The 533021-nt window shown below is 57.5% G+C and overlaps 48 protein-coding genes and 2 long non-coding RNA genes across 101 annotated transcripts; 24 read left to right on the top strand and 26 right to left on the bottom strand.

The window, feature by feature from the left end:
- Nucleotides 1–1679: 1679 nt before the first annotated feature.
- Nucleotides 1680–10840, top strand: MEOX1 (mesenchyme homeobox 1). The gene is made up of 3 exons (XM_080564822.1): nucleotides 1680–2664; nucleotides 6856–7028; nucleotides 7863–10840. Exons 1-3 carry the CDS (start codon nucleotides 2229–2231, stop codon nucleotides 7983–7985), a joined length of 732 nt encoding a protein of 243 aa, XP_080420948.1. The 5' UTR covers nucleotides 1680–2228; the 3' UTR covers nucleotides 7986–10840.
- Nucleotides 10841–22208: 11368 nt separating this feature from the next.
- On the bottom strand, nucleotides 22209–31646 carry LOC308181782. The gene is made up of 2 exons (XR_013941584.1): nucleotides 30114–31646; nucleotides 22209–26660 (listed from the first exon to the last, which is right to left on the bottom strand). It is a non-coding gene; the product is annotated as an uncharacterized lncRNA (long non-coding RNA).
- Nucleotides 31647–31832: 186 nt separating this feature from the next.
- Nucleotides 31833–49795, top strand: ETV4 (ETS variant transcription factor 4). 12 transcript variants are annotated; one of them, XM_080565354.1, is made up of 13 exons: nucleotides 31833–32231; nucleotides 32457–32551; nucleotides 32658–32751; nucleotides 32892–32974; nucleotides 37674–37796; nucleotides 38114–38167; nucleotides 41036–41162; nucleotides 41453–41611; nucleotides 41975–42219; nucleotides 46015–46083; nucleotides 46457–46629; nucleotides 47693–47794; nucleotides 47907–49795. In XM_080565354.1, exons 1-13 carry the CDS (start codon nucleotides 31966–31968, stop codon nucleotides 48126–48128), a joined length of 1812 nt encoding a protein of 603 aa, XP_080421480.1. In that variant the 5' UTR covers nucleotides 31833–31965; the 3' UTR covers nucleotides 48129–49795. The 12 variants fall into 12 exon arrangements, with proteins under 12 accessions (XP_080421480.1, XP_080421479.1, XP_080421475.1 ...); XM_080565353.1 differs by having other exon boundaries at nucleotides 32655–32751; nucleotides 46460–46629; XM_080565349.1 differs by having other exon boundaries at nucleotides 32655–32751.
- Nucleotides 49796–56089: 6294 nt separating this feature from the next.
- On the bottom strand, nucleotides 56090–71029 carry DHX8 (DEAH-box helicase 8). The gene is made up of 23 exons (XM_080565332.1): nucleotides 70765–71029; nucleotides 69466–69551; nucleotides 68973–69045; nucleotides 68447–68532; nucleotides 68175–68284; nucleotides 67766–68077; nucleotides 67330–67474; nucleotides 66571–66774; nucleotides 65983–66070; nucleotides 65562–65659; nucleotides 64862–65009; nucleotides 64260–64441; nucleotides 63649–63843; nucleotides 63227–63412; nucleotides 62470–62680; nucleotides 62014–62195; nucleotides 61362–61502; nucleotides 60949–61104; nucleotides 60076–60213; nucleotides 59579–59707; nucleotides 58456–58652; nucleotides 58125–58304; nucleotides 56090–57588 (listed from the first exon to the last, which is right to left on the bottom strand). The coding sequence occupies exons 1-23, from the start codon at nucleotides 70874–70876 to the stop codon at nucleotides 57369–57371; spliced, it is 3579 nt and encodes a 1192-aa protein (XP_080421458.1). The 5' UTR covers nucleotides 70877–71029; the 3' UTR covers nucleotides 56090–57368.
- A 607-nt stretch (nucleotides 71030–71636) lies between these two features.
- On the bottom strand, nucleotides 71637–79377 carry TMEM106A (transmembrane protein 106A). 3 transcript variants are annotated; one of them, XM_080565335.1, is made up of 9 exons: nucleotides 79171–79377; nucleotides 77151–77386; nucleotides 76685–76748; nucleotides 76131–76290; nucleotides 75495–75635; nucleotides 74954–74997; nucleotides 74273–74326; nucleotides 73414–73583; nucleotides 71637–73257 (listed from the first exon to the last, which is right to left on the bottom strand). In XM_080565335.1, the coding sequence occupies exons 2-8, from the start codon at nucleotides 77368–77370 to the stop codon at nucleotides 73463–73465; spliced, it is 804 nt and encodes a 267-aa protein (XP_080421461.1). In that variant the 5' UTR covers nucleotides 77371–77386; nucleotides 79171–79377; the 3' UTR covers nucleotides 71637–73257; nucleotides 73414–73462. The 3 variants fall into 3 exon arrangements, with proteins under 3 accessions (XP_080421461.1, XP_080421462.1, XP_080421463.1); XM_080565336.1 differs by lacking the exon at nucleotides 79171–79377 and adding an exon at nucleotides 78973–79162; XM_080565337.1 differs by lacking the exon at nucleotides 79171–79377 and adding an exon at nucleotides 78761–78950.
- Nucleotides 79378–79530: 153 nt separating this feature from the next.
- On the bottom strand, nucleotides 79531–99216 carry NBR1 (NBR1 autophagy cargo receptor). Of its 2 annotated transcripts, none has more exons than XM_080565333.1 (21): nucleotides 98863–99216; nucleotides 96265–96327; nucleotides 94889–94907; nucleotides 94481–94503; nucleotides 93423–93638; nucleotides 92847–92921; nucleotides 91381–91598; nucleotides 90172–90336; nucleotides 89496–89702; nucleotides 88104–88263; nucleotides 87324–87611; nucleotides 86724–86876; nucleotides 86165–86240; nucleotides 85607–85717; nucleotides 84940–85101; nucleotides 84686–84820; nucleotides 83765–84125; nucleotides 83375–83469; nucleotides 82740–82818; nucleotides 82223–82328; nucleotides 79531–81818 (listed from the first exon to the last, which is right to left on the bottom strand). In XM_080565333.1, the coding sequence occupies exons 1-21, from the start codon at nucleotides 98962–98964 to the stop codon at nucleotides 81645–81647; spliced, it is 2988 nt and encodes a 995-aa protein (XP_080421459.1). In that variant the 5' UTR covers nucleotides 98965–99216; the 3' UTR covers nucleotides 79531–81644. The 2 variants fall into 2 exon arrangements, with proteins under 2 accessions (XP_080421459.1, XP_080421460.1); XM_080565334.1 differs by having other exon boundaries at nucleotides 92847–92915.
- A 35-nt stretch (nucleotides 99217–99251) lies between these two features.
- BRCA1 (BRCA1 DNA repair associated) lies at nucleotides 99252–123333 on the top strand. 4 transcript variants are annotated; one of them, XM_080565329.1, is made up of 23 exons: nucleotides 99252–99571; nucleotides 100072–100170; nucleotides 101162–101215; nucleotides 101498–101578; nucleotides 102080–102168; nucleotides 102981–103126; nucleotides 103855–103960; nucleotides 104550–104595; nucleotides 105087–105229; nucleotides 105616–108972; nucleotides 109671–109756; nucleotides 111339–111474; nucleotides 113241–113373; nucleotides 113537–113694; nucleotides 114195–114517; nucleotides 116010–116097; nucleotides 116972–117049; nucleotides 117550–117590; nucleotides 118510–118593; nucleotides 119013–119067; nucleotides 120519–120592; nucleotides 121102–121162; nucleotides 122092–123333. In XM_080565329.1, the coding sequence occupies exons 1-23, from the start codon at nucleotides 99519–99521 to the stop codon at nucleotides 122193–122195; spliced, it is 5595 nt and encodes a 1864-aa protein (XP_080421455.1). In that variant the 5' UTR covers nucleotides 99252–99518; the 3' UTR covers nucleotides 122196–123333. The 4 variants fall into 4 exon arrangements, with proteins under 4 accessions (XP_080421455.1, XP_080421454.1, XP_080421457.1 ...); XM_080565328.1 differs by having other exon boundaries at nucleotides 99256–99571; nucleotides 103852–103960; XM_080565331.1 differs by lacking the exon at nucleotides 99252–99571 and adding an exon at nucleotides 99593–99631 and having other exon boundaries at nucleotides 103852–103960.
- Nucleotides 123334–144614: 21281 nt separating this feature from the next.
- Nucleotides 144615–161286, bottom strand: RND2 (Rho family GTPase 2). The gene is made up of 5 exons (XM_080565569.1): nucleotides 161116–161286; nucleotides 160932–161019; nucleotides 148855–148964; nucleotides 146333–146467; nucleotides 144615–146055 (listed from the first exon to the last, which is right to left on the bottom strand). Exons 1-5 carry the CDS (start codon nucleotides 161215–161217, stop codon nucleotides 145807–145809), a joined length of 684 nt encoding a protein of 227 aa, XP_080421695.1. The 5' UTR covers nucleotides 161218–161286; the 3' UTR covers nucleotides 144615–145806.
- Nucleotides 161287–168556: 7270 nt separating this feature from the next.
- VAT1 (vesicle amine transport 1) lies at nucleotides 168557–177315 on the top strand. Its single transcript, XM_080565327.1, has 6 exons — nucleotides 168557–169024; nucleotides 170396–170603; nucleotides 170860–171030; nucleotides 171114–171203; nucleotides 172194–172435; nucleotides 172925–177315. The coding sequence occupies exons 1-6, from the start codon at nucleotides 168653–168655 to the stop codon at nucleotides 173024–173026; spliced, it is 1185 nt and encodes a 394-aa protein (XP_080421453.1). The 5' UTR covers nucleotides 168557–168652; the 3' UTR covers nucleotides 173027–177315.
- LOC308181753 (uncharacterized protein) lies at nucleotides 176074–184015 on the bottom strand. Of its 2 annotated transcripts, none has more exons than XM_080565325.1 (5): nucleotides 183434–184015; nucleotides 183176–183279; nucleotides 179377–182301; nucleotides 178862–179070; nucleotides 176074–178402 (listed from the first exon to the last, which is right to left on the bottom strand). In XM_080565325.1, the coding sequence occupies exons 1-5, from the start codon at nucleotides 183609–183611 to the stop codon at nucleotides 178333–178335; spliced, it is 3486 nt and encodes a 1161-aa protein (XP_080421451.1). In that variant the 5' UTR covers nucleotides 183612–184015; the 3' UTR covers nucleotides 176074–178332. The 2 variants fall into 2 exon arrangements, with proteins under 2 accessions (XP_080421451.1, XP_080421452.1); XM_080565326.1 differs by lacking the exon at nucleotides 183434–184015 and adding an exon at nucleotides 182598–182792 and having other exon boundaries at nucleotides 183176–183273.
- A 437-nt stretch (nucleotides 184016–184452) lies between these two features.
- On the bottom strand, nucleotides 184453–187772 carry IFI35 (interferon induced protein 35). Of its 2 annotated transcripts, none has more exons than XM_080565316.1 (9): nucleotides 187621–187772; nucleotides 187395–187490; nucleotides 186805–186960; nucleotides 186370–186480; nucleotides 185936–186080; nucleotides 185583–185716; nucleotides 185239–185428; nucleotides 184909–185015; nucleotides 184453–184701 (listed from the first exon to the last, which is right to left on the bottom strand). In XM_080565316.1, exons 1-9 carry the CDS (start codon nucleotides 187633–187635, stop codon nucleotides 184519–184521), a joined length of 1137 nt encoding a protein of 378 aa, XP_080421442.1. In that variant the 5' UTR covers nucleotides 187636–187772; the 3' UTR covers nucleotides 184453–184518. The 2 variants fall into 2 exon arrangements, with proteins under 2 accessions (XP_080421442.1, XP_080421441.1); XM_080565315.1 differs by having other exon boundaries at nucleotides 187579–187689.
- Nucleotides 187773–188267: 495 nt separating this feature from the next.
- On the bottom strand, nucleotides 188268–191206 carry RPL27 (ribosomal protein L27). Its single transcript, XM_080565322.1, has 5 exons — nucleotides 190549–191206; nucleotides 190366–190448; nucleotides 189979–190148; nucleotides 189261–189371; nucleotides 188268–188358 (listed from the first exon to the last, which is right to left on the bottom strand). The coding sequence occupies exons 1-5, from the start codon at nucleotides 190649–190651 to the stop codon at nucleotides 188310–188312; spliced, it is 516 nt and encodes a 171-aa protein (XP_080421448.1). The 5' UTR covers nucleotides 190652–191206; the 3' UTR covers nucleotides 188268–188309.
- On the bottom strand, nucleotides 190764–196051 carry RUNDC1 (RUN domain containing 1). The gene is made up of 5 exons (XM_080565312.1): nucleotides 195637–196051; nucleotides 194440–194598; nucleotides 193969–194167; nucleotides 193594–193701; nucleotides 190764–192563 (listed from the first exon to the last, which is right to left on the bottom strand). Exons 1-5 carry the CDS (start codon nucleotides 195955–195957, stop codon nucleotides 191698–191700), a joined length of 1653 nt encoding a protein of 550 aa, XP_080421438.1. The 5' UTR covers nucleotides 195958–196051; the 3' UTR covers nucleotides 190764–191697.
- PTGES3L (prostaglandin E synthase 3 like) lies at nucleotides 196049–198732 on the top strand. Of its 2 annotated transcripts, none has more exons than XM_080565324.1 (7): nucleotides 196049–196198; nucleotides 197052–197165; nucleotides 197290–197356; nucleotides 197665–197763; nucleotides 198122–198211; nucleotides 198305–198358; nucleotides 198527–198732. In XM_080565324.1, exons 1-7 carry the CDS (start codon nucleotides 196191–196193, stop codon nucleotides 198536–198538), a joined length of 444 nt encoding a protein of 147 aa, XP_080421450.1. In that variant the 5' UTR covers nucleotides 196049–196190; the 3' UTR covers nucleotides 198539–198732. The 2 variants fall into 2 exon arrangements, with proteins under 2 accessions (XP_080421450.1, XP_080421449.1); XM_080565323.1 differs by having other exon boundaries at nucleotides 196073–196198; nucleotides 197049–197165.
- A 94-nt stretch (nucleotides 198733–198826) lies between these two features.
- Nucleotides 198827–209257, top strand: LOC308181742 (alanyl-tRNA editing protein Aarsd1-like). Its single transcript, XM_080565314.1, has 12 exons — nucleotides 198827–198984; nucleotides 199062–199184; nucleotides 199669–199828; nucleotides 200292–200349; nucleotides 200722–200878; nucleotides 200972–201088; nucleotides 201279–201409; nucleotides 201587–201653; nucleotides 201812–201903; nucleotides 202503–202557; nucleotides 203044–203138; nucleotides 203299–209257. The coding sequence occupies exons 1-12, from the start codon at nucleotides 198946–198948 to the stop codon at nucleotides 203432–203434; spliced, it is 1230 nt and encodes a 409-aa protein (XP_080421440.1). The 5' UTR covers nucleotides 198827–198945; the 3' UTR covers nucleotides 203435–209257.
- Nucleotides 205627–208918, bottom strand: G6PC1 (glucose-6-phosphatase catalytic subunit 1; the record flags this gene model as incomplete). The annotated part of the gene is made up of 5 exons (XM_080565317.1): nucleotides 205627–206617; nucleotides 206885–207000; nucleotides 207152–207260; nucleotides 207807–207916; nucleotides 208689–208918. 5 exons carry the CDS (start codon nucleotides 208916–208918, stop codon nucleotides 206106–206108), a joined length of 1077 nt encoding a protein of 358 aa, XP_080421443.1. The 3' UTR covers nucleotides 205627–206105.
- Nucleotides 209258–212111: 2854 nt separating the features above from the next.
- AOC2 (amine oxidase copper containing 2) lies at nucleotides 212112–226922 on the bottom strand. The gene is made up of 8 exons (XM_080564766.1): nucleotides 222935–226922; nucleotides 217508–217793; nucleotides 217187–217316; nucleotides 216680–216953; nucleotides 214236–215810; nucleotides 213747–214032; nucleotides 212971–213229; nucleotides 212112–212829 (listed from the first exon to the last, which is right to left on the bottom strand). The coding sequence occupies exons 1-8, from the start codon at nucleotides 224499–224501 to the stop codon at nucleotides 212530–212532; spliced, it is 4677 nt and encodes a 1558-aa protein (XP_080420892.1). The 5' UTR covers nucleotides 224502–226922; the 3' UTR covers nucleotides 212112–212529.
- Nucleotides 226923–228614: 1692 nt separating this feature from the next.
- On the bottom strand, nucleotides 228615–238066 carry PSME3 (proteasome activator subunit 3). Its single transcript, XM_080565319.1, has 12 exons — nucleotides 236815–238066; nucleotides 235559–235780; nucleotides 234282–234314; nucleotides 233915–233977; nucleotides 233335–233439; nucleotides 232977–233025; nucleotides 232218–232330; nucleotides 231629–231697; nucleotides 231328–231395; nucleotides 231125–231179; nucleotides 230807–230893; nucleotides 228615–230343 (listed from the first exon to the last, which is right to left on the bottom strand). Exons 2-12 carry the CDS (start codon nucleotides 235598–235600, stop codon nucleotides 230263–230265), a joined length of 765 nt encoding a protein of 254 aa, XP_080421445.1. The 5' UTR covers nucleotides 235601–235780; nucleotides 236815–238066; the 3' UTR covers nucleotides 228615–230262.
- On the top strand, nucleotides 235815–240657 carry BECN1 (beclin 1). 2 transcript variants are annotated; one of them, XR_013941562.1, is made up of 11 exons: nucleotides 235815–236189; nucleotides 236285–236352; nucleotides 236447–236505; nucleotides 236838–236928; nucleotides 237194–237330; nucleotides 237808–238002; nucleotides 238227–238373; nucleotides 238818–238967; nucleotides 239051–239111; nucleotides 239261–239706; nucleotides 240049–240657. XR_013941562.1 is itself a non-coding variant. In XM_080565313.1 (11 exons), the coding sequence occupies exons 1-11, from the start codon at nucleotides 236057–236059 to the stop codon at nucleotides 240215–240217; spliced, it is 1353 nt and encodes a 450-aa protein (XP_080421439.1). In that variant the 5' UTR covers nucleotides 235815–236056; the 3' UTR covers nucleotides 240218–240657. The 2 variants fall into 2 exon arrangements, 1 of the variants encoding a protein (XP_080421439.1); XM_080565313.1 differs by having other exon boundaries at nucleotides 239564–239706.
- A 243-nt stretch (nucleotides 240658–240900) lies between these two features.
- Nucleotides 240901–244848, bottom strand: CNTD1 (cyclin N-terminal domain containing 1). The gene is made up of 7 exons (XM_080565318.1): nucleotides 244299–244848; nucleotides 244124–244199; nucleotides 243739–243907; nucleotides 243069–243231; nucleotides 242670–242814; nucleotides 242177–242273; nucleotides 240901–241568 (listed from the first exon to the last, which is right to left on the bottom strand). The coding sequence occupies exons 1-7, from the start codon at nucleotides 244477–244479 to the stop codon at nucleotides 241449–241451; spliced, it is 951 nt and encodes a 316-aa protein (XP_080421444.1). The 5' UTR covers nucleotides 244480–244848; the 3' UTR covers nucleotides 240901–241448.
- A 133-nt stretch (nucleotides 244849–244981) lies between these two features.
- COA3 (cytochrome c oxidase assembly factor 3) lies at nucleotides 244982–245652 on the top strand. Its single transcript, XM_080565320.1, has 2 exons — nucleotides 244982–245219; nucleotides 245313–245652. The coding sequence occupies exons 1-2, from the start codon at nucleotides 245018–245020 to the stop codon at nucleotides 245423–245425; spliced, it is 315 nt and encodes a 104-aa protein (XP_080421446.1). The 5' UTR covers nucleotides 244982–245017; the 3' UTR covers nucleotides 245426–245652.
- A 188-nt stretch (nucleotides 245653–245840) lies between these two features.
- On the bottom strand, nucleotides 245841–257525 carry WNK4 (WNK lysine deficient protein kinase 4). Of its 4 annotated transcripts, none has more exons than XM_080565311.1 (20): nucleotides 256943–257525; nucleotides 252357–252529; nucleotides 251852–252072; nucleotides 251584–251741; nucleotides 251059–251147; nucleotides 250691–250910; nucleotides 250276–250600; nucleotides 250004–250134; nucleotides 249860–249927; nucleotides 249638–249779; nucleotides 249446–249562; nucleotides 249201–249356; nucleotides 248860–248920; nucleotides 248557–248709; nucleotides 247834–248405; nucleotides 247605–247701; nucleotides 247080–247500; nucleotides 246745–246947; nucleotides 246527–246624; nucleotides 245841–246447 (listed from the first exon to the last, which is right to left on the bottom strand). In XM_080565311.1, exons 1-20 carry the CDS (start codon nucleotides 257390–257392, stop codon nucleotides 246445–246447), a joined length of 3858 nt encoding a protein of 1285 aa, XP_080421437.1. In that variant the 5' UTR covers nucleotides 257393–257525; the 3' UTR covers nucleotides 245841–246444. The 4 variants fall into 4 exon arrangements, with proteins under 4 accessions (XP_080421437.1, XP_080421434.1, XP_080421435.1 ...); XM_080565308.1 differs by having other exon boundaries at nucleotides 245841–246444; XM_080565309.1 differs by having other exon boundaries at nucleotides 245841–246444; nucleotides 248860–248917.
- A 5538-nt stretch (nucleotides 257526–263063) lies between these two features.
- On the bottom strand, nucleotides 263064–266244 carry VPS25 (vacuolar protein sorting 25 homolog). Its single transcript, XM_080565321.1, has 6 exons — nucleotides 266117–266244; nucleotides 265818–265963; nucleotides 265089–265142; nucleotides 264659–264747; nucleotides 264268–264343; nucleotides 263064–263737 (listed from the first exon to the last, which is right to left on the bottom strand). The coding sequence occupies exons 1-6, from the start codon at nucleotides 266161–266163 to the stop codon at nucleotides 263625–263627; spliced, it is 525 nt and encodes a 174-aa protein (XP_080421447.1). The 5' UTR covers nucleotides 266164–266244; the 3' UTR covers nucleotides 263064–263624.
- A 554-nt stretch (nucleotides 266245–266798) lies between these two features.
- Nucleotides 266799–269212, bottom strand: RAMP2 (receptor activity modifying protein 2). 2 transcript variants are annotated; one of them, XM_080565398.1, is made up of 5 exons: nucleotides 269073–269212; nucleotides 268699–268849; nucleotides 267632–267730; nucleotides 267378–267480; nucleotides 266799–267271 (listed from the first exon to the last, which is right to left on the bottom strand). In XM_080565398.1, the coding sequence occupies exons 2-5, from the start codon at nucleotides 268757–268759 to the stop codon at nucleotides 267019–267021; spliced, it is 516 nt and encodes a 171-aa protein (XP_080421524.1). In that variant the 5' UTR covers nucleotides 268760–268849; nucleotides 269073–269212; the 3' UTR covers nucleotides 266799–267018. The 2 variants fall into 2 exon arrangements, with proteins under 2 accessions (XP_080421524.1, XP_080421523.1); XM_080565397.1 differs by having other exon boundaries at nucleotides 268996–269131.
- Nucleotides 269213–270725: 1513 nt separating this feature from the next.
- LOC308181794 (receptor activity-modifying protein 2-like) lies at nucleotides 270726–272110 on the bottom strand (the record flags this gene model as incomplete). 2 transcript variants are annotated; one of them, XM_080565396.1, is made up of 5 exons in its annotated part: nucleotides 271931–272110; nucleotides 271528–271566; nucleotides 271377–271403; nucleotides 271153–271294; nucleotides 270726–271029 (listed from the first exon to the last, which is right to left on the bottom strand). In XM_080565396.1, exons 1-5 carry the CDS (start codon nucleotides 271989–271991, stop codon nucleotides 270726–270728), a joined length of 573 nt encoding a protein of 190 aa, XP_080421522.1. In that variant the 5' UTR covers nucleotides 271992–272110. The 2 variants fall into 2 exon arrangements, with proteins under 2 accessions (XP_080421522.1, XP_080421521.1); XM_080565395.1 differs by having other exon boundaries at nucleotides 270726–271294.
- A 1520-nt stretch (nucleotides 272111–273630) lies between these two features.
- On the top strand, nucleotides 273631–289730 carry EZH1 (enhancer of zeste 1 polycomb repressive complex 2 subunit). Its single transcript, XM_080565306.1, has 20 exons — nucleotides 273631–273720; nucleotides 275478–275598; nucleotides 276214–276342; nucleotides 276589–276708; nucleotides 277780–277900; nucleotides 278536–278709; nucleotides 279604–279706; nucleotides 279976–280139; nucleotides 280981–281072; nucleotides 281656–281830; nucleotides 282584–282780; nucleotides 283230–283321; nucleotides 283910–283950; nucleotides 284436–284561; nucleotides 285582–285760; nucleotides 286364–286459; nucleotides 286823–286904; nucleotides 287054–287134; nucleotides 287441–287525; nucleotides 287642–289730. The coding sequence occupies exons 1-20, from the start codon at nucleotides 273671–273673 to the stop codon at nucleotides 287700–287702; spliced, it is 2289 nt and encodes a 762-aa protein (XP_080421432.1). The 5' UTR covers nucleotides 273631–273670; the 3' UTR covers nucleotides 287703–289730.
- A 274-nt stretch (nucleotides 289731–290004) lies between these two features.
- On the bottom strand, nucleotides 290005–299971 carry CNTNAP1 (contactin associated protein 1). The gene is made up of 24 exons (XM_080565305.1): nucleotides 299788–299971; nucleotides 297878–297979; nucleotides 297455–297648; nucleotides 297207–297354; nucleotides 296710–296913; nucleotides 296441–296625; nucleotides 296214–296357; nucleotides 295512–295773; nucleotides 295276–295425; nucleotides 295027–295198; nucleotides 294854–294960; nucleotides 294623–294742; nucleotides 294310–294513; nucleotides 294068–294224; nucleotides 293841–293968; nucleotides 293055–293222; nucleotides 292762–292980; nucleotides 292433–292672; nucleotides 292094–292330; nucleotides 291889–292016; nucleotides 291710–291803; nucleotides 291385–291618; nucleotides 291188–291235; nucleotides 290005–291094 (listed from the first exon to the last, which is right to left on the bottom strand). The coding sequence occupies exons 1-24, from the start codon at nucleotides 299864–299866 to the stop codon at nucleotides 290904–290906; spliced, it is 3915 nt and encodes a 1304-aa protein (XP_080421431.1). The 5' UTR covers nucleotides 299867–299971; the 3' UTR covers nucleotides 290005–290903.
- A 1863-nt stretch (nucleotides 299972–301834) lies between these two features.
- On the top strand, nucleotides 301835–304361 carry CCR10 (C-C motif chemokine receptor 10). Its single transcript, XM_080565307.1, has 2 exons — nucleotides 301835–302230; nucleotides 303258–304361. The coding sequence occupies exons 1-2, from the start codon at nucleotides 302222–302224 to the stop codon at nucleotides 304338–304340; spliced, it is 1092 nt and encodes a 363-aa protein (XP_080421433.1). The 5' UTR covers nucleotides 301835–302221; the 3' UTR covers nucleotides 304341–304361.
- A 2589-nt stretch (nucleotides 304362–306950) lies between these two features.
- On the top strand, nucleotides 306951–315194 carry PLEKHH3 (pleckstrin homology, MyTH4 and FERM domain containing H3). 2 transcript variants are annotated; one of them, XM_080565299.1, is made up of 13 exons: nucleotides 306951–307214; nucleotides 310227–310282; nucleotides 310902–310990; nucleotides 311171–311365; nucleotides 311482–311639; nucleotides 311731–311854; nucleotides 312063–312360; nucleotides 312455–312662; nucleotides 312858–312985; nucleotides 313128–313248; nucleotides 313424–313873; nucleotides 313949–314140; nucleotides 314289–315194. In XM_080565299.1, exons 1-13 carry the CDS (start codon nucleotides 307068–307070, stop codon nucleotides 314469–314471), a joined length of 2349 nt encoding a protein of 782 aa, XP_080421425.1. In that variant the 5' UTR covers nucleotides 306951–307067; the 3' UTR covers nucleotides 314472–315194. The 2 variants fall into 2 exon arrangements, with proteins under 2 accessions (XP_080421425.1, XP_080421424.1); XM_080565298.1 differs by having other exon boundaries at nucleotides 306952–307214; nucleotides 312858–312994.
- Nucleotides 315195–316151: 957 nt separating this feature from the next.
- Nucleotides 316152–324361, bottom strand: TUBG1 (tubulin gamma 1). Its single transcript, XM_080565300.1, has 11 exons — nucleotides 324206–324361; nucleotides 323680–323792; nucleotides 322578–322745; nucleotides 322303–322371; nucleotides 321026–321105; nucleotides 320289–320415; nucleotides 319547–319633; nucleotides 319148–319297; nucleotides 317719–317871; nucleotides 317280–317441; nucleotides 316152–316826 (listed from the first exon to the last, which is right to left on the bottom strand). Exons 1-11 carry the CDS (start codon nucleotides 324252–324254, stop codon nucleotides 316629–316631), a joined length of 1356 nt encoding a protein of 451 aa, XP_080421426.1. The 5' UTR covers nucleotides 324255–324361; the 3' UTR covers nucleotides 316152–316628.
- A 93-nt stretch (nucleotides 324362–324454) lies between these two features.
- RETREG3 (reticulophagy regulator family member 3) lies at nucleotides 324455–333353 on the top strand. Its single transcript, XM_080565301.1, has 9 exons — nucleotides 324455–324723; nucleotides 325706–325812; nucleotides 327408–327438; nucleotides 328537–328663; nucleotides 329328–329412; nucleotides 329849–329986; nucleotides 330495–330574; nucleotides 330787–330919; nucleotides 331534–333353. The coding sequence occupies exons 1-9, from the start codon at nucleotides 324545–324547 to the stop codon at nucleotides 331965–331967; spliced, it is 1314 nt and encodes a 437-aa protein (XP_080421427.1). The 5' UTR covers nucleotides 324455–324544; the 3' UTR covers nucleotides 331968–333353.
- Nucleotides 333354–334743: 1390 nt separating this feature from the next.
- On the top strand, nucleotides 334744–337238 carry PSMC3IP (PSMC3 interacting protein). Of its 2 annotated transcripts, XM_080565303.1 has the most exons (9): nucleotides 334745–334856; nucleotides 334931–335034; nucleotides 335107–335196; nucleotides 335291–335402; nucleotides 335514–335659; nucleotides 336105–336158; nucleotides 336542–336601; nucleotides 336697–336757; nucleotides 336990–337126. In XM_080565303.1, the coding sequence occupies exons 1-8, from the start codon at nucleotides 334823–334825 to the stop codon at nucleotides 336754–336756; spliced, it is 660 nt and encodes a 219-aa protein (XP_080421429.1). In that variant the 5' UTR covers nucleotides 334745–334822; the 3' UTR covers nucleotide 336757; nucleotides 336990–337126. The 2 variants fall into 2 exon arrangements, with proteins under 2 accessions (XP_080421430.1, XP_080421429.1); XM_080565304.1 differs by having other exon boundaries at nucleotides 334744–334856; nucleotides 336697–337238.
- A 244-nt stretch (nucleotides 337239–337482) lies between these two features.
- Nucleotides 337483–343083, bottom strand: MLX (MAX dimerization protein MLX). Its single transcript, XM_080565302.1, has 8 exons — nucleotides 342968–343083; nucleotides 342300–342336; nucleotides 342086–342175; nucleotides 341184–341290; nucleotides 340809–340908; nucleotides 340454–340553; nucleotides 339908–340109; nucleotides 337483–339194 (listed from the first exon to the last, which is right to left on the bottom strand). The coding sequence occupies exons 1-8, from the start codon at nucleotides 343010–343012 to the stop codon at nucleotides 339138–339140; spliced, it is 738 nt and encodes a 245-aa protein (XP_080421428.1). The 5' UTR covers nucleotides 343013–343083; the 3' UTR covers nucleotides 337483–339137.
- Nucleotides 343084–344265: 1182 nt separating this feature from the next.
- On the bottom strand, nucleotides 344266–345985 carry LOC308181663 (coenzyme Q-binding protein COQ10 homolog A, mitochondrial-like). The gene is given in 6 exon segments (XM_080565117.1): nucleotides 344266–344635; nucleotides 344738–344839; nucleotides 345187–345376; nucleotides 345477–345578; nucleotides 345722–345798; nucleotides 345800–345985. Coding segments are annotated over 6 exon segments (672 nt in total). The 5' UTR covers nucleotides 345839–345985; the 3' UTR covers nucleotides 344266–344473.
- A 318-nt stretch (nucleotides 345986–346303) lies between these two features.
- Nucleotides 346304–351256, bottom strand: COASY (Coenzyme A synthase). Its single transcript, XM_080565116.1, has 9 exons — nucleotides 350633–351256; nucleotides 350028–350242; nucleotides 349809–349940; nucleotides 349149–349338; nucleotides 348792–348856; nucleotides 348036–348120; nucleotides 347449–347546; nucleotides 347198–347344; nucleotides 346304–346739 (listed from the first exon to the last, which is right to left on the bottom strand). Exons 1-9 carry the CDS (start codon nucleotides 351219–351221, stop codon nucleotides 346668–346670), a joined length of 1593 nt encoding a protein of 530 aa, XP_080421242.1. The 5' UTR covers nucleotides 351222–351256; the 3' UTR covers nucleotides 346304–346667.
- Nucleotides 351257–352050: 794 nt separating this feature from the next.
- HSD17B1 (hydroxysteroid 17-beta dehydrogenase 1) lies at nucleotides 352051–353984 on the bottom strand. 2 transcript variants are annotated; one of them, XM_080565296.1, is made up of 6 exons: nucleotides 353857–353984; nucleotides 353582–353743; nucleotides 353156–353335; nucleotides 352997–353090; nucleotides 352715–352898; nucleotides 352051–352299 (listed from the first exon to the last, which is right to left on the bottom strand). In XM_080565296.1, exons 1-6 carry the CDS (start codon nucleotides 353972–353974, stop codon nucleotides 352129–352131), a joined length of 909 nt encoding a protein of 302 aa, XP_080421422.1. In that variant the 5' UTR covers nucleotides 353975–353984; the 3' UTR covers nucleotides 352051–352128. The 2 variants fall into 2 exon arrangements, with proteins under 2 accessions (XP_080421422.1, XP_080421423.1); XM_080565297.1 differs by lacking the exon at nucleotides 353156–353335.
- A 380-nt stretch (nucleotides 353985–354364) lies between these two features.
- On the bottom strand, nucleotides 354365–359059 carry NAGLU (N-acetyl-alpha-glucosaminidase). The gene is made up of 6 exons (XM_080565285.1): nucleotides 358338–359059; nucleotides 357350–357497; nucleotides 357117–357263; nucleotides 356883–356968; nucleotides 356453–356709; nucleotides 354365–356327 (listed from the first exon to the last, which is right to left on the bottom strand). Exons 1-6 carry the CDS (start codon nucleotides 359042–359044, stop codon nucleotides 355111–355113), a joined length of 2562 nt encoding a protein of 853 aa, XP_080421411.1. The 5' UTR covers nucleotides 359045–359059; the 3' UTR covers nucleotides 354365–355110.
- A 68-nt stretch (nucleotides 359060–359127) lies between these two features.
- On the top strand, nucleotides 359128–363203 carry LOC308181729 (serine/threonine-protein kinase 17A-like). 2 transcript variants are annotated; one of them, XM_080565295.1, is made up of 7 exons: nucleotides 359128–359656; nucleotides 361128–361340; nucleotides 361569–361713; nucleotides 361794–361920; nucleotides 362001–362049; nucleotides 362260–362439; nucleotides 362522–363203. In XM_080565295.1, the coding sequence occupies exons 1-7, from the start codon at nucleotides 359562–359564 to the stop codon at nucleotides 362772–362774; spliced, it is 1062 nt and encodes a 353-aa protein (XP_080421421.1). In that variant the 5' UTR covers nucleotides 359128–359561; the 3' UTR covers nucleotides 362775–363203. The 2 variants fall into 2 exon arrangements, with proteins under 2 accessions (XP_080421421.1, XP_080421420.1); XM_080565294.1 differs by lacking the exon at nucleotides 359128–359656 and adding an exon at nucleotides 359918–360718.
- A 1077-nt stretch (nucleotides 363204–364280) lies between these two features.
- Nucleotides 364281–394818, bottom strand: ATP6V0A1 (ATPase H+ transporting V0 subunit a1). 7 transcript variants are annotated; one of them, XM_080565290.1, is made up of 22 exons: nucleotides 394692–394818; nucleotides 394405–394483; nucleotides 393980–394077; nucleotides 393350–393478; nucleotides 388486–388589; nucleotides 387543–387669; nucleotides 386126–386208; nucleotides 385361–385454; nucleotides 383812–384024; nucleotides 383024–383174; nucleotides 382676–382815; nucleotides 381739–381896; nucleotides 381190–381280; nucleotides 380259–380377; nucleotides 379734–379950; nucleotides 379007–379114; nucleotides 378205–378279; nucleotides 375645–375752; nucleotides 374970–374987; nucleotides 372993–373110; nucleotides 372370–372541; nucleotides 364281–366193 (listed from the first exon to the last, which is right to left on the bottom strand). In XM_080565290.1, exons 1-22 carry the CDS (start codon nucleotides 394806–394808, stop codon nucleotides 366100–366102), a joined length of 2613 nt encoding a protein of 870 aa, XP_080421416.1. In that variant the 5' UTR covers nucleotides 394809–394818; the 3' UTR covers nucleotides 364281–366099. The 7 variants fall into 7 exon arrangements, with proteins under 7 accessions (XP_080421416.1, XP_080421418.1, XP_080421417.1 ...); XM_080565292.1 differs by having other exon boundaries at nucleotides 388486–388568; XM_080565291.1 differs by lacking the exon at nucleotides 374970–374987.
- A 3923-nt stretch (nucleotides 394819–398741) lies between these two features.
- Nucleotides 398742–416636, top strand: CAVIN1 (caveolae associated protein 1). The gene is made up of 2 exons (XM_080565284.1): nucleotides 398742–399435; nucleotides 414498–416636. The coding sequence occupies exons 1-2, from the start codon at nucleotides 399016–399018 to the stop codon at nucleotides 415161–415163; spliced, it is 1086 nt and encodes a 361-aa protein (XP_080421410.1). The 5' UTR covers nucleotides 398742–399015; the 3' UTR covers nucleotides 415164–416636.
- LOC308181725 lies at nucleotides 399442–414496 on the top strand. Its single transcript, XR_013941561.1, has 2 exons — nucleotides 399442–407195; nucleotides 407438–414496. It is a non-coding gene; the product is annotated as an uncharacterized lncRNA (long non-coding RNA).
- A 1138-nt stretch (nucleotides 416637–417774) lies between the features above and the next one.
- On the top strand, nucleotides 417775–433485 carry STAT3 (signal transducer and activator of transcription 3). Of its 2 annotated transcripts, none has more exons than XM_080565279.1 (24): nucleotides 417775–417927; nucleotides 423640–423786; nucleotides 424317–424461; nucleotides 424613–424711; nucleotides 425009–425104; nucleotides 425196–425277; nucleotides 425708–425802; nucleotides 425995–426146; nucleotides 426621–426779; nucleotides 426903–426995; nucleotides 427632–427691; nucleotides 427943–427972; nucleotides 428105–428198; nucleotides 428285–428332; nucleotides 428613–428696; nucleotides 428941–429039; nucleotides 429213–429348; nucleotides 429574–429626; nucleotides 429718–429812; nucleotides 430099–430238; nucleotides 430574–430786; nucleotides 431065–431107; nucleotides 431407–431519; nucleotides 431632–433485. In XM_080565279.1, exons 2-24 carry the CDS (start codon nucleotides 423659–423661, stop codon nucleotides 431685–431687), a joined length of 2313 nt encoding a protein of 770 aa, XP_080421405.1. In that variant the 5' UTR covers nucleotides 417775–417927; nucleotides 423640–423658; the 3' UTR covers nucleotides 431688–433485. The 2 variants fall into 2 exon arrangements, with proteins under 2 accessions (XP_080421405.1, XP_080421404.1); XM_080565278.1 differs by having other exon boundaries at nucleotides 430574–430789.
- A 10209-nt stretch (nucleotides 433486–443694) lies between these two features.
- Nucleotides 443695–460560, top strand: LOC308181721 (signal transducer and activator of transcription 5B). Of its 4 annotated transcripts, none has more exons than XM_080565277.1 (19): nucleotides 443695–443831; nucleotides 454044–454181; nucleotides 454342–454498; nucleotides 454586–454675; nucleotides 455212–455386; nucleotides 455467–455597; nucleotides 455674–455825; nucleotides 455907–456062; nucleotides 456174–456353; nucleotides 456460–456547; nucleotides 456791–456913; nucleotides 457043–457135; nucleotides 457297–457503; nucleotides 457945–458039; nucleotides 458112–458242; nucleotides 458572–458727; nucleotides 458968–459019; nucleotides 459350–459457; nucleotides 459549–460560. In XM_080565277.1, exons 2-19 carry the CDS (start codon nucleotides 454054–454056, stop codon nucleotides 459673–459675), a joined length of 2349 nt encoding a protein of 782 aa, XP_080421403.1. In that variant the 5' UTR covers nucleotides 443695–443831; nucleotides 454044–454053; the 3' UTR covers nucleotides 459676–460560. The 4 variants fall into 4 exon arrangements, with proteins under 4 accessions (XP_080421403.1, XP_080421400.1, XP_080421402.1 ...); XM_080565274.1 differs by having other exon boundaries at nucleotides 458572–458742; XM_080565276.1 differs by lacking the exon at nucleotides 443695–443831 and adding an exon at nucleotides 449955–450064 and having other exon boundaries at nucleotides 458572–458742.
- Nucleotides 460561–461118: 558 nt separating this feature from the next.
- HCRT (hypocretin neuropeptide precursor) lies at nucleotides 461119–480892 on the top strand. 2 transcript variants are annotated; one of them, XM_080565273.1, is made up of 12 exons: nucleotides 461119–461552; nucleotides 461680–461810; nucleotides 461908–462484; nucleotides 462721–462910; nucleotides 462996–463067; nucleotides 463176–463309; nucleotides 463419–463507; nucleotides 471973–474462; nucleotides 474577–474780; nucleotides 475275–475350; nucleotides 477255–477364; nucleotides 479703–480864. In XM_080565273.1, exons 1-12 carry the CDS (start codon nucleotides 461252–461254, stop codon nucleotides 480129–480131), a joined length of 4803 nt encoding a protein of 1600 aa, XP_080421399.1. In that variant the 5' UTR covers nucleotides 461119–461251; the 3' UTR covers nucleotides 480132–480864. The 2 variants fall into 2 exon arrangements, with proteins under 2 accessions (XP_080421399.1, XP_080421398.1); XM_080565272.1 differs by lacking the exons at nucleotides 461119–461552; nucleotides 461680–461810; nucleotides 461908–462484; ... (6 more) ...; nucleotides 475275–475350; nucleotides 477255–477364 and adding an exon at nucleotides 477828–479147 and having other exon boundaries at nucleotides 479703–480892.
- Nucleotides 480893–481013: 121 nt separating this feature from the next.
- On the top strand, nucleotides 481014–490523 carry KCNH4 (potassium voltage-gated channel subfamily H member 4). Of its 9 annotated transcripts, XM_080565271.1 has the most exons (13): nucleotides 481014–481196; nucleotides 483622–483855; nucleotides 483959–484090; nucleotides 484379–484506; nucleotides 485225–485468; nucleotides 485616–485773; nucleotides 486619–486826; nucleotides 486980–487174; nucleotides 487351–487550; nucleotides 487940–488189; nucleotides 488286–488500; nucleotides 489469–489773; nucleotides 489867–490523. In XM_080565271.1, exons 1-13 carry the CDS (start codon nucleotides 481121–481123, stop codon nucleotides 490174–490176), a joined length of 2655 nt encoding a protein of 884 aa, XP_080421397.1. In that variant the 5' UTR covers nucleotides 481014–481120; the 3' UTR covers nucleotides 490177–490523. The 9 variants fall into 9 exon arrangements, with proteins under 9 accessions (XP_080421397.1, XP_080421396.1, XP_080421390.1 ...); XM_080565270.1 differs by having other exon boundaries at nucleotides 486619–487174; nucleotides 487940–488500; XM_080565268.1 differs by having other exon boundaries at nucleotides 481062–483855; nucleotides 483959–484506.
- A 1664-nt stretch (nucleotides 490524–492187) lies between these two features.
- On the top strand, nucleotides 492188–506109 carry RAB5C (RAB5C, member RAS oncogene family). 3 transcript variants are annotated; one of them, XM_080565259.1, is made up of 6 exons: nucleotides 492188–492309; nucleotides 501772–502015; nucleotides 503104–503255; nucleotides 503563–503685; nucleotides 504451–504544; nucleotides 504948–506109. In XM_080565259.1, the coding sequence occupies exons 2-6, from the start codon at nucleotides 501850–501852 to the stop codon at nucleotides 505061–505063; spliced, it is 651 nt and encodes a 216-aa protein (XP_080421385.1). In that variant the 5' UTR covers nucleotides 492188–492309; nucleotides 501772–501849; the 3' UTR covers nucleotides 505064–506109. The 3 variants fall into 3 exon arrangements, with proteins under 3 accessions (XP_080421385.1, XP_080421386.1, XP_080421387.1); XM_080565260.1 differs by lacking the exon at nucleotides 492188–492309 and adding an exon at nucleotides 494958–495084; XM_080565261.1 differs by lacking the exon at nucleotides 492188–492309 and adding an exon at nucleotides 501080–501401.
- Nucleotides 506110–508207: 2098 nt separating this feature from the next.
- Nucleotides 508208–509061, bottom strand: HSPB9 (heat shock protein family B (small) member 9). The gene has a single exon (XM_080565262.1). It carries the CDS (start codon nucleotides 508942–508944, stop codon nucleotides 508360–508362), a length of 585 nt encoding a protein of 194 aa, XP_080421388.1. The 5' UTR covers nucleotides 508945–509061; the 3' UTR covers nucleotides 508208–508359.
- Nucleotides 509062–509657: 596 nt separating this feature from the next.
- LOC308181715 (heat shock protein 30C-like) lies at nucleotides 509658–510817 on the top strand. The gene is given in 3 exon segments (XM_080565258.1): nucleotides 509658–509918; nucleotides 509920–509975; nucleotides 509978–510817. Coding segments are annotated over 3 exon segments (756 nt in total). The 5' UTR covers nucleotides 509658–509898; the 3' UTR covers nucleotides 510658–510817.
- Nucleotides 510818–511523: 706 nt separating this feature from the next.
- On the top strand, nucleotides 511524–519397 carry KAT2A (lysine acetyltransferase 2A). The gene is made up of 18 exons (XM_080565257.1): nucleotides 511524–512110; nucleotides 513225–513348; nucleotides 513448–513593; nucleotides 513809–513898; nucleotides 514391–514572; nucleotides 514898–515089; nucleotides 515173–515279; nucleotides 515434–515541; nucleotides 515655–515791; nucleotides 515933–516141; nucleotides 516221–516347; nucleotides 516546–516656; nucleotides 516750–516893; nucleotides 517192–517306; nucleotides 517468–517504; nucleotides 517636–517699; nucleotides 517892–517976; nucleotides 518248–519397. The coding sequence occupies exons 1-18, from the start codon at nucleotides 511865–511867 to the stop codon at nucleotides 518439–518441; spliced, it is 2418 nt and encodes an 805-aa protein (XP_080421383.1). The 5' UTR covers nucleotides 511524–511864; the 3' UTR covers nucleotides 518442–519397.
- A 369-nt stretch (nucleotides 519398–519766) lies between these two features.
- Nucleotides 519767–524464, top strand: DHX58 (DExH-box helicase 58). Its single transcript, XM_080565256.1, has 12 exons — nucleotides 519767–520153; nucleotides 520274–520475; nucleotides 520565–520755; nucleotides 520884–521000; nucleotides 521272–521398; nucleotides 521485–521667; nucleotides 521763–522019; nucleotides 522184–522333; nucleotides 522594–522755; nucleotides 523056–523246; nucleotides 523465–523561; nucleotides 523845–524464. The coding sequence occupies exons 1-12, from the start codon at nucleotides 519986–519988 to the stop codon at nucleotides 524025–524027; spliced, it is 2028 nt and encodes a 675-aa protein (XP_080421382.1). The 5' UTR covers nucleotides 519767–519985; the 3' UTR covers nucleotides 524028–524464.
- The last annotated feature ends 8557 nt before the right edge of the window (nucleotides 524465–533021 follow it).

The raw sequence follows: 533021 nt of genomic DNA, 5'->3' as shown, positions 1-533021 counted from the left end.
ACATCTGGGGAGGGTTTGCCATCTCCTTTTCCCACATCTGAAGTCAGATGAACAACAGAGAGAGCTCCACTGGGAAAACGGGGTCCAGGCAGTTTCAGTCGGAGTGCAAAGTGATGTGCAGGAACAGAGCCGTGCCCTACGGACAGACCCCTGCTCGGACCCCACGTGGCTTCCTGAACGGGAACCTAAACCTTGTCCTGCCTGAACCGAATATTACATCAACAGACAATCTCTTTCCCTCCTATTCCCCCAAAGACATATGTGGACAGAAATGGGATATAGGTGATTGTATGATTAGCTGGACCGTAATTAGGATTGGAAAACAGCAGACCTAGGCTGGAGTTCATACAAACTCCTAATAACCCCTGTGACTCCAGCGAGCGGGCATTTTACATATGACACCACACACAGAGGATGTCAATGAAATACTTTGAATTGGCAAAAAAAGTCTGGACTCTGACTTGGATTCTGCCAGCGCCCGGAACAGTTGCAGCATTCATAAATTCCTCCCAGCCTGGCCTTTTGGACAGAGCAGTCTGGGGCTTTCCTCCTGCCGGTCAGTGGGAAACTTGTGAATGTTTCTTCTCCACTACGACACAGCAACTGATTTAATTATTTAAGGAGGGATCTTCTGAGAGGGTGAATCAGATATGCAGTATTTTGCAAGAAAGTCAAGATCCATGTGAAAATAAAACAGTGTTTGAGGTTCCTGTTCAGAAAGATCTGAACTAAAGCCCACTTATTTTTTTGGAAAAGCCCAAGCTCTAAGACCCAACAGGTATCAGGATGAGTACACCTTTTTTCCCCCCTCATTCCTTGAAATTTTACTATTCTGGATTATACAGAAGCCAAATAAAAGTAGCACTTAAAGCCCTGGGAAAAAGCCTGGGGCTCCACGTCCATCTGGTAAATCTCTCTGTGTCTGTGAGAGAACACAAACCTCAGCCCAAATGGTGGGAGGAGAAGGGAAAGACGTGCACACCGTGTAGCAAGGCGTAGCGGAGTAAGTGCTGGAAATGGTTGCAAAAAGGTTACGGAAACATGGAACATGTGCATGCAGAAATTATCATCAAAAACACGGAGAAAAGCCTTGCGAGAAGTTGCAGTAACCCTCGTGTGGCTCTTCAGCAGGGTTTGGGGCATTCCCAGCTGCCACACCTCTGTGAAAACGGGATTGAGAGCAGCTTCCCTGCTAATGCCCTTCCAACTGCGATGGCTCTAGGATCTAAGAATCTGCTTTCTGTTAGGAAAAACTATAAAACTTTCAACAAAAGATGAAAAACATGTCTCGCATTGGCATAAAAGCAGGAGATTTCCTTGGAGGAAGGAGTGGCATACTGAAAATTCCCTGGAAAGTAGAATGCAGAAAGAATAACTGCCAGTGACAGCAAGCTCTGACTATCAGCAAATACAAGGGTTATAAAGCTAACAACAAAAGAAATCCCTCCAAAATGTGCACGTGTACAAGCCAGACTCAATACTTTCTTAAAACTAATGATTGGGCCTTAAATCATTTACAATCAATGAAGTACTTTCTTACTTTTATTTCCCACTTTAGTTCTTGAAATTTGGCATCTGTTGAATCCTGTATTAGGGTTTTTTCCAAATGCAAGACCTGGGGAATTTTGTTAACAGTGCAATAAAAATAACTTCATAGCGTTACAGGGAAACATTAAAGCCTCTTTGTATGTGTGTGTGTGTGTGCGTGTGCTGCTCTTTCCTTTTTTTTTTTTTCTTCAAAAAAAAAATACAGACATTGTTTCTTTAAAAGTCTCCATCTGCAAATCCCATTAGATGTGCATATAAGGTTTCGGATGATTAATAGGTGCCTGCTTTGCTTTGGTTGGAGGGAGCGGGTGTGTGTACGTTAACCCCTCCCTCCCCTCTCTCACATTTCACTTCACAAACTTGTCACTCTCTCCCCAGCACGGTATTTAAAAAGTGTTTCACTCATGTCCAGCACTTCACAAGGAAGCAAGCTTCAGGCCTTGGGAAATAATTCAGGGCAATCACTGCCTAGATCTGGTTACTCTTTTCCAGTCGGGACAATGAAGACTTTTAGAAGAGTTCCCAAAATAACAAGTCTGCAACAGCCCCAAAGCCACAAACAAACTGTTGTTTAGAGAGGAAATCTGTCCCGTAACGTTGGAAAATTTCCCCTCTTCCGATCGCGAAGCCTGAGCTGCAACCGGCCCCGAGCACCGGAGCGTGGACGGCGCTGGAGGCGAATGGATCCCACCATCAGCAGCTGCATGCGCGGTCCCCAGGCTCCAGCCCCGCTCTGGGGGTGCCTGCGGAGCACCCGTGCGGACGTCCCCACAGCCGCGGGGCTGAGCCACTACCCGCCGGCACCCTTCTCCTTCCATCAAAAGTCAGATTTTGCTGCCTACTCTGATTTCTCAGCGTCCTGCCTGGTGACGGCTCCGCAGAGCTTCCCGCCCGAGGAGCAGCACCCTTCTTTCCACCACCCCGACTGGCACCAAGCGGCAAGCGAAGCCCGAAGACGGCTGAATCCAGGACTGGCTTTGGCTTCTGGGGAGTCAGAAGGCGGCAGCCCAAACCTCGTGAGTGCGGCGATGGGCATGAATGAAGAGTATGAGGCGCCGGTAAGCGCTGCGATCGAGACAGAGAAAAAGACATCCAAAAGAAAAAAGGAAAACTCAGGTAGGTGGCGTGAAAGCAGGGATGTGGGATGGTACGGGCTGTAGCATGAGAGCACCTACAAGATTAGAACTAAAGCTGATGAAGAAAGCATTTTGCAATTCTTGCCTAGGGAACCCACACAGTAACATCATCGAAATGAAGTTCCTTGTTCCTTGATGACCTCCGGTGTTTGTTTCACTCCTGCAGGTCTTGTTAACTGACCGAGGTGTTTTATGCACCAGCACATGGCAAATTTGCTGTAACTAAGCAGGAATCACAAGGTGCGTGGACACTGAGCTCAGAGTCCTAGGTCGTGGAGTTACTTCTTGGATACCTGCCATGTGCCCAAGTGTGCGAGAACGGGAGTCGAAGGGCAAAGATCCCTCTTCTTCAGCTGCCTGGGCTCCCTGGAAATACAGTACCAGGGTTTTGACATCTCAGTTCATAGTATGAGACGCATCAAAGTCTCCCTTTAGATACAAATTCTGTTTGGCCTCACTGAATATTGAATGATTTTACTGCAAAAGAGGAGATACCAAAAGTTTGCCCATCCGTGCAACGTCTAACCATGTGGAAAACAATGTAGATGGTTTTCATTGCGTCATCCTAGCTAGCAAAACACTTTCTTTCTACAGTACCATATTCAATAACCTCTGAATTGCTGCTATTTCAAATCCAGACATGCGAAATATGCATAAAGTTGTTTTCTCCTAAGGAAGTTGTTCAAAAATGTGACGTTTATACACATTCATTTGCTATAGTATTCATTTACAAACCAGCATGCTTTTCCCCACAGCATTATTATGAAGCAGGGAATATTTTCCAGCATCCCTATTTTACGGTTAGAGAACTGAGACACAGAGAGACATTCATTTGATGTAAAAATAATAAAAAAGCTTGTCAATCCTTAAAACACTCTTTGAAGCAGGGATAGATTCAGGACCGTTAGAGAACAGCTTTGTTGTGGCAATAGCAACAGTGGCATCTACTACAAGCATGCATATATGAACGCACACACCCCCTTCCCTTCCTCTACAAGCTTTAATTATTTAGATGCTATATTCGGTCCCGACTTCCCAGGCTCAGCAAATGGCCTGAAGACAGCAAATAGCCTAGGGTGAGCTTTCACAGCTGCCCCTGCAGCCCTGCCACAAGCCACAGCTATTAGCATTCACAAATCTTTTTCTTGCAGAGGGCTCCAAGTATTCAATACTGTACAACCTAGCAAATAATTTATAGAAATGTCTTTGTAATTACAGCATTAAAGAGGCTAGAAGGCTTTATAATGACTCTGGGTTTAATACATCTATCTTACACTACAAAGTAAAAAACATAAGTCAATCAGTAAGGAAACTCCAAAGCTCTAAATTGATCTTTAAAACCAAAAGATAAGAATTAAAACCTTAGGAAGAGTCACTTCAGAAGTGAACTAGTTTTCAGGTGAAAGTTGGGTCTAAAAAAACACTCTGTTTTTTTTCATGCTAAATGTTTTTTAGAATGACTAGTTGCAGATAGTTTGGATATCCCAACCTTCTCACCACATAAGCTGAAGAATAAGGCAGCAAGAAACAGGTCTTAGTATAATTATATATATATTATATATAATAACATAGAATATGGTAGTAATTCAGACGCCTTTATTATTATGGGAATGAAATAATACAGAACGTTAATCAGAAAGTGGTGCATAATGACTAACTCCCTTAACCACAAATAGATGTATGTTGTTGACTTTCAGCCCTTGACTGAAGAATTCTGGGGGAGGAAAAAAAAGGTGAGAATGTGTAGATCAGAGCTGAATTCCGGCCTGCCATTCTTTCTCCCTCATGCCACTGACTAAAGAGGGTTTTCTAGGCTTGCAATTCCCGTTTACAGTCATGGAGGTGTAAAAAGCAGTACGTAAGAGCAAACAGCAGCAGGTAGCAGCTGAAAACTTGAGGAAGACAGAAAAGGAGAGCACAGGCAGGTCCCCAGGCAATGTAAAGGGATCTGGGGGCAGAACTTCATCTGTCCCAGCCCCCTGTGTGCACCCTCTGCCGAGCATCCTTCCAGGAGGTGCTCACTGAAGTAACTGCTGGTTACTTTATCATCAGCTGCCAAACGAATCAGCTATTCATGAAGTCACTTCACTTGGCCAACGTTCCTGAGAGCTTTCAGAATTTTATGTTCCATGACAGCAAAATCCATCTTACCGCTTGATTTAACCACTTCCAATAAATATACCCTCAAAGTCTTTAGTATGGGGGAAAAGTAACGTTGTGCAGATGCTTCAGATTTTTATTACACTTTCTTCTACTAAGGAAAAAATTGCACGCGCTGGCAAGAGTTTGCAGGACAACAAACACCACGTGCCTTGCTCAGGGCTGTGGATCACCACAAGCACTACCAAGCAGGCAGCATCCTGTGTTACAGGCGTTAGTCAGTCCCATGCTTCCATGTTTAAGCTACTGCGAGTGATACAAACACCATCTCTGGTGCCCAAATTCTGCACATGCACAGTGCAGAGTCCTTGTGCCTTCCTCAAAAGCACTTTTTACCAGCCAGCCATAGGACTCTCTACCTTATGTCTCTTTGCAATGCCATGTGGGGCAGAGCCTGCTCTGGTCCCAGAGACACTTAGCTATTTAAAATGATTCATATAATTAATTAGAGATGAAGAGCAGTGACACCCTTAGAGAGGATGCCCTTTGCAGAGGGGCAAGTGGTGAACTCCCATGTGTATCCAGCATGGGATCCGTGCTTCAACTCCTGCATCACCACTGCCCTCCCCAAAGCCCCATTTGTTTTGGGGAATGCAGTGAGGCTGGTGTTTGGTGAGAGATTGGAACCAAGAGGATCGGGAGCCAGGACGATGCTGATGTCCCTGCCCATGGCAGGGGGGTTGGAATTAGATGGTCTTTAAGGTGCCTTCCAACCCAAACCATTTTATGATTCTATGCAAACAGGACTAATTGCCTTGAAATGGAGGGCAGTACAGCTGCAGCACGTGGTGCGCTGCTCCTGTGCACATCGTCACTAACGTGAGCTATATTCAATTTCTCTGTTCCTCGTGGGCAGAGCTAAGATCAGATAAATCACAAAGCCTTCAGCCACACAGGAGATTTTTTCAGCAAGGAAAAGGACACCTAGAAGATGCTCATTTCACGCTCATTGCTACTGCTTTGTATACCATTTCTGTGTAGAAACTGTATGCGCCAGGATGTATGGTAATGCTAGGACATGTGAAACTTCATTGTACACTAATTACACACAAGAATTAAGTAATTAGCACCCAACGTAACAGAAACGTTACTAACTCGTTCAGTTTGGGGAGTGTAGCCAATTGCAGGAGCAAAAGAGGAGGGAGAAGAGGCCAGGAACTTGTAACACCAACTGCCTGAAAGACTGGCACAGCTTTGGCTTTGCTCACACAGCAAGAGTATTTTTCCTTGTGCTGCATGGAGATTCTTCACAAGCATTTCTTTAAAAAACAGGAGAACATCATAATAATAATAACTAAAAAAGACTGCCGCCATTTCAGGCGAAGTCAGTTTGCGTTCACTTTTTGGCATAATTGGTGCAGCATCCCTTTGGCTATGGCTTGAAATTTAGCTTCAGAAGTACAGCTCCTAACCACAGGGATGGTTCTGAAGCCAGTCACACAGGTGCCAGCTCTCCTTCTGGCGGTTGTTCAGCACGGACTTGAAGCAGATGAGTGCCTGAAGCACCTCGCATGGACGCCGGCTCTCTGGCGTTGCTCTTTTTCCCACATTCTCCCCTCCCCGTGTTCCCAGGCCTTGTGCTAGCCCAGGGTGCTTCCTCAGCAGCTTCACCCTACCCCTTGCACCACAGGAGGTCACCGTGCACTCACTGCACAGCGCCCATCCTGCACGAAGTGCTACCTCTGCTGCCAGTTGCTTGGCAGTCTGCAAAGCCAAAACTCGGGGAGTGATAACACGGGCGTATGGAGCAAAAGAGGTGGGGAAGGAAATTATTGATGGCGCTGCGTAGATGCGATGAGAGCTCCCATCCCGTGGCTGCTCACTACAGGCCTTGCTGACCCAGCCTGTGCTTTGAGCGATGCTCTCCGTCCCACCTTCACCCCTTAAACCAACGGCTGACAACACCGTGCTGAGCTCAGGGGGCACAACGCACGCTTTTACACCCGATCTCTGCAATGCACGTGCTCGCACGGGTCAAGGTAACTGCAAATTCTGTGTGCTTGCCCCTTAGAAAACCAGAACTCGAGCAACAAGGCAGAAAGCAGCAGCAAGTCGCGGAAGGAAAGGACGGCTTTCACAAAGGAGCAGCTACGGGAGCTGGAGGCTGAATTCGCCCACCACAACTACTTGACAAGGCTCAGGAGATACGAGATAGCTGTGAACCTGGACCTCACCGAAAGACAAGTACTTCCCCAACCCCTTCCTCCCCACCTTTTCTTCCTCCCCCACACCTTCTCCCTAAAGCTATGAAGCAGACTGGTTACTCGAGTGGGTATAATGCAATGGCACAGAGGTATTTTAATACAAAACTTCCATGGTCTTTTGAAACACGTGTTAAAAAATTCTCTAAGTACTTAATACATGTAATTCTGTGTCTCTAAACTAAAAAAAAAAAAATGATGACATTTGGGAATAACTGACACCTACTGAGCTGTTGTTTACCACCACCCCTTGGTACATGCTATATCGAGGCCTACAGATGGAATACGGATATCACCTTAGACTCTAATTACCAGGACATAATTGGGATGGCACATTTGATATGTGTCCTTCCTGGGTCAGGTGGTATTTCAAGGTGATGAGGGAAGACAAGAATGCAAAGTTTAGCGGAGGCAGATATTTCTCTCCTCTCACTGGGATCTCAGTCAGGGTTTCCTTATCAAGCTTGGTGTAGAGGAATTGCTCAATTAAGTGAAGATGATTGCAATTCCTGAAGGATTAGACTGGCTGGGGTGGATGTTAAAAGGCGCACTGTACGCATTGGATTGGCATGTATAGCTGACAAAGATGCCAGGCAAAGCACTTGTGCTACCTCTGTTGGTCTCAGTAACATCCTCCTGGAACAGCTTAGAGAGAACTGTTCCTGCCTTCGTTAGAGGGAGAGCACTTAAACTTGTGAGGTTCCTTCCAATTTTTCTTCCAGCATTTCACGAAACACGTCTGTTGATATATACGCATAGGTCTGCTTAGACAGCTCAGCCCGAGGTCATAATTCATCATCTCCTTTTCATCACCCAGGTCAAAGTATGGTTTCAAAACAGAAGAATGAAGTGGAAACGCGTTAAGGGGGGGCAGCCTGTGTCCCCCCATGAACACGACACGGAGGACATGGACTCCGCTGCCTCCCCCAGCTCTGACTAGCACCTGCAGCAGCGAGAGGAGCACGGGGAGAGGAACTGGACAGAGAGCAGGCACGACACTGCCACGGGTCAGCTACGGCACCGTGCCACGGCCCCGCCTGCAAAACCCGTGGTGCTGAGCCTTCGAAAGGAGTACGATGCTGTAGCTGGCAGAGGCAATCAAAGGGCACGGGGGGAAAAAGCCGAGGGAGAGCAGGACTTTGATTTTCATCTGAATGAATCTAGCTCTCCGGACATGCCTCGCTGCCACGGGTCTACCTTCAGAATAAAAGCTAAGAACCACTGTATATAAAGCAGGAGTAATGTTGCTTAGGCTCTCGAACACTTAGAAAATACAGGCTATCAGGCAGAAAGAAAGGGTCCAGCTGGTGACAGTGCAACTGTGTTGTCATCCAGCCTCTCCCTGGCCACTTCTACTCATTCTGCACTTGGACTTGGCAAGGCACATTCTGTTCTCCCTGTACCTTCCTCTAAGAGAAATGAGTGCTTTGATGAACTGAAACCAGAACTAAAACCGGTTCTGGTTTGGGACCAGAACTATATACACAATTCTGCTGACCAGCCTGAGGAGAGCTGGCTTCCCATTCACAGCCCGAGAGGACAGGTGCCTTGCTGACGGTAGCGATTTGCAGAGGGACGTTTCTTCCAAGCTTACTGTAAATCCTGAAATCAAATTCCTAGATATCCCAGATATTCCCAGATTTAAGTCTGAAATGTTTTTTCAAAGCAGCCATTACCAGCTATCACAGCAGGTTCTCTGAATGCGATAGCTTTCATTATTTTATTTTCCACATTCACGTCTGTTTAAATGAAGGAAAACTGCTCCTTAGTGCTGCATTTCTTTTGCATTTGGGAAATCTCTCTGGATACCCAGTTTTCCTTGTGAATCCAGGATTGTCAGGAGGAGCAGAAAATGTTCTGCAGAGTGATTTAGCCAAGTTTACTATCTACAAATTCTTGTTTCATTTTCCATTGGAGACAAAGCTTTCCTCAGAATAAACATGCATACGTCTATATTTAAACTACATACAAATACATCTGTTAATCCAGGTATTGTGTGGATTTACACTTAACTACTTAGACTTCTAAATCAATATTTGTTTATGAAATTTACAGTTATGTGACCAACTTAGCCCTTTTTGCAAACTTTCTATGAATAGCTTATTTTTGTGATTTTTCTTTGTTAATGTTCGCAACCGATCAGATATGTCATACAAATGAAAAGTAGCTGTGCTCTTCTAAACATGCCAACTTCTTGTGTCTTTTCTGTACTTCCATTCCGGTTTTAATCCGCGTTTGATCACCTCCACCTTTGAAGGGGTTTGACCGACCCCAGAACACTTTACTAGAGATCTTGAAAGCCACTAAAACTGACACAGCCAGCTGCCCCTATTTCTTGTGTAAATAGAAGGTAAAAGCAGCTTTCCAGGACAGGATCACAAATTGCCATGGCACCACCCAATATCTGAACACCACTTCCACTTGAAATTCCCCCCCTTCCAGCCAAAACATGTAATACCTCAAATTATGAAGTTTTAGAAAAGCATAGCATCTGCTGCCATTTCTTTTGTCTTCTCGTTTAATGTGTTCCAATGCAATTTTGCCATATTTTAAACAGACTTTTACACTGGCATACCATATAATGGCTATTGAGAATACCACAATTTGTGCTTAAATATTTGAAAGATTATCACAGCTTGCAGCTGTGGCACACTGTTGTACTATCTTCCTTCACCTTGCTCTGAACTGCTGTTGGGCTTTAGCATGATCTGCAGATATGCTGGGTATAAAGCTGCATATCTGCATGGTATACTTGTAAAGTAAACCATGGTTGTCCCGCTTGACAAAGACCTCAAAGTAGATTAATAAGAATGTTTCTGTTGTAACAGAAGCTGGATTCTTTTCAAAGAACTGAGAATCACTGTATCTAGTAGGAAAACTGGAGTTGGACTTGATGATGCTTGCTTTTAATGCAAACTAATGGTAAATAATAAGGTAAAATAATTAAGAGCGTACTTTTTCTCTCTGGGGGCTATATCTATGATATAATCTTCAGATCTTCACAGAAAGGGAATATTACCCATTTTCCACCCAAATGGACTGTCCATATGTGATGTTTCCATAGGACACCTTGCAGACAGGCCAGACCCCAAGTACTCCAGCAGCAATAAGCTCAGGTGTGATTTGACAAGTGGTGTTATTCGGGTTACAAACTGGTGTTAAAAATAGGTTACCAACGTCACTATTCACGTTACAGAAAATAAGTAAAAATAAAATAAAAATTTGCCGTTGCACAATTGAGAAGCTGCTACGGTTTATCATATAACAGTAGAAAAATGTCTCTGGCTCCTCTTAAACCCTGGTGCTTCTGCTTAAGCTCCTGACTGGGTTCACTGGTTTAGCTCGAGCTCTTTGCAGCACCGAGGAAGCTGCTTTTGGGGGTAACTCCAGTGCTACCCTCGACATCTGCTCCCCTCTGCAGGCACAGAGAACACCAGAGGGCAAGAGTTTGGCTACTCATTTCCTTGTGAGCTCTTAAAGCAGCTCCACACCACACATCGTCCCGCTGCCGCCTCCCCGCTGGGGTCTGGAAGCTTGCAAGCTGCAGAAGCAGCTTCTCTGGGGATGAAAACTTCTGGGCTCTTGGCTACCAACATAAACAAAAATCAGAAAGAAGGGTAATAAATCTTCCCTGTCATTGAAGCTGCTAACAGTAGCTCATCGCATCCTAATTCACTTAAAAGCAAGTCAATGGGACCTCACTCGGCACCCAGAATTACAGCTCGGACGCAGTTCTCGTGCTGGCTGTGGGGCTGTAAGGCACAAGCCACCTGCGAGAGCATTTTACTTTAGGCAGCTTCCACATCAAACCATCTGCTTGTCCCGAGCCCTCGGTGCTTTGGGAAGGAGCGCTTCGCTCCCGACATCAAAGCCCCTGACCCCTGAACCCTCGGTGCCAAGAGGCTCTCAGGGAAAGTCTGCCTGGGAGCAAAACCTCTGACCTGCAATTATTTCTCCCAGAAATCCACACGGGCTTTATTCTCCTCGCGGAAGGGAAGGCAGCTACCTGGGGATGTCTGACGATGCTTCCCGTGCCTGACTCGCAATAAATCTCTCACCCGCCTAGCTCGGGGAAGGGCTGGCGGGTTTTCCACAGAGCTGCAAGACTTTCCTCCCATGCAAGGCCAGTGCAAGCTGTCTGCAGGGACCGGGGAGATCTGTATAAAACCGAAAACGTGTGCTGCAGCCCTTTATGTCTGCGCTGCCCCTCCTAGCTACAGGAAGAGAAGCACCCTCCTTGCAGTCATAGACTTTGTGGACCATTCAGCTACCTAGCCGGACGCCAACATAGCAGATGCTCTAATTTGGTTTGTGTGTCCTCTGTCACTAGCCCTCGGTTTCTCTGTGGCTTTCCACAACACTGGGCTGGCAGTTTCCAAGTCATGGACCTGCTCGGGCAACTCCAGCTGCTGCCCAGAGGTAGGTGGGACTAACTCAGGGGCTGCCCCTCTGCAAATGTGAATTCCTGAATGAATGTAGACACTCACCAAAGGAACGACAAAATATAAAGGCTACCAGTTCTAAAAGTCCTGTTTATTTTTATTTACTGAGGCTAATTTTATGGTTTTTTTTAATGCTAATTTTTAATGTTTATGTCAAAATGTTTTCAGATATATTACAGTTGATTCAAAGAGATGATGCTATACACCATCCAGTCAGAAGCTTCAGTGGTTTTACAAGAGACTCTAGTATTAATAAAATAGATATGAAGCTAGCAGTAATTAACTGTCAACATAGCTGAACCTCGTGTGCACAGCTATGAGATTACCGTGCTATCAAAGAACTCTGCTGAAGCTTTTGTGCTGGCCTCATCTGTTAACCCTGCAAGAGTTCTTTCAGAGCTGAACAATAAAGGCCATCTTTAGCCACCTGAGACAAGTTTCTATTCCGAAAACCTGTTTCAAAAGAAAAGATTATAAATCATTCCCTAGCAGTCATTACCACTTTGCGGTAAACGAGCGGAGCTGAAGGAAGCACCCGATTCTTATCTTGGAAGCATTTGTATTCCTTTCCGCAGGGAGCAGAGCTTTGGAGATCTGTGGCAGTTTTATGTCAGCAGGCCCGTGGCCAGCCTTGGGAAGAGGTTCTTCCTTTGAAGCATTTCACCTCGCAGTGCTTTGGCATTTGCTGCAGACAGCATGAACTCTCCCCAGTGATTTTCTGCCGTCACAAGGCTCAAACACCTTGCACACGCCACTAGAAGCAGCAAAGCACCAGCCAGGGACGGTGTTTGATTATTTTTATTCACCTTGTTTGTTTTTTCTTTCCACCCCATATGTTTCTATTTGTCACTTACTGATCACAAACATCTCATCACCAGACTCTCCAAACACCTACCCAAATTGCCTTAGAGTTGATAGGATCCTAGGTGAGACCCTTGGAGGGCTCTCCCTGGGTCCAAGCAGCGGAACATCGTCCTTCCCATGCGCTTCAGCTCAGAAACGGGCTTCCTACGAGCCTCCTGAAATTGCTGCTGTGACCAGCGATCGCTGGAGTCCAGGAGTTAGCACCCTGGTGGGGAATTTCCTACCGCTTTGTCACGTCTTGCAAGGAGAGGGGGATACGTTGCAGCTAGATGGGAACTGGGTTGCACTAAATGAGCGACTTGTCCTCAATCGCAAGCTCCACCTAGCGAAAGGCTCTTACAGCACACGGTGGCATCAGCCTTCATAAATTATTGCTCTGCCTGGAGCAGCCAGGCCTTTCCCATATACCGTACCTCCTGCCGCTGCAAACCTCCGCCTGCCCGAGAAGGAGCCTTTCTCTGTCAGGATTACAAGCTGGTGAAAGGCCGGAGGAGCGGAGACTTGCTCACAACTGCACTTTTCACCGAGGCTGGTAATAAAAGGTGTCCAATAAAAACACGACACTTCCTTTTCCATAAGGTATTACTTAAGTGGATATGACTGTATTTCATCATGGAGACAGCAGAGTGAAAAATTGGAAGCAACAGCTCCATTTCCCTTCAAACACTTTTTTAAAGCTATGACATATCCTTGCTAATATTTTCTTAAACCACCTGCTTGGACTTTTCCCTGACAGCATAAAAGGCAAAAATTGTGGAGAGAAGAGGAGCGCAGCACAACGGCGAAGCTGTTTGAATCGCCCATTTGTAACTCAGAAACGCTGTGATGCCTTCTGCGACTCCTCCAGGAGGCTTATTGCAAGGGTTTGTATAGATCTATGTTTATATAGGTAGATGTATAGATATACGTATCTGATAGGGCCATGTGAAAGCATTGCCCCGCAACTCTTAGGGTTGGCATTTCCTTCTTATTAATTATGATAATAACCCTGCAGTTTCTTACAGAATTAGGAGCTGTCCCCTTCCACCTTTCTAAGGACAAGTACGATCAGGTCTTGAACTCAGTTTCTCCTGTGCATTTTATATTTTTGACTTCTACTACAAATATTTAAGCCCATTACTTCCTGGGCCTAGGGGAGTCGCACCAAGGCATTAATCTCTGCTGAGATGCTGCTGTGCTGTAGAAGCACTCTGTCAGTGCAATGTGAAAAAAAAAAAAAAACTAGCTTGCCATTTTTCTCTTTTCACTGGATACACCTTATCATATGACTAGCAAAGCCTAATGTTTTGCTAAGGAGTGCAAAGGTTAACGCACACCAGATGGCAGAGAACCGTGTTTCTGGGGAGGCTGGAGAAACGCTCAGCTGAAAATGCATCAGGCTGCAAAGCCGAGGCAGAAGCATCAGAGGATTCTCAGCATTTGACACAGAAAAATCTAGTCTGAATTCAAATCCCTGAAAGTCCAACTGCCTCTTAAACACCTCTAGAGCTGCCCTGTCTCATGGAGCACCACATTTTGCGTAACACATTGAGACCAATGGGCAGCTTGAGTATTTGCATGCGTCAGACCCGTGGCTTGCAAAGCCCTCTCCTAGGTCACAGGCAGCGTGCGTGGCGCTGAGCTCACATGCTGGTTTAGCTTCATGACAAGAGCAGTGGAAATGGCGTGCTACCAGCATGAAAGCAGAGGTCTTGGGGACGGCCCGAGCTCCACTTGATCACCTTTATATCGTGCTGCTATCGTCACCCCAAACACTCTGCCTTTCCTAACCCAGAACTCATTCTCCCAAGGATTCAGTATCGCTTCACACCCCAGCCACTGGGAAGTGACTCATTTCGGTGCCTTCAGCAACAAAGCGGCGCCTGGGGGCACAGAGATGTCACAGCTGCTCCCAGCCAGCACGCAGGGTGCTGAGGCACGCGTGTGCCCAGCAGCTGGTGCAGGTTTCTCCTCCAGCAACCCTGCAAGCTCCCAGCCCGTCCCAGGCTAACGAGGGCAGCCCTTGAAACCCCAAGGACAGGCACGACATGACTAACAAACCAAAGCCTGGAAAACAGAACCATTTTAGGAATCACTTTATAGCCAGAGACATCGACTGGGTCATATTCTACACAAGCAAAGCTTCCAAATCCTACTTCCAGTAGAGTTTCCTATGCAGGGAGCCAAGCACACAGAGCGGATCAGGGCAGCTTATAGAGCAGACGCATGATTTTTCTGTTACTGTGCTTTATTCCCCCCCACCTCTAGCTGCACTCCTATTGAGTTTCATCAGCCACTATCTCGTATTTTGGGTAATTCCTTTCCCCTGGGGATAGCACACTGCCCCTTCAAGAAATATTATATGTCTGCATTAGTGACTGGACTCCGAGTACTGGATCCATGTAGCACTTCTAAGCAGATAGACAGGAAATCCATTTTCTTTCAGTGATTACAGTAGAAGGGCTTCTGTCTGACTGGAACTTGCCTGGTGTGGCTGTAAAACAATCTGAGCACCAGGCTATCACCTTTCAGACTATATTTGTGAATTACGACGGGGCAGTTTCCACTGCAGCGCTGGGTAGGGGCAGGTGTCTGCAGAGCCCTCCGACTTCCTTTCCCCATCCTTCCCTGCACAATGCCACATTGTTTTAATTTGTGCATGAAGGAAGGGTTTTCATCCAGGGCCAGACTTTTACACCACTGTTCCATCCTTCTACAGTGTAACATTTTTTATTCTTTCTTCTTGGTATTTTATTTTTTAAATAACTTTTACCCAAGGGTAAGCAGCTGGATGTCTGGAAGCCCCTTTGGGAACAGATTGCAGAGATAATGGGAGTGAGTAACAGAGAGGACGGTGACTTCATACCACAGACGCTTGAGTCATGTTTCTTTTTCTTTCCTTTTTGGAGAAGAAAACATTTTTCAAGCCTCCCTCTACCACACTGTGGGTCCCCGACTTTGGAGCAAGAAACAGATGAATTGACACTGAGGCTTCCTTACAGCTTATAATTTTTAATTCACTGGAAGATTTCAATGCCCTGCACTGGTACCATGATCACCTGCCACCCATGGGCCCACATGGGGAGTATTTCCTACACATGGGAGTTTGTCACCAGCTGAGCGTTAGCCCAACAATACTATAATGAAGTTAAAGATGGAAGAGACATTAGAAAAGGATCATTTCCTCCTCTTAGACCAATAAACATCCTTACAGTTTTATACTTCTGCCTACTTTTCATTCTATACTACTGGTATTTTGACTCTTTCCTGTATTTCTGCATTTCAGCCCTTTCCTTTCTATATTTCTTAGATGAGAGAAGATCAAGAAAAGTGATGCAGCTGATGTGGACCTGTGCACAGACAAAGTTCAGACAAAGAAAATCCATCAAGGTCTGATTTCACGCTCCAGCCACATTTTTTAGCTGCAGGGAAGGAGGAGGACAGACTTCTGGTCCTGGTGTTGGGCACAAGGGACTCAGGACATTCTGGTGCTCACAAATATGGCCAGAAAGCTATTTTCCAGTGAAAAGAAGCATCACTATCTATGATATTTATTTATAATTTGTTCTATTTGAAGTTAATTGAAAAGGAGATTTGAGGAAAAATGTGGCCCAAGAAACTGAGCTCCATTAAAGTGCTTTGAGATTTCTTGCTCAGGTCAAGTCCTGCTCACACCCGAGGTCAGCATGACTCTTCTTTCCTTCACTGCGACTATTTTGGGCTAACCTCAGTCTACGCTTGGATATCACTAGCTGATTTTTACTCAAGGGATCTAATTTCATGTACTCTGATCAGTCCGCAGTCTCCAGCTTTGCACACTGCAAAGAGGAAAGAACGCAGCATTCTCACCAAATACATGCCATTTTCAGACAAAGCTGGAAGGCCTTCAAATGAGGCGAGAGCAGGTGAAATTGAAGAGGACCACGTTCCTAACAGGACAGACGCAGCAGCCACATTCCCTGATTATTCCACTTCCAATGCAGTGATGGTTGCTACCCTCATTCATGAGGGGTAAAATCCAGAAGAGAAGCCAGCCACCGGGAGGAGAGGAACCTACATCTGCTTTTGCTCTCAGGCAGGCAGGTTTACACGCACCCCTTGGGGCTGCTTTGAGCTACTTTGCCACCACGAGCACTTGAAACACAGCACAGCCCCTCTTAGGCACTTGCTGGACGTGCTCAGGCATTGGCAATGACCAAGAGGGCTACGTACAGCACGTGCAAGATGCACACAGCAGGTAACAAGCCAAAAGGAACAGCCTGAGCAGACCTGGCAGGGCGCTCTCACATGCTGGTAGAGAGAAAGGAAAGATGGAAAGGATCCTGGCACTGCATGGCAAAGAGGGAAGAGAAAAAAAAATTAAAACAAAAAAAATGAGGTCTCCCTTTTAAAGCCTTACACTCCAGTACATCACAGCTGCTTTTCTATATTTCTGCAGCAGCCCTAGCTCAGATGCTCCTTTCGGTCAGACTTCTCATGACAGAGCATCAATGTATTCTTTACTTCAGTGTGCTGCACAGCAGATTTTAAATGTGGTGGAATTGGTCTTATGGACAAGGAGCAGAGAAGGACAAGGGTGCCTTTCCTCCGCAGTGTGACGGAAAGCCCTCACTGGCCCTGCCGGGGAGAGCAGAGCCATGGCAGCTATGGGCAGCTCTAGGAAGCATCTGGCGGGGCATTAAGAGGGAAAAAAGTCCTATCACACCACAGAGGAGACTTGGACGGGAGGGGGGAGAATCTGCATGAAGGATTTTTGCAAGGAGAAAGTAAAGAGAAAAGGAATTCCATGTCAGAGCATGCTCTTGATCATGGGACAGTTAATTTAAATGTTTGCCAATGCGTACATATACGTACCCTATACTCTGTGCATTCTACCAAGAAAATGACAACCTGTAAAATAAGGCTTCTCATTCAAAAGGACTTGTATCGGGCTGCTCCAATAGCCCTAATTTGGCAGGACTGAGTTAGAGCAAAGTCAAAGACCTTTAAAGCTTCACCTGAAAAATATATATATATATATTAAAAAAGAGAATGAAAGAATGAGATGAGAAATTGCCTGTCTCAGAAGGAAACATTTTAAACACATCTCTGCCTTGTTTATTTGCAGAAGAGAAGACAGACACAACCGGGGTATGTTTTACATTACACGACATAAGGGTTTGTGGCATTCCTGTCTGCACTGAAGACATGTTTATACTGTTGGGTTCCATTACGAATCTGTTTAATATCCTGTGAATGCTTGGAGTCCTTTGCACACTCCAGGCAGGAAGTCTTTAATGCACATACTGAGAAGACATTTCCAACCGTTCAAACACTAGACAAATAAGTATGGAAAAAAAAGTCATTCTACTGCAAGAACCAAATTCTTCCTGCTCTTGTGCTTTTGCAAAATTTCTTAGAAAAAGCCTCCCAATTCTAGCAGGGCATTTATAAAGTCAGAGAAAGCCATAATGGAGACAAACTCAGTGGAAAGTATTCTCAGTTATTTATCCTTTGGGTTCAGTAGCACCAAGAGACTTCAGCTGAGATCAGAGCCTCGTAGTGCTCAGCTCAGAGCAGGTCTTGCCTTAAGGCACTTTGTCATTTAAAATACCAAACTTCCAGAGGAAAGCAAAAGTAGTCCCCTGGTGCTCTCCTTTTCCAGATGGAAAGCAGGGATTTGGGCAACGCTGGCAGAGCACTTGTAGGGGAACCGAGACTTCTGGAGCCCCAGTTGGGTAGATCAATGGCAGCACCCTTCTTATCCTGACGGCATTATAAGGAACAACTCCACTCGTCTGGAAGATCGGTCTGGCCCACAGCATCTCACTGTCACGGGTACATAACCATTCCTATTGCAATTCTTTGTATTGTGTGTGTTTCTCTACTGAACAAAGCAACAAGCTGAGAGGCAGCTGGAGAGGAGATGGCACCTGAAGCTTTCTAGAGCTGAGGATGAGCACAACAAATATTCTGAGGCCAGTCAAACAGCTGTCCTTTGGAGATCAGCCTCTGGATGCTGAGAAAAACAGCTGCACTTGCTTTACTGTCTTTTATGCATCTGAAGAATATAATACACCATTTGGAAAACAACACAAGGGTAATAATGTTGGATTTGGAATCTGCATACAGCTTCAAATATGAAACTTGGCTTGGATTTTCACTTTCCTTCACAGTTTTTAGGACTAGCTCGACTAGCATTATTTTTAGGAGAAAAATGAGCTTTTATTACTGTCTTCTCTCTGCTGAAATCTCATTCTGCCTCTGCCAAAATCAAGATGAGACGATGCCAAGAAATAGGATGAGCTCATCGCATTTAACAGTATGAGGTTTCACAGCTAAAAACCGATGTTACTCCGTTCAGAAGTAGACAGTGGTAGAAAGGGTTAAACGGTAGGTAGTTTTTAATGGGGATAAAAAAAGAAAAAAGTATTATTCTTCAGATGTGAAGCTGGCTAGCACTGAGAGTGCATCTCATGCAACACTAAGTCCACCCCATGCCAGCCTGGCACAGCACTCATCAACAGCCAAAAATGCCTGTCCTATAGCTGTGTATATGGCAGCAATGCTCAGATGTGCTGAATGTTGGCAGCTCTGACTTGCTTTCACGGCATTTATTGTGCATCATTTAGTATCAGGCCAGCACTGATAGCCAGTTAGCCCTGTAGTCACAGTGAACACAACTATATGGGCAGGTGAGGAGGCAATGCGTGGTGAAAAATACACCTGTGTACTTTATACACAGATGAAGCCTTACAGTTTAGCCCGGGAAGTTCAGCCCATGCTCTCTTCTCATGAGATACCCCAGCCGTGCTCACTTGCGTCCTCTGTTACACATTAACCACTCACTCTAAGATGCTGATTTGTTTTAACTTCTGTGCAGGTAAAAGCAAGTGCCCAGTGTCATTTTGCCAAATTGCCAACTTTCCACTCCCAGTGCAGCCCATGAGGAAGAGGTGGCATACAGCAGTCCTGCTGCATGCACCAGGGATTACATCCAAAAACACAATTATCTTCTCACCCTCAGCTTATTTTTTTTATTTATTTTTATACTTTTAGGACTTGCTTATGAAAGAATAATTAACTTGAAGAGGAAGGTATTTTTGCCCCAATTCCAGTTTGTAACGAACCATTCTCCATCTTTTTTTCCATGCTTTGCAGTGCCTACGCCATAACTAATAATATATTATTTTGCAGCTGTGGTTCAATTCTGCATCTCTTTTCATCTTATCACACAGGCATTTTTAAGGAAAAGGATCTAGGCTTTCTAGGAAATTTCTCTTGCTGGTAGTCCTTAGGAAATGGATCCAATTGCCCTTCCACAGGGACAGAATTTCTGATCATTCACCATTATTGCATTGTTACTGCACTTTTAGGACAATAACAAGTGAACAAGATAAATGTATTGATAAAACAACAGTGAAATCACTGAGTTATAAGCATGTCCTTTGGATTTTCCTGTTGGAACCCAGGGCACAAATCTCAGCCTCTGGATTCAGCTCCCTTCCCACACCCATTGATTTCTAGGTAGTGCTGAGCACCGTGCCGTGGGCGCTGGTGCTGTACTGCTTCTGACGAATCCCTCAAGGCTGGGAGATCAACCAGCACCTCTCCAGCAGTGCATTTTCTAAGAAACCCAGAAGCACAATCTCTAACACAAGCCCCATGCAATCTTTGCAACGTGCTGCATAAAAATGAAGGGGTCTTCAACAGGGAAAGCCCCTTCAGATGCCTCTGATGCGCACCTGAGCTCAAGACACATTTGAATGGTTGGCTGGAGCACAAGGGCTCAGACGGGTTCAACAAGGACATTTCTTGCAAGCCTGGTAGCCCTCAGCATCAAATATTGCCTCATTCACTACGTTGCCAAAATTTAAATAAAACTTAAATATTTTTCATGTATCCTTATAAAAAAAAACTTTAACTCTGCTGCTGAGCATCCCATGGCTCCTATTTAGGAAGCAATGGGAGGATGTGGCCCATTCCTTCTCCTCTACTCTTCCTGCAGCGTAACGGGATCAGAGTCCCCCGTGACTTCCCCAGTGGTGTCTGCTCCGATGTCTCACTGACACAGAATGACCTCATTTGTTATGGCTGGTAAGAACCGAGAGAAATGAAACCCAGGGCCTGTAATTAATTGGGGTCAGGTTGAGATGATTTATGATCCAAGGAATGTGCTCACTCTTGACACTATCATACAAACAACAGTATCAACCAGGCCTTGGAATCAAATTCAAGTTGGGATTTCCAGAAAATGAGAGAGAGCATGGCAAGTCCTGAAGGAGGAGGCAGAATGGGGGCAGATGAGGCCGTGTTTGATCTGCGGGGCCAGGCACCTTCCCTTCCTAGCCTGTCAATCAGCAAACTCAAGTCCTGGCAACATCTCTGAATCGCGATAAATCAGGAGTGGGCCCACGCCAGGAAAATTTCATCTGTCTGGAATCTGACAGGAAAAAAGAGGCTTGGAAGTTTCAGAGGAAGGTGGGATTTGGGCTGGTTACAGTGCCTCTGTTTGTGTTCCCTCAGCTGGCTCACGTTAGCAAGGCAGGCTCGCAGAGACGTTGTGTCAAACGGTTTTTCCATCACTCGAGAACCTTGAGCTTGATCCCGAGCCGGCTGCGCACCGCGACCCATGACCCCGCGCAGCAGGAGCCTCCGGCAGGTTCCCCCGCACCTTCTGCTCCACGTCCTAAACCAACAGCTTTGTTTTCTCTGCAGGCTGGAGAAAAGGATTACAAAAGAGGCGCTCTATTTGCGAGCCCGAGGCACTTTAACACTTCGGAAGTTAAATATAACATGAAAATAAATGGATTCAATTTGATTCTGATTTCCTTTCAAGAAGGGTATCACTGGTGTTTTCCTTCCTAGTTATACATCCTCGTCTCTCTTCTTGCTACCTTTATGTCCCATTCTTAACTGCACACAATGCAGCCAGCCATGAGCCCAGCGCCACCAGTGACTGACCACAAACCGGAGCCTGGCAGAGACCCTTTTGCCCTCTGACACCAAGAGGTGCTTCAACAGACTTGGAAAACCCAGCAGGGAGCCCGAGCCTTACAGCCACTCCTACAAACGCCTTATTCCAGGCAATTGTCCCTGGAGCAGCTACCGTGACAAAGCACAGCCATTTGTACGTGCCAGAGGGACAAGGTCGGGGTTGGGAACAGTCGGGGATGCCGTTCGCATGGCTCCATCTGCTGCTCAGGATTCCCCCAGACTTCAGTGCAAGTCATAACCTTTTGTGCTCCTCGTATTGGCCTGGAAACGTGTGGGATATTGACTCTGCAGCCACTGGGAATCAATATTCCATGTTCTGCCTTTTAGAAAAACCTGGAGGGGAAGCAGTCGTCTCCTGCTAGCATGCTGCTGCTCAGACCCAAGCACAGTACACATCTTGAAGACTTAGTTTTGTTCCTTCTTCATTGCTTTGCTTTAGTTGTTGTTTTTTTTTTTTTAAATCTGTTTTTGTTGTTGGCACTCAGATGAAAGCCTATGCAACAACCCATAGGGAGCAAAAGCACTAACAAAGATTGAAAGCTTCGGACAAAACTTCCCTCCTCTTTCAAGAACACATCTTATTCCTGATGGCTGGGAGGTGTCGTACTGCAGGTCTTGTACTTATCTTGGGCTTATTTGGCTTTTTGTTAAAGAACTCAAAACCTTACAGAATATGGAACTGAGCATTGATGTTCCTCCAGCTACCATATTGACTGAGATACAGAAGAGCATCTTTTATAGGTTTAATAACTTCATGTTAAATAATATCAGCCTAAGCTCAAAAGATTTGATGGTACCATTCAAAAAGGCAAATTCGCTGTTATTCTAGATACAAAATGCAGAGGAGCACCTTGAACTGGCCAAGAACAGCACCAAGAGAAAAGATAGGGGTCACAGGAGAATACAGGCTGCGTGGAAGACTGGTCTGCTTGAAGATAAGCAACACAGTTGAACTTACTATTTTCAAAATCATATTATTCAATAAAGACATGAAATGGAAGCAGATTCACTCCAGCAAGCCTGCCTTTTTCTGTGCTACCATCTCCCTAGCTACAAAATAGAAAATTCATCAGCACAGAAGTCCTTTCACAAAAAGCTCTTCTCCAAAGATACTAATTCTTTTTTAAGGAGCAAAATCAGCTCTGTTCTGCCAGCATTTACCAAAATAGGCAGAGGAGTGGAAGGAGAAAAAAAAAAACTGCTGCAAGCTCAGAAGCAGTGGTTATAAGAAGTCTCCATAGGACCTCGTGCTTCTGATTGAACCCAGTCATGAACCCAGCCTCAGCTGCTGGCTAAGTGTGAAAAGCATTAACCCTTTCTCCGCCTGTGTCCTAATGGGGACTTGGCACACTATCCCACAGGGGCATGAACCCCAACCACATAAAACTTGTTGGGAAAATGAATCATCACTTTGGAGGGATGCAAAATTCTGTATAAGGGCCGAGAATAACCATACAAAACCCAGCCTGCACTAGCTGAGCTGCAGTGTGCATCGAACTTCATAAAGAGGCGCTTGCTAAAAGCCCAGAAGAGCATGCAATCGAGCCATCTCATTCCCCAGTTGAGGCCCAGAGCATTCCAGTTCCTACACAGGGAGAGCTGGGAATGCCACTTTGTCCTTCTAAACCTCTCTGACTCACTCTTATCTGCAGGACTGTTGGTGGATGCAGCGTGGCAATAAATACATTTGGCAGTGTTCTTGGCTACCTGTAGTTTGACTTCCAACCAAGCAGACCACAATAACATGGGGTATTTATTCAGCTGTGCCTATCTGCGGATCCTGGGGAGAAAGATATGTTCTGGCCCCATTAATCACTTCACTCTTTGCTGGAGTAAACAGAAGGAGCCACAGGGGGTTGTCTTTGCTCAGGAGGAGCTGCAGTGCATGGGGTTTGCTGGAAGGGACTCCCTCGCTAGAAGAGCATGAAGGTCCCTTGCTGGAAGATGAGCTGGAATAACTAGTGTCTAACCTTCTTACAGATGAGAAATGGAGCTAAAAATAGGAATGAGCAATGGCCCAAGCAACTCCTTTCTGTCCTTCCCAACACATCAAGCAGCATCTTGCTTAGCACACCACGTGCTGTACCCAGGGTGTGGGACTGGCAATGCTTCTTAGCACGCAGTCATTAGAGAAAGCGTGGTTCAGCTCCCACTGCTCCTGCAGGATTTGTACCAGAGGAGGAAGGACATACCCGGGCTGCAAGAGCTTCTGGATCCAGGGGCTTGTGGATATTTGCATTCCCTGCTCTAAAATATATACCTTTGTCTATGAGGCACAAAGCAGTGCCCTTTTTCACCAAGGCCTCTGACACAGATGAGGACATTGCGGACACTTGGGTTTTCACAGCCCAAGCATGCTGCAGCATCGCTTTTCAGACACAGATGCTGCAAGACAGGAGAGCCACGAGCCTCTGAGCCTCACCTCTGCTGTGCTGAACATCTGAGACCTGCCAGCATGGGCATGGTCAAGGCAGCTTCATGAGCAGGTGAGCTGACAGCATTTCCTGAGCACCACCAGCCCCAGCCCCATTTTAGGTGGAAGCCTCTCGAAGACAAAAAATATACACTTTTATCCTTTGTTTAAGCCTGCAAAAAGATTGAACACCACCGCCGGGCAGATTGAGGCTGAATTAAAACAGCTTTAGAAAAATGAATAAAAGGTATTTCATAATGCAAATTATAATTGTATACATTGAGATTTTTCAGTGCCAGCCAGGCTAGTATGTGGTTCATGCTTCCTTACACCATACCCCATCAGGGCTTCATTCAGAAAACATGTAGTGCTGTAAAGGGATGACTCACTTCTTCCCCTCACTAAGCACCAAGGTCTCTCTGGCAAGCAAGAAGCTTGGCCAAGCACCAGGACTAAACAGTTTATAAAGAAAACAAGGTAAAATCTGATAAAGTAGGAGCCTCTTTCAAACTTTCAGGATCTGGAGTTTTAATATCGCTCTTACTGCAGGCAGAAAAAAGTCTCGACTCCTGCAGCTCTGACATTCCAGTCCCAAGGCAGCTTCTTTAGAAAATACATTTCCTCACATTGTAATTCTACGGATTTTCTTACTGCTTTTTAAAAGGGTATGCAGAGGTTAAACATGTTTTTCACCCAGTCTCCTGGTGTTTACAAGTCTTTTTTTTCCTCCTTTCTGCTTACATGTAATAAAAAAGTCAGAGGCACCAAGTGAAGAGAAGAACAAAAGGGATGAGTGTCCGGGGGGCAGATGTGCTATAGCACTTCCAATACTTTTTTAAATTGAAATTGTGAAAACGGATCTGACTGATACTTCTGCTTCCACATGAATCTTCTCTCTTCCCTACCACGTGATTCATGTGCAAGAATCAAGTCTGTAAGAACCGATCACACTACAGCTCTGGATAGCTAATTTTCCCTTATGCCCAACTTATTTTGCAACAGTGACTTTGTTTTCAGCTTTACGTAGTAAATGGGGACAGCGCATGATCTAGCGCTTTTGGCAAAGTACTTTGCAAGTTCATTGAGCCCAATTAAACTTAGCTGGAAGTTTAATGCACAGCAAAACCTGAAAGATTAGATTTTCAGGAGGTCTACGCTAATGACTTCTTTCAAGATACTTTCTCTCCTTTTTATTTTTTGTGTGATTTAATTATGTTCCCATGTCTGTTGGATCTCTGTTTAGTTTCTGACATAACAGAGCAATTTCCTGAGAAGGGGCAGTAGCAAGGCAGAGATTCTGCTTTTTGTCTTCTGGCCGTAATGATCAATCACTACTGTCTAAAGCTAGACAAAGGAGAGCTCCTTTGGGGACCAAAAGAAGACCCCAATGAGAAATCAAATTAATGTTATTGTCACTTTCTGGGGGGTGGTTTATTTTGAATTTTGGTGCCAAAAGACCCTTTACTTCATAATGCTCTTCTGGGTCTGCCAAAATCACCTTCCATACCGCCCCAGGTGCGGGATGCTGTGCTGATTGCTGGGCTCCTGCCAGCTCCCCAGCTTGAAGCAGCTGGCTGATAATTCCAGGTACGCTGCGGAGGGACTCTTTGGCACGGGGAGAAACAAGTCCAAAGCCGGGCAAGATGAGCCCGTCACTGGACCAGGGCTCCCCATTATCACCACCCACACTGTTGGGTTGTCAACTCCCCAGCTGAAGCCTGAAAACCCGACTGAGTGCCCTGGTGTTTCCGCTGCATCCCTTCTCCAGCTGACAGGCATCGCTTTGCAGAAGCGGGCGCTGGGCTGTCTGTATTGCCCTCTGCTGGGCTGCAGCAGGACGGATGGCTCTCCTCTGGCACGGCAGGGTTTGGAGGGTTAAAAGTCTGCTGCAAGTTTTGTGGCTTCTTTCCAAAAGGTTTCAGTTAACACCAAAGGTCTCCTGATAGCTCCCTCGCTTTAATAGATTTTTCCCATTGACTTCTCACTTTATAGACTATCATTTCCTTTTCTGCAGGGGAGCTATTTTCTGGGTCACTGATCCAACCAACTTAAAAGGGATTTCATTGATTAGGTTTTATTGGTGGTTACTTCAACCATAATGGGGTAAGTTGCTCGTACCTGCTAACAGCTGCGTGTCTTGCTTTGGTACCCCAGCTCCGTACAGCGACGAGTGAAGTCTGGGCTCCTCTCCTGCCTTCATTGAGTGCTCAGTAATTACTAGCACCTTCTTTACCAGCTCAGTTGCTTTTGTCCTCTTTCCCTTCAATACAAGGAGACACCCACATGGCCAAGTGCTGCTGCCAGCCTCCTCCTCGCCGCACGTGTCCCCCTGTTCCAGCAGCTCCGCACATCCCGCGGCCACACCAGCGTCCCCCAGCTCCAGAGCTGCAGCCCAGCCAGCTCCACCCTCAGCAGATGAGCTGCTTCACCCCTTTCAAGACGAAACTGAGTGGGGTATTCTCAGGCAGAAAGCTGGGTTTAGAAGCCATAACTGAAGAGGAGAGCAAAGAAAAAGGAAAGAGCAGAGCTTGCAGACATGACTGCGCTGGGACTGACCCCTGGTACTCATGCTTCATTCTGCTGCTCCGTCCCATGTGAAAGAAGGGTTGGGAATCTTAGGGTTGTACCTGTTAGAAGCACAGATTGGTAATTAAGGCAGGCATTTGCAGAAATGCCTGACGATGAATGTATAACTTCTTTTTTGACTGAACAACACAGTGACCGTGCTCTAAACTCCTCCAGGCTTTTCCTCAGCACCATTCTTGCAGCTCAGGCTGGGCTGACTCTCTTCCAGCCTCAAATTCATAATGCTTTCAAGAGTGACAGCCGATGTAAATCTTCTACTTGCATGTACCTTTCAGTGCTTTTGGTTTGAGTGATAACATGTAAACATTTAGGGAGAAGTTGCAATGATTTCTGCAGTTAAAACAAGGGTACCAAGCTGCATTATAACAAAACAATTTCTATAATCAGTATTATAACCTTCACTGTAACAGCATTTCCCAAATCTTTCCCTTTTCTGGTCACAATCAGCACTCTGCAAGCATCTATGTAATGATGCATCCCCAGTATCCATGAAGCATACAAATAGCACAGAATTATCTTCAAAGATTTAAAGAGTAAGATCCTTCAGAGTGGCAATAGAGGTAATTTGCTACTTGCAGGTTCTAGCTAAGTTCCCTTTCTTCCAATACAGCTGCTTTCCAGGCCAGAAACTGTGTTTCTCTTTGGGCTAAACAAAGTGCAACGGGCTCATGGAAGAGGACACATATCTCCAGAAATTTTGTGAGAGAAGCTGAACAGCCTGGGAGGGTTTGCCAATTCATGAGCACCTTCTGGAAGGCAGGATGCTGCTGACGGAGCTAATAGTGCTGCTCAGCTCCACTGCCAGTGCTGGTAGAGCAACCTCTAGGCTTCTCCCATTTGGGGGATTCAATTCTACAGCAATGCAGGAAGCCTGAATGTTTCAAAGAGGAGTGGCTAAATGGGATCTTACAACATCTGGCCTTGGAAGCTGAAGAGGAGGACAGGGAAGTTCTCTGCTTCATCTCTCCCCCCAGGATATAAGGAGGAGGAATCAAGGGTAGCAGGCTGCTGCTCACCCCCATTTCCCTAGAAGACATTCCCCTTTCTCTGCACTTAATCTCCATACATCCTGAGCACAAATTCCTCTATTTGCTGTCACAACCGCCCTGGTACATTACAGCAAGATGACAATCAATTAACTGCTCACTCTATCACAATAAAGAAGCCACCCAACCTTATATAACTCTTTTTAATTGTTTTCTTACATTATAAGATTTTGCTAAACTTATTCTGCCATAAGTTATATCATTTAATTTCTCAAAGTGCTAATAATTTAATTGCTTCCTTCCTGCAGACAAAGTGCCTTAGCTGTCTTCTCTCATTCAGAACATTATAAAAAGTAGCTGGCATGAATACTTAAAAGGGGCATTCTGATCACAAAACCCTATAGAAAACTGCTGTCACCAAAGTCTGTTGTGTTCCAAACAGCACCCAAAGAGCAAAAACCTGCCCAGATGCTTTCTTGCACACTGGGACTACAATGACTACAGAAAGTCACCCATAAAGGCATGGTAAGACTCATAAGCAAACCTCTATGGGCTAGTGGAAGTCTCCTGCTGCGTTGCTCCTATATAATATCTTGAAATTAAAATGTGAAATTCAAAATAACTCGTTCCCATAGAGCTTCTTGCAGGTTGCAGAAAGACTGAACAAAAGTCATCCTTGTAATTTAAATATTCATGCTTGAGAAAGAACTTGCTAGCAAGAAAACACACTGTGCATTTTAAACCCTGATCAATAACCTGTGTCTGCCAATTTTGTTCATCCTGTTTCTAGGAATATGGACCAATTGTGCCAGATCAGCTTCTGGGCTTCCTTGGGCACAGCCTTTCTTTCACTTCGTCTCAAGATGAGTTATGATGGGGTCACTGCCAAACATCCGTCTTTGAAATCAGATGACATTGTTCCTTTTATTCATTCGAGCTAGTTTTGATGCTACAGCTTGCAAAATAAAAGGATGAGGAGCAGACTGTGACTTAGCTGACAATGCTCCTGATCTGTGGACATAATGTCAGGCAACTATCAGATAACATTCTTAAAACAAAGTTATGCTGATGGAGGGAGACTCACTCTAACAAAGAGCCTTACCACTTTTTTTTTTCATCTTAGTTTGCCAAAAATAGCAGTTCAAGGATATAAACAGCCATTCCCATTACTAAAATAGATCAAGAACAGCAATAGCACCCCAAAATGCCCATTGATGAATGCATTAGGAAGTGTATTGCAGAGCAGCCTGCACGTTACAGATTCAAAGCTCTCCAGCTCCATTTCGGTACAGATGTGGTCAGATGGCTAGCTGCTGAGCCCCACACTTCTAATGGTCCCTTCCTGACTATGTGGATTTGGTAAACCCCTATTAGGATTCTTGCCTGAGTCACTCTGTCAGCCTGGGAGGAAGATTGCAAGTACTCCAAGGCAAATATCTTTGCCCACATATTCTGCAGCTCCATAGGCAAAAGCTTCCATAGCCTGAAGAGTGTTACCAAGAAGCTGCTGCAGGGAGAGTAGAATGCAAGGGAGCTGTGACAGGCTGCAAGGGCTCAACCCCCAAGCCTTTCTTGTCAAGGCACAGACCACGACCATACATGCTACAGGAGAAAAGTAGGCTAGCCAGCAAAGCAGACAAGGTATTTCCCCCTGGTAAAAGAAACAACACACAGAACCCCACATTACAATGCCTTTTGGACTCTCCATTAAAGCACAAGCAGAGTGAATCCCTCTAGGAATGCTCTGTAACTGATGCTCCCTCCAGTTAGCTGCCCCTCACTGCTTCTCTGCAGTGTAAGAAGCCAGCTTGGTGTTCCTGCCACCCACCTGACAGCAAGAGGCAGAAGCAGGGGCTGAGCATAGCTCAGGGAACATGCTCCTTCTCTCCAGGCTCTTTCCTGAGCACTGTCATTCATGAGGCTAAGTTAGAATTGCACACAAATATTTAGCAAGTGTTTCCTGTGTCAGGATTTCTGTATTTTCTCAGGTATTACAAAAGCTCACTAGAGAAAGGTGGCTAACATCAACAGGCAATGAGTGGACTCAGCACCTTATTCACAGTCCTCCTGCCCAGGGAACAATAGGCTATTGGAGAGTGGCTGGGCTGATTTCACTCCTGATGGGAAGAAACCTGAGCTCTTCATCCAGCTGTTTCTTTATTTATTTTTTTATAAAGGTACAAGTCTGTTCATGCTCTTTTCTACAGCACAGAGTTTTGTTTTGTTTTTTTTTTTTCTCTCATTTTGCAATTTACCATGTTCTAAGATGTATTACTTGTTTCTGTTGGTGTCAGGATCTATGATTGGGAACTTTATGTTGCACTAACCATAGCTGGTGTGGACCACAGGGAATGTATCTGAAACTCAGGAATGGGTTTTCTCAAGCCTATACAATAGATGGAAATAGTTAAATCATGGGGATTGACACAGAAGGATTAAACCCAGCACCTAGTTAGCACTTAAAGAAAGAAAAAGCTGTAAGTCCAGGGACGAAACATCCCAGGCAGCATGAATTACGTTGCTAGAGTAAATCTATTGCTAGTACTTAGCAAGAAAGAGACAGCTTCCCTCTGGTTTGTATATCACTTCTGAACTCTTCACACACTCCACCACACAAAGAGAAAACTTCAGAAGGTAATTAATGATCCTGAGTGCTAGTTTTTGAACCTATAAACAGTAATTCCAGAGCCCTATTCCCCCTTTTGATCAGTTAACATCTGAAAGCAAACATATAACGTATATATGCAACAAACACATAAGAACGAGAGAGAAATCATCAAGCAAGGAAACTACACAATCTGGTACCTATAACTTCCACTCACCTCTTGCTTATTCTGAGTGCTTCCCAGTGTGAAGTCAGCAGTCTTTTTAGGAAGCCACACCTTTCTCTCCTGTTGCTTATAAACCCTGCATCCTCTATGCTACTAATCAATAACATTTTTATTATTTTAATAACGTGAAAACAAAAGGATGGATCTACTGAGGAGAGTACAGAGCAGAGAAACCAGTAGGTGGACAGGTGAGCAGATTTAAAGCATGACTTGACCCCAAAGCCATTGTTGTCATCATGGCTAAATGAGAGACTGGCCTTGCTCATGATGAGGAGCTTCAGGTTCATGTTGACCTCACTTAACTCACCATCAGGACCAGCTGTACCAGGATAACGACAGCCCCATTCTAGTACTACACCTCTTGTATTGTTGATCAATGTTTTTTTTGATTGTTTGTTGGATGGTTGGTTGGTTGGGGTTTGTTGTTGTGGTGTTGTGTTTTTGTTTTTTGTTTGTTTGTTTTTTCCTTTTAAGGTGGGGTACTATGTGCATCTATGAGCTCTCAGTTAACAAGGGCTGAACTGAGACAGAAATTTTATGTATTCTAAGGTGAAAGGCTGAGTCTGCTTGATACGGCATTGTTAGATCCTTAGATTATCTGACATTAACGGAGTCAAGTTCCAGTGTGTCTATACAGCCTCTTGTTCTAAGTGTGTCTCTGCACTTGACAGCAATAAAGAACGCTGGAAAGGTTGTTTTCATGTTACAGAGACAGGGGGGTGAAAAGAACCATGCTGGGACATAAAGCCTCTCCTACAGCAGCATTTCTGTCGCTGCCTGTTGAATGGGAAATTAGAACATCATAAAGTAAACAAATATTACAGTAGAAAATTCCATCCGCTTCAAAGCACAGCCATATGTTGAAATCAGACCTGAAATAACAAAGGTTCCATTATCTGTTAACCAGGAAATGCAGCAGAAATAGGCAAGAGTCAAACTGTTCTTTTGCAATGATCTGTATAGGAAAAAGTACAAAGCATGAGTATCTGATGACTTTGCAGAACACTTAAAGTGTAAATTGCCTAACAACAATCTAACTGGGAGAAATATTCTCTTGTGGCTCTCCAATTAAATTAAATTAAAATTAACAGCCTGAATAGGTTGTTACAAAATATATAAACAGAAACAAAGTCAATAAAACTCAAAAGTCAAAAGATTAACTCGTATGCTTTAGTGGCCTTCTCAGGTCAGAGTAAGTTAAATTTCCAGTGCTGTATTTAACCACATATTTGCAATGTGTGGGGATGTGGGAGCAGTTAACACATTTTCATTCTGCTCCAATGAACAGGGTAAAACAACATTTTGGTCAGGTTCCCTGACAGAGTGGGTTCCTGGTAACAGCAGAACTGCATCTTGGTAGCAGAAAGATTAAGATATGTGTTGACTAGATGCTTAAATGTACTGTTTTCTGTAACAGATACTCCTTTCATCACAGGCACATCAGTATAGGTTAACCGTAGAGAAAACTTGTCAAAAATGCAGTTTTCATTAAGCGTTAGGGATAACTTGGGCCTCTTGCCCCTTTAACATTTGCAAGAGTCAAACTGTTTTCGTTAGCTAAGGCTTTAGTTATTTTAACTCCAGATAGATGAGTGAGATTTTTCCAAATCTTGTCGAAACTTGAAGAAATTCCTGAACAGAACAGCGTCTGAAGAGAAACAACCTCAAGACTGTTTTAAAATGACTGCTGCGTGGGTGAGAATTGGCAGGCCTGGTCGTGTGCCCCGCTGGGTGGGAGTCAGAGCGCAGGCTGAGCACGCTGCCAGGCGCAGCTCGAGCTCCTCCGCAGCCTTTCATGAATGAACTTCGGGAGTTTTTTTATGAATGGGCGCTCCGTCCTTGAATGAACACCCGAGCGCCGCGCGCTGATTGGTCCAGGCGGCTAAAGCCACGCCCACTCCCCCCTGGCCGAGGCCCAGCGCGAGCTGGGATTGGCGGGCGTGCCCGGCGCAGGGCTTCATTCAGGGAGTCAATGAAACAAAGGAGCGGGGAGCCGGGCCGGGCGGGCGGCGATGCGCCAATGGGAGCCCGGCCCCGGGCTCACGGCGGCCTGAGCGGGCGGGCGGGGCTGCCCCGGGCTCCGCATGGGCCGGGAGCCGTCGCCACCGGGTGAGGCTCGGCCCGGGGGCTCGTCCCGGCCAGGCGGGGGGCTCGTCCCGCGGGTTCGTCCCGGCCAGGCGGCCTCGCTCCCGCCCGTTGATTCAAGTTTGGGGAGCGGTGAGGAGTCCCCCACCGGCTATACGGTTCCCCCCACCCAGTGGGCTGGCCTCGGCAGGTGCGGGAGGCTCAGCTCGTTGTTAGTTTCCCCCCCCTTGTGCCTCTACCCCCTCTCAGGTGCCCGCCGAGAGCCGGCAGCTCCGCGGAGGTAGCGCACGGGCGGCAGGATGAAGGGGTACCTGGACCAGCAGGTGCCGTTCACCTTCCCGCAGGTGAGTGGCGGCTCCGCAGGGCGGGGGGGTGGGAAGGGTTTGGGGGATCTGGGCCGGGAGAGCCCCCGCTCAGAGCCCCCGCGCTGATCCTCTCCTCCCGCAGCAGCCGCCCGGCCACGCGGGGCCCGGGTGCGGGGCTCCGGAGGGCGCTGGGAAGAGCCCCGTGGAGCCGGGCTTGCCGGCGGTGCAGGATTCGGAAGGTAAGGGGGGAGGTGGAGGGGAGGCTGGGGGTGGTGAAGGCTTCTGGGCAGGGAGCAGGTCCTCCCCCTGCGCCTCCGCCCCCACCTCCCCGTCCCGCCCGGCATCTCCGCCGCTGGAGCATCCTGCTGTCCCTCCCCAGCGCTCCACTGAGGAACCCTCTCGCTTTTCGTGCAGACCTCTTCCAGGACTTGAGCCAGTTCCAGGAGACTTGGCTGACAGAAGGTAGGCTCCTTCCCCTCGCTCTGTTTTGGTTTGTTCGGCTCTCGCTCGTTCGTCTTTCGGTGTTTGTTCTGCTCCTGCGCTTCGTTTGCCTAGCTCCAAACGCTGAGTGTTTTTTTTCAGACTTGCCAACCTCTGGGCTGTGTAAATGAAGAAGCATGAATCACACTATTGTGCTGGGTATTTGCTTATGAATGGAACTTGGCTGTTAGCCCGTTTTCCTGGTTACAATTTTCGTTTCAGTCTCTACTTGTAACTGGTTTGATTTTATGCTAATGTGTTGCTTATCTTTGTTAGTTGCCAAAACATTGATATTTTCTTAAACAAACAATAATCTGTTATTTTAATTCGGGGAACAAGGTGCTTTTCTTAGGATTTTTTTTTTTTAAAGATAAGTCTCTGAAAGGACCTTCCTGGAGTTTGTCTTTCTACATGCTGCTCAGTTTGAAGTCTAAATTGTTTTGCCTTTTGACTTCAAGGAAGAGGAAACTTCAAGGTCCAGAGAGTGCCGTTAATTCAAAGTGAAAGTGGTTCTAAACGGCATAATGAATTTGTTCTAATTCCAGTCCTACAAATGATCCCTTTTTCAGAAGAATTCAAAATGTATCCTCAAGTACAGACTTTTGATAAACATAAGAGCACTTAATGCATTTAGGTACTTGACAAATATTTAACAATAATAAAAAAATATGCATGGTATTTTGAGCAGGGTTCTTTCCTTGAATTCTTCAACAAGCGAAGGACAAACCTGTCAAACAGTTCTCTGTATTTTTTTCTAAAAACCCTCAAAAAGGTAGTAACCTAAGTAAGGTTAGTAAGAAAAAAAAAAGTGTTTTATGTTTTTTTTCAAATTAAAATGAAATGTCATTGATCAGGCAGCATTCAAGGGTGTGAGGACTGTAAGGATGCAAAAGGAATTATCTGGAGGCTCATCTGAGATTGAAACAATTTGCTAATTTGGAGCAGAAAAAGAGGTATTAATTGCTGGTCATCTATGAGATCTGCTGAGCGTGTGTGCTTGCTTGAGACTGGTTTCTCTTAAATCTTCAAAAACCTTGAGCTGCCGATGAGATTTGTTTGCCTCAGAGTTGGATCCTGGTAGACTTTCAATTTTAGGCTTTCTAATATTTTTGAATAGCTCCTTAATCCAAAGAACTTGTACACAATCACTACGATACGTCTGTCAGTAGCAGAGTGTTTGTAGAATGAATTCACCAGCACCCTGGGTGAAGGGAAGGTCATCGCAGGGTTTTGTAGCACCGAACGGAGAAAGGGAACCTGCTGTCATGTGATTGATAAATCGTAATGCAAACCTTAGAAGAAAAGTAGCAGCACGAAACTGTATTTCCTAATGAATACCTTCCGCTTCTGGTAAGAAATCTTTAGTGACTACTAGAGTGGAAGGAACTCTGGATTCTCCAAACAGCTTTGCCCTTTGCTTCCTGTCAGTGAATGGACTTTGTTTCCCTGAGTTCCTACCTTCTCACTTGATCTTTAGAAGTATTAATGCTCTGTAGCATCTTTTGTGCAAAGAATTTCAGGAACTTTGCCACTTCCTATGATTTTTTTTCTTTGCAATACATCCGGCAATTATGCATTGCAGTCTTGATTTTCTGATGGGGACAGCTGAGTCACAGAGCATCCCAACAGCTTGTCAAAACCACACGGCTCCGAATGGGCTCCAGGTTTCCCATTACCTGCTTTTGTGCCATAAACATGAAGAGCAATACCCTTCCCACAGCAGTCAGTGCTTCATAAAACTTAATGAGATTTTTTGATGGAAATGCAGAGAGATTTCTTGAAATTACTAATGAATCTTCAGAGCTGAGAAGACAAGATTTTAATAGGGACAAAATTAAATGAGGGTAGAGTCCAGAAGTAATAATCGTTAAACTATGGTAGATACAAAAGACTTCAGAGATGGTTTCATAGCAGGAGCTAGTTTGGAAAGGTCACAATAGAATCTGGAGGATAAAAACTTGTTGAAGGCTATTGTTTTTTTTTTCTGTTTTGGCAAGTAGAATTTCCATTCCCGTATCTTTTTGTCTTTATTAGATTAAAATTCCAGGGTGACAGCAAGAGAAACACTTGACTTTCTAGTAACTGGCAGTTGCAGTGCAAGAAATGCCCAGTGATAATATCTGTTGCATGCTTTCAGAAAATAGGAAGTGGGTTTCTTATACAGCTCATCACATCTGGTCACAGTCAAAGTGAGATTTTTGAGGAAATTCAGTGTGTGTTTTAATCATCTGGTTTATGACTTTAGACATAGGCATAGGGACCTATTTTCTCCCATGATGATTCCCACTCACAGGATTCTAACAAAAAAAAAAAAAGCCTTTTGAAGCAGGGTATTTAGCTATTTTGGCTATTTTATTTTATTCTATCTTAGGGTTATTTTTAAATTAAGGGGAAAAATAGGAAGGAAGCAAATATTAGATACAAATTTACAACAAGCATTCAGCCATATGCAAAGCGTTAATAAAACTTCAACCATGTATATACTTGAGTATATATGTATGAATATATTTTTAATGTGTGTGTGTGATTTCATTCATAGGGGTATCTTTGTTAGCTTTTTAAGAGTATTTTTAACAGTAGCAATTAACACCTGATTTCACTTTTGCATAAAATACTATCTGCATATAGATGGCTCTTAAAAGAAACAGATGCTTGAAAAACCCTAGGCCTTGTTACTAAAATTCTGAAGTCCTCATCTACACTGTTTTAACCAGAATCTGTTAGAATGTGACATGGAGCTGACAGCTGCACAGAAGTGATTCTTGGAGTGAGGTTGTCAGCAATGAAATGGGCAGTAAGCTGAGGAATCCAAACTCAGCTCCTGTGATGTGATCCCTGTTATTTCTCCTATTTTGATATCACTTTTTCAAGATAGTTCATAAAAGGGATTATGTAGGTTTGCTTCTGTTCCCCTCCTTTTACCACTTATGGTTCCCATTAGTTGTCATATAGGTTATTTTAAGGAGCAATGAGAAGAGCTTGGCTCCTTCCATTCTAATCCGCAGCCTGTCGTTAGTGCAGTATTATTCCCTGAGGTTTATTTTTGGCTTGTCTTGTCTAGCTCAGCTTCACGTGACTGAGATTACTGGGCTTCCATTCCTCATCTCCCTTTACTTTGACTACCTCACCTTTGCTTTAGAGCTAAGTGCAGTATTTTTGTTCGCTTTGCAATATCCCAAACTGGCTCTGTTGTGAACTAACAGCGACGCTATTCTCAGCAATAGTTTCTGAGAGATTTTGTGAAATAAGCATCTGCTGCAAGTTCTCCCTTCCCTGCAATTAAAGGGACATAAAAGTAATTGTTGGAAGTAATAAAATATTATTGTAACGCGACACGTGCCGTGGTTAAGGGTTCTCTCCATGGCAATTTCTCCTAGAGCCTACCTAGGTGCTCAGTTCTTTGTCGGGTCTGAATTCGCCACGTCAGCCGCTGTCTCTGGGTAGAGGAGGGCTCCTCTGGGGGTGGACTGAAGCCATGGGAGCGAAGGAAAGAGAGGAGCAAACCATTCTGTAGGAGGGCGTAAGCGAGCTCGGTCGTATTTACGGTCGAAAAATCTGAAGGAATTGTTTCCTCTGCAAATGTGCAAGGGCAGAGCTGATTAATGCTTCACTTGGCAAACGAGGGAAGCAGAAACCGGAGAACATGCGTAGCTGGCTTCTGTGAAATCAGAAGAGCTAGTAACCAAAACAAACAGAGCAGTACTAGCTGCGTGTACCAAAATGACTTAATTCCTATTATAACATTTGATTTTGTGTTAGAATAATCTGTCAAGGGCACCTGTGCATCTTGCAATAAAACTTTTCCCTCTTCTGGGCAGTTTCAGTATGTTTTAATTCCCTATTCTGAAATGGCTTCGAGGCAACCCGGGCGTGGGCTAAGGCCGCATCGAGGTAGGTGATCCATGAACGGGCTGATCAAAGCTGGAGATGAGAAAAGGCAGGCAGCTGCCTGCGGGCAGGTGAGCAATTCCATGTTCCAATGGAATATGGAATTCCAATATTTTAATTTAAAATAAGTATTTGAATTTAAAATAAGTATTTAGTCCAAAGAGTGATGAAGTACACAGGGGAAGGCTTTCCTCGTGTCTCCGATGTCGATGCTATGGGAATCTCTCACCAGCTTTTTTTTTACAGCTTTAGCAAAGTCTAGCCATGGAAATCAGAATTACTGAATGTGAACCCCTGGGTCATCCAGTGGCAACAAACTACAGACGGCGTGCTTGTGTCTGTTCATGCCACAAGCCTCTCCAGTTTGGCTACAGGAGGAGGCTTTAGGCCTGAAGCTTCTCAACATCATTGAGATGCTAATATTGTTAACGATTTGTCACCTTCAGCAACATCTTGTAGGGGGTGTGCTGCTGCCAGGTAAATGGGGCCTCTGCAGGCTTCCAGGTGTCTTTTAGACAGTCTTGGAAATACCAGCAAGGTTTAAGAAACCGCACTATTCTTGGAGTGGTGCTAACAGTGCTGTCCACAGGGCAGAGGCTTAGAAATAAGCTTTACAGCATTGATCACTGGGGAAAGAGCAGTGCTTTGTAGTCAGGCTTGCTCTTACATTTCCCACTTACAAAATCATACATACATGCACAGCGTTATTTATCATTTCTCTCTCCTGCTACCGGGTTATATTAATTTTTTTTTCTTCTGAAATATTCTCTTTCTGCCGATCTACATACTGTAGCCTATTCTGCTAGTGCCAAGCTATCCACTGCTTCTGGAGCTACTGAAAGGATTGTTTCTGTTGAAGGCATAGATGTTCCCCATTCTCAGTGCTCTGGCGTAACCCTGCCAAATCTATCAGCTGGTAATTATTTTCCCCCTGCTAAATGCTTAAAAATCTCTGCCTATTATGTTTCTAAGGAAAAAATGTGAGCTAATAAACTTGGTGTCCTTTTTCTCTCCAAGGTAAGAGAGCAAGAAAGTGGCAGGCTGATGCAGCACAACTGCAGGCAGAGGAATGGGATTCATTAATCCCAGAGGGAAAGTAGCCTTAGTCACTAAAGTGCATCCCCGCGGAAAGCTCAGATCTTTCCTGCATAGACTTATTTCTACCTTACTGTTAATTACACCGCGCAAAGTGCCAAATCTAATTCTCCTCTCCCTCTCTCCCTCCCCCGGCAGCTCAGGTTCCAGACAGCGATGAGCAATTTGTGCCTGACTTCCATTCAGAGAACCGTAAGTAGCGCAGGGGCGACGGACGGACGGACGGTGCATCTCGGCTGGTGCACCTCGGGGGAGAAGGGCAGGAGACACTTCACCCAAACGAATACGTAAATGCAACACGCAGGCATTGAGGCTGCAGTGCTCATCCCTGCATTGTTGTGACAAAGACAAGACACAAAAAAAAAGCTAACTCTCCCTGTCTAGACAATGTAAAGGTATGTGGGTGGTGGGAGCTACCAGTCCCTTACACAGAGTGCTTCCAGCAGATGTCTTGGTTGGTGTGTGTGTGAATAATTAGCTATCCCTGAAGAGCTTAGAAAGTGCATTTGTATGATATTCAAAGGCAGAATTTGAGCAATTGCCCCCCAGAACAAAAGGAAGGGGGCTGTACGTGGAATTCCAGGTGCTCTATGTGGAATTCCAGGTGCTGCGTGTCCCCGGGTGCTGCTCTGGGGCTCACCTGCGTGGCCTCTGGCTGAGCTCGTGCTGCCAGCACGGCCTCTCCCTGCCCCGAGGAGCCATCTGTTGAAAACACGGCACATGTTTGCACAGGGGCGTGTGAAGCACACCGCAAACATTTGCTCTGAGAGCTGGGCACAGTGTTCACCTTGCAGAGGAGCCGAGCGTTGCGCAGGTCCGGGCGTGGGTCTAGGAACCTTCCCCACTGGTGCTGTACAACAATTCCTGCTCTTCTCACGCTGGGCCTGCTTCAGCCGGTCCTCACAGCGTGCTGCCAGCTCAGATGGAGCCTGGTGCTGAGCTGACCAAGCCTACACACTTGAAATTAATCCAGACCGTTCGGAATAGCTGCGGGAACCCGGAGCCTCAATTTCAGCGGCATGTCAGGGCTGCGAGAAGATGCCTCCCCATCCTCTGGGCACACACGCCTGGCAGCTCAGGGAGCAGAGGTGCTCCTTTAAAGCTGCTGCAGTCGATTTTGCTCTCCCATGCCAATGCCCCTCTCTGCCTGGGGCACTTTTCCCTGTGAAAACCAAAATGAAGCGCTTTGACGCGGTGTTCTCGCCTACCTCCTTCCCCGCCTTGGCTCTGGCGTGCTCTCTGAGTCATGCAGCTTGTTTCTTCCTCTCTTTGACCTAGAACTGAGGAGAGGGCTGCTCCCATGTTTCACTCCGAATGAATGAGCCAGTTGTAATGCGATAGCCTGTTCCAGCTATTAGGGGCCGGAAAGAATTGGCTGCTCCTAGCACATTTAGCTTCTCGAGGCTTCAATGGAGCTCAGTGTACTGGACAGAGCTTTTTTTTTTTGCTTTTTTTTTCTTTCCGAAGCCTCAGCCAAAACATCAGCATTTTTAGATGGGTTCTGTCCATCCCTTTTACTCTGCACGCTGAAAAGAGCTGCTCAGGGCTGGCTGTGGGAGCCCCTTGTCCCTGAGGAGGAGCAGAGCCAGAAGCAATACGAGGCTCTGGTCTCTTATGGATGGATTTATTCCTACTGATTGTGCCGGGCTGTTTGGAGCCGTTTGGGTCCTGGTGTGATGCAGAGGGTGAAGACAGGCTTTCCTGGGGTAGGCTGAATCCCAAGGCAGGCAAAAGGAGTCAGACTTGTGGTTTGTTTTTTTTTCCTTTCTTGCTGAGAAAAACTATTTTTGGGAGGTGTGTTGGCAAACTGAAGTGGCCAGAACCTCCTGTGCTGAGAGAGGCAGCAGCATTTTTGCTAGCAGCCTGCTACGGCGCTTCTGAAGGCGCAGAGAGGATTTGCAGGGAGCAAGAGCTGTCCTGAGGGTGGCTGCTGCTCATATGGCTTGGGTTAGTGCTGAAAGAAACCCAGCAAAAGTATGAGCTATACGAGGTATTTGCAGCTCAGGATGTGACCTTCCACCCTTGGAACTGTAATCACAGCTCTGAGCATCCCACTCCTCGTAAGCAGCGTTGTGTCAGCCCGAGAGGTGGGAGTAAACTGGCAAACGGGGACCGCAGCGAGCCTTAGGAAGAGCTTACGGTTTTGATTTGGAGGACAGACCTCTCCCTTGTTTGAAAAACAAGCCTAGACCTGTGTACCTTTCTGGGTTTACTCTTCTTTCCTTCCCAAGTGTCAGCAGCCTCCTAACAGCAGTAGCAGAGCCCAGAGGCAAAGGCAGAAGATGCTTACCGTGCCCTGCAGCCAGGATGAGGTTTTCTGATGAACTAGTGAAGGAAGTTTTGCTCCCTGCTGGATTTAATTAAGCACAAGAAGTAACAATACCCACATCCTGGTGCTGTAAACTGCAGCCCACGTTTGTTATTCATGAAACTCTAACCAGCCCAGAAATATTCCTCCTTGTACGCACCAGGAGGGAGGCTGCGGAGAGGACCTGCAAGCTGCTCTTCCAGCTTGGAGGTGGCTTATAGTGAAAGTGGGGACTTGGAAGTCAGGTTTCTGCTTTGTACTCTGCTTTAACACCGATGTAGCTCTTCTGGAATAGCTAATATAAAATAACATATAATAATATATCTCTATAAATTGGTTAGTGCTTCTGGAAATGCTACTTCTGCGAGGTGTCTGTGTGCAAGGTAGTCTGGTGACAGCCTGTAATAGGATGCAATGTATATAATGGTATTTTCCCACGGAAGGCTTTCAGCTCATTAGCTTTGTCTGCGAAAACCTTCGTTTATTGTCCTACAAGACAAACTATGCTATCAGGAAATCTGCAGCGCAACATCATAGAAGTATGTTAGAATTTAATGTGGTGTTAACATGGTAATGCTGCCCACAAGACTTGATTACCAGGTGTGTTAACAAAGGAGCACTTTGCATAACACAAACCAAAGCTTTGCTTTTGTGTGCTCAAAAATAGGATTTTTGAGGCAGGGGACTTGTTCACGGGACTCTCTCTGTAACCAAGAAAAGCTTCAACTGGATTTTTCACATCTCCCCCACAGTAGCTTTTCACAGTCCTCCTGCTAAGATTAAAAAGGAGCCGCAGAGTCCCTCCTCGGACCCCACGCTGTCCTGCAACCACAAGCAGCCATTCCAGTACCGCAATGGCGAGCAGTGCCTTTATGCCAGGTAACGCCGCTTCCCCAGGCGCCTACGGGGAACTGTTTCTCTAAAACAAAGAGCTACCACGTTATCTGATGGGGTGGTGTCACCACCATCTGGCCTGGCTGCTGGGTGAGGGGGGGGTGTGCTGCGGTACAGATCACCCCGGGGTTGGTATCTCCAGTGCGTGGGGTAGCTCGGAGCCATGGGGAGGGGATCTGGGCCAACACCTTCTCGTTTCCCTATTGCTGTCCTGTTGCTGAGAGCAATATTGACTGCAGAACTGTAACGCTGCGATATCCGTTTGACTGTCCCAGTGCCTATGATCAGCCCAGACAAGTCGGAATCAAGTCCCCCGACCCAGGAACCCCGATACAGTCACCGCTCCAGCAGTTCCCTAGACAGGACCGGAGCTTCCTGACCCCTGCGGGGCCACCCCACCCCACATCCAGCTGTGGATACCTCATCGAAAACAGGTGAGTTCCTGCTAGGAGGAGCAGCTGCTGGCCAGGCTTTGGTGGTTCAGCACAGGAGGGGCTGCAGCATCTGGATCCAACTGCTCAGCTTCCAACAACCTCAGGATCCCAGGAAAAAAAAAAAAATAAATAACTAAAGCACCTGGGACCCACAGCTGCTGCTGCTGCCTGGGGTTTGAAGAGGAAGCCTACAGCACTGAGCCCACCCTGGCAAATGCCTACTGCTGGGTCCCTTCCTTGCCCCATGCAGCTCCTCCAGCCCTCGTAACAAGCAAAACAAGGCAGCTTGCCCCCCCTGAGCAGCCCCCCTGCAGCTCGGAGAGCCAGGCAAGCAGCCATCCCACGGCCTCTCCCCTCTTCCAGCTCTGCCTACCAGCCGCCCGTGGAGATGTGCCGCTCCTTCCCCTCCTCGCAGGGCATGGCCCGAGAAGCCCCCGTTGGCTACCAGCGCCAGCTGTCCGAGCCCTGCCTCCAGTACCCTCCGCAGGGCTTCAAGCAGGAGTACCACGACCCGCGGTACGAGCAGGCAAGCCAGGCGGGCAGCAGCTGCCAGTACCCAGCGGCCGTGGTGATCAAGCAGGAGCAGGTGGACTACGTGTACGACTCAGGTATAAACCGGGTTTTGTCTTCGGGGGGGTGTGTGGTCTGGGAAACTGGCTGTGGAGTAGGAAACACAATTAATTTGGACTGCTTAGTGTGCCCAAGAGAAGCTCGGGACGTTCACTGCCCATACAATGTTCTGGGAAGACATTTCTGATAGAGTGGAAACGAGATACAGGAGCTCGAAGGTGGTGTTAAACCTACTCAGAGTAGATTTAAGGCATGTTTTTATTTTATTTTTTTTTCCTCAAGGGAATAAGCAGCCTTTAGGGGAGACTTTGCAAATTCTTAGTTAACCCAGAACAACTCGGGTTATTCTCAAGGGTATTTTAATAGCTCTGGAAATCAAACTTTTTTCCTTGTCTTGTGGTGAAGGTGAAGGTCTTCAGACAAAAGCTGCTTTTGACAGTGTGATGTTAAGCAGCTTTTAAGTTAAAAAATGATCTCCTGGCCCACTGCTTTCCAGTGAAGCTCAGGAACTGCCAGACAGTGCTCATCATGATGTCCCAGTCTGTCTGGTGAAGTCTGAACCGTTTTTGTCCTGCCCATAGCCCTGCCAGGCTGGATATCAGAGCAGCACTGGCATGTAAGATCACGTTCATCAAAAGCTAAATCTGTAAAGCTTGATAAAGGTGCACGGTGTTTGTAGATAACGAACATGGAAAATGATCATGCAACGCCATGCCTCGTCTCAGCCAGGCTGGATCACTGCGTTAATTAATAATGGCAATTCCATTTCCATTAATGGAACCAGCCCCGGCTTCTTGGCTGGAGCCCTGACTCCTGCAATCTCTAAAAACACTTTGGCACCTGGCCAGCCCAATGCATTTGGGAGGTTTGGACAGAAATCTTGCGTTCTTAGATATATTTTTATCTGGTCAGATAATGCTGATCGTTCTGGTTGGATTCCAAAGATGAGCCCTTAAAGGAAAGGAGCTTGCTCATGGGGGTTGGCTGAACTCACTGAAGGACTGGCAGAGAAAGTGGGATCAGGGCTTCTGCCTCACGTTCACTTTCTGCCCTAGGAGTATCCTAAGGTTCTCTGACATCTCCCTAGCAATGTATAGCTGCTGCCGCAGAACAGGCAATGATGCACATGAAAATGTACAGCAAAGGAAACAGTTTGCCCCATTAACAAGAAATCCTGTGAGCCTCTGCTCCAGGTTTGTGCTGCCCAGTTCCACGATTTGGATTATGCCTGGTGCACATTACAGACGTGCAAACAAACGCACAGGGATGGACATAAGCAGAGAAACTTTCTCCTAGCTCAAGGCAGTTAGAGGACGGTTCATGCCATGTAACTTAGGAGCTTGAAACTCCCTCATGTCTTTGTATTTAATGTTATGGGGTGGTCTCACTATTCACGTAAATGTCAAAAGCTTATGAAGGACTTGGTTTCAGTAAAAACACCCCCCCAGGGGAATAGGCTTCACAGGATACTATGCAGTGTGTAAAGAGGTCTTTTTTCTCGCTTTAAATTTACCTTTGTCTGTCCCCCGTTCACGTGTCATAAGAGGCCTCACAAACAGAGGAACACAGAGATGAATCTAAACACTATTTCTACTCACTTCATATGGATGTCATTCAGAAACCGTAGCAGTGACTAGGTAAAAGTCCCTAAACCAGACGAATTAATATGCTGGAGAGCTCTGTGCAGTGAGCTCCACCACCAGCCACTGAAAGTTTCCCACTCACGACACTAGAAATGGAGGAGAGGGTGTTCTGGTTTCACAGGGAGTTTTGGCCTTCAGGGGGTTGTGTGGGCCGCTAGGTAGCAGAAAGGGAGAAAAGTGAGGTCAGCTTTAACGGATTTACACCAAAAACCTTCTGTAAATGACAGCAGAAAGGAAGGAATCAAATATCTTGGAGCCCGTACAGAAACCCCATCTCGGATCCCCGCAGCAGGAGGTGACCTTCGAACCCCGGCAGAGGAGAGGGGCGCTGGGTGCAGGGGTTGTGCTGCGCGACCCCGAGCTGCGGCTCACGGCGCTGCCTGGCCCCGTGCCTCTTCCCTGAATCCCTGAATGGAGGCAGAGGAATTTCATTCACAAAATGGAGGCGTCGGGAGATGCAGCGCTCCCAGCCCGGCTGCCCGGGGATCAGCTTTCACCGCTGACAGCGGCTGCTGCTGGAAACCCGAGTGCTGCTCCCCGCAGCAGCTCCCCGAGAGAGCTGGTGCCCCGTGCGAGATAAACCTGCTCTGTTCTGACAAACAGATCCTAAAGGCTAAAACCAAAAGAGGCTGAAGAGACTCGGGTGGCTAACAACAGCCTGGCCCTTTCCAAATGCGTGTGAGCATGGAGCTGGGTCTGAGCTGTCTGAGCTACGTGTGCTGAGCTGCCTCGGGCCGAGCCAACCTCCACCTGCTGCTTCCCATAGAAACAGGGCACACAGAGCGAATAGCAGAGACTTCGGAGGATCACAATAGAAATAAAGTTTATAGTTCCAAAAATAGCTCTCTAGACACCAGAGCAATCAGGTAATTCTCTTATATTCCACGAGGGATAAATCTTATTTTTTTTTTTTCTGCAGACCTGTCCAAAGACTTGCTGCCCTGACATCACTTGCCCGATACGCTGTTCTAGAGGGAGTGTTGCTTCTGGTGTCCTGGTGTTTTAATGGACACTTTGAATTTGGTCACTTTAGCAGAAATAAATACATAAAGAAAAAGCTCCCCCGAGAGTAGGGAATACATCTCTGCTGATACTACACTTTCACTGGGTCCTTCTGTCCAGACAGGGGAAGAAAATGTGCAAACCCCGAAGAATGCTTTTTTGAGAGTAGTTTATGATTGTAATAACGCACAGTCTGTCAGCTCAGAGTACCCTTCCGCCCTTAGCATCAGCAAAATGTCTGCTGAAGACAATGGCTTTACACAGGAGCACGAAGGATACGAGGTAAATCTTTCCAAAGCTCCCTGTTACAGCTTCCATTTCGGCTGCGGACAGAAAATAGGTTTGTTTCAGAAAATGTGGGATTTGGAAACAAGATATAGCGGATATAAATTACCATGCCCAGGCAATGATACATGCTGCACAGAGGTCTTAAAAAGACCTGCTCGTTTGCAAACTTAGCTGAGAAAATGTAAAGGCAAAAATAATCTCTCTGGGAGAACTCCCTATCCTGATGGGAAGAAGCCAGGGAGATGTAAGATAGGAAATTTCTGAGATGTTGCCTGTAGAAAACATTCAGATGCTGCTGCTCTCTATTAACGCCTTTATAATGCCCCCTGGAAAAATGTAATGCCCTTCACAGGTGAGAACCTGTGAGAACAGTAGCAGGGCACAGAGCTCAAGCTTAGTTTGAGGTGACTGAGCGAGAGGAATCATGCGAACCCAGCCTGTTGTCCCAGACTGTCCCAGAATTTGCGTTAAGGGTGGCAGGCAGGTGACTGGCTGTTCTGCAAGAAACCGTGTGGTACCATCCCAAGGATTTACCCGGCTAATTGTGATCAAAAGCATGGAGAAGCTGAAGTTTGTCGTGGCATGGCTGTGGTGTAAAAGGGACCGGTCTGTCACTGCCCTTTAGGAGGGCCCTGAGCGGGTGTTGGTTTGACGGCTGCACTTAGGTACCCACCTCCGGAGAACAGGCTTGTTCTGCCTCCTGTGCTTTGCAGTGAAATCAGTTTAATTGTTCTGTAGCTGTTCCTCGATGCCTTTCCGTGTATATAAATATTGAGAGTTACCCAAACTATCTGAATATGTGAGGAACTCAGCGATTGTCATCCCTTCCCTGCGCCGCATTGCGCTCTGCTGCTCCCCTGTCCCTGTCCCTGACAGCCTGCGTGGCTTTTTCTCTTTCAGGCTGCAGCTATGACAAGCAGATGAGATCCTTCTCTGACGATGTCTGCGTGGTTCCAGAAAAATTTGAAGGTCAGAGAAAACTAACTTCTAGTTTTGCTGTGAGACAGGGTTATTCAGCATCTTTGCTAGCCGCTTGACTGCTGTCCGCGTGGTTCATTGCGCTGTGTTTTTGCAGGTGTGTTAGCTGTGGCTCGTACTGCCTTTTTGGCATTTTGTGCTTTTTTAGCAGCAAAGGCCTTCTGGCATCCGTAGATTAATTGTGAGGTGCATCAGAGCTCCTTCTAGAAGAGCTACTGGTGAATTTGCTGCTCTGGTTTATGTGAACTGAAATATTCTGGGTGCGTTTTTGTGAAATCGCTTTCTTTGCAACTGTCTTTTTTTTTCTTTCTTTTTTTTTTTTTCCCACTGTTACCCTTAGAAACAGCTTGTTTCTCCTTCTCAGCAGGAGACATTAAGCAGGAGGTTGGAGGGTACCGGGAAGGACCTCCCTACCAGCGACGGGGATCTCTCCAGCTCTGGCAATTTCTTGTGGCTTTGTTGGACGATCCGACCAATTCCCACTTCATCGCCTGGACTGGAAGAGGCATGGAGTTCAAGCTGATTGAGCCAGAGGAGGTGAAACCATCTAGCTTCTCCGCAGGCTCAGGGGAGCAGCTGCTGGTTCTGAGCATGCAAATGCCCAGGTGGTTTTCCTCTGCCCTGCAAAGGCTCCTGCCTCCCAGGGGCACTGGCTAAACCCTGCAGCAAGCCCAGGTTTTTAGAAGAGGTCCAAGCACCTGGGTGACACCCGTGTCAGCTTGAACAAAGGCTGGCTGTAGGTTTAGGGTCTCGGCAATGCAGCGAGCCAAATCACCCTGTCTCCACTTCCCAACGCACGACACGCTTCAGTCCCCAGCTCGCAGTGATCCGTGCTGTCTCCTCATGCTCCGTGCCTGAGGCTGGCATTGAGGTTTGGGGTTTTGAGCCCTACTGATCACGGAAGCTTTCATGAAAATCTGAAAGAAAGCACGGCCTAGTCTAAAGGTATTTCAGTATCAAAAATAATATTAACTAAGGCGCCATTTCTAATGTCACCATGTTTCCAAAAAAAAAAAACAAACCACAAGCCAACCAACCAAAAAACCAATTCCACCTGGCGATGTTCAGGAGACTTTTGGAATGTGTTCATATCTGATTAGAGCTGCTTGTAGCCCTGTTCTTGCTGCATACCACCTTTTTGGGCACTTGCCAGCACAGGTGAGTTGTTTCGGTGGGCTGACCTGCTTACAAGAGATTCCTCGGCCTCGTGGACAAAGCTGAGCTCCACGTAGTAGGAGTAAGAGGTGCGTTGCTCTTCCAGTGGAGGAGGGCTCCCGGTGAACTTGTCTGATTCTTGCAGATCACGTGTAGCACAGGATGAAGCAGTCCTTTAACATGTCAGAGTACTGGAGGATGAGAAGTGGGGGCAGCAAAACCGAGCTCTGCTATGGCAGGAAAAACGTCTCTGCTTCAGTCTGAGTTCTGCTCTCCCTCTTGAAGAGCTGCTAAACAAATATCGAGCCTATTACTTAAATGTTATAAGGGTTGATATGTGCTTTGGTGTGGTCCTAGTCCTCAAAACAGAAACAGCTGGGTAACGGCCTTCTGCCCTTGGGCTGGGCTCACAGACATCCACGTGCTTTGTGGCTTTATCCTGCAGGTAGCCAGGCTGTGGGGGATCCAAAAGAACCGGCCAGCCATGAACTACGACAAGCTGAGCCGCTCCCTTCGCTACTATTACGAGAAGGGCATCATGCAGAAGGTCAGTTTGCAAAGCAGCCTCTTGTGAGGCTCTGATGGTTTTGCTAGGTGGTTTTGCAAGCCCGCTCTGGTGCCACCCGTGTGCCTGCAGGATTCTCCTCTCTTCCCCGCAGGTGGCTGGGGAGCGCTACGTGTACAAGTTCGTGTGTGAGCCCGAAGCCCTGTTCTCTCTGGCCTTCCCCGATAACCAGCGGCCGACTCTGAAGGCCGAGTTTGACCGGCAGATCAGCGAGGAGGACACGGTGCCTCTGTCTCACCTGGACGAGAACGCCCCTTACCTGCCGGACCTTGGGAGCCTCCCCCCGCAGCTTTATGGCAAAGGCTACACCTATTAGTGCTGCTGGGAGCCGGCTGCCACCCCTGCTTGTGTATATAAGGAGATGTCTGGTTAGTATTCAATCCGTATAGGCATTTTCCCAGGCCAGCCTGAGGCTGCACTGAACGGCGAATACCTGCCGCGGTCAGGAAGAGGGTTGGGGTAGATGTGTGGATAACCAGCTGGCAGCTGACAGGGATCCTGGGTGCTTGCAGTGCCACCCTCGTGTTTGGCAGGATGGGACCGGGTCTCAGCGATGCAACCGTCTTCCGAGCAGGGCAGCCGCAGCTTCAGCAGCACCTCGGGTGGTTGCTGCCTCCGGCCAAACTCGCCTGCTGAGCCCCTCTCTTTGGCGAGATGTTCTCCTGCTCAGCTTTTTCTCAGCTATGAGGATGCTACAGTGCTGCTGCTGGCTCTGCTCCTCTGGTCCTGAGCCTCTGGATGCCCCGTCCTCAGCAAGGGATGGTTCGGACCTGCACGGACTCACCTCTGCAAGGCCAGCCTTGCCTTCACCCCAGAGGGCTGTGCCACGGATCAGACGCCTTCCCTGTGGACTGCTCTGTGGGAATGGGGAACGCTCGTCCTGTTTGTGCATGCTCCTGCCTCGTCACCTCCCTGCCCATAATATTCCCTGCCAGGGCTGTCTGGTATGTTGGTGCTCTGTCTGAGCAAGGCAGCTGGAGACGGGGGCCAGGACGAGAGAGGGCCTGGAGCACGCAGCCCTGCTGCAGCGCAGGGGAACTGCAGAGCTGCCTCATGGCGTGTTTCTGGGGTGCAGGTCAAAGCCAACGTCACCGCCAGGTGGGGGGATTGCAGCAGGCAGCCAGCCCTGGGCCACCAGTCCCTCTGAGTGGCGTGGTTATTCCAGCCCGAACGATTTCTACAGCAGTCCTCGGGAGCTGTGAAGAGCTGGCAGGCTCCCGGGCTTGGCTGGAAAAGCAGCTGAGGCGAGAAAAGAACCTGGTGGGGCAAGTTAAGAAAGAGCTATACAAAGGGACCTAAACCAGAGTTCTTAAAATTTCTATTTAGACTTAACCACTGCAAGTGTTTGCCTGTTTGAAGGAAATTCTGCTGCGCTGGGAGGGCAGATACCTCTGCAGCCAAACGCAGCGCGTGCAGTTGAACCACTCTTTGCCTGGTTTTCCACAATAGTGAAAATTTACAACGGGCACCACATCCCCAGTGAGATGTGCCATGCTTTTTAATTAGGTGCTCCGGCCGTGCGCCCAGCTAGACAAGGAGGGGTACAGTGAACCCATACAAAAAAAAAAAAAAAAGCCTTTTTCCCTCAGCTTTGGATTGACGTCCTCTTTGCTGAATACGGAGCCTTGCCAATGCCTGGAGAGAGAGGAAACTGTGTGTTGAGTGAAAGCCCGATTTCCCCCACTGCCTCACCCCTGCATGGCTAATACCAGCCCTGCCAGCCTTGCTCCTGGGCCCGAGGCCAGGGAAAGCAGCTCTCCCTGCCCCAGGCGAGGCCGGGGACGTGGGGCAGCCTCCTCTGCTGCTGCCTCCTTGTGCCCAGAGCCCCGGGCAGCTCCTGGCCCTCCTGCCTTGCCCTGCTCCCACCAGGTGCCTCTGGTGTCCCAGAAGCGAGGGGGAAAGGAACCCTGCCATTGGTATAATCTGCCTTTACTATTTATGAGTGTAAAAATACTATAATTAATAAATTGGTCTATGTCTTTGGCCAGCGGCCCTTCATTCAGCCCCTGGCTGGTCCTCTCTTCCCCTCCGCGCTGGGTTTGCCCAGCTTGCAGCCCTGGGCAGCTAAGCGAGAGTGTAGGGAACGGGGCTGGCTTCTGGATTTTGGTGGTGTTCCAGAAACAAACGCTTCCCTCCCTGGATATCCTCCCAGGATTAACTCCATCCTAGCTGAAACTGGGACACAGGCAGTCACACTCGCAACCCAGCCTCAATGCTCCCCCTGGCACCCAACCTCTGGCTGCAGCGAGCGCTGCCCACGCTCCCGCCCTGACCACGCACCAGCCACTGAGATGAGCTCCGTGGTTTTAATTAAAGCAATTTCTCCTTGCACCTCGTCTCTGTCTTGAGCACACGGTTATACAGGCGTGGAGGGGCCCTGTCCTGCTGCATCTGCCTCCTTCCTCAAGGCAGGCAGATGTTTCCGAGGGAAGCGTTCATGGTAATGAAAAGCTAAACTGTAGGTGTGGGATGGACCCTGCCGTGTTACTCTTATTTTCCAACAAATGCAGCTGGTAGCTTGCTTTGGTTTGATAGCTCCTTCTGCAGGATTCCCAAAGCGTTTTGTGTTTGTTGGCTGCTATTCTTCGGGCTACCCTCTCACCCAGCCACCCTTCCTTCCAGAGAGGGAATTCAGGGGACTGATCCCCCTCTGCCTGAAATTGGAGCCCCACGTTTCGCTCGGATTTGTCGAGTCAGTGCTCAGATCGATACCGCGCGGAGCAGTTCTGGGAATCGGCGAGATCAGGTTCTCAGAACTGAAGGGCGGTGACCTCCGAAGGGCAGAGATTTATAACAGCAGCTCGGAGAGCAGGGAGCCTCTGAACGCACCCTGCTCCCCGTTCAGCACGACAGAAGAGGCTGCTGCTGCGGGAAAGGTCCTGGGGGTGACAGCCGAGTGTCACCAGGTCTTGTGCTGCTCCTGGAAGTGCCGGCCCCGTCCCACCACATGGGATTTTTTAGCATCGCCCCCCCCAGTTATTCATATTCACGTGCCAAAGTTGCTAAAACTTCTGCAGGCGGCAGCGCTGCCCTTCCCTGCGCCGCATGCGTTTGGCACATCGGTGGGGAGAGGCGCACATGGCGGTGCCAGCACAGCATGGACGTCCGTGTCCCTTCCCCACAGAAACTCACAGCACAGCTTTGCCCCACATCAGACAGGTGGGAGAGGTGAGAAAGACAGCACTTGTCACAGAAAACCCTCTAACGATGGGGTTCTGCTCCTAACAACACTGACACTTGGATGCAAATATACCGAATATTCTCACACTTTTTGCTATAGTTCACTGATCATATTCAAGATTTCTCTGAGTGGCTTATTTCTCTCTGATGCTTTGGGACCAGCTGGAAATAAATCCTCAGCAGGCCTTTCTTTCTAATGTCATTTTTTTCTAGCTTTATTTTCCCCCCCCTCCTCCCAACGTGCTTGCTGTTGTAACCGCGGCCTTGCTGTTACTCCGCCGATAGCCGCAGCCCAGAGCCCAGCAGGACGAACCATAAATCCCTTACCCAGGACGCGATGCAAAGTTCCTTTCTGGCCATAGTAAATAATTAACATGTAACATTACAGCATGTCCCAGATGTACGCTCAGCGTGTGCTGTCTAGGGCAAAGGAATTAGCCCTAACAGGTTGCAAGCAGAGCTGAATCATCTTGAGAACCGCATCGACAGGATTTTCTGAGGCAATTTGTTGAGGCTGACCCAGGAAATATTTCTATTGACAGCCTTCATGCCCTGAAATAAGTACGAGTGGTGATAATTAAGGGCAAGGGCAGCAGCAATTCTCCCCTTACGGGCTGAGCACTGACCAGGAAGGCAATAGGGTCAGCTGAAAGTGTTTTATGCAGAAAAAGCTGAAGGCAGAGCCAGCTGCAGCAGATATTCTTTTGCTGCTTTGGTGCTGGTCCTGTCCCCCAGCACGGAGCATCGAGCACCGCGCTGGACAGACGCATTTCACACCATTACACCAGCCACGGAAAAGCACAGATAACTCCAGGGGCAATAACACCAGGACATTTGACTCCTTGTAATGTTTTATGGACGTATAACACTCCTGAAAAAGACATTGGCATTAGTTTTGCCAATATGCTCGAGAGATTCGCTCTGATAAATGAATCGGCCCTAATGACACCCATGCACATCTCCCCATCCTCCCCTGCGTTGGAATCACGGTAACGGTGTAATCTGCCACGACGCTGGAGCCCATTTCGCACAATTAATATTGATCCCTCAGCGCCTTGATGGCTGAGAGACCGAGGAGACGAAGCGCCCGCCAGCATGCTAAACATGGGGGTGGAGGAGAGCGGAGGAACCAGCCTCGACAGGAGGCTGCCCCTCGGTCCTCCCCCCCAAAATTTGCTGCCCCAGAGCACCGCGTGCCCCTCACTTGGGGAAAAAATCCCCTTCATCCCCTGCTCCCTGCAGCCAGGGACAGCCACATGCAACCTGCTCCTCTCCCAAAAAAATCCTTAGCAGAGCCCAGCCTCCAGAGCTGCACTCTCCCAAGAGAGTGGCTGAACCAAGGGATATCCACGCACCTCGGGGGGATTGCCGCTTGCTCTGCTCGGGGGATTAATAACTGTTCTCTTGGCCCTCCTGGAAATAGGGGCAGGTAGCAGGTGAGAAAGCAAAGCAGCAGGAAGGGAGGGATCACGGGGGAGCTCGTTAGCTGCAGTAGCTAATGGCACCCGACGTGCCTCGGAGGTTGGCCGCTGTGCTGCTGCCTGGTGCCACCTGTTTCCATTTCCCTCCGTTAGCTTCGCGCCTGCTTCGGAGGCAGTGCCACTGCTGCCCGTTTTGCTTTGATCCTGTAGGACAGACGGACAGACAGACCGATTCCCCTCAGCCAGGGTTACCCAGGCACGTCCCACTGGCTGACGTGGCACCTACTGAACTGATTTCTATCTACTTGAAGATTTTGACATAGTTAAAAAAAAAAATTAAATCCCAGTACAAACGAATTAAAAATCTCGAGTTATTAAAGGGAAAAATGGTTACAAAACAGCCCGGCAGATACAGCGTTTTCAGCCCATTTGCAGGAACATGTAACAGGAACAGAGGAATTATGAAATCCTCCCACTTCTGTTAAGAGAAAAACAGCAAGAAATCAGCACAGCAAACCTCACGAGCATCTCAGCGGAGACGAGGAGTGCCTGCGCCGACCGCTGGTGCCTGCAGAGCTGCTGGGAGGTCTCCCAGGTTCTGCTCCTTGCGAGGGTCCCTCGGGGGCTGTTCTGGGGAAGGGCAGACCCCTGCCTGTGCCAGGCTCGGGGGCTGCACCAGCGGGAGGCTGCTTCACCCCCCCCAGCCTGCCTTCCCCCTCTCGTTTGCAAGCCAGCGTGGGGCCGAGCAGGTAACCTGCAGTCCTGTGGGTGGTGGCGGCCGGGTGGTTTCCCCTCAAACCCTAAATCCTGGCTGCAGAAGCGGCCAAGGATAACCCTCAGCGAGCCCCAGAGCTTGCAGGTGAGCCCAGCCCAGAGGGGAAGGGAGAGAAACCCTGTGTCCAAAGTGCTTCAGGTGAAAACCAAACCCCCCGCCCCGGGTGGCTGTGAGCGCACCTCAGCTTTTCAGGGAGGTAGAGGGGTAGAGCAGAGCAGGAGCTTCCAGCACATACGCGTTTAAGTCTTAAATGGACGTGGTAGAGAACCGAGCAAAGGCAAGAGAGGCACAAGAATTTCTCAGGCTTCTCTCGACACCCGATAGATTTTGTTTCCTAAACTTGAAGAAAGTCTAACGCTGGATTTCCACCAGGTTTTTCAGACACTGCAACAGCCCCAGGTGGTGGGAACTAACGGTCCCACTCCGAAACAGCCGGGATCTGCCACCGATCACGAGCCAATTCACTCTCACCTCCTCGACCTTTTCCTGGTAAAAGGGGACTATTACTGAGCGCAGACAGGAGATTTTTCTCCATTCCACTGAACTCTCCTTTCCATGCAGCGTGCAGAGCGGATCCGTGTTTGACGGACCCACTGGCCTGCCAGCTACGAGAACTCCCCCATCCTTTTCAATCCAAACAAAGCAGCACCACCCCGCTTCAGCACCTCACGGGCACCGACGGACCGGCCCGAGGATTTATGGAGGCTGCAGAACACGCGCATACAAAACACACATCGGCTAAAAACAGATCCTCGCTTACTATATTCCCCGCTGGATTGAAGGAACAATGCATTCATAAATGAAAAATTCCACAGAACTGCTAACGGGCGAGTACCGCAGCCTTCTGCGATTGTCACAGAAGTGTCATGAAAAGCGAATTACCCCAAAACAAACCCCCCATTGTCCAAGCAGCACGTTGCTGTCACACCGGCTCTGGTAACAAGCCCGTTAATGACGTTAAGGTAGTTACTCCAACAGATGGAGCACGTGGGGGGCGGCTGTAAAAATCATATTTATATTTCATGCATTAAGGGCAAAAGGTTGGTTTTGGATGTGTATGAGCGCGTGTGCGTGTACACATGGATGTTTAAGTCATTCTGTTGCTCTGAATCCTTTGTGACGAGCAGCTAACACGCGGAAATTGGCCGACAGCTCATGCCGCTGGAGTTTAAAACCAAGTATTGTTTGCTCTGTCTCTTCGGAGAGATTCACAGCCCCACGAGCAGAATGGGGCCCCCGTCTAGGCAAGGAACACCACACCAAACCCCGGAGGACCAGAAGGGGACAGGAACCAGCCGCGCTCCATCCGTGCTCTTTGCATGAAGTGTTACACCAGCCCGTGTTGTTCGGGGTGGCGAGGTTCACGGGTGGCTTAGAATTCCTCAGAGGACCCACTCAGCAGCTCACACATCTCCTTGGTCTTCCAGGAAAAACTAAGCTTTAAAACTTATATGTTATCTATGTGTATCATTTGAAGTAAACTAAAAGCACCCACAGTTTGAGGCAGCTCATCAGCACAAGGTGAGAGCCTCCACCTACCTCCCCCTGAAGGCTGGTGCCAGTCTGCCTACCTCTTGTAGGAAGGGCACTCGTTATGATCCTTAATTTCTTGCTTAGCTACTCTCTCCCTTTCCCCCCTCTGTTTACTTGTAGCTAATTTCCTGCTAGCTTGTTCTCTGCCAGCAGGTATAAGATAAACCCTAGCGCTTGGGCAGCCAAAGCTTTCGCCCAGAATTGCAGCTCGAGCCTCTTTTCAGCACCTTAACCAAATATTACCAGGAGCTGGAGGACCTCGCAGGGGCTGTAGCTGCTGCTGTTGCTGGCAGAAATGAAACTGGAGACAGGGCAAGCACATCCCCTCCCGCCACGTTTAGAGAAGTTTCCACCCCCCCCCAGCACAAGCTGCAGCACAAGAGCTGCTAATGGCAAGGAGGCTACTTAGTGCTGACAAAGGGACACGTGCAGAAATTGCATGCACATACATACTTCTATCACCCAGGAAATTTTTAGCACTTATGCTGACATAACACCTCCAAAAAAACATTCCGAGCTAGACTTATGGCCTCTGCCGGCAGAATTTTTGGCTTTAGATAGGAAACTTTTGTTATCAGTTCTCGTGTGCTAACTCAGGACAGTGAAAACGAGCCAGAAAATCTACAGCTCACACTATTTAAGATAATCCAGTTCATTTAGGCAGGGGCAGACTGGCAAGCGCTTATACAAGCATCTCATCCAGCATTGCTCAAGAAACACTTTCTCCCAGCAAGGGGCTAAAACACCCATTCAGCTGATGCAAGTACTGCCAGAAGAAAGCATTATGCCTGTGGTTTTATGCTGGGATGACACAGTGTATTCTGAGGTTTTCAGAATCTTTTTCCCATTATACAAGATAAACCAGCCAAAAAGAATCACACCAACAGTAATTAGCATGTTAAGCTTAAAAGCTTCAGAACGTAATAGGTGGATAAAACGTGTTTTAAAAAAGCTGCTCAGTTTTGGATGTAGGGTGTTCCCCAAGGAAGCAGCTGAGATCCACGCGCAAAAGTTTCCGCAAATGAATTTAAAGATGTTATTGACAAACTAATTGTCAAAAAACAAAGGAACTGTTGATGCATTTTGCCATACCACGAGGTGAGAAAGAGGCTACACAAGAAAAGCAAATACAAAATGAATTTGGAACAGAAATACCTCAAAATATGCTGTCCAACTGGGACTCTCACTATTTGCATTTTCTCTTTTACATGCTTCATTTGGTTTTTGAAAATTAAGTGCAAAGTTTCATAGAAACAGTAACAGAAGCAGCTACAGAGCTCTTAGAAGGAAAACATGCTTGGAAGAATGTTCAATAGGACAACTATGTGTGCACAGTGGCATAATTAAAGAGTCTCCAACCCTACGAAGTTTCTAATTCTATTTAACTTTATAAATATGTAACACCAAGGAAAAGCTCAGGGTATTTATACAACATAATAAAACGCTATATACAGCATCCCTGCCCACCTTTGTACATAGATACAGAGTTCCAATATATCTACTTTTCAGTGAGACACATTCTTCAAAGTAGAGTAGAAGACGACCTGTCAAGTTCATTCTACTCATTTCAACAATAACTTTAACAATGTCCCAGACTTGGGAAAAAAAAATGAAAATTAAAAAAAAAAAGATTTGGGTATCTCCAGCTACGGCGTCAAATAATTTTCATCTGTTTGCAACAGAAAAAAATAATTTACGCATAGCTTCAGCATGAGATAAAACACACTGGATCGTCAAATCTGTTTTTCAAGAGGGAACTGTTACACCATGTTTTACAGACATTTCAGCTGTAAGAGAACATTCTATAAAAAAAAAAACAAAAACAACAGTTGTGATGTCACCAAGCATTGTAAGTGGAAATAAAACACATGACACATTGTAGAGAAAGTCTAAACATCTGTTACCACTTATGTTCATAGACAGAGCCGTGCTGCAGAGTGGATGTGGTTAATTACCATTCGATATACTAGCCTTCAGCACACAGGAGATGGTGATGAAGGATAAGGCTTGCAGTCTGACCTGTGCCATTGTCCAAGTATAACAGACATTCTAGCCGGGTTTCAAGGGATCTTTCCTGTATTATTCCAAAGCCACAGATACTAAATATCTCACTGCAGATGGCTTACATAAGAGACAAATAGTTACAGTGACCAGAAAAATGCATAAAATAGGAAAAAATGAGGATAAGCACCTCACAGAAAACAGCCACTGTCCAAGAGCATAAATTGAAATAAATCCCTTTTAGCAGGGTAAAGAAACAAATTTTTATTTGGTCATTCAGAGCAGTTAGGTCGGTGAACCACTATTTCTTAATCACTGTCTTTTTGTTGTTGTTCTGCTCAGTGCCCAGATTTCTGAGTCTTAAGATTTTCTCTCTAAAAAAGGAGAACGACTAAAAAAGTGTTTCAAGAACCATTCCTGAAATGATGCAATACACTGAGGAGTCCCAGGACATTTGTCATGCAGCTGGAGAATCTGAGGGGCAACTGACATAAGCAAGCATCGCCCCCTTGTGCTTCTGCTCTGAAAATACTTCTCATTTTGTAGGTAAGCCTCAACTGCAAGAGTCCCAAAAGAAACATTCAACACTGCGAAATGACAGTCCCACAAATATAAAACCAGTAACAGTCTGGGGGGGGAACTAGGCTCATCGCCGTCTGAATGCACGCGATATCCTCCAAGCGTTGGGCTCCTCATAGCGATTGTAGAGGGGTTCAAGCCGCTGCTGCTTTTTCTGTTTGCTCAGTTTGGTTGGATCAGAAACCTTGAAGAACGCTGGTGCAAATTCCACCAGCCAGCGTGGATCAATAGTTGTCACTTCACGCATGTACTCCTTGGTGGTCAGCACTAGCTCATGATACACCACCCTGTGAAAAGAGAGCAACTTGGGATATTAGTATTTCCAAACAAGAAGAGGCATGGCAAGGGCTGCAGTATCTAAGCTCACCCTTTTCTCTCTGATTCTTCCCTTATTCAGCATAAGACTCCTTATGAGCTCTGATGCAGGCTATAAAAGAACTATCCAGAAGAGTCATCATCTTTTTCCTCTCCTACCTCACACCTACTCTTCAGCATAAAGCTGCTCTCTTCTGTTTAAAACAATTCATTCTCTCTCTCAACATTCAACGTTTCAACACTGAAACTCAATTCCACAAGACAGGAACACAATCATAAGGCTTCAGTCCCAGCCTTGGTTTTAAAAGTGAGTCTCACATCTGCACAGGCACAGATTTTAGCAGTAGAAAGAGCCAAAAGCAGACTTGAAACTTTTCTCACTCTGCTCATTGCTGAGAAGTCAGCAGCCTATACTTCAGTCTGCATTCTACAAATAGCGCACACCATCGGCTTTTCAGTTATAAAGTCTGAACTGAAACAGAAAATTACGTAACAAGCCCTCCCTTACCATTCCGGCTGTCTGTTGAAGAGAGCACTGGATGGGTGGATATAGACCACCTGTTGATCAATGAGTGTCCGATAACCCTCCTGGGGATCCTTCTTTGCAGCATTTCGGAAGAAGCCGCTGCAGATGGCCTTCTGGACTCGAACCGTTGCCTTGCCACAGGACACCACATCCAGCTTGTGTCTGCCAGAGAAGAGTTCGGGAGAAAAAAAAAAATTTGAGTTCTCCATATTCAGGTAGAGCTACTAACATCAGACTAACAAATTTTGTTTAGCTACTGTGGTGTAAGAATACTAAGCAAACAGTCAGTACTCATCCTTTCGGATGTGCTCACCTGTCCATAATGCCCAACATCTGCTTGCGGATGTCCTGTGCCCTGCGTAAGGACCGGGCTTGGATAAAATTTTCATAGCACCAGGGATTTGAAAACTTATTGTTCTTCCAGGAATTGTAGACAGCCAGCAGAGTGAGGTGGTCTCCTTCTGTCTGATGGAACTTGGCTTTCTTTTGATCAGCAAGTGCTTGTTTATCCTAACACATAAAGTATGCATCCATCAGACACCAACATCTTAGAGGCAATCCTTGTGCAACATGAAGGACTCCTCATCACCCATACCATGCTATTTTAAGGCAACCAAGAAACAGATGATATAAAATGGGGAAGACACAAAATTGAGTGGTGAATTACTAAGGATTACTGGGGAGTATCTAAGTGTCACTGGGACAGCTCTCAATAAGCCAAACCTATGCTCGTATGACAGGAAAGCCTAGAACTGCCCTTGCTGAAGACAGACTTGCTGTAGGCTCCCCTGACGACTCTCACAGGTGACAAGGACCTGATCAGGAAAGATGAATTTTTTTTTTCCCCCCTCTCCTCATTTTATTCAATTTCTGCCCCTCATCTTGAAAGAGGGCTTCAAAGGAAACTAATCACTTATACTGTAGGCAATGCAAGCGTGAATCAAACTAGGCAGTTTTATTGCTTTTGAAGCAACCTCAATGACTAACCATCAAAGGTACTGAAGCAGTAGCTTTGACCCCTCCGTCCCTCCTCGCTTGTCCAATCTGCTCATAAAATGTTAATCAGACACTGCAATTACATAGTCTGTTAATTTCAATTTTGCTCTAAGTTGCAGCAGGCCATCATAATGAAGAAATAATGGTTTCAAGAAGAGTCTGCCGTGAAAGAATACTACCACAGCACAATCTGCTGCTTGTTGACTTGAAAGAAAGAAAGAAGAAAGAGAATGCCAGACTTCCAACTTTCACCTTCCCATTTGCAAAGAAACTACCAACATCCACAGCTACAAGGTGTTTATCTAAAAGGTACATCAGATATGTAATGTATGAACCAACAGTCTAACAGGTTTATTTGGGTAAATATGCTCACTCCTTAAGACCTGAGGCAGGCAACAGAAAACACACAAACTGTAACAATTCTTGGCTGCACTCCTTACCTTTGGCCTGTAGAACACATTCTGTACAGACAGCATGGAGACTATTGTCAGCATTTCCTCGCTGCATCCCAGATGTACGGACATGATCAACATCTTGCACAACATGGGCTCCAAGGGGAATTCTGCCATCTGCAAGAAAGCTGTTTCAGGGTACCTTGCAAAGCCTCAGAAAAATTCCGAGTTCCCTCTGCAAGAGAGGAAAGCCCTTTCTTCCGTGCTTTCTTATCAAAACCGTGTGCTTCACTCAGAATAACTTTAATCAACATGAAACAAATTACATACACTCACAAGGATATCCCAATACTTACAAGGGATTATTTTAGACATTTTACAAATAAGTTTGCTTTTATTAGATAAGTAATATCTGCTCTTTAAAAAGCAGAAGATAAATAACTACCTAAACATCCTAAACTACCTAAAGAAGATACATAACTACCTAAACATCCTCTAAACACTTGCAACCCCATCAGCACTATGAAGCATTCTATTTAGCCTACCCTGCGCCCAAGTCGAGTGAGAAGTCCTTCGTCATCCAGAGCTCCCAGAGTATACAGCTGCTCCATGGCAGTTATGAGAGTTTCCATTGGGGGAGCATCCATAAAGTCAAAAGAGAGCAAATCGTTGATGCCCATGGCCTGAACAGAGGAAAGTGAGAACAACCAAGTTACAACACCGAGGAGAAAGAAGACACTGAACTCAACACTTCAGATAACCTGCACTGGCCTGTGACTTTCACCTATCATTCAGTTTTCTAGTTTGTTTCTTCGGTACTGGTACTTCGGTATCTCTTCCAAGCAAAATAATTCCATCTAGGCAACATGTAAGTTCAATGATGGTTTTGAGGACTTCCTGCCTTGTAAATAAGTGTGACATGACAGCCTCAAAGGACATTAAGTATGTCTCCAGCCTTCCCCTTTCCCAGAAGAGGGGAAAGACAGCAACTTCCCCAACTTCTGTGTATTGAGTTAAGGTCCAGTTTGTGGGCACTCAGAAGCATGATATATGCTTGGAAGATGTGTATCTTTGGGGATCAAAACCCACTCTTAAAACAATGTATTTGATCTGTTCATGTTTAACATAAACATACCTTACACAAGAAATGCATACTGCTGATAGGTTTCCTGTATTTCAAGTCCCTTGCAACTAACTGTTCTGCGCAGCTAAGACTTGTAATTTAGGTGGATATCCAACACTAAAATCCTCAACAGAAAAATGCAGGAGCAAGCTCAGTGCCTAAGAACTGCATGTGATGCAGTCTCCCTTTCAAAATACCTCTGTTCACTAGAAGGATCTGAGGTTAATAAAGACAGACTGATTTATTGAAAGGCTTACGATCAGGCTGGCTTGCCAAAAGTCAGAGAAATGCCCACCTTCAGGGAGAGTACTGTACTGGCCAAGTTTGTTCTCTGGATTTCAGGCACATTGGTGGTTAGCATTTCATCTCGATAGGCACGCTCTGTATATAGCCTGTAGCATTTTCCTGGCCCTGTTCTCCCAGCTCTTCCTGCTCGCTGCTTTGCTTGAGCCTAAAGATAAAGAAAAGCATCTCAGTGAACACGTGTAAACAAGTACAGTTGAAAACAAGCCAAATCAAATGATTAATTATTCACGATTTTATTTGTATTAATAGAAAAATAGATTTCCAATCCAACCAAGGAAAGTACGTGTTCCTTCATATGGCCTCAAGGAATCTCAATTGCCTTACTTTGTTTCCATTTGCTTGGACATCATCAAGATACGTGCTAGGAGCAGGAAAAAAAAGCGTCAAATACAGAATGCTTACCTGTGAAATTGGTGTAACAACCAGCTGGTCGATTCCAGTCTTGGAGTTGTAAACTTTCTGCTTCACAAAGCCAGGATCGACCACATAATATATTCCATCAATAGTAAGCGACGTCTCAGCAATGTTGGTGGCAATGACAACCTGCAAGCAACAGTGATTCAGTAACCAGTGCTGTGTTTGGCTGGCAAGCCAACCAGGCTGCTCAACTTGAATAATCCATCCTACGTGATATAATCAGTTTGCTGTAGATGCAACTCCAATCATTTAACATTAAAAGGAGAAATGTACTCAGGAACTGAGGAACAGCAAAAAGTTATCTACAGTCAAGAATGGACAGGTGTTAAACATCTACCTTTGTTTTAGATTTGGACAGTATGAGAAGAGAGCATAACAAAATTTGCAATTAAAAGCAGATGGAAGACCATTGTAAGTTTGTACACAGACTGCAATGATTTCAGGGAAAATTTCTGCCTATCATTCAAACACAGTCCATATTTACAGAGGACACTTCCTCAGACTGTATCTCTAGGTATTCATTAGCTGTCTTTTTCTTCGGAACTACCCCACTTTGTCTGAAGTGGTAACTAACAGAATGAGAAGTACTAAGAAAAAAAAATCAGCACAAGATGAAGCCACACTTAGCTGAAGTTACCTTTCTGCTTCCTGGTGGGGCTGGGTCAAAGATCCTGGTTTGCATTTCACTGGGTAAGGCTGAATATACTGGCAGGATAATTAACTCTGGAACATCAGGTCCAAGAGATTTCATCCTCTCATAGAGGATCTCACAGGCAGTGTCAATCTCTTCCTGACCAGTTAGAAACACCAAAATGTCACCTACACAGAAGTAAAACACACACAGAATCAATTCTGCTCAGTACAGCTCCTGCATAACCAGCCCTCACCTTTTCCATTTAAAACAGAGATCCCCACTTTCACTAGCACCTGGACAACAACTTCTAGCCAGCAGCAACAGTGCCAAAAGTCCTATTTTACTCCTGCTTCTGACACACGATCAGTGACTCAAAAAGACCTCACTCTTAGGTATTAGAGTCCCTGAATTACCAATCACCCTAGATTCACCATCCCTGATTCACTATTCTCCACTCACCTGGTGGCTCTGTTAAGTGGATCTGCATTACTGTAATCAGGCTAGCATCCAAATAATCCGTCTCTGGCTCTTTTGTGTACAGGATTTCTACTGGGTATGTTCTGCCAGGAATTGTGAAGATTGGAGCTTCGTAGAAATACTGAGAGAATTTCACAGCATCCAGTGTTGCTGACGTCACTATCAACTTCATATCCTGCCGTTTCTGCACCGTCTATAGGAGGAAATAAAGTTCTCTGGTCATTTACTGTCTTTGGGACTATTAATATATAGCATTTGACTTCAGTCGAAGCAATACTTCACATTACAAAAAGAATTATGACCAGCTATATCAGGCATTTTGACAGATTCCAAAACCTCTACAAGTAAAACAGGCAGCTCATTCCAGCATCCATAATTTCAAACAATCAACCACTAAGGTCACATTTCAAACCTTTCTCGGCAGCACCTATCAAAGAAAGCCTTTGTCAGAGAAGGAAGAGCAAAGCAAGAACACTCCTCTGCTCATCCATCATTATGAGCATTCTGGAGTGCCAAAGCTCATTGTTTCTGTGAATTTTGCTTGATTTATCTTCACGCAGAGGCTCATTTTATGAAAATCTGTACTACAGATCCTTAGGAATATTTGCTTTGCTCCTGAAGAGACTCTTGGAAAACATGAATGAGCTTGACTCGTGTGACCTTGCCTCTCCTGAGGGGCTCCTACCCATACACAGCATACCGAGGACACCACAGAAATAAAAATCAAATGCTACATTACCTTCTTCAGGAGTCCAAAGAGCACATCTGTATGAATTGTCCTCTCATGGGCTTCATCCAGCATGATAATGGCATACTGGGTCAGATCAGGATCTATCAAGCACTCCCTCAGTAACATACCATCCGTCATGTATTTGATGACAGTTTCAGGGCTAGTGCAGTCTTCAAATCGAATGGTGTAGCCAACCTAGAAAAAAAGAGTTGAATAGAAAACAACGTTCTCTTTTCACATCACAACTGAATCTACAGAATTAAGTTATTAGCACCATTAATTCCCAGTTTGATTATTCTGACAGATCATTTTTACAGCCTACATGGGAACAGACGTGTGGACATGAACAAATAAACTAGCTCCAGCACTGATTTTTCCTACTTTTCTCCATGCTTATTCTGGCACATTCTTCAACATGGACAACAACTCACCTCTTGTCCCAAACAGCAACCGAACTCCTCTGACACCCTCTTTGCAACAGACATTGCAGCCACTCTGCGAGGCTGAGTACATCCGATCTTTCCTCTTGATGTATATCCCGCCTCAGCCAGGTATTGGGTAATCTGGGTTGTCTTCCCAGACCCCGTCTCTCCAATAACAATCAGAATCTGGTTGTCATGCACAGCCTAAAAAAGGTCATAACAGATACACTTATTAAAATTAAGTGTAAAAAAACTGAGAACAAACAAGAATCAACAAAGTACAGTTCAGACTAGACTGAGTACCTACTGCTCTTCCTCCAGCTGACCCATACCAAAATGATACAAACATTCTTACTGACCAAGCCAGCAAACTGCTCAATCACTTAGCTGACTCACTCCTTTGCCCACGTGATCCCAGTTTCAATTTTGATTTACATTAACAAATACCTGGAGCTTTACTAAAATATACAAACACACATGTAGTCCTTTAAAATAATTATTCTAAGCTACAGTTCCACACTTAAAATTATCAAGTGGCTATTCATCTGTTAACAGGCTGAAACAGTATTTATATTAAATTACTGCTTGTTCAAACAAGAATGACATTTCAAGAGTCTTACTTGTATCAGCTGCTCCTTCAGTCTGAAGATTGGGAGACTCTCTCTCTGCTCAATGATAGAAAGCTGTGTCTTCTTACCATAAGAGGCTTTGTTGCCACCAAATGCATGTTTCTTCCACTCTGGGATATCATTGGGCATCATCCCAATACCTCGCATGTTTGCAGCTATTTGTCTTCCATCCACTAGAAAAGAAACAATTTCATCATCACATTAGGTTCGTGCAGCACAGATCCCAGCGATCCTGATCCTAACACTCCATTATCCTTGCCTTTTACACTTTCCTTGTGCATTTAAGTTTATGTATTTTCTAAGTTCCTACACGTACGTTACCTCTATTACACTAATTTCCATGTAAAAAAAAAAAAACTGCTTTGCCATCCATCTTGCTTTTTGGTAATGTATCTTGATGGATACCAGGATATACCTGCATGTTCCCTTGACACTTCTATTTCGCATCAGCAACGACAAATTTCTTCTTTGTCTCACTTTTAAAGTGAGGCATAAAAACACGTTACCATGAGCTAGGCATTATGGTATTTCTCCTGAGTTGCTCAGTTACCACAAAAAATGCACAGTTCATATTTAGATGTGTTCAGGCATACCATCAGGGAGAGGATCCACCCAGTGTGTGTTGAGACCCATGGGAATAGAATCCATCTCTGCTTCTCTTTGTGCTTGTTTAAGTTCTCGTCTTTCTTTAGCTAAAGCACTCTGCATCATTGCAGCCTGGGACAAGGAACCATCCGGATTCTGAAAAAACAAGAAAAAAAAGTTAAGATCTCAAGTACTCCCAATGTTTCAAATTAAATTATTTTTCTGTCACCACTGTCCTTTTGAAGTCTCTGCTGAAAAAGCTTTGAGAGACTTGCTAATATTTTATGTATTTGAATTCTAGAATATTTCCACTGGCCCAATCTCATGAACCTCAATTAGTCATGGCTAATACAGAGCTTCCTTACCCAGTCCAGTCAGAAGGATAATGGACACTACCAACAAAAACCAATTATTTCTTTACCACCTCGTACTTCCAAAAGGTAAGAATAAGCAGAACAGAAAAGGTGTGTTCTAACACACGTTAAATGGTTGCCGCTGCAGGCATATGTACATTTTGGTTCTATTGCTCTATTTCACTGTCACCAGCTAAATAAGAACACGACTCCTTTTAAAGAATAGATCTTGAGTTCAGTGATAACATTTTTCAGGGCTCTACGAAAACATCTAAGTGGAAAATTAGTTATTAAATTCCCAAACATTTATTTGATTACATCAAGTATACTGTCTTTAGTCTTGGAAATCTCTTACCTTTACTATTTTGATGGGACTCATATCCATACTTTGTTTAGTATGACCTCGAAGGAATGGTGGCTCTTCTTCAACTAACTCAATCTCAAGATCCTCATCTAAAATCCAGAAGCGACAACTTTAATAGAAAGTTAAGCACCTTCTTTCAGCTACACAGTAACAACAGTACCTCTTCAAATAGTGCTTCCTGTGTATTCTCAATTATCACATAATTAGCCAGTGTTAAAAATGAAAACACCATATAAAAATAACACACAGATATTTGATGCATATCCAAAGGTCACTAACAATATGGCTGGAGCAATCCCAGTTCCAAGTGTTTAAGAAATTGTGACTTGTTTCACATCCACTCTCTTTCTGAAACAAAACATGTCCAGAAACAGAAAGCATATACAACCGTAAGACTACTCGGAAATACTACCTTCTTCATCATCAACTTTAGGAAGAATCCCAGTCTCCTCATCAAAGTCAGGAAACTCTTCCTTAGAAAGCACATTAGCTGCAATCATCTGAGAACAGAATGAATAAAACATGAATTTACACCAAAGAATGAACACAGCTTACGCCCATGATGCCTCAGTTCTAATGATATTACCAGACTTGTATATCAGGAACAAAGGAATGTTCAGATTTCAAGAGAAAGGAATGGTCCTGCATTCCGGCACACATCTCCCCAAGTCATCCAGTCTCTGAACAAATAGTCTTTTTGTTACTCTAAATACCATCAGCATGAGATAGCTGGCTTACAGGACTGCACTGATAACCAAGTATCACTAGACAGGGATGCCCCAACTCGCAGTGATCTCTGGAGACAACTTGGTCCAGCCTCCTGGTCAAAGCAGAGCTAACTTCAGAGTCAGAACTAAGCTAAAAGTCCCAGTTCACAAGAAGGCAGCAATTTAGATAAGGACTAAGTGAAAGAAACAAGCAAGGAGCTGTATTCTAGTCCACAAAACTCCCTAACAATTTTACTGAGTGGCACCCTATTTCCCCTCAATACAAAACAGACCTGTTTTATTTCCCATTTCTCTGGGTCTGAAATTCGAGTAAGGCGTTTCCGTTCCAGGGTATCATCCTCCACCTCCGGGGCATTCACCAGGGACAGGTGGCTGGGTCTGTCTGGGTTTCTCATGGAAGTTTCTTCATTGGTTTCTCCAACCAGGTTCCTTCTCCGGTTTGGATTCAAGTCTTCCCCAGTATCTTGATCAACATCCTACATCAGATCGATTAATTAATCAGCTCTACCTACATTTCACTTTTCATTGTCTATTAACACCAACAATTCCTCTAACACAAACGAAAACACAGAGTGTGTTTCTCAGAGAGAATACTACCAATGACAGCCAATACATAAAAAAAAATGCTATTTTGCATGGTTTTATTTTTATAGTATTATGAGGTGAGTACATCCCAAAGCCTGGGACACTCTGCCTTGGCAATTGCAGTGATTTCGTTCAAAATGAAATGCTTCTGTCCTACGGAAAAAGGAAGCCAAGCATAGCAACTGCCTGAGGTTTGACCTGTCACTTCGCTAAGTGACAAGTCACAAAATCCTGTTAGTACTACTACACCGGAAACATGCAAAAAAGAACCTAAGGAAAATGAGTAAAAAGTAATAGATCACTTAGAACTGTAACTCATACTTTTAACTCTGACTTGAACGGTTACGTATTAGTTTTCAGTAATGTAAGATAATCAGTGTATAATCTTAAAAAAAAAATAGAATAGAGATTACGTGATGCCAAGTACCACAGAACACATTCTATACCTTCATGCTCAGGCTGGTTTTGGATCCAGTAAAGGATAACACTTTGACTTTTACTCTTTGTCCTTTGCTCACAACATCGGCAACATTGGCAACCCGTCCTTCTCTTCGAAGCTCTGAGATGTGGACCAAGCCCTCCCAACGCTTCCTGTCGATGAAACAGAGGAACGTATGACATTGAACATTATTACTCATGCAGTCCTTTAGATCATTCAAAGTCTAGATTAAAGTATTTTGTTGTCAACTAATTGTGTACATTCATAAACTGTTTTTTTTCCTAAGGAGAACATTATCTGCTGTCAGACTTATTTTGCTGAAACAGATCTTCATTCTGGCCTCAAAACTCAGCACGCTTTATTATCGCATCATCTTTTTAAGACGCTAGCAGAAAACAGAACACCGATGTAGTACCAGATTTGCTGTGAACATCACAACATACCTTAGACCTTCCAGCTGCACAAAGCATCCAAACTGCATTATACTCGTGACTTTCCCATTATAAATGTCTCCGATGGAAGGCTCCTCAGGCGGTGGACGGTCTACGTGCTTGTCCCTCCATCTCTCATTGCCCTTCTCGAGATACTTCTCTCGATCCCTACGGTCCCTGCTAGGACTCCGACTCCTGCTCCGTGAGCGGTATCTGGATTTTCCCCTGTTCCTATCCCGAGTCCTAGAACGAGACCTAGAGCGAGATCTGTGCCTTCGTCTCCTGTCCCTGCTACGGCTTCGGCTCCTCCTCTTCTTCTTTGTCCTAACAAACCAACATCACATATTTGCACGTAAGAACAGAGCAAGCAGGCAATATTAATTGCCAATATCCATCCCTCAAAGATATTCTAGAACCATACCGGTGGTCACTGTTCCTTTGTTTGCCTTGCCTGTCTGCGCTAGGCATTAGAGCTTCAAGTTCTTTAAGCGCATCAGCTGCCACTTTCACATCATCCTCATCCAGCATATTCTGCAAGAACAGAGAATCATTCTGTACAAAGGCTTATAAAAAGTCTGTCGCAGAGAATTAATCTACAGAACGGACAATCTCACACATTTCTATTCAGAAAGAATGCAAGTTAAAAAAAAAAAAAAGATGAGACATGAGAGAAAAATGGAATTATGGTCTTACCCTGATGTTGGGATTGTCTGGCCTGCAAAGAGCCGGAAACAACTCCTTCAGCCTTTCCTTTTCTGATTTGGGTTTGACAACGGCCTCTGATTTTGAGGTTAATAAAACAAACAAGCAAAAAAAAATTAGAAGGTCCAAAATGATCTATCGCCAGCTTTTCTGTAATCAAATGTAAAGTTTAACTTTCATCTGAATACAAAGTTAGATACAGATTTTACAGAGATTCTCTTCGAAGATGATGGTATTTTCCTACAATGCATGAATCTGTGAAATCCTAAACAGTCTGAGCAGTGCGCTCAGTATGCTTTTTTGTATCTGAACAGCTTTGCTAATCCACCACTACTAACAGAGTCTTCCACATGCAACAGAAGCATATGAAGATCTTGACTTATAACATTAGAATATGTACTACATCGAGCTCACGCAATATGGCTAAAAAATACGAAAGACTAGGAATTATGTTGGTTTTTGTAGCTGTTTTTTCTTTTTTACATCTAACTGATGAAAGGGACAAGAGTACACACACCTTTACTTGTAGATGGTTTTGATGGAGGCCGCATTGTCTGTATGAGACGGAGCAAATTACTAATAAGGGAATCCTGCAAAATTTAACACGATAGTTTAAGAAGTGCCTGCGTTACTTTTGGTCATTCTTACAAAGCACAAAATAGTGGTAAATAGGGCAAAAAAGGCTCAACTCTTAAGATGTTCTCTTTAAAAAACGTTGCTAGACTTTACTTACACCCAAAAATGATATAACATGAATCTGAAAGTGATCAAGATAAATCAATTTAAGTGATTGTTCTACTTATTCTTTAAGTTACTTATTTAAGCCAAGTACAGTAGCTTCTGAGAAACTCATTAACCCCGCATCTAAGTACCACAAAATGCTTTAAGCTAACATTTAACTCTGTGAAAACTTGTTTCTTCCATATTTTATATGCTAAACAAGACAGTAAACAGTTCAAGTCCTCAACAGGAGGCTTCACAAAGACTATGAGTTTCCAGATCTCACTTACTGTGAACTCAGCGCCATTCTTCAGAAGAACAGCTTTGAACGCGTCAAACGTAGTGTTTTTCTCAGCAAGGCTTATGACAAACTCGGCTGCGGAGAAGAAGCAGAAAGTAAATCAGAGCACAGGATCGGAAGGCGGCGTTAGAGTACAAACAGCAGGGCAAAAATTGTTCTGTGGCATCTGGAATATTGTGTCCGGTTCTGGGCCCCTCAGTTCAAGAGGGACAGGGAACTGCTTGAGAGAGCGCAGCACAGAGCCACGAGGATGATTAAGGGAGTGGAGCATCTCCTGTACAAGGAAAAGCCAAGGGAGCTGGGGCTCTTTAGCCGGGAGAAGAGGAGACTGAGGGGTGACCTCATTAATGTTTATAAATACGTAAAGGATGAGCGTCAGGAGGACGGAGCCAGGCTCTTCTTGGTGACACTATTCTGGTTTCAGCTAGGATACAGTTAATACCTAGTAGCTGGTAGGGTGCTACGTTTTGGATTAGGACGAGAAGAGCGTTGGTAACATGCTGATGTTTTAATTGTTGCAGAGCAGTGCTTGCACTAAGCCAAGGGCTTTCCAGCTTCGTGCTCCATCCTGCCAGCAGGCAGGCTGGGGGTGCAGCGGGAGCTGGGAGGGGACAGACCCAGGACAGCTGACCCAAACTGGCCAAAGGGGTATTCCATACCATCTGACGTCGTGCTAAACAATATACAGAGGTGGCTAGCCGGGGTGGGGGGCCGGCTGCTCAGGGATAGGCTGGGCATCGGTCAGTGGGTAGTGAGCAACTGCATTGTGCATCGCTTGTTTTGTACACATTATTATTAGTAGTACTATTATCATTATTATTATTTTTTTCCTGTCTTAATAAACTGTCTCTATCTCAACCCACAGGCTTCATTTTCCCGTTTCTCTCCCCCATCCCACAGAGGCAGGGAGGAGGGTGAGCCACCGGCTGTGCGGTGCTGAGCTACCGGCCGGGTTAAACCCCAACACACCCAATGATAAGACAAGGGGCAGCGGGCGCAGGCTGGAACAGAGGAGGTTCCCCTTAAATATAAGACAAAGCTTTTTGACAGTGAGGGTGGCAGAGCCCTGGAAGAGGCCGCTCGGGGGGTTGTGGGGTCTCCTTCGCTGGAGACATCCAAAACCCTGTAGGACCTGACCCAGGCGCTCCTGCTCTGGCAGGGGGCCTGGACCAGGCGCTCTCTCAGGCCCCTTCCAGCCCCTGACGCTGGGGTTCCCGGACATTTGTTTACATGGCGGCGCCAGGCCCAGCCGCAGCGTCCTTCCCGCAGCCTCCTCGGCCCCGCTTACCCAAGTCCTTGTCGTTGATGCCCAGGTGGTTGTCCAGCTCCGTGCACACCTTGGAGACCAGCGACAGGTACTCGAGCTTGGCGAGCTCCTCCAGCGCCACCAGGTCCGCCATCACTACCCCCTCACCGCCGCCGCCACCACTTCCGCATCCGGGCCGCGCCGGAAGCCGGGAGGCGGTGCCGCATTGGGCGTGCCCACACCGACCATAGAGAGAGAGGCGGGCGTGCTAGAACGCCCCGCACCCACACTGACCATAGAGAGAGGGTGGTCCTCCACGCTGCACTCCCGCGGCTGACCACACCCCCACGGCCAACCTAAGCCCCGCCCACCCTCCGTTGAGCCGCGCGCGTGGGAAGTGGGGGGGAACCAATCAGCGCAGCCGAACGAGCGAGCGGGGCTCGTGACGCGTCTGTTGCTAGGCGCTCCCCGCCGCCGCCATGGCGGCCTTCCACTGGGAGGCGCGGCGCAGGCAGGCGGCGCTGGAGCGGCGGCGAGCGGCCGCGCTGCGGGTGCGGACAGGGCCGGGGGGCTGGGGGGGAGGCGGAGAGCGGCCCCGGGACCGCGCTCACCGCCCCCTCCCCGCCTCCAGGCCACGGCGAGCCTCGAGGGGGACCCCAAGCACGGCCCCGGGACCGGCGTGACCCAGAGCCCGCCGCCCGGTGAGGGGAACGGGGGCCGGGGAAGCGGGGGAGGGGAGCGGGGGGGCTCCGGCTCACGGCTGCTCCGGTCCTGCCGCAGAGCCTCGGCCCTCCCGCTGCTGCTGCCCGTGTCACCAAGCCGCCAGCACCAGCGCCAGGCTGCCCAACCGCTTCACGGTAAGACCCCGGGGCACACAGCAGAGTCCCGCGGAACGGACGTTAAGGCGCGGAGCGGCGGAGCCAAGCTGGGGGTTTTATTGTTATAACTCCTTCTGGGCTAAGCTTTGGGTTTTGTTGTGGTATCTTCTTGTTTGGCTACAGCAGGGCTCTCGGCTTAGAGCGGTAAGGAGGCGGGTGGTGAGTCCTTTGTGGAAGCTCAGCGTGGGTAACACGAAGCTAGCCCAGAGCTCCTTCACACCCAGAGGAAACCAAAGCGGTTTTTCACACAGTGCTGCGATACAGAAGGGCTAATAACGCTGTCGTTTCACTTTTAGGCTCTGCAGTACTTGCAGCAATGGTAAGACACAACGAGCCTGCAGGCCAGAAGTTAACACCCAGGATCTCCATCAGAAGTGGACAAGCTTCGTGAATCCAGCACTGCAAGTGTAGAACATGAAGGGGCAGTTTCATCAACTTCAGCAGTAAAAGCTAATGCCTAAGTAAAACATCACATCTCACAGGGATCCTGATTCACGCTGGTTCTATCGTGTCCTGTCCTTCTCTCCTTAGAGCCCTGTCCCGCAGCCAAAGTCCTGTTTCTTGCCCGCAGAAGTGCTGTTGCCAGCAGTGCCAGACTCCAGGATTACTGGCTGATTACTCCAGGATTACTTAGCTGCTCGAGGGAGGAAGTTGACTGTTTACCTGTTCAGGGTGATGAGACAGTGAGGAGCAACACTGCAACAGCTCTGTAAGAGTTAGGTGTTTGGGAAGCATGTTTTGAAGAAAGGAGTAGAGGTTTTCTTCTGACTGTGCTTGACACCCTGCTCTGCCCTCCAGTGGGCAGAGAAAGTGCTCAGCAGTGGAGATAAAATTTTAGTCCTGCAACTCCCAGGCTATTATTTGATCAGGCAGCACCTAAACTAGAACCCAAGGCATACATTTAACTCATCCATGACGTAGGGAATACTAGTGTCAGCACATAGAAGGCTGCCAGGGCTGTTCTTGTAAAAGGCTGTTGGGTTGTCTTGCAGCTTTACACAAACTAAAACACAAAAAAAGGTCTGTTTCCTGACATTTGAGCAAACTGTGCTTTTCTCATTCATGCTCGCTCATGTTCAGAGCATCAAATGGCAAAGCATATAGGAAAACAATTCAACAAACAGCAGGTACCAGCTAACACGTACCACTGGCTGGAAAACAGCAAGTCTTTCACATTTTCTCCTCACTGAAACAGATCCCATTACAGAACACCTAGTGGATGATCTTATTTTAAAATATGTATTTATATATAAAAAGACAAATCAAGACATTGCATTCTTGCCTCCTACACCAGAGAGCTCCAACAGCAGGTATCAGAGTCACTCTCACATGGTGTTTTGGCATGATATGCAGTAGGTTGTGATTTTTTTAAGAGCAAAAAAAAAAAAAGAGACATCAGTCCTGTTTCTTGCTCTCATGGAACAGGTTGTGCAAGTGTCAGACACTAGTGATATAGATGTGATCCAGCCAGGTCTCACCCCAGTCCCTTTGCAAGTTACAAACTAATAAATTCAGGACTTAAGTACAAAATTGTGCAAGGAAGAAACAAGTTGAGTTAGACTAATAGGACACCACCTCTGATGGAGCAGTGAAACATTGCAGAGTGTGACACCCCATGCTCTGGCCACTCAGCTGAAGGGTCAGCCACGATAAGGACCTGAAAGAAAAAAAGCTGCAATCTAGGGGCAGTACAGTCCCAGTGAGTTACCATCTTCACAAGGGAGATGGTAGCCTTGCCCAGCAAACACCAACCCTCCTGGCTTAAGGCATGGATTGAGAAGAAGCCCCGCAAGTTCGTCTCCCTACAACTTGCCTTTGTGATGGAACACCCAGCACCCAAAAGCTCTGCCAGCCTGGCCCCATCATGGTGGGCGGCGGTACAGCGGGTGAGGTAACGTCGCGTTCCCCCGGCAGTCCACGTACTGGTAGTCTTCAAAAGCCACCTGCTCCGAGTGACACAGGTACGTGCAGGTCAGGGTACCCCTGCAAGGCAAAAGCAGAGCAGAGCTGCACTTGTGCTTGTCCCAGATAAGACTTCTCGTAATGCAAAGGTCCTGCGGTGAGCTTCCACTGCTGTCCTCTTTTGTCCCAACGACACAGCCCCAGAACACAGCAGTGGAGATATCCTCAGCTCGATTTCACACGGCAGAGTGGGAAAGCATCTTTCAGACTGCATTCGTTTAAAGAGCTGCCTCAGGCAACAGAATACACAGAAGAGCCTGCTTTCTCCCGTCTTCTCTCAGCACCTGCTGCTAGAACATTTGGAGTCGGACACCCGGACAGAATCCAGGCTGATCCCCAACAGCACCAGGAAGGTGGGCATAATCAAACTAGTCATCACTTCCAGCTCTGGGCCAGAGAGCTACTTCACAGCTACTATCAGTATTATGGACAGAAGTCTGCCAGGCCTGCTTGCCGTGTAACAGCAGCTCAAGCTGTCACTGTTGCTTACATTAGGCCTGAATCCCAGGGACTTCTCACAGCAGCAATGGCTTTGGAGAATTATCTCCCCCCACACCCCAGCACACCTATCTAGGTAACAGCATATTTGCACTGAAGGTAGTTCTGGTCTTAAAGAGCACTGATGGACACCCTTCAAAAGAAGGTCAACCTAAGAAAAAAATGCAGTTCACATGCATGTTAGTTACAGCTCTGAACCAGGCAACACTTACTGTATATGCAGCAGAACATTGTGAACTCTGACTTTTGTCCAGGTGCAAATGTTACTGCAAGAGAAAAGAGAATTAATTTCACAGGAGCTGCCTGCACCATGCATCTCCTGTCCTCAGTTATTCCACTGTTTCTCTGCTTCTCTAAAAACATCTCTGCACATTATTCTAACAGCTACGCAGGCAAAATTCTTCAAGCACAGCTCTTTCTACACCAGTAAAAGATGTTTTTGCCAGTATAACACAACTGCGGATTTAGTAAGCATAGGCCTTCTAAATATGCAATGCACAGCCTGCCTGCACAGAAGCTTTGGTTACCATGAACTCTGCATAATTTGCTGGTTACTTGCAGAGAACTGTAGTTTGCATAAGGTACATTTAGCTTCTCACAAATGAGAGATTAGAAGTTTACAATCCAGACACTGAACCGATATCATCGCTTCCTCATCAGAACATATGGAAAACAACACTGTTGAGCCAACACTAAGCAGAGAATAGAAAACAAGTTTAAAATGAACGTGCCAAACTTTTATCCGGATCGACTCCATGCAGTAAACTGAAAAGAATGTACTCGCTTTACTTCACTGTGCAGACAGGACCAGCACAGGAAATCTAGTCATGAAAAGCCTACAAGCATTAGGGTTACTTAGTAATCAAAGGAAGAAGTCTTTACGAATTACTCACTAAGTGTTGTCATCCGATATAATACTGGCCACCATATAATAGATCTGAAGAGAGCAAGAAGCAAGAACTAGAGTTACATTTGCATACAACTGAAAAAAAAACCTAAAAATAGCCAGAATTGGACTGTCATTAGGTGTCTTAAACTGCATTTCAAGGCCTAGTTCAATGCAATTATTCTTAACAGTATGTAAAAGAAATGAATCAGAAATTCAGACCAAAAAGACCTTAAAAAGGCTGTCTAGGCCATACGCATGACCTTCACGGTAACGATGGATCAGCTGCGCTCAAAGTGTTCCCTCCAGTGTCTTGTCTAACAAGACAGATATGCTTTGCCAGAAGTTGGTATGGCTTCAAACCCAGCAACAGGTAAATTCTTAGATCGCACCTTCTGGAAGTGGGATGTAGGAAGCTACATGTCGGAGGGACTTTGAGCATTCGGGAGGTATATGACAAAGGAGTGGGTTACATATGCAAAAAGGACCTCCCTGTCTAGGGCATCCAGATTAGTTTAGAAGGAAATGCAAGAAACACCAGAGCTTACCTGGCCGCTCTGCAAAGGGCTGATGTTCAGCAGGGTTTTCACAGTGGTCTTCCCTACTACCAGGGACTGGTGCAAAACCTCTATGTCTAGTTGCACAGCAGTGACCAGGTAGAAGTTGTTATTACTTACGTTCAGCACATTCTGAGGAGAGAAGGAAGACAAAAAACACCCTGTAGCAGGGCCGTAGGCTGTTGTTGCAAAGTAGCTTCAAATGTATTCCTGTTATGGTCTTACAGCTGCAGCACAGGACCACACGGTCCCTTCTCAAGACACCAGAAATACACTCAGCCTGGCCACAAAGGTGTATATGCTGCAGTGTCTCCCATGATAGCCGAAAGGGTACAGCCAAAAAGCTCAAGGATGCAAAAGAAAAAGGATTCCCAGAATTAATCACAGTGCTGCTTCTATGCAGCCCCCTTTGGCCACTTTTTGTGACCTGCTCGCATGCAGCCACACCTCTGATGCTGAAACATACTCCTGATATTGCTTCCAAGCAGCCTGAGATTAAACTGAAATGGCAGGAATGACAAGACTGACATCGGCCAGCCATCGGTTAGCCAGCCGACGTGGAGTGGCACAGGAGATAAGCAGGGAGCCCTTCAAATCTGTTTGATTGAGAGCTGAGTGAGCACTTACTGTCATGTTGAGGTATATACTGGTGGTATTGACATCAAAACCAATGGAGGAGGCATTCAGCCCTGCAGGCAGCACAGTAATGGAGCGAGGAAACAGGAAGAAGATACTGAGAGATGTCATCAGCAGGCAGATTGTCACAGCAAGACATACGTAGAGTTTCCTGCAAAATACCACCAAGGCCACAGTCACTCATGGTTTGTCACCCTTGTCACAAGCACCTGCAGCCCTGCTCCAGCTGAAAGCCAGGCGACAAGAGGAATACCAGAAAACAGAACTATTTGCCAGCTCCCAAACCACAGCAGAAGCAGGAGAGAGTCCCACACAGTGGCATGCTGAATTAGAGCAGAAATTACTGGAGATCCCCAACAACTGGGCACACAGAAGTCTCCTCCCACACAGAAGTCTGTCCAACACCTATTACCGAAGATGTTGTGAACACTAAACTTACTCCAAGTCAGAGCACAAACAGCAAAACCCCCAGAAGACTGATGCTTCCCTCTGCACACAGAACAAACATTCAAAACATGAGAAAAGATTCATTTAGTAGGACTTACGTTCGTCTGGGCTTCAGCCTCTGGTCACCATACGGAATCAGTGCCACCAGCTGCTTTTCTTGCTCTGAAAGAGGCAGCAGCAGATCAGAGACCACACAAGTGAGTAAAGCAAACTGCATTGCAGCTTAATGTCTGTCCATGCTTACAGGTCCAATTTAGAAGGCAAGCGTGATGTAATTAAGAGTTAAGTTTGGGCATTCCCAGCTTGGAATCTGAAACAACTCCTCGGGGGCTCCTTAACAGGCTTCAAATAATTATCTAAAAGCAGCACCATCTGCTTTCCCACCCCATTCTCCCCCAGTAGGGGCACCCATGGAAGTCACTGGTGAACCAGAGATACCATGCTCCTACTGGACTGGATACAATAAAGACAAAATGGTTCAGCCGAGGTGTTTTGGCAAAGAGACACATACCTACCTCAGAAGTCTCTAAAAACACAGAGGCAGCATACAGAAGAATTACATACCCCTGGGGATCCTTCCTGTTCCCTGACACGTTGGGCAATTGACGCAGCTTCGACGTAAGATGCCTGCACCAGGCATGCAGGGTGTAGCAGAATCTCCTCCGTTGATGCTTGCATAATTGGCGATTTCATCTTCAGCATCCAGTTGCCCAGGTAAGATCAGCTTCCCTTCACTCTGCTTTTGGTCAGATGTTTTCCAGAGCTGTGAAAGTTTTCCACCCATGGCTGAAGGAAGAATTCTGCGTCCAACACAAAAAATGCATTAAGAATATTGTCTGGGTAAATCGATCTACAAGAGCAACTCTGTTAGCGTTTATAGTAGGAGATCATGAGTATCACGCCATTTACAACATTTGGTAAGCTTCCTAAAGCACAGCTCTGAAGTTGCTTTAAAAGATGAGTTACTCTATCTTTTAAATATTCAATCTTTTAAGACACTCTAGTTGCAGGAAAAAGTCTGAGGAAGCCACTTATAAACGTGCCAGATTCTTCATCTCATGGTATTTGGTAAAAAGAGTGGAATGCTGGCTCAAAGCACCTGAACATTTTAAGATAACAACATAGCTCAGAAGTAGAACTCTCAAGTTCTTGCCTAGTCTTTACTCACCTGTGTCCAACAGGGAACTCACCTGAACACCAAGGCCTTGGCAGTCCTAATCTAGCCTGAGTAAAATCAAATAGTACTCAAACAATGTAAAAACATAAACTATCTTTAGATTCTGTAGCTTTATGTTATCTCTAAAAGTTAAAGTGGCAGCTGAACTCATTTCCCCAGGCTTCTGATAATTAAATTCTGTTTCAGCTCCTAGTAATCCTCTCAACAGCATTAACGATACCAAGCAGAGAAAAAGATGCATCTTCATCACAAAAGGCATCACTTGAACCCAGTTTTCTACTGGTGACGGTCTTTGCTGTAGGCAGTCTGGTTTCAGTGACTCAGAGGTAGGATGCTTAGCTTTGATAACAGCAGCCTCTACATTTGCCCAGATGACAGAGAGGCTTTGAGTGAATAACCCCTCAGGGCTCTATTGTAAAACATACCAGGGAGGAAATATCACCACCTGCTACTGGAGAACCACCACCAGAGTCAAAGTGCATAGAATCACAAGGGGTTTATCGCTCAGCTCAGAAACCAGAGCATATCTGAGAGCTGATTCTATTTAAGAACTGATTCCAGGGGCAGCTGTTCCTTTCATAGCTGACAAAGGAAGAATCAGCATCTCATTTAACCAGGAGCAGGAGAAGGACATGGCTGCAGCCCGGCAGAGCCACAGAGAAACCTTCCGCAGCCTTGTACCCCCTCAGTTTGAGGAGGTTCTGCAAGACAGGCAACTCTGTGTGCTGCAAGGGGGTGGGGAACACTAAGTAAAAGAGAAGGATGAGGACGCCTGAAGGATTTGGGCTTCCCTAACACGGAAAGAAAAAGGGCCCTGCTACCACTGTAACGCAGTCCCTATCTCAGCAGTCTCTTGAACGACCCAGGAAGCAAAGCTGCAGCTTCTCTAAACTCTCAGTTAATGTTTACCAGCCTTTCAAAAACAAGCAGTGAGGAGGAGTAACAGATTCTTCACAGAGCTGGGACAAACAACCATGGAAGCTGGGAAGAGACTCACTTGTGTGTATCAGAGAGACCAAGTGCAAGCTGCAGCAGGTGGAGAAGTTCGCCTCTATCAGGTACTGCCCCCCCACGCAGTCCTTCGGGTCTGCTCCAACCCACACACCCTGCCCCACACACCAGTACCCCCGGGGACAGTCCTGAGATCTGTCAGGGGAAGTGGAAGGTAACCAACTGAGGCAAGCTTTGAGAAGGACCAGGCCCCCTCACCTTGAACCACCACAGGGGCACGACGAGCTCCTGCAGGCCCGACTGCCCCTGCCGTGGCCAGCCCCAGCCCCGCTGTTCCGAGTGGGCTTCTCTGAGCCCGGCCCCACGCTCCCCCAGCAGCCCCAAGCCCCCAGCCCTGCCAGGGGCCACCACCGGGGGCTGGAGCTGCCTGGGGTCCCCTCCAGCCACCCCGCTTACCAGTCGCCCACCACGGGTGGCTGCTGAGCCCAGAGAAGCGGAACTGAAAGCACAGCGGGGCAGGCTGCGTTCCTCCCCGGAAGGGAAGCGGGGGCGGCCGCCCAGCTGAGGCCCTGGTGCTGCCACGGGGGAGTGAGCAGCTGGGACAGAGGGGAACGGCCCTGTATGGCCACAGCCGAGACCGAGAGCTCCATCCGGAGCTGCTGCTTGCGAAAAGCCCGATGAGAGCCAGCCAGATAAAGAGCTTTATTGTAAGGAGAGAGGAAAGAGGGCGTCTTCCACCCTCCTTCCCTTTCCTCCCTCACCCCCCCCAACAGTTGACTTTAAAATGCTTATCCTAAATAAGACACAGAGGTCACATTTTGCACTATAGAATATATTATAAATTATACCATGCATCCATTAACAAAATATACAAAGCCAACGGAAATACATCTTAAGCCTGAGCATACATTATCTAAACCCTAGTAAAAAGTAACCTAAGGAAAACAGCATTTCACACTTCACATTTCAATCTGCGATGAAGTGTTTTTTCCTCATACATTTTAGTGTTTTGTTAATTTACAGAATACATTAAAATCCTAAGTATAAAGGTACACACAGAAATAACAAACGTCCTGCTGGGCATTCCAGATCAAAGCAGACAACCACACCAGGCTTAGGAATTTCACCAGCTACTGCACTTCATCCATGTCCTTCCCTCCTCCTCATTCTATAGTAAGCATAAGCCAAAGGTACTCAAAACAGTATGTGTAAGTTACGGTTGGAAAATCCAGTAGTTTCAAGTTACAGAAAGATCTTTATCTGGTCCACAGCAGACAGTTGCACTGGGGTACAGACAGATGAGAAACACACTGCAAAATAGTCCTACTGTATTTCAAAATAAACATTTAGGAGTATATCTTCCACAATCTATAAAAATAGGTTTAAAACAGGAACAGTATGATACATTTTTTTCTTCATTTATTTTAATGGTATCTTATCTCTGAGGGTATTATGTCTTTTGAAAAAAAAAAGCTTTACTACTGATCACCTGGTCAGTCACAATACTGATAACTGCTTCAGCTACATTGTGTCAAAACAGAAACACCTTATTTTGAAGCAGCAATAATATAAATATTTTACTATCAATGGTCTCTTCCTGCAGCAAGAAAGTTTGCTCAAAAAGAACGTAGCCAACACTGCTGTCACTTTCAGAGGACCGAACTCTGAACAGTTACTTAAGGATACACCACTGCACAGCAGTGTATGTTGCTGGTTTCTTGTGATTCTTCAGAATCAAATCTCCTCTCGGCATGTTTAGAAGGGAATTCTTAAATTTCAAATTAAATATGGGTATGTAAAGCAAAATCTTGTGAGAAAGCGAGTCCTACAGATGTGTCTATGGAAACACAGCTAGAACCATCACAGGAGACCATACACTTCACACTGCTTAAGTTACTACATTTCTCAAAGTATAAAAAGTCACACAATCCCTACCTCGAGCATTCTTCCCATTCTCAAACATTACCAGAATTTGTACTTCAATTCAGATCTGACTTTTTACACATTCTTCAATTCTTCTGTGTGGTATTAACAGGTTAAGAGGTTTGGACTATACTGAAAAGAAGATAGGGGTCAAGTTTAATGTTTTTATGAGGAACCTCTAAACGTTCTTAGAAAGGCCCTTCCCACATTTACAAATCCATCTTTAACCACATATTTTTACACAGGCTATATTTTCTGTTAGAGATATGCTTTGCATTGTTACTAGAGATGGTTCAATGGTAAGATCACTCTCTTGCTTTATTCTGCTATAAGAAACAATGACTTTCCTGGTAAACGTCAGTTTAAATTACAGTGGTTGTGATTTCAGACTATTTGAAAATTCTTTGATGGTTCAAGACTCATTTCAATATATAAGCAATTTTTTTTTTCCTAAGAATGACTTGTAAGATTTAAATCTGTTACATTACTATCATGCATTGGACAAAAAAGGTCAATTACTAAGTTATGTAAGAAGAAACAGCTTTCTATTTGTGGGCATCTCTTGTAAATCAGGCAAGACTACGTTTTACAGAAGCATTTTACATTGTTTCCTATTCCAAAGTTTGTTAAAAGTCAACAAAACAAGAGCCCCAGCTGCCTAAAATATTTTACATACAGTAAAAGGGGAAGTTCTAATCTGGGTGCAAGTTTAAGTCATTGTCTAGAATTCCCAGATAAAAAGGATTCAGTATAAAATGATAGACTTCAAGACCACTCATTTCACCAGGATGTCCAAAGTACAGTTGGAATTCTGGTCTCCAACTCATAAAATGCTGTGACAAGCAGTTTGACATTTCCATGAAAGAAAAAAAGTCAAAAGCTCAAAGAAAAGCTAAAGTTTTATCTACACCTCCAAACAGAACACAGCTGAGGAACAGCCTGCTACTGCTGCAGTGTTTAATGAGAGTTTGCTCAATTAAGGTGATTCATTGCTCCACCAGGAAGGTTCAGCACCTACTGCTGTACCAGTCACTGTTACTGATCTGAAGTAATTCAGTTACCACTTGAACCATATTATTGTTGTGTTTCTTCAGCAGTCGCAGGTTTAACTGCCTGTCACAGAATCCCATCTCGCACAGACTGGATAGAAGAGTGGCAGTGTGCTCTTCTGTAGCTGCAGGCTGCCAAAAACAAAAGATATGAAGAGACCGTTTATTATCTTACTTTTGCCATTTCAATCAGCAGTCCTGCATTAAACCAAAATATAATTAAGGCACTGAGGCCCTTTGCCTGCAATTAAGCTGTTGGTATTCACTTCCATTGTTGGCTTACAAAGGTGAATTACTGCTTTTGCATGATGCTTTAAGAGATGCTTCATCCCCACAGCATGGGTTTCCCTATCAGCTAGTGAAGCAGCATACTTCAAAGGGATGCCATAAAGCTTAATGTTTTACTATTCCTGCAGTGCACTGAAAAGTGTCCTATGCAGAATGTTGACACATTCATAAAAAATACAAAATTCAAAACCTTAAAACTAGTAGTGTAGGTATAAAATTCACACAGTATACAGGAAAAAGACACTTACCTGTTCTGTAATGGGTGGTCCAGCAAATAATGCTTTGTAGGCCGAGGCAGCAACTGATAAAGCTCCTTTAACTAGTTCTCCTGCAATACTGCTTCCTTGTGGGTGTCTGCAGAGAAGATATTACTTTAGGTGTCAGCAAAGCCACGTGTGTTTCATTTTGAAATGCAAGTGTCTCTCCCCATTAGTTGGCTGAGACTCAATTCTTGTCAGAGAACAACCCATTATCCAAAGGAATCCCCACCATCCAGGAATCAAGCCACCTGGGAAAATCACTGCTTCTTTCTTGACACTTTCTGATAAACTTTTTATGTTAAAGTTATGTTAGCCTATTTTCCATAACATGACTGATTGAAAGGAATTAAGTACTGTCACCCAAAAGAATGCGTCTGTATGTGAAGTTGTGACACATCCATCCAGGCTACAGCAACCGGTTTCCATTGATTCCTAGTCACTTAATCTTAAAAGAAAAGCCACAGAATAAATGGCATTTGTGAAGTCACAGCTTCTGTTTCATTACCTTGGGTATTCTGAGAACTTCTGGTTTCTTGTTAGAAATCCAGAAGATCCTGGTCCATGACTGTCTTCACCACTAGGTTCTGGAAGAAGAAAATACACCGTATCAATGTGGACAGTAAATGAAAAGCTGAAGAGCTGCAACATGTACGTAAATGGAAAGGAGTGGGATTCAGTCCAAGTTAATACTTTCAAGTTTAGTGATCCAGATGCAAACTAGGTATGCAAGATTCTCATCACATTCCTGACTATCAAAAGAATACCAGGAATCATTTGGCTGATTAGTCAGTGGTTATCTACTTGACCATGAGATGAACTGCTGAGCTCGAAATAACTGTAACAATAGCTTATACACAAGGCTCTAATTCCAGAGCAAAGTAATCTTCCATATTTACGCAAACACTTCTGCGTGCCCTCCTACCATTTCTAATAAATGCTCTTCTCACCTGGATTCAGAAAGCTGTATTGCTTTCTACAAATCTTCTGTATAGTAAAATTTTAAACACCCAGAGAGAACTAAACCTTATTACTTGGCTAGGTTTCTGCTCTCCTCTAGAATAACAAGACACCAAATCCAACCGCAGACGTAAGGAATAGGAGATAGCTACGTATGCACCCTTCAGTCAGTACTGTCAATACCTTCTCTTATTTGATTGTGAGGACTGGAACAGACATTCTCTGGAGCTGGTATGTTTGGTTCTTGGAAGATACAATTCTGAAGAGATGCAAGATTCCTGAGAACATAAGGCAAAAAGTTACTTTTACCACTTTCATTCTACACATACACATGCAGGCAAGTCAAGATCTACAGGCAAAAGGAAAACCTTCACAGGTTCCCTTCTTCCCTTCCCTACTCATTGATTAGCTAAGCACATAAGGTTTTATAGAGTTATAGGATATAGGGCATTCACTACATCACATACAACACTGATTTTGTTGCAACCAGTTCTATCTGAACATCAAACTCGAGTGCAACACCCTGCTAAGCCTGCAGCAATTAACATAATGGCTTTGTTCTGAGAAGCATACCTTTCTGCCTGGGCTAAGGTGTCCGTGGTCTCTGTGGTCAATGGTACTACAGGCAGCGTTTGTGATGTTGTCGAAGTATCACCGATGCTGTGTATCTCTGGCTGACTTCCCCCATCTGGCCCTGCTCCTGTTTCAGGTTCTCCGGTCTTTTCCAGGCTGGGCTGAGAAAGAGCAGAACTATACATGGACTCCCCTAAAGGACGACTGGTATCAAAGCATTCAGGGAGAATAATAATATAATCCTCTGATGAAGCAGAAGAGCCTTGACTTTGTACATCATCTTTATCATCACCTTCATCTTCATCACCAGAATCGCCAGTGTTGCTATAAGGGTTTACTTTCTCGGAAAACAGAAGTTCCCCTAACAGAAAAAGAAAGAATAAAGCATATTAAATTTGCCCAATTTGCCTGGATAACAGCAAAAGCAGTGCTGTCCCAGATATAAAATGCAACTACTCAGAAATAACCGTAAACCTTTGCTGTCAACGTTAACTGTCTGGTTTTCTTGATCTCTTGGTATAGGTTGGGGTATAGTGTGAAAGAGCAACAGATTTTACCGGTAAGCTTATGCATAATTCAACAGGAAAAACAGCTACACTGAGAACAGTTCCTAAATTATATGCGTTGGATACAGTTCAAAGCACAGCCTTTAAGCTACATGCACAAAATATGGAAGCACCAGCCATGCTTAGTCTTTGAGCACATATCTGAATACTTGACTGGAACCATTATGTCTCAATATCACTTCTTTTAAAAAAAAACAACTCTTAAAATAGCTGCTTGTTCAGTGTATAGACACCAATTTTCTGATACATCAAGAGAATCATTGTTGCAGTATTCAATTTCTTAGAATACCATAGATCTTTTCACAGCTTTTTTGTAGCCCGCTACAGTTTTACTTTAAATTCAGACTTTACTTACCACTGCCATTTTCAGTGATCGCCTCTGACTGACAGATCTTTGATTCCTTTTTAGAAGTGGCATTAGTTTTTATCCTAGGAGATTCTTCACTTAGCACATTACAAGTGAAGGTGTCTTGCAGCATTTGCAAAGAATCTAATACAACAATCAAGAAAAACAATTAAAAAGGTATCACCACCTGCAGTGCAAAGCAATTTGTGGTCAATGTCTGAGTGCAAAGTAAAGCCACAGAAGCCAGCACGGGCAGTACTCACTCTTCATCACTTTCTTTTTTTGTGGGGGCTTATGGTCAGGTGCGGCATCCAGGGTAAGAGAGCGAATTACAGTTTCGCAGACAAACTGAGTCCCGCTCATGTCTTCTTCCCCTTCCTCCTGATTCAGTGGATGTTCACCTTTCATTTTCACCATGCAAGCATCTGTAGGAAAGCAGACCTCAGTTATTCCTTTGAAAGGGAGACAGATTATTTTAACATGACCGCAAGGAAACGCAAGTATGAGAAGAATTTGTAAGCTATCCAAGGCCAATGCTGATTTTGTGTTTTGATTCCTCCTTAAAAAAATGAATTCCAAAATCTTCCACTTATGTTGAATGTGAAGATGACTGAGAAGAATGGGGACAATACCTAGAACGTTTCAGTATAATCTAGTCTATACAGGGCAAATTCTTAATTCTCCCAACAATTCTACTATGCAGAAAAAAATCAAAAGTTCTCCATTTCTGAATTTCAGATATATTACACTCCAACATCCACAATCATAGTGCCATACTACAGGTTTATAAGCCAAAGTACTATTTGTTTTTCCACAGAAAGGGAACAACAGGAGTTAGAATTCTTCAAGTAAATAAAACATCACTTCTGCCTAGTCAGACTTGACGATACCTCCTCCCAGCACCCCAAGCTCCCAGTGATTACTGCTTACCAGACACTGGTTTAAATCCACTTCCCTCGTTCTCCTCCTCTATCTGACCTAAGCCAGGTTTCTCCACCAAGGGGCTATCATGTGGCAAAGGGGACATGCATGGAGTCATGTCTGAAAAACAAAAGTAGCAAAGATAATTAGCATTAAAATAAGAACCTTCCTTCCTCCAAGAGGCAGCCTTTTAAGAAGTTATCTTTTTCTTAAAGGATGTTCTTCCAAGACTGAAGACCAGGTATCTTACAAGATACTTTGGTGAAAAAGAATTAGCTTTGCATTACACTGGCACTAGTTGAGCAAAGAAAGTGACAGCCTTCTGCAATGCCTGGAATCTTATGGCCTTGAGCGTGTGAAGATGGAAAGAAGTTAAGACTGAAAATTACAAAGGACTATCAGGTATCTCCTCTAGGGCTGCAGAAAGAATTAAAATGGAAAGACATGGGAGCTGGGAAGACTCTCTAGCCGGAAGAGCAAAAACTTTTTGCACAGAAAACCTTTCCATTGGGTAAATAGTAGCTTAGAAAGCTAGAGATAGCACACCAGAGTATCAAAAATCCTTACCAACAGGAGTGTTGTGTGGCACTCGCTCCAGTTCCTGCACAATATTGATATCCAATAGTTCAAAGGACAGTAAATCCTACAGAAAGAAACCCCACACAGTTTTCATCAACGAACCCTGAACTGGAATCCTACATGGTACTCCCCAGCCTTAGGTCCCAATATCTTACAAAGAGGTCTACTCCATTTTGTTAGTTACTTGGCATGATCTCAGGCAGGGGACGTTTTCCCACAAAGGCCATCCCCACATTATAGAATGCACTACACAAATTAAGGCAGCAAGAGGGAAGCCTAAGTACTCCCTTGTTAGAGGTCAGAGAAAGACCCAATCCTGTGACTACAGAGAATCTTAGTCTGTCCTGCACATAACCTTCCAGCGACAGTCCCCCATCCTAATTCAGGGAAATAGCTCTGCTATATAAAATGCAGTATATTCTTCCTGAAAATACAGTGGCTGTTTTAGAGCTCAGAAGCTATTTTTTTTCTTATGGATGTCTATGTACCTAGATATGAAATCCAAGGTGGTTTGTCTGATGTCTACCTGACTTGTTAACATTTTTACCTGTGCAGTGAGGAGATCCACAGATGGGATATAAAATTCTCTCTCGCTTGGCAGATTTTTCATCTTCAAAGGAAGATTTGGCAGAGGTATCTCAGCCTGTTCCACAATTTCACCCATCACTTGAGCATCGCCTTCTGTCTTCAAGGAAGCATCCTGAAAAAGCCAAAAAAAGTCCCAAAAACATCTTAGGCAGGCAGCAAATGAAAGTTCCATAAAATGCAAAGCCTAAGTACTGTGTGTAAGAACACCAAAAGCAACTTGAAAAATATTTAATTCAACTCATTTTAGAGCCAAAAGGACAAGACTTAACACAAAGAAATCCTGTAACATTTAATTTTGATCAAAGAACTATACAAGTAGCTGAAACGGGCTTTTAACATATCCCATGTCTGTCAAAAAGAACTACCATTTCAGAGCTTATAAATGCAAGAGAAGTTGTTTCTCTTCCCTACTAAGAATAAAATCAGAAGAGAAAACAATTAAAGGAATCCCCAAGAGATCAATACAGTTAGGAACACTATGTCACTGCAGAGTACAATATGCATTGCTCAATCTACTAAGCAATTCACAGCTGCCCTCAAAACTGTATGAATTACTTGCCTGTTTGTTACTGGAAGATTTCTCTGTTTGATTGGAATCGGAGTCCTTCCAATTGCTTTCTAACGAATCAGTAGCTGGGGAGGGATCCACAACAATACTGCACCAGATCCTAGGCCCAAACTGTTCCCCTCTGTGTGACAGTCTCCAGTGAGAGGTGTACGTTCCTTCTATATTAGGAGCCACAAACTCAACTGAAACAGTTCCTACTTGTCCCGATGGAAGGGACGGCACCAACACATCCTTTTTTTCAGAAGATGCCAAGGTCAAATTTCCCCACATAAGTTTCAGCTGAAATATACAATAGAAAAAGCAAAAGCTAACTTCACTTGTTTCTTTGTGATCTGTATGGAGATCATTTCAAGTTCCTCTGCTGAAAGGCCTTGCACAGAGGCAAGGCAGAGAAAAGCGGCTGCTAGTCAAGGTTTTCAGTCTATCACCAGAAAAACATTTACGTTTAAACAGGAACTCAGCACTCGAAGAAAAGCTTTTACATGTCAGAAGTGCAATATACCTGCTGCAACGAGGTTGAACTATTATTACATTAGAACAGCACTAGAAGACAGTATCACTGATCTTTATGTTGATTGCTTTCCTCCTATCCTCTGTAGTTTCAAGGAGTACCTAGATAGATTAACGCCCTGGAATTCCCAGTTAATAAATTAACTGGCCAAAATAAACCCTAAACAGGTTCTGAGAGAGAATTCAAATTCCTAATGCATATAAGTATTTAGTCTTCTAGAACTATTTTAATGTGTAAAAGTAACAGCAAAGGAAAGATACCTTTGTGTCTGAGCCCCATTCCACATTGCCAGTATTTTTCATTCGCCAGTGTTTGATAAACTTTGTTCCCGGCTGCAAGCGAGTCCCATCTGGCAAATTCTCATCCACAAATACTGCACTTAGTGTTGGGACAATCGCTTGGACGGGTTGACTAGGACTCCTGGGATCCACGGGAAAAAAACAAAAAACAACAAAAAAAACAGAACTGAGGAAGTCACTCAGCTGCTATTTCACTGACTAAAATGGAAGAGGCTACTTAAAGTTTTTTTCTGTAAGTTTTTCAAAACTCTTAACATTTTAGTACTGGGCTCATCTTAAAGTCTAAACAACACAGTTTGCTTTCCTTAGCTTAATGAAAAAAGAAATGTAACAAAACAAGATTTGCTAGTTTGGAAAAAAGTATCTATTATAATTATAGCACCCACGTTTAAAGAGAAAGGTTCACTGTTCTTCAGCTGATTTGATTTAGTATTACAGCACTTTGGGCAACGCTATTCTGTTAAAGAAGATAGTCACCATCTTTCTGATGTTGAATTAAGGACTCTGTTACAGTCTAGTGCTGGTGTCTTTTATTTGGCCTTACAAGCAACATTACCTTTTCAGCAAGATATCAGTTTTTGCCTAAAAGGGCCTCAAAAACAAGACCAAGAGCTCTACTACTAGTTAAGTGCACTGAGAGGGGATTGGTGATGCAGCTCATATTAATGTCAACTGTAAAAGACAAAGAAAGAAATTCAGACCTAAATTAGCAGTGGTTTTGTTCCTGTAATATTTCTGTTCAGCCAGAAGGAAGCAGTAATAGCTATTTTAAGCTCCCCACAAATGGAAGTAACTAATCGACTCTCAAATGCCCTAAATGGAAGGGACGAATTAAAGAAACTACCTGCACATTCATAACACTGAAATGACTCAAAAATGCAAACTCATTTGCCTTGCCTGAACTTCAAGCTGTTGTCTAATGAGCCTCATCCTAAGTTTACATAAAAAAAGGGCACTGAATACAAGCACACAGAATTTACTGAACTATAACGAGGCAATGAAGACAACAGGAAGATAGACTTTTAAAAACTGGCTGCAACATTAATTCATACTGCATGTGCATGCATGTATATATAATGGTAGGTATTTTTCTGCCTCATAAATCTGTTCAAGTTTCTGGTAACAACAATAATCGGTTGCTTTTTTTTCTTTTTCTTCTGATACTCTCTTCAAAAAGAAAACACTCCACTTTGCAAATTCAGTTTAGACAAAATCCTCACAGGTCCAATCACAAACAATACTTTAAATGAGCAACTGATTTCATAATCTTCCTCCTGTTACTTTAAAATTTGGTCTCATCACAGAAAGCCAGACACTGCAACTAAGAAATGCTCAGCTAACAACATCCCTTACAGTAAGGTACTGGGTTGGAGAGACTCAGACTTCAGAGTAGGTGAGCCACTAGTTTCCAACACATGGACAGAGTTCCACAGATGAATTTTCCTGTGCAATTTTAGCTGCTTTTTGAGCTCTCGGACCTCTGCCTTTCGCTGTTTCTTCTCTGCTCGTAATCTCTGCTTTTCTGCCTTCAGAAATCTTTTGTCCATCTGTTTCTGGAGCCTGCAGAGAGAGAAAACTACCTTATTACACTGATTAGAACACAGCTTTAGCCAACACAGTCCTAGTCTCAAAGGAATGTCTCACATTTCTAGACTGAATACCAGATGACTTTAAAAGAACAACTTCACAGCTGCTGGTGAAGACATTTAGAACTGCTTCAGTGAGAGGGTAAAGACAGATTAGAACATGCTCAAAGAAAAAGCAAGCTCTCCATGTCTACTACCCACCCATGAAACAAAATCCTATCTTTTCTACTTTGTTATCAAAGGTCCAGGAAAATATTTGTCTGAGGCCATTTGTAAGTAAAGAGCTATTTTTAGCTACTTGCACTACAGTTCCAGAGTATTATTTCAATTTCCTGTTAACTCTAAATCTAAATCCATAAAAGCTGAACACCAACCCCAAGACAGGTTTTTCCACTTTGCTACCAAGATAGCCTTATCAGGTGTTGACAGGTGCCACCATTTACCTAACTTGCTCCAGAGTAGCAGGCAGGCGAGGTGAAAACTGTGCAAGGTTGTAGTTCTCAGCAATACACAGTATAGGTCTTCGTAGCTTTAACAAGACATGATTAGGATCGTGTGCATATGTTCCTGCTTCACACTGTTCACAAATATTGTAGGCTGGACAAAGGCTGCAAAGCAGTAAAAGTAGGTTACTGAGAGGCAAAGAACACAATAGAAAAAGACACTGAAGGGTAATTAATCCTTACATTTCTCCTGAGAAACAAACTCAGTATCCAGCTATCATTTTAAGCAGTAACCAAGTGAAACTGCTTAAACGCTTACACATCAATATCAGGAACATCTAGATCAATATCTCTTCTTTAAAGAGCTGTAAGACAGTTCCCACTTCCTTCTTGAATAAGAATTGAAAAACCTGACACTTCCTTTAGCATGAGCTATGGACAATTGTTGCTATAAAGTACAAAACTTTATACTGAACTCGAATGCCAGAAACAGCATTCTACTTGTGAAAATACAAAGGATAAGACAGCTGAAGTTTTCAGGATGCAAAAGAGATTGCTCTTGCAGGAACAGGACTGGTAAAAACAGATTGCCAGCTCATGCCAACGAGAAAAACATCTACAGGAAAATCCCTACTGGCACTCCATTCACTGCTGCTGCCCAGTCCTAAAATACTTACCTATAAAAGCAACTGCCTCATTCAAATTAAAACTTCACTTAAGACACTCATCAAAACGTGTAATATATTATTAACAAACCGACAGAGAGCTCATTTTAAAAAAACAAAAAGGATGACTTCATTTAAACTCATTGATTGTGTCAGAATGAAAAACAACTTTTTTTTAAAATAGACAGTGGCTGTAAGTTTTGCATTTTTGTTTAACTAACTTAGCCAAACATTTTCTTTTACAGTTACTACATGCCATATGCAAAGGAAGTTTAAAAGTGCTTGTGAATAACAAAAGTTCTTTTACATTTTTTCAATGATCGTGGTTTTTTCAAAACAGTATTAATCTTGCTCTTATGCAGATAAGGACTGTTTGCAAGAACAGAGAACATAAGCTGTTTATGAGAGACAAAGGTCCTGAAGCGTACACCACGCTGAAGATTAGCAAAATGGCAATCCGTGATGCTAAGATGTCTTTTCAAACTCTCATTCACACACGTAACACATTAAGTTTCCCACACGCCCATTACTCATCATATCCTACCTGCACTGGTAGCGAACTCCAACGATTCGGGCCTGACAGTTGCAGCAGGAGATTAGCCAGTCACACTGGTTACCATTCCCTGGTTGGGTCTCTGAAGCCGGAGGTGCTGCTGTAATAGAGCTCTCAGGAAAGTCTGGAGCCTGATTGTGATGAACAAGCTTCTCATATAGCTTCTGTTCCAGTTGCTCAACAGTTTCCTTCACCACTTGCTCCCTGAACTGAAGAAGAAAGTCATGAACTGGAGCATCCTAAGCAGCTTCAAAAAGTTGGATTACACTGCCCCAAATCTCCCAACCCACAAGTCATAAAGCAGTTCAGAATTCACTCACCTCTGCAACAACACATTCGAGTTGAATTTGAAGAAGTATCACACTCCTCAAAGAGGATTTACTTTTGAAAATACCAGCCCATTGGTTTTAAACAAGGCAAACTAAAAATCATATACTCATGCTTACAATATAAGTTGTGGGGTTATTCCATAGCCTTGCATAAAGGGAAGGAAATGAATCTAAGACAATTAGTGTGACTCCTAACACACCCTTCTGGAGTCTGTCCATCTTTAACTCCTGATTTTCTCCACCAGATGAGCTTTAAATAAAACCATTTAGTATTTCAATACACGAAAGATCTTTAGATTATATAAGTAGGTGACAAAGGGTAAACTTGAAAAAAAACTTAAACATCAATGCATACACTGTTACATCACCATATCTTTAAGTTCCATGAAGTCACTGGCTGATTAATTCTTATTCCTAGCTAGCTGCTTCTCATTGTTTTGAGCAGGTAATAAGCAATAATCAATCTCATGGCTACGTCTTACTAATCTATAGGTTATACTCATTGGTCTCTTGAAAGGGTTTTCTTAAGCTGAACTATCAAGAAAAGTAAGGCCAAACACTCTGCTTCGAATCTCAGGAAACCCTAAGCGTTACCCCACTGAAACTGGTTGAACAAGACTCTCCACCAGTAACACCGTATTTCATGCTCTGCGTCACGATGATCACCCTGAAGTTCCTATGACTGTGGAGTGCAACAAGGATTCTATCATAAAAGTTCTAAAGCACTAAATCGACTAGTGTCTAAATTTTTTTTCCTCCCCCAAAGACTGTAGTAATTTTGACAGTTAAAACTATACTCAAACCAATTAAATGCATAAACCAGACAACCTAGTTTTGACAAGTGGCATGTATCAAGCTTTTTTTTTTTTTTAAAAAAAAAAAAAGGTAACATCAAAACTGTAAAAATATAGTAGCATCTAGATCATCATTGCAGGACAAGTAATTTCACTATGATAGAGTGATTAGATGCCTAAAGGCCATTTAAAGCTCTGGTCACAAGTACCAAACATATATATATAACTATATACCTGTGATCAGATATATTGCTAGGCATAACAGGTATCTTCTTCCCATAACCTCTTATGTAGTCCTTTATAAATACCAAAATTCAGAAGAAAAGACACTTACTGTTTCCAAGTAGCTAGTAAACCATTCTGGAGGATTTTCATTTGTTCTCCCTGTTTCATTGTGATTTAACTTTTGCTGGTGAAAAAGGAAAGAGTCAAACAGAATAAGCAAGTGAAGCTGTAAAACAAACCTCAATACAGCAGATTAACAACTTTCAAACGGTACTCCCCTTAACTGTTTTACCAAAAAAAAAGATTTCAAGTTCTTTGGAAAACAGCAGAAAAGTTGCACAAGAAAGCCACTGAAGTTTTCTGAAAGATTTCTGCGTTATTAGCATTTGAATGTAATTACACATCAAAGCTAGAGAAATCAAGTCAACCAGAAGTTACTAGATGTCAAATCAGAGCTTCAGGTCAACATTAAAGAGCCTTTATTCCTAAACGCAACATCAAAACCTCCTCTTGAAGACATTCAAACAATTTCATGACCTGTAATGGGAGCATACAGGTAGCTATAAAGACCAACTTCTAATTGAATCAGTTTTTAAGTACGAGTAAAGATGATAATCAGTCTATAAGGTGAATTACACTTATGAATTTTGATTTAATGAATATATAGTCCAACTCTGCATCCTACCTGAACTGCCAGCTCCTTTTCATTTTTCAACTCTTCCTCCAACCCCTGAGCTACCACAGAGTAGTGTGAAACAGGTATTTTCTCATCTTTAAGAGCTGCCAACTTTTCTGTCACGGTTCTTTCACGCGGTTGTGAAGAACAAGATGGAGCATCTTTCAGAAAAGAGCCTTCTTCATACACATTCATCTGGAGTTGATTTCCTTGTTTAACTGCAATCTAAATAAAGATTACATGACATACCCTATTCACTCCACTTCAAACCAACACTAAATATCCTATAAAAATACAGCATTATACTGCACTGGAAAGGTCGTGAGAAAAAAAAACACACAAAAACCAAGAAGAACTGAGTCACATGCCAAGCTACAGTCAGCTGACTTTTTTTTATTCTGCCTTTCCTAAAAGTTACCAATATGCTTACTGGGAAGTTCACTATAAGCAAAAAAATTATCATGCAAATATTCTACAGGAGTTTTTCAATCTACAATGAAGCTGTTCATATAAAGCCAGTAAACAATAAAGATTCTGCCCAGGAACTTACAGTAAATTTTCATTTATGATTATTTTCAAGTGATTTCCAGATTAGAAATTCAAGCCATAAGCAAAAAAAGTTCTGAAAGCATTAGTACTGTACAATTTAAAGGAATGCAATCCTTATTTTGTCTAGAAAAATATGCAATCGTTTAAGAAGTAATTAAGCACTGACATCACTGAAAGTTTTATTACCAGAGAGTACAATGTTGGAGCCTGCATGGCAAGATTTTTAAAAGGATCCAATAAAGGGCCAGTACCTCCAAACACGGCATTTGAGAAAGCCAGTAATTTGACTGTCTGCTCTGGGCCCTGAATCACAACTGCGTGTTCAACTAATTATACAAAGCAAAGTTAGCCTGCTTGGACAATAGTAGAGCAAAATATTCAAGCTAATGCCCAAAGCAAGAAAACTGAGCTATTCTGATTTCTACAAGGCAGATATTGGTGGTTTTCCCCCCCCCCTCAGCTACATCAATTCTCATCGGAGAACGCTGAATATATTGAAAAAGTCAGAGACCAATTACCTTCAGAGCTTCTTCATATTCCTCTGAAGAAAAAAGAAAAGAAATGTGAATTTTCCCTATCTCCAATAATACATGTAAACTTAGCACACTGTAGTTAAGAACCTAAGAATGTCTTCCATACCTTCTGTAAATTATCTTAAAATAGTGCTTCTAAAGAAACAGTTGTACATACGGCAACAAGGAAACATGCTTGCAGCCTGGAGACTTCCCATTCCATTTATTTACTCATTTTGAAAAATTAACTTTCTGTAGATAAAGAGTATTTCCCTTTTGGAAGAATTTGATGCCAAATCATACACAGATCCCCAAATCAACATGTAAGCTCTCTCATCTGCTTCTCCATAAATATAAGCAACAGCTGGGGTCTATTTATAAACCTGATGTCATTTTAATAAAGTAATAGCTCACCTTTGCTATTCACAGACACCTGCAAAGAGAAAAAAAAGTGATTAACAGCCAATTAAATATTTTTTGTGATTCCCTTAAAACTGACACGCTTTCAAAATAAATGTACTTTTATTCAGAGTTTCTAAAGTATCATTCCTTCTGGTATTTGTTATTGCTGCCATGCTTAATTATTAACTAATGACGTGGTGGTTTAAAGTAGACCGTGTTCTTCACTAGGTTTGCATAGTAAGTGAGGCCTCTCGCCCTGCTGGCATCCAGAACAAGCATGGTCTCATCCAGTGGAAGGAAGCCAGCGCTGATATCACTGGGCTTTCTAGACAAGTAAACAGAGGTTGGACCGTTTGCTGTTCGTGGCCAGATGCAACGCTTGCCTTGTTTCTTTCTAATCGAAAGGACAGTTAACACCATCTACTTCAGGTGCTCATTTATCAAATTTGCACATAAAAGTTATTAACACAAGAAGTTATTTAATCACTACAGCATCACATGATTTGATCAGTATTTATCAGCACATGAAAGATCTTAAACAGATATTTATACTTAAATATCAAAAAATACATACATGCATACATACACACACATTTTTATATATATATACAGAGAGAGGCTGGAAAGTAAGAGCAGAATCTTTCCCTGAAACGTTTCTGGAAGCATCCTGACATTTCCCATTGGGTTAAGAAAATAAAAACAAAAATCCCCATCTCCGCAATTTAGCAGAGCTGCAAATCAATCACTGGAGCATGGCAGTTATGTTCACATTCCGATCTAAATCTCTACATAAACAGAATATGAGGGTGAGGTTGTGCCAAGCAGGAAGTTACTCAACAAGGACAACTAGAAGTAACCAATTTGCTTTCCGAGTCAGTAATCTGCTTGGAGATTATAGCATTTGCATGAAACGAGCAGAGGATTTCAGTACACCAGATCTCCGAAGTAAACATATGCTAATGACAGGGGACCTACATTTTTCAGAGGAGGCAATGCAGATTGAAGAGACGGGGCTTTAGCACAGCTGCAAACACAAGCAGTTATAACTTATTCTGATAAAATAAATAAAATTGTAAAATTAGAAATCCCTCAACACTCATCCCTTCCTCTGAGCACAGAGAACCACTGGCTGTTTCTGTTCTGTTATACTGGTAGGAAAAAAGAAAGGCAATAGCTTCAAAAAAATGTTTAAATTAAGAATGCTATATTATATTAAGGTTGAAACCAAAAGACTAATAGCTATTTTCTTCTCTAAAGGACAAAAACATCACCTCTGACCTGCAGAACAAACAGTCCTGAAGGACCAACTACAAGAGGCAGGAAGGTTCAAACCGTTACATTTTGGAACCAGGGGGGAAGGAGAAATGGAGATAAAAAGGTATTATTACCTCATCCTTATCCTCATCAATGTATTTGATCTGAATGTTGTCCAGGTCAAATGAAACTTTAACCTGTATGTAAAAGAAAAAAGATGAGGAAAAAAATGGCAACACAATGAGACAGAGCTGTAGCAGTTTTCAGTTAATCATGATTTCTAATAGGAAAAACAACAACAAAAAGAGGTTTAACCCTTCCACCCCTCCCTTCCAGTTCCTCGGCTGAAATAAACACACTTTTACCAAATCCGTTCTCCTGGAGTTGAACTACGCTCCCCAGCGCCTTGCTTCCGACCTTCACCAACTTTTTATAATGAAGAGATGAATTTAACTTATTTTGTGTTTCACCTGCTCTAGTTAATGTTTACCCTAAAATCAAGATCACTGAACAGCCTTTCCATGGAAAGAGGACTTGTTGTCAGTTAACAAACTCGGACATGGTAAACACTCCCATTTACAGAGGCTAAAGCCAACGATCTTTGAACACCAACTTTCACATTAAAAAGCACCTGGAAGATAGTTCAGGGAGGTGGGCAGCCTCCTCCCTCCCCTGCCCCCCGTAAGCCCATCTGTGTTTTGAGAAACTAGGATTAATTCAAGCGCTAAGAAAAGCAAAGTACTGCGTTCTGCTACTCCCTGGCAGATGCACTGCACATCTGAAGACATAAATCCATTATACCTATCCCAATAAGAAGAACAAAGCTGAACAGCTACTTTGTATTACCAGGGCAGAATCACCAATAGCACAGGAGCCGTAAACAAAAGCAGCAAACCCTACACTGAATAAGTCTTCGAGGCTCAAGCACACTTCAGTATTCTTTACCTACGCAAACTGCATTTTTCCTCCCAAAGATTGCTGTACCTGAGGCACGTGCTGTCAGCCTGGATCTAACAGAAGAGGACTGGCAGCCTTGGAAGACAGCAGATGGCTGGGATTTACCTGGCCTCACAAGATGCTACTTTAATTACCGAATGCGCCTGTCAGGGCCTTCCAGTGATACAGCCCCAATTAATTTGGGGAGTGCAGCACAAGAACCAACTTGGTTGAGAAGAAACTCCAATTATAAGTCTCTCTCTCTCTACATCACCCCCAGATTGTTCCCCCAAACTCCAGCTAGAACCAGAGATGCGGCTATCCTTTACAAACACTAGACACTTTGACAGTAAAAAACCCAGGAACAGTTTAGCCGGCACTGCCTCGAAGCAGCAATCCGCACAGCATAGTGCAGACAGCCAGCAGTACGTCCTGGGTTAAGGAAGCAACGTTAAGAGAGATCCACACGTGGAACAAGCCCACCTTCGCTCCGAGCGCTTAAGAGCGACACCGCGCCCACACTGCAACCTGCTTCCAGCCTTGATACAAGCAGGACTCTGACCCGTTCAGGCGTTCCTGCAGGGGCTATGTGCTACCAGCTGTTCTAAGGCTGACCTAGCACCTCTTCTACGAGACTCAAACAGAAGGAGGACAGCAGCTGACCTTCTACAAGACTCAAATACAAGGAGGAAAGCAAATGATGCAGCTCACGCTTTTAATTTGAGGCAGTGACCATGCAAGAACCTTCCACAAGGTAGGCTATATTACCCATTTTTTTGGCTATCTCTTAAGATACAACTTTTAGAACAACACAGAACAACCAGAAGAGCTACTAGAAAATTAAATCAAATATGATTAAAAGTTAAATCAACTTGATTAAATTCATCACTGCTGCTTCATCCTAACTCTGGGAATTCTAACTGCACAACATAAACCACATCCAACAAAAGAGTCTTCACTAAATAGCACTGGAAAAGCTAAACACCATCTCCTCGGTATGTCAAGTATCTGATACGCACATCTTCACAAACACCTGCCTAGGTATGCAAGGCCTGCTGGCAAGAACAGTTATAGCCACACGGGTACAAAAGGCACCAGGAAACTAAAAGCATGCATTAGCGACTAGGCATCCCAGAGGATTAAAAAAAAAAGAAAAAAAAAAAGAGAGAAGAGAGAGAGAAAGAGAGAAATCCTCTGTAAGTAACAGAGAAGGACTAAAGTTGCGCCAGGGAAGGTTTAGATAGGATATTAGGAAGAACTTCTTTACTGAAAGGGTTGTTAGGCATTGGAACAGGCTGCCCAGGGAAGTGGTTCAGTCACCATCCCTGGAGATCTTTAAAAGACGTTTAGATGTAGAGCTTAGTGATATGGTTTAGTGGAGGACTTGGTAGTGTTAGATCAGAGGCTGGACTGGGTGATCTTGGAGGTCTCTTCCAACCTAGATGATTCTGTTATCCAACCACATCTACTCAAATGGGCAAAAGAATGGGAAAGCAAAAAAAAAATGGGTAAGCAAAACCGAGCATCGCCAACTGGAATAGAGCAGAGCGCACAGCTCAGGCCGCCTGCCCCCACCCAAAACCAAACCAAACCAAACCAAACACCAACCCCACAACCAACCCATCAGAAACGTTCTCCAGAACAGGCTTTTCACCCCACTCCAAACATAAAACGATCCCAAAAGGCTCCAACACCCCCCGAGGCGGCAGAACCGCAAAGCACTCCGCACAGCAACACCCCCCCACCCCCTTTAACCCCCAGGCGCCGGACGAGAAGGAGCCGGGCCCCAGACTCACCATGGCCTCCACGTCGGCCCACGTCGTGTGCGCCGAGTCGGAGACGAGGAAGCTCTGGGTCTCCCCGCGGCAGCTGACGCGGAGGTTCACCTGCGGCTCCATGGCCCGCTCCTGGCGGCGAGAGGCCCCGGGAGACCCTGGGAGACCCCTCAAGAGGGCCCGGGGAGGCCCCTCAGACAGCCGCTGGCCCAGCCGAGAAAGGCCCAGGAGCCAGGGCCCCTCGGCTCCGCCACCTCAACCCCCGCCACCCCTCTCAGCTCGCCCCCGGCCCGGCCGAGCCGAGCCCTGCCGCCCCTCAGCGCCCTGCCGGCCCTAACATGGCGGACAGACCCCAGCCAGCCCCCCCCGCCCTCCGCTCGATGCTATTGGTCGCCCGCCCTGTCGCTCAGCCGTCCCGCCACGCTGGTTGGTCGGGAGGCGGGGCCGCGCGCGGTGGAAGCACAACAATAACACAGCCCGGGGAAGCCGGAAGCGGGAGGACGGGCGGCGAGCCAACGGCCGCGCACTTCCGGTGCTCCCACAATGCAGCGTGCCGCACGGGCGCAACGCCCGTTGAGGAGCCGGAGGTCACGAGGGAACATCACAGCCAATCAGACACCTCGTTCCCCGCCGTGGCAACAGAGGGAAGGCCCTTCGCCAAAAAAGCAGCGAATAAGATGGCGTTTCTCGGACCGCGTGACGCAGTCGGCGAGTGCGATTGGCTGTTCGGGTGTGTTGTTTTTCTGGCTGGCGGAAAGGGCGCGAAATGCGACAGGGCGGCGGTGGGCGGGTGAGGAGCAGGGGGGAGCGGTGCGGCCTCCGGGCGGCTTCCTCCTCCCGGCCTCCCCCCGGCCTCCCCCCGGCCTCCCCCCGAGCCGCAGCCCTGGGAACGGCCGCGGGGCTCCCCCCTGCGCCCTTCAGGCCGTGCGGCGGGGCCCGGAGCCGTCCCGTGGCGCTTTCGGGTCCTCCTTGGGTGCGGGAGGCTCGGGAAGCCTCGCCCCGGAGCCAGGGGCTGAGGTTCGGGCCCGGGGCTGAATCTTCAGGGCTGAATTTTTGGGGTAGCCCCGCGTAGAGCCGGGGGTTGGGCTCGGTGATCCCTGCGGGTCCCTCCCCGCTCGGGGTATTCCGCGATTCCGTGGCCCTCGTGGCGTGTGGGGGGAAAACGTTATCACAGAGCGGGACGGTCCAGGAACGCAACCGATTATTCGTGTTTTTTTTCACTGTTTGCAGGTATTTCGGGCCGCGAAGCATGGACCTGGCCGTGGTTGCCGTTGGAGAGGTGCAGAACGTGCTCTTGGCTATGCAGAAGAACTTGGAGTGCCCCATTTGGTACGGCCGGGGAAGCGCACGACGTTGGGGTTTGGTCTTTATTTCTTCCTCTTCTGGTGAAGCGTTTTGTGAGTGGTGTGGTCATAAGAAAATATAAGGAGTAATGTTTTAAAATGAGTTAACTTTGATGTTATCTAAGAGCAAATGCAAGACAGGAAGTGCATTTTGCTTGTACGTTCTGGCAAGCATTGTTTTCATGTTGCCACCTCCGTGAGTCGGTGCTCTACCCAATTGAAGTTAAAAAAAAAAAACACATAACTTATCTGATTAGAGCATTGTTTGTAAAGCCGTGTGGATCTTTGTCACTGAAAGGTAAGTGTGGTTTGTACTTCTGCAATGTAAGCAAATGCAAAAATAGCATAACTTCTGTCTAATGCCTAGATATTTACAATGTCTGATCAGTTGTTAAAGGACTTGCTGCTGGTGAACTGTGTTGCAGATTTTTTTTTCTATTGTGGCAAATGTTTTTAAATCCTTAAATCTTCCTTATGTGTATTTAACATGTTACATTACTGCCTTTGGTGAACCAAAATAATTTTCGTGTTGCTGATGTCATTTACTGCAAAAGCACAGAGTAGAAAATATAGAACGTCTACAGAGCTACACAGGAGGGGGAGAAAAAAAGACTTGAATCCTAATTCTTCTGAAAAGGCAGCATGCTTCTTGCTGAGGTGTGACTGCTGGATGGGTGGCTTGGTTATTCACGGACTTAATGTCACAAGAGCAAGAATGGAAACTTTCCTATATTTACTGTTTTTAAAACATAAAGGTATATATTTTTTTGTTTTCTATTACATGGGCTCCTGTACCTTTCCTTTACAAAGGCCTTTGCCCTTTGCATTGGAGGTCAGAATTGAAAGAGAAGCTGTTAGTGTTCCAACACCAAGTTTAAATTCAGGAAAGTGACTGTATTTTTGAAGCTCGTTTTGTTGCTGCTGTTTTCAAACAAGAACACAGAAGTTATGTTTTCCTTTTCTATTTTTTTCTGCAGCTTGGATGTAGTGAAAGAGCCAGTTTCAACAAAATGTGATCACATATTCTGCAGGTAGGTTTGCAAACTTATAATTGCAATGCTTAGTCACTCTGTTCTTATTCACAGAAGTATTATACTACTTTACTACTAAAGATGCATACTGTGTTTTGATAACTTAATGTGGGGCTATTTTAAGGGGAAAACATACAGTCTGAATAACCAATAACTGCAGTTGCACAAATTTACCACATTGGATTGATGAATTCATAGTAATGTGAATAAGAATCCAGGTATTCAGCTTGATAATGAAGGATTTCTACTAAGTGCTGCATTGTGATTATTCTTTTTTTCTAGGTTTTGTATGTACAAACTCCTCAGTAGAAAGAAAAAAGGTGTGGTACAGTGTCCTCTGTGTAAGACTGAAGTTACTAAGAGGTAATGCATCTTTGCAAGTGGGCTTGGGGATGAGAGGTTTGAACTCTGAGGAGAAGATGAATCATTGTTTCATAAATGTCTTGGCAGAAAAGTGAAAGAAAAATGATTGGGGGAACTGTCAGTTTCCAAAGGAGTAATGCTTTACCTTAATACAGAGTGACCTGTGATCACAGGTCACAGACGCTGTTCTTGGCAAATGTTTGTGCTATCAATTATAGACTGTATTATTGTTCAGTCATTACAGCTAGTTTCTATGTGCGAAACCTACATGAGGAAAAGTATTACGACATTTTCCCTTTGTGATGATGTTTTAATTATGATAGTAGGCTGTTTTGGGATACTCCTGTGTTGATACTCCTTGGTCGCAGTTTTCTATTGTCTCATGTTCCGCTTTGCAGCTTTACTTCTCCTTTTTTTATTCAGTCTATATTCTAAGAGAACTGTTAATAGCTTATCCATATGTTTGCCTTAAAAACATCTCATGTGGTGGTGTTATTTCAGAGGTCTTACAGAAAATTCCAGATTTAAGCAGCTGATCGAAGGACTGCTGGAAGCTATCCACGCATTTGAGCTTGACACTGGAGTAAAATGTAAGTGTTATGAATTTGACGTTTTTGTCATAGTTATTTACTGGGTGTTTCATTTACTGTGTGGTACTCAATATGGGAAGAATTTTTGAAAGTGTTTTCTTGGATATAGAAGCACAAGTTCCCTTGAAAGTTCCCCTAAGTTTCGTACAATAATATCTTAAACTTCTTAAGGGTTTTTGCTGTATGTTCCATGATTCCAAGCTGTGCTCTAACTTTCAGCTCCCAAAGTATGGCTGAATGAGTATCAAATAATCTTGAACTTACAACTTTGTGGCGAAGGCTTGTTCTTGATTTGTCATTACACCCAATTTTGCAGCTTTAACTTCTCTGAAAATCTTGGGGCATGAATTAATAAGTACCCTAACAGTATATGTTAACTTGTTCCATTCAGCTCTACCCTTTTGGACTCCAAATTGATCCTTTCTAGCACTCAGTGCCTTGTAAAAGGTATTGGCAAGTCAGAGAAGTTTGTTTCTATTTTGAATAACGTGTGTTGGTTGTTCTGTTGAGATTTATCTATTTTTTTCTTAGTAAGGAGTACATTGTGCTATTAAAAAACAGACTTTCTTCTCAAGTTCTCAACTTGTTCAGTCATTCTAAAATCGCTACTGCTGGACCCCTTTCTTGCTAGATTATCCATAAAAGTAAAATTTTGGAGGAAAATTAGTTACCAAGATCAAGATTTAACTTAACATTTCAGTACTTATTTCAGGTAATAGGGTCAGTACTAGGCTATTTTATGAGTAGATACCTGCTGTCATGCTCAATGTAAGAAAATATTTTTGTAATTTATTTCTGTTGACACTTTCTAGTTTTAAACAGCCATCACCTTCCGAAATCATCCACAGAAGCCACTACTGCAAAGCTTCCATGTAATGAAAGTTCTGTCATCCATAGTAAGGGCTTCAGAAACAGGAAAAGAAGTGCTAAAGAAAATGAACAAGAAAACTGCACCTTGGTAATGTGTTTTTTTTTTTGGCGCAATGTATTTTTTGGATTGGTTAGCGTTTTATTTGGAATATGTGTATACGCATGTACGTAGGTGAATGGAATATGAGATTTCATTTTGCTTTCAGATTCCTGTCTGAATATTATTTCAGACAAGAATATCTGAATATTTGTCTTGTTAAAAAGTTGCTTGCATAAATTTACTTGAACTTAAAAAAGAAGAGAAGTCATGAAAAGATAATACTGCCTTAATATATTCTGTTACTGATACTAGGGTTGAAAGCTTTTCCCTTACAGCTTGTTTAGTGAGGCTGTCAAATAACTATTTGTAGAGACTTTTTTATGGGTAAGACCATGAATTAACCTGACTTAGGGTGACTGCTACGTGTATGAGTCTGTTCACAGTGCGTTATTAGTCGTTCTTAGCTACTTGTACTGAATAGAATATTAAGTATGATAAAACTCTTATTGATTTAAGCTGTTATATGTATGGCAATTATTTTTTAGTGCATTCTATTCCTGATACCAGAATGGATAATAAATTACAAATAATGGTAATAAATTACATATATTAGCATTTTGCATAGGGGCTGTCAATTTAAATACTTTCCCTTAGTTCATTCATATCACCCCCCGTGTAGTTTCAGTAATTACTTTGTGGTTGCTTTGTTTCGTTTGTTCGTTGTTAAATAACCTACTGTTATTAATAACTATTCCTTTCTATTCTCCCATCAGCAGGGAGCTAATGTGGATGCACAGCGTACAGACACCAGTGTGAAAAGGTGTTCCCTAAGAAACCGAAAACAGAAGTGTGACTTTGAAAAAGGAGTATTTATAGAGCTTGGTAAGAGCTGTTGTAGATCTATATTGGCTAAGTTCAAATATGATGCTTGCAAAGTAATGACAGGTGAAAAAGTTCAGTGTCTTTAAAAGCACTGGTTTATTCTCAATGCCTGAAGTGAGAACAGAGTGAAATATAAAACAGGCTGACAAATCTAAAAAGTTATTTGTAACTAAACGATAACTGCTATTTTGTAAGGATTACTATTGCTTCTACCAATATTGAGCAAAGGATCTGAGACAGAAATTCAAACATAATGCTCTGACTTCCAGTTCTAAATGCAGGCAACTGTTTCCTGTATAAATTTGGAAATTAGAAATTATCTCTTACTAACTCTCTTACCAGTCACTGTTTTTAAAAACCTCATCCCCTGGAACAGGAAGCAGACCTTTATGCTGGAGCTATGTAGATACTTGTACACTGAAATTGTGATAATTATGTCAATTGAACTTGATCTGATCTGATGAAAGTTGAAAGCATCTGCCTCTGGAAAGAGCTAAGTGCACATGCCTCTGTGATAATAAACACTGAGGCTGACAAGTCGCCTTTCTCTGAATCCTTTCACGCAGAATAACAGCTGATTTGTTTTTAGGCACTGATTCATCTGAAGAGCTTTGCAAACAGGCAGGCAGTACTGGGTAAGTAAAGGTTATTAAGGAATTCGTATTTTCTGAAGATAACAGTTCAGTATTCCCATTACTCTGGTTTAGTTACTTAGCATAGGACCGATAGGAGTCCTCAAGCTCTCAAGTGGTTTTCAGCTTTGAGGCATCAGGGTGAAATGGCTAGCTGATTCCCGTTAGTTTGTCATATGGTATGCTGTCAAGCTGTTTCCTAAATATTTTGTCTTTTACATAGACATTAATGCTTGTGAAGAAAAGCTTGTAGTATGCCTTAGAAAATAAAATCAAGTTCAGGACTGGGGGGGAGGCTGTTGAAGTATTTGAAATGCTGAAGGGATCTAGTTGTGGGAAGTGTCAGTCATGCATAGTTGTCTTTACTCAGCAGGCTAATTTCTGTAAAAGGTATTTCTAACAGCAATAAGGGGAAAATTAAATTAAGTCTCCTATTATGTCAGATCGTGGTTAGCTCTGTAATGAAAGTAGATTTTTTTTTTCCTTTGCAACAGGGTAGGAAACAAAGAAGTGGTTCAGATTTCATCTCAAGAAAAGATAGAAGAACCTAAGAGCCCTGAGAAGGGGAATGAATATTCTTGCGATACACGACCTACGGAGCCGAGAGCTAAAGAAATAATTCTACCAAATGTCATAGGTGCGTTCATTAATTTAAAGACAAAAATGGTTGAGAGGAAAGCTTGGAAGAAAGACCACGAGTTAACATTCCGATTTCACGCTACTAAATATATATTCTTGTAGTCTTGTGTTCTGTACTTTTGTTGATGCCTACAGCTAGTGACAGTATAATAGACTGCCTGTAGACTAGGCACTTAATGTGCACATTCTGTGCACAGAAACGGAAGAGAAAATTAACTTGATGAAAGTGCAAAGCTCCTTTGGTCTATATAAGCCATTATATTGTCCCTCGTAACACGAGTTGAGAGCACTGTCTGGTAAACCAAATAGAAGCCATTAAGATTGTCATTGTTCCTGTGCGTTTAAAATAGGACTTAATAATTCATAATGCTTATAAATCTTCAGGTGAAAGTGATTTCTCAAAGGAAGCCTTGAGCAAGAAAAGCACGCAAAACGTCACTGAACATGCCAATCCTGACCAAGTGAACGAGATGGAATGCCAGAGTTCTCCTTTAAACATTCTTGCCACAGACCTGCTCACAGAGAGGTGTGACAGAATAGATAATGCCAGTCCCTTAAAGAACGGGGACACATCTTTTTCTAAGAATGCAGAAGAAATGGATGCGGAGCAAACTCAGTGCAGTAATAAAAGCCAAGAGTTTGACTTAGAAGACAGCTCAGAGAACAGACCGGATAAAAGCAAGGAAATAGATGCTGTTGTGCAAAGTGTGGAAGATGTGGAAATGTGTGAATCTGAGAATGATTCTAAAAAAGAATCTCCCCTGGAGAAGCTCCTTCAGCCAGAGACACCACACTGTCCTACGCTGCATCAGGTCTCTAGGAAGAGATTGAAACGAAGCATTCAGAAAGTCAATGAATGGTTTTCAAAAAGCAATGAGATTCTATCTTCCAATTCATCCCATGATGATCCTGCTGAGGCAAGTGATGTTTCAAGTGAAGGAGATGCTTTATCAGATAAAGATTCATGTATTTCAGAGAAGACTAGCCCTGTGGTAGGTTTCATGGAAACTACAGTGTCTGAAGGAAACAGGAGATGGTCCAAAGAAAAAACAGACAGCATCAAAGACAAAATATTTGGTAAAACATATGAGAGAGAGAGGAAGTCAAATCCCCCTATTATCATGAAAGAGATCTTACCTACTACAAAAAAGGAAGATGTGCCTGCTGTTCAGGAGTGCTTGAATAATTCCAGAAAAGACAGCCTAAAACGAAAAAGGAAGGCTGTCCGTCACCTACAGCCTGAGGACTTCATCAAGAAAAAAGATGTAGAGGAGGCAGGTGGATGCCCTCAAAATGTTAACTCGTGCCTTGGAGATGCTGAAAAGAAAAAATGTGATGAAAGTTCTGCTGTTAAGGAGAATCCCCCGCCTGAGAAAAGAAAGAGTAGTATGCTAGCAGAATTTGAGGGAGGATCCATGTCGAAAAATGCTACTGAAAAGGTGACGTGCGAGCACTCCAATGGAGAGCTAGAACTGAATAACTCTGATCAGAAGAGCACTAAAAATACAAGTTCTGCAGCAAAAAGATGCAGACGTTCAACTAGAACTATGCGCGCCTTACAGTTAGTGGTGGATAAAAACTCTGGTTCCCCTGATCCAGCTGAGACACTGATTGAGAGCTACCCAAGCAGTGAAGAACCGAGGAATGTTGATTCTGAGCAACGGCAAGTCAGGCGCAGCAGGAGGCTCCAGTTACTTTCTGAAGAAATGACAAAGGAGACGGCAAAAAGGGTAGTAATGAAGGAAGCAAGCAAATGTGACAGTGACCGGGAAGGGTCTGTCTTTGGAGTTGAAAAGACTGCGTTAGTTTGCGATTCTGAATGCAAAGACCTGTGTGAGCAGCAGGGTATATTGAGTTGCAAGCCACTCACCAATCTGGAGAGTGCTGATTTGGAAGCAAATGCAGTACAGATTAGTCCAGAAAATTCATCCGAGACTGCAGAAACTGGAAAAAGTCTATTCAATCCTGCACCTTCACACCAGCATTCAAATCTGAATTCCTCTTCACCCAAAGCAGGCTCGCAAGAAGGTGAGATGCTAGGTAACCATTTCCGCCTACAGTCTCCTTCAAAGACTGTTGTGCAAACTGCTTCCCACCTGCCTGAAGGGAAGAGGGCTGAACCGTGTACTACTTTACCCCAGGACAAAGAGCGCTGTACGCAAAATGTTCCAGAGGGCCTCAGAACTGAAAAGTCACCGATGGCTAAAAATGTTTCAGAACCGACCAAGGAATCTGAAGACAGTGAGCTAGACACGCAGTATCTGCGAAATATATTTAGGAATTCAAAGCGTCTATCATTTAGCCTTTATCCTACTCCCAGGAAAGCATGTGAAGTAGATGGTGTTGCATCTGAGAAGCTAAAAATTTCATGTGCTGCTCAGGTAGAAAAAAGGCATGGTAAATATTTAAATACAGAAAACTTGCACGAGGAGAAAACTGCCGGGAACTTGAGTGATGTTTGTGAGAGAGAGAAGATGAAGAGCTATGAATCTGCTTGTGCTAGTCCGGTGTCGTGCACTGTCAGCAATGCTGAATGTGCATGCTCTGGGGACTGTCAAGATGTTTCACAGGTTGCTAATCGAGGGAATTTGATGACACCGGTAAGAATGGGTGCTGCTAGGAGTGAAGGCAAAAACAGACCGCAAAAGGGAGAACGGCGAAGTGAAAAGACAGCGTCAACTGATGTAGGGGCAGAAAGCGCGTTGAGACGGAATCCAATGAAAAGCAGTAGAAGTCAAAGTGATCAGAGTAATACAGAAGAGAACATTTTCCAGAGGACAGATCTTAACACAGTCAGTGAAACGTGCTTCAGTTCAGAAAGCGATCAAGCAGAAAAAGCTGAATTTGTTGACAGCGAAGGACCAGTGCTATGTTTTCAGCCCGGATCAATGGCTTGTCCTACGGCTTGTCAGCAAAGGTCTGCAGAATTCAACTGCAAAGACACTGAAAAAAGAAGTAGCAAAAGAAGACAGGTAAAGGGTGATAAAGAGCAATCAACCCAAACTGCCAGCATAGGGGTGCCGGAGTGTTTAGTTGCAGAGACTCTAGAAGAACCTTTCAAAGGCAGCGGTGATTGTACAGATACGTCTGAAACCCCCGATGGCTTAATGTGCTCCGATGATGGTAGTGAAGAGAACGTCAGCTTTTGTGAAGCTCATAGGAAAGACAGTTCTGCCGTGTTTGTAAAAAGTGACTTGGTGAAAGAACAAAACAGCGGAGGTGGTAGTTCCAAGCCACGATCTACAAGGATTCGGAGGTCTCGGAGAAGGGCACAGAAACTGCAGTCTTCATCTGAAGAATCTAGTGAGGATGACGACTTGCCATGTTTTCAGGCATTAATGTTTGGCAAGTCAGTAAGCACACCTTTGCAGACCAATAAGCAGACGACATCTGCGGTGGGGTCTTCAGGAAATCCCAGCGCGTTGCCTCGGGGTGGAAGTCGTGAGGACAACAACGTGCAGAAAACACCTGACGCTGCCCTAAGCAATGGCTGTGCTTCACCAAGCCAGGAGTCAGAATGCTCTGTGAACTTGTTTTCTTCCCAGTCCAATGTGTCTGAAGAGTCAGCTGATGGAGCACAGGAGCTGAAGAAACCTTTATTACAAGTTCACGCGTCCAAACAACCGAGCAATGTGAGCGAGAGCAAAGAAAGCCTTCAAAGTTGCACTGGAGGTCTGAAGAGAAGAAAAACGAACTCCAAAGATGAATGCCAAGAAGACCCAAACCAGGGGACAAACCTAGGTACAAACCAAGATTTTTATTTCCTCAGCTGTGTTTGTAATGTCATTGCTTCTAAGTTCTTGAAGGTTGCACGGGAACTTTGCCCTGTGTTTATGTGGTGCTGGCTCTTGGAAAGGAATGTATCAGCTCAAAGCAATCAAACAAACAAAAAAACTTAGTGGTTTATTTCCTGGAAATTAAGAAATTAAGCTTCTTAGTGTTCTTTGTTCAGAGCAAAAATGGATTGACTTGACTGGGCACCAGCGGCCAGCCTGAGTCTGTCTGATGGGAATTAATTTTTGAGTGGAATACTAGATTTGTTATAATGTTATATTTGGATCTATCAGTAAAGCTTCATAGAGCCTTCCTAAGCTGTTTCTGCAGATGAAATGTTTGTTGAAATTGGCCATAGAATTCTGTAGTACTTATTTTGACCTTTTTATGGCTTTCCTAAATATTTAGGACTCTTTCATCACTGTTAAAACGCTTCCCTTGTGTTCTGTTTACTGTGCTGTACATGTGGCATGATGTTCTTTGAAAGGTTCACTTGAAGTAGCCCTGGGCTTCTAACTTTAAGTCTTTCCAAACCTTGTCATTTTATCATTATAGTTAAAATTTGGCTAAAAGAGACTATGTGATAAAAATTGTGAACAGCTGGGTTTGTTATTGTTGTTTTTTTTTTCTATAACTAACTAGGATTATCTTCCATCTCCTTCAAGGTGAAGCATCTGGATATGACAGTGAAACAAGTCATGTAGGGGATTCGTGTGGACCATTCTCTCAGGGTGAAATCCTTTCTACACAGGTGAGCGAGTTTACACGCTGAATTTGAAATGTAGTTTATGCACATTTCCAGGATCACTGCCTAGCATGCCTTCTAGGATATAAGCAAGTCTGTGAAGTCTGTGCAATGGGAAACTGCTTTCAGCATAACAGGTTATGTTCAAGGGCCTAATTAATCAAAAACTGTCGAATGGCTTCTACGCCATTATGTGTCTGACTTTGTCTTCCGTGGTAATGGTACATTTTAATGGCTGTAGCTTGTTACGTGGTGTTGATTATGGTGCTTAGCTGTGGAAGTTGCTAGTTAATAAATCTCCATTCTTGACCAATGCTGGAAGCCTCAGCTTCCTATATTTAAAGGCTTCATTGCTGTGGAATTTATAATGATTGGTGATAATAAGGGCTACGAAAAATCCAGTCCTTATATTTAGAGGAATGAAGCCTTACCTTTAAAGGGTAAAGATTAAAAAAAAAATCAGTGTTAGAATATTATAAATGCAAATAAGAGTAAGAGCAGTGTTCAGTGAAAGATCGGTCTAGCACAGCATCTTTTCTCCGATATTAATTTTTTGATTACTGTTTAATTGAATTTATGAATTTACGTATTAGGTTATTGGTGTGAGGTTTTTGGTTTTGTCTCTGATAACTTCAAGGGAAGTCTCACGCCAAATCTCCCTCTTGAGCATTAAGATTACTGTGGGTTTTAATATGTTTCAAAGAAGGGTGAGCTGCAGCTTTGTGCTTTATGGGTGGTTGTTCCATATACTGCATCAGTACAAAACATGGGCAACTTGTAGGATATTATTAACAAAGCCACATCGGGGGCAGAAAGGATTTGTCTGGCTTGAATGGAATAATGGAAGTATGGTAGCTTTTGTTTGGGGATTTTTGGTGGGTTTTGTTTGGTGGGTGTACGTTTTTATTTGATGCTTTTGTTTTGTTTGCTGTGTGGTGGGAGGGGGGTTGTTTTGTTTGTTTTCATTGATTCAGTAACAAGGAATCTCCACATGGTGTCAGTGCTAGAGCTACAAATGGTAGTGTTCACGACTGTGGAAAGCCCTTTATCCTGTATGGTGAAGCTTTTAGGTTTTTAAAAGAATCCTTTGAAGCTCTTGTTATGAGGAGGTACATGATGTGTTTAGTAGTGGGTACTGTAGTATTAAGAGACAAAGTAGGAAAGAGTAGGATGAAATATTTTATTCCTTTTGTAAGCAGTCTGAGGCTTTCATAAAGAAGAAAGGTGCAGAGGCTCAATAACTCATGTTCATTAATAATTTTTAAATTAAGTGGCTAATATAAGCTAATGCAACTGGAGCAAAATAACTTTTAAAGACATTCCTGCAAAAGGTGTTTTTTCCCTGCCTAATTAAACTATGGTGAGCCTTTAAACCTGAAATAATTTGAATAGTGAAAAGACTATGGCTTTTTCTTTCCTTTGACATAGCACGTGTTTGTTATTACAGTAGAATCATCCTAGTTGCCTCTTCAACACATAATAAAAAGTAAATCATAATTGCTTTGCTAATTTTCAAGTCTTTGTTAAATTGATAGTATTGTTTGAAACTGAGTTTGCTAATGTTGGTACAATCATGCATCGCTTGCAGCAGAAGAATGCTATGCAGAACAACCTGAAAAAGCTACAACAAGAAATGGCTGCGCTTGAAGCAGTGCTACAGCAACATGGAAGTCAGGACTCCGAGCTCTTACCCTCGTTTGCAGTGGAACAAATGAGGCAAAGAGGTAAATAGCAAACAAAACCTTTCCTAGCTATCTTGTGAACAGTTGTGTGGCTATTATTAGCTCTTTTTCTCCTCTACCACAAATTACAGTGTTAAATTCTGCTCGTGTATCAATTTAAAATTTGTTTAAATTCAGCTGTTCGGTGAGACAAACCTGTTTTATTTATAACTTAGGTACTATGCAGTCTAAAAACACTCCCGTTCCAGATCTGTGTTGGATGACACAGTGGTATAAGTAGGCCTTGTGGCTTGGCAGTACTAATCCCTGTTCCTGTTTTGTCACTTCTCCTGTTTTCTTTCACTGGGATGGGTAAGGGGCTGGGAGGGTGGCTGAATACCCAAAGGACTTGGCCTCTATTGCTGTGGTAGAAACTTCCCTCTAACATATCAAAGAACAAGACAGAACGGAGTTTAGGTAGGTATTGGCAGTTAAAAGTAATAGAATGTGGGTCAGGTTGCTGTTTGGGGCCAGGGTTGGGGGGGGAATACCTGTAGTGGTGTGTAGATCGTAAATCCCCTCAACAGTACATGAACACAAATGTCCTTGCCAGTAAATAAATGCTGAAGAATTCTTTAATAATCACATGCTGCTGTCTGTGTGAGAGGGCTTTATATCAAGTTTTTCTTTGTTAGGGAGAGGGAGATATTGAGATTAGTATTTTGGCAAGCTGTCTGCAACAGAACATAGAGCAGTCTTTGACCAAAGCCTAGAGTAAGTCCAGATGTTCGTTGTTGAACTTCTCACAGTGCTAGAAAGGCACCCAGTGCTGATTTAAAGACTTCCAAAGATGTAATTCTTGTTGAACTTTTAGATAAATGGCACCAGTGTTTTATTATACCACTTGCTGCTAAATATATATGTATATATTTCTAGTTCTATGGCCTTACTTCAGTAAGTTACCTTTTGTTTTCTGAAGGCAACTAGGATAATTTAGCATTCTGGAATTCAAAGCCATTTAGTGTCTTATTATGCCTTTACTGTGTATGGTTTTTACAGTACAGCAATCTTACCTTTTCGGATCTCTTCAGCCGTTAAAATATTAACGGTATATTTAACACTAAAAGACTGGTTAGTCTCTAATCTGTGCTTAGTTAAGGAGACTTCTTAAATTGTATGGCATCGAGTTTAATGCAGTTTGAGAATACTCTGTCACTTCATAAAACAGGTTTTGAGATGTGACATTTCTAAAGGCAGTAAGTCAAACTATTACAGATACCTATAAATAGAACGTTTGAGGATTAAGTCAGCAAATTAACGATTAGTTTCCTTCAGGCTGGAAAATTAATTGAATTAATTCGGTGCATGTTTACGTTCTTATTCTAGAATATGGATTTCTGTCTCGTAAAAGCTTAAACTGATTAGCGTTATTGATGGCTTGTTAAAAAAAACTGCAGGCATCTTCCAGCTGCCAAATAAATGCCTTTCTACTGCTTGTGAACACAGATGCAGTAACGCGTTGAGGGGATTTGTAAATAAACTGCACTAAGTAGTGTAACTTTCTTTGACCTATTTAATATTTCTACTTTTTTTCCACCTAATACGTCAGCTGACATCTCGGCTTTGTGGATGGCAGTATCTGAAATCAAATGTAGTTATTAGCTGTGCTTCTCAGGGCGTAGCATTTTGTGTAGATCTCTGTTTGGGGACACTCGCCACTCTGAAACGTATCTAGATGGAGCTTTTGGAGAATGCTTGACTTCTCATCTGAAGAAACAATTAAGAACAGTTGCTTTTACTTTGCTTAAGAGTTGCTCTCTTTTTAAAAGGAGCAGAGTCAACCTCGGAAGGAAATTTTGCAAATCACAAATGCAGCACTTCAACGGGATTTTCAGCTGATGATGTCCATGTTACACCAAGTGATTCTTCTAACAGTGAAGTAAAAGAGTTAGGAATTGAAAGGTAAACTTTTTTTTTTGCTTTTATTTATAGCCTTGTATTATAAAAAGATGAAAAGAATCTTGAAGTAAATTCCTCTCAGCTTTTGAGCGATTGCAGTAGCATAGTTGTTGCTGCATGCTTGTGATACTGGGAGTGAAAAAAGATGACAATTCTTCCTCTCAAGGTCTCCTGAACAGCCGTATGCCTCTCTGAAATCCGTTCGGTCAAAGAGACTGGATTTGGAGGAAGACCTTCAGCGTGATAGCGTCATGGAGAACAAAGCTCCTCAAGAGACAAAGCCTGTGCAGGAAGCAGTGCAAGAATATAGTCAGAGTGAAGAAGGTAACGTTGAAGAGGGATACAACATGGTTTTATTTCTACTTTCTCCAGATGTTGTTCATGTTTTTTCACACGTGCTCAAAAGTTGCTATTTGCTGGCAAGTAAATTGATAATTTTAACTCTTGTATTCCTGATCGATTTTTAAAAGATGTTACTTCTTCTTTGGCTGGTCTTGTTTGGCAGTCCAACTGTCTAAATGTATGGCTGCCCATCAGGATGGAGTTGAGCAACATTTTTAAAGTGATGGGAGTCATTATCTGTCTCACATGCAGGTCAGTGCTTCTTGCAGGACATGTTGCTAAGAATTTAACAGGTATTCTGGTGTCTCAGGTATCTGTCAGGAAAAAGTAATGATAGGCAGAGGTGAAATTGTAAGCAAACAAGCACAAGAAATGATAGCAGCACGTAAACTTAAAAGGTGATGCAATAGCTTTCCACCATGACTAAAAAGAAGCATGAAATTATTTCAAGAATTAATAAGAATTAACTTATTTTGCTTTAGAAAATGCAGATGAGAAGTCTGGGACTAAATTAAACAAGGCATCTGTCTTAAATGATCTCTGTGGAAATGTGACCAGGAGTCCAAATGCCTCTTCTTCCTTTGTAAAGCCTCCTCACCTTCAAACTGCAGAAGCAACAAATAGTTCTGCTCTAGCTCAGAATGATGATAAAAGCCGTTCCCAAGGATGTAAACTGAAGAGAAGTGTGTGTTTTCCTACATCTGTCCTGCACAATGCAGCTGGGAAAGAAAATGCTACAAGTCCAGTTGTGACTAACAGGAAGAAAATGTCAATTGTGGCATCAGGTCTGAATCAAACTGAACATGTAAGTATCTTTCAGAATGTTTAGAGATCTGTTTTTAAATCGTGCCACTTGACCACTATAGTCCTCAACACAGAGATCTAACTACATCGGAAACTAATCTTGGAGGTAATCTTAGGATAATCTACAGATCATACTATAGCAGCTCAAGGCAGACTTCACTCCTAAAAATATGAAGAATGTGGCCTGTGAACAGCACTATAAAGCTTACCGAAGTCTGAACTTTTAAAATGACTTCCTACTGTCTAGGGGGAAGATCACATTATTCCAGAGTGAGAGGACTTTATTTTTAGAAAGCCTTGGCAAACAAATGCTGCAGCGCCTGCTCTTCTAAAATTTTCTAAAGCGAGATATGTGCAGAGATCATAAAAAATGCATATGGCAGCTTCTGAACTCCCATGTTGTTCCAGTGCCTTCATGTTTATTGTTCAGTTCATACCAGTGGTGCAGAGCACTGCTGCTTAAATTTATGGCAAACGATTTGGTCAGCTTTTGGAATTACCTCTCTTATTGGTAAAAGAGGCACATGTTTTTTTTCCAACGTTTATCTGATTTAAGAATGTGATCACAAGGGATTGGAAATCTGCCTTCTTAGAATTCGCTTACAGTATTTGGTAGTCTGATAGTCGCTGTTGTGGAGAACATTGGGGAGAAATGCCTTCCTACATCTTTCACATTTCTCACTAGTCTTTTAGTGAGAGCTAAAATCACTATTAATAACTACTAAAAATTCAGCTACACTGATTTTTTTTTTTTTTTTGTTCGATGCTTTAGTGGTTGGCTGTTTGGAAATATTCTAACTTTAAAAAAAGCTGCTTTTGCTAGGTTTCAGTTGCACTAATGGCATGTGTGACAGCTTTAACTAAGGAGGAAGTAATTTGAATGCTTTTTTTGTTTGTTAGAATGTGTTTAAACTTGTTAAGTTTTGTTATGAAAGCTGCTGACAAGTTTATCATACATAATAAACTCCGAAACTCGCATTGGGTTGTTCTCAGCTGTTACTTCATTATCCAAATTCTGCTCCATAGTGAGGATTTCTATAATTAATCAATTCTGAATTGCTAATAATCCTGGCAGAGGTATTGTATATCATTAGTCTTTGTTGCTTAGCATTTTTTGAATCTTGTGGCCTTCTGAATAAAGCAGCATAAGAAAGGAATTCTTTAATTATAGTCGAGTAAAACATTAGTGCTAGTTACTGATCCTTAATAGAGCCTTCTTTTGTGACCGTCAGTAACTCGCTCGAAACTGTTTCTACAATGCATTTCCAGGAGGAAATATTTTTTTTGGTTCATAAACTACTGACTGGGAGCTCTTTAGCCTGTTGGATGGTGCCAAAATTAGTGACTTTTATTGTGTCTTTAATGGAAGCGTACACTCTGAGTGCCAACACGAATAAAACCACTAATTTAAAGTAACTACTGTATGTTTTGCTCCTATAAACTTGTTTTCATAATGTTTTGCTCGCTGTTAACTTTTTTTAACTGCTTTTCAGATGGTGGTCCAGAAGTTTGCCAGAAAATCTCAAAGCACTTTCTCTAATCACATTACTGATGGAACAACACACGTCATAATGAAAACAGGTTTGTTGGGAGCCATGTGAACAAACCCCGTATTTACACAACAAGTAAAATAGTTGACTCTAGACTAACAACTAACCAACAAGCAGATGGTTCAGCAATAAATTTAAATAATTTAGAGGAAAAGGTATTCATAATTTTTGGTATTTAAGTTTGGGAATACAAATCTCTCTAATTTGATTTCACAGAATCAGCGTGGGAGGGCTTTGTTTCCTTGTATGTTTTAATTAAAAAAAAATGTTAAAAAGCAAAATATTTTCAGACAAATCTGGTTGTGTGGGCATGCTATATACTGTCATAGAAGCACTTCTGGATGGCTCATGTTTGGATAGAATCCACGGCATGAGCCTTCGTTGCTTTTGAAAACCTACATAGAAAAGGAGCCAGAAAATCCTGCTAGTCCAAATCTATGGACTCGCTTTTTTTTTTCTTTGAGCAGTGTATCACTAGGAGGATGGCCATGTGGTTTTGGAGACAGAGATTGTTCTGCCTTCATTCAAAGAGGATGAACTGTCATCTGAAAGTTGTGCCTGTCCTTGTAGAGCAGAAGAGAAGCTTAGATGGCTAGGCACCTAAAAGTTTATGCTAACATTACTATAGTGATACGTATTCATGCCTTTCCTTGCCTGTTATCTTTAATAACGAAATTAAAAAAAAAAAGTGTCCAGAAGTTCTGCATGTGATTAATTTCTGCTCATTTCCTTCAGTTGAGCGGATTTGAGAGGGAAATTTTAGGACACGGGAATTTCTGAAGCTTTCTGATCTTGATATATCGCTGCCTCACTTAGCAAAATCTTTTAGTTTTCAGTACAAATTATCTGAGCTGTTTTTCATTAATAACAAAACTAAAAGTTCTCTATTATTGTTTGTCCTGCAGATAAGGAGCTGGTGTGTGAACGGACGTTGAAGTACTTTCTGGGTATTGCAGGAAGAAAATGGGTAGTTAGTTATCAGTGTAAGTGAACTTTTTTTTTTTTTGAGAAAAGTAGTCTCTGCACTTCTACAACAAATGTACTCTACTCTTGTTCCAGATAAAAATACATACGTACATACATACATATATATATATGTATCTTTTCCCATCTTGAATATGTTAGCATCTGGTGTTTTGCAGTTTCTTCTAAATAGTTTTAAAAAAATAAAGTAACATCAAGCTGCTTTATCTTCTGAACGCTTTTTCTGCTTTCAAAGAACTGCATTGGATTGCTCCCTTCCCTGTCACGTGCCTTTCCCCTCTTACTTCAAGTCTTTGAGCTGCATGGTATCAGTTAGTGCAAAATTAGTATTTTAAAAAAACTGACAAAATTCATTAAGTACTTTCAAGCAACACAGAGTATTTAATTTCCCTTAGTACAAATACCATCATTTTAATACAGTCGTGAAATCAAACTATTGGCAGTGGAAGAACAACTTTGCTGTATAAAATGACTTGTCCTGTCCTATCTTTTTATTTAGGGGTAATTCAGTCTTTTAAAGAAGGAATGATACTGGAGGAGGTAGGTTTTTTTTATGTTTAGACTAAAATATCAAATATGTAAACAATGCAGTTACATTGAACCTACTAGTAGTAGCATATATTGTCTAAGCATGAAATAAGTGCAAATCCAGCTATGAAAAATGGGACCCTAGTTTTACCAAAAGCCACGATTAGACTATAGGGATTGAGTGTTACTGAATTCATAATGGATCCCTACTATTTTTGGAACAGCTTATAGACGTATTTTTTATAAGTGTTCCTGTTGATGTTGATGGATTACAGCATAGAGGAAGAGATCTATAGTCTGCATAAGGTTATAGTGTTGGAACACAGCGATACTGGTGCCTTGTTTTTGTTGTTGTTAAACTTTGCAGTAGACAACTACTGAAAGCGTATTGTTCCAGTACCTTTCCTAGAAGAAATACTTTTTGATATGACCTTAATTTCAGTGGATTTTTTTGTATTTCTGGATAGTATTAGGATTTTTTTTCTCAACTACAGATTTCTGGGGAGTGTTGCATTAGTGAGAGTAGCGGAGAACGAAGTGTTTATTTTATGCAGCACTATATTTGTTGTAAATCTATCTGCAAAATGAATGCCTTGAAATAAAACAAAAAAGATGTTGAATATACTGATAGCTAACTTCTATCAAATGAGACTTTACAGATAAATTAATTTTATTGTTGGAGTACTCCTATACTGTTTGCTACACTTCAATATTGTTTGACTATAATGTGTTTCTTTAAAAATTGTAGGATACTGCAGGGATTTCATTTCTGCTCTCTTATCATTCTTTCTTGGAAAAACCTGTAGAATTAAATGTGGGCAGAAAATTAAGTTTCCAGTTCTGAAATCTGTTATCTTCCTGTCCTGATCTGGAACTCTGACCAGGAAAGTGTTCTCAGTCTCTAACTTCAGGCTTCTTGTTTATTTTCCAGGAGAACTTTGAAGTTAGAGGAGATGTAATCAATGGGAGAAACCACCAAGGTCCTAAGAGAGCGAGACAGTCTCTGACTGAAAAGGTACAAGCATATCGGGGAGGAAAATCCTGTCCTGCCATGACTGTTTCAGATATGTAGTGAGAGCAGCTGGCTATTTGTTACTACTTCTGTTTTCTCTGCTGCTCTGTACATACAGAATTGTGAAAATTGAGCATATTTTCAGTGCTGCTGACAGAGCTCACCTTTCATGTATAAAAATGCTTAAGTGACTCTCAGTGCTTAGAGTGGATGTTATCTCTTTATAACATCGGTACAGAGCAGTACAAGGTTGGTTGTTTTTTTTTATTTGTAACCTGCAAACCAAAAGAGCTTCAGTTATGCTTTGTGAAACAGCATTCGCTTAATAACCAGTCCTAGAATTGCAGTGAGACCAGTGTGCTAAATGTTATCCTATAAAGATACCGTATGTGTACTCTGTTAACATGTTCCTCGCTTTTCAGATCTTTAAAGACTTTGAGATCTGCTGCTATGGTCCTTTCACTGATATGACTACAGGTATGTCATTTTGGTGGACCTGAACAAACTCCCAGCATTAAAAATATGTATGCGCGCACACACACGTGTATATCTGAAGAGGGGTTGTATGCATTCACCAGAATTTTACGTTTGAGCTCTTTTTGGTTGCTTTTGTACCTCTTTTACTTTGAAACTTTCAAAATATTTACGTGAGGTATTGTGTAGGTGGAGGATTTAATCCAATTTTATCTCCAGGTAGAACAGAAAGTGTTCTCTCCTATTTGGATGTCCTCAGGAAAATGCTCTGGCAGTTTTAGTGTATTTCAAAACAGATGTTTTATCTAACTTATCTCTGCTTCTCTAGAAATGAAGGAAAAGCATTAGTATCATGCTGTCAGGTAATTGTTTTAAATGCTACTGAAAGCTTACATTTGGAGTGCTTTTTTCCCTAATAAACAGTTTCTAAGGTATTTGTTTTTCTAGTGGTTGACAGATCATCAGTGTAATCTTCTCCCTCTATTAGCAGATGTTAAAAGTGAAACACACAACAAAACTAGCAGTTCATATAGGAAAGAATAGCTGGGGAGGATAGCTTCTTTTTGTTTAAAACTGAATGAAGTGTAGCAGATGTCTTAAATTTAAACTAGAATTTTTCTACTTAAAATATTTATACCTTTCGTATTTTTGTGGTTTGGTCCTTTTTTTACAGCAGGTACTTTCAATTTGTCCAATATAACTTTGGGTGAATTATCCTTACACCTCTTGACATTTACGATAATTACTACAGAGGATGCAGTGCTTTCACCTGCTGCAGTGATGATCAATTATGGCTCTTATACTTGCGAGACTTATTTACTTTCTTCACTATGAGTTCAACAAATTGCTGGAAATTAAATACTTTAGCTACTTCTGTTAATGAGAGATAATCACAGTTCTAACTTCTGATTTCAATTTGAATTTCGTGCCTTACATCCTTATGGTAAAAGGAAATAAATTGTTGGTGGTTTTCTCTTTAACTTTTGGGCACGTGTTGTTTTGGATTTTTGTTGTTGTTCTGATTAGTGTGAGGGAAGCACTTGGCAAAAGCGTCTGGGACTTGGAATTCCATCCTTTGGCTGCTGTACTTGATGATCCCTTTCATGATATTGTTACCCTTGCTGAAGAAGTTAAAAGGAGATGATGTCTTCAGCAGGCTAGAAAGTGAAAGAACTTACTCTGTACTAAAGCCAACATCCTTTCTGCAGTGACAGTTTGCTTTGGAACAAAATACAGGGACTAGTGTCAGTTTCAAAGTGATATAAAGCACAGTAGCAATAGCCTTACAGAATCACAGAATCATTTAGGTTGGAAGAGACCTCCAAGATCACCTAGTCCAAGCTCTGACCTAACACTAACAAGTCCTGCACTAAACCATATCACTGAGCTCTACATCTAAACATCTGTTTTATCTATCTGATTATCTGATTTACCTTTTTATCTGACTTCTTCAGGGCATCTTGAATGGATGGTGGAGCTTTGTGGTGCCTCTGTAGTGAAGCAACTTCATCTGTTCACCCACAAAACGGTAAGTGTTAATGAGTGTTGCACTTAGCTATAGGCCATTCACTGCATCATATAATATGCGTGTTGAAAGATTCCCTGGCCTTCCTGGACTCCTCAAAGACTGGTGCATACAGGAATGTTAGAGAGAACTGTCTGCACAGCAATGGTATGAAACTGCATGGCTGCCATGCTCTGGACTAGGAGTCAAGCTTACACTGAGCTGAAAACTGATCCGAGAAAACTGATCCAAGTACTCTATGCCAGCCAGCTAGATAATCTTTACTGAAATCAGCACTGAGCCCCACCTTACAGTGCAAAAAGCCTTTAGTGCCTTAACTTAATCACAGCATTCCTGGAAAGAAATAACAGAAAAAAATTAGCAACCAATGTGTTTCTTCTTCCACCACCACTTAACATCCTGTGTGAAATCCTCTTTGAAGAAGAGTGAGCCCAGTTATCACCCTCTGCAGATAGGTGTGAGAGTCGTTTAATGACAGATAACATTTTTATTTTCTTATCTTGGAATCCTAGAATTCCACTGCTGTTGTGGTTGTGCAGCCAGATGCTTGGATGGAAGGCACGAGCTATAAAGGTAAAACTGCTTAGTGTCATGGATTGCCTTATGGTACACGTTGAGTGTCTCTATGAGTGGTTTTAATAGTTAAATATCAGAGATTTGTAGAGGTAGAGGAATGGGAATAAAATACTACTACTTTTGAAGGGGGAGGTACGTCTTGAAGTCTGAAAGGACAGACTATATTATTTCAAGAATCAGAAATGGAATTTCAGAAGGTGGTCTGTCAGACGGTATAACTTGTAAACGTGATACTGGTGGTGTTTGTTTGCTGTTGGCTCAGTTGTCCTGCATATCATCAGCTTTACAGAAACCTTCTGTACTGCAGGAAGTTTGCTAAAGGGGAAGAAGCATCTCTGACTAGTAAAAATCTAGCAGAAAGCCTCAGATGGGGCAAGATTCTCTTGGTCTGGAAAGAATATTCAGCTACCATGCATTAATTTATATCAATCTCTATATTTATAAATATTTTTTTGTGGTGTCAAAAGCCTCCAGAGAAGCCAAGAGACCTGGAAAGTACAAGTGTTCCAGACTTAACTTGCTTTTAAATGAGATATTGGGATGAATTGAAGCGAGTTAGGCTATGGTGGAGTTCAACAAAACAGTGGACCAGGAAGATGATGTTGCAAATACAACATGTCACTGAGTTATTAAGTTAAAAGATAACAGGGACTGCGCTCTGATGTTAGTGTTTATTCTGCGGTGTTCCAAACTTCCTGCTGGACCATTTGTCAAGCAGCTGTTCCTTATGGAGCAGCAGTATTACCTGCATTTTTAAAAGGAATAGTAGTGTCACACCGCTGTTTCTAGAAACTTGCTTTTTATCAAAGCCTTTAAGATGTCAAAGGTAAAACAAGTAGTTTAACCAGAAAGATATCAGGAAGCTCGCTGTTAACCTGCTTTGTCTCACTGATAATGGTTTTATCAAGTTTGTCTTTGTCTTGCAGCAATCCAGCAAAAGAACAATGTTGCCGTGGTGACTCGAGAGTGGGTGCTAGACAGCGTTGCTTGCTACGAGTGCCAGGAGCTTGATGCTTACCTCGTGTCCTAAAGGTGTCTGCACTTCTCTTCCCGTTGCTTTAATTCTCATCAGTGCTGATACTTTAGTAATTGTTTTAAGGGCTATGGCTTTGTAAGTAACTTACGCAGAGAATTTGTGCAAATAGTGGTTTGTTTTTTTTAGGGTAAAATAACTATATTTTTATTAACGGTCAAATACTGTATAAAGATGGAGTTGCCTGCGGTTCTGTAAAGATTAAAATTTCTAATTTTAAAATAGTCCCTTAAAACTCATGTAAAACAAATTGAAGTTAAAACCTAACTAGAATTTAGAACATGGCTTCCTTAGAGAAAGGGTGATGCATTATTTACCATCCCAGTCAGTGCCTGCCTGTATGTGTAAGGTCTTTTTCAAGGAATACTTGTTCACAACAGTAATACTGGGCTCAGGGCTTGAATTAAAATGTACTTGCACTCCTGAGTAACTTCCATATTTGTATTTTGCATAAATACATACCCCAAATAAGGATGTATGTATATCAATACAAAGAAATACTATTTTGTGATTACTAATGTATCAACATGGCTACTCTTAGGCTGTGGACTACATCTGTTTTGAAAACTCTTCGAACATCAGTCCTGTTGTTAGGACACCTGTATGTAACACATCCAACTATCTGACTATACAAGTGTCCTACACAACTTGTACGTGGTTTTCCTGGTTAGTACAAGCACGTTCCCTGAAAAGCCAGCACTTGATTTCCAACGTAAACCAATCCCTAAAACAGCAAGCCTATGTTTTTGTTTTTATTTCTGAGAAGTGTATGTGACACCTATGAAGAAATAATAAATAGATGCACTTTAGTATCCCAGTGACCTACAATAAGCCCTGTAAGAATCTGCTTCAAATAGTCCCTGCCTGCAGAATGAGACTGCAAAGAAAACACGTTGCTTTTTATGGAAGAAAATATATTGCTTCTTTCTGTTGCCAAGCAATGCAACTTCATAAATAATTTTGTACTTTCAGAGCAGAGTGAACCTGTTTTCATAAAGTTGTTTAAAAAAAAAAGTAATAAATTGTAGCAATGTTCAGAGAATTGTTTGGATGATGCTAGATTGTCTTGGAAACGTATAAAATATATTTATAAATACTGTGATGCTTAAAGTAAACTAACTGATTCTGGCAAGTATTTCATGTAATTGTTCCGTTCTTATGTGAATCAGTCATTTAGCCTCTGCATCGAGGCACACATGAAAATATGCCTGAAGTCTAGCCTCCTGCAGTGGGGGAGTGTGTGGAGATGTACTGGAGGAGGTCATAAATGTAAATGAGAATTTCAGAGCTGGAGACACAATTGTAATTTCCATCAACGTGAGAAGCAAATGCGTTATCAAGTGTAGTGCAGTTGCCAAGTGGAGGCAAATATAGTCCGACTAGGCGCTGCTATTGGTAGGGTAAGTGCTGGAAGCGTTTGCTCAGCTGCCATACATTACTGTTTCCTTCTATATGTCACAGTATTTCGTAACTGCCAAGGCTGTTCAACACCGCCTCACCTTCAGACTGACACTCCTCTTATCTCTAGAGCCCACATTGGCTTTTTTTAATCTACCTCAAAAGATTATAGCTCTGGGGGACTAAATGCTGCCTCTTAGATGAGAGGAAAAGGCCAAGCAGGACCGGCTTGCTCCTGCTGTTATAAAATGGTCCCTCAGGTCTCGACACGAGGCTTGTCCTTTCTAGCAGGTGAGGTACTAGCCCCAGATAGATAATTCCCAGTGGGAATGATGCCTGTGATGGTGGCCTTCCTCCTTGCAGGTGACTAGATCTCCAGAAATAACGCTTACTTTATTAGAAACGGCATCTGTGAACTTTTGTAGTAATCTGCATCTCAATTTAAGATTCGAATCAAAGAAACAGTCTGAAGTGGACAGCCTGGTGAGGGAAGCATCCAGAGGTGAGGAAGCACCTGCATCCAGAGACAACAGCTGGGGGCAGCTGATGTGTGGCCCCTGTCACGGCATCCACCTTGACTTCTCTGGTCTCACATCCAGCTTCAGAGCTAAAGCCCTGGCACTCAGTTCCCCAGCTACCACCTGGGCTGGAAATGTCCTTCTGTACATCAGGACCAAGCTGCATTTCCTCCCTGTTTGCTCACGGGGAAGAGCAGCCTGCTTTATCGCTCTTCTCCGGGTAGGAAACCTCGGGCAAGTGCATTTTACAGACAGGGCTTGGCTCTGCTGTGCCCGATACAGACAGGACCTGAGGCTGGTTAGTAACAGAGTCAAATATGTGTCATTAAAGGACCGGATACCTCCTGAAAGGGGCTGCACGAGCCTTGAATGCTATTCACTAGAGGGAGGGAAGACTGAAATCAGCGGCTGGTGCAGTCTGCACATTTGCCTGAGGCTTTGCCTTCCCCTAAGTGCTGCGTCTGTAATTGAGATTGCTCACCTCTCGTAACTTAACAGGAGCTTGCTGCTGCTGCGTTAGGGTCTGCTTCCAAGGAGCAGCTCTGCTCTCGTTCAGTGCTGCTGTTCCTCCTGCAGAAGAGCTATCTTTGGGCACTGAGCTTTGGGCTGCTCCAGCTGGTCAGTACTTTGTGGCATCACGTTCAGGCTGTGCCTTCTATGGATCAGTAGGAGCCCAGGAAAGCATCAGCGGGAAGCTTTACTGCAGGCAGTTTTCAAAGCTACGCGGGGGGGGGGGGGGGGGTGCAAAAACTGACTTATTCCCCTTTTCCCTTGGCTGTTAAATTCTAATTCCTAATGCAAAGGAGAAGCTTCTGCTACTTCAGGAGAGCAAAGTGCTACTGAGAGCTTGCCCTGGGACAGGAACGGGCTGGCTTTACCACACAACCACTGCGCTAGCACTCTTGTGGCCCATCCCTTTTCTCCCTTCAGGTGTTGCTGGGAATCCTTAGCACCCGATCCTGAGCAAGGCTTTCTGCCTCCTGCTCTGCCATGCCACGCAGAGTTTTTCTTGTTACCTTCAGCCAGCCTTCAGCTGTAGGGATCACAGCTGTAGCACCAGGTGGGCTCATCAAAAATATTTACCCTGGATCTTGTCCACTGAAGCACCTGGGATGGGGCAGAGCCCAAAGCCTCAGGCCCTGCAGGGTGTTTTGGGGCTCTGTTCCTGCCTCTTCCCCGGAACAAATGAGTCCAAGCGTTGTTGCTGTGTTGCCTCATCTTACTAGAGAAACTGTTAGCAAGCCATGGGGGGGCAGAAGCCGTCCAGGGCTTATTTTCTTATATATGGGAACGGCTTCATGGTTAAAATTCATGTATGTTAATTAGGTGTAGCTTTGTCTTGCATCCTTATCAGCCATGCTTATGTGGCGAGCAGCAGAGAGTAAGGAGCCTATTACTAATTCAGACCGTCCTTTATATTTTGCTGCTAGGCAGCACGAAGTTATGCACTGCCAGAGCCCACTCAGGTTACATTAATGTTGCTGGGATAAATGTGTAATTGCTATTTGCTTCGTAGCTTTTGTCGAGGCTGCAGACTGAAGCAACGGGGAGAGGTTTGTGGACTGTAGGGGGTAATTAAGCATCAAAGTGAAAATATTGCTCAATAGTTGGGAGCTCTTTGCATTTGGCAATATTGAATTTTGATGGAGGATTCTTCTGCTTCGCAAAGGGAGTTTCTGGCCGTTAAGAGAACAAAGCAGCAGACTTCCCCCTGCAATATGGTGCAGCGCATTTAGATCTAAAATGTTTGTGCAGTGCCTCTGATGCCTTTCTCCTCGCCGTACCAGGCGTTTTGCACGTAAGGCGGTGAGACCAAGCCATATTGTCACTTTTTTTTTTTTTTTTCCTCCTCCTTGCTCAGAACTCTTTCACGTGTCAGAAGCCACTGCAGCTGCTGCTGCCCCGGGAAGCACCTGCGTGGCTGCTGCAGGCTGAGATGCTGGGGGGGGGTCCCCGTGCCACCAACGCCAGCTGGGTTTGTTTAGCCTGGAGAAGGCTAAAGCAGCAGGGGGTGGGGAATATAACCAAGAATCCCCTTCAATCCAGCTGCCAAATCGTGGCAGTTTGTACTCCAACTTCGATGTGCGGGATGAGGGCAGGTTACTGCTTTTTCTACCTCTGCGCAGCCTGGTTTGTAGACTTGGCACACAGGTTGGGTGGCTGTTTGCTGGGGACCACTCTTTGCACTCCCGGTAGGTTACAGGTGACAGCTTCTGCTCAAAAAGGAGGTGAAGGAGCCAAAAAGGAGGTGAAGGAGCGACTTGCTCTCCCTGCTACAATAGAGATTTTTTAAATACTTCTACCAGCAGAGCCTCGCAGTCCCTGTGCATTGGAAATGAGCTGCTTTAAGGCTTGGTCTAAAAGAATATTGAAGTGGCAAATCCATTTACTGTATGGAGGAAGCAAAAGAAGGAGAAGCCCTCTGTTGGGATTTCCACAGCAGGCTCGGCTCTGGCTGGGCTTTATGGAGATCTCGCCCTTTCTTCCCTGCTTGGAGTTTTAAAGAAGGGGGAGCTCTTTGGCCTGCGCTCCCTGCCTCGCAGCTGCACTTTGTCGTGATTTCTTGGAAAGGGGTTTTGATGCAAGAGCGTGTCTTTAATTTATTGGAATTGACTTACCTCTTCCCTAGGGCTGCAGCGCTGTCTGGCCAGGATCCTTCTCTGCACAGCCCCATAGAGGAGCTAAAATTCAGGAGATTTCAGCAATTCAGAGAGTGCCTGAGCATTTCCTACGCTGGGGCTGGCGTGAGCTGACTCAAGGGCCGTGGGCTCTGGCAGGCACGCTGTGCTGGCACGGCCCAGCCTGCAAGGCTTGCTCATACAGCAGCTGCTTTCCAGATACATTTGATCCTTCTCTCCTGTTCCTTGGTTCCTTGAGGCTAGATCTTACTGTACTTGCTTTCTGAGGTTTTTTCTGGCCGTAGGTACATCAGGAGGAACGCTGCTGCGCAGGGGCTGGAGGCATCCCAGCCCCAGACGGTGCCTCTTTGCCAGACCAGCTGCTGCTGCCCTGCGAATGGAGACGGGCAGGGATGTGACTGTGCCTTGAGATGCTTGGTTTTTTTTTCTGCACCACCTCTGTTCTGCACCAGACAGGCTTTTCTGTGGGTGCCTCGTATTCAGAATTTTGTAAAGTTGCCCAGATTTCAGTACCTGACCTACTAATACTGCTGATGAGCAGCAATGACTGCACGCCGAGCTTTTTGCTGAACTAGTTTACTCTTAAAAACCCTCCCTCTGCATTAGGCCCCATACACAAAGGATTATTTCCTTGCAGATCTGAAGCCATTCATAAGAGAGCAGCTTATTCACGGATGCAATTAGAACACTTGTCTGACTCATTACTAGGGTTGATGGTAAATCAAAGAAATATTCAGTGTGTTCCTATAATTATTCTTGGTGATTTGTTGGATTGTTTTCCTCTTGGATCTGGTCTCGGTTTTCTTTTGCTGATATTCTGCATAAAAAAATCTTGCATAATCGCAAGGATCCAGCTTGGTGGAGAATGCCCACGGATTCGTTCACCTGGCTCACAGGACAGGTGATGGGAGCCGAGGCCAAGCAGCGAAGGTCAGGGCTTTGTGTGCGCTCTCCTCGTGTTGTACTGGGTATTTGCTGCCTTTTCTTTGGAATCCAGCTCTGGTCCTGAGACTGCAAACGGGCTCCTCACGCTCTCCAGGGTTTGTGCAGCAATTCTTCCGTGCGAGTTGCCCAACACGCCTTGCTTAGCTTAAGATGTGTGGCAAGTATTTGGCTTGAAGTGGGATCTGTTGAAGAAGATGAGTCATTTGTTCGGGGCCTAGGTAGTAGCTTGTCTGGAACAGGCAGGAAGAGCAGGCACCTTCCAAGAAAAGACGTGAGAAGGGCTTTTCTCAGGATATTTCAGGTGAGGCCACAGTAGAAAACAGGCTCTGCTCTGCTGGGGTGGTGGAGGCAGCAGGAAACTGCTCTGCAGTGCGGAGGTGAGCTCATAAGACACCGTGCAGACGTTTTATTTATTTTCTATATACCTACACATCAGGCCTTTGCTCTGCAGAGTCATTCGCTTGTGAAGCACAGCAGTAAGATTTCCAAAGGTCAGGAAATGTTGATTTCTGCGGCGGCAGCCTGACTGTAACCTGGAAAAGCTGCCGGAGCAAAGGCAAGCTGTTTTCTCACTCGTGCAGATTGTTTCGTGTGTCTGATCCTGGGGCTGCTGCAAGGGAGCAGCCAAAATGCTCAGGGCAGCCTGACGGACACCGAGCCCCTCTCCCAGATCGATGGTCTGAGTTTAGGAGTGACTTCGGGAACGCAGAGAGGTGGCTGGTGCTGGCAGTCCTTCCAGGCACGTGTGTGAACACCTCTCTTCACCCGGTGCTGGGTAGCAGTAAGTTTGCTTTGCCTTTTGCTCAAGGCACGGTGACAGTCCTTCGGCCTCAGCTGATCCGACGCCGAGATCTGAGACGAGCAGCTTCAGTCTTGAACCAGAGCATTACCAACAGGTCGCGGAGCAGAAGAGGGTGGAACAGCTGCTTTTTAGTCGTACACACTTTTCAGGGCCCGAACTCACCCTTGTCTCTGTAGGTTCCTCTCTATTTGAAAGGAATTTCTATTCAGGATGTGCCTACCAGCAGCTTACAAGCCTCAGCTTAGACTTGAAAAGCATCGATTCCTGTTTGCTTCTTTCTTTGATGTAAAGAGCACTTCTGCAAAGCAGTTCCTTGTTCTGCCGTGGAGCAGGACATAGCTCACTGGGCTCCGAGCCTTTAATGTCGAGAATGCAGGCACGATAGCAGTTGGCAAGCAACAGGTACTTATCTCCCCCAGCACACGAGGGAGGGCAGATTCTGCAGGCTGTGACTTACTCATGTGTTATGTGTTTGCTGCTGCTGCAAGATCTAATTCCAAAAAAAGCTTTCAGGAGATGACTTACTGTAAAGTTCTTTTTTTTCTTAGCAGAATACAAGGTCTTCTCCCCTAAAGCAAGATGCAGAGCAATCACACCTTTAAGGTGGTCAAATAGCAGCAGCCAGGCTCTCCCTCCTACACAGTTTGCTGCTATGCCTGCTGAACAACTCTAGCACTTAGCTCCTAGATGTGTAGGAAATCTGGGTGCAGTTCAAGATAGGTGTTTGGCTTGACATAAACTTTTAATGTTAAGGTGACATGCAGCCTGCACAGGAACAATTCCAGTACTGAAGTCAAAAAGTTGATGGATTTTTTAATTATTTTCTTCTGCTACGCTGCAGTGCCTCTTTGTGAGGCTGGGAAGCTGGATGTGTCACGTTATGCAAGGTTTTGCTGAGCAGAAAACCCTCAAGGAATTGCATGGTGAGCCGGAGGGAGAACAGCTATCAGCGTGTGGCTGCATCCTGCTAACAAATCCTGCTGGAACGAGGCTTGTACCCAGCTCAAAACGCCAGTGCAGCCCCAGCTGCTGGCAGTGCACCATGCTGTACTGCGCACACGTACACTTACTGCTTGGAGTTAGCTCCTTCGCATGGGACGGGATTGCCAAGATCATGAGCTGTATTATGGTCTGGCTTAGCTCTTCCAGCCTGGCCAGCCTGTGGGAGCCCGTTGGGTGGAGGGGTGCAGAACAGCAAGAAACCCTGAAGGAAGGCTGATCCTTCCCGCGAAGCTGGCAGAGCTGCTGCCGTGATGCTTTCAGGCATTGAGCAGGCAGGATTGGACAAAGGGCAGACTGATCCGATGTGAATGCAGGGAATCAGGGCAGCTATTTATACTTCTCCTGTGGGGATGCTGGGTCAACCATTTCCCACGAGCTCTTAATTCCTTTGTTCTTTTTCTCTTGTTCATAAGAACCTCTCCAGAAAGTTTTTAGGAGGTGTGTGGAGGCTTCCTCCTCTGCTTGTGGTGTCGCACACTTCTCGCGTGGAGGACTTCTGAAAATCATCAGTAGTGAAAGAAAAGCCTCAGACCCGGTCAGGATCAGACAAACATGAGTCAAAATCTTATTCTTTAGGGGAAAACGAGTCAATGCCCAAAGCCTCACCATCAGCCCAGTACCGACGGACTGTCACTGTGGCTAGAACTGAGTGTGCATGGGGGAAATCTTCAGAGTTTTCCACAACCTGTTTCTCACCTGGTGCTTGTGGTTGTTTGTCGTGGCAGGGAGCTAAAGCCTTTCCTCAGAGGGCTGTGACACACAGGGAACTCCAGAGGCTGGAGGTGTTCTCGTCCCTCTGTTCCGTGCAGCATCCTGGATGCTGGTCTGGAGGAATGAAGTCCTTATGTCCCATGCACCAAATCCTAGAGCCTATTACCGTGCTATTTTTCCTTGCCAGGCTTTTATTTTAGTTTAACAGATGAAATAAACCTCTTTTTCCCCATCCCAGGAAGAAAACTCAGTCCTGATACCTTATAAAGGATCCAGACTTCAAACTGCTCAGCACAGAGCTCTGTACCTAGTCCTTGAGAGCTGCTGAGCACAGACATATTAAGGCTTCTTTTCTTTTCCGTGTGGACCCTGAATTACACGGAGGTCTGTGTGGTGTGTCCTGCGGTTAATACTGCTCTTGGGAGCTGACGGGGTGGGGGAAGGAAAGCTGAACCGTCTCTCCCCTTAGCCAGGCAACCAGACGTGCATCTGTGCAAGTGTGTGCTGGCAATACTAATCAAAGGGCTGCTGGCACAGCCCTGCCCAGCAAACCCTCTGGTGTATTGTAGCAGCCCATTACTTTGCTGATGGCCACGCAGCTTCCGAAAAGCCGCCGACCCCTTCTTGATCTTGATTTGACTCTGGCAACTGGACAGGGGCTGTGGTTTCTCTCCTGTCCCGGTCCCACAGCAAGTCCAATGCTTTCTGCTGCTGTAAACCAAAGCTGAGCAGCAGAGAAGCTGAGAACTTGCAGGGAAAGCATATGTGGGTGAGCAAATCTCATATAGGCGGTAAACTTCTTAAATATTTCAGTTCCACGCAGCAGGAGCCCCCCTTCAGCCTCAGCCGCCATCTCAAAGCACTAGAACAGCCTGGTCTGTGTCCTGTCCCACTACCTAGATATTAAATACCTCGAAGAGGAGGAAATCTCACCTGTCTCTCACGTTATCTTTCCTATCTGACCACCTCTGTGCCTCTCCTCCCTTCCTTTCCGCAGAGATAAATCAAGGGCCAAGAACGTCTTCGTGCAGCACAGGCAGCGTCACGGGGCTTGGTTTGTGGAGCCTCCCCGGGCCAGGCCCTGGCGTGCTGTTACCTGCCAGAATAAGCAAGTTTAATTACCTGCATTAATATTCAGACCATGAAGTCATCAGTATTTGTATTTATGCATTTATAGAAATGAAACAAGCTTCCCAGAGCACTGCTGCTGACAGCGCATTCCCCCAAGGCCCTTCCTGGGAGAACCATTTGCCATTTTGCATACATACATTTCAATTAATTACAATAGGCTGATTGATTAAATGAAATAGGATGATTAATTAAGTGACAGTTGTAGAAATCAGCTGGGGTCAGAGTAAACACATGGAAAAGACAAGTGGCTCGCTTGCAATTCGATTTTCACCTCAGAACAAGGGGTGTTAGATATAGGGGTTTTGAGCACTTCCTTGGATCTTTTTTTTTTTGTTAAAACGAGTAAAAACCTCATAAATCTGTGAGCGGCAGACGCTGTTCAGTGAAAAGCAAAGCAGCAGCAGCGCCAGGAGCCCCGGTATCTTCTCCGTGCACTCCTCTTGGCCTCAGCTGCACACCCTGGCCTACGCAGTTCTTTCTCAGCTGATCCCTCAGCCACAGCCGTGAGAGGTTAATGGGTCTGCTCCGAGCTGGGAACAACGCTGGGTTCTTACATCAGCTCTTCCCATCCGTGCACACGCCCAAATTGCAGCCCCACGCTGCGACACCCAGGCTGCGGCGGTGCTCAGCCTGGCCCTGCGCGCATCCGTTGGCAGCTGGCAGGCTGCCTTTCTCCCCGCTGCACCTCCTCTCCAAACCCTCCTCTTCCTCCCAGCACAGAATAGGTGAAACCGGTCCTGTGCTTACCATCTGACCCAGTAAGAGATGGAGAGCATTGCTGGGGAAGAGGCAGCATCGCCTAAAGAGTATGCGCAGCCTAGCAGGGGAGTCTGAGGGGCTGACCTTTCTGTGAGATGTTTGTAAAAATCTCAAAAAAGCAACGCTCCACGCACTTGCAAACCTATCCTGGGCTTGAGTCAAGTTCCTCCTGGAAAAGATCCTGTTCTCCAGCACGCCCAGAAGTGGGATTGCTCCAGGTTGCTTTCCTGCCCTCAGCCTTTTGGCCAGAACGCCAGGGTTGCTGCAAGGAGCTAGCAAATACCAAACGGTGCCTGGGCCACGTGAGATGTGAGTGAAGCTGGTAAACCCCACCCGGGGAAGGCACAAAACCTCACAGGAGCTGAGCCTTCGGGTAAGGCTCCAAGTGCTGCCAGGATGCAAGAAACACAGAGGTGTTCCTACCTCTTACCTCTGTGAGGCTGTGCGCTACATTCAGAGGGCTTTGCACGAGGAAAAGATGACTTTGGGAGGGTGTTTGTAGAAGATCTCAGGGGACCAGATCACTGCATCGAAACTCAAAGGCAGAATTTGGCTATCCCTGTACCAGATGTCATCAACCAGCCCCATTGCAACGGCTGGTACTGACAATATGCGGTGGCGCTTGGTGCCCAGAGTCGACCTGAGTGTGGCAATGGGGTCGAGTCTGCACAGCCAAGGCCAGACCAGAGAGAACAGACACCGGAGAACAAAGAGAACAGACGCCCAGGAGGCTGCTCCGGAGGTGGAAGGAGTGGAGGGGTCCAGGTGAAGTGCCTGGAACCCGTGGATCTGACGTTTTCCATCTCCCAGAGGAGCTGGACCTCATTAGGTAAAAGGAGGCATTCCCAAGCCAACCAGAAATCTGTGAGTATAGAAATATTCACGTTTCTTTCTCCACATCCCACTGGGAGCTTCCAGTGAATGTTACAAAACTCAACACACGACTGTGCTCCTCTCCCTCTGCTCACCCAGCCACGGTGGCACCGAGGTTTCCACAAATTGATCTGACCCATTTACCAGCTGCGTTCTCGTCTCTGGCTCCCTCCGTTGCTCAGGGGTAATAAACTCTTCTGCGGTTCAAGCTCCAAAGCGAAAACACCTCTCCAGCGTGGGAAAAACCGGCAACCACACAAAAACACCTTAGCAGGGAAGGATCCAAGCTCGCTCGACGCAATCTGCCCTTCCCATCCTAACAGTGATCACGGCAGCAAGGCTAAAGCAAGAGCCCCGCGTTCCTGTGGAAGGCAGCTGGCTTTTTTTTTCTCCATTCTCGGCATTTTCTGCCAGTGGACAGCACTGGCTGTCAGGGATGCAGGCAGCGAAAGCTGCCCCAGCATCCGAAGGGCACACAAAGTGAACTCGAAGAGCAGGAGCCCCAGCGATGCTTGTTGTTTTTCTTTTTTCCTGGAGAGCCACCACCACAATGGAATCGAAACATTTTCCTTCCGAAAGAGAATTTGGCATTTCTAACAGAAATGTTAAATTGCTGCTGGCTAATTAGAGACCTTAACCCCAGAATTAAGTCCTGGGGTGGAGAGGTAAGAGCCCAGCTTGAGAAGCTGCATAATGAGCACGCATTAACAGCCAGGCACACAACTGGAGGAAGCAGAGGGCGGCATGAGAGTGTCTGATAATCTCACGGATAAATATATGGGTAGACACATTAATATGTAGGCAAACACTGCTCTGCTCAGTATACTCAGTAATTATCTCTGGGATCACCTAATCTATGTCAGAATTCTCTTTGATTTAGCTCAGTTCCAAGCTCCTGTATAAAAACAAGCAGCATGTTATTCCTGCTAGATACTGGATCTGCTCTCACTTGTAAGGCACGGAAAACAGCATTTCCTGACCTTTTTGGTGGTTTGTAAGGATAAATTCCTGGTTTAGCAATAGTGACAGGGGCCACAGGAGACCTGTGAATAAATTCTGCGATCTGGATGCGTTCAGCACGCTCCCCTTGCTCCAGCAGCTCCTGCGATGCTCCAGCGCTGTTTTTTGTGCCACCCCTTCAGTTAATGCTGACCAGTGGTGCAGAGGAGTACCTGCTGGCTTAATGGTGTCAGATACACTCATTAATTATCCCCCAACCGACTGTAAGGCTGCTTACAAAGACCTAGGATTTTAATTTCCTTAAAGCCTGCTTGGCGATGCTGGGAAGTGAAGAGGGTTCCTCGTGTAAACATTTAATGCGTTAAACCACTTCTGACAGCAATTACACAGCATCTCATACTTATATTCCTTCTTCAGGCAAAGACCAAGGTCAAATCAGTAATTAAAGCGTATCAAGGAGCCCGTACGAGTGGGATCCAGAGGGAGGCCTGCCCGCAGTTTTATTCTCTTGCATTTCCAGCAAGGCACGCTATCGACGTGTGCTATGCCTGGAAATTGCTAAGCAGGCTGCTCTGTTACAAGCCAAAGAGAGGAAAGCAAACAAATCACAGGAAAATAATCCTGAGTCCTTGATCTGTGACTTTTGCTGTTTGACCACTGCTGCATGTACCTCGCTGTGCTAATGAGCAGTCATAAATATTCCCCCTCGGAGTCAATAACATGTTTTCAGAAGCCTGCAGAGCAGTGCAGGAGGGGTGCCCTGAGCTCCCGCTTGCTCTGCGTTACATCAGCTTCTGGTACCTTCTCTGTGTGGTATCTCCAAAGCAGTGTTGCTTCTTCTTCAGCAACGAGCACTAATGCAACGGAGGAAAAGGCAGATGAGATGTCTTCAAGCAGGGTCAGCATTGCATTTTCCATCGTGGTTCTCCTGTAGAAGGCTCAGATAGGCTACAAATGGGGTTTTATGTCAGAGCAGTGGAAACAGGAATTAGCATATGCAAGAATGAAGGCTTCAGATTTTCCCTTTCTCCTTCTTATGATCTCTTTTTTAAATAGAAACAGTGGCAGCTGATACCTGACTGTATTAAACTGGGGCCAGGATAGTGACTTATTAGGATTTCAAATCAAAATATCTGGAGGAAATGATGTAGCAGGCTTTTCCCTGGCCCTTTGGACTCCCCAAACAAGATATAGTAGGAAGCGAAAAATATTCTTCAGCATGGGATGCGGGATGCTGCGCTGTTGGTTTTCCTGAGATGAATTTTGCTAAAGTGCCATTATGAAATTGTGTCGTGAGGATTTTTTCAGACGTTCAAAGTAATTTGTAGATGGATATTGCTGCAATTATTAAGACTTACTGTGATTTTAGTGGCATTCTGGTCATGGACTTGTGTGCTGCTAGGAAGCTCTTTAATCCCTAATAGCTTGTAGCAGTGCCTGCAATGAAAGACAGAGCGGGGTCGCTGGGTTTTCCAGGGCTTGCAGGCTCGGAGATCAGAGCCTTTCCTAGCGAGCAGCAGGGCTGTGCCCCCCTCTGCACCCTTCCACACTGTCCTGCTCCACCTGATATCGCTGCCAGGACTTTAACTGCCCATGAGCTTTCAATAACAGAACTGCGTGGAGTTTATCCACAGGGAAGTCTGGGGACGGGCACAACGGGATGCTCGGTTCGGGCTGGATCACAGCAGGGACTCGCTGGGTGTTATTGGAAAGAGGTCAGCGAACTCGGTGAGCACGAATGAGCTATTTATTAAGCTATGGTCTGAGGAGCTGTGGGATTTACCTGATGGCTGCTGCTGAAGTCAGCAGGGACCAGGCTTTGCCACATGATGCTGTCTTTGCATCGTGGTGCATCAAGCACGGAGACAGCCATCCAGCACCCCTGTGTCACCTGCGGCTTGGGAGGACCAGTTCAGCATCCTTCCCATCCCCATCCCCATCCCGGGCTCGCAGACACTGATGGAGAATCCCCATCAATCCCCACGGATGGTCCACTGGCCGGGGGGGATGTTTCAAAGGATGCTGTAGGTGGGCAAAGCACCAAGATGCCCGAGAGCTGGCTCCCAGGTGGGTTTTGCTCAGCAGATGAGCCCGTCTCAGGATGCTACACTGATGGCACCAGCAGCAAATTAACTCCTGCTTCTGCAGCAGTGCCGTGTTGGCACTGTGGATGCACAGAGGTTTCGGTGCTGGAGGGTTTGTGGGCGAGGATGCAGGTGGGTCTCCAGGGCAGAGAGTACGTGGCCGAGAGAAGGCAGCTCCCAGCCCCTTGCGAAGCAGCACACGCTGAGGAATGCTGAATTAATGCTGAATTAATGCTGAACTGCTTTGCAAGGCAGGGGGCCAGTGGCTGTTGGAAGAACGCGCTGGTTTTTCAGCTGTCTTAGCTTAAGGCGACCTGGAGACTTTGCAGCTTTAAAAACCGAAAATGTTGAATTCAAAAGTGCGCTATTGTTCCAAAGCAGGCAGAATGCCTAACAGAGGTAGAGCAGCAATCATAAATGTTAAACACACCAAGCGGGAGGGATGAAGGCGCTGTTATTTTTATCTGGAGACCACACGGTTCCAAGGAAATAACGGCAGTGTCCTTTTATAACAGATGTACAGGAATTGATGGAAATTCCACTTTTGCTGGGGCGTCGATAGCCCTTTGCCATGCCACGATTGAAAAAATGGTACCACAGGTAACAAGATGATTTGTCCAGGTTTTGTGATAATTGAACTAACAAAAAAGCAAACTGACAGGAATACATGTACCCATCGTTATACGATCATCCGTTTGATTTCCTTTTCCCTTGGGTCCCCCGATTGTTAATTTTACAGGTTATAGATCTTTAATAAAGTAGTACACCAGGAAGATGCTGTTAATGATTATTGAAGGGTTTATATATTTCTTTTCAATAATTTAAGTTCATCACGGGCAGTGTTATTACACTGAGTACCAGATTAATTAGTGAAGATGGGGTTGCAGTGACAGGAAATTGTCACCGTAACGTGTCATCCTGCCTTGGAGGTGCCCATTAATTAACACTTAAAACACAATTTGGAATCCTAATCGAGTTTTATCCGAGCTCCTGCCATCCTCACGTGTCCTGACTGCTGCCCCTCGTCGCTGAGGCTGCCGAGGGGCTGCCGCGGGGGGAGCACCGGGGGCGCAGGTGGGGAGCGAACCCGAGCTGGTGGGCGTTGAACTTCACATTCCGGGCAGGAGCCAGAAAAATGTGGCTGCACAAGAAATTATCAAGCAACTGGGGCCCTGCACGCGAAGCCCGGTGCTGCCGGGGAATGCGATCAGTCATTAACTGCGCTTAACCTCCACGTCAAGGAGCCTGTTACATTTATTATTCCTTTCAACAAGTGTGCAGCAGTGCTAAGCATAGGTGACCCCACTGGGAAAGGGAGAGGCCCCTTCCTTTAGCCAGCAGCAGTTGTTGAATCAGCGTCTTTACGACAGCGCCTTTCCCAAAGCCTATGGAAACGGTAAAAACTCACGGGAGACAAATATTTCCAGTAAGTCACAGTCCTGAATGATTTTTAAAGCTGGGTTTTACATATCCTCGTCAGGCGATGGCAGATACGTCTATATTAATTCGGTGACATTCAGCTTTTAAAGCAGCTGCGTGTAAGAGGTGGCAGGCTGCAGCTCAGGCCTTTGCCGCAGGGGTGGCGGTGGTGGAAGCCACCCCTGGACGCGTGGGATCGGTCCGAGACCTGGCTGACATTAATGGCCAAATTCAGGCAGATTCCTGAAAATGAGTACAGCGTTTTGGCCTGTGCCGTGGAGCCTGGAGCACGAGAGGCAGAGTTAACGGCAGTGATGCCTGGCCTGGGGATGTTCTGTCTCAGCTCCCACCGCCGCATGCGGCCACCGTGAGGCTGGGACCACTTCCCTGTTTTATAGCACCACTAAAACACGACTCAAAACTGGAACCAAAAGATTAATTGGGATATTTCTCTCCTGGACTTCAAGGGAATGGCATTTCATACAGTATTTTCCTTCCCAATGCTTTAGTAGTTCAGCAAGCGGTGACGCCCTGCCATTTATTACCATTTTCCTATAGTATCTTCCCTGGTGACTCATGCACTGCCTTTATAATCTAATAATTGTTTTCAGCTTCTACATTGTGTCAAATTTAATTATATCTCTAGTGTTTAATCCAGTGGTTTAGCTCCTTCTCTTTGGAATCTCTATTTTCATGATAACTTAGAAGCAGATTTAGATGTGCAGTGCGTATAATAGCTCTTTAGTACTGCAGAAAATATGTATTATTTTTTATTTAAGGCTTCCTAATAAGCAGTTGGGCTATGAACATCAGCCTGAATTACAGGTTTCTCCTTGACACATCAGCTATTAAGAAGTTTGGTAGTTTTATGTGCCAGGAATATATCCTTTCATTGTCCTTATGACCTTTAATTTCTAGTCCAAACTAGACGCATCTAGGCACCTCTTCGGTGATTGTTCATAATACCTTGCTATTTTTTTCTGTAAGATAAAAATAATTGTGTAGTAGTCTGTATTCCCTTGGGGATTTCGGTAGGGGAAAGGCATTTTGAGAGCGAGCTTGCGAGCAGCAAAGGTACTCTTGGAAAAGGGCCTGTGTGTGTGATGCCTCTGCTGATGCAGAAGCCTTACAGGCACAAGCACAATTTCCATTGATTCCCAATGAAGAGGGAGGCTGCTGGATTTGGGAATTCCTCCGAAAGGACTCCGTTTTATACAGAAAAATTAAAATTCAACCCAGGTTTGTCTGGAATTCCGATGGCAATGATCGAGATATTTGTGAACTGATAGGCACCCTACCGCAGTTTGAGTTTCTAAGAAAATCAGTATCGCCTAGTTTTGCAATTAAAATCTCTTGCGGTTGCTCTGACCTCTTCAGTAGCCCCTTTGGTGGTTTTTTTGTTTTTGTTTTTGTTTTTTTTGCGTTCTTCCAGTTCTTTTGGGGCCCATGTGGGAAGAGGTGGTTGGTAAAGGGAACATGAATAATCTTGTGTTGATGGAGAGGGCTGGAGTTAAATAAAATACAAGGCTAAAGCCTAAAGGGAGCTGCAAGCTTCTTAGTGGTTTGTGGAGTTCTAGGAGCTTCTCTCTTTCAAATAAGAAAGAAAACTTCCCTTCCTGTTTTCAGTTTGCTTGGGAAGTAGAAATTCCCTGGGAACACACAGATATGCTTTTCTTGTGACCTTTCCAGCTTCTGCACCAAACAAGAAGCCTGTGCAGGTGATGGGCAGCTTTATCAACGCTTTGGGGATCTCTTCATGGTCAGCAGGGTCTAAACGAGCAGAATTTAGGCTCAGAAAGAAAGACAGATGCTTGTGGCCCGGATGCAGCAGCCACTTTTGCTGATCACCCTGCTGCTAGCGTGCAGCAGCAGCTCCTGTGCCGTATCGGGGATGCAAATCCACGAAACCCTGCCCAAATGCAGAGAGAAGAGACCCCCAGCTCCGTGCCGGGGGCAGGCACAGCTCTGGGAAGCGGCTCTGCAGCCTGTCCCTCTTCCCTGGGTGACACCAGGGCTGCAGCAAGAATGCCCATTTCTCCGGGCTAATTAGCTACGGCAGCCTGGGCTCAGCGGCTGCAGACAAAGCGCTGTTGTGAACGAGCCCAGCGCACACAAATGCGCTTTTCTCAGCGTGTGAGATAACTCAGCAGCCTCTAAAAGCCAGAGCCGAGTGCCCCTCCCTGGCTGGAACCCCTCTATCGGCACCAAGGGATACTGGGGGGGGGCAGAGCAGCTCCGTGCTGGCGGCTTTCCCACTAGGCTTGGCATCGCTTGGTTCACCATTTATTTACCTGGCGTTTATTCACCATTTATTTACGTGGTTTTGCACCATGAGACGGGAGAAGCAACCCCCCCCCCCCCCCTTCCTGGAGATGTGCAGCCGCTTTTTCATTTCTCAGCTCGTGCTGAAACTCCCCTCCTTTGCCTCTCCTTTGCATGGGGGTGTTAGCATCTGTGCCTCAGCCCTGCTCCGACAGCCCTAAGAGCAAGGCAACGGATCCGTCCCTGCTCTGATGCAGAAGGGGACTCATTAGAGGAGAACATTCAGCCACCGAGCAGGAGCAGACCCTCAGGGTTCAGTTAAAGCCGCCTAAAACGGCTCCAGCTATATGTACATCCATAACAGAGGACTGCTCGTGGGGAGAGCACCTGTTGCCACGTGTGCAGAAGCAGACAGTCATTTATTTACCAGCTTGGGGCCGTGCAAATCCCAGTGATCGATACTAGAGCTCAGTAACACAAGGTGACGGTGCATAATGAGGAGCCAGGGATCCAATTACCTCTCAGGTGTTCCTAATAACTGGATATTAATCGTCGTGGGACATTTGTTGGTGAAGATATCCCCTCTTTTCCTATAAGCAGGGTCTCGCCCTAGCGGACCTCACTGGCCTTACCGTGACGTGCCCATTCCCTGTGGTAAGATCCCGATGAGACGAGTAAAGAGAGAGTTAAGTCCGCCGGGTACACCCGCCTCCTTCCCCAGATGCTGCAGCTCCTGCTCACCCTTCCCCATCCTACCGCACCGCTTTTCCAGGCAGGACACCTGCACTGGCAGCGCTGCTCATTCATTTTCCTGCAGGCGCTAATTAGAGGCCTCGTGTCCCCCATCGCTCGCTGGCTCCGGCTGTCAGGCGGCGGTTCCACTCCTCCCAGCTGCTCGGCTCCGTTTTTTGGGGCTGGCCCATCTGCAGCCCCCCAGGAACGTGCCCGGCTGCTGCCAGCTCTGGGGGCAGCACCTCCGGCTCCTCTGCCCCCCCAAAGCTGCACCCCACGGGCCACATCGCTCAGGTCTGAGATGATTTCTCCTGCTGCTCCGTGTGCTCAGCACCTATTGAATTAGCCCGTGCTTTTTTAGAAGAAGCGCAGCGCTCGGCGCTCCGGTCCTTAGGCGGTGAGTGCCGCTCGCATCCTGTGCACGGGCATATTGTTGCCTTTTGTTTATTCCCAAATCGCCTGCCATTAACTCCAGCAGCTTTCTTGGAGCTGTTCCCATGCTAAAAAGGAAAAAAAATAAAAAAAATAAATAAAAAACAAAAACACTTTCCTCATCTATTTTTCCATCTACTGCCATATATATAAAAGAGAAATCTCCCTGACTGTTCACGGGCCGGCTGCTGGTTGGATTTGGTGGAGTAGGGACCCAACCGTGGCTTTATCTGGTCTCTTCTGGGTCTGCAGATCTCCTTTCCTCCTTTCACTTTATTTTTTCTTTCTTATTCTTTTTTCCCCTCTTCTCTGCTCCTTTTGAATTTGCTTCCTGTTTTATCTTGTTTATTCCTCTTTAGAGATGGAGAGAGAGGGAGAGGGGCTCCTTTGAAACCTCTGCTTAAATGAGCCACTGTGGGAGGCCAACCAGCCTTTATAGCCCTGTGAGCCGGTGGAGAAGCGACTGCCAGAATATTAAGCTGCGTGCTGAATGGGGACCGCACGGCGCAGCCCTCGTGGTCCTCTTAGGAGGGGACCAGGAGGGGACGGGGGCACTCAGCTGCCCAGAATCGATCCCGCTCTGAAGTCAGAAGCCCACCCTTTCAAAGATGACTTCAAACACTTGATGTCTGGGTCGTGCGAGAGCACGGCAGATGCGTGTTTTGGGTTCAGCTCAGCCGTGGCAGCAGCTACGTTTTGGTTTTCATTAGATTGCAGCAGGCTGTGCTTTTCCACGTCTAGCTCAGCTCTGGCAAGATCTGCAGCCGAGCTCTGGTCCTGTTCACTCTGGCAGAATGCACATTTCTTGGCTGCTACCCGTTTTTTTCATTTCAGTCTTTTTTTGGCTGTTCTAGAAGCAGCTGGGCACAGAACGCTTTCATTCCAATATCATTATTTTCATACCGCTGGCTTCCAGCTAGTTAGAGCTACGCCGAGGAGAGCAAGGAGACAGCAACGGCATCTCCCTTCGGTATAGAATATAAACCCAAAAAAACAGAACCAGAAACTTTCAGCAAAAGGTCCTGCCCCCTTCGTGTAGCCCCAAACCAGGCGCTGCAGCTTCAGCTGGGCGCTGAGCATGCCTGAGAGCCGTCACCTGGATGAGCCTCGTGGAAAGCAGAGGGAAAACCCCGAGGTTTGTGTCCTCCTTCCCTCGCTTTGGAGGATGTTGTGGGGTTGGGCGCCGTTGGGTCCCCAAAATCCTTCGTGTGACTTTCTGTATCTATACTGGTGACAATAAGGTTTTATGAGCACTTCCAACCACTGGCACTCTGGTCGAAGGCACAGATTTTCACTGTGCGCTCGGTGAAAGGAGGCAAGGGAGAGAAGTCAAGTTTTGGATCCTTCGTTGAAGGCACTGCTTGACTGCTGGCTCAGCTCCAGGCTTAGGGACAGGAGGCACAGGGCGGCTGCCCAGCGCTGGGTGCTCTGCCCCTGCCAGCCGAGACCCCCTGAGTTTGGGAGCCCATCCTGGGGTGCGACCTCAGCCTCCAACCAACAGCCCGTCCACGTGCTAAAGCATCGCGGGAGTCGTGCAGCAGATCACCTGGGAATAAATCTCCCTCTCCGATCCCCGTACGGACAGCCAGAGGTTTAACTTGCCCACCCAACCCTCGCAGCGCTCTAGAAACAAGGTGCCTGCAGTCAGCAGCAGCAGGGTGGGAGTTAAGCGGCTCAGGCTCCCAGAAAAAAGCCCCCAAAACGCTCCCTTGCCTGATGCTCTGCTGCCGCTGGCATTTCTCCTCCCACTTTTCGGCCCTGCCCGCCCGTGGTGACCCCACCACGCTCGGTGCATCTCCAGCTCGCCTGGGGAGCCCATCCTGAACGCCGCTCTGCTTTTGGTCCTGTGCCCTGACCCCAGCCCCAGCATGGGACACGGCTACTGGAGCCAGCTGCTGGGATCTCTCACCACCCGGATCGGTCCCGTGGTGCCCTCAGCTCCCTCCCAGTGGGGCCACGGGCAGCCCTGGGGACACACGGCAGCTGGCCGGGTGTGGGACGGGGCCACTCGTGCCCCAAAGCAGCCTCAGTATCTGTGCTGCCTGCTCTCTTCCCGTAGCCTCCAGCAGGAACGAAGGAAGCCCTTGTCCCACACCACGATGCTCCAAGCAGACCATGGCAAATGCCCCAAGCATTTCGAGATCCCTTGGGTATCGTGCAGAGTAGTGAATGCACTGGCACAGCTCCATCCTCCTGGAAACCACCTCCTTTAGGGGTCAGCAACCCCAAATACCTTTGGCTGCCCTGGGTTCTGCATCTGAGCCACCTGCAGCAGCAGCGACGCTCACGTGCCTGCAAGAAAGGAGCCTGCTGATGGGAAGTGAGGATGTAGGGGCTTACCCCCGTGGGTTTTAACGTCTGTGCTTCACCCCGTCCAAGGATCCCACTCAGCTACTTGATGATAAATGGTCTTGGAGGCTGCTTCACTCGCCTTAGTCTCTGGAGGGGCTTTGGCTGCCATTAATTCTGACGGGTTCTTGCAGAGCTGCTGCTGGGACGTGTCTTTACACTGCCACGATCCATCCCCGAGGGCCTTTTGAGCAGCAAGAGCCTGGGAAGTTCAACGCAGAAAGAAAATTGCCTTCAGCAGCAGGTGAAGCAGAGCTGTGGCTGCAGCAGAACAAACAGGCAGGGCCACCAGGGCTGAGCTGGGTTCCCACACCAGTGGGACCACCAGCAACATGGCAGAGCGCTGTGGTCAGATGGGGAGCCACCAGGCAACAGCAGGACAGGCAGGGCAAGTGGCTGGTGTGAGCATCCTGCCATCCTGATGTCCTGATGTCCTTCTGTCCTGCCATCCTGCCCTCCTTCCATCCTCAGTTTCCCAGCTCGGGTGCAACGACCGCTGCCCACTGCCGGAGATTTGCTTATAGGGTGAGCTAGCAAGTTAATACAGAGCCACCGGGAGCTTAAACCCATCCGCGGAGCAGAAACCGCATTTGTAGAGACTGCCAGATTAAATTCAAAAGCGGTCTGAGCCCAAAAGGTGCTAGATGATAGGAAAGGGGAGACGTGCTTGCAAAACACAGCTGTGCTTACATGGAGAGAGGGAAGAGAGCAATTATAACACATGAGAACGATGAGGACAAACGTGTGCAGGTAAAGGACTTGGTGGCGACTCTTGTGAGCCATCGATTGCTACTGATGGAGCAGGGGCATGGTTTTGGTCACTGATGGTGGTTACAAAGGCTCTGGGGACACTGCAGAGCAAGAGAAAGGGATGGTGGTGCTGGGGGCTGCTCCTGGCGTAGCGCCTTGCTCCCTTCCTTCCCTTTTCCTGCACCCCGCACCCAGCACAAGAGCATTCAGTCACCGCTTGAGCTTTTCTCGTGCTGGTAACTCAGCCTCTCCGGTTTCCCAAACAGCCTCCGTGGTGCAGCTGAAGGCCGAGCCCTGGGTGGGAGAAGAGACACAAACTATTAAGCCAAAAGCCGCCTTCACTTGCAGCTCGTGACACAGCGAGGATGGGGGCACCTCCCGTCAGCTCAGACTGGTGCATCAGGCACAGACAAGCTGCAGATGCTGCCTGGTACCGGAGGATTCAGGACGGAGCGAGAGGTTGTTCGAGGCAGTTGTTTTCGCTCCCAAATGACTACATGCAGCTAAGGCCTCTGCATTTCCCGCTCAAGTGTGCACGAGTGTATTTCAAGAGCTGGAGAGAGCCATGGGGATACAAACAGAAGTTCGGCAGGAAGGCATTTGGAGAGGATAGCTATTTGACTGTTAAAAACGAACAGAGTCAAGCACTGTGCATTTTCCAACGATGTTTATTTGTTTTCTGTAGCCCACTGACACAGCTGGAACTGGCAATGGAGCAGATTTTCTTTTTTATTTTTTTTTTTTCCATAAAGTGTCTATGTGACATTAGGTCAAGGCTAACACTGTAGTCAAAGGCATTTAGAGAGGGCAGCAGCAGAAGCAATGAGAGGTGTTGGCAGCAGCAGGCTGTACGGGAGGGGCAGGGGGCACCTGCCCTCCCACTGCCACGGCGGGGCCGGGGTGCAGGGACGCGTACAGTCCTTTTGGGTACCTGTAGCAGACAAACACAGCACCATGCAACACAATCTGCAGCTGGAAACGGGCGGGGGAACAGGACATGGGCTGTTATTGCAGTCTGCTTTTGGGGAAGCCACGTGCCTGGCGGCGCGCCTGCCCGCGGCAGGGAGCAGCCCGATGAGGAACCAGGCTGGCAGCAGCCGGGCCACCAGCTCCCGAGCGGCATTTGCTTGCTGAAGGGAACCACGATTCGCAGGATGCATCTACGGGGACAGACCCTGCAGCCAGATCCACGCCGCTGCAGTTTGACGGGAGTTCAAGTATCCAAAGCACCATGAGAAGAGATGCCTACCTACATGCTCCGCAGGAGGGGGCCTGCCGTGGTGCCTCACCAGGTTAAGGAGCCTCCCCCAGCCCTGCACCTTCCTTGGGGGCTCCCCGTCCAGCCCAGCTGCAGGCAGCACCAGCTCAAACACCACTTCTTCTAAAGGCAGATGGGAAGAGGACCGTCTCCTGATCCCCCTGCTGCTCACGGGTCCCCCCTCCCAGCCTCCAGCCCATGTCCCACCGAGCTCCCCACCCCGCGCCGTCCGTGTATCATCACCCGGAGGCTGGGCCGTGGGGACGGGAGGGCAGCACACACGCAGCATCGCTCCCTTTTGCTCTGTTCCACCCAACCGCGGACCTCGCAGCACCCGAACGCTCCTCTGCCAAGTGGTTCCTTTACCCCAAGCAATCAGCACAGTGGCAGCCGACCCAGGGGTCTCCGCAGTGGGGGGTGCCTCCCGCACCCCGGTTTGCAGCTGGGACCTTTGCTCGGCCCTACAGAGACCGAGAAAGGCTTCGGAAAGGCAGGCTGGCTCCCGCAGCCAGCGCCGTGCCCTGGTCTTGGCCGCTTACTGTACAAAATGGACAACACACACACGTTATTTACAGCCCTGTTTTTCACATGATGGAGCAGCTCTTGGCTCGGTCTTTCCTGATCTCCGTGTCATTCAGTAAGTCCGTCCTGCCGGGCATCTGTGACGCCCGCTTCAGTCCCCGCTTGGAGTTGGAGCGCTTCAAGTTCTTGTGCACCCTGTTGACGGAGGCGAGCGTGGTCACGTGGAAGACGTCCCGCACGCTGTTCTCCGACACCTTGGAGGAGCACTCGGCATACGCCACCGCCCCGATCTGCCGCGCCAGCGCGCTGCCCTGCAGCCCGGAGAGGCGGGGAGGAACAGAAGGGGGGGTTAAGGACCTCAGCACCCTGTGAGGAGCATCCTCCGTTCCCTCCCGGAGCCCCCTCTCCAGGACCGTCACCTGCTTGGCACAGCCAAGGCGCAGCTCCGGAGCCCGTGTCCCCACAGCAATCCCCAAAACCCACAGCGGGTCCTTTGCTGCTGAGCCTCCTTGTCCTAGGAGGTCCCCAGGGAACGTCCCCACCACCACCCACAGAGCCCTGCAGGGACGGGTGGCCGCCGAAACCCACCTGCTCGTGCGTGACGGGGATGAGGCGCTGCTTGGAAAGCTCCCGCAGCGTGTTCAGGTCCGTCCGCATGTCCAGCTTGCAGCCCACCAGCACGATCTTGGCGTTGGGGCAGAACTCCTGGGTCTCCCCTTGCCACTGCAGCGGAGACAAGAGAGAGAAGGCGCTCGGCTGTACGAGAGGCTCCGCTTAGTGCTGACAGCCCGCAGAGGAGCCGAGGTTGGAATGACAAAGGCAGGGGCTCAGCTCGATGCTCCCAAAGCCCTTTGGATGCCCTGCACAGCTCCTGGGGTCCCACCGGTTGGGGTTCACCAGGGCTGCCCCCTGTAGCCACCCCAATGCTTGCTGGAGCTGTGCACGGCTTTTCCGTACTGGGGTCACAGCTGTTCAGAGGCTAATTAGCTCATCAGGGCACCTTAATGACTGCCCCAGGCAAGGATGGGAACATCAGGGTGCCTCTCAGCTATCTTTGTGCTCACTTGCTGCAAACCCGCTGCATCCAAGCTGCAGTCCCCTGCGCTGAGCCACTGGAGACCCCTCCTGGGTAGGAATATGGAAAAATAACGACTGCACGGCCTGGTGCACAGGTCTGGGACTCCGCGGGTCACCTTGGGGGACCTCCTGAGTCCCAGTCAGCGGGGAGCTGCCTGCACAGCACGCTCGTTATTTGTTCTTGGGAGCCACATGTTAAGGACGTTAAGACACTCAGAGCACAGCTCCAGCCAGGGGAATAAACGACTGAAGCGAGGGAAGGAGAAGGCCAGGGCAAACATCCACTTCCTTCACGTTGATGGTACCTTTTAGAGCTCCAGCAGCAGGCAGATGTCAAATAGAGACCGTCACCAGCTGAAGATGTCACTTGGAAGTAGCAATGCCTGCCACGCTGCCTGACCGCTGGGCAAATACCCCAAGCAATTAGAAGGGGAAGAAAACCCAACCCACAGGCAAGCACCCAGAACCCGCTGGGGAAAGGAAGGGCCAAGAAGGCCAGGTTTCGCTCAAGCAGTATCAGACCAAAGCAACTGTAAAATGATAAAAATTGATGTTTTCCACCAGGAGACAGGCTCCAGTCTTTCCCACAGCCCCCTTCCCTGCTGGGGACACTGTCTGCCAGGAATCCCACGTGTCCCCACTGCCCCAGCAGCATGCCCCAAAAGAGCCGCATGAAAAGGATGCTGCGGTTCATTCGGAGCAGGAATTCAAACACCCTAATTCACCCGAAGGATGAAAATCCCTGCAGAAATGGGGCTGTAGGGTCTGTTCTCAGCCGGCTGTCTGTAACGGGGTCCCTAGGCTATGGACAGAGCCGTGACCCTCTTCTCACACGACTGACGCCGTGCCGAGGTTTGCTGCACCACCCGGCCGTGCCAGAGCAGAGGTGCCCCCCCGTGAAAACCCGCTTTGTGTGAAACGAGATGCTGTTTGCTCCCGGGTGGCTCCTTCCCTTCGACCGTACAAGCTGTACAGGCAAGCCAGGCAGCAGAAGGGCAGCAATAATAAAAATTTCCCCTGCTGAACCAGCACGTTTGCCCACGGCTTGAATAGGGAGTGTTATTCTCCTTATTCGCCTGATAACAGCAGCTAAAACCCGTTTCAACTTCATGGTGCTTTAGGAATTCACCTCGCCTCCGTAGCCTGTGAGCCTGCACCAAAGGAAACAAGGCATCTGCTCAGAGACACTTAAGAAATCCCCTGTGATTCAGGGCTTAATTTAAGTCACCATATCAAAAATGCATTGCTAACAGTGCTGGGAGCAGCTGCGAGGCTGCGCGGGGAAGACCTTGCAGCGAGCAGAGCAGGCTCGCACGAGGAGCGTGCAGAGCCGTCGATAAAGCCCCAGCCCCGCTAATTACTGGTGGGCTTGCATCTCATTAGGGGACGGGCGATTTGCCTGTGCTCTCATCCTGCTGGCTCCCAAGTCGAGCAGCGAAAGCTTCCAGCCCCGTGGAAGGCTCCTGCCCCCGAGCTGGGTGCCTTGGGCGAGCCACCCCAAGGGTCCTTTCCCCTTGTCCCCAGGTCCCCAGAGCCACCTCCCAGCCCCGCCAGCAGCTGAGTAGGAGGCCAAGGCTCCAGCACAACCTGAAGTTCGGTGCCACAGCTCGTCGTTCCCGTTGGCGAGCTGCAGGGAACCGATTGCTGCCTTTTTTTTGGGCGGGCAGAGGCCGAACTGAGGGGACAGCCAGCAAAACGAGCTCCCTGCTGGCACCAGGGGCCACTTCCCACTCCCAGCACGCGGACTGGTGGCGAGGGATGCGCGCCGCTCCCCAGGGGCTTCACGAGGAACAGAACCGATGCCCTACATCTCTCCCTGCCCCCATATTGGCATGTGTGCACGCACGCAGACCCCACATGCGCTCTGCCATGGGCTGCATCGCTCACGGGGCTCCTTGCAGAGGGAAATCCCTCGCTTTCTGCTACAGCCCACGGGCAGCAGCCGCAGGAGAACTCCAGCCAAGGGAGCTTTTTGCCCTGGCGGCAAAAGCCCGGGGCTCCATCCCAGCAGCCCGGACCCAGCGGGCACTCACCTTCTTGAGCACGCTGTCCAGGGTCTCGGGGCGGCTGATGTCAAAGCAGATGAGCACCGCGTCCGAGTCCGGGTACGCCAAGGGCCGGACGTTGTCGTAGTAGGCTGAGCCTGCGGAGAGAAGAGCGGTGAGCAGCGAGTGCCATCCACGGGCTGCTCGGTGCGAGGAAAATCGCAGTAATTTTCTTCAGACAGGACCTTCTGGGAAGCCGTTTGATTCGCGATTGCAATCCTGCAAACGTCCTGCAAGCAGGAGCGCCCAGTAAAAGTTTATCCTAACCTTATATCCCCTAGTACCCGACATCTGATTTCTCCCGTTTCCTCACTGAGTACCACAGGCTCACAGCCTACTCGATGCCCTTCTATACCATACACCTACAGCTTTATTGGACCAACCGTTAATTTCTCCTTTTCCTTTTTTTTTTTCCTTCTCTTGTGCCTAGAGGGCCCGTGATTTTTGTTTTTACTGATTTCGCACTTCTCATCCTGTCTTTCTTAGCTATCCTCCTTATTTTGGGACAGCGGGACCTTCCCCTTACCTGCTTAACATACTCCCCACTGCTATGCCGCTGTCACGCCTGCACAATCACTTTTGAATATGCAAGGTCAGTGGGGTTCTCCACCGCAAAAACACCTTCTATTGCAAAACCACAACTTTGTTTCTCACACCGGCGGGGCAGGAGAGGAGCCCCAGTGCTCCCCGCAGGTCCCTTAGGACCGGGGCCGCCGGCACGTGTGAGCATCTGGCAAGCAAGAGAGAGGAAAGGGAGCTTGGAAGGGCTGCGGTGCCACAGAGCAGCACATGCCTCCCTCTGCCGCTTGCACACCGATCCCGTCGCTTGTCATGCAGTTGCTGTTCTAGGAACGGCAGGAAGGTGTAGCTGAGAGAAGGCAGGCCACGAGGAAGGCTGCTGCTATTTTTTTATCCTCTCTCGATGTCTTTATACAGGGGAGCTTGCTCACAGAGACTGCGAGAGTTTAAGACAGGTAAAAAAAAAAAAACAAACTGCCTTTTGCTCTGGATTTATGCTGGAAAATATCAGGCAGATTCTTTTTTTTTTTTTTTTTTTTTTTTGTGCACAAAAGATGTGCCAGGATTTGGTGAACAAGCTGTAAATTGAAGGGGATGATTCTGTATTCTGCAGGATTTCTCAGTGAGCAGGCAGAGAGCCCGGGCTGAATCCTGCGCAGCGCTGCCATGCACACACACACGCACACGCACGCACCTTCAATGTGAATTTCAGGCATTAAAGCCTTTGTCCCGTAATGTTTTTATCTGAAGCACATTCTGTGCGTGATTGTAAATGCCTCACTAAACAGTAATGGAGCAATCAGCTCATCGCTGCTTAAAAACACTCTCTCGGTTTTATATTTGGCTTTACAATGGCTCAAACTTCCTGCAGGGATGAGAAACAGCTGCTTATTTATGAAAAGGGGAAGCAGAGACACCGGGCTCCTTGTTGGATCGGCCTCCTCGGAAGCAGGCTGGGGGCACCGGAGGCGTTTCCTGCCCCGGCCCCACGGGAAGGATCCGGCCCCGCGCTTCCCAGCCCGGCGCAGGGTGCAGCACCCAGCCCGCGTCCCACGGCCCCGTGCTGGAGGTCAGCACCTGAAGAACCACGAGCGATGGTGGCTGATGTCGCCGGGACGATGGGAATCTGCTGGGGGTGGCATCAGAGGAGGACGGGTGGATTCCCTGCTGGTCCCTGTGCCGAGCTCATAGCAGGATGCTGGGGAGAGCCACCAGCAGCACCTCCGCGGTGCACGGCCCCGGCACCATCCTGCCATGCCCATGCAGAGCAGGCACCCAGCACTCAGCGTGTGTTGGGATTCACAGCAAAGCCAGCTGCGGGGACATCCAGCTGCGGGGACATCCAGCTGCACCCAGCCGTGCTGCTGCAGCAGGGGCGCCTGCACCCCTGGCGCCCATCAGCGGGAGAAGCCACAGCTTGGCTCCTTGTCCCTGCAAAGTCACTGGGAAGAGAAGCAGCGGGATCCAGCACAGCAGAAACAGGCTGTGACCTCTGCAGAGCCCGGCCCTCTTCCTCGAGGGAAAGTCACGCTCCGTGCACGGGGACGAGCCAGCGCCTGCGGTGCCTTGGCCAGAGCAGGGATGGAGGATGCAGGCTAGGGCAGGGGGGGCCCTGGAGACCTCTGACCTTGCTTCAGGCTCAGGATGCTTCAGCTCGTGACGGGCAGAGCTGGCACCCGTGAGCCGCCCCATCCCGTGGGTGAGGTGACCCCACGCCCAGCGAAGCAGCGGCTGCTTTCCGAGGCAGGACCGAGCTCCCCTTCAGACCGAGCCTGCAGTCTCCTTAACAGTGCACATTTGCCGGGTGGGATGCGAGATCCAGCACGCATCTGCATGCTCAGATCTGCTGGACCCTTTATCGGAGCCATGCCCTTTCCCCATGCACACCGGGGTATCTGCCCCAGGCTCTGCCCCTGCCCCAGGCGGGAGGGGAGCGTTCCCACACGCATCCTCTCCCTGCAGCTCCTCCGCTTTACATAAACACTGCAGATAAATCCACCCCCCTCCCAGCCCAGGAATGCTCCTTTTGTAGAGGTGGTTTTGGCTCCTTTCAGCGCAGACATTGCTACGGCAAACTGTATCGTAGCAACCTGCTGCTTCCTTCGGCACGTCACCGGCTCGCAGAGCCTGCAGCGCCTGGAGCACGGCCCCTCTCTGGTCCCCACTTGTCCCACGAGCCCCAGACCAGTGCCAGGACACGCAGGGCCATCACCCAGCAGCTGCTGGAACAAAAACCAAACCCCCCTGGTTGGTGCTGGCAGGAGGAGGGGAGGGAAGAGCTGCCCCGGTTCGAGAGCATCGTTTTCTTAATGAGCTCAAAATCGCCTCCCTGTGCTTTAACTTTCTGCTCCCAGCTCTGGGGTGCAGGAACGGCCCCGGCACCATCGCTGGTAGCTCAACCCAGCTCTGAGAGCTGAAAAACACCAGTGCTCATGGCCCTTCCCCACCCCAGGAGACCAATGCTCAGCGTGGTAAGTGTGTCCAGCACTGCTGGGAAGCTGCTGAGCTCCAGAATCCCACCGCCCTCAGCTTTCTTTGGAGATGTCTCTGCTGAATCAGGGAATTCTCGTTGGTCGATTATTTTTCTAGCTCTTGCATCTATTACTTTGTCATCAAGCACAACAATTAAAAACACAACCCAAACACAAAAGCCTCAGTTCCCACAACTCCAGGTGTCTGGCTTCATCGATTCCGAGCACTCAATGCCTTTCGGCTCTTCCAGCAAGACACCCTAGAGCCCCGCAGTCTGGCACCTCCGAACACACAGGCACCCAAGGCTCGTGTGCCTGCAGATCCAGCCTTCCTGCGCTGCATGACTCATTCTCCCACTTGGCACCCAGGTTTGCAAGAAACAGGACCTATGTGCATCTGTTCGTGATTAAAGACAGAAAACTGGAGCGAGCCAGACACCAAAAAGAGCTTAAAAATAAAATCCACACGGTTGTTGTCTGAAATTCAGAGGCGGGTACAGCCACGAATAGCTCCTCTTTCTTATCAGCTGGCAGCCCCTCCGAGTGCCTGGCACTGGGACCCGGGGACGCTGCTCTCGGGCAGAGGACTGAAATTTGCTGTTTCATCTATACCAACCCGGCGTTAATCTTCATTTGTTCCTTATTAGCTGTTCCGAGAGATAATGAGCCTCCCCACACGGGCACCCCCCCAGCCCACAATAGCACGCTGCAAACCAGGAGAGCAAACCCGCAAGGAGCCCCCCGCCAGCTCGGGCTGAGCACGCCAGGGCGCTGCCGAGGCCAAATTTTTCAGCATCTCACTTGCCTCAGAGGGCTCGCTCCCCGTGCCGCCCGCAGTGCCAAGAATGTCCCTTGCAGAAGGAAGCAGAAATCCTGCCCGGCTTTCTGGAGTCCCTGAAACAAACCCTGGTTCAGCCAAAGCTTTATCCACAGGAACCCAGCAGCTTCTGCAGGGCTTTCTGGCTGGGAATTCGCATCTCCACGTGGCTTGTGTTGCAGGGAAATTTATCTGGGTGACTGCTTGCTGCAGGCAGGGGCTGTGCACGCAGGGGCATGGCTCTGAGCCCCCTTCCCACCTCCTCAGGCTGGGCAGGGTGGGACCGGGGCAGCTCCCGACCCATCCCCACAGGCACTCCCCATGGGAGTTCCCCCAGGCACGTTAATATTACATGAGGTGAATTTGATGGCTTCCACGAATAGTTGCTCCTCTGCCAGGGCAGATGACGATGAAGGTGTTAATAATAATAATAATATATTTTATTTATACCACACCTTTAAGACTGAAGAGGTACGTCTGCGCCATTCCCACAGGAGGAACAACCCCACTGCAGCGGGTGCAGGAAGCTGTGATGGGGACTGCAGCGGGTGGGCAGCGGTGCCCCTCACCCCTGCCCCTTGCCCAGCCCCTCCAGGGAGGCTGAGCTGGGGGGGGGGGACATCCCTGGGCTCCCCACCCCGTGTGCAGGCAGCGCATCTGCATGAGAAAGGCGCATGTCCCACGGAACAGCCCTGCTATTGTCTCCTCCCGGGGGCAAAGCATAAAAATGCTGGATTGAAAACCTGACAGTGAATGGGAGAGACAGAAGTGGCAGCTGTCCCAGACACCCTGGGCAAGGAAAGAGCCCAGTCCCCATGGTGAGCCTGCAAAAATCCCAGCTGCTTCTCCGAGACACCCGGGATGCTTCAGAGCTGCCATTTCCTCTGCAGATGCAACGAGAGGGCACGGAGTCACCCAAAAATATTTCCCCACTGCTGGAAAAGGGGAAATAAGCCCAGGGAAACAATGGCAGAGTTTGCAGTAGAGGGGAAAAGAGGAATTCAGCCTCAGGGAACTCTTGAAAGCAGCAGTTAAACAGCCCCAAGGGTCATGCCCCATCCCTTTATCCTCCTGGGGACAGACTATGAAAGGAATTGTTATTCCATGGTCACTCAGCTCAGCCTGGCCCTACAAAAGCCCAGCCAGCACCGCTGGGAACCAGGCGGGTCACGGGCTCGGCGCGGGAGCTCCCCGGAGGAGGACGGGACACCCATTTGGGATGACGCAGCTTCAGGAGGTGACCGAGTCAGAACACAGATCCTATGCAGGGCAGCCAGATCCCAAAACCCCCTCCTCAGCCACCACAGACCCCCCCCAGGCCCCTCCAACAAGGGGTTTCTTGAGGACCACCACTCGCTTCCAAGGACCCATGAGCACGGCGAGCTCTGCAGGCTCAACTCTCGCCTTGAACATCTCGGCGCCTTCGCAAGGGCAGCGTTCAAAGAGCAGTGGCTCCACGTGCCAGCTGCACAACTGGCCAGAACGTGCAAACGTCCTTCTCGTTCCCCACATCGTTAGTGCTGATGGGCTTTATAAACGGGCGGCCAGGAAATTAGCTGCTGCAGCACTAGGTGCACACCGAGGAGACAATATCCAAACCGTGGCGAGTTCAGAGGCCAGCTTCACCCTCCCAGGGTGAAACCAGACCCTGTCTCCTGCGAGCAAGCCAGCAACTGGTCCTGTTTGGGGCCTGGTCCTGTTTGGGGCCTGGTCCTGTTTGGGGCCTGGCCCTGTTTGGGGCCCGGCCCTGTTTGGGGCCTGGCAAGCTGCAGCGCCGCTCCTGAGCACCCCACAGGTCCCTGCGAGCAGGGCTCACAGCCTGAGGGTTCCTGCCCCTGCCTGACCACAGGAAGGGGAGAGGAGTGCCGACCCCCCTGATACAAACCCCAGGTTTCTGACACTAACGCAGTGCTTGTTAGAGCCCGACCCAGCCCAGCGACAAGGGGAAGAGGCAGGAATTAAAGCCATGGTGACAAACTCCGAGACACAACGGCGGCGCTGACAGCACGGTGGTCTGAAGCCAGGACCCAACAACCCGGGGGTCACAGATCCAAAGGCAGAAGTAATTAGTGACATTAGAGACTGAAGGGAGCGCGAGGCCGAGTGAAACAGAGTCAAACACCCGCAACCGTGCCAGCCTCCCCTGCGCAGCGAAGCTGTGACGTGCCAGGCTGATGAAGTGTCCTGGCCAGCACCAAGGTCTCTTGTGTTGCAGCAGCAGCACAGCAAGGCAAAGCCAGCGGTGGTTTCTCTCCTGGAGGGGCCATTTCCATCACATCCAAAGAGCTTTCAGCAGTGCAGCCCCTTCAGAAGCCCCTCCAAGGGCGGGCTGTGCCACAACGAGGGATTCTGCCCTCCTCACGGGCAAGGGTTCAGAAAGGATTTGCCCTTTGCCAGAGGAACGAAGCCCTGCCTGCCAGAGGGGAGGTGGCCAAAAGGGGAAATGGGGCATCCTACCCAAGCTGGAGGGGGACAAAAAGCAGCAGAGGGAGCCCCACAGTGCAGGTCTCTGAGGGACACGGATCAGACAGCATGGCCATCACCCCAGGACTCTGATGGAAGCTTTCCTGATGGCTGCACCGCGATGTTTCTTTGCTCGTGCAATGCGACCGCAAACCCCTTAAGTCCAGGAGAGGAGGAAACCGTTCCATGACATGGAGCAAGCAATCGTCTGGAAAGTGCATGACTGCAACAGCAGCTAACCAGCTTGGACAATTAACCTCTGCACCTCGTTCTTGTGATGCGCACACACACACACAAAAAAACAACAACAGTAGATTGCTAAGCAGCCCAGCTGGCGTTTCTTCAGGATGGATGTGGTCAGGATGAAGGGAACGGTGTTTGGAAGGGCTGAGGTGACATTTCTGGGCCCCTCTGCAGACCCTCACACCGGTGATCTGGAAGCAGCGGTGGAGGCTCGCTGTTGAAGTCCCCGGTGGCCTCTCCAGGGCAGCACCACCAAGTCCTGGGACGGGAGAACAGCCCCAGTGCCCAGCCCTGGCTCCACACGAGGCTGCTGGGGATCATGCTGGGAATCAGCAGCCAACACGAGAGGCAAACGGGAACCAGAAGTTCCTTCTTGGCCCTTTCGCCACGTCACAAGGGCGGCTGGCATTGCCACAGGCTGCCTGTAACCCCTTCTACAGGATAAAACAAGGACTAGGAGTGGCAACTGATTCCCACAGCCCAGCCACCACATGCTTTGGGGAACGCAGCCGAGGGTTGAGCGAGCACAATTATCTTTATGCAATGCTGCACATTTCCAGTTTGCTGTGCACAAGCAGCAGATCCCTCCCCGGCTGCTCGTCTACCAGATAAGGTTTCTCCCCACAGGGAAGGCTGGGCCTGTACACTTGTGACGTTTAATCGGGTGTTGATCTTATCTTCGGGATCTGGGGCAGGAGGAAAGCTGCGCCCAGGTCCCCACCGCAGGCACAGGGCCGGGGGCACAGCACCGACCGGCTCCTCCGGTGCTCTCCCTGCCACGAAGTGTCCCCAGCAGCCTCCCCGAGGCACAGTGAGGGGCACCCGGGTGCCAGGTGGGTGACAGCTATTGGAAAGGCAAGACACCATGTGCCAAGGACAGGGCAAGAGTCCCTCCTCTGGGGATCTTCTGCAAATTGGTTTATGTGACCACCTGGCTAAGGAGCTGCTGCTTGATGGGTGTTAAAACAGCCCCAGGATCCCCCCAGGACCCCAAAAGGGTCTGGGGGACAAGGGATGGATGCTGCCTCGCTGCAGGGAGACACGGGAGCAGCAGCCTTAATCTCTGTGCCACGCAGCACCCACACCATGCCCAGCCCGGCCCAACGGTCCCCCAGGGACTCTCGTGTCTTGTCCTGTCCTGTCCTGTCCTGTCCCATCATGTCACGTCTCCTCAGCTCCAGCCTCCACCCACTCCGGCGTAAGCATTTCTGCTGCCGTTTCTGCTGCAACTCTTTCAACTTCTGTCCGACTGGTTCCTGACCTGCCTGAGAATGTGACCCAGCTGCACATATTTTTAGGCTTAACTATGTCTTTGTGCTGAGGCAGAAGACAAGTATGCCGGTTTGAGGCTCCCAGCCTCAACGGGGAGCATGGGAGGAGCTATTTCGGTAGGGAAAGGGCAGCTCCACATTTTTCTCTGCCTCAGAGTGCCCGTGGCATTGAACTCTTCCCAAGGCCGAGCTTGCTCTTGCACTTGGGAAGAGGCAGCCATGGCAATCCCGGAGCCGCGCGCTGGGAATCCGGTCCCAGCATCCATGGAGATGCCATTGCTGAAGTCAGCCCCTTTCAGCTCTCTAATCTCATCAACATTCCTGGGTAGTTCCCCTAACGAAGGGGCTGTTATCGGAGCCTGGCGGTTCCCACACAGCCCTACCAAGGCAGACTGTTTGCTGAGTGCAGGCAAAGAGGGAGGCGGGGAGGGATTAGCGACTCCCAGTGTTATTCTTGTCTTGAAAGCACATCTGCTCAAGAGACAAGTCCCAGCGAAAGACTGGCAGCCGTGCGAGTCCCCTGCTGTGAGCTGCAGCACGGAGTGGGCAGAGAGGCACTGCTGAACCGGGGCAGGTTGAGGTGAATGGCAGTGCTCAGAGGGGAGAAAAGCCCTCTCCAGCAGCTTTGGAAGACGGCAATGAGCACACGCACGGCGCCAGCCCCGTAAGCCACTGGCACAGACACCTCTGCTCTGCGCCAGGTCCCGCACCAGCAAAGGGTGCACCATGCAAAAAAAAATAAATAATGGCGCATCAGCAAAAGTTGCATCATGCAGAAAAATGAATAACGGTGCATTAGCAAAAAGTGCACCAAGGAAAAAATTAAATAAAGGTGCACCAGCGAAAGGTGCTGCTCACACGGGGAATTAGCTGGTGCATCGCTGAGAAGCCAGCCTGCCCATCCCGCACCTCGCGGTGACCGCATGCACTCCCCGCTGCCAAAGCACAGCAATGCAGCCCGCCCGCTCTGTGCAAAGCATTATCCGTGGTCACAAACCCAGCCGTGCCCCCACCAGCTGCCTGCACAGGCTGGAAGCTCTTCCTTGCAAGGTGCCAGGCAGCGGCACCCAGCGTCCAGCAGGCACCCGGCCCCCTGGGAGCAGCGCTCCCCAGCCGGCAGGCATCTGGTCGGACTGGTGCTTCCCCACACCTCCACGAGAGCCGTGCAGAGGAGTTGTTTCTCTGCCAAGCGCTTTTGGGTCAACAGAAAAGAATTTGCCAGAACAGGGATATGCGGGGCAGCGAAGCACCGCGTCCTCTGCATGGCCGATGAGAGGAGCCCGTCAGAGCCCAAACCCCATCTCCTCCGCACCCCGCTCTCACACACCGAGATGTCAAATTGCTTTTTAACTGAGGCTTTAGGTAATGGCAGGGAGAGCGGGCTTTCAGGGGGAAGGGAGGGATGGGACATCCCCACCACACTGGAAAATGGCACTTGGAGCAATTGCACTCTCCCCCTGGGCCTGGAGGTGGGACTGACTTCCAGAGGGAGAAATCTGAAGTGCAAACAGCACCTGCAGGGGAAGGCTGAGGGGTCAGGCTCATGCTCAGCTCACTTTTCTCCCTGACAGGCACCTGGATGCAAGGCACTTCAGCGGGCACGGAGAGCCTGCACTTGCCCTCTCTGAGCAGGGCATCCTTATCAAGGAGTCCTAGTGCTGGGAAGTCTCCAGAGTCACCCTCCAGCCTTGGAAAAGCTAATCAATGGGCAAATGGTTACAAGACACTTAGAGGAAATCCAGGGTCCCAATACTATGTGGGAGCCATTTGGTTCCCCATCACTCCTACCCTCCCCATGGCAATGTTTCTCTAACTAGGTTTCCAGCCCCCCTGCCATCTGCTAACGTCACAGGAGGGGCAAATTCAGGCTGAAAGGCTGCATTTCCCAACACCAGCCAGTACTACACATCCCGGGAGGAGACAACATCCCAGTTTGTGTGGAGTACTAAGAGGACCCGGGAGCAGCACGGCAGTTTTCCAGGGCACCTGCCCTTGCCCCCATGCCCGTGCCTGGGCAATGCTCAGCTCACCCCGTGCAGCTTCCAGAGCCGCTAACCGCTGCCACGGAGGCTGCAGAGGCAAGGAATCAACACTCAGCTCCCCTGTCCAGATCTGCCTGCTGATTCCTGGAGACCTGCAGTTCCAATTGCTTATCTAAGAGGTGGCAAGTGTTTGAGATGTAAAGGGTGATCCTGACAGAAGGAGGGGAGCGGATTCCCAGCGCCTCCCTTCCCGCTCCTGCTGGGGTGGAATTTAGCACAAACAATAAGCCCCTGGCCGCGAAGCTGCTAAAAAGAGACAGCAGGTAGCACGGAGACAAGGGAAAGCGCACCCCAGCGCCTGTCATCCCGCACGAGGAGGGCAGTTAAGCCACGCAGAATCCCTTCGGCTCAGCTGGTTCAATTTGCTATTGCACAAAAACTTCTTTTACCAAAAAGCTTCTGTTTACAAGCGTCTCCAAAGGGTGGAAATTCAGCAGCAGACTGCAGTCTGCAGCTAAAAATGTCAGTCTGATTACTGGAGAAAATTGTTGTGCACTGCTTTGCAGGACTGATTATTGAAGAACCAGTTCCTGTGTATTTCAAATTAAAGCTGCAAAAGAAGGGAATTGATCTAGAAAACTATCTACTGAGCTCTATCCACAGCGAAGCTGTTAAAAAGGGCTTACATTTTCCATGAGGGGAAGAGAGAAAGAATCATAGTCCGTGTCCTCCTGGCTATAGAGATCAACACCAAACTCATATCTTTTGTTGAAAAGGGTAAAAATGAATGCACAACACCATCAGATGCTGATACACAGCTTTAAAGCCATTTTATCATGTCCTTTCCTTTTAAGATTTGTAAGATCGAAGCCAAATATTCCGGAGAATTCCTAAAAAACACACAATGCCTCAAGCGTGCTTCCGTACTCTCCAAAGGTGAAGTTTCTCACGTGGAAGGCAGGCGCTCGGAGCAGAGCGGCCCAGCGTCGAACAAAGATACCCCACCCAGTCCCTTCCCAGCAGCGCCAGAAGCCCCCGGTTTGGAACCCCCCTGGGATGTCCCAGCCCCGGGGTTGTGCACAGATGCACCCCGGTCACTCCCGCTGTGCTGGGAGTCGGATGCTCGGGGTCGGAGCAGGACAGCATCGCGGGTATCGCACCTGAGGGGCTTGACGCAGACACGCCAGCCCAGCAGGATCCATCCAGCAGGCAGCGACCGCACAGCCACCGTCCTGAGCTCCACGCGCAGCACCCTGCCAAGCTCCGGGAGCCGGGGCTCATCCTCTGCTCCAGCACCCCGAGCCGCCCCGAGAGGCAGCATCGCCACGGCTCGCAGCACAGGAGGCAAAGCAAAAGATCCCTTTTTGTCTCGGGGCATAAAAGCAGCAAAAGTGAGGTCTCCCGGGTCAGGAAGCCTCCAGAGCTGACTCAATAAACACATTTTACATGATAGAGCTAGTCCAAGCCTCAGCAAAGCCACTGCTCTAGGTAGACCTCTGCTGATCCTACAGCTGTAATTTGACGGATGCAAAATTATAGCGAGGAATTTGAGCGTACACGAGCAAAGGAAGTCGGAGGTCAGGCTTTAATTTACTGTTGCTCTTGTGCACCGAGAAGACTTCATTTGTTATAAAGACTCCACAAATTATGGGCAAAGAGCATCAGCAAGCCTGCGACGTATGCACGCTGGCAGAGCCCGGCACTGAGCCGCGCCGTGTGTACACAGCACTCCGAGGAGGTTGCCAGAGGTAAATTAAAAGGCCAATATTTTTATTAGCTCCGCACCAAGCAGTTCACGCCTCCCCAGAAAGGCAGCGTGAAGTTTGGGAAGGGTCTCGGAGGGCTGGGACAGCCGTGCCCAGGGCTCCCCGCGGCATCGCAGCTGCGGATGCAGACGAAGAGGCAAAGCCAAAACAAGGGGAGAAAAACAAAAGCGGCCCAGAAGCTCCGTTGGGGAGCGAGTGATGAAAGGCCGGCGTGTTCCCGCAGCACATTCCTCTCCGAGGCGAGGTCTCCCCTCTCGGCTGCACCTCGCTTGGCTTCCCCATTCCTTCCCACCCCAAAAACTGGTTTCGCTGCTGCTCACCGGTGGCCCTACACAACCGCTGCCGGGGATGCACGGATGCGAACCCAACCCCGAAACATCCCCGGGGAGGGGGGGGGGGGGGGGGCTGCACCAGCACGGAGCAGGGGGACAGAGGACCCCCAAAAAACCCTTCACAAGGACCCGGCGGCATCACCCCATAACCGGAGACCCCCCCAACTCCCCCACCTCCCCCGGGGGTGGGGGGCAGCCCACCTGAGGTGTCCCACATGTTGAGCTCGGTGCGCTGCTTGTCGATCTCGAAGCTGGCCGTGTAGTTCTCGAAAACGGTGGGCACGTAGCTCTAGGGGGGGGGAGAAGGGAGGGTGAGCCGAGCCGAGCCGAGCCGTGCCGAGCCCCGGCGCCCCCCCCCAAGCCCCCCCCAAGCCCCCCGGCGCACCTCGGGGTAGCAATCCTTGGCGAAGACGTGCAGCAGCGCCGTCTTGCCGCACTGCGTGTCCCCCACCACCACGATCTTGCAACGCGCCAGGTGGCCCTCCATCGTGCGGGGTGGCCCCCCCCCGCGGCCGCTCCGCCGCTTTACCGGCACCGGCCCCGCCGTGGCCGCGCCCCCCGGGTCCGACGGCACCAACCGGAGCCGGAGCTGGGCAGGGCCCGAGCTGGCACCGCCGCCCCCCCCCGGCCGCCTCCCGTCGGTGCCGGCCCCCCCCCCCCCAACTCCCTCCATGCTCCGCCGGGTCCTGGCCGGGATGCGGCTACCCCGGGATGCAGCGTGGGAACCGGTCCCGGTGTCGTCCCCCCCCCCCCCTCGGAGCGGTGCCTCCCTCCGGGGCTGCCGGTGGGACCCCCCCCCCCCCGGGACCCCGGGACCCCGGGACCCCCCCCCGAGGTTCCTCTGAGCCCCCTCCCTGCCGCTGCGCAGCTCCCCCCCCCCGCCTCCCCCAGCCAAAAACCAAAAAATTAAAATAAAAAATAAATAAAAATAAAAAAAAATAAAAATAAAAAATAAATAAAAATAAAAAATAAATAAAAATAAAAAATAAATAAAAATAAAAAATAAATAAAAATAAAAAATAAATAAAAATAAAAAATAAATAAAAATAAAAATAATAAATTAAAATAAAAATTTAAAAAGGGGGCTCCCCATAAGGGGTGGTGGGCTCAGAGTGGGGGGGGGGGACATATCCTGCACCAAGCTGGTGCTGGACGCCACGAGCCTTGCCCATCACGCTGCCGAGCAGCGAGGGGTGGGCATCACTTCAGTCCGGGGGGGGGGGGGGGGTTCCAAGCACCGCCGACAGCCCCTTGCACCGATAATGCTTGTTTTTTGGGGGGAATTTCAGCAAAAATGGGAGCCCCCCGGCACGTCATCCAGCTCTGCATGAGTCTTAAGGCTGCCAGGACGGGAGGCTGGGGGTCCGTCCAGCCTGCCTGCAAAGCAGGCGGTCAGTCCCCGTTCCTCCCCGGGTATGGCCAGTCCATCTATAAAGTGCAGGCAGTGTTTTGAATTAGCGGAACGATCGAAAAAAAAAAAAGGTTCCTTCCCTGCGAATATTTCGCTGGCCGTACTGCAGGAAGATTTACCACAATGGCAAAGTTGCATTTGTCAGAGACGAGCCGTCTGTCACAAAACGCAGTAAAAATAGAGACAATGAAGACAAAGCAAGTCTGGAGAAGTGGAAATTAAAATGTTTTGGCAGCCAAACCGGATTTATTAAAGGACTGAGGGGGCAGTTTGTTTTTGCGGAAATCGCAGTCATTTTTCATGTACAAATAGCGATGCTGTGCGCGAAGTGGGGATGAGCACAGGAGGGGGATGTGGCATGGGGCCTCGTGCCATGCAGGTACCCTGTGCTTCCGAGCACTGCTCTGCTCTCTGCTGGGCTGCCAGGCCCAGGGAAACGTCAGCATGGGTCGCTGTGTGCTTTGGAGAGCTGCTGCCTGCGCCCCTTCGCAGGTCTGCGCCTTGGGGCGCACCCCCAGGACAGGGGCCAAGAGCAGAGCGGGGCTGGAGATGGGGTCTTAGCGGGGTCGGTGGGTCCCCCCCCCCCCCCCCGTATCATCCCATCCCAGAGCGAGCTGGGTGAGTCCGTCCTGGACCCGGGCTCGCTCGGTTCAGCTCCCCACGGTGCTGCCTCCTGCAGGATTGCTCGCCCTCCCTTCCTCATCCTGCAGCACCTCGGTGCCTCCGAGCCCTCGGCGCTGTGATGGATGACTGTCACATGCGTGCTTCCTTCCACCCTCCCCAGGGAGAGGAGACCGTGCGGGTCTGTGTCACGGTTTCTAAGCCCTGTAGAGGTGTTTGGGGTTTTTTTTTTGGGTTGGTTGGGTTTTTTTTTGGTCTTTGTGTGTGTGCGTGCGTGGTGCTCAGCTTTTACCTGGAGGAATGGAAATAAAAAGTTCACCGTGCTTGTGACCGCAGGTGGAGTGCTCGTGGCCTTCCGTGTAGTCCCCAGGCCGATGCCCTTTCATCTGAAAGCTTTTCACCGCATTTCTCAGTAGGAATTCATTTTTTTCATCACAGATTACTGTGGCCCTGCTTCGGAGGAACCAGAAAACTTCTCCTGCCCTGAATATTCGGACTTTTGCAAACCCCCAGCCACATTTGCCTTCCCCTGGGGAGGGCAAACAGCTGAGAGCGCCTTTTGCTCGGAGCCCCTTGGGGCAGGGTCCCTGCTGTCCCATTTGGTGCCATGCACCTTTTGGCAGGAAACTCTTGCAAAATATCTGTTAGGGCAACCTCCAGTGCCGGTGTCAGCTTTCAGAGCGGGCTACGGAGAGAGAGACGTGCTGTGACTGTCACCACGGCTGGGGAGGCGACAGATGGCTCCGACACATTTGCTCCTGAAAATGCTCCTCCAGTGGCCGCATCCTGCCTTGCTGCTCCGCGCTCTCGGAGGGGGGTGAATGGCTGTTCCGAATTAAATCGATCGCATTGTGTCCGTGTTGTTTCCTGGACGAGGAAACCTGTGACCTCCTCAGGACCAGGACTGGAAAAGGGCGCTGGGAGAAGCCATCCTTCCCCCGCAGCCTGTGACAGCTCGTCCCTGTGCCTGCACAGAGCCTCAGAACCTGGCGTTACGCAGCTCTCCAAACTCTGCCCCTGATTTGAGCCGTGGGGAAGCAGGTGAATGGAACGAGCGAGGAATCCCCCGTACGCTGCCACACGGCCGTGACCCCTGGAGGACGCACGCACGTACCTGAGAGGTGCATGAGTGTCACCGCTGAGGGCACAGGCAGAGCTCGTGCCCGTCACATTATTCATCAACACTTTCTCTGTATTTTTATGGGGTTTCATAAATAACCACTGCTGTGCCATTCTTATGCCGCGCCGCCTTATTTCCACGGTGGAATTTTCCCTGGTGAGGCTCTAAACCGGGACAGAAACAAGGGACACGCTTGAGCTTTAATTTCTCATGAGCTCTATTCTTAAGTGTCTTTTTGGTCCTGTGAAATACATGAAAGAACGAGGAACTTGCCAGGCAAAACTGCAGCTTACCGCTAACTGTTAGCGCTCGGCAGCTAAATCAGCCGGTCCTGAGTGGTGTGTTACCGGATGGCTTCCCCTAGACGATGAAGAGGTGGGGAAGCAAAGAGTTTGAACACACACAGCAAAAGATACAAATCAACAGCAATTAGAGAGGTTAAGAGAAAGAAAAAAAAAAAAAAAAGTGCCAGCCAAATCCCCTTTCATGTGTCCAGCCTGTTTACGTTCTGTGCTAGAATAATGCTGATCTGACTCGCGGCTGGCATTAATGAAGTTTGCACCTCTGGGTGAGCAATTTAATTTATCTCAGCAAGCCAAAGCTCATTATAACAGTCCATAAATGCTATCAGATGAAAGCAGCATCCTTCAGCTATCTCAGGGATTAAAGCGAGGAGCCATCCAACTGACAAGGCTGCCGCTGGAGAGACTGCAGTCGGAGCATGTGTGGTGCAGTCGGAGGAGACACAATACCTCAATTACCGCTGCGATTTTTTTTTTTTTCTGGATCGAGGAAGTGACCTGGAGCCCCCCACACGCCCCCCTGGAGGTGAGCAGCCCCGTTCGCAGCGAGGTGAGGCGTGCTGGCCAAGGAATCGCCCGCTGATGGGTGCGCAGCGTGCCGGAGGCTCGAAGCCTGTCATTTTTAGGACTGTATTCGGCAGTGAGGTATCGGAAGGTTGGGCTTGCAGGAGGATCCTCACGCCACTGGCTGTCTCCAGGGGCTGTAGGAGAAGGGGACAAGAATGGGGATTGCTCTGCGCACCCCCGGGGAGAGGAACCTGCTGCTTCCCCGGCCTCTGCTGGTGCATGGCAAGGTGCTGGAGCAGCCCCAGCGAAGGGAGCGGTGGCGCGGCGCTGGGAGGATTCCCTCAGCCTGCTGTCACTGCCGAGCGAAGTGACACCCGCCCAGCGTCGCTCAGCGCTCCGCAATTGCCTCCATTGTCTCCGTGATCAAAACAGCAGCGCGGGAGCGGCGCCGGTGAGTGGCAGCTTCGTCTGGGGGCTCGTGGCGGATCTGCTCCACCTGCCGCGCTGCCTGTCGCATCTCCGCGTCACCGCCCGCCACATCTCCGTGTCACTCCGCGTCACCGCCTGCCGTGGTGCTCCCGCCACCGATGATGAAGCCAGGGGATCTCCTCCGTGGCTGCTGCTTTGTGCGTCCCAACCCACGGCGGGCACCGGTGAGCAGAAGGCAGAGCAGAGGCAGGAGGAGCCTCTGGAGGGCCCTACGCACCCCGAGAAATGCGCGCGGGGTCAACACGTGCCGTAGCTCCGGTGTGCCAAAGCGTTGGGCCTTCAGGCGTCCCTCCGGACCCCCAGTGCCCTTTCGGGTCTGGCTGCAGCCCCCAGCCCCATTTCCAGCTCTGCTCTGAGCCCTTCACCTACGGCTGGCTTTGGAGCTGACCCGTGCTGGGAGAGGAATGGTTTTGGGGGATCTGCCCCCACTGGGGGCCTTTCTGGTGCCAAGACCACGGCTGTGGGGAGCCCTACGCGCTAGCATCCCTCTGCCAGGCTGCCTTATCTCCTGCCCGCTGTGGTTCCTGTGTCCTTGAGAGCAAAGGAGAGGGATTGTTAGAGCCCTGTGTGAAAAGAAAGGGAGGTGGAACAAAGAGGCAGGCGGGTGGGCTCAGGCTGCAGGGGCATCCTGATCCTCGCTGGCTGCCAGGGGCTGGGGGAGGCGGCAGGGGGCTGTTGGAAAGCTCAGGGTGAGGCACAGGGCTGCTGAAACCCTCAGCACTCGGGAGGGAGGTGATGGGAGCAGCTTCCCAGGTGCCCAGTGCCTGTCTCCGGCCGTAAATCCCAAACCGATGCCGTTCGGAAGGGCCTGCGTGTGGAGAGCTTGCTGGAAAACGGGGTGGAGGAGGAGGGAGCACCAATTCCACCGGGAAAACTTATAGGTTTTCTGGCTAATGCATCCCCTCGGCAGCCCACGCAAGCGTCCCGTCCCACAGCTCTGCAAGATTTGAGCTCTGCAGCTGCAGTCGCAGGCCAGCTCCTGCACGCAGAGCATACAGAGCTGTGTCCCCCACGCCTGCAGCTTGCATGCAGGGGGAAGGCTGCCGCACCAGAACACAAACTTTACCGAATGAAGTAAGATTTGCAGGGAAAATGTGACTGAACCGAGCTGATAAGGAAAGATTGGCCTGGGAGCACAAAAGAGACAAAGGCAACGAGAGCAGCCTTCCCGAGCAGACTTGCCCATCTGCAAAAAATCTCTTTGTCTGCTTTACAGCTGCGTGCAGCTGGAGCAGCTGAGCAGGAGGGGAACCTGATTCCCAAATCCCACTGACTTCATCCAGCACTGGGCTTTTGGGGGTCATCCCCTCATCTCACGTGCCTCCGAAGGGCCTGGCAGGGACTCCCTCCTGGCCAGCTGGTCTCACCCTGACAACAGCGAAAATAAATCACCGACAGGAGAAAGGCTGGGAAAGCTCCCAGTGGGAGACAGGATTGGGCTTTGGCCGCTTCTTCCTAACTTTGGGCCCGAGAGATGCCCAGACATCATGAATCCGGTCACATCTGCATTTCTCCGAGCCAAGACACGGCGCATAAAAGAGTAAAGTAACTTCCCGAGCTGCCCTGAGCTCTTGTCATGCGACGGGACGTGAGCCTCTTCCTCGCTCTCACTGCGGCCGCCCAGATACCCGTAAATATGCCACACGGCAGGGCCAGATGATTTACAGCCTGCTCCAGGCCTCTGGCTCCTTTCCTGCCTTTGTGCTCGGCTTCCTGAGCGGCCCCGTCCCAGGTCCCAGCCGCCCCCCAGCCCCGCGCGGCCCCGCGGCCACCCAGCGCTGCGGGACGGGGCCACGGCCACGCAGAACCGCCGCTGGCCTCTGTCCTCAGCCGCCGAAGAGCGGGATTATTGTCGCAAACAAAGCCCCTGGAAGCACCGGGGTTTGCTCATCCGCCGCCAGGCCAAAGCCTTCCATCAAATCTGTCAGCGGTGCTGGGAGCGCCCTGCCCAAAGCAGGCGGTGCGCCCAAACTGCCTTGGCTGGGGAAATTCTGGAGCAGCCCAGAAACCTCCCACGTGCGTGTTTCGGTCCCCCGCGAGATGGTCTTTGTTTTCTTTTTGGGGGTGGATGTTCCTCTTTGTGCAGGCTCAAAGCGTCACCCCGGAGGGGTGACGGGTCGGTGGGACGAGGACGGGCTCGCCTGGCACATCCGACCGGGTCCGGCCACGCGCTGCGCACGCGGCCCTGCACTGCAGCAGCCACCGATGGCAACCCCAGGAGCTGGACACGCACCAGCAGCCGATGGCAACCCCAGGAGCTGGACACGCACCAGCAGCCGATGGCAACCCCAGGAGCTGGACACGCACACCCAGGCAGCGAATTCATGCAGAGGGCGGCTGCCTGCTGGCAGCTGCTCCACGAGCAGGAGGAGAGGCAGGAGCCATGGATCCAGCTTCGCTCCCGGCCTCATTTATCCGCCTGGAGTTGCAGGACTGGGGCTGCACTCCTTCTCCTCCTCCTCCTCCTTCTCCTCCTCCCTTCTCCTCCTCCTCCTCGTCCGGGAGCCAGCCCGTGCCTCGTCTCCGACACCCGCAGCCATTTCAGGGCCGCGAGCAGGGAGCTGGTTACGAAACCTCCCTGGAAGTGACCTCAGTCAGTTTATCCACAATAAATCGCACGAGTAGCTCGGCGAGGCGGCACCCCGGCAGAACAGCCATTTCGAGCGGGGCTGCAGCAAAAGCCGCAGTTTCTTTGCTTGAAAACAATCGTTTAGCAGAAAAAGTGGGGCGGGGGGGGGGGGGTTTGGGGAGGAGGAGGAAGGAGGTAGGCAGGGAGCTGAGCCGTGGCTTTTTGCAGAGCTGCAGCCCCGCTGCTGCAGCCCCAGCCCCAGCCCCAGGGCGCTTTGGGGCTTTAAGGCCCGAACCGCAGCCGCTGCACGGCCGCAACCGGGGCTTTGCCACCGGGGACCCTGCCCCGGGAGGGACCGGGCCGGCCCCCGGGACCGGCTGAGGGGCGGGGGGGGCGAACCGGGGCTGCGGCAAAGGGCGGGGGGGGCGGCACCGGGCTGCGGGGGGGGCTGCAGGGACCGGGACCGGGGCCTCGGGGGGTAAAGGGGGGCTGCAGGGAGCGGTACCGAGACCTCGGGGGTTGAAGGGGGGCTGCCGGGACCGGCACCGGGACTGCGGGGGGATGAAGGGGGGCTGCAGGGGCGGGCACCGGGACTGCGGGGGGGTGAAGGGGGGCTGCAGGGACCGGCCCCGGGACCGCAGTGGGGAAAGGGGGGGCTACCGGGACCGGCCCCGGGACCTCGGGGGGGGTGAAGGGGGGCTGCCAGAACCCGCACCGGGACCGCGGACAGCGCCTCCCCTCCGGCCCCGGCCCGGTTGAACGGGGCCCCTCCGCTCCTCCCCCGCCCCCGGCCCGCCCCCCCGGGCCGCGCCCCGTTCTCCGGCTTTTCCCCGCCCGCCGCCGCCGCCGCCGCCGCTGCCGCCGCCGCCCCGGTTCCGCAGCTCGGCTCCGCTCCTCTCCGCCATGTCCACCGAGCCGGCCCCGGCCGCCGCAGCCCCCCCGGAGCAAGCCCCCGAGCCTCCGGCGGCGACACCGGCGGCGACGACGACGACGGCGACGACGACAACGAGCGGCGGCAGCGGGGAGCCCCCGGAGCACCGGGCGCTGGTGCTGACGGGTTTCGGTGGCTACGAGAAGGTGAAGGTGCAGGCGCGGCGGGGCGGCGGCCCCCGGCCCGGGGAGGTGTCGGTGCGTGTCCGTGCCTGCGGCCTCAATTTCGCCGACCTGCTGGCCCGCCAGGGGCTCTACGACCGCCTGCCGCCGCCGCCCGTCTGCCCCGGGATGGAGTGCGCCGGTACCGTCTGCGCCCTGGGGGATGGAGTCAGCGAGCGCCAGGTGGGGAGGGGGCCCGGCTCCGGTCCTTCCCTTCCCTTCGGTCCCCCCGGGTTGTGTGCGAGGCCCGGGAAGGGGCCCGGAGCTGCGGCACCGGTGGTGGGGCTGCGGTGGGGAGGGGGGGTCGGAGGGGGGGTCTCCCATCGTCTCCTGTCTCCATTCATCGCCTCCTGTCTCCCATCATCTCGTCTCCCCTCTCCCATCGTCTCCCATCATCTGCCATCATCATCTCCCGTCTCCCATCATCTCATCTCCCGTCTCCCATCATCTCCCATCATCGTCTCCCGTCTCCCCCCATCATCTCCCGTCTCCCATCATCTCCCATCTCCCGGTGCCACAGCCGGGATTTGTGCCCTGGGTGCCCACGAGAAGCATCCCAGCCTTCACCGAGGGGCTCCGGTTTGGGTTTGCCGGGCTCCGGCTGCTCGCAGCGCGGAAATCCTGCCCCGAAACCCTGCCCCAGTATTTGGGGTGGTGAGAGCATCGCTGCCGGTCTGCCCTCGCGGGGCCTTGAGGCCCCTGGGAGGCGATCCTGTGCCGAAGGGGCTGAGCTCTGCACGAATAACGTCTTCTTGACGCTGAGTAGCACAAAGGGCTGAAGCATGACCGTGCTATTTCTGCACGCCTTTGCTTCCTTTCGGACTACATGGACATACAAGGAAATGGCTCCAGCTTCTGACTAGGTGTCCAGCGTGCCCTGAGGGTGCTGAGTTCGTGGTGCTAGCAGCTGGCTGCCCACGGTGCTGGGGTTTGTGGCTGGTGAGCCTCCGGCTGCTGCCTTTCTAGAAAGTCCCAGGGCAGAGCAGCTCGCCCCGGGGGTCTCAGAGCCTTGGGTCTCAGGGCTAGTGCAGTTACACCCCATCGAGATCCCTCTTGGATGCACAATTAGCAAAACAAAGTGCCTCAAAATCCCTTGTTTGTCAGGGACGATCCCCTCCTCTCCGGGAAAACATCTCGGTTTATTGCAGCGTGAATGCCAAACCCACACAACGAGGAGCCTTTCTGCTCGCTCCGTGGCTCTGCCTCTTGTCTGCTCGCCGATGCGGCTCCCTGGGTCTTTGCCGGTCTCCTTCCCACTGCACACAGAGCAGATGCTTCTTGCCCGGTGGGATAAGAGCAGCTTTTGGGGAAGCTTAGGCTTGAAGCTTTACCTAAGGCTGGACATATTTATTTTTTTTTTCCAGGGTAGATCCCGTTGTTGAAGCATTGCCCCAAGCATCATGCCTGTTGGCAGGCAGATCCTGCTGTGGGGTAGCAGAAATGGTCACAACAGTCAATACTCGGCTTGGTCCTGCTGTAGCAAGAACAAAAGTAGGATGATTTCTGCTTGTTTTAAGCTCGTTTCACACCTCCTTGCTGTCTGTTCGGTTTTAGGTTGGCGATAAGGTGATGGTCCTGGCCAGGTCTGGGCTCTGGCAAGAAGTCGTGAATGTGCCGGCCGGGCAGACGTTCCCGATGCCCGAGGGAATGAGCTTCGAGGAGGCGGCTGCTCTCCTCGTCAACTACATCACTGCCTACATGATCCTGTTCGACTTTGGGAACCTGAGACCCAACCAGAGTGTCCTCATCCACATGGCTGCAGGTCAGTTATCCTCGCCAGCCAAGCTGAGGCTCCTGGCTTCAGCGTGCGGCTTCTTCACGGGGGCATGGGTGAAGCAGCAGAGAGCGGTGCTGGACCAGCAAAGCGTCACCTGCAGTCCCATTTCCCAGTAGCCTGGGTCAATCCTCACCAGCACACACCACAAGCCTTCCTCCCATCCAGGCAGAGCCTTCCTCCTGTCCAGGCAAAGCCTTCCTCCCATGTTTGCTTCTGAGTCTTTCTCTTTGCTGGTTTTCAGGTGGCGTGGGAACTGCTGCCATCCAGCTGTGCAAGACGGTAGAAAACGTCACCATTTTCGGCACAGCATCCGCTTCCAAGCACGACACGCTCAAGGAGAGCGGGGTCGCCCACCCCATTGACTACAGGACGATGGATTATGCAGAGGAGGTCCGGAAAATCTCTCCCAAAGGTACCGTGTGGTGGAGGACTTCTCCAACAGCCCCGCGCTCCTTTCAGGCACAAAGACCTCCAGCTGCTCTCTGTTCCCTCTAGGTGTGGACATTGTCCTGGACCCCCTGGGCGGATCCGACACATCCAAAGCATTTCACCTTTTGAAGCCAATGGGCAAACTCATCACTTATGGTGAGTGTGAGCAGCGTGTCCCAGCCCCAGCTCTGGTGCGGGTGGGTACGCGTCTGCTCTGCTCCGTTCCTGGGCGTGGGGCCACGAGGGAGCAGCACGGGTGCTGCCAGCTGCCTCTGTCGTAGTTCTGTGGTTTTCACAAAGGTTTTTAGGATGTTTCGCCTGGGTGAGGCACTGACCCGTGTCCCGAGGGCTGCGGACACAGGCTCCAGCTCTCTTCCCTTCCATGGTGAGATCTCTCCTCGAGTATGAGCCAGTGCCTGCAGGGGAAGCTGGAATGTCCCCACGGAGGAACCCTGGCACAGCTGCTTTGTCCAGGCTGATTAATGCTCAGCATTAATAGAGCCTTGCTTTTTTTTTTTTTTCTTCTAGAGGATGTGTGGGTGATGAGGTTTGAGGCTACTGAATACTTATCCCTCCATTCCCCAGCCCAGAAACACTGCGATTTTGTCCCTGGAGACAAAGCCCTCACACAGCCCCCAGTGGGATTCCAGACACTTGCGGCAGTGTGCTGCCTCTGTCCCGGCCCTTGCAGCGTGTGGCTTCCCTGGGGGAGCCTGGCTGTAGGAGAGGGGGAATGCTGTCCCACCAGCCTGCCTGGGACTTGTAACCCCCTCTTGCCTCTGCCAGGGCTCCAGCCTAGCTGCACTGCTGCTGCCCTCCTAAGATTTATGGTCAGAATTTTTGGGTAGACCTGCGTGGTGCCAGGAGTTGGACTCGATGATCCTTACGGGTCCCTTCCAACTCGGGGTATTCTATGATTCTATGACTTCTAGGATTTTGCAATATATGGGTGCTGATGCTCCAAATCTTGCACATCCTGAGCCCAAAGCGGGGACCTGCTTTCACTGAAATTATTGGGCAGCTCCTGATGTGATCCAGTTCCCAGCACTGCCCCCAGCACCATATCCTGTGCTCCCCTGGCTATTGCCTGAGCTGCCTCTCGCGTTGCGTTGACCCCAGTTTATGCGTGGCTTGTCTTCTCTTTAGGAGTAGCAAACCTGCTCACTGGGCAGAAGAAGAACCTCATGGCCATGGCCAAAACCTGGTGGAACCAATTCAGCATCAACGCCCTGCAGCTCCTACACCAAAACAAGGCTGTGTGCGGCTACCACCTCGGCTACATGGATGAAGAATACGAGCTCATCGGAGGAGTGGTAGCCAAGCTGATTAGCCTGTACAATCAAGGCAAGATCAAGCCCAAAATAGACTCTGTATGGCCCTTTGATCAGGTGAGTTGGAGCTAATATACGGACTGACAAAAAGCCCGGGGTGGTTGCTTTCTGCACAGGGCGCTCTGCTTGAGGCTGAGCACCTTTTCCGTGGGGGCTGAGCGGTTCCAACAGCCGTCTGTCCTCAGATGTTCAGCGCCCTTTTAAGAGCTTAAAGTGGCTGGGCTCTTCTGCTCCAGTGCGCGGAGCTGGGCAATGCCAGACAGCGTCCCCGCGGACCAGGGCAGGTGCTCAGCTGCACTCTGCGGGCAGCAGCAGCCGTGGAGGGACGGGGTTGTGCACCGGGCTGCAAACCACCCCGAGTCTGCCCCCTGTAATTACGCCGACAGCTGGGGAGGTTGCTGCTGCCCCTCTGCAAGTGGAGGAGAGCCCTGGCAATAAAGTACAATGGCTTTTTTTTTCAGCTGCAAGGGGGCTGTGGGGGCGCAGGAGGCGCACGGCTGCTCCACGTGGGGGCTGCGGGTCTCACGGGGCTCCCCTCGTTTGCAGGTGGCAGATGCCATGAGGCAGATGCAAGAGAAGAAGAATGTTGGAAAGGTCATCCTGGTTCCCGAAGCACCCAAGGAAGAATCCAAAAAAGAGGAGAACTAAGGAGGAGAGAGATGTGTGCAGATTGTGAATTCATGGTTTAACTCCCTGCTCTCTTTGGGACCTGGAAATGGACAGATCAGTAGCTTCCTTCTTCACCAGTACAAGAACATCGTGCTTAACGTTCAGATGAGGTTTGCTTGCTCTCGTTGTGACTGACCCTTTACCAGATATGCCTCCTGCCCTAGCTCTCTGTTTTGAAGCCTGATTATTTCATACGTTTCTCTAATCACTTGTTTCCATGCTGAAATCCCAAACTAATCCTATTTTTTCCCCTGGCAGCACAGTCAAAGCTTCCGGGCAGTTGGTGATTAGCAGCTGCATAGGCTGTCACTGTGAAGATGCAAAATGCTATAGCAACTGCCAAGCAGCTCCACAAAAACCCAGCCCGCGTTGAAGCATTTGCACTGTCACCTTTGAGAAGCATTTCAGTAGGAGAATGGGCAGACTGAGGATGTTTCTTAAACAGCCACAGGAAAAGCGTGGCTGCCCTAGTTTAATTCTAGCTCTGGCTACTCCTCTGTTCACACTAACCCTGCTTTCTCCCCTCTGCTGGCCTCTAACACCAGTCAGATAGTAGCAGTTGCCTTTGCCTTGTAAATAACTCTGGCGTTTTGGAGTCTATAGCATATTGCACTTAATTTGCAGTCACTTCTTTGTGCAGGCAACAAATAATCCGACGGGCTGGGCTGGTCTCTGAATACAGAGGAGAAGTTTCAGTTGGGTAACTTGATCTTGTCCATTTTCTGCTTCCAAACTGTACAGGGAGATCTAAACTGTGTCTGATTTTTTTAGAGACCATAAGGACTCAACTGTGTCTCAAATGACTGGAACAATTGATGTTGGCTCTGTGCTTTATTAATGTTGGGCTCCAAGTTGGTATTGTTAAGGCTAAACTTCACCCTCGTGTTTTGTATTTCCAAGGGCTGCAGTGTTGAATCAGACTTCAGCAAGATGGGAACAAATAAGCCCCTGTTAATGCTTGCTTTGTGCCGTGCCCTGTGCGCTGGGGAGAGCTGCAGTTTGGGAAGTAACTTGCGAGAACCAAGGCTGCTGCACAGGGCTCGGCGCTGGCTCCTCGTGTGCCACATCACCCCAGGAAGCTGTCAGTGAGTTACAAGCGTAGGTGGCAAAGTGTCCGGCTCTGTCAAGCCTCTTGGCTTGGGCATCTGGAACAGTTTAAATCATGCTTTCCCTTCTCTTCTAGTGAGCTCTTAAGACATCCTCTAACCACCTCTCACCTCGTGGGTCGGTGCTGCAGTAGGGTTTGACTCCTCTTCCCCTGGAGCTGCAAGTCTCGGGACCTTTCCAGCACTGAGGCTTTAGGAACTGCCTGGGGTTTCCTCCCAGACCAGCTCTCAGCTTCTCTTCCTCTTTTCTTTCTTCGTTGTGTTTGGAAATGGAGCTGTGCAGACACCCAAGCCTAGTTCTGCGAGCACTCCGTGTCCTGGGTGGTGCCCCCGCTTCCTGCCCTGCCCAGCCCCGAGTGACCGTGGTGCTGCTTGTGCTTGCTTCAGCAGCCGGAGGCTTTGCCATGGGTTGTATTGTAGGTCCTGCAGGGCTTTAGGCTCCCTTTGGGATTTTAAAAGGTAAGCCTGAGGGCACCGAGGAGAGCTGCCTGTTGTCGGCGAGCTCAGGCTCCAAGAGCAGAGGCTGGCTGCTCCGTGTCCCGCTTATCCCGACTCCGGAGAAGGAAGGAGCTGCACGGGCAAAGGGACCCACTTGGGAAGCCCCTCGGCTGCTGGAGAGCAAACACTGGCAGGGAGCGAGGGGTCCTGGGCAGGTTCAGTGTAGGGCTTCTTCCTCTGCCTGCTCTTCCTCCCCTCCAGTGCTCCTTGCTGTCTGTGCAGCTTGTTTTCAGGTGCTTGGGCTCCGTCCCTTGGTCCGGTGCGTATTAAAAATGCGTAGGCAGAGATCCCAGGGGACTTGTTTTGGCTAGCTTTAAGACAACCCCGTTCCCTATGGCCTTGGGGAAGGGCTGGAGCCCAGGCACAGGCGCTTGTTCCACCTCTTGCAGGTGATAAGCGAACTCCACAGGCATGGTGGCATGAAATTCAGAAGCACAACTTGTAACCTTTCTGAATCCAAAATCTTGCTGCTTCTCCTTTCAACCTGCCCCTCTCATGCTAATTTAGATCCGATCCGACAGTGTCTAATGCTGCTTTACCAGGTCTGCCAACACAACGGCTGGCTAAATTGCTGCAGTGGGAAGTCTGGACCTGTTCCTCCGTGAAACCTGACTTCACCTTGGTGAGAGCAGCGTGTTCGAAGGGCACACAACGCTGCAAATCTGCAGGTCCTGCGCGGTTGTAAAGGGGAAAGCTGTCAAAGTGTGGCTTACTGTAACGTCCTCTCCTTGCTTTACTTTCAGCCAAGAGCGTGCTCAGTGCCTTACTTGGATGGCCTTGGATTAAGGCAACACAGCAAGGGTTTCACGGTCCGCTCCCTCTCGATAGAATGTGGAGGAGGCGAGTGGGAGTTTTGCAGCTTGCTGTAGGGCTGCTCTGCCTCGCTGCCTTGTGATACACCACGGAGCAGAATCTCGGTGCCTTCTTCTGCATGCCCGTAAGGACTGGGAAGTCACCGGAGCCTTTTCTCTTCTGGCCTTTCAAAGTATTGCCAAAAAAAAAAAAAAAACCCACACCCTGATTCTGATCCTCGCTAGCTCTGTTTCGTGAACACCAGTGTTGTAGCGTGACTTAGTGTGAACGCGACGCTCCCTTTGCCCGTCTCACGGGCTGTGCAGGGCTCTCCTGGACGCCTGTGCTCCTGCAGCCAAAATTGCTGCTCTAAAGCAGCCGTAGAGGTCTCCCCCCGGGTGGCCGTTTGGCTCAGAGCCGGGTCCTGGAGTGAGGCTTTATCAGCTGGCACTGCCTTGGCCTCCTGCAAACAATCAGGGCTCCTCGTGCTCATGAGGGAGCTGCTAATGTATTTTCTACCTGCGAATTCCTGAAGCTCTTATCAGGGTGTGAGCGCTAAGCAATTGCTATGGCCTTCTGGTAGAGTTTAGCACCGTTTTGTGTCCCTCAGTAGCAACAATGTTTTCTACAGAAAGACCAAGATTAAATGTAACCTTGCTCTTCACTGCCTCACTGATTAATGCTCTGTTTTTTTTGTTCGTTTGTTTTTCAGTAGTAGTCTTTATTTTTACTTTTTTTTTTTTTTTTTTAATGGATAAGCATTTTATGGGCCAATAACCTGTGTAAAACAACTTCAAGTGTCTTAATGCATTAAAGTTAACCAGCAGGTTTGTATACTAAGGACCAAAGCAAAACAAAACAAACAAAAACCCAGGCTGAAAAATCGTTCCACTGAATGTCGCTTAACTGTTTAGGGCAAAAAAAAAAAAAAAAGAAGTCATACTATCAAGGAAATTGGAGTTTACTGTGCTTAGATTGTGTGTGCCGTTCCTGCAATCAGAAGTGCAATTCCGTGTTTATTTACTGCTTGTCTGACCCAAAGGTTGTGCCATGAGGAGAGGAGTCCAGGCAAAAAAATGTGAGTAATGAGGACTTAAGTGTAGGACAGGCTCCCCTGGCCCTGGCAGGGATGCCTGTCCACATGCCACTCCAATGTCCTTGCTGTAGTCGCCTTCCCAGACTGATACTTTTGGTCTTGGGGGGAAAAAAATGCAACTCCTTTGCTATCACCAGGCAGCTTCTGTCACATTTCTGACTTTCAGTTTCTCTCAAGCTCTTGTTGCATGTGAAGGGTGGAAGAAGGAGAGCAGCCTCAGCTTGCACGGAGGAGCATGACCCCTGCTAAGTGCTTTGGGAGGGGGGGGTGAGGAGCTTAGCGGTATATTTTCATTTTGGCCACCTGTATTAAACTAAAAGTGAGTGACTAGTGGCAAGAAAGAGGCATTGTGAGCCTCAGGCTTTAATCAGTGCAGGATGCTGGCCACTCTCAGCTGCTATCATAGGTGTAAAACCACTGTTGCCTAATGAAGTCTCTGGTGTGTGAAGCCCTGGTGATGGCAAAGCGTGGCTGGCAAGTAGTACATGAGCGTGATGTGAAACGCATTAGACTCTGAGCCTCTTACAACATATGGTCTGGTCTGTACTGTCTGAGTTGTGTTGACTTGCAGATATGTGATATGAGTGATGCTCACCCTACAGACACTTGGAAAAATCTTTGTTTAAAAAAATATATTCCGCTTTGTGCGTGTAACCAAGTTGGACAGAAAGCAAGTGTGCCAATGCTGTTTACATGACTATAATGTGTAATGCTCCTCTGTCTAATGTTACCATATGCCTTATGTGTTTCAAATGTTAATTAAAAGCATAACAAAACTCTCAGTGGCATGCTGCTCAGTCTTCTGCCAGAACGATCCCTCTGTCCTCAGCTCAGCCTCTGGAGCCCTCGCATTACTCCTGCGTGCACTGAGTGGGTGGGTGCATTCAGCGTACAGATCCCAACAGCTCTTCCAGGGTGAGAGGCTGCCTCTGCTCTCAAGGACAACTGTTAATCACGGCCTCAAGTGTTGCATCACTCCTGTAACACCCTGTTCTGGAGGGCAGCTATGGTGTTTGCCTTTGCAAAGTCCCTAGCTGATCTCTGCATTTTAGTCTGCGTCGGGGCGTCTCTGGAACCAGCTGAGATTAAAATGGGCTCTCAGGGTGACAGTAAGACAAGGTGTGAACAACCACTACTGAAAATGTGGGAATAAATCTTGTTTATTTGTGTTTCTCCACCTGGAGGCTGTCCATGCCTGTATATTCTCAGGGGAAGCAGCTGTCCGAGGAGCTGAAACCCTTTAGTACCCCCTCCAAGAGAGCATAAGGCTTCCTGCTGTCCCCAGAGCAGGTGCTGGGGAGGGGCTATAGCTCAGAGCTGTCTGCTCGAGGGCTGAAATGTCTACATTAACATCCAAAATTAACGATAGCGCAGCTCTGGCACAGGCTCAGGAGGTGGCTGACTTGGAGCCTGCCTGCAGTGGCAAGAGGGGGAACAGACCCACAGAAGGTGGGGCTGGACTACAAGCAGGCTCCTGCCCAGGCTTGGTTTATTGGCACCCTGTCAAAAGCTGCGCTGGGGCTCAGCCTGGATCTGGTGTTGGAACAAGCTGGTAGTTAACTGGCTGGTGCAGATAAGCAGCCAGCAGGAGCTGGAGTTTTGGGGAAGCTCAGGCTCTGGGGGATGGAAGGGCTGCTGTCACTAACGTGCAGGTTTCTGGCTGCCTCCGGGGATGCAATGAGCTCCTTGGACGAGCACCTGCTTTTTCCTGAGCCGTGTTGAGCTGCAGTTTTTGTCAACTGGGACGGAAGGTGAAGCGAAGGCACGGGGTGCAGCCGCTCAGGCGGGGAGTCTCAGTCGATGCCCAATTTCTTCAAAACTGTGCAAACCTTGTGGAGATACTGGGCATCTGGATAGCTGTTCCTGCGGGGCAGAGAGGGAAGTGGTGTAAATCCTGCTGATGGTGCTAAAACCGCCGAGGGCAGCAGCAGTTTATTTTTGCCCCATCCTCTCAACAGGGGGGTGAGGGTGGAAATCCTGCTCCCTGGGAGCTGCAAGGAGCTGCCCGTTGCTGCTGCCTGTAGTCACGGCTCGCACGCAGAGCTGGCCGCAGAGAGCTGCCAGGGCAAAAGCCAAGAAAGTCCTAAGTGAACCAGAAATCTTGGCCATGGGGGGTTTACGGGTGTGGGGTGGGTAAGGGCTATGTCCCAGCTGGAGGGTGCCAGGGCTGGTCTGCCACACCCGTGAGAGGGAGGCACCAACTCTGGCGCTGTGGGAGCCTGGAGGAGCACCCAGTTCCAAGGGTTGGTCAGCTGGGGCCCGTGTTTCTCCTCCTCTGCTTGCTAAGGAAAACCTGGGGGCTTGGGATGACCGTGGTCATACCTGGCTTTGCCTCCGTGCCAGGAGGTTTTGTGAGGGATAAGGCCCCATGTCACTCTGTCTTCTCCGTTGCAGGACTTTATCTGGAACGTCAGCCCTTGCTCAAATGCTTTCTTCAGCAGCACTGCTGTCTTCTGCCCTTCCCTGTTGTCGGGAAGGAAGGCGAAGAAACATCCCCCTTTGTAAGGCTGTCCTGGATGGGGGTGACCAACCTTAGAACAAGAAGGAAATATTGTAAACAACCACCTGAACGCTGAACCTCAGGTCTGGCTTCTGAGATTCTGGCCAGCTTGAAAACACACTCCCCAGAGCTCACACGCTCTTCCGAAGCAGCAAGCAGCTCCCAAACCTCGCGTGGTATTTTGCCTTTCTCAGGGCAATACCTCTGCTGCTTTGCACGTGGGGCATGGAGATGGAGCTACCCCCCTCCTCCTCCTCCTCGCACCCCCAGCCACGCTCACAGCACGCAGTGCACGGCCTGCAGCAGGCCGGGCAGGCCCTTGTGGTGGGCTACCTACCCCTTGCACGCCGTCGGGGATGGTGTAGGTAAGCTGGAGCGTCAGGTCCCGGTAGTAGCCAGGCAAGCTCTGAGACAAGGAGGAGATCTTGAATGTCCCTGGGACTTTGCAGCTCCAGGGAACCGAGGAGGAGCCACAGCAAGCTGGCTGCTCTGCTGCAAAACACGTCCTGCACAAGGTGTGACCACAGGGGGCCTGGCAGGTCACACGTGAGTCCTGGCAAGCATCGCACCAGCCCAGGGGGGTCTTGCTGCTTTCTTGGCCAGGGCTGGGGCCTCTTTTCTGCAGTGTTGAGGGCTCAGGCTCCTCCTGCGTGCTGTTCCTGCTCGAACTGCTCCTTTCCTGGCCCCTTGAGTCCGCCGTGGGTGACTGTTCGGCCGCAGCCTGGGGCGGTTCAGGAGCCGCAGCCCCATAGGGCCAGGCGGGCAGGGAGCGAGGTGCACCTTCAGCTGTGGGAACTGGTGACCGCGGCTGTCCCCCGGCGTCACCGGGACCTCCTCTGCTCCTGTCTCTCGCAAACTGGAATTTGTCTGGCAAGACCTGCTTTAGCCGCGCCATGTCAGGTTCCCCCGGTGACAGTTTGGCCTTCGGCTGTTCCTGGGGCTCCCTCGGAGCACCAGGACTTGGGTTGTCCGCTACGGGAGGGCTGAGAAGGCCGCTTCCTCCTTGCACAGCCCCAGGATCAACGTGGTCATTGGCCTCCTCCTGTCCCACTGCTTGCGGGAACCTCCAAGGACTCGGGGACCTCTTTTCCTCAGCCTCTGGCAGCTTGAAAGCCCTGACCACCTCCAAGTGCTCTCCTTTATCTCTAATGTCCAGGTGCTGCAGGCCCATCTGCAGGGACTCCAGGCTGTTGGGAAGGGCTGCCCCCAGCACGGCGTCCTGGCTTCTGCTCGGCTGGACAGCACTTTGGTGCCCCGGGCTCGAAGCTCTCCCTGCTCCTGGAGACAAGGATGAAGACTTCAGAGCACGGAGCCTCCTGGAAGAAAACACCTGGAAGGCCTCAGTCACTCCTGGCAGCATCTCCTTGGGGCAGGCGAGACAGAGCTTGTACTTGTCTTTGTTGAGCCCAACCTGCAGGGAACTTCCCCGCAAGAGGCTGCACAGCTCACTCAGGGCATCGTCATCCGGCCCTTCGACAGCAAGCTCTGAGTAGCTCATGCTCTGACACACGAGGTCAGGACACCTCTGCACGAGAGTTTCCACCTTCCATTTCACCTGGAGAAGCTTGGTCCTGTCCTCTGCCTGCAACGTCAGCACCGTGCAGTCCCCGGTGGAGCGTTCTGAGATCTGCACACCTGCACTCCTGCACAATTCCTCGATGGCAGAGCGGTAAACGTCCTTCAGGTAAGACCACTGCAGAGAGTCCAGGCTCATTTCTTCACTCACCCTATTGCCTCCACTGCCTGCCCTGACAGTGTCTTGGGGCTTGTTGCTTTCCTTTGACTTTGGCAGCGAGAAGCTGTTGGAGCGTCGCAGCACAGGTCTGGATTCAGAGGGTTTGGAGTCGAAAGCAGAAGGGTTCCTTGTCGTGTCAAAGAGGCTCAGAGACCGAAAGGTACTAGAGGTGTCAGCAAGGGAATAGTGCTTGGTGGGATCTGAGCCTTTGGAGTCCCCGGGGTGCTGCAAAGCGCTGTTTTCTTTGCCCACAAAGGCAGACAGACTCTTGTGTCTTGCAAGCCTGGCACCTCCTTTCACAGGGTCCTGTTCTTTGGGGTCATTCTGCTGAGACTCTGCTGCTGACCCCAAAACCTCATCCGGTGCAGAGACACGAGGCTGGTACTGCTGGGTTGGTGCTTTGGGGTCACCGGGACCCAGAGCGTGTGTCTCTGATGAGTTCTTCTCAGAAAGCTGCGCCTGCCCCACTGGAGGAGAGTCCCGGTTCGGCAAGAGGCCCTGGCCAGCCTGCGACTTGCCAGTTTTCAGAGCGCTGAAGTTGGCAGCTAGCTTGTGCTCAGCTTTCCCTTCTGGCCTGCCTGGGCTCAGCTTTGGAGACGAGGTGTCCACAGGAGCTTTGGGCTTGTGCACTGCAGCCTCTGTGGCACGGGAGATTGCTGGCCGGGAGAGCTGGGAGCTGCTGAGCATGACAACCGTCTGTGGGGTGCTTCTGGTGCTGAAATGCTGGATGTACTGCTTGGCCTGCGAGACATCGACAAGGCTTCCAATAAGGTAAAGCTGCTTCCCATCCTCGTGGCAGAGCAACTGGGGGTACAGCTCCTGCAGCTCACGTGTCAGAGCCCCAAGTGCCTGGCTGTCCATATCCAGTCCCCGCTTCGAGATCTTCTCCTTACGCAGGCTCACTTCCAGTTGCTGGTAGAGCTGCTGCAGGGCCAGGCGGGCCTGTCGCAAGGCGTCCATGCCCCCAGACATCCCTGGGGACGGCTGGAGGTACAGTATGGTGATATCATCGCTGCTAATGTCCACCACGTCCACGCAACACTGCCGCAGCATACCTTGGTACTTGGCAGCACAGAACCTCTGCATGTACAAATAAATGTCCGAGTCCATCGCGAGGGAAAAGTCCTCCAGCTGTTCCACAGCTTCCCCATCCACTGGGCCTCGAGGTGACGGGCCTCCAGCTGCCTCTTCACTCACAGGGTCCCAGCGTGACAGCTTTGTTGTCTTCAGTGCTGACTCGGTGGAGGGAGGCACTTGCTGGTGATCGTGCATTCTGGTGTCTTTGGGCACATGGCTGGATCCTGGAGGCAGGGTCGCTCCAGCTGCTTGGCTCTTGAGGTTCAGGCTGCCCAGCAGGTCTGTGCTGAAGGCCTGAACCTCAGTGAATGGTCCCTTGACTCTGCAATGCGTGTTCTTGTAGTCGAAGTCGAGCTGCACGCTGCTGTGGCCTTTCTGCAAGTTCTTCAGGAGGGTTTTGCCAGTGGGGAGCTTGCCGTAGTCAACCACCATGCAAGCGCATACAAAGATCTGCAGGTAGACAGCAAGGGAGTAAGAAAGGAAGGACCAAAAATAAGCCCCCTCCAAGGCACGGGGGAAGGCAAATGCACCTGGCTCTTGCCACAGTCCCTGCATCTGCCACTTCTCTCTCTCAGCATCCTGCTTTCAGGCTCAGTGGGAGCACAACATAGGCAGAACCGAAGGCTTTGTGCAAACAAGGAATGCAAAGGGCAAAGCGCAGATACGCAGCCCCATTTCTACACACTGGCAACTCTGCAAACAGCCCAAGACCAAGAAATCCACTCTCCCTTCTGCACCTGAAATACCTTTTCCCCCTCGCTCTCCCAGTGCTCCAGCTGTAGTGCTGCTGACACCACAGGTTTGTGGAAAGGTCTCCAACGCCAGGCTAACTGCCATGCCCTCATTTTCATCACTCAGACGTGAAGATATCACATCGGGAGGAAGACACATGAAATTTCCAGTGCCTCCTAGACACCAGCATGTCTGTCTCCTAATCTGTCCTGAGAGGGAGAGGAAAAATACTTTGTGCGTGTCCAGCTAATGACACAGTGTCCAGCTAATGGTAGAGCCACAGCATTAACAGAATCCCCTGTGGGCCACCAGATGGGCTGGGGAAAAGCACCCCTCCCCTCCAGTCTAATTATTCTTCCTTGCTTTGACAGGCACAAATACCAAATGACCAAGTGCAAAGCCTGCTTGGCTGTCCCCGTGTTATCAGCGTGAAAAAAAAGAAAGAATCCTCATTTGAATATGAATAAAAATGAAATCCAATTAAGATTAAAGGAGGGTGCAAGCTCTCCCTTCCAGGCACAGAAGCCTGTCTGGGAGCCAGCTGGGGCTGTCGCAGAGCCCCTGCGGGCAGGAGCCGCCTGCCCCTCGCTACCTCGTCGGGGCTCAGCTCCACCACGTGTGCCGTCACTTCCAGGGGATATTTCTTGCCCCCGATCGACAGGACGTGATTCTTCGCCTTCAGGATCCTCTGGGCCACTGCGCGGGGAAAAAAAGAACAGGCATCGGTGTCGCTCTTGGCCTTGCATCGGGCAGCGGAGGTCCCGTATGGCCGGGACAAGGCAAGGGGAGGCCAGGGCGAGGTGTTTGGGTGCGGGCAGAGCCCCGGACCCCCGGGACCCCCCTCCGTTACCTGCCAGCGCCTCGAAGGTGATGAGGGCGCACGCCCGCGCTCCCGGCAGCACCCGGACGTCGGCGATCTCCCCGCCGCCGTTGCGGGAGCGCAGGAAGTGGATGGTGAGCTTGTCGGCCACCCTGTCGGGGGGCAGGTCGGTGGGGATGCCCCGCACCTGCACCGTGTGGCCTGCCATGCCCGCGGCGAGACGGCACCGGGCACGGCCGGGCCGTGAGCGATGCCCGGGAGCCGCGGCCCCAGCAGCGGCCTACCCGGCGGGGACGGGACCGGGCCTGCCCGGGGCCTCTCCCCCGGGGCCTCTCCCCCGGGGCCTCCCCTCTCCCCCCGGGCCCGTTCCGCCGCTGCTCGAGGCCCCGGGGCCGGCCCCGCCCGCTCCCTCCCTCCCGACCCCCGCCGCCGCCGCCGCCGGGCCCGGTGCAGCCTCCCCAGCGCCGCGCGGCCCCGCGGCCCGGCCCCGGTAACCTGCGGCCCGGCTCGGGCCCCTCGGCAGCCACCGGGAAACGAAAGCGAAAGCGGGGCCGCCCCGCCTCGGCCGGCACCGCCCCCGGGGACACCGAGCCCTGGGCCTGCACCGGGCGGCCTTGGCTCGGGGCTGCGGAACGGAACGGCCCCGGCCCGCTGCCCCCGCGGCCCTTCCAACACCCCCATCCCCGTCCCTCTCCCCATCCCCGTCCCCGTCCCTGTCCCCATCCCCATCCCCATCCCCATCCCCGTCCCTGTCCCCATCCCCATCCCCGTCCCCATCCTCACCTCGTCCCTCGCCTCATCCCCATCCCCGTCCCCGTCCCTGTCCCCATCCCCATCCCCGTCCCCATCCTCACCTCGTCCCTCTCCCCATCCCCGTCCCCGTCCCTGTCCCCATCCCCGTCCCTGTCCCCATCCTCACCTCATCCCTCTCCTCATCCCCGTCCCCATCCCCGTCCCCATCCCCATCCCCGTCCCCATCCCCGTCCCCGTCCCCATCCCCATCCCCGTCCCCATCCCCGTCCCCATCCCCAGCACGACAGACACGGAGCTCCCTGCAGGGTCTGGAATTTAATTCACACGTTTCACGCCCCGGCTGGTGCTGAGGGGTAGCCCAGCTACTCGCTGAACACAGCCACGGCCCGGCGCCCCGCCGGCACGTAGCCCAGGGCGTCCACCTCTCCCCCGCCACGGCTCTCCTTCTGGAAGTGGATCTCCAGAGCATCCCTCATGGGCTCCTCGGCCAGCACGTCGGGGATCCCCGAGAGCAGGACGGTCCTGGCGCAGCGGGAGGGCTGCAGCTGCGGAGAGCACAAGGGTGGGCTGCAGCAGCCCCGTGCTGCGAGGCCCGGAGGGGAGGCAGAACCCTAAAGGGGGCAAACCCTAAAAAAAACGCACCCCCTCTGCCTGCACGGCGCTGCGGGGGGCAGAGCTCCACGAGCCCCCACCCGGTGCTGGCTCGCCCCGAGCCTGCAGGTGCTGCTTCGCAGCAGGGTGCGTGATCTTACCTGGAGGTTAGTGACCTCTCCTCTCATGTAGGGCGATATTTTGAGCTTGTATTTTGTTTTCCCGATAGGCACCTGGACCTGTCCTCTAGCGATTAGCTGCTCAGCCACTGCAGACGGAGAGAAAAGCCCTGAGCTCCCAACGCCCCCGCTGAACTCTTGGTTACATTCCTAGCACGGACACCAAGACTGGCACTGCCCAGCTCCAACTCTCCCATCCCCGTTCCCCGGAGTCTCTGCTCCATCTGCTCTCAGGAGACAACCAGTGCCCCCCGGAGCTGGCTGGATCGCTCCCCTCTTGCTGGCAGGCTGAGCTCCGTGTTCCCCACACACCTCCATCGTGCACGAAGGTCAGCACCACCTGGCCACAGTCGTCCAGGAACTCCCTGCTCTCCACCTCGCTGCCCCCATTTTTCGTTTTGCTGAAGAAGAGCTCCAGCTTGTCCAGTAGGATCTCCTCGGGGATGCCCCGGCCGGGCAGACCGGACACCAGGATGCTCCTGCTGCTCTGAGCGAGCCCGATCTGTGGGCAGCACGGGCCGGTCAGTGCCCCAGCAGGGCCGAGCTCGGGGAGCGGTAACAAAGCTGCAGCACCGATGTGCCGGGCTGAGCTGGTACCGGTGACCCAGCCCAGGAATTGGCGGAGCAGGACACGGCTGCAGGCCCTCGGGACGTACCTCCAGGGCGGACGGCAGCAGCACGTCCACCGGACTCGCCTGCACTCGCATTTGGCAGCGGTCAAGCTCCTCCAGGCTCTCCCCGTGGCTCAGCTCCACCGTGTGCTCCTTCACCTCAATCACCCTCTGGGCCACTGCGAAAAGGGAAAGCCCTCAGCCTGGTGGCTCAGCAGGACGGGACACGGAGCAGGAAATGCCTTGGGAAAAAGGCATGGCTTTGCAGGGTGCTGGCTTTGCCAGGACGGGCACTGCTTGTGAGAGTCGTGGCCATGGCACTCCTGCCAGCGAGGGGATGCAGGGCAGGCCTCAAGGGCCCGGACGCCTGCCCGTGGCAGCGCTCTTCTCGCCCTTACCCTCTGCCTTCTCAAAGGTGATGAGAGCTGAGCCGCCCTGCAGAGGGTAGCGGATCAGCGGGGTGAGCATCAGCTTGTTCACGTCCTCCTTGTCTGTCGCACGTCCCTTAAACACCAGGTTCCTCTCTGGCAGGGCAGGCAACATCTAGGTTAGAGCACACAGCAGCTGGAGGAGACTGCACCCCGCACGGGGCCTGGCCCAGTCCACGGATGAGAAGCAAGCTGGCGGCTCAAAACAACCAGCTGGCGAGCCTCAGCAGGGTCTCTCCTGTGGTCCAGCTGTGCCCAGAGTCCCAAAGCCACCACTTGTGGCACTGGCAGAGGAGTGCCCTGCGAGCACCATCACGCACCGCCCAGCTGCGTTTACCAGCGGCCCCTCCAGCCTGGCTCGCAACCCTCGCCAGCGCACACCGTGCCCACACGCACTCCGTTACCATTATCGGATCCTCCCAGCTCTTCTTCCTCGTTTCTTCCAGTTTCTTTTCCAACATCTCCTTCTCCTGCTTCAGCCCGCTCCTCTCCTCCTCCGCTAAAAAGATTTGGGACTGGAAGGAAAGGAACAGGGAGCAGTAAGGGAACCGCCGCGAAGCGCAGCGCTACGCTGCTCCCTCACCCAAGCACTCGGACTCGGCTCCAACCACACCACTTTTCTTCCCGACTCCCTGCAGCCCTGCCACGGCTCCCGGCTTTCCGCTGCGGCCCGTCCTCCCGCCACCACAGCACGAGCTCGTTTCCCAGCACAGGCCCCGCGTGCTGCTCCGCGAACCCCCCGCTGCGTCCCAGTCCCCGCAGAGCAGCGAGCTGAGCGGCGCAGCCCGGCCGCCCGCTGCCGCCTTCCCGAGCCCAAGGCGATTCCTCCGACCGCCCACCTGGAGGCTTTGGATCAGATCGTCTAGGGGATTGTGCTGCTGGAGGTTTTCCTGGATAAGCTCTCTCTTGTTCTTCACCTGTTGTATCCTTTGCTCTACGTCTTCTTTTTCCCTTTGTAGCATCGCGTTGTCTTGCTCCAGAGCGCCACAAAGCTCCTGTGTGAGAGGACCATCAGACACAGGCACCCTGCGGACCCCGTGCCGTCCCCACCGCGTGTCCAACCCCAAGCACAGCCTCGGAGCCCCGTCCAGGCGCTCTCATCCGTGCGAACACCCCCTCTCCGCCGCTCCTGCCTCGTGCGGAGCGGTTTGACAGATGACACTCCTTGGAAAAATAAACTCAAGAAATCTGCTGGCGTCTCGACGCGGGGAGCTTGCAAGGAGACGGGAGAACGTGGGAAAAGCCGCCAGCAAAAAGCCGCGAGGCGTCCCCAAGGGCCTGGGGCAGGTTGGGGGGCAACAAGCTCCGAGGAGCTGCGGCTCCAGCCCGGGGAGGCCGGGGGGGGTTTCTGGGCTGGCTGCGGCGGAGGTCTGGATCCAGACCCGACCCGATCTATCCCTCGGGGACCGGTCTGTGAGCCGGGCCGCACCTTGTAGCGCTCGATCTCCTGCCGGACCTGCTCGGGGGTCGTCTCCAGGCCGCCGTCCTGCAGGCCCTGGGGGCTGTCCAGCCGCACGAAGGAGCTCTGGATGACGAAGCGGGGGGGTCAGAACCGCGGTCCCCGAGCCTCCCCGAGCCCCCGGCCCTTCCTCTCCCCTCCCACCGCCCGGTACCGGGGGCTCGGCCCGGTCGGGAGCCCCGCACGGAGCCGTCACCTCCTCCGAGTCCATGGCAGGACCCACCGGCACCCCGGGAGCCCGCCCCCGCCGCTCCGCCCGCCCCCGCCGCTTTCGCTTTCGTTTCCGCAGCCCGGCTCCGCCCCCGGTGCTCGGCGGAGCTTCCCCCGGCCCCCCCCCGCCCCCCGGCGGGGCTGTCCCGGTGATCCAGCACCCGGCGGAACGTCCGTGCCCGGGTCCGGGTGGGTGTCCGGACGTGGGGATGCCACCGCGTGGCCGGTAGCGCGCAGAGGGGGCCGGAAAATGGAGCGGCCTCGTGTCCAGGCGCTCAATTCTCAGCCAGGGAACCAGAGACAAAGGATGAAGGCAGCTGGAATTAAACCACTCCTCTCCCCTCTCCCACCTGCGAAGAGAGAATCCAAGCTCTCAGGGTGTAGCTGAGTTTTGGGGGGTGAGACATTTCAATAGGGGCAGGAACAGAACATAAATCCTGCTTCAAGAACAGAAAAGAGGGGAAAAGGTTGTCTCGTACTGAGAACGCCCCTACTTCAGATCCTGAAATGCTCCCGAGGTCTCAGAAGTGCGCCTGGACTGCGATTGCTTTCCCAGCGCTTTTGGAAACACAAAGCAAGCCTGCACCGCAGGGAAAGGGGCCTGGCACCGCTGTTTTATACAACAAAACAAAATGGTTTTTAATAAACGTTTATTGACGCCGCCTTGTTACAAGGTTAGAATCGTAGCTTCTGGAAGAACCACTTGTTCTTGCCCGTCTTGTACCTGAAAGAGGAAGAACACAACTGTTAGAGAGACTGCTCCTGTAGAGACAGCACCGAACACGCACCCGATCCATCCGTGTCCTCCTTCTCAGGCAAAACACTGCGTGCCCCTCACCCACAAGTAATTCACCCGCCCTCTTCACCCCACTTTGCCAACTGAACCTTCCCTAAAAAGCTGAAGGCCCCAGGGAAGTGACAGCCTGCGGCTTTCCCCTCATTAAATCATTTTATAAAGGACACCCCCACTGCAGCAGCTTTCACAGCAAGGAGCGGGAGAGCAGCGCGGGGCATCTCCACCAGACGCTTGATTTGGATTTATCTGGAACGCGCCCGGCGGGGGCTGCGCACAGAGCACAGCCTGCAGGCACTGGCAGAGGGGGCAGGCACCGCGCACGTGCTTTAAAACACCCAGCTCCCGGGCTGGCGGCAGGACGCCCTGCCCAGGAGAGTTTCTGAAGGAAGGAGCTTCCGAAGCGAGCGCTGAAACTGAGGATTGTTGACGTGAAAGGGTTGGGGGCAAAGCGTCAGCGCTGCCCTGCCACGTTGAGCCTGGTGACACGCATCCCATGGGACACGAGGCACTAAGACACCGAGAGATCGCCGTACGGCACGGGAACAGCCCCACCTGCGCTGGCGCAGAGCAGCAGCAGCGAGGTAAGTGCCAACATCAGCTGAGCGCTGCTCCTAAGCCACTCCTGCTCTCAGCGAAATGCAGTCTCTCAATCCATGAGGCTGAACTCCTCGTTGGGTGAACAAGCACGCCAGGAGGGAAGTAATCCACTCCAGAAACACGCTCGAGGGAGTTGGAGCAGAAGTGTCCAACCTGGGGCTCAAGCAGGGCTGGGGCACAACCGCGCCACCTCCTCCAGCGAGCGCTGGCGCCACGAAGAGCTTCCAACTCACCTCTCCTCAAACTTCACCTTGGCTTCACGCCTTGCCTTGCGTTTCAGAGCGGGGTCCCTGAACACGTCCTTGTTGACAATGGTTTTGTCCAGGGGAATGTCAACGGAATACCTGGACGAGAGAGCAGCGCGGTGTGAGACAGCCACCGGATGGCCACGAAGGGTGAAAAGACAGTAACAAACCAGACCCCTCAAACGCGTGAGTTAGGGCCATGTTAAAGAGCTCGAGCACTTAAGTCAGTTTAGTTCTGGTAGTCAAACCACCACTAAAACATCCAGAGACATTTAATTCAGTACACAAATCAAAGAGGTACATTTGTGGCAGCAGACGAGCACCTCTGTCCAGCACTTTGCATGCAGCAGCTGCAACTGGACAGGAAAACCAGTACTGTGCCAAAACAGCTGTCACAACCACACCCTCCCAATTGCTGTAAGGGCTCTTCCACTGACATCCCAGTATCAGCTGAAGCTGAATGTGGCTGGAGCGAAGAGCCAGCTGGGGATGCCAGCAGTTCGCTGCTCTCTCACATCAGCTTTACAACCTCCCGAGTTGTTTTTGCAGAGCGCGTGCCTCGCACCCGTTCAACCACGCGATCCAGAACCTCAACGCCCCCCGGCACTCCGCAAAGAGAACACACGAGAGCTGCGGGCGCTGAGAGCACACAGCGCTGCTCCTGCCACCCACCAGCCCCCAGTCCCGCCGAAATCACCGCGCTCACCGGGTGGGCATCAGGTGGTTGTAGTTGTAAACCTTCACGAACGACTTGATCTTGGACCTCTTCGCTATCTTCTTCTTGCCCATCGCCGCCGTCACCTTCCGCGGGTAGCGGTCGATGCCCGCCACCAAGGCGTGGCTGTAGGGCCGGTCGGACGTGCCGTCGTCGATGTTCTGAAACACACCGCCCGCCCCGCGATGGGCCCCGCCGAGCGCCAGCCCCCTCGGGGAGCCGGGAAAGGAGCCCCCCCAAAGGCACCGACACCGGGAAGGGCGGCAGCGCCGCGGGGCTCTCAGCCGCTGCCCAGAAACGGCCGGGGGTGGGGGTCCGGGACCGAGCCAGGAGCGGGGGCGGCCCCGCAGGCCCCCCGCAGGCCGGCCCCGCGCTCACCTTCACGATGACGGCCTTGCGCCCCGAGTAGCGGCCGGCGAGCACCAGCACCACCTTCCCCGGCTTCATAAACTTGCCCATCTCTGCGGACACAGCACGCGGCGCTCAGCGGCGGGCCCCGGCCGCCCCCGGCCCCGCGATGGCGGCGGATGGCCGCGGATGGCGGCGCCGGCCCCCACTCACCGACACAGCCGCTGCGATGGCGCCCACACCGGAAAAGGAAGCCAGCCGCCCTTTCACCTTGCGTCACTTCCGTTTCAGGGCTCCACGACGCGGGGTCGCGCATGCGCAGAGCGGCACCGTGGTTGCCAGGCAACGGGCCCGGGGCCGCTGCAGGCCTCGGGCCTCCCCCCGGTGCCCCCGGTGGCGGCGGCGCGAGGCAGACAAGAAGGCAGCCACAATTTGCTCACGATTTCATTTCAGAACCGGTCGCAGCCCGCGCCCAGAGGTGCTGCCGTTACACCAAGCACAGTCTTCCTTCCCCCAGGAGTTACAGATAGATAAATTAAACTCTGATTATAAATATCACAAAGGGAGCTAGCGCGCTCGCGGCACGAAGGCTAGGAACCGACACAAATTAAAACGGAGTAGCTGGAAACGTATTTTCCCCACGCGCAGGCTTGCTAAAGCGATTAACGCAGCCGCTAGGGAGCACCACACCACTGGCGCTGCGGGCTCCGCACAAAAAGCTTCGAAAAAGGAGTTTTGGGATTTCCGCACAAAGAGACCTGAACGCCAGCCCCACACCCGGCAGCGTGACGAACATCGCTGGTGCTCTGGGTTTCGGAGCCACCAGCGCAGGAGACGCAGGGGCCCGGTGCCTCAGCAGGATTTGTCCCCAGTTTTCTTGGGCATTTGCACTGGGGAAAGCAAATCGCACACCACCGAGCAGCTGCAAAGTAAGCAGCTGAAGTCCTGCGGCCATACTGCCCGCTCTTCCTGGCGGAGGTGGCTCGCTGTGGCACCGCTTAGATCACAGATTTTGAGAAATAACCATGCAGACACAGCACAGGAGCTCAGCTGTGGCCTCCTGTAAGGGACTTGTCCCACATACAGGCTCCGTGCTCAGGCTTCTACTGCGCCCAGCCAGCACCTGGCGTAGCACGTGCAGTAGCATCCGCTCGCCAGTTTTGCTATTCAGAACCGCATGAGGGCAGGGTGGGGTGCTGTACTGCACCCAACCTCCAGCATCAGGACACCATAAGATTTCCCTAAAAGCAAATATAAATTTCAAAGAGCCAAATTTGGTCTTAAAAAAAAAAAAAAAGCCAGGCTTCTGGAGCCCAACAGCTGCCTACTTGTGGAAAGTGGATGATCTACAATAAAAATACATCAAAAAGCATCTTTGATGTTTTTCAGCTGCCGGACGGCCAGGTCAACTGGGAGGTTGAACTTCAAGTTGCTCAGGCGACTGAGGATGTTGAGTGCACTCTCAAAGCCTGTGTTTGCCATGTAGCTCCATGGCTGGTAGTGAGATTGTACCAGAGCTCCGGATTTGCAGATCAGATTTACCCAGGAGACCAGGCGCTGCTCATTTAGCGCCATACACACCAGAGCTTTCAGTTCAGAGTCCGCACTGCGCTTGAAGGGATCATGCTCAGTGAGGACAGTGTGTATCGCCGTCAGCAGGCTCTGTTTCGGGGTGATGGCGACTCCTCCTGTCACAGGCAAGGCAAAGGACTGGGAGAGCTTGCGAGCTGGAGACTCCACAAAGGCTTGTCCGTTCTTAGTGTTGTAATACTTCACAAAGAGTTCCCAGGGATGCATTGTCTGCGGTGAGGAGGTGAACGCAGGAATCAAGCACGCAATGGGTGCCAACACCAGGCTCATCCCTTGAGAAGAGGCGTAGAGCCCGTGAGCCATCAGGTCTCGTAAAGCAATGGTCAGCTCCTTCCGCACAGCCAGAGTCAGCTCATCTCTCCCTCCTAAGGGAATGTCCTGCAGATCGGAGGAGCTGATAACATGGTCTTCCTGCTGGTGTTTCACTGCTAGCTGCCTTACCCGGTCTACTGACAGCTCCAGTTTCTTAATTAAGGGGGAATAGTCCTTGTTGGCTTGGTCCTTCTGCCAGAGGGTACGAGGAATCTGACCAGCAGCACAACCAAACTGACTAACAGCAAATATCTGCAGCACAGCAAGCATGCGACGCATGAGGTGCAGGCCCGTTTCTCGCATCTTTCTGGCATCTTCTGGGTTCACTGATCAGGTTAGAAAGAGAGGAAAAAAATACTCTCATTAAGGAGTGAGACCTTCATTGCTGAGCAGACCAACATCTCTGCTCTGTCATACACACAGTGGGAGTACACATCTGCTCCTCCTCCAGCAGAGAGAGACTTTCCTTGGGAGCTGTTGTCAGTAGGACTGATGGTATTTTTTCTAGTTGCAAAGCGCTGAACCCAACCAGAAAAAGCAAACTTTTCAATGGTCCATTCTCAATAATCAGATCTGTCTTAAATCACATACAGAGAAGAAATCCTACAGCAGCTTTTTCTGGTGGGCAATACAACCAAAGACAAGATAGTGATCAGTCTGTAGACACTATAATATCAAATGGGTAGTTTAAGATACTAGACCCTTTGCTAAGGAGATCACTGGCTACTTTCATGAAGCTTCTGGTCTCAGCAGCTGAACACATGCTTACTCCTGGCACCATTATTAAATTCAATTTCTAAGAGTAGCCACACTAGGTAAGACCCAAAACCCATCCAGATCAGTATTCCATCTCTCCAAGTGGCAGATACTTAAAATCACAAAAGGTAAAGGGATTCTATTTCCTCTAGTACATTTTTCTAGCTCCAACAAATTCATATAAGTAGACAAGTCTAAAATTATAAAGAACACTGGATCCATCCAGCCCATGGTACCTGCTCACAGAACTATTAACTCAAAGAGCAGTCCAGCCACGTGTACAAGACAAGGCTGCTCAATCTTTCTGCACTTTGTGCTAAGTATCAGAACCCCTCTATTCCTGACATCAGTTGAGGACCAGTCCCACTCCTCTCTGCCACATGTTCCAGCTCTGCAACTGCTCTCATGATTTCGCTTAAGAAGGGCAAAGAAACTGGACGCAGGCCTTCTCTCAGTGGGATTAGTAAAGAATCGAAGCCAACAGCCAGGAAAAAAAAAAAAACAAACCCACAAGCTAACGTGACTGGATGCTGGTTTGTGCCCAATGAACCTCAAATGAGCTAGAGCAGGAATAGAAGCTCCAAGCCAAGCAGTGCCTACCTCTGTTTCCAGAAGACCGGGTATTTGGTTTACAGGAGCCACCACCATCTTGTCTACCTGCACACTCACAGTGGCCATCTTCTGCCTTACCCGAGCTTCCGACTTCATCTAGAAGAAGAGTTTCACACTATTACTTTACAGTTGTGAGTTTAAACTGCGTATCCCAAGTACTGAGGTCAATATTCCCTTAGACCTCCTTGCACCTTCCTTGTCAGTCTCATTCTCCCCACCACCAGCTCAGAGAGATCTGTACTTCACCATGACCCAGGCACCATCCCTACATCCATCCTCTGACATCTGTGGCCTTCCTCCTCATAACTATGTCAGGGAATTACAAAACAATACAATCTGCTCATCTAAAAACTGAGCACTGACCCTGAATGAAGTTGATGAACATTTCAAGGTCCCTTATTTGCGTCTTCAGTTGTTCCACCAGCTGCTCCTTCACCCTGGCTGGATTAACAATCTGTGCTATGGCAGCATCCACACGCTGTCGCAATTCCTCTGGAGAGAGCGTTGCAATGTCTGCACTCAAGTCCATGTCCAGCTTCTTTATCAGCTCATCTATAATCATCTACGAAACACCAATCGGTAGCATGATCTCACCGTGCAACGCAGCTGCCCACAAGCTCCAAAATACTCCATTCACTACCTTGGCAACAGGCTCCTTTGTTATACGTTGAAAATTACAAGAGATGACAGGATCACATTTGTGCATGCAGACTAACTATTAATACTGTATTACAGCTGCCAGTGAGAAGCACAGAACGAAGGATTTGGCCAGTCCTTAAGAGGCTCACAAATCCTAAGCAAAAAGCACACGCAGAATGACTTCAAGAGCCTTACCCGTTGTCTTTCCATAACCACAGACTGTGGCAGAGAGTCATAGCTGCCCTCTTGGTAAGCAAACGTCTCCAGGTCATCCAGCTGTGTCTTAAGCTGCAAGATCAGCTCTCTCTGCTTTTCCTTCTGGACCTCAATTCGCTCCTGCTTCTCCTGTTCACTCTGAAAAAAGTCACCAGTAAATAAAATTAAACATTTACTGTCATTGTCAACAGAGAACAGGATCATGGCATGAGAACTTCCTTCAGTTCATGCAATTAACTACTGAACACTACAAGCCATTTCAAGAAAAAGGTGTGTGCGCACATCAAGAAGAGCGTCACATCAGTTCATCTGACAGAGCAAGAGTCTCTTCAAACCTCCCACAGCCAAGCCCCATCGCGCAGGGCTGGAACACAGGACACGCTGTTCCAAGCACCCACACAACGTTTGGGCATCAAAGATCCTCCAAGACGCTGCCGTATCTCAGCATCGTACCGAGCTGAGTTTTCGCCGTGTCTCAGCGCTGAGCAGTAACACACCGAGCTGGGTGTTTTGAGGGCCGTCCCAGCAAGCTGGCTTCAGTGCGGGAGGAACCTGCACGCTCCTGCGACCGAGCTGCCCGCAGACCCGCCTGCCTGCTCGCTCTCTACCTGGAGCCTGCCGCGCCCTGGGAGTGGCGCGCTGCCTCCGGGCAGAGCCGTGCTGGGCGGCCACGGCAGCCGCTCACCTCAGCCAGCGGCGGGCAGGTGCACAGCTGCAGCTAACTGGATTTTAATCTGAATCACAGAACCATTTGGGGTGGAAGGAATCGTGAAGCTCATCTCGTTCCACCCCCCCTGCCGCGGGCACGACGCCTCCCACTAGATCGGGTTGCCCAAAGCCACGTCCAACCTGGCCTTGAGCCCTGCCGGGAAGAGGCACCCAAAGCTTCTCCAGACAGCTTGCGCCCGCGCCCGCCGCCCTCGTAATTAAGAATTTTACAATCATTAGGGTTGGAAAAGCCCTCCAAGATCATCCGGTCCAACCACCGCCCTAATACCAACGCCACCCACTAAACCATGCCCCTTTTGAGGAATTTACGGAATTTCTTCCTTATACCTAACCCAAATCCGCTCTCTTCAGTTAAAGCCACCACCCCCCGTCCTGTCACCGCGCTCCGGGACCGGTTCCCTCGGCACCTTTCCCGGCGCTCGCTCCCCTGCCTCGCCCCGCGCTCACCGGGCCGTCCCCGAGGCCGTGGGCGAGGGGCGCGGGGCAGCCGCGGAAGGCGAAGTCCTCGAGGTCTCGGATCAGGCGCTGCTGCTCGCCGGGCCCGGCCCTCGCCACCTGCCGCAGCCGGAATTGCACCTGCGCGAAGTGCGAGGCCAGCGCCAGCAGCGCCCCGTGCAACCGGCGCCGTTCCGCCCGCAACCGGGGCACCGACCGCGGCGACCCCGCCGCCTCCTCTTCCTCCTCTTCCTCCTCTTCCTCCTCCGCCGTCACGGCGCCCACCGGCGCCCAGCGCTCCCCCGGCCCCCCCGGGCCGCCCTCCGCCTCCATGGCGGCGCTACCTGCGCGGCGCCCCGGCCGCCGCCATTTTGTGCCCTCGGCCCCCGGTGCTCGGGGCCTGCGCGGCACCGGAGCCACCGGGCCCCGAGCCGCCACAGCGCCCCCTGGCGGCTCGGCGGGGCCCCGGGGCACCGAGCCGACCGCCGGCCCCCCCCCCCCCCCCCCGTCCCCGCTCCCGGCCTCACCGGGTCCCGGAATAGCTCGGGGCGGGGCCCGGCTCGGACATGGCGAGGTGAGCGCGGCCCGGGCACGGAACGGAGCCGGGGAGAGCACCGGGGGAGGGGGGCGGACACCCCCGCTGGGCACGGGGAGCGCCCTGAGAGGGGTCTGGGGTACGGGGGCTCGGGACTGGGGACGTCCCGGCCCGGTACCGGGGGGACCCGTGGTTTGCCGGGGCTCGCTGTGTGTTTGGGGAGCGCGCGGGGGTAGCCGCTGAATAAGGAGCGTGCTCGTTTTGGGCCCCTCACCACTAAAAAGGACATCGAGCGAGTCCAGAGGAGGGCAGCGAAGCTGGTGAGGGGTCTGGAGAACAGGGCTTACGAGGGGCGGCTGAGGGAGCTGGGGTCGTTCAGCCTGGGGAAGAGGAGGCTCGGGGGCGACCTTATCGCACTCTACAGGTACCCTAAAGGAGGCTGTAGCGAGGTGGGGTTGGTCTGTTCTTCCACATGCCTGGTGACAGGACGAGGGGGAATGGGCTAAAGTTGCTCCAGGGGAGGTTTAGGTTGGATGTTAGGAAGAGAAAAGGTTGTTAGGCATTGCAATATGCTGCCCAGGGAAGTGGTCGAGTCACCATCCCTGGAGGTCTTTAAAAGACGTTTAGATGTAGAGCTCAGTGATATGGTTTAGCGGAGGACTTGGTAGTGTTAGGTCAGGGGTTGGACTGGGTGATCTTGGAGGTCTCTTCCAACCTAGATGATTCTATGATTCTGTGATAACCGGCCCCGCAGCGCAGACCCTGATGGCATTCACTGGGACAAACACGGCCCAGCCCCAAATCCCTGTCCCGCACCTCACGCACGGTCCCGGCCCGGTGCTGTTAGGCCAAAGGCATCGCGGAAATGCCCGCTGCGCTTGTGTTTTAGCAGGCAACACGCAAAGACGCTGTGGTACGACCGCCCGCGGTACGTCTTCCTGGAGTTCTGCGTGGAGGACAGCAGAGACGTTAAAGTCGTCATCGAGGATCACCGGGTGGTGTTCAGGTGAGCTGCTGCTGCTTCGTGAGCCCCTGGATCGGGGAGGTTTGGGGGGACAGGGAGGACCCTATAAGAGCTTGTGGTACGTGGCCTCAGCCCCGTCCTAAAACAAGTGTTTGTGTTTTGGCAGCTGCAAAAACGCAGATGGAGTGGAGTTCTACAATGAGATCAACCTGTACGGCAGGGTGAACTCCAAGGTGAGACCTCCCCATGAAACTGTTCCCTGACAGCCTGTGGCAGGCTTAGAATTAAACACGGCCTGTGATGCCACAAACAGCACTGCTTTGAGTTGAATCCGGCCTGTTTCCTGAGAGCTTGAGTGGAGCAAGCACGAGCCTGGGAGCCCTGAGCTTGGGTCTGTCCCTAGCAGCACGGTGCTGGGCCACAAACAGCCCTCCTCCACGGTGCTGTGTCCCGCAGCCTGGGAGTAGCTGAGCGTGTATCCGCAGTGGAATAGAGAGGAGTCTGGCAGGCACTGAGGTGAGGCATCCCCATCTCTTGGCAGGACTCACAGGATAAGCGCTCTGATCGCTCCATCACGTGCTTCATAAGGAAGTGGAAGGAGAAAGTGGCATGGCCCCGTATCACCAAGGAGAACATCAAGGTGTGTATGGCATCCTGCAGTAAAGAGAGCCCGGGGGGCTGTCGGTCTCCAGTACGCTGGCTTCCTGGGTTCTACCTGCCCCCAGGATGGACACCCTGGGGCACCCCAACACAGAGCCCCCAAGAGCCGGAGCCAGGAATGCTTCCCGGTGCCTGCCAGCCCACCTCTGCCCTCTGGCATCCCTGTCCCTCAACGTGGGCAGGGTCAGGATCGGTCCTTGCAGACGCAGGGACATTCTCCCATGCCTACCCAGCCCTCGTGCTGTTTGGGAGCACAGTACTCGCTCCGTGCGAGGTCAGGGCCACCAGGTCCCCTCTGCGCTGCTCCCTCCCTCAAGGTCTGCTCTCTCTGCCCACAGCCAGCTTGGCTCTCCGTCGACTTCGACAACTGGCGGGACTGGGAAGGGGACGAGGAGGTGGAGAGGGCCATGGTGGAGGAGTACGCCGAGGTGAGCCAGGCAAAGCGCGGGCTGGGTGCTCGGGGAGGCAGGGTGAAGCCGGGCACGCAGAGTTCCCATGACGGATCTTTGTTCCCCATCCAGCTCCTGCAGAAGGTCACGGACAAGGGCCCTGCCCCGACCATGGATGACCTGGACGTGAGTAGAGCCCCGAGCTGCCTTCCCCAGGCGCTGCAGGAGCCTCTGGTGCTCCACTCGCCCCGATTGCCATCCCCGGGGCTGGAACACGCTGCAGGGATGCTCCCGGGCAGCACTGGACGGTTGCTACCGGCCCCATCCCACCTCGCTCCTTGTCCCTCTCCGCAGGACGACCTCTGAAGCCACCTCCCGTTGGCCACCGCCGCCACCGCGAGGCTCTCCCGGTGCACCGGCAGCAAACACCGCCGAACCGGGAGGCGGGCAGGACTCGAGAAGGAGAACGGAGCCTCCTCCGGGAACGCTGCCGCTTCCTAGGTCTCCCTAGGTCTCCCAGCGCCGGTTACCGGCGGGGGCAATAAACGCCAGCAGCCGCCGCCCTGCGCCCGTGTCCGCTGTCCGGGGGAGGTCCGGGGGGCGCGGGAGGAGGGGGGTGGGGCGTACCGGGAGGGGGTGGGGCGTACCGAGAGGGGGGCGGGGCGTACCGGGAGGAGGTGGGGCCTCCAGGGAGGGGGGCAGGGCCCCGCAGCCCCGTGTCCCTCGCCGCTCGCCGTTGCCTGCCGCTGGGCCTGTTCGGTTCCGCCGCCACCATGGTGTTCCAGTGCCAGCGGGACAGCTGGGCCCGGCAGGTAGCGGCAGGGCCGGCGGTTATGGCCCGGTAAGGCCCGGTCCGGTCTCTCACGGCCCCGCCGTCTCTGTGTTGCAGTTCACCACCAGGGTGGTGTCGTGCCAGGCGGCGGAGCTGCGGCCCGAGGGCGGCGGGGAGCCGGTGCGGGGCTTCCAGGTGGTGCTGGAGGACACCATCCTCTTCCCCGAGGGCGGCGGGCAGGTACGGAAGGGCTGGGGGCAGGATCTGGGACTGGGAACTGGGATCTGGGACTGGGAGCTGGGACTCTGAACCGGGACACTGCACCGGGACCGGGATCCGGGACGGACGCTGATCTGGGACAGGGACCCGGGACCCTGAACGGGGATCCTGGACTGGGACCCTGGTCCGGGACCCTGAACCGGGACTGCGATCGTGGACTGGGGCGCTGAACCAGGAACCAGGACCCAGGACTTGGACCCTGAACCAGGAACCGGGACCCAGGACTGGGACCCTGGACTGCGACCCGGGACTGGGACCCTGAATCAGGACCCTGCACCGGGACCAGTATCCTGGACTGGGACGCTGAACCGGGACAGGGACCCAGGACTGGGACCTGGGACTGGGACCCTGAACCAGGGCCTGGGACCAGGACCCGGGACCCTGAAGCAGGACCCTGCACCGGGACCGGGACCCAGGCCCGGCCACTGACCCCCATCTCCCACAGCCCGACGACCGCGGGCTCATCGGCGACGTGCCGGTGCTGCGTGTCACCCGCCGGGGCCCCGAAGCCGTTCACTTCGTGCAGACGGCACTGGAGCCGGGCGCCGCCGTGCTGCTGTCGCTGGACTGGGAGCGTCGCTTCGACCACATGCAGCAGCACTCAGGTCCGGGCCCGTTACCACCGGCAGCACCGAGCCGCAGGGGTGGTGGGCAGAGCCACACGGTCTGGGCCGAGGTGGGGGTCAGTGCCCGGTTCGTCTCCCCTGATTTGGGGAGGGGGAAGGCTGACCCGACAGCGCTGTGCCCAGCGGCTGTCCCCAGGGCTGCCTGGGAGGGGAAGCCCTCCGTGGTTTGTAAACCGGCTGCGGGCAGGGCTGGAAGCAAACGATCAAACCGCTGGGGAGTGCTCTGAGCACGCCGTGTTGCCCTTGGGTTCCCCCGGGCCGCGAGGCAGCAGCCGCCTCCTCCGTCTGTTTCCAACCACGAGCACCAGCCCCGCACCTCCAGGCATGTGCCTGGGATGGTTCCCAAATGTCATGGAAACGTCAGCAGAAAAAATACACTTTGGCAGAGAATTCTCTTTCCCGTGTCCAAAATTCAAAGCCGTTGCTTGCACATCTCTTCCAGGACAGCACCTCATCACTGCCATTGCAGACCTGATGTTTGGATTCAAAACGACTTCATGGTGAGCAGGAAAAAGGCTCCTTTTAACCTCAGTCTTGCCTGGTTTGGCGTATGCCACTGTGCTGGGCCGTGAGGAGGTGAACGCTGATAATTCGAAAGCAGTTTTGCTCTTGGATATTTCATTTGACCACAGAGGGCCTGGGAGAATTGACTGGGCTGGAGACGAGCTGTACAAAGTATTTGCTTTGTCTTGTCGTGTTCCGAATGCATGGTGTGCTTCTGATGCTCTGTAACTAGCAGGGAGAGGAGGGAGGTGCGGTTTGTTTCAGTCACCACGTTCCCAGCAGCTAGTCTGGGATGGCACTTGGTGCTGCGCAGGGGGATCTTCCAGCTGCTCTTCTCCCACAGCGGCTGATATTCCTCATCCGTGCAGGGAGCTGGGCCGTCAGCGAAGTGTCATCGAGCTGGACACCCCCTGCGTGACGGCGGAGCAAATAGAAGCCCTGGAGAGGAGCGTGAACGAGAAGATCCGGGAGAGGGTGCCCGTGACAGTGCGGGAGCTGGCTGCGGATGACCCCGAAGTTGAAACAGTGAGCGATGGGGTAGAGAGCTGACGCTATCCGTGGGACCGAAGCGGTTGTGGCACGCGTGTCACCTCCTTGGCTGTTCTCCCCCTTTGCTAGGTGAGAAGCCGTGGCTTACCGGATGACCACACAGGGCCAGTGCGAGTTATAAACATCGAAGGCGTAGACTCCAACATGTGCTGCGGGACTCACGTCTCCAACCTGAGCGACTTGCAGGTAGGGGGGCTGCAGCCCGGTTACCTTCGGGAGCCTTGCTCCACACGTTCAGACTGAGCACAACAAAAGTCCTGGAGATCCAGGGTGTGCTGGAAATTGTCCTAGTGGTAAAGGGGTGGGGCTGACCACCTGTAAGGGTAAGAGCAAAATACCGTTCTCCTTTTCTGACCGGAGTGTTTTTCTTTTCAAGGTTATTAAACTCCTTGGCACAGAAAAAGGGAAAAAGAACAAAACCAACTTGGTTTTCCTGGCAGGGAACCGAGTTCTGAAGTCAATTGAACAAAGTCACAACACTGAGAAGGCTCTAACCTCACTGCTCAAGTAATACCCCTTGCACTTTGGTTCTTTCATCTTTATTGTTCCTTCTGACAAATATAACATAAACCTTAGGGTGCATCTGCATAGTGTTTTTTGTGATACGCTATCTGCTTTTGCTCCCTTAATAAATCTTTTCTTCATCCTTCTAAGTATCAATTAAGGTTCTCCTTTTTATTTCAGAAACGGACCCGGTGAGCACGTTGAGGCCGTGAAGAGGTTGCAGGGTTCAGTGAAGCTGCTTCAGAAGGTATGAGGATGGCTGAGAAAAGCACACTGTGTCTGCTCCCCGCAGGCCCAAGCTACTGAAGTTTAGGCATCCGTTTTTATCAAAACTGCTCCATCTCTGGGAACAAAGCTTGGTGTTCACTCTGCCTTATCCATCTTATCCATTCACTTTTCTTTCAGAATAACTTGAACCTGCTTAGAGACATTGCTGTTTTGATAGCGCGGGACTTCAAGAGCAAACCTGTTCAGAGTCAGCTGTTTGTGTTACACAGGTATGGGGAGTTCAGGGAAAGGGGTAGGAAGCCACGATATTATATGATTTGTGACAGCTGCATCTCTCTGACACCTACTCAAGCTTATGACTATTGTTTAAAAGTCAAACATTGCTCATGGATGAATATAAACAAGGTGAACAAAATATTAAACTGACTGGGCCTACTGGAAGGTTGTGTAATGAAAGAAATGTGTAAGTTATTCAGTCACTGAACTCCTCTGATTTTATAGCTAGGAAATAACTGTGTCTGATTTCTTTCTGCCCTCAATATTTTCAAATAAAACTGAGGAGCTCAATTTCTTAAACACTTAAATAATTCTTAATATATCCACAGAAACGCACAAAAAGGATTTAGATATATAGGAAAAAAAAATAGTCTCCATCCTAACAGCGAGAGACCAAAACCCCAGGCACGATCATAGGCTGCTCTTTCAACTTCTCTGAGGGCAGTGGGAAATTTTAGTCTTAAACAAAATGGAAAGCTAACAAAAGCTAAACTTAGGTACTGTCACTGCCTTTGGTTTGTGATTGATGTTTTGGACTCTGGTGTGGATTTTCTTCTTCCTCTCTGAAGTGGCTTTTTACCCATCCATGCAGGAAAGAGGGTGACTCTGAGTTCATGAACATCATCGCTAACGAGATAGGGACAGAGGTGAGTCATCAGTGCAGCCTAACCTGACACCAGTGGCGTTTTCCTTCAGGTCTGTAGCACAGACAGGGGCTGACTAGGCTTCTGTTTGTGCCACAGCCACAAGCTACAGATCTCTTTCCTTCCAAAAGTTGCACGAGGTTATTGTCCCCAGCAGCCATAGTGCACAGGGGGATCCCCAACGGTCAAGAAATACAGCAGCAAAAATTCCGAGCACTGTAGAAGAGCCTGTCCCTGAAAAGCCATACAGGTCTTCCTTGGCCATGTTAAGGATACCCCAGTACCTGTTCTGCCCCCCACAACATAGGATTCAGTACAAGAGATTCTAAAGCTTCTCTCCCTCTTATTTCAAATTGAGTTTTGGTCTCAGTAATGAACTCACGACTTGCTTACATGCTTTAAGGGGACCTGTAGCTGGTGTCTCTGTACCCTTCCCGGAAAAGGAGGGCAGTGGCTGTTGTGGAGCAAGGTCTGTCTCTCTGTCCACAGGAAACCCTGCTGTTCCTGACCGTGGGAGATGAAAAAGAAGCAGGACTCTTCCTTCTAGCTGGACCTGTTGAAGCAGTTGAGAATTTAGGTCCCAGGTACCACGTTCTATGATTTCTTTAAAATCAGTAAGAATTCTGACTAAGCAGCTGAGCAATGTAATTAGACTATGGACCCTTCTTTGCTGCCTGGAGCAGGTTAGGGCAGGCTACCCTCTTCTCTGTGAGTGGCCTTCAGCACGTGCTATCGTTACTGCAGGGTGGCAGAGCTGCTGGGAGGCAAAGGAGCGGGGAAGCGAGGCCGCTTTCAGGGCAAGGCGACCAAAATGAGTCGGCGAGGAGAAGTGGAAGCTCTGCTCCAGGAATTCGTCAGCCACCAAAGAGCTGAAACATAAAGAATTCTCAAAGTACAGCTGTCTTCCATGCTTTGCATGATGTCCACCAAGTTCTGTTTCAGAAAATAAAGACATTTAAAAAAAAATGCATCTCTTGTGAACTGATTAGATGCTCATGGAAGACAGGGGGAGGGAAACCGCCATCACCGTTTTTCTCTGACACTAGATGCTGCGAGGTTTCTTTAATTTCCCCAGACAAGTGGTACACTTCTTAAGGAATTAAAGAGTTTAATAATGACCACTTTTATAAGCTTCCTACAAACCAAGAGAAGGGCCCTCTGCCTTGCAGTGTATCATGGCTTTTAGTTTGTACAAGTTGCTTTGTGAACCTATTTATTCACAATAAACTGGATGCATTTAAAAAAATATCAGAATACTGGTAAGAAGCAGAGGGTTTGAATATGGTATTTTCAAGCAGCTACAGAGAAAAATGATTCAAGTTTTTATGCCGAGCCTTTGTAGGGAGAAGGAGAGAAACGTGGCAGGAGTTGGAGGGATGCTCAGATGAGTGAATCCCTTTTAGAAGACCAAACTAAGCTGGTCACCAGTTGTGGCTGCTTACTGCTCAGAGAGAACTGGGAGAGAAGACACGATGCAGTGCTGAGCCTGTGAGCAAGTCTCCATGAGCCCTTTCTTTAAAAACAAGAAACTGGCTTTTTTTTCCTGGCTACTCAGAAGTCTCTGCAGATGCTGGAGGGCTGAAGGTGGTCGTGCCAAAGCCCCTGCTGGGGCCCCGGGCTGCTGCTGCCCTCCGGACTTGGTGCTTCCTCAAACAGCAGCCGGCTGCTGACCCAGCTGTGACATGCTGGGAGCAGCCTTCAGGTAGCACCAGCTTCGTCGCTGCAGTCCTGAAGCTCTTCTGCACTAGCACCAAGCACGTTATTAAAAAAGGGACGTTCATCTGCTTGTGGGAGGCCTGGCAGAGCCATGGTAACGCGTACGTGCTGGCTCTACGCGAGAACTAAATGCAGATGGAACCGCCGCCTGGCGCTTTGTTCTGCAGGCAGACAGAAAACCACATCCAACCCCATCACACCGGGCGTTTCCTAGGCTATACCGATGCAAAACCTCCTGGATTAATAACTCCTCCCCACTGCCTCTCCGCTTTGCCTTTTCTGCCAGGGAGGTTCCTGAGGCTGCCGCAATCTCAGCTGCAGAAACAAAAGGGGCGCTGCGGAGCCACGCTGAAAAAGCCTGAGTTGGGAATAGGTTTTTAGGAAAAATGTTTTTTTTTCCCTCCTTCCTTCCTAGATCTAGCACTACAGCTTTAGTCCAGATATTGATAATAATCAGGGAAATAAAACACGAGAAACCTCCGTCCTAAAACCGTTTATCTGCCACGAGCGCAGGGGATGGCAGCAGCCTCAGCACCTGCAGTCTCCTCCCCTGGCTGCACGGAGCAGAGCCCCCCGCCAGCTCCCGAGCTGTTTGTGCACGGCAGGATCAGGCCAAGGGTCAGGGCTGTGCAGGCCACCAGCTCCTGCTGGGACGCTTTGCTGCAGGAGGAGGGCAAGCAGCAGCAGCAGCCCTCGCTCCCTGAGTTTTATTGCGGGGTTCGGGTGATTTGTGGTTTGGGCTTCACCACCACGGGGCACCGGGCACCGGCTGAGCCGCACGGGGACACGGGGGCTGCAGGCAGCCTGTGCGTGCACCGTGGTGTCCCCGAGAGCCACCAGCCTGCACCATCATGCGCACGAGCCCCGCGGGTACGTGTGCTGGAGCCATACCAATGGGGCAGGGGGTCGGGGATGCAGGAGAGCCGAGTGGGGCTGCACCGGGGCAGCTCGACCCCAAACAGCCCAGACCCCAAACAGCCCGGCCGGTCCTGAGGCTGTGCTGGCTGCCGGCAGCAGCGAGGTGCCACGCGCGTGGCGCACCCAGGAGCCCGGAGCAAACAGCTCGAAAGCGGCTTTGCCTCCCTGCCCAGAGCCCCTGTCGCTGCTGGATGTGGGCCAGGACAGCTCCGCGCTCTTCCGAGGGGCTCCCGGGCTGTCCTTTCCCCACCCGGTGTATTTCGGGCTGCAGGAGGACGTGGGGAGCCCGGCGCTGCCGTTCCTGGTGCTTCCACCCGCGCCTCTCAGGGACAGGAGCAGCACCCCAGGAGGGACGTCCTCCCTCCAGCCCCCTCCCGGTCCCTGCGGGTGGCACTCGGTCACCATCCCCATGCCCACGAGACAGCTGAACTCACCAGCTAAATACACCTCCAGCTTTAATAAAATACCCTTTTTTTCCCTCTGTATACGTGCACACACACACACACACACCCTAAACCCCACGCTGCTTCACGCAGCAGCAAATACCGAACACCGGGGCCCATGGGCTGACGGGCTACGGGCCTGCGGGCTCCCACAAGCCCATGTTTGTCTCCAAATCCTGCTCCCCCCCCCCCCAAAAGCCCGCCCGTTCCCGTGACAGAGCCGCCTCGCCAGCAGACCCTGAGCACCCATGGGCGCGCAGCACCCTGCTCCCGGCGGTGCCACCCCTGTCCCTCGTGCCACCAGCACCTGTGGCACGGCCGGCACCAGCGGTGGAGTCGTAACGGGGTCGCAGCCGTAATGGGGAGAGAAACCAGCACAAACCCCACGGTCCCACGGTCCGCTCCTTGCTCCCAGCGCGGAGCCGGGGCGGCCGCGCCGTTACCTGGGGGGACACCCGTGCCACAGCCCCCCCGCTAGACGCCCTTCTTGTCCTGCGTGGCCAGGAGCTGGGAGACGCAGTAGGGGATGAGGCCGACGGTGGCCAGGGGCACGGCGGCGCTCTTGCAGAAGGAGAGGACGTAGAAGAGCAGCTGCAGGTGCGAGGGCGGCCTGAAGGCGTCGAAGAGGTGCAGGACGAGCAGCGAGGCGGCGGCGCAGCCCAGGCGGAAGGGCAGCTGCCGGCCCTGCTTCCCCCGGCAGCTCTCCAGGTACATGTGGGAGTTGAGGGCCAGCCCCAGCCCGAAGAGGATGCCCAGGTTGCGGAGGAGGCTTGCGAAGGGGGTGGTGTCGATGTGGACCCACTCGGGGTGGGCACACCACCTCTGCGCCTTCTCCAGGGTCCAGAGCAAGTCCACGCCGAGCGCCCGCAGCAGCAGGTAGAAGCCCAGGGCGAAGCTGAAGAGGAAGGTGGTGACGCCCAGGTACCTGCGGAGGCTGGCGTGGTAGATGGAGCGGACGTGCTGGAAGGTCTCGGCCACCACCATGCCTGCGGGGAGAGGAGGCACCGCTGCTCAGAGCTGGGGGGGCTCCGGGGGGGCTCCTGCGTGGTCAGGGCACCCCGACGGCCACCGCTGCACCCTGAGAGCCTCCAGCCCCTCGCCCTTTGGCCGCCTCTCCCCACGGCCCCCCCAGACACGGGCAAAGGCTCGTCCTGGAGGGCAGCGGGCACGGAGCCTCAGCTCTTCTGCTGCACGCGGCGGGGGGCCGGGAGGGGGATGCTGTGGGGCGGAGGGGACCCAGCGGGCACACTCACCGGAGAAGACCCCCGCGATGACCTGGTGGGGGAAGTGGGCGGCGATGAAGACTCGGGACAGACAGACGCAGACCTGGACCGCCCAGAAGCCCGTCCAAAGCGCCGTCCACAAAACCCTGCAAGGGGCAGAGGGGCTGCGTCAGCACCGGGGGGGTCGGCTCCTGCTGCCATCGGGGACCCCCGAGACGTGCCAATATGGGATCCGCTGCCTCCCTTTCATCTTTGGGGCCGCCCCAGCCTGGCCCCCAGTTTGGGCGCACAGCTTACCAGTACTTCAGCGTCTTCGACTGCCTCTTGCCCGACACGATGGAGAGCAGGGCAGTCACCATCACGTAGTACACGCCTGCTGCGCCCATGGCGTGGCCGGAGGGGCTCCCTGGGTGAGAAGGAAGCCCCCGGTCAGACCCCCTTGGGAGCAGGCTGTCCCCTGGGGCTCCCACACAGCGGGGTCGTGGCACCGAGCGCCCATCCCCAGGTGGGTGCCAGAGCAGCACGAGGAGCACGATTGTCCTGTCCGGCAATCAGGACAAGGCAGAGGGCAGCGACCACCCTCGATGGCTCGTGCCAAGGCCACTCTCAGCCCCAGGCCGGCTGCAACCACGGACAGAAAAATACCGACAGGGTTGCAGTGGGGCCGAGTGAGCCCCTTCCCCGTGGAGCTGCTGCCGGCACGCGGCTGAGCACGGCCCCAGCAGGATTTGTGCTGAGCCACCACGTCTGCGCACACCGAGGGTAAAGGTCCGCTCCGCTCCGGGGCTGCCCTGCCTCCGCCCCACCAGGGCAAGGCGGTGGCCCCGCAGCTCGGTGATAACGGCTGAGATAACGGTCCCAGCCATGCCAACACCCACCCCGTGTGATCAGGACCCCTGGGTCCCATGGACAGAGAGTCCCCGTGCTCCCCCCCTGGGGTGCGGGACCCTACCGGGGCCGGTCTCGCAGGTGAGCGGGAACTGCTGGATGGCTGGGGTGGAGGCGTTGCTGTAGTAGTCCGTCTCGTGCACCCACCAGTAGGGTCTCTCCCCAAACAGGATCCTGAAAAGAAAGGAGAAAGGGGTTTGGGGTGGGCCCGGGTCCTGGAACAGGCAGCACGGCTCCGGTCCCCGCTCTGGCTGGGAGCTGAAAGGGGCAAAGGACCCGCAGGGGGTCCAGGGCATCCATCGGGCACAGCACCCAGCTGGGGGTTCACAGCAGGCACTGCCTGGCCTTGTCCCCGTTATTCCTGGAGCAAGAACTTCCCAGGAGCAGGCAAACGTGCTGAGAAGATGTCTGCTCCCCCCGTGCCTTTTCCAGGCTGAGAGCGGCCACCCCATGGTGCCAGCAGAGGGGGAAGCCACCCGGCCCCATCACACGCAGCCAGCGTGGGCATCCCGGGGCATCCAAGCCCCAACCAGAGCACCCAGCGCAGCTCCCGAGCAGCCTGCAGGGCCCAGCCGTGGGACACAGCAGCCCCCAAGCCCCAGCACAACGCCAGGCGCCGGATGGCACAGCAGAGGTGGCACCGCGCTGGTCCCCTTGTGCCACCGGCACCACGTCCCGTGGCTGACACCGAGCCGTGCCGGGCTCCAGCTGATGGCGGGGGGGGTCTCTGTGTCTGTCTGCAGCGGGCTGATTCCTGCCTGCCTTTGGGGAAGGGGGAAGAGCCTTTGCTGCAAAGCTCGGGGATGGAGAACGCCAACCATCACTGCCAGGCTTGCAGCCGAGCCGCAGGACCTCACGTCAGGGCTGGGTGCGCATCTGCCCCGCGTTAACGTGAGCCCAGCTGTGCTGGCACGCCCCGGGGGAGCCGCGGCGCAGGGCTACTCACCACTTGAAGACGAGGTTGAGCCAGTCCCCGATCACGGCCACCCAGATGAGCCGGATGCCCACCGGCTCGCAGAAATGGAACCAGAGAGGAAAAAGGACGAAAAAAGTGTTCCTGAGGTCGGCGGCGAAGGAGATGAAGAGGAACCAGTCCTGGGAGCCCTGGAAGTGCTCCTGCAGCCAGCGCGTGGCCTGGATGCCCGCGTCGTGCAGGACGTTCATGCCGGCCTCCATCCTCCTCCTCCTCAGCTGCCTCCCGGCGGGTCCGGGCTGCCCCGCGCCGCGCCGCGGTTTTATACCCTGCGGGCTCGTGTTTGCTGCCGGCAGGTCGCTTGTCCCGGCGCCGATCTTTGGACCCAAAACCACTTTTGCCAAAGGTGCATCACCGGGGGGTTGTTACAAACATGTTTGGAAGGACTTACGTAAAAACAGGCAGCGGGGAGCGTGCCCGGCGGGTGCCTTAACCCTTCACCACCCCTTCCTTCTGCACTGCCAGGTGCCTCTGCTGCTCGGGGTGGGATTCTGCAGCCCCCCGCTCCTCCTGGCTCCCAATAAATCACTTTAACTGCTCCTAGTAGAACCCAGCATTTACTCTTTTAGCAGGGCAGAAGCTCAAGCACCCGCAGAGGGATGGAAAAATGCTGCTCCCATCCCCGGAGCCAAAACCCCTGCCTGGTGCACAAGCACCCTGCTGCCACGGCATCTGCCAGGCCGACTTAACCAGGTCTCTGCTCGTTGGGAGCCTTTCCGAGCTGTTTTGGGAGCTCCTTGGAGGCTGAGGGCAAAGCTTGGAGAGGTGCTGGCTGCTGGCGATGCTGTCCTGAGCCCTGCGGGGTTTCAGGACCTGTGCAAATGAGGCACGGGGAGCAATCCTGCCCAGCACACCCCTGGGTTAGCCCCTCCTGATCTGCCAGACCCCATCCATGGTCATGGAGGTGAGGACATCCCTTGTCGTGCCGGGTCCCTGCCCGGGGCCTCTCCACCCCAGGCTCACGGTGCTGGCAGTTTTATCTCCCTCGTCCCCCCTGGGAGTTAGCAGCGAATGAGTAACACGGAGCTGGCTGCAGGGGCCCAGGACACTGGGGTCAGCCTGGCAGGAGAAACCCCACATCCCAGGGGGACAAACCCCGTGTCCCAGTGCTGGCTGCCCGGCCGCTGCCGCAGAAAAACACGGCCCGGTGGTGTGGTGCGGGTGCCCATGGGGGGCAGGAGCAGACAAGGGGGCGTTAATGATTAGCAGCCAGTGAAAACGCACCACTTATCTCTCTCCTCGGGAAAGTTCGGGTCAGGAGCCTTGAACCGCTCCCCGCTGCGGCCCCCAGCAGGCAGAGGTCACATCCAGGCAGCGAGTGGAGGCACCTGGGGGGCATCCTCCTCCTCCTCCTCCTCCTCCTCCCTGCCTGCCCCACGGTGACCAACACGACATCCTCCTCCCTGGGAGCACAGCCCAGACAGTGCTGGCTAAAGCCAAGGAAGGGTAAAACGTTGGCAAACATCTGTCCCCTTACGGCAGCGAAGTGGTTCGGAGATGTGCCGTGAGATGCTGAGCTGTGAATGATGCTCATGCTGAGCTGATGCCACGGCAGAGCTGCAGCCGTGAGGGAGCACCGCGGGTGCTCTGCGAGGAGCTTTGCCTCGGCTCCTAGGAGCTGGGGCTTTCCTCGTGCTCCCAGGGAAGGGGAATGAGGGCATGGACCAGCTCCAGCCCCGTGCTCGGCCACTTTGGTGCAGGCTGGCAGGGTCCAGCCCCGCAGCAGCCTCCCTGTGCTGGCCACGGAGAGCCCCGATGCTCACGGGGTCACCCCCCTCCTGCTGAGCGGGGGATTCCCAGCCACAGCCAGTGAAAATAAAACCCCAAACCAGAGGGGAGCTGCTCGCCACCATCCTCCCAGCCCAGGATCCCGATGCCCTCGGGGAGACCAAAGCCTCCCTTTCCCAAATGGAGCAGAAGCTTGCATGGAAATGGGATTGCTCTTGCAAAACAAATTCCCCAACAGCTCATTTCAGGGTCCTCAGCCGAGAGCAGCTTTTGGCCAGCGCGAAGGAATTCAGCAAGCTTGGCTCCCGCGTCAAACATGTTTTGAAACAGTCGGTAATAAATTTTCCCTGAAAAGCTTCACTACAGAAAACGAGGGCAAAAGGTGCTGGGGGATGGGGACAAGCATGCGCCAGCCCCCTTGGAAAGCGCCACGACAGCAAAAACTGGGATCGCAGCTGGGAGAGGCCAGGAGCCAGGACGGGAACTGGGATCGGCGGCTCCCCTGCAGCCACAACAAGCCGGGGATGAGCTGGCAGCCCGGGACCTTTGTGCCCTGCGGTGACAGCAGCTGGCTGCAGGACTCGGTGTCCCAGCGGCTCCCAAGGCACCGGACACGGGCAGTGCACGCGCAGCGCACGCCCCATCACACCCGGCTGCCCCTCGGTGCCAAGGTTTCATCCAGAAGTTTCCCAGCCCGCCGCAGCGCCGGCAGCGGGGCCGGCGTCGCCTGCGTCAGCACGCGGGCAGAGTCCAGGCAGCGCCCGCAGACACAGGGAGCACGGCCGCAGCCGTCCCGGCACCCCCAGGACTGATGTCCCCAAGTGTAAATGCACCAACACCCCCAGGAGTGATGTCCCCAGGTGTCACCTGGCCATGCAGAGCCACCCCCTCCCACCCCAAATCCTTTCCCTGTGCCGCAGCAGCTCAGCCCCGGTGCTATCCAAGCTCCCTGCCGGACACACGCTGCCATCAAATCTCCTCGAGGCCATCGTGGCACAACCTCGAGCAGCTCCCACGGCGAGGGCAGGTGCCCGCGGAGCCCCCCCTGGGGATGCAGCAGCCGGTGTTTGGCAACCGCAGCCACGTGCTGGGGCTGGGCAGTGGGGTCGGAGCCAAACGGTCCTCACCAAACCCATCCCGGTGCAGCGGGGACGGGCTCCCGGGTCCTGCAGCTGGGGCTGTGCACGCGCCGGTGGCACCGGAGCAAGGGTCCCCACGCCGGGGGGGGTGAGCACACGGCGCGGGGCAGCAGCCAAGGCCAGGACCGATTAATCAGCCTCGGTACAGCTGTTACACATTAACTCCCTTGTTTGTCCCATATTTTGCGGCGGAGGCTGCTGCCAGTGCACGGGGTCCAAGAGCACGGCCGGTGCACGTTCACACGGCGGCGCTGGGCTCCGTGCCTGACCCCAGCCCTTCACCCTCTCCGGTGGGCGCTGGCAGAGCGGCTCGGCACCGCAACGTCCACGATCCAGCCACCAGCGGCACTGAGGCAGCTACGCAAGAGTTGGGTCAGAAAAAGCACTCGCGTGCCTCTTTATTGGAGCCGTCTCCGATTCCTGCAGCGCACTCACCCTGCGGGCACCCAGTGCAGCCCAGCGCACTGTCCCCATCCCTAGTTCCTGCCCCCCCCCCCCCCGTCCCCAGTTCCTGGCCCCCCCCAATCCCCAATTCCTGGCTGTCCCTGTCCCCAGTTCCTGGCCCCCATCCCCAGTTCCTGCCTCCCCCATCCCCAGTTCCTGGCCCCATCGCTCAGCACCGCCGCAGCAGCCGAGCACCCAGCATCACCCAGAGCTGCAGCGGACGCATCCCTTGGGGGCTGCTGTCCCAAGGCAGTGCCTGAATGAGGACCACAGCACCCAGAGGGCAGCTGCAGCCTGGTCCCGAGCGGCTCCATCACCCAGGGGGCACCCACCTACCTTGGTGGGACGGAGCCCCGCACCCATGTCCCTGAGGAGGAGGAGGAGGAGAGCAGGGCAGGTCCCGGTGAGCCGGCCGAGCACCCTCTGTCACCGAAACCCCTCCGAGGACGCAGCCCCATGGCCGGACGGGGGACATCCATGCCCCGCGGGTGTCCCCGTCCCCATCAGAGCCTGCCGGGCGGTGGGGGCAGGCTGATGTTGAGGAAGCCCCCGTAGCGGAAGGGGGGCAGATGTGGGGCGCAGGCGGCCGCGGGCAGGCAGGCGAGGGGGTTGGTGCCGCACGCCTCCGCCTCCCGCTCGCTGCTGAAGTAGGTGCTGTCGGGCGAATCCACCGAGGGGTCCTCGTCAAAGTAGTTGTAGGGCCTCAGGAAAAAGCCGACGCTGTTCCCCACGGTCACCGTGTTGGGGATGTCCTCGGCGTGGGGGACGTGCAGGAACCCCACAGAAATCCAGGCGACCAGGTCCTGGGCACGCAGAGCACCCCGTCAGGCTGCACGGGAGCCTCCCAGCCCGGCCCCCAGCCCCATTCCCACCCGGTTTGGCCTCAGGCAGGCGAAGCCTCAGCCTGGCCAGGAGCAGCACCCACGGCGCCCAGCTCCCCTCACCTCGTTGGTGATGGTTTCGTTGTCGATGAAGTCGGCGAAGGCGACGGTGGGCGTCCAGGGGTCGTTCTGGTTGTAGACGCTGGTGCTGGTGGGCTCCTCTTCCTTCCTCCTGGTGACGGCCAGCTTGTACCTGTGGGAGAAGGGGGGGCTCATCCGTGCCCCCAGGCATCGCCACACAGGGATGGGACCCCGGGGCTGGCTGCAGCCCCAGCGCCTCGGGGGCTTTGCTGCCCCTGGAAGGCACAGCTCGGTGCTTCGCCTTCAGCCTCTGCCAGGTCTAACTCAAACAACCTCCCCCTTCCTTTTCACCCCGGTCGCGAGCCAACGCTGTGGTTAAACGAAGCGTTTTCCCAAAAAGCATCCTGTCCTCACGTGGAGATGTCAAGACCTGGGGGTAGCAGCGCTGCTCTGGGAGCCCCGCTGCCCCCGCAGGGGAAAACACGTGTGATCGCTGGAAACTGAACTCATCTGGGGTCAGATTCCTGCATGGGAACTGCTATGAATGGATGCTGTTGAGCAACTTTTCTAGGGACTTTTTTCGGAGCCAAGAAACAGGCAACTTTGCTGTTTAACCCTTCCTTGCAGCCGCGCTCGGCAGACCACAGGGAGGAGGGGACCACGATGGGGATGCGGTGACCGGGAAGAGGCTCAGCACCCGCAGGGACTGGCACCAGAGGGTTCCCTTGTCACAGGACAAAAGGGCTGCCCGTGAACCACCCTCCCCTGGCCGTTTGCAGCCTGGGTGCCCCCGTTTGCTGCCCCAGCCCCACACCTACCTGCCCCAGCTGACGGCCCTCTCCATGGGGCTGCTGTTGGGCAGATGCTTCCCGGGGGAGCTGACCACCTGCAGCCGGTAGCTGCGCGCGTGTCCCCACCGGTTGGGCTTGGGGCCGGTGAAGGAGAGGTAACGGGGCAGGGGGGCATCGAGGGGGAACGCCGCCTCATTCTCCCGCTCCAGCCTGTCCCGGCGGAGGAACGGCCGCTCGAGGCTGTTCTGCAGGCTCCAGGGGGCCTTCAGCTTCTCGTAGCCCATGTCCTGGGCCTCCAGTGAGTTCAGCTGGCCTGCAAAGCAAAAGGGAAAATCCCTTTGAGCTCCGGCCCCACCAGGAAACGCAGCCGGGGAGCTGCCCTGCTCTGCATCCCAGGAATACAGGCAGTACTTTTGCCCCTAAAGACACACTTCATGTCCCATAACTCAACCTTTGGAGCCCCCAGACATGCCAAGCACAGGCAAAACCCTCTTGACCGCGCGAGTCGAGCCTTACCGTCGATGTCCAGGTCCACCTTGTAGTGGATGTGGTGGAGGTGCATCGTCCCCAGCGTGTGGGGCCCAACCTTGTTGCCGTAGTTGGTGCCTTCGCCGTGGAAGAAGGAGGAGCTGATGTAGCCGGTGGCGTGGACCCGGACCTCCACAGCCCCGTTGCTGTGGAACATGAAGTCCCAGACGTAGTCGTAGTTGATCAGGGTGGAGACGGCGCGGATGACCAGGACGCTTTTGCGCAGCCCGCCGTAGTACAAGGACTGCATGTCGGAGAAGTGGCGCCGCAGAGGGAGGGCGGCGTCGTGCTCGAAGATGCACAGCGAGTTCTGGTTCGTCCTGGGGACGTCCGACTCGGCCAGGTAGTGCCGGTCCACGTAGGTGGCCGTGTAGGGGCAGTCGACGCCCCGGACCAGCTCGTAGGCGAACCTGCCGATGCCGAAGCTGCCGTCGAGGTAGCGGGTGGACATGCCTCCGGGGCAGTTGGAGCCGTACAGAGCTAGGGCTTCCTGCAGGCTCAGCTCGTAGATAATCCTCTCCCTGCGGTAACGGATGTCGAAGAGGCGCGGGCCGGTGTTGGGGTTCATGCCGAAGGCGATGCTCCAGCCCTGGAAGGTGACGTGGTTGTCTCTGATGCTGTAACGGGGACCCTGGGGCTCGTACTGCAGCGGCCCCGGGGCGCCAGGAGGGCGCCGGGGTCTCATGGAGCCCATCACCGTGGCATCCTGCGGCTTCTCCACCTGGATCACCTCCAGCAAGCCGGCCACGAAGGTGCCCTCCAGCTCCGCCATGCTGGAGAAGTAGCGCCCGTTGTAGAAGACCTGGCTCAGGTACCAGAGGGAGATGTCGAGCTCCCCGTGCTCCACCAGCACCTCCAGCCCAATCGGCAGCACGTAGTAGCCGGTGCCGACCACGGCGTGGAAGAGGACGAACCAGGAGGAGCGGTCCCCAGACTTGAAGCCGCGGGGGGCCGTGGTGAGCACGGCCAGGTCGGTGCCGTCGGAGGCGCAGCACACGGCGAGGAAGCGCGGTGCCTTCCTCAGCTCGTGCTGGATGAGGGCGCTGATGGCCACGTACTCCACGCCGGTAACAGGTCTGCGGTGGTACGGCACCTTCCCCCCGTACTTCTGCACCGTGACGTCCCGGTGATACGTCGGCACCGGCAGAGGCCCCACCACGTACTCGGTGACGTTGGGGTCCGCCTGGTCCCCGAAGTACAGCACGGCCAGCGCCTCCCGGGGCGGGCGAGCCCCCCCTCCATCCAGGAACCGCAGCACCTCCGCCTTGGCAGGGAGCTGCACGTCCACGGAGGCGATGCAGTTGTCGGAGGGTTTGGCACGCGAGGCGTCCACCAGCGGCACCCCGAGGCTGCCCTGCAGGTACCGCACCACCTGCGCCAGCTCCTCGGGCGTCAGATCGGCAAAGACCAGGCTGCGGCCGTCCTCCGGGACCTCGGGCTCCGGGGGCTGGTGCTGGCAGGTGCCGGGGGCCCGTCCCCTGGTCAGCAGCACGCAGACCAGGGCGAAGATCGTGGCCAGAGCCAGGAGGAGCAGGATGAGCGCTGTTTTCACGTTCATGGCTGCTGCAGTGGGGCAGGGCGGGCTTTCCAGCCGCGAAACTCTCCGGGACCTGCAGCAGCAGCAGGGGCTGGTGGGGTTGTGGGGTTGGTTGGTTGTTTGTTTTTTTTCTCCCCGTTTTTCCGCTCCGGGAACAGCCCAGACGAGCTCGCAGGGAGGGCGTAGGGTGATGTTCTCGGACGTGCCTGGGATTTGCTGGGAACCATAAAAGGCAACTTGGCTCTGCTTCCCCCGGCGGGTCACAAATTTAAATAAATCTCATTCTTCTGCACCCGTCCTTCCCGTCCCGTCCCGCAGGCTACGCTGCAGCCCTCGGGGAGCACAGATCTGGACAGCGGGGAGAAGCCAGAGCTCCTCCCAGCACCTCCTTCCCTCCACACCCCAGCAGAGCCCGCGGGGCCACTGCTGCCCTGCACCGAGCCCAGTGCCCCCACGCTGCAGAGCCCAGCCCTGGACCCCCCCTGTCCAGCCCCACAGAGCCTCAGCATCCGTCCCCCCCCCCGCAGCCACTGCTGGAAGCCGTAAGAACGAGACAGGCAGGATGGATAGCACCGCATCTTTTCATTTTGTTTTTAAAACCTGAGATAGACACTACATGGGGTTCACTGCTACAGCAGAGGAACAGGATTTTCTCGCTTCCCCCCCCCTGCCCCATCCCCAAAACAGACCCGGATTCAGCAATTAATGGAGATAAATCAGGCTGCCGCCTGGCAGCGCGCCAGGACAATTACGCTCCCCTCGCGCCGAGCACTAAATTAAAAGCAACTATAAAAAGTGAAGTTACAACTGGAAAAAAAAATCCACTTCACTCAAAAAAACTGAAAATCCCTAACAGGTTGGTCAGCCTCATGGCTCCCGGAACATTAAAGCCTGCTTGTATTTTTGAATCCGTCGTAGGTGAACGGGGGGAAGTTGGGCAAGCAGGAGGCTGTTTTGGGCAGGCACGCGATAGGGTTGACCTCGCACGCCGTGAAGTCCTGCTCACTGGTGAAAAAGATGCCGTCGTGCGAGTATATGGAGGGGTCCAGGTCGTAGTAGTTGTAGGGGCGCAGGAGAAAGCCGACCGAGTTCCCCACCGTGGCGGTGTTGGGAATGTCCTCCGAGTGTGGGATGTGGAGGAAGCCAGCAGTTATCCAGGCCACCAGGTCCTAGGCAGGAGGAGTTACATCACCCTGGTTATTTTGGACTGAAAGCTGTGCCTGGACCACAGAGGGAGCCTTGGTGGGCACCCACAGCCCACAGGCGCTCACACCCCCTCCCCGGAGCTGCTGCTGTCCCAGCTGAGCCCACGGGCAATGCACGGACAACGCACGGCCAGCACCAGCAGCTCCAGCTCCTGCTCAGCCCCACGGTGGGCACCACGGCCCCAGACCCCGCTCACCTCGTTGGTGATGGTTTCGTTGTCAATGAAGTCGGCGAAGGCTACGGTGGGCGTCCAGGGGTCGTTCTGGTTGTAGATGCTGGTGCTGGTGGGCTCCTCTTCCTTCCTCCTGGTGACAGCCAGCTTGTACCTGAGGACAAGGACGCGGATGAGACCGGCTCCCCAGAGCCTGCAGAGCACCAGGCTGGTCCTCTGCAGCAACCCCAGCCCTGGGGAGCCTCTGCCCCATCCCTCTCCACGGGGAGCATCCCCGTGATGCCTCCCCAGCCAGATGCTGAAGGCATCTTGGAGAACCTGGTGCCACCATCGCAGCATCCTGACCTTGCCCAGCTGATGGCCCTCTCCATGGAGCTGGCTTCGGGGACGTGGTCCCCTGCAAAGCTGACGATCTGGATCCTGTAACCCCGCTGGTGGCCCCACTTGTTTTTGCTGTTGGCCGCGAAGTAGATGTATCTGGGTATCTTGGACTGGAGCCGGAAAGCCGCCTGGTCCTCCGTGTCCAGGACTCTCTTGGTGAGCCGCGGCCGCTCGATCTGCTGCTCGGGGTTCCAGGGAGCCCGCGCCATCTCGAACGCCATGTCGTGAGCCACCAGGGAGTTCTTCACGCCTACGAGGACACGAAGCGGGTGAGGAACTTCCCTGCAGCCAGAGCCCGCTCCCCCCATCCTCCCCTCCTGCACCCCAGGCTCCAAGCACCGCTCCCCAGCGGCACGCTGCGTGCCTTTACCTATCGTCTACGTCTGCCTAACCCAGGCAACACCACTCTGTGGCATGCAGTGCCGTCCCTGGGGACCAGAAGAAGGAAACCTCCATGGGCAGAAGAACCAGTTTGCTTCCCAGTGAGAGCCCAGCCTAATTAGCCCAAGCACCTGATGGCCCGGGCGCTGTTTCTGCTCATCAGCACGCATCCTGCGAGGACGCGCCAGGAGGAGCACAGGCTCCGAGCGCATTTGCACATCACAAAAGTGGAGCAGCTCTGGTCTGTCCACAAAGGGGATGCGTCAGCCAGGGGCTCGGAGCAATGGGAGAGGCAGATAAACGGGGACGGGATGGCAGAGAGCTGGCTGAGAGAGCTCGAGGGCCAGCACGGTGCTGGCAGAGGGGCCCTGTGCACAGACCCCAGCAGCAAACCTCTGCTGGCCTCCAGCCGAGCCTCCAACCCCCAAAAAAACTTGGACCAGAGCCTTGGGACCTGCAGTTGAGGTCAGTGCCAGAACCTGCCAAAGAGGACCCATGCACAGCCACCACGGTGCTCGTTTTCATCCTCTTTCTGATGTGAACGAGACTTTGAACTCCACGCCTCCCCTTCCAGCAACAAGCAGCCACAGTCTGAGAATTCACATGCCCTTTTTCTGTGTTTAGGGTTTCGCAATCCACACCCCACTTTTTGAGTATTTCTGTTTAAAAAGAAAAAACTCATCCTAAAGGGGGAAGGCCCCGACCTCCGCAGCTCTATGGGAGCACATCGCCCTGCCCCATGCGTGGAAAGAAAAATCCATGTAAGGACCACAAAACACAGAGTTTGGAGAGCCGATAAGCATTCGTGGAGGGCACAAAGCAGAGACAAGACCCAGACCTACCTCCCACATCCAAGTCCACTTTATAGTTGATGGAATGGGTTCGTATCGTCCCCAGCGTGTGCTCCCAGACCCTATTGCCGTACCGCAGACCATCCCCATGGAGAAAGGACGAACTCGGGTACCCCGTGGCCTGGACTTTGGCCTCGATGGCCCCGTTCTGGTAGAAGATGAAGTCCCACACGTAGTCGTGGTTGCCCAGAGACGTGATGGAGCGCAGGACCAGCGCGGAGTTGACCAGCCCGCCGTAGTAGAGAGACTGCAGGTTGGAGAAGTGGCGCCGCAGCGGGGAGCCCAGGTTCTGCTCGAAGACGCAGAGGGCATTTTTAATCGTTCTGATGTCCTGGGAATGAGCGAGATAGTGCACGTCCACGTAACTCGCTAAATAGGGGCAGTCGACCCCGCGCACCAGCGGGGAGCTGTAGCGCCCGATGCCGAAGCTCCCGTCCATGTACCGCGTCGACATCCCCCCGGGGCAGTTGGAGCCGTACACCGACAGCGCCTCCTGCACGCTCAGCTCGTAGACGACCCTCTCCCCCTTGTATCGGATGTCAAACAGCCGCAGGCCCGTCTTCACGCTCATCCCGAAGGCGAAGCTCCACGCCTGGAAGGCGACGTGGTTCTTCCTCAGGCTGTAGCGGGGACCCTGGGGCTCGTACTGCAAGGGGAACATCGCAGCCCAAGGCGCTCGGGGTCTCATGGACGAGAAGTCCCCGTCCGGCGGCGCTTTCCTCACCTTCTCCACGCTGATGCGGCCCTGCACGTAGGCGCTCTCCAGCTGAGCCATGTCCCTGTAGTACTGCCCGTTGTAGAAGACCCTGCTGACCGCCCACTGGCCGATGTCCAGGCTGCCGTGGTCCACCAGCACCTCCAGCCCCACGGGGTGCAGGAAGAACCCGCTCACGTTCTGGAAGACGACGAACCACGACTTGCGGTCCCCGGACCTGAACCCGTGAGGAGCCGTGCTTTGAAACGCCACGTTGGTGCCGTCATAGTCAAACACTTCTTGCAGGAAGGTGGGGGCTGCAGCGAACGCCACCACCTTCAGGAAGGCTCCCACCTGCTCGTACTCACTGCCCAGCATCGGTCTGCGGTGGTACGGAACCCTCCTCCGGTACTTCTGCACCGTGACGTCCCGGTGATACGTTGGCACCGGCAGAGGCCCCACCACGTACTCGGTGACGTTGGGGTTTGCCTGGTTGCCAAAATGGAGCACAGCCAGCGCCTCCCGGGGCGGGCGAGCCCCCCCTCCATCCAGGAATTGCAGCACCTCCGCCTTGGCAGGGAGCTGCACGTCCACGGAGGCGATGCAGTTGTCGGAGGGTTTGGCACGCGAGGCGTCCACCAGCGGCACCCCGAGGCTGCCCTGCAGGTACCGCACCACCTGCGCCAGCTCCTCGGGCGTCAGATCGGCAAAGACCAGGCTCTGGCTCCTGGACCCCGTCTTCTCCGCGCTGCGGGGCTGGGACTCACAGCCGGGCGATCGCCTCCCTCTGCTCAGCAGCATGCAGGAGAGAATGAAGATGACCACCGCCGCCCCAAACAGGAGGACGTAGGGGAGCCTGGGGTTCATCTCTCCGAGCGTCGAGACAGCGCACGGGGCTCGGCTGCGGCGTCCAGACTGCGTCCCTCACCTGCAGCCCAAGCTCTTAATTCAGTCGCCGGCCGTGGGCGTGAAGGCGTCGCTTCCGATGTGGGGAGGAAACCTGGAGCTCACCGGCGACTCCGCGCGCAGCTCCCAGCTCCCAGCCAGTTCTGCCTGTTCCCTCCCCACCCCGGGCGCACCGAGCTGGGCAGCTGGCGCCCGACTCCCGCCCCGGGTTACCCGGCGGTTTCCCTGCTGCAGGGCAGCACCGGGGCGTTTGCTCATCCCAGGGCATCTCCCGGGACGCCCTGTCCCATCTCACGGATGCTCCGTGGATCCAGCATGCGCCCGATGGGGCCAGCACCCAGCCTGAAGCACGAGCTGCCCAGATCCAGCGCCCCTCCTGCCTGCCTCGTCCCGTGCTGGACCAAGGAGCTCGGTGGGCTGCGAGGGCTGTGGGTACGGGATGGCGAGCACGGCGATGCCACGGGGCTGGCTCAGCCGGGTCGGCTCCTTCTGCAACACGGGCACCGCATGAGCTGGTCCTGCCTGGTGCTCCAGGAGAGCCCAAGAGCCCCCGGCTCCCCAGCACCGCCACAGCTCCTCTCCCTGTCGCCTCCGAGTCCTTCCTCGCCCTAAGGGAAGGGACCTGGCTCCTCCAGTTCTGGCGCTGGCAGAAGGGCTGAGATGGGAGGAAGCTCCCTGGTGAGATCAGGCGGCGTTTGCCAAACCCCAGCAGTAACCGCAAGCAGTACCAGCTGCGGGCGGAGGGGCTCATGAGGACGGGACGCTCACGGGACTGATCCAGCCCCCTCCAGCCCCTCTCCCCCCATCCCAGCCCACGGCCCCCACCAGGACCCTGGGGCAGGAGCCGGCAGGAACACAAAAGGGCCTGAAGAAGAAGGCTGTGCCCTTCTGTGTGCACACCCGGGGGGGGCACAGCTCCTCCTCTGCCAGACCCCCTGCAGCCAGGGGGGTGCCGAAAGCTCCTGCGAGGGCAGCCCCACGTTAGGGACAGCCGAGGACAGCTCACCCGGCCACCACAGTCCTCGTCATGGCTGGCTGGTAGGGACAGAGCTCGAGGCACAGGGCAGGGGCTGAAACCACTACAGCTCTGCACCAATTTTCCGCCACAGCATTAATTTAGGAGCTTCTGGTTTGTCTCAGTTCCAGCCAGGGCACACTTGCCCGTTTCCCCTGCAATGTGAGGAACCTGTGCCGGAGAGGCTCTGCTGTGCCCCGCTCCAGATTTGCTTTACAGGGTTTGGGGTTGCGAGGACTCCTCTCGAGCACCACACGTTGCTTCTAACCCCGGTGCTCGGGACAAGCTCTCCCTTTCCCTCGCCAAGTGGACCAAGGCTGGGGCTGACACAATTCTCCAGAGCTTTCCAGCCAGGGCTCTGGGTCTGTAAACAAAGCGGGGAAAAGCAGGGACACAGCAGCCACAGCTTCGGACCTTGCCACCACGCAGAAACTCTGTTTTAGCACGTTTGTGAGCCCTGTTTACAGGAAGGGCACCGGTGTCAGCCCTGCTTTCGGCCACGGATGACAGCCACAGCATTTCTCAAGGCCACACAAATCCTGGGGACAGGGGGGCACGACCCCGTTGCACGCAGAGGACGCGTGCCACTCCTGACCCGGTGTCACCTGCAGCTCCCGGCCACCAGCCCCGTGCCCAGCAGGGCTGAGAGGAGCCGCATTTCTTCTCCAGCGGGCACAGACGCAGCCCCCGACCCGCCGGTGGCCTTGCAGGTTTTCTCCTCCACCTTTTACAGGAGCAGGTTTCGGCGACAGACACCCAACACCACCAGTCGGTGCCTGCTGCACCCAGTGCTGCCCCTGCACTGTCCTGAGCTGCGGGTTCTGGATCAGTCCCGGAGGGGAAATAAACCCCGTGCATCCAGCCCGCGCATCCCAGCGTGGCCGTTTCGCCCTCGGCTGCAGCAGAGAGCTGCTCCTGCAGGGACCCGCTGCCAAAAGCCCTGCCCGCATGGAGGAGCGGGGATTTCTCTGTCTCTCTGCAACAGCTTCGCAGCTGGAGGCTCAGGATCCAACTGAGGAGGGTTTCCTCAAAAGGGAGGCAGGGACCGAGCTGCCAGAGGTCAGCCCCGTGGTGCTGCCACCCTGCCGCGCGCCGGGCAGAGGAGGCACGGGCAGGACTTTTCCGAGTTGTTGTAAGGAAAGTCCCAAAGCAGCGCCAGGCGTTGCAGGAGCGGCTCACACCTCCACTCCTGCAGACAGCGCCGCGTCTGCCCCGTCTGTCTGGCCACGCTTATGGCAACACACCCCGTGCCAGACGTGAGGCCTCAAGGAAATTCAAACGTTTGGCAGCCGCTGCCTTTCCATGCTTTCCCCGAGCTGAACACAGAGCTCCCAGACAACTCCCTCTGCCTCCAACTCCATGACCTGGACAGACTATTTAACACATAGAAAAATAACTTTGCAGTGAAGTAAGAGGTTGAGAGAGCGAAAAAGCAGAGATCAGATGTCAGTTAGGAGGGACTCCACGGACCAGGAGGCAATCCCCCCAAAAGCTCTGGGGTTTACCACTGTAACGGCAGGAGTTAGAGGAAGACCCAGACCTACCTCCCACATCCAAGTCCACCTTATAGTTGACGGAATGGGTGTGAATCGTCCCCAGCGTGTGCTCCCCGACCCTATTGCCGTACCACAGACCATCCCCATGGAAAAAGGATGAGCTCGTGTACCCCGTTGCCTGGACTTTGGCCTCGATGGCCCCGTTCTGGTAGAAGATGAAGTCCCAGACATAATCGTAGTTGCCCACGGTTGTGATGGAGCGCAGGACCAGCGCGGAGTTGACCAGCCCGCCGTAGTAGAGCGACTGCAGGTTGGAGAAGTGGCGCCGCAGAGGGGAGCCCAGGTTCTGCTCGAAGACGCAGAGGGCATTCTTAATCGTTCTGATGTCCTGGGAATGAGCGAGATAGTGCACGTCCACGTAACTCGCTAAATAGGGGCAGTCGACCCCGCGCACCAGCGGGGAGCTGTAGCGCCCGATGCCGAAGCTCCCGTCCATGTACCGCGTCGACATCCCCCCGGGGCAGTTGGAGCCGTACACCGACAGCGCCTCCTGCACGCTCAGCTCGTAGACGACCCTCTCCCCCTTGTATCGGATGTCAAACAGCTGCAGGCCCGTCTTCACGCTCATCCCGAAGGCGAAGCTCCACGCCTGGAAGGCGACGTGGTTCTTCCTCAGGCTGTAGCGGGGACCCTGGGGCTCGTACTGCAAGGGGAACATCGCAGCCCAAGGCGCTCGGGGTCTCATGGACGAGAAGTCCCCGTCCGGCGGCGCTTTCCTCACCTTCTCCACGCTGATGCGGCCCTGCACGTAGGCGCTCTCCAGCTGAGCCATGTCCCTGTAGTACTGCCCGTTGTAGAAGACCCTGCTGACCGCCCACTGGCCGATGTCCAGGCTGCCGTGGTCCACCAGCACCTCCAGCCCCACGGGGTGCAGGAAGAACCCGCTCACGTTCTGGAACAAGACGTACCAGGTGGCCCGATCTCCAGACTGGAAGCCACGGGGAGCAGCAGTCACCGCTGCCAGGCTGGTCCCGTCGTACTCCATCACCTGACGCATGAAAGACGGAGCCGCGGGGAACACCCGGCTCTTGAAAAACCCTGCGATCTGCTGGTACTCAACAGCCAGCGTCGGTCTGCGGTGGTACGGCACCTTCCCCCCGTACTTCTGCACCGTGACGTCCCGGTGATACGTCGGCACCGGCAGAGGCCCCACCACGTACTCGGTGACGTTGGGGTCCGCCTGGTCCCCGAAGTACAGCACGGCCAGCGCCTCCCGGGGCGGGCGAGCCCCCCCTCCATCCAGGAACCGCAGCACCTCCGCCTTGGCAGGGAGCTGCACGTCCACAGAGGCGATGCAGTTGTCGGAGGGTTTGGCACGCGAGGCGTCCACCAGCGGCACCCCGAGGCTGCCCTGCAGGTACCGCACCACCTGCGCCAGCTCCTCGGGCGTCAGATCGGCAAAGACCAGGCTGCGGCCGTCCTCCGGGACCTCGGGCTCCGGGGGCTGGTGCTGGCAGGTGCCGGGGGCCCGTCCCCTGGTCAGCAGCACGCAGACCAGGGCAAAGATCGTGGCAAAAGCCAGCACGAGGAGGACGAGCGCGGTTTTCATGTGCATGCCTGCTGCTGGTCCTCAGGCTCTTCCCGAGCAGGGTTTCTAACTGCTGCCTCCGTCAGTTTAACGCTGCACTGGATGGATTAGCACGGAGAGCACAAAAGGCTGGGAGAGGCGAGGGGAGGAGATCTGAAATTCGTTGTGACCAGAAAGGGCAGACCTCACTCAGCTGCAGCCTGCCCTGAGTTCCTCCAAGAGCAGTGCCCTGAAAGAACCAGTGGAGATGCAGGGTCAGTGACTCAGACGAGCTTCACATCATTCTGTTACTTTTTCAGTCCAGCCCAGCCTCCTGAAGCTGCTTGTAAAAGCGAGGATCCTGCAGGCAGCCCGAGGTGGCTGGGACCACTGCGAGCCTCTCACAGGCTGGGAATTGGTGCCACGCTGCAAATTTCACTTCTTTGCAACTCACCGAATTTCCTTGTTTACCGGGCTGCTTCCTTGTAAACGTTCCCCCTGGCAGCACCATTTCAAGCTTGGAGGTGCTTTTTGTTTTACTTTTTCGAATCTTCCACGTGGAAGCCTCTGCTGAGAACACATCCATCTGTGTAGTAGTAGGAAAGCTTTGGCAGGCACGGAGAGATGTAGTTCAGGACGAGATTCAGGTCCCAAGGCGCTGCGAACAACTAGCCCTTAGTTTGCACCTCTGAGCAGCCCTTAACTAATTAATCCCCCCGAATTCCACTGAAACGAGATCAAGCAGCTTTCGCCTCTGCCTCAAATTCGAACACAAACCGAGGCGCAGCTTCAGAGAAGCTCCCTCGAGGACAAGGCCAACCTTGTTCCTCCAGGAGAGCCTCCCAAAGGTCGCGAGGGCCGCCCTCAGCCGCTGCTGCTCTCGGAGCATCACCAAAAACCCTCGGCCGGGAAGGACCGAGCAGGACCGCGGCTGCTGGGGGCAGACGAGACGCACCACAACCCCCGCCTGCCCCCGAGCTGGTGCCGAGAAGCACGACGAATCCAAGAGAACCAAGGCTGGAGATTCGACCCAACGTTTCCACTCCGGCTGCCAGCCTCACCTCGCCTCACCCTAGCCTTCCCTTCCTCCCCTGTCAGAGTTTCCTGGTGGGAGACGGGCCCTCCGCCAGCCCGCAGCTCTGCCTCGCGTCCTTCCTCCGCCGCGGGGCTTTGCCCTGGGCTCAGCCTCTCCTCGGCCTCGCTTACCAGATACCACGCTGGCAGGCGGAAAGCCCCGTGGCTTTGGGACACGCTCCATCGTCCTCACCACCACGGGCAGCTCTCAGCCTTCTTTAGCCTCAGCTGCAGCTGTGCAGGCAGGGCAGAAGCACGGCCGCTCTGCGTCAGCGCGACTACGCCTCTGCTCGGCCGCTGGTGCACCAGCAGAGCCCCCGGAGCCACGGCAGTCCTTTCACGGGGCCGGAGAAGGGATCGCTCTGCAACACGGACACGAGCAATGGGAAGAGACAGGACAGGTGATAAAAAGCCCTCGGCTACGCAGAACGCGAGAGGTTTCAGCTTTGCTCTGCTCTCACCGACTTTCCGCCGGCCTCTGATGGCAGGAGATGCCTGAGCAGCCCCGGATTGAGCACACAAGCGTCGATTTCCAAGTCAGCCTTCCAACCTACGAGGTCAACAAGGCTTTGAGGGTTACTTGGAGTTAGGGCTGAAAGAAGAATTCCCTTCTGGTGCAAGCCTAGAGCACGGTGCCCCATTTCAGGGGTACCACCGAGCTGGGACTGCTGCACAAACCCCGGAGGCTGCACGCACCACGTCCACGTTTCCTTGAAGTACAAAAGAACAGCTAATTTACTTTTGACTTTGCCTCTTGGGTTTGCATCCCAAGGCCCTAAAAGTCGAGGCATACGCTGCAATTACAGCCTGTCATTTTCCGAGCAGCACAGCCGTAGTTTAAGAGAACTGGATAAGCTCCACAGGCCTTACGCTGCCCCGCAAATCACAACTCAGCCCTGCAGCTTGCCTGTCAGATGGCTGAAAATAAAGTGTGGGAACGCTTATTTCTGTGCACGCCGGGTGTTTGGAAGGCAACAAAAGCACAGAAGCCCCAACCTGCAATGACGTCCCCGTGACGAACGAGTCCGCAGCACGCAGCCCAGGGCCGCAGGGTACAGCTGGCACGAACGAAGCTCCCTGTGCTGCCTCTGCCATGGGTCTCACGTCTAATAGCACGTTATTTAACGCTATTTTCAAGCTGAAGGCTTTTTTTTAAAGTCTATTACAGGAATCAGCCCGCGCTTTCTGGAGGCTCTGTTGCAGAATAAACACGAGAGCCCCGAATCCGTCGCAGCAGCAAGCTCAGGAAGCCGAGCAGTTCACTGAGCCCGCAGAGCCACGAAACCTGCATCGACACTACGGGATGAAAAGCCAGCGGGGGATCTTTAAGGGCCACACGGGAGCTGCTCGTGCACCTTCTCCAGGAGAAACCCGAGGCGACTTACAGCAAACCTAGAATTTTATAAATTACACGTCTCACCACCGGCAGCGCAACTTGTTTACGACCTGTTTGGTGCACATACCTCGACTCAGCTCACCAGTCTGACTGCCCCGTCACGCTGTCCCGCACCTAACACGCAGCGTTTCCATCCTCCTGCTGTTTATTTTGGCTGCTTATTTTGCTGTTTATTTAGGTGCTGCCATTAGCACAGCTTCAATTTGGTGAGCTGCCCGCGCCTCCCCAACAAACCACGGCGGCGGCGGTGAGCTCGCCGCGCTTCGCTCACGCAGAAAGGTGGAGGCGGCAAAAAATAGTCCCCGAAATTTACGGGAACCAAAAGCAGAGACAGGGAGCCTTCGGCTCAGGGAAACTCTGAGTCAGCGGCTGCCATGCAGCTGGGTAAGGAGTACAGTAGAGAAAATCCTTTGCCGGTTCTCCTGATGTGAGCGCGAAGCTGACGCCGAGCCAGCCCTCAGCCCCCGGCACGCTCCCCCTCTCATCTCGTTCGCTCAGCTCGTGTAAAGCGTTCTGGTGGAAATTGCTTGGCCCTTACTCACGCTGGCTGCACTGTTTGTGTCTGCACACCACCGCTGTGCTTTTATTCTCCTTCCAAAGCTTTAACCTGCGCTGCAAACACAGGCTGCGATGTCTCCGCAAGCTGAAGCGGAGCCCCGACAGCGTGCTGCCGCCGCCGCTCCTGGAGGGCAGAGCGGAGACCTCCGCAGCGAGGGGCGAAGATCCCAGAGGAGAAACCCTCCCCTGCTCCCGCGGATGGAGTATGGAGGTTGCTCCCTGCCAACACCCAGCACAGCAGTCCTGGGCGCTCCATCCCTCGCTGAATGGGGGGCTCCTGCGTGCCCCCTTCCTTCAGAGGTCCCCCTGCTGCTGCACCGCGCCGAGTCCTGCCCACAGCAGCCCCTCCAGCTCCGGCTGCAGCCCCCCCAGCCCCAGGGACCGGTGTTTTCAGCTCCGTTCCCCCCCTTCCCTGAGCAGCAGGATTTGCCCACGACCACAGGAAGCACCGTGAGGCGGGAAGCGGCCGTCCACAGGCTGCTGCTGCTGCTCCTGCTCCGAGCAGGGAGATTTCGAGGTGGCCAGGCCAGGGCTCACCGGGCCACCCGCAGCTCCTCGGGCTGACCGCGGGCCCCACCTAGCGGCACCCAAACCGGGGAGGGACCGAGCCTCCGGGTCACAGCGGGGGCTGGACACCGGCAGCTGGCAGAAGGGTGCCAGGGGAACGCAACATGAGGCAGCGAGAGCAAGGGCATTCCTCTGAGCGGAGCAGGGGACGCTTTGGCCCACGGAGATTAGGGAGAGGAGTTTCCTTCGGCAGCAGGTGAGCGTGGCAGGTACCAGGTGAGGCACTCGGGTGCCTGCCCCACACACAAGGGGGATGCGGGCGCAGCCCCGCTGCTGCTCTCCGAGCAACGTCACGCAAATCTCCGTGTGACCCGACACGGCCCGAGCGCGGCACGCAGGGCAAGAACGGGAGCGATCGCAGCAACCCCAGGTCCCCGGGCCTAACGTAAGGCACGCTAAAGGGATAGGAAGGACCTACAGAGCAACACACGGCAGCATACAACGGTCAAAATGAGGCATGAGAACGCACGGAGGGAGCGATCGGATGGGAAGAAGGCAGGGCTGAGAACAGACACTGACGTGGCACAGCGTGTGTAAGAGCTCGGTATCACAGACGAGGGGCTAGCTTAAAAGAATTCAAAGTACCTCATTTTAATTTCTTGACATGGTAAAAGTTTACATACTTTCCTCTGGCAAAGAGAGCCCGACAAATCAAAAGGAATCGATACAAAGAAACACAAGGGGAAGTGCTGCTCCCAGACAGCAGCCGGAACGCAGTTGGTTTGTTACTGAATATTTATTAGCGGGAAGACTAAGAGTTGACTTACTACAAACAACAACAGAAGAGTCTATAGAAAGGGCCAGCGGCCCTCCGCACTCCGGGCAAATCCCTGGGAAACCAGCAAGAGACAACATGGCTCTTAGATGTGGAAGCAGAGGAAACAAAAACGAAGTAAAAAAAAAAAAAAGAAAGAAAAAAGAAGGGGAAGAAGTTCATTCCATTTGTCACTGTTGTTACAAGGAAGTTAACACAACTAGTAAGGCTACTGCACAATAAGAATATACGGGTGTAACAGCGAGACCCGGGAAACAGCGAGGTTCCAGAAACAAATGATTTAAGGTTCCCTGAACGCGGGACTGAAGTAGAAATACCATAAATAAGAAAATTTTGGAGCCTGCAGCGTTATGGGACCACTTCCCACACGCAAAAAAAAAAACTGACGCAACGCAACCAGTCATTTCCAAAGGGGTTTGTAATGGACCACGAAACGTTCCAGTGGCTTTAGAGTCGCCAGGCACGCAAGGGTGCCCTTTTGCGGGGGAAAGACTAAAAGGTTTGCAGCGGCACCGGGTGGGAATCGGCCCTCCTCACCCCAAGCGCCAGCCGTCAGGGCTGGCCTGCTCCGCGGGAAGCACTGCCAGGAGACAGCGGGTCGCAGTCTGACCGCGCGTGGGGACTGCCGCGGGTTTGGTATCGGACCTCCGGGCCCTCCCTTCTCTCAGCCTGGGTAAAAAGCACCTGGTGCTGAAGGGACACGTGTGGAGTGACGTTGGTTTTAGCCACGGACGTGGCTCTAGGCAAGCTGCCGACAGCAGAAGCCGCCTGAGCTCACAACCAGCCAGCACAGCGACCGGCCCCGGCGACAGGCACCGCCTCGAGCTCTGCACCCACCCGAGCGGATCTGACGAGGCAGAGACGACCGAGGCAGGCTCTGCCGAGTCAGAAAAACGCCAGGAAACCATCACAGAGCTCGCGGTGGTGCTGGAACGTGGCTGCGGCCACCAGCCCAGAAGGGGCAGGGTCCCTCTCGTCGCTATAAGTCAGTGCAGAGCACTGGCAGAGGGGCTGAGCCGCAGCCAGCGGGGACGAGAGCTGGGCTGGGGCTCGCGCTGCTCTGCCCCGCTCCCAGAGAGCCCAGGGAAGCCTCCAGCCAAAGACGGGACAGGACACGGGCTTGGTCTCTACTGCGGTCCCTACTAAGGTAGGAAGGAAGGCGTGAAGGAATGATCCTGCCTGGCCGGTGCTCTCGCTCTGCAGCAGCCTCAAGGGCATCCCAAAGCAGCACGGCCGTTTCGTTACCAGTTACTAGAGGGAGGGAGAGCTCCTGAGACCTGAATAAAACCAATCACAAAACTAGGCGAGAATTTCTTTAGATTTTAACTAAGAATGCAACACTATTTCCAGCCAGTTTCCCATCTCGATAGTCACGTAACAAACCAAGGCAATGACGGTCTTTAGTTGACTGAACAGTTCTCAAGTTCAAACGTTGACACTTAATAGAGGGTCTCAGCGTTGCTGCTCCGAGGCCTCTTGATCTTCTCAATGTTTTTAAGGATCATGTCATGCAAAGTGACCTGCAAAAAGGGGAGAACACAACTCAGAAAAGAAGGGGGAAGGGGGGGAAGACCCCTTTAGCATTCTGCTTTCACAACAAGCACCGATTAGAAGAGCAGCACTGCTCACCCCGGCGCTGCTCTCAGCCCCTGCTTCACACATCTACCACAAAAATCGCATCTCCGCCACCAAAAAGATCGTACACAGAGTCGAGGGGTGGTTCGTACTGCCTGCACAATTTAGGATCGCAGGTTCCCCCAGGAGTGGAAGGGATATTTTGCGCTAGACTCGCGCGAACGCTCAGCTGGAACCACCCGCGTGTCTCTGCAGGGTGGTGGCGAGGCAGCAAATGCCAAGCTCTTCTCGTCAGAGCCAAACCAGGCCGGGCGTAGTCACAGGGAAAGGGGAAAGCAGCACAAGGATCAGGAGGGCTCTCTAAATTGCCAGGCGGGAAGCCTGGGGGAGCTCTGGCTTCTCACTTACATATTGATTCCTCAGCTCTGAAATGATCAGGCGCAGACTAATGTACTCCTTCTCGTCGATCTCCGTCACCGTGCGGCGGTAGTCCTCCTGCAGGGAGCAGACGCACGGCTCAGCGGCCTGAGGTCAGGCGCGCCTCCCGCGCGCCAAGCCAAGCTCCTGCCTTTTACAAAGGCACCCCCTCCCCCTCTCCATCCTCGTACAGCCCCCCCCCAGCTCCCACAGGACCCTCATCTCAAGAAGGACAGGGACGAGCGGCCCAAAGAGTCCCAAAAAGCAGCGGCACGTAACGCGCAGAGCTCCGCCTCGCCGTCTACTTACCACGTGAGGGTACTTAGCTATTTTGGAAACCAACTTTGCTCTCGTGATATAATATCTGGTAGGAAAACGGAGAGACTCCAAGTCAGGCAAAGAGCACCGAGATTCTTTTTCTGGCCCAGCCTGCCCTAGAAAAGTCGGGGCATCTTCCCCACGTAGGCTACTTTTCCCAGGAGGACTTCCCAAAAAGCTCAACTCTTTCGTACCTAGAAATCTGGTCCAGGTAGGATGCTGCCTCACTCTCCACGGTTCGAAGCTCAGCAACTGTTTCCTCCTGCAAGGGAGGACAAAGAAGCCTTATCACAAGGCTGCAGCTGGCCTTCGGGGCTCCGAAAGCCAACCTGTCTCGGTAGTTCCACGTCAAGCTCGGATTTGGGTTTTAAAACCTAAACCAGCCCCGTGCCCGCAGCCACTGGCCGCCACCAAACGATTCGGGGGAACCCCAAAGCCGCGTTCCCGGAGCGCAGCTCCCTGCTGCTGCAGGGCTCGCAGCCAGGGGTGCCTCACCTGAATAGAAACGCCAAAGTTGTTTCCATCTTCTATCCTGGGGATGAGAAGCTGCACCCACATTTTGACCTGCAGCGGAGAGATCACGGAACAGATCAATGCCAGGATCTTCACAGGGACCTCTCTCAAGCCCCCTAAGGCCCCGCCTTCGCCGCGCAGCTCGTGATGAACCCCCTGCGGGTCCTTCACGCTCACAACACTTCTGAGCAGATCGTTTCCCACGTGGCTGGGGTGCCACGCAAGCCAGCACAAGCACGGCTTCCCACGAGAAGCTCTCCTGGCTGTGCCGACGCAGCCCCCAGCAGGCGTCTGACTGCGCGAAAGGAGGGTGAAGAAAAGGCCCCGGGGAAGGAGGTGGCGAAACAGACCTCCTCCTCCTCCACGAGGTGTGCTGTGGAGCCCCCTGGGGGCTCAGAAAAAGAACGTTTCCCTACACCCACCTCCCAGCCACCTCTGGAACGGGATAGGAATCGTGAATTTCCTCATTCACAGAGACAGAGGGCTCTGCTCCCGCCGCTCCGAGCAGCTTTGCCTCGCTAGGGTCAGAAGCGCCCCGGCCCCAGCCCGCAGAGCCGCAGCCCACACCCACCGTGTTACACTTCTCGATGAGCAGCCTGATCTCCGGTTTGACTTTCTCGATGATGTCCACCAGCTGCTGGTTGCTCTTCAGCATCCCGTTGGGCATCACGAACACTTTGGTACCTACGGCGGCAGGGGAGACAAACGCCTCCCGTCAGCACCCCCCGCGGGAGCACGCGGAGAGGGGCGCCTCCTGCGCCAGGAGATCGCACCCGAGGCCCACCCCGAGCTTCTCGTCTCCACAAAGGCTGAGCCAGGCTAGAGGCAACCTGCGGGGAAGGGGAAATCGGGCACGGGACGGCAGCGATTACCACAAGAGAAGGAAGAGAGGAAACGCGGGGCTTAGATAAGGGCCGGAGAGCTCCGGGCTGCCGAGGCTAGGCCCGGAGGATTTTCCTGGTGCACGCCTAAGAGGCGTTTCTGCCTCGGCTTAATCCAAAGCCCGGCGTCTGCCTCCGGGCGAGGAAAGCTCCTAGTACGGAGCCGCAGGGAGGCCAGCTGCCTGCCGGCAGGCCAAGCTCAAGCTAGCGCTACTTAACGCCTATCAGAGAAATCCAAACGACGCTTTTAAGAGCTGGAACCCGACTCCTCCGCAACAGGACATCCGCAGGCCGGGCCCTGGGCTGCCGGGGCAGGTCTGCGTGAGCAGCAGCTGCCGTCGGGATGGGGAAGCCGTCGGGATGGGGAAGCGGGGGCTCCTGCGATGTCACGGCCCTAAGGCGCGGCGCAGGGGGGGCAGGGAGCAACAGAGAGACGCGGGGACTCTTACCCTGAAAGGTCTCTTCGCGGTCTTCCAGCTTCCTCTTTTTCATATTCGGCTAAAACACACAAAACATTTTACTCACAAACCGGTCGTCGGCTACCAAAGCGTCGCAAAGGAAATAAGGGGAAACGTCAGCATCTCTGCCGGGCTCCTGGCTTCTGAGCACCCTCCTTTAAAAACGACGGAGGACCGGGAAGTACAGCTTCACCTCCGGCAGGCCTCCCAGGCTCCAGAGCCCGGTTCCTAAAAGCCTTTGGGAGGGCCACGGCCCGTTGTTAAACGGGAACGTCCTCACCCCACGCAGGGCGGGCCATGCAGTTTTAATTATCGGCAGCGGGGATCTCGGCCAAGAGAGAAACCTTACCCCGTCCAGGCCGTCGTGGCTGTTCGTGAGCAGAATCGGGTCAGGCACTGGGAGGTTCATGTCCGAATGGATCTGGGTGAGATCGTGAATATTCAGGATGGGCTCCTGGAAAACAAGGCAGGTTCGGCATTTAATTACGAGCTAACAGCTCCTGGCACCCCAGGAGCAATAAAGCAACGAAAACTTGCAGATCTCTCGTTGAGCCGACCGCAAAATAAGAACGAACGAGAGAAATATCTGACAGTGGGCCCGTGGGGAGACCTCCCTCCGGCCTGAGCGGAGTGCCAGCTCCAGATTAGGATCAAGGCCATTGTCTGCACGTGCTAGAGCCCCACAGCACCGCGAAGGATAGCCCGGAGACGCTGAATGCGTAGGAAGGGCGAGCGTGCTGATCGCACAAAGAGAACCGGAGAAGGAAGCACCCCCTCTAGAGCTAACAGAGCTCCAGTGCACGCCAGCAGCCGAGCCGCCGCTCGACTTCTTTGTGACGGGGCGAAAGGCGCAAGGAAACGCACGGGAAAGGCTTTTCAGCAGGCAGCTCAGAAACGAAAAGCAAGGCAGAAGGCGACGGATGTCTTACTTTGAGGAACCCATCGAGTTCTAAGAGCTTCTTTGGGAAAAAGTTTGCCACCAGATCTTCAGCCTGAGAGGGAAAGAACAGACGGTGAGGTGAAACAATGCCGCAAAGAGACAAGAACGCCGGGGAAATCGGCTGCCCCAGGTCAGGAAACAGAAGAGAACGAGTTCTGCCGAGAGGCCTCACACAAAGCCGAAGGGGAAAGATGTCGGGAGAGCCACGGGGCTGTAAAACCTCGCTCCGGTCACTGACTACAGCCCTGAGCGCTGCTGAATTTACGGAAGGGACTCAAATCGCAGCAGAGCGCGTCAGGAAGATGCGCCTGACCACCCTCTGTTACACCCCAGGGCGGCGGCGGGGGGATACTCACCTCGCTCGTGATCCGCTCCCTGAAGGAATCGACCTGCAGAAGAAACAAAGCAGCCGTTAGGAATCGCTCCCAATAGAAAAAGGAAGAAACCGATGGCTTAACGTAAGCCGAGCGCTGTTCTGTGCGGCGGTGGAGATCACCCTCAGCCTGAACCGTGCGCCTCTCCTTGCTTTTAGGAGCAGGGGAAGCCCCTGGGCGGGATGAGAGGAAGGTACGGCTCAGAATCAGCCGGGCACTGCTCTGTGCGGCAGCAGAGAGTGCCCTCAGCCTGAACCCAGGGCTTTTCCTTGCTTTTCTGAGCAGGTAGCCCAATCTCAGCCTGCACCTTGCATCTCTCCTTGCTTTTAGGAGCAGGTAGCCCACCCTCAGCCTGAACCCCACGCATCTCCTTGCTTTCAGGAGCAGGCAGACCATTTACAGCCTGAATCTTCCATTTCTCCTTGTCTTTACAGGGCAGGTACACCGCCCTCAGCCTGAACCCTGGGCTTCTCCTTGTTTTTATGAGCTGACAGAGCTCCCTCAGCCTGCACCTTGCATCTTTCCTTGCTTTTCTGAGCAAGTAGCCCACCCTCAGCCTGAATCCTGGGCTTTTCCTTGCTTTTACAAGCAGCTAGTCCACTTAAGCCTTGCATCTTTCCTTGCTTTTCTGAGCAGGCAGCCCACCCTCAGCCTGAATCCTGGGCTTCTCCTTGCTTTTAGGAGCAGATAAACCTCTCTCAGCCTGCACCTTGCATCTTTCCTTGCTTTTCTGAGCAGGTAGCCCACCCTCAGCCTGACTCCTGGCCTTCTCCTTGCTTTTAAGAGCTGATAGCCCACCCTCGGCCTGAACCCTGCGCCTCTCCTTGCTTTCAGGCGCAGGCAAACCACCTGCAGCCCGAACCCTCCCTCCCTCCTTGCCTTCACGAGGCCGGCACGCCACCCTCCCTCCCCCTGCGCCTCGCATCTCCCCTCCCCTTTTCTAAGCAGGGCCTCACCGCGGAAGCCCCACGCGGGACGAGGCGGGAGCCCAAAATCACCCAAACCCCTCCTCCGCCACCCGCACGGGCCGAACTCTGAACAACGGCCCCGGTGGGGGGGGAACCAAGGAAAGAAAAACACCCTCGGGGGGAGGCTTAACCCAAGCGGGGACCTCTCGGTGGGGCATCCACACAGGCCTCGGGCCCGCCGGGGGCCGCCGGGGCCTAGCCCCGGCGCGATCCGCGCCGGCCCGGGCCTCGGGGCTAGGCCCCGGCAGCCCCCGGCGGGCCCTCGAGCCGGTTGCTGGCGGCGGAGCGCACCTTGAGCTTCACCTCCGGGTCCACCTTAAGCAACGAGGCCATGGCGGCGGGGCCTGCTCCGGGTCTCGTTGCGCCGCGGGGCCGCGCGCGCGCGCTCTGCCGCCGCCGCCTCCACCGGCTACCGCAGCGCCGCCGCCGCCGCCGCCGCCGGAAGTGAGCTCGGCGCGGCGCGGCAGCCAATGGGTGGCTCGCTCGCCGCGCACGTGATCAGGGAGGAGGGTCCTGGCGGCGCGTAGGGAGAGAGGGAAATTGGGTGGGGGTGTGGGAAGGGGGGGGGAAGGGGTTGCTATAGCCCTGCCAGGACCTGGCGGGGAGGACCTGGCGGGTTGAGGGCGGAAGTGGGGGCCGGAACTGGAAGGGGAGAAGGGCGGAAGTGGGTAGGGAGAAGGGCGGAAGTGGGTAGGGAGAAGGGCGGAAGTGGAGGGCGCTTCGCTTCCGGCGGCGGGAGTAATGGCGGAGGTGGGAGCGCGGCGGTGAAGGGAGCGCGGCGGCGGCAGCATGGAGGGCGGGCGGGCCGGCGGCGGCGGCTGCACCACGCAGGTGAGCTTCGTGTGCCAGCGCTGCAGCCAGCCGCTGAAGCTCGACACGTCCTTCAAGATCCTCGACCGCCTCACCATCCAGGAGCTCACCGGTACCGGGAACGGGGCTCCGGTGGCGGCGGCGGTGGGGGGTGGGGAACGGGAAGGGGAACGGGGCCAGGCCTCTGACGGCTCCTCGCCCCCACAGCCCCTCTGCTCACCGCCGCTCCCGCCCGGCCCGGGGATGCGCAGGAGGAGGAGAGCGCCCTGAGCGAGGTACGGGGAGGGGGGGACCGGGAGGACCGGGGTGGGGGGGGACAGCCACCGGGCCCCGGTAACGGTGGCGCTTCCCCCCCCCCCTCCCCGGCAGGAAGGCTTCGCGGAGAGCCGGCAGGATGGCGTGTCCCGGAGGTTCATCCCGCCCGCCAGGTACGGCTGGGGTTGCCGGTGGGGAGCCCCCAACCGGGCACCGGGGCCGCGAGGGGGGGTGGGGGGAGGAGCGGCGGGCACCGCCCCTCACGGGGAGCCCCCGCGGCTGCCCCCGTTTCCCCCAGTTTTGGCCCCCCCGTTGCATTTAGAGCACCGTTTATCGGTCGCGCGCTTTGGCTGAGCACCGAAACGCTGCCCCCCTTCCCCGAAACAAACTGGGGGCGTTCCCCCCCGAGTCTTGACCGACTCCCGCGTCCCGGTCGTGCCCGGCTCCCCCAAACCCCACCCCCCCTTCCCCCCCGGGCTCACTTCCCGGTGAAATCCTTCCCCAGAATGATGTCGACGGAAAGCGCCAACAGCTTCACCCTCATCGGGGAGGCGTCGGACGGGGGCACGATGGAAAACCTCAGCAGGAGGCTGAAGGCAAGTCGGGCGAGGGGGCGAGCTCGGGTCCCCGCCAGAACTTGGGTCCTCGCGAACGCCGCCTCTCCTCCGCGCTCCGCATGGTGAAATTCCTCACGTGGCGGCCTTGGAGAGGTTTTTCTCGGTGAATAGTTAAAAAAAACTAGTTTTAAATCAAGGTTTGGCTTGCAGAAACGCTTCTGAGAAGGGAAGAGGCGCACGCCCGGCTGTCGGGGGGCAGCCGGCAGCCGCCTGGAGCTCGCTGGGGGTGGGGATTTCTCCGCAGGTCACCGGCGACCTCTTCGACATCATGTCGGGGCAGACGGACGTGGATCACCCCCTGTGCGAGGAGTGCACGGACACGCTGCTGGACCAGCTGGACACGCAGCTCAACATCACCGAGAACGAGTGCCAGAACTACAAGTGAGCCCGCTGCCCGTGGGATCGCGCCCGGGGACCTGGGGACTGCGGGCGGGGTGCGCGGGCGCCGAGCCGGTTCTTTCGGAGAGCGAGGGCGTGAAGGCGAGCGCGGGCTTCGGTCCCGCGGTCGGAAACGGGAGCTCCGGGCCTCGGGGCTCGGTTTTGTTCCTGAGCGAGGCGGAGCGGTTATCTCCGGGGGTCTGCAGCCCGTCGGCGATGGCCGCCGCCCGCCCGAGGGGGCGGTTTGGCACGGCGTGGTCCGAGCGCTCCACAGAGCTACTGGCGGGCGGTAAGAGGTCGTCGCTCACCACCTCGCTCCCCTCCGCGGTTACGCCTGCGCTCCTGGCTCACAAACTACAAATTTAACGAGGCCCCGAACTAAAAAATTTAACGAGGGTTAACCCTCGGTAGAGGCAGGGCGGTTTCTGTCCGGGTGCGCAGGGGCAGGGGTGTTCCAGCGATGCTGCGACTGCCCCCCAGGAGGTGCCTGGAGATCCTGGAGCAAATGAACGAGGACGATAAGGAGAAGCTGCAAACGGAGCTGAAGGAGCTCGCGCTGGAGGAGGAGCAGCTGATTCAGGAGCTGGAGGACGTGGAGAAGAACCGCAAGATCGTGGCCGAGGACTTTGAGAGGGTCAGGGCGGAGGCGGAGCGGCTGGAGCGGGAGGAAGCTCAGTGAGTGAACTACGCGGGGGGGAGATTCGGGTAGCAGACGGGCGAGATTAGAAAGGGGAGGGAGCTGGAATTAATGCCCCAAACCAAGCGGCTTACGCTTTGCCAAACTGAAGTCTTCTCGAAAAAAAAGAAAAAAAAAACCAACAACACTAGTACATCACGCGAGCAGCCGTTTCTCTTCCTGGAAGAGCCTCGTGCCCAGCGGCTCTCGGTTTCCTTCGAAGGTACCAGAAGGAATACTGCGAGTTCAAGAGGCAGCAGCTGGAGCTGGACGACGAGCTGAAAAGCGTGGACAACCAGATGCGGTACGCCCAGATACAGCTGGACAAGCTGAAGAAAACCAACGTGTTCAACGCGACCTTCCACATCTGGTAGGGCGGGCGGGAGCGGTGCTTCTTCGGCTCTGCAGCGTAGGGCCGCTAAAATACCGCTGAATTGGGTAGAGAAGGAGCCTGCGGGTGCCCCACGACGCGGGAAGGGGTCGCAGCCGGTGCTGGTGGCAGCCGGGAGGCGCGGCGCAGATAACTCGGGGCGCGCCGTGAAATGGCGGCTAGTTGGCACCTCGCGCCAGCGGCTCTCCGTCGGGCTTTGCAGAGCGCGCGGGCTCGGTTGGGGTGTTTTTTTTTTCCTTTCCCGAACGCGTTCCTTCACGGAAAGCGGAACGATTTGGCGCTTCTACGCGCTTTCCAGGCAGGGCTCCCGAACCCCCCGTCGCGCGTGGTTAGCGGGGCGCCTTCCCAGGCGGCCCCCGTTTGGTTGGCGTGCTGCCGGCTGCCCCCGCCCCTGGCGCCTATTTATAATTCCTCTTATCGCAGGCACAGCGGGCAGTTCGGCACGATAAATAACTTCAGGCTTGGCCGCCTCCCCAGCGTTCCCGTGGAATGGAATGAGATCAACGCGGCCTGGGGGCAGACCGTGCTGTTGCTGCACGCCCTCGCTAACAAAATGGGGCTGAAGTTTCAAAGGTACCCGCGATAAAACCCGCGTTTCCCCTCCGACCTGGAGAGAGGAGCGTAGGCTCACCTGCCCCTGCCCCGTCTGCTTTCAGATACCGTCTGGTGCCGTACGGCAACCACTCCTACTTGGAGTCCCTCACGGACAAATCGAAGGTAAGATCCTGCATGAGCTGGAGGAAAAAAATGACCTCGCGCACCTCAGATCCCTGCTGAAAGGCGCGGAAGACCGAGACTCCACTCCCGAGAGCGCGCCTCGGTGCGTTTAGGTACGGGGGAGCCAGCTGCCCTGGTTTCTCCCGCAGGATCTCCCTCCACGTCCACTCACACTGCCAGCCAGGAGCTCTCAAATTACACAGAGCGACTGGCCAGAGGAAATTAAACACGATTTGGGAAGGCCGTTGGCGATCAGGAAGCCCGGTTTTCTCCTGCTGACCACCAGCACTCACGCAGCAGGCGCTTGGCACAAAGCGAGCAACGCCTATCACACGCCACAAAGCGTTTTAAGTGCCCCGTGACAAATCGAAGTCCCGTACAGGCTAAAGATCTGCAGCGACAGCATCTGGAGGGAAACGCTTGGGGTGCCTGAAGCTAATCTCTTTTTCCAGGAGCTCCCCTTGTACTGTTCTGGAGGCCTGAGGTTCTTCTGGGACAACAAATTCGATCACGCTATGGTGGCTTTCTTGGACTGCGTGCAGCAGTTTAAGGAGGAAGTGGAAAAGGGCGAAACTCGGTTTTGTTTGCCTTACAGGTGAGCGCTGCTCTGTTCCGCGTCAAAGTAACGCTTTACCCGCTGTCCTGCCCGGGCCTGCTCCACAGCCCTGCTTGCTGTTTCTCTCCCGGCTTTCGGGGACCAGCGGGTGCTCTGCAGCGTGCAGGGTTACCACGCTTGCTCTTATTTAGCCGGGATTTAAAGCTAGTTCCTCGGGCGAAAGTCTGAGGCTTGCTAAATATCTTTTAAAAACAAAGCGTTCTTACGTAGAGGTTTCTGAGTATCAGATTTAGAGTTTGGTGCTTAACATCCCCTTGAAATTAAATGAAATATAATGAAATTAAATGCTTGCTAGACTAATAAACATTGTGTGTGACGCAGGATGGACGTGGAGAAAGGCAAGATTGAAGACACAGGCGGCAGCGGCGGCTCCTACTCTATTAAAACGCAGTTTAACTCTGAGGAGCAATGGACAAAAGCACTCAAGTTCATGTTAACTAACCTGAAGTGGGGGCTCGCCTGGGTCTCGTCCCAATTCTACAACAAGTAACCACGTCAAGGAGTTGCCCTGGCAGCTGGGGCGTCTGCATTTTGTTGGAGAAGCTCGAATCAAGATGTCTCGTAACGTTAACCCGTACGAAACGTTTACAATACCAAAAATCCACAAGACACTTTATTTAAAACACCGTTCCGACGAGTAGTATGTAGAAAAGCAATACGTGAAGTTCTATCGCTGAGCTGAACTGAACTTTAAAAAAAAAAACAATAATCAGCTGTTAAATAGATGCTAAAGTGGAGTTTGGGGGTTCCAGAGATGTGGGTAAGTTATTGTCGGAGTTCCAACTGCCAGCGCCGTGGTGGGGCTCTGTGACAGCGTAACGGAACGTGGGGGTTAGAAAAGGAAAGTTTCTAACACGGGGAATAACGTGGAAAAACTCCGAAGGTCTGTTCGGTCACTGCAGCTTGAAATAAAGTATTTTTTAAGTCGTATCAGCACTTTTTTTTTTCCCACTGGCCTTTCTGGGGGTCTGACAGCGGTGGCTGTGCTAGCAGCTGTTTGCGACGCTTCCTGGAGCCTGTTCCCGCACAGGGGCGCACCGAGCAACGTCACAACAAAACGCGATTCTACCCGGAGTGCTTTCAGCTGGAACCTCAGCACCCCCCAGTGCTCAGGCAGCCCCTGCTGCCAGGACAAAACGGGGGGGGGGAATTTTGTTCTTGCCACGACACTAGCCGGCTCGACTGAGGTAAGAGCAACCAGGCTTCGGAGCACCGGCAAAGAGGACCGTTAAGAAGCGGCCTGGCTGCAGCAGGCGGGCAGAAATAATTAGGTTTTAAAACGGCACCAAACGCAAACGACAGCCCTGTTTGTGAGGGCTGGGCTGGGGCTTCCCAGCAGAATAACGCTCACGTTGATGCCTTCCCAAAACAACGCTCTTATAATAAGTTTTCTGCTTCTTCAAGGAAAACATGCTCACAACTGAAACGACGTAGCTCTTCCAACAAAGCTTTTGGCCTTGGAAAACACAAGCGCTGCTTTGCTCCTGTTACCTTCACAGCGCTAGAGCAGAGCTGAAAATAACGAGCTTCTCTAATTAAAACAGCACCCGGTAAGTCACAGAACACGCCGCGCTCGGGATCAAAAGAACAACCCTACTGTTTGGGGCGCCCCGCGCAGTGCCGCGGACGACGGGCTGTTAGCGGCGTGACAGCCCGCTGCACTGACCGGCGGATCCGGGTGAGAATTGCGTCCAAGAGGCACAATTCCGTTTTCTGGAACTTTACTTCCTCCGCTGCTGCTTTGGAGTGCTGCTGCCGACAACGTGTTTGAGTACGGCGTGTGAGAATTCTGAGATGCTTTGTGAAGTAATGCCCGTGACGCAGTTCAAATGCTCCACAACCTTAAAAAAAAAAAAAAATACTCATTTACGGTGCTTAAGGGACGTTGATTTACAGAGCTACTTCTTAACACCCCCCAAATCTAACAAGAATAGCAGGGCCCCACAAACCCCAAGACTAGTGTTGTTGCCAAAAGCTGAAACCTCTCAGTATGTCAGAACGAGAGGATTTATTTTTTTTTAATGAGTTGCTTCCACCAAAGAAGTAAACCGAAAAAAAAAAAGCTACTGTATGTAGCTTGCTGTATTTAATAGGCTGCTTGTTACAGTATTCAGTAGCAGCTTGGGGAGAGAGCTGTCTCGTGGGATCGCTCCTCCCGCTGTCAATGAAGCTGCGTCCCTCTGGGTTTGTTCTAGCCGTGAAGAAGCTAAAACACGACCAGGGCAAGCTGGCGGCAGTGCGAGGGCACGCCTCTCTGCTGAATTGCCATGCCATAACCCTTTCACAAAGGCGTGCACGCTTCCAGCCCATAAACTGAAAGGGGTCACCTCCTTCGTGTCGCTCCCAGTAGCCTGCCAGTCTCCCGGCTGTGCTAAAACACATAAACAAGCTTCCTTTTTGTTTTTTTTCCCCCTCCACGTAGAGCTAATTTGTTTAGAAACGACTGTACCTGCTTCCAGTGCTCGGGGTTTAGCACAAAAACGCTTGTGCTGATGATTCCAACTGCCAAGAGCATGAAGTCTTCCTTTACTGCCAAAAACTTGGCTCTGCGCAAGTAAAAGCGTCTCCTGGTATAAAACGATGCTGGGTCTGTAGCTCCAAACCACCCACCCACTTCTGTAATCCCTGCACAGCCTCCGGCCGTGTTAGCTCATAGCCTTCCAGCCCAAATAAAACCGATACTATTAGCGTTCACCAGCAGCCCTCAAGCTGGATTTTTCAGTTGAAGTTAAACACTTTCCTAGCTTGCCCCTCAAGCAAACGTGAAGCACGCTGCTCTGAACTGGTACGCAAAGATCCATCAACAATGCTGACAGCCCAACACGTTACAAAATTTAAAAACAGGTGCCCCAGAAGTGGAATAACGAGGACCAGGGTACCATTTCTTAGCCTTTTTCTCAGGTTTCAATTTCAAATACTTATTTTAAATGCAAGCCGCTTACATCTGCAGTTCACTTGGTGTCGAATTTTCGATGGCAGTCTTCAGTAACGTGTCGTAGATGGCCTCTCTTTTAAGATACAAGAAGTCCAGTAGTTGCACGCACATCTGATGCAATGGTTTTGCAGGAAGTAAGCAGCCGTTATGTCCTGGCGTAGAGATCACACGTAATTAGCCATGCATTTGGGGTCATTAAACTGAATGGGGAAGAGGCACTAGTTACTCTAAGCGAGGGATGAAGATTTCTGGTGAGAACTGCCCTTTGTTTCCGAACGCCTTCTCAATCTCAGCCTAATTTCACTCATTCTGAGATTCAGGTTGTCAGAGCTGGCCAAAAGAAAATGGTTAGGTCTCTATTACTCTTAATAAAATCATTACCATTCTCTCCTAATAACACTCTTACCTAAAACCTCTAGAAGCAATTCGATGTAAGCCAGAGGAGTTGACACATTGATCTGGAACTGCAGAGTTTCTAAAACAGCAAGCTCCGACTCGAGCAGCTCCTGCTTAGTGTACGAGTATTTTAAGGATTGCAGGAATTTTAAAGCTGTGTCGCTGGTAACTATCTGAAGAGGAAAAAAAAACACAACACAAGTTATTTTCTATTTCAAGAAAGGCAAGAGGACACCTGTTAAAATATTTTCTTCTTGCTTTACTCCTCCCGTTAAATTTACGCGTGACCCACTGCAGTTGAGAGACTGCACGCTAACCCAGCTGTCTCCCATGCCTTTTAAGCTGGCATGAGAAATCCAGCTGAGAACTTCTTTCCCTTAGGCTCCTTGTAACCCCACCAACCTTCCCCAGCCAGGGGTGAGCCCTTTGCAGCGGTACGCTTTCCAACACCCACAGGCTGGGATTTTTAGCGATCTGTACTAGGAACATTTCCCGACAAACTTTTACATGAGGAAGGACAATTAACCTGCCCTAAATGCAAGTAATTTAGGGCCTCATTTTGCTATCCTTTGCATTTCATTATCACTACTGATTTTCAGGAAAAAAATGTATTCTTTACAGAGGCTAGATAATTTATTACAGTACTGAAGATGCTACTGGCAAAAGTTTAGATAGCTTACGTTATAGTGCAAGGAAAGTTTGCTTGCAAGCTGAATGCACGACACCAGTCGCAGGACAAACGTGGCATATATCTGTTCTTTCAGAGAGCTCCGACTGCTGCCGCCTTTGGTACTTTCCACGTTCTCACTGGGGGACTTACAGATTTGCTCTACTTGCTTGATCATAAACCTATGAAAAACACTTTGCTGTTAAGAAAAAAGAAGGAAAGCAATTCTGCAGGTACACAGGAAATAAGTATAGCTATTGACTCGAGCGAAGTAAAAAGACAAAGCTCTAGACACATAAGACAATTGTTCTACATTGCTTGAATGACTGACCAAGAGCAGGGCTGGTATAGCCACACTGGAGATGAGAAGCGTCCTTCGTTATCGAGGTGTTTATTACCTTTCAAGTAACTCTACTGCTTGATACCTTGCTGAATGGTCCAAGTGCCACTTCTCAGCCAAAAGGAATACGAATTCTGAAGAAAAAACAAAACGCAACGAACGAGTGTCGCCGGATTCAGCCAGGAGCAGCTCATGGCGCAGCAGGCAGCTGCTTCAGCCGGGAGGGGCCTCACCCACGGTGCGGCTCTCCTTGCAGCAGCCGGCCTGGCCGGGCAGCTCGCTGAGGTACCGCTCGTTTTCCGTGGCCAAGTGGATCAGCAAGGCCTCCATCACCTCGGGGGCCACCTCGCCGAAGAGGGGCTCCGAGCTGTAAAACCTGGGCACCGCCTGCGCCCGGGACCCCATTCTGGCCATTCACCCCCGAAACCTTCCTTTGGGAATTCCGAAAATTAATGAATTGGGTAATTCCCAGCGTTAATTACTTCGGTCACTCTAGGCAGTAATTATGTGGAAAATTCCCTTCATTATGGACAGCGGCAGACACCCGAGGGGGGTGGCGAGGCCACCGGCCACAAGGGTCCGCCTGGGGGCAAGGAGACTTCACCCGCAGCCTCCGAGGGGCGATGGGGACGGAGGCAGAAGCCCCGGGGGAGACCGGGGGAAGCCGTGGGACCAGGCCCGTGGGTCCCGGGGTCGGCGGCGACGCCTCCGAGGCCCTCAGGACCCCACCTCAGCGCCCGCCCAGCCCAGCCCCTGCCAATCACCGCCGCCCCCGCCAATCACCTTGCGCCTCTCCCTCCCTCACCCAGCCGCGTGCCGCGCCGCAGCCAATCACTCGACGCCTCCTCTCAGAGAGCCGCCGGCCTGGTCCCTCCCCTCCCTTCCGATTGGCTCCCGCCCCCCCCCGCGGCGGCGTCGGCGGCGGCTGTGGCGGAAGTGGCGGCGGGGCAAGATGGCGGCGCCCGGGGAGGCGGGCGGGGAGGCGGCGGTGGCGCAGCGCATCGACCCGGCGCGGGAGCCGGGGCTGAGCCCGGAGCAGCGCCGCTTCATGGCGCAGGTGGAGCTCGCCCAGCGCCAGCGAGCCCTGCAGAGGCGGCTCCGAGGCCGCAACGTGCTGCTGGCGCTGGGCATCGGCGCCGTGACGGCGGGGATCTGTATCCTGCGGGCCCGGAGGGGACCGGGGGGGTCCTGAGGGGGGGCTCCCGGTGCGCTCCCGGTGTTCTCCTTAACGCCTCCCCCCTCCGCAGACGGCTACACCTTCTACTCGGTGTCGCAGGAGCGCTTCCTGGACGAGCTGGAGCTGGAGGCGGAGGCGGCGCGGGCCCGGGCCGCGGAGCGGGAGCGGAGCGCGGCCACCTGAGGGCGGCCCGGCCCCGGAGCACGGCGTGAGGCGGCGGGGGGGTGAGCGGCCCCGGGCCGGGCACGGAGCACGCGGGTGGGCCCACCTCGGCCTACGGGGGCCCCGGGGGTTCCCCTGCGGGCAGGGCGCTGCCCCCGCCGGGACCGGGACCGGGCTGGGGGCGCGCTCCGGGCCGGGCGGGGGCCGCACCGGCCGGCCCTTAACGCAATAAACGCCTCGTGACTGGAGCCTGCCTCGGTGCCTGCCGTTAAATCAGCCGGGATCCAGCTCGGGGGCCCGCCCCCGGCCAGCCGCTGAGGTGATTTTCTGAAAAAGCTGAAAATCTGCTCGTTTTCCTCTTTATTTTTAACCGCCCGACTCGGTTTGCGCTCTCCTCGGCGGCCGACTCCTCCACAGACGCAGCCGGACCCGCCTCGTGTTCAAGCCGTATTTATGAAAACGCTTCCCGGACGTCGGTCGGTAACAAAACGCGCCCGCAGCCCCCGGCTCCGTCGTGTTTCGGGCTGGAGGAGGCACGGCCCCGCGCTGCGGCCGGCTTTGGGCTCGGAGCAGCGGAGGAGGGGACGGCGACGCTTCGAGCCGCGGCGGCAGCGAGCAGGGCAGCGGGAGGCGAAGCCGTGGGGCTTCTGACCCCGGGACGAGGCCGGAGGACGGCACGGTGGAGTTGGGCGGAGGACGCGGCGTGACAGGGGCACGGAGGAGGCTCGGTTCCGCTCGGGGAGCCGGGACGAAGCGCGGCGGGGCGCAGGGCTGCGAGGGGTGGCAGCGCCCTGCTCCCTCCCACAGCTGGGGGCAGCGGGGAAGGGACAGGGCTGGGACGGGAGAGGCCGGGGACGTGTGGGGACGAGCGGAGTGCCGCCGGCCCGGCCCTGGCAGGGCGCAGAAGGCTTGGGGCTGGCCCCCCCCCAAGGCAGGCACCCCGCTGGCTGCTCCCCAGGAGGCGTGGGGGGGCTTCCACCCCCTGCGGGGCAGCAGGCACTTGGTTGAGGTAGTTCACGAAGTCCCTCCTAGCCGGCTGGCTACTGCGGGAGAGAGGCGCCGGTGAGCTGGGGGGAGCACACGGGGGGGTACGGGCAGCAGGATCAGGCCCCTGCCCCTTACCATGCGGCCGAAATCATCCGCAAAGGTCACCCCCTTGCTCACGCGCTGCTCCTGGGAGCCGGTGCTGCTGCCGCTCAGCGAGTTGCGGCGCATGATTCCTGCGGGGGACGGACGGGCCCTGAGCTGGGGCAGCGAGCTGCGCCCCGGGGAGGATGGGGGGTGGGGGGAGGCTCAGAACCCCCGGGGGGCCGCATCCCGCGGGGAGCCGGGGGCCGTACCCGGGGGCTGCGCCAGCTCGAGGCGCTGCAGGCTGTTGCGGCGGGACGGGTTGAAGCTGCCCTTGGAGAGGCGGCGCTGGCGGCTGGAGAGCATGGCGGCGGGGGAGACGATGCCCAGCGGGGGCTGCTTCCCCATCCGGAGGTACAGCTCCTCGATCTCCTTCTTCTGGGTGCTCTGCAGCAGCTGCACCTCAGCCAGGTGCCTTGGGAGAGAGGGAGGGAGGGAGCTGAGCCTGGAAAACCCACCCCCACCCCAAAACCCCCCTGGGACAGGGGAACCTCCCCGGGGTGCAGCGCCCCGGTGGGCACAGAGCCCTCGCCGCGGGGCTGCTCACTTCTGGCGCAGGCTCTGCAGCTCCTCCCAGATCTCCTCGTCCTCGCTCTCGGTGTCGTCGCTGCTCACGTAGGACAGGCTGCGGGAGTAGCTCAGCCACACCTGGCTCAGCACCGCCTGCGGAGCACCCTCCGCGCCCTCCTCCCCGGGGCCCTCCCGGTCGCTCTCAGCCGCCGCCGTCACCGTGCCCTCCCTGGGCAGCGCCTCCTCGGCCTCGGGGTCCAGCACCTCCGGCTCCGGCTCCGAGGAGCTGCTGGTGCTGCTCCCCGTGCCGGGGGCGGCGGGCGGGGGGGAGCCGCTGGCCGCCTGCTCGCCGTCGTGCTGCTCGCCCTCGCTGCTGCCCGGTGCCGGCGAGGCGCTGGCCGCTGGCTCTTTGGACGGTGTCACCTGGAAGCGGCCCAGGATCTGGGGCTTGGCTTCTGCTGGGGGGGTGGGAAACAGCAGGGCTGGGGGTGAGCGGGACCGCGGGGACGGCGCGGTGCCCACCCCCCAGCTCCGCGCGGGCACGGCCCCTTCCCCGCCTCACCTTCGTTGATGGGCGACAGCCGCGCCTTGGGCACGCCGGGCGGCAGCGCCTCGGAGATGATGAGCGGGTGGCTGGGCTTGGGGAAGCCGAGCGGCACCTGCAGACCCCCCCCCCGACACCGTCACGGCCCCTTCCTCCGCCCTGCTGCCGCTCCCACCCCTGGGACCCCCCTGGGGCGGGAGGGCTCCGCGTCCCAACCCTACAAGCACCCCCGGAGCCCCTCACTCACCGCGCCGCCCTCCAGGCTCCCCGGCGTGGACGCGCTCGGCGGCGCCAGGGGGCTCCCCACGGCCTCGGCACCCACGGGTGCCGGAGGAGAGAAGGGCGCGGCACCCCCCGCAGCGGGGCCGGCAGCCCCCTGCCCCTCCAGCGCCCCGCCGCGAGCCGGGGGGGGCTTGGCCATGGCGGCGGGGTCGGGGTAGACGAAGCGCGGGGGCCCCAGGACGAGGTTCTGCGGCCGAGGCAGCAGCGGGGGGTAGAGGTGGCCCCCCGAGGTGGCGATGGAGGAGACGGCGGGCAGCAGCGTGTGGGCCACGCTCATCACCGCCAGGGAGAAGGCGTTGGCCAGGGACAGGAGCTGGGGGGGGGCGGTTGGGGACCAGGGCCCGCTGGTCACGGGGGGGCTCGCGGGGCTGCCGGGGACGGGGGACGAGGGGACGGACGGCGGGGACGGGAGGGCCGGAGGGAGGGCAGGGGGGACGGGGGGAACCCCGGGGGTGCTCGGGGGGGTTTGGGGGAAGAGCGGCGGTGCCGTCAGCCAGGATGGAGCCGTGGAGACCAGCGGCCAGGTCTGCACCGAGCCTGCGGGGGGGAGAGAGAGAGAGAGAGCGAGGGGCGTCAGGGGGAGGGAGCAGCCCCCGGCCCCGAGGTGAGAGGCTGGGAAAGGTGCTGCGGCTGGGCAGGATACGGCCGGGACGGACGGACAGACGGACAGACGGACCCCTGCGAGTACCTGCAGGGGAGCCCGGCAGCACTGGCTGCTGCCCGCGGGCCTGGGCTGCCGGCGGCTCCGCGGGGCTGGAGAGGTCGTTCTCCGACAGGGAGCTGCTCAGCGCCGGCAGCGCGGGGGACTGCAGCGAGAGGCTGGGGCTGGTGCAGCCCAGGTCTGCGGCACAAGGGGGAGAGACACCCGTGGGGCTCAGCCCCGGCAGGATGCGTCCCTCCCCACCCCCCCGTCACCCCCGGGACCCTCTCTCGGCTCGGCCGGGGGTGCGGGACGGGCGCGGGACGGGCGCGCCGCGGGCGGGGGACGTACCGCTGAGCGAGGAGGAGGAGGAGATGGAGCGCGAGAGCTCCTGCAGCTGCAGCTCTGCCTGCTGAGGAAGGAGAGGCTGAGCCCCCGGGACGGGACGGGCTGAGCCAGACCCCGGCTGGTCCCCATCCTGTCCCCACCGCGAGCAGGGGGCAGCAACCGGAGGCTCTGCCGGGCACGGTGGCTCCCCACAACCCCGGGGTGCGGGCAGCGGGGCGCATCCTGCCTAGAGCCGGAGGGGTTCAGTGCCCACAGCGGGCGTCCCCAGCACTGGGCAGCGCCCCCCGAGCTGTGCTCGGTGTCCCCAGGGTCCCCAGCAGGGGGTCCCGGGGCTGGGTACTCACGGGCCGGCTGCTGCCACCCTCTGCCTCGGGGCTTTGGGGCAGCTCGGCGGCGCCGCGCCCGTCCTTGCGCAGCAGGGTCTCCACGCGGTGGATGATGTCCCGGATGCGGTGGATGAAGCCGTCCTGCTCCGACTTGAGGATGAACTCGTTGTGGACCTGGAAGGGGCAGCGAGGGGGGTGCTCGGCGCCCACCGCAGCCGCCATCCCGTCCCGTCCCCCCCACCTCTCCCCAGCCCCATCCTCACCATGACGGCGGCGATCTCCTCGGGGTTGTCCCCGTCCAGGTCGAACTTGAACGTCACCATCTTGTTGTTGTAGGTCTGCAGCTGGCACTCCACCACCCGGTCGTTCTTGTCGGAGATCTGCGGGCGGCAGGGCGAGCTCAGCACCCCCGGCGGTGGGGACGCATCCACCCCGGCAACCCCCGCGGCACTCACGTTGGTGATGCGCAGCCTGGACCGGGCTCGGCGCCGCAGCAGCTTCCCCGCTGCCCGCTTGGCCGGCAGCTTGCTGCTCCGCTCGCCAGCCGACAGCCCCTCGTAGCCGTCGCTCATACCCGAAGCCACGTCCGAGGCGTAGCTGCGGGAAGCCCCGAGGCATCACCGCCACCGTCCCCGTGGGCAGCCCCCTCTCCCCCAGCCCCGGAGCTCGGGGCTCACCTGTCCACGGGGGACGAGAAGCCGCTGGCGGGCGGCAGGCGCTCGGTGGGCAGCTGCACCGCGATGCTCTGCGGGGACAAGAGGCCGTGAGCCGGGGCTGCCGCCGCCGCGATCCCCCCAAACCCCCTGGGGGGGAAGGCTCACCGTGGGGAAGCAGCGCACGGGGCGGGCGGGCGGCGGGCTGGTGGGGGTCCCCGCCGAGGCGCTGCGATGGGAGAGGTCCGGGGAGTCGAGGAAGCCGGAGGAGCTCAGGTAGCCGTCCGTTTCGCAGTCGGCTGGGGGCAAGCACGTGAGCGAGCACCCTTCGGAGCCCCTTGGGCTCTTAATCCCACCCCCCCCCGGGAAATATATCTGGGGTGGGATGCGCAAGCATGGGTGGAGGGAGCAGCCCCGCTCGCCTCCCCGTGCCTACGTACAGGTGGCCGAGGAGTAGCTGGTGTGCCGGTACACAAAGTGCTGGTCGGCCTCGGGCTCCTCGGGCTCTGGTGGGAAGGCGCTGCCGAAAACGGAGTCCCCGGAGCCGGGAGTGGCCGGGGCAGGCGTGGGGACACCCGGCGGCAGCGGGGACTTGAAATCCTCCAGCAGCTGCAGGACGCCGGGCGCCTGGCCCAGCTCGGCCGGCGGCACCGCGTCCCGCGCGCGCTTCAGCTTCTCCCGCTTGCGCTTGATGGCGACCACGCGGTCCCGCACGGCCTTGGCCACCAGCTTGTAGTCGGCCTCGCAGACGAAGCCCAAAATCACCTGCGCGGGAGCAGAGCCCGTAGCGCTCCTCGGGGAGCCCCACGGCACCCCGTTCCCCCCCCCCCCCGCCCCGTGCCCCGCAGCACCCACCATCTCCTGGGCCACCTCCTCGGCCACGTCCTTGTAGAGCTCGAAGAGGAACTCGATGGCGTTGTTGTCCTTGTACTTGCCGTGCAGCTTCTTGGTGTCGTCCATGCGCAGCCAGAGCTTGAGGCCGGACTTGACGCCGTCGTCCTCCTCGGCCAGCTCCACGTGCACGCCCGTGTCCTCCTGGAAGAAGGAGTGCTCCAGCAGGTCCTGGATGGTGTACCTGGCGGAAAGGGTGCTCAGCGCGGGGACGCGGGGCAGCCGCTCGCTCCGGGCGGCAGCGAGGGGCAGGGCGAGAGGGGCTGTGCACGGGGGCACCCGTGGGTGCAGGCACCCAGGGCAGGGCTCTGCGGCACCGGGTCCTCTCCCACCTCTCGTCCTTGTCCATGCGGATGCAGCCCTCGATGATCTCCTTCAGCTCAGGCACCTTCACCTTGTAGAAGCTGCTGGGCTTCAGCCCCTGGGGGAGGCAGGCAGCACCCGTCAGCCTCCTCCCGGGCTCGAGCTGCCGCCTGCGGGTTTCCAGGGGGCCCAACAGGCAGGACATGGCCCTGCGGGGCCAGACGCCGTTCGGCAGCTGGATCCGGGCCCCCGGGGGGCTTTGGGCTCCCACCCCGGCAGGCAGGAGCCGGCTGAGTCCTGCCAAGGGCAGCCACAGTGCCCGGGGGACGGAGCGGCCGAGTGGCTCCCGTTCCACCCCATTAATGCGCCGGCGGCACGGGGTGAGGCACGCGGGTGTCCCTGCCCCGCGCGGCTCACGGGGCCGAGCACCCTCTCACCTCCCCGCCTGATTTTAGCTTCTTTTAGCGTCGCGGGGAGCGGCGAGGTCCGACTGCTCCCATCCCATCGCCGTCTCCCCCCCACACACACACACCCCGGGCACCCCCCGCGCTCACCGAGGTGACCTTGCGGTAGATCTGGGCGGCGTTCTGGCACTCCGAGTAGGGGTACTCCGAGGTGGCCATCTCCAGCATGCACATCCCGAAGGCGTACACGTCCACCGCCTCGTCGTACTTCTCCTCGTACATCTCCGGGGCCATGAATTCGGGGGTGCCTGGGGCGCACGGCGGGGCTCAGCATCGCCTCGGGGGCGGGGGGGGGGGCGCCCGGTGCCACCCGCGTGCCCCCCGCAGCCCCCCGCGGGGGTGCTCCCCGTGCCCCCACCTATCACGCTCTTGGCGAAGGAGGCTCGCTTCAGCGTGGCCAGCCCCAGGTCCCCGATCTTGACGGAGCCCGTGGGGCCGGTGATGAAGATGTTGTCGCACTTGAGGTCGCGGTGGATGATGGGGGGCGAGCGGGTGTGCAGGAAATGCAGCCCCTTGAGGATCTGCCGGCTCCAGCGCTGCAGCACTTTCAGCTTCATCTCCTTGAACCGCTTCAGGTAGCTGCGAGGGGACGCGGGGGCTGGCGGCGGAGCACCCCGAAGGCACCAAGCCCGGCCCCGGGCCCTTCCTCACCCCGACACCGCCCCGTGCCCAACACCGGGCTGCAAAGGGCGCCTCAGACCCGGGGAGCCAGGTGGGGTGAGTGGCCGGCGCTGTCCTGTGACCCCCCCCGGACCCCCACCCAGCCCCGTAGCGCCCTGTCCCCACGCCGAGAGCCCGGGCGGTGGGTGAGGACCGTCCCCTCGCCTCCCCTTCCCCTCCCCGGCGCCCCCCTCCCCGCTCACGTCTTGAGGGTGCCGGACGTCATGAGCTCCGTGACCAGCACGATGCAGATCTGGCCCTTGACGGACGACTTCCAGGAGTCGTAGAAGCGAACGATGTTGGGGTGCTGCAGCCCCTTCAGCATCTCCACCTCCTCGCTGAACCGCTGCCGCTCCGTCTTCGACAGCTTGCGCGTCTGCCGGGAGCCAGGGCGGAGTGAGGGGGGGGGGACGGACACGGGGTTTGGGGCCGGCCCCCGGGCTCAGCTCACCCCGATCCCCACATCCCAGCCACGCTCGTGGCTCCTCCACGGAGCCACTCGGGATGGAGCCACCCTCCCGTGCGTGGTTTTGGGCAGGGATGGCTGAAATCCCACCACCAAAACGAGCACCGCCAGCCCCAGCCTGCGGCCACCGACGTGCCCCAGGCAGCCCCGATGCCCTCAGCACCCTCCGTCCCCCCCACCATGGATGGCTCCTGCCCCCCGCCGAGGCACCGAGCACCTCGGTGGCAGGGAGCCGGCCCGGCCTCAATGAGGCCTTTGTTGGGGAAGGCAGGCGTGGGAGGCTCCAGCCCAGGTTTTTCCATGTTCCTCCTGCTCCAGTTAATTAAAGTGGAAACCGAAGCTGAGCGCTGACACAGGCACCGAGCAGGGCCAAAGCTGCAGGCAGCGGGGAGGGCGCAGACCCCAAAACCCCAGGAAGGGGGGGCGCAGGAGGAGCAGGACCCTGCCCCCGAGCCCAGGCACCCAGCGGCACCCCCAGGGGAAGGGGCAGAGCTGCACCCCACTGCCACGACCCCAAATCAGCCCGGATCCCAAAGGGGCCGGGTGGGTGCAGAGCCCGGGAGCAGAGCCCGGGGACCCCCCCCGACAGCACCGGGACGCTGCAGCCCCGTGCCCGGCTCCTTGGCTGGCGGCCGCCGTCCCTCAGCCCCGGCAGCTTTCGTAATATTTTCGTTGCATCACAGCCGGCCCCGCGGCCGGGCTGGAGCCGCTCCATAATCCCCTCTCTTCTTTAACGCACGCTTAGGGACCCGGCTCAGCCCGGAGGAGAATTTGAGCCCTGCTGCAGTGGATGAATGGGACCTTTCATAGCCAGGGAGGAAAACAGGGCCCAAAGCCCCCGCGGCGCCCAGCCGCACGCCCGGGCCCCCTCCGGCCCTCGGCTGTCCCCCGGGAGCTGCGAGGAGCTCGGGGGCTCGGGGCCAGGCCACGGGGCGACGGGCTCAGGGTACCGATGGGGCTGGAGGGCAGCCACAGCATCTCTCCCAGCCTCAGCGATGGGTGGCACAGAATGTGGCCCCCTGGGGGGCCTGGAGCAAGGCTGAGGGGAGCCAAGCTCCTTCCCCAACCCCTCGGAGCTGCTGGGTTCGGCCCCGGCACTGCTCCTGCTGCAAACCCAAAGCGGGAGCCGAGCATCCCGAGGGCTCTGCCCCGCCGCGGGGGCGGCACGCGACGCACGGCCAGGGCTGCCAGCAGAGCCACCGTGCCCGGGACGCGGCGTCCCTTCCTGCCAGCCACCTCCCCCGGAGGAAGAGGAGGGTGCCGGGGGGGGCGGAATTGCTCCAGCCCCATCCCGCTGAGCCAGGAGCTGGCTGCCGGGGAGCCCGGCAGGGCCAAGTGCAGGAGCTGGGGCCAGCGCCGGAGGGGAGGGATGGAGCAGGAGGCTCGCCGAGCGCGAGGAAACGCCGGCGCTGGAGCAAAGCCTGCGGCCCCAACGCCCCCGCCCCACGCTGCCCAGGCACGGGGTCCCCAGAGCGTCCCCCTCTTGGGTCCCGGCAGCAGCAGCCGGGGACAGGCCCCGTGGCGCAAAGCCGCGATTCGCGCCCAGAAAGGGGGCGCCCAGGCACCGAGGGGACGTTTCCAGAGAAGCTGGCGCTGGGACAGCGCCCAGAGGCCTCCCCTCCGGACACGGCCCCGGCACCCCCAGCCGTGAGGGGGCCCTGAGGGCCTCCCCCTCCTCTCGTGCCCACGCACGAGCACACCGCCGCTCCGTTCCCAAACCCTTGGGTTCCCTCTCTGAGCAGGCCCCGCTCTCCTTTCCCTGCCCACCGTCAGCGCAGGAGCCAGGGCAGAGCTTTGGGGGTCAAACCTGCCCCTTCGGGATGCGCTCACCCTGCTCCACGGGGCTGGGGGGGGGGGACACTGAGGGGTCCCCTCAGGAAAACCACTGGCAGGCAGCGTATTTACGGCTCGATCCCACTCCGGGCCTCTGGTTTCCTCCCTGCTCCCTCCTTCCCCCCAACCCTCAGCACCTGTCAACAGAAATAGCCCCAAACCTAAAGCTGGAAAGCACAAACAGGTCACGGCGGGGCTGCGGGACGCCCGCGGGAGGCAGACACAGACGGCTCCGTTCAGGGCCGGGGGGCAGCGGGGACGGGGAGGTCCCCAGGGGGGGTCCCACAGGAAGGCAGGGGACAGGCAAAAGCGGTGCCCCCGGATCACCTGGCACCGTGGCGGGGCCAGGAAGGCACCGAGAGGGGGGGATTTGGGGTTGGGAGGCATCACGACAGCCGGACAAGGCTCTCGGGACCGGAACTGCAGGTCAGGGTTGAGGTTAGGTATTCATTTATATTTTAAAGGCAATAAAAGGAGAACTGTGAAAGACGTGGGACAAAGCTATTTTTAAAAGGGCAGAACCACAACCATTTTTATTTGCGGTTCCAAATCCTGCATTCGTGTCACAGTGTCTGATTCTTTGCACTGAAAAAAAAAAAAAAACAACTTTGAAAAGTCTGCTTATGCGCTCCCAGCCCCTCACGGGACGTGGATCTGGGGACAAGAGACACTGGATAAAGAACAGGCTGGGGGGGGGGGGGGTGAAGGCTGCTTCTAGGCTGCCTTTGCTCCACCTGGGTTGTCCCCAGGAGCCCCCCTGGCACGGACACCTGCACGGGGCGCCCATCGGCCGGCACACGGTGCCGAGCAGAGCTCCTGCTGCAGCCCCAGCAGCAGCCGTCCCAGCCGCAGGATGGGTGCTGGGACCCCGATCCGGCCCCTGGATGGGTGCTGGGGACCAGGATCCGGCCCCCGTGGACACCTCAGAGTAGGGACACGGGACGTGCAAGGCAACGCAGCCCGGCACGGGACCAAACGGGCACACGGGAGCCAAGCTGCGCCGTCAGCTCCGGCAGGACGGCTGCGAGCGCAGCGGGGTCGGGGCACACGGGGGACACAGAGGCAGCCGGGAGGGATGCGCCGGGCTCGGCTGAATCACCCAGAGAAAGCTCCGTGCCAGCTGGTGCTCCCAGCGCCGCGCGGAGGGACGGGAGGCACGCAGGGGAGCTCAGGAGGGAGCATCCGGAGGGAGAATTGGGCGAAGCGAGGGTGGGACCGCGGCGTGCTCTCCGCTGAAGCGGTTGTGCAACCCCGCAAAGCCCAGCTGGAGCCCAAGACCTCACCTTCCTCGCCAGCAGGCCACGGTTTGAGGCCCTCCAAAACTCATTCACCGTTATCTGAGGATCTCTTCTCGCGTTGCTGGGCCGCAGCCACCCGAGAGGCGCAGCCCATGCGGCGGCACCGAGGCTTTAGGAGCAAGACAACAAACTCGCAGGACATGTTTTTCTGTGCAAACAAGGACTTGGACCTTCCAGCTACAGCGGGCAGCCCAGGGTGGCTGGGAGTCTGTCGGAGACTTTGGACTTCGCCAAAGCCGATCCCCAGGGGCTCCAAGGAAGGAGCAGGAGCCCCGCAGCCGGGCTCTCCCCCTGCAGCCTCCCCTCGGTGGCCAGGATCTCGCCCTTCAAAAGTGAGGAGGGGAGAAGGCGATGCGGGAGCCCTGCCCTCGGCTTCCCAGCGTCCGCATCCCGCTGCAGGCGAGCGGGACGGCGAAGGGAGCGGAGGGAGAGGAGGTGAGGAAACCGCTATGGGACAGCCACGGGTGCAGGTGCTGCTAACAGAGGGCCCCCGGCAGCGCCGCAGGAACCACCGCAGGTGCCCACGGGCACCGCTTCAGCCAAGGGCAAGCGGCCGGCGCGCAGCAAGGACGCGCCGTACCCTGAGCCTCACCGCAGCACGTGTCCCTAAGCACGCCGAGGGCTATCGCAGCGAGCCTCTGGGCCAGCTCCAGCACGGGCACGTGCGCGGAGGGCAGCGCGGGAGAGGGCTCCCCTGCCCCGTCTGCCCTTCCAAAGGGCGAGCTGCGAGCCAGCAGGCACCCAAATCGCAGTGGGGTGCTCAGCCCCTGCAGCACAGCCCGGATCCGCGCGTCATCCCCCGGAGCAGGAGCTGGCAGCGGGGGTGCTGACACCCCACGAGTGCTTTGTAGCATGGGGAGGGACGAGGTGAAGGGAAAACAGCGTGCGAGCAGCAGGAGGGCCGGTAAGCACGGAGCCTGAGCCCTGCACAGCACCGAGGCGGGCACGGGGGGAGGCCAGCACCCAGCCCTGCTGCTGCAGCCCGGCGGGCGATGGGTGCCGGGGTGGGCTTCGGGGGGGGGGGGCACGGGAGGTCCCGGCTGAGCGGCTCCCGGCTGAGCCCCCTACCCAGGTCTGCGCCGTGCCGTGCCGAGCCGTGCCGTGTCATGCCATGCTATGCCATGCCGTGCCGTGTCATGCCGTGTCACGCCGCGCCGCGCCGTGCCGCAGGTGCGCGGCCCCCTCCCCGTACCTGCAGCTCGCACCACGCCACCTCCACGGTGGTCTCGGTGTCCAGCCCCTTGTAGACGGTTTTGAAGGAGCCCCGGCCGATCTCGATGTCGAACTTGAGGAACCGGCCGTCGGGGGACGTGGCCACGGCGCGCGTCTCCACCTCCTCGCTCTCCGTCTCCTCCGGTTCCCGGTGCCCGGCGGCTCCCGGGGGCGGCGGCGGCGGCGGCGGCGACCCCCCGGCCGGTGCGGGGTAGCCCAGCAGCTCCAGCTCCACCGAGCTCCGCCGGTTGAAGCGGGACGAGGCGCGGCGGGGGTCGCGCCCCGACGGCCGCCGGCCGCGGTTACGGTGCGGAGCCCGCCCGGGGGGCCCCGGTTCCGTCCCGGAGCCGCCGCCGCCGCCGCCCGCCCGCTCCGCCTCGGGCTGGGACATGGCTCCGGTGGCGGAGGGCTCGGGCTCGGCCGCCGGCATCGGCCCGGCTCGGTTCGGTTCGGTTCGGTTCGGCCCGGCCGCTCCCGCAGCTCCGCGCCCGGTGCCGCCGCCCCGCAGCCAGGAGCGGTCCCCGAGCCCCGGCCCGGGCCCCGGCACCGGCCCCGGCCCCGGAGCGGCCCCGCCCGGTGGCACCGGCCCCGCCCCGGCCCGGCCCCGCCTCCGCGCGGCCACCGCCCCCCTCGTGTGCGCTGCGCCGGTGGCAGCGGCACCGGGCACCGGGGTGGGCACCGGCACCGGGCAGCCGGACAAGCACCGGGATGGGCACCGGCACCGGGGAGAGCACGGGGGAGAGCACCGGGATGGGCACCGGGATGGGCACTGGCACCGGGATGGGCACTGGGGAGAGCACGGGGGAGAGCACCGGGATGGGCACCGGGATGGGCACCGGCACCGGGATGGGCACTGGGGAGAGCACGGGGGAGAGCACCGGGATGGGGACGGCACTGGGATGGGGACGGCACCGGGATGGGCACCGGTACCAGGAAAGGCACTGGGGAGAGCACTGGGATGGGCACCGGTACCAGGAAAGGCACCAAGGCAAGCACCAGGATGGACACCGGTGCTGGGAAAGGCACTGGGGCGAGCACCGGAGCAAGCACTGGGATGGGCACGGCACTGGGATGGGCACTGGTACCAGGAAAGGCACTGGAGAGAGCACCGGGACAGGCACCGGTACCAGGAAAGGCACCGGGTCAAGCACCACTATGGGCACCGGCACCAGGATAGGCATGGGACATGCACCAGGACAGGCACCGGGCACGGGCACCGGCACCAGGCTGAGCCCCGGGACAGGCACCGGGCACCAGCAGCCAGCCCCAGGAGCTCCCCGGGGTCGGTGCCCACCTCCCCCTGCCCCACGCCGGGGCTGGGCTGCGCCCCCCGGCAGCGCTGGGCACGGGCCCACGCTATCAGCTCCTGCCCCGCTCCTCCCGGGGTTTACTGCTGGGTGAAATCCTGAAATTAGGGTCATGCAAATACCGAGATAGGAACGTGTCTTTCAGCCACGCGCTAGCCGGGGAGCCCGGACAAGAGCTTGTTGTCTCTACAGCTTAAGCGATGAGGTTGTTCTGCCCGGTGAAGCTGTTTACACAAAACACAACGCGATCGAGGCTGGCGTTAATTTCTTTTCCCTAAGGTCGGATTGTTTCTGCTTGACGATACAGGAAACATTAAGGGGAGGATTGAAGCGTTAGCACGGCCGCGTCCTCTGCGCAGATTTACAATGCCAACCTGCGGCACACGGCTGCAGCCCCACAAATCCCCCCCCCCCCCCCCCCCGTCCAGGCAGGAGGAGGGAGCTGCATTTAATGAAATGTTGTTTCCGTGAAGCCCTGGGCAGGCTGAGCGTCCAGCGGCTAATCTCCTGCGCGCAGGCAGACCTCTGCTACCTCCACATGACCCCGCTCGTTCAGCCCCCCCCCGTTCTCCCAAAAAGGGGGCTGGGGAAAGCTTCCCCAGGAAGGGAACGGGGCCAGGTGTCTCCACTTGCTGCAAACTGCTCTTGTGCAGCACGGGCTGGCGAGCTGAGAGCAGGGACCGCGTCCTGACCTACCCTGCACTCCCGACAGCGTGCTCAGGGCATGTTCCTGGGGGAAAAGACACCGGAGGCTGCTCGGGGTGCGCAGCCCGGGGTCTGCCTGGTGCCTGCAGCAGAGGCAGAGGCAGCAGCAGCGGCAGAAGCAGCAGCAGAGGCAGAGGCAGCAGTGGCTGCAGCCTCCTGGCCCGCAGCAGCAGGCAGCGACGTCTGCCAGAGCCCAAAGCCAGGAGCGATGGGCTGCTGCTAGGTGCGGTGCTGCGCTGTCCCTGGTGTGGGAGGCTTCTGCCTTGTCAAACCTGGCAGGGACTGACTCAGCGGTGCCAAACAATGCGCTGCGCTCAGCTGCACCCTGCCCAGGATCAGCGCGAAGATGCGCCCGCTCGGCCCCGGCCCCATTGGCGGCGAGGGGCGTAGCCCTGCAGGCACCTCCAGCCCCGCTCCCCGCCAAGCTGCTGGGACACGTCCGGGGCTGGCGAGGAGCCCGTGCTCTTCGGCGAGGGCTCAGACACGGGGAGCCAGGCAGGGCTCCCTGGTTCGTTCCTAGCAGGCTCGCGTCCCGTCACCGAACGTTTTCACCGTGGAAGGAGATGCCTTGGAAGGTCCCGGAGGAGCAGTGAACAGGCGGCCCCGTTGAGGCCCCCGCAGATGGATGGAAATCGGGCACGAAGCTCGCCCTGCTCGCCGTCCTCCCACACCTCCACGGCGAGCGGCTGGAGGAGTCTCCTCTCCCCAGCCCAGGGGTGCCGCAGACATGGCAGGAGCAAGGTGACCCAGCAGAGGGACGCAGGTCCCCTCCCGACCCACCCCCAAATCACCAAGCTGGAGCCGGGCTTGGGCTGAAATCAGAAAGCTCCGGCCCGCAACAAGCCACCCGTTGCCATTGCTCGGAAAACACACGGGGCTCCCCGGCACGTTATCAGGGTGACATTCCTCCGGGGCTCCCGGTGCCAGCCCTTCGCTTTGAGGAACCGCTGGAGCCAGGCTGCTTCGCCTATTTTTTTGGCTGCCGGGAAGAGAGCAGGAGACTGCGATCGCCCTCCTCGGGATTAGGTCGCTAATCAAAGACCGACTCCAGCGAGCCCTGCCAGAAATCATCAGCTGGGACAGGCCCAAGCACTGCGGAGCCGGAGTATCCGCAGAGCTCCTCTGCCCAGGGGGGGCTGCGTGGGAGCTGAGCATCCCCAGCGCGGGAGGAGGAGGAAGGCTCCCCGGTGACAAAGGGGATGTGTCCTGCTTGGCTTCAGCACCCCACATCTGCTGGGAGCCTCAGCCTCCCCTTCCAGCGTGCCCCCATGCCCTAAAGCCTGGAAATTTGGGGAGGAGGAGGTGCCACTCCAACCTCAGCCGTGACCTTAGCCCCGGCAGATAACTCTGCTGAGGATTTCCTTAGCCCAGAACGACAGAAGCAACCCGCGGACAAATGATCCCGACTCATAAATTTATCAGACCGAAGCAACTCTCGATCCTCAACCAGCTCAAGAAAAACCCCTCCGAGCTCTCTCCCTTCCCATGACCAGCAGAAGCCGAGTGTGCGGGGCCCGATAGCGCCTTATCTCGGCCCCAGCCCCCTGCGCTCCACCTCGCCCCGGCCCACGAGCCCTAATCGGCACGGCCAGGCGGCGGCGGTGACCTCAGAGCCGGAGCTGGGGAACCGCCGCATCCCACGACCCAGCCCCATCCAGCGGGGTCCCTGCCTCGTCCCAGCCCCAGGATGCCAAATCTGCCCCACGAGGCTTTTGGCAGCGTTGGTGGCCAAGCTCAGGGCGCTCGGCTGCTCCCCTCTTGGCACGCGGCCCCCATGCCTCGTCCCAGGGCCGTGCCCCCTGCTTCAGCTCCCTCTGCCCTGGTGGATCGCGCGCTTTCCAGTCGTTTTATTCTCGGTTACGTGGAATTGTTTGATTCCTTTCTGCCAAAAAGCACGGAGGGAGCAGGGCTCTGCCTCGTGCCCGCTCCCTCTCCGAACCAGCTCCCCTAACCGCAGCCCTACATCGATCAGAGCAGGACTAACCCCGGGATGGTGCCCCCAGGAGCGTGGGTAGGTTTTATTTTCGAACCATCGATGCCAAAGCCCCGTGAGAAGGGCTCAGGTCCCCCTGCGCCAGTGCGGACCCCGACGCCCTGCCCAGGCAGCTCGCAGCTACGACAGGAGAGGCCGAGGGGAAGCTGCCCGAGCCGATTCAGCCCCGCAGGGAAATGAACACAAACCTCCCCTGCCCTTTGCCTCGTTCCGGGAGCGCGCACAGGGAGCACGGGGAGGAGCTGCTTTAGGTACGGGGAAGTCGTGGTTGGAGGCTACCCAGCTCCCTGCCTCCTTGCAGGTTAATTAATCTCCTTCCTATCTAGCCAGCACCCCGGGGCTCCCAAACCAGGGGTTTCGAGCATCCCCGGGCAGCGTGAAGCAGACGGGCTCTGATGTCCCAATTCCGTGATTACGGCACTCCACGCCATAAAGATAAGGAGGCCGGTTTGGGAGGACAATAAAAATGGCTTTGTTTTTACCTGCGAGCAGGTGCTTACACCACCACGAGCTCCAGCTCGCCCCTGGAGCAGGATTTGTGTGCACCTCACCGCCGCTGCAGCCAGAAAAGCCGCACGGAAAACCAGCAGCGGCCCGTCCCCGGAGGGCGGGCTGAGGGGAAGCGCACTCTTCCTCCTCACCTCGCTGAGCCAGCGAGGAGGAAGCTGAAAACGAGGCGCGGATCTCTGCCAGGAGGGCCTTGGAAAGCAAAAGGCTTTAGTTTTAAGCTTATCTAACGTCACATCAGCCATTTCCTAAGAAGGGAGCAAATTTAATTAAGAACGCAGACCGGCTCAAGGACGGCGAGGTTACGTCCAGCACAGGCAGCTCGGAACACAATGCGAGAGGTCAGCACCGCGTACGGGCAGAGGGAGAAATACAAACAGCCCGGGCTTGTCTGCTGCAGACTCATTATCCCGGGTCAAACGCGGATGCAATTAAATGCACAGAACGGCCAGCACAGAAACATCCTGCGGGGGGACAAAGCCTGCAGGGGCACAGCAGCAGTGAGCAGGGAATGAGAGAGAGAGAGGTAAAGTCAGCGGGAGCGGCATGAAAAGCAAAAAGGCAGACCCCAGGCACTGAACCAAGCCCCAGGGAGGTGCTGGCAGCGCACAGCCCCTGCGCAGAGACTTTCCTGGGTGCATTCTGAGCTGCAAACACGCGGGGAGGGCCCCGGTGCAACCAGCGAGCGCTGGTTTCCTACGCTCTGTAGCACAGAGGGACAGGACTCGGAGGAACTTTTGCCACCAGCCTCCCAGCGCAGCTCCAGGAGCGACGTGTCTGCAAGCAGACGGGTACAGACCAACACAGAATGAATGGCAATGGGCTCTCACTACAAAAAAAAAGAGGTTTTAAAATTCCCCCAGTCCCACAAACCCAGCCTGGGCTCTGGCATCTCGTCTGCACTGCCAATTACCACCGCCAACAACGGGTGCCAACAGCACGGCAGCTGGACCGGAGCCGAGGAGCCCTGCGAGGGGCCGGGAGGGAAGGACGAGCTGCTCAGCGCCAGCTGGAGCGTGCCAGAGGAGCTCTGCGAGATCCTAAAAACGACCTCAGGGGGTTGGATTAAAGGTCGCTACAGCGCAGCGCCCCGCATCCGCCTGCGGTGAGCGCCGAGGCGAAGAGCGAGCAAGCGGAGCTCGATCCTTCCCCAGCGGAGCTCCCTGGTCAGTGATTAAGGATTTACCAGGTCAAAGACTGCACCTGGGTCAGCTCCCAACGAGCTGTGCACTTCATTATCAGCACCGAGAATCTGGAACTCCATTACAACCTCCACCAGCCTCTCATTGTAGAGCTTACCCCGCCACCTCTGCAACAAACCCGTTAGATTTTCGGCAGATCGCACGTGGAAACGAAGGCAAGCGTGGCCCCGAGGACAGGCAGGAGGAGCCCCCGTGGCCGGTAGCACGTGGAAAAGCCCCGGCACTGCCTGCTTCCACGGCAGGCGGGGTGGCTTTGCAGCCCCCCCCCAGCCCAGCACGCTCTGTTTGTACAGCGCAGCAAGGAGATGCAGCTGAAGGGCAGGGATTCGGTGGGCCCTTGTGTTTTGTTTCGGATGGAAAAATAAAGATAGACCAAAACAGCCAGGCGGCTCTATAAATACACGTCATTTTAATTACTTCAGATTAGCTCCTTGGCACCCGCCCCACCACGCAGCCTGCTTTGCAGCGAGCACGTGGTTCTTCCAGCGAGGTCTTTTACACCGCAGCAGCAGCAGCGCGTCCCATCCGCCTGCCTTCAGCCCGAGCAGCGGGGACTGCCGAGCCCAGGCACGTGGCTGGAAGGTGGGAAAGGAGCTGCCCTCAGAGGCCAAGGCTGACCAGCCACGGAAGAGCCCATCCCCTGCTCTCCCAGGAGCAGGGAGCAGCCACGGGAGCAGTTCCCTTGCTTCACTTCTGGGTGGTCCCTCTCAGAACCGCTGAGAGCAGCTTTAGCCTCTCAAACACAACAGGGAGGAAAGAAAGACGGAGGGATCTCTGAATATTTCTAAAAAGTCACGTCTTTGGAAGGCTTCACAGATTCTCCTCGCCCCGAGAAATCCCGAGTATGCAGCTGCTTGCAGACACGGCTTGAAACCAGGCCAGGAGACGAAACCTTCGCAGTAGAAACGCTTCAGCAGCCGGAGAGGAGCAGCAGGGAGAGGGCTCCCGTCAGAAGAACTTGACGCCTCGGCCATCGTCCAGCGTGATGATTTCAGCCTTGTGCTCTTGCTGCAGGGCTTGCAGGGCACGAAGCAGCATGGCCTCATCCAGGCCGTGGAACTCTAGGGGAAGGACAGCCAGCCCCGTCAGCAAGAAGAAGAAGAAACACACGAGGAAACAAAGAGGCTCACGACATCTACGGGGCGGTGACAGCAAAGACAGAGGGCCCTGCAGGGCACCTCTCAGACTCCAGCACCGCACCACTACAGCAAACCCACACGGCCCCGCCGATCGAATCATCACCGCGCTGCTGCATCAGCCACAAAGCCTGAAGGTCAGCAGACAGGAGGCAGTGAGCAAGAGCTGTCTCTAAGGCAGCGAAGAAGCCAGGCGTGAAAATTAAATGGCCTGCACCTCACACCAGGCAAAGAGCTGGGCGCTGGGAAGGCTGGGCAGCATGAATCCCGAACGGTGAGAACAGGCAGGCGTTAACGCAACGTGTTAAAAAGCCTTCAGAGCTGCTTTTCCCAGTGGTGATCAGCGTGAGCTTGCATACGGAACTTTAAAACACTCCATCTATGATCTGGCAATCATCTGTTTGTGTTTTCAAATGAAGCGTGCCCTGAAAAGCTGCTACAGGACGTGGCATTACCTTCATCTGCAGTATCATCTCCGCTGACCAGCTCATACAGCGTGAATACGGAGTTGGTCAAGCCGTTCTTCGACACCTGGAAACATAAAAGCAGTTGGCAGATCTCGCCTGCGGGATTCAACGCCCTCAGCACGATCCCTCGCACACCCCAGCACAAACGAAATGCAACGTGGGCAGCACCCAACGAGCAAAGCCACCCTCAGAACGCACTGGGGCATCGGAAAGGCAAGAAATGACACCCGAGGGTGCTAACACAGCTCAGTGCAACAAAGCAAAATGGAAGTAGAAGTAGGGAGAAAGCACGAGGAAGGAGTCACAGCAGTCTTTTACACAAGGCCCTGCGGACAGGGAAGGCCCGCTCGGCGCGCTGGGGCGGCCTGCACCTCCTCACCCACTGGTAGATGAGCTTTCCCCACTCCTCGGGTCTCCTCCACATGATGAGGAAGCTGGTTTTGTTCTTGTCCAACCACTCCAGGTTCCCTGCAATCAACAGGAGAAAGGCGTCGAGGCAGAGCACGGGGCTTGGACAGCAACCACGGCATCACGCCTACAGGTGGCTGGAGGTGCTGCCTCCCCCCTCCGTGCTCCAGCTCCGACCCACTCCCCCAAGGGGCCTCCGGGAATACAGAGCTTGGATTTCCCCCGAGACCCCTCCTCGTGCAGCTGGGGACCCGAGGGGCTGCAGAAGGGGTGAGCTGGCCCCGGGGGCTGGCACGGGGAGAGCCCCGGGGCTTGGACGGTGCCTGCCCGGTGGGACAGAGCCCTCACGGTACGGGAGACCCCACCCCGACGGGCAGACAGACGGACGGACAGACACCCACCGTTTTTGCGGAGCTCCTCCAGCACCACCTGGATGGACTCCAGCGGCAGCTTCCCTGGGAGGGGGGTTAAGGAGGCGCTGACCGAGCTCGGGGGGAGGAGACGGGTGGGATTTGGGGGTGAGGGTAACTGGGATGTGGGGGGGTGTAACTGGGACAGGATGGGATGGAGGGTAACTGGGATGGGGGGGGTGTAACTGGAACAGGATGGGATGGAGGGTACCTGGGATGTGGGGGGGTTGGGATAACTGGGACAGGATGGGATGGAAGGTAACTGGGACTGGGGGGGGGGGGGTAACTGGAATGGAGGGTGTAAATGGGACAGGATGGGATGGAGGGGGGTTGGGGTAACTGGGATGGGGGACGACAGGACGGAGGGTAACTGGGATGGGAGGGTGTAACTGGGACACGACAGGATGGATGGTAACCAGGATGGGGTAACTGGGATGGGGGGGGTTGGCAACTGGGATTGGGGGGGTGGGGTAACTGAGACATGATGGGACGGAGGGTAACTGGGGGGGGGGGGGTTGGGGTAGAGGCGACCGGGGCGGGAGGGGACAGGGGGTAACCGGTAAGGGGGGGTCAGGGGGGGGGGGGGGCTTAAGGTAACCGGGGCGGGGGGAGGACAGCGGGTAACCGGTACGGGGAAGGGGTGGGGGGGGTAACCGGGGCCCGGAGGGGGGGGGTTCGGTAAGGGGGGCCGGGGGTAACGGGGGCCGTGCCCAAGGATACGCTGCAGGCGGCGGTTGGCGAACAGCGGGCTGTCCTGGGCCTCCCGCACCGTCATGGCGGGCAGCCGGTGCCGCCGGCTGTAGGCGAGGGCCAGCGCGCACCAGGCCGCCAGCTGCTTCTGCCGCGTCTCGCCGTTGGGCTGCAGCCTGCGGGGGCTCCGCTCAGACACCGGCACCGGGCCGCGGCCCTCCCCCCGCACCCGGTTCCGGTCCCGATCCCCTCCCCCCCGCCCGGCCCCACGGGTCCCGGTCCCTCCCCCCTCCCTCGGTCCCGGTGCCGGTGCCGGTCGCGACGCTCACGTGAAGAAGGGCGGGAAGCTGTACTGCCACGGCCACGCGAAGCTCATCGCCGCCGCCACCGGAACCGCCGCCGCCGCCGGCTTCCGGCCCGCCCCGGAAGCCCCGCCCCTCCGGGACCCGCCCCCGCCGCTCTCCGCTTCCCCAGACCCCGCCCCTCCTGGCCCCGCCCACCCCTCCCTAGCCCCGCCCACCCCTCCCTAGACCCGCCCACTCCTCTAAGCCACGCCCACCTCTCCTGGCCACGCCCACCCCTCCCTAGCCCCGCCCACCCCTCCCTAGCCCCGCCCACCCCTCCCTAGCCCCGCCCACTCCTCTAAGCCACACCCACCCTCCTGGTCCCGCCCACCACTCGAAGCCCCGCCCACCCCCGTGAAGCCCCGCCCACCCCCGTGAAGCCCCGCCCCACCCAGCGAAGCCCCGCCCCATCCATTCACACCAACCCCGCCCTTAGCCCCGCCCACTCCCCTTAAGCCCCGCCCCCTCGGCACCGAGCCGCGCCCCGCCGGTGCCCGGTGGTTGCGGGAGCGCTGCCCGGGGGCACGGCGCTGCCCGGGGGGGGGGCTCCGTGCCCGGCCCCGTGCCCGGCCCTTCCCCGGGGGCCTCCCCCGGTGCAGCGGAGCCCGGAGCGGAGCCGTGGCCGTGACCCGGTGGCGGGACGGGCGCGGAAGAAGCATCCCGGGGCTCGGGGCAAGCAGCCTTTACTAGCCCGCCGTGGGCCGGCGGGTGGTCAGGGCGGCACCGGGAGGGTGGGCGACGCCACCGCACCCCGGCGGAGGGCCGGGCCCCTCGGGGCGGCACCCACCCGCACCCGCTCCCTGGTACGCGAGCAACCGGGCACCGAGCACGGCGGCGGGGGCGCTGCCGGTTCCCCCCGGCCGGTTTTCGGCGGTGGCGGGGGGCGCCTAGGGCTGCGCCTTGCCGTCCTTGCTGCGCCAGATGACGACGGTGACGAGGAAGGGGATGAGGCAGATGGGGGCGATGATCATGGCCAGCAGCACGTCCTCGGGGGGGTCGAAGACCTGGTTGCCCGCCGAGCAGTTCTGGAAGTAGCGGTAGTGGCTCTGGAAGATGAACTGCTCGGCCAGCGCGTTGGGGTAGCCGTACTTGAGTTCGTCGGCGCAGTCCTCCAGGCACGACTGCAGCCAGCTGTAGGGCCTGCGGGAGACAGCCGGGGGGGGGACGGCTGGTAGAGCACGGGGGGACGGGGACGCGCGGTGGGGGGCTCGGGGTCCCCCCGCCCACGTTTCGGCCCCGTCCGTACCTGCTGATGACCTTCCACTCGCACAGCTGCGGCGCCGTCACGTTCCTCATCAGGTGGACGAAGAACTCCCAGCACCTCTCCGCCATGGAGCTGTACATCTCCTCTGCGCGGGGAGAGGCGCTGAGCACCGGCAGCGCACCGGGGACCGTGCCCGGGACGGCACCGGGCACCGTGCCCATCACCCGCGGTGGATTTGGGGACGGGCGGAGGGGAAGGGGACGGTCCCCCCGGGGGTGCCGCCGGCGCTCACCCACCTGTGGAGTTGTATATGGCCGTCGGGGGGCTCGTCCTCGCCTCCTGGCCGAAGCCCTCCGCCTTGACGTCCGTGTGGCACAGCCCGCGCCCCAGCAGCGCTGCGCAGGGGACGGAGGGGACGTGGTCAGGAGGGGACGGGAAGGGACGGGAGCCGCGGGTCCCATGGGGCGGCTGGAGCTGCTACTGGGGAGCGAGGAGGTGAGGGGAGGATGCCACCGGCCTGGCTGCGGGTGACGGTGGAGGGGACGGGGGCTACCAGCCCGTGGCGTGCGGTGGCCCCGGCGGGGCCGAGCCGCGTCCCGTCGCAGGGAGCCTGGCAGCCCAGGCAGGGCTGCGGCAGGAAGGAAGAGGAAGCGCTGACCGCAGCATGGCGCGGCCGGGCAGCACAACCCCCCTCCACGCTCCGTCTTGCCCCGCAGGGCCTGCCACCGGCGTGGGGCGCGTCCCCCTGGCCGCCCGCCCGGCCCGATGGAGCCCTCAGGAAATCGCCGCCCTCCATCTTGTCCCCTGGGCAGCGAGGCCGCGTTTCGTGGCGAATCGCCCCCGTGGCTTCTTCGTTGGGGCCGGGGGCTGGCTGGAGGGGAGCTCCGGGGCTGGCACGGTGGCTACGGCGAGGGTAGCCCACCCTGTCCCCGTCCCGCTGTCCCTCCTTGCTGGGGGACCCCCCAGCCGCTCTCCCGGCTCCCTCACGAAACCACGGGGGTGAGCGCGGCAGGGCGTTCCGACAACCCCCACGGCGCACACGGGAGCACCCCACGAAGGAGGCGAGCGCACGAGGGCCCCTTCACGCCGCTCTCCCGCTTTCCGTCACGGCCGGGACCCCGCCAGCCTCCCCCCCACGGGGGGCTGTGCCCCCGAAGGGGCCACCCCCCGGCACCCAAAGCCACCACCCCATTGCGAGGCAGGAGGCGGCCGCCCCAGCCCCGCGTCCTCCTCGCCACGGGGTTGTGGGGCCGAAGCGCCCCAGGACGCGGCCCCCGCACACCGGGACGGCGGCCACGTGTGGGGCTGGCACGAGGCACGGAGCTCCCCCCCCCTAGCCACGGCCACCCCGCCGTGCACTTACCCCAGAGCAGGAGGAGCCCCCGGGAGAGGCGGCCGGAGCCCGTCCGCGCGCACGGTGCCATCCTGCGAAAGCCTGCGGGCTACCGACCGGGACGAGTATTTCAATGGAAATAACAGGAAGCGACTCCTTTCCTCTGACAGGGGCAGTTTGACTACAGGAGACGTGTGAAAAATGAGATTGCTCAGCGCTGCTTTAAAGCAGCTCTCCCGGCGGGACCCCCCACCCCCCCCCCAACCCTCCGCCGCCACCGGCAGCCCCCCGCGGGCATCGCCCCGCGCCCGCCAGCCCCGCGCTCACCCCGGGCGGCCCGGCGGAGGAGAGGCTCCGCTCCCCGCGCAGCCCGTCCAGTTTTACGAGGCCGCTATTTTGTTTACTTGTGTATTTCTCTTTAATCCTGTCTGGGCTGGGTTGTGAAATCCCTCGTCTCCTGCGTGGAGGGCAGGCAGCCCGAAAGCGGGGGGAGTGGACCGGGGAAGAGAAACGTCCTCGTCGTCCCCGGACGGGCGCTGCCGCTCAGCTTCTGGGGGGGGGGGGGAAGTTCGTGGCCCCGATACCGTGCTCGCAACCCCCACTGTGGGGCACCTGCCCCACGCCGGGACGGGCCCCGGGTGGGAGCCGAAGGGGCGGCGGCGGTGCCACGACGTGCACGAGGCCCGGGCGGGCGGGGAGGTGGGGAAAGGGCAGAGAAACTTGGCTGGCGATGGCGGCCCTCGGCCCCAGCCCTGCTGCCGGGCTCTGCCAAAAACCCCTGGCTGCCTGGGGCAAGCTCCCACCCTCAGGGCTCGTTTTTCCCCCCCCCCGCAGAGCACTGCAGACCCCAGCCCCACGACATCCCCACCCGAGGACCCGGCTGAGGCCGCGCGAGCTCGTTCCACCGCTGGCCGGCGGCCGAGCTCCGACCCAAATCTTCCCCTTTAAAAACCCTCCCGCGGGACCCGCGGAGCAGCAGGATCGCGGCAAGGCGACGCATCGCGGCTCGCGGGGACCCTCCCTGCTTTGGACAGGTCCCATCGCCCCGCTTCGCGCCCTCCCTCGCCAATGCGCTGGCGGCCAAGCCCGACCAGCCCCGGGCTGCGCGGCCGCCGCTGGCCCCGGGACGCGGCGAAGCCCTTTCCGCGGGCGGGCGGGCGGCCGCATCTGGAAGCCATAAAGCCGCGGCGCTGCCGGGGTCGCAGCCCCCGCTCCCGCTCCTTTGTTGTCGGAGCCGCTGGAGCCTCCGGCCGACGGCGGCGGGAGCTCGTGCCAGGGAGACACCCAGTGATCTCAGCCCGGCCCCTCCCTGGGCGCCCCGAGGGGACGGGCAGGGACGGGATGGGGGCAGCCAGCCAGCACCCGCCAAGGCGTCCCCCCCCCCGCCCCGGCCTGGCACTGCGGTGCTCCCCGCTGGTACCCACCCTGGGGTGCTGGGGAAGGGGCTCAGCCCGTGGGGAGGGGGCTCAGCCCATTTGGAGAGCTCTCAGCCCATGGAGAAGGGGCTCAGCCCATGGGGAGGGGGCTCAGCCTGTGGGGAAGGGGCTCAGCCCACGGGGAAGGGGCTCAGACCATAGGGAAGGGGCTCAGCCCGTGGGGAGGGGGCTCAGCCCACGGGGAAGGGGCTCAGCCCGTTTGGAGAGCTCTCAGCCCATGGAGAAGGGGCTCAGCCCATGGGGAAGGGGCTCAGCCCCTTTGGAGAGCTCTCAGCCCATGGAGAAGGGGCTCAGCCCATGGGGAGGGGGCTCAGCCTGTGGGGAAGGGGCTCAGCCCCTTTGGAGAGCTCTCAGCCCATGGAGAAGGGGCTCAGCCCATGGGGAAGGGGCTCAGCCCACGGGGAGGGGGCTCAGCCCATGGGGAGGGGGCTCAGCCCACGGGGAAGGGGCTCAGCCCAGCGAGGTTGCGATCCCAGGACCCTTCTCCCCATTTTCCCCCACCCTAGGGCGGGAGGCAGGCGGTCGGACCCCCAGTGCCGGCCTCGCCCCATGGCACAGGACCCCCAGACCCCCCACCCCGCTCACCCTTCGCCCCCTCCGTTGAACCCCCAGGGCTTGCTCTCAGCCCAGCGTGGCCACTGGGACACTCGGGGCTGTGCCGCTGCCCGCCGGGCTCCGAGCCCCCCTCCAGGCTCTGCGGACGGTGAAGGCGGCTGCGAGGGGGACGAGGCAGCCCAGCGCCACCGCCGCAGCAGCAGCCAGCCCGGGGGGCAGCCCCCCGCTCCCAGGGGGCTCCATCCTGCTGCAGTTGCTGAAATATTCGGCGTGGACCTGCAGGAAGAAGGCATCGAGGGCGGTGCTGGGCCAGGGGCAGGAAAAGAGCTGGGCCAGCAGCTCGGTGCAGGCGGAGAGCTCGCTGTAGGCGCTGCGGAGAGGGGAGAGACGCGGTGAGGGCAGCCGGGCGGCGCAGGACCCCGAGTACACGGGGGGGGTCAGCCCCACGCGGGCGCTGCTCGGAGCGAGCCCCGGGCACCGCAGCAGGACCCACCTCCCGATCTGCTCCCAGCGGCAGCGGCTGCCCTCGGGGGCGGCCATGAGGGCGGCGTGGAAGGGGGCCCAGCAGTACAGGGCCACCCAGTCCTGGTAGGAGTCCTGGCAGCGGGCCGGCCCCCCCAGCACCTCCAGCGGTCCTGAGGAGAGGGGTCGCTTACCCACGGGGCACCAAGCGGCCCCTGCGACGCTGACGGCTCCCGAGGGGGCAGCTCTACTCACCGTCCTCGTCCAGATACAGGTAGTCACCTGGAAGGACAGACGGAGCCCTCAGCACCGGGAGGACCCTTGGGACCGTGCCCAGGGCCCCGTCCCCCTGCGTCAGCTCTGCCACGGCCACAGCGGTGCTGGGACGACGGCATCGCAGCCTTACCTTCGTCCTCGGGGGCTCCGTACAGCGGGTCCCCGCGCCCTGCAGCGAGGAGAAACGGGGTGCGAGGGCTGCACAGCTGGGGGCGGCCGGAGCCTTGGGTGGTCCCGGCGCACCGGGGCCCCCTCCTCCTGCCCCAAGCAAGCAGGGGGCTCCTGGCTCTGCCTCGGCTTTGCCGGGGCAGAGCAGTTTCCGAGCAAATGCTGGCCCCGGCAGGCAGGGGCTGTGCGTGGCAAACCCGCGACGTCCTCCGTGGGGAGATGCCAGAAGGGGCCGGGGAGATGCCACCCAGCACGGCCTGATTGGGACGGGGGGCGGAAAGGGGCCAAGCTCCCCATGGGGAGGCGCCCACCCTGCTGCCCTGCCGTCCCCCAGTCCCTTCCCTGCTCCCCCAGCAGCCCCTTACCCTGCCGGAGCACTGCAAGGAGCAGGCAGCAGAGGAGCCGTGCCCGAGCCCGGAGGAGCATCCTCCTACCCACCGGGACGGCTGCAGCGGGGCCGGGGCTGCCGCCGGGGGTATATCCCCGTCCCGGGGCCCGGCCCAGCCCTTTCCACCCAGTCCCAATGGGTGGGAGGGTCTGGGGGGGGGGGGCAGCGAGCTCCCTGCGTTGGCCTGAGTCAGCAGCGACGCTCCAAAGGCATCAGATATAGGGGGGGCAGGCGGGATGGGGGCTGCGGGCAGGATGCGGGCACCCACTGCCCCCGGGGACCCGCTGCGAGGAGAGGAGACGGGGGGGGGTGACCTTGTTGGTGTTGGTAAATATGGAAAGGGCGAGCGCCAGGAGGACGGAGCCAGGCTCTTCGCGGTGACATCCCATGATAGGGCAAGGGGCAGCGGGTGCAAGCGGGAACAGAGGAGGTTCTGCTTAAAGAGGAGATGAAACTTTTTTTATGGGGAGGGTGGCAGGGCCCTGGGACAGGCTGCTCGGGGGGTTGTGGGGTCTCCATCTCTGGAGACACCCAAAACCCGCCTGTGGGTCCTGACCCGGGAGCTCCTGCTCCGGCAGGATGAGCTCTCAAGGTCCCTTCCGATCCCCGACATTCTGGGGTCCTGCACCCCGCTTCCTGCCACGCTCAGGGGCCGGGCAGCGGGGAAGGAAGGGGCTGGGGAAGGACGAGCAGCCCCGTCCCCACCGCCCGGTGCTCAGGCCCCGCTGCAGCCCTGGCTGCCGGCACCGCGCCGCCGCCCGCCCCACGCAGCCGCTTCCTTCCCGGCGCCGCCGCCGCCGCCCTTCCCCGGGGCGAGGCGCGCAGGATGCGTCCCGCGGCCTCCCAACGCGCCCGTTTCCAAGCGCGTGGAGCCCCGAAGGCCGAGCGTTGGCCCCGCCGCACCGGGGCCGTGCCCTCAGGGGCAGCCCGGCCCCCCCCGTCCCGACACCGGCAGCCGCTCCCGGTGCCCGCCGCCGCCGGCCGGGGCCTGCTCGGGCCCCACACGGGGCTGGGCCCGGCCGTGGCCGCTCCCCGTCACCCTCCTGCGAGGGGAACGGCGCCGGGACGGGGCAAGGCCCCACGGCACCCCCAGGGCCTCGGGGGACCCCCGGGACCCTCCTGGGACCCTCCTGGGGGCTGCTTGGCACCTGCCAGATGAGGGGCGGGGCTTAAGGCAAGGGGCGGGGCCTAAGAGGGGAGGCGGGGCTTAAGTAGGAGGCGGGGCTTAACCCGGGAGGCGGGGCTTGAATGGAGGGGGCGTGGCTTGAGCGCAGGGGGCGTGGCTTGAGCGCGGGGGGCGTGGCTTGAGCACGGGGGCGTGGCTTGAGCACGGGGGCGTGGCTTGAGCGCGGGGGCGTGGCTTGAGCGCGGGGGCGTGGCTTGAGCGCGGGGGGCGTGGCTTGAGCGCAGGGGCGTGGCTTGATCTGTGCGAGGCTACAGGCTAAGGGGCGGAGCCACCGCACAGGGAGGGCGGGGTCTCGGGGGAGGGGCGGGGCCTCTGCACGAAGGGGGCGTGGTCTCCAGGCGAGTGGGCGGAGCCTCTGCGCCCAAGGCGGGGTCTCAGGACGAGGGGGCGGGGCGTGTGCGTGCAGGGGGCGTGGCCTGCGGGTCAGTGGGCGGGGTCGCTGCGCGGTGGGGCGTGGCTCGGGGGGAGGGCGGGGCCTCTACGCGGAGGGGCGGGGCCTCGGGGCGAGGGGGCGGGGCCCCGGCTCGGCGCATGCGCGGTGCGGAGGGGAGCGCGGCCTCCCCCGGCGCGATGGCCGAGGAGTGAGTGCGGGGCGGGGCGGGGCCTGGGGTCCCGCGGGGGGCGGGGGGCGGCCCGGGCCGGCGGGAGGGGAGGGGCCGCGAGGGGCCGCGAGGGGCGGGGGAGCCCCCGGGGGGAGCTCGGGGCTTGGGGGGGGGGCTGCTGGGGGCACCGGGGGGGGCAGAGCCGGGCCCCAGGGGGGCTGCTGGGGGGGGAGCGGGGCAGCCGGGGGCCCTGGGGGGGCGGCTGGGGGCCCTGGGGGGCAGGATGGGGCCTGTGGGGGTACTTTAGGGGGGTGGGGGGTAGGTTGGGGCCTGTGGGGCAGATCGGGGCTTGTGGGGGCAGTTTGGGGGGGCTGTGGGGCAGAGAGGGGCCCTCATGGGGCAGATGGGGGCTTGAGGGGGCAGTTTGGGGGGGCTGTGGGGCAGAGTGGGGCCCCCATGGGGCAGATTGGGGCTTATGGGGGTAGCTTGGGGGGGCTGTGGGGCAGGTTGGGGCCTGTGGGGCAGATCGGGGCTTGTGGGGGCAGTTTGGGGGGGCTGTGGGGCAGAGTGGGGCACTTCTGGGGCAGATTGGGGCTTATGGGGGTAGCTTGGGGGGGCTGTGGGGCAGGTTGGGGCCTGTGGGGCAGAGTAGAGCCCTTATGGGGCACTTCTGGGGCAGATTGGGGCTTATGGGGGCAGCTGGGGGGGGGCTGTGGGGCAGAGTGGGGCCCCCTATGGTGCAGCTTGGGGCTTATGGGGGCAGTTTGGGGGGGCCGTGGGCATGCCGAGGGGCCTGTGGGGCAGAGTGGGACCCCCGTGGGGGCAGATCAAGGCTTGTGGGGGCAGCTGGGGGCCCTGCGGGGTAGGTTGGGGCCTGTGGGGCAGGCCAGGCCCCTGTAGGGCAGTGACCGTGTGGGGCAGGAGGCTCGGGCTGGCCCCTCCGTCCCCCCCAGCACTGGCTCACGGTGCCCCCACCGTGGCCCCCGCTGCCGGCGAGCCTCCCCCAGCCAGGCTCCCCGCAAAACCCTGCGGGCTCCGAGGGAAACCCCCATTTCTGTAGGGTTTTCCTGCCGTCAGAGGCCCGTTTGCTGCTGCCACCCCCGGGGAAGGGGCCGCTCTGGCTGCAGGGCAGGCAGAGCACATCCGCAGGAGGCGGCTGCGGCAGGGTTTGGCACCTGCTTCCTCGGGGGGAGCTGCAGCGTCCCTCCCCGGGGGGCGAGCAGGGCTGCGGTGGGGCGATGCCGCAGCGCCGGCACCCAGCTCGAAGGCTGCCCCTCGCTCGTCCCCAGTCCTGGCTGCTGCTCCGCCGAAACCTGCTCGTTACTGCTCGTAAACAGCAGTGCCTTTCCGAAGGGAAGGGCTGCAAAACAAACAGAAATCCTCCCCGGCCTCCTGGCAAGGCCAGAAAGGCGATAGCTGGATGTGAGGAGGCTCCTGACGTCGTTGTTTTTTTTTTTCTGCCGGTGCCCCGAGCAAATGGAGAAAGGGGAACGCTGCAAACACGTTGTCCGTAGAGGATTCACAGGGGTTCACGCTGGGCAGAAGCAGCTGAATCCCTGTGAGCACACGCAGTTCTCTGCTGCTTCTTACGTCCAAAAGCTCTCCGAGCTTTTCGGTGCAATTTGTGCTCTAATTGTTCTGTAAAAAGGACTAGTGCAGATTTATGTGATTATTTTTTCCTAGTTAAAGTCTGTGATGCATTTAAAATCCGCGTGGTTTTTTTTTTCCTAATACCACTTGTTTATAACGCTAAGCTCTCCATTATTTGATATTTATTCTTCCTGCATTTTTTATAGAAAAATGGAAATCGCCACTCCTCCGACGTCAAAGTGTATTATATACTGGAAAAGAAAAGTCAAGTCTGAATACATGCGTCTTCGGCAGCTCAAGAGGTTTCAGGCGAACATGGGAGCCAAGGTAAAGCCGTAACGGGAGGTGCCAGGTCTAGCTGGAAGGATTTCTGCTCTCGCCTTCGCTCTAGTTTGCGGTATTTGAGCAGTTTTCAGCTGAGTGCTTCACAATGAGAGCTGCAAAATCGCGTTTCAGTTGTAGCCATGGTAAGCCTGAGGAGATTTTTACCTCCCTCCGTGCTCCGTGGTTGGAGCAGAGCAGGGTACTCAGCTCTGCTGTGTAGGCAGAGAAGTTCCCCGGCTGGGTGCTTGCATAACGTGCAGGGAGAGGACTCATTTCCATGCACTCTGTGAAGTGTCTCCTTGCTTTAACCCCCTCGGTGCTAAGGCTCTGTGGATCTCGGATGACTTCTAATGCTACTTTTCTCCATGGCAGGTGAGATTTTAGAACAGGTTGGATCTGATCAAGAATTATGAAAAGCTGCTGCCTCTTGCTACGTTTTCAGCACAGTTTTGTACCGATGCTGAGGTTAATTAGGATTCCTTCTAACGAGTATCATCAGTCTGAAGGACTCTGCCTTGACTACGTTTTGATATGCGAAACAAAATCTCAGGAGGGATTTTAATGCTCTAAACCTCGACGTGATTTTTAAATTTCAAATGCTTCTTTCTCTCCTTTCAGGCTCTTTTTGTGGCCAACTTTGCAAAGGTTCACGAAAAGACTCAAATTCTGAATGAAGACTGGAAGAAGCTTCGCGTTCAACCAGTGCAGTTGATGAAGCCAGTCAGCGGGCACCCTTTCCTAAAACAGGTAGGGAGAGCAAAAGAGGCACGGCAGCAACAAATGTGAATTGGAACCAGGGCTTTGCAGGGAACTGTGAGGATAATTTATATATAGTTTGGTAAATGGGGGGAAAAAAGCTTTTACTGTCAGGGAGCCACAATGAGCGACCTCAGCACTTTGCTGTATTTGTCCTGAAGTGCAGTTTCCTTCTGTGACTGTGACTGCCTCCCAGGGGCTGTTTCCTCACTGCCCTTCTCTTCGTTTCTCTCCCAGTGTACCGTTGAGAGCATTTTTCCAGGATTTCCAAGCCAGACGCTGTACATGAGGACGCTGAACACGGTGGCTCTGGTGCCCATCATGTACTCCTGGTCCCCCCTTCAGCAGAACTTCATGGTAGGTACAAAGGCTCTGCGGAGCAGGATCTTTGTGAGATTAGTGCAGATCTTTGTGAGATTAGTGCGTAACCATTACACGGTTGTGCAGTGATTAAACCATCTTTAGCCAGCTTGTTTCAAGCGATGTCTGCTCAAGAGATGAGGGGGAGCGTTGTTTTTTTTTGCTTGTTGTGTTGAACCCCACAGAACAGCCTCGCATCCAAGCTGTCTTACCCAGCTAGTCTCTCTTCCACACCTGGCTCCTTGATGGGGCCACCGTTATTTCACAGGATTCAAGGAGTAAATGCTTTCTTCTGTGTGGCTGGGCAGGGTTGTTAGCTTTTCTTTTTCTCTTTTAACTTCCCTTTTAAATGAAGACTTGCATTTCTTAGGCAGGTCCTTTCCTTTGTGATTGGATTACTCTGCTGATCTGCTTGTAGGGATGCTATTGAGGATCACAGTGGTGTGGAGGACGATTTAAATACTGTTTTGTCGTGGCTTAGTTAAGATTATTTACAAAACAGACGGGCAGTATTCAGCTTGTATTCCTACAAGCAAGGAGCTCCCTAGGACCAGGTGTAGCAGGCTGGTGGAGTGGTGTGGCACTAGGAGATGTTACGCGAAAAGAGCCCCTTGCCGGTGCCATGGCAATGAAAGCCAAATGTCCTTTCTCCATGCAGTTAATGTGAGAACGCTCCTCGGCTCCAGCTGTATTCCTCCTGGGATGAGTTGCCATTTTGCCTTTCACTGTTACTAGTCCCACTCCACCTTAATCACCGTGACCCCTCTGACATTTTCGGTTGTTTATTATTCTTGGCAGCGTGTGTGTTTCTGAGTTTCCATAACCCTTGGATACACTACTCTTATTTTTTTAAATCAGATTGCACTTTTTGGCATCAGGGTTATGCTGCTGGTATGGAATAACAATGAAATGTCAGTGATGTGACATCCAAAACTTCTGCTGGGGAGGCTGAACCTTTGCTTTACGCCGTCTAGTCTCTGTGGAACGGACTGGAGCAGCCCTAGAGGCACAGCCTGGGTGGGAATCAGCAGGTGCTGGGTTACTGAACCGCATCGAATCTCGTTACAGGTGGAGGATGAAACTGTTCTGTGCAACATCCCTTACATGGGAGATGAGGTGAAGGAAGAGGATGAAACCTTCATTGAAGAACTCATTAATAACTACGATGGGAAAGTTCATGGAGAGGAAGGTAACGTGGGAGCGGGAGCGCTCAGCACTGTCCTTTCACTGTCCTCTTGCAAATTCGATATCAAGGCAGTTAAGAAGTCAAAAGGTGGCAGCAGTAACCAGCTTTTCTCTGAGAGCTCTTAGAGTAGGAAAGCAGGAATGTGCCTGTGGTGCTGGTTTGCAAGGACGCGGTCCTGCCTTTTGACACCCCGCTCCGTTCTAGGCCCAGGATGCTCTGGAGCCAGAGCTCTTGTTCATGGGCATCCACAGGCGGTTCTGGGAAGCTGAAAAATGTGCTAGATGTTAGGAGGAGCTCAGCAACATCGTTTCACTTTTACCTCAGTCAAGACTGTAATCATTCTTTTCAGAGATGAAAAGCCAGTGTGTTTCCCTCCGTAGTTTCCTAGCCCATCGTAAAGGTCTGTCTGGAGGGAAGAAGGCTGTGGAAAACTCTCTGGTGTGGCCTGTCCCCAGATTCACAAAAATGATACACCACTCTTATGACTCCATAGCATTAAAATCCCACCTATCCTTCCAAAATTGCCAGGAAGGTTCTCACTGATGATAATATCCTGTGGCTGGCTTGTGATTTACCACCCCGAGGAGCATGAAGGATGATGGCCCTCCCACAGACTGGCTGACACCACTGTGTTTCAGAAATGATTTCAGGGTCGGTCCTCATCAGCGACGCTGTGTTCCTGGAGCTCGTGAACGCCCTGAATCAGTACTCGGACGAGGAAGAGGAAGGACACAATGATTCTGAGGTTAAGCAGGAGGATGGGAAAGAGGAGCTGCCAGTCACGCGGAAAAGGAAACGAATTGCAGTGGAAGGTGGGTTTGGCTGCAGAAACTGGGGCTGTGATGGTCGTGTTCCCATCCTACCTTGCCTTAGGAGCTGCCCAATGCTCTCCTGCCCTCCCTCTTTTGGTTATTTGTGTGTCACTTAGGGGTAGTAGCCAGCTTGGCAAGTTCTGGTAAGGTAGATGAAAGAAGAAGGGAAGTCGGTTATTCTCATTGTCCCCTGCGGACAGGATAAGCAGTCATCAGCGTTAAGTGTAGCAAGGAGGAATTCAGATGAGTCATCTGGAAAGCCGTGTAATGGTACGATTAGCAAAGCAGTGGGGCATTACCTGGGGAGGATGTGAGATCTCTGCTCTTGGAGGTTTCACAGTGCCGGCCTGGCAAGCATCTGTCAGTAAGTTTGTAGGGAGATCTAATTCTGCTGTAGGACAGGGAGGCGAACCTTTTCAAATCCCTTCCAGCCTCGTTTTCCACGTATTAGCGTTCATCTTCCTTCTCCTGTGCCACCTGGGGGCTTTGCTGCGTAGAAGCAGCTCTGGTTCGTGGGATTTTCACGTCCTGCTTGCCCTTAGGAATGCTGACTGGGAGTTTCACCTTTGATTTATAGCGATACGAGCAGCACAAATACCAGGACTTTTTGCAGACGTAGGAAAGTATTGTCTGTAAACCTTGTCTTGGTAAGAAAAGCAATATTCCACACGAAATCATTAGTACTTCCATCAACACATTATGCTAATTGGAAGGTGGCAGAGTGCAACGCATCTGGAAATGATTTAGCCTAGTTGCAAGACAGAATTGTCTGTGTGGTTATGTTTCTGTCTCTTAAACTGCCGTCCAGAACACCTCCTGGACTCGCCCTCTCTGGAAAAAGGAGAGGCACGGTCACGTCCAGCGTAACTGAGAATTTCTCTTCTTTTTCCTTAGGTAACAAGAAGTGTTCAAAGAAGCGGTTTCCAAACGACATGATATTCACTGCCATTTCTTCCATGTTCCCTGAGTATGGCTTTCCAGATGACATGAAAGAGAGGTAGAAGATCTCTACGTGTGTTGCTTATTACCTTTGTTAGTGACGGTTAAAATCTGTATTTTAGACGACAGCCCTGTGCTCTGAGCAGAAAGCAGAGCTCACTTGGCTGCAGGCGCTGTGAGCAGAACATTTTTTGAGTATTAGAAACTTTTGGTTTAGCCTCAAGGTATCTGAGCCAGAGTCATAAGACCTAAGTCACACAAAGCCTTGTAAAACGTCCCGAATTAGGAAAAAATGCACATCGGTGGCTGTCTCTGTTTGCTCAATAGGTACCGAGAGCTCACAGAGGTGTCGGACCCGAATGTGCTGCCCCCGCAGTGCACCCCCAACATCGACGGGCCCTGCGCGAAGTCGGTGCAGCGCGAGCAGTCCCTGCACTCCTTCCACACGCTCTTCTGCCGGCGCTGCTTCAAATACGACTGCTTTCTGCACCGTAAGTGCAGTCCCGCCGGACGCTTCCCTTTTCTCTTCATTTCCTCACTGCTTTGTGCTCCTGCGTGCCTCGCTTGGCGTCTGTGCTGCGGTCGTCAGAGGGTGATGCCGCCCTGGCGTTGGCAGCGGAGCCTTTAGAGGCTGTCGGGTGCCCCAAAGCCTTTTATAAGGACAGCTCCACCAATTCCCACGAGTGGACGGAAACCAACCCGCGTGGCAGCCCGCTCTGTCTCACCGTTGTTCGCTGTGCTGCGCTGGGCCTCCTGGCACCTTGTTGCAGGAGTAGTGCTGTGACTGGGCTCCACTCTCACTTCGCAGAAGCTCGTCAGGGAAAGGCACGACTGTCACGCTTCCAAAGTCCGGACATGCCCCTGTGTTTTGTTGCCTCGCTGGAACTTACAGCTCCATCTTAGTCATGTTCCTGCGGTTTGTTCCGCCAAAGCCTTTTGGATAGGGGTTAGCTGTTGGACCTGCTATTTCCCAGGTCTGAGGGCTTCCTTGGAAAGTCACAGGACTCTCTCCAGTGAATTATTTATTTAAAGATCTATTATTAAGATCATGCGGTCTTATTGTTTCAGTCTGAAAGCAGACATTTTTCCTACGGCCTCTCCTTCCCAAGCGTTCCCCCTCTGGTGCTCAGTTCCCGTCATCGTTAGGAGTAGGGCTGGCCGAGACGTCCCCACCTTGTGCCCTGCTCTTAGGAGATCTGCTCCTGTGCTCCTGGCGACTGCCTCAGGCTCCCACTTGCCGTCACTCCCCTCGTGCTGTCCCTGTCCTTTGCTGTGTGGTGAGTGCCCCTTGTTGGAGGATGCTGATAGTAAAGCTCACTATTATTTTTCCAGCTTTTCATGCTACTCCTAACGTGTACAAACGAAAGAACAGAGAGACGAAAATCGAGCCGGACCCTTGCGGAGCAGACTGTTTCCTCTGGCTGGTACGTTTCTGCGCTGCAGCTTCTGAAACCACAGTAGGAAGTGGCCCAGCCAGCCATGCTCTTCAGCACTCTGTGGGTCTTTTTTTCACAACTTTGGCGATTTTTCAGAATTACCTAATTCTGAAATCTCACCTGATTATCTAAGCTGATTGTCTAATCGTCACTGAATTTGGGGAAGCACGGATCCAGATATGAGCCTTACTGGAAGCGTGTTGATGTCACGTTCAGATTATCTGGCTGAGATATCAGCTTTGTCTGAGGGGAGCTGCAGGGCTGAGGCAGAACGGAGGCCGGGAGGATGTAGGACAGAGGCTGGGAGGATGTCATTGCCGGGGCAAGAGACGGGGAAGCCAGCTGGAGGAGCGGGGTGAGGGAGCCTGCTCATACCGGGCGGCGATGCTGAAGGACGCGAAGCAGAAATGTGCAGTGCAGGCAGCTGGCAGGGCCGTGGCACTTACTGGAGGCGACCCTATTACGTGTGACAGGTCTGCTGCCTTCTCGTGGTGGCCGGAGGGCTTCTCCCAAGGCCTTTCTGCGCGTCCTGGCTGCGTGCTACCCACTCCGTGCTCTGCTCTGCTTGCAGGAAGGAGCCAAGGAGTTCGCTGCGCTGCACAACCCGCGGTCCAAGTGCTCGGGCAGGCGCCGCCGGAGGCATCATGTGGTCAGTGCTTCCTGCTCAAACACCCCGGCCCTCGCTGAGACAAGGGAGGGAGACAGCGACAGAGACACGGGCAATGAGTGGGCCTCTAGTTCCTCGGGTACGGCGCCATCCCTGGAGACAACCCTCTCCCATTTAGCGCTGTGACAAATAACGAGCGGGCACTGTCACACGCGGGGCTCTATCCCTGTCTTGCTGCTCTGTCCCTGTGCTGGGGCTGTGAAATTCAGAGCTGGAGTGACAAAATGTCCACAGCTGGCCTTAAGCAAACACGGGGGACACCCAGTCCTGCCCTGCGCTGCGCTGCGGGTTCATTATCCTCATTGTCAGGCACGGCAAGTGCTCTGCTGGCACCGGTGTTTACGCAGCACCCTGGGCTTTGAGTGCTTTGCTTGGCTGCACACTAGGGCAACGCAGGCAGCAAAGCGGGCTGGTGGCAGTGCCAGCCTGGGTGCTCGGCCCTGCAGGGGTGCTGAGCACCCACCTGGGAGCTGTTGAGGCTGGGGCCGTGTCTGCAGCCGCGTTGCCCCTGGAGGAGCAGCAGGCTGCTGCCTCGCCGGGTGAGTGGCAGCGCCCGGGGCAGGATGAGCTCCCAGGGGAGAAAGAGCACGCTCATCCCATCCCGGGTGGGAGAGAAGGGAGCACCTTCCTCATCCTCGGGCCTCCCCGGTGCTGCCGTCTGGGTCAGGAGGCTGCGTTGTGGGCACAGCCGTGGCAGGGGGAGGTGGCACGGTGCCCTGGAGGTGCGGCAGGCAGGCTCAGGCACCCCTGCAGCACCGCTGCCCGAGGAAGCTTTGACAGCAGGGGTGTGTTCTCGCTCATCCCTGGCCCTAACATCTGCTTTTCTCGCCAGAGGCAAACTCCCGCTGCCAGACCCCCACCAAGCAGAAGCTGAGCCCAGCCTCGTCCCAGCTGTTTGCGGTGGAGACGCAGCAGGAGCCGGTTGAGTGGACGGGAGCCGAGGAGTCGCTCTTCCGCGTCTTCCATGGGACCTACTTCAACAACTTCTGCTCCATCGCCAGGCTGCTGGGGACAAAGACGTGCAAGCAGGTATGGCCTGACCTTCTGGTCTGGGCGGGCAGGCACCGCAGCGCCTGGCCCCGGGGCAGGAGGGAGCCCTTTGCTGCTGCTTGCTTCTTCTTTTTTCTTCCCTGCTGCAAACCGCCTCGAGGAACGTGTTGCATCAACGCTTTGGGAAGTTGGGTGGTGTTATTTTGCAGTGTGGCTGCTGTTCACAGAACGAGCCCCGCACACGTCCGGTGCTGTGAGGTTTCTTCAGCGTGCCTTATCCCAGCCTGGTGGGACAGGGGGTGGTTTTGTTGCCCAGGCAAGAAAAGCAAGGCCGCCCGTGGCTTAGTGAAACTGGGGGCAGAGCTGCCTGCTTACTGGGATCCCTACTGTGTGTGTGTGCTTGCACTCTCTCCGTTTATGCTTTAGTTAAAGGTAACGTGGATATACTGAACTTTATTCTTCTTTTTGCTTCTGTTTTTTTTTGGTAGGTCTTTCAGTTTGCAGTTAAAGAATCGCTTATAACAAAACTGCCAACAAACGAATTAATGAATCCATCCCAGAAGAAGAAAAGGAAGCACAGGCAAGTGTTGGACAAGCTTGTTTTGTTCTTAAAAACGCAACCAGATCCACTGCTTTTTGTGCCAAAGCATTCCTGGTAATCCCCATCTGGCTCCCATCTGCGCACACTTCTCGCTGTCACACAGGGCTGATTGTGCTGCCGGCTGGGAGCTGGCCCCTGGCCCTCCTCTGGTGCCGTCCTCCTGGTTGGGGAGCTGCGGGGTCCTGCGCCCACGGGCTCAGCCCCGGAGCAGGGGGCGGCGCGGTGGCCGTGCCGCACTGCTGCAAGGAGGCCGGCGCTGTCCTGAGAGCAGCCTCAGCCCGAGCTCCCTGCCTCCTAACCTACTTCTTGTGTGCTGATCCGGTGTATCCAGCGTTATTCTGGCACTCACACTTGCCTTAAATAACTCCTGTAGCTGCGCTGTTCTCATCTTTCTGCGCTTTGCGGCCGCCTGATGGTGATTAACGCATGACGCTGCCAGGCAGCCCTGCTGGAATCGCCTGGCCCCAGCTGCTGCGCTGGCTGGCGGTGCTGAGCGCGGTGCTCAGCCAGCCCTTCCCGATGGAGGCTCGTGCCCCCACCTCTGACACTTCTCTGCTTCTCTCCCAGGCTGTGGGCCGCGCACTGCAGGAAGATCCAGCTGAAGAAAGGTAACGTCCGTGGCTGCGCTCGGCTGCCGTTTGCGTGGCCGTTCTCCCCCAGGGGCCGATTCTCCAGCCCTGGCTTGCACAGGACACCGTGTCCTGCTGTCTGTCCCGGCAGCTGTAGGGGTGCAGGGGGAGCAGCTCCCCACCGAAGGGCCGGTTTTGGTGCCCCTGTGGCTGTGCCACCCACATCCCTGCCGTGCCAGCGCTCTCTCCCAGGCAGTGGGAGAGGCGCAGTCCTGCTCCAGCCGGAGGGGGGCTGAGGTTTGGCGTGCAGTCCCCGTGTAAAACGGGCTGCGGAGGTGTAAAGCAGACATGTGTCATGCGTTTGTAATTACAGCTGTGTGCTGGGCGCTGCTGGGCTTCCCGCCCTCTGCAGGCAGATGGGGAGCGTGCATGTGCTCTGCTCCAGAGCCCTGGGCGTGCTGCTTGCTCTCAAACGTTCCTGCAAAGCGCAGCTTCTAACCCTGCCGTCTCTCCTCTTGCTCTAGATAACTCGCCTACCCAGGTGTACAACTACCAGCCCTGTGACCACCCCGAACATCCCTGTGACAGCTCCTGCCCTTGCATCATGACCCAGAACTTCTGTGAGAAGTTCTGCCAGTGCAACCCTGACTGTAAGGAAAAAACCGGGACTACCGCAGCTGAAAGCAGCCAGCTCTTCTCGCAGAGACAAGGGGAGGGTGCAGCCCTGGGGCTTGCTGAAGGCCTGTTTTATCCCTGCCTTCATTCCTCTGTCCACCTGCAGCAGTTTGATTAGCAGCCTGATAAATCTGAGGGGAAACTATGCCCCGTGTCCCCCAGCAGCAAGTGATACAGGCTCTCGTTAGAGATTGCTCATCTGCATGTCTGCATCGAGCAGCAAGCCCTGGGTGGTGCTGCCAGTCCCGTGGAAGGAGGACGTGTGGCCAGCAGTTAGGGTGGGAGCTGGGTCATTGCTCTGCCACGCTCGTTTTCCCCTCTGGGCTCCCGTTCCCAGCTCTGGGATGGAGATAACAGCACTCACCCACATAGCTGGGGCTTCTGAGGGTGAATTTATGCAGGATTATGACACAGTCTGGGGCTGGAAGGGCTAGAGGGCGACAGGGAGCCAGCTCAGGCTCCCAGCTTCTCCGTCCTGATCTGTTCGTATTATCAGAGCTGATTTCAAACTGCACGTAATTAGCCCCGAGAGGCAGATCAGCATCTCCAGCTGTGGAAGCACGCGTGGGTCTGTGCTCTGCGAGGTGTGAGCGGTGCTCAGAGCTGCCTTGCCCCCAGGCTCTTGCTCTGCTTTCTGGCTTTGAGCCGTGGGTGCCCAGGCTGAAAAATGTCCCTTTGTGACGTTGCATCCTTCGGTGAGCCCCGTTCTGGTGACTTCAGGGCTCAGGAAGGCGGCCTGGGAGCTCCCGTCTCTCCTGCCCAGAGCAGGGGGGCTGCAAAGCTCGTTCTTAGCGCAAAGGCACCTTCCATGTGTTGGCTGGGTGGTGGGCGGGCAGCCTGGCCCTTGGTCACAGACCATTTTAGTTCTGTATCTGCACAGAGCCCGAACAGCCTGCCAGGGTGAGACCCGGCTCAGCGGGAGCCTCTGTGTTTCTGCGGGGCGGGGACCCGCGGCACGGCCCTCTCCTTGAAAAACCCGCGCTGTGTTCCCGCAGGTCAGAATCGCTTCCCGGGCTGCCGCTGCAAAACCCAGTGCAACACCAAGCAGTGCCCGTGCTACCTGGCCGTGCGGGAGTGCGACCCGGACCTCTGCCTGACCTGCGGGGCTTCGGAGCACTGGGACTGCAAGGTGGTCTCCTGCAAGAACTGCAGCATCCAGCGAGGTCTCAAAAAGGTATTTGCTGTGTTGCGTGGCTCTGGGCTGCTGGCAAAGGGCTGCCGCAGGGTAGGGCTGATAAATAGATCTCTGCTGTGTGGGAGAGGGGGGTGTGAGCCGCCCGCAGCTGTCTGAGTAGGGAAAAAATCAAACAGAAGCTGCTCTGCCCCAGGCTTCTCTAGCACTTACTCTGGAGTATGGATTATGGATGTGAAAATTGGGAGACGGGGGGGGGTATATGAGGAAGGGGGAGAACAAGGGAGTGTAAAAAATGACTCCAAAGAAAGGTCAGGTCTTGGATTTTGTTGGTCAGGACAAGGGACTGCGTACAAAAGAGGGAGAAATTCAGAGAAAGATGCAAATTACTGGGTGTTAAGTAATGTGCAGCTCCAGCCTAACGATGCTATGACACGTAAGTGTGCAGGGACCTGTGTGTCACCTTACACTAGGGGACACCGGATGGTGCTGGCACGGTGAGGGCAGCAGCCGGCAGTGCCTGGTTGCTCCTGGGCACTGCCCGAAGCCCAGCACAGGCACCTGGGGCGTGATCTCTGCGCTGCTTCGGTGCTGGGGGCGGTAGGTCTGCCCACCCGAGCTGTTTTCTTCTCACCTTGGCTCTAGCACTTGTTGCTGGCGCCTTCGGATGTCGCTGGCTGGGGGACTTTCATCAAGGAGTCCGTGCAGAAGAACGAATTCATCTCGGAGTACTGCGGGGAGGTCAGTGCCGCCACGTGCTCGGGCGGACGCGCGCGGTGGAAGTGCTGCCCTGCAGTTATCTCAGGGGCCTTCCCCAGCTCGGCCACGGCCACGGGCTCACTCTGACCCGGCTTAGAGTTAGAAACCCGTACCGTTTTGGGACCCAACTCGAGGCCCTCCGCCAAGGAGGAATGTCTGGTGCGTGCGTGCTGCTCCCTGGGAGCCCAGCTCCTCCTCTGCTCCTCCTGAGCCCTGGCGAACCCCCACCCACTGGTGTGGAAGGGCGGGAGGCGCCTCCAGGAGATCCAAGAGCATTGTTCCTTGCAGCGATCCTTACCGTGCCCCCAGGCACTGAGGCTCTCTCAAGGCGTTCTCCCTCTCCAGCTTATTTCGCAGGATGAGGCTGACCGGCGAGGGAAGGTCTATGACAAGTACATGTCAAGTTTCCTCTTCAACCTCAACAACGGTAACTCGCGTGGGGCTTCAGGGGGTGGCAGAGGCGTGGGCTTCCTGGCGGGGGCTGGTGGGTGGGCAATCTCGAGCCCCTCCGTCCCGTGAGCAGCAGTCTTGTCTTTACAGGACGCTGCAGGGTTTTCTTCTTTTGCCTTTCGATAGATTTTGTCGTTGACGCCACTCGCAAAGGAAACAAAATCCGCTTTGCCAACCACTCCGTGAACCCCAACTGCTATGCCAAAGGTGAGCTGTCCCCACCCGGGCAGGTCAAGGCTGGGGAAGGGTCTCTGGGGCCTGCTCGGCTCTGGGAATTCAGGGGGTTCAGGGGGTCCCAAGTCACCCGGAGCCTGTGGCAGCTGCAGAACTTCAGAGGCGTGGGCAAACTCTCCTGCTCTGCTGCAAATCACGTTCCTGCTCGTGGGGGGCCCTGCTCAGCTCTGCTGTGGCCGTGGCCTTGCAGAGGGGTCGCTGCAGGTTGGAGCCCCCCCGGGGGAGCATCCGTGACCCGACCTGAGCCGCGTGTCCCCGATGTTGTCCCTCTGGTTGCAGTTGTGATGGTGAACGGAGACCACCGGATAGGGATCTTTGCCAAGAGGGCCATCCAGGCGGGAGAGGAGCTCTTCTTTGATTACCGGTAACGTGGGGAGCGGCTGCCTGGGGACCCTGGGCAGGGCTCGACCCTGCTTTCTGTGCACGTTTGTGGGAAGTTCAGAGGTCGTTACAGCAGCTGTGGCTTTTCCCGTCTTGTAGGTACAGCCAGGCAGACGCCTTGAAGTACGTTGGCATAGAGAGGGAGACGGATATCATCTAGGCTGTGTGCCGGGGGGTCCCCAGCACTCCTTGCTGCTGCACCTTGTAAGCGATGCCATGTTTGCTTCACGCTGACATGACTGCTGCCCGTGTTCCCCTTGCTGTGTGTGTCACAAGTGCTACTTGCTGCCCAGACACCCGGAGAGAGACTCGGGGCAGGAGTGTGAGCAGCTGCTGCCCGGCTATCAGCTCTGCCCAGCCCCGGCGTGGGGCAGGCTCCAGCACCTTCCCTGCTGGCTGCCTCCTGGGCTGGAGGGAGCCCGTGGACCGAGGCAGCCGGGGCTTGAAGAAAAGCTGTGGTGCACAAGGTTGCCAGTCACCAGCTTTCAGCCTCTTTCCAATTTTCTGCTGGCTGCTGAAAGCAAGCGAGGGGCTGCCTGCACCGAGACCCTCGGGGCACGGCTCGGGGGCTGCGCCAGCTCCCCTGGGACAAGCTCTGGTCTCTGGTGCTGCCTCTCGCTGCCTCTTTCGTCCTGCTGACTAGGACAGCGACAGCAGCGGAAGCCGGTGAGCTGTGGCCGCATGCCTGCACGTCCCCGAGCCCCACAGCTGCTGTCCCTGGGTCTCTTTTTTTCCCTCTGCCCCAGCTGGCTGGAGGACAGAGACCACCAGCACGTGGCTCGTGTGGCACGATCCCCTGGGACGGGGCGAGCAGCACTATGCAAAAAGTCACTTTGGGTAGGGAAGCTACTGAGCTGGTTAGAGACGATGTTACGGGGGTGCTGCTGCAAGCACAAGGGGAATCCACAGAAAGAAAGCCCTGGGGAGCGGGAGGGAGCCTTCCCAGCCCGCAGCTGGCTGGGTCTGCTGGGGCCGGGGCAGCTTTGGGGCTGCGGGGGGAGCCCCCCACTGCTCGGCTGGGGCTGCAGCCAGCTTGGGGAGCTGGGGCTTTGGCCGTGCTCCAGGCAGGTGCTTCCTGACCGCGCGGTACCAAAGCTGGTTCCCCCACCCTCCTCTGCCAGGACAGTCCTTTTCGGAGAGGCATGGGCCCTTTGAGACGCGCCAGGCGCTTCAGGAGCCCTTTTCATTGCACAGAATTGCTTGGATGTTGCTTCGGTGAGGTTCGAGCAGGGCACAGCAGACCCGCAGCTGCTATGTGCAGTGAGGGAGGGGAAAGTTCCCCAGAAAGCTCTCCGGAGGTTTCTGATGCTTTGGTCCTGGCCTTGGCCTTGGGGGTAAAGGGGAAATGTTCTCTGGCAAGGCGAGGTTTGGCCTTAGCACCCCATGCAAAAAGAAAAAGAAAAAAGCACTTTAAATAAGCATTCCCAGCCAGGCAGCTGAGCCCCGTGCGCTGCCCAGGGTGCTCTCAGGTTGGGGGGGGACCACGGACGTCCCAGACCGCCGCCGTCCTTCAGCAGCACCTTTGTGGGGCTGTTTGTCCAGGCCTGGGTGGGTGGATGGAGGGATGGACGGATGGAGGGAGGGATGGAGGGATTGATGGATGGATGGATGGAGGGATTGATGGATGGATGGATGGATGGATGGATGGAGGGATTGATGGATGGAAGCCCCTTCCCTGAGCGGGGAGCTGGGCCTGAAGGTTGGGGCTGTCCCCTAGGAGCCACGTGTGCTGCCAGCTGGCCTGGCGTGGGATGCAGGAAGCTGCTGGGCTCCTGTGCCAGCCTGGAGCGGTGCTGCGGGACGGTGTTTGTCCAGGGCTGGAACCGCTGCCCTGCTCCTCTGGGAACCGCAGGGCTCCCACGCAGGGCAGGGCACGGCCCCCATCGCACCCCCAAATGCAGAGAGCGCCCTGGGTCTGCACGGGGAGCCGAGCCCCTCCTGGCCCGGGTCTGCTCCCGTCCTGCCCGCTGTCCGTCCGGGCTGGCGGGGCTCTGGGTCCGTCTGGAGCAGCGCTTGTACCCCAGCCCCGCTCCCTCGCCCCCAGCCCCGCTCCCGCTGCCTCCGTCCCCCGGCTTGCCCCGGCCCCGCTGTCCGCTCGGTGTCCTCTGCCACGTTGGCCGTATCTGCACTATGCCAGGCTTGTGTCTGTGGTTCGTTGACGGTGAATTATAATGCACTTTAAAAAGAACGCGGCTTGTAGCCTTTGTCATAATAAAGCGGTCGCCAACACCCCCTGCGCCTCGCTGCGCTCTGTTCCCCGGGGCTGCCGTGCAGCCGAGCGCAGCCGCGGGCTGAGCCCGTGCCGTGACCCAGCCCGGGCTCTGCGGGTCCCTGCGGCCCCGGCTGCTGGCGGATGTCCCGTGGGGACCACGCCGGGCACTGCCAGTGCCCTTCCCTGGTGCTGGGGAGGAGCGGAGCCGCTCTCCCTCCGCACCCAGGCTGCCCAAGGGAAGCGCGTCGAACGCCGTCATTCTGCCTTTATTTGAGTCTCTCCGCGCCTCGTCCAACAAAACGGGGATTTTTAAAAATAAAGTGCCCAGCGGAGCCAGGCCTTTGGGGTAGGTAAATGCATTTCTGTAACATCGTCTTAACCACGATACAGCGCGCGAACGGGAGCTTTCCCCGGGCTGGCGGTAACGGCAGGACGAGCACCCCGGGCAGAGAAGTAGCGAACTACGGACCACTTACCACGACACTTTGAACGTATAACACCCGACGTAAAGTTCCGTTTTGTGTTTTTTTTTGTTCTGGTTTTGTTTTTTTTTTATACAAACCGAGAGAATTAAAAAAAACCACCGGAGTGTAGTAGAATATCCAGCAACAACGACAACAAGAACAAAAAAAAGAAAAGGTAGAAAGGATCATCCGTACCTGACGGCCGGAAAGCAGCATCTCAGCAAAGTGCGGTGGCGTCATGCGCGGTGCACGCACGGGCAGGGTATTGCTGGGGCGCCCCGGGGCTGTGCTCCGAGGCTGGGTATTGCGTGGTTTCCTTCGTGGCTCTTGCTAAGCGAGTAAAGCAGCAGGTAATCGAGGCGCGAGCGGGGCGGGGGGCACCCCCCCGGTGCTGCTCCCCCCCCCCCCTTCCATGTGGGCCGCGAGGTGTTGCGGGGGGGTCCCCGCCGAGGAGCGGGGCTCTGGCAGCGGGTGGCCTCCGGCGGAGGGACCTGGGGGTGCCGGTGGCCGGGCTGGGCTGGAGGTGGCCACGCTCCGGCTACGGGGCCGGCTTCGGCTCGGCGGTGCTGGCAGTTCAGGTGTGCTCGGCCCTTTGGTCCCGCGACGCTCGCTCCTGGTCTCCGGGCGGCCCCCGCCGTGGCCGCGGGGGGGGCTGCGAGCCCTTCCCACCCCTTCCCCGGCCCCGCTAATCGCCTTTCGCCTCCTCCAGGATCTGGGGCAGGTTCTGGTCTTTGCGCACCGACAGCGGTTTGACGGTGCCGCCGTAGTCCTGGATGGCCTTGGGCTCGTTGGTGTGGTAGGAGCCCTTGTAGCGGTGGTAGTAGAGGTAGAGCAGCACCAGCAAGCCCCCGAGCAGCAGCAGCAGGAACGTCACGACTGCGGGGAAGGCGACGGTGAGGGACGTTGGGGAGGGGACCTGGGGACAACCCGTGGCACGGCGGGGGGACGCCGGCCGGGCGCTTCACTTACACCCGATGATGATCCCGATCCAGCCGTCGTCGTGCACGTGGGGGAACTCTGCGGGGACAAAGCGGGTGGGTGGGATGGGGCCGCGGGGTCCTGCGCTGGAGCATCGCCTCCGCATCACCCGGGCAGCATCTGACGCTTACCTAAGGGGGGCTCGGGGACTCCCACCCCCCCGCCCAGGCTCCCCGCACAGCACCTACCCGTGCCCATGTACCAGGGGTCCATCTCGGGGGGGATGAGGATGGTGGTGAGGGGCAGCATGGAGGCGCAGCTGGACTCCACCAGCTCCCCCCGGATGCTGTAGGGCCGCACCACGCTGGTGGGGCGGAAGATGGCCTTGAGGGGGACGATGCTGTTAAACTTCACCCCCGAGAGGCAGCCGGAGAAGCCGGGCGTGTTGTAGCGCTGGATCTCGGGGTCGATCACGCCGGTCTCTGCGGGGGCACAGAAGGAGGTGGCTCACCCCCGCCAAGGACCGAGCTGGGCCGAGAAGACGCCGGCGCGAGGGGGCAGGACCCAGCTCACCCATCACACGCCCCAGGTACAGGTTCTTGGGCGAGTCCAGCTTGCTGTCCACGAACAGAGAGAACTGCTGCTCCATGACGGGCAGGTAATCCACCTGGGGGGGGGGGCAAGCACGCGGCGTCAGCACCCGCGGAGCCTCCTGCACCCCCTGCCACCCCGTCGGTGCCCCGGCCCCGTACCTGCGTGTACAGCGTGCGATGCAGGCGGGTGATGTTGACGTGGTGGGGTCTCCCGTCCGTCACCGGCTTGGTGGTGAGGGCGAAGACGTAGGGGCTGGTGCCCAGCTGGTAGCGCAGCTGCAGGCTCCCTGCGGGCAGAGCACAAGGCGGCTGCGGCGCTGCTCATCGGCCTGGGGATGGTGGGGAGCCCCCCCAGCGCCCTCACCGTCGTCCTTGATGAGCACGGCCATGTAGTCCTTGACGAAGGAGCTGACGTAGAGCAGCACGGCGGGGGCCGAGGTGGTGCTGAAGCTGAAGCTGACCTCCTCGCTGGTGAGGTTGTAGCCGGGCAGGGGCTGCCAGGGGCTGCTGACGATGCTGGCGAACTCGCGGGCGGCGTACAGCGACATGGGCAGGATGTTGTACCGCACCCACGTGCCCTCCTCGAAGTACCCGCCGATGTCTGCGGGGGACCCACGGGGGTGACGGGGGCGCCGGCTCCTCTCCCCCAGCCCGGCCCCGCAGAGGGTCCCCCCCGCGGTGTCCGCAGCACGGAGCCGCTCACCGTGGTTGCAGAAGGGCCCGTCGAAGGCGGAGATGCTGCAGTTGCAGCTGTAGTGGCTGTAGCGCTCGACGCAGAGCCCGCTGTTCTGGCAGGGCACCGGCGGGTCCTGGCAGTGGCCGGTGCAGTTGACCCGCACGCCCTCGGTCTCGTTGGCCTTGCCCTCCAGGTTGAGCGTCACCCCGTTCATCCGCAGCGCCCGCAGGCACCCCAGGAACGGGCGCATCTTGTGCTCCGCCGTGCCTGCAGCCAGGACGAGACTCAGCGCCCTGCGGCACGCGGGGGCACGGGGACGGCGGGGACACGGGGCACGGGGCAGGGGGGGCTCTCACCGACGTAGAGGGGTCTGTCGAACTCGAGGCGCACGAAGCTCTGCGGCGGGGCCGGCCGCACCACCCAGGGCAGCTTGTCCACCCGCAGCCGGGCCAGCTTCACGTTGAGCTCAGCCTTCACCTGGTGCCACTCGTCGTCGTTCCAGGGCACCGCCGAGCGCACCGTCAGGTTCTCGTGCCCATTCCCGATGTCGTAGGCAAACACCACGTCCCTGGTGGCTGCGGGGACGCGGTGTCGGCAGGGGCACCCCAGCCCCGCCGCCCCCCCGCGCCCCCGTTACCCGCGCCCGTACTGTTGAGCTCCACGCGGATGTAGTTTCGGGAGCCGGGGTTCTCCAGGAAGACGCCGGACGGGGCGGTGGTCTTGAAGTAGAAGGAGATGTCGAGGCTGTGGTTGGCCTGGAAGGTGGGGAAGAGCAGGGCTGCGCCCCTGTTGAAGGAGACGGTGTTCCAGGTGTTGCCTGCGGGGAGCAGGAGAGGGTGAGAGGTGGGCATGGACCCAACGTGGGTATGGACCCAGTGCAGGGATGGACCCAGCATGGGTATGGGACCTAATGTGGGCATGGACCCAACATGGGAATGGACCCCATGTGGATACAGGACCCAACATGGATACAGGACCCAATGCGGGCATGGACCCAACGTGGGTATGGACCCAGTACAGGGATGGACCCAACACGGGGATGGGACCCAACGTGGGCATGGACCCAGCTTGGGAGTGGACCCAATGTGAATACAGAACCCAACATGAATACAGGACCTAATGCGGGCATGGATCCAACGTGGGTATGGACCCATCGTGGGCATGGACCCAGCTTGGGAATGGACCCCATGTGGGTACAGGACCCAACGTGGGAATGGACCCAATGTGAATACAGAACCCAGCATGAATACAGGACCTAACGCGGGCATGGACCTAACGTGGGTATGGACCCATCGTGGGCATGGACCCAACATAGGTATAGACCAAGTGTGGATACAGGACCCAACGTGGGCATGGACCCAACATGGATACAGGACCCAACGTGGATACAGGACCCAACATGGGCATGGGACCCAACACAGCTCTGGCCACTCACGGTCTCCATAGCACCGCAGGGGCCCCAGCAGGAACTGCGCTTCGGAGCCGGAGCGGTTGGTGTCTCCCACCACCACCTGCGTGACAGGCAGGTGGTCCACGAAGGTCAGCAGCCCCTTGTCCGTCCTCCTGCAGACGGCACGTGCGTCAGAGGGGCTGCGCAGGGGCTGCTCCCCACCACCACCACCCTGACCCCCCCAGCCCGTGCCCGCAGCCCCCAGCCCTCACCACAGCGTGTGGTCAGCGTCGCAGTTGCAGAAGTACTGGGGGTCGGCGCAGTTCTTGTCCAGCCCGCAGGCGCAGCGCTGGATGCCCGGCCGCGAGCCCCCCCAGTAGTAGTGCCGCTCGTTGTTTCGGCCCATCCAGAAGCTGAAGGGCAGCCCGGCTGGGGGCACAGGGGAGGGTAAGGACACGGGGGGGGGACATGGCATGGCCCCGTGGCACGGCCCCGCTCCCCTCCCGGCGCTCACAGGGGGTGTTGAGCAGGCGGGAGTTGTAGCAGTGCAGCTCGATGCGCTGCTCGCAGTACTCGGAGGCGTTTGCCAGCGCCGAGACCTCGGCCCAGGAGGCGTTCCAGTACTCCACGGCGCCCAGGTAGGGCTGGTCTACGCTGGAGCCTGTCACCCGCGTGGCGTAGTGGCGGTTGTGCCGGATGATGGTCCATGCCCGGTCCTCTGCAGGGCAGGGGGTGTTAGAAGAAGCCCCCCGGGACGCCCCAGCTCGCTCCATCCCCGAGCCCCGGGCGCAGGGGGAGAGCCTGGTGCTTGCCCCTGCTGCACGCACCTCGTATGTCACAGTACACCGTGAAGGGCTTGAGCGGCCCGCTGCCGTCCGGGTCGATGGTGTAGTTCCCCGAGGTCTTCCCGCTGACCCGGTAAGCATCGCACGACTCCTTGTAAAGGGCTGGAAGAGGGAAACGGGGCGGGGTTGGGGGGGGGGGGGACGGACACGAGATGGGCACCCAGGACCAGAGAGAGCCGTGGGTGCCGTCGTATCCCGCCCCGCTGCGCTCACATTTGTGGCAGGTCTCTCCCTTGTACCCCGTCAGGTCGCAGATGCACATGAAGTCGTCCCAGGACTGGACGCAGCGGCCGTCGTGCTCGCACAGGTTGGGGGTGCACCTGGGGGGCGCAGAGGGTTTCGGTCCCAGCCCCGCTGGCCCCCGCGCCCTCTGCCCGAGCCGGTACCTGTCCGTGATGCCGCAGACGTTGAAGAAGACGTCGGCATACTTCCCCAGCCGGTGCTGCACCAGCATCTCCAGGTCCACGGGCTGCATGTCGACGCTCAGCATCTGCAGGCAGCCGTGGAAGGCCGTCTGGTTCGACCGGCAGCCGGTGATCGAGGCCGGCTTGGGGCAGCCTGCAAGGCACGGGGTGAGGGGTGAGCGGCACCCGGGCACCGCACGCCCCCCCCACCCCTGCCCACCCTGCGCCCACCTCCGAAGAAGTACTGGCTGCCGGTGCGCAGCTGGAAGGGGTGGGCCACCCGAAATTCGGCACCGTCGTCGTCGTCGATGGTCACCACGGCCGAGCCTTCCCGTGCCACCAGCTGCACCGAGTGCCAGAAGCCGTCGTTCAGGCGATGCCCTGCGTGGGGGAGAGGTGGGCGTGCAGGGGGGGACACCGACACCGCAGCGGGACCCCCAGGCCCCATATATCAGCCCCCGGCCCACCTGCTGCGAACTCCAGCTTCTTCTTGCCGGGCTGGGCGATGGAGACGTTGACCTGGCCCTGGCTCAGCACCATCTCCAGGGAGCCCAGGCGGTCGGCGAAGCTGGTGTAGAGCAGGAGCCCGGCCATGTCCCAGGAGCGGAAACGAAAGCTGACGGCCAGGCGGTTCCTGCGGGGGATCCCCGGCACCTGCACGTAGTTGTTGATGCCGGCGAAGGTGATGGGGGTGTTCACCTGGTCCTGGCAGTAGTGGCCCACGCTGCCCTGCGGGTGGCCACGGGAGGCCGTGAGGGATGGGATTGCTCCCGTGGCAGGGAGATCCGCCCCGTAGCCTCCCCCCCCAGCCCCGATTGCCCTGCTCGATCCCGTTGCCTGGTGATGCCGGATGGGTGCCCCGGGCCAGGGACAACCTCGCGCGGTCGATGTGAGGCCGCTTGGCTGAGTGCGGCAGCCTCCAGCCTCACGTCACCCCAAAGTGGAGCCTGAACCTGGGAAAGGGGTCACCCCATAGCAGGTACGTGGCCCTAGGGAAGGGGTCACCCCATGGTGGGTACACAGCCCTAGGGAAGGGGTCACCCCATAGCGGGGGCTGAGGACCTGGCCCCCACTTGGAAACGGGTCACCCCACAACAGGGACAGGACCACCCAGGAAGGGGGCACCCCATGGCGGGGCTGGTCCCCTGCCCCCTGGCTGGGGGCTGCACCTCGAAGCGGATGTTGGATCTCCGGTGCCGGGCCAGGTCGGCGATGTTGACCCCGTTGAAGATGATGTTCTCCACGCAGCCCCGAAAGTTTTGCCGGTAGGTGAGGTGCTGCTTGTCCTGGTCGATCACCCCCCCGAAGAAGATCTGGGAGGCAGAGGGAGGCTCAGCCTCGGGCCGAGGACGCCGTGGGGCCGGCAGCCCGGCAGCTCCCCGCTCGCCGGACCCACCTCGGTCTCGAGGTCGAGATGCTCGAAGGTGCCGTGGCAGCGGAAGCGTTTGACCTCCCCGTCCAGCGTCAGGTTGACGTGGTGGCCGTAGCGCTCGATGTGCAGCGAGTGCCAGTGCTGGTCATCCAGCAGGCTGCCCACTGCCACCGTGGTGTGGCCCTCGGTGGCGTGCACCGGGCTGCTGCCTGGGGAGGGGACACCGTCACCCTGCGGCCCCTTTCCCCCCAGCCCCGCTGACCCCCCTGGTCACCCCCCCAGCCCTGGCTCACCTAAGCTGATGTGCAGGAAGAGCTGGGCTTGCTTGAGCTCCACCGTGATGTAGTCGCCCTGCGAGCCCTCCCCGTGCATCAGCACGCCGTCCTGCTCCACCGTCTTGAAGTTGAAGGAGATGTCGTCTTCCATGGTGCTGATCTTTTTGGCGCGGAAGCGGTAGGAGATGGCGTCGTCACCGTCGAAGTACAGCACGTGGGACCCTGGGGGGAGAGGCAGAGCGGCCCCAGCGGCGTCACCGCCCGCAGCAGCAGGCACGCTGGCGTTGGGGAGCGCTCCTCTCCAACCGTGCTAAGAGCCGGGGCAGGTTTATGGCATATCTAATGGCTGCGGGTTGCTTGGACGCGGTCCCGATGGGAAAAGGGTTTTCTGGGCATGCCAGAGCCGGGCTGCAGCGCTGGCCTCGGTGCAGGAGCTGGCCCCGTGCCTCGCGGCTGTGGGGCTGGGTCCCTCCCGGGTCCCTCCCCGCACGGGGACCACCGGGGCCGGTACTCACGGTAGGGGCAGCCGTAGAGGCCCAGGCGCAGCCCAATCTTCCCCCGGGGGTTCCAGGCCACCGGGATGATGCGGATGTAGCGGGCGAGGATGGGGTAGTGCAGGTCGTGCCGCACCACCCCGCTCTCGTTCACGTTCCCGAAGAACGTCTGGGGACGAAGGGGCAGCTCAGCGCGGCGCCAGCCCCCCCCCGCACCTCCCTGCTCCCAGGGGACCCCGACCCCGCAGGGGGGACCCCACGGCTCCTACCCAGTTGCTGCCCTGCTGGAAGAAGGGTTTCCAGCTGGTGGGGTGGTCCCCGTAGAGCACGATGTAGCGCGTCAGCCAGTCGTACGTGTTGAAGGTCCCCTGCGTGGCCACCGCGTTGATCCTGTGCTTCTGCATCAGGTCGATCTGGAGCCAGGGCTGCTTGTCGCGGGGGTCGGGGGACCAGCCGCTGGTGCCTGCGGGATTGGGGGGGGCTCAGGAGGGACCCCGCAGCCCCAAACAGAGCCGCTCTCAGCCCGGCCCCTGCACCCCTGCTGGGGGAGCTCCCCATACCCTTGGGGGGTGCTGAGGGTGAGACCTTGCAAGGAGCCCCCTCCCCACAGCCCCCCAAGCTCCGTGGCGGCCCCACGGTGGGGTGGGGTCCCCGTGTGCTGTCCCCCACCCCGCAGGCAGCGGGGGACTCACTGTGCAGCCGGGCGAAGCTGGCCGAGTAGAAGATGTTGTATCTGGAGGAGGCACCGATGGACGAGGAGTAGAGGGACGCGACCAGCTCATCGTAACAGGGTCCTGTGGGGGAAAGGGGTGCTGGGCACAGGGCGGGGGGGGTCTGACGTGGGGTGCGGTGACCCCACGTCCCCAGCAGCCTGGGCATCGCACACAGGTGGGGAAACGCAGTGGGGAGCAGCTCCCTGGTGCCTGCACTGAGGAAGGGAGGAAGGGGTGATGGAGGCAGGGGGTGATGGAGCCTCGGGGCGATGGAGATGGGGGAGACGGATGTGGGGGTGATGGAGCTTTGGGGTGATGGAGACGGGGTGATGGAGCTTTGGGGTGATGGAGGTAGAGGGAGATTGAGGCAGGGGTGATGGAGGCTCGGGGTGATGGAGACAGGGGGTGGCGGATCCGCGGGGTGGTAGATCTATGGGGTGAGGGACCCACGGGCTGACAGATCCATGGGGTGGTGGAGGCAGCCACCCCACAGCCAGCCTCCGAGCCCCGCACCGGTGGCAGCAGCAGCAGCAGGGCCCTCGCCCCGCACCGTGACCCAGCGGTTCTGCGTCTCCACGCCCCGCTGAGCCCGGAGCGGAGAACCCAGGGGAGGGGGGGGGGGTGGCGCTGCCGTTGCCGGCTCCTCCCGTGGTCCCCACTTTTGGGAAGGGTCCTCACCAGCAGCTCATCGCCCCCCCAAGCCACCTGCAGGGCCGGCAGAGCGGCGGCTCCTGCTCTGGCGGCTCGGCTCCTGCCTCTGCCCTCCCACTGCAGCGGGAGCTGACGCACCTCTGCGGGCTCCCGGCGCCGCACCGGCTGCCTCCGCACTGCCGTGGGCGGCCGGGGAAGCCCCCTCCCCACCCAGCCCCGCTCCCCCCGGCCCGGCCCCACATGGCCCAGGGACAGCTGCTGGGCCAGGAGCCCGCTGGGGGCTCTGGGAGGGGGGGTAAGGGGGAAGGATTGGGGGTTGCAGGGGCGGGGGGAGGCGCAAATCCTGGTGGCATCCGCAGAGGGGACCGCGGTGGGGTTGGGGGCTCCGAGCCCCTCGCAGGGTGGGGGTCGGGCAGCCCCCCGTGAGCTGTCCCGAAGGAGCTCCGGGAGGGTCTGCTGCCCCCGGGGGGGGGTTGGCTGGGGACAAGGGCAGCTGCGGTGTGCCAGCCCCCGCCCCGAGCCTCCATCTCTCTCTGTCTGCCTCCCCCCATAGATCCGTCCCCCATAGATGTGTCCCCCATAGATCCCCCCCCATAGATCCACCCCCCCCAAAAATCCACCCCCTAAGAACCCCCCTCCCACCAAGTCTCCCCCCCATCCCCCTATGCCCCCATCATCACCCCCTGCCTCCCTCTCCCGTATCCAGCACCCCTCCGGGCCCCCCCCCGCTGCCCCCCGCCTCAGTTGTGCTGCAGACACCAGGCCCCGGCCCTCCCCTACCCCCGGCCCCCCCTGCCCCCCCCCAGCCCCCCTTGCCGTGGGGCCAGCCCCGAGCATCCCTGTGGCGGGGCCGGGCGGCGCTGCCCGTGGGGGCTCCGGGGGCTGCCCCCACCCGCCTCGGGGTACCCGGGGGCTGCCGGAACCGGGACCCCTTCCCCGGTACGGACGCGGGATGCGGCTCACGGTGCTCAGCATCCCCGGGGCCACCGGAGACACCGGGCGGGGCCGGGACCGGGGTGGGGGGGGGGCTGCGGCGGGGCAGCCCCGGGCGAGGCGCGGGGGGGCGCCCGGCCGCTCGGTCCGGCGGTGACCTTGGGAAAAGCGCCGGGGGATGCTCGGGAGAACCGGGGAACCGGGGCTGGAGAGATTGGGGGGGGGGGACCGGGGGATGCCCGGGGGATGCCGGGCTCCGTCCCGCAGTGCGGAGCGGCGGCTCCCGGGGCCGCGGCCCCACTTACGTGCGAGGCAACCGGGGCCGGGGAGGAGGAAAGCGGCGCTAGCGGCGAGCAGGAGCCCGAGGAGGCGGCGAACGCCCATGCTTGGAGCGCCCCGAGCGCCCTCGGCGCCGCCGCTCCCGGTGCTGCAGCCGCGCGGCGGAGCGGGACCGGCGGCTCCGCCCACGGGGCGGCGGCGGCGGGGCGGTCCCGGGACGGGCGGGGTGCTGGGACGGGGATGGAGCCAAGCGCAGAACTCCCCGGCCCCGCCGAGCTGCCGCCGAGCAGCCCCAGGACCCTCCGGTCCCGGTCCACGACAGCCCCGGGTGTCCCACCGAGCAACCCCGGGACCCCCGCTCCCGGTCCTGACAGCCCCGGGCATCCCGACAACCCTCAGTCCTGGCCCCAACAGCCCCGGGCATCCCACCGAATATCCCCAGGACCCCCGGTCCCGGTCCTGGCAGCCCCAGGCATCCCACCGAGCAGCCCCAGGACCCCCGGTCCCGGTCCCGACAGCCCTGGGCATCCCACCGAGCATCTCCAAGACCCCCGGTCCCCTCCCCAAACAGCCCCGGACACCCTTCCAAGAATCCCCAGGACCCCCGGTCCCACTCTCAACAGCTCCAGTCCCCCCACTGAGCATCTCCGGGACCCCCAGTCCTGGTCCCGACAACCCCGAGCATCCCACCGAGCAGCCCCGGGACCCCTCAGCACCGAAAGCCCAGGGGCTGCAGGGGCACTGGGTGCCAGCAGCCCTTCGTGGGGCATGGGTGGGGGCACGGGGTGGGCATTGTACGGGGTGAGCACTGCACGGGGTGAGCGTTGCAGGGTGGCTGGGCAGCGCAGTCCCCCCCCACAGACGTGTTCCAGGCACCCAGCACCCGCAGCTGCAGCCCAGGCGGGGAGGGATTTACGCCGGCCCCCCCAGCCCCATGGCAGCAGATGTGGCGGTGATTGTAATCAAGCAGCAGATTAAGGCCTGCGGGTTTAGGGGTCGCCTGTCCTCCCAGTGGTGCAGAAGACTGGGATTTAGCCTGTGTCTGCTCCCAAACGTGCCAGACACCCCCAGAGGGGGGTGGCAGCTGCGTGTCCTACATACGCTGCCTGCCCCCCAGCCCCTGTGGTGCCCTGCGGGGAATTCGGTGGGCAGCCGCAGGCTCACCCCGAGGGACGGGGATGCTCCGGGGGTCGCTGGGTCCAAGCGGGGTCCCGGTGCCGGCCAGGACCCCAGCACAGCCGGGCACCTCGCTGCAAGGGGCAGGACGGCGCGGCTGTCACCTGCGGCGGTGCCGGGGCTGCTTCCTGTGCAGGCGCGGAGCTGGGGCCGGAGCAGGCGGCGAAAGAGGGAACAGAAAGCCCCAGGTGCAGGGGGGCTGCGGGGGGAGCTGGAGCCGTATCCCCGGGGCTGGGGATGCAGGTGCCCTCCCGTCCCGTCCCCCGGCCCCTCGCAGTGCTGGTGGCACCGACCGAGCTGTGTTGGGACATTTGTCCCCGGGACCCCTGCCCCTTTCCTTTCCCCCAGCAGGATGGCACCGCTGTAACAGGCACGGAGCGAGGGTCTGGAGCTTGTGAAGGGCAAGGGAAAGGGGGAACCAGCAGCTCCACGGCCCTGGGGCCAGCAGGGACCCTGCGCAGAGCCGGGATAAGCCAGGGAAAGATGTCTGGAGAGCAGGAGAAAGGGGGATTGAGGGATTACCGCTGCGAGAGGCAGAAAGCCTGCTGGAGCCTGGAATCAATTTGCTCCCCCCTGGGGAGAGGAAAGCGGGGCCCCTTCCCCGCAGCTCCTAATCTGCCCCGTAAGGAGGAGGTGGGAACGTTGTCAACAACCAGCGGGTCGTCCCCCCAGCACTGGGGGGCACGGGGACTTGGGGACAGAGCACAGCGTGGGACCCCAGGGGTGGGGGGGATGTCACGCTCCAGCGGCTGCCCCCAGTTCCTGGAGCCCCCGTTTCCCACCGGGACAGCTCATCCCTTCAGGCCAGCGTCCTGCCTGCGCCCAGCCCCGTGCCAACAGCCCATGGCAGCCCACGCTCCCCGCCTTGGCATCGCCCCCCTGTGACTCTCACATGGGGTGGGAGACACAAACAGCAGCCCCGGGGGGGCTGGGGTCTCCTGGAAGCGCCGGGTGTCCCCAGCCAGCCCCTGCTCGCAGCCCGGCTCTCCTCCCACCCCCAGGTGCTGTCCCCAGCCCTGTGTCAGCAGCGCTGAGCGGAGCACGGCTATTTCTGTCACCCGGCGGGCAGATGCTGGCCACAAAGCTAGAGACGTCGGACACGGCTCCGGAGCAGGGTCGTGGCTGCCTCTCCTTCCCCCCCCTGGGGCTGGGTTTGTGCTCTCAGCGCAGCTCTCGGTATCGGGTGCAGCACATGCTCAAACCACAGGTTGCAGAGCTCCGAGGCACCGAGGCACCGGCGGCTCCGCAGCCTCTGGGCGAGGAGGGGAGAGGTCCTGCAGTGCAATGGAGAAGGTGAGGGGCTGCAGTGAGGGCTCGCAGGGGACCGGGTGGGGACGCCGCTCCCTGGCTCCTATTTTTGCTTTAAACCGTTCTCTTGTGGGTTGCAAGGCTGGAAGGCAGCGCCCTGGGGAAGGGCAGGGCAGTGCTGGGTGCTCCACGTCCCCAGAGCGGGGAAGGAGCTGGGGGAGCTGCTGGGGACTGATCCTGCCCGGCGCCGGGACTCAGCCCTGCAGCAGGGCTTGGATCGAGCCCATCCTCCCAGGCTCACTGATGGAGCTGGAGGGAGTCGGCAGCTGTGAGGCTGCTTTGGGATCAGCTGTGCCTGATCCTGAGCTCCCCGGCAATGGGGGCCCAGCAGCACTGTGCCAGGCTGCGGTGCTGCCCCTTTCCCCCGTGGCAGGGCTGGGAGCTGGAAGCACCTGGGAGCACTGGGAGCGCTGGGCACATCTACCTGCAACCTGGGCAAGGCAGGGGGATGCTCCAGGCACATCCCTGGCCGGGATCAGGACCAGGCAGTGTGGGGCTGAGCCCCACAGGGGTCCCCAAGGCCCATGCACGAGCATGCGGGTGCTTTGGGAAGGTCCCTGCGCACCCACAGCACCTGGCACCGTCAGCGTGGAGCCTGGGGGCCGGCTGGCTGGGGCCCCCCAGGGCCATGGGCTGGGTGCGAGCCCCCAGGGGCATCAGGAGCAGCTCCACCATGGTGGGGTCAGGGCTGGCTTGGGGCTGTGCCGGGGATGCCGGGGCTGGGCTCACGTCTCCCCTCCAGCCCTGCGCTGCAGCAGGGAGCACGGGAAGGGCACGGCTGCTCTCGCAATGACTGAGCGAGGCAAAAGCCACCGCTTCCTTGGAGAGGGTGTGAGACAGAAACCGCGCTGTGCACGGGGCGGCCCACACGGGGCCGGGGCGGTGGCGCTGCCGGGGCTCCCTGCGGCGAGCCGCGCCGCTCCACGGGGCTGGGTGGAGGCTGCACACCGCAGCGGGGCTGCGGCTGCCGTGCATGCTCGGAGCATCCCTCGCTCCTCATCCCTCTGCGCAGGCGAACCCCAGCCCCACCGCCATGGAGACAGCGGCCACCACCGACTTCTACTCCTGGGAGTACGACCCCTCGTGGGACGACGGCACGCTGCCCGAGCTGTGCGAGAAGCAGGAGGTGCAGGGCTTCGCCCGCACCTACCAGCCGGCCGTCTACCTGCTGCTCCTGCTCCTGGGCACGGTGGGCAACGGGCTGGTGCTGCTCACGCACACCCGCTACCGCCGGGCGCACAGCGTCACCGACGTCTGCCTCCTGCACCTCGCCCTGTCCGACCTCCTGCTGCTCCTCACGCTGCCTTTCGCCGTCACCGTCACGCTGCAGGGTTGGGCCCCGGGCACGGCCGCCTGCAGGGCGCTGGAGGGCATTTACGCCCTCAACTTCTACGGAGGCTTCCTCTTCCTCACCTGCATCAGCGTGGACCGCTACGTGGCCATCGTGCGGGTGCCAGCCGCTTGCCGCCTGCGCCCGCGGGCTCGCCGCCACGGCTGGCTGACGGCGGGGCTGGCCTGGCTGCTGGCCACGCTGCTGGCGCTGCCCCAGTTCGTCTACGGCCGAGCGGAGCAGCACCAGGACCTCCGGATTTGCCGCGTCGTCTTCCCCCCGGCGGTCTCGCGGGCGGCCCGGGGGGCCACCAACCTGGCGCAGGTCGTGCTGGGCTTCGCGGTGCCCTTCCTGGTGATGGCGAGCTGCTACGCGGCCGTGGCTCGGACGCTGCTGGCGGCTCGCGGCACCCAGCCCCACCGGGCGCTGCGGGTGCTGCTGGCCCTCGTGCTGGTCTTCGTGGCCCTGCAGCTGCCCCACAGCCTGATGGTGCTGCTGGATACGGCCGAGCTGCTGGCCAGCTGGGAGGTGAGCTGCGCCCAGAGCCGCCGCAAGGACCTGGCGCTGCTGGTCACCGGCGGGCTGGCGTACCTGCGCTGCTGCCTCAACCCCCTGCTCTACGCATTCCTGGGGCAGCGTTTCCGCCGGGAGCTGTGGCTGCTGGCCAGCGATGCCGGCTGCGTGGGGCCCATCGACCCGCGCTGCCCCGGCTGCCCCAGTCCCCGCCGGCGTTCGTCGCTCTCCACCTGCCAGGACGTGGCGTAGGGACGCGGTGCCCGTGCCCGGGGCAGGTACCGGCACCCTTGGGGCTCAACACCCCGCTTTTGGGGGAGCTCCAACCACCCTCAGTGCCCGTGGAGCTGCCCGGCAGGGGCAGGACGGACAGAGCGCACGCCTGGGCAGACGGACGAGGAGCCCCGCAGCATCCTGCCCAGCGCTGGGACGGGGACGATGCCCCGAGCTCGGGGGGACCGTGCAATGCCAGCTGCCTTCTGGAAGGACCGCGCAATGTCACACACACCCCGGGGGGACCGTGCCGTGCCGCGTGTGCTCCGGCGGGACGGTGCAATGGCCACGCGGGCTCTGGGAGGGGGCCGTGCGATGCCCCCGAGCTCAGAGCGGTGCGTGCGGATCCGGGTGCAGCAGGGCGCTGGGCAGGGCGCCGCCTTCCACTTCCCTTCCCACCCTGGCAATAAACCCTGCTCGAACCCCGCTGGGAGAGCGGCCCTGTCCCTGCGGGCTCAGGGGACCGGGGAGGCGGCGGGGAGAGGGGAAGGGACCCGGCACTGGCCGGGGGATGCCTGCAGGCGGCAGCAGAACCCAGCGCGTCCTGCCCGGCCCTGCCCGGCCCTGCTTGTCCCTGCCTGTCCCCGCCCGGCTGCCCAGCACTGCAGGGCCTGAACGCGTCTGCCCCGGCCGGGACCCCCGGACGCAGGATGGGGACCCCTGGCCGCAGGATGGGGACCCCCGGACACAGGATGGGGACCCCTGGACGCAGGATGGGGACCCCTGGACGCAGGATGGGGACCCCCGGATGCAGGATGGGGACCCCCGGACGCAGGATGGGGACCCCCGGACACAGGATGGGGACCCCCGGACGCAGGATGGGGACCCCTGGACGCAGGATGGGGACCCCCCCAACTGGGTTCCAGCACCAGGAGGGGGCCTGGCCGCAGCCCCGCAGGGGGGAGAGGGGGCTCTGCTTTGTGCAGGGCAGGGGGCTGTGGCCCAGGAAGAGGCAGGAGCAGGGGGCATCACGGCCCCCGTCCCCACCAGCACGGCCGAGGTGGCGGCGGAGCCCACTCCACCGGCCCCTCCGTGGGCTGCAGGGGTTGGGAATCCCCCTGGGGCCGGCAGCAGCGTGATCCCCTGGGAAAAACCTACTCTGGGTCAGGCTGGAAACCCCCCCCCAGCATGAGGGCCGAGAGGGGCTTTCCTCTCCTTTCGTCTCCTCTCACTTCCCCTTGAGTTCTGGCCCAGCAAATCCCATCCCGGCAGGGCCGGGGTCGGTGCCTCCGGGCTGGGCACAAGCAGGGTGCCCTCGCCCTCCTGCCTGGGGCCAGGCTGAGCGGCGCCGTGGTGCTGAGCAGCGCAGGGCCGTGGGATGCCGGCAGCGGGGGGGGGGGGGGGGTTGCCTCTGGCCCTGGCCGAGCTCACGCAGCCACTTCTGGGGTTTCTCAGAGCGGGGAAGTGCCTCCCCGCGCTGCGGGCTGGAGGCCTCTTCCCGCTCACCCACACACGCTTTGGGATTAGCCCGGTGCTCGCGCTGGGAGAATCCAGCCCAGACCCTTCGCCTACTTCTGGGCAGGAAATGCAATTACCGCTGACTCAGCACCGCACAGCCCCCATCCCCCCGCCGCCCCCCGGCCCCCCGTGCCAAACCCGGGGCCGGATGGGGAGCACCTGGCCCCGTAACGCAGCTCCCCATCTCCCCACCCAACCGTCGGCCTCGGGCTACCCCAATCCCATCTCTGCTGGCCCCACGGCCGTGCCACATCGCCCACGCTGGCCCCGTGGCCCCTGCGGCTGGCGGGCTCGGCCCCGGCGGCCCCCGGCCCCCCGGCGGGCTCAGCTCCCTCCCTGCCTGGCCCCGTGGGGCTGGCGGCGCTGCGTGGGCGTCGAGCTGGCAGCCGGCGGCTCCTGGGCTCCTGCCTGCGCATCCCGGTCCCAGCGGCTCCAGGGGAGCGGGGCTGGGGGGCTTAACCCCTTCGGGGGCTGCGGGAGCGGGGCCGGGCGATGTCACGGGGCCGAGGTGCGACCCCGGCACCGGCTCCTTCCATGGGTGGGGTGGCCAAGGCTGGCAGGAGCGCCCCGCCTGACCGTGGCACCGAGGGGTGGCCAAGGCCACGCTGCTGCGGGTGGCGGCACCGTGCGCCCCGCGGGGCCCCGTTCCCAGCCCCGGCACACAACACCGGCGGTGCCAGGCCTCACCGGCACGGGGGCAGCGGCACACCGAGGGGCTGGCGCAGCGCGTGCCCTCGGTGCCATGCAGCACCTCGATGATGCCGCCGCCGGTCACAGCCCCGGTGCACGGCACCGGGTGCCACCAGCACGGCGGCTCCCAGCCCGGCCGGCACCTACCCGGCACCGAGCACCCGGTGCCCGGTACCGAGGTGCCGGTGCCCACACCGGGAGCACCGGGGGGCAGCCGGACCCCCCCAAAGCACCGACGTGCCCGGTTCCCCTCTGCAGGCGGGTGGGCACCCGGGGGTGGGGGGTGCCCGGTGCTGCCCCCCCCCCCCCGCCAGGCCCGGTTCGGCCGCGCGCCCCCGCCCGGTGGATGACGCAAACGGCGGCCCCGCCGCCCCGGGCGCGCTGGCTCCGCCCCGGGCCGTGCGCGGCGATTGGCGGGGGCCGGTGACGCGCCGGGGCCGGCCCGCCCGGGGCGGCGGCGGCGGCGGCGGCGGCGGAGGGGCCGGTCCCGGTCCCGGTCCCGGTGGCGGAGGCCGGTGCGCGGCGCAGCGCGGGCGGCGGGCCGGGCCCGGCGGGGCGATGCCGTTCCCCGGCGGGCTCTGGTGGCTGCTGTGCTGCCGGCAGGGCTTCACGCTGCTGCGGCGGGACTACGGCGACGGGGACCGGGAGGCGGACGGCGAGGCCGAGGAGGAGGCGTCTTTCGAGCTCCGAGCGCAGGGAGACCAGGTGGGTGCTACCGGCACCGGGACCGGCACCGGGACCGCGGCTGGGCACGGCGCGGTGGGTGCCGCCGTGCGCCTCTCGTCCCGTCCCGTCCGGGGCGCACGGCTCGGTTTGGCTCGGCTCGGCTCGGCTCGGCTCGGCCCGCGGCTGTCCGGTACCGTGCTTGGCTGCTCCGCACCGGCCCCGCTCCCGGTGCACCGGCCGCTGCCTGCGGGCCCCGAGCGTGGCTCGCACGGGGCCCGGAGCCCGTCCCGGTGCGCGCCGTGCGGAGACGGCGCCGCGGTGCGCACGGGCTGCCCGGTCCCGGGAGGCTTCGGAGCTCGGCCCGGCGGTCGGGGCACCGGGAGCGGATCCGGCCCTTCCCGGTAGCGACCGGCCGGCTCCGGTCTCCGCCGCCGCTTGCCCGGGCACGTCCCTACCGCGGTCGGGGCGCGCCGGGGCCCGCGGGCAGGGGTGCCCTTGGCGCGTCCCCGCACCGGCCGCTCCCCGGGTACCGGGACCGGAGCCACCGGGGCTCGGCGGGGCTCCCGGGCACCGGGAGGGGGGTGTCCCGGCCGCGGGGGGCGTGCGGGCTCCCGGTATCACCGCAGGTCGCTGCGTGGGGGGGTGGGGGGGCTCTGCGGTGCGCAGGGGGCCGGGCTCCCGCTGCTCCGCGGTGCGGCCGGGGGGCTGCCGGGGGCTGGGGCCGATCCTGGCACAGCCCGGGGCACTGCGGACCCCCTGGGCTCGTCCTGAGCCCCCCGTGTGCTGCCCCCGGCTGAGCTGGGGCACTGGGGGGGGGGCGGGCCGGGGGTGTTGCCCCCTTGTGAGCAGGGCCTGGGGCTTGGCACGGTGGGGGGCACAGGGACGGGGGTGTCTGGCCAATGCCCATGGGGCTACATCTGCAGGGTGGCGGAGGGGACGGGGTCCCCCAGCCCAGGGGTCCGCCTGCCCTCCTCGGGAGGAGGCAGCCTGGCTGCTCTTCCAGCCCTTCGGTCCCTGGCTCCGTGTTCCCGTTAGCTCAGGCTGTGTCTGGTCGATGGGGGGGGCACTGGGGGCTCCCGGTACCCCCGGTGCTCCCAGCCCCTGTGCTCAAGCAGGGTTGGCGCGGTGGCTCCTGGCCGCTCGGCCCAAGCGGTGCTGCTGCCCCCGGGTCCCTCGCTCGGTGCTGCGTGGGCCGTGGCGGCGGCTGCTGGCTCCCGGCCGCGGGGCTGCTGGCGGGGCCGTTCCCGGTGCCCTGCCAGCCCGGTGGGAGCCTGGGCACCCGCAGGGCTATGGGGCGCAGCCAACGCCAGGGTGCTGCCAGCCTGGGTGCCCGGCTGGGGAGCGGAGCTGCCCCCACCCGCTCCTCAGGCAGGAGCAGCGGGGCCGGATCCTGGCTTGGGATCATCCCCGTGCCGCCGCCGAGGGTCGGGTTGGCTCGGGGGTCCCTGCGGGACGGGTTCCTCGGGGTTCCTCTGCGCAGACCTGCCGGCCGAGCCGGCGCTGCTGGGGCCGTTCCCGGCACGCTCTGCGCCGGGGAGCAGGGCCTGGATCTCCCCGCTCCGGCTGCTTCCTCTGCTCAGGGAAGCGGAGCAGCGCGGCGGAAGCCGGCGCTTCCCTCCTGCCGGGCTGCCTTGGGGACGGCTGATAGCGCGGGGGCGGCCGGGGAGCCACGGGGCTGAATCCCTGCCCTTAGGGGACGCGGGGCTTGGTGACAGCCAAGCTCGCTGCAGCCCCTCTCCTGCCCCGCAGCACCGTTTGCAGCCTGGTTCCACTGCAGCCAGGCTGGGGACAGATCTGAAGCCCCCTCCTCCCCCCCACCCCGGGCTCCCCCCTTGCAGCAGGGCCTGGCTGTGCTGGGATCCCCTTCCCCAGCAGTGCCAGGGGCCGGAGCTGGGCCCACCGGGCGTTGGTGGCGGTGCCGAGGGCATGGGCCAGCAGCAGAAGCCGTTTTGGGCTTTCCCGCGTCCCACGGGCTGCGCTGGCTCCGGAGGTCCAGGCTGGCGTGGGCGGCCGTGACGCCGGTTCCCCGGGGAGCCCTTTGCCCGCCCCACGGCCGCGGGGTCCTCGGAAACCCGCGGCGCCAGCCGCCCCTTCCCGGGAGCGTGGGAGCAGCTGCCCTGGCCCTGCCGTGGCGGCTCCTCTCCTCTCCTGTTTATTTATAACCCTGAGAAGGAGCCGGCCGCCGCCGTCTCCTCCTGCGGGCCACGGCCGAGAGGAGCTGGGCACCGTCTCCGTGCCTTGCAGCCGGGCAGGAGCACGGGGAGCCCTCCCTGGCCGTGGCCCCGGTGGTAGGACAGCCCCGGCAGGAGCCGGCCCCGTGCATGAGGCGCCGGCGGTGCGTGACAGGTGCCCTTAATGCCACGGGTCAGCGGAGCCTGCTCCTGCCCTGGCGCGGCGATACCTGGAGCGGCTCCTGCTCCCCCTCTATTTTTAGCAGCCGTCTCCTTTTCTCGGCGTTTTGCGGAGCGCCCTGACCTGGCTGCGGCTGCCCCGTGGAGCTGCAGCTGGCTGGGGGGGAGCCCGCGCCTCTCCTGGGGCCGCATCCTGCCCGTGCCGCCGCATCCAAGCACCCCACGCTGCTGCGTTGCCCTGCCCTGCCCGGTGCCTGCCCGTGCCTGGGCTCTGCCTCATGTCCCGGCACGTGTGCCAGGCTCGTCACGTGTGTGGCACCGCCAACGTCAGGCCGTGCCGCGCGAGGAGGAACCGGCCCCCGTCCCGCTGCGGGGCCAGGGACTTCCCTGCGCAGCGTCCCACCGCCGCGGGCAGGAAGTCAGCGGCCCCATTACAATGGGACTTTGTGCCGTAAGCGTATTACTCAGCACTGACCTTGTGCAATTCTGCACGGTATTCAGCCTGCTGGGGTCAGCTGAGGATACGCGGCCAGCGCGCCCGGCGGCTGCCCCCGAGGGGTGCCCCAGCTGCAGCCCCAGGTGCTCCCCAGGACGCGAGCCCGTCCCTCGGGGTCTGGAGCCGAGCGATGATCAGGGGGAGATGGTTTTGGGGCGCCAGGCGGTGGCTGTGGGGGCTAAGACGCGTCTCCTTCCTCCCCAGGCGTCCCTGGAGGTGAGCCTGAGCCAGCCCACCCGCACCAGCAGCGGCTCGGAGCGGTGAGTGACCCCGTGCCGCCGGGCATCCCATCGCGTCCCCCTCACGGTGCTGCAGGAGCTGTGCGCCATCCTGCCCCGCTCGCGTGGCCGGGCACTGCGCCATCGGCAAGAGCAGGGGACGGTGGTGCTGGGGCTCCGTCCCCGTATCTGCTGCGCCCTCGGGCTTATCCCCATCCCTTTGCCTCGGCCTCGCCGTGTCGGATGGCGTGGCCGTGGCAGCCGGTGGGGCCGTGCGTGGTCCCCCACCCCGGGAGGCTCTGCGGGGCCGTGTCCGTCCGTGGGGGCCGTGTCCCGGCATGCTGCGTGCCCAGGGAGACGGGGTGCTGGGGCACAGGGGCCTGCTCGCTCCCCGTCCTCCCAGTGCCGACACCGCTGCCAGCATTCCTTCCTCGTTGTTCATTTTCCGAATTCCTTGGCAGGGCCGCGACTGCAAACAGCTTATTTTTAGCCAGGGTCATCTGCACCCGATGGCTCTGCCGCGTTCCCACCGCCGGGTCGCGGGGTGTCCGGTGCCCCCCGGGGGACGTGGCTCCCCGCTGCTCTGGCACCGCTGGCCCCGGCTCCTGGGGGCTTGGCAGGCTCCCGCGGGCGCCCGTGCTCAGCCCTACGATGTCCCCAGGTCCCTGCTCGTGTCGGAGGAGATGCGCAGTCTCATCGTGGAGAAGGGACCGGGGCCAGTGGAGGAGGACCCCGATGCTCTCGTGAAAGGTAGGCGCGGCGCTACAGGGGTTTTTCTGCCCCCCACCCCACCCCGGATTCACAGCTGGGGTTAGCAGGATCGTGCCCCGACGGGCTGGATGCCATCCTAGGGTGGCACGGGGCAGGGGACACGGACGTCCGGCGGGGCAGGTGGTGCTGGCGGCAGGGGCTGAGGCTTCTCCTTCCCAGGCTGGCTGCAGCGGGAGGTGCGGGGCGGCGTCAAGACCCCCTGGATCCGGCCTCGGAAGTACTGGTTCGTGCTGACGCCCGACTCCCTGGACTACTACAGCAGCAACGAGAAGGGAGCCAAGCGCCTGGGCTCCCTCGTGCTCACCAGCCTCTGCTCCGTGCTGTGGCCGGACAAGCAGACCTACAAGGAGACGGGTAGGGCGCCCGGCGGGTGGGGGCTGCCCCTTCGCAGACCCTCGTGCCCCGCGTCACCCTCCGGCGCCCGGGGAGGGGGGCGGCGGGTGAGCTGTGTGTCCCCCCCAACCCCGCAGGCTACTGGAGCGTGACGGTGTTCGGCAGGAAGCATTGCTACCGCCTGTACAGCGAGCACCTCAACGAGGCCGTGCGCTGGGTGTGCGCCGTGCAGAAGGTCATCGACAGCAAGGCGCCCGTGCAGACGCCCACCCAGCTGCTCATGCGCGACGTCGAGGTGAGTCCGCGGCACCCGGGGGGGGGGAACGGCTGCGGGAGCTCGGCCGGGCGGCCCCTCTGCAGCCGCCGCCGTCGCTTCGCCCTCGCAGGAGCACTGCGGCAGCCCCGAGGTCCTGGAGCAGATCTACCGCTGCAACCCCATCCTGCGCTACACCAGCAGCCCGCTGTACGCCCCCCTGCTGCCCTTCCCCTACGGCAGCCTGGACCAAAGCGGTGAGCGGGCGGCTGGGGGGGGACCCCCGGGGTGCCAAAGCGGCGCCGGTCCCACGCCGCCGGTGCAGCGGGGAGGGCTGGGTGCTGAGCAGGAGTGGCGGGAGCTGGGCTGGGTGTGAACCGCACCACGCTGTGGGTACGGTGCCTGGTTGGAAAGCCCAAATCGTGGCTGTTAACCCGCCCCCCCCCATCCCATCCCGTCCCGCAGCCCCCGGTCCCCGCAGCTACACCACGCTGCGCGACGAGGCCGTGAAGCTCTTCAACTCGCTGCAGCAGCTGGAGTCGCAGCGGGACCCGGTGCCGCTGATCCAGGGCATCCTGCAGACCTGCCTGGACCTGCCGCCGCTGGTGGACGAGATTTACTGCCAGCTGGTGAAGCAGACCACGGAGCCGCCGGCGCCGGGCGGGCCGGGCGACTTGCACTACTGGCAGCTGCTCACCTGCATGAGCTGCACGTTCCTGCCCTCCCCGCCTGTCCTGCGCTTCCTGCGCTTCCACCTGGACAGGCGAGTGCCGCGGAGCTCGCCGGGTTCCCACCGGGACGGCGCGGGGTCCCCGGCACTGCTGTGACACCCCCCCCTCCCCGGTGTCCCCCCGTAGGACGGAGAGCCGCTTCCCCGCCTCGGAGATGGCCAAGTACGCCTGCTTCATCCGGGAGGCGCTGGGGAAGACGAGGGGCCGGGAGTGCGTGCCGTCCCTGGAGGAGATCCTGGTGCTGATGCGGCGGCAGGAGATGGTCTGCACCGTGCACTGCCCCGGCGCCGCCGCCTGCAGCGTGGCCATCAGCTCCCACACCACGGCTGAGGAGGTGAGGGCCCCGTCCGTGCTGTGTGCGGGGCTGGGGAGCATCGGGCAGAGGGGACAGGGGCGGGGAGGCAATGGGGGGGGGGGGACGCGGGGATGCCTGCCTTTGCCCGCCGTGACCTGTCTGTGTCCCTTTGCAGCCCTGAGCGCCGCGGCCAGGGACGCGCAGTCACCGTTGGTTGCCTTTGTCTCGCCCCAGGTGGCCCGGGAGCTGGTGTCGCGCCTGGGGCTGTCCCAGAGCCCCAACCTCTTTGCGCTCTACGAGCAGTCCCGGCTCCGGGAGCAGCCCGTGGGCAGCTCCACGCTGCTGGCCGACGTCCTCACCAGGTTTGAAAAGTAAATGTCCTGCTCTGCTGCCTACGGGGAGGGAGAAGGAAGGGGCAGGCGGGTCCCCGGGGACGAGGGGACGCTGCGGGGGCTGCGCCCGCCCGCGTTGCCCGGCGCTGACGGTGCCGCTCTCTTGGTGCAGCCTGGCCGGGGAGGAGCGGGAGCAGGACGCGCCGTGCCGGCTCTGCTTCAAGCACTACGGCTTCCTGGACACGGACAACGTCCCGCGGGACAGCCTGGAGTTTGCCCTCCTCTTTGAGCAGGTGAGAGCCGTGCCATGGTGCCACGGGCGGCTGTGCCGTGCCATGGTGGCTGTGCCGTGCCGTGCCACGGGTGCCCGTGCCGTGCCGTAGCGGCTGTTCCGTGCCACTGGTGGCCGTGCCACGGCCTGGTGGCTGCGCCGTGCCCGCGCCCCCGTCTCACCCTGCCCTCCCGCAGGCTCACGAGATGGTGCTGCGGGGCTACGTGCCCACCTCGGAGGAGACGCTGCAGACGCTGGCGGCGCTGCGCCTGCAGAGCCTCAACAGCGACTTCTCCACCCACGCCCCCTTCCCGCGCCTGGAGGAGCTCTTCCCCCCGCACGTCCTGCACGCCCGCCTGCCGGCCCCCCGCCCCGACCCCCCCCCCAAGTGCCGCGGGGCCCGGCTGCGCGCGGGGCTGCTGGCCGGGGGGCTCTGGGGGCACTCGCTGGCCAAGCAGCGCGCCGAGCGGGATCAGCGCCTGCGGGGCCGCCTGCGGGAGGAGGGGGCCAGCACCATGGCTGCCATCGTGGAGAAGTGGAAGCTGCTGCAGGGCATGGGCCGGCCCGAAGCCATGGCCGCCTACGTGGCGCTGGTGCGGGAGTGGCCCGGCTTCGGCTCCACGCTCTTCGACGTCGACCTGCGCGCGGTGAGGCCCCGGCGCGGCGGCGCGGGGACGGGGAACGGGAGGTAGGGGGTGGCCCTGACGCCCCTCTCCCCGCAGAGCCCGGTGGGAGCCGGACCCCAGCGGCTGTGGCTGGGCATCGGGGCCAAGGCGGTGTCGCTGTACAGGCCGGGGGAGCCCGAGCCCTTGGACAGCTTCTGCTACGGCCGCATCTCCTCCTTCGGGGCCTCCGACAGCAGCACGTTCCGGCTCTCCGTGGAAGACCGGGACCTGCTCTTTGAGACCTCCCAGGTAAGGGCCGTCCGCCCGTCTGTCCCTCCATCCGCCCGTCTGTCCCTCCGTCCGCCCGTCTGTCCCTCCGTCCGCCCGTTGTCCCCCTCGGGGGCCGTAGGGCACAGCTTCTCCGGGCTCCTCCACCCGTCTCCCCTCCGCCCCGCAGGTGGACGAGATCGCCCAGCTCCTCACCACGTACCTCGCCTCCACGGCTGCCCGCCGGCTGCCCCGGCCCCAGGAGCCGGCCCCCAGCCCCCTCGATCCAGACCCCGCCGTACTGCCCCGGGGGCTCTGCCCCGTGGCCGGGCCCTGGCAGCGCCCGCCGCCCACCGGCTCCTTCGGCAGCTAGCCCGGCGGCCACAGAGGACGCTCCGGATGGACGGCGCGGGGATGGGTGAGCGGCGGGGTCCGCGCCGACCCCCGGTGCCCCGCGCTCCCCGCTCCACCGTTGCCTTTCTGGTGATTTCCTTAATTTATTTCGAGACGCCCGCTCGCCCACGTCTCCCAGCACTTTCCCTGGAGGGGGCAGCGGGACCGCCGTGTCGCGGGCGCCCGGTGCTGGCTGCGCTCCTGCTTCCCCCGGCTGGTCCCCCCCACGCTGCCCCCCCCCAGGCCCGTCCCCTTCCCCCGTCCCCCCGGTGCCTTCGCCTCCAGCACTCGTGCTGCCCTTGGCGGCTCTGCCTCTGCCCCGGCTCCTTCCAGCCCCGCGGCTTCGCCCGGGCAAGGAGGTGCTGGGCAGCAGCGCTGCCGCCGTCCGTCCGTCCATCTGTCCGTCCGCTGAACCCACCCTTCCTGGAAAGCTGCGGGCGGCTTTTGGCCGAGCCGCCTCGGGGCCCGGCGCCCTCCTGCCGGGTGGCCCCGCCGTGGGGCTCGCGGTGCAGGGGTGGCCGGCCCGGGGGGCGGCAGGGTGGGCTGGGCAGGTACGGCTGGGGCTCACCCCCTTGGCATTGCCTCTGTAAAGTTTGTCGGTTCAGTCTTTGGGTTTTTTGTTTGTTGTTGTTCGTTTTTTTTTTGTTTTTTGTTGTTATTGTCGGTTTTTTTTTGTTTTTTTAAATAAATGCACAAAGGAAAAGCGGAGCCCTCATGTCCCCCAGCCTGGCACCCGCAGCAGGCGCGGACGGGATCCGATCCCCGTGGGACAGCGAGGGCCCCATCCCTGGCGGCCCCCCCCGTCCGCGGGGAGGGATCGGTACGGCGTGTCCTTGGGGGGGGGGCAGGGAGCCGCCGTCCCCGCGGCCAGCGCCGGGAGCCGGGCTCCTCGCTCTGCCCTTTGGCATTTCGTCAACAGCGCGGCCAGCGCCGCGGCTCCGCTTCCAGCTCCCCCCGGCACCCGCTGGCACTGGCTGCCCCGGCTTGGGGGGGTGGTGGTGGTGTGGGGGGGGGGGAACCGTCCCCGCAGCGGGCGCCTCCGCGGGCCCTGTGCCAAAGAGGGCGTGGGAGCATCGGCGCTGCGACGGCCGGCGAGTATTTTTAGCCCGCTGCTCCGTGCCACACGGGCAGAGGAAAAGGCTCATTCTCACCTTGGGCCGCCGGGGTTTGGGCTGGTGCCAGCGCCGCCCCGCACCCAAGGCGGTCACCGCCTGCCTCGGGGGCCGCTGGCGTGGGGCAGCACCGGAGCCGGCCGCACGCCGACGCCGGCCAGCCCCGAGCCCTTGGCCCACGGCACCCCGAGGGGTGCCATCCCCTTCCCTTGGGGGGTCGGAGCGGTGGGGAGCCCTTTTTATTGCGCCCCCACCTCGTGCACGTGGCCTCGCTCCCTGTGAAACATTAACGCGGGCACCCGTGCGCGGGACAAGGCGGCGAAGGCAGGGCGGTGCCGGCGCCCGGTCAGCCGTGCGGGCAGGTCCTTCCAGTATTTCTGGCTCTGCTGCAGCTGCCGCCCGGCTCCCCGGCCCTGCCCGGCCGGCCCCGCGCCGTGCAGGTGAGCAGCAGGAGCCCCTTGGGTGCTCGGCGAGGCCGGCGAGGCGAGCGCTGGCTTCTGGCGGCTTTGTCTGCGAGCTGCTTCTCAAGCTGCTGGGGGCGGGGGGGGGTCGGTGCAGGAACAGCCTTTATTAAAGCAAAATAACCTACAAAAATATAGATACAGCCTGTGCCCCAGGCCTGATGTGGCGAAGGAGGAGCAAGGCCCGTGCCCAGGGCAAGGACTGGCTCGGCCACGCGGAGCCCTCGGCCCCAGGACCCGGCTCTTTGGGCCAGGCCTGCTCCAGGCCCCCAGTTTCGCTCTCGCCCTCCTCCGTGCGAGCGCGTGCTCCCAGGGGAAGAGGTTTCCCTACCGGCAGCTGCCCCAGTCCCGTCCTGGGCCAGGGCACGCGGTGGAGCGGAGGCTGTCCCCTGCCAAGGGTCTTCAGGGGACCCTTCGAGGAAGGCGTGTGTGTGTGTGTGCAGCCACTGCGGCGACTCCGGCTGCGGCCGGGCAGCTCGGAGGGGTGCTAAAGGTGGGCGCAGCAGAGCCGAGCCGTGCATGGGGGCGGCCGTGGGACCCTCCCGTCCCCCCCGCACGGGGCGCTCACTGCTCCTGCGTTCCCCAGGAGATGTAGTCGGGGCGCGTGGCCGCGTGGTACTCGTCGATCAGCTGCTGCACGATCTCCCGGGAGTTGTCCAGCTCGTCGAAGTTGTCCTTGAAGATGTCCTCCTTGCGGAACTGCTCCAGGAAGGCCTCCCGCTTGCGCAGCTTGTCGTACTGCCGGCACGTCCGCTCAAACAGCTGGAGAGCGGCGGCGCGGCGGGTCAGGAGGGCCGCGGGTCCCCGGGGAGCCCGCACGCAGAGCCAGCGGGATGGGGCCCTCGGCCTCCCCCAGCTGCTGCTCGGGAGGGAGGATGGCGAGCAGCACCAGCTCCTGCCCGGCCGGCCTGCGCCCAGCCAACGCTCGCCCTCAGCTCGTGCTCCTGAGGCTGCTTTCGCCCAGGAAGAAAGGAGTCGTGCCCCTGGGAGAGCAGCACCGGGGGTGGGGACCCTGCCTACAGCAAGGAAGGACGGGACCCCGGGCTAGAGCTGAACCCCGCCGTGCTGCAGGTGGCAACTGGCCCCTAGCCCTCACCTGCAGGCCCTGCTGGGGCTTTGGGAAAGGCCAAGAGAAGGAACGTTGGCGCCTGGAAGGTGAGGAGCTCAGCTCCGGGGGTGCCGGTGCTGCCTGCGGTGCAGAGGGAAGGCACTCACCGAGGAGATGTTGGTGTGGTTTGCCATCATCAGGCCGCTGACGCGGTGTGCGGACGGCAGGTAGGGGGACTTGCGTGACAAAGCCACCTGGATGCTGGCAGGACCCCAGGGGATGAAGTTGGCCAGCTTTCTCTCCCGGATCCGCTGCAGGCTCTTGTGAACCTGGTGGGACGAGAGCCAGCGAGGGGGAGAAAAGCGGTGGGCAAAGCAGCCCCAGGAGCTGCTCCCTGCAGGACGTATGACCTCAGAAAGGAGGATTTCAGCAAACAGCAGGGACACACGGCCCTCCGGGGAAGTCAGGGCCCACGCAGGAGCAACCTGGAGCCAGTTCTCGGGCACCTCAGGCTCGCTGAGGGATCCCCATGCAGGAAGGGGGTGACTGTGCCCTTCCCACGAGCACCTGAAATGGCTGCGGTGGCTCATCCCCGCGGGAGCTCACCTGCGTGGGATCCACCTCCCCCTGGATGATGTTGAGGATGGCGATGTAGCAGTGGTTGGTCTGCCTGTCTCGCCCCGTGGACACCATCACGTTTTTAGGCTGCAGCAATCTTCTCATCACATCCAGAACCGTGGTTTTCCTCACGCTGGCCACCTGCAAACAGCGGTCGGGGGGGGTCAGAGGCGGCGGGCGCGCTGCCCCCTTGCCCTCCCGCTGCCCGGCACACGCACGCAGGAGCTGAGGGCGGCTGGAGGGAGAAGCCCTCGCCCCAGGGGATGGAGCCACACGCAAAGCCGCATGCAGGATGGGCAAATCCCAAAGCCACACCACAGGCAGGGCCAGGCTGAGAGCTGGAGCAGCAGCGAAGGCTCCGACGAGGGAGCTGAGCTCCTCCAGCAGCACAGCGGGGGCTGAGGGGGTGAAGCTCAGCCGAGCTCAGAGCGCCAGGGCCACGTTTCGCGTTGCTGCCGCCAACCGCCTGCCCTGCCCCGCTGCCAAGACGAGGAGCGGGGCTGGAGGAGAGGATGGGGTCGTTCCCCCGCTGCAGCCCCCCCCCCCATCACTCCGCAGTGAGCCCGTGGGGGGCCGCAGCAGTCCCCGGGTGCTGTCAGCCTTTGCCAGCACCCAAAGGAGCGTGCCCGTGGCGAGGCCGGCTTGGCGGTGTGGCGGCCCAGGCCCCCCTCCGAGCTGCTGGCTGAACCCCTCCCCGCACTCCTCCCTGGGAGGACAGATCACACGCTCGATACCCTTTTCAGAGCCAGCAGTTTTTCAGATTTGCTTCTCTGAGTAACATCCTGAGGAAATGCACACAACGAGAGGAGAACAGCAGCTGTTAGCCCCGAGCAGAACCGAGACGCGGCCAACGCAGGTGAGCGTCTCAAAACAACACAGCCCCGGCCTCCCCTGCAGCCGGGGGCGGGGATGGTGGGCACGGGCTGGGGACAAGCTGAACGCGAGCGGCAGCATTTGATACAGCCGAAGGGCGACCGTCCCTTCGGGGAAGGGGCTGACACCCGGAGACCACGCTCAGCCTCGGCGTGACGCCGCCCGACGGCGTTCTGCCCCGCGTGGCCCGAGCTGGTGGCTCCCCGCGGTGACAGGCCTGGCGGGGCTGCTTCGCTGGGCTCCCTCCGACCGTTTCTCAGGATGGCTTTTGCCGAATCGAACAACGTTGCCGGCTCTGCCAAAGCTGCCGCCGCCGACCTGAGGCATGTAGGAGGCAGCCCAGCACACGCGCAGCTGCGGCACGCTCGGGGCCGTCATGCCGATTAGGACCGAGCATTTACAGCTCACGCCACGGCTCCGGGGCTGAGGGATGGCACCAGGCGAAGCGTGGCAGCTCCCGCTGCCCTCAGGGGAAAGGGAGGAGCCCCCCCCTCAGGCGGGCTGCCTTACCGACTGGTCCGCCTTACCGACTGGTCCGCCTTACCGACTGGTCCGTCGTGAGCGGCGTGTAGCCCGTCATGAGGAAGTGCAGCCGCGGGGTGGGGATGAGCGAGGCGATCAGCCCGATGAGGTCGTTGTTCATGTACCCGGGATACCTGAGCGTGGTGGTGCTGGCAGACATGATGGTGGAAACCTTTAGGGGGTGGGGGGAGAGGAGCGGGTCACCGCGTGGCCACCGAGCGTGTTCGAAGCCCGCTTCGCGCAGCGGGGCCGAGGGAGGCTGGGGTGCCCGGGGAAATCCACCCCCCGAGGAAGGGCAGAGGGCTCTCGTTCATGGCTCCGGGCTGCCCGCCGTCACGCTGAGCCCGGGGAGCAGGCTGAAACCAAATTAAAAACCACCAGGGAAGCCCCGTGCCAGCTTCTCCAGCTTCTCCCTTCTCACCAGCTGGTTGATCTGGGAGAACGAGGGATTCTGAATGTGCAGCCGGTCTGTGGCGATCCGATTCAGGGCTGTGTTGTCTAGAACCACCTGCAAGAGGAAAAAAATAAATTAAAAAAAAAAAAAAAAAAAAAGAACAGCTCCGTGAAGCCTAAAGGAGGCACCCGGAGGAAAAGAGCCAGCCCCGGCCACGTGGCTGAGGGCACCGGATCCCGCAGCCCCGGCCCAGCGCGGGCCCCGAGCGCCGCGGCCCGGCCGAGCCCTCCCGCGGCAGGTGGCAGACGCTGGAAACCACGAGCTGACTCATTCGGGGAGCGTAACTGACACTGTCAATGGGAGCTCTGCCCTCCGCCTTGGCCCTGCTCCCCAGCGCTCTCCCGAAGAGCGCAGCCTCTGGGCCAAGCTCCGGGGCAGAGCCTCCCCTGCCCTGCTACAGGCGGGGGTGAGCTGGGAGGGACGAGCAGGTGTCGCGGTTAGGAGCCGACGGCGGGGAGGGGGGGCGTGCGGGCTGGAGGTGCTGCGTGGTTGGGGCCTGTGGGTGCTGAAAGCGCCGCTGGAACCGAGCTCAAGCGGCAGGCTGCAGCGCTGCAGGGGATGCACGGCCAGCCCCTCGCTGCCAAGGGAAAAAATCTGCCGGATCGCGGGGGCAGAACCGCCGAGCGGGACGGCCGGGCAGGGGTTCGAGCAGCGTCCTCGCCCCCCGAACCACCAAATCTGCCCGGTCCGAGCTGCTGGGGACCCTCACCACGCAGTCGGCGTTCTGAGTCAGCCTCTTCAGCGTCAGCAGGGAGTTGTAGGGCTGCACCACCACGTCGCTCATCTCGTCCTGGTTTGGGAAAACCGAGTAGGTCTCCACCAGCTTCTTGGGGTACCTGGCGAGAAAGCCCAGCCCCCTCAAGGGTTAACAGGGCCAAGGCAGCACTCTCTCCTCCCACAAGCTCTCTTTGCTGTCTCCGGGGCTCAGGACAGCAGTGAGTCACCAGCGCCGCATGCCAGAGTCGGCTCCCAGGGAGGGAATTTGTCCCAGCAGTGCCTACCCCAGCAGCACGGGAGCAGGCTGCCAGACGGAGCTACGGGCAAGGCTGAGCCATCCGCAGGCTGATTACGCAGCCGCTCGCAAGCCTTTTCAAGAGGCTGCAAGCTCCGACAGGCGGGGACGGCGGCTCAAAGCCCACAGCTAGAGCCTCCTCCCCTCCCCGGCGCGCTCAGGGCGGCAGAAGGCAGCCGCCTGCTAAGAAGGGCCGAGGGAAGGCGGCGCTGGGACGGCGCGAGCCCAGCTCCAGAACCTCCGTAGTCCCCAGGCGTATCAGGAGCCGTCCCTTCCCCGGGGCTCTTCGCCAGGGATTGCACAAGACAGTGTTTGGGTGGGGGCGGCGGCCCGGGCTCTGAGTCAGCTCTCTCCAGCTCTCGGCTCTGGCCGGGTGCCCGGGCCTGGGCCGGGCTCTGCTGCGGTGCGGGAAGGGGCCGGGGCCGAGCGCTCACCTGTCATTCAGCCGCTCCAGGAGGTAGGAGCCCAGCCCCGAGCCCGTCCCGCCGGCGATGGAGTGGCAAAGCACAAAGCCCTGGAAGGAAGCAGAACGAGGTCCGGAGGTCAGCCCCGAGAGCAGGGCAGGGGCAAGCTGCGACGCCGCTGGCGGCAAGGCTGAGAACCTCCCTCCGTGGCCAGGGCTGCAGGGAGGGAGCCGAAGGCAGGCAGAGCTTAGCCCTGGCTCCTCCAGGCCGCACGCTCGTCACGCCGCTTCTCTGCACGCACCACAAAGCACAAGCGCTGCTCAGGAGCCTCCTGGATTCCCCCCAGCCCAAACCAGGCTTCAGAACAGCTCAGACGTCGCCTTCGGGACCCAGGTGGTCGTATAAAACGGACGCAGACCTTCTCAGCCCTTTCCCCAGGCGAGCCTTCCAGGGTCTCTGAAGCCAAACTCCCTCTACCTGTCTTCGGGGCAGCTCCCCCCCACCTCGCTGCAGGCCCCACCACCCGCTCTTGGAGCTGCCGGCTTATTTGCAAACCGCGTTTTCCCTTCCTCTGCTGCCATGGGACAGCCCGACACAAACGCCGGCGAGCCGTGTCTGTCCCCACGCGGAAACCGGGTTTACGCGACGGCGGCCAAGGTCCTGCCAGAGGCAGATGGCAGAGCAGCCTGAAAGCTGCCTGCAAGCCCTTGGTGTCCCTGGTGCCCCTTCGATCCAGCTAGGGAGAGAACGGAGCTGCCGCCGCCCGCGTTCGTTCTGAGGATTTCAGGGCACTCGGCAACCCTGTTGCTGTTTAAACCCCGTCCTGCCGGCACCCTGCGGCTCCCTGCGCTGCGGCAGGCGTGGAGGAGCAGCAGGGGCCTCGTCTCAGCGCAGCCCTTCCCACCCCCAAGGACCTCCACCGGAGGATGAGCCAGGAGAAGGGCAGCAGGCACGCTGCTTCGGCTGATGCGGGGGAGAGCCACGGGACGGGGGTGGAACAGGGAAAGGAAAAAGCATGATAATGCCGGGAACTCCTCCTGCAGACTAGGTCCTGGGGGAAGCAGCGTTTGGGGCAGAAAAATGCCCCACACAGTAAAGTGATTTCTGGGGAAGCCTGGTAAATGTAGTAAGGACAGAAAAGACCTCGCTTCCCCAGCTCCCCTCCCTGCTCGCTGTCTGCTCAGCACCTCAGCAACCCGAGCCGGTCTGCGTGCTCTGAAGGACTGAGCTCGACCTCACAAAACACCAGCCTGGCTCTTAAAACACCAGGCAGGGCAGCCCCAAGCCAAAGCCCTCCATTTACTTACTTCCAAACTGTCGCTCCCATCAGCCTCTCTGTCGATTATGTCGAAGATATCTTCGTGGATTTTTTCTCCCTGCAAAAGAGACCGGAACGGGATTCGTTTCTTCCCCGCCAACGCGATCCCGCACCCGGGGTGCCCCAGATCGTCAGCCCGAAGCCCCCGCTGAGCGCCGTGGTGCTCTGCAGAACCCGCCGGCCTGCCGCGAGCAGGGCCGTGGCAAAGCCTCGTGCCCAAATGACCGACCTGTGCTCGCGCGCGGGGGCACCAGAGCCTGTTACCTGCGAGAAGCCACTGGCCCAGTTGTTCCCAGCTCCGCCCCCGTGCTCGGACAGGTAGATGTTTTCTGGGTTGTAGAGGTTGGCGTAAGGGGAGTTCAGGATGGAGTGGATGACTCGGGGCTCCAGGTCCAGCAGCACAGCTCGCGGGATGTAGTGCTCGTCATCCGCCTGCAACGAGGAGCGGGGGGATCAGGACGCAGCCGCGGCTCGGCGAGGCTCCTTACTGCGGGGAAGCCGCGACTGAGCGTGCCACCCCCTGGCCGCAGGAGAGCACAGCACAGCCGGGGCCTGCCGGAGGGAGAGGAGGAAGAGAAGCTCGTTGTGGCTGTATGTCACGGAGCCCCTTTACGTGCCTCCCGGCGTCCCCTGAGGGCAGAGGGCTGGCTGTCCCCGAGCAGGCCGGCCCTCCCGGCAGTTAGGCGCTGCGGTGTGAGACGGGGCAGCCCCGGCCCGACGCCCTGCCTCCCCACCGCGTCCATTCCGGCACCCGGGGCAGGGCCAGGAGGGCCGGCAGCATGCTGGCGGCAGGAGCGGGGCTCACGCTGCCACGGGGGCCAAGGCCGTCCCCAGCGGGGGGCTGCTGAGGACAGAGCTGGAGCAGCCGGGACAGCTCTGGAGGCGTTCCTTGGGGCAAGGTGCAGCGCCCAGAGGGGCAGTATGCAGCACCCATCGGTGCAGCGGTGCAGCACCCAGCGCTGCAGCACCCAGCACCCATGGGTGCAGCACCCAGCACCCACCGGCACAGCACCCAGCACCCAGTGTTGCAGCATCCAGCAGTGCAGCAGTGCAGCACCCAGGGCTGCAGCACCCAGCACCCACCAGCACAGCACCCAGCACCCAGCGTTGCAGCACCCATTGGTGCAGCGGTGCAGCACCCAGCACCCATCAGCACAGTGGTGCAGCACCCAGCACCTATCGGCACAGCACCCAGCACCCATTGGAGCAGTACCCATGGGCACAGCACCCAGTGCTGCAGCACCCAGCACCCATGGGTGCAACACCCATCAGCATAGCGGTGCAGCACCCAGCGCTGCAGCACCCAGCACCCATGGGCGCAGCACCCACCAGCTCGGCACTCCGGGGGCCGTGCCCCCGCGGGTACCTGGTAGAAGAAGACGTCCTTGCGGTCGGTGCCCTCGGTGGCGAACTCCTCCACGATGCCCTCGGGGCTGATGCCGTGCTCGGCGCAGAGCTGCTTCCAGAACTCGAACCCGACTGCGGGCAGCGGGGGGGGGACAAGGTCATGGGGGGGGGGGGGAGGGAGTGTCTGCAGGCCCCGCCCCCTCCCCAAGCCCCGCCCACGGCCCTCACCAGACCCCACCCCCTGCACCCCCACCCCCACGGCTGGCCCCGCCCCCTGGCACTCTGAAGCCCCGCCCCCCCGGCAGACCCCGCCCTCTTCAATTGCCCCGCCCCTTCCCCACCCAGGCCCCGCCCACGACACCCGAGGCCACGCCCCACCGCAGGCCACGCCCCCCTACCCAGGCCACACCCCTTCCAAAAGCCCCGCCCCTCCCCAAGCCCCGCCCCCTCCCTCACAGCGCCCCGGCCCCGCCCGGGGCCCGCTCTCCCGCCCCGCCCCGCCCCGCCCCGGCCCCGCCGCCGCCGCCCCCCGCCCCGCCGCTCACTCTGGTTGCCGCACTGGCCGAGCTGCAGCGTGATGATCTCCCGCGGCATGGCGCCCGCCGCTCCGCTCCCCTCCCGCCTCCCCGCCGCCGCCGCCGCTGCCGCCTCCCGCCCGCCGCCACGGGCACTGCGCCTGCGCGCCGCGCACTTCCGCCACACCGCTGCTGCCCCCTCCCCTTTCTCCCGCCCACCTCGACGCGCCCTGGCAACGCGCGTGCGCGCTCCCCGGCCGCCTCCACTGCGCCTGCGCCGACATGGCGGCGCCCAGAGCGGCTCTGGCCCCCTTGCTCCTGGCGGCCGCCATGTTGGCGGCGGCCGGATGTTGATGCCGTGAGGGAGCCATGGCGGCGCGGCCCGGCGGGGCCGGCGAGCGGCGGCGGCGGGTGGAGGAGCTGAGCGCGGCGCTGCGGGGCCGCCTGGGGCCCTACGAGCCGCTGCTGAGCTCCGTGCAGGCCGCGCTCGTGTGGGAGCGGCCGGGCCGCAGCGCCCTGTGGTGGGCGGCGGCGCACGGCCTCTTCTGGTGAGCGGCCCCCGGGGACCGCGGGGGGCGGGCAGGGCCCAACCGGGCGGCGGCGGCGGCGGCTCCCGGGGGGAGGCTTCGAGCCCTGCTGGGCCCTGACGGGGTGGGGAGAGCCGGGGGCGGGGGGCGCTGAGGTGGTTTGGTGCGCGTGGGGCCCTGGCAGCAAGCCCCAGGGGGGGCAAGGGGCTGGGGCGAGGGGGGCAAGGGGCTGGGGCAGGGGGGGCAGCCCCGAAACCCCCGGGCAGAGCCCCCGAAGCCCCTGGGCAGGGCCCCCAAAGCCCCGGGCAGAGCCCCCAAAGCCCCCGGCAGGGCCCCCCAAACCTCGGGCAGAGCCCCAAAAGCCCCGGGCAGGGTCCTTGAAACCCCAGGCAGAGCCCCGAAACCCCGGGCCGAGCCCCTCGGTGCTGTAGGGGTGCGCTCTGTGCCCCCCAGCCCTGCCCCTCGCAGGGTTTGGGGAGCGCTGCCTCCTCCTCAGAGCCCTTCCCAGAGCCGGCCGGTTACGGTTTGGGGTTTGGGCTGCGAGCCGAGCTGCTAGGCGAATGAACAGCTTGACTTTGTGACCTGTTTCTGCGTACAACAAGTGCTGGAAGCGCTGAGCTCTGCTTTAGCTTTGTCCCTCTCAGCATGTTTTCCTCACTATCTAAAAGCGTAAAAGCAGCCAGCAGAAATTAAGCTGTTAGGCGGACAGCAGGGGAAGGGCAGCAGGCTCTGCTCGCCTCTGGCAGGTGAGCTGTAAATGAGGGTGGTTGTGCTAGAAATGACACAAGCTCGTGTTTTTACAGCTCCATAAAACATTCTCAAGGCAGCTGCGAGATAAGCTCCTGGCCCAGGCAGCGCGGGCAGGCTGAATGCTGGCTGATTACTGCTTGCTTGCTTCTCTCTTGCTGTAGCTGTCAACAAGTTTTGAGGGTGGTTTGTGCCTCCTTTCGTATGCGTCGCGCAGATCTTGCTGGTTATTTACCTGTTCGTTTCTTCCCCGTAGGTTCTTTGCTCTGACTTCTCTTCGACTGGTGTTCCTGGTTGCGTTCACTCTTATTGTAGTAGTTTGCATAGATCAGTGGAAGAACAAAATCTGGCCTGAAATTGGAGGTAAGTTGCAACGTTTAAGTTAATACCAGAAAACTAAGTACTGTTTGTAGATCGGGAGTGTGCAGCGTTTGGAGCGAAATAGGTAAAATCCAGAATTTGGAGTGAAATAGGTAAAATCCAGGGCTTTTTTCTTTTGTCAGTCTGGAAGCAGCCAAGAATGCTGTAGGCACGTTCTTCCTGGAGTTGCTCTGGGAAGTCCTAACCTATGTAAATAATAAGAGGTTTTTTTTTTGCCAGTGTCTCATAACCTTCAGAGTTTCCCCTTCTGTTTTGCTCTGTAGAGACTTGAGATTTTTTAACATGTTATGAAGTAGCCCACTTGTTTGTGACACTTCTGTTTGTGGGATGTCTCCCCAGGCTCTTGTTCGCCCATCAGGTGTGGTTTTATGGCGTGTTGGAATATTAGCCGGTTTGGGCTTTTGTCTTCTCTGTCTAATTTTAGTGAAGCACAAACTAATCTTGAGTTACAAGGAAATTACCTCCGCAACTTGTGTTTGTATGGAATATTCTGCTAAGAGAAGAACTCTAGAATAAAGGGAGCATTTCACTAAATGGTAATGTTTGAAACAGCTGGTGTGTGTGAATTAGGGCAGGTGTTGAAGCAGTGATTCATCTTCTAAGCATTTGATATAGAAGCGAGACATTTCAGTTTCAAAAATTCAATATAAAAGCAAGCGTTTATGGAATATGTCTGGATTTCTCCTCAGATTCGGTAATAAATCAGCTTCATGCTTTAGGACAAAGCTGAGTGCCAGCCTTGCCTACAAAGTAGAGAATTCATTAAAGGGAGAGGCATCTTAACGGCTGTTAATTAAATTAGTCTTAAGCTTTCAGGGAAAAAAGCAGCTCTTTTTCTCATTTGTAATATTAATATACTCATGAATAATACCAATCCTAGCAGGATTTTGTTGCTTTTGCCTGGTCAGATGGCTTTTGAAGCAGTGTGTGTGGTTTGCATGCTCCCGGAGAGAGTTCTGTAACTAATGAGCAGGTTCTACCCCAGCTTTTGTGCCTCAGCCTGGATTCTGCGTAGTTCTTTGGAAGCTGTTAAAGCTTCGCTCGGTTCCTGCCATCAGCTTTCTGCAGGCTTTGTAACTGAAGTGCTCTTACTGGTGAGGGGAGTGTGGAGAGTTATCTGCTCGCCTCCCACATAACCTTGATTTAAACTCGTCAGGAGAACTGGTGCATCCCTGGGTCACTTTTCAAATCCCGGCCTGGGTGAGAAAATATCAGAAGGCTTAAATCTGATGCCTCCAAACAAGCAAGCTGTTTGTCCTTCGCCTTCTGGGTGTGTGCAGGGGAAGGGAGGGAGATAAAAGTGGTATTTTGTGCAAATACCTGTTGCTGCAACCAGAGCAGCCTTCCAGGTGCTGTCCGACAAGTCTGAGGAGCAGCAAGGAGGCTCTCTTGCAGTCTTGTACCGTCACTGTACAAATCCAGAATGTGTTACGGAGTGATGCGCCTCCGGTTCTTAACCGTTAGTGTCTTTTCCAGGCATCTCCCAACTCATTAAAGCTTTACTTAAATCCCAAGAGCTAAGCGTTCTTGTGGCAAATTCCTTGCAACTAACGTCCTGTCTGTTCTTAATATTTTAGTGGCAAGACCTGACGACTTAGACAATGAGAGGTAGGAAACTAATTGAATCCTCTGCTCTTTGGTACTTTGCTGTGATCCCGTGTGATGATTACCTGCACGTGCTTGCAATGCTGGCTTCTTAGAGAGGAAGGAAGGGGAGCAGGGAGCTGCTTGATGGAGTGAGGACGGAGCCCTCCGTCGTGCCGTTGTGACAAGTTCTTGACTTGCCCAAGCCATTATGTTACACTTAATCTCCGCCTGCTTGAGCGTTGTAAAACTTCCACCGCCCCTTCCCCTTGCACCCCCGAGTTGGAGGTGCTGCCTGAAAACCAGTTCCTTTTGTACGGGTCTCCAGTAGTAGGAAAACAACCGGGATTTTTGTTGGAAACAGCGAAATCTTCTGAGAGTAGACCTGGGATGTTTAAAGAGGCATTTCCCAGAAGCTGTTCCTGCATAGCTCTGATCTGACTGCAGCTTTAATAATGGTGGGTTGAGAAATGTTTGGGTGTTGCCGTACTAATAACGCCTTCCTCTCTCTGGCACACCTTCCTGCCTGCTTGTGCTGCCCAGCCACACGTGGATGCTCAGCTCTTGATTAAATCACTTGAGCTGTTGCCAGATAAGTTTGTTTGCTGCGAGAGGCCCAAATACAAAAGGAATTGCTATCCCTAAGCTTCAGGCGCCCGTGACTAGCAGTTAAGAAGCACTAATAGAACCCGCCAAAGATAATACCTCCAAAGTAACCGAACGCATTAAGTAAGGTACAAGGCTGCTCGGAAACCTCATGCTGAATTTTTGGGGGTTGCCGTTGACCGAGTCGATGCAGAGAAAGCAGGCGGCTGCGCTTGATTTGCTTCTGCCGTGCCCCTTCCCTCCGGTAGTGTGGAAACTCTAGCCTAAGACGACAGGTTGAATGACTCAAATCGCTGCTCCTCAGCTGCCGTGGGAGAACGGAGACACCTGCAGAAGGGGGCGCAGAACGCCGCTTTTGGCAGGGCGCTGTTCTGAGAGGCAGGCAGACACTCACCTCTAGAGCCGAGCAGCTGGGAGAGGAGAAAGTGGTATTACGGCAAATGTTTGTGACGAGGGACGTCTGCCCTGAATCCGATGCAGTAATGTCTGTTGCTGATTTTTTTCCCTTCACCGCAGCTGGGGATACGTCCACCCTCGGCTGCTCGGAGTGCCGGAACTTTGTCACCATTTGGCTGAAGGATGGGTGACTGGGACCAACTTCTTAAATAACCTCTTCGTTTTCAAGAGGCAAAGCCCTGGCAAGGTGAGAATGTACAGACGCTAGCAAATGACATCGTTGTCCAGCCTCTGCTGCTATCCTTTTGTGATGGCATCCAGCGCTGGCTGAACGCGTTCCAAACAGGGGAGGTTACCGTGGGAAGTCTCCCGGCTTGGCATGGCTGTGAAGCGGTGGAGAGGACTAGAAAGCGCAGGCAGCATGATCGTGTGGAGGAGGGAGGAGAAAACAAGCGTTGGCATGTTGGTTGCGCTAGTGAAGCGGAAATAGAGCTGCTCCTTCTGTAGGTTTCTAGCTTTTTAAAGTGTCTGTCAAATGCATCACCCTCATTGGATTTTAACAGGCAGAAAAAGTGTCATTTTGTTTCCGAGGCTTATGCAACGAGGAACCTGTAACTGTATTTGTGTTGTTCACTGTGCAAGAGTTCTGTCTCCTTCAGTCCCTTCCTCGCTTTTAGCATACCCGCTTCGGGAAGCTCCCTGTAATCCCAAGCGAGAAACTTTGCTGGGCCTATGGCTCTGAAGGCAGATACTCCCTGAATCTGTTCTAGTCCTGGAACGGGGCAGCGCTAGGAAGGCGTGGCTGTTGTTAAATTACAGCTTTAGCTAGAATTCTGCCGGGAGCAAGATGGTCAAGAAGTGAGTGGTTCCATTGCTTAACCCTGGAAACTCACCATCTCCCATGTCTCCAGTTTTGCCTTCTAGTCTGTGGAGTCTTTACTTTCCTGGCTGTTCTGGGCCGGTATGTCCCTGGACTCCTGCTCTCATACTTGCTGTGTAAGTAGAAGATCCCTGTGCCAAATACAGACTTGCAAATGAAAAAGGGGTAGAAACGAGTAGGGTCTGATTGTCTGAGGAGTAGGGCTCTGCTCCAAAGAGAGCAGCAACCATTCCCGCTCCAAAGGAAGGGTCACGTTAATGGCTTTAAAATTTAAAATAATATGTTCTGCCGAGAACGTGGTGGTTCCTGTCCAGGACTCTAAGGTCGCTGGTCTGGACAGAACATGTTGGAGCGGTCATTAACAACAGATCTGAGCACTGAAAGGTTGGCCTCTCCGTTTTGGTACGTTGGCAGAGGTGATTGCACCAACTCTGGAGCATCATTACCTTCAGTACCCAGATCTTGCTCTCTGGATATGTGTGATCCTGCGTCACAACACGGGCAAGGTGTTTGACCGTACAGACTTTTCATCGGCCTTCCCTCTTCCCTCAGTGCTCTTCGTCCTGCTGTGGCCCCTGGCTGTGTACCACAGGCTGGGGCACCGCGTGTACCTGAAGCTGGAGCCAGCTCTGCAGCGGCTGGATTTCAGTGTTCGAGGCTACATGATATCAAAACAGCGGGAGAAGCAGCGTAAGTTTCTAGAGGGTGTTTCTGGCCCTTCAGACGCCGATGCTTGGTACCTGAACCCATCTGTAAAGCCAGCCTCTGGTCGTGGAGCGGGATAGCCCTGCACGTCTCGCGTGGCAGTCGCTCCGCTTCCCTTGGCAAATACTTGCGAGTACTTCGGGGGGGAAGCGAGGCAGCTCTGCCTCCACGGGAGTCTGCCAGTGAGCGCACGGTGTGAGCTCTTCGTGGTGCTGAGCTGCGCCACTTCTCAGCTGTCAGAACCGTGACACAGAACACAACTATTGCAGTTCTGCCGAGTCCTTCCTCTTTTCAGTGCGAGGTTGCTGCTAAGCGTGTTCATCTCAGCAAAAGACCTGCAGCAGCCCAAGTCAGAAATAACCCCACTGCTCTGTTGAGGAACCGAGTATGCTGTGTTATGTCCGAGCCTGCCAATTTATTTATTTATTTGTTTTCTTGCTGTAAGATCTCTGTCCTAACAGCAATAATAAGCTTCGACTCTGGTTTCTGACAGTGCGTCACCGATCCCTTAATCAGGAGGGCACGGATGATGGGAGTGACAGTGAAGAGGAGCTTGCCGCTTTCTGCCCCAAGGTAATGAACTGTCCGTGAAGGTTCTGGGTACTGAGGGTGTCCAGAACTGCTCGTACCAACTGCAGTCTCCTAGGCTAGGCAGTAACGTGTGAAACGAGCCTCAGACACCAGCCTCCCATGAGGACTGGGTTTAACTGGCAGCCACCGGATCACGGCACAGGAATTAGCGTTCCCAGTATTTAATGTTTTCTATTGTATCTCCTGTTTCAAAGCTGGACGACTCCGTGGTTGCCAAGGAACTCACCATCTCTGACTCGGAGCATTCAGATGCTGAGGTTTCCTACACTGAGAACGGGATGTTTAACCTCTCAAGGGGCCAGACTCCACTGACGGAGGGATCGGAAGGTGAGAGGAAACTGGCGGCTCCTCAGAGGTGTGGAATGCCGAGCAGGCACCGGTGTGACAGGTCGGAGGGAGGCCGTGCATCCCCTTCTGTCCTTGAGGTCTAGCTGTTTGATGTCTGTTGCTGGCCAAGACGAGATGAAACTACCTGTTTTTTCAGAGCGGAGCTTCCTTCTTAATTCCTGTGGTGCTTTGGTAGAGCAATTTCGGCCGCTCTTCAAGGGCAGATCCAGCTCTACCAGCCTTTGACCGCAGGGATACGTGTTGCAGCACAGCCTCTGTCACCGTGACCGACCTGTCCCTCTGGTCATGTCATTATAGCACAGACACGACCAGCTCGTCCTGTCCGCGACCCTTCCGCACCCCCTGCTTATCTGCTGAGCGAGCCAGCGGGTGCTTTCCTCTTGGTCAGCACCTGCATTCCTTGAGAGTGAGCTGGGAGGTAGGCAGGCACCCAGAATAGCTATGTGAGGGGGAGATTAAAGAGAGCTCCGTGTGGAGATGATAGGAGAGAGTCTGTCTTGGTGAGGGAACGGCCCAGATTTTGAGTGCTGTGCCGTCCTTGCCTGCAGGGCGTTTGGCATGTGCTGTGTATTTAAAAGACTCTCCTCTTCTAGACCTGGATGGTCACAGCGACCCAGAAGAATCTTTCGCCAGGGACCTCCCCGACTTCCCTTCCATCAACCCAGAAGCGACTGGCCTAGACGACGAAGACGACACCAGCATTGGGATCCCGAGTCTGGCTTACCGCCCGCAAGGGACGGGAGAGCTGCATTTCCCTTATTACCAGGAAGAAGCCGCCGCACTGCCGTCTGTACAGAATCTCACTGACAACATAGCCGGGTTTGTCACCAGAGGGATGATACAGCTCGCGCTGTCAGGAACCGCTCAGCCAGGCTCTTCGCACAGTGACAATCCCCAAAGAGGTGCAAAGACTTACCTCAGGACGGCCAGCTCGGACTTGGACACTGACGCGGAAGGGGATGACTTTGAACTGCTGGATCAGTCTGAGCTGAACCAGCTGGATCCTGCTGGCTCGCGGGGCCAGTAAGCAATCACATCCCCTCCTTTCTGGTTTTCCGTTGTGCGTCGTGGAGGGGAATCCTGGAAGGAAAAAGCATTGCACAGTTCTCTAGATTGTCTCCCGTGTGAGCGCGAGTGATACGACAACCAGTCCTGGCTGGGAACACCACTGTGACCCGTGACTCTGTAGCCTCGCTTGGATTTTAAAATAAACCACGCCGGTAATTCGTAGGGAAAAGGTGTTGATGTGATGGCTCCACAATCACCCATGCGTTGCCCTGCAGTGTCTGCCAGGACGCTGCTTGCTCCAAATTTCCTCACCTAAGACAATAAATCTGGTGTCTGCAGCCTGGAGACCACGAATCAGACTTGAATTAGCGTCACTGAGAACAATCTGGAAGCCGACCTTCCGGGGCTGATACACGACAAGGTGAACGGGACTGGTTTCCCCTCAGACTTAGTGTCTAGGACTTAATGCTGTTCTGTCTTTACGACGACCCTTTCCTGCTCCTAAAATGTGCACAGAAACCCCGATTCTTCTCTCCCAGCAATATCCAGCTCTGGGGTAGAAACAAACACCTTGCTCCTCTCGTGGACGTGATGGCGTGCGGCCACAAATGTTTGTACTCGTAACGACCACTCATCTCCAGCTCAAGCTTTCTAGTGATGCTATTTTGTAAGAGACATAATGGCAATAAGACATCTACTGTGATGACTAGAGTCCCGCAAAGAACATCTACGTGTGGCAGCTGTCCTTGTGTTGCTTTCTTAAAATACCGGACTAACAATTTACTAAAAATCCCCCATGTTACCCCCGAACACGTTCGGCATGGACGGTAGCAATACTACATTTCCCCTGACACTGCCTCGTAGGGAACGGCTAGGGAGAGGTTTTCTGGAGGAGGGAAGGAGGAGAGCTGGCCTGCTCGGCCGCTTTTGTTCTGGGCCCCTTTCACAGCTTTGTGTAGCTGGGAACCTGCCGGTAGGAATCGAGCCGAGTGACTGAAGAGCTTGTAGCTGCTGCGGGCACTTAAACAAACCAGCAACCTGTAGGGGAGAGACGTTCTGTAAGCTGGATGGCCCGAGCCTTCCAGCCCCTTCCGAGTCACTGAGCTTTCCCATTGCTTTTTCTAAGCCATAACAAACTGATACAGATCACATTTGTGCAGCGAACAACTTACCTCTTCAGGGAAACTCCCACGGATGTGCTTCTTTTTGTCTAAATCTGCTTGCCTGAAAGTGTTGGCCGTACAGATGCTTAGACTGTCTTGAATTAAGGAGGCATGGGTAAGGTGGAGGCTTTATTAATTTTATACTAGCGTAAATCTTTGTCTTGGCCTTGCAAGGACAAGCTGTCACCTGGTAAAATGTCAGCCTACTTTGGGATCTGAAGTAAAGAGCCTGTCACAAACCACTAGGAGAGCTGGGTGATGCCGAACGACCAAGTCTGTGTGTTACACGTGCACTCAACACTTTGAAATCCAGTTCTTGTTCCATCTTGGGATCCCCGAGTTCCCTGGGAGGCGCTGGCTGCTCTCCAGCCTCCTCTCATCCCTCCTGCCTGGCGGTGGCTGGGGCCGGTACCTGGCCGCCTTGGTCAGCTCCGTCACCTCCGCATCGGCCCTTGGTTTCTTTTTCTTTTGCCTCAGGGGCTCTACAAGAGCGGAGTTGTCGGGTGTCCCAGCTTTCCGGGGGGCAGTGGCAGAACAAGCCCCTCACTGGCACTTTCTGTAGCCTGAAGCCGTTGGGTCTGGGCCCGCAACCGGAGCCTGGTGCCGTGCGGCTGCCTTACTGCCCCGTGGGCTTTTTGGCGAAGCAAGCTTAATTTTATCTAGCGGATCAGCAGAGCTGGGCTTGTTAAACGTGCCAAGAACCCCAATGTTTAGGAGGAGCTGCAGAGCCTCTGGCACACAGCTTGCCAAGGGCCGTGCTGGTTTCAGCTCAGAAGGCCTGTGCTACTTACACGGTTCTCAAAAGGATTTTTTTTTTTTTCCTTGTGAAACCGCCCCGTATCGGGTGAGTTACAGCTAAAGGCGTGCAGCAAGGAGGGATTTCCGTTCGCTGGACCGCTTTTATTTGCCTTCAGGGGTGGCGGGGCAGGGGCTGGGAGCCCGCAGCCTGTTTGGGGGAGCTCTGGGGTCCTGCGTTCCTCCCCTGGCATCAAGCCCTTCGTTGCCACTCACGAACCAGGGGGGGCAGGAGGGGAGCTGGGCTGGCCGTGCCCGGCCTTTGTGGCCACCAGGCAGGGCCCTGGCACGGAGCTCCGGCTGCTGGGCGTTTTTGGGGCCGTGGGGCTGGTTTGGGGGCCATTTGGGGGGCTCTGTCCCTCGGGTGGGGCCATTTTGGGGGCTGTTTTATGGGGATTTTTCAGTTTTGTGGGGCTGTTTTGGGGGAATTTTTCAGTTTTCTGGGGCTGTTTCGGGGACGGTGTCCCCCTGGTGGGGCTGTTTTGGGGCCGTGTCCCCCCACTGGGGCCGGTTTTGGGGCCGTATCCTCCGGTGGGACAGTGCCCTCCGCTGGGGCCGTTTCTTGGGGCCATGTTCCTGGTGGGACCGCTTGTGGGGCCGAGTCCCAGCGGCCCACGTTCCCTTTTCGCAGCACCCCCTTCCTAAATGACGTTTTTCAGGGCGAACCGCCCCAAAACGGGCTGCCTGAGGGAGCCTCGACGCCCCCTCCCCACACACACACACCACGTGACCCGGCGCCACACAACCCGCGCACCCCCGGCCCCTCCCACTTCGGGGCGTGGCTTCGCCTCCCTCATCCAATCGCCGCCGCCTCCCCTCATCGTCCTCCCGTTCCGATTGGCTGCAAGCGTCGGGGGGTGGTTCGCGCGTCTCGCCGGAAGCGCGTCATTTCGTCGGCGGGCAGGGGAGGAGGAGGATGAGCAAGGGGCGGGAGGGCCCCGCGGCGGGCGGTGAGGGCCGGCGGGGCCGGGGGGCGCCCGGAGGGGCCGGGGCTGCCCGCGGTGACCGCGCCGCTGTCCCCCAGGAGCCGCCGCCGTCCTGCTTCGGTACCTGCGGGAGCAGAACCGGCCTTACAGCGCCCAGGACGCTTTCGGGAACCTGCAGCGGGAGCACGGGCTGGGCAAGGCGGTGAGCGGGCCGGGCCGGGCCGGGCCGGGCCGGGCGGGGAGCGGGGCCCTGCTGACCGCACACCTCCCTCAGGCCGTGGTGAAGGCGCTGGAGCAGCTGGCACAGCAGGGCCGCATCCGCGAGAAGGCGTACGGCAAGCAGAAGGTTTACTTCGCCGACCAGGTGAGCGCCGGGCCGGCCCTAGCCCCCCCCCCGGGCTCCTCCTCACCCCGGCCCCGCTGAGCTCCTGCCGCTTCCCCCCCTCTCCCCCTTCCAGGAGCAGCTCCCGGCCGCCAGCGATGCGGAGCTGCGAGGGCTGGACGGGGAGATCGCGGCTCTGTCGGCCCAGGTGCAGGCGCTGCAGCAGGGCTGCCGGCAGCTGGAAGCGGGTGAGGGCTCCCGGCACGGCCCCGGTACCGGCCGGGCGGCCTGCGGGGCCGGGCGGCAGCTGGGAGCTGGCTGCTGCTCCCGCCCGGTGATCGATCGGCGTCCCCTCGCAGAGCTGAGGGAGCTGAGCGGCTCCATGACGACACCCGAGATGGCCCGGGAGGTCGAGGAGCTGAGGAAGGACTGCACCGGTTACGCGGACAAGCTGGAGAGGATCAAGTCTGCCACCAACCACGTCACGCCGGAGGAAAAAGAGAAGGTAAAAAGGGGGCTGGGGCTGAGCAGAGCTGGGGCCAGGCGTACCAAACGCGTGGCTGCGTTACCCTGCTCCCCGGCCTGACTCGCCCCAGGACGCCAGCGGTGCTCCTGCGTGGGCTCTGCACAGCCCACGTGCACGTCTTGAAAACGCGTCCCTTAGAGAGATCTTGAAATAGCCTCAGCTCTTTCTCCATTGCAAAGCTTTGCTTCAGGCAGTCCCCAGGCACTTTATTGATTCAGCCTGTTCCTCTCTCTCGTGAGCTGTCGCAAGGCGCGGTTCATGTCCCAGTAAGGGCTGCGAGTCGCTCCTGCTGCCAGAAACCCCTCTGGCCGTAGCCCAGATGCATGGCGTCCTTAGAACCAGACATTTCCCAGCTTTGGGCTTACAGAGGGTCCGCAGGGTGGCTCCTGGCTGGGTTGTTCTCACTTTGCCTTGCTCTTGGCAGGTGTGCAGTGAGCAGAGGCTGTACTGTAAGGAGTGGCGGAAGAGGAAGCGGATGGTAAGGCTCTGCAGTGAACGCAGGGTGGGTGGGCAGCTCCGGCGGGGGGCAGCAGGGGCAGTGACAGCCCCACGGGGACACGGCTGCCCGTAGGGACAGGCGCAGTCGGCGGAATTGCTCGGCAAGCGTTCTGTGAGCTGTGACGCAGATCGTGGGGACTTCAGGCAAACACTGTGACTGTTAAAGGCGCTCTGTGCTCACTGCCGAGTGCCACCCAGGCTTGGTAAGGACTGATGTGTATCAAGAGCCTCTTGGGAAGGCCATGTCAGTGAAATTCCTAAGTAAGAAACGTCTTTGAACGTTCTGGTTCTTCTTGTGGAAACAAAATGAATGCTCTTTGCATCAGAAAGAGCAAACCTGACCGAACGTCTCTGTCCTGCCAGGCGACCGAGCTGCTCGACGCCATCCTGGAGGGGTACCCCAAAAGCAAGAAGCAGTTCTTCGTAAGTCCCAGAGCCTGGCTCTGCCCTGGGGGGGGGCCGTGCCCGCTGTGCCAGCGGCACCCATCCTGCCGCGAGCCCCCTTTGTCCTTGCACAGGAGGAAGTTGGCATAGAAACGGACGAGGACCACAACGTCACCCTGCCAGCAGCTGTGTGAGGTGCTGAGGGAGGGAGGCCTTCGCTCCAGGGAACAGAACTTGCTGCTGAAACTCAGCCGCTGGTTTGGGGCTTTTGTTTTTTTTCGCAGGGCTTGGGCTTGTCCCGCATCTTTTGTATGCGTTTGTTTTAAAAGCTTTGCCCCTGCTAGGGTGGTTGGAGCGGTTAACTCAGCACCGAGCCCTTTCCCTTTCTCCCTTGCCGAGGGAATGCCATTTTTTTCTTACCCTTCAGCCCCGTGTCCTGTTGAGGTCGGGTGTCTTTACGGGGCTGTGGCCAGGAAGGTGGAACTGCACTGTTTTGGAGGCTCTGGTGTTGTAGCAAGAAGAGGAAGCCTGGTACAGGTGAATGAACTGGTTTTGGTTTTGGCTGCAGCACCTCTAGCACGAGTTCAGCAAACTGAACTGCAGGGGGCGGCTTCCCAGGGTGTGTACGGAGCTGTACATGAGGCTAGGCTTCATTAAACACCATCCTTTTGTTTCAGACGTGCTTTGTGTGGTGTCTTTTCTGTTCAAAGGGCCGCAGGGCCACCCTTGGACATGGCCCTGGGTGCAGCACCCCTGCCTGGGGGGGGAAGGAGAGAGCCAGGAGGGTGCTTCTGCCCTGGAAAGCTGAGCCACAGCTGCTGTGGGAGGGCTGGGCTTCCAGAAACTACGTGCCCTTCTCTTACCTGCTCCAGGGAAAGGCTCCAGGAACCCAGCCCCAAGAAATAAAAGCAGAGACGTCGTTAAAACATCCAGCAAAATTTATTTAATTACTTCTCTCATCATAGAAAAATAGGGCAGGTCTGTAAAAATCCACGTCCTCCTCGCGGGGCAGGAGGGCGATTGAAGCTCGAGGGATTTCAGCTGTGCCACCTGGCGGCGGCCCAGGCTGTCAGCCCCCAGCGGCGCCTTTCCTCCCTCACAAAGCAACATTTGCCAGGGCCGCGTCTGCCCCTGTGTTACCAACTATGTGCATCGCCACAAGGCTCAGCTCCTCGGGGGCTTCTATTGCTTTGTATTAAAAAGAACACCCAACCGAGGGGTCTGAGGCAAAAATCTTGGATAAAAATTAACCCCCGGAAAGGCTCCGCTTGACTTGAGCCAGGTAGAAGCAGGAGCTTGAACAATCTCAAGCTGCAGCGCTCCGACCAAGCAACCTGGAGCTGAGGAACAGCATCACAGGGGGAAAACCCCCGTAAAATAAATAGCTGCTGCTGCAGGAGGGGGTAGCAAGAACATGATTACCGAGAACAAACCCTGCTGCAGGTGGAGGGGGGGGTCCAACAACCCCCTGTGAGCCGCAAACGGCTCCTGCGCTGCTCCACCCGGTGCGTGTGGTGGCTACGGCCACGAGCGTGCCGACAGCAGCAGCGTGCGACACGTTAAAACATCGTCCCGGCAAGCGTTTGTCTGCAAAACTGACAGGGAGAGGGCTTCACAATGATTTCAGGGATTTATGAAATAAAATCACGGCTGGTTATGTGTGTGTATGTATAAAAAACAAAACAAAAAAAAATAAACCACTGTGGTTCTAAGGGGGAGCAGTGAGAGCTCCCGGCAGCGCGGGGCTGCAGCTACTGGGCTACTTTCCTGATCGGTACGGCCACGTCCCGACCTGAAGCGAGATGAAGCCAGGCACATCTCAACGAGCACAAGCAGGAAAAGACCGCAGAGAAATTTCGCTCCCTTCTCCCTTTCCGGGGTTTTATGGCTACAAAGAGAGGTCAGGCCAGCGAGGCCCCGGCGCGCTCCTCCAGCGCTAGGAGAGCTCCCGGCTGCTCGCCGCAAGCACGGCCCTGGCAGCGAGGGGCTGATCCTTCCTTCAGTTCCCCAAAGCATCTACGCAAGCCAAGAGCAGCCTCTTGCCCTTCTGAGGGCTGCTTCAGGGGGAGGCAGGGAGAGCCTGCAGCTGTGGAACCCGCCTCCTAGTCCACGTCAAAACAGCTTTTAGCATGCCTGCTTTTTTCATTTCCCTTCTCCCAGGGTCAAAAGGGTTTTTAGCACAGGCCTGAGGTTACGGAGCAGCGCTGTTCTGCCAGCCGAGCTGTGGCTGGGGAGAGTCCGTGGCACAGGCAAAGCCAACCACGCCACGCCTGCCTGAACTAAGGACTCTCTGGTGTCTGAAAAAGACACATTCAAAACACTTTTTCCTTTTTTCCCTTTGCGAAGTCCCTAGAAGTATTTGGTAACATCAGCTGTGACAGTACCTGTGGAGCAGAGCTGTTTGCACAGCCTCGTTTTTGGTTCTGTAGTCGCAATAAATAATCGGAGAAGCTTTAGGAACAGCCCCGAGGGACACGGCCCAGCCTCTCCCGGCGTCCGTCACCCGGGCAGGAGGCGCCCAGCTCCAGCAGGGGTCGAGGAGGCGGCAGACCCGGAGCCGCCGGCGAGGGAAGGCTCAGTACAGCTGGCTCTTCAGTTGGTGCAGGACCCCGATGACAACGTCCCGGAGGGTCTGGGGCAGAGAGGAGACACGGTGAGCTGTTGCAGGGGAGGAGGAGCCCTTCCCTGGCGAGCCGCTCCTGCTAAAAATCCCCGTCGGGGGGCACAGGTGGTGCCGCAGAGCACGGCACCTGCACGGAAGTGATCACACCTCCGTGGTCCTGGGCTGCAGGGACTCAGCACAGCAAGGACCTGGCCCTGCCTGCGTGCCTCGTCACCCCCCTCGAAGGCTTCCTAATTCCCAGCAAACCTTTGGGCGGCTCAAGGATGTGCTGGGGAACGAGCAGGACCCCTCCTGAAGTGTTTTACAGGGGCCAGCTTCCAGCCCCAAGCCAGCCCAGCAGCTGGGATCGCACAGTCCCAGAACCACTAGGGCTGGAAAAGCCCTCCAAGATCCTCTGGTCCGAGCGTCCCCTAAACCAGCGTCACCACCACGCCCTGTCCCCAAGCACCACGTCCAACCTTTCCCTGAACAACCCCAGGGACGGGGACGCCGCCACCTCCCTGGGCAACCTGTCCCAACGCCTGGCTGCTCTTCCTGAGAAGAAACGTCTCCTAACGCCCCCCCGACCACCACCTCCCGTTCTCCGCCGTGCCCCAGCCCGGTGCTGGTCCCCCTCTGCCCTTCCTGAAGCCCCAGGGGGAAGGGAAAGCCCTGAGCTCCGGCCGGGTGCAGACGCACACCACGTCCTCTGCCCCGTCTGCGCCCCCCCGCCCCGTGCTCACCTGGGGCTTGCAGTGCTCCTCAATCCAGCTGAAGACACACGCCGAGAGCTCCTGGAAGCTCGTGACCGAGATGGAGGCGTTGAAGGACTGGAAGAGGGAATCCATGATGCCTTGGAAAACGTTGAACTTCATCTGGTCGGAGATCTGGTCCTTCCCCTCGTTGGGGTTGTCCTGATGAGCTTTCACGATCTGCTCGTAGTTCCTGCAAGGAGCCAGGAGCCCCGCGCTCAGCCCCGCTGAGCTGCAGCCCCGGACACGACCGCGAGGCTGCGCAAGGTCCTGCGAGTGAATAAACTCTGGGGAGCTGCAGCCTCCCTGACGCAGGGAGCAGATTCAGTTTTGGCCTCGGATCCACTTGAGATACAACCCCACCCATCGGCCTGAGACAGACTAACGAGCCCCTAACGAGGAGTGACGGCAGCAGGGAGGCACAGGATTGGTACCCCGGGTGCTGAGCTGCCCGGGGAGCACCAAAGGAGCCTCGCAAGGACAGGGGAGAAAAGCAGCAGGAAGGAGAGGGCGGCGACCACGCAGCTCTTTGCTTACACTTTCATGATCTTCAAGGCCATCACCTCTTTCCTGAGGATAGAAACTTCCTCTTCTTGCTTCTTCTTTTCCTTGTGCAGGAACTGGATGTAGTCAATGGCTGAGCGAGAAACCACAGCGCGAGGCGTTGGGAGCACGCACGACCCCCTGAAGCCCCCAAAAACAGCGGCAGACCCATGTCTGGGCACCGTCAGCTCCCGGCCGCCCTCATTCTCCCTTGGGAGGTGGAATCAGCCAGCACCTGGCCTCCCCCAGAGCGCCGCCACACCACGAGGTCCCCCCTGCGTGGCTCTGGCAGGGCGTTTTGGGGTTTGGGAGCGCCCTTTTACCCTCTCCAACCCGCCTCAGGACTCACTTTTCTGGAGGACGATGGCCTTGCTCAGCTTCTGGGAGCCGATGGAGAAGTCCTGCTGCTGGCAGGTGGGGACGATGGCCTGCAAGTCGTCGTAGCCCTTCTGCGGGGAAGCAGAGCCACGCGTTCGGGGCGTGGGGGTCACACCCCGCCCCACAGCTCACGCCTTCGGGGCGTGAGGCCGGGCGTCCCGTTAACGCGGTGGTTTCACGAGGGGCCAAAGCCCAGCTCCCACCACGCAGCCAGACAGCGCCAAGGAGGCGCGCGCAGGGCTCAGGAGAGCAAATCCAGCAGCAAAAACGAGGGGAAAGGGGCCAAAAAAAAAAAAAAAAGCAGGGTCCTGAGCGCCGCAGAGCCCCGGGAAGCGCTTCGGGTTACCTTGATGGCGTCTCGCCTCTTCTGCTCCGCCTGGGTGTGCGCCCGCCTGCGCTGGTCCTTGTAGGACTCCTTGTAGGGCTCCTGGTGGTAGTCGCTGTCTTCATCGTCTGCGGGGCGACAAAAAACCGTGAGCACGTGAGCAGGGGGGGCTCGAGCCGGGCCCCCTCCTCCCGCAGCTCTGCTGTGGCCCCCCCGAGGCAGCTCGGGGACCCCCCCGGGGCGCCGCCGGCTCTCTCCACGCGAGGCCGGGCAGGAGGACGCCTGCAGATCCCCGGGGAGGGCGCCCCGAGGGGTCCAAAGGCGCTGCTGGAGCCCCCCGCGCCCCGACGCTGCCCCTGCCGCCTCCCCTCGCCTCTCGGGGTGAACGAGGGAGCTGTGAGGGAGGGCAGAGCCGGCAGTGGTGGGCAGGGAGACAGACCCCAAAACCCACCCGTGATGGGGACAGAGAAGGCACCGAATGGGGGACAGACCCCAAAAACCACCCTTGTGGGGGACAGAGGAGACAATGACCAGGGGACAGACCCCAAAACCCACCTGTGATGGGGATGGAGGAAGCAATAACCGGGGGACAGACCCCAAAACCCCCCTGTGGGGGGAATAGAGGAGGCAATAACTGGGGAACAGCCCCCGAGATCCACCCGTGCTGGGGATGGAGGAGGCACCGACCAGGGGGCTGACCCCAAAACCCACCCGTGATGGGGACAGAGAAGACAACGACCTGGGGACAGACCCCAAAACCCAACGGTGTGGGGGACGGAGGAGACAACGACCGGGGACAGACCCCAACCCCCCCCCCATGATAGGGACGGAGAACGCACCAACCGGGAAACCGACCCCAACCCCCCCCCCACCCATGCTGGGGACAGAATCGGAAAGAACCGGGGCCAGCCCCGGGCACCCACCCGTGTTGGGGACGGACGAGGCGCTGGTGGAGCCGATGCTGTTGGCGCGGGACACGACGCTCCCCTTGCGGGCGCAGTCCCCGAGCAGCGCTGCGAGCGAGCGGGCGGCCGGTGAGGGGCGAGGGGCGGCCACGGGCCCCCCCCACAGCCCCCCGCGGCCCCGGGGAGCCCCGGGCCCGGCCCGGCCGCGGCCCCAAGCCCCGGCAGCACCTACCCGAGTCCAGGCCGTTGTCACCGTAGGCGGCGTCCACCTTGGGGCGGCAGGGAGAAGGCGGCGGTCAGCACAACCGGACCGAACCGGGCCCAACCGGGACGAACTGGGCCCAACCGGGCTCAACCAGACCCAACCGAGCCCAACCAGACCCAACCGGGCCCAACCAGGACGAACTGGGCCCAACCGGACCGAACCGGGCCCAACCGAGCTCAACCGGACCCAACCGGGTCAGACCGAGTCCAACCGCGCCCAACCGGGCTCAACCAGGACGAACTGGGCCCAACCGGACCGAACCGGGCCCAACCGAGCTCAACCGGACCCAACCGGGTCAGACCGAGTCCAACCGCGCCCAGCCGGGCTCAACCGGACCCAACCGGGCTCAATCGAGCCCAACCGGACCGAACCGGGCTCAACCGGGACGAATCGGGCCCAACCGAGCTCAACCGGGCCCAACCGGGTCAGACCGAGCCCAACCGGACCCAGCCGGGCTCAACCGGGCCCAACCGAGCCGAACCGGGGCCACCCGGGACGAACCGGGCCCACCCGGGCCCCCTCGACCTCCGCTCCCCCCCCCACCCTCTGCCCCCTGCCCCTCACCTTGACCTTTGACCCCCCGCAGCCCCGCACCGGGAGGCCCGGGCCCGGTTCCTCCCCCCCCCGGGGCTCACCTTGCCCCACGAGTCCTCGGCCGCGGCCCCGGGCGGCTCCGCCATCTTCCGCCCGCCCCGGTCACGTGACCGCCGCGGGGGGCTGTGGGAAATGCAGTCCCGAGGCGCCGCCAGGGGGCGCCCGGACGGGACCGGGGGGCGGGGGGGGGGGCGGGGTCCCGGGTCGCTGCCCGGTGCTTGCGTAACGGCGCTGACGTCAGCGTGACGCAGGGGGCGCCGGGCCCGGGGCAGAGGCCGTCGGCCGCGGCCTTTCCTTGGCCTCGACCCCAGCGGGGGGGGGCCCGGGCACGGCCGGGCGGGGGGTGCGGAGCGGGGCCGGACCGGGACGGGGGCAGCACGGGGACGGGGAGGGGAGGGGGGTGGGACAGGGGCAGCACGGGGACGGGGAGGGGAGGGGGGTGGGACAGGGGCAGCACGGGGACGGGGACACCACGGGGTTGGGGACGGGGGCAGCACAGGGACGGGGACAAGATGGGGACGGGACAGGGGCATCGAGGGGACGGGGGCAGGGACGGGACGGGAACGGGACGGGGATGGGGGCAGCACAGGGACAGGGACAGGGGACGGGGAACAGTGTGGGGATGGGGACAGCAAGGGGACAGGGACGGGACAGGGGCAGCAAGGGGATGGGGATGGGGATAGGACGGGGATGGGGACAGCACAAGGACGGGACCGGGACAGGGACAGCACGGGGACAGGATGGGGACGGGGACAGGGAGCAGCAAGGGGACAGGGATGGGACCCAGAAGGGAAACGGGCAGCAAGGGGATGGGGACGGGACAGGAACGGGACAGGGATGGGGGATAGGACAGGGAGGGGATAGGACAGGGGACAGCACGGGGACAGGATGGGGACGGGGACAGGGAGCAGCAAGGGGCAGCATGGGGATGGGGACGGCATGGGGACAGGGATGGGACAGGGATGTGGGCAGCACAGGGCAGGGACAGGGACAGGATGGGGACAGGGACAGGGGAGCGACAAGGGGCAGCACGAGGATGGGGGCAGCATGGGGACAGGGATGGGACACGGGCAGCAAGGGGATGGGGACAGGGACATGGATGGGATGGGGACAGCACAGGGACGGGGGGCAGCACAGGGATGGGACAGGGACAGTATGGGGACGGGGAGCAGGATGGGGACAGCAAAGGGAATGGGGACGGGACAGGGGTAGCACGGGGACAGAGATGGGACACGGATGGGGTGCAGCACGGGGACAGGACAGGGATGGGGACAGCAAGGGGACAAGGGGCAGCACAGGGATGGGGGCAGCACGGGGAGAAAAAATCATCCCAAGCCAGTCCGTGCACCACGTTTTATTGGCGAAGCGCTACAAACAGAGCGTCCGTACGGTCCGCAAACAGGCCTGGCCCACGGGCGTTTGGTCCACGTGTCGACAGCGTTCAACAGAAGCGGGGCTTAGAAAAAATAACTTATCTCTGGGGTGGTTAAATAGCCATAAATAGGGGGAGGCCCTCAGCGGGGCTGACGGCGGGGGTCCGGCCGAGCTCAGGCCCGGCGCGCTGCTCGCTGCGCGGGGCGGGCGGCAGCCTGCGGCCCGAAGAGCTCCCGCGCCCGGCCCTCGAAGGCGGCCACCATCTGCTTCGCCACCTCGTCCAGGAAGAGCCCGGCCAGCCGGGAGTGCAGCGCCGAGCGGAACTCGAAGGAGACCTGGCAGGAGGCGGAGAGGTGCCGGGGAGGCTCGGAGGAACGGCGCGGGGCTGGCAGGCCCCCCAGAAAAGCCTGCCCCGGCCCCCGGCGCCGTGCACTCACCGAGAAATCCAGCGAGCAGGTGTCCGCCCGTCCCGGCAGCCCTGGCCCGAAGCGCCACAGCGTCTCCAGGTGCCTGAAGAGCCGGCAGTCGCTGCTCACCGCCTGCGGGAGGGCAAAAAGCTGCTGGGAGCCCAGGCGCCGTGCACCCAGCGCCGAGCGGAGCAGCAGAAACGGCCCCGGCCCCATCCCCAGGTGTCAGCCAGGGGACTCGCAGGCGGGACACGGGGCTGCACGCCTGCCGGAGCGCTTTTAGGGCAGGGGCAGCGTTGATGGGGGCAGCTTTCCTTCCACAGGAGCGGAGCGGGGTCTCCGGATCCGGGCTGCATCGCAGCCCCTCGCCCCCGGTGCCCCCCTGCACCCAGCTCTCCCCTCCCCACATCGATCTGCTGAGCCCCAGCCCTCGGATGCAAACCCCAAAGCCAAAAGGTGGGGGGAACGCCACGGCTTACCCGGATCTGCCGGGGCCCCAGGGCCACCTCGGAGAGGTACCGCTCGTGGAGGGGCGGGAAGCCGACCTCGAGCTCGGCCCGCAGCACGTGGCCGCGGCGGGACAGCACGGCCGAGCGGCGGCACCACGGCACGAAGAGCCGGTAGTCCCCGACGTTGGCCACCAGCTCGTACATCTGCTTCGCCGAATACCTGGGGGGGGTGAAAAAAAAACCACACGGGTCAGCACTGGCACCTCGCACCCGCCCGGTAACCGGGTTCCCCCCCCGCCAGGCTCCGGTGCCGAACTCACCCCAGGATGCGCTGCTCCCGGTACCCGGTGGGACCGGAGCCCACCAGGCTGAGGAACGGCCGCGCCGGCTGCGGGCACGAGGACCGGTGGGGACCGGGGCACCTGGAGAAGATAAAAAGGGGGGGGTCAGAAAACCGGAGCTGCTGCCCCCACCCCCGGTGCTCTGCACCGACCCCGGTCCCGGTGCCCCGGTGCCGGTCCCGGTGTCCCGGTCTCGGTCCCGGTGCCCGGTGCCGGCGTCTCACCGGGCAGCAGCCCCGAGCAGCGTCCGTCCGCACCCGGCCATGGCTCGGCTCTGCCCTGCGCGGCCCCGCGCCCTGTGCCGGTACCGGGGCGGGACGGCCCCGTGCGCCCGGTGACATCACGGGGGGAGCGCCGGGGGCGGGACCGGGCGCTCCGCCCCCTCCCCGCGCTGGGACCGGCACCGGCACCGGCACCGGGACCGGGACCAGCACCGGGACTGGCACCAGCACTGGGAGTGGGACTGGCACCGGGACCAACACCGGGACTGGCACCGGCACCGGGACCAGGACCCTCCGGGGCTCCTGTCCCACTCCCGGTGGAGCCACCCCCGGTGCAACGGGAACGGAGAGGGGAGCCCCGGGACGAGGCACCGGGGACGGCACCGGGAGCAGGGCAGAGCCCCGAGCCGCCCCGGCCGTGGGCTGGTGACACCGGGGGGGACACCGGGATGGTGGCACCGGGGGACACCCCAGGGGGCTGCTGCCCCCCTACGAGCGGGGAAAAAGCCCCCGGGGTGGCGGCGGTGGGGTCAGCCCCTGGGTGAACGGCTGGCAAAGGGGACAAAAACACCCCGCAGACACTGCCAAGGAAAACTGCTCTTTAACTGTCACACGGCGACGGGTTCACAGCGCCCAGGGCCTGTCCCCAGCCCTTCGGGGTTGGCTTCGGGAGGTGCCCCCTGCTCTCGGGAGGTGCAGGCACCAGCGGGGGCTCAGCCCTTCGGCCCAAGGCGCCGCTGCAGCAATTCCAGCTCATTCCCGCTCCTGGGGTCACGGTGTCCGGCGGCAGCAGCAGCAGGGCAGGGCGCTCCCGGCCCCTCTGCGGGGTGGGGATGCAGCGGGGGGGTGTGGGGGGGTCAGCCCCAGCCCCTCCGCACCCGGCTCACGACGGCTCTGCCCTCGCCCCACGTCCCACCGCTGCTCGAGGCGCGGGTGCCCCGCGGGGCCGTTAGGAGGACGGCGATCCAGCCGCAGGCGCGTGGCTCATGCGCTGCTGCAGGAGGTCCCAGGCCTTCTCCACCTGCCAGGGAACGATCGTCAGGGGCAGGAACACCGCACGAAGCGCTCCCATACCTTCTGTGCCTTCCCTGCTTGGTTTACAACCCTGAATTTTTAGGTTGGATATTAGGGAGAACTTCTTTATCAAAAGGCTTGTTAGGCGTTGGAACGGGCTGCCCAGGGAAGTGGTTCAGTCACCATCCCTGGAGGCCTTTAAAAGACGTTTAGATGTAGAGCTCAGTGATATGGTTTAGCGGAGGACTTGGTAGCGTTAGGGCAGGGGTTGGACTGGGTGATCTTGGAGGTCTCTTCCAACCTGGATGATTCTGTGAATTCATCCCTCGTCCCACACCCAGAGGCAGCCTCGCGGGTGAGCCCCACCACGCAGCCCTCCGGTCCCCGTCCCGGTCTCTAGCAAGGGGTTGGGGTCCCCCCCTCGCCACCCCGGGGCAGCCCGCAGCCCGGCGTCCAGCAGCTCACCTGCTTGCGGGTGACGTCGGGCTCCCACAGCGTGCACAGCACCACCTGCGACTGCTCCACCCTCTGGCTGTTGCTCATCTGGCTCCGCAGCCGGCTGCGCGCAGCCTCCTCGCTCAGCCCATCCCTGTCCATGATGCGCTTCACAGCCTGGGGGGACCGCGGGGGGGACACTCAGGGGCTCGGGGGGGGGGGGGGGGGGGAGCAGGGAACATCCACCAGCAGCCAGCCGCGGGCAGCAGGGCATCACCCACCTCCTCCTCGGGGATGACGGCCGTCCACACCTCGTGCACCATCTCCTGCCAGCCAGCCTCCAGCAGCACGGCAGCATCCAGCACGCACACGGCTTTTCCTGCGGAGCGAGGCCGTCGCTCGTCGTTACTGGCCACGCAGGGCAGCGCGAGCGCTCCTCGTGCTGCGTTCAGGGGCTGCGTTTGCCTGAATGCCCTGTATCACGGAGGGCAGGTGCCCCCTGGACACCGCAAGCCGATGCCCGCAGCCAAATGCCCACCGAGCCCCCAGGAGCTGGAAAGGTTCTGCTCCCAGAGGCAGCACACGCCGTGCTCCCTGCAGGGGCGGTACACCAAAAATGAACTCGGAGTCGCTTGGGAGAGAGAAAGCGATCTCCGCCCTACTTCAGAGCAGGAAGCTCGTGTGAAGTCCAGCTCCTTGCCCAGGATCTGCTTGGAAATGCGCTAATAGCAGTGAAGATCCCCAGCAAAACGCAGGGGCTGAGCATGGGAAACCCTCGCAGCGCCGCTCAGAGCAGCAGACGCCCCGGGGGCTGGGGGACCCGGTGTGCAGCACAGGACTGAACGCCCAGTTTTCACGTCCCGGTTACCTTGAGCATCGGCTTCCCTGATCTCCTTCCTGACCAGCCGGGCTATCTCAGGCCACACGATGTCCGTGAGGCTCTTCAGCCGCTCCTGGAAAGGAACCACGGCGGGGTCAGAGCTCCTGGGGGGCTAACGAGGGAAACGCTGGGGGCAGAAAGCGGTCCCAGGGGACACCGGGAGAGACGCTGGGCTAAAGGCTCTCTCGCGCCTACCGACGGGCTGCGGGCTCTTTTCCCTTTCCCATCCCTGCTCTGCCGGGCACGGCACAATTCCAGCACGAGGAGCGCTTTGCAGAGCCACCCTTGCACAGCAACATCCCCGTGGGACCCGCTAGCCCCCGAGGGACCCTCAGGAGAAGCCTTCACGCCTGGGCTGCGGCAGCACCAGCGAGCGGAGGCTCACGTTCAGCTGCGGCGTCACCGAGCCCCACTTGCCACGGGTCCAAGTCCCCCAACGGCCAGAGAGCACGGGTGACGTGTGCGGCGCGGCTTTGGCTCGGCGCTGGGTGAAGGACAGGGGGAAGCGGGGCTTGGGAAGCAGCAGCAGCAGCTGCCAGGGGTGCCGGGGGGCACGTCCTGCACGACTGCTGACGCGGCGACGGAGAAGCGATCTCCGTGTCCTGCCCTCGCCATCCACGCTGCCAGGAATACGGTCAGGAACGTGGCAGCAGCTCAAAGGGCTGCAGACCAAGAAGCCCCGGCACAGAGGGAGAGCTCTTTGCTCGGGAGATTAAATATTGACATTCCCCGCGCTGCTTTTACCTGGTTTCCAAACACTTTGGCCCCAAGGACTTTCCTGTTAATCGTCCCGTCTTCGTTCAAGATTTCTGGAAGACAGAAGGGGAACGTGTTTGGGACGGGATGAACCCAGCTGACGCCCCCGTGGTACGATTAGGCCCACGGGGCAGAGCAGGACTTCAGCACAGGACCCTAAAGGGCCCCACGGTGCAGGATCTGACCCAGGATCTCCTTATCACACTCCAGAAGAGGACAGACACGCAGCAGCTCAGCCCAGGCTTCCAAACCAGCCACTTTAAAGCAGCCCCGACACGGGGCACGGAGGACTCGGGGAAAACTTTGCCCCGCCGGGACCACCCAGCCGTCCCCACGGAGCCCTACCTGCCCCAAACGCCGCCACCACCCGCTCGTAGGCAGGGCCCCCGGGGAGGTAGACGGCGTGGCCCAGCTTGTCGGCGTCGATGAGGAAGGCTCCGAGCTGCCCCAGCAGCCTGGCGATGGAGGTTTTGCCGCTCCCGGTGCCTCCGGTCAGGCCGATCACATAGGGGCGAGACGGCAAGGTGGGGGCTTCCTGCGGGGACGGGGGCTGCTGTCAGGCGGGGGGGTGGCGCACGAGGATCCCGCGGGCATCGTGGCAGCTCCCGGCCCTGCAGAGCGGGGGCTTGTCCTTCCCCGGGGCTGGGACACGCTGAAGGCAGGCAGGCAGACCTCCAAACGTCCCCTCTGCGGCAGGGGACGGGCTGGCTCCAGCAGCCCAGGCTGCCGTCCCTGCAGCTCCCCAGCTTCACAGGGGCATCGAGCTTTCACCCCGTAACTCACCCAAATGGGCACCGGGGCAAACCCCGACCAGCGCCTGCTTTCTGCCCTGTATTTCGCCCAGATTTGCTCCATGCCTCGGGCCAGGAGTTCAGGCCAGGAGCACCACGGGCATCTTTAGGGACGCTTCCCAAAGCCAGGAGTGGGGTCCAGCCCGTTCCTGGGTCCCACAGCCCCTCCGGACCCCTAACACCATTATAAGCCCTCCGAGCGTTCTCCCCTCACCCGCGGGGGCCGCAGCAGCGTCCCGAGCAGCCTCTGCCGCAGGCTGGAGGAACTGATCTTCTCCTCCTCGTTCTGGCCGTGCTCGGGGTCCTTGATCAGCTGGATCTCGAAGAGCTCCAGCGCAGCGAGCCCCTGCCAGGAGAAGGCACCCACTGAGCCGCCGGCGGCCCCCGCAGGCGGCGGTGGGGCTGGGAGGTCTCAGCCCCCTCCCCAAATTACATTCTCGAGTCTCTTCTTGTTCACGGCCTCCCCGCCCTTGCGCGTCTCCTCGCTGACGACGATGCAGCGCAGCTCGGGGTCCGTGACCGCGGGGCCGTAGGGGTCGGCCAGGGGAACAATGTCATAAAGCACCGAGGGCTTCACGTCCGCCAGGAACTCGCGCAGCTTGGCGGCCCGCAGCTCGTAGGGCTCGATCAGCTCCTTCAGCACCTTGTCTGCAGGGCGCGGGTGAGGGCGGAGGGGCTGAGCGCGGGGCCGCGACGCGCGCGGCTCCGGGGCGGCGATGGAAAATGGGAAGGGAGAGGGGGAGAGGAACCTGTCGTGGGGTTCGGGGGCCTGCCTTCTCCAAATCCCGGTGGGTCTCCCGCTGCCACCCTACCCGCGGTGGCACTGGGGCGCGGGGACACTGGGGTGCAGGACCCTCAACCCCCTTCCCACCGGCCTCCCCCCAAGACCCTCCAGGCTTCCCAGGTGCTTTCACGGGGCAAACTCCCCCCCAACCCCAAACCCCCCTGTGACCTTCTCCCACCTCCCCTACCCCCGGGGCCGTCCCCGCGCCCTCCCCACGTCCCCAGCAGCCCGCCGCCAGCCCCCGCGGCACTCACGGCGGAGCAGCTCCCCGTCCGCCACCCCGACCAGGAGCCTCCGGCGGGCCAGGACGCAGCAGGCGCTGAGCAGCAGCCGGTGGGCGCCGTGCAGCCGGTCGAAGGTGCCCCCGACCACCACGTCGGGGTAGGCGGGCAGCTCCCCCTCGGAGCCCTCGGGGGTCGCCCGGGGGCCGTCGGGGCCGTCCAGCAGCAGGGCCGGTAAACCGGGGGGGCAACCGTAAGCGGCGGCCGCCAGCTGCCGGAGCCCGAAGCTCACCGGCCCCTCGTCGCCCGCCCCCCCGTCGGCCAGCAGGACCCGGGGCGGCTCCGCCAGGCGGTGCCCGTGGCCCAGCAGGACTCGCACGTCCAGCCCCCGGTGCGCCGCCGCCGCCGAGTAGAGGGCGGCCAAAGCCCGGAGCAGGGCCGGGGCTGGCGGCGGGGCGGCGGGGAGCGGCGCGGGGCCCCCCAGGAGCAGCCCCGGCTGCAGGTGCACGTAGAGCGGCCCCGCCACCGGCCCCGCCGCCGCCGCCAGGGCAGCCGCCGCCCGGCCCGGTACCGAGCCCAGCGGGGCCGTCAGCACCAGCAGCCCCGACGGGAACGGCGCCATGGCCCCGCCGGAAGACGGAGCCCGCCCGGAACGCGTCACCGGCCCGCCCCGGCGCCGCCCCGGCAGCGGAGCGGGGCCGGCATCGCCGCCCCGGGCGGGGTTTGGGGCGGCGGAGGGGACGCGGGGGGCCGGGACCGCCCGGTAGAGCCCCGGGGCTGCCCGCTGCAGGCTCGGTGCTGCCCGCTGGGGGCTCGGTGCTGCCCGCTGGGGGCTCCGTTCCGCCGCTGGAGGCTCGGTACCGGCTGCCCAGCCACCCCGCTACTGCATGCTGGAGCCCCGGTACTGCCACCCGTACCCCGCTATCGGCTGCTCAAACAGCCCCGGTAGTGCCCGCTGGAGCCCCGGTACCAGTCACTAAAACAGCCCCGGTACCGGCTGCCCAGCCCCAGTACCGGCTTCCCAGTCCCAGTACCGGCTTCCCAGTCCCAGTACCGGCTTCCCAGTCCCAGTACTGGCTTCCCAGTCCCAGTACCGGCTGCCCAGTCCCAGTACCGGCTTCCCAGTCCCAGTACCGGCTTCCCAGTCCCAGTACCGGCTGCCCAGTCCCAGTACTGGCTGCCCAGTCCCAGTACCGGCTTCCCAGTCCCAGTACCAGCTGCCCACCCAGCCCCAGTACCGGCTTCCCAGCCCCAGTACCGGCTGCCCACCCAGCCCCATTATCACCCCCTTGATCCCCCATACCCCCCACTCGAGCCACCCCCCCCCCCACTGGAGCCCCAGTACCAGCCACCCAGTGCTGGCGATGCCCACCCCCCACCCCCCCACCCCCCCATCCTTGCCCCCTGCCGGTGCTGCCCTGCCCCACAAACAGCAGGGACGGAGCCGGAGCTGCGCGGCAGCAGCGGGGGTTTATTGCCGGCACCGGGGGACCCATCCCCTGCCACCGGTGCTCTCCGGGTGCCGGTGCTCAGGGCTGGTCCCCGCTGTCTTCATCGGGGCCGAAGACGAAGTCGTGCATGGCCCGCACGTAGTCGGAGCCGTCGGGGCTGGCCAGCTTCAGGCGCGCCAGCGGGGTGAAGAGCTGGGTGGTGATGCAGCGCAGGGGCGGGCAGGGGGTGCCGATGGCATCCAGGAACACCTGGCACCGCGGAGGGCTCAGTCCCGGCCCCGAGCCCCCATCCCATCCCATCCCATCCCATCCCATCCCATCCCATCCCATCCCATCCCATCCCATCCCATCCCATCCCATCCCATCCCATCCCATCCCATCCCAACCCCATCCCCATCCCCAACCCCGTCCCATCCCATCCCCATCCCCATCCCCAACCCCGTCCCATCCCATCCCCATCCCCATCCCCATCCCCATCCCCATCCCCGTCCCATCCCATCCCCATCCCCATCCCATCCCCATCCCCATCCCCATCCCATCCCATCCCCATCCCCATCCCCATCCCCATCCCCATCCCCATCCCATCCCATCCCCATCCCCATCCCCATCCCATCCCCAACCCCATCCCATCCCCATCCCATCCCCATCCCCATCCCCACCCTACCTGCAGCACCTCCTCCACCTCCTGGGCCGCGTCGCGGAAGAGGCCGCGGCAGTGCCGCAGGTAGCGGCAGTAGAGGCGCTGCGTGTCGGCGTCCAGCCCCCGCAGCTCGCTGCCCTCGGGGTCGGCGCGCTGCAGGTTCTGCAGGAAGCCCGTGCGGACCGGCCCGCACTCCACCAGCGTCACGCTGCGGGAAGGAGCAGCCCCACGGGGGGGGGCCGTCAGCCCTGAGCCCCTCCGGCCGCAGGCTTCGCGCCCCTTCCCCGCGCCGCCGCCGCCACTCACTGGATGTTGAAGGGCCGCAGGACGACGGCCAGGCTCTCGCACAGCCCCTCCACGGCGAATTTGCTGGCGCAGTAGATGGAATTGAAGGGCACCCCTGAGGCAGAGCGGTGTTTTGAGAGCCAGGCTCCCCCCCCCGAGCCCCCCTCAGGCAGCACCCACCTTGCAGCCCCCCGACGCTGCCGGTGACGAGGATCCTGCCGGCCCTGCGGCGCTTCATGGCGGGCAGGAAGGCCTGGATGGTGCGGATGGCCCCGAAGAGGTTCACCTCGAACACCGTCCTCATGGCCTGCTCGGAGCACGTCTCCAGGGGGCCCATCAGGCCCACCCCCGCGTTGCACACTGCCGGGGCACGGCCCCCGTGAGCTGGGCACCCTCAGCACCAGGCCGGTGGATTGGGGATGGGGACACGGGGACCAAACCCCACTCCTCCTCCCTGCACCCCAAAACCCATCCCACCCCATCCTTAGGGCTGCAGCGCCCCCCAGCCCCACGCGGGACCGCCTTGGCTCATCCTATTATTTGGCACCCGGTCCCGGCTGATCCCCGGGGAGCCCCCCGGGGCGGGGGGGGCAGGGAGAACCGTACCCAGCACGTCCAGCCGCTGCCCCAGCACCCGGCGCGCGGCGGCGGCCAGCGAGCGCGGGTCGGTGACGTCCAGCTGCAGCAGCTCCAGCGTTTCGGGGCAGCCGCCCCCCAGCCGCTCCCGCAGCCGCTCGCCCTTGGCCAGGTCGCGCATGGTGGCGAACACTGGGGGAGAGAGCGGGGCCGCGGGGCAGCGCAGGGACCAGCGGGGGGAGAACCCCTTGGTGCCGGGCCCCCCGCCGTGCCGGGATCCCCGCGGCGCAGCATCGCCCCTTTACCTTTGAACCTGCGAGCAGGATCGGCTGCCAGGCGGGCGGCCAGCCCCAGCCCGATGCCCGAGGAGCAGCCGGTGATCAGCACCGCGGTTTGCTCCGTGGGCACCGCGCTTTGCTCCATGGGCACCGCGGCAGTGCCGGGCCCGGGGGGGCTGCGCTGTTTAAAAGGGCTGGGCAAGGGCCCCCTCCCTCCCTCTTTCCCTCCGTGTTTTGTCTGCCCGCTTATCTCAAGGCCCCTCCACCTGCCTCCCTCTGCCTTGATGCTGGTGCAGCTGCCGAGATAAAGACCCCGCGGCGGAGCCAGGATCCCACCCTGGGGAGGAGGTGCGGGGGCACCAGGGGAAGGCAGCCCCCGAGCTCCACACCAGCCGGGGACAGCCCCGAGCAGCAGCCCCACAGCTGGCCGCGCTTTCTTCCCCCTCAGGGGAAAAAAATCTCAGCAGCGAGCTGCTCCCTTGCCAAATTTCAAACAGATTGCACGCTGGGGAGAAGCGGAGGAGCCTGACAGCACTCAGTGTCCAAGCCTTTAATAGCTCTGCAGGCTGGAGCCCCCACCCTGCCTGCGGCCAGAGAGACCCAGGGCCACGCAGCCTCGGCCCGAGCCCCATCGAGGAGAGGAAAAGGCACAGAAAAAGCCCGGCCTGAGGAGCCCAGCCCCAGCATCACCGCAGAAAACTGCCAAGGCTCCTTCAGTGCCACAGGAACCAAGCTGGGCAGCTGGCCACCCCACCAGGAGGGCAGCCAGGGGGCACAAATCATAGGGCAAGGCTGGCTCCCTGCTGCTTGGCCAGGTGCTTGTCCTGGGGGGGGAAATGCCAGCCCCTGTGTCCGTTTGTCCTCTGTCCCTCTGCACCATCCCAGGTCCCACCGAGTGGCCAGCGGGGCAGCAGAGAGCGCTGTCTCCTTGCTCCGTGCCGTGGGGCGGCTCAGCTCCAGTGGGGCGGGCGTGGGGCAGCCGGGGGGGCTGTCAGGGCTGAGCACGGCGCAGCACCGGTCCCTGCAGCACAGCCCAGCACCGGCCCCGGAGCACAGCCTGCCCCACAGCTGGCCGCCAGCCCCCTCCGGGGCTCATCCTGCCCCCACAAAGTACACAGCCTGGTCCCAGCGGGGCTCTGCGCCTTCATTCCAGCACCACCGGGACTCGGCGATCAGGGAGGGACACGGCGATCAGGCGAGGAGCTGCGGGAGCCTCGACGTGCGAGGATGCGGGGTCTCTGCCCTCCTCCTGGGGGAGGCTCCGAGAGGCACGGCCCCAAATCACGCTGGCCCAGCCCGGCTCCGCTTCATGGCCCCGGGGTAGTATTTGAGGAAAAGCTTCCTGGAGATCTCCAGCGTGTCGCCGACGGGCGTCGTAGGGTAACGCTTCTTGTTGTAGATGAAGCCCCTCTCCACCTGGAAGACAGCCTGGTTGAACTGGTCCTGGTGGAAGGGGCTGCCCGAGTTGAGGCTCTCCACCAGGAGAGAGACGAAGAGGCTCCAGCGCACGCCGTAATAATCCAGCACCAGCCCCCCCAGCTGCTTGTTGGCGTAATCCAGGATGTTCCCGCTCGGCCCCCAGAGCGTCACCTGGTTGCGGGCGTTCATCTCGTACAGCTCGGCCTCCCGGTCGCTCGTGGCCGCGGCGCGGGCGCTCTCCAGCCAGCGGCCCAGGAGGAAGAGGCCGTGGCTGGAGAGGAGGCTGTCGAGCTCGGGCAGCAGGTCGTACACCAGCACGCCGCCGGCCGTCAGCAGCTCCGGCAGCGCTCGGCTCTGGAAGGCGCCGCGGATGCTCAGGTAGTAGTCGCCCACCAGCTGCTGCACCGCCTGGCGCGTGACGTCCACCAGGTCGTAGCGGTAGGTGAGGCTGGAGCCCAGCGCGGCGCCGGCGCTCAGCAGCAGCCTCCAAGCCTCGTAGACGTCGCTGGCGTTGTACCAGAGCCGCGCGTCCATGTGCAGGGACGGGCGGCGCACCAGCGGGCTGCGGTTGTGGTTGACGCAGACGCCCGTGCAGTTGTAGGCGCTGCGGAGGAGCAGGCGCCAGGCGGAGGCGGCGGCGGCGTTGGGGGCGCCGTAGCGGCGCTGGGCGTAGCGGGACACCCAGGCGGGGAGGTCGAGGGGCTCGTGGCGCCAGCCCAGCTCGTTCATCAGCTCGTACACCACGTCGTTCTGCTCGATGCCCTCGGGCGCCAGCCCCGTGCCCACCATGGTGGAGTTGGGGAAGCGGCGAGCCTCGAAGAGGCCGCGGTTGATGGTCTCCACGGTGCCGAAGAGGCCGTGGTTGCCGCCGAAGTTGTGCAGCATGCACCAGATGAAGGGCTGCCCGTAGAAGGACTCCGTCCACGGGTAGACGGGCTTGGACTCGGCAAAGAGGTCGAGGACGATCATCCTGCCCAGGGGCACGCCGTGCAGCAGCGCCCGCACCTGCGCCGGCTGCCAGAAGTCCGGCTGGTGCTGGAAGAGCCAGCCCTGCATCAGCCACAGCGCCTCGGGGTCGGCTGGGGACGGAGACACGGGGTGAGGCATGGGGAGCACCCCCAGACCCCACTGCCACCCTCTTACGGAGGGCTTCGGGGGTCTGCCCAAGCTCAGTGCCCCCCACGCGGCCCCGGCCCAGACCCACCTCCCGTCATCGACCTGAAGACGGCGTTGCTGACCCTCGAGAGATACGCGGGGTCGGAGGACAGCGGGCTCATCTCGTTGAAGGTGTCGGCGCTGTAGATGTGGTCGGTGCCGAACTCCCTGATCAGCTCCTTCAGGAAGAGGGTGCCGATCACCTGGAACATGGGGTCCTCGGGGTCCAGCAGGTAGGTGCAGGAGTAGGTGCAATCAAAGTGGCTCCAGCCCCCGAGGCGAGTGGCGTTCACACGCGGGAAGACCCTGAGCCGGAGGGCAGGGACGGGGATCAGAAGCAGGATGGGAGCACACACTGGGCACGCTGCGCGGGAGCCCCCAGGGGTGCCCGGTGCTGCCCGAAGGTGGGACCCGGAGCCAGGACCCGCTGGGCAGGGAGCTCAAGGACCCTTGGGGTCTGCGAGCGCAGCCGCACGTACCGGAGAACCCCCTGCGGCACGTGGCCCGCGAAGGCCGGCAGCACCGTGATCATCCCCAGCGAGCGCATCCTCTCCACGATCCTGTACTGGGAGAGAGGAAGAGGAGGGAGGAAGACGAGCGACGGGAGAGGAGCCCCGGGCCCTACGGGGGAGTTTCTGGGCACCGGGGGAAAGAAGCCCGCACCCAGCGCCACCCCAGCACGGCGGAGCAGGATGAGATCCCCCCTCCGGTACCTGCAGGTAGAGCTGCTTGAGGTGCCAGGCGCGCGGCAGCGGCCCTGCCCAGCCGTGGAGGTTCCCCAGGCGGTTCCACGCCAGGAACGCCGGCCCCGTGAAGTAGGCGTCGATCTCCGACTGGTTCAGACCCAGGGACAGGTAGACCTGCGGGCAGCCCGGCCGTCAGCTCCCCCCTGCCCGACGCCCACCACGGCCCCGTTGCAGCCCCCCGGCCCCGGGGGATACTCCACCCGCTGCCAGACGAACTCCTGCCCCACGAAGGCCAGCGCCAGGTTGATGCCGCTCAGCGCCATCCAGTCGATCTCCCGCTCCCAGCGCGCCCAGTCCCACCAGGCGTAGGAGTAGCTGTGGGTGCAGACGTTCTGGTAGTAGCGGTACCTGGGGCAGAACGAAGGGGTGCTGACAGAAGGACGGAGGGGGGGGCCCCGGCCCCCCGCTGCCTCCCCCGTTACGTAAGGGCGAGAGCCTTTTGTCCCGGGCTAACGAGGTGTGAGCGGTGCCCGGCTCCGTGCCCGAGCTGGCACGGACGGGCTGGCCCGTGGCACGAACGGCACCAGCGGAGCCCCCCCGTACGGACGTCAGCAGCACCGGGGGGAGCCGGGACAGGAACAGAGCCCCCAGGGTGCTCCCACGCCCAGGGGACCGGTGCGTTAATGGGGTCCCCAAGGCTCCCACACACCGGCAGCACTCGGTGCGTTAACGGAGCCCCGTGCACCGGTAGCATTTGGGAGACCTGGTGCATTAACGGAGCTCCCGGTGCCCCCCTGCACCTTCAGCACCCAGGGCAGTATCAGAGCCCCCTGGGAGCCCCATGAACCGGTAGCATCAGGGAGCCCGGTGCATTAACGGAGCCCCCGGTGCCCCCAGATACCGGCAGCACCGGGGAGCCCGGTGCACTAACGGAGCCCCCAGCACCCGGTGCATTAACGGAGCCCCCAGTAACTCCCACACACCAGCAGCACCGGGGAGCCCGGTGCACTAACGGAGCCCCCAGCACCCAGTGCGTTAACGGAGCCCCCGGTGTCCCCCCTGCACCTTCAGCACCCAGGGCAGCAACGGAGCCCCGGGAGCCCCGTGCACCGGCAGCACCAGGGCGCCTGGTGCAGTAACGGAGCCCCCCCGTACCCCCCACACCGCCACCCCCCGGGACCCAGGCACACCGCTACCCCCGTCCCGTGCCCTCCCGTCCCGCCCCGTCCCGGTGCGCGGCCCCGGTACCGGTTGGGGGTGGCGACGCGGATCTCGGCCGGTACCCGCGGCAGGGGCTCGGGCAGGCGGAGCTGCGCCCCGGCCCACGAGAGGTGGCAGCCGCAGAAGTCCCGCAGGTAGCGGTACAGCCCGGCGGCGGCCGCCACGCCGCTGGAACCGGTCACGGCCACGGCCACGGCGGCACCGGGAGGCGACAGCAGCCGGTACGCGTCGGGGCCGCCCGCCGCCAGCGTCCCGTCCACCGACAGCGCCACGGCGGCGGCGGCCCGGGGGCCGAGGAGGCGCCGAGCCAGGGCCCGCACCGCCGCCTCCTGCCGCCGCTCCGGTACCGGGGCCCGCACCGCCGCCAGCAGCGCCGCCAGCGCCGCCACCCGCAGCGGCCCCGCCATGGCCGCGCTGCCTGGCCCTGAGCGACGTCCCGCTCCGCCAATCCGCGCCGCCGGATGAGGGGCGGGGCCGCGGCGCGGCCAATCGGAGAGAAGGGGGGCCGGGGTGGGGCCGGGGAGGTGGGCGGGGTCGAGGCTGAGGGCGTGGCCACGGGAGAGGGCGTGGTCCGCGTATGGGATGTGGCAGCGGCGGTGGGCGTGGTCGCGGGAGTGGGCGTGGTCACGAGCGGGCGTGGTCACGGCGGTGGGCGTGGTCACGGCGGCGAGGGCGGTCATTGCAATGGGCGCGGGCGTGGCAGTGGGTGTGGTCGCGGCACCGGGCGTGGTCATGAAGGGGGCGTGGTCATTAAAGGGGGCGTGGTCATTAAAGGGGGCGTGGTCATTAAAGGGGGCGTGGTCGCGGCAGTGGGCGGGGCCCGAGCATCCTCCCCGGTGCCGGTACCGGCGCTGGGTGCCCGCACCGGCCCCGCTCCGCCCTGCCCCGCCCGGTACCCGGTACCCGGTGGGGCCGGGGCCGTGGTCGTGGTCGTGGTGCGGGCGCCCCGCGGGCACCCCCGGGGCTGGGCACTCCCGGGAGAGGCGGAACCGGCACGGTCCCGGTCCCGGTCCCGGTCATCCCCGCTCGTCCCCCGCTTCTCCCCGCGGAGCCCCCCCGGTCCCCGCGGCTCCCCGGCCGGGCGCTGCTCCGGGACCCCGGGACCCGCGGCGGGGCGGGGGAGGGCCCGGCCGCGGGGCCGCCCCCCCGGGGGAGGAGGGAGCGCGCTCCGGCTGCGCTTCCCCCCCCCCCCCCCCGTTGCGCCGGGAGCCGCGGGCCCGGGCGCAGCGGCCGTGCCGTTCCCGGGGCAGGATGAGCCGCCCGGGGATGCTGGCCGGGCCCCGGAGCCCGATCCGCACCGAGCCCTTCGGAGAGGGCTTCGCGCTGCTGGGCGGGGAGCTGGGCAGGTAGGAGCGGGTGGGGGCGCACCGGGGTGTGGGGGCACGGGTAGGGGTGCGGGGGGTGCTGGGGGGGGTGCGGGGGGTGTGGGGGCTGGGGGGGCTGGGGGGTGCTGGGGGGAGCAGCAGGGTGCAGGGGGGAGCAGCGCAGGTGCAGCAGGGGTGTAGCAGGGACGCAGCAGGGTGCTGGGGGGGTCAGATGCAGGGGGGATGTAGGGGGCACAAATGCAGGGGGGACGCAGCACGGGTGTGGGGGGGGGCACAGCAGAGTTGCAGCAAGGGTGCGGGGGGGGCACAGCGGGGTGCGGGCGGCTCAGATGCACCAGGGACGCTGCAGGGTCCTGGCAGCCCGGACGGGCAGGAGCTGGGCTCGGGGCTCAGCTGGGGCCGAGGGGCAGCCCCGGGACCCTCCCCGCACCCGCGCTGGGTGCCCAGGCTTTGGGGCAGGGGGGGTCCGGCCTGCAAAGGGGCAGCAAAGGGCCCGGCACCCCGTGCGTCCTGCCCCCCCGCACCCTCCTGGGCACCTCGCTCAGCCCCAGCCCCGCCGGTGGAAGGGCTGAGAACCAGCCCGGAGGCTGCCGGAGGGGCACATAGCAGGGGGGACCCCTTGGCTGGCACCCCCCCGGGTGGCCGCAGCGGTTCCCACCAGCGCAGGAAGCGTTTGCCAAGAGCCTGCGGTGTCGTCACCACCTGCGGGGCCTCGGGCCGGCATCGCCTCTGCTCTTCTGAGAATCCACCCCCGGTTCCCCATTTCTCTGGGGACGGGGACAGGTCCCAGCCCTACAACTTTGGGCACCGAGGGTGCCGGGGCTCTGCCCGCAGCGGGGGTCCTGGGGTTCCCCAGTGCCCCCCAGGGACCCGCAGCCAGCTGGGTCCTCTCCTGCCCGGTGCCCTGCTCCTGGCAGCGCCGCGTGCTCGAGCTGCGACCGGCAGCGTGCTTCCACGCACCCCTGCACACCGTGCCCTCCCCAAAGCCCCGGAGGCCTCCGCGCTGCTCGCACCGATGCCGAAATTTTGGGGCCAGCAGCTGCGGAATTGCCATTTTGGGTACGCCTGCGCTTCCTGTGGCAGGTGAGAGGCAGGGGCTGGGGGCCCCGCAGCGCCTCGCTCAGCAGCACCGTGTGGTTTCTGCCGGGCTGAGGGAGCCGGGTCTGTGCTTTCCGGTGGCAGAGAGGGAGGCCGAGCCTCCCAGGCGGCCCCGCAGCTGAGGCCTGCTGGCTCGTGACACTTGTGGCTGCGAGGACTGGCACCTCTGAACCACTGGAGGGGCCCTACGGGGCATGGGGTGGCTCGTGGGCTGATGGCCCTCCCGCAGCACCGGGTCCTGCGTGGGCAGCGGGGTCCCCGTGGGGCGCAGCCTCTGATTTTCGGATGTGATGCCCCGCTCCATTGCCCCGAGCAGTGATGCTGGACCCAGGGCCCGGGGGTCCCTGCTCGCCCCCATCCCCGGGGTGCCCCACTGATGGCCCTCCCTGCGCAGGGGCAAGTTTGCGGTGGTGAAGAAGTGCGTGGAGAAGGCGACGGGCAGAGAGTTCGCCGCCAAGTTCCTGCGGAAGCGGCGGCAGGGCGAGGACTGCCGGCCCGACATCCTCCACGAGGTCGCGGTGCTGGAGATGGCGGCCGCCAGCCCCCACGTCATCGGCCTGCACGCCGTCTACGAGACGCCCCGCGAGATCGTCCTGGTGCTCGAGTGGTGAGTCCGGAGCCGGCGCTCGCCTGGGAAATGCTTCCAGCCCCGCTTCTCACCCGGCCCCAGCCGCCGAGCCCCGGCCACATCCTGCCCGCAGAGCCGCGCTTGGCTGCCTCGCACGGCATCCCGGGGCTTTGCACCGGGCTCGTCCCCGGGGCCGTGCCCCCACCGGTGGCTGCGTGGGGTCCTTGCCCGCTCCGCCGGCCCCTCACCACGTGGCTCCGCTCCCAGCGCCGCCGGCGGGGAGATCTTCCACCAGTGCGTGGCCGAGGAGGACGAAGCCTTCACCGAGAAGGACGTCGTGCGCCTGCTGCGGCAGATCCTGAGCGGCGTGGCCTTCCTGCACCGGCACGGCGTCGTCCACCTCGACCTCAAGGTACCGGCCCGGGGCTGGGGGCTGCGGGCAGGGGCTGGGGTGGAAGCAGGACCACGCTGATGCCGTCCCCTGCCCGTCAGCCCCAGAACATCCTGCTGACCCGCAGCAGCCCCCCGGGTGACATCCGCATCGTGGACTTCGGGCTCTCGCGGCGGGTGGATGCGGTGCAGGAGGTGCGGGAGATCCTGGGCACGCCGGAGTACGTGGGTAAGCGCCACGGGGGGGCTAATCCTGCACCGGGCTCTGCTGCCCTGGGCCCCTCTGAGCTCCCCCCTTGCTCCCTGCAGCTCCAGAGGTCCTCAGCTACGAGCCCATCAGCACGGCCACCGACATGTGGTAAGGGGCATCCGCGCACCCCGACCCTGCTGGGAAGCGCCGCGGTCGCCTGCGTCCTCCGTGGGAGCTGGGCTGAGCTCTTGGGGATGGCTTGGGGGAAGCCGCATCGTGCTGGTGACGTCCCCGCGGTCCCAAACCAGCACGTCCCCGGGTCCCCGTGAGGTTCAGGCTGCAGCCGTGCCCCCCCGGCTCAGCGCCCGCTCTCCGCAGGAGCGTGGGGGTGCTGACCTACGTCATGCTGACGGGCGAGTCGCCCTTCCTGGGGGACAGCAAGCAGGAGACGTTCCTCAACATCGCCCAGGTGAACGTGCGGTACCCGGCCGAGCTCTTCCAGGGCATCTCCCCGCTGGCCGTCGACTTCCTCCGCTCGCTGCTCATCCGGGACCCCAGGTACCCGCCCGGGCATCACGGCCGGAGCCACGGGGCTGGGGGAGCCGTGGGGCCGCGGTGACCGTCCCCCCTCTGCCCGCAGGGAGCGGGCGCAGGCCCAGCAGTGCCTCCAGCACCCCTGGTTGGCCCCGGGGCCGGACGCGGCCATCGGGCTGGCAGCGTCGGAGCAGGCGGAGGAGGACGCGGAGCCCCCGGTTGGCCCCGAAGGAGACGAGGAGCTGGTGCTGGTGGCCTCCTGCACGCTGCGCTGCCCCTGCCCGCAGCCCGGGGAGGCTGAGCCGGGGGGGAAACCGGTGCTGGCCCCCCGGGAAGTGGCCCGGGAGGTGCTGAGCTGAGCGCGGCCGTGCCACCGGGCAGCAGCAGCTCGGACGTTGGGTACGGCCAGCGGGGCTTGGCTGGGAACCGGAGTCCCGGTGAGGGCAGTGCCGGTAGCCCCAAACCGGAGGAGGCCCGGGGGGGCTCAGCACCGGGGTGCTCGGCCTGCAGCTGCTTGGAGCAGCTTTGCCATAGGATGGCCCCGAGGAGGGGGCTCGGGGCGGGGGGCTCGGGGCTTTGCTTGCTGCGCTGCTGGGCACAGCCACGGGGGAGGCACCGGGGGCCTGCCCAGCCCCGGCGCCCGGGGGCTGCGGGGGGGTGGGGGGGGGTCCCGGGACCGGGACCAGGACCGGGGGAGCTCCCGGGGCTTCGCCTGCAGCCGTGGGAGCGCCGGGGCTGGCCGCGGTGCCCGCATTGTTCTGGTTCTCATAAATAAAGGTGACGTTTTCTACCCCGCCGGCTCCACGCCCGGGAGCTGAGCCGGGCTGCGGCGGTACCGGGCCGGGAGCGGGGCACCGGCACCGGGGCACCGGGACCGGCACCGAGCGGGGCTGGGGGGCAGCCGTGCAGCGGGAGCCCCCGAGCAGGGGCAGCTCCGGCCTGAAGAGGGCACTGCGAGACCGGGCAGCGGGCGGGGGAAGCGGCCCGAGCTCCCCCCCCGAGCCCCGGGGCCACCGGGCGGGGGACCGGGGCCTGCCCCGCTGCCCTGCCCGGGGCGGGGGAGGCTTCGGCCGGCCCCGGGGGTCGGGGAGAAGACGGATTTGGATTGCAGGCGAGGAGCTCGCTCTGGGAGCGGTGCGAGGCAGCAGGGGAAGGGGTGAAAGGGGAGAGCAGCCCCTGGACACAGCTGGCACCCCGAGCAGCGGGGGAACCCCCTCCCTGCATGGGGCAGGCAGCCGCCAGCTCCAGGGACACGGCCAAATTCAGGCTGCCCAACCCCGCTCCTCGCCCTCCCCGATCCCCGAGACATTAGGAGACGGGAAGCACAGCAAGCTGCAGCAGCTTCGGAAACACAATCAACCCAAAACCCCACGGCAACCTCCCTTCCGCTCCTCCTGCGCATTTGGAAAAAAAAAACCCGCAGGCAGCTCCAAGCCTGCAGGAAAGGCCTGAGTAAACACGGCCCGGGGGGCTCTGTCCTGGAGCAGAGCGTGTTTGCCTCAGCCCCATTGGAAGGGCATCCGCAAAAACCGGGTTTAATCGAGGTTTAGTTTGTAATTCCTGCATCCATGCTTGTTTCAGCGAGTTAGCAGGGATTTAGCGGGGCGGGGAGCAGCCGAGGCAGCCCTGCTGTGCCCCAGCTGGCCTCGGTTCAGGCTGGGCACCAGGGCTTGAAAAGCACGGAGACATTCCAGCCGAGGCACAGGCACGCTGCTCTCATTTTACAGGCCTGCTCTCTCATCCCCTCTCTTCCTAGCGGCCGCCAAGGTGACAGAAAAACCCAGAGCAGGAAGGTTTAAGGGCCCCGCTCTCCCCCAAAGCCTCCCCAGCACCAGGGGGAGGAAACAAGGAGAGGCCACACCAGAGGTAGTGCAGTTAGTTTAATTTATAGTGACCATCGGCAACACATTCCACCTGGGCAGGACGGCTGTCGCTGCTCCAGCTGCATTTTGATTTTGGCTTTCTGCAAACACCCTTGTAAACATACAGCAACGTCTGCCTGTAAACACAGCAGTGGCCCAGAAGGTGACGAAGCGCAGCTCCGCACGCACGCGTGACCCCACCTGCACCAAGTGCGCACACACTTTTCCCCTTTCCCCCATCGTTTTCAACAGCCCTGCGCTGCGTGGCCTTTCTTCTCCAGATCCAGGGTACGATGATTCTGGTTACTGTTCTGATCCGTCCATACATAAATACTCCAGATCCACTGTGACGATTAAAAACGAGTTTACACACAACACCGAGACACACACACACACCTCACTGCTCCTACAGCTACATCACGGTGAGGAAGGCAAGAAATCCCTCATCTTGCACAGGAGAAAAAGCAACGGCTGCAGTGGGGAATTATGGCAGAGACTCCATTGCCATGGAGACTTTTTTAGGAAGACCCTTTGGGGAAGACCCAGCCTCTCTTCTCCCTCGAAGGCCCTCTTAGACCATGAGCGTACCATTGCCACGACGGCGTAGGCAGCGGTACCTCTGCTTCTGCAAAAGCTGCTCCCGCTGCTGTCACGTGCGCAAGGCGTTAGCTGGATGTGCCAGGACCTCCGAGGGCTTTGCAGCCCCAGGGCTTTGTTTTTAAATGAGAAAACCAAGACATCCCAACCGGTACTTGGCGGTATCCGAGTACAGCTGGACCACGTCCACAAGGTGCAGCGGCAGCCCCGCACAATGGGGACACGTGCCACAAGTGTAAGAAACACCAGAGCACTTCCCAACATACCCCACGTCTGTCCAAAAACCACCCCACCTCTCTCTCTGTCCATCTTTCCAGTCATGTTTTTAGGCTGATCTGTGCGGGCTGGCCCCGAGGCACCTGCTCACAGGTCTGGGCTAGCAGCAGCACGGCAGCAAAGCCCCCGTGCTCACCAGACTCCAGAAAGGAGCAGCAGAACGAGCCACGGAGCTTTGCCTGGGATATTTGAGCTCAGTTTAAAGGAGCATCTCCTCTCCCTGAAGGAGAGGAACCAGCTTTTTTTTTTGTTTTTTCTCCCTCAAGGACAAGCCAGGCAAAGGCCAGGTGTTTCCCCATCCCTAGGGGGCACAGAGAACCACCCTACACTTAGCTGAGGCCCCTTGAGCCGTGCCCCTTCATCCCAGCACCTCAAGCCTTGTCCAGAGTTCAGAGAAGAGCTGAATCTCAGCAAAGGGTACGAGGTTGTTTTTGCAACATTGCACGTGTGGAAGCACTGGAGGTAGGAGAAGCACACCCTGAACTGCCCATTGCTCATAATTTAATCAGAGGCAGAGACACGTAGATCCACACGTAAAGCTTCCTGTAAAAATCTCTTTTCCTGAGCAGCAAGCTTTATGCAAGCTGAAGTTGCCTTTTCTTCTCCGTGTGCTTTTATGCCCACTCAGCTGTAGCTGCATTTTTCTCATGCTGCCCTGCTAAGCCTGCCAGGAAGCTCACAACACGAGGAGGACACTACTACACACCACACTGACACTTCATGCACTTAGTATCTTCAGTGGTAAACTTAAGGAAGGAGCAGTTTCTTTGATCCAGTGTCACTCAGTACTCGGGAACGTCAAAGCTCTCGGCTTTGAAATTCCACGGTAACACTCAAGTCTGCTGCAATAAGTTATTTTCACTAGGGGAGGAGTACATGCAACTCAGACACACGGGACAGTACTAGCCGTAGATCACAGATGCTTAACACTGCTGGAGCAGAGGGATCTCTAGTCATCAAACTTCCCTTCGCGGATGGTATCGAACGAGAAGGGGAGGAACTTGAACCCAGTGCCAGTGTAGAACTTGTTCTGGAACTCAATCCTGCAAGAGAACAGAGCGATTGCTCGTTAGAATGGCAGGTCTCATATGAGCTAGAGATTAGCAAGAACCCCATGAAAAAGTAGCTGTTTATTGACCATAAAAATAAGCCTTTAAAGAGGAAGAAGCAGGATTATGATGTACCACCTCTACTGGCACAAAGGCCAGTTTGTTTGATGTTTCTGGAACAGAGCAGAGGAAAACTGTCAAGGTACTGATCCCAGCGCCACAGGCAATACAAAGGGCAACAAAAATAAGAACTCCTGAACCGTGGTATCACTTAGAAGCACCTAAAAACACCCAGCGTTTCCTACAAGATCACGTTACCAAAGTTCACATCTTCGCCACAACAAAGCTCAGTTGCACGGTGCTGGCTCCGACTTCCTCCATCGGCTGCTTCTGTTTATTTACTTAAGCATATTTGGTTTCTGCCCACATGACTCCTTCTCCCGAGCTCGAGATGTGCCTGTTGTCTGAAGCTGAACATTAACTTTGCCTTGTTTGCCTGCTTCCCCTTAATAAACTCCGTTTAAAAAAAGAATTATTCTCGAGAACTGTCCAATGGTCAGCAACAGCTAAATAGGGAGAGAGAAAAATAATCCCATGATTCACAATAAAAACAAGCACAGTGTTTCAGGAGCCTCATGAGCAACACTTTCCATTGCGTGGCCCACTAAAAAACCTAAGTCTCTGCAGGAATCAAGCGGCAGCAAATTGTACAGCTGTTCTAGCACAATTCAGAATAAGTACAAAAAAAACCTCACTCTTATTATTTTTTTTCAAGTTTGAGAATCGTGGCGAGGTCCAAAGCCGATGGCATTTCAGCTGGCAAAAAGTGGTTTCTCAACAGAGCTCAGGAGTGAAACTCATAAAAAGAGCTTTTTGCTGATATGTTCTGCTGCCTGTTCATGCTGATAAGCAGAGAGTTCCCTGCAGAGGAATCCCTAGGATGAACAGGATTTTCCGTGTGGGAGGAAGGGCTCCTTGCCAGCATGCTCCAGTTTTTCAGGAACCCTGATAATCTCCATAAGTATCCTGTGACTAAGTGACTGTTCTGTAAGCAAAGGGAAATAAGAGGCAGACGGTTGGGTATCTGACTCACACAGAACCCACTGTAAATGAAATTTTAACCCCGATGATTAACTGTTCCAGCTGGCCCTGACATCCGAAAGCTCCGTTTGGACAGACTCGGTTACCACTGGCCACAACTGGATGCCCGCAGCTCAAGGAGAGGCTGTTGTAAGGTTAGAAAACCAGTGAAAAAGTTTAACCGAATTCCACAGCTTCAACTGTGTGTTTTTCCTGCAATTGTCTCCAGAGCAGTGCCCAGAACCCAAGGTCCTCTTCTGACATTAGAAATTGCTGTTCCCAGGGTCACTCACTCTCATGCCCGCTAACTTTATTGCTAAACTTTGTACTGCCTCTCAGTGATCGAATTCTGCAGACGAATTTACTAGACAGCAGTGCAAAGTAAATAAACAGACCAGAGAAAGCTTTCTGGCGGTTTGCATCAAAGAAAACCCTCTCTTCGGCTTTTTTTGTAGCAACAGTTAAGCGTTTGCCGGACTGAAGTTGCAGGGATTTTCCAACCCGCTGGTCACAGAATAACCAAAGTGTTTGGAAAACCAGGCCGCTCACCGTCCCATCGGGAAGCAACTGCAGAGGCACCTGTTGAACAGGAAACCTAACTTGCAGTTAGCTCAAGTGCAAATTCCTGCTTGGTATTTATACCCTTAAGGAGCGCGTCGATGCCCGAGCTGGCAGCGGCTCCGAGGGTAGCCTACGGCGCACCTTGCGGTACGAAGCGAGCAGGGTGTTCGTGTAGGTTGCTGTAGCCTCCCTTTCCCCAAAAGGACAGCAGTTTCGCATGCTGTGGGATCATTCCATCCTACACTTAGAGCAGATGGCCTTTTAGAGCAGTACTCTGCTGTTACGGTCACGCTAAAAGACATACCCTGGCTTATGACCTTTGTGAAGGAAAATAAATACATTTCTGGCAAGTGGGTGGGGAGCTGGGCTTTACTACTCCCCCGTCCGCTGGCTGGATTGCAAGTGGGATGCAGCCCCAGCACGCCCACGCCTCTCAGAGAGCAGCACTCCCCCTCGCTGGCTGCAGGCCACGAGCAATGCCAGGGCAGGGCAGGGCAGGGCCTGCCTCTCTTCTCAGTTTACAGCTGAGAACAGCCGTCTGCGAGGCACCACAGAACCGCTGCTTTTTACTTACTCCGCACGGTTGTTTGAGGCTGACCACGCTCGTGTTTGAAACCTATTTTGGTGTCGCCGCGCGGCCCCACAGCCTTTGGAACAAAGCGGGCTTTGTGCGAGCTCCCCACCTGCAGCTGCACCTAACGCCGTGCGAGCGGGGGGAATGCTTGGGATCCGTCTCGCTGCCTCCAAGGGACTCCGCTCATCCTTTGCCACCAGTTCACAGACCTTCCGACAGCTCAGGCAACGCATGGTAAAGAAAAATCACATATCTGGCTCAAGTACACGGTGAAGTGCACACACCTCCCAGGGAAGCTGCTCATGCACTCAGGAAGGAGAAACCAGACTCGAAACCTTTAGCACCAGCAGACGGTCCTCTGTGCCTGCCAAACCTCTGCTCACACGTGCCTGGGAACCGCTCTCTCCACTCTGATGGACGTGGACTGAGGTGTGGGAGCTGAGACACACCGGGGTGACTAGAGCCAAGCCTGGACAACGGTTTGGCTGTGGCATTGGCAAGGGTAAAAACTCCCAACCCTGGAACTGAGCCTCCACATCAGTGATCTTTTATCACTCATCTGTCTCCTGCAGAGCAGCACGAACCCCGCTCTTTGCTGCTCTGAATTAACCCGATTTGCTTTGCATTATGCCTGCTGCTATCCATTCTTTTCAGCAATGGCCTGCTCTTGGGACGTATTCTAAGGAAAAGAGCTTCCAGATCCAAACCAAGCCTAAACCTTGCTTTACCAGGCAGTCACCTCCACCGAAACAACATTTCTGCATCAACTGATGATGCTGCGACCCAGCTTTGCATCCAGATACAACAGTCTCTTTTTGGGCAAAGTCTATGTTTGCTTTCATGAGAACCGCTGAGCAGCTTAAAAAAAAAAAGTGAGATACAATAATGTAAGCAGAGATGTCAAGCTACCTTACCAAAAAACAAATACATTTTATATTTCAGAACAGGGATGTTGCAACGAGAGGAATTCACCACACAACATGGGGCATAGCTCAGACTGCTACTGAGTTCCAGCAGACCTCTGATAAAGGAGACTGAAATCTTGGCAGCACTTGGAGTGCTTTCCTCCACCTCAAAATGCCCCAGAAGAACCCAGCCCGCAGAAAAAATGCTCGCTTTCTGAAAGAGCACGCAGCAAATCCTCCTCATTTGGGACCGATAGGCAGAGCTCGTGGAAAAATCTGTTCTTCCCACTGAGTGACTCCTCCTTTCCAGGAAGGCTGAGCCGCCCACACCTTCAGAATTCCAGATAGGTGACTCTTCTCCCAGAGCCACAAAACATGATCTGCTCTTCCCAGGACAGCTGCATTTGATCCTCCACCCCCCGCCCTCTGAAAAGGAAACACCTACCGCTGGAAACATACTGATTCCACGTTCAGAAGCAAAAAGGAATGTTAACAGCATGTTGTTTTTGAACAACTGCAGGTGCTTTCCTTTCCACCGGGATAATGAAAATCCAACAAACCCAAAATAATTCCAGCACGTCACCTGCTGTGTGAAATTGCTGCTTTTCAGACCCTAAGCTCGAGCAGATTTCTGGTAAAACTTTTGTTTACATTCTCATAGAAATTTGAAACATATGTTCAGGGAAAATATCCCGATTAAGAACCTCAGTCTTGCAGTTCTCCAGCAGGTGCCTGGCACTGCTCTGCACGGCACCCGCGATCCACGTGCCTACTGCTATTGCTCAGCTGGATTTTTCTCTTTGCTTGCCATTTCAGTGACATGAATCTTCCCTTTAAACGTTTCTAGACCATATTTTAATCATACTTGAGAAATAGCGTGGCAATGTGAAAAGCCACCTCTTTGCTGAGCTGTAAACTCTAGTTCACCCTTGTTTCAGGTGCTCTGTCAGCAGTATCCCTAAGTGTGGTCTGCGATTATTATCACACGATAAGTATCTGCAGAAAAACACGCTTTCTTAGCTAGAGTAAAAAAGAAGAGGCATTCAGAACCATTCACGTACTGTTATTCAGGAGTGTGCCACAAAGCACTGCGGTCCAGACAAGCAAGATTTTGAAAATCCACGAATTCACAAGCCACCGAAGGTCAGGAACGCCGCACACCGAGTTAGAGCGCTGTTTGCTCTGTGCTGTTAGCACGAGTATCGAGCAGGGTGTGCAGAGCTCTCTCCTCACACTGATGCAACCGTGCAGTACAGTGACAGCAGTGTGAGGATGAGGAAACACCAGCCAGTCAACAAGAAGATCTCAAGTGACTGGTATGACGATTTCTAGGCTGGATGCCAGGAAAAACAGAAGCACCATCCAGCAGCCATTTGCAGGAGCAGCCCCCCCACGAGAGGCTCCCTCAGCACAAGATGGAGACACCTCTGAACTCCTGGGCGAATCCCGACTCACTCGAGCTACAGAGACCAGGCACACCGCGATGCTTCAGTGTGCACTGAAGCACGCTTGTCAACGGAGAACATGAGAGGACGAAGTTTTCACTCCCCAGGAGATGGGGAAGAGTGCAAAGAGACTTCTGCTTGTTTGTTTCCAAAAGGCACTGGCTTCCTTTTCCACTTATGAGACTATTTTTAAAAAGTGCTCAGAACAGCCTTTTTCTCCCACTTAAGCAAAACAGAATTCTCCTTGTGAACTTCATGTGACTTCACTTTCAACCTACCAGGAGAGGAATGACCATAAGAGGTGGCAGCAACCAGAACTCCCCAGAGAAGAGGCGCAGACTCGCTCTTCTGCGCTTTAGCCTGAAGAGAACCCTAGCAGAGAGCACAACGCATTCCCATGCTGCTCTTTTGATTCCACCGGCACGCCAAACGGAGAATCTGAAGTGGAACAATAGGTGCTCTTAAACACGGATTAGAGAAAGCTCTTGAACACTTTTTTCCGTACTTGGGTGCAGAGAAAGTGATGAGCACTCTGAGTAATTCCTTCTTGTTTTCCGGCTGGCTGCGTACATAGGAGCATAAGAATCAGGGGAAAGAGACTAAGGAAGCATCAGTCAATAAGCAAGAGCAGTAAGAAATATTCCTCGTACTCCACAGCACCCCAGAAGGCAGACAGACAAAGCTGCCCTCTGTTCAATGTCAGGTCTTGTGAAGATGAGCAAAGTCACATGCACCACGCCGAGCTACAGCTACAAAATCACGTGCACACAATAGTTCACGGCTGAGAGATTTTAGAGACAACTTATAGAGCTCAGTTTGAACTGATCTTTGAGCTTGCAGTCCCAGATTTTGCTTTCCTGTAAGGCAGCAAAATGCACTAAAGAAAAATCTATTTAGAATAGATTACCATGTTAAAAAAATCTATTATCTGCTAAAGTAGTGATATTTACGGGGTAGCATCCCTTTTCAGATAACTGCCGCCCAGATACACTGATTTGTTATTTTACTGCCTGTCTCTTCACACTTCCTATTCAAACAGTCCAATGGCACAAAGTTTTCCTCATAGAGCAGACCAGATGCGACGGGAACTGCAATCAGCAGCTATCACACATCAGGGGAAACAAACATTGGGACCAAGCAACAGAGCAAAGGACAGAACAAAAAATCCTACTGAAAGCCAAAAGCACTCTCATCCATCGAGCACAACCTTCCAGTCCCACTGTTCACAAAGCTTTACTCTGATTTATTTTTAATTGTAGAACAGCTATTCCCCGTAATTTCTACGTTTATGCATGCAATCAGGAAAGAAGTGTATTCCTAGAAACGAGAGCGAAAATCTCTGGTCCTATTAAAGGCTTTCTGCTGCCAGAGCATATCTGCTATAGGGCATTTAGATGTTTAGATAAGATCCCTGGTACTCTCCCACTTCTGAACATTACTGATCTCAACTCAGTCTTATCCACTACCCTCATTTTATAGCCTTAGTTTTACTGTGTAACAGCCAATTCAGTCTTCTGGAAGAGGGCATTTCTCCAGGTAGTCCAGGTGACATCAATTTCCTTACCACAAAGAGCTCTACAGTTTCTGAACATTCCTGTAACTCACCAGTGCAAGCGAAGAGCATGGAGGAAAGCAGACAGGCCCTCCATGACCAGGAGAATTGCTACCGTCAAGGCAGCAAAAGCAGCAAATATGAAGAAAAGGACGAGGCTTCCACCCAGACTCCTCACACTGAGGCCAACGTGGATCACCATGGTCCAGAGCACCTCCGAGAGCTCTGCCAGGAGAAAGGAGAGGAGAGGACTCATTTCAGAGCATTCAACAAGAAGGTTACAGGTTATTTACATTGCAAAAATTGGAGTCAAGCAAATTCGCATCTTGACAAGGTGGGAAAATTCAGAGGAACGACAGTTTTTGCAGGCAAGTAAACCAGGATGTTGCCCCCATCTCTTGTAAGCAGTGCAGGGCAGGCTACCTGCACAGCAGACCTTTGCTTTATTTAGGGTTTTAACTTCCATCCATCCCTGACAGCTTCTAGCAGAGTGCTATGCAAGCAGATATTTGGTGTTTAGACTTGGTCACTAGCAGCTGACGCACACAGCTCTGTCCTAAATCAGCAGCGTTTGACACTGCCGGAGAGAGCTCCGGGGAAGCTGCTTGCATTCCTGCCTTTGGTCCAGGCTGACCGTGACACCGATCCAAACTCCTGCTCCAGAAAGAGTACTCACGTGCGTGGGCTAAGCTGAGAGCCCAGAGCCTCAAGTAGGACGCGGTGTTTGAGATGCACCCCAAGCAATACTCAATGGTGTGGATTGCCTGGTACACCACCGTGTCGGCAAAGTCGAACTGCAAAGCGAACACAGAAAATGACCAAAGCTGCAAGACTTGCAAGCAGGAAAGAGTGGCTGGCTGGGTAAACGGGCACACTACCTGGTGCTATCACCAAGGACATCGTGTTTGAAAGTTAGACACTGATACTGTCTTCTCCTGGTTTAGCATGTCAGTTTTATAAATTAAAAATTAATTCTCTTGTCTTTTTAGGTTTTGCAGAATAATAGTTCACTGCTTGAATATTATTGCTTTCCTGCTATATCATACGAATGCAAGATACTGTAAATTCAGCCATGGACTTTGCCAGGAAAAGACTGTTCAGCAACAAGATGGTATTCATATGAATTCACTGGTAAACTGCATGGACTTCTACAGAAAAGGAGACAGTATTCCAAGTCGATACTGTGCATGTACCTTTGCCACAGGATCATCAAAAGCATTTTACAAGATGGGAACTTTCCCTCTTTGAAAGCAAAAAGAATGCACAAAACAGTCTAGAAAACGTCATGTGTGCACAATTCATTGGCGAAGTCTTTTTTTTAATAATAATAAACAAAGAACTCAAAATCTGCCATGAAGGACAGTTTCTTACTGCGCAGCTTGGGAAAGCATTCCTTACATTCTGGATTTAATCCATGCTTCAGAAACTGCTCATATTTAAGTTAAGTCAATGTGATACTTTAAAGACATCGTGTGACTAGCGTTCTAGGCATGCAGAGCAGGCTATTTATATTCTTATTTCTCCCTTGGTACATCCAGGGCAATAAATATTTCAAACAACAAAGTTAAAATCGCTGTCAAAAGCCTGATTTCTTCTCCACAGAATGTGAACTGCAAAGTTCTTTAATAAAGACTGCCCTCGCAAACAGTACCACCTCCCAGCACAGATGGCACGTCAGCGTGCAATAAACGGAATGTGACAAATATTTAAACAATGACAATTTACGGCCACATGCAACTGCTGGAGTCACCGCTACGGAGAGAGCCACCACTATGCTAGGGAGCAGAAGAATCAGCAGGATCGCTTTGGTATGGTACTGGCAGTTTTAGCCATTTTTCACAGGATTACTGATATACAGAATTAACGGCCACACCAGCGTGCTGACCCCCGCCACCCCACCAATTCCACATGGACCCACACGTAATAGGACCACTTTCCACATAACAGGGTCGCTTTTAGCGTAATTTATGACCTCGTTGTTGCAAAGCTACTCTAATTTCATGGCATTTATGTTGTGTTTTTTTTTTTGTAAAAAAAAAAAAAAAAGGTTACCTGATAGCCTGAAACCTACAATCAGTTCAGCATGAGAGTTCCTAAAATCCAATTTTTTAATACTCATTCTTGTTACAAGTGTTTATGAATGAGCAGTTTCTCACAACAGAGACTCTCTTCTACAGAAAGATCCTGACTGGGTAAGTTGTTGAGCTGTATGGAACCAGACTGCTTTTGCTGTTATTTACTCACTGGCAACAACTGGTATCATCCTTAAAAATAAAGTCAGTTTGGGAAAAATCATTTCGAGATGGTGGTCGTTGCAGTGCAGAATTACCAATGACACAACGTAAGGCAAATGAGACAAACTTTAGAAGCATAAAGTTTTCCATTTCAGATCTCTGGCTTAGCAGCTTTTCAGGTAAACTAAGAGAAGATCTGCAGACAGGGGATAAGACACAAGCTAAATAGATGACGTAATTAAAGGTCTGTTAATGGGTATGACATTGTATGAAGAATTAAAAATGGCCTGTAATACGTAAGCAGCTAGATCATTTGGAAGATAAGATGCCATGACATAACATGTTTAATTTGGTGTGTGGTTTACGCCAATGGGAAACATTCCGGATACACATGAACGCAAAGCTGGCTGTAGTCTTACCACCTCATCCTCTGTAGGCTTGAAAACACAAGTTTACATTTAGTGAGGTGTCTCAATCACAACATTAATCACGAGCACATTCAGTAATTCCCTCCTAAACACGACACAGTAAAGCAGTTACCCACTACATGCACTATGGAAGCAAGGTAATGCTGGAGAACTGTTAAGAAGCATCAGAAAACTCCCAAATTAAGAGACTGTCTCCTTTTTCTCCCCTATCAGAAGTAAGGCAAAGCAGCTAAAGTAACCCCCAGCAGTCAAAACGAACATAAACTGAGATCTCACTATTGCAGAAACACGGCCCTTGGACTTTGGCTAACACTGGAGAAGCAAGCAGCACAACTGCACTGCACTTCAGCCAGAGCAAGAGCTGAATGTGCCATCTGGGAGCACTCTGCAGCTCTCACTGTGCAGCCTCTAAGATGATGGCTCCTTGTAATGAGAACAAAGCCACATTTCCCTGTATCTGCAAATTATGCTGCCTTTTTTTTTTTTCCCCCCAGAACTCCTGGGAATGACCAAAAGATGGTCTGTGGTACTTTACTGCTATGAAAACACTTCACTGAAAAGGTTGCTATTTAAACAGCTTGGGAATCAGTAAATACAGTCCAAAAAACCTAGCACGTTCTGCTACCAAGCGCATTGACCTGGGACAGAGGCTGGCCAGGTGCTTACCTCTTCCCCCTCCTCAGAATGGGTAGACAGCTGGTCATGTTGAATGATCTCAGCATCCTCCTCAGTTGGTCCATTGCCCACCCGGATCCCACCAAAGTTGTGCGTCCCCTAATACATGCAGAAAAAGAAAGAACAGAGTGTTGTTGGTGCTTTATTACAAGAGGGGGTGCTTCTTACGACTCCAAGTGCAGCAGCAGTAGCTCACAGAAGAAGACAAGACATTAAGGCCCGGGTTAAAGCAGCTGTACAATTCTGTTTCCCAGCCAGGATGGGAAAGGTGCTGATTCCTGCTAGGGCTGGGGAGGGGGGACAAAAAAAAGTCTTCCTGCATGAATACTTGATACATTTCTCTAAAGGTAATTGCAATCCTGAGTAAAATAAATGCCACATCTCTCACGAGAACATTTGCTGTAACTGATGTGCAACAGACCAGCGTTTTGCCCAGCAGCTGTTGAACAAGCACTCAGAAGGACTGAAGCACCACTGCTCTAAGTGAAACAAGTCGCACAGTGGCAACTCAGAGCAGAACCGACTGACACAAATCTGGGCGCACACACACACTCGCTCCCCACCAGCGCCAGGCATACTGACACACGTGGGAAATCAGACGTTCCCTTACTTGGAAATTCAGTGTTGTGCAAGCAGTTCCTTTTATAGACATTGGTTCTGACACTCAGCGTCTGACGCTCATAAATCTACTGCACTCTGAGTAGGAAAGAATAATCCACAAAGCAAGTTGAAACTTTCCTCTGATAGGATCACTTGATGACTGCACTCATTGCACAGTTACAGCAGGCTTCCTCCTCCATACTGTCTCACCACCACCAAGAAAGGATGCAGAGAACCGTTCAACATCTGATAGTGACCTCAAGAAGAGCTTTTATGCACTATAAATACGTACTAGACAACGAAGGCCTAACTTGCAGATCACTATTTCTGGATTTCTGTTCAGCGAGCAGCTGCGTGCACGGTACAGCAGGATTTCTATTTCCTCCCAGATGTTCCAAAGACAGAAAACGCTCGTGTCTGATCTGAGATACTATAAACGAAGACCTCTGAGCCTGACCCACCTAAAGAGGCGGACTGAAATGCCACAAATGGAAATAAAAGCCCTGCGTTCAGCTTTAGGACTGTACCAGGGTCATTTGTAACACGGAATGTAAACAGGCTAACTAGCAACGTTAAATACTTTATAACTTTAGAGATGACAACACAAACCGAGGAGGCTTAAGATTCTGTGGCTTTCACAGCTCATCGCTCTGGCATATGAGCAGAACAGCCTCTCAATGTTCTTTCAACCACTTTGTTCTTAGAAGCCTACTTTTACTTTATGCCGAATTATGAATTTGCCTAAACTAGCAGACATGAATTAAAGACTTTGTCAAGTTGTTTCTAAAAACAAATTAGGTAGCTGTTTACGCTCTGAAAATAGAAATAAGATGAAAAAAATAGAATATGTTTACAGGTAAGACAATGCGTTGAGTTTTCAGCATCTTTGAAACACTGTAAGTTACTGTTGAACAGTATCAGCACCCTGTTTCTATCCTCCTAGCCTGCAAGAATTTGTACTTTTGCAGCTTTTCCCTCACACCCAACTTGCATCTGTTCTCTGTAAAGAGTCCAAACTAAACACAGCTCCAAAAGCTCCAACCGTTTACTTCATACTCCAGCCACACCTCACACAAATTTTCACTTGCAGATTCTTTTACCGAGAGGCACTCAATATGCTGGATGGATTATGCACAAAAAAATCCATTGTTATTTCTGATGTTTTTGTGAGGCTACTTACAATTTTATGATAGAAACATAGGCCAACAGCTAAGAAGTTATCCTCAAAGCACCTTTAGCACGTAAGGCACAGAATTTGTTTCACTGTTTGTGAGATTTAAGCTTCCTAGTTAGGTAGCATTCATAACCAAAACCAATTTGAAACATGCAGTACAGAGAAAGAGATAAAGTTCTAGGAGCTGCTGCAATCTTCGTTCCACCAGAAAGCTTTCACATTAAAGGGCTGGCTATAGGTTTGGACACAAACAAGGAAGCAGAAACAACTGCTTATTTGTGCATAACCATTTTATAGCAGTTTTTAAGTCCAAGTGTCTACAAGGGCACAGATGTTAAAAAACCAGTCATTACTGGTACGAACTTGCTGGGAGGCCATCACATAAACATGATGTTTGGGAACACACAATGCAAACAAAAACGCTTCACTAAGAAGAATCCTAATCTAGCTTAAACAAATATGCAAGAAAAGGAAAAAAGGGGAACTTAACCTGGGGGGATGTGGTAGCAAGGTATTCTGGTGCTGCTCTGCAGGTTTTGATTTCAGCAACACTCCTGCAAAGAAGTGTCTCTGCATTCTGTGCATATGGAACTATTGTCCACCAGCCTGGTAGTTCTTCCAGAATGTATCAATTTCGCTGAACTTTGCTCTTTCCAAGACAAAGTGTCTTTCACCCTAAAGGTGCAGCTGGCATTCGCTTAGGAAATTCAGATACATTCCATGCTCTCTTGATAATTAGATATAAATCCATCACGTGATTTTTTTAAATCCACTCACTGTTGCAGCCGCTGCTGCCTCTAGTGCCTGCTCGTTCGGGACTGTGCTGACTTGGGCCTCCACGGGCTGCCCTTCCTGATAGTGAATGGAAGAAAAGAAAGGGAGGAGGAAGAAAACAAAAAGAGAAAGGGAGACGAATGGAGGGGACATGGGAGGATGAAAGATGGTCAGAGAAGGGAGAGGGAGTGTCTTTAACTGAACTGATCTTTGACTCGCTTAACATCCTAAAAGCTGTCTGCCATACATGCAGGGAAAATTTTCAAGTATCCCCAGTGCACATGTGCCAGGTCCCTGCATTTTATATAAAGATACTTTACAGCACAGTTGGAAACCTACAGAGTACCCCAGGAGATAACCTCTCAAATAAAAATGGAAAAAACAGACTTCTGCAATCATTGTTACTTTTAACCATCCAAACTGCTTTAAGAAATATGGCCATTAAGTTTGTCAGCCATGAAGCTTACTTTGCTTTTAAACTGTCATCCTAGCAAAAGCACAGAAATGCATCCAGCAACCAATAAAGCTGTTCCCAAACCAGCTGACAGTGCTCAAAGCGGTTATATTGTTTTTATCATTACCCACAGGTAGGGTTTTTAAAAGCCGATTTGATGCTGGATCCAGATCTGCTAAGCAGGCAGGCAATACTTCGTCTCCAGTAAAACCCACCTGCCTCTCTGACTAGGAATATGCAAAGAGGCTTTACAGGTCACAGTGCAGCGTGAACTCATGTATCCAGGTGCAGAACAAAGCTTTTCAACCGTAATAAGTTCTCATACTGAAAATATACAAGGTAGTCACCCACCAAGTGCTTTCTCCTTAAATACTGATGGCGAAGGACCAGAGGTTTAGCTACCAGCATCCACGGCACGCACAGTAACGCCACCACCACGAGGAAACACTGGAGCCCTTGCTGTAACAGAAACAAGTCTCAGATGATTTAGTGGCAGTCCACGCTCAAAAAACCAAACCCTTTCAAGAGGGTCTTATGCAACACTGAACGACAATTCCCAGAGTATGTGGATGCTTCACACACTCTCTCCCCACCCCCAGGAACAGCAACACGAGCTGTACTTGATAACTGACTGCAACTTGCCTGACTGTACACATGCTACTTATGCTGATACTGGTTTAGATTAGGGAAAAACACAAAGGATTCTGCAGGGAATGACAACTTGGCAGATATCTGAGAGTGCTGTGGGGAAGTCGCATTAGCAGCTTAGCTAAGCTTCAAGGCACTGCATTGCGGATGCAGGGCAATATCCCTAATGACTTTTCACTGTTAATCTGGATCCAAATACGCTGGGGGCACAGCTGACTTATGTTCAGTATGACACAAATTCTCTGCAAAGGAATTACTCCTTCCTTCTTCAACATTACATAGAATCAGGCTTTGGAAATGATGCCACGTTTCTTCTGTCTCAGAAGAAAAAACTGTTTAATGCCTGATTTTACAATTATTATAAGGTTACATTAGAAAGACAAATATCATGAATCATCTCTGATCTTACTATTCTAGCAAGAGCACGCACCTGCCCTTTGTAAAGCATCTTGTTACTGGTATCACCATAGGAGAACAGAAACATGTTGATAAAATGTATTAAAAGGCTTGGTGCATCCTTTGATGTGTGAGCATCGTACGCTGTCCATTTGTAGAAAATGAGAATAACAAGGTATCCAAACAGTGAGGACATGAAAATAATTTCTGGAATAAATCCAAGGTATATGTTCAGTGGCTTCTTAAAATATCTACAGAAAAAAAAAGGAGAGAGTTTGAAATTATATTTAGTTAACATTAGGCATGTGTAGGGGAAAAACTTTTAAGAGTAGGGGAAAAGCACCTCTGGAACAAAACTGCAGAGACTACACATTTCTATAATAGTTAGGACTTAACACAGTTAACTACTTAACATGCATGGTAATATGTACACAGAAATAGTTGTATTATGCCTTTCAGTTAAAGTCTGATAGACTCCTGCGTCTTAAACAGATACACACATTATACCCAGAGAAGTTTTCCTCCCTCCCCCATCAGGAAAGCAGAACAAAGCACTTACATGTGGTTGAGAAGACTCAACGTGACACCAAAGAGCATGTGGATAATGCCAAGAATCACAGACATTTTCATCTTAAATGAATTGAGGAAGGCCAGCTTATTGGTGGCGATATTCCAGATCTGTGAAAAAACACCACCAAGTCAGCCAAGCACCGAGTAAAAGGAAAACAGAGAAGAATGAAAGTGTTCTCTTTAAGCTAAACAGTATTAACCATCCAGAAAGTATCAGGCTCTAAGGGCAGGGTTCTATTTGTTTGGCTTTTAACAAAGATGTTTGTCATGCAGATACCTATTCAGGAAACAAGCAGACAATCTTTCTGATAAGAGCACTTAAAGCAGCTGATCCCACCATCAGAGCAGGAATCAAGCCTTGCTTGTTTTCATGGTAGGCAAAAGTTGCAGGAAAAGAGCACAGAGGCTGTTATCTTGGCAAAAAAAAAGTTTATCCATTTCAATGAGCAATTACACATAGAAGTTCTCATTTTCTGCGCTTCCTTTTTGATGTGGAACACACACAAAATTTTGGTCAAATATTCTAAGTGCAAGGAGCAGCGTTACTGATATAGGCAGCTACAAAATGTCAGGATTACTCACAAACTTACATTTCCAAGACTGATTGGAAAGACAGATAACTAACCTTCTCCAAGGCGGAAAAAAAATCATAAAATGATTTCTACGTCTCATGCCAGATTCAATTAAAAAGCAGCAGGTCAGAAAGGATGAGAAAGAAGCCTTTTGTGGCCCCAAGTCTTTCTATCCTCCATTTAGCGTCTCTTAGGAACATTTTCATCATTCAGGACTGTTTCCAACACTGATAAAGACTGCTAATGGAATGGCTGGGATGGGGAAATCTTTCACAATGAACTGGACAAATGCTTTTCTGTTTACGCAAGATGTTGTTAAAGGACAGCATAGGAAGGAAGAACTCTTACTGGGTCAATGCCAAAGGGATATGGTCCACCAAACACCCCTGGAATAGCAGGGTTCAGCTGAAGCAGAGGAGTAGTCTCCAGCAGAGCATCTCTGTTTGGGTATAAGTAGATTATATAAACATTAGCACAAGCAATGCTGACCTCCTTTTAAAAGTAATAGCATTCTTCCCTTGTGAGAGCAAGAAATATCTCAAATTGAGAGAACTTTAAGGTTCCCACGCGGCCCTAGAGATTTGCCAAGTGAGTAACAAACTTGTCTCCTGACCTGTTATTCAGTGCCACAACGAAAAAAGATTCAGGGGACAGGAATCTTGCCTGAATCTCATGAATCTATGAGAAAAACGCTGTTAAAGTGCTTCTGTATGAATTTTCTGAAAAGAAGCTGGTTTGAAACTTGATGGGTATCACATTGACACCCCTCTTCTAATTCTGCTCAAGCCTGAGTTCAGAAGTTTTGGTTTTACTGACTTGGGAGGATGACGGGTAAAGATAAGTCACCTACTTATTGCTATCACTCATTAGTTACGTAATTACCAACTATTTACTCACGACCAATTGCCTTTTGAGAACATCGGCCGGACGCTCCACGATGAACCAAACATATTGAGAGACTTGGAGAAGCAGTCGTTATAGATGAGGCCCGTGTAAGTGGAGAATAGTCCCATCAGTAGAATGATGTATCGTCCGCTAAAAACAGTGTTGAACATCTGATATTAAAAAAGAGAAAAGAAAGTCCATGAGAACAAGGGAAGTCTCTCATACAGACAAAACAGTAAAATCAGTCAGCTGCAGAACAAGCAACACCGGCCATATGGACTAAAAACACAGTCTTTATTCCCTTGTGGCAGGGATTAAGGGTGCAAGAGGTGATGCTGTGAGAACAGAACCCGAACACAGGGGTAAGTTGGTGGCGTGACTGCGTGTAAAGAATCTGGAATTAGCTGAAGAGGATAAGTTGCACTCCACCCAGTGATGCAAACCCCCAGCTGGCAGCATTATTTTGGAACTAAGCAGTGCTGACCCTACTCTAGCTTTCTCCATGCTCTGTCAACGCACCTTAACTCTGATTTGCCTCCTGTCAGCCTAAGCCTAGATAAGCAAAAGGAAGAATCGTGGAGATACACGTGCATGCACACACACCCAGACACCAGGAGTCTTCCAGTGACTGAATCCCTTTATAAGCCAACCAGGTTTTGGGGTGATGTATTTACAACTATTTAGCTGTCCAACTGCACTTGATAAACAATTTCCTTAAAACATCTGAAAGGAATAATTTCCTACAACCATCTGAAAGGAAAATCAGAGGATCTGACTATGGAATGACGCTACTCAGTCTCTGGTCTACAGACTTGTCAGTCTGAGTACTTCACAAATTTCAAGTGCAAGGAGTAACAGGCATTTTCAACTGAAGAGGGGGAAGACGCAAGTAAATCAAGTTGCAACTCTCTGCTTTAGATGCAAAGCCGAGCATGCCACGTCTCTTTACCTCATTGTCACTTTTCTGTGACAGAATACGACTTTCCCTAAACACCATCCAGACAGCAATCAGAGTCATCAGGATTCCATGGCCAAAATCTCCGAACATCACAGCAAACAGAAATGGGAAGGTAATGATTGTGTACGGTGCTGCAGGAGAAAAGAAATGACACTCCTAGTGCGCTGTATCTGAGTAAGCCCAGCCTTGCTACGGTACAATTTACATGCAGTACAATTCCCAGGGTTGTTCCCTGCTCCTGAAAGGTGTTAAGTTCACTAATAGAAGTTTTCACACATGACAGTCAACATTGAGAAACACTATGACTAAAAGAAGTCACATTTATAAGTATGGATTTACCTGGATTTATTTCCCGATAAGTTCCAATGCCATAAGCATCAACAATGTTTTGAAAGCCACAAGTAAACTTGTTAGTTTTGTTGTATGTTGGTGGGGTCTGATTAGTTTGCATCCTATTTAAAATGGATGGGACAGTGGATCCACTGTGCTCCTGTTTTTAAAGAAAATAAAAAATCAGGCCTAGAAAACATCCTCAGAGTAAGGGAGGACAGAGTAAAGCATTACTTTCTTGTTAGTATTTGTTAAACTGCAGGCTTGCATTTTTGTAGCCTGCTTGTGTAACGAAGAAGTATACTTGAGCAGCTGAAGAAGGCTGCCAAATCTCCTCTGCTCTCCACTTCATGTTTCAGGAGGAGAAGCGCTTTTAGTACGGAGAAGCTTTTTTTTTTCTTCTTACTAAAACAGCAAATGAAAAGACACCTGACTCTTCATTATCTACCTGAGCAGAAGGCAAGCTTGTTAACGTCCTGGATACCTCCCTTCAGGAAGTTGCACTACATATGAAAACAGCAGGACTACAAAGCACAGCTAGGTTAACCAAACGACTCCAACACAGAAAAACACCTGATCACAGCATTTTCCTGAACTTCAAGGCTTACACAACGGATTTATGAGGTACACAGCATTATAGCTACAAGCCATGACTCCTGCATGTTAAATAAGCTGTTCTCTGTGAGGACTGACTCAAACAGCCCAAAGGGATGGTTTCCAGAAAAATCAATTAATCCACGTTGCGTTTGCTGACAGCTTGAACAGAAGCAGACAGGAGCAGCGCAGCAGATACTCACAGTGCCCCTCCTGAGAGCAAACTGGATAGAATCGAGGTCAGCAACAGGACACCAGACTTCAGCAATCAAGCACTTCTGTGTCACATCGATATTGCACAGGTTCAGGGTATGGTAGATGGCCTTCATCTTGCGTACTTTGATGAACCAGACACGGATATTTTTAGCAGCTGCCTGCAGAACCCTTTGGCGATGATCCTCTGTTTGGTTCAGCACCTTTCACAGAAAAGTGGGACAAAAATGAGGCAAAATCAGTGGCCAAAACCTGCAGCACACAGAACTGCAGTGAAGTGGGGCTTACCCACCAGAGGACGGGTGCCTGAGCCCTGACACCCATCCCGTGCACAAGACTGCCACATGCCTGCCATATATGCTTTAGTCTCCATATTAATATGTTCCGCTAAAAGATTTTAGGGCTTCCTTCCAGGTATAGCCTTTGAACACCTTCCTCCTCCAACTCCAAGGTCAGTGGTTATTTCAAACAATGAACTGTTCTGTGATCACAGAGAAGTTTTTTCCTCCACCCAGGTTAAAAGAGCAGAGGAGAGTTCTACAAGTGAGGTGTACACTGCCTTAAGAAAACAAAAACATTACAGACTTTTTTAAAAAAAAATGAAAAGGAGAAAGTGTTTTCTACTACGGGTGTTTTCCAACTGGAACAAGTCTAACTCAGGCCAAGTCAGACTCCCAGCCTGGAAAGTCTGATACTCAAGGGAAAGTGAGGACACAGGGCACAGCTATCACATGCAGCTTTGAATTCTAACAGTCAAATTGCTTCTGCATTCTTTAGAATTACTAAACAGCTGCACCACACAACTCCAGCTTGAGAGGGGTTCTGTATAAAATAAGGTGGTCAAATTAAATCATTACTTCTTCTAGCTCCTGACCTTTTTCCTTATTTTCGTCTTGGATCCCTTACATTTTTTTGCATTATGACATACTGCCTTTCTCCCTTGAAGCAAGCATCAAATATTTCAGAGCTGGCACCCAGCAGTTTTCTGTGGTGATTGCTTTTTACCAACATCCAGGCTGCTGCACAAGAGCTTAGTTTTAAAGCAGAAACTCTACAGGACAACACAATGTGAAAATACGAAGACAGGCAGAAAAAAATAGCTAAGTTAAAACTTCTTCCAAGCTGAGATAAAAATACTAAGTTTAAATTTATTTTAATTAAATTCTTGCAGATGAAACAGACAATTATACAAGCATGCTTTCAGAATTGGAAGCAGGGTATCTTCTTACACATGAATATTCTTCTCTGCTCCCTAGCATACAGTTCTATATTAACACTGTATTTACATGTGTATAATTAACTGCTCGGCCCTCTGGAAAGATCCAACCACCTCACCACCCTAAGCCCTGAAAAACAAAACAGCAGAAGAGAAAGCCTCCAAACACCTTTCTTGCACTGCTGAGCTGCTGGTCTCAAGCTACCTTGAGCTGAAAATATGGTCACTTAATACGTCCGAAATTTCTCCTCTTTTAATAGGATCCACAGATGAATTCAACTATCAATTAAACAAACAAAACCCGTTGACCCGATTTGTTTTACCATCTGAAGATCATCAATTCTGGTATTGACACCAGAAGCCATTTCCTTCCGCTCCTGCGGTGTTTCTGGACACGGGTAGAGGGAGGCACGGAATCTGAAATACATGCAAGCCTCCTTAGTAACAAAGATGGAAGGAATAAACCAGTCAGGGAAATAGATGGCTGAGACCGAACACAGGCATAAAGCAAGCAGCACCTTTAAAGTAGTTTCTGTTCAGCAAACCTGCCAAGCAGTTTCAGTTGCTAAATCACATGGGTGCAGAAGTTTGCTTAAGGCCAAAACAGAAGCTAAACGTTTAGGAAAAAATGAAGCGAAAGAAAATCCTCTGTTCCCTGCACTGACAGCATTTCAAAGGCACTGTTGTGCAGTTGATTAGCCATCCCAGTTCAGGGTGCTGTTATCACACTAACGCAGCTGCTGCTAGAAGTAGTCATTGTTGGTCTCCCCTGTGACAATACTGCCTGCTGACATCCCGACAGGCCTGAATTCAACATTTACTTTGTTGTTTAAGGTATTCCTCGAACAAAGCAGTCATCTGCGTCGAGCATTATAGGCTTAGGGAGCAGCCAGTTTGACTGTAAAACATGATTCACCTAGTTAGGGTAGGATTTATTTGCTGTCAGACTACAGTCATCATGAAACAAGTAGCTGAAAACTACGGACATTAAGCCACTTCAGTGTATTTCAAACGCTCGAGTGTGTTCCTTTACGGGTACTGTACGCAGCGAGATGCCTAGCTGTAAGACGTTCAAGTAACTTGCATACCCTTCACATATCTTCTTGACTCTGTTCTTTAACTGGTCACCTTGGAAAAAGATGATGAACACAGACTTGTGCACATAATCCCCCTAGAAAAGAAGAAAGGGTGTGTTGTAATAGCCCAGCTGTCTGCAGAAATCAGCATTACAGCAGATTACAACAGAGCTCTACTTTCCCTTCACTGAAATCTGTTCATATAGGGATTGTATTTGCATAGCAAGTCAAGAACGCACCTTAACACACGAAGTCACAAGAAAAGCACTTTCCTTAGACACAGTATAGAACATCAAAGCTGTACTTGTGTTTACCGAAGCAAAATTCTAGATCATCCTACTATCTATTCTATGGCAAACAATAAACATGAAAATTTGAGGAAAAAAATATCACAAGAACAGAGATGCAATGAAATTATATATGTATATATATATATATATCATCACTAACTGAAGGCAGCCCGCCTACAGAATCAAGCAAAAAGCTAAAGAGTGAATTAAAGTAAGAGGGAATTTTGCAACTTTGATTCTCCAGGGAGGCCAAGAGCACATTCTTTGCACAGCTGTTTTCATGTTGGTAGCTAGCTCCCCTTTCCTGCATTTGTTGATAAGTTATTGTTCTACCTTACTTAGGAAACCTTACCATAATGTTTCAAGAATAATTACATTAGGTGTAACCCCAGTTTAAGGAAGTGTTGCACAATAAGAACAAAGTGTCTCCTTGCTGACAGATAATTCAACAGGTCAACTACCGGGGCTGGTGGGACAAGAGAACAAGTCAGCCTTCTGAGAAACAGAAGCAGTCACTGACTTTCATCGTGCCTATTTTTTTTTTTGTTCCAGCACAGCTTACATACAGCCCTTCTTTTCACACGTTAAGATCAACAGCTCCAAAAATTCAGGCGTTGTCCACTGATCTGAGCAAAGAGGACTCCGTATGTAAAACCAGGCCCAATCACAACATTTACTATTTATATTCGTAATAAAGCCAACAGTTCTGAAGTGGATGTTTACATTTTTGGGTAACAAATTAAGAAAAATGAAAGGTCCAAGCTCAGATTAAACGAGCTACTAGTGTCATGCTAATGTCCAGAGGAGCCTCTCTTTCAAGGAGGTTTACCACTTATTCAGAACTGCACAAAGGAGTTGTGTTTGTACATTTTTGCCAGAGAAGCAGCTATGCCCTGCTGCAGTCCAAATTCAGAGTTGTTTTTCCCCTCTCGACAGCATTCATTACCCATCTCACTTTCTTTTTTTTTTTTTAAAGAGCAGAAAAACATTTGCCATTAGAGCCTCAGGCGCTGCACGCAGGTACTGTGAAGGGATGCAACACAAATGTTTGCCTGCATGGAGCTCATGGAGGGATACAGGCTTAGATCTATAAAGCGGATCCTTTTACAAATCCGATTGTAAATGATGGTTTCCTTTACCGTTACAGGATCCTCCAGGGGGTTTTCAATCTCTGCTTGACGCAGGAACACGTTCCCTCGGCACACTCGCCACAGCATGCGCTCAAACATGGGGATTCGCTCGCGGTTGATCACACCAGCCACAAACCTGTGTAGGGGACAGTATGAGTGTGAGCCCTGCACCTACAAGAATACACATCCCAGCACCCAAAACACTGACACCGACTGGAGTTTAGCATCAGATTGAAAACGACAAAAACCTTGCTTTGAAATTAGTTCCTGATGCAAAATGAAAAATCCTCTACACGCACAGAGATAAAACTACAACAAAAACAGTGGCACTATACCAAAAGCTAAGACTTTTAACAGCAAAATGTCTACCAAGAAAAAAGGAGAAGAAAAATATATTGAGACATACGGTTTCTATACCTGCTACTGTTCATTTCAACAGGCTCACGGTACGTTACACACCAAGCATTTACCAGGCAAGGCTACCACTGACTATGTTCTAGGCAGGTGCTTCAGGAGACCTCACTGACTCAAATGTCTATGTCCAGACAAAGAATTACACGCGTATGGATACGGCCTGGAAGCAGTTAGTAAAGAAGATACAGAACTATACAGATTTCTCAGAGCATTAGGTGCTCACAGTTACTGGTTTCAACAAAGTTGGGAGAGCTCAGTGTCTGAAAAAGCAAGCAGAACAGATTTATAAATAAACTAGTACTTTTTTTTTTTTTTTTGTGTAGAGAGAAACGTGCAAAGCACAAATATGAACTGGAAAGTTAATGCACATGGGACACGAATGGAGACCAACAGCTAGTTTTAGATCAGCCTGGAGCTGCTTCAAGTGCCAGTCTGGGAAGTTCTGCAACAACTGTGCTCAAATCACCACGGACTCCGCAAGATAAACACAAGCCAGCAACCCTAACGCAAGACAGACGAAAGCACAAACTGCCGTTACCCGAGCCGTAGCGGGGCACCTCTTCCCATCTCGCTTGGCTCCAGGAGCGAAGAGGATTCCTCCAACAGGTCTGGATCCGCCATCTGCTGATGATGCAATTCAGCCTGAATTCACAAATCAATTAATATCTAATGAAACTAGTTAGTGGCATGCAGGGAACGAGGAACCAGGAGATAGTTGGGGGAGACAAACAAAAAAAAGAACAAAAAACAGTGGAAAGAGGAACCAGATGATAGAAAAGACAGCGAGAATCACACAAGGAGGAAAAAAACAAGAGGAAAAGTGGAATGGCTCTAAGCTCCCACAGCCCAAAGTTTGCTGCAACAGAACAGAGGGGCTGGGGGATATATAAGTCTGAAGAAAGGCAGAATTCCAAGAAATTTATCCAGTTTTAAATACAAGTGATGTTCCCAAGAACCATTTTTAACAGCACAAAACAGCAACACACCTTACTCTTATCTTCCCCTTGATTTTAAACGGAGAAAGAAGTGAAAGCAGAGGCTGATTCACTCTTGCCCTATTTGTGCTTTTTCTGCATATTAATAAAGATGCAGAAGGCATTTCTAAGAGGTGCCTGTGAAGTTACACACGTGAAATAGTCTGGTACACAGGCAGAAGAGCGCTGTGCAGGTAAGCCTTCGACAGACAGCTTAACTGACCCTATAACTTCACAAATTTGTAACCCTCCAACCCAGTTACACAAGACCTGCATATCCTATACATCAGGCTTCTGCCATACTTCAGAGACAAGGCAGGACTTTATTCCTTTGGGAATTAGGTGACAATAGTTTGATTAATTCCACGTTACTTTGCTACATCAGCATGGATACAGTCAGAATAAGCAACAAAATCCAGAAGGACTGGGTATGAATTCTCTTTACTGACTGTAAAAAAAAAATCTCCCTCCAGGAAAAACACAGTACTTCCAGCTTAAGCACACACTTGCTGCTTAAATCCATTTATTCTGCATTTATTCTCCTATTCACTATGTCTATTCTTGCCAGTCACATAATATGTATTGCTTAAGGCTGTCTGACAACGTTACTTTTTGACTAGCTAGGCATTAAAATATGAAGCAGTTTATACAGTCCTTTATTGCAACTGATTTGGAGACTGAAATTCTTGGGAATACAGCTTGTAAACATCAGCAATTTGAGTCAGGAAGGATGCTCAAATGACATCCTCTTGGGCATCATCTTCATACTTCATTCACAACCCAGCGTCACAGGTATTTCTACCTCTGCAGCTTATATAACGAAATGGAAGAAATTGATAGAGCTCTTTAGCACAAGCAAAGGGCCAAATTCTACCCTCTGTGGTACACAGAGGCCTTCAGCCTTCCCCACTGTGCTGCTGGGGAACTTGCTACAGTACATTGGAAGGTAGAGTTTGACTGCACAACACGTAAAATGCACGCACGCAAGCAACGCAGTCTTGCAAATGTATATGGCAAGTTTAACAACTCAGCCATAATTTCTTTATTCTTGCAATGGTTGCATAATATTTTTAGTGAAAACTCTGCTACATTTTACTTGCATGCCAAATAAAAGCGTTTGCAAGGCTGACATCAAATCCAGCTCAATTGCTTGCCCACACATTTGCTTTAGCTAATAGATGTTACAAAAGTAAGGGAGCCCTTAATTTATTTTGGAAAGACAACAAGTTCTGGTCCTTTCGACCTTACGCCAACTCGTTGCAATATCAAACAAACAGAATGAAAATTTTGCTTCACAGAGAACACAGCAAAACAAATTTGGTACCCCAAAACACAACATACACGCCAACACACCAGTGATTATTTAGTATCAAGACTCAAGATGTTGAAAAACAACAAGACCACTGAAGGTCTAAGAGGCTTGTATTGCATTTATCAGCAAGCAAGATTCTCTCTGATAATTTTTGCGAGGCAAATGTTAAGAGTAGTTGAAGCGTGGCTTCTAATCACCACATTTTAGCATAAAAAGGTTAGCGCATGAAAACTTTGGATCCACCTCACTTGCGAGAGTAGCTCTTACAAGTGTTCAGTGGTACCTCTGACCCTCTTGGGGCTGTGTCCTTTGTTTGGGACACCATATAAAACAAAAAGTCCTGCTTAGAGGAGTCAAAATTAAAAAACAAAACACCTTAGAGAAAACCTAGTTAGATTAGTTTTACTAGCAAAGAATTACATACACGATAATTATTTGTGTAAAAAAAACAAAACAGCATGTTCTTCAAATTCATCTCCCAATCACTTTAATTTGATGATCACGCCCTTTTTAAAAAGGAAACGGCACAGGAACATCAGCTCTGCTCTGGAAGGATATGTGCAGTGTTAGAAGATTTAATAGAAATAAAAAAAAAAGACTAAGGGAATGAAAGTGCTAGCCATTTACAATGCAGAGAGACAAGACTCTAGGAAATGTACTTTGAATAATGATTTTCCCCAATAGTGAATGAAACATCGTAAAATTATTGTGAAGTTGTTTGTTGATTTTTTTTTCAACATCAGGTCATTCAGGATTAGAAAAATCTCAAGCATTCACACGTCAGAAATTAGAACATGCCCCTTTCATTATCAAATATTTTTTTAAAACTGCTCATTGTTCACCCAAATCAGCACCTTTAATCTCAAGGCCTGGAAAAAGTTTCATTTCCCCTGCTCTTGATTTAAGGTTCTGCTCTGTGCTGGCCCCGGGCTGCTCCCCGCAACGCCATACAATTCAAGCCCCTTCCAGTCCACGATCAGAACAAACACCAGTTTGCACAGGAACTAAAAAGGATTCATTTTGCCATCTAAGCTATTAACCCAGAGCCCAGGCAGAAATGACAGATGCGAAACGAACAGAAAAAAAGCAGATGGTGGGAAGAGTTAGAGGGAAGAAAGACAGGGGACTGCATGCCATTAACCATTACTTTTCCAGTCTTCTTTTACGCTCACACTCTAGGATGCTTATGGCAAAACTTCCAGAGAAATCTCTCCGGCTCTTACTGCTCTTCACAAGCAAAGACAAGAAGACTGAGAAAAGGAGCATAATCATCAACATGGTGCGTTGAGACAAGAAATGGCTACTGTGACTAGAACGGTCACAAAAAGAACTAAAGAATTTCACCATCCCCCTTCCCCCAGGGCAGGAACTCCAGGCAGCAGAGCAAATGCCAAGTGTAAAAGAGCGAGGAGGAAGCCATTTCTTGTGCAACTTATTACTATGAACAGCACAATCTTAATTACAAGTTTTTAAGGTCTTCAAGTGTTGAAGGTACTGTGCAAATGACAGCATGACAAAATGAAGCGGTCGGTACTTCAGGATAAGACTGCACGAGGCTCAGAAGCCCTGGGCTGGTCAGGATCTCTCGCACAGCGCTGTTAACTGCTTGCAGTGTGAAGTGAAACTTGGTTTTGACACTTATCTTGTACCGAACTTCACACACGAACTGTTCAGTTTGCTTTTACACATAGCAACGTGTCATATTTATTACCGCAGAGAACAGTTATCAAATGGGAGCAGAAACACATCTAAACCTTCTCTGGCCGGTTCACTGAAGCCTGACACAAGGACTCCTTCTGGGGGTGACCTGACACGGATCGTTTCAGGAGAAAATTAATTTTTAATCTTTCAATTTCGCGTGTTCATACCGTACTTGAAGAAAAGCAGAAGGTTGCTCTCACCAGATAATAACAATTCATGAAAAAAAGTGCACAGCACTAGCTGTACTTTATTTTAGTCAATATTCAGTTAGAACAGGCAAGCTGATTAGCTTCTTAATGAAGCTTGGTCATAGATTCTCACGGTAATGCTGCTAGTCCAAAGAGACTCTCAGCAACCTCTAAGTGGACATTCAACACTCGAAGATGAGCCTTTTTGTACTGAAACCAACCCCACGACCAACCAACCGATCGTATCAGCAGTACCTACGTAAGCAGCAGCTAAGGCTTATGTTGGCACGGGAACAGCCTTAATGCCTGAACAGGCAGCATCCCGTGCCAAAAAAAAGAACCGTTAGATAAACCGAAGCTCGCAGGAGCCCAGCTCCACTTGACCACAGCTTTTGTAAATACTAGAAGCCATATCCATTAAGAACTCTTTGAGGAAATCCTTGATTAGAGGAAACTGGACATGTGCTCAGCAAAAAACACATCCTCACCATTCCAAAAAACATACAAGAGCTCTTTGAGAAAACTCTCTAGACTCTGAAACGTTTAACCTTTCAGATGAAGCATTAACTCTTCTCTCATTCGGGCTTTATGCCACTGTATGGTGAATGACATCAGAGAAAGAAAGCGATGCCAGTTTCCAGCCTAGGTCTTATTTAACAAAATGCTGGCTACTTTAAGTGTTGTTTTTGCTCTAGTACTTACCTCTGAAAATTTTGGGGGTTTGATCCAAGACTCATTAAAATTAATAAATAAATCCATTACCTTAAATGGACTTTGTATTACGTCCCTAATGAGTAATCTCCTTACAATTCCAGGGTTTGAAAAGTTAAATTTCATTGTAATTCCTCTGCGTAAGTGAAGCATAACTGCTTATCTGCATACATACTAAAGAAACTCTTTTCCAGTGAAGAAAGCGCTCACTGTAGCGCAAAATTTTTGGTCTGTTGATGTTCTTTAAGAACTACTAGTACCTTATTTATTTTCAATGGTTTTTAGTGAAACCGTTGCTTAAGATTAAAAAAAAAAGACATCAAAAGAGGCAAATCATGGGCAGCTATGTGTACTGCATGAAAAACGGAAAATAATTTGAGAAGCTTTCATAAATAAAGCAGAAAAATGACCCTGCTGTCTGAAACAGCAACGGAAAATATATTTGAGAGTAACAATGGTAATTTGTGGGAGAAAAACCTGCTACCCAAGTGCTAACCCCACTCCCGGTATTCTGACCTCATCAAAAAACTGCTGAGTTTTACGCAGTATAAATTTTAACTCTGTCAGCTCCAAGAAGTTTCTCTTCAGAGCTTCCTGGTTTGTGTTGATTTCTTTAAGCTCATTTTCAATTTTCTCAAAGTTTGCCTGCAAGATAGAGAAAGAAATGACAAAGCAATTCTATAAATACGTGCTGTTAAGCCTATTAAAATAATTTACATGCACTTTGCATACAAATAAAGACACTATCTCCAAACATTCTCTTCAGGAAACTTGACGCACTTCATACTCAGCCACTCTTTATTTTAGACAGGACTTATATATTGTTCTTCAAATCATTAGAAACCCTCAACAACTTCAACACAGACCCACCATAAATCATGCAAGCCCAACAGTTTTGGAGACATTTCACCTGTTCAAGTGAGCCAAATTACAAGCTTTTGCTTCTAATCGTATTTGGATAAACATACAAGCAAAACAGTGCTTGTGAATCAAAGCCAAACTGACGCGAACCAGCACAGCTAGCGTTTCAAGTGACCACTGAGGACATCTCTACCATGAAAGTCACTCTATATCTATCAGGGGAGCTAACGTCACCTATTTTCATCTAAAGTCAAACAGTACTTGAGTCTTAAGACGCATTATTACCTCCAAGTCAATCATGTCACGCGGAAAAGGCACCTCTGGGTTTTCACCAGTGTCCATGATAGGAATATTTGCCTTTTTAATCTCCTTCTCAACAAACCCTGGAGAAATAGCAGTGTTAATGTTAACTGAAAAGATCCTTCAATGTCAAATTATCACCACGCTAACCCCCACCTAGGCTGGTTAGTAGCCATGCGCCCTTTCACCTGCTATTCCAACACGGTCTAATTTGGTTAGAGTCATCTTTCAACAAGGAAATGAATCCTTGGAAGCAGCCTGGCTGGCTGATAAGCAGAAGGAAGGCAGCCTTCACTTCTCTGCTCTGCACTTTGCCTTTTAACAGGGTGCTGCAGGTTTAACCCGTGTTAACTTCCTCCTGTAAAAAGCCCCAGAGTTACGGGCACATGAAAACCCAGTGACAAACGTACTGAGCTTGCGGTCCATTTCTTCGCACCTCCTGACTTCGTTAACGAATTTACGCTGGAACACGTTCACGTCCGGGTTCAGCTGCCAAGACAGAGACACATTTCCTCAGCGACACCCAAGCGCCAAGGTCCCCCCCGAGGGGAGCAGCGCCGAGGGGAAAGGGGAAGCCAACAGGCACTGGGGGGGGGGGGTCCCTCGGGGCCTTATTAAGGGGGGCACCGGGCCGGGGGTGGCGGGGGGGTTCCGGGGCCGCCCTTTCTGCGGCTTGCCGGCGGCAGCAGCTACTCACGTCGCGGAACTGGACCTTCCCCAGCTCGCCCAGCTCGCTGACGCAGCAGTACGCGGCCTCGGACTGCAGGAAGAGCTGCGCCAGGGTCATCTCCTCGCTGCGGAACAGCTCCCCCATGGCGCCGCCGGGGTCCCTGAGGGGACAAACGGGGAGAAGGGAGGCGGGGGCGGGGGGGCTGCCAGGCCGCAGCCAGCCCCTCACAGCGCCGGTGCCGGCCTCGGTAGGCCCCGGTACCTGCCGCCGCCGCCGCAGCTCCGCCACCAGCTGATCGACCGCGGCGCCCGCCCCTGACGTCACCGCGCACGTCTCCTAGCAACGACGCACGGCGCCGCCGCACCGGAAGTGACGACGAGGGGCCGGGGGAAAAGGAGGGCCCGGCCTGCTCGTGACGCCGGGGGGGCGTGGTGTGAGCGGTGACGTCACGGGGCGCGTGGGAGAGGTGTGAGGGTGCGGCTGGGCTGCGGCGGGCACGGGGGGGGGGGGGGCCTGGGCCTGGGCCTGGGCCTGGGCCTGGGCCTGGGCGCTGAACCCCCCCCCCCCAGAGCCCTCTCCCCTCAGCCCCCCCCCCCCCCCCCCCCCCCCCCGAGCCTCCTCTGGATCCCCCATCCCTCAAAGCCCCCCCTCAAAGATTCCCCTCCTCAGACCTCCCCCCCCCCCAACCCTCCCTCAGAGCTGCCCCCCCTCCCTTAGGGCCCCCCATTCAGAAACCCCCTCCATAGATCCCTCCCTGAGGCCTCCCCCTCAGAGTCCCCCCCCCCCAAATTCCCCCTCTCTCAGAGCCCTCCCTCAGAGCCCCCCCCAGGGACCCCCCCCTCTCAGAGACCCCCCAGGGACCCCCCTCCCTCAGAGCCCCCCCCGAGCCCCCCCCCAAATTCCCCCTCTCTCAGAGCCCTCCCTCAGAGCCCCCCCCAAGGCTTTCCCCCTCAGAGCCCCCCCTGAACTCCCCCTCCCTCAGAGCCCCCCGCCCAAGCCCCCCCGTGCCGTTCCAGCCCTTCCCGCGTGCTCTGCGCTCACTTCGTGCACCTGTAACCAGCCCCCTGCGCCCCCCCCACCTCCAGCCCGCTGGGCTGCCCTGGAACAGGCGTGATTTAGCCGGAGACGGTGGAATTACGGGGTAAAAAAAAAAAAAAGAGCAAAACAGCAAAACGCGGAGCTCGTCTGAGCCAGACCCGAGCGCTGAAGAAGCGCGTCCTGGTGGGTAGGGCATTCCCTCCGGCAGCCCGAAGGCCAGCCCGTGGGGGCCAGCTCCGTGACGCAGAAACCCGGTGAAATACAAGAAACCCTGCGGCCTGTCAGGGGTTCCCTACGGCCGGCGGTTACTGGAAACGTGGTTCTTTGGGAAGCGAGCCAGATATCACAGATGAGTTGATCCGAAGTTAAAATCCACGAAGCTTCCATGCACGTTTTCTTCTTTGGAGGACAGAGGGGATAGGTTTTCTCTCTGTCCAGTCATTCCCTCCGCACTGCAGCTAAATGTAAGGACACAAAGTGTGTCGACTGCTCCCGGTGACTGTTTAACGCAGACCCTGTCGGCTGCAAGCTGCGGCTAATCCTTGTTCCCACAGGCCCCGGGCAGCTGGGTCTGGCTATTTTTGAAGTCGGCGAGCTGAGCGGTTTCCTCTGGTCACAGGAACTTCCACGGGCCGGTGTGGAAGCAGATGCTGCGCCTCGCTTTCCTTTGTCGTCCTGCGTACATCTGGCAGCTTTTCTCTGAACCTGAGTTACTCTCGTTTTTGTTAGGACTGCCTGGCCCCCGCCTATAGAAAGAGGCCACGGTGGCGCCGTGAAAATTGCTGAGATATTCGAATGGTCTGAGATATTTCTGGGATATTTAAATATCTGTGGCACAGCCTAGGCGTGGAAGATCCAAGGCTCAAACTGTGTCTGCGCAATAAGAGCACCGAGACATTGTTCGCGCTACAAGAGGTCGAGACACTTTTTGCTTGCCCTTTGGGATCAAACCAGCGGGAAGGCTCCCGAGGGAAGGCTGCGGTTTGCCACCTATTGGCTCTTCCCGGTATGTCTCCGCTGCGGAAAATGGCTGAAACGAAATTAGGCTCAAGATAGAAAATTACTCATCGCGTTTTAGCGCGGGGCGCGGCTGCTGCGTGCTCGGGGAGCACAGAACGTGGCTCTTGGTGCGTCCTGAGCATCAGGACCGAAACCAAACTCCTGCTCTGACGATTTCTCTCTCTCTGTCTAGGTTGATGTGCTCGATCTGCTGCTGGTGGTTTTATTCCCAGCTGGGGAAACTGAGGCGCAGCGGTTGTGCTGAAGTCACACAGGGCAGAGCAGGGACGAGAGTGGCGCGGTGCTCGCGGCCCGGCCCGTGGTGGAACTTCCCAGCAGACGGCTGCAGGAAGCCACTCCGAAGAGAGATCCCCGGTGAGAAACAACGCGCTCTGGCAGGGGAGATGGTTTTTTACATGGGACTGACTCATCAGCACCAAACGCTGGAAATAAACGCGCAGGGAGAAAAAAAAAGGTCCCTCCAGGAAAAAAAACAGGGCGTAGACAAGCAAGTTATTTTTAATACGTGACATAATGCCATAGTGGAGGCTGCACAGCGCGGCTTACTAAAACCCGGCCTAGCTCAATGGCGCGGTGCGGGTACAACGGCCCTAAAAAGCAAGCTGTCACGCGACGGAGAGCACGGGGGCACGGAAAGTGCTGAGCGCAGCGAGCATTCCTCATGAAACAATGCCCCTATACATCTGTTTGCGCATAGTGGGTTCCCCAGCTTGTACGCTAGGAATTAAGGACTTCTTCCAGCGCTGGTCGAGGGAGGCCGTGAGCCTGGAAAGGACAAAAACTGCCGGGCATTTGTTTTATTTGCCAGCCTGGGGCAAAGGGCAAGGGCGGGCTGGACCCCAACCCAAGGCAGGATGCGTTATCAAGGCAAGGGGGAACCTGCAGCCTTGCCAGGGTGCCCACAGCCCTCCAGAGATCCCTGGGAGCCTGGGAGGGTTTCTGCTGCCTTGGGCAGCAGCTCGGCCCATCCATGGGTGGCCGCGTTCCTTTGGCTGAGCCAACACGGGAGTAGCGAAGTGACCCCGTCCAGGGTCGCTCCCGAGACGTGAGCTTTCCTTCTTCGTGTTCCCGTGCTTGGTCTTAGTGGGCTGTGGACACTGGGAGCTCCTCCCGAGCGCCTCCTTGCCCCGCGGTCCCCAGGCAGTGCTGGTCCCACAAGCTGTAAACTTCTGCCGACACTGTGTCAGAGTCCAGAACATGCCTCGTGCCAGCCCCGAGGTTACAAGTCAGCAAAATAAGGGTTATTCCTTCCCTTTGTTTTCCAAAGTGTTCTGTCCTCTGTTAATTTATGAATCCTATTAATTTATGAAATAAATAGGTTGGTGGTTTGTTGTTGTTTTGTTTGTTTATCCAGTAAAGCCCTGCGTAGCACAGTGCATGCGAGCACTTACAGGTAAATTTTTGCGTGGCGTTTGCTGAAGCGTGCCCTGCATTTAGGGCTGGTGATTAGATTTGTCCATGACTGAGGGTTGCAGAGCTGAGAGAGCTGCTTTGAGGCAGGGGCGGCCAGCTGCTTCACTTCAGGAGCGAATTATTCTTACTCCTTTTGCGTTAAATCTGTACGGAGTTGTGGTGCACTCTGCCTGCACCGGGGGCACTCCTACAGTTACATTCACACACACTGGAGCGTGCGTTTTTATGACCCAGGAGGTTATGTGCCGTAACTACTCAATCCAAATCACAGCTTTTTTTACACAGTGTTGAAAATCAGGCTCTCAAAATCCTGGAAAAAAGGCTAACTGTTGGCAAAAGATCTGAATTCTCCAGCTGCACTTGAACGCGTGCAGTTGTTTAACCCAGCCTTCCTTTAATATATACAGCTGTGGTGTTTCTTTCTTTCCAGCAGCTTCCCGAGCCGTTTACTCAAGGTTTTTGTTTTTTCCTCTCATTGCTTGTCGTGCCTCTAGACTTACGGTAAAGAAGAGGTTTTTGAGTTCCAGAGCTTTGCATTCCTCGCTGAGCCGTGCCTGTGTTTGCATGCAAAGCCATCGCCTCCCCTCCAACTATTTTAATCATTTCAGAAAGGGTGGGTCATCAGGCATTTGGCAGCGGGCTCCTTTTATATAGCTGAGGTGGAGTCAGCCAATGACCTGCAAGCCTGGAAAATTTTGCAGGGCAGTTTCACTGGACAGCTTTGCAGGGCTGTGCCATTTGAATTTCAGCACAGACCTTCGCACACTGTGCTCTCCATTTCTGGCGTGTCTCCCAGCACAGAGTTTAGCTGAGGCTCGGGTTTAGTTTGCCCTCCCCTCTCTCCCTGCGGTGACAGCGTCCCCGGGCTGCGCGAGCGATCATGGAGGATACTACTTTGCAAATTATCGAGCCACCAACTGCTTCCGAGGCCTCCGAGGAGCAAACGCCCGAAGAACCCATCAAATCAGACCAGATCAACGGCGTGATGGTGCTGACCCTTCTGGACAAGATCATCGGGGCAGTGGATCAGATCCAGCTGACCCAAACCCAGTTGGAGGAGAGACAGCAAGAGATGGATAGCGCAGTGACCAGCATCCAAGGAGAGCTAACCAAGCTGACGAAGGCGCACACCACCACCAGTAACACCGTGAACAAGATGCTGGAAAAAGTGCGCAAGGTGAGCGTCAACGTGAAGACGGTTCGGCAGAACCTGGAGAAGCAGGCTGGGCAGATAAAGAAGCTGGAGGCCAACGAAGCGGAGCTCTTGAAACGCAGGAATTTCAAAGTCATGATCTACCAGGTAAGGAGCTGTTCCGCGACTTCTTTACGCTCTGTCAGCGGGTGTTTTCATCCCCGATGGTTCTGACACACTGCACGGTCCCCTACTCGCCCCAGTTCCCCTGACTGGCTGGTGTTGCAAACGGAGGTGGGTCTGAAATAGCTCTCATTCATGTTTCAGTGCCGTCTGTGTGTCCTAAGACAGAGTCGCTGCATTTAACAGGAATTGTAATGAAAATAGCGAGAACGGCCCTAAGCACTTCTTGCAAAGGATTAGAAGTACCAAAATAACCCGATTTACTGCTTAACTGAAAAAAAAACAAACAGGAATGCACTGGGGTCTGGGAGGCTCGGCGGTGAATCTGTCCGCTAACGTCTTTTCTACTGAGGGGCAACATGTGTGGTGCTCCGTGGGGAGCGATAATATTTCAGATTTGGGACGTGCATTTTATAACAACAAGACACAGTAACCCCGGCACCGGGGTTAATCTCACTGGCTAGGACAGAGCCATTAGAGAAAATACAGAACAATTGCATGAGCTCATTAGTTCTTGGGTCTGCCTTTGCCATTGTGTTGGAACTATTTCCACATTCTCGTCACCGTAACCCGCACGTCTGGAGTCCTCTAGTTGTCTAATTGCAGTAACGGCTTTAGTCTGCTTCATGTTCATCCCCCGTGTTAAGGGTTGGATTTTTCCTTTAATAATAAACAGGAGGAGAAGGAGGAATACGTTTTTCTCTTTTCCTGTTTGGAGCTAGTCTTCCTTGTCAGAGCAAATTCTCACGTTGGGCCACGAAAGAAAAGCGAGTGAAATAGTTAATGGTTCAGCTGGAAGCCTCGGGGTTAGTACTAGACAGCGACAGGGACAAATAGAGAAGTGCCTAGCGCTGATCCCGGGAAGAGAGAGAAGAAAACCAGGAAAAAAAAATGGAAAACACTTCTCACTACAGTGTTTGAAGGGAGAGCTTATCATAGTAGGCTCAGGAATCTAACAAGTGTGGGGCCCGTGTAACTCTGTGAATCAGAGCTTAAGCATTTGTAGTTTTATCGTGCCTGAAAGGCTGAAGCACGCGAGCATATTCAGATCCTGCGGGCAACGTAACCAGTTTTATGGCTGTATTTATTGCAAGCTCCTTAAAGGCTTTTTTTGGGAGGACGGACCTAACCGTGGAAAAATACGATAGAACTCTCTCAGTGTCCTGCAGAAGCCACAAACGTTACAAAATGAGAAGAGTGAAGGGAATTGTTTAAACAAAACATTCCATGTGGTTATGGAAATAGGTAGGAAGTTGGCAAGCTCCTGGGTCCTTTGGAAGCATCCTAAACATTGAGATAGTCAGTTTGTGAGCTGTTCGTTTTGGTTTTGGTGTTGCTCGTGAATGTAAAGTAAAACTTTTCTTTGACTTTAAAAAACACAAATCAGCTTCTGAAGGAAATCTGGGCAAAACTGACACTGATGCGATGAGGCCTGAGCAACTTCTGAGTGAATCAGATGAGAGGGAACTGCATCAGGGATTTTACAATAAAATCCACGATGGGTTTTTGATGTGTGAATACTAGAAAGGACTAGGCAAGAAGAATATTAATGTGACTGAGTAACAAACACCGTTATCTAGAGTACTCTTGTGCTGCGTTGCTGTGACAAAGGCAGACCCATGCAACGAGAAATTGGATTGTAGGATTAGGACCGCAGGGAATCCCCTCAAAGAACGTGGTGTATTTTTGCCATCCTCTGCAGCATAACCACTGCCCTCCGCATACAGCACAAACATAGAGTTTTGGTCAACAGAAAATATTCCTAAATTATATCAGTCTACAGTCTGTCTCAGAGCTGCAGTGATTATTTCTCATATAGAAAACTGATACGTTTTTTTGATAGCTGCATTAATCTGTAGATTGAACTCCATAAAAAGATCACCACGAGATTTTCATTGTACAGAAACCCGGACGGTGTGGCTTGGTGTAAGGAAAAAGCACCTCTTGTGTGTAAGAGTCTCTCTTACTGGTGAAAAGCTTCTATTTTATGGAAGTTAAACATTTGGGGGGATTTGGGAAGCGTAGCTTTAGGCTTTGGGGAGTTTTATCCTACTTTTTTTTTCCCCTACCTGGGACAACAGTGTTTTTAGAGCTTGCATCTTACTGTAATTACGGAGATGCCAATCTTCAGAAATTATTTCTAACACAGGCTGACTGGGAATTGCAGAGCAGACTTGCCAAAACATCGGGTTACAATTTTGTGTATTGATTTATTCATCTGTATATTTTATTGCTGTCGGTAATTCTAGGCGTATCAATGACAAGAGTGGTACTTTGCCTGGAGTTACGCAAAACAGATTATTCTCATGCATTTAAATAGTAAAACTCGACAAGGATAGACGTGATAGTTTTTGTGTATACATCGCAGAGGCATTTATCAAACCAAGGATGACGTTGTGCTGCTTTACTGATATCAAACGATGCTGTTTGTTGCAAGAAGCCTTACTGATTCTCTCCAGATTACCCATTTACTAATATCCTTCTGTGTTTTAGTCTTAATAATGATGAAATATTTGCAATGTATTAACAGTCTGTAAAGCCAAAGCTTTACAGTGGCCTCCACCCTGGGGGTTTAAATGTGGAAATTACTATTTTTTCCTAACTGTGTCTATCATAAAAACAAACAGCCAAATTACAAAATAACGTTTGTCTAATTCAGTGTTTTGCTTCTGAAGATCCAACCGCCTATCAAAGCTTAAGTTATGTAGTCTCTTGGAAATCTAATTAGTTCTGTCATGGGGAACAACATTATTGCTACTTTCTAACTCAGAAAAAGCCGCCTTTGGAAAGCTGTGATTAACTTCCCTGTGTAATTGTGTTTTCAGTTGCTGTGGATAAAAATGCAAAGATTTATTGGTCTTCTCTTCTGGAGAAGAGACAAACTCGAGACACCAAATATCACATAAAAACAGCGATGGCTATTCAGTCATCATGCTCTAAACAGATTTAATATTGCACAATTCTGAGGTTTGAAGAAATAAAAGGTGTTACAGACAAATCAGCTCTTTCCAGGTTATAGATTTTCGGTTCTTCTCCCAGCGATGAATGCTGGGTCTCCAGCAGCTACGGAAGGGACTATTTCAGGAGTGCAAATAAGATCTTTTGGCACCTTGAGAGAAGAGGTCAAACTGCATGCAAGTGTTAGATTTTGCTAGCTGTTAGCTTAGGAAGAAGTGAAAATCAAATTGTATTCGGCTTGACCTGCGGAGATGAGCCTAAAGCGCGTCTGTGTTAGTTTTAAAATGTGGGGGAAGAAGTTCAGTACTGAAAATCACGTCCGCGGGGGCCTGCTGAGAGCAAGGCATTAGGCAGAACGTTTACGGACATCACCTGCAGCAACAGATGTAGGCACACTTGCTTTTGCTCATTTTCTCAAATACACTCTGACCTGGTTGTGTCGGGGGCTGCTCTGATCGGCGCCGAGGTAAGAGTTTTCCTACGGGCTTAACTTTTTGAAAATGAGTCCACCGAATAAAGGTGACACCACTCATGTGAACAAAGTTCAGCGTTCTTATCAGAAACTGGACTTTCCTTCCTACAATTTTTGGTGTCGGATGGCTGCGTGCGTTTGTTAGCAGCACGTACGGAGCTCCTCAGCGCTCCTTTCGTGCCTTCGGTCCCAGGCTCCTGCCTTGCAGAGAAATTAGGACACCGAAGTACCAAACCCGGTTAGAGCGGCTGCTAACGAAAACAAAACGAAGCGATTTCATCCCAAATACCCTGGGTTTAGACAGAAGAAACTGGGCTGGTTACTGCAGTTCACGGTGAAATAATGGGAGCCTAATGCACAAAGCTGCGCGCCCAGACCAGGCAGGGCGCCTCATTCATCGGACGAGCAGCACGTGTCAGCAGTTATGTAAGCACGGGGTTTTTCCTCCAAAATTTTTTTTTTTTTTGACAATTAAACCTATTCCTGTAAATGTCAAGGGCCTGGTTTTTCTTACAGCCGGGCATCTGAACGCTCGCAGCCCTCGGCACACGTACTGGGTGTTGAGTTTCTGAAATGTGCCGGTCCTTTCTTTTGAGGCTTGTGTGGGAGCTGAGCTCTAGGGAAAGCCTGGCTCATGATGTACGGCTTCATTTATACGAAATACGAATTCCCGAGGGTTTCGCAGGGTCGGGAGCTCCTGCAGGACTTCTCTGCTCTTTGTTTGAACCCAGCAGCTGCTCAGAGCCCTGCAAGGAGCGGAGTTTTGCCGGGGAAGGGCTGGGAAGTTACTGCAGCAGGGCCGAAAGCGACCGCCGGCGGTACAATGAGTGGGGTAGGTAGGGCTGCGCGGGGAGTATAAATAGCACGGCTTGGCTTTTGTGCCTCCAGTGGGCCTTATACGGATGGGAGCAGTAAGATCACAGGGAGGAGGGACGAATTTCAAACCCACGCCTTGCCGTGGCGGATTCGGAAGCCAGATCTGAGCTTTTTGGGGGCTGCGCTCCCCAAAGCAGAGCGCGGGGCTCCGGGAGGAGAGCCGCCGGCAGCGCAGGGCGCACGGGCAGCTCCTGCCTCTGCAGCAGCCGCACCCGACTTCCCCGCGGCTGTCGCTTTTCTCCCCGTCCTCAGCAGCATTTTGGCTGCCCCCAGCTACGGTTTCGTTTCAAATTAATTGTTCTGAAATGAAAACCGTATGCGTCTAAGGACACCAGAGAGTTTGTGATTACCGGAGCGATCTGCCGTCCCAAATAACAGCCCGTGTGCCTTACAGAGCTTGGATTCAGCGGAGTTTGCCCAACTACAGGCATCTTTTTTTTTTTTTTGTGGGAATATCAACCCAGAAAGCTGTTGTATCTTCTTCTCTTCTCCTACTTTTGGCCACAGAAGTAGCAAAATGAGAGGTGAAAGATTGCCATCCCAGGGAAGGGGGGAAATCTTGTTCCAGTCGTTTCCTTCGGGCTGCAGCCCCGACTTCAGCTGTGTGTTCTCCCTCCGTTGTAAGGGCACCGTGTTGATGTCCCGATGGGCAACGATCCCGTCGTATTCTCTGCGTGTTGCTGGACTATAAAAGTCTCAGGATAATGGTTCAGAGGAGACTGTGACCCTGAAGGATTTCAGGATGTTAATGGCTCTCGTTTCCAGGGTTTTCCCCAGTGCAAATTGTCAGTCTTTCTACCAAAAGACAGCTCTGGATCGTGGGTTTCTCTGTTGCAGCTCGGAATCGACCTCATTAATATTTCATCCCTCAGGTATTATTTATAAGCAGCTAGTGCCAGGACTGTTTGTTTTGCTGAAACCCTTTCAGCACTAACGTGACACACTGAGCTGTGCAGCAATAAATCGTCTCAGAGCAAAGGGCCAGAGGTTTCTCAGCCAGTTGCGATAGGGTTAGATTAGATTTTTAGTGGCTCATAAAAATAAAACCAAAGGTAATATCCCTTCTAATCACATATTCTTCTCGCAGGCATCTCTGGTGCCTACCAGCAGTGGATCTGAGCTTTTGTCATCATGTCTGTGATGCCAGCAGGGCCGCTGCACACAGCAGAATAACCGAGAGCAGAATTTGCCCGCAGTGCTCACTGGGCAAGGTGGCTGCTGTGCTCTAGTTCCCAGTGAGATCGCGGTTCATTTTCCCATTCGTAAGCTAGATTAGAGTGCTTAGCAGACACAAATTAACCCGTCGAGGCCACATGTAACCCGGTTTGCAGGTCTGGGATTAGAAGCCAAAGGATTCAAGAAGCCGGTCTGTGCTCAGACTGCGCCCCTCCCTGGAAGGGAGTCCGACCAGCTGGTGAAGGCTGCTTGGTGTAACGGGCCCCGCAGAACACCGCAAGGGATGCGAGCATCATGGAAGAAGCGGCGTTCCCGCATATCATCTCCATTTCTCCCATCTTAGTTGCTCTCATGCTTTTGAGTAAGCGCGACGCGCTGGCTGGCACGCTTCCCCCTGCGCCCTCCAGCATTGCTCACAAACAGGCACCGAGCTGCTCGCGGGTGAGTCAGAGCGCGGTCGCTCCATCCCAGCTCCGGGCAGGGCACGCTCCTTTCTGCAGGGCTCCGCGGGCGCGAGGAGCGAGAAGCTAAGCTCCAGCAGAGCCATTTTTCCAACGAGCTCGCTGCTTGACTCGCACAGACTTTGTGCAGCTGGGGGTTTTTCCTGCGTCTTCGTGGAAGCTGCTTCTTGCTCTGCGGCGCTGGCCAGAAGCATAAAATGCTGTCTGTATCCAAGTAGCGAGTAGAGACGGATGCAGTTTCCACTCTGATGCATCTGTGAGCAGCATAAAGCCCGGTACTGCCTCCTAGGCTTCGAGGCAACATGCTTAGCCTTCTTTTTCCTGTTTAGGATAACGTTGTCCTCTTAGTTCTGGAAGATTTTCTCCAAGTTATAAGGTATCTGAGGAATCCTGCCCAGCGCTGTCCAGCTGCGAGATAAGACAAAGACCAGAGACAAAGATGCTCCGTGTCAGTTAGGGAAAATCAAATATTTAGAATAAAAAGTCTCAGGATGTTTAGTCTGTACCTGTTACGTGAGGGTGCAAATGTCAGTATCAGCACTGATCCATCTGCCTATCATCTGTAAGGCAAAGTCCATCTTTATTGGTTTGCTGCTCAGAAGTAGGTCTGGAGTTATTAATCAGCTGGGACAGGTTTATCCGGGAGGAGCCAGTTGTGCAAACAGACTGATAATAGAATCAAAACATTTTTCTTCTGACAGAGAGAGAAGAAAAAAAAAAAAAAAAAAAGCCTTTTCTCTCTGCAGTCTATTTATTTGGCTGTTTCCTACAGACCTGCCTTTCTTCTGACTCACTGTTAGGCAAAAGCATTTTTTCCAAACACAGCCTCCTTCGCAGCGAGGACTCCCTGCACCGTTCCTCCCTGGCCCTTCACCATCAAGTTTGAACTTGCTCCAGCGCCTGTACCAAGCTGCTCATTCTCACCAGCTAATGAAGAAGATACGGCCTTTTAAGAGATAACTTCTAGGACACGGAGTAACTAGAGATGCTTGCTCGAAAAAGGTGCCAGAAAGATTGCACAATGCACAAAATTACAGAGGGTAGAACAGCTTCTGCTAGTCAGGGAGATGCTGCTTGAGAAGGAATTAGTTTATCCCTTTAACATTTATCTAATCCCAACCTATTTTGCCTTTTCCCCTCATATTTTAGAGCTTTTCCTTTGTCTCAGCAGCGTTGTTCTGGTGACTTCTCACTGCAGGGTTCAGTAGTCTTGCAAAGGATTCAAAGCTTCTCTTTTTCTGGACCTCTTGTGACACTATGGACAAAATCCGTCCAGCTTTTGGACCGTAAGAGTCAAAGCCAAGCTTTTTGCATTTGGAGGGGTTAATTTTACATGCCAGCTGCTCCTCGGGCTGCTGAGTAGCCACCCGCTGTCCTCAGGATGCGTTTAGCAGACGAGAGAGGTTCTGATGTTGCGGGGAGCGAATTTGCTGCGTCGCTGAGCGGAGCTGTCTGAGCTGCTGGGCATTGTCCAGCTGGTTCAGGGCATTGTCAGTGCTCTGAAAAGCCGGGTGGATGGAGTTCTGGAATCGCACACGGCTTTTTCCATCTCCCCAGCTCGTGTATTTGAGTTAACAAGTACAGAATTTACAGTCTCTGTCTTTTCAGAATCTCACACATCGAAACAAGCTCTGCTCTCAGCTACACCCGAACGAAGTGGAGGTATCTCCAGCGTAACTTGTCTCAAACCACTCTGAACAGCAGCGTGAAAAGAGAGCAGGGTCTGACCCTAAGGCAGCATTCAACATAAACGTGCATGAAATCACAGCGGGGATTCTGCATTTCCTAGGGCTTGTCGTGAGGTAGAGGAAGATACTCTTCCTTCTCATAAATCTTTGCTGACTGTCTTTTGTCACATTTTGCTGCCTGCCTTCTCCCTTTGCTAAATCCCGCCGTGTCTTTCCCTTCTGCCTGTGCTTACACTAACGGGGGATTATGTTTGTTGGCAATATTCCTAACCAGATCGGCCAGCGGGGAGACGGTAAGTTTTTTCCACTGTGCTTCCTTTCCGCCGGCCATTGAAATGCCGTTTTCCTCACCTCAGCCCGAGAAGATGCAGAGTGCGCCCTGTGAGCCTGCGCCAGGGACTGCCCTCTGAGCCCTCTCCAGGAACGCTTCCCCACGCCCGCGCTGCCCAAAGTGCCGTGGCCCAACCCAGCAGAAGACGTGAGAGGAGGCGGCAGTCTCAGGGCCTCGGAGGAGAACCCCCGAAGATTGTTTCAAACCTCTTCTGAACCTCTGAAAGCTGCCAATTCCAGCGCCTTTGCCTTCCCCGCCTGTCTGAGGCTGCTGCAAGCCTTTGGACCTGCAGGGCTGATCCTTGCAGCTGCCAGAAGCGCCTCTGCTTGTTGACTAATCCGCTCGCTGTTTGCTGCATGCTGCTGCCGGCGTTAGGACGGGAGCTGAGGAGCTGTCGTTTTCTCTCGGGCATTACGGGACTTGTCTCACGCTACCTCTGCCGCCAGGGAGGGAGGCATCGCCGTACGGCTTGCGCAGAGCACTGGCAGCCAGGTGCAGTTGGCCCTGTTAGTCGTGCCGTGGCTGGGCAAATCCTGCCCGTTTTCTGAGCCTCGGTTTCTCCCTCTGAAATCCAGGCTTGATAATACCGACCTCCTCAGACTTGCCGTAAGGTTTTTGTGGGTGTTTGTGAAATGGTTTGGAGACGTTTTTAATAGCACGAACTGCATGGTGTAAAACTAAATCTGTCCCAGGCGAGCAGTGCAGCACCCGTTTCTGTTCAGTGCCGGGCTCTGTTCCCTAGGGACTACACTTCGCACGCACCTGGAGAGGGCAGGGACTTTGACAGGTATTTCCCTACCACTTATCTCAAGTTATAAGGGTGGCCGGGCACAGTGCCCCGCTACGCTTCTTTTTATTGTGTGGCTGCTGGAGAGAATATCTCAGTCTCCAGTTGCCTGCGCTCGGGGTGATCGCTCAGTTTCGTACAAAATGCCGTCCCGTCGGAGGAAAGGAGCAGAAGGAGAGCCAGGCGAAGGTGAACTCAGCGCAGGAATCTGGGTATCTGGCAGAAGCTGCCAGTGAAAACTTTTCCTTTTCAAGGAGAGTGACGAGATATTTAAAATGACAAGCAAGCAAAACCCCACAGTTATCGTTAGGGATACACCAAGAGCCTGAAAGCAATTATCTCCCAAGGCAAAGCCTTTTCCATCAAGGTGCTGAAAGAAGGAAGCACAGCCTTCCCCTTTTCCGTGCAGGGCATCTCGAAGTCCCCGAGCTCTCCTGGGTGGCTATCAGGCACGTTGCTGTTACGCAGCGATACCTGAATCCTCCTTCCCTTGGCACTGCTGGAAGGCGAGCACAGCAAAGCATCCTCAGAGGACGGGCAGAGCGAAGCAGGTCGCGCGGCTGTGGGAGCAGCAGAACTTTTACTTCTCTGGCGGGGCTCAGCCTGACCTGGAAGGCTGCCTTGTGCCCAGATGCTTGTAATTCCTCCCGCAGCCTCCCCCGGGCCACGGCTTGTCCGCCCTGCCCTGGGTGGGCAGGGGAAGGGCGCAGGGGGTGCAGCGAGCTCAGGCCCAGCCGCCGCCAGCCAGGATCGGCCCTTTTTGGTCACAGGAGGACGGGGGGGGGACGCGAGCTGGTCGTGCTCTGCATGTTACAGCTGCATGTCAACCAAACCCAACCCCGTGTGCTCTTGCAGCCGCGTAAAAATAGCTGAACGAAATGAATTGCAGATGTGATTAGCATGCGCGTGTGAAAAATGCCTCGGTCCTTCCATTAAACCTCCGAACTGGAGATCAGACCGGCTGGGAGTGCTGGGACTCTTTTATTTTTTATTATTTTTTTTAACATGCCGATAAAACGAGCCCTCTCTTCGACAGCAATCCAGGGGCCCTTCAGGAGCTTTGGGAGCGTTCCCCGGGTTTGCTGGCGATTCCGCAGCCCTTGGGGAGCTCCGCGGGGCTGGGAACGCGGCTCGGCGTTGTGTCTCGTTGGCCCCCCGCGTGTGACAAGGGGACGTGTTTACCCGTGTTGTGGCAACCGGGCGGAATGCGCGCGGCCCCGGCTGACTCACTGCGAGGGAACTCGGGGCTCCGAAAACAAAGCCAGATGAAAAAAGGCCCGCTTAGCGGAGCAAAGCGGAGACCCGAGCAGCTTTGAATGGCTGGAAGCAGAACCAACACGGGGCGCTTCGGCCCCCTGCCAGCTGGCAGCCAGCTGGGGACGGTGCGCGAGCCCCTGCCGGGTGCCCCCCCCGGGTCTCCGGGCGGGCAGGCTGCCGGTGCCGTGGGCTCCGCGAGCGGGCAGGGAGCGCCCCGAAGTGAGCTGCTCCCCCCGGGGAGCTCCGTGCCGAAGGGACGGCGCAGCTGCACGTGTCAGATTATGAAATGGGCTTTGGGGCGGCAGGCTGTAAAGGGGTGAAAGGAAAGCGGAACGGTCGAACGGGAGCCGGAGCCGAACGTGAAGCACATCGGGCTGGCAGGGGCTCGTTGCTCGGTTCGGCACACGCAGGGACACGCTGTGCTGGGCGTATCTGTGCTGCGTGCACAGAGCGGGAAGATTTTTGTCGTCTCGGGATAAAAATCTGCTGCGAAATCTTGTTTACCCGCTGTCTTTGTGCCAGCTGGACTCAGGCTGCCTCAGAGAACAGGGTTGGTTTGCATCTGCCGATGGGGACGGAGCGTTCGGACGCCCCACCACGCAGGGATGCCAAGACCCAGGACTTTGGACTCGCCCACTTCAAGGGTCAGCGTTTTCCCAGTAAAAATAGAGCGGTTGGAATGCCTGCTGCTAAAACTGCGGCTCATCTGGACGGGTCACGAGCGCGACAAAGCGCACGCAGCACAGTGCCTTGCCCTGAGCGGGGATTTGGGCGGCAGCCACCCGTGGCCCCGGGATGGTTCCTGATTGTTCCAGCGGATCCCCATTGTCCCTCGCTGCTGTCACAGCGTGGGGAGGGGACCCGAGCGTGCCTGTCCCGCCAGGCACGGAGGAGAAGATCCTTGCTGGGACGTTTGGGTGCAGCTGGGAGCGACATGCTGGGGATGCTCGGCAGCAGCGCTCCTGTCCCCGCCGCGGCACGCCGGAGCTGCTGGTGGCTCTCGCACCCCTGCCCAGTGCCAAACCTGGAGCTCGGTCCGCAGCAACGCTCCCTCAGTGCGGGTCGATGTAAAGTCGGGAGAGCGACCCGAATTAAAACGCTGCTGAAAATCCAGCAGCTGTCCTCCAGCCGGTTATCTACCACTAGGGTAAGCGGTCAGGCCGAAGAAGAGTCAGGGAAGAAACGTAGGAATCGTACCAGAAATCATAAAAAAGAGAGGTGCTGCCCCGAGCCCCCGGGCTGGCGTGAAGGCCCTGCAGTGGGCACGGTGCCCCCCTGGCCACCCTGCCTTCGTTTTCAGGCCCTGCTGGAAAGGGAACAGGGGAGAGTTGCAAAGGGTTCCCCGAACACAGCTGGAGGTGAGCTCTAGGAAACGGCCCGGGGTTGGGGTTGGGGCGTGTGGGGGCCTCCTTACGGAGAGAGCTGTGCGGAGCCTTCGGTGTTTGAGCAAGAAGGGTGCCTTGAGAGAGGTGCGAGCAGAGTCCGAGTCCGCAGTGCCTCTGGGCTGCGTGTAAATGGGTAAACGGGTACGGTTTGGGGGAATTAGGGTCAGCTGCTCCTCTCAGAATGCAATGGGACGGACTGCCGAGAGCGGCACCTTCACCCCAACCGGAGCAAGGCTGCCCAGTGGGAACTGCGCCTTCGCGCCTGCGAGGGGAGCAGATTTCTGGGGCTGTCGGGAGGGACACCACAGCTGCCGCTGCGACCCGTTCAGCTGCATCGGAAAAACTCAGTGAGAAGACAAAATTTGATGGTTCTAACACCAGGGATGGCGGTTATCCTACGCGGCAGACGTGGGGGTTTTGCGCTGGTGTTTCTTTTCGGACGCACATGCTCTGGAGTTAACAAGGGGCTGATAGGTATCGGAGCGCGCAGGATATGGCCCATTTCCAGTGACAGTCGCGCCAGGGGGAGCGGGGGATGCCTTTGTTCTGGCTCATTGTGTTGACGCGGAGGGAAGGAAGTGCTGGAGTTCCTGATGTTCTTGGCTCCGTGGGGCCAGGGTCTGTGCGAGTCTCGGGGATTGCTCCAGCAGGTGTTGTTGTGGAGGACGTGGTCCCGGCTTCCTAGCGGTGGGAATTTACTCCGGCCTGACCTGGCCCTCTTGAGAGCGTGGGCATTGTTTTCTCCTGAAGCGGCTAATGAAATGGAGAAAACACGTGTTGGTGCGTCACCTTCACCTCCAGAAAGCATCTGAGACCCGAGCTGAGGTTCAAGGGGTGAAGAGCCTCGTCCATTGCAGCTTTCTGTTCGAATAAAATCCAGGAACGAGACCCCCAGACTTTGCACTCTGACCACGGCACGGCAACCCCTTCGCTGAGCCGTGGCGCTCGTTTGTCACCGTTTACACACTTGTCCTCAGATCCCCCCTCATTTCTAGATCTCCTTGCCCAAGGAGCAGCGCTGTTCTTGGGGAAGAATGAGAAAACAACCGAAAACATCCCACTTTCGCATTCCACTCGCGTGGCGCGCGAACGCGCTGTCCCTTCTGGCACCGCACGAGGGGCCGGGACGTCCCCGGCCGCCGCGGGCCCGCCGGGCTGGCGCAGAGGCAGCGCCGAAGAAACCTGCACAGAACCAGGTCTGGGGGCAGCGTGGCTCCTCGGGGACCTGTCCCCAGGGGCTGTTCTGACGGTGTGATGACCGGCACGTCCCGGCTCTTGACATCTGCGTGGCTCGTTGGCTTGCGGCCGGGTCGGTGCAGTGGCCACAGCCGGTGTTGTGCCGGGACCCCCGGTCCTTGCTCCCATCGAGTCCTGTCCCCTGCGGGGCTGGGAGTGGCACCTGGGTGTCCTGCTTTCCCGTCGTCCTCTCCAGATCTCAACCCCGCGGAGTCTTCTCCGTATCTCAACCCACCCGAGTCCTCCAGATCTCAGCCCCGCAGAGTTTTCTCCAGATCTCAGCCCCGCAGTCTCCGCTCCGAGCACGTTCGGGCTAAGTGGCGGCCGTGCCTCCTTCCTGCCGGCTTTCTGGCCGTGCCCGGCTTGCTGCTCCGCGCCTCGCCCTCCCAGCTCCGTAGGTTAAAACAACTCGGGCAATGAATTTCTGGGCCATGGGCTGCAGCCCCGCAGCTGCGAGGCTTTGTACAGTGAGGGGCTATTTCCAGCCTGTGCTGGGAACACGGAGGTGATTCATGGCGGCAGGGCCGCACGCTATGTGCTGCTCGGATGAAAACCAATCCCGCCCCAGACCTGTGCCCCTCTCCTGGCCCGAGCGCCTCTCCTGTGCACATGCTTGTCCTCTGCCGCAGGGATCACAAACTTGGCTGACCCAGGGGAGCGGAGAAGCTGAATGAATTCGCCTTCTGTCCCCAGCAGAGACAGCGTAACCCCGCTGCGCCTCAGGACCCGTCGTCTCCTGCCTCCTTCGGATACTGGCTCGGACAGAGCCCTGACCGAGCTCCCCAGCGCTGAAATGGGAAAAACAGGGCTGTGCGCTCCGTCCCGGGAGATGGCCCGGCCCCGCATCTGGATCCCTGCAGGCCTTGGGAAAGGCTGAGCGCAGACCCAAGGGTCAAGGCCGGGCTGGGCGGCGTGCCCGGGTGCCCGGGGCCGGATTGTGCTGCCACCTGCAGCCCAGCGCCGCACTGGGATGGGCACTGGGATCACTGGGAGGAGAAGACAAGCCGCAGGAAGGGGTTTGGGCTGATGGGGGGGGAAGACGCAGGGGAACACAACGTGGCAGAGGGGCAGAGGATGCTTCAGCAGCTCGCGTGGGAGCAGGAGCAGGGTCCTGCCGCGGGCAGGCGGTGCCGGGGGTGGGTGGATCAGAGAGGCGAGTGCCCGCTGAGGCAGCTGCTTCTCGGCTCACAGCCCTGTGCGAGCTTTCCAGCCGCGGTGCAGGCACATCTCCGCGAAAACAACGCCCCGGTCAAGGGCTGTTGGGAAAGCGAGCGCTGCCGCTGCCGGCTGCCAGCATTTCCACCACCCCGGCTGCGGGCTGGGTGCGGCTGGAGCCTGCGTGCCCACCGGGCAGACACAGCCCACGTCCTCCGCCCTGGAGGGGTCTCGGCCGAGAGACCGGGGCTGGAAAGGCAGGAACGAGGCAGGAGCCCTGGGTTTGGGAGCTTTCCGTGACGGCTCCCCCGCGCTTCGATGGCTCCAGCTCCCGGTCTCTGCTCCCACGCACGAGCACCGTTGCTGGGTGCTTCTTAGGTGCACAGCGGAGGTGTGCTGTGCTCCAGCACGCTGAGCCACCAGGCGCAGGGCTATAAATAACGCCTGGCATTTCCTCCCGGGCTCCTGCTGCCCGTCTCCTTCCCTCCTTTGCTGCAGGAGCCCTGGGGCAGGGGGGGGAAGATGCAGCCCCAGAGCCGCAGCGTCGCCGTGCGCCTTGCAGGGCAGCTCTGCCCTGCCCTGCCCGCAGGTTTGGGCACTTTTCGGGGCGAGCAGCCAGGACGCCTGGGCTGTCCCACAGCCGCTGGTCCCTGGGCAGGCTGCTGCTCGCTTCTTGCGAGGGAGAGGGATGGCGTGCTGCAGCGGGAAGCTCCTGGGAGGCTCTGGCTTTGCCCTGCTGTTTGCAGGATTAGGGATTCTCCGTGGTTTGTCCTGCTGCCTCATCCTCCCCATGTCCGTGGCGTGGGACGTGGGCAGAGCAGCCTCTGCGTGTGGGGACGGGCTCAGCTGCAGGATCCGAGGGGACAGACAGAGCCTGTCGGACCTGGGGGCTCTGGGACGAGGATGAAGCAGGAGGGGACGGGGCTGTGGCAGGGGCAGAGGAGGAAGGGAGAAGTCTCCAGTCCCAGTGCTCGCCTGCCTCTTCTCTCCCAGCCGGGGTGAGTGGTGGGTTTGGAACCGGCCCGGCGTGCGCAGAGCGGTGTACGGGAGCTGAAATACAGCGGAGCCGTAAGACGCAGTGGGACAGAGCTGATCCTCTTTAGAGTAATTTATCAGGTGTGCTGACGGAGAGGACGAGCCCGGGCCGGAGGCTGCCTGGGTTTGCTCGGCCGCAAGCCGTCGCTGTGCTCGGCAGCACCACGGAGCGCGGCGGGGGGTGGCGAGGCTGGGTGCGTGTCTCACTGGCTCCGCTCTGTGTCTTGCAGGATGAAGTGAAGCTCCCCTCGAAGCTGAGCATCAGCAAGTCCCTGAAGGAGGGTGAGAAGCAAGAGAAGGAAGGCGAGGGTGAGGAGGTGCCGGCTGGCGAGGACCACGCGGAGGAGGATCACATCCAGCTCTCCTCGGATGAGGAGGTGGAGATCGAGGAGATTATCGAAGAGTCAAGGGCAGAGCGCATCAAGAGGAGCGGCATGAAGAGAGTGGATGACTTTAAGAAGGCCTTCTCAAAGGAGAAGATGGAGAAGACTAAGCTAAAGACCAAGGAAAACCTGGAGAAGACCCGCCACAACTTGGAGAAGACCCGCCACAACCTGGAGAAGAGGATGAACAAACTGGGCACCAAGATTGTGACTAACGAGAGGAGGGAGAAGATGAAGACCTCTCGGGACAAACTGAGGAAGTCCTTCACCCCCGACCACACCATCTACGCCAGGTCCAAGACAGCCGTCTACAAAGTGCCACCCTTCACTTTCCACGTCAAGAAGATAAGAGAGGGCGAGGTGGAAGTCAAAGCCACGGAGCTGGTGGAGGTTGGCGGAGAGGAGGGAGAAAACTCGGATCTGATGCGCGGGGAGAGCCCCGAGATGCACACGCTGCTGGAGATCACGGAGGAGTCCGACGCGGTACTGGTGGACAAGAGTGACAGTGAGTAGGAGCCGCGGCGGCGCGGAAGGGTTGCGGACGGACGGCTGAACGCGGAACCAGTCACAGTTTGAGATCTCTCCGCCCCGGTGCCCCGGGGGAAACGTACACCAAGCATCTTTACTACCCTGCAGAGCCGACGCCAATCCCCTGCCTGCTAGGACGAGGTGTATTTTATATTTTAGTTTTAGCACACAGGAACACTAGGAACACGGGACTGTTTTTTCTTACACACGTCAAAAATCACCCTCGGAGACCATTCCTGCCACAGGCTGCGTGAGAGCCCTCCAGCCACCGGCCCTGAAGACGAGCTCTGAGCGACAGGGACCCAGCCCAGCTGGAGAGTGCTAAAACCAAGATAATAACGGCTGTACACCTGCAAAACCCAAGCGCCCTCTGTGAGCAAAGCCCTGGCGTCAAGAAAGCTTCGCGCCAAGCAGCCTGCCCAGCCCACCGGACCCCGGCTCCCCGTGCCAGGCCGAGCGGGCAGCAAGCCCCCGCGCTGCGGGGCAGAGGATCTGCGCCGTGCCCCGCAGGCGGGAGGGGAGAACCGAGCAAATCCCGGGGATTTGCAGGGTGAAGGCGAAGCTGAGCGAGCCCCGCGGCGCGCAGGCGGGTCTGCTCCGCTCTCCCCTCCCGAGGACCGCGCGGTGCCAGGACAGGCTCACCCCGAAGCCCGGCCGCCGCCACGTTCCCACAGCCCGCGCCTGCCGCTGCTCCCCGCGGCGCTGCCGTTGCAGGGGCAGGGTGGGCGCCCGTTCCCGTGCTTGGGGTAAAGGTCTGCCTGCCAAAACCCTCCCCGGGGCAGGCAGCACGCAGAGCTGGGGCGCCGCGTCCCCCCCTCTGCGGTGGCAGCGGGCAGCAAGGTGCCTGCTCGCTGGCCGGGGAGAGGGCGAAGGCAGGCGGCGGTGCCGGAGAAGCCAGCACCAGGTGAAATTCGTTGCCAGAAGGCATTCGGGATGTGCCGGTGCCTCGCCAGGCGCTCGACCATCAGGGAGCGGCCTCGACACCTTGAGTATTCCTCAGCCCCTGCTTCCTCCAGGGGGCCCGGCACGGCTCAGGCTCGCACCCCCGTCCTTGCGCTTTCCCTCCCCGTTCCCTGCTTCCCGCCGGCTTCGCTCCGTCCCCCGCAGCACGGCAGCGCTCGGATCGCACCCCGCAACTCCCCCCCGGGGCTGCCACGCTCCGGCTCTCACGCACGCAGCCAGCGCCGCAGCATCGCCCCGGCCCCGCGGGAGCCGGCGGGAGGGCAGGAGGCCGCTCGCTCGCCTCGGCAGCTTCGCCCCGGGGGAGCTGCGGACGCACGTGGGGACGCCGGGGCTGCTCCTGGCAGGCGGGCGAGGGAGGCCTTGGGCCGTGCTCAGCACCGGGGCTCAGCACCTCCCGGCGGTGCCGCCGCTTCCCTTCCCGGCCCGCTCCTCCCCAGGAGCAGGGAGGGCTGCTGCCGCTGGCCCGACTAAATATATAAACTTGCTTTTCCTCTCCGCATTGTTTCCCCTCTTCTTGTCCGGTGCCCCCCAGCCCCCGGTCCTGCCCTGCCGCCTGCGCTGCCCCCAGGGGACGAGGCGCCAGCCCCGTGCGACCCCCGGGGACGCGGGGCTGGGGGGCGGCTGCGGGCAGGGGCCAAGGTGCGTGGGCTGAACGGGGGCTGTGAGATGAAGGCTCCTCGATGGCGGACAGAGCAAACCCACCGGCTCCGGGCCCTACAGATCAACCGGCTCCCAGCTCTACAAACCAACCGGCTCCCAGCCCTACAAATCAACCAGCTCCGGGCCCCATAAATCAACCGGTTCCGGGCCCTGCAAATCAACGTGCTCCGGGCCCCACATCGTCCCCACCCCGGGGTCCAGGACGGGCGGCCCCGCGTGCCGCCGCTCACACCGGGCCCACCGCGGGCGGCTCGTCACCCCCGTGCTCCGCGCTCCCCACCGCCCGGTTATCGCCTTTTATTTTATTTTCTTTTTTAACGCCTTTTTCCTCCTCGCCCAGCAGCCGCCCGGGGCACGGTGCCACCACCGGGCGCTGGGGGGGTGTGGGGGGGTGATGCTGAGGCCTCTAACCGTTCCCTACGGCTGCCTCCCGGTGAGCAGCCCTGCTAATAAAGGCTCTTTCCTACGAGGACCGGCCTGCCGCCTGCTCACAGCGCCCGGGGCCGGGGGCACCCGTCCCACCGGGGGGGGGGGGCACCGGGCACCCCCTGCAGCCACCGAAAGCCCCTTGGGGAGCCCGGTCGGGGCAGCCAGGCCTCGTCGGGGCTCGGCTCCGCGCCCCCAGGCCTCGTGGCTCCGCCGCCCCGTGCGGGGTCGGTGCTATCCCGGTGCCCCGGGGGGGCCCCCCCGGTAAGGGCGCGGCCCCTTTAAGAGGCGGCGGCGGCGGCGGCGGGCCGCGCGCTGACGTCACGGCGCTGCCCGGAACTCAGCCGGGTTTCCCGCACGGCTTTTCCCGGCACCCGCCGCTCCCCCCCCCGCTCCTCCCTCCCTTCACCGCCCGGCGCCGCCCCGCGGCGGGAGGAGGCGCAGATCCGGGAACAGCCAGCGAGGGGCAGCCCCCCCCTCCCCCGCCGTGACGTCACCGCGGAGAAGACCGCGCGGATTGGCTCGCAGCAGCCCGTCCCTCGCGGGGCCGCGCGCTGCTATTGGCTGGCAGGGGCGTGACGCGAGGCGGGGGGGCGGGGCCTGGCGGGCGGCAGCGCCGGTGGCGTCACTCGGGGCAGGGAGCGGAGCGCGATCGTCGCCGGTACCGGGAGCCGCCGCCACGCCCCGGCCGGGCCCGACGGTGAGCGCGGGGCGGGGGGGGCCGGGCCAGGCCGGGGGGGGGGCGGGGAGCACCGGGGGGGAACCGGGAGGTACCGGAGGGAACCGGGGCGGTACGGGGGGGAACCGAGGGGGAACCGAGGGGGAACCGAAGGGAACTGGGAGGTACGGGGGGGAGCCGGGGCGGTACCGGGAGGAACCGGGAGGGAACCGGAGGGAACTGGGAGGTACCAAGGGATACCGGGGGGAACCGGGACCGCGGCTCCGGTGCCGGCCGCCGCGGGCGCGAGGTCCCCGTGCTGCCGAGCCCCCCTGGGCGCCGTGCCGGTGCTACCGGGGCTCTCCCACCCGCCCCGTCCCCGCCCGGTACCGGCTGCCCTCCGGTTGTCCCCGGTTGCCCGTTCCCCGTTGCGCCCCTGCAGTACCGGGGTAGGTTCGGGGAGCCCGGGGGGGTTTTAACGCGGCGCCCCGCTCTGACAGCCCCGGGGGGGGGAGATCCGGTAAGCACGGGGCAAATCCCGGGGGGGGGGGCGGGGGGGGGGACCGACCGGGACTGACCGGGGGCCCCCCAAGGCGACGGTTCCTCGGTTTGGGGACGGCACCGGGAGCGGCGGGGCAGCACCGGGGAGCGGCCGCCAGCCCCGGCTTCACAGCACCGGGGTTACCACCGGAGGGGGGCGGGGTGTTACCGGAGGGGGGGGGGGGGGGTGTTACCGGAGGCGGCCCCCGGGGCTGTCCCGGCCCCGAGCCGAGGGTCCCGCGGCCGCTCGTTGGGTTCGGGGTAAGGGAACGGCTTCGTGCCCCTCGTGGGGCCCGGGGCTGCGGCCGTGCCCCCCCCGGCTGGCGCTGCTCGGCCGTGTCCCACCGGGGGGCTTCGGCCGTGTCCCACCGGGGGGCTTCGGCCCCGGACCGGGCTTCGGCTCCGTGTCCGGCCCCGTGGGGAGCGGGACCGGAGCGGGGCGGCCGCCTCGTACCCCGGGGCGGCTCCGCACGGCCTCGTCCAGCGCTGCCGACCCCGGCAGGAGGAGGAAGATGAGGAGGAGGAGGAGGACGGGGCCCGCACGGGGAGCGCCCGCTGGGAGCAGAGGCGGGGGGGGGGTCCTGGGCCTGCGCCCCCCCCCCCCCCGGGGAGGCCGGGATGCCCTGGGTGGGCTCTCCGGGAGGGCCCTTCAGCGCCCCGGGGCGCCGCTGCCTGTGTGGGAGCACCGGGCCCCGCTCCGCACCCCGAAATCCCCGGGGGCGTCGCGGTGGCGGCCGTCACCGTGCGCCGTGGTCGGGGCTGCGGTTGGGAACGGGGGGGTTTGGGGAGCCCCACGCTGAGGCTGCCCCGAGCCCAACCCCCCCCAGCCCGCCGCTGCCACCCCCTTCCCCAAATCCCCCCCGGGGCTCCCTCTGGAAGCCCCCGCCGGCGGAGCAGAGCCGAGGAAAACTCCGAATTTTTACTCCAAATCCTTCCTTCGCAAAACGAGCCCTCGCCTGCCCGGAGCTGTCGCTTGGCTGCTTCGTTAATTAATTATTTTTTTTTTTAGCGTTCGTTAGCGGCTGCTGAGCCGCTCGAGGGGGTTTTTCGCCAGCCCCTCGGCCGCCGCTGCTCCTGTGGGACCTCGAGGCGCTGCCGGTGGGTGGGGGCCCGTGTCCGGAGCGCGCCGGTGCTCTCACCGCTGACCCCGTATTTTTTGGGGGGGCCTCCTCTCCGCTCACGCTGCCCGCGGGACCCCTGGAAGCAGCCGGGGGGGGGTCCCTGGGGACGCCCCCAGCCACCAGGCCGCAGAAGCAGACGTGAGGCCCCGCGGCACGGCGCGGCTCCCCGGCGCCCCGCACGGGTTACGGCCCCCCCGGGGGCTCCCGCCGCCGCCTCCCGAGCTCTGCCCTTGCCGGGGGGCCGACGAAAGCCGACCCTGAGCTCTCGGGCGATTTTTGGCAGCTTCGCGCCGGGCTCCGGCCGGTTCCTTTACCTCGGGGCCCGCGTGGCGCCGCGCTCGGGCTCCGCTCCAGCGACGAGCGGGATCGGGGAGGTCCCGGCCTCGGATCTTCAAATCTGCCCGAGGGAGGCTTCCCGCTGCCGGGGCCGGGCTGGAGAGAGGTCCCACGTCGGGCTTTGGGCGAAGGAGATGGCGTTTTCGGTAACGCCGCTGAGTCGGGCGGCGAGGGGGGGGGATCCCCGGGCCCTTTTTTCCTCGAGGACAGCCGCTGCCCCGCGGCACTGGAGGTGGCTGCTGCGCCGCAGGGGGAGCTCCCTTTCGGGAGGCCGCCGGCCGCTCCCTGATGTCCCCGGCCTCTCCTCCGTCCCCCCGATCAACTCCCGGCGGCGGAGCCATCCCGCTCGCCGTGAGCCCACGGTTTAATCGCATCCCGAGGCCGTTCCCAGCCCTCTCCCCCCGCAGCAGCGCCTGAAGGTTTCGCCGGCCCGGCCCCCCGTTGAGCTGGGGGGGGGCCGTAAAAACCCAGCACCGCCTCCCGCGCCTGCTCCTCGATCCCTCGAGGCCAGGACGGGGCTGAGAGGGAGCCCGCGGGGCTGCCCACGAGCACGGCTCCCGGCCGCCGCTGCTGCCCCGCTCCCCCGCGGGCCCAAATCCCCCCCGCGGCCGCTTTCCCTCGCGTTGCGTGCGCGGTCTGCGGGGACTTCCTCTGCTTCCTCGGCCGCCCGCGCGGCGAAGGGGCGCCTGCGGTGGGACGGGGCCGAGCCTTCGCCTCTCGCCGCACGCAACTTCTGTTTGGGCAGGGAGCGCCGTGCCTGCGCCCCCCCCCAGGCACCGCTGCCCCCAGGCTCTGCTCTGCTTCGGGGTTTTGGTCCTGGGCGTTTTGGGGCTCGAATTCAACCCCGCGGTGCCCGGGTCAGGGCTTCCCTGGGGGGATGCCCGCTGGATCAGGGAAACACAGGGCAGGAGGCGCTGGGTGCGGGTGGGTTGCGGGTTCCTGGCTCCTGCCGGCCGCGTGCTTTGTCGTTTTGTTTCCCCCCAGCACCAGGAGCAGCGAACGGGGGTGTCAGCCCCCTCCCCGCGCCGCTGCAGGCAGGCGGACGACCAGCAGGGAGCTGCGAAACGGGGCTTTCGCCGCCGGGTTCGGCAAGCAGCCGCGATGCAAAACCCAAACGTCCCTGGGGTTGCAAAGGCCCCGTTAAACGGAGCCGGGTCGTGCCCCGAGCGCGGGGGAGCTCTGCAGGCCGGGGGAGCTCTGCAGGCCGGGGGAGCTCCTGGCTCTCTCCAGGCTCCTGCCCCTGTCTCCTCCTCCCGCCCGTTGCTGCACCGAGCCCAGGCTGCGTTCACGTGGGGCTTCTCTGCAGCTGAACCTTGAACCCAGCCCCGTGGTGCGACGTCCTGCGGGCGTTGCCGCTGCCGGCCGGGCTGCGTGGTGCCCGGGGAGGCGTAGAAACCCTCATAGCCCCTCGCCAGGTGCCTGCCGTCTCCCCGCGTCTCAGCCCAGGACAATATCCCCTTTTTCCTCCTCTTATAAAAAAAAAAAACTCGCGAAAAACGTAGGGAAAGGCGGTGTGCAGCAGACACCCGGAAAGCTGGCATTGATTTCGGCCGGCGGTGATCAGAGCCCCTTGGAGAACCCGATAATTGAGCCCAGCTCGATTAGCAGCCTCTCTGGGACGGGAGAGGACGCGGTGGCACGGAGCCGTGACGAAGCCGCAGGCGCGGGCAGCGTCCCTCGTGTCCCCCGCGCTGCCAGAGACGTGCACGAGCGCGCACGGCCGCGCGCCCGGAGCTTGCGGGGGGGTAAGCTAAGGGGGTGGACGCGTTGAGGCTTCGCTCGTTTCTTTATTTCCTAATAAAAACCCACCCGGCGGTGCCCCCCGGGGCCGGCTGCTTTGCCTCCTCCTGTTCCCAGCCCGTCCTGGAGCCGGGAGGATGGGGCTCAACGCCGATTTCCTCCCACCCGCCTCCTCCCCGAGCACGACGGTGGTGCCGCGGCCGCAGCTCCGCTTCTCCCCCCTCCCGGCCGCCTTGCTGCCCCCGTGCCCCTCGGGTAAGGCTCCCTGCGACTTCCTGGGCCGCGGCACGGCCCCTCGGCCGCCCGCCAGCTGACGTGGCGCTCGCCGGGGGTGGCCGGGGCAGAAAACCGAGCGGCTTCCCGCGGGGAAGCGGCCGCCCGGCGCCTTCGCTTCCCGAGCGCGCCGGCCTCGCCGTCCCCTCCTCAGGGTTCGCTTCGGTTTCCAGCGAAGCGGCGGGCTCGAAATTTGCTCCTTCCTTGTTTCTGTCGCTTCCCGGCAGTCCCCGCCTTCCGCGCTTACTGTAAGCCCCGCAGCTCCTTCCCTGCCCCGCCGGAGCAGGCGCAGGACGGCCGGAGGGCGTGTGCCAGGGACGGGCACCGGGTCACAGCCCCGCACCTCTCGCTGGCCACCTCCATGCCCGACACCCCTCCTCTTCTCCCCGGCAAGAAGGTAGGAAAGCTCTGGTGCCTCTCTCCGGGAGGAAGTTTGGCTGAAGGCAGCGTTTGGGGAAATGGGTTTTGTTTGGTTTGGTTTGTTTTTTTTTTGCAAGGAAACCCAAGCGAGGCTCCGGGCCTGCCCGAGCTTGTACAAGTCCTCCGGGTTTGCACAACCCCGAAATCGAGTGGGGGAGGCGAGGGCGCAGCTCTGCGCCCTGGGCCCCCTGCTCCGACCTCAGCTATTTCGGGTTAATCTCCTGGCACGGGGTGCAAAGGCAGGGGGGCAGGACCTGGGCTTTCTCCAGCTCCCCGGCAGCAGCAGGACCTGCCTCGCCTGCTCGTTTTCGGCCGGATTTCACGCCAAGACCCCGGAGCCGGCGCGGTGCCGCTGCGTGCCGAGCAGCCCGGTGCCCCGGTGCGTCTTCCCCGTGTGGCCTGGGCTCCCGGGGACAGGGCAGGTTCGGCGCTCGGCGCACAAACACGGCCGGTGCCAGCAGGGCTTCCCCACCCCCCCACCCCGCCCCCAAAACACGCACTTTTTTGCTCACTTATGCCCTCGCCGGCGCTGTGGTTTGGGTCTGTGGTTCCGCCTCTTCTCGACGCAGGGCCCTGTGCCGGTGACGACAGCGGCGCCTGCACCCGGAGCCGGGGGCGCTCGGTCCCCGGGGGCTCGGTGGGGACGAGGAGGGGGGCATCGGGGCTGGGACCCCGGGGGCTCAGCGGGGACGAGGAGGGGGGCATTGGGGCTGGGACCCCGGGGGCTCGGCGGGGACGAGGAGGGGGGCATCGGGGCTGGCAGCTCCAGCTCAGCGGAGGGGAGAGCCAGAGCTCCCCACGCTGCGGTGCCGAATGCTCGCTTCGCCATCTCGACCTTGCCAGTTCTGCCCCGGTGTGCGAGCTGCGTTCCCCACGTGGCCAAAGGGGTGATGGCCGGGGGCTGCGTGCGGTGCCCGAGCCCCCCCTCCCGCCCCCCCCAGGCGCCAGACGTCAGCCGCCGGGATGAGCAGAAAGCCGTCCCGGTGCTCAGCGCGCGGGGAGCTGCGGCTTCCACGGCAAGCTGCTGCGTTGTGCTGCGCTCCCTGCCGAGACGGAGCCGCGCCGGTGCGCTCGTGGGTCCTTAGGGCGGGGGGGAAAACCGTCTGGCCGTGGTCCTGCCTCGCTGGGTGCCGAGGACAGGCAGGGAGCCCCCTCCTGCTCGTGCCTGGGGTCACCGCAGAGCCCCTTGCCTCAGCCCCTCGGGCATATGGCCGGTCCCAGCCGTCTCTTTTAGCTCTTCTCCGTTCCCCTCGGGGCCGTGCAGGGTTTCCCGCAGGCTGAGGGGGGGCCGTGCTGACCCGACCCACCCCCTGTCCCCCCCCAGGTCTCCGGAGCCGGCCAGGATGGCGCAGTGGAACCAGCTGCAGCAGCTCGACACGCGCTACCTGGAGCAGCTCCACCAGCTCTACAGCGACAGCTTCCCCATGGAGCTGCGGCAGTTCCTGGCCCCGTGGATTGAGAGCCAGGACTGGTAAGGCGCCGCCGAGCTCTGCTGTACGGACTGTGCTCGGGACACCCGCCTGGGTGCTGGCGGGTGCCGGGGAGCCCCGGGGGAGCTCTGCCAGCTCCCCTTGGCGTGGCCGGGCTGCTTTTCCTCCCCGAGATGCCCGTGGCACAAAAGGGAGCGGGATTCTGCATGGGTGGTATCAGACCTCAAGCCAGGGGAGGTCCAAAGCAGGGCTGTCCCCACCCAGGGCTGGTTTCCCTCGCCCTCTGTTGCGAACGAGGATGAAATGGAGCCGCAAGCTCCCGCGTCCCCTCCGGAGGCCATGGGGGACCGGTGCGGTGCTGGGGCGTGCTGTCCGTGCGCGAATCCGGGACGCCTCCAGCACCCTGCGGTCGCTTGGCTCAATTTATTGGTGCCGAGCAAACGTGAGCCTGCTCTGGCTGCCGTCCCGGCATGGGTTAGGGATGTTAAACCCCGCGGGGGGGCACTGGGCGCTGCCGTGCCCCTGCCCCCAGGGCACCGGGACTCGCCGTTCGTTCTCCCCCCCCGCGCAGGGCGTACGCCGCCAACAAGGAGTCGCACGCCACGCTGGTGTTCCACAACCTGCTGGGGGAGATCGACCAGCAGTACAGCCGCTTCCTGCAGGAGTCCAACGTCCTGTACCAGCACAACCTGCGGCGCATCAAGCAGTTCCTGCAGGTGAGGCGGGAGCTCCCCGTTCGGTTTTCCCTCGGGCGCGGGTGCCCGGCGGCTCCCCGGGCACAGCTCGCAAACCTTCTGTTCGCGAGCGTGCGGGGACGCCGGGAGCTGGGTTTTGGAGGCTAACGTTGAGGATCTGACCGGTTTACAGAGCAGGTATCTGGAGAAGCCGATGGAAATAGCTCGCATCGTGGCTCGCTGCCTCTGGGAAGAGTCCCGGCTCCTGCAGACAGCTGCCACCGCAGCCCAGGTAAGGGGCTCGGGTGTCCTGGGGCCACCATCCTGCCGCCCGCCCCGCGGCGCTGGGCAGGTTCCCGTTGCCCCTGGGAAGCTCCAGCCCGAAGCCCCCCCGCTCGCTGCCTTCAGCAGTGGTGGTGCAGAGGGGTGGGCGGGCTGCCGGGAAGGGCGCCCGACCCCTGCTCTCCGGGCTGCCTCCTGGGCGCTCCGCCCCTGGCTTTTTTAGTGAGGGGACAAAGACCCTCCCTGCAGAACCTTGTCCCATTGGGTCACGGCCCCTTTCTAACACCCCCCCTTGTCCCCTCCGCAGCAAGGAGGGCAGGCGACGCATCCGACAGCAGCCGTGGTGACAGAAAAGCAGCAGATGCTGGAGCAGCACCTGCAGGATGTGAGGAAGAGGGTGCAGGTAAGGGTGCTGCCCGGACACCGCCTCCTCTCCCCGCAGCACCGCCGGGATCGAGTGCCTGGAGCAAATTCCTGCCTCTCTCGCCTTGCAGGATCTGGAGCAGAAGATGAAAGTGGTGGAGAATCTCCAGGATGACTTTGATTTTAACTACAAGACTTTGAAAAGCCAAGGGGGTAATGGAAGCTCGTTAGCATCTGGCGAAGCCGAAATGTGTTCCTGCAAGGAACATCGCTGGGGGGCATGTTCCAGCCCTTCCTGCCTCCTCCCCAGGCCTGGGGGGTGTTTTAAGCTCCGGGCATTTGCATGTTAATTGGAGAGAGCTTGGGTTTTGTTTCTGTCCCTGATATAGCCTCTGGGGGAGCTGAACCAGAGCTCTGTCCCCAAGGGAGAATGGCTGCGGGGAGGTGGTAGCGCTGCTGGGTGTGCAGGAATGCCAGCCAGGTGCTCGGAGGCAGTGCTGGCAGCAGGAGCTCGCTGCTAAAATACAGACACCTTTCTGAGTGCCTGCTCCTTCGCAGCCAGCCGTGAAGTCTTTTCTTTGTGTGACGTTTGGGGGGGCAGGAGGAGCGTGCTCGGCTGAAGCGCTGTCTCCTCTTCACGCAGACATGCAGGATCTGAACGGGAACAATCAGTCGGTGACGCGGCAGAAGATGCAGCAGCTGGAGCAGATGCTCACCGCGCTGGACCAGATGCGAAGGGTACGTCGTGCCCCTGGCCCTCCAGATCCCCCGGGGCACGGAAGTGCCTTTGTCTGGGACGTGGGTTTGGGGTTTGTGCATGGAGCAGCCCTGGAAATACGGCCTTGGGCAACTTCGCGTCTCGTGAGTGTGAAACTTGCAGGTTTTGGGGGGTGTCAGAGGGAGCTGAAGGTCTGCTTTCCTTTTTGACAGGGTATCGTAAGCGAGCTGGCTGGCCTGCTGTCAGCCATGGAGTACGTGCAGAAGATGCTGGCAGACGAGGAGCTGGCAGACTGGAAGAGACGGCAGCAAATTGCTTGCATCGGTGGCCCACCAAATATCTGCTTAGACCGGCTTGAGAACTGGTAAGAGAGCCGCCTGGGGCTTGTGTCGGTCCCCAGGGAGGCAGCGGTCGCGTGGAAATAAGCTCTGCCTCCGGCAGTGTCCTGCCAAAGTGGTCACTGATGCCCCCAGGCACAGAGGTAATCACCGCTCGGTGATCCTGATAGCACGGGGCTGGTGAGCCACAGGCTTGTGGGGGGGTTCGGGTGTAAGGAGTCCCCAGCCCAGCACCGCTGTTTGTGAGCCCTTGGCTGCTGCGCCCCTTGAGCGTGGCGCAGGCGGGCTTCTTTCGTGGTGCACAGCCTAAAAAAAATGCCCTGAGCCAGGAGCTGCAGGCACGTTCTGTTCTCTGCCGCTTCGGTACGGCGAGCGGCCTCTCGTGCACGAGCAAGGGAAGAGGAGGGCTCCGTAGGTCGGGGCTGTGCAGGGCTCTGTAGGCTGGGGCTGTGCAGGTGCTCGGCACCCGGAGCTAACGCTGGTTCTTCCTGCTCCCCTAGGATAACCTCTCTCGCCGAATCGCAGCTACAGACCCGGCAGCAGATCAAGAAGCTGGAAGAGCTGCAACAGAAAGTGTCCTACAAGGGCGACCCCATCGTCCAGCACCGGCCCATGCTGGAGGAGCGGATCGTGGAGCTCTTCAGGAACCTGATGAAAAGGTGCCGGGGGCTGGGAGGGAGCCCGGGGCAGCTCCTCGGTCGCGGGCAGCGCGTTGAGGAGCGAGCACCGGGCGCGCCGGGAGGGCGCTGAGCTTTGACGGCGCTTCTTGTCGTCTCCTACAGCGCCTTCGTGGTGGAGAGGCAGCCCTGCATGCCCATGCATCCCGACCGGCCCCTGGTCATCAAAACCGGCGTGCAGTTTACCACCAAAGTCAGGTCGGTCGCCGGCTCCGTGCTGCAGGAGGGGGACAGGAGCCGTGCAGGGACAATTTGGGGGCTCTCTCCCGGGGATGCTGCTGCAGACCCAGCCTCCCTGGAGGGGAGCTGGAGGGAGCCCCTGGAAGGGCTCCCTGCAGGCTGGTGCCGCTGGAGCGCAGCCTGGGTGACTCAGGGCAGGGACCGTGGCTGCTGGCCGGGGCTGTGCCGCGTTCCTGGAGGCAGGCAGGGTTCTGGTAAATCCCGCTGCGGGGGCGGCCGGCGGGAAGCGTCAGCACACCCCGGCCAGATGCCTCCCATCTGGCCTGCGTCCCTCTGCAGGGAGCCCCTGCAGTGACACCTCGAGCTTCTTCTCCACCCCTCCGTGCCCCTCTTTGGCACGAGGCAGCCTCTGGCCGCAGGGCAGCACAGATGGGGTTTGCTCGGGGCAAAATCTGCCTGATGTGGGCAGCCAGCAGCCAGAACAAGCCCTCTTTGGGGGGCTTAGGGGAGCAGCAGTCCCCTTTTGGGGGCGGGTGTCGGGGTGACGTGCCACAGCCCTGTGTGCAGAGGGGTTTAGGGGTGCCAGAGGAGCCGGGCGGTGCCGCGTCCTGCTGGGCTTCGGATGTTGATGCTCGCGCTCTGCTCGCTCCGCAGGTTGTTGGTGAAGTTTCCAGAGCTGAATTACCAGCTGAAAATCAAAGTCTGCATCGACAAGTGAGTCCTGTGCTCTCACCCTGGAAGCGCTGCGTGGAGGTTTTGGGGTCGGACGTGTTCCTGCACTTAGGGCCAGCGTGGCCCCAAGTAGAAGGGGAAGGCGCAGGGTGGCCGTGGGTCCCCGAGATCCGTTCCCAAGTTGTGGGGACAGCCTGGGGGGGTCGTGGGACTCGATGCCGTGCCGCTGTCCCCCACCCCACCAGTGCAGGAAGGCTGTGGCCGTGACGGCTTGTCTCTCTTCCCTTTCCTAGGGACTCTGGTGATGTCGCAGCACTGCGGGGGTAAGCGCAATGGTTTCTCTTTTTTTTTTTCTTCCTTTCTTGCTTGCTTCTGCTTTTAACCTTGGCAAATGTCCTACCGCACGTTCGCCCCGAGGAGGCCGCCAGCCACGCTGTGTCTTTTCCTCTTTTGAGGTCCCGGAAGTTTAACATCCTGGGGACAAACACCAAGGTCATGAACATGGAGGAGTCCAACAACGGCAGCCTCTCGGCGGAGTTCAAGCACCTGGTAGGTGCCGCGAGCCCCCGGGGCTGCTCCTGCCGGGGCCGTGTTGCCCTCGTGGCGATGCTTCAGCCTCTTCCTTCCCTCCGCAGACCCTGCGGGAGCAGCGGTGTGGGAACGGAGGCAGAGCCAACTGCGATGTAAGTTGTTTTTTTTTTGGGGGGGGGTCCTGGCAAGGAGAGCCCTTTGCCGGCAGCTCTGCGCAGGGCAGCCGGAGCCATCGCTGCATCTCCTTCCCTGCGTCTCCTCCCAGTTAAACCACGGGGGAAGCAGGGATTGCCCCAGGGGGGTGTCCGTGGCACCCCCTGGCACGTTGGCAGCTGCCAGCCCAGCCCTGCCCGCCCGGACCCCATCAGCACCGTGCCTCGGGCTGAGGGCAGGTGTCTCCCCTGGGCTCACCGTGTCCTCCTCCCCCCCCAGGCCTCGCTGATTGTGACCGAGGAGCTGCACCTCATCACCTTCGAGACGGAGGTGTATCACCAGGGGCTGAAGATCGACCTGGAGGTGAGCCGTGGGGTAGCTGCACGGCTGTGGGCCGTGCCTCGCTGCGGAGGAGCAGCTCGGGGCGCCCTCTGCTCTCTCAGAAGTGAAGCCCAGGAGGCAGATCTGCAGCCCGAGGGCTTTCTGGAGCTGTGCCCCGCTCTGCTGGATGTGTCCGGGCTGGGGAGGCTGGCTGGGAAGGGAGCACGGAGCTCAGGTCGCGGGTCGGTGAGACGTCCCAGCCCGTGGTCGCGTCTTCTCTTTGCAGACCCACTCGCTGCCCGTGGTGGTCATCTCGAACATCTGCCAGATGCCCAATGCCTGGGCGTCCATCCTGTGGTACAACATGCTGACCAACAACCCCAAGGTAGGGCCCAGCAGCGCGCGGCGGCTGCCGGAGGAGCGGGGCTTGCTTCGGGCCACAGCATCCTGGCTGGCAGGCAGAAAAACTGCTCAGCCCCATCAGCAGGGCTGGCTCCAGGACCCGGCCCTGCTCCTGCCCCTTCGTCCTGCTCAGGGGCTGCGTGTTCCCTCCCGCAGAACGTCAACTTCTTCACCAAGCCCCCCATCGGGACGTGGGACCAGGTGGCGGAGGTGCTGAGCTGGCAGTTCTCCTCCACCACCAAGCGAGGCCTCAGCATCGAGCAGCTGACGACGCTGGCAGAAAAACTTCTCGGTAACCTGCCGTGGGCGTCCTGCCTCTCGCTGCCACCCCTCCTGGCTGCTCCCTGCCTGTAAAAACGCGGTGCAGCGGCAAGATCAGGGTGTCTGGGAAGGAAGCTGTCAATTTTAGCTGCTTGGTTTTCCCCCCCCATACACCGTAAAGCTTTCAGTTGCTGTCTGGAAATGGTAATTTTGGGAGTGGCAACCAAAAATTGACGCTCCTGTTCTTCTCTGCCAGGGCCAGGCGTGAATTACTCGGGCTGTCAGATCACCTGGGCCAAGTTCTGCAAGGTGCGAGTCCCTCTTCCCCCCCCCGGTGCCTCCGCTTGGCCGCCTCCCCCCCTCCGAGCTGTCCTCCCAGCCTCTCTGCTCTCTTCCGCAGGAGAACATGGCTGGCAAAGGCTTCTCGTTTTGGGTCTGGCTGGACAACATCATTGACCTGGTGAAGAAATACATCCTGGCGCTGTGGAACGAAGGGTGAGCCTCAGCCAGCGTCGATCCGGTCACCTGCGGCTGGGGACCCCTGAGTCCTGTCCCGTTGGAGGGGGGGGTTCAGGGGCAGGCCGGCTTTCCTGGGCTGCCTTTTCTGTCCGAGCCCTGTCGGCTGGTTCAGGGCGAAAACCCCTGGGAATCCCCAAACCGTCCCCTAAATGTCGGTGGCTCTGCTGGCGGCTGCTGCCCGTGCGGAGAACCGGCAGGATTCAAGCCCTGGGACACCTTCCCCGGTGCCCTGACCCCCCCCCGCCTTGCTCCCTGCCCCCAGGTACATCATGGGCTTCATCAGCAAGGAGCGGGAGCGAGCCATCCTGAGCACCAAGCCTCCGGGCACCTTCCTGCTGCGCTTCAGCGAGAGCAGCAAGGAGGGCGGCATCACCTTCACCTGGGTGGAGAAGGACATCAGCGGTACGTCGTCCCGGGCGCGCCGCTCCCCCCCCACCTCCAGAAGGGGCTCGGGGCCCCCCGATGAGACATTTTCCCTTGTCCTCGTCCCGCTGGGCCCTCTCCCTGGTTAATTGTTTGAGCCCGGGTGCCCTTTCCGCTGCTTTCTGCGTCCTGGGTGCCCCCGGCCGCGTGGAGCCGTTTCCCGTGGCACTGAAACCGCCGTGCGGGTCTGTCCTGCCCCCGCCGGGTGCCTCCCCAGGCTGCTCCGTCCCGTCCCCGGGGTGTTTGAGGAAAGTCCCTGCCTTCTCCCGAGGAGCGCAGGTGTCGTGCCCTGCGTCTGAAGCCTCCTTGTACAGGGAAAACCCAGATCCAGTCCGTGGAGCCTTACACCAAGCAGCAGCTGAACAGCATGTCGTTCGCCGAGATCATCATGGGCTACAAGATCATGGACGCCACCAACATCCTGGTGTCCCCCCTGGTGTACCTGTACCCGGACATCCCCAAGGAGGAGGCGTTCGGGAAGTACTGCCGCTCCGAGAGCCAGGAGCACTCGGAAGCTACCGACTCAGGTAGTCGTTGACTTTCCGCGTCTCAGCGTGGCTCCTGCCCGCTTTCGGACGGGTCGCGGGGTGGCTGCAGGGACGGCACCGTGGTGGAAGAGCCCTCTCCAGCAGGGGGATGCCGTGGTGGTTACGGGAGGGTCCGGGGACCCTGCGGGGTCTGGGGAGGGTCCGGGGACCCTGCGGGGTCCGGGCAGTGCCTGGGGGCTGCCTGCAGGGCTGTGCCCCTCTGGGGACAGGAGTTGTTCCTCCGGCAGCTGGTGACGAGGCTGCTCTCTCCCCTGCAGGTGCTGCTCCCTATCTAAAGACCAAGTTCATCTGTGTCACCCCGTAAGTGTTCCCGGGGGTGTCTCTAAACCCATTCAGCCTTGGCTGGGGGGGGTTCTTTCTCACAGCTGCTTTGCCCCGGGTGCCTTGGGGCTCCCTGCCTGCGAAGGGGGAGAGCGCAGCGGTGCTGAGCCAGGCTCCCGAAGCCCGTTCTCCCCCTCCGGGGGCCCCTTTCCTCCCCGAGAGCGCCCAGCCCGGCTGCACTGCGCCCTGGGGCCCTCAGGGGGAGGGCAGGGGGTGTCGGAGAGCTCCGGCCAGGCCCTGACTCGGGTGGTTTCTTCGCTTTCCCCTCCCTCTGCCAGCACCTCCTTCAGCAACACCATCGACCTGCCCATGTCCCCGCGCACCCTGGACTCACTCATGCAGTTCGGCAACAGCAGCGAGGGGGCCGAGGCCAACGCGGGCGGCCAGTTCGGTGAGCCTGGGGGGGGGACCCAGCACCCGGGGGCAGCCTGGCGGCGGCTGGAGCCTTGAGGGATCAGGATGCGGCCCCCCGTAACCCCCCCCCTTGCCTTTGCTTCCCCCAGAGTCGCTGACCTTCGACATGGAGCTGACCCCGGAGTGCGCTTCTTCGCCGATGTGACGTGCTGCCCCCTGCTCGCGGGGCCCCCCCGGCTCGGGCTGCCCGGCTCCCCGTCGTCCCCCGGCCTCACCCCGTTAGGTCTCGTCTGCTCTGGGCCTTTTCTCGGGAGGAGCTGGGGGCCGTGATCCCTGCCACCGCCTCCTCCTTTGACCCGCCCGAACACCCCCCTCTCGGCGGTGGTGCTGGCTGTCGCCTCTTTTGGGGGGGGGGGGTCGAACCTTTTTTCTATTTCCTTCCGTACCAGTTTTTTTTTTTTTTATCCTTGTTTTGCTCATTCAAGTGCCTCTCAGCCTCCAATCGCAGCCTCGGTTCTTACCAACGCTTCCGCAGCCCCTGCCGTGCTGCTGAACGCTGCCCCCCCCCCCGACCGCCGGCGCCCAAAACCCCGCGGCCATCCCGCGAGCCTGGATTCTCCTCCGCGGGGCTGAGAGGGCACCAGCCAGCCCTAATCTCCTCCGGGGGTCACCCGCTGCGCCACAGGTCCCCCCCCAGAAGCCCCCCCGGGAGCTGGCGGAGGGGGCTCGCCCCTGCGCCTCCCGCTGGCCCCAGGACCCGCGAGCGGCTCCGCGCTGAACCCAATTGTCCGTCCCCGTCCTCGGGGGCTCTGCCGGGAGCAGGGAGCTTCGGTAGCTGCCCGTGCTGGCCGCTGCCCTTCTGCTGTGGGCAGAAGGACGCGGTGAGATGCGGCAGCCCCGGGCACGGCCGCTTTCCCTGCTGGGCAGAGCCCCCTGGGGAACGGGGGCGAAGTGTCCCAGCACCGCGAGCGCGCAGCGATTGCATCTCGGGTCTCTTTTGGGACCAGCGGTGCGTGGCCGGGCTCGGCCCTCTCCCCTCCGACGTGGCTCGTGGTGGCCCGCGCAGGGGGCTTGCAGCTCCTCGGGGGCTTGGTGCGGCACCGAGGCCGGGGTCGGCTGTGGCTGTGATGCTAGGAGGTGGCGAGGGTTGGAGGGAGCGGGGCGGATGAAGGGGAGGAGGCTGCTGGGGGCCGTAGGAAGGCGATGCTGCAGCTCCAGGAGGGTTGGAGAAGCTGCTCTGTGCCCCCCCAGCCTGGGGCAGCCCTCCTGCCCTTCCCGGGCACAGGCTTTTTGGTTCAGCCCCGGTCTGAACGAGATGCTGGTGGGCAAGGAGATGCGGGGAGAGGCAGCGTGAGAGCAGCTGGGAGCCCCTTTTGGTACCGGGGGCTGCGGGGTGGCACGGGGGTGCGTGCACTTCGGGGCAGAGCGGTGGGACCCAGAGGTGCTGGCACCAGCAGAGACGTCTTAGTGGGGGCAGCAGCATGGGGGTGTGCAGGTCTTGGCAGGGGGGGGAGAGATGCTCAGCTGTCCGTACCCATGGCCATGCTGTGGGGCAGGGGGGCTCTGCATGGTGGCTTCGGGGCACGGCTCTGGCTTTTCTACCCCGTAGCAGTGCCGGGGTGCCCGCACAGCCCTCCTGCCCCCCCGGGCCGTGCTGGTCGGGATCAGGCAGGGAGCCAGAGGGCAGTGTCGTGGGCAGGGCAGGATCCGTCCCGCGCCCCGGGAAAGGGGGAAGAGGGCTGCGGAGTTGGTCGTGGCCCCCCTCGGGGCCAGGACGGTGGCCCTCGGGGCCAGGACGGTGGCCCTTTGGAGTCGGTAGGTGCTCAGAGGGGACGAGGGGGGATGCCCGTTGCTTGTCCCCGTGCTGGCGCGTAGCTGCCTCCAGCTGCAGTCACCGTAGCCCTGGGCAACTTTCAATACTGTAAAAAATTTTATTTTTTTGTATATTGTATTGCTGTATCTACAGGCTTTAACTTTCTCCAAAATAAAAGGCTCTGAAGCGACCGGCTCTCCCGCGCATCTCGGAACTCGTGGTCCTTGAGCCGCTTCCCAGGGTGGGCGCAGCACTGGCGGGGAGGCTGCGGGTGGAAGGGATGGGGTTGGGGGCCCCCCCCAGCCCCCTTTTTGCAAGGTTTTTAGCCCAAGGCGGCTGCGTCGGGGCCCTGCAGCGCTGCAGCGCGGGCCTGCCCTGCCCTCTCGTGGGGAGGTGCCGGAGCCTGCAGCGAGCGCTGCTGCGCCGGGGAGCTGCAGCCCTGGGGGGGGGGATTTATGGGGCTGGGGGTTGTAGGGCTGGGCTGAGCCCCCCCAGTCTCCTGCAGGGCTTCCCCCTGGAGCTGCTGCACCTCTGCCCATGTCCCCTGCACAGCAGGAGGGTGGGGGCAGCGGCGGGATGGATGCGGGGCTGGGGCGAGACCAAGAGGGAGAGATCACTGCTGCGTCGGGGCGGGATTAGCGGGGGATTTTCATGCAGGTCACGCGCAATAAATCCCCCGATCCCCTCTGCCCTGCGCTCCCCTGAGGTGCTGGAGGGGCCCTGGAGCTGCCCCCCCCCTGCAGCATCCCGCTCCCATCTGGGCTATGCAGGGGCAGGCGTGAGCCCCGCTGTGGGCCCCTAAGGACCCCCCTTGTCCCCTCCATGTCACCATGCAGCCCCCCCAGTTTGGGGTCGCAGAGCCCATTCCTGGCACCTGCTGCAGCCCAGCTGGCCCATACGGGATCGCCCAGCCCCGCTCTCCTTCCCCCTCCGTTCCCAGCTGCGGGATGGGGCGGAAAACCCCAGAAGAGGGAATTTTCTCCCTGATATGCAAACCCCGGGCTCACCCCAACCGTTGGGGGTCAGGAACGCAGCGTCCCGTCCCGTCCCGCAGCAGATAAGGGAGCTCTTATCTCCATGCGCCCACATGCCCCGCTGCATCCCTGCCTCAACCTGCTCCGCTCCGCTTCGTTAGCCCCGGGGCCCGGCCCCTTGAGTAACGCGGGTTAATTGGCTGCGTTAATTGGCTGCCAATCTGATTGCAATCGTTGCTGTTGTGAACGCTCCAGTTGGCAGAGCGCTTGGCGAGTGCGGCGGCCTGATTTGCAGCACGAGGCGGCCGCCGGAGCTCCCTGGCCCCGTAGCGGGCATCCCCTGCCCTGCCTCTGCCACGGGGCCAGACCCCAGGAAAGTCGCAGGACGGGGCAGCGTCAGCACGAAGCCACGAGGCAGTGTGCAATTTGGGGTCCGGCAGGGCTTGCTGCAGCCCCAGGGCTTGGGGTTTTGGGGAGAACCCGGCAAACCTCAGCTTGGAGGGTGCTCTCGTCGCTTTGGGGTCAGCCTGGTCCCCAAAACCACCCCGGGGTTTGGCTGGCCTGGGCTCTGTCCTGCTGTCCCCTGGAAGCATTGGGGTGGGCTGTGGGGTGTGGGGTTGTTTGTGGCTCCGAAAGGAGGTCACTGGAGCGGCTTTGCTCCCCTCCAGCCCCCGGCCGCGCAGCGGGGAGGGAGCGGGGACGGCGTCTGGGTCGAACACGCGGCAAGGGATTAGGGGTTTCCAAATGCGGATAAGCTGCTTGGGCTGCAGACGCTCGCGTGACAGCGACAGGGGTGGCCCCGTGGGGATGGGCGGCCACCTGCCAGGGCAGCCCTGCGCTGCGGGGACCCGCAGCAAGCGGCCGTGGGCACAGCGGAGCCGGCAGCTCCCGCGGGGTCCTGGCTGCAGCCGTGCCTCCGCCTTGCTCCAGGAGGTCCCCGCCGTGCTGGGGTGGGGACCGGGATTTGGGGTGCTCTTGTAGTGCCATCGCTGCCTGTCCCCGTGCTCCTTTGCTGTCCCCAGGCTGTTTCACACGGCGCTCAAGCCCGCAGGCAGCACCGCGTGGCAGGGACATCGGGGCGATAGGGCTGTTTCTGGGGGACACTGCATCCCCTCTCTGCACCCCAAAGGGTTTCCGTGCCCAGCCAGGCCGTGCCCACCCCACACTGGGCTGGAGGAGGCTGGTGGCCGGGAACGGCAGCCCCTGAGCACCGAGCTCTGCATCCCCCCAGCCCCAGGACGGTCTGAATGCCTTCAGCACTGAGCACCGGGCTGCTCTGGGGTGCCAGCACCAGGGTGCTATGGGGTGCCAGCACCGGCCCCGCCGTGCCCTCTGCAGCGTTGCCCAGGGGTGCCAAGCTCCTGCGTGAGCCCGGAGCGAGCAGAAGGGCACGTGCAGGGCCGCTGGGCCGTGCACCTCCGCTCCCTGACTGCTGTTGCAATGACCCCGGCGGCTCCAATGAGGCAGGAAAACCACAGGCCTGCCCCTCGCCCAGCCCGGCCTCGGGGCAGCTGCCCCAGCGGGGCTCCTGCTCCTCTGGCCGATGGAGCCGGCCTCCCTTTTTGGCCTCCCCTTTCGCCCTCCCGGAGGACCCCATCCCCGTGCCCCCGGGGGTGCCGTTGGGGTTTTCCAAAATGCCGCAGGTTCGGATTGCAAAGCCAGGGGCATCTCCAGCGGGCTGAGGGACAGCCCGAGCTGCTCCCCCCGGGCACCGCGCTCCTCCCTGGCACGCAGGCTGCTTGCACGGGGCGCCGTGTGCCCGAGCACGGGGCGGGCAGGGACATTTGCCCCTGGCTCTGTGCACAGCTCGCTGCTCGGCCCCAGCTCCCCCCCATCCTCCCGTGTCCCCCTCGCCAAGACTTGCGCTGCCCGTGCCCACCGCGGAGCCTGCGGCCCTGCAAAGCTCGGCGAGGCTTTCTGCACAAGCGAAACGCCCCGTACCTGCTGCTCTGCAAAGGGGGAGAGGCTCTGCAGTCTCCTCCGTCCTTTTTCTCTGCCGGCCACCGAGGTGAAACCTGAAGTGAGGACGGGGACGCGGCTCCGGCCGCCCATCTGAGCTCCCTCCCCGCCGCCAGCTCGACGCACAAGGGCGGCTTTGTGCTGAGCTGCCGAGCGCGAGCCCCGGCCGCCCGAGCCAAGCGCCATCCCTGCCTCCTCAACCTCCTAAAGCAACAGGCAAACATTGCATCACGCTCAAACTTTAATACGCAGCAGAGCAGAGCCAAGCAAGGTCTCGGCGGCGGCGGCGGCGCCCGCTGCCAGGTGTGGCAGAGGTCAGAGCCGGGCGCAGCGCGGTCCCCAAATGCCACCGCGTGCGGCCATCCCTCTGCGCGCCTGTCGGCTGGGCAGGGGGCTGCGAGCTGGTCCCTGAGCGTGGGGGACCCCCGAGCTGCTCCTGGTGCTTCGCCCACCCCGGGCTCCCACCGCAGCCCCCCCAGAGTGGGTGCCGGTCCCGTGGGCTGTGTCCCCGTCCCCATCCCGCTGCCCCGCGAGGATGAGCGGGATCTGGGCTTGTCCCCAGTGCTGCTCCTCCAGTTCCAGCTACTGCAGGGACACCACTGGGTCCCTGGGGAAGGGGGGCGGGGGGGGCTTGGGGCTGCTCTTGCTTTCGGGTTCCTGCTTTTTGCTGCTTTTCTTGCTTCCGCCTCGGCCCCGGTTCCCGTTCCTGCAGCCTGGCCTGAACCCAACTGTGCTCGGCCCGGGTGCATCCCTCACCGGGTGCATCCCGCACCGGGTGCATCCCACACCGGGTGCGTCCCACACCAGGTGCATCCCACACTGGGTGCATCCCGCACTGGGTGCATCCTGCACTGGGTGCATCCCACACCGGGTGCATCCCGCACCAGGGACCCCCGGCTCCATGAGGCCTCACTGCAGGCTGGGGAGGCGACGCTGAACTGGGCTGACCCGCGGCAGCAGCGTGTTTATGGCAGGAGCCGGCCGAGCCCGAGCCGTTTCTGTGGCAACCTGGGGAGCGCGGGGATGCGCGGCGGCACCGGTGCGAGGTGGGGGCCGAGCGCTCCCGCTGAGCCCCCGCTCCCGACACCCCCGGCCAGATGCTCCTGCCCTCGGTGCCGGCTGGGCCGTGGGTGCTGGATGGGACCCCTGCGTGCAGCAGCATTTATGGGGCTGGTGGAGGGCTCCTGGTGGCGTTGCGGACCCCGTGCTGGCTGTTATTTCTCTGTGTTTTTCCGTGAGCAGAAAGCTGGCTGTTTTTTTTTTTTGTTTTTCCCAGCTGGATGAACGATGCGAGGGAACAAAGAGCTCCTGCCCGGGCTTCAAAGCTTCCTGGCTGCTGAGCCTGAGCGTTCGCTAGGGTTGCTTTCAGCTGAATCTGGGAGGATGGAAGCAGAGGTTTCCTGTGGAAATTCCCCCTTGGACCGAATGCCCTTCCAGGTATTCCACTGCAGCAGCTCCTCCAAGGTGCCCCGGGCCCCCTGCTCTCCTCCCCGCACGGCAGCTCCGTGCTCCCAGCTCCATCCCCTGCTCTCCACCAGCAGCTCGTGGCCTCCATCCCTTGTCCATCCCCGGCGTTTTGCCTCCAACCAGATCTTCCTGCACGTCTCCCAGCCATGGTGGCCGGCAGGATGCGGCTCCCGGAGTGGCCACGGCAGAAATAAACCCAACCGGCTCCCAGCACCGACCCCGCTGCGTCAGGCTCCAGTCCCTGGGGACAACCATGCCCTGGGCCACCAGGCTGCGCCCAGCGGCCACCCTGTCTTTGGCAGCACTGAGTGTATCCCCCTGCTCCCCAGAGGATGATTTATGGCTCAGTTTAGTTAAATCTGGAGGCCTGAGAGATGTTCCATGCCCGGGACATGCTGTCCTCTGGCATCTTCCTCCAGCACAGCCGGGGTCGGGGCAGCAAAAAGTCCAAGCCAGCAGGGCGAAGCCAGCAGCAGCTCTTGGTGCCCTTGCTGCCCCGTTTGCAGATTTGGGTTCGTCCCCATCCTCCGTGCCCACCCGTGCCCTGCTGAGCCCGTTCCCCGTCCCACCCCAGGGCTGCGGAGGTGCCCAGCTCCCCCGTGCTCTGCGGCGGGGAAATCGCTGCCGAGGGCAGCTGGCACGGGCTGGATGGGAAGAACCTCAAAGGATGACTAAGTCGGCGCTGCAGGAAATGGCCCCTTCCCAAGTGCGTGTGTGCGTGAGGAGGCCCGAAAGAAATGAGAGCAGCCCGCAGGCTTCGCCCGCCGGAGCGGCCCCCGGTGCCGCAGCGGGGTCCGGCGGACCCCGAGCGCAGCGCGCGGGGAGCTTTGGGACCATGGGAGCTGGGTGGGTGCACGGGGAGAAACGGCGAGGAGGGGGCTGCCGGCAATCGGTGGCACCGGGTCCCCGGGTCCCCGGGTCCTGCTGCACGGTGCAGGGGGCTGGGAGGAATCAGCTCTGACTCAGGGCTGGGGCGTGGGGACAGGACCGAGAGCGGTTCCAGTGCCGGGAAATCCGCACGGGGTGGGAAATGCCTGGGGCTCGCGGGGCACCGCGGGGTTCAGCCCCACTGCGGGGTTCTGCCTGCAGGTGGGTGCAGCTGGAGCAGCAGCACCCGGGGCAGCAGCACCCAAAGCAGCAGCACCCAGGGCAGCAGCACCCAGGGCAGCAGCACCCATAGCAGCAGCACCCGGGCACCGTGCCGGCAGCAGCGGGACCCCACGGTGCCAGCGCAGCCTCCCCGCGGCTGCGCCCTCGCCGAGCATTTTTAACCGAGGATGTTGGAGTGGGAAAGCACAAAGCTGTGACTAATTTGGGGATTCATCTGTTTTTCGTTACCCGGGCTGGATTATCACAGTGTATTTTTCTGGACTTAACGTCTATCTGGGACCGGGTGGGAGCCCCGGCGGAGACGAGGCCGCGCTCCTGGGTGAATCCTCCCGACGAGCACCGGGGTGCTGAGCAGGGGCTCAGCCTGCAGCTGCCCCAGTCGATGGCTTTTGTGCTTGAGAACATGAAGCCCTGTGCCATGCACATCCCTCGAGTGGCGCCGAGGGCTGCAGAGGAGCCTTGCTTACAAAACGTGCTGGGAGGGCTTTTGGGGAAGAGAGGGAAGGGCAGCAACCAGCCCCCTCGGGACCTCTCCAGCAGCTGCCTAAATAAATGCTTCCAGTCCTGAAAAATAATTAAGACCCTCGAGATACCACTTAGAGGAGAAGGCCGCTGCGCTTGTGCTCCTCACGCTCGTGCTCCAAACAGAGGAGGCAGGAGAGGCAATTTTCTAGGAAATCAATTATGAAGCCCCGTGCTCCCTCTCTCCCCTGAATGCGCAGCATCACCCGGCATCCTGTTGAGCTCATCCGAGATGACAAAGCGCTCGGCCCCGGCTCAGCCTGGACACCGTTTACCTCCCAGATGCTTTTTGAGGCTTCCCGAGGGCCGTTGTGAGAGGTGCCGGGTGCTTTGCTGCACGGGGAGGGCTGGACACGACCTCCCCGGCCCTCTCCAAGGCGCCGCTGTGCCCTGCGCCATTGGGGATGCCGAAGCTCGGCCCCAGCACTACCTCTCCCGTCCGTGGGGTCTCACTGCCTGGCTCCCGGCCCCAAATGGCAGAGGTGGGAGCTGAGGGCTGGCCTCACGCCCCAGGAGCCTCCCCTGCTGTTTGCAGGATCCGTCCTGCCGGGATGGGTCCTGGAGAGCCTCCACCAGCGCAGCCGCAGGGCCGGGCTGGGGCCGCCCTCTCGCAACGCGCGGTGTGCCCGGTCCTGTCCTCCCTCCACAAAGGAAAATTTCCCTCCTGTAACATTTTTGCCAGCCAGCTCAGAGTTTTCCCTGGGATTTGCTCTCATGTGATTTGATTCCATTGCCCTTTTGGGATAGAGGAACTCCGCTTTCTCTCGCTTTCTCTCCCATCGTTAATGTCTTCCTTTTTTTTTTCCCTACTAAAAAGGGGTGGAAGAGGTCAGAGGAGAGCGAACACACAGAGGTTCGCGTTCATCTCCCGGCCTTTCCATGTGCCTCGTGCCCTTCCTGAGGACCAGGAGCTGCTGCCCCAGGGCCCGTCCCTCGCTGGCGGTGCTGACGACCTTGATTTTCTCGGCCGGAGCAGCCAGTGCCTGGCTGACAGCGCTGGGAGGTTTCATGGGCCAGGGATTGTGAAAGCCGTTTGTCCGTGTGATGCAACTCGTGGAGTGGGAGCTTTCCTAGTAAAGGCGGAGAGGGCAGGGAGTGCAAGCCTTCAGCTGATTTCTTCTCTTTTCCTTTGTCTTGGTGGAAAAAAAAGTCCGTCTGCGGCTCACCGGGCTCCCGGCTCACCTCCCCGCGACGTCTGGAGCACAGTGGGAGCGCTGGGGAAGGCGGCCAGGGCTGGCTGGCAGCAGCTCAGCAGCGATGTGTCAGCCCCGGGTGCAGGAGGTGCCTCCCCAGCGTACCCGAGCAGGCAAGGAAACACTTCAGGGTGAGCTGGGAGCACCCGGCGCTGCTGGCACTTGTCCCCCCCAGGCTGTAGCGTTAATTTTGGGATGCTTTGGGGACGTTGCAGGGGGTAATGAGCCAAAAAGCAGCATTTTGCAGCTGGTTTTGGATGGAGCAGGTGCTGGGGTGGTGCCTGCTCGCTCTGCAGACGTTTATTTCTTGGATATTTTGGATGCTGCGAGTTGGGACTGGAGATGGGCTGCGGCTGGGGGTGTCAGCGTCAGCAGGAAAACCCAGCCCCAGGGCCTGGGGGCCGTGGAGGCCAGGGGAAGGCCGTGCCTTTGCTCACCAAAGCTGTGGCTGCAGGAAAAGAGAGTCCAGAGCATCCCACTGTGTTCCTGCTCCCACTGCTGCACTCCTTGGAAAGCAAGAGAAAGGCTTAAGTACAAAAGCAACAGACAAAAAAAAAATAATAATGCAGAGGTGAGAACACGGGGCCGTGCTCCTACATGATCGCAGAGCGATTTGCAATTGCTGGCTCATTAACCAGGCTGGTAACGATCCTGCCCCAGCACTCCCACCACCGGAGCAAGGCGAGCAGAGCCCTTCTCTCCCGGCTTCCCTGCGGTGGCCGGTGCTGTGCCGGCCGGGCGCAGCCCTGAGCGCCGCGCTGAAGTTCCCTCCAGAGTTTTTTCAGGCCGCAGAAGATTAACCGGTAACGAAAGTGAAAGCCCAGGAGATCCCATGAGGCTGGCGAGAGCGCTCAAGCAGAAACGAGCACGGCACGTATTGCTTCCTGCCCCGCCACCGCTGTGCCGCGCAGCAGCCTGCCCTGCTGCCGGGGTGCCCCGTCGCCCTTGGGTGCCCTGTCGCCCTTGGGTGCCCCATCGCCCTCGGGTGCCCCGTCGCCCTGGGTGCCTCATTTCCCCCGTTGCCTGTCCCCTGCCCTTGCTCCCATCCTCCTTGTCCCACTGGGTGCAAGAGGTTGCGGCAGGGCTGGGGACCTGCTGCCGGCCATGGTGCGGAGCTCCTCCAGCCGTGCCCGCGGTCCTCGTGGTGCCAGCCCCTGGGATTTGCAGCAGGAGAGGGCACTGCCATCCCAACGGGGTGGGCGAGCTCATTTCACGTGGTGGGCCTGGTGCAATCGCCCCGTACTGCAGCAGCGAGGAGAGGACGCTGGGCACCGTGTCCTGGCAGAGCGGGTGCTCGGCGGGTGCTGAGAAACCCCGCAGACGCTGCCACGCAGGGCTGGCCTCCGGTCCTGCAGCAGCCCCAGCCTCGGCCACTGCCCAAACCCAGCCGTGCTCTGCCGGGAGCTGCAGCTGCGGTGGCACTTGGGGACCGTGCCGTCCTCGTCAGTGCTGCGTTTTGGGTTGCTTCTGTCTCCGGAGCTCCCCGGGCTGGCACAGCCACAGCTTTCCCTGCCGCCCAAGCAGCCCCGGCCCCGCGCTCCTGGCACGGGGCAGCCCTCACGTGCTTGTCGCTGATTTACCAGAAATAAGGAAGTCTGCATAGCCAGTGGGATTTGGGGTGCTGGAGTTACTCATCCTGCATCTCAGCGGCGATTTCCTTTCTCACGTGCAAACCCTGCCACGGCCTCCCCGGCCCTCAAGGAGACCTGCCGGGGAGAGGCTCCGCGCGAGCAGGAAGCAGCCCAGGCCTGCAGGCAGAGGAGCACGGAGAAACCAGGCAGAAACCCTTCTTGGGGCAAAAGGCAGCGTCCCCAGATCCGCCGCAGCCCCAAAACCAGCAGGATGCAGCGCGGAGGGGCCAGCTGGCACTGGCGGAGGGGAGAAGAGCCTGTCCTGCGGGCAGGGGTGGCGGCGAGGGGGATGCTGGAGCCCAGTGCCCGGTGCTGCTGGGGGCTCCCCCGTTACGTGCCGGTGTTGGAGCAGATCCCCCAGTACAAGCATCCCGTGCCTGCTGCCAGATCCCACTGCTGGTGCAGGCCGGAGCCCATGCTCGGTACCGTTTTGGGCTCCCCCCCTGCCCAGCACCATTCCCCGTACTGTTTGGGGCTCCCCTTGTACCCGGTGCCAATGCCCGAGGCTGGTTTTTTCTCCCCCTGTGGCCAGAACTAAAGCTCGCAGCTCCTTTGGTGCTGGTGCCACCGCCCAGTGCCCGGCGCTGTGCTGGTGCTGGCCCTGGTGCCAGTGTCTGTGCTGGTGCCCAGTGCTGGTGCCAGCACCCGGTGCCGCTGCCAATACTCAGAGCCTGGTGCCAGTGCCGGGTACCGGTGCCAGTGCTCGGTGCCCAGTGCCTGTACCCGGTACCAGTGCCAGTGCCCAGTACGGCTGCTAGTCCCCAGTGCCTGGTACCAGTACTGGTGATACTGATGCCCAGATGCGGGTGCCCAGTGCCAGTGCCAACACCCAGTGCCCACTGCCCGAACCTGGTACCAGTACTGATGCCCAGTGCCGGTGCCCAATGCCGGTACCAATACCTGGTTCCCAGTGCCCGTGCTGGTGCCCAGTACCAGTACTGGTGGTACTGATGCCTGGTGCTGATGCCAATACCCAGCACCCAAACCTGGTACCAGTACTGATGCCTGGTGCTGGTACCTGGTGCTTGGTGCCAGTGCCAGTGCCCGGTGCCAGTGCCGGTACCAACACCTGGTTCCCAGTCCCCATGCTGGTGCCCAGTGCCCAAACCTGGTACCGGTACCGATGCCCGGTGCTGGTACCCAGTGCCCGGTGCCCGAACCTGGTATCAGTACCGATACCGGTGCCAGTGCCAATACCCAGTGCCCAGTGCCCAAACCTGGTACTGGTACCAACGCCCAGTGCTGGTTCCCAGTGCCTGGTGCCCGGTGTCCAAACCTGGTACCAGTGCCGATACCCAGTGCCAACACCCCGTGCCCGGTGTCCAAACCTGATACCGGTACCAATACCGGTGCCAGTCCCAACACTCAGTGCCCGGTGCCCAAACCCAGTACCGGTACCGACACCCGGTTCCCAACCCCCATGCCGGAGCCCGGTGCCCGGTGCCCGGTGCCGGTGGGGGGGGGGGGGGGGGCGGCGGTGCCGGGCGGGGCGGTGCAGCGGCGGCGGGGGCGGGCCGAGCGGGGCCGAGCGGGGCCGGGCCGGGCCGGGCGGCGGCGGGGGGGGGCGGCGCAGGCAGCGGCGGCGGCGGCGGCGGCGGCCGGAGGGGGCAGAGCGGCGGCGGAGCCGAGCGCCGGGAGCCGCCGGAGCCAGCGGAGCCGCAGCCGCCGCCGCGGCCGCAGGTAGGGGCGGGCGCGGGGCCGCCGAACGGGGCCGTGCCGAGCCGGGCCGGGCCGGGCCGGGCCCGCTTTCGCTTTCCGCGGCCGTAAACAGGGCGCGGGGGGCGGCCGGGCCGAGCCGTGCCGAGCCGAGCCGGGCCGGGCCGTGCAGCGCCGCGCTCCCGGGGGGGCGATGCGGGGAGGGGGGGGGGGGGGCACCCGCGGCCGTGCCAAGGCGCCGTCGGGGGGTTCGGTGCCGTTCGGCTTTTTAAAATGTTGATTATTTCGTTTTTATTATTTTTTTTTCTGCCTCCCCCCCCCCCCCCTCCCCTCCTCCTTTTGGTAAATATTTTGGCTGTTTCGTAACTCGCGGCGGCCAAACGCAACTTCGCGGCGGGGCCCGGCGCAGGGCCCTTGGCCTCGCTTTTTTTCGACGGCGAACCGGGACCGGGAACCCCGGCGGCGGCAGCTCCTGGCCCCCACCTTCCCCGGACCCCCCCGGGTGTCCCCGGCCCCCCCCGGAGCCCGGCAGGTGCGGGCCGGGCCGGGCGCACGCCCCCGCGGGGGGCGCGGACTTTGCGCGGCCGCTGCGCGGAGCCCGGCGGGGGGCACGGCGCATCCCGGACCGGGGGGGGGGACACAAGGAACTGGGGGGTGGGGGGGGGAAACGGGACCGGGGGGGGGGGGCACACGGCACCGGGGGGGGGGCACACGGCACCGGGGGGGGGGCCGCCGTCTGCAGGGCTGGAGCCGCCGAGGACGCGGCGGTGCGGGAGGGGGCCGCTCGTCAGCGGCTCTGCCTCCGGGAGGCAACTCGGAAAGTGCCCAAACGGTGTCTGGGGAGGTCGCGTGCGCCGTGCCCAGGACAGCCTGGCACCCCTCCGGGCTTGGGGTGCCGGGGGGGGCGAAAGCGGGGCAGCCCCCTCCTGCTCGCCAGTGCTCGGGAGCGCGGCGGCGGCGGCGTGCCGCTGGGCAGAGCCGCAGCGGGATGGAAAATAAATCCCTCGGCCAAGATGGGAGCGGCGAGAGCGCCCTGGCGTGCGGCGCCCGGTGGCCTTTCACCCAACTCGTTTGCCGGCCGGCGTTAGCGGCAGGGCTAATTACGACCCCTCGGGAGGGAGAGCCACCTGTCGGATAGGATATAGGAGCTGTCAGGGCCCTGCGTGGGTCCGGCCAGCCGGCGGGCCCGTGCCAGGCAGGGCTCTCCGGGTGCTCCTGGCCACGCTGCAGGGCCCCGGGGTGCCAGCACCCAGCCCCGGGTGAGGGCTCGTCCCCGGGGGCATGGCCCGGCTCAGGCACCTCCGCCTGATCTGCTGACGGCGGTAACACCTCCGATGGCAGCGCGGAGCTGGGGCCGTTGGCTCGCGAGAGCTTGCAGTCGGAGCCCCGCGCGCCCCACCTTGCTCGGGAGAGCCCCACGGCTTGGGGAGGGGAGGCGACCCCCGGCAATTTGCCCGTGGGTTCTTGGCTCTCATCGATGGGCCACGCTGCGGCATGGCACGACCGTGCCATGCTTTTTGGGGCAACAGGGCTCACCCGTGGCAGGGCATGGGCTCAGAAAGTCCCCAGGAGCCTGTGGAGCACCTGGGGCTTTTGGAGGACGGCGACCGGAGCAGAGCTGCGGTGCTGCCCGGCCCCCGTGCTCTGGGGGAACGTGGGTTAAACCCCAACACGCCGTCAGCTCTTGGCGACGTCCTTGGGAAGCCCGGAGGATGCAAGCAGGCGTGCTTCTCGCCAGCAGCATGCCGTGGGCTGTGCTGGTGCAGCAGGGCACCCCTGGCCCCCCTGCCAGCCCTGCACCTCCATCAGAGCTCGTGGCTGCAGCGCGGAGCTTGTGCAAGCCCTGGAGCTGGATCCTGTGCGGGGCATCTGGTGCGGGGCGGTTGCAGAGCCTGGCCCGCGCCACGGGGACCGGGGAAGCAGCCTGGCCTCGTGCACCAGCACGGCAATCCTTACCTGGTGGTGCTGGAAGGGTGCTTGGGGCCCGGCGCCTTGCTCTGGGGTCAGGAGGTGAAGGTTTTAGGGGTGTCTGCCTCACGCGCCCATGGGGGAGCTGCAGCAAGCTCTGGGGCTCCCGAAGCTGGCAGGATCCCAGCCTGACTTGCTTTGGCTCCCGAGCGCCTGACACGAGGATGGAGCCCCTCGCCGTGGGCTGTGCAACCATCCCTGGAGCTCAGGGCTTGCCCCCAGCACCGGGGAGGCGACCGGCCGTGCCGTGCTGCACAGCATGGGAGGAGGAGCTCCCGCTGAGACCGAGAGGCGTCAACAGCCTGACCCTGGGGGAGCCCACGCTGGAAACGGGGAGCGATGGGCTGCTGTCACCACCGCCGCATTTCAGGGCTTTTCCTATGGTGTGGCCCCTCGGGGGGTGCCTGGCCCCCCAGCAGTTGTCTCTGGAGCTGCATCACCAGCTTCAATGCGCCTGTCTTGTCCCTCTGCAGCACAACGCCGGTGCCTCGGGGGGGGGGGATGTGGCCCCACCAGGGATGCTCGCCCGAGCGCTCGGGGCCGGGGAGCAGCCGCCGGGGATGCTCTGCGCCATGAGTGACACGGAGCCGCTGCAGGGACCTTCCCCTCGTGCTGCAGGGGAAGTGCTGACTCCAAACAGGCTGTGAGGTCTTCGCCGTGGGGTTTCCCAGCTCTCTCTCGAGTGATAGCAAAACCCAGATACCCTGCTCGCGAAAAATCCCTGCTCCTTGTACTCCTGCCCCGCGTGGGCGGCCGGGCGGTGAGCGGTGACTGTGCTGTGCTGCGTACAGTAAAGCGGCCCCGTCAGCTGGGAAATGACTTTTTTGCTCTGCAAGGAATTACTGTAAGCCTTCGAGGGGCCTCGCAGCAGTCCCCGGGCACGGCAGGAAGGTGGAGTGGGGGTGCCTGCGTCGCGGGGGCACCGTCCCCTTGCTCGAGGGGCTCCCGGGGGTGCTGGTGCCGCTCTGGGGGTCAGGGCCGGGCTCTGGCCCCGGAGGCTGTGCCGGCTGCTGGCTGGGCTCAGCCTGCCCCGGGGCTCCAGCATGCTCCAGGAGGAGCAGCCTCGACAGCTGTAATGTTTCTGTGGCGTGCCTTTCCTTTCATGGGGTGTCTATTTTGCAACCCCCAAGTGTTTTGATCCCGGGAGGAAGGGGGGCGGGGGTGTTCACCCTGGCACCGCGTGTCCGGTGCAGGGATCCAAGCTGCGCCGGGCATGCCCCGTATTTTACATGCAGCAACAGTTCTAGCAACATCTGCTGGCTGATAAAAGGTACGTTTGCCGTGAACTGCTTCTCCCTGCCGCGTTGGGAAATGTCGAGGGGGAGGCACACATGTGAACACGGCTTCCTGGCCGATAGGGGTGAGCCGAGTTGCTGATAAAGCAGAATCCACCCATCTAGCTGCACCAGAGGGGCCAGGAGCGCCGGCTGCCTGCAGAAGGGCGTGCTTCTCGCCCCGGGGCGCGCTCTCCGAGCAGCCCGGGAGCGATGCGCGCCCGCCTGGCTCCGCAGCGGGGCTCTGGCGGCTGGGATGCCGCAGCCGGTCCGGGACATGGTCGCGACGCTGCTCCCCGTTTTTGAAGCGGCCGCTGGTGAGTTTTGCAATCTCCATTTCTCGCTGTGACTTCACGTCTTCTTCTCGTTGCCGTACGGAGAGGCCGGGCTCCGGCAGGGCTCTGCCTGGGGAGGGAATTGGGGAAAAGGCTGGTGCTCGGCCGGGGCTGGAAGCGCCTGCGCGGCCCCGGCGGCCGAGTGCCCCTGTCTGGCTTTGTGTTCCTCCGCCTGCAAAGCTTTTACAGGGAAAAGAGGCAGGTCTCGCTTGTGGCACATCGCAGCCCCTCGCCTGGGCTAAAGCACAGCTGTAAAACGATCCCTGGCCTAGCTGTTGTTCAAACGCAGCCCTGGCGCTTCGGGGCTCGACGGCACAGCTGCCTCGGCCCCGGCACGCTCCTTTTATAAACCCATTCGTCACCTAGGCCTCTTAGAAATGTTTAGGTGGGGGATTTGCGGCGCAGCCCGCGCCCACGTGCCAAGTGTCACTGCTGAACTCGGGGCTGTGGTGCCCCCGGGTGCTGCTCCCGCTGGCGGAGCAGGCGCTGCCATCCCGCAGAGCGCCGCCGGCTCCGGCTCCTGGGCTGCGCTTTGCCCCCTGAACGCTGCCGGGGGGGTCACGCTGCCCTGCCCGCACCCCCAGCAGGAGCCACGGCATGGCATGGGCAGGACCCGGCTGGTTTTTGATCCCCGCGTTTGTGGGGGTCGCATCCCCACGGGGCCGCTCCGCGGGGTGGCCGGGGCGTGCGCCGGGCACCGGGAGCGTGAAGGCAAACGCTGAGCTCTGCCACCACCGTGGGAGGGACCCGCCAGCCCCGGGGTGCTGCTAGGAATGGGATTTTGTTGCCTCAAACATCCGTGTTTTGGCTTTTTGTTCCCATTCTGACGAGTTCCCTCTGCTCCCGGCTTCCCGGGGTGTTTGCACGCCCCCTCCTCCTGCAGCGAGGTTTGCTCTGCCTCCCTGCCTGCTCTGCTGCCCGGCTCCGAGAGCACCTCCCCGCGGGGCTGCATTGTGCCACCTGCGCCTCAGCTCCTAAAAACTCCCCCAAAAAAACCCCCAAAGTGCCTGCCCGGTGTGCCGCGGCAGGGCGGGAAGCCTCGGCATGCATGCACCGACAGCAGGCAGTTTTCCTCCTGACCGGGCACGCAAATTGGCTGCTCGTCTGCACCCAAGGGAGCCCAGATGCTGCCAGCTGCGCCGGGACCCCCGGGGGAGGCAGAGGTGTGTGGGGGGGGTCACTGCGGGTCCCCCGGCGGTGGCTCCCACACGTCCTCCCCCCCGGGATGGAGCGGGGCCGCCGGTGCCTGCGCTGCCCCGTCTGGGCTCCGCGCTGCAAATCCCACTGGGCAGGTAACTGGATTAGCCCGATTGTGCGCGCTCGCCGAGGCATGGCAGATAAAATGAAATTGTGTCTCCAGCCCCAAATCGGGACTAATTCGACGCTGCGGTGAGCTTAATCCTCGCGTCCTTCCGATCAGCCCGGCCCTCCCGGGCTTGTGCTGGGTCTGGGCAGGAATTAGCGGCGTGCCCTGGGGCTGGTGGGTGCGAGGGGGGGGGGGCGCGGGTCCCGGGTGGCTGCGCCCGGTCCCCTGCGTGCCAGCAGGGGCTGGCACCGTGTCCGACGGGTGCTGCATCCCGAGGTGTGGGGCAGGGCTGGGCTCCTCGCCGTCGTGCTGGGCTTTTGGTGTGTCGGGGAAAATATTGTGCTCCGTCGGACGCGCGGGGTTGGGGTGAGCCGGGGGGGGGGCAGCCGGGGGCTGCTCCTGCAGCGCGCAGGAGCTGTTGTCTCTCGGCCCCTGGATTCGAGGGATTTCGCCGGGATTTCGTCGGGTATTTCGGCGGTTTTGTTATGACGCGGGTTTCTGGGCCTTTGTGGTCGTGAGGGAAAATCTGCAGAGGGGAGCCACGCGTTCCCGAAGGCTTCAAATGCCGGAGGGCAAATCGAACCCAGCGCCGGCGGCTCGTAGTAATGTCACCTGGAGGCAGTCCCTGCTGCCATCCTGAGTCACTGGCTGCGGGTTTTCGGGTGGCAGCGCTGCTCCCTGCCCGTGCTGAGGCTGCGCAGGGGCCCTGGGGCGCTGCCACCTACGGGCGCGGCCAGCTTCTCCCCCTGGACAGCGTCAGGCCGTGTTTGGGGTTTCCTTGTTCCTGTCGGAGCTCAAGTTCTCCATTTTGGCTCCCAAAGCCGCCGGCCCACGGGGCCGCTGCCGGATGGGAGAGCCCAGAGCGGGCAGCGCACCTCCGCCCGCCGGCTGCCGGGCCCTCGGCCCTGCCCCGGGGAGGAAATAGTGAATTTTCAGAGCCGCCGATGCCTCGGCCGTGAGCCCCGAGTTCCCCTGCCCCGGCACGGGCGGTTTCCAGCGTGGGCAGCAGGCCGGTGGCGGGCAGGGCGCCGACCTTGATGCCGCCAGGGCCGAGCCCTCGGCCGCCGCCGCTCTGGTGCACGAGGCGACCAGAAGCCATCAAAGCGCCACGCTTCTAGAAGGAGCTCGCCTCCTGCGCCCGGCGCTGCCTCCACCTCTCGACCGAAAGCTGGAAACCACAGGCAGGCGTAGAAGGGGCGAGCCGCGCCAATTCCAGCGCCGGCTGCCCTCCACGCCGGCCCCGGCGCAGCCCGGTGCTCGCTGGGGAGCTCGGAGCGGGCGGGGGGGGGGGCCGGGGGCCGCTCTCCGGGGGCTTTGCCCCGGTGCCGTGCGCCGGGGGAGGCGCGGGGCCGCGAGCGGAGCCGTGGGGCGCAGGTGAGTCCAAGCCCTCCGTCCCTCCCGCATCCCTCCCGCACCCGTCCTCCGGGTCCTTCCCCGGCTGCCCTCAGGGTGTGGGGGCACCGGGGTGGGGTGGGGGGGCTCAGCCCCACGGGGAGAGGCCGTGCCCCGCTGCGGGGTTAAGGATCAGGGGGCGCCGGCCCCGTGCCCCCGGCCGCACCATGCAGGCGGCAGCGGAGGAAGCTGCCGGAGCCCGGCGCTGCCCGACTGCGCAGGCAGCTGACATTTTGGAAGGAAATAGCTGCTCTCGGCTCCTTCCTGTAGCTCGCAGCCTGCGAAACGGCCGCAACGGGAGCCCGGCTGCGCCGGCAGCGCCTGCCCGGAGCCGTGGCCGGGCTGCCCCCGGCGGGGGGGGGGGGGGCCGCAGCGGGCAGAGCGGCGCTGACCCCCGGTGAGTACGGCCGCGGGATGGGCACCCAGCCGGTGCTGCTGGTCCGGTGCTGTGGAGGAACTGAGCACCGTCCCCGGGGGCTCATCCACCCCCCACCAAAGCCATGCGTGGGGAGGCCGTGGCACGGCTGCCCGTGGGCTCCGGGCCCCTTTGGGTGCGTGCCGAGCCCTTCGTGTCCCCTCCGGGCAGGGCAGGACGCGGTGCGCGGCAGCCACGTGCGAGGCGAGGGGGCTGAGGTGGGGCAGCCCCGGGGGGGTCGAGCCAATAGGGGCTGCCCCGGGGGGCTCCGTGCATCCCCCAGGCACACGTGTGGCATGCAGGGGACGAGCGGTTGTCTGCAGGGGGGGTCGGGAGGGGACTGGAGCCCATCCATGTGCCGAGCAGCCACTGTCGGCTGCCAGCGTTACCATTCCCGGGGCCTGGCTGGGGGCTGGGGGCCGGATCCTGCCCCAGAGGGGAGCCAGCATGGGGCTGCCATCTCGGGGGGATGCGGGTTCCCATCCGGCGGGGGCAGGCGTGATGCCACCAGGGCAGGACCGGAGACGACTCCCGCCCCCCCCCGGCAGCACCAACCCTGCTGGGAGCGCGGGGTCCGGCCCTGCGGCCGCCAGCGAGGCCGGCTCTGACCTGGAAGCGATCGTGGGCTCCCGGAGGTGCCGAGAAACCACGTGTCCGTGTGTTTACTGCAGCGGGCGCAGGGCTGCTACGTGCCGGCGGGACGGAGCCGGCGCCGCGGCTGCACCGCCGCTGGGGCCCCGCGCTCCCTGCCGGGAAGGAAGCTGCACCCAGAACCCCCCCTCCGCGGGGCCGGGGGAGCGCCAGGCAAAGGGCAGCGCGGGAGCCACGGCGGCAGAGGGGCTGCACGGGGCAGGCGTGGGGGGGGGGTGTAGCCAGAGCCCTTTGGTGGCCCCCCGCCCCCCCCCCCGGGCTTTAGCTGGCTCTGCGGGGTGCAGGAAGGGAGCTGGGGCTGCATTCGGTGGCGGTGTCGGGGTGAGGGCAGGGGGTGAACCTGGGTTGTGAGCTGAGTGCCAGGAGCGTGCCGTGGCTGTGCCACGAGCGTCCCGCGAGCATCCCATGGCTGTGCCCCCAGCATCCCACGGCTGTGCCATGAGCATCCCACAGCCGCGCCAGGAGTGTCCCGCGAGCATCCTGCAGCTCTGTGCCCCCAGCACCCCATAGCTCTGCGCCACGAGCATCCCATAAGCATCCCGTGGCTCAGCCCGAGCCGGCTCGCTGGGGCGAGCAGCAGCCCCTGGGTGCAGGCCCCGGGGCAGGAGCTGCCCGCGGCGGGGCTTTGCCGTGCTCGCCGCGCATGGGAACGCGCCGCTGCCAGCCTCGCCCTGTGAGACACTTCCCTCCTTTTGTCTGCTCGCCCGTGGGCTCTGGCTTTCCTGCAGCACGCGATCCGGAGCTGGCCGCCAGCCCGCCGCTGTGTCTGGGAGGCTCCGGGGCTGCCAAGGGGGACTTTGGCCATAGCCCGGCCCCGCTGCTGCCTTACGAGGGTCCCTTGGCCACCTGCTATCCCCCAGGGTGCTCCCGCACCCCTCCGTGCATTCCTTCCCGCGTCACCCCCTTTAGCCCGCTGGGAAACCTCTTTGAGGTGAATTTCGCCCGTTTTGCAGCCAGTTTGGCAAGGCCGATTGGGCAGCGGGGCCACTGGGTGCCGAAGCATCGTCCGCATCTCCCATCCTTCTCTTCGCGGGCATCCCCTGCCCGAGCTGTCCCCTCGGGGGCTGCCGTCCCCGTCCCCGACCCTTGTCCAGCCGCCGTGCGTGCAGCCTCGCAGGCGCTAAGTCACCGGCGAGCAAGTCGCTGTGGCTTGTTGAGTTGCTGCTGGTTAACCGAGCTGCGGTAATGGGTGGGATTATAGCTCGCTGCCAGCACTAAGCACATGCAAAGCAGCTTAAAAACCACTGCAATTACCCGTCTCTTGCAATTGTTCGAACGTGCGTGTGGCCGGTTGCTGCAGCCGGCCCCGGGTGCTGCTCGGGGAGGATGGTGCCGGTCCTGGGTCCGGCCGAGGCACCGATCGCTCACGGCTTCGCCCGTGCGATGCAGGAGCGTGGGGCTGCTGGCAAAGCGCGGCACCTCGGCCGCGGCGTGGTCACGCCGCGGGCTCGGGATGCTCTGCGGGGTGGGGATGCCCTTTGCGGGGCTTGCCGTGCCTTTTGGGATCGTGCTGAAGCCGTGGCCGGCTCTCGTGGCGGGGAAGCTCCGCTCGTGACGGCGGGGGCTGGCGCTGCGCCGGCTGCGGGCGCGCTCCGGGCGCCCTGCGGCTCCGCGGGGAGGTTTGCCAGCCTGCGGGTGAGGCACGGGAGACCAAAATGAGCCGCTCGGAGGAACGCCCGCGGGTGCATCGGTGGTGCTTTTCGGCACATAGCGAGCGTGTCAGAGCCCTTCATGAGTGCTTTTTCGGGGCTGTCCTCGCCGTCCTGCCGCTCCCCTCGCCAGCCCTGGCGTGCCGCTGGCTCGGTTTGCGCCCGGCCGTTCCCAGCAGCAATATTCACAGCTCCTGCTCCAAGGCCACAGCCTTTTGTCCGCCCTGATGGCGAGCTGACCGCAGCGGCAGAGCAATACTTGTTGCTTAACAACACGGTGAAGTGGAATAGGAAGCGTTCAGCTGCTGTACGCTGGGAATACATCACCCCGTTTCGATAGGAGGAGCAGCGTTTGTCTGGGTTTTGTCCGTGCTGATGTTCCTGCGCTGGGCTTGGGCTGCTCCCAGGGTTTCATCCATTCCTGGCGCAGTAAAAAAAAAAAAAAACCATTCCTGGCGTTCCCTGCAGCTCCGCCAGCAGCAGCGTTTTCCATCAGGGCCTCTTATCAATTGTTCGCAATTGCTGAGTGCCCGTACGCATCCTGCTGTCGGCCTTCCCCCTTTCCCTATCCCTCATCGCTTTCAGTTTTTTATTGCCTCCCCCAGGTCCTCCTTACCAGAAGGATTTCTAACTCAGCGCCTTTTCCGTGAATGTGGAAATGTTCCTTGCTTTTTATAGGGGAAAAAATCATTTATAGCCAACTGGGTTATTGTTCCTCTTCCTGTGCATGGGGCAGGGTGTGGAGGAAAGCTCGGGCTTTTCGGAGGTGCCGTCTCCCTGCTGCGTTTGGTGGGCGTGTGGCTGCCCCACGATGACCCAAGGAGCAGTGGGGATGCCAGGGTCACCCCAAAAGGCGCTTGGTAAAGCCCCACGCTGTGGTGCTGGGGCGCGGGGTGGGCGGCTGTGATCCTGTGTGACCGTGGGGGCTGCTCCTGGCAGGCCGGTGCTGGGGCTCCTCTCCAGCCCCCCCATCCCTCCTCGCTTCCCTGGCCGTGCGCCCGCGGTGCTGCAAAGGGAAACCACGGCTGCGTGGCGCGGCCGAGGCAGCAGAGCTTTGGCAGCAGAGCTCTCCGAGGGCTTTCCCTAGAAAATAGCGGGTAGCACGCAGCCGGGGTCCCCCCGTCCCCTTGCGGTGACTCCGGCAGCGCTCGGTGCCGGAGGAGCCGGGAAGCTCCTGTAAATCTGGAGGGGTGCTCGGTGCCGGGGCCCCCCCGCGTGATGCCCGCCCGCCGCGTGTCCCCGGCAGGTGGTGAGCCATGGCGGTGTGGATCCAGGCGCAGCAGCTCCAGGGCGAAGCCCTGCGGCAGATGCAGGCGCTCTACGGGCAGCACTTCCCCATCGAGGTGCGGCACTACCTGTCGCAGTGGATCGAGAGCCAGGCATGGTAGGTCGGGGGGGTGCCCGTCCCCGCGGGTCCTGCTGCCCCCCACCCCGTGTCCGTGCCGGGGGGGGGGGGGGTCTCCGCTGTGCCGAGCCCCCCCCGTGGGGCCGTGCTGGCCTGATGCCATCGCTCTGTGTGTCCCCCCCCCCCCCCTCCTCTCAAGGGACTCCATCGACCTCGACAACCCCCAGGAGAACGTGAAGGCGACGCAGCTGCTGGAGGGGCTGATCCAGGAGCTGCAGAAGAAGGCGGATCACCAAGTGGGTGAAGACGGCTTCCTGCTGAAGATCAAGCTGGGGCACTATGCCACGCAGCTGCAGGCGAGTTGGGGGGGGGGGCTGCGGCGGGTGGGGGTCTGGGGGGGGTTCCTTGCCCCACGCCTGGCTCAAGTTTCGCCTCCCGTGCAGAACACGTACGACCGGTGCCCCATGGAGCTGGTGCGCTGCATCCGGCACATCCTCTACCACGAGCAGAGGCTGGTGCGGGAGGCGAACAACGTGAGTGGGGGCTGAGGGGCATCACCATTTGGGGGGGGGGGGGGGAGGCCATGGGTCCTGCAGGGTGGGGGGGGTGCTGGGGGTCTCTGTCACCTGGGCTGTGGGAGCAGCCCTGAGGCAGGGGGTGCTCAGCAGCCAGGTGGGGTGGGGAGGGTCCCCATTGCCCCCCAGCTCCCAGGCAGGTTGGGGAGGGTCCCCATTGCCCCCCAGCAGGCAGGCAGGGTGGGAAGGGTCCCCATTACCCCCCATCAGGCAGGTTGGGGAGGGTCCCCATTGCCCCCCAGCTCCCAGGTAGGGTGGGGAGGGTCCCCATTGCCCCCCATCAGGCAGGTTGGGGAGGGTCCCCATTGCCCCCCAGCTCCCAAGTGGGCTGGGGAGGGTCCCCATTGCCCCCCAGCTCCCAGGTAGGGTGGGGAGGGTCCCCATTGCCCCCCAGCACCCAGGTGGGGTGGGGAGGGTCCCCATTGCCCCCCAACACCCAGGTGGGGTGGGGAGGGTCTCCCAACCCGCGCTGAGCGCCGGCGGTGCCTGTGCAGAGCCCCTCGCCGGCCGGCTCCCTGGTGGACGCCATGTCGCAGAAGCACCTGCAGATCAACCAGACCTTCGAGGAGCTGCGGCTCATCACGCAGGACTCGGAGAATGAGCTCAAGAAGCTGCAGCAGACGCAGGAGTACTTCATCATCCAGTACCAGGAGAACATGCGCCTCCAAGGTGGCTGGGGGGACCAGGGAGGGGACGCGGGGACCCGGGCGCTGGCGGTGCCGGCCCTGACGCTGCGCCCCGTCCCCCAGCCCAGTTCTCCCAGCTCTCCCAGCTGGGTCCCCAGGAGCGCCTGTCGCGGGAGACGACGCTGCAGCAGAAGAAGGCGTCGCTGGAGGCTTGGCTGCACCGGGAGGCCCAGACACTACAGCAGTACCGCGTGGTGAGTGCCGGGGGGACCGTCCCCGCGCCGGCTGTGCCGCCGTCCCCGCGCCCCGTGACCCCGTGCCGCCTCGCAGGAGCTGGCCGAGAAGCACCAGAAGACGCTGCAGCTGCTGCGCAAGCAGCAAACGACCATCCTGGACGACGAGCTGATCCAGTGGAAGCGCCGGCAGCAGCTGGCGGGGAACGGGGGTCCCCCCGAGGGCACCCTGGACGTGCTGCAGACCTGGTGGGTGCGCCGGCGGGGGGGGGGGGCGGGCGGGGTGCTGAGCCCTTGCACGGCGGGTGCTGAGCCTCGCTGCCCCCCCAGGTGCGAGAAGCTGGCGGAGATCATCTGGCAGAACCGGCAGCAGATCCGCAGGGCCGAGCACTTGTGCCAGCAGCTGCCCATCCCCGGCCCCGTGGAGGAGATGCTGTCGGAGCTGAACGGCACCATCACCGACATCATCTCTGCCCTGGTCACCAGGTAGAGGCGGCCTCGACGTGGGCTCGGGGGGATTTGGGGGGGGGGGGGGGGGAGCGGTTGGGGGCCTTGGGCTTCTGTGCCCGCCTGCCCCTGACCCCCGTGCCCCCCCAGCACCTTCATCATCGAGAAGCAGCCCCCCCAGGTGCTGAAGACGCAGACCAAGTTCGCGGCCACCGTGCGGCTCCTGGTGGGGGGGAAGCTGAACGTGCACATGAACCCCCCCCAGGTGAAGGCCACCATCATCAGCGAGCAGCAAGCCAAGGCCCTGCTGAAGAACGAGAGCACCCGCAAGTAATGCCCGGGGGGGCGGGGGGGGCTGGGGGGCCTGAAGCAGGACACGGTGGGGGGGCTGCCCCCCGTCCTGGTGGTCCCCCTGACCCCGTGTGTTCCCACGCAGTGAGAGCAGTGGGGAGATCCTCAACAACTGCTGCGTGATGGAGTATCACCAGGCCACCGGCACGCTCAGCGCCCACTTCCGCAACATGGTGAGAGCCCCCCCGTCCCCCTGTCCCAGCGCTCACCCCGTCTCGTGTCCCCTCGTGCCCCCATCTGCGCCATGTCCCCCCCGCGGTCACCCTTTGTGTTGCCATCCCTGCTGTGTTCGCAGGTCATGTCCCCAGCTGTCCTGCGCTCCCCTTCCATGCGCTCGCCCCTCGTGCCCCCAGCTATCCCCTGTGTCCCCCAACTGTCCCCTGTCCCCCCCGTGCTCACCCCTCATGTCCCTGCAGTCCCTGAAGCGGATCAAGCGCTCAGACCGCCGCGGTGCTGAGTCGGTGACGGAGGAGAAGTTCACCATCCTCTTCGAGTCGCAGTTCAGCGTTGGTGGCAACGAGCTGGTCTTCCAGGTGAAGGTAAAGCCACCAGCGAGCTGCAAGGGCACCGTGCCCACGCCGTGGGGCCGGGCTGGGGCTATGGGGCAGCCGCGGTGCCCCACGTCCCCTCCCACCTCAGCGCCGTCCCGTCGTCCTTCCTCCTGGCAGACGCTGTCCCTGCCCGTGGTGGTGATCGTGCACGGCAGCCAGGACAACAACGCCACGGCCACCGTGCTCTGGGACAACGCCTTTGCGGAGCCTGTGAGTGCCACCACCCTTGGGGGGGGGACCAGAGGGGCTCCGTATCCCCCCGGGGGGCTGCGGGAGGGAGCAGGGCTCGCCTGGTGGGGCCGCGCTCGGGGCTGGATGGTGGCAGGGGGCGGCTCCTCGTGCTGACCCTGCGCCGTGTCCCCCCCCCCCAGGGCCGCGTCCCCTTCGCGGTGCCCGACAAAGTGCAGTGGCCGCAGCTCTGCGAGGCGCTCAACATGAAGTTCAAGGCGGAGGTGCAGAGCAGCCGCGGGCTGACGAAGGAGAACCTGGTGTTCCTGGCACAGAAGCTCTTCAACAGCACCAGCTCCCACCTGGAGGATTACAGCAGCACCACGGTGTCCTGGTCCCAGTTCAACCGGGTGAGGGGGGGCGGCTCGGCGCTGGGAGGGCCGGGGAGCCCCGGGGTGCTGCCGTGCGCCGGGACCGGGGCTTTGCTACGCCCACGGTGCCAGCGCTTGTGCCGAGGGATAGGATGGGGCATGTTCCTCCCAAGGAGCTGGGTCTTGTCGGAGTGGTGCAAAACCCAAACGGGAGCCAGCTGCAGCGGGGCAGAAGGCTTTGCCTTCTGTGCTTGGAAGGTTATGGGGGGCTGGAGCTGTGCTCTGCGCCCTCGGGGAGGCATTGCTGGTGTTCCCCCGGGGCTGGGCCATGTGGCTGGGCGCTGGTACAAGGCCAACTGGTGCCTGGCTTCGCAGCCTCGGCCTCCGTGCCATGGGCCAGGTCTCCGTGTGCGCTTGTGCTGTTTAACAGCAGCTACGCGGCTGGAGACGAGAGTGCTCATTCTCTGGGCATTTCAACAGGAAAACCTGCCCGGGAGGAACTACACCTTCTGGCAGTGGTTCGATGGCGTGATGGAGGTGCTGAAGAAGCACTTGAAGCCGCACTGGAACGACGGGTAAGAGCCCTCCCGCCCCGCGCGCGCCACCCCGCGCCCGCCCGCCCGCCCTGACGCCCTCGCTCTGCCTAGGGCCATTCTGGGCTTCGTGAACAAGCAGCAGGCGCACGACCTGCTCATCAACAAGCCCGACGGCACCTTCCTCCTGCGCTTCAGCGACTCGGAGATCGGCGGCATCACCATCGCGTGGAAGTTCGACTCCGGTGAGCGCAGCCCTCGAGCTCCCCCTTGCTTGGCTTTCCCAGTTTGGGGACCGAAGTGTCCCCATCCGTGGGGCTCGTGGTGTTCCTTCGGCACCTACGTGTGTCCCCTCGGTGCCAGCACCGTCACCAGCAGGCGCACGGTGCCCCTATGAGGACAAACCCGCCCCCAGGTCCCGTTAGCTCCTGCCCGGTCCTGCGTTCTGGCGAGCTGCGCCTCGTCCCTAAACGTTACAGGAAGGATAAAGCGCAGGAAACTGGGATTTTCTGGACCGGTTTCGCCGTCACGGCGAGCCCCGGGCATCACCGCGGTCCTCGCTCTTGTTTTCCAGCTGAGAGGATGTTCTGGAACCTGATGCCTTTCACCACCAGGGACTTCTCCATCCGCTCCCTGGCCGACCGCCTCGGGGACCTCAGTTACCTCATCTACGTGTTCCCCGACCGGCCCAAGGACGAGGTCTTCTCCAAGTACTACACGCCGGTTCTCTGTGAGTCCACGCCAGGTAGCGCTGCCCCTTCACCCCTCACGCATCCCTCTCTGTGCATCCTACCGGGGTTGGTGGGGGGGGAGCCTGGGCTTGCCGGCACCCCCTGCCCTGGGCCACATCCAGCCGGGGGGGGGGCCCTGCAGCTCGCCGTGCCGTGAGCCCCCAGCCCCTCCGCAGGCTTGCAGCACGCGCCTCCTGCTCCGAGCCTCAGCACTGCCTTTTTTTTTTTTGTCCCTCTAGCTAAGGCCGTGGATGGGTACGTGAAGCCACAGATCAAGCAAGTAGTGCCAGAGTAAGTACGAGGCCGCACGGCACCGCGGGATCGTCCCCGGGGCAGCCAGCCCGGGTGCTTTGCATCCCTGCCCTCGCAGCCCTAGGGCTGGGACCGTGTCAGTGCTGGGGCGCGAGGAGAGCGCGGTGCGGTGCCGTGGCCAAGCAAGGGCTGCTGTGCCCCCCACCACAAAAGACCGAATTCCCCCCAGCCAGCAGGGTTGGGACCTCGTTGGTTGCTTGCTTTTTATGGGGACGGGGATAGGGTTTGGGGTCTGGGTCCCTGCTGGGAGGTGGGTGAAATTCCCCGGGGCGTATCCACGTCCCAGCCCGTGCCACCTCGTCCCCGCAGGTTTGTCAGCGCATCAGGCGACGCTGCCCCCGGGGGGGCCACCTACATGGACCAGGCTCCTTCGCCCGCCGTCTGCTCCCAGCCCCATTACAACATGTACGCCCAGAAGTAGGTATCGGGTCCCCCGTCCCCCCCCCCCACCCCGCTCTTCCAGCAGCCTGTCCCCGACCCCAAACCTCACCCCCCTGGCCTCCCGCAGCCCCGACGCCGTGCTGGACCCCGAGGGCGACTTCGACCTCGACGACACCATGGACGTGGCCAGGCACGTGGAGGAGCTGCTGCGGCGCCCCATGGACAGTCAGTGGATCCCCCACGCCCAGTCGTGACCGCCGGGCGTCCCGGCCCCACGCCGGCCCCCCCGCCCCCCCCCCGGCACTGTGGGGACTGTGCTGTGTTCGTGTCTCTGTGCCCAGCTGGGGGGGGGTTGTTCAGGCGGCGATGGGGGGGGGGTTCTCGCCCCCCGAGATTTGCTCTGTGCTGTCCAGAAACGCAGGGTGGTGTCCGGCTCTTTTGGTGTTTATGCCCTTGTATAAAAGGCAGCCGATTTGTCGCGTGGTTTTTTTTTCGCCCCCCCCCCCCCCCCTTCTATGTTCCTTTTCAAAAAGGCCCGGCTTCGGCTTTCCGCTTCTGCAAGCACCGGCCCCCGGAGCTGCCCCGCTTCCCGTAGCCTGTGTCCCCCCCCCCCAAAAAAAAAACAATGTGGGGCTACTCGGGGCGGGGGGCCCGGGGGGGGCCCGGATTCGCTTTCTGCAGTCGTCACCAAGAATGTACATGTGCGCGTTGGTGTTTTTATCTCCTTGACTCTGTTCCCCAAGGGAGGGGGGAGCGTGGGGCGGGAGGGGGGGGGATATGGCCCATGCTGGCGCCATCGGGGGTCCCCTCCCGGACCTCGTCTCCTCCTCTGCCCCCCCCCCCAAGGATTTTGGCAGCCCCCCCCCTCCTCTCGGCTCCCGGCCCCGCCGTGTCCCCCTCTGGCCCCTCCGGCACCAGCGCAGCGAGGGGGGGGCAGAGTGGGAGGGGAACCGGAGCGAGGGCGGCAGGGATGGGCATGGGGTGGTAGGGGGGGGTGGGGGGGGGCAGGATGGGAGCCCTCCGATTCCCCCCCCCCCCGCCGCCTCGTCCCATCCGTGTCCCCGAAACTCTGGTTGCCTGGCGATGTTATTTTTCTACCACAGAGTAAATAAAGCACGGAATATTTTTGTAACACAAAAGCTCTGGGTTTCACGTGTGTCTTGGGAGGGGGGGGCGCAGCCCCCTGCCCTAATAAATTTTTTTTTGTTGTGGGGGGGGAAGGAGCCCTTTTCCCGCACCCCCTTGGGTTGGGCAGCATGGGTGCCCCCTGCTCCATCCCCCAGGGGAGCGTAGGGGGGGGGGGGGGCTGGGGGCATTTTCCCAGGGGCAAAGCAAAGCAAAACAAATTGCACTATTTTATTATTTTTTTTAAAGCAAAGGAGCCGTTCCTCGCCAAGGTTTGGAGGGCGGGAGGGGTTCGCTCTTGTTTTTTTTTATCCCCGCTTTATTTCTCTGCCTGCGTTGGGCGGGGGGGGGGGCGGAGCAGGGGCTTGGGGGAGGCTGGGGCCGGGGCTGTGTCTTTTTTATTTTATTTTATTTTAATTTGTAGAAAGGAGCAAACAAAAGGAAATAAACCCCGTAATTTAAGGCGGAGGCGGAGCCGCCCTTTCCCCGCGGGGGGGGCGCTCAGCGGGCGGGGCCGGGCGCGCTCATTGCCCGTCATTTCTGCCGGAGCCGGAAAACACCGGGGGGGGGGCGGACCCGGTGCTAACGGGTCCGGTACGGGGCGGGGGGGTTGGGGGAGAAGGGACAGCGACAAGGGCCGGGGGTCCCGGGGGCTGCGGGGCGGTGCTGGGGGAGCGGGGGGGGGTCTCCGGTTGCGCCCCCGGGATGCTGCTGCCGGCGGTCCCGGGGATGCTGCTGGCGACGGCCCCCGGGATGCTGCTTCTGCCGGTGGCCCCCCCCGGGATGCTGCTGCCGGTGGCCACCGGCTTGCTGCTGGCGGTGGCCGTGGCCGTGGCCGTGTGCGCGGTGCTGCCCGGGCCCCCCCCGCTGCCCCCCCGGCTGCTCGCGGCCGCGCTCCGCCGCGCCGCCCGGTGGCACCGGCGCCGCCTGGAGGTGCTGGGCACCGACGTGCGCCACAGCCAGGAGCGGCGGCTGCGGGGGCTGCTGCCCCCCGGCACGGCCCACGGTGAGCCCGGGGAGGGCTGCGGGGGGTTGGGGGGGGTGGGTTAAGAAGCGGAGGGGAGTTGGGGTTTGGGGGTTTTTGGGGGGGGGGTTGCGGGATGCGCGTCTCAGCCCGCCCCGTCTGTTCGCAGGGTCGGATGATTTTCGGGAGCGTCACCCCCTGCCGGGGGGCTGCGCTGATGGGGAGCAGGGGGACACGGTGCCGCCGCTCAGCCTCTGGGCTTTGCTCCGGTGCTGCTGGGCCTGCGAGCCCCCGCTGCAGGTAAGGGGGGGGGGACAGCCGGGCTGCTCAGGGGAGCACCGCGGCACCCCAAACGGGGCCCGGCGCCCTGCATCCCTCGCCTCTCTTCCCCACGCAGGGGTCCCTGCTCTACCTGGACGTCCTCCACGCCGCCTTCCCGCAGGCGCTGGCCCCCCGCAGCACCGCGCTGCTCAGCTGGGCGCCCGCTCGCCCCTGCGCCCCGGCGGGCTGGCCCCTGCCCGCCCTGTACTGCGCGCCCCCCGAGGTGGGGGCTTTGCCCTCGCGGACGGCAGCCCTGCGGCTGCAGCTGCTGTTCGCCCTGCGGGCGCGCTCCCTGCGGGTGCTGGAGGCCGGGCTGGCCTCCGAGCTGCACGATGCGCTGGCGGCGTTGCGCTCCGGCTGGCCCCAGCTGGCCCAGGACCTGGCGCTGGGCAGGTTGAGCCCCCAAAACGGGCTGCCCGAAGATTTGCGGGGCCGGCTGCAGGCGCTGCTGGTCCCCGACGCCGCCCGGGCGGCCGAGCTGCGGGCTGAGTGCGCCCGGGGCTTCGAGGGCATCGTGCAGCGCCTGTGGCCGCAGCTGCAGGTGGTGGTGGTGGGGACGGCGCACGGCGGGGAGCGGCTCTACTGCGACGCCCTGCGCCAGGCCGAGTGCAGGGGGCTGCCTTTGTACTGCCCCTTCTACCGGGCGGCAGGAGGTGAGCGCGGCCCGAGCAGGGCTGTCCCCGTGGGGGCGTGGGTGGGGGGACCCCTGTTGTATGGCAGCGCAAAGCCCGGCAGAGGTGGGTGCCTCGCTGCGTGCGGTATCCCGCCCCGCAGAGACCTCTCAGCTCTCCAAAAAAACAGCCGTGCCTTGGTCTCTTCTTGGAGGGGGTGAGAAGGGAGGGTCTGGGGGGGGGGGGGGTCACACTGACCGGTGCTGCCCTCTGTTCAGCTCTGCTCGGCGTCAACTTATGGCCGGAGGAGCCAGAGCCCCGCTTCTTGCTGTGCCCCGACTGGGCTTTCTGCGAGTTCCTGCCCTGCCCGGCCGAGGAAGAGGAGGAGCAGCGGACGGTGCTGCTGGGCGAGCTCTGGGAGGGACGGGAGTACAGCCTGGTTCTGACCGCCCGGCCCGGGGAGTACAGGTGCCTCCCTGCTGCCGTGCTCCGGGGGGGCTGCACGCCCTGCGCCACCCCCCCCGCCGGCCTCACGCTCCCCGTGCCTGCGCAGGTGCCGCGCCGGAGAGGTGCTGAGGGTGGCCGGCTTCAACAAGCAGTGTCCCGTGGTGGAGCCCGTGCGCAGGTGAGGACACCCCAGACCCACATCCCTCGCCTTGGGGGGGGGCTCTGTGTGGGGCAGGTGCTGGCGGCACCCCCGGCACGCGGCACCCACCCGTGCCCACACCGGCAGGGAGAGCCAGGTGCTGAGCGTGCGGGGCGAGAGCATCCCCGAGGAGCGCTTCTGCCGGAGCCTGTGCCGCGCCGTGGGCATGTGGCCGGGCGCTCGCCTGATCGACTACGTCTGCGTGGAGAGCTCCCTGCTGGGTGAGTCACCCCCAAAACGCCCCACCGGTCGCCCCAAAGCGCAGCCAGCACCACCCGAGCCGGGCTGGGGGCTGCGGGCGGCTTTAACGCGCTCGTGGCACTGCTGCAGGCGCCTCCTCGGGGGTCTGCGCCCCCCATTACGAGGTGTTCGTGGAGCTGCGGGGCCTGAGGGACCTGTCGGAGGGGCAGCGCTACAAGGTAAGGGGGGGGCTCAGGGTTTTGGGGGGGGTCTGCTGGCTGCAGGCAGGTTGCAGATCCTGCTGCCTGCTCCCCGCCTGCCCCCTGCCAGCCCCGCAGCCACGCGGTGGCAGTGCTCGCCGGCAGCCTGGGCACCTTGGGAACGGCTTTGCTGAGCTGTGCTGGCTGCGGGAGCCCGCAGGCAGTGCCCACGGGGCTGCTGCGTGCAGGAGGGGGGGACGTGGGTACGGCTGTGCAGGAGGACTTTTGGCAAAGGGGCTCCTTCCCTGGAGCAGGGAGCCTGGGGGTTCTGGGTGTTGCGGCGGGTGGCGGCTGCTCTGTAGGGAAAAGGGCTTTAGGACCTGTGAGGGCCTCCTCCCCGTCTCTCTGCAGCTGGACCACTGCCTGCAGGAGGATTTCCCCGTCTACAAATCGTTCCGCTTCAAGGGCAGCATCGGGCCCCTGCGCCTGCACCTGGTGGGGGCCGGGGCTTTCGCCCAGCTGCGGGAGGCCCTGGGCTCCCCCGTCCCCATGCCCAGGGTCCTGCGGGAGGAGCGGCTGCTGGCCGTCATCCAGAGCACCGTTATCTCCTGAAAGCAGCCCGCTCGCCGCCGGGGTTTGCTTGGTGTGTGCCTTCCAGGGAGGGATCGGGGCCAGGGTGCCTCCCTAGCGGGGGCGAGGGCACCCGGCCCCGCGGGGTTTGGCTGCGCAGAGCGGATGGAGGCAGCGAGCTCAACCACGTGCCTGCTCCCACACCGCTGGAGCCCGCTGCTGGCCCTTCTCAGGACTTTTTGGGGGCACAGAGGGGGACCGTGGGCGTGGGCGAGCATCACCAGGGGCTTTCTGGATGTGCCAGGCTTGGTCCCTACTCTGCTCGGTGCCTTGGCAGTGCCCGCCACCAGCCTCAGAGCTTTTCTGAGGCTTTCCTGAGGGCCACCTCGGTGCTCACAGCCCGTGGCCAGCAGGGGCGACAGCAGAAAACTTCCCAGGAGCTGGCAGCCTCGGGGCCCGGTGGCATTTTGCTCCCCTGGCATGGATGTCCCAGGCAGGGCACGCGGTGGCCGCAGGAGCTGCTGCCATGGGGCAGCCCCTCCGCCGGGCTCCAGCTGTGTCTGCTGCTTCGGGAACAATCAGCTCCAGGAAGGGCTTTTTTAGTGTTTTGTAAAGAACAGAAGCAAAATAAAGGAGGATTATCTCTCAAATATAAACAAAGGGCAGCGCTCTGGGATTGATTTTTTTTTTTTAATACGTTTTTAATCCTCATTAAGAGATTCTTGATGACGACCCCGACTATCCGCTTTGAGGAGAAGTTGCCGTTGTTGCTTGCTCTTGGTCCTGGGGAAGGGTCAGCCATGAATATTTAACCAGTTCAGCGTCTGTCCTGGGGCTCTGGGAGTGTCTGGTGGGGACACGTGGCGGGGACTGGTCCTTTCTCCTGCTCACTAAGGTTTATTTTAAGGGCTACTGAGCCGTGATGCTTAGGGGACATGCTGTGCAGGCAGCTGTTACCGGGGTGGGGGCGAGCAGGGCCTCTGGCAGAAGACATTGTCTTAAACAAGGCACGCATGAAGCATCCCCCATGGTGCAGCCAAAGCCTCCCTGCCAGGGATGAGAATCATGCAAAGGCCCCTTCCCTCCCATCCCCTGCTGGAAGAAAAGCCTGGAGCAGAATTCCTGTTGCAAGCAGGGGAGAAACGGTGTGGCCGGGGAGGGTTTGGGGTTGCTCCCGGCTCCCTGGTGCTGGCAGGGAGCTGTACAGCAGCACACAGCCTGGGGAGCCCCGCGGCGCTGCCCATCCCTCTGCCTGCGCCGTGCACACCCGCAGCCCTTCCTGGGGACCCCGCTGTGCCCCGCAGCAAAGCCTCGAGCCCCCCTGCTTGAACGAGCAGGGTGTTGGGCCAGGCATTGCACCGAGCTGCAGGGTGTGAGGTTGTTTCAGGCACCAGGCTGCGGGGCGCCAGGTCGATCGGAGCACCGGGCTGCAGGGTGTGGGCTGGGTTTGGGCGCCAGGCTGCAGGGTGCAAGGTTGATCTGAGCACCAGGCTGCAAGATGCAGGTTTGGGGACCAGTCTGCAGGATGCCAGGCTGGGTTTGGGGACCAGGCTGCAGGGTGCCAGGCTGGGTTTGGGGACCAGGCTGCAGGGTGCCAGGCTGGGTTTGGGGACCAGGCTGCAGGGTGCCAGGCTGGGTTTGGGTGCCAGGCTGTAGGATGCTAGGGTGCAAGCTCCTTTCAGGTACCAGGCTGCAGGGCGCGAGGTTGATTTGAGCACCAGGCTGCAGGATATGGGCTGGGCTGGGGCACCGGGCTGGGTTTGGGTACTAGGCTGCAGGATGCCAGGGTGCAAGATTTCAGGTACCAGGCTGCAGGATGCAAGGTCTGTCTGAGCACCAGGCTGCAAAATGCGGGCTGGCTTTGGGTACCGGGCTGCAGGCTGCAGGCTTGGTTTAAGTACCAGGCTGGCTTTGGGTACCAGGCTGCAGGATGCCAGGGTGCAAGCTCCTTTCAGGAACCAGGCTGCAGGGTGCAAGATCAACCTGAGCACCAGGCTGCAAGATTCGGGCTGGGTTTGGGTGCCAGGCTGCAGGGTGCAAGATCGCTTTGAGCACCAGGCTGCAAGATGTGGGCTGGGTTGGGGCACCGGGCTGGCTTTGGGTAACGAACTGCGGGATGCCAGGGTGGCTTTGGGCACCGGGCTGGCTTTGGGTACCAGGCTGCAGGATGCCAGGGTGGCTTTGGGTACCGGGCTGGCTTTGGGTACCAGGCTGCAGGCTCATTTAGGACCAAGCTGCCTCGGGTGCAGGCTTGGCCGGGGGCCCGGCGCTTTGGGGCGGCCACCAAGACCATGCGCTGCAGCGCTGGGCGGAGGCCCTGGGGGTGCCGGTGCCCGGTGCCCGGCCCCGCTCCCCGCCGTGCTCCGCTGCAGCCCGGGGCGGGCAGGACGAGGAGGAGGAGGAGGAGGAGGAGGAAGAGGAGGTGGGGGGGAACCGCGCCGTCTCCGTCTCCGCCCCCGGCCCCGGCCCCGGCCCGTCCCCGCCTCCCTCCCGCTCCGCCACCGAGCCCGCAGCAGCGGCGGCGGCGGCGGCGGGCGCAGGCACCGGGGCGCCCGGGGCCCCGCGGCGGCCGCTGCCCTGGTGCGGCGGGGATGGCGGAGGGGCCCCGGGGCGCCCCGCCGCCGGGCTCGCCCCGCCCCGCCGTGCCGCTGCCCAACGGGCCCCGCAGCGGCGGCGGCGGCGGCGGCAGCCCCGGTTCGGGCTCGGGCAGCAGCAGCCGCGAGGACTCGGTGGAGCGGAGCCCCGCGCCCGCCGCGCCCCGCGCCAGCATCATGAAGGTGAGAGCCCGCGCCCTGCCCCGAGCCCTCCCGGTTCCTCCCGGTTCACCGCCCCCCCCCTTCACACACACCGGGATGCCCCGGTTGCTCGCCCCAGCCCCCGGCACCGGCCGGTACCTGCCCGGGGCTCGGTGCTTCGGAGCCCGGCCGGGCCGGAGCGAGCAGAGGTTCCCCGGAGCCGGTTCTGTGCCGGTTCCCGCAGCCCCCGGTGCCCTCTGAGCGCCCCCCCAACATCCCTGGGGGTCCAGGGGCGGTGGCGGGGAGCCGCTGCCCCCGGTTCCCCCGGCCGGAGGGGGCGTAGGGCCGGGGATGCCGCCCGGCTGGGTGCTGGTGCAGTGCTGGGTGCTGCTCCCACCAGCGCTGGCACCGCGTCCCCTCGCCCTGCCGGCAGCCTGGGTCCCCCAAGGGCAAACCCCTTTGTGCGCTCCCCAGGCCAGGCCTGTTGTCCGTGCCCGGCTGGGAATCGCCCCCACGTAGCCCCCACCCTGTGAGCTCCCTGCACGGCCACGCTGCCCCTGTGATGGGCATCGCACCCCAGCATCACCCCCTCCTGCGTGGGGGCACCCATGGGTGCTGCCTGCTCCTGAGCATCTTCCTGCGTTCCCTCGCATCGAGCCTCGGGCCCAGCTCCCGTGACCTCCCGAGAGCCGAGCCACGGCCGGGTGGGGGGACCAAGGGTGCTGTGGGTCTGGGGGGGGGGGGGCCTGGGCTCCCCCGTGCCGGTGGGCGGGGGGGGTCACGCGTGTGTTTTTTCTAAATCAGCCCCCCTAATTGCGCTTACGTCGGCGTTGCTCGCTGACACAATAGGTCGCGTCCGCCCGGGACCCGCCTCCCCACTCCTGGCAGCCTATTTTAAGCCGGTAGAGCTCCGGTACTATTAATACCCCGCGTGGGGGCTGTTCCCGTGCTGCCCGCCCGGCCCTGGCCTCGTGCCCCAGAGACCTGGGCGGGGGGCGTCGGGTGCCTTTGGGGTCCCCCTGCCCCTGGCTGGGCTCCTGCTGCAAACCTCTGCGGGGTGGCCGGGCTGTGCCCCACACCGGGATGCCGAGGGGACCTCCCTGGGCTCCTGCAGCCACAAAGGCCCGTGTCGGTGTGCAGTGTGTGCTCGGGGACCTCGTGGGGTCTCCTGTCCCCCCCCGCAGCCCAGGCTCTGCCACTGGGAGAGGCTGCGGGGTGCTGTGCAAGCTGGAGGCAAATGTGCCAGGGCTGCTGCTCCCCTTCGCTTGCCTCTCGGCTGGGTGCATCCCCCCGTCCCTGCTGTGCATCACCGCAGGATTTGGCCTTAGGGGAAGGTTGGGTGACCCAGAGCAAGTGCCAGTGGGGGTCACACTGGCGGTGGAGGATGCCAATGCGGGATGTTGTCCCCCAGCCTCTTCTGGTCCGTCACACGTCTCCGAGACCCTCCGGGCTTGGGCTTTCCCTGCTGCAGGTCCCCATCTCTCCGTGGTGCTGGATCCCACAGCTCTGAGTTCCTGGGGCTGTGCCTTACACCCCGACCGGGCTGAGCTCCTCTCTCAGGTGAGGCTGTGGGGACAGCGAGGTGGGCGCGCTGCCCGTGGGACTGTGTGGGCACCGGTCACTCGCCCTCCTCTACCATTCCCATTTGGACACGGCAGTCCTGCTCGTGTCCCCAGAGAGGCTCCTGCATCCCTCAGCAGGGACAGGGGACAGCCTGTCCTCCGCCAGCCCCCCCCACCCAGCAGCAGGGACCCCAAAGCCCTGGCTCTGCCCCAGCTCATGGGGGCGGTCAGCGGGGAGCTGCTGCCTCCCCAAAAACCCCACCCAGGGCTCTGCACAGCGGCTGGCGAGAGGGTGGTGGCATCGGGAAGGGTCCCTGGGGCCCCCCAGGAGGTCTGGGTTCCCACGGAACCCCGTGTCCTTGCCCCCAGGGGCTGTGCTTGGCAGGACCTGGGGAGCAGCTGCTTGGCCCCAAATCCCTGGGGGATGCTGAGGCTGTTCCCATGCTGCAGGGCTCTGCCCTGGTGTCACAGCTTGCTGCCCCCCCTCTGTGCCCACGCAGGGCTGGGGGGGGGGGCTCTGTGCCCCCCAGCTTGGACCAAGGGCACAGATTGATTGCGGGCTGTGGGGCAGCGGGACGGGCAGAGACCGGCTGGTGACTAAGTGGAAGCACATGTGGGAAGAGCCGCAGGCTCTGTTATTTTATGGGATTTCCAGAAAAGGCTGGAGGAGTGAATCTGAAAGTAGAATCAGCGGCTGTGCTGGGGCCGGGGGAGCTCAGGACCAGTACGGGGTGGTGCTGGAGCTGGCCCTGTGCAGCGATGGGACTGCAGAGAGCGGCTTCGTGGGGGACGGAGAGCAGGGAGGCTGCTGTCCCGGCGTCCTGGCTCGAGGACCTGTTCCCTGCTTTCTTCTCCAGGCTGGAAGCAGAAGAGTTTGGGGGGCTGGTGAGTAGGGAGGATGCTGGAGGGGGCCTTGGGGGTACCGGGTCTGTTCCTCCCCACTTCAGGATGTGGCCCTTCCCCAGCACCCTGCTGTCCTGCCCCCCATGAGTGGGGCCTTCCCCTTCCTGCCCGAGCCCCAGGAGCAGCGCCGGTGCCTCCGCACGGGGCCCGGGCTCCAGCAGCCCCTCGCTGGGTAGCGGCAGCTGGTGCCGCGGGGAGTGGATGTGTCACTCTCTGTCTTCTTGGCAGGGAACAAATGACTGTAGAAAAGCCCTGGCTGTGCCTGGCCTCCCGCTGCCTCCGCTCCGCTGCTGCCTGCCCACATCCCTGCTCTGCCCCCGGGACTGGGGCAGCGGGGAGAACCGGCGCGCGGGACGTGGCTGCGGCGTGTCCCAGCCAGACCCAGGAACAGTCCCGTAGGGACAAGGCGTCCTGCTCCCCTCCGCCAGGCAGCAGAGCTGCAGCTCCTTCCAAGGCACCTCAGCCCCAGAGGCTTTCGGTTTCTCTATTTCCTACCATCAGAAGCCGCTGCGCTGCTGGAGACCCCCCCTGGGGATACCCGGCAGGTCCGTGGCCCGATGGGCGCATCCCGGTGTGCTCGTTTAGCTGCGTAACGAGCGGGGTCACGCGGCGGCTGGGGTTAGGGCTGCCGTGCTCACCAGGGCACTAACGACAGGAGGTAATTGGCTAAAGTGGTGCTGAGCACACGCTGCTGAGCTGGGCAGGGTGCAGGGAGGTGGGTTAGGATGTGCCGTCCGTGCCCAGCTGGCTGCCAGCACTCGGCGTCGGCGCAGGCATGGTGGGCATGGTGGGCAGCGTCACCAGCGGCGTGGGATTTGGCAGCTCCCCTCCACCGAGCAGGACTGCACGAGTGCGATGTGAGCGGCAGCACAGCGTGCACCATGCCCCACTCCAGAGCCGTGCCCTGCAGCCGGGATCCTCCGTGCTCCCCGTGGGCGGTGGCAGGGACTCTCCCGACTCCAGGCACCGCGTTCTCCTGCCTCTGCTACTGACCTACTTAGCACCCCAGGGAGCGCTGCCTGCACCGCTCGCACCCGTGCCTCGCCGAGCATCCCCGGGTCAGCCAGCTTGGAGCACGCCACCACAACGGGCTGCCTGCGAGCAGCGGCTTTTCTCTCCCTCTGCCTTAACCCAGTGGGCTGCAGGGGCAAGGCGTGAATGCATTCAGCTGCAGGAGGCACCGGGAGATGCTCGAGCATCGCACCCCGCGGTGCACGCCGAGGGCTCGCCGGCCGTGGGAGCGGAGCCGGTGCTGGAGGGGTGGGTTTCGGCTGCCTGTGGTGGGCGAGGGCAGGCTCCGGCACAGCTGGAGGCAGGTCCCGGCGGCCGCTGGGTGCGAGCAGGCCCCCCGCCCCGCGTTTCCTTTCCGGATGGATTTCCTGTTTTCTGCTCTGGGGCCCGGTGCAGGGGTGGGGTGCGCACCGGGGTGGGGTGCGGGCACGGAGGGGTGCGGGTGAGGGTCCTGCACCGTGCTCCCCGCTGCCAGCGGTCACCCTGCGAGCGGGGCGGGCGCGGGGCCGGGCCTGGTGCCGCGAGGCAGTGGCGCGCTCAGATTGCTGCTCGCAGGAAGCGTCGTGGTGGCAGTGCAGATGGCTGGGCCGCCGGGTCCGTCCCCGCAGGGCTGGCGATGGCACAGCCTGCCGCTGAACCCTCTGCACCCGGCACGGCGGCTCAGCCCTGGGGTGACCGTCCCAGGGGGATCTCCCACCCGAGCCCTGCCCTGTGCCCACCTCCCCATCCCGCAGAGGCTGAGCTGGGTCCCGCAATGCACCCAGCGTGGTGTCTCCCCCTGACCCAGCAGCATCCAGCCAGCTCTAAAAAGGGGCTGGGGGCTGGAGCCGGTTTCCCCTTCCCTGGGGCATTGCGCCCTGGGCACCCGTGGCTGGAGCTGGCTGCCTGTCCCCACAAGGGTAAATGGAGACCGTTTGGGGTGAAACACCACAAAATCTGTGCCTGGGCTCTTAGCCCAGGCTGCAACAGCTGCGCCGTGGAGGTGTGAAAGCTCTCAGGGTGCCGGAGGGGACACCCCATCGTCCCCAAGCCCTGGCAGCTGGGAAGAGCCTGCATGTGCCGGAGGCACCGCCAGATTAGAGGTGACTCACCATAATCTTGAAGAAGTGGATTAAACCTCCTCCCTGCTGCACTACTTAATGAAATCCAACCCATAATATGCTCCCAGCCCTGCTGTTCCCCCTATCCCCCGCCTCCTCCGACCCTTTCGGTAACAGGGTCTCCCCTTCCCTGCCTCGGGGGAGCCTTTTTTCCCCTGCTGCCTGGAGCTGGTCTCCTGAGGGTGCAGGGGGGGCCACGGTGTGTGTCCCTCTGGGGCATGGGGCTGGTGTGGGCACGGGGGGGTCCTGCCAGGAGGCCCTTTCCCCTCCCGTGTCCCCAGACCCCAGGACGATGGGGACCGTGCCTGTGCGCGGCTGTGCCCCAGAGGGTGAGCGAGCGGTGGGGAAGGATCCGGCTCACGGCCGGGAGCAGGAAGGAAGGAAGGAAGGAACACGGAGTTAAAATAAGCCTGGCAGTGGGGGAGGCCCTGGCTGGAGCCGGCTCCCAGCCTTTGGGATGGGGGGGGGGAGAGGGTTCAGGGGGACCAGGCTGGGCTTTGCACGATGCGGGGGCACCCCAGGGCCCCTCGCTGCGTATCGGAGCTGGGGTGGGGATCCCAGGGGGACCGGTGGGTGCATGGTGCGTTGCTCTGATGGCTCTGCCCTCTTCCCCCCCCCGGCAGGATGGCTCTCGGCAGCGACCCATGCAGAAGAAGAAGACGGTCTCGTTCAGCACCATGCCCAACGACCGGAAGATCAACAGCACGGCCGCCTGCATCTCCTTCATGCTGGAGGGCTGCGAGCTGAAGAAGGTGCGCTCCAACTCCCGCATGTACAGCCGCTTCTTCGTGCTGGACGCCGACATGCGCTCCGTGCGCTGGGAGCCCTCCAAGAAGGACTCGGAGAAGGCCAAGATTGAGATCAAGTCGGTGAAAGAGGTGCGGGTGGGCAAGAAGACCCCCATCCTGCGCAGCAACGGCCTCTCCGACCAGTTCCCCGACGAGTGCGCCTTCTCCATCATCTACGGAGACAACTACGAGTCCCTGGACTTGGTGGCCAGCTCGGCCGACGTGGTGAGCGCCTGGGTGATGGGGCTCCGGTACCTGGTGTCCTACGGGAAGCACACGCCCGAGGCGCCAGGGACCGGCCACCCCAGCCTGCGGACCTCCTGGATCTCCTCCGTCTTTGACCTCGCCGACCTGGAGAAGTCCGGCCGCATCCCCGTGCCCCGGGCCGTGCAGCTCATCAAAGCGCTCAACCCGGGCATGAAGGTGTCCACCATCGAGCTCAAGTTCAAGGAGCTGCAGAAAGCCGGCGAGCGCCCCGGCGCCGAGGTGGCCTGCGACCTCTTCGTGGAGGCGTACTGCGAGCTCTGCACCCGCCCCGAGATCTTCTTCCTGCTGGTGCAGTTCTCCAGCAACAAGGAGTACCTGGGCCTCAAGGACCTGCTGATGTTCCTGGAGGTGGAGCAGGGCATGGAGGGGGTGACGGAGGAGAAGTGCCTGGAGATCGTCAGCAAGTACGAGCCCTCCAAGGAGGGCCGGGAGAAGGGCTACCTGGCCATCGACGGCTTCACCCGCTACCTGCTCTCCTCCGACTGCTCCATCTTCGACCCGCAGCACCGCAAGGTGTGCCAGGACATGGCGCAGCCCCTCTCGCACTACTACATCAGCTCTGCCCACAGCGCCTGCCTGCTGGAGGACAACTTCTGGGGCCGCTCGGACATCAGCGGCTATATCAGCGCCCTGGGGCTGGGCTGCCGCAGCATCGAGCTGGTGCTGTGGGACGGCCCCGATGGCGAGCCCGTGGTCTACACCAGCCCCTCGGGGGCCTCCTGCGTGCCCTTCCGCACCGTGGTGGGGCTGATCGACCAGCACGCCTTCACCGCCTCCGCCTACCCCCTCATCCTCTGCCTGGTGGTGCGCTGCTCGGCCGCCCAGCAGCGCCTGGCCGCCCAGTGCCTGCGCAAGACGCTGGGCGAGAAGCTCTACCTGGAGCCGCCCGACCCCGCCGCCTCCTACCTGCCCTCCCCGGAGCAGCTCAAGGGCCGCATCCTCATCAAGGGCAAGAAGCTGCCGCCCGGCTGCGAGGACAGCGAAGGGGAGGTGTCGGACGAGGAGGAAGGCTGGGAGCTGGCGCGGAGGCTGGGCCAGGAGGACCGGGAGGTGGCAGAGGGAGGGGGCCTGCGGCGAGCGCGGCTCAGCCGGGAGCTCTCGGAGCTGGTGAGCCTCTGCCAGGCCGTCCCCTTCCAGGACTTCGAGAGCTCGCGGCGCGGGCAGCGCTACTGGGAGATGTGCTCCTTCAGCGAGGTGGAGGCCGGCCGCTTCGCCAACGAGTGCCCGGCGGAGCTGGTGAGCTACAACAAGCGGTTCCTCTCCCGCGTCTACCCCAGCCCCATGCGCATCGACGCCAGCAACATGAACCCGCAGGACTTCTGGAAGTGCGGCTGCCAGATGGTGGCCATGAACTACCAGACGCCGGGGCTCATGATGGACCTGAACGCGGGCTGGTTCCGGCAGAACGGGGCTTGCGGCTACGTCCTGCGCCCCGCCATCATGCGGGAGGAGGTCTCCTACTTCAGTGCCAATGCCAAGGACTCATTGCCCGGGGTGCCCGCCCAGCTCCTGCACCTCAAGGTCATCAGTGGGCAGAACCTGCCCAAGCCCAAAGGCTCGGGGGCCAAGGGGGAGGTGGTGGAGCCCTACGTCTGCGCCGAGATCCACGGCATCCCGGCCGACTGCGCCGAGCACCGCACCAAGACGGCCCTGCAGAGCGGGGACAACCCCGTCTTCGACGAGAGCCTGGAGTTCCAGATCAACCTCCCCGAGCTGGCCGTGCTGCGCTTCGTCGTGCTGGACGACGACTATATCGGGGACGAGTTCATCGCCCAGTACACCATCCCCTTCGAGTGCCTGCAGCCCGGGTACCGCCACGTCCCCCTCCAGTCTCTGGCCGGGGAGCCCTTGCCCCACGCCACCCTCTTCGTGCACGTGGCCATCACCGACCGCCGCGGCGGGGGCAAGGGGCACCGCCGGGGGCTGGCGGGGCGCCGGGGCCGCCGGGTGCGGGAGTACACCTCCACCAAGGCCACCGGCATCAAGGCCATCGATGAGGTCTTCCGGACGGCCACCCAGCCCCTGCGGGAGGCCACCGACCTGCGGGAGAACGTGCAGGTACCAAGACCCGGCAGGGGCACCGCGGGTTTTTGGGGAGGAGGATGGTGCTGGGCTGGGGGGGGGAGGTCCTGGGGGTGCTCCGCATCCCCTGACGCCGGTCTCTGCCCGCAGAACGCGTTGGTCTCCTTCAAGGAGCTGTGCGGCCTGACGCCCGCCGCCAACATGAAGCAGTGCATCCTGACGGTGGCGGCGTGGCTGCTGCACAGCGACAGCGCGCCCAGCGTCACCCTCAACCTGGCAGAGCAGTACCCCGCCATGGAGGCGCAGGGCCCCATCCCCGACCTGCTGCGCAAGGTCCTCACCGCCTACGAGACGGTAAGCTGCGGGATGGGGACGCTCAGCGGGGCCGGCAGCACCAGCAGCACCATCCTGCCTCGCCTACAGCTGCGTGCGTGGGGCAGCCCCAGGGCGGGGTCCCCAAAAAATCACCGGATCCATCGCGGTGCAAGGGGGGGACCGGCTGGGAGATGCCCCGAGGGACCCCGCAGACCCGGGACCCCACAGACCCGGGACCCCGCAGACCCCATCTGGCTCACGGGGCATCCTGCGGGGCCGCCCGGCGGGAGGAATCCCGTTAAGAGCCGAAGCCGGAGCCGCTTCCTTCCTTTGTGTTGCAGGGGGACCTGGCTGCCGGCCAGGCGCTGGCTGCACCGCACCTGGCTGCACCGTGCCGGGGGGACCCCCAGCCAGACCCCCCCCGCCCCCTTTTCTCCCCATCCTCTCGGCGGGCAGGGTGCGTGGGGTGGGATGTGGGGTGGGGGGTGGGTGGGGGGGCTGCTCAGCACCTCGGGGTGCCCCTCTGTCCCCAGATGATCCAGACCAGCCGGACGCTGATCGAGTCCGCCGACGCGGTGCACAGCAAGCTCATCCAGGCGCAGCAGGCAGGTGGGTGCGGGGGGGTGACCCCAGAGCTGGAGCATGTTCCAGGGGTGCCAGAAATGGGGGGGGGGGTGCTTCCAAGCCCCCTGAGGACGTGTGTCCCCCCGCAGGGATCGGATCAATCCGGCACCGGGCTCCGGATCCGTGCACGGGCGGTGCCAAGCGTGCTGCCGTGCCTGGTGAGGGGCAAGGGGGGGTATGTGGGGGTGCCCCGGCTGGGTGCGTGCTGCAGCTGGAGGTCAGCACCCGGCTGGCATGGGGGGAGATTTCCATCGGGGGGGGTCCAGCTCTGCGTTTTTCCCATGTCCTGGATGCGCTGCAAGGAGAGAAGGCAGGGAGCGGGAAGGTGCAGGGGCTGCGTGCCCCAGGGGAGCACTGCTGGGGATGGGGGGCTGCAGGGGCTGTGTCCCCCCCCCGGGGGAGCACTGCTGGTGATGGGGGGGCTGCAGGGGCTGCGCGGGCAGGGCTGGGAGGGAGCGAGCGGAGCGGAGGAGGCTGATGAGGAAGCGGAGAAGAGTCATTAGCTGCCAAACGCCGGAATATAATTAGCATCAGAAATAACAGACTGGGGCTGACGGTAGAAGTGGCAACTGAATGTTATGACTTCAAAGACACATGGCTGAACCCACACAGGCAGGTGCTGCTGGCAGCCTGCCCCGGTCCCCCCCCCCCGTGCACCCTCCCCGTGTCCCATCCTGCCCCCTGCACCCGCAGCTGCCCAGGACCCCAGCCCCGCTCCCAGCATCTCCCAGTGCTCCCAGTACGCACCGGTAAGGTGGACTGGGACCCCGTGCGCTGTAGGGGCATCCTTGGATGCTTGCAGGGTGCGCGGGGGTCTGCCGGCCCCAGTGCTTCATGTGGGCACCCCGCGGGGCTGGGAGAGCTGCCAGGAGCTGGAGGGGCCGGGGAGGAAGGAGGGGGCCCCGCTCCGCCACCCCCAGCGGGTGCCGGCCTCGCTGCCAGCAGCCCTGTTTGTTCCTTGGCGGCTCGGCAGCCCGGAAACCTCGCCGAGCATTTGGCTTTCGGCTCCGCTGCCGCTGCCAGCGACAGGGGGGAGCGCCTGCGAGGGGGGCTGGGGGGCTGCGGGTGGGCTCTGCGCCCGCCGGCACCGCTTTGGCCGCGGGAGCCCCTCCGTTGGGCTGCTGGGGGTGGGCATTGCCCCCGTGCCCCTTGTCCTGCCTGAGGGCAGGGGTCTTTGGGGTGTGCAGCTGCCGCTGCTGACCCCCCCACATTGGGGGGCTGCCACCCTGACCCCCGTTCCCGGGTGCTGCTCCCTGCTTTCACACCCTTGGCTGTGCCGTGGATGAGCCCCAGTGGTCCCGGCATGGCTTTGGGTACTGGGAGGGGGGGGGGGGGTTCTGGGGGTGCTGGTGGCAGGGCTGGGGGTGCGGGGTGGGGGCGAGCTGATTGACAGCACGGGGGCGAGCAGGCGTGTGTAGGAGCCCTCGTGTGGGCCCGGAGCCGGTGCTGCGTCAGGGAGGGGTAAATATAGCACCCGCTCACGAGGACATCACGCGGTGCACGGCGCGGGGGCCTGCGCTACGGCACGGGGGGGGCCCGGCGGCCCCGCTCTGTGCCCCCCTGGGTGGGCTGCAGCGTGCAGGAGCCATGCATCTGCCCCCCCGGGGGTAACTGCTGAACGTCCAGACCCCCGCGTCCCCCAAGATCCGAACCCACCAAGGGCTGTGGCTGAGGGGGGTGGCGAGCTGGTGGGGGCTGCGTTGGGACCACGTTCCCCAAGTGGAGGGGGCTCGGGGCTGCCGAGACCACCCGCGGTCCCCAGCGATGCGCTGGGGAGCCCAGGCAGCCGTGGGAGAAAGGCAGCCGGTCCCCATCCCTCGTGGGCGCTGGCTGTCCCCGTACCCCGTGGTCCTGAGCGTGCCCCCCCCCTTCGTGTGCCCCTTTCCCAGGCATGGACTTCCACAAGGAGCTGCACCGCATCGAGGCCAAGGAGGGGCTGCGGGGACGGAAGCTGCAGAAGGCGCTGGAGAGCTTCGCCTGGAACATCACCGTCCTGAAGGTGAGGGGGGGACGGCGCCGTGGCCATCACCACCACCGCCATCCCTCCCCACCACTGTGCCAAGAACATGGGCACTGGCACCGGGGGGATGCTCTGGGGGGATGCTCTGGGGCCGTTCCTGGTCCGCGATGCGCCCGTACCCAGCAATTCCCCGCTGCCCCTCATGGGCCCGTGGCTGCGTGGCACAAACGGGGGCTGGAGGTGGCACGCTGGGACCCCGCACGCCCACGGCCACGTCCCCTGACAGCCTCTCCCCCCCCCCCCGTGGCAGGGCCAGGCCGACCTCCTCAAGCACGCCAAGGCGGAGGCGCTGGACAACCTCTGGCAGATCCACAACGCCGGGCAGTCCTGCGGCATCGGCAGGAACGGCTCGGCCTCGCCCGAGGCCTCCCGGCTGCGCGCCCCGCTGGAGCCCATCCCCGAGGCAGAAGGAGGTGGCGACACGGCGTCCTGCTGACCCCGGCCTGGGGCTGGGGGGGGTGGGGGGAGCCCGATGGAGCAGCCCCGCTTGCGGGGACCAGGACCGGAGAGCCCCAGCCTGCCCGCGGCTCGTTTTGGGACAGGGATGAAAATGGGCAGGGTGCAGGTCGCAGTGGGGCTGGCGCAGCGGTGTGCCCGCTTGGGGACCCGCTCTGGGCATGGCAGGGAGATGGGGGGGGGGTCCCCACTCCCGCCTGCCCCCCCCCGAGCTCCTGGGGTCTCATCCATCTCCCCCATCTGCTTCCAGAGCAGGCACCTTGCTGTGGGGCCAGTGGGGGCTGCTGGCACCCCAATGACCGTGTGCATGCACCCCAGCCTGCTGTGCCCGACCCCCCTCCCCCTTGTAAAAAGCCACCCCAGGTGCGGGGTCCTGCTCTCAGGGCTGCAGGATTTGCTTCCAGGGGGTCCCTTCCCCTCCCCGGTGTCTCCGTGCCCCCCCGCTGTGCAGAGGGGCTGGGCAGGCACCTGGGGAACAGCTCGCGGGGGGCGCAGGGGCTGCGGGGCCGCTGCAGACCGGAGCTGCCAGCAGATGTGTCCTACGGCATCAGGGAAATCGTCCTGGGTTTGTCCCCAGGGCGAGCACGCCCCAGGCGCGGGCGGTGAGCGTGGGGTTGGTCTGGGGTCGGACCGGGGCTGCGGAGCGTTTATAAAGTGTGCGAGACCCACGCCGTGCCCTCCGCTCCCTCTCCACGCCGACACACCGGGCGAGACGGGGATGGGGTCACCGAGGAGGACAGCGGGTGGCAGTGGGGTGGGGGGGCCGCATCCTTCCGCCGGCACCAGCCGGGTTCAGGGGGCACCAGCCCCGCACGTCACCGCGCCACGCGGCTGCCTGGCACCCCTTTGTTCGGGGCAGTAATTAGCCTAATTGGGGCCACCAGGACCGGACCTGTTGTCGGGAGCGGTGACGGCGCTTCCCCCGGTGCTGACCTTCAGGCCGCTTTGTGCTGGCCCGGCCGCGGGTCCCTCGGGTAATTACGGCCTCATTAGCGCCGCGCACCCCGGCCCCGCGCTGCACCCTCATAATGCGGAGCCGCAAATGAGGGGAAAGGCCTGGCCCGTCTCCGAGCTACCGGCAACAAAGGGTGCGCGTCTCCCAGAGACCAGCCCCGCTGCTCCCGCTGGTATTTTTGGCAATGCTATTGTGCCGGGGGCTGGGGGCCGGGGGGGGGCAACCCCTATAAAGCCCCGGTGTAGGGTGCACAGCTCAGGGCAGCTGCGCTCCTCGGCCCTGGCAGGACATGCCCCAGTGCCGCTCGGCCACCTGAAGACGCCGGGAAGGATGGAGGTGCCGAACGCCAAGGTGGGGCCGGCGATGTGGGGCTGGGGGTCTCGGGGTGCACAAGGGCTGGGCCAGTCCCTTGGGGCTCCCAGGGGCTCCCCAAAGCCGACAAGGAGCAGCTGCGGGGGGCTCAGCCCTGCACGGGCTCCTCGGGAGGGAGCTGGGTGCGTGCTGTGCGCTGCTCCAGCATCAGCCAAGCGTGGGTGCTCATCCCGTGGCTCTTGGTGACGAGGGGAGGGTGCTCCTGGGGCTGCCGTGTGCCGCAGTGGGGTAAGCGGCACGGTGAGGGTACCCGTGGCCAGCTCCTGCTGGCAGCGTGGCTGGGGGCCGTGGATTTGGGGGCTGGGATGGGGAAGTGAGGAGCTTTGGGGTCCCCTCTGTGCCCAGGGGAGCGGTGTTGGCTGTGCCCCGGAGCGCTGAAGGGTGGTGCTGAGGGTACGGGGCTGAGCCCCTGCAGCGAGTGGGGTGGATGGGAGCCGAGCCACTGTCAGGGTGCTGGCAGCCCTGGGGGGGCACGGCAGCAGCCCCGGCTGGCTCTGCGGGTGCCCTGCAGTGATGCCAGCCGTTATCGGGCAGCTCCAGAGAGCCGCCTGCCTCCTGCTCCTGCTCCTGCTCTGCTCCCTGGCCGCCGCCCGCCAGAACCTGCCCGAGTGCTGCCGGCAGAAAACCTGCTCGTGCCGCATCTACGACCTCCTGCACGGCATGGGCAACCACGCCGCAGGCATCCTCACGCTGGGCAAGAGGAAGAGTGTCCCGCCGGCCTTCCAGAGCCGCCTCTACCGCCTGCTGCACGGCTCCGGCAACCACGCCGCGGGCATCCTGACCATGGGCAAGCGCGGGGAGCCCCCCGGCACCGCCTGCCGCGACGCCTCGGGCTGCGCCGTGGGTGCTGGTGCTCAGCCAACGCCGGCGCTGAGGGGCACCGACGCCAGCCCCAGGGAATGCCGGGGACACGCTGGGAAGGACGCGACCAAGAGCCGGGGAGCTGCGAAGAGCTTTTACTGAGCTGGGTGGGGGGGCTGCGGGGGCAGAGAGGGGATCCCTGGGGGGGCCGCACACCCCGGCGCTCGCTCGGTGTAAATAGCACTTTTAAATACCTCCTTGGGGCCCTGGCCAAGCCTGCTCAGGGCGCCGCAGGCACCGCTGGCCTTTTACAATAAATGGTAGCCTGAGCTTGCCGGGCTCTGCCTCGTCTCTGGGGAGGGGGCCGGGGGCACGGCTCTGCCTGGGGCAGGCAGAGGGGTGGGTGCCTGGGGTGCCTGCATGCTCCCAGCTCCCCGACCCCCAGCAGGGTCCTGGGGAGGGCTCCGGTGGGGGCTGTCCCCGCTGGGTTCCCCCCTCCTCGGGGGGGTCCCCAAGGTGCTGCAGCCCCTGGGCTCTCCAGGGTACAGCAGCAGGGCTGGGGCTGGTGTCCTGCTGCTGGTCCCATCCCGGAGTTGGGGTGCCGGGGGTGGCCGGATCCTGCCCCTTCCAAAGAGTCTGAACAGAGCAGGTCCCGGTGCACCGGGTACCGGTACCGGGCAGGGACCGGTGTCCCCCGGTGTCGAGTGGGCTGGTACCGAGCAGGTCCCGGTGCATCGGTTCCCGGTGCCGAGCAGGTCCCGGTACACCGGGGTCGGTGCCTCCCGGTGCCGAGTGGGCTGATACCGGGCAGGTCCCGGTGCCTCGGTTCCTGGCGCCCAGCAGGTCCCGGTGCAGCGGGACCGGCACCTCCCGGGGCCGAGCAGGGCGCTGCCGAGCGGCTCCCGGTGCCGCCGGTGCCTGCCGGTGCCGAAGCCCCTCCCGGTGCCGGCGGCGCGCAGGGCCCGGGGCGGGGCGGGGGGGGGGGGGGGGGCGGAGCGGGAGCCCCGGGCGGGTCGGGCCGGGCCGGGCCGAGCCGAGCCGGGATTAACCGGCGGCGTTGGGGCCGCACCCGCGGAGGGGCCCCGGGGCGGCGGCGGTGCCCGGCCCGGTAGGAGCAGCCCCTCCGGGGGGGCGGGCGGCCCGGCGGGACCATGCCGGTGATGAAGGGGTTGCTGGCTCCGCAGAACACCTTCCTGGACACCATCGCCACCCGCTTCGATGGCACACGTAGGGCTGCGCCCCGGGACGGCGGCGGGGAGGGTGGGGGGGCGCCCGGGGCACCGGAGCCCCCCGGGGCTCGTCGGGACGCGACCCTCCGCGCTCTCCATCCCCCGGCCGGGCTCGGTTCCCCGGCCCCGTGCAGCCCCCGAGGTGACCGGGAGGGTCCCGGACCCTGCTGCCGGTGCCCCGGGAGGGTCCCGGTCCCGCTCAGCACCAGGGACAGAGGCGCCACCGTCGGCACCGGGCGCACCGGGAGGGGTCCAGGGCGCACGGGGGTCCCCGGGGAGAGAGACCCCAGCCGAGCACCCCTAGCACGGTCGGCACCGGGAGGGCTCGGGGTGGGCAGCACCCGGTGCAACGGCAGCACCCGGTCCCGGAGCAGCCCGGGGATGGGAGCGAGGGGCTGGGTGCTGCCCTGAGCAGCCCCCGGAGCTGGGTCCCGGTGCCAGGGGATGGCCCGGTGGCACGGCGCGTGCTTGTCACACTGGTGGCATACGGCGCTGCAGCCACCAGCATGGCCCTCGGGGACCCCGGTGTTGCACCGGCCAGCTCCGTGCTGGGCGCTGGTTCTTTGCTCCCGGAGCTCAGGTGCTGGGCAGGGCCCTGCCCGCCCCAAGGGGGCAAAGCATCAGCTTGGAGCTGTGTCCTTGGAAAAGGTGGGCACTGGTAGCTGTGTTCTGGGGCAGGGGTCCAACGCTGCCGGTTTTGGGGGCCGCTTCCCACAGCTGGAGGTGCTGGGGCATCCTTGGGAGCTGGGCTCCTCCCCGTGTCCGTGCCCCCGTGCCGGGGCCAGGACGGATTAAAGCCCTGGCACGTTGGAGAGGGGATTACGCGGGGGTGCCACGTGCCAGCTTCCGGCAGCACCACGCAGCCACCCGGGGATGGGTCGTGTTCGGCGCTGACCCCGCTCCTCCCCAAAATCACATGGGCCTCCCAAAATCATCTGGGTCTCTTGCGGTGCTGGGAGGGATGAAGACGATGCTCGGAGCCTGGGGTGTGCCGACGCCAGGGGGTTACCCCCCGGGACCGAGGGTGGCTGAGAGCATCCTGCTTTCATCCTGCATCCTGACAGCACCCTGCTTTCGCCGGCTCGAACCCGCCTTCCGGGCACTTTTAAATAGTGTCCGGCTTTGTGGGTTTGATGCGTCTCTTATCGGCTTTATCTGCCACGGAGAGGGGCTTTAGCCGCAGCGATCCACGGTGCGAATTAACCCTGCCTCTCCCACGCAGCCACTGGGCCCCTCATCCAGGCGAGCTGGCTGCTGCCGCAGGGGCTGTGCCCCCCTTCACGGCAAAGCCAATCCCAAATGCAAGCCATGGAAGCCCCTTTTCTTTTTTTTTTTCCCCTTTTTCTAATACCACACCCTGGACGCCACGGTAATCCTGGCTCCCCAGAGCCAAAATCTGGCCTTAGTCACAGCTCCCAGCTATTTTTGCTTCTCCGAGCTAATCCTGGGCTGAGCTGCGCCGCGGTGGCCCCGGTGCGCCTCCCATCGCACCAGGGCCGTGTGCGGCTCCCTCCTGCGTCCCTGCCCGGGCTGGGGTGTCCTGGCACGGCTCTGCCGTCGGTGCACGGGCCCTACAACCCTCTGTGGGTCTTCCCCCTTCTTCTTTGTGAAGTGGGCAGGAGGCATCCTTCTGGGTGCCTGGGCTGCGGGGTGCAGGGGTGCTGGGCTGGGGATCCGCAAGCTCGAGACCACGTCTGGATGCCGGCACCCGTTCTGCCCCCCCCGCTGCCGCAGCCCCTGCTGGCCGTGCACCCCCTCTTCCTTGCCACCCTCGTGCACACCCTTCCTCGGGCTAAAGCACAAAACCATCTGCCTGGCTGGCACCGAGCCCGCAGCCAGTGCCGCCGCGGCCCCGCTGGCAGAGCACCCGCCTGGCCCGGGGCTGGGAAAAGCTTTCCTGGGTGATGCCTCCAGGGAAACGGCAAGCTCCAGGGTGCTGTGACACGAGGGGCTCTTGCCCTGGCTTAGCCCTGACTCGGGGCTCGGCGGCATCGCTCGCGGAGCCAGGAGATGTGTCGGGGTCTTTCCCCTTCCAGCACAGCGGGGACCTCCAGGTCCTGGGGGTGGCAGGGCAGGGGGATGAGCTTGTCCTTGGGGGTCTCCCAGCTCAGATGAGGGATCGGCCCCACTTCACAGCGTGGGGCACGGTTCTCCACGGCTCTGCTGGCCCTCAGGGTGAGCAGGGGGCCGTGGGACAAGCCTCCCTGGCGGCCGTGGGTCCCCTGGTACAGATGGACGGGTGCGTGGCCACCATCGTGCTGCGGTAGGAGAGCGGGGTCTGCGGGCAGGATGGAGACCCGGCTCCTCTTCCCAGATGGACCCACGGACGGGGTGGCATTTCTGTGCCCCACCTTGGGGCGCAGGGACCATTTGTGCCCCCCCCCCCCCCCCGAGCCCTCAGGGGCCGCCGTGTCTCCTTGCAGACAGCAACTTCATCCTGGCCAACGCGCAGCTCCGCCGCGGCTTCCCCATCGTCTACTGCTCCGACGGCTTCTGCGACCTGACCGGCTTCGCCCGCACCGAGGTGATGCAGCAGAAGTGCAGCTGCCGCTTCCTCTGCGGGGCCGACACCAGCGAGGCCGTCCTGCAGCGCATCGAGAAGGTGCTGGACAGCAAGCAGGAGTGCCAGACCGAGGTCTGCTTCTACAAGAAGGGGGGTGAGTGGCGCTGGGGACCTGCGGGCGGCTCCAGCCGGGGCTTGGCCCCGTGCCGAGCAGCGGAGGGGCTCTCCTGCCTTCCCGTCTCCTCTCCTCCGCGCAGGAGCGGCGTTCTGGTGCCTGCTGGACATCATGCCCATCAAGAATGAGAAGGGGGAGGTGGTGCTCTTCCTCTTCTCCTTCAAGGATATCACGGAGAGCCGGGGCAAGAGCCACGCGGGCGACAAGAAGGAGGGTGAGCCGTGGCTGTGGGATGGGGATGGGGTGCAGGGAGCATCAGCAGCGCGTGCAGGGGGCACGTGGAGAAGGGGTTCCCAGCCCCAGCCTGGTTTTTTTTGTCCCAGCTTGGTGCCACCCATGCAAGGAGGGGTCCCCAGCCCCCCTCTGTTGCTCCAGGTGGCTCCCAGGGCAGGGGATGGGAGCAATGGGACCAGTCCCACGGCCACGGGGCTGAGAGCCCACGTGGGGACCCGGTCCCCCAGCAGCAGCACGGCCGCTGACCAAGCACATCTCATCACTGCAGAGAAGCAGAGGAGCAAAAAGCCCAGGAGCTCGCACCTGCGGGCGGCGCGGCGGCAGGGCCGCACGGTGCTGCACCGGCTCAGCACCCAGTTCGCCCGGCGGGACCGCAGCGAGATGAAAATCAACCGGGTAAGGGGCTGGGGGTGCGTGCACAGCCCGCTCCCCCCGGGACGCTCCCCCCGAGGCACCGAAATGCCCTCGGCCCCGGGAAGTGCAAAGGCTGCAGCAGGACCTGACTGTGCCGTGGGGAGAGCAGAGCTTTTGGCAGCTCTTGCCACCTTCTCCTCTCCTCGTGCGTTAGCTGTGTTGAAACCCAGCTGCTCAGGCTCCGGCAGGGCCGTGCTTGCCCCAGGGGAGCGCCGTTACCAGGAGCTGGCAGCCCGAGCAGTGACGTCCCCGTGGCAGCGGCCCCGTGCCAGCCTCCTCCTGGGGCTGGGGGGCTCCGGCGCGGGGTCCCCAGGGCACGGTCAGGAGATGCTGAGCCACGGAGGACGGGGTTGGGACGGCACCAAAGCTATCGCTGCCCATGCAGAGGGTGCTGGTGGGCTCTGCCCCCACCACATCTGCACCTGAGACCGTTCTGGGCAGCAGCTGGCGCTGCGGGTGGATTACTGCTCATGGCATTAGCACGACATTAATTAATGGGCCGTAAGCGGGTACCCCGCGCCTGCCTTTGTGGGTGACCTCCGCACAGCCCGCGTGCGACGTGCCCCGCTGGGCGTGCGTGCGCCCATCACCGTGGCATCGGGGCTGACAGCCGGGGGCGCCCCAGGCCGGCAGGGACCAGGGGGACGGGGTCTGCAGTGCGGGGCTGCCCCCGTGCCACCGCTGCCCTTTGCTCCCCCAGAACGTGTTTGAGACCAAGCCGTCCGTCCCCGAGTACAAAGTGGCCTCGGTGCAGAAAGCCCGCTTCATCCTGCTCCACTACAGCGTCTTCAAGGCCCTGTGGGACTGGCTGATCCTGCTGGCCACCTTCTACGTGGCCGTCACCGTCCCCTACAACGTCTGCTTCACCGGCACGGAGGACAGCCTCTCGGCCGCCCGCAGCACCATCGTCAGCGACATCGCGGTGGAGATGCTCTTCATCCTGGGTAGGGATGCTCAGCCCGGGGCTGAGCACCCACGGGGGCACGAGGATGCGCTCGGACGGGACCAGGGTTGATCCCCGTCCCCCCCCCCAACCCGGCTGCCCCATCCGTAGCGGGGTGTTCAGGGCTGTTTTGCTCTCCCCGGGGCAGATATCGCCCTGAATTTCCGGACGACGTACGTGAGCCAGTCGGGCCAGGTGGTGTACGAGCCCCGCTCCATCTGCATCCACTACGTGGCCACCTGGTTCTTCGTGGACCTGATCGCCGCCCTGCCCTTCGACCTGCTCTACGTCTTCAATGTCACCGTGGTGAGCTCCGGGGCCCTGGGGGCCAGCTCGGGCAGCAGGGGGGAAAGCAGAGACCGCAGCTATCGGGGGAAGCCTCCCAAAAAAAGAAAACGACCTCGGCCAAGGCCAGGGTGCAGCTGGGCTGGGCAAGCTGGAGCGGAGCAGGGAGCGGTGCCCTGAGAGGGGAGGCCACGGTGTGAGGGCACAAGCAGCGGTTTCCTAAAAATGCTGCCAGGGGACTGAGGCTGCAGCTGGCAGGAGGGATCCTCTGGGCTGAAGGCAGCTGAGCTGAGCTGGCCAAGGAGCTTCTCCGTTGTCCCTGTCCCAGCAGGGTCCGAGCCCAGCATCTGCTACGGCTCAGCTCCTGCCCTGTTCCCCTGCCCAGTCTCACTGCCCTGGGCTCCTCCCGATGCCTGGTGCGGTGCTGGGAAGAGTCAGAAGGACGGAGAAGGAGCTTTGGGCAAGGTGGGAGTCCCTGGGGGAGCTCAGCACCGCTGCACATCCGACCCAGCCTGAGCCAGGGCATCTGGCTCTCTTTGTCCAGGACCCTCGCAGGCGAGGCTCAGCATCTTGCTGCCATTTCCCCTTGCAGAGCGGATCAGCTCAGCTCTCTGCCAGCACGGCTTCACCATCCCCAGCCTCTGACAGCAAATCCACCGCTCCTCCTCCTGCCGGCTCGCCTCCCTCCCCTCTGCTGGGGCGCCCTGAGCAGGGTGACGGGGACGGAGGCTGCTCGGGGAGGGAGCGCTTGCCCAGCCTGTCCCGTAGCTGTGGCGGGTGGTGAAGGGTCCCTGCCCCGGGGGGAGGCAGGTGGGGGTCCCTCCTTGACCCTCGCGCTGGGTTCACCCTCGTGCCCCGCTCCCCAGACCTCGCTGGTTCACCTGCTGAAGACGGTGCGGCTGCTGCGGCTGCTGCGGCTGCTGCAGAAGCTGGACCGCTACTCGCAGTACAGCGCCATGGTGCTGACGCTGCTCACGTCCATGTTCGCGCTGCTGGCCCACTGGATGGCCTGCATCTGGTACGTCATCGGCCGCAAGGAGATGGAGAGCAACGACCCGCTCACCTGGGACATCGGTGAGCGGGGCTGCGCGGCGCCGGGGCCGCCGGGGGTCCCCGCCGGTGGTGGGATGGAGCGGGCAGGGGGTGGGCAGCAGGGGGGAAGCAAGATCGGGGCAGGGACGGGAGGCGTGCTGAGCACCAGCACTGACCCCTGGCTGTGCTTGGCAGGCTGGCTGCACGAGCTGGGCAAGAGGCTGGAGGCTCCCTACATCAACAACTCGGTGGGGGGCCCCTCCATCCGCAGCGCCTACATCGCCTCCCTCTACTTCACCCTCAGCAGCCTGACCAGCGTGGGCTTCGGCAACGTCTGCGCCAACACCGACGCCGAGAAGATCTTCTCCATCTGCACCATGCTCATCGGGGGTGAGGCGGGGACGTGGGGACCCGGGCAGGGCACCGTGGCGGGGAAGGCGATGGGTTTAGGGGAGAAGCCCCTTTTCTGCACGCTTCGGCCTCGTGTTGCTGGAGGGGGCAGAGCCCAGACCCTGCCCGGGTCCCCGGTCCTTACGCGGGCCTGACGCTGCCCGCCCGGCCCGCAGCGCTGATGCACGCCGTCGTCTTCGGTAATGTCACGGCCATCATCCAGCGCATGTACTCGCGCCGCTCGCTCTACCACACCCGCATGAAGGACCTCAAGGACTTCATCCGCGTCCACCGCCTGCCCCAGCAGCTCAAGCAGAGGATGCTGGAGTACTTCCAGACCACCTGGTCGGTGAACAACGGCATCGACGCCAACGAGGTAGGAGGGTTCGGCAGGGCTGGAGCAGCCTCTCTCCTGCCCCCCCACCCCGCTCACGGAGCTGGGGGTGACAGAGGTGGCAGGGATGGGAGCGCGGGGGGGGTGCGTGTGTGTGTGCAAGCGTGCACGCGTGCTGGTGTCCGTGCTCTGCTGCTGGAGGGATCAGAGCTGTGTGCCGGGGCTGGGGCAGGTTCCTGGCAGCACGGGGAGCGGGGACGTGCAGATAGAGCAGAGGCAGCCCCAAATCAACCGGAGCTGGGCTGGGTTTACCACCCAGGGCTGCTGAGCGGTGAGGTGCTCCGTCGTGCCGGGGCTGGGAGCTCGCTATCAGCCCCAGGCACCACCAGCACGCCGGCTCCTCTCCCCCACCCCCCGCCTCCCCCCCCCAGCTGCTGCACGACTTCCCCGACGAGCTGCGCGCCGACGTGGCCATGCACCTGAACAAGGACATCCTGCAGCTGCCCGTCTTCGGGACGGCCAGCCGGGGCTGCCTGCGCTCCCTCTCGCTGCACATCAAGACCTCGTTCTGCGCCCCCGGCGAGTACCTGCTGCGCCAGGGCGACGCGCTGCAGGCCAACTACTTCGTCTGCTCCGGCTCCCTCGAGGTGCTGAAGGACAACGTGGTCCTGGCCATCCTGGGTGAGGACCCCCACCCCATCCCACCCCGCAGCACCCCGTGGTGCCCGGCCGGCACGGGGGCTCGCGCTATAGCCCGCAGCCCACCCCGTCCCGCAGGCAAGGGGGATTTGATCGGCGCCGACCTGCCCAGCAAGGAGCAGGTGATCAAAAGCAAGGCGGACGTGAAGGCGCTGACCTACTGCGACCTGCAGTACGTGGGGCTGCGGGGGCTCCGCGACGTGCTGCAGCTCTACCCCGAGTACGCCGCCAAGTTCACGGCCGACATCCACCAGGACCTGACCTTCAACCTGCGGGAGGGCGGCGAGGTGGAGGTGGGTGCGTGTCCTCCCTCGCAGGCCCCTTCCCGGCCTCGCGTCCCCAGCGCCGGGAGCGGGGCTGGGGCTCTGCGTGGCCGCGGAAGGGGATTTTATCCGCTCCGTGCTCGTGGTCCTGAGGTTCCGGGGCTGGGGAGGGGGCCGCGGCTCTGCCCATCCCCCCAGCCATGCAGGTACGCCCCAGCTTCTCCCAGCTCTGCGCAACTCACGGAGTTTGCAGGCAAGAGAATTCGCAGCGCAGGAGGCTTGGAGGGCTTGGGAATGGGGGTGGAAGGGATTTGGGGACCCCCCAGGGAAGGCAGCCAGGGCGTGCCCCCCCCCCCCAGCAGGCAGAAGGCAGCGCCAGGGGCTGCGGGGTTTTGCCACGCTGCCGGGGGGGGGACGTCCCGTGCCGAAACAGCTCCGCACCGCTCGGCCTCCCCCGGCTCTGCTGCCGGCTCCGAGCAGCCGGGGGCTCTGCAGCGCGTCCTCCCCGGGGGCACCCACCGCCTCCGGGCCCTTTACAGACGGGGAGGGCGCTCCCTAAATCCTAAATCCTAAACCCAGCGCTTGGGAGAGGTGCAAATAAACCCCGGTGGATGCAAACGGCGCTTGCCGGTCCTTGCAGCTCTGGCTCGGGACGCGCAGAGCACCGGGAGCAGCAGAGGAGGGCCCCGTGCCACCGGGTGTCCCCCCCCCAGCAGGCTGCTGCAGGGACCGCTGCTCGGGGCTGGGGATTTCGGGTGGCACCGAAAGGCCGGGGGGGGGCTTTCGCACCGAGGTGGGCACGTTCAGGGCACGGGGGGCCGCTCGTGGCTGCTCCCCACCGCCCGGCTCCGTCCGCTCCCTCTCCCGCAGGGGCCCTGCCGCTTCTCCCGCTCCCCGCGCCTCTCGCAGTGCTGCGGGGACGGGGGGGCAGGCAGGGATTTTGGGGGGGGGGGCAGGGGGCCACTGACACCGGCCCTGACATCCCCCCGTACCCGCAGCCTCGCCCGGACGGCGGTGCCAGCCCGGAGAAGCCCCTTGCCTCCATCCCGGAGGACGAGGAGGAGCAGGACGAGGCCTTCCAGCGCTCGCCCGCCGCCCGCCGCCAGCTCTCGCTGCCCCCCAGGAGCAGCCCCGCACGCCGGGGGGGCGCGGGGAGCCCCCGGGGCTCGGAGCGGAGCAGCCCCTCGGTGCGGCACCGGGGGGAGGCCCAGCCCTCGGTGGCGGGGAGCAGCAGGGGCAAGAAGCCGCCCAGGCTCCTCATCCCCTCCCTGCACGCCCCCGAGCCCCCCGAGCTCAGCCCCAGGTAAGGCCGGGGGTCGGGGGCTGCGGGGGGAGGCGAGGCTGGGGGGGGAGGGGGGGGGGGCGAGGACCCATCCTCAGCCCTTCCCCACCCCAGGGTGGTGGACGGGATCGAAGACGCCGGGGGGCCATGGGAGGCGCAAACCTTCACCTTCGCCGCGGCCCCCCCGCTGCGGAGCGCACCGGGGGGCTCCCCCCCGCCAGGTACGGACGGGGAGCGGGGTTGGGGGGTGCGGGGGTGTCCGCCGGGGGGGTCCCCGGCCACCTGCGGTGTTTTCCCGGCAGGGTGCGGGGAGGGAGGCCCGGTGCTGGCGGCGGAGGCGGAGGAGGTGAAGGGGAGCGTCCTGAGGCTCAACGCCGAGGTGCGGAGGGACCGGGGCTGCGGAGGGGGGGGGAGTGTGATTTAATTTTTAATTTTTAAATTTTTAATTTTTTAAATTTTTAATTTTTTATTTTTTTTAACTTTTTTAAAAAAATTAATATTCTATTTTTAGTTTTTATTTTTTATTTTTAATATTCCATTTTTATTTTTATAATTTTATTTTTTTAATTTTCAATATTTTAAAATTTATTTTTAAATTTTAGTGTTTTTTAAATTTTAATATTTTAAATTTTTGTTTTTATTTTTAAAATTTTAATATTTAAATTTTTTATTTATTTCTTATATTTTACTTTATTTTTTATTTTATTTTATTTTTTATTTTTTAAATTTTAATATTTTAAATTTTAAATTTTATTTTTTAATTTTTATTTTTTAAAAATTTTAAATTTTATTTTTTAAAAATTTTTATTTTTTAAATTTTAAATTTTATTTTTTAAATTTTATTTTTTAAATTTTTATTTTTTAAATTTTAAATTTTAATTTTTTAAATTTTTATTTTTTAAATTTTAATATTTAATTTTTTATATTTTTTAAATTTTTATTATTTTATTTTTTTCTGCCCCCCCCCCAGATCAGCCGCCTCACCCGGGAGCTCGCCCACCTCAGCCGCGAGCTGCAGCGGATGCTGGAGCTGCTCCAGGGCCGCCCCCCCGGCTGCCCCCCCCGCCCTCCCCCCTCCCCCTCGCCGCCCCCCCGCCCCTCCCCGCTGCCCCCCCCCTCCCGGGGCTCCCCCTCCGCCAGCCCCCGGGCCAAACGCTTCCCCTCCCGGGGCCGCTCCCCTCACGCCTCCTGCAGCCCCCCCGGCCCCCCCTGGCCGGGCCCCGAGGCACCGTGCCCGCCGCCCCCCGGCGCCCCCCAGCCCGCTCCCCGCTTAGCCCGGCCGGCAACGGGCTCGCAGCCCCCGGTGCCGCCCCGCTCTGCCCGTTCCTCCCCCGGTTGCTCGGCCGGCGGGGGGGCCCCAGCCCGCCCCCAGCCCGCCCCCAGCCCCGCTCCAGCTCCGCCAGCTCCCGCTGAACCCCCCCCCCCCCCCCCCACCCCGGGGGTCCCCGCGGGGCCGGGAGCGGCCCCCACCCCGGTCACCGGCTCCGGTGCGGCTCCCCCCCCCCAGCCTTACCCCGCCGGGGACCCCCCCTCAAACACAGGGATTTTGATACCGCTTTTGATACTTTTTTTGCCCAAGAGGGCTTTTTTTTTTAAAAAAATCCGCCTCCCCCCCCCGTCGGCCCCCCACCCCCCCAAGCCCGCCCCGGGGCCGCGCATCCCTCCCGTGCCCGGTGCCCGGCACCGGCTGCTGCCCGGGGAACCCGCGGGGGCTCTGCCGGGGGGGGGGGGGGTTCGGTGCTCAAGGGGGGGGCCCCAGCTCTCGGGGGGGGGATCTCCGAGCTGGGGACCCCCCCCGGGATGGCAGCCGTGCGGTGTCACCCCTCCGTGGTTTCTGTCCCTTATTTTTTTTCCCCCCCAAAGGTGCTCCCCCCACCCTCACCCCCCACCCCGGGCATGACCTCTCCTACCCGTGCCCCCCCCCTCCACCCCCCCCCACGAAAAAAAAAGCACAAACGGGAAATAAAAGCTCTATTTTTACAGCTCCGGGGCACTTCGCTGCGGGAGGGGACCGCAGCCCCCCAAGGTGGGCAGGGGGGCACAGCCCTGGGGGGGGGCAGCGGGGACGTGAGGGAGCCACAGCCCCCATGCTCGGGGGGTCCCCCGTGCAGCGGGGTCCCCCACAAACCGGGGTCCCCCTCCATGGGGTCCCCAGCCGCCCCCCCCCCATGCAACAGGCTCCCCCCCTGCACCGGGGTCTCCCCTGAGCCAGGCTCTGCCCAGCTCCACCCCCCCCCCCCCGCTCCCGTCTCCCCGGGAGCCCCTCCTTTACCGGGAACCCCCCCCCAAGAGGACTACAACTCCCATCACCCCCCGCGAGGGACGCGCCGTGACGTCACGCCGCCCGCACTCCCGTGACAGGGGCGCGCCCCGCTGGGCGGGGAGGTGGGCGGTGACCTAGAGAGGAGGGAGGGGGATGATTGACAGCCGCCTCTACCAATACCCTGCGGGCCGGGAGCGGAAGGGGTGGGCGGATCCGGAAGCGGAACGGGTAAAGGCGGAAGTGAGGGCCGGGGCCTGCGAGACGCAGCCGCGGCGGGGAGCGGCGCTGCGGGCGGTGAGTGGCGGCGGGGCCGGGGCGGGCCTGGGGGGAGCTCCGAGGGGGCTTCTGCCTGGCCCCGACAGCCCCGGGCCGTTCCCCAACTCCTCTCCGGGCCGCGGCTGCCTCAAACGGGCCCGGTTCCCGGGGGCCCGGCGGCGGGGGGGGAGGCGCCGGGGCTCGGGGGGCGCCGCGGGGCTGGGGGAGGCCTGAGGGGGGGGGGGCTGGGGGTCGGGCTCGGGCTCGGCCCCAGGTGGTTCCACCCGGCTCCGGGGGGGGGGGGGGGGGGGGTCGGGTGTCAGCCCCCGGTGCCCCCGGTGCCGCCTGTCATTAATTGGTGTTTTCGCCGTGATTGGGGCGGCGGCGGGCTGCCCCGTGCCGGTGTCTGTGGTGCGCCTCTGGGCGGTGGCGGTGGGCCTTCGGGGCTTGGAAGGGGTCTGGGGAAGGGGCGGCCCCTGCGGGGTGCTGGGCTGGGGGGGGATGGGCCGTGCTGAGCAGGGCCCCGTGAGGGCTGAGCCCGCACCCCCTGGGGGTGGGGGGCTCCGCGGGGCTCGGTGCGGTGTGGGGGCAGCGCTCATCAGGAAGCTGGGTGGGGTCTCTGGGAAGGGATTGAGGTGTGGGGCCGTGTGTGGGGTCCCTGGGAGGGATCCCAGCTGTGCTCAGGTGTAGGGCCATTTATAGGGTCCCTGGAGGGGGATCCTGGCTCCCCCCCAGGTGTGGGGCCGTGGCCGGGCTGCTCTCCCCCTGCACCCTGAGGCCTCCCCTGCTGTGGGCTAAAAGGTTGGACCCGGTGCTTAGGGACGTGGCTTAGCGGTGACGTTGGTAGACAGCGGGTGGTCGGACCTGAGGGCCTCGGAGGGCTTTTCCAACCCCAAATGGTTCCTTCAGGATTCTCCGAGACCCTACTAGGCCGACCGTGTGGGTGCGGGGGGGGGAGCGGCAGGCTCGTGAAGTCCCCGGGGGTGCCGCTCGAGCGTTGCCCCTGGCAATGCCGGGGGGAGCCCTGGCAGCCCCGAGTGCTGCCCCCCCTTGACGCCAGCTCCTCCCTGGTCTGCCCGGACGCAAACCCGGTGCTGCCCTGCTCCCCGCTGCCCTTTAACTCGCTGCTTCGCGCAGCTGCTGCAGCCCTGCCCTCGACGGCTTCCGAACGCGTGAGGGGAATTAGAGGGAAGAGGGCAGCGGGGGTGCTGTTGGAAGTCTTACGGGGGAAAAGCTCCCGTCTCCTATTCTTAGTTTTACATGTGCTGTGTCTCCAAACCCTTGAGCCGCCCCGCTTACGGCGTGATATGAGTTCTGCTTTGTATTCTGTGATGACAACTGAGCCTGATCTAAAGGCAGGACCTAAAGGTGCAGCTTGGTGAGACCAAAAGAGGGGTTTCTGGTTCACGTGGGCGCGGCGTTGCAGTGCTGAGTGAGCTCTCTGGGAATATCCCCTTGACGCTCGCCCCTGCCTTGACTCTAAAAGGGTTTCTGGTCTGTTTTTTTTGGTTCTGCTGGCCGGTAAGGGGGAAAGCTGCGGTGGAGGAGGGCGAGGAACTCGGGGTGGCGGGCCTGGAAGGCCAGGAGAGGCTGTGCTCGGCTCAGGGACTGCTGCTCGGGGCTGAAATCCCGCAGACTTGCCTTGGGTCTCGCAGGCTGCCCAGACAGTGCTTCCGCACCATCTTCCTGGAGGCAGCCTTTCTCTCTAAGGTGCCACGGGCTAATTCTGACTGATCCTTTTTAGGGTAAGGGACCCGGGCTGGTTGGGTGGGCTCCGACACCCTGTGAGGTGAGGGAGCAAGGTAAAAGGGGACTTTGCGGAGAGGGGTTGAAGTTGGAGAGCAGCAGAGGGGGACGGCCAGCTCCTCGCGTGGCCGGGAGCGCAGCGAAACCAAACGTTGTCTGCTCGAACCGGCTTTGGGTCGGTGCCGTGACGGCGAAACCAGTGACGGACTGGGCAGCGCCCGGAGCAGAACTGAGCGGTGTTCTCACGCCGGGGCCGAGCCTCGGGGTGAGGAGTGGTGGTGGTGGGAGGCGTAACGGTCTGCTTCACGTCCACTTCTGGCGCCCCTAAAAGAGGGGGCAGCCCTCGAGCTGCTCTGGGCGCTGCCCCGGAGCTGGTGGCATCCCCCTGGAAGGGCCGGGGGCAGGATGCCAGCAGGAAACGGAACGGGAACGCTTCTGGCGGGGTGGGTGTAGCCTCGAGTGTTTGGGTCAGCGTGCCTAAAAGAGGGCAGAAGGCAGGGACGGCGGCGTCAGCTCTCTTCTTCCCTTGGGATACGAAGTTTGAAGCCCTCTTGTGCAAGTCCTGTGAAGCCGGCGGAGTAACGCCGTGGGAAACGTTCCAGCCCGCTAGCTGGGAAGAGCGGGCCTCGCTGGGAGCGACAGCGTGGGGATGAAAACCGCTCCGTCTGACCCCAAAATGGAGGCTTGCCTCCCCCCGAAGCACGGGAACGAGCTGCTGGAGCAGCCCTACGCAAACAGATAAGAAAACGCCGGTTTTCGTGTTTGCTTTCCTTTGGTGGCGCTCCAAATAAGGAACTGCGGGAGGCAGGAGGTCTCTGCGCGGCCTGGAAGAGATAGTGTGAAGGTCACCGGCCCTGTCGCAGCGAGGATGGCAGTTTTCTGCCCTGCGTTAACGAGCTTGTTGTCTTGTTTGCAGAGCAGGTGCTGTCTGGAGGCTTGTTTTTGCTGCACTCAGGGTCAAATTCGAGCCAAGCCTTTCGAGGCCGCGCCGAGCGCGGGAGGTATGAGAGCCTTTCCTGGAGGGTTAGAAACGCGTGGCTCTACTTTGAGTTGATCTAGGCCGTGCTCGTGAGTATCTTTAATTGCAGCGCATCAGCTCCTGTGAAGCAGGACTGAGTTTTTGTGGTGCCGGGAACAAATGGAAGCAGGCAGGAGCTCTGGGAGGGAGGTGACGCGGGGCGCGGGGTGTGTTGGTACCTGGGATGTGGAGGCTTCGCCCCGCACAGCTAGGGAGAAGCTTCTGTGAGATGAGAGCGATGCATGCAGCTCTCGGAAGAGTTTCGCTGCAATTTCTGCCTTCCTGACGCTCGGCCGGAGGCTGCCCCCTCTCGCTCTGCTCCCTTCTGAGCATCTTTCGAGCGCCTCATCCCCGCAGCTGGCCTAAGAAGAGCTCGACTGAAGCAGGACCGCAGGTTTGTGCTCCGGGCTCTCCCCTCGCGCTGCCCTGGTGAGTTTACTCATGCGGGTGTGAGGTGCCCCCGGTCACCCCACGAGCTCAAACCTCACCCCCGCCTCTTTCCCAGCCCCAAAGGAGGGGCGGGAGCACAACCCCTCAGCCTGCCCTAGCTGCCGGGTTCTCCGGTGATCCCCCAGGGCCCCGGCTGCGGCTCTGAAGCTGTTCCACAGAACTCAAACCCCCACGGGATTAGGCAGGGAACTTCCCTGCGGTGCCAGCGTGGTGACAACTCTCCCTGCTGGCACTAATTCACCGGGGAGCACCGAAACCTGCGGCTGGAGGGACGCACCGGCGGGCGCAATGTCTCCTCACCTCGTTAGGTGTCCTCAGGAACTCCTGGGGAAGAATTACTTCAGCCTAGGGCGCCCTTCTGAAGGGGTTAAACCGGCTACGAGGAGGCTCGAGGGACCGCAGGTGTGGACCTGAGCACTCCCGGGCTCTCGTGCTGCAGGAATGAACTGCCTGGCGGTGCTGCGGGCTCGGGGATGGAAGGATTAAGAGTTAAGATTTGTCTGGAGTCGCTTTGGGCCGGCAGAGCAGCTTCAGTGCCTGGTTGGGGATGTTAAAGGTGGTTGAGGCGGCTTGAAGGTGAGAATCGCAGCTGAAGTCCGCTCGCACTTTGCCCCTGCGGGATATTCGGTGCGCTCTGCGCAGGGACTGACAGGAGCACGCGTGGCTCCGCTGTCCGAAGCCCCCCAAAAATCCAGGGAGATCCTGGAGGCGTTGCTCAGCTCCCAGAGCTGAGATGAGGACCGGTTGCCGTTGAGGATAGAGGCCGAGTCGCTTGGGTGAAGAGGAGCTCACCTGGGAAAAGCCTCATTAATTAAAACAGGAACAAAAGGCCAGAGAGCCGGGCCCAGAGCTGCCTTTGGTTTTGTGCTGGAAAGGCTTTAACGGGGCTTCGGAGGCGGCTGGGCTGCGGCTGGCATCGTGGCACTGTGCTGCGAGCTCGGCGTCCGCGCCGGGTGGGGTGGGAGCTGCGGGCTGGCGGCCTTGAAATCCCGGGTGCTGAAATCGTTTCTGAAAAGCTGCTGGGAAAACCGGCAGGCTGCTGGGGCTGCCTGGGGAGCTGCGGCTCCGCGGGCGTCAGGAAACGGATGCGTGCGTGGAAAGGGGCCGGGGTCACAGGCTCGCTGGGCCTCTTCGGGGCTGCGGATAGCGACAGAAATGTCTGAACTTCTCCTATATAAACCTGAATCACATCCAAGCTAAAACGAACGTGCCTAAATCTTCGGGGTGCTCAGGGAAGAGACTGCGGAGAAGTTGTGGCTTTAACTCCTGGTAGCGGAACAGCCCTGGGAATGGACCTGCAGTCGCTGTCCAGGCTGCTTTGGGTCCGAATCTGCATTTTTCAGGCTGCAGCGCAGCTCCTGCCAGCTGCCACGGCTGGTTCCCCAATTCGGAGCTGTTACCGAGGCTCTAGATTACGGCCCCGCTGGGCAAGAGGCCGTTCCTTGTGCGTGGAGGGAAGTGCGTGCTGGCTGTTGAAAGCTGAAATGTTAAAACGGGGCTGGCTTTAACGGGGCTGAGGGCTGTACTCGCCGTTCCCTGGCTCTTTCGGGAGGGCTGGCTCTGGTTTCGGATCTCTCGCCGCTTCTCTGCGGTGCCGCCCTCACGCAGCAAGGCTTTTGAAGACCGCTCTTATTTATTAGTGTAATTAGGTCGGCATTAACGTGTTGAAAAGGGTGCGTGTTCAGCTAATTGGGGTGGTGGAGTCCTCCTGGCGGCCTGGTAGGTCCCCCCCCACCCTGCTGCTCCTTGCCCATGGATCTGGGTCCTTGAAGTGGCCCGGCTGTGGTGGACGGGGGCAGGAGGCTCCTGCTGGTGGAGCTGCCTGCTCCTTCAGCGGCAGGTGAAGCAAAAAAGCTCTCGGCACCTTCCGGGCTCCCTCTGCCAAGGAATTCATGTAATGCTGTCAGCTATTTAACAAGATAAATATTTCACTGGGGTTTTTGTCTCGAGTCTTTTGAGCCTAAGCCAACAAATCCCCAGTGAAGCGTTTCTTGCGGAGCAGAAGCAGTCCTCGGGTAGCGAGGTTCTTCAGAACAGCCTCCAAATACCGCCGGCTTTCTGCGCAGCCTTCGCTACTGGGTGAACGTGGCAAAAATCAGGTTCTGTGCCTCCTGGCACCTCAAACTCGTGGATTGCCAGTGATGGGGAGCCTCGTGAAGTGATGCTCACGCAGGGGTTAGCGAGGGGTGTGATTACAGTTGTCCTGTAGAGACTGGGGTTCTCGTACGGGGCTGGCTGGGTGAAGTTAAGTCTCGTGCTGATCTTGGGCATCCCAACAGCTCTGGGGTGTGCTCCTGCCCTTGAGTGGGCTGGGAGCGCAGCGGTGCTGGCGTGAGCGTTCTCATTCAGGGCGGTCAGATTCTGAATTCAATATCCGCGGCCTTATTGTCTTGGCAGGGCTTGAATTCAATACTCAAGCCCTTACAGCAAATCCTGACAAACGGGAGAGGCGTTGAGGAGCAGAAACAGCAGGAGGAGGAACTGCAGACCTGGAGTCCTTGGTTGCTGGAGAGCACCAGGTGTGGAAACCTGTCTTTGGAGCGCACAGACTGCTCCAGGAGCCTGCAGTAGGAAGCTCGGCGCTTCTGTATTGATGCGGAGCCCGGCGGGGCAGCCGAACCGAAGCATGTTCCTTCTCGTGAGGGATCTCGTGATATTAAAGCTGCTCAGCTTCATCAGCCGCGAGAAAAGCTAAAAGAAAGGCTGAAGGGGAGACCTGTGAGTCTTGGCTCCGTGAGCATCAGACCCTTATTGTCCTGGCTTCGTGGGCTGGCAGCTGAAGCTGCAGCTCGCTGGCGGAGCGTTGCTGCGGTGGTTTTGGTCTGCTCGGGCCGTGGTCTGGGTGCCGCCGCCGCCGTCCTCGGAGCAGGAAGAGCACAGGCTGCCCGCTCTGCGGGACGGCTGGAAGGGGCAGCCGATGGCCCCGCATCGAACGAAGCCTCCCTGCTTCCCGAACAGTCACCGATGGGTGTGGGCTGAGCCAGCCTGCACCCAGGCTTTTCTTAGTCGAGCCGCCTGGTATTGCTGCGTTCAGCAGTCGAGTCGCGCTTCTGACAGGAACAGAGAAATCCTCGGAGATGTTGGCGTTAGCAAAAGGAGCCCAACAGCCTGCAATGGAGAGTTCTTGCTGCCTGCAGCTCTGGTAGGCTCTCGCTTCAATCCCTTCCGCTGCCCGTGGGCATCGGCAGAGGTGCCGAGAGGCTCAGCCTGCTCAGGTATGTCCTTAGCCCAAGACCCTCGGTGCAGTTAGGGTCACCTGAAGTGCATCCTGATGATCTGGCAGCTTTTCAGGGGGGCGTGAAGCCATGTAATTGTACAGGCAGGCTTGAAACCATCTTTAGGTGGTGACGAGGTGCTCCCAGGTTCCAACTGCCCGGCTGTTTGCTCCGGTCAGCAGCTCTCCGCGGTGGGCCGGGCGCAGACGTGGTTGCTCAACTCCATTGGAGTTCACGTCGCGCAACCAGACGGCGAAACGGAGTGAGGCCCGTGGGATGTAGGTCACGCCGAGACTTGTTTCCTTGTTTCGCTCCGGGAATCACCCCGATCGTGTTTCGGGAGGTCAGAGCTTGGCCGAGGCATGGCTCACGTGGCTCTCAGCGTGCTGTGGGCCGGGCTGGAACGGTGACGGAGCTCACACGCCTGCTGACAGGCCGCCCTGGGAAACGAGCGCAAGGTTAAACAAGCGAAAGCTGTTCCTTCGTGGCTGTGAGGCTGAGGAGGAGCTGCGGAAGGCGGAAACTTCCTCGGATGGGTGCAGGCGGAGGGCTTCTGGTGTGCCCCCCCCCGGCCCTGGGTGCTCCCCGAGCAGCTCCTGGCCTCCGCTGCTTCCTCGCCGTCCAGCAAAACACAACACACAGCTCCTTTTTGCTTCCTATCAGGCTTTCCCATCCTGTCCAAACACGTTCGTCCTTCGGTGGACGAGGGGTTGGGTTCCTTGCAGGGACCCAGCTCTGACCCGCTTGGCGCTGTTCTGCGGCGGGTCCCAGCCCCGCTGGGCGCACTGGTGCCACTGGGCGTGCTGGTACCACCAGCTGCTGCCTGCCAGAGGTGCTCGTGGCGTGCCTGGTTTATCAGGAGCCCTGCTCCTTTCTGTTCCTAATGAACCGCTCTGCGCTTAATGACCCTTTTCATTATGGTAATCCTTTTATATAAGGGCATAACAGCACTCCTCAGACAAATGGGATAATAAAAAGAAAGCGTTTACAAAAGCAAATGTGCTGATGGCCTGTCGCAGCATCTCAGGCACGCGGACTCGGAATAAGCCGTGCCTCCGGATGGTTTGACTCTTCTTAAGCTGCGGGTAGGTCTGACAGCTCCTCCTCATCCAGCGAGCACCGGGCGATGCAGATCAGCCCTGTCCTCCCCTGGGCACGTTAAGCCGTTGGCACCGCGTTGCTGGATGCAGGGTGCTAGCTCGTCGCTTTAAATCCGTCTCGTGCCTTGCGAGGGAACGTGTTCGTTCTTTCACGTTTCATAGCCGGCGAGTGAAACCTGACTCGGCGGTGCTCTAAAAAGTGTCTGCAGGGCTTAAACGTTGGAGCGTTCTGCAGTTGTTGCACTCGAAAGTATGACTGGACTTCCTGATGCTCGGTGATAAGCGTCTTCGCTGCCTCAACCACAGGGCTGGACGGGCCGCCCCAATCAATGGCCTCGTGGCTCGGCCTCTCAAACGTCTCGCCGCACTCAGGGCTGCTCCTTGAGGCTTCTTTCGCATCTCCTCTCTCCGGTGGATGGGGCTGGTGCAGCAGCGGGCTTCTGGCTTGCCTGCCTGATCAAAGCAGCTTCGTGTCGAACGTCTCCATAAGCCGCGGCGTTCTGCAGCAGTTTGGAGGCTGCAGAGCTGGGCTGCCCCCCCCCGCCCCGGGTTGAGCTCTCCGGCTGAATTTGCTGGCTCGAGGCTGCCTGTCAGGCTGTGGGACCGAGCTGAAACTCGAGACACAGTTCAAGCGGCCTCTTGGCAGTCCCAGCCCCACGGGGTTTGCTCTGAGAGCAGGCACTTGAAACTCGGTGTCTGCTCTCCGGTCAGCCTGGTTTGCAGGGGACGCTTCCAGTTCAGCCCCAGTTTAACTTGCTTTAAGCTTCCTGTTCACAGGAGTCCGGTATTTGCTGGCTAAATTCACTCTAGGCGTAGAAAGCGTTTCCTTGGGGACGTGCTCAGGACTTGACGAGAGGAGGAATTGTCTTTCAGGGGCTTTTTTTTTTTTGCAGTTGTCTTTGACAAGAAGCTTGGGCTCTGGGAGCTGAAGGAAGGCGGTGATACGGAGCAGATGCAATCAGTTGCAGCATTTTGTCAATGACAGGAAGTGGGAGTAGTGATGGGTACAGGAAACCTGCCTGAATCCATGTCGCCGTGCGCTCCCGGAGTATTCCTGTCCTCAGCTGCGAGCAGATAACAGCTGAGAGCAGTGAAATGCCCGGGGGAGGGGGGCACGGAGGTGAACCGGCTGCATGCCAGCCTGGCTGCTGCTTGCACCGCCGCCGTGCTCCTGCGCAGCACCGGAGCCTTGGTGCCGTTGCATCGCGTGTAGGTGTTGCCCCTGCACTCTGATAAGTCTGTCTAGACTTCGTTTGGCGATAAGGACCTGCCTGCAGTAGCGATGGGAGCAGCTGCTTTCTGCCTGTGCGTGCAGCCTGTGCCCAGAGCACGGCTGCCGTCACAGCCCCTCTGTGGCAGGCGTCTCGTGCACCGCCTCGAGGCTGCCTTAGGACCACTCTCGGAGGCAGCGTTTAATAGCTGCGGGCCTTTAAGTAACAGTCAGGGCCTTTGAGCTAACACTGAATATAGAAACCTGTGAGCTGGAGGGCTGACAGCCAGCGCTGCTTCCCCTTACGGCTTCCGTGGAGCTTCTGAAGACCTCTGCGTTGATGGTCTGGAGCTGCTATCTTGTGAGCCTGGGAGAGGAGGAAGGAGTTAAAGGTCAGCTGCAGTTCCCTCCATGAACTGAGTAATTGTTTTAATAGACAAAGCTCTAATAAGCCGGCTGGCATCCTGGCTGGTCGCTGCTTGCCTCGCCCTAGCAAGGTGTGTGGCACATCGCAGCGGGGAGGAAGGGCTGTGTTACCGTATCCCTGCTCCGAGGGGGCTCAGACAACTTCAGATCCTGCTGCAGGAGCTGCTGGCGGACAGAAACTACCCGATGTGCTGCGGTGCCTGCAGCTGATAACCTTCCACGGGGGGAAGGAGCCAGCAGCTGCCCGTGCTGATGGTGGTTGCAGGTCAAAACCACCGTCTGGAGCTGGCAGGGCTGCTCCCCGAGCGTGGCACTAACCCTGAGCTCCTCTTCCAGTTGCAACCTGCCTCCGGGTGGATCCAGCGCGCGACCTGCAGCATCCTTAACTCTTGGCACTCCTGCACTTAGACCGCAATGGCAGGTCGAGGTGGAGCTGCTCGACCGAATGGACCAGCCGCCGGGAACAAAATCTGCCAGTTCAAACTTGTTCTCTTAGGAGAATCGGCAGTGGGGAAATCCAGCCTCGTTCTGCGCTTCGTGAAGGGGCAGTTCCACGAGTACCAGGAGAGCACGATTGGAGGTGAGTGCCCGCTCCGAATGGCCGCGGTTACGAGCTGCTGGCCCCACTCATGCAGCCCAGGGGTATCAGAAGTATTAACGGCTACTTCAGTCTGCTTTTTTTTCCTGCTATAAATAGTCGAGGAGCTAGTAACTTTAACTCTTGGTCTGCAGTTCGGTAGTGTGAAGATCAACGCATTAGAGAATAGCGCTATGGCAACCACGAGTGCTCTGCCTCTGAGGTGTCTTTACTCCCAGCACTTGAATTCCTACTCCTAATTAGAACCGAGGCCTTCAGCTTGGTTTATAGCCCTTAATTGCGTTTTCAGATGAGGAGCTGGGTTTTCAGGGTGGTTTGTAGCCTGATGCTGTAAACTAATTCCCCAGCTCTTTCAGGTCTAGTAGTTCTTCAGCTTAAAATCATTAGCGTGGTGCCACCAATGAAAGGTCAGGCAGCACCCAGCTCCCTGGGCAGTGAGGTGGGGAGGTGTGCAATGAGAAGGCTCAGTCTGTAGTAACCCTGTAGTAACCCATGTGGGGGTAACTACAGCTACAAGTAAAGCTTATGGGCAGGCAGGGCTTAAAGCTCTGCTGCAGAGGGCTGTGTGGGCAGTCTGCTGTTGTACTTCAATCCATATCCGAGCCTGGTTGTGTTACAACTGGAATGAAAACAACTGGAACGACAGAGTGGCATTATGCTCACTGGAACAAGAAAATGACCAGTTTCTAAACTGGGGAGCGCCCTGGAACTGGGCTGACTTCAGGGCTTTGGCGGGGGCTGCTCTCCGAAGCTACTCCTGGGGATTTTGGAGCAGCACTGTGTGACCTGAGTGCTGGCTGCTGGGGAAGGAGGAGCAGCGCTGCTGCTCAGCTGGCTGCTGCTTGCTGGGCTCTCGGAGCCACCTTCCTGTTGGCAGCTCGCCGCTCGGCGGCTCTGGGGTTCCCGCGTGCAAGTAGCTCGATAATTCAGCGGAGCTGCAACTTCCACGGCGAGAGGCGCGGCGCTGGCCTGCCTGGGGCTTCTGCCAGCTCCCGTGCAAAAGCAGAACTGCTCGGAGCCGCAGGGGCTCTCCGGCTGGAGGCGAGGCAAACGCAGCCCTTCTCTTTCAGCTGCCTTCCTAACGCAGACGGTCTGTCTGGATGACACGACGGTGAAGTTTGAAATCTGGGATACGGCAGGGCAAGAACGGTATCACAGCCTGGCGCCCATGTACTACCGGGGTGCCCAGGCAGCCATTGTCGTCTACGACATCACTAACACAGTGAGTACTGCACCGGGGCCCTGCCTGTTTATTGGGATGAGGCGTCTACGTCTGTACCTGATGCTTCTTGGCCCCCTGGGGGTGTTGGGTTTAGGGTCCCTGGCAATGCTAGCCTGCAGGTACTGTGTCTTGAAAACTAACAGCCTCTTCCTGGGTTCTGACCAAGGCTGTCTGAGCTGATAAAGGATCCTGCTACAAAGTGCTGTAGAGGCAGAATGCTTCTTACAGGAAAGGCTTGTTCTAAACATATCTCCACTCTGCATTAATAAGAGGCTGCCCTTCCTGACTGCCTCCTGTTTGCTTCCAGGACACATTTGTACGAGCCAAGAACTGGGTGAAAGAGTTGCAGAGGCAGGCTAGCCCCAATATCGTAATTGCACTAGCAGGAAATAAGGCAGACCTTGCTACCAAGAGAGCCGTGGACTTCCAGGTAAGTGGGAATCTGGTTCGGTTGCTACCTGAGTGGTCAGGAAGGCACCTTTTTCATCAACTGGGGGTTTGGTGTCTGTGTCCAAAGTGCTTTGAGGGATGTGATGAAATTTGAAATTCATGCCACTGAGAACCCCCACGATTGCCTCGGAAGGGAATTTTAGCTTGCCTTCTCCAGGCACTTGCATAGCCCTTGGAGCTCTCGTTGGTAACAATTATGATGAATTGATGAATTATGAAGGGCTGTAGGACACAAGCTTGTGTTTTCGGTCCCTGCTGCTGCCTTGCTTACACATTGCTGAAGATAGCACCGGAAGAAATGGTGTTCCTCACCTAAAAGACACCTGAAGCTTGTTTTCTAGTCATCACTTAAGCTCTTAGCTCTGATTGTCTGAGGCAGACTTCCTGATAGGAGCTCTTATCTCACAGACCTCTGCACAGGACTGCTTGCAGTGCATTATGGTGTGCGTTGCACTCCCAGCCAACCAAAGTACAAGGTGCTTTGGTGCTCGAGACATGCTGTGTCCACAAACAGCCTGCGCTGCTGTGCCCTGGCTCTGCTGGGGGGACTCCAGCCATGCTGACTGGTCGGTGGTGTGTCTCCCAGCTGTCCTGGCCAGGCAGGGCTCGGGGCTGGGGTGGGAGTGCGTGGCCTGGGGCAGAGGCTGCCTTCAGCGTTCAGTTTGCCAACAAGTGAATTGTGTGAGGCCTGCTCGGGCCTCCTCCTGGCAGGCTGCCTTTATCACTCTGATGTGATTGTTTCTAGGATGCACAAACATATGCAGATGACAACAGCTTGCTGTTCATGGAGACGTCGGCGAAGACAGCGATGAATGTGAACGAAATCTTCATGGCAATAGGTAACGGTTTGCGTGGAAAAGATGCCTGGGGCAGCTCTGAGCACCAGCAGCCCCCCGGCAACCACGGGAGCTCCTGGGTCACCCGGGTTCTGGAGGCTCTTACTGGAGGACGTGACCAGTTTGCTAGGCTTTCATGTACGGTCACTCGGGCAGTCCTGAGTGCTTGGAGCCTTTGCCCTGTTTCTCTCTGCATTTGTCTGTAGTGAATAAGGGTGGAGCAGAACTAACAGCTAAAACTAAAAGTGGGTTTGTTTAATGTGCTTGCGCTGCCAGCAGTGTCCAGTCCCAGACTTCTTAAGAGGCAGAGGCTTGTCCAAAGCAGGCTGAGCCCAGCTGGTGGTCTACAGCGGGGGAGGAGATCTCGCTTTACAGAGGAGCTTATTAATGTCTTGCTTCTTTCTAGCCAAGAAACTGCCAAAAAATGAACCCCAGAACGCTCCGGGTGGTCCGGGCAGGAATCGGGTGGTGGACCTTCAGGAGAGCAGTCAGCCCAGCAGGAGCCAGTGCTGCAGCAATTGAGCAGCCGATCCCACCCGCCGGAGCCCTTGAAGGACGTGACTGGAATCCATGCTAACAATCGCACTTACCGTAGAGCGGCTGCTGCTGGTGGCTGCTGTGATTTCTCCATCCCTTTCTGATCATAGGCTGGAGGGGAGTTCTTCCACCTGCACCTTTCTGTACAAATACTAATTAAATTCTAAGTCTTAAGTCACTTTTTTAATATATGAACTTCTCTTCCCTCTTCCTGGTGGTGGTGGATGCACGACCTGGTGTCTGCCCAGCCAGCTCATCCCTTCCCACGGGTGAGGGCCAGCAGCACCCAGGTCCCACAGTACTGTAGTTCACTATTGGAAACAAAGGGATATTGAGACTAGACAAACCTTGGTTAAAATTACCCACGTGTAAAAGCTAAGGCTAACACCAGTACGATATGCCTAGAACAACCACTAAACTGTAGCATTAGAGTGACAAACTCTGGCTCTTCGGCCACTTATTGACCAAATCAATTATGAGTATTTTGGGGTGGGGCAGAGGGAAGCAAAACTGGTTTCTTCTGTATTTTGTATTGTATGTTTCTTCATGTAACCAATCAGTATCTTGTCAATATAGTACATACAACTAGCTGCCTGTTGTCTTTATTTGTGTTGGACTCTAGCATGCCAACTCTTTTCTATCTCTGGTTCTGTCGTAATGCACTAATCCTATTGCAACTTTTGCAAGAATCTTGTATAGAAAATTTGTCCTTTTTTTTGATGGTTGTGATGCCACTAACGTTAACCCTACTCTAGTGTGAATACACATGGTTTACTGATGTACAGAGGTGGGGTGGGTGAAACCTCAGCTAACCTGTCAGTGGGAACTCTGTATTGCGAAAGCCTGTAATTCCACACAGTATGAAGGGAGGTATTAAAATGGCTTCTGTTGCCAGACTCTAACTGATGTTGGCTGCTGCCTAGTGCCTAATGCAATGTCTTATGCATACTGGTATTTAAGAGGAACTGTCAACCTAGTCTTCATCACAAACTTCAGTTTCGTGTGATTAAAAGAAAATTTTTATAAACCTACCACGGTCAACAATGTTCATGTTTCTCGACCAAGCCAGAAGGGGAGTGGACCAGAACATCTCCTGTGCTGGAGGCTGAGGTGGGCTAGGCTTCTCGTGGGGTGCCTGACACCCAGCTCCGCAGCCAGGCACAGCTCTGTAAGGGACGTGTGGCCTTCCTCCCCTGCATGGGGAGGTGTGTGCCGCTTTCGTCAAGTCCAAACTTCTTTCTCTTCCAGTCCAAATTTCCAGCTCTCGAGGCAGGAATGCCTGCATGGAGTTGCAGAGAGGTCTTTGCTGCTGCTACTGAGGAGGTTGGAGGTGGTTCAGTGTGCTTGTGGTACTCTGGGCAGCAGCGTACAAGGAAGCTTCAGGTAAACAGTCCTCAGGTAAACAGTGAGAACTGTTCATCACCTAACGCTGTGAGGGTGACTACAGCGCAAGGTGGGAAGAGGTTGAGGGGAGCAGTAGGCAGAGGAATTCAGAGCTTACATCATACCTGGACAAGGGCCAAGCTTAGGGTGAGTGTGCTCAATGTTAGTGGGCAAATGTCTCCCTCTACAGAGGAGGGTGGCATTGGAAGATGTTCTGTCCTGTTGCTGCTGTGTGAGCTTGATCCTTAGAGCCAGGGGAGATGAACAGCTTGGACAAACAGACCTTCCCCTTGCAGCTCTGCTTGGCTGGCTGGGCCAAGTGCTTGCGGGAGTACAAAGACTCTGCTGTGCCTGTGCTTGAGCCTGCTGCTGCTGTCAGTGGGGTGTGTTCGTGCAGCAGAAGCTCTGAGGAAGCACAGCTACAGTCAACTGCCTGACGTCCCTGGGCAGGACCTGCCCTCGGCTTGCAGCCTTGGGGCCGGGAGAGCTCTGCTGGGTAGCTGCAAATGTTCTGTGCAAGCAGCCACAACCGTGGGCTTCATCCCGTGTCCGAGGTCTTGGCACGCTCTGCTCCTGCTGGATTTCCTTAAAAGCTTCTTGGGTGGGAGACTGCAGCCCGTCATCTGCGCAACGGGGAAAGGTCTGGAGCAGTGCAGTGACCAGGTTCCTAATGCGTGGCCGGGGCTGAGGCTGCCTGCGGTGTGCGGGCTCTGAAAACCACAAACGGGACTCTCACCTGCTGCCTCGGGTGCTGCTTGTTTCCATCCCCTGTGCTGGAGCCTGGCTGCTCGTCTGCTGGAGGAGCTCAGGACCGTCGGGGGATGTCTGAGATCCCACTGCTTTCAGCGTGGTTTGTAATCCTGTGCTGCTGGATGGCCCCAAAGCAGGTACCTGTGCTGCTGGATTCCCCCAAAGCAGGACCTGTTGGGCAAGAGCTTCCCCACTCCCACCTCTGACAGTTCTGTGAACACAAAGCAAGGTGCTGTTGCCATCTGCTGGCTTCCTGCACGAGCCTTCTTGGTTGATGGGGCTTCATTTCTGGCTCCTTCCATGCCTCTTGGGCTCCCACCTCCCCAAAGGAGCGGGCGATGCACCAAGGGGGCTGCTGCTGCCCCAGCCTGTGCGGTTCGGCTGTAACGGGCTGGGGTCTGGGGGCAGGGGCTGTGCTCTGCAGAGGCTCTGTGCCCCTGGCACGGTGCTGCCATGGGGAAGGGCTGTCTGAGCTCCGAGCAGCTTTGGCACAAACAGACGTGCCTGCCTGCACGCCTGCTGCCTGCCCGGGCCTGGCCACAAGTCCCGTGGTGGTGGCACGGCGAGCTGGAGGCGGCTTCACCCTCCCTGCTGCTGGCATCCCAGAGACATCTCCAGCAGCCCTTTGCCAATCTGCCTGGGGGAAAACTGGCTGTAATGGGGACGGCCTATTCCTAAATAGGTCCTCCAGCATGGTTACCTTCCTATTTAGTGGCGTTATTCAGGGGTGTGAGGGCTACAGAGCTGGTGCAGGTGCTGGCAGCAGTGCGGGCAGGGGGTGAAGGCAGCTCCCCGGCAGTAGGGGAGAACAGGGCTGATTTCCCCCCATCCTGAGCTGCGTGGCGCTGGCAGATCCCTTCCCTTGGGGTCTGCTGTCAACCCCATTTTGGGCTGCCCTGAGGCACCGGGAGCAGAGAGATTTTTTTCCCTCTCCCTATCCACTGAGGGCTGAGCCCAGCCTCCCCATCAGTCATCCCCCAAAAAAGCACGATCGCGTTCTGTGCAAAAGTATTTTTATTGGGTACAAAAACAACATTCCAGTATAGTGAAAAACATGACATCAGTGCTGATGGAGCTTGTCCGGGCTAGAACCCGACACTTGCTGCTGGCTCCTCTGGTCCCGGTGCGGGCCATCGGGTCTGGTCCCATCACGCCTGGGTTTTGCTGGCGGCTCCATCCTCGGAGGCTGCTCCGGGCTGCGGCGCTGCGGGGCTGACCTGGATGGGCACGTTCCTCTCCGGGGCGGCCGGCAGGGCCAGCCGGGGGGCTTCGATGCGGAGCTGCCCCTCCTTGGACAGGGAGCAGCTCAGGGCCTCGGCGTCCACCTCCTCGGGCACGTCCCACTCGCGCTTCAGCACCTCGTACTTGTAGGAGAAGGAGCCCTTCTCGTCGACGTTCTGCGTCTCCTTCTGCCCCACCAGCACCACCTTCCTGCCCACCACCTTCACCGACAGCTCCTCGGGGGCAAAGTTCTTCACGTCCTGGCAGACGGAGAAACCCTCCCCGGAGCTCTGGGTGGCGACCGCGCCGGCGCTCGGGGCTCGCTCGGCGGCGATGGGTCCTTGGCTGCTCAGGAGCTGCTCGAAGCTGCTCATGAACTGCCGAGCTTTCTCCATCTCCTGCTGCAGCTCGCTGAAGATGGTCTCGGCGTGCGGCCAGAGGGTCTTCACCGTGCCCAGCCGGGTGGCCAGGGAGCTGGAGGCGAATGGAGCGAGGTGCATTCGGCAAAGCATCGCTGCTGCTGGTGCTGCTGCTGCTGGTGCTGCTGCTGCTGCTGCTGCTGCTGCTGCTGCTGGCTCTCAGGCTGTTTCCTCTCCAGGAGGCTGGGAGCGCTATGCCCCGGCTCCGCCGCCTGCAGCTTTTATTTCCCTTCCTGGGAGGAGTGGCCTCGTCCCTCGCGTGGCGTCATCCCTCGGGAGAACAGAGGAGCTCTTTCTGGCCCGTTCCAGCTCATTCTTGTTAGTCATCGCAGAGGAGAGGCACCTCTTACATCATGGCCAACATACCTTCGCCCTTACTGTTGCCGCTCTGTTCTCCTGGATTATAATTAGCAGCATCAGCTCAGCCTCCAAACGGGATGCCTGAGCCACCCCTGCCAAAAATCTGTGGCCTTTCTGCTTCCCAGGCAGGGAGCGGGGCTGGGCTCCTCTCCTCGCCGCCTCTCCCTCCCCTCACCGTGGCCCATCCCCTGCATTTTCTGCCCCCCACCCCACTCACAGGACCCCCTGCAACCCCATATCCCACGCGTGGCGTGAGAGTCGCCCACTCTGGGACCCCCAGGTGACACCAAAGCAAGCCACAAGACCCCCCCACCCCGGGCAGGGTACAGGGGCACTGGGTTTAGGGGCTGGTACTGGCGTCCCCAGCATGGAGGGGGGGGGGCTGGAAAGTGCGAGAGGTGCCCAGCAGCAGTGACGCACGGACACGTAGCCTGAGGGGGTGGGACCGTCCCGCATGCTGAAGAAAGCACAACATAACTCACGCTGTAGCACGGGGCCATGGGGAGGGCTTTGCTTGCCCCCCCCCGTCCCCGGGACCAGCGGTCCCGTGTGCTGCATCACGGTGGCTCTGCAGAAACCTGAGCCCCCGGCGGTGACCGCAGCGCCCTATTTGCGGCGGGTGACTCGTCCCCAGAAGCAGGCGCTGCTATTTCGGCTGCCGGCTAATCAGCCTCTCAAAAATAGGCGATGGCTCCGGGAGGGTGCGTGGGGAGAGAGCGTTCTGGAAGGGGCACACCCCTGGGGAGGCGAGGATAAAACCCGCGCGTCCCTGCCCCAGCCCAGCACCGCTCCAGCCCCTGCGCAGAGCTTCGGACGCAGCACAGCCCCGCAGCAGAGATGCTTTGCCGCCTGCACTTCATGCCTCCCACCTCTGGGTCCCTGTTCCCATGGCTGGGACCCGTCCGCACCCTCTGGCCGCATCCAGGCACCCTCTTCGCTGAGCTGGAGAGAGAAATACGGATGGAGATGGAGAGGGCTCGGCAGTTCATGAGCAGCTTCGAGCAGCTCCTGAGCAGCGGGAGCAGCCCCGGCCGCGCCAGCATCACCGCCGAGCGAGCCCCGAGCGCCAGCGCAGCCCTGACCCAGGGCTCCGGGGAGGGTTTCTCCGTCTGCCAGGACGTGAAGGACTTTGCCCCCGAGCAGCTGTCGGTGAAGGTGGTGGGCAGGAAGGTGGTGCTGGTGGGGCAGAAGGAGACGCAGAGCACGGACGAGAAGGGCTCCTTCTCCTACAAGTACGAGGTGCTGAAGCGCGAGTGGGACGTGCCCGAGGAGGTGGACGCCGAGGCCCTGAGCTGCTCCCTGTCCAAGGAGGGGCAGCTCCGCATCGAAGCCCCCCGGCTGGCCCTGCCGGCCGCCCCGGAGAGGAACGTGCCCATCCAGATGCCGCCGGCGGTGGCACAGCAGGCGGCCGGCGCGGACGACGGAACCGAGAGGGCCAAGGCGTGAAGGGGAGCGCCGCGGGGCCCGGCTGAGCCCGGCTGCTGGGGCAGCCGCCGGCCGCAGAGCGGGGCCGTGCCGGCCCAACGCGGGTGTGTGTGTGTGGCGGGGGATCTCTGGCCAAAAGGCGTGGAATTTTTTGATATTTAATAAATATTTGTGACTTTTACACACGCGGCTTGCGAGTTGCTGAACTGCCCGCCCCGCTGCCTCGCTGTGCTCCCCGCCGTGCCCACGCAGTGAGGGTAAAGGAGCCGGGGCCGTGCAGCCGCGGGCACACCCGTGGCCCCCCCGTTCTCCTTGGTGGAGGGGGGCGGCTGGGGGGGCTCCGGCCTCTGCGCGGCCCCGAGCAGCCCCCTTGCAGCCCAGGGGGCAGCACCCTTGGGTGCCCCAGCACCTTGGGGGGACACAGCCCTGGGATCTCGGGGCTGGAGCCGTGGCACCCGAGCCGAGCCAGGCCGAGTCGAGCCTGGCCAAGCCGAGCCGGGACGAGCCGAGCCGGGACGAGCCGGGCCGAGCCCCGCGCCCCCCCCGCCCCATTGCTGGCACCTTCCAGGCGCCGCCGGGCTTGGCGCGAACCCTCGGGCCGCCAAGCCACGCCCCCTAGTGAGATATGGGCGGGTATTTCCATATATGGGCATGGGGGCGGTCCCTCTCATATACACCACGTGGACGGGGCGGGGCCACGGCCCATATTCGGCGCAGGAGGCGCGGCGCGCCCGGTGGGCGTGGCCTCACCGACGAGCGAGCGCCGAGAGGCGGAGCCTCGTCCATTTATGGGAAACGGGGGCGTGGCCTCGCCCCGTATTAGGCAGAGTGGGCGGGGAGAGGGGCGTGGCCGCGCTCCATATTTGGCAGCGCAGCGCGGGGCGCTCAGCGCCCGCTACCGCGGCCCCGGGACCCGGGCCCCGAGCACCGGCCCCGGGCTCCCCTCGTTTCGTGCCCCGCTGGGGGCGGCCCCGCGTTACCGGGCCCGGACCGCAGACCCTCGAGGCTATGGGGCCGCGTTGGGCCCCGGCTTCGCTTCTCGGGGGCCGGGGGCACGGAGCCCGCAGCCCCGGGCGGGAGCGGAGCCCCGACACAGCGGGAGCCCCGGCCCCGCCGTCCCGGGACCGTCCCGGGAGCCCCGCGGCCACCCCCGTTCATCTCCGGACTACCGGTCCCGGCGTGCCCGGCGCGCAGGCGCAGTGCTCTGGCGGCGCACGCCGGGCCCGGCATGGCGGAGCCGGAGGCCGCGCAGCCCGGGAGACCCCCGCCGGGTCCCGGCACGGCGGCGGCGCCGAGCGGGGGAACCGGGAGCGGGGCCGGCCCGGTTCCCGGAGCGGCGGGAGGGACGGGTTCCAGCGATCCGGCCCGGCCCGGCCTCAGCCAGCAGCAGCGGGCGAGCCAGCGCAAGGCGCAGGTGCGCGGCTTCCCCCGCGGCAAGAAGCTGGAGAAGCTGGGGGTGTTCTCCGCCTGCAAGGTGGGCCCGGGGGGGGCGGCCCCGGGGGGGTGCGGGGCTGGGGGGGGCGGTGCTGAGCTGGGTGGGATGGGGTGGGGGGTGCGGGGCTGGGGGGGGCGGTGCTGGGCTGGGTGGGATGGGGTGGGGGGGTGGGTGTGGGGAAGGGGTGTAGGAACAGGGTGCTGAGCCGGGTGGGAGCAGGGTGCTGAGCTCAGCAGGATGGGGTGCGGGGCTGTGCATGGGTAAGGGGTGCAGGAACGGGGTGCTGAGCAGGGCAGGGGGTGCGGGGGCGGGGTGCTGAGCAGAGCAGTAGGGAGTGTGGGGTCGTGCATGGATTAGGGGTGTAGGAACGGGGTGCTGAGTTGGGTGGGATGGGGTGAGGGGGTGGGCACGGGGAAGGGGGGTAGGAACAGGGTGCTGAGCCGGGTAGGAGCAGGGTGCTGAGAAGGAGGGGTTGTGGGGCTGTTCATGGGTAAGGGGTGTAGGAATGGGGTGCAAGGCTGTGCATGAGCAGGGTGCTGAGCTGAGCAGGAGGGGGTGCAGGGTTGTGCATGGGTAAGGGGTGCAGGAACAGGGTGCTGAACCAGGTAGGAGCAGGGTGCTGAGCAGAGCAGAAGGGGGTCTGAGGCTGTGCGTAGGTAAGGGGTGCATGAGCAGGGTGCTGAGCTGGGCAGCACGGGGTGCAGGGCTGTCCATGGACAGGGAGCGCAGGAATGGGGTGCTGAGCTGAACAGGAGGGGGTCTGAGGCTGTGTATGGGTAAGGGGGTGCAGGAGCGGGATGCTGAGCCGGGCAGGGGATGCAGGAGCAGGGTGTTGAGCCGTGCTGGACAAGGTGCAGAGCTGTGCATAGCAGAGGGTGCAGGAATGGGGTGCTGAGCCATGCAGGAGGGAGTACAGGGCTGTGCATGAATAAGGGGTGCAGGAACGGGGTGCTGAGCTAGGCAGGGGATGCAGGATGGGGGAGCCGAGCTGTGCAGGATCCTGGGGGTGCAGATGTGGGAGTGGTGAGGATGTTTGGGGCGGGATGGGTGTGTTGGGTGGGAAGGGAAGCTTCTTGGTCCCTGAGGGCAGCAGCCCTGGCACTGGGCAGCGCGCGGGGCTGCTGCGCCATGCCCTTCCCGTCCCTCGTCCCAGGCCAACGATGCCTGCAAGTGCAACGGCTGGAAGAACCCCAACCCCCCCACGGCCCCCCGCATGGACCTGCAGCAGCCGGTCACCAACCTGAGCGAGCCCTGCCGCAGCTGCAGCCACGCGCTGGGTAACCCCAAACCCCTGGGACCTCCCCCCCCCCACCTCGGGACCCCCTTGGGACCCGGACCGGGGTGGGGGTCTCACCGCAGCGCCCTCCTCGCTGCAGCCGACCACGTGTCCCACCTGGAGAACGTCTCGGAGGAGGAGATCAACCGGCTGCTGGGCATGGTGGTGGACGTGGAGAACCTCTTCATGTCGGTGCACAAGGAGGAGGACACGGACACCAAGCAGGTCTACTTCTACCTGTTCAAGGTGCGTCCGGGGCTGGCCGGCTGCTTCCCCTCTCCTCTGACCTCCTGGGACATGTTTTTATTTTTATCTGGGGCTGTGACGTGTCCGACCAGCCCCGCTTCGACCCCGTAAACCCGCCTTGTTCCCGGGCGCTGTCCCGCGTTCGGTTCCCCTGGGATTTCCAGGGAAGGAGCGGGCGTTAAACGAGTGCCGGGGGGCTGACGGGGTTCTTGCAGCTCCTCAGGAAGTGCATCCTGCAGATGAGCCAGCCGGTGGTTGAGGGGTCGCTGGGGAGCCCCCCTTTCGAGAAACCCAACATCGAGCAGGTGAGGCTCGCGAGCCGCGCCGGGGCCTCGTCCCGCGGCCTCGTCCTGCGCTTGGCCGCTCTCGGTGGTCCCAGCGCTCGCACCCTCCGTGGCGGGCGGCACCGGGGGGCTGCTGTTGCTTCCCTCGGCCTGTCCTGTGGTTTTCGGCCCCAACGTGTCCCCTAACTGTGCAGACAGCGGGGCTTTTTGCTTTGTGGTGCAAACTCAGGCTCAGTTGGCTCTGTCCCTAAAAGCGGGTAACTGGAGAGAGCTGGGGTGGCTGGGGTTGGGCGCGCTGAGCAGCGATGTGGGTGATGGCCAGCGATGGCGCATCCTGCCCCATCCTGCCCCTGCTTTTCTGCCTTTTTTTCTCCAAACCTCCAAGTGCCTGGGAGTGGCTGCCCCAGCCCTGGGCTCCCCATTGCTCCTGTGCCTGTGGTTTGTGCCCCCCAGCCCCGGTACCCCCCCCCCCAGTACCCGTACACCACCCCCTTTTCTCTCCCCCCTCCCCAGGGAGTCCTGAACTTTGTGCAGTACAAGTTCAGCCACCTGCCCCCCAAGGAGCGGCAGACCATGTACGAGCTCTCCAAGATGTTCCTGCTCTGTCTCAACTACTGGAAGCTGGAGACGCCGTCCCAGTTCCGGCAGCGCTCGCAGAACGACGACGTGGCCACCTACAAGGTCAACTACACGAGGTGAGGGAGGCAGGCAGCCTCCGATGGGGACGCCTCGCGTCCTCCACCTGTCCCCAGCCCCGCAGCCCTGGCTGCCCTGGCTCAGGGACTGGCAAAGTGGGGGCCAGGGAGCTGCTCTCCTGCCCCTGTCCTTCGTGGAAGCTCTTGCTCGTGTCTCCGAGCCCTGCCAGCTCTCCCGGAGCCGGAGTTCAGGTGTTGTGCTTCCAAATCACATCATCCATGAGCCCCGTGGGGTCTCCGCTTCCCGAGGAGGGCTCGTGCAGCTGTCCCAGGAGGGATGCTGAAGCTGAAGGGTCACCAAAGCCCGTGCTCTCTTGTCCCCGAGGTGGCTGTGCTACTGCCACGTGCCGCAGAGCTGCGACAGCCTTCCCCGCTACGAGACCACTCACGTCTTCGGGCGCAGCCTCCTCAAGTCCATCTTCACCGTCACCCGCCGGCAGCTGCTGGAGAAGTTCCGGGTGGAGAAGGACAAGCTGGTGCCGGAGAAGCGGACGCTGATCCTCACCCACTTCCCCAAGTAGGTGCCCGAGGCGGGGACGCCGTCGGTGAGGCCGCTGTGTCCGGCTCCTGCTGGCTGCCCGACGCGCGGCTCCCCGCCAGGTTCCTGTCCATGCTGGAGGAGGAGATTTACGGCGAGAACTCGCCCATCTGGGAGGCGGATTTCACCGTGCCGGCCGCCGAGGGTGCCCAGCTGGTGTCGCGCCCAGGTACCTTGGGGAGCAGCTCCCCGCTGCTGGGGCTGCGGGGTGGAGGAGCGGGGTGAGGAGGTGGCTGGGATGCTGCCCACGCTGCCGCGGGGTGGATGAGGTGCTTCCGATCCACCGCGGGTGTTCCCGTCATGGGTGTTCATCCCTCCTCCAGCTGCGGTCAGCACCGTGGCCGTGCCCACCACGCCGCTCTTCAGCAAGAAGCTCAGCACCAGCAGCTCTGCCGCGAGCATGGACGCCGGCACGCCGGAGCCCATGCCAGGTAGGGCCAGCGCAGGGAGGAGCGGGACCCGGCTTGGTCCTGGTGGGGCTCCTCGGGGTCCTGGTGGGGCTCCTCGGGGTCCTGGTGCTTGAGGCTCTGCCCCCCTTCCCCAGGGGAGAAGCGGAAGCTGCCCGAGAGCCTGACGCTGGAGGACGCCAAGAGGATCCGCGTGATGGGCGACATCCCCATGGAGCTGGTGAACGAGGTCATGCTGACCATCACCGACCCCGCTGCCATGCTGGGCCCCGAGGTACGGGGCTTGGGGAGCACCAAGACAGCGCTACCGCGGGGCGCAGCCAGCAATCAGGGGCTCTGAGGTCCCCGTGCCACCCCAAATGCCTGGAAGGTGGGGGGGTCAGAGCCGCTCCCCCCCCCCCAACATGCCCCGCAGACCAGCCTGCTGTCGGCGAACGCGGCGCGGGACGAGACGGCGCGGCTGGAGGAGCGGCGCGGCATCATCGAGTTCCACGTCATCGGCAACTCGCTCTCGCAGAAGTCCAACAAGAAGATCCTGATGTGGCTGGTGGGCCTCCAGAACGTCTTCTCCCACCAGCTGCCCCGCATGCCCAAGGAGTACATCACCCGCCTCGTCTTTGACCCGTGGGTGGCTGGCGGAAGGGGGGGGGGGGCTGGTTTTGGGGTCTCCCCGTCTCACCCTTGGCCTTGGAACCCTCCCCAGGAAGCACAAGACGCTGGCTCTCATCAAGGACGGCCGAGTGATCGGGGGGATCTGCTTCCGCATGTTCCCCACGCAGGGCTTCACGGAGATCGTCTTCTGCGCCGTGACGTCCAACGAGCAAGTGAAGGTGGGCTCGGGGGGGCTGGGGGGGGGGCAGGATGGTGCTGGGCCAGCTCCAGCGGGTGCCGGGGTGGTGCCAGCCCTGGGGTGGGAGCGGGGGCCCTGCAGGCGTCGCCCTGCCACGCGTGGTGGTGGGGTCCTGGCACCCTTGGGGGCTGTTGTGGGGGGTGTGAGGGCCCCCCCCGTCTCACAGCGGCTCCCCCAGGGCTATGGGACGCACCTGATGAACCACCTGAAGGAGTACCACATCAAGCACAACATCCTCTACTTCCTCACCTACGCCGACGAGTACGCCATCGGCTACTTCAAGAAGCAGGTGGGCCCCTTCCCCGGCTGGGGCTCCCCCCTCGGCCTCGTTCCCCTGCCCGCGAGCCCCCTCCCCACCTTCCATCTCTTTCCCCCCCCCCAGGGCTTCTCCAAGGACATCAAGGTCCCCAAGAGCCGCTACCTGGGCTACATCAAGGACTACGAGGGGGCGACGCTGATGGAGTGCGAGCTGAACCCCCGCATCCCCTACACCGAGCTCTCCCACATCATCAAGAAGCAGAAGGAGGTGCTGCTTTGGGGGGGGGGGACCCCAAACCCAGGGTGATGGGGACCCCAAGGGGGCAGTGACGGGAGCCATCCCTTGATTATCCCCATCACCTCCCTTTTGGGGTCCCCAAAGGCTGGCATCTACCCTGGAAATGGGCTTGCAGGGCAGAAAAAAAGGTCACTTTTGGGATTTCCAGTGGCAAGGGCTGGCCCTGGGCAGGAGGAGGGTGCAGCCTCATTCCTTGGATCTGTGGGGGGGTCCTGGAGCATCCTGCAGTGCCCGCTGATGTCCCCCCCCGCCCCGTTTCCCACCGCAGATCATCAAGAAGCTGATCGAGAGGAAGCAGGCGCAGATCCGCAAGGTGTACCCGGGGCTCACCTGCTTCAAGGAGGGCGTGCGGCAGATCCCCATCGAGAGCGTCCCCGGCATCCGTGAGTCCTCGGGCAGGCGGCGCTGCTCCGTGCCGCCTGGGTGCCGGAGGGTCCCTGGGGAAGGGGCGGGGGGCCCCGTCCTGACCCCGCAAGTGGGGTGCTGAGCGCCAGGTGGCTGAGGGCAGGGCCCTGGGGTGTGATGCTGAGCCTTGTTCTTCCAGGAGAAACGGGCTGGAAACCTCTGGGGAAGGAGAAAGGGTGAGCGGTGCCTGGTGGGGGGGCTGCATCCCCTGGGAGCAGCGGCGCTGGGGGCTCCCGGTTGGTGTCCCCCGCAGCGGGAGGCTGGTGCCGATGGGCTCCGTGCTCACGGGCTCTGCTCTGTCCTGCAGCAAAGAGCTGAAGGACCCCGACCAGCTCTACAACACCCTCAAGAACCTCCTGGCCCAGATCAAGGTGGGGAGCGGGGGCGCGCTGCGGTGCCATTCACCCCCCCCCACCCAGTCCCTTGGGGGGGAAGGCAGGGTGACCCCAGCACGGCTCCCGGCTCTGCCTGGGTTACGAACGCATTATTTGGGGAGCAGGACCCCAGGGTGCTGGGGCAGATGGGTGCTGCCCCCCCCATGATAACCTCTGCCCCCTCCCCAGACCCACCCCAGCGCGTGGCCCTTCATGGAGCCGGTGAAGAAGTCGGAGGCGCCGGACTACTACGAAATCATCCGCTTCCCCATCGGTGGGTGGCGGGGGGCCGTGGGGGGGCTGCAGCGTGCCCAGGCCTGGGGGGGGGGGGGGGGGGCATGGTGGGGAGGGGGGTTCGCTGTTGGGGTGCTGGGACATCCATGGAGCGAGGCAGGAGAGAAAGAGGGGACCCCTTGGGTACCTCTTGGGGACCCCTGGCTTGGGTCTGGCTTGGCGACCCGAGGGGATCCTGCTGTCAGGGATGGGTGGGGGGGCACGGGGATGTGCTGGGGGGGGGCGGGGGGGCCCTGACCCTTTTCCCCCAGACCTGAAGACGATGACGGAGCGCCTGAAGAACCGCTACTACGTCACCAAGAAGCTGTTCATCGCCGACCTGCAGCGCATCATCACCAACTGCCGCGAGTACAACCCCCCCGACAGCGACTACTGCAAGTGTGCCAACACCCTGGAGAAGTTCTTCTACTTCAAGCTCAAGGAGGGGGGGCTCATCGACAAGTAGGGGAGGGGTGGGCCTGGACTCCTGGGGCTGCTGCCAGGCCCCCCCCTTGGTCCTTGCCTGCAGCCGGGGAGGGGCAGGGCTGGAGAGAGGAACCCCCCTCTGGGCAGGGTTTGCTGCTGCTGAACAGCCTGGGGGGGTTTGGGGTGTTCCCCCTGGGGGGGGGGGGGGGTCCGGGGTTTATCCCTGCCCTGGCAGCCCCCCATTCCTAGGGGAAGGTGAGGGGTGGGGGGGTTGGAGTGGAGCTGCCTTGCTGCCTCTCCCCTGGGGCCGTGCCTTCTGCCCCCTGCTCTTGGTGCTGGGGCAGGCCCCCCCCCCCCCAGTGTCTTGGTGCCAGGGCAGGACCCCCCCCCCCCCATGCTTTGGGTTTCTGCAGGGGCCTCGCCTCCCGCTCCCGTCCACGCACAGGCAGCGCCTGCTCCTCCTCTTGAATGTACGGCAGGACCCCCCCCGCCCGCTGTGGGGCAGAGACCCCCCCCCGGGCTCGGGGGAGTAGGGGGTCCCTGCTCCTGCTGCCTCTCCATCAGCTCTTCCCTGGGGGCAGGGGCGCTGCACCCTCCCCTCCCAGCTCCCCCTTGCCTTGCTGGGGGCACCTTGGGGGGGTCTCGTCCTATCTCCTGCTCCCCCTTGCTCTGTGAGCCAGCTTCAGCAGCGTGGGGCTGGCTCTTGCTCGCATCCTTTCCTTGCCCCCCCCCGTCCCCGTTCACCCCATGGGAGCGGGGCTGGGGCGTAGCATTAATTTATCCCCTGCTTGGTCGCCTGCTGCCTTATTGCCCCTGGCTGTCCTTGGTGGGGGGGGGTGCTGGTGCCCCTTTGGGGTCCTGCTGGCCTTGCTGGGGGGGGGACCGGACCCCGTCCAGCCCTTCCCGTCCGCCCATTCCATGTGACTGTTTTTTTTTTTAATTTGGGTTGTTGTTGTGTTTTTTTTTTTAATTAAATAAATGTACTTGTGCACACCCAGCTGCCCCCTTGTGTCTGGCCCTGCACCGGGGCCCCCAAACCTCAGAGGAGGAGGGGGGGGAGAGCTCCAGGGCCGGTGGGTGCTGTGAGGGGGGGGCACTGGGATCAACTGGGGGGTCTGGGATGGGTTGGGAGGCACTGGGCTGATGTGGGAGGGGATATGCACGGGGGGGGAACTGGGGGGTGCGGATGGATGGGGGTGCACCAGGCTTAAGTGGGGGGTGTGAAGGAGCTGGGGGGGCACTGGTTTGAACTGGGGGGCAGTGTGGGTGGGGGTGCACTGGGCTGAACTGGGAGGCGGGGCTGGGCTGGGTGCGTGGCGTAGGGAAAGGCTGCGGCAGCTCCTCCCGCTTTCGGTTTCTGTTCCCGACCGGGGCGGGGACCGGGATCGGGACCGGGGTCGGTGCGAGCCGGGCGGCTTGGCACGGCTTGGCACGGCTTGGCACGGCTCGGCTCGCTTCATCCCAGACCCACTCAACCGCGTGTCCCGGCCCGGCATCGCGACCAAGAGGGGTCCCCCCCCCCACACCCCGGCTGCCTCCCCGGGTTTCGTTTCCTAACGGGGAGCGGTGCTGCCGGCGTTGCCCATGGAGCTGCGGGGGTACCAGCACGAAGCCGTGGCCCCAGCCCTGCGTGGCCGCAACTGCATCGTCTGGCTGCCCACGGGGGCCGGCAAGACCCGCGCCGCCGTCCACGTCTGCTGGAAGCACCTGGAGAGCCGGCGGGACGGCCGGGTGGCCGTGCTGGTCAACAAGGTGGCCCAGGGTCCCCGTCCCCTACCCTGGGAGATAACGGGGCCGGGGGGGGGGACACAGCGCCGGCTGCTCGCCGGGCGGTGGTCCCGGCTCGGAGCTGATGGGGTCGGTGGGGTGTAGGTGCACCTGGTGGAGCAGCACGCCAAGGAGGAGTTCCACGTCCTGCAGGGCGCCTTCAGGGTGACGGCCATCAGCGGGGACAGCAGCCACAAGTGCTTCTTCAGCCAGGTGGCGAAGTGCAGCGACGTCGTCATCTGCACGGCCCAGATCCTGCACAACGCGCTGCTGAGCCGGGAGGAGGACGCGCGCGTGGAGCTGACGGGTGGGCACGGGACCCCCCTGGCTGGGACACCCCCTCCCCGGCACGTCCCTGCGCTGCTCACCCCGCTCTCCTCCCTCGCTCCCGTGCAGATTTCTCCCTGCTGGTGATAGACGAGTGCCACCACACGCACAAGGAGGCCGTCTACAACAAGATCATGTTGAATTACCTCCAGCGCAAGCTCGGCGGGCAGCGGGACCTGCCGCAGATCCTGGGCCTGACGGCGTCCCCCGGCACCGGGGGGGAAACGTCCTTCGAGGGGGCCGTGGAGCACATCCTGCAGGTGGGTGCTGCGCCCCCAGCCTGGGGTTCAGTGGGGTGCGTGGTGGTGGTGCCGGGTGCCAGCGAGCACCCAGCATCGTGCTGGGCTGCCGGGGCTCAGGGCTGGGTTTTGGGGCTCTCCCCTTTCAGATTTGCGCCAACCTGGACACCGAGGTGATCACGTCGGCGCAGGAGCACGTGCAGCAACTGCAGAGACAAGTGCCCCAGCCCAAGAAGCAGTACGACCTGTGCCAGGAGAGAGCATGGGTGAGAGGTGGTGGGTCGAGCCCACGGCATTGCCCCCAGGTCCTGCTGAGCTGGGGGGGTCCTCCCTGGCTGTTTGGGGGGGTCCTGGAGTCCCCCTGTCCCCCCAGCTCAGGCCGGTTGAAGGAATCAGCTTAGCCAGAGCTTTGGTGCAGGGGATCCCATAACCATCGGGGTCCTGCCACGCAAACCACCCCTAACCCCAACCCACCCGGCTGCACCCCCGGAGCAGTGTCCCCAAACCCCTGGGTCCTGAGCCCCTCTCTGCTGCCAGGACCCCTTCGGCCAGCGGCTGAAGAAGATCATGGTGCAGATCCAGCAGCACATGGAGATGGCGGGGCTGCCGCAGGACTTCGGCACGCAGACCTACGAGCAGCAGGTCGTGGAGCTGGAGAAGAGAGGTGAGGAGGCGGCGGCAGGGGGTGCTGGGGGGCATGGGGCTGGCGGGGGCCGGGTGTCACCACCCCGGTCCCCGTTCCCTCGCCAGCGGCGGAGAGGTTTTGTCGCAAGACGCGGGTGTGCGCGCTGCACCTGCGCAAGTACAATGATGCTTTGCTGATCAACGACACGGTGCGCATGGTCGATGCCTTCGAGTACCTCCAGAAGTTCTACGCCATGGAGAGGGACATGAAGGACCCCACCGAGCGCTTCCTGGCCACCACCTTTGAGGGTAAAAGAAGGGCCCGGGGGGGGGTTGCAGCAGGGTGGGTGCAAGGCTGGTTTTGGGGGCACGGAGCACCCCTCACGCCCCGCTTGCCTGCGCAGAGAACAGGGCGAGCCTGCTGGCGCTCGCTGGGTGCCAGCTCTACGAGAACCCCCGGCTGAGCAAGCTGGAGGAGATCCTGCGGGAGCACTTCCAGCCCCAAGGGTCTTCTCGGGGCATCGTCTTCACCAAGACCCGGCAGAGCGCCCACAGCCTGCTCAGCTGGCTGCAGGATGCGGCCACGCGGGGCGGGCAGCACATCAGGGCGGCTGTCCTCACCGGGGCCGGCTACAGCAACCAGACCAGGCACATGACGCAGGTGAGGGGACCGGGACGTGCACGGAGCACTGAGGATGGGAAGGAGCTGGATGGGGTCCAGCCCTACCTCTCTGCACGCTTTGGGGGTGCTGCGAGGGGCTCGGAACCCTACACGGTCCCCGCTCCAGGAGCAGCCCCGGAGCATTTCCCCCTTTGTCCCCGCAGAACGAGCAGCAGGACGTGATCAGGCAGTTCCGCAAAGGAGACCTCAACCTGCTCTTCTCCACCAGCGTGGCCGAGGAGGGCCTGGACATCCCCAAGTGCAACATCGTGGTGCGCTACGGGCTGATGACCAACGAGATCGCTATGGTGCAGGTAGCACCCAGGCTCCCTCCAGCCCCCCTGCCTGGTCCCTGCTGGGATGCCCCAAAGCCACCTGGGGGGGCACGTGGGGACCCCCATTACACCCCGTGCATCCACTGGCAGCTCCTTGGGGACGAGGCCGACCCCAGGCAGAGCCTTGCAGAGGTGCAGCGGCACGGGAGGAGCGTGCCGTGCCCCACAGGATCTGCAGCATGAGGGGGTCGGCCGCAGCCCTCCCCTGCTGACCGCAGCGTTTGGCCCCTCTGTTACAGGCCCGGGGCCGTGCCCGCGCCGAGAACAGCGTGTACTCTGTGCTGGCCAAAGCCAACAGCAGGGAGGTCTCCCGGGAGCTGCTCAACGAGGACCTGGTGGAGCTCATGCAGAGGGCCATCCGGGCGGTGCAGGCCATGCCCGAGCGCGAGTACCGCCAGAAGGTGAGCGCTGCGGAGGGCCAGACAGCTCCTTCCCCTGGCTGCTGATGGGCACAGCCCCCTCTGCGCCCTGGTTTTCGGCTGCCTGCTCTCCCCTTGGGGCAGCACCGGCTCCTGGGAAGGGGTGCCATGAGCTGCACGGGGCAGCGTCTGCGGGTCTGTCCCGCCGTGCGGCTCACGCTCTCCAGGACGGCGCAACCCTCCGTGGCCACATCTCCTGCTGCGTCTGCGGTCTGTCCCTCTCTGTTACCCCGTGCTGACCCTGTCCTCCCCCTTGTCTCGCCTCCCCTGCCCTCTTTGCAGATCGCGGAGCTGCAGCGAAATGCTGTCATCGGCTGGCGAGCGAAAGAAGCCAAGATCAGTGAGAGGCGGCAGCAGCACGACCCGGACGACGTTCGCTTCTACTGCGTCAACTGCAATGTGGCCGTGTGCTGCGGCAGCGACATCCGCACCGTGGAGGGCATGCACCACGTGAATATCAACCCCAATTTCAGGTAGGAGCGAGCAGGCAGAGGCCGGCTCTCAGGTGTCACCCACATGAGCCACCGCGCGCTCTGCGCGGGATGGGCAGGGGTGGCAGCAGCACTGGGGACATTGCTCCGGGGAGGTCACGGGGGGCTCCGTGGGGCCGTGCGGCTACGGGAGCATAAGTGCTGATGGGGTTTTATCCCCTGGACTGTCCTTAGGGTGTTTTTTGGTCCTTTCCTTGCAGGTTTTATTATACGGTCTCGTTGGGGAAAATAAGCTTCGCGCGGACGTTCAAGGACTGGGAGCCTGGGTGCCGCGTCATGTGCAGTGGGTGCAGCCAGGTGAGCGGGGCCACGGAAATCCCCCCTGCTTGCCCCTAGGCTGTGCCACTCTCCTCGCGCATCAGCTCCTGGCCAAGGAATTGGGGCTGCCTTTCCCTTCAGCACGTGGTCCCTCTTTGTGCCACGCGTGTGGGACATGGACGTGGGTAGCTGTGCCCTGGGACGTGCCCTGGGAGGAGGGAGCTGCCTCCAGCACCCAGCTGTGGGGTCGCAGGCACGGTCCTGCAGCCTGGGCTGCTGCACCACACGGTGGTGACCGTCCCCCCCCTCCCCGTCCACGCAGGAGTGGGGAATGGAGATGATCTACCAGCACGTCAAGCTGCCCATCCTCTGCATCAAAAACTTCGTGGTGGAGACCCCGGATGAGAAGAGGAGGTACAAGAAGTGGAGCAGCGTGACGTTCCCCGTCAAGGAGTTTGACTACCTGGAGTACTGCTCCAGCACCCAGGAGGACGAGTCCTTCTAGAGCCGGCTCGCTCAGGGCTACTCACAGACCACAGGGACCCTCCCTATCCCCCTCGCCATGGGGCAATCCCCCCGGGCCCACGCAGACGGGCAGCTGTGCTTGCTCTTTCCCTTTCCAGCCTGAGCTTCTGCAGCACAACCCTTCCTAGAGCCCGTGGCTGCGGGGGGAGAAGGCTTCGCTGCGCCCATCCCCAGGGGAGCGGCTGCAGGGTGGCAATGAAGCACAAGGCACGGGGATGGAAAAGCTCCCGAGCCCTTGGTGCCCGCTGGCCAGCCGCTCCTGTCCCTGCAGCGCGCTGGGGCTGCCCCCACGGCCGGTGCAGGACCCCGCTTAGGGAGCCAGCCACCCGGCACGGGCACAGGGTGCAGGCCGGCGTTTCTCTGCTTTGTGAATTCGACCATCCTGCATTAAAGGCATGCGTTCATGCTGGGCACGAAGGCGACGCTGTGCGGTCTCATTCGTCGTGCGAGCTCGCTGCGTGCGGGTGGGAAGGATGCGGGCAGCCCTCGCTGTGCCTCCTGCCCTCGGCAGAGCTCGATGGGACGGCTCTGGGACGTTGCACGGAGCCGGACCACGGCATCACGCACCCGGTAGCTATCACACACCGCGTTGGCTCCGCCAGGGTCCCCGCCAGCAGCCCCCCTGCCTGGGGAGCACTTTGTTTGCGTGGGGCTGCCGCAGCCGGACCCCCCCGTGCAGCCACCAGCACCTCGCCCACCCCGGGGGGGGCAGCAGAGCAGAGCGGGCTGTGGACCCCCCGGCACGGCTCAGCCCCGCAGAAGCACATCCAGGAGCCTCAGGGGGATCTCCCCTTGTGCAGCAATAAAAGGGCTGAGGGGCTGAACTGGGGCACCCAGCGCAAGGGAGGTGCTGAGCTGCCCCCCCGGCTCATCCTGCTCCGGGGCAGGGGGTGCTTTGCCCTGGTCCCGGCCCGGGGCTCCCGTCCCTGCTCTCCCCCCGCCGGTCGCTAGAGGGAAGCCAGCGCCCGGTGCCGGTGCTCGGCGGCCGGGGAACGGCCCCAGGGGGGCGATGCTGGGGTTCAGGGGTCCTGGGGACGCGGAGCGGGGCTGCCGCGCGTGGACCTCGCCGTGCGCCGCTTCCCTCGAGGGTCCTGGGGGGGGGGGGGGGGGGGGACGAGCAAAGGGGGAGCTCCCCCCGGGCGGGGGCACAGCCCGGTTCCAGGTGGAGGTAGCCCCGGGGGGAGCACGAAAGCCGACTCCTGTTCATCAGAAAGTAGGTAACGAGGCCGTCGGAGTTATTTGCAGCTCTCTGCGGGCTGCGATGGCCTCCCCTACCTCTCCCCAAGCAAGAGCCCTCCTGCGGGGCCCCCGGATCATTTTGCTCAGCTCAAATTGCCCTGATTTGGGTTTGGCGAATCCAGGCTGGGAGTTAACCCGATGGGGGCCTGCAGCTCCGGGCAGTACGACCTCCCTCTGGCCTGGATGGCTCCAGCTGGCCCCTTACCCCCTTTGCCCCCCCAAACCTTCCGCGACGCTGATCCAAACTTGCCCACCTTTAGCAAGATTCCCCCTGTGGGATACACGACAAGGAGAGCATTGCCGTGTGGGGCTCTGTGGGTTTTACAGGTGCCTCGTGGGTCTGCACCCAGCCTCTGCCCTTTCCCCCCAGCCCTGTTTAACACCGGCCCCCTTTGGTTTCTCCATCCTGGGAGCTCAGGCACCTTGGGCCCGGTGGCAGGGAGCAGCCGAGCTGCAGCGACTGCTGCTGTGACCTTGGCTGGTGTCCTTCAGAGCTGGCGTCCTTTGGAGCTGAAGTCTGCCGGCTTCTCCCTCGGCAGCTCTGCCCCGCTCCCGTTCCTCCCGGATGCCCTGGTGATGCCACCTCGGGGGCTGCGTCTCCATCCCTGCGTCCTCATCTTGGGGTGGAGGCGCTGGCATCGCCCCTCCGATCGGCAACTGGGGTCACTCCCGCATCCATCGGGACTGGAGCGTGCTGCTGCGCTGGCCTCAGAGTCACGGGGACACAGGGAGGCTGAAAGTCCCTGTCTGACCACATCTGTGTGCCATGGGGCTGCCCAAGCGCGTCCCCAGCCCCAGCCAGCCCCCTGCATGTCTTCGCTTCAAGCCACGTGTCCCCCCCAGCAGCCCCCAGCCCGCGGGACCCTCTGCTCCCACCTCCTCGCGCAGCCCAGGGCCAGCTCGTCCTGTGATTAAAACAAGTCGAGAGCCCCACTTCATCACTCCAATTGCCTTGTCGATAAACAGGCATTAGCGAGGGCTGCTGGGCCAGTCCTTGCGCGCCGACACATCCCCCGTCAATAACCTCTGGATTTAAGCCTGTGGCTCGGAGCATCTTTGCTTATCTCAGCTCCCCGATGCACTTACGTTCCCGGCCGTCATAACTCCCTGCCTGTAAGCGCAGTCAGGCACCATTAGACCCGGAGCAAACAGCTGCTGCAGCAACTTCTGCTGCTAAAAGTGCCACGAACGTGTTTTTTTACCCTCTCCTTTGCAGGTGAGCTTCCCGCAGGTGAGGGCTGGGCATGGGACGGGCTCCCAGCCCCAGTTCCTCCTTTGCCAGCATCCCCGTGCCTCCTGCAGCCGTGCGCTCACCGACCTCCCCAGAGCCAGGGCAGCGCAATGATTTATTTTTATACAGCCCATTTCATTTATCATCAGTACATCAGAAGGCAGCAATTCACCTTTCAATGCGCCAGCTGGAAAAAAAAAAAAAAACACCAACCCTCTGCTCTGCCTGGAAGCTTCTCAGATTGGCCCTTCCCGAGGCTGGGTATTTAACGGAGCCTTAGAGCTCAATCTGTTTAGCTTACCGAAAAGTAGCCTGAGATGTGACTTGATTACAGGGCGCGAGTACCTTCCCAGGGAGAAAAGTGCCAGGTATTAAAGGACTCTTTAACTTTGCAGAGAGAGGAATAATAAGAACCGAAGGCTTGCAGATAAAGTCAGGCAAATTGAAACTCAGAATTAGGTGCGGGTCTCCAGCAGGGAGGGCGCAGAGCGGCTGCAGCAGCAGCAGCCCCGGGTGCCCCTCTGCAGGCGATGCCCAGGGCTGGGGACGTGACCTGGGGGGGCCGCTGCATCCCACCCCGAGTGAATGAGGTCTTGGGCAGCAGCAGGAGCGGTCTGGTGGCACCAGAGGGCAAAGGGGCTGCATTTGCTTCCCGGGCACATCTTAAACTCCCGGTGTCTTGGCTGGAGCCTGGGCGCGCAGAGGTGACCTTTCCCAGGACAGCTGAAGCGTCCCTTTCCGTAACAAGGGAAATTCCAGCCTGGTGAAAACTGCGCATCATGGAGCAACTCGATCCCCAAAACCAAACCCCTTCTCCTCACGCTGCTTTTATCCCCCCTCTCCTCTCCCAGCATGTGCAGGAGCCTCCTCGTCTCTCTCCTCTCCGCAGTCCCCTGACCGCCTGCTGCACCTCTGATGATTCCCTGCCGGGAATTAATCGTGGCTGTTCTCATGTCAGGTTTCTGCTGGATTAAACAAGGGGATTAGCATCAAACAATTTCCCTCCCGCCCCAAGCGGGGAGGCAGGAAACGCAGTCGCTGCAGCTTTCTTTCTGCTCGGGCTACAGAAGCTCTCTGGCGTGGGGACAGGTGATGCCAGCAGTGCCGGTGGCACGGGGGGCGTGTGCCCAAGGAGCTGTGGGGACACGGGGCCAGCTCCTGGTCCCACTCAGAGACCGAGCCCGGGCAAGTCAGAGGCTCCCCGAGGAGGCCACGAGAGCCGAGGCTGGCAAGGGGAGGCTCCCAGCTCCGCGAGGGACGCGGCCGAGCGAGCACCGGCGATTTCCTCCCCGCTGCTCCTGCGTGCCTGGCCTCAGCTGTGGCCGGCAGAGGATGAAACAGCTTTGCAGGTGCAGAAGAAAAATCTGTCTTCCCAGCAGCTCCCAGATCTCAGAGCCGGGGGACAATGACGCAGCTCAGGCCTTGACGCTGCGAACTTGGCAGGATTTATCCCAAGTTTCCTCCCCACCTACGATCGCAGCATCCATGGTCAGCACTGGGGCACAGCGCTGCCCTCTCAGCTGCTATTTAAATAATAATAATGACAAAAAACCTCTCATCCAGGGCATGTGGTTGATAAAAAGAACTGGTGCAGCTCCAGCCCTGCGCTCAGCGCAGACCCGACGGCTCTTGGGACCACAGCACCACCGGGGCTCCAGCCTGCTTCAGAGCCCCGCATCCCTTTTGGCCTAAATCTCCTCAGTTGCCTTCATGCAAGAAATATTTCCAGGGCAGCCAGGTCCCTGCTCGTGCGTACGGGGGCTCAGCTGCGCTGTGACTCCTCTGCGTTTGGTTTGGGCATCAGCAGCCCAGGCAGGGAGGAGACGCAGCACAGTGGGGGGTGCGAAAGCCAGGGACGACCACTGGAGTCTGCACGGCCCGGGGCTCGGGAGAGGACCAGGGACACAAAGCTGAAATATTGAAAAATTCCCAAACGAAATTTCATGCACCAAATATCGGGGCTGCGATTCTGCTGAGACCTGGCTTTATAATTGGATCTGTCAGAAACCCGTCACGCTTAATGTGCAGCTGTCAACAAGATGCGCTCTTTCTCGCTGCACGGCAAGGCTGACGCTGGTTTTCCCCCTCTCCCCGTCCCCTTTTCGGGGTCGGATCCGTGCTGGCGGCAGGGACAGCCCCGTCCCAGGAGCCTGGAGCTGCCCGGCCAGCAGAGCCCTGTCCTGGTGGACCCCCGGAGCCGCTCGCTGCAGAGCAAAGCCCTGCAAAAGCCCCCAGCGAGTGCACTCAGCTCAGGTACCAGCAAACCAGCCTGGGATCCATCAGGCAAAGAAATGGGGATGCAGTAGGAATATTCGGTGTACTGATCCTCTTCATCAGCTGATGTAAATTAGCTTTACGTAATTAAATGCTGACCCCAGATCCTCCTTTTCTCTCTCTCTTGTCCTGCTGAATTTGGTTTCTTGCTCTGGGAGCCGGGTGACTGCGCTGGGTGGCTGTGGGGGGGTGAGTTACCACATTCCTTGCTTATTGTTTTGCAGGAAAAAGCAAAAAAAAAAATGCTTTTCTTCAGCTTGTGCTTCCCAGGGCCCAAGCTCAGCTTTCCCCCAGCCCAGCAGAACCCGGATCCCTGTAAACCCCGGGTTCCTGCTGTAAATCAGGGGGATCCCTGGCAGCTGGGAGGTGCTGAGAGCGGGGCTGGCCCTGCTGGGGCCACCCCTGCACATCTGCTCAGCAGCTGTCCCTGCTCCAGCACGTTCCTTGCTCCTCGCACCCATGGGGGTGGCTCTGCAGGGCCCCCCCGTGTCACACACCGACCCCTCTAATGCGTTTTGCGCCTGCTCGTGCCACCACAACCTCACGGATTTTCCCATGCGGGGCACCCATCCCGGCTGCAGGACCCCAAATCACGCAGCACCCAGAGGTGGCGCAGCGCATCCCTGCTCCTGCTTTGCTTTGGTGGCCATCGAGCTTTTCCTCCAGGTGCCCCCATTTCACTCCCTGCCCCAGGGGAAGGCGTAGGGACGAGGATGGGGACAAGGATGGGGGCAGGATGATGCTGGTGATGCCGCGGCGGTGTCGGCGAGGCGTGGGAGCCGAGCCGCCTGTGGCCACCGAGCACGCACGTGCCCTTGTGTTCCTCACCTGAGTAATCAAACTCTTTATGCAGCGTTTGATTAAAGGCCGCAAAACATATTACCTTTGATTCTTTCTCTTTATTTTTTGTTCCCTTCATTTGTCCCTTGGAGACGAGGGCTGCTCCGGCAGTTATTAGTCACAAAGCCCTAACCCCGCGCTGCATTCCTGCTATCTGAGAAATTAATTATTAATGGCGCATTAAACAGGGCCTGGAAAGGGGCCCTGGGACACTGATAATCAGGAGCTAATTGAGGAAGAAATGAGATACCGCTCCCCTTGCAGAGCGAGGGCTGTGCAGCGCTGCGATACCCAAGGTGACCCCGCTGCACCTCCCGGCCAAATGCGCCGGGCGCTGCGATGCCGAAACCTCGCTGCCGGCCCACGCGGGCACACACTGGTGTGACTGGGACACGCTGGTGTGGCCAGGGTGCTCTGCGTGGTCCCCATGCCCTGCTGTGGCCGGGATGCTCTGCACAAGTGGTCACCGATGCTCGATGCGCTGGGGGAAGCAGCACAGCCGGGAATGTTCCCGGGGACGCAGGGTGCCGGGACCAGCGGCAGCAGCCGTGGCCGGAGGAGGTGGAGGGATCTGTTGCAGTCGGGGCTTTCGCTCAGATTTTTTCCAGGTCACCCGTGAGGCTGCAGAGAGCTGAGCCCAGCAGGCAGGACGCGCTCTTTGGTCCTAAAGAGGCATCGGAAAGCTTCAGGGTTTGCTTTCGTGCCTTTCGTGCCACCGTGTCCCGTCGCGGTGGCTGCGGGCTGGCACCTGAGGCCACCCCAAATCTGCCCCTTTTGTTCAGGGCTGCCTGCCCCTGGCTTGTGGATGCTCGGCCCCACGGCACTGCAGCCCCACGGCATCGCAGCCCCACGTCCCCTCCGGCACGGTCAGGTTGGGACCAGAAATCCTGTGACCGGTGATGCAGGGGGGGTTTACAGCCCCATGTGCCATTCGTTTGGTTTCAAGCACATCACCTGGCACCCGCTGCGGGTTCTGGCTCTCCATGCCCCCCTTTCTGGCTGTTATGGGCACGTGTGGGGCTGGCAAACAGCGGCAGAGCAAACGGGGGGGTCTGGGGGGGCTGGCAGGAGCCTGCCCAGCACAGGAGGGCACAGAGCTCCCCTGCCATCCTTCCCTCCCTTCTGCAATGAGGGCTGAGTTATTTCAATCATCTTTTATTTGCTTCTCTTTTGCAGTTTCTCTGCACCGTGGGCCTGTCAAGTTTCTCTTTTTTCCCACTCCAGCTGCATTAAAGCGTAAAAAACTTCTCCTTTTAAGCCCAGGCTAAGTGGCAAACCTGTGCGAGCTGTACAACTCTCTGCAGCGGCTGGGGCAAAGCTGGGAAAAACGCTACGGGGTGGATAACGCCCTGTCCTCACAGCTGGGGGGCTGAAAATTGCTGAGGTTGCCTCTTGTATTGGCACCGCTTTGCCCACGGAGACATGGGGGGGCACAAACACACCTGGGCCACGGCCTCTGCTCTGCCACCGGCCCTGGGCAGTCCCGTGCCTCAGTTTCCCCCAGTACAAACCAGCAGCACCGAGACCCAGCTGGGGGCTCCCGGCACCTCCCCGGCACAGCAGAGCCGGGCGCAGCTGAGCCCCAGCACCCAGGTGAGGCCGTTTGGAGGCTCCGCACCCCGGGGGGGGGGGGGGGCTGCTTTAAAGGCTGCTGTCCCCCGAGGGGCTGCCTGGGGGAGGGCTGCTGAGAGGGAAAATGAGAACTAGGCTTATTCTGCAGGGAGGTGGCTGTTGCTATTGCTGGAGTAGAGCTGGCCTCGGTGGCATTTTCTGAGCCCCGGAGGCAGGAGTAACCTTCAGGAGGGGGCAGGCGTGCGCTGCTCCGGTGGCGCGGAGGGACGGGGGGGGGGGACAGCTGTGCCCCCCAGCATCAGACCCAGGTTATTTTTCCCCATAGGTCTGCCCTTGCCTCGTTCATCTGGCTGTCCCCTGTGAGATCTGTGATGACCCCATCAGCCGGAGACCTGCGTGGGGCCACCGATGCTGCCAGCACCAAGTCCGTGCTCAGGATGAGGCCCCCCCAGCTCACGGTGCTGGCTCCCAGCTGCTGTGACCCCAGGTCCTGCGGGGTCTGGTGCTGCTCTCCCCACGCTGTGGGTGCTGCCTCCTGCCCTGTGTAGCTTTTTGGGGGTGAGCCTCGCTCTCCCTGACCCTGGTGCCCCAGCGTGTGCTGCTCCATCGCGGTGCTCCCCGCTGGGAAGAGCCAAGATGCAGCCGCTGGGTCTCGGGGCTTGGAGGACCAGGGAAATCTTTTAGCACCTTCAGCCCCAAATACGTGCATGCAGGGGAGGCTGCCAGCACCTGGCTGTCCCAGCCTCGATGCACAACCCGCTCTCCCAACCCTCCAGCCCAGAGGTTTTTGGGGTTTGAACCCAAAAGCGGGTGCAGGGCTGAGTCCTGCCCTGCTCCTGCCCAGCCGGGGCTCCCCGCATCGCACCCAAGCAGCCCCGGAGTCCTGGCATAAATATTTATGTGGTGACGCTCTTCTAAATATAAAGCTTTATCTGGAATTTCATTTAAACGTTAAGTGTAGATAATTTATTTATAATTAATGTAGACATCAAGTCCCATCTCTGGAATGCCTGTGAGCTTTCATTTATAATTGGGAGGTAAGTCAGAAGCTAGAGGCTGGGCCTCTTATCAGTTTGGGTTTAATTTTCCTCCTACAGCAAATGAAGCTGCTGCAATTCATCTCTCATTAGGAAGAAGCACAAAACTCCCCTAAAATAACAGTTTTATTGGGAACATGTAATAAACCCATCTCTGTTCCTCTCCTCGCCTTTGATAATGTTACCAGGGCTCACAGCTCCCTTCAAAGTGTTGCTCCAACTTAAAAATAAGTCTATTAAAAATTTAAAACTGCTTTTCTATACAATAAAATTTGCTCCCTGCAATTATGCGGAGGGACTAGTTATCTCGCCTTTTGTAGATTTTAATTAAAAGTTACAGCAGGAAGGGAAGAACAACTGCCATGCACTAACAGGAGCCTCTGCCGGAGCTGAGTTACCGGAGCCTTTCCTGGCTGGGCACCGGTTCGGGGGCAGCTCCGTGGCTGGGGGAGGACGTCGGGATGTGACATTTGCACCAGGATGCTTGGGTGAGCAGCTGGGGATGAGGAACGGATGTGGGGTCCTGGGGTGCAACCACCGGGGTTTTTATGTAGGGTCTTGGGGTGCAAACTCTGCCAGCAGCAGCGTGGCTCTGGGGACCCGGGTAGGGGCTGGTGGGGCACTACTGCCCCAAATATTTTTAATTTCTAGGAATCAGCTGGTCCATTGCTCTGCCAGAAGCCAGGTGGCCTCTTCCCCAGATATTTTTAATTTCTAGAAATCATCTGGCCCACTGCTCTGCCAGTAGCCAGGCGGCTGCTTCTCCCCGCTGCTGCGCTCG

The sequence above is a fragment of the Anser brachyrhynchus genome, assembly GCF_964034855.1.
Source record: "Anser brachyrhynchus genome assembly, chromosome: 22".
Classification (NCBI taxonomy): domain Eukaryota; kingdom Metazoa; phylum Chordata; class Aves; order Anseriformes; family Anatidae; genus Anser; species Anser brachyrhynchus.
Note: the sequence above shows the minus strand (reverse complement) of the source record. Positions and strands in the feature narration are given on the sequence as shown.

Coding starts and splice junctions, on each gene's coding strand:
- PSME3 (XM_080565319.1), bottom strand. CDS start 235,600: ATGGCCTCGTTGCTTAAGGTGGACCCGGAGGTGAAGCTCAAG. Junction 232,331..232,976: donor CCGCGAAGAGACCTTTCAGG/GTAAGAGTCCCC, acceptor CTGCCGCCGTAG/GTACCAAAGTGTTCGTGATG. Junction 230,344..230,806: donor CAGAGCTGAGGAATCAATAT/GTAAGTGAGAAG, acceptor CCCTTTTTGCAG/GTCACTTTGCATGACATGAT.
- NBR1 (XM_080565333.1), bottom strand. CDS start 98,964: ATGGAGCCGCAGGTGAACCTCCGCGTCAGCTGCCGCGGGGAGACCCAG. Junction 84,821..84,939: donor AAAAAAGAAAGTGATGAAGA/GTGAGTACTGCC, acceptor TTGTTGTATTAG/ATTCTTTGCAAATGCTGCAA. Junction 84,126..84,685: donor GATCACTGAAAATGGCAGTG/GTAAGTAAAGTC, acceptor TTTTTCTGTTAG/GGGAACTTCTGTTTTCCGAG.
- CNTNAP1 (XM_080565305.1), bottom strand. CDS start 299,866: ATGGGCGTTCGCCGCCTCCTCGGGCTCCTGCTCGCCGCTAGCGCCGCT. Junction 296,358..296,440: donor ATCTCGACCTCGAGACCGAG/GTGGGTCCGGCG, acceptor TCTGCCTCCCAG/ATCTTCTTCGGGGGGGTGAT. Junction 294,961..295,026: donor GTCTGCGGCATCACGGACAG/GTACCGGCTCGG, acceptor TGCGCCCCCCAG/GTGCACCCCCAACCTGTGCG.
- PSMC3IP (XM_080565304.1), top strand. CDS start 334,823: ATGAGCAAGGGGCGGGAGGGCCCCGCGGCGGGCG. Junction 335,035..335,106: donor AGCACGGGCTGGGCAAGGCG/GTGAGCGGGCCG, acceptor CACCTCCCTCAG/GCCGTGGTGAAGGCGCTGGA. Junction 335,197..335,290: donor AGGTTTACTTCGCCGACCAG/GTGAGCGCCGGG, acceptor TCCCCCTTCCAG/GAGCAGCTCCCGGCCGCCAG.
- HSD17B1 (XM_080565296.1), bottom strand. CDS start 353,974: ATGGAGCAAAGCGCGGTGCCCACGGAGCAAACCGCGGTGCTGATCACC. Junction 353,091..353,155: donor CAGCGTCGGGGGGCTGCAAG/GTGGGTGCTGCC, acceptor GCTCTGCCTCAG/GGGTGCCCTTCAATTCCATC. Junction 352,899..352,996: donor CTGCGGCCCTTCAACATCCA/GTGAGTGGCGGC, acceptor TCCTTCCCGCAG/CGTGACGCTGGTGGAGTGCG.
- KCNH4 (XM_080565263.1), top strand. CDS start 483,513: ATGGACCCACGGACGGGGTGGCATTTCTGTGCCCCACCTTGGGGCGCA. Junction 487,175..487,350: donor CTGCACCATGCTCATCGGGG/GTGAGGCGGGGA, acceptor CCCGGCCCGCAG/CGCTGATGCACGCCGTCGTC. Junction 488,501..489,468: donor GGGAGGGCGGCGAGGTGGAG/GTGGGTGCGTGT, acceptor CCGTACCCGCAG/CCTCGCCCGGACGGCGGTGC.
- WNK4 (XM_080565308.1), bottom strand. CDS start 257,392: ATGCCGGCGGCCGAGCCCGAGCCCTCCGCCACCGGAGCCATGTCCCAG. Junction 248,406..248,556: donor GCTGCCGGGCTCCCCTGCAG/GTACTCGCAGGG, acceptor TCCCCCCCGCAG/GCTCGGTGCAGACCTGGCCG. Junction 246,625..246,744: donor CGAGCTGGCGCAGCCCCCGG/GTACGGCCCCCG, acceptor CGTCCCCCGCAG/GAATCATGCGCCGCAACTCG.
- PTGES3L (XM_080565323.1), top strand. Junction 197,166..197,289: donor GATCACCGGGTGGTGTTCAG/GTGAGCTGCTGC, acceptor GTGTTTTGGCAG/CTGCAAAAACGCAGATGGAG. Junction 197,357..197,664: donor ACGGCAGGGTGAACTCCAAG/GTGAGACCTCCC, acceptor ATCTCTTGGCAG/GACTCACAGGATAAGCGCTC.
- MEOX1 (XM_080564822.1), top strand. CDS start 2,229: ATGGATCCCACCATCAGCAGCTGCATGCGCGGTCCCCAGGCTCCAGCC. Junction 2,665..6,855: donor AAGAAAAAAGGAAAACTCAG/GTAGGTGGCGTG, acceptor CTTGCCCCTTAG/AAAACCAGAACTCGAGCAAC. Junction 7,029..7,862: donor TGGACCTCACCGAAAGACAA/GTACTTCCCCAA, acceptor TTCATCACCCAG/GTCAAAGTATGGTTTCAAAA.
- HCRT (XM_080565273.1), top strand. CDS start 461,252: ATGCTGCTGCCGGCGGTCCCGGGGATGCTGCTGGCGACGGCCCCCGGG. Junction 462,911..462,995: donor GCCCGGCCCGGGGAGTACAG/GTGCCTCCCTGC, acceptor GTGCCTGCGCAG/GTGCCGCGCCGGAGAGGTGC. Junction 477,365..479,702: donor GGAACATCACCGTCCTGAAG/GTGAGGGGGGGA, acceptor GTTATCGGGCAG/CTCCAGAGAGCCGCCTGCCT.
- DHX8 (XM_080565332.1), bottom strand. CDS start 70,876: ATGGCGGACCTGGTGGCGCTGGAGGAGCTCGCCAAGCTCGAGTACCTG. Junction 68,533..68,972: donor AAAACCATCTACAAGTAAAG/GTGTGTGTACTC, acceptor CCTCAAAATCAG/AGGCCGTTGTCAAACCCAAA. Junction 58,305..58,455: donor ATGTTGGGCATTATGGACAG/GTGAGCACATCC, acceptor CTTCTCTGGCAG/ACACAAGCTGGATGTGGTGT.
- RND2 (XM_080565569.1), bottom strand. CDS start 161,217: ATGGAGGGCCACCTGGCGCGTTGCAAGATCGTGGTGGTGGGGGACACG. Junction 161,020..161,115: donor CCAAGGATTGCTACCCCGAG/GTGCGCCGGGGG, acceptor CCCCCCCCCTAG/AGCTACGTGCCCACCGTTTT. Junction 148,965..160,931: donor CAACATGTGGGACACCTCAG/GTGGGCTGCCCC, acceptor TTCTCTCCGCAG/GCTCAGCCTACTACGACAAC.
- COASY (XM_080565116.1), bottom strand. CDS start 351,221: ATGGCGCCGTTCCCGTCGGGGCTGCTGGTGCTGACGGCCCCGCTGGGC. Junction 349,339..349,808: donor CGCTGCTGCGGCCCCCGCGG/GTGAGGGGAGAA, acceptor CCGTCCCCGCAG/GAAGCCCCCACCTTGCCGTC. Junction 346,740..347,197: donor CCGACGTCACCCGCAAGCAG/GTGAGCTGCTGG, acceptor GTTCCCTGGCAG/GTGGAGAAGGCCTGGGACCT.
- LOC308181729 (XM_080565295.1), top strand. CDS start 359,562: ATGAGCCGCCCGGGGATGCTGGCCGGGCCCCGGAGCCCGATCCGCACC. Junction 361,714..361,793: donor TCGTCCACCTCGACCTCAAG/GTACCGGCCCGG, acceptor CCTGCCCGTCAG/CCCCAGAACATCCTGCTGAC. Junction 362,050..362,259: donor AGCACGGCCACCGACATGTG/GTAAGGGGCATC, acceptor CGCTCTCCGCAG/GAGCGTGGGGGTGCTGACCT.
- TMEM106A (XM_080565335.1), bottom strand. CDS start 77,370: ATGGGTGGAAAACTTTCACAGCTCTGGAAAACATCTGACCAAAAGCAG. Junction 74,998..75,494: donor GCCCTTTGCAGAGCGGCCAG/GTAAGCTCTGGT, acceptor TGCTCTCTTCAG/ATCTATTATATGGTGGCCAG. Junction 74,327..74,953: donor ATATCGGATGACAACACTTA/GTGAGTAATTCG, acceptor TTTCTCTTGCAG/TAACATTTGCACCTGGACAA.
- BECN1 (XM_080565313.1), top strand. CDS start 236,057: ATGGAGGGCGGGCGGGCCGGCGGCGGCGGCTGCACCACGCAGGTGAGC. Junction 236,506..236,837: donor AGGTTCATCCCGCCCGCCAG/GTACGGCTGGGG, acceptor ATCCTTCCCCAG/AATGATGTCGACGGAAAGCG. Junction 236,929..237,193: donor ACCTCAGCAGGAGGCTGAAG/GCAAGTCGGGCG, acceptor ATTTCTCCGCAG/GTCACCGGCGACCTCTTCGA.
- RUNDC1 (XM_080565312.1), bottom strand. CDS start 195,957: ATGGAGGCGGAGGGCGGCCCGGGGGGGCCGGGGGAGCGCTGGGCGCCG. Junction 194,599..195,636: donor ACGGCCTCGGGGACGGCCCG/GTGAGCGCGGGG, acceptor GACTTTTTTCAG/AGTGAACAGGAGAAGCAGGA. Junction 194,168..194,439: donor TGGTTATGGAAAGACAACGG/GTAAGGCTCTTG, acceptor GGTGTTTCGTAG/ATGATTATAGATGAGCTGAT.
- STAT3 (XM_080565278.1), top strand. CDS start 423,659: ATGGCGCAGTGGAACCAGCTGCAGCAGCTCGACACGCGCTACCTGGAG. Junction 424,712..425,008: donor CAGCTGCCACCGCAGCCCAG/GTAAGGGGCTCG, acceptor TCCCCTCCGCAG/CAAGGAGGGCAGGCGACGCA. Junction 428,697..428,940: donor GGCTGAAGATCGACCTGGAG/GTGAGCCGTGGG, acceptor TTCTCTTTGCAG/ACCCACTCGCTGCCCGTGGT.
- LOC308181721 (XM_080565274.1), top strand. CDS start 454,054: ATGGCGGTGTGGATCCAGGCGCAGCAGCTCCAGGGCGAAGCCCTGCGG. Junction 455,826..455,906: donor CTGGACGTGCTGCAGACCTG/GTGGGTGCGCCG, acceptor CTGCCCCCCCAG/GTGCGAGAAGCTGGCGGAGA. Junction 459,458..459,548: donor TACAACATGTACGCCCAGAA/GTAGGTATCGGG, acceptor GGCCTCCCGCAG/CCCCGACGCCGTGCTGGACC.
- KAT2A (XM_080565257.1), top strand. CDS start 511,865: ATGGCGGAGCCGGAGGCCGCGCAGCCCGGGAGACCCCCGCCGGGTCCC. Junction 512,111..513,224: donor GGGTGTTCTCCGCCTGCAAG/GTGGGCCCGGGG, acceptor CCCTCGTCCCAG/GCCAACGATGCCTGCAAGTG. Junction 517,700..517,891: donor ACCTCCTGGCCCAGATCAAG/GTGGGGAGCGGG, acceptor CCCCCTCCCCAG/ACCCACCCCAGCGCGTGGCC.
- DHX58 (XM_080565256.1), top strand. CDS start 519,986: ATGGAGCTGCGGGGGTACCAGCACGAAGCCGTGGCCCCAGCCCTGCGT. Junction 521,399..521,484: donor CGTGGAGCTGGAGAAGAGAG/GTGAGGAGGCGG, acceptor TTCCCTCGCCAG/CGGCGGAGAGGTTTTGTCGC. Junction 523,562..523,844: donor TGTGCAGTGGGTGCAGCCAG/GTGAGCGGGGCC, acceptor CCGTCCACGCAG/GAGTGGGGAATGGAGATGAT.
- ATP6V0A1 (XM_080565290.1), bottom strand. CDS start 394,808: ATGGGGGAGCTGTTCCGCAGCGAGGAGATGACCCTGGCGCAGCTCTTC. Junction 384,025..385,360: donor GAATTGATGATCTTCAGATG/GTAAAACAAATC, acceptor TTTCTGTGAAAG/GTGCTGAACCAAACAGAGGA. Junction 380,378..381,189: donor ATCCCTTTGGCATTGACCCA/GTAAGAGTTCTT, acceptor GTTTTTTCACAG/ATCTGGAATATCGCCACCAA.
- EZH1 (XM_080565306.1), top strand. CDS start 273,671: ATGCGCGGTGCGGAGGGGAGCGCGGCCTCCCCCGGCGCGATGGCCGAG. Junction 276,343..276,588: donor GGCACCCTTTCCTAAAACAG/GTAGGGAGAGCA, acceptor TTTCTCTCCCAG/TGTACCGTTGAGAGCATTTT. Junction 281,073..281,655: donor CAGACTGTTTCCTCTGGCTG/GTACGTTTCTGC, acceptor CTCTGCTTGCAG/GAAGGAGCCAAGGAGTTCGC.
- COA3 (XM_080565320.1), top strand. CDS start 245,018: ATGGCGGCGCCCGGGGAGGCGGGCGGGGAGGCGGCGGTGGCGCAGCGC. Junction 245,220..245,312: donor CGCCGTGACGGCGGGGATCT/GTATCCTGCGGG, acceptor CCCCCTCCGCAG/ACGGCTACACCTTCTACTCG.
- LOC308181742 (XM_080565314.1), top strand. CDS start 198,946: ATGGTGTTCCAGTGCCAGCGGGACAGCTGGGCCCGGCAG. Junction 199,185..199,668: donor TCCCCGAGGGCGGCGGGCAG/GTACGGAAGGGC, acceptor CATCTCCCACAG/CCCGACGACCGCGGGCTCAT. Junction 201,654..201,811: donor CAGTGAAGCTGCTTCAGAAG/GTATGAGGATGG, acceptor CTTTTCTTTCAG/AATAACTTGAACCTGCTTAG.
- CNTD1 (XM_080565318.1), bottom strand. CDS start 244,479: ATGGCCAGAATGGGGTCCCGGGCGCAGGCGGTGCCCAGGTTTTACAGC. Junction 242,815..243,068: donor ATTGCTTCTAGAGGTTTTAG/GTAAGAGTGTTA, acceptor TCTCTACGCCAG/GACATAACGGCTGCTTACTT. Junction 242,274..242,669: donor ACACCAAGTGAACTGCAGAT/GTAAGCGGCTTG, acceptor TTACTTGCGCAG/AGCCAAGTTTTTGGCAGTAA.
- VAT1 (XM_080565327.1), top strand. CDS start 168,653: ATGTCCACCGAGCCGGCCCCGGCCGCCGCAGCCCCCCCGGAGCAAGCC. Junction 169,025..170,395: donor ATGGAGTCAGCGAGCGCCAG/GTGGGGAGGGGG, acceptor GTTCGGTTTTAG/GTTGGCGATAAGGTGATGGT. Junction 171,204..172,193: donor GGGCAAACTCATCACTTATG/GTGAGTGTGAGC, acceptor TCTTCTCTTTAG/GAGTAGCAAACCTGCTCACT.
- IFI35 (XM_080565315.1), bottom strand. CDS start 187,635: ATGGACTCGGAGGAGGTGACGGCTCCGTGCGGGGCTCCCGACCGGGCC. Junction 187,491..187,578: donor CCGACCGGGCCGAGCCCCCG/GTACCGGGCGGT, acceptor TTCGTCATCCAG/AGCTCCTTCGTGCGGCTGGA. Junction 184,702..184,908: donor GAGAGGTCACTAACCTCCAG/GTAAGATCACGC, acceptor TGCTCTCCGCAG/CTGCAGCCCTCCCGCTGCGC.
- LOC308181753 (XM_080565325.1), bottom strand. CDS start 183,611: ATGGCAGGCCACACGGTGCAGGTGCGGGGCATCCCCACCGACCTGCCC. Junction 182,302..183,175: donor TGGAGCTGAGCCCCGACGAG/GTAGCGAGGGGC, acceptor GTCTACCTGCAG/ATCTTTGTATGCGCTTGCAT. Junction 178,403..178,861: donor TGGCACGGAGGCAAAGCCAG/GTATGACCACGG, acceptor TCTGCCCCGCAG/GAACAGCTATCCAGATGCCC.
- AOC2 (XM_080564766.1), bottom strand. CDS start 224,501: ATGCACATGAAAACCGCGCTCGTCCTCCTCGTGCTGGCTTTTGCCACG. Junction 216,954..217,186: donor ACGAAACCATCACCAACGAG/GTGAGCGGGGTC, acceptor CCTCCTGCCTAG/GACCTGGTGGCCTGGATAAC. Junction 213,230..213,746: donor AGGGCCGTCAGCTGGGGCAG/GTAGGTGTGGGG, acceptor CAGAGGCTGAAG/GCGAAGCACCGAGCTGTGCC.
- RPL27 (XM_080565322.1), bottom strand. CDS start 190,651: ATGCGCGACCCCGCGTCGTGGAGCCCTGAAACGGAAGTGACGCAAGGT. Junction 190,449..190,548: donor CCATCGCAGCGGCTGTGTCG/GTGAGTGGGGGC, acceptor CTGTGTCCGCAG/AGATGGGCAAGTTTATGAAG. Junction 190,149..190,365: donor GCAAGGCCGTCATCGTGAAG/GTGAGCGCGGGG, acceptor GGTGTGTTTCAG/AACATCGACGACGGCACGTC.
- VPS25 (XM_080565321.1), bottom strand. CDS start 266,163: ATGAGCTTCGCGTGGCCGTGGCAGTACAGCTTCCCGCCCTTCTTCAC. Junction 264,748..265,088: donor GGAGGAGCTCCGCAAAAACG/GTGGGTGTCTGT, acceptor TGTTGATTGCAG/GGAACCTGGAGTGGTTGGAC. Junction 264,344..264,658: donor GAAAGCTCATCTACCAGTGG/GTGAGGAGGTGC, acceptor TTATGTTTCCAG/GTGTCGAAGAACGGCTTGAC.
- TUBG1 (XM_080565300.1), bottom strand. CDS start 324,254: ATGCCGCGGGAGATCATCACGCTGCAGCTCGGCCAGTGCGGCAACCAG. Junction 321,106..322,302: donor ATGGGAGCGACAGTTTGGAA/GTAAGTAAATGG, acceptor GCTTCCTTCCAG/GGCTTTGTGCTTTGCCACTC. Junction 317,442..317,718: donor GGGAGGTGGATCCCACGCAG/GTGAGCTCCCGC, acceptor TCGTCCCACCAG/GTTCACAAGAGCCTGCAGCG.
- RAMP2 (XM_080565398.1), bottom strand. CDS start 268,759: ATGGCACCGTGCGCGCGGACGGGCTCCGGCCGCCTCTCCCGGGGGCTC. Junction 267,731..268,698: donor GGGGCTCCTCCTGCTCTGGG/GTAAGTGCACGG, acceptor TCCCCTGCGCAG/CGCTGCTGGGGCGCGGGCTG. Junction 267,481..267,631: donor GGCCATATACAACTCCACAG/GTGGGTGAGCGC, acceptor CTCCCCGCGCAG/AGGAGATGTACAGCTCCATG.
- RAB5C (XM_080565259.1), top strand. CDS start 501,850: ATGGCAGGTCGAGGTGGAGCTGCTCGACCGAATGGACCAGCCGCCGGG. Junction 503,256..503,562: donor TCTACGACATCACTAACACA/GTGAGTACTGCA, acceptor GTTTGCTTCCAG/GACACATTTGTACGAGCCAA. Junction 504,545..504,947: donor CGAAATCTTCATGGCAATAG/GTAACGGTTTGC, acceptor GCTTCTTTCTAG/CCAAGAAACTGCCAAAAAAT.
- NAGLU (XM_080565285.1), bottom strand. CDS start 359,044: ATGACCACGCCCGGTGCCGCGACCACACCCACTGCCACGCCCGCGCCC. Junction 357,264..357,349: donor AGGAGTTCGTCTGGCAGCGG/GTGGAGTATCCC, acceptor GGCTGCCCGCAG/GTCTACCTGTCCCTGGGTCT. Junction 356,969..357,116: donor TCAAGCAGCTCTACCTGCAG/GTACCGGAGGGG, acceptor CCTCTCTCCCAG/TACAGGATCGTGGAGAGGAT.
- ETV4 (XM_080565349.1), top strand. CDS start 31,966: ATGAACACCCGAGCGCCGCGCGCTGATTGGTCCAGGCGGCTAAAGCCA. Junction 32,232..32,456: donor CCGGGAGCCGTCGCCACCGG/GTGAGGCTCGGC, acceptor ACCCCCTCTCAG/GTGCCCGCCGAGAGCCGGCA. Junction 32,552..32,654: donor TGCCGTTCACCTTCCCGCAG/GTGAGTGGCGGC, acceptor CTCCTCCCGCAG/CAGCCGCCCGGCCACGCGGG.
- CAVIN1 (XM_080565284.1), top strand. CDS start 399,016: ATGGAGGATACTACTTTGCAAATTATCGAGCCACCAACTGCTTCCGAG. Junction 399,436..414,497: donor TCAAAGTCATGATCTACCAG/GTAAGGAGCTGT, acceptor TGTGTCTTGCAG/GATGAAGTGAAGCTCCCCTC.
- PLEKHH3 (XM_080565298.1), top strand. CDS start 307,068: ATGCCGTTCCCCGGCGGGCTCTGGTGGCTGCTGTGCTGCCGGCAGGGC. Junction 312,361..312,454: donor CTGCGCTTCCACCTGGACAG/GCGAGTGCCGCG, acceptor GTCCCCCCGTAG/GACGGAGAGCCGCTTCCCCG. Junction 314,141..314,288: donor TGCTCTTTGAGACCTCCCAG/GTAAGGGCCGTC, acceptor TCCGCCCCGCAG/GTGGACGAGATCGCCCAGCT.
- RETREG3 (XM_080565301.1), top strand. CDS start 324,545: ATGGCGGCGCGGCCCGGCGGGGCCGGCGAGCGGCGGCGGCGGGTGGAG. Junction 329,413..329,848: donor CCTGCTCTCATACTTGCTGT/GTAAGTAGAAGA, acceptor CTCTTCCCTCAG/TGCTCTTCGTCCTGCTGTGG. Junction 329,987..330,494: donor AAAACAGCGGGAGAAGCAGC/GTAAGTTTCTAG, acceptor GGTTTCTGACAG/TGCGTCACCGATCCCTTAAT.
- BRCA1 (XM_080565328.1), top strand. CDS start 99,519: ATGGCGTTTCTCGGACCGCGTGACGCAGTCGGCGAGTGCGATTGGCTG. Junction 116,098..116,971: donor ACACGTCATAATGAAAACAG/GTTTGTTGGGAG, acceptor TTTGTCCTGCAG/ATAAGGAGCTGGTGTGTGAA. Junction 117,050..117,549: donor ATGGGTAGTTAGTTATCAGT/GTAAGTGAACTT, acceptor CTTTTTATTTAG/GGGTAATTCAGTCTTTTAAA.
- MLX (XM_080565302.1), bottom strand. CDS start 343,012: ATGGCGGAGCCGCCCGGGGCCGCGGCCGAGGACTCGTGGGGCAAG. Junction 342,176..342,299: donor TGACAACGGCCTGGACTCGG/GTAGGTGCTGCC, acceptor GCTCGCTCGCAG/CGCTGCTCGGGGACTGCGCC. Junction 340,909..341,183: donor AGAGGCGAGACGCCATCAAG/GTAACCCGAAGC, acceptor GCTTCCCCGCAG/AAGGGCTACGACGACTTGCA.
- HSPB9 (XM_080565262.1), bottom strand. CDS start 508,944: ATGCTTTGCCGAATGCACCTCGCTCCATTCGCCTCCAGCTCCCTGGCC.